Source organism: Rissa tridactyla, chromosome 2 (assembly GCF_028500815.1).
Source record: "Rissa tridactyla isolate bRisTri1 chromosome 2, bRisTri1.patW.cur.20221130, whole genome shotgun sequence".
In the NCBI taxonomy this organism is placed as follows: Eukaryota; Metazoa; Chordata; class Aves; order Charadriiformes; family Laridae; genus Rissa; species Rissa tridactyla.
In genome coordinates, this window is record NC_071467.1 from 15442694 (window position 1) to 16019409 (window position 576716).

At 44.1% G+C, this 576716-nt stretch overlaps 3 protein-coding genes across 12 annotated transcripts; 2 read left to right on the plus strand and 1 right to left on the minus strand.

The window, feature by feature from the left end:
* Positions 1-57034: 57034 nt before the first annotated feature.
* Positions 57035-247478, plus strand: SAMD12 (sterile alpha motif domain containing 12). 8 transcript variants are annotated; one of them, XM_054190515.1, is made up of 7 exons: positions 57383-57928; positions 58292-60894; positions 76428-76606; positions 112081-112210; positions 153498-153638; positions 164155-164226; positions 166936-180851. In XM_054190515.1, the coding sequence occupies exons 2-7, from the start codon at positions 60879-60881 to the stop codon at positions 167007-167009; spliced, it is 612 nt and encodes a 203-aa protein (XP_054046490.1). In that variant the 5' UTR covers positions 57383-57928; positions 58292-60878; the 3' UTR covers positions 167010-180851. The 8 variants fall into 8 exon arrangements, 6 of the variants coding, with proteins under 6 accessions (XP_054046491.1, XP_054046490.1, XP_054046492.1 ...); XR_008464747.1 differs by lacking the exon at positions 57383-57928 and adding an exon at positions 181835-188804 and having other exon boundaries at positions 57936-60894; positions 166936-178338; XR_008464748.1 differs by lacking the exon at positions 57383-57928 and adding an exon at positions 181835-188804 and having other exon boundaries at positions 57936-60894; positions 166936-178231.
* A 26183-nt stretch (positions 247479-273661) lies between these two features.
* On the plus strand, positions 273662-458629 carry EXT1 (exostosin glycosyltransferase 1). The gene is given in 12 exon segments (XM_054189354.1): positions 273662-274074; positions 274076-274936; positions 432368-432461; positions 435190-435297; positions 439463-439582; positions 444850-444982; positions 446313-446431; positions 447139-447234; positions 449865-449954; positions 453693-453853; positions 454828-454999; positions 458149-458629. Coding segments are annotated over 12 exon segments (2235 nt in total). The 5' UTR covers positions 273662-273979; the 3' UTR covers positions 458335-458629.
* Positions 458630-546857: 88228 nt separating this feature from the next.
* Positions 546858-563351, minus strand: MED30 (mediator complex subunit 30). Of its 3 annotated transcripts, XR_008464965.1 has the most exons (6): positions 563075-563209; positions 562443-562648; positions 561395-561553; positions 558193-558303; positions 548229-548623; positions 546858-547108 (listed from the first exon to the last, which is right to left on the minus strand). XR_008464965.1 is itself a non-coding variant. In XM_054192229.1 (5 exons), the coding sequence occupies exons 2-5, from the start codon at positions 562614-562616 to the stop codon at positions 547013-547015; spliced, it is 540 nt and encodes a 179-aa protein (XP_054048204.1). In that variant the 5' UTR covers positions 562617-562648; positions 563270-563351; the 3' UTR covers positions 546858-547012. The 3 variants fall into 3 exon arrangements, 2 of the variants coding, with proteins under 2 accessions (XP_054048204.1, XP_054048203.1); XM_054192229.1 differs by lacking the exons at positions 548229-548623; positions 563075-563209 and adding an exon at positions 563270-563351; XM_054192228.1 differs by lacking the exon at positions 548229-548623 and having other exon boundaries at positions 563075-563203.
* Between the last annotated feature and the right edge of the window lie 13365 nt (positions 563352-576716).

Sequence of the window (576716 nt, forward strand, 5' to 3'; positions counted from 1 at the left end):
TCAGTATTCTCTTGCACCATGTAAATATGAGCTTTGTGTCATTTGTATATGCTTTTAACTTGTGAATTTTAAGTCCTCTGATTTCCTGTGTTCTGATGACATTGTTTGTCACTCAAATACAGAGAAAAAGAGTTTGGGATTACTGACAGGTTATTTTTCATCAGCTAAACCATCTTTTTAATCTTTGAATGTCTAAAACTGCCCAAATATTGCTGGTGCTTGTTGTCTCATACCCATTTGTCCCTTTAAGGACCCTTCTTTGCCCTGTGTTGTAACCACTAGGACATCCCACACTCTTTCAGATAAGTACAGGGGTCTTTCAATGTGACCCTAAAGAATTTACAGAAAAATCTCAGGCCAGTAATCCAGCTTTCTGAGGAAAAAGACAGCCATTATTATGAAGTCCACATGTGAAGAAAACAATCAATCACCATCTTCTGGTGGAATGACAAAAAAAATGCTGGTGAGGATGGGGTTGCTGCCATATAACTAATGATGGTTGGGATCCAAGCAATCATCACATGTCAAGCACGTCAAAAAGGACAGGCACCTTCAGCTACATCTCCTGTCACCATTCCTGTCATAACTTCTTGTTACACCACCAAAATGATCAAATTTTAATTTTGCATGTATTATACGTTGCAAAGGACTTTGAGTGAAATTACTTCTTTTACCTAAATTCTCCCGAAAGGTTTTTGCTCTGGGACTGCAGTAATGAGTTTGCTGCTGGGGTGCATCCAAAAAGACTCAAACATAAGATGCACAGCCAGTCTCACTTGCTGCTGGAGATGCAGCAGCCAGAGACACAAGATAAGGGGCTGCAGCCTCTTCCAGGTGTCACCAACTACTGCTGATCTCTGGTCCTGTAAGCTGCCGAGCAGCCTGGGGGGGCATGTAGGGAGCAGTGAGGTGGTGGCAGTGCTACCCCGCAGCTACCAGCTCTGCCACCTCCAGTGTCTTTGTGCTCACTGAGCAGCACGTCTCTGGCTCCAGGTTGCTGCCGTTATCTTTCCCGTGACAAGGAGTCCGTGTACTGGAGGCATCCCCTGCATCCAGGCTGGGGAGCTCTTGTGAACACTGGAAGAAGAGAAACTGGGGAGGTTTGTTGAAGGTCTGGTAGCCATCTAACCTGGCGCCCGTGTAACATGGCAAAGCAAAAGCTGGCCCAGTCTTTGCTTAGCAAGCCAAGTTTGCAGTTCATGTTTCCATACAGTACTTGAAACCCCTAGTGTCTCCACCGCTGTTCATCATGGTTATAGGCTTCTTAAATTTCCTTTCTGTCACACAGTTGCTCATAAACTTATCTTGTTATTACACAGGTCATTCCTGCTTCTTTTAGGACAAGAATCCTCAGGTCTTTCAGGAAGGCCAAGCAGGGCAAGATGAGGCTGCGTGTTTTGCTTTCACATCCAGTGAGAAACCAGAAATATTTCTTCCTAAACCATAAGGAAGAACATGGTACCATTGCTAGAAGCAAGGCCTGGGCTAGATCCTCCTTTCTCCCATTCTGAAATGCTTCTTTTGGGAACTCTAGTCCACAAACAGCAGATGAATAAAGATGTCTGTGAGGCATGAAAGAAATGTCTCAGAATATAAAAAAAGTCTATGCCCATGAGTTTAAGAAGCAAGCAGATCCACATGCACGTTCTGATCTCTCACTAAGGAATCTTTAGAGCCCCTCAGCTTGGAAGAGTCATGGGAAAAGTCTGTAAATCGAAGACATAGAAAGAAAAATCAAGAAAAAAGCAGAGTATAGAGAAATAGAGTGTAAGGATGGACCTACACTCTGGTTCAGCACTTAGCTCGTAAGCCTTTAGTATATACCTCCGTTCAATGGGCCTCAGCATTCTTCATAACCTTCAGCTTATTTATGATTCCATATCAGAGGAATGTTACAACAACCTAATTTTGTGTGGCCAACAAGTTGATGATTGTGACAGGTTTACATCTAGCAGAAAAGGTCATATTTGCCTTGACATGAGCAGAAAAATTGCTCTTGGACAGAGTTGCTCCTGGAGAGTCCAGGTACAGAACTGGAATGTGCTGAATGCTGTGTTACTCCATCCTACAAGTATCAGTTATGCTTTCTCAAGGAGGAGTGCTGGTATAAATTCTGCCAGCTCTTCTGGCTGCCTTCCCTACCCATTTCATCCTGTCTGGCATGAATGGTGAGATCTCAGCCAGAGCTTAAGCTCATCAAAGTGGTCCATCACTCATCATTCATATCAGAAATGACAGTGATGTAGAAGCTGAAAGTCACCAGTGAATTGGATGCACCAAAGTCCATGTTCCTCCCTAATCTGTCCAGTGTCTTCAAACAAACGCTAAGCCAGAATCAAGAGGATATAAATTAACAGAGGAATACAAATTGACTCTGGACTATCCTGCTAATCTCCTCTCCCCAAAGAAACACTGGAACTGAAAGTTGTTATCAGAGGTACTTTCCGAAGATTTCTTCACTCTTACAGTACTTCTATGTGAACTTCTAAATACAGGTATAACATCACACACTACTGTGTTCTATAATGGACAGTATAAACTAGTGCTCAGTAAAATTATTCTTCCATGCTTATTCACTTTTTAATTATCTATAGCCCAAAGTTCCTTATGACCTGTATATATACATCTGTATCTGGTTGAGTCTTGGAAATGAAAGTAAGAAAGCAAATTCCAAATAGAGACATTCTGCGTGCAGCTATGCAGGTGGACATTACATTAAGATTACAGTCAGTACGTGTAATTTTAATGCTTCTTAACGTCTGAGAGCCTGTCTTGCAGCTAGTTTTCTTTGTATGGAGGGTTTGGGTTTTTTTCGAAAAGCCAACAAAATCCTCTCAGCAGTTCCTCCATGTGGAATCATATTGACAGCATAGAGAGGTCATTGACAGGGCTGGAATTTCTACCCAGAGAAAGTAACACCGGACCGTCACCTTTTGGGCGCACCAGCTTTCTAAGGGAACATGAGACACAGCCTGAAAGTAAACTTCCCAGATACTTTGTAGATGCAGACAAGTAGCAAGTCTCAGCAACTGGGTATAATTTCAAGTCTTGATGGTCACAGATCCTGTGTGCTGATTCACAAGTCTTTCTTTTCTTATTTTTCTTTTCTCCCTTGACACATTCATGACATTTTTCGCTTTATTCCCTGTAGTCCTTTCTTATCTCAAAGCTTCTCTTTCCTGTCTGTCTGCATAGGAAGTCCCATACTCAAACATTATTCCACATAACACTAAACTTTCTCTTCCCGTCCACAGACCCCCCTGTTTCTGCTTTTTGTCCCCAATTTCCTTGTTCTTCTTTTCTTCCACATACACAATCCTGCCTCCACATCCAGCCTCTCCAAATCAGTTCTCTATCTAGTGAGCCTGCTTATTTCCCACATGGGGGTCTTCATTTCAATCTCTCTGTTCTTCCAATCAGTTCTCACTAATTCCCATAGATAACTCTGGGGCTGCTCAGTCATCTCTCCCTCCTCAGTCTCTCTTCATCCAGACTGGCTTCTCATCCAATCTGGTCTCCTTTGTTACTACCTCCTCATCCCAACAGCGTATAAAGGTGACATATATCCTTGGTCTCATCTTTCCTTGTGGTTTTTCATCTAGTCAGCATGAGTTTTTTCATCCCTGCCTTTGTTCTGCTCTACTTTTGCCAGTCTCACTTTTTCGTATTGCCCGTGTTCTTCCTTACTGATTTTAGATTATGGTCTCTGTGTCCAACTAGCTTCTCCCTTTATTTTCTTTTTTGACAAAACCTAGAAGCTCCTATGCTTTTTCAGCACAGCCTCTTGGTCCTCTCTGTCCACACATCTGAAATCTCAGTCTTTTCTTGCCTGGACACAAGTTAGATGGTTTCTTGCTCTCTGTTGATCTGGTGGTGTGTGGGCACACGAGGCACGAATCATGCTCTGGCTTGCTGCTACTTTAAAAAGCATCTGCAAGGAAATCCTGGGTTGGTAAGGATGCAGAAGGCTCAGTTCACTCTGTGGAGATGATGGGTGCAGTTGGCGTGGAAAAGGTAGCACATGCTCAGGACAGGCAGGAATTTTGAGGAATTTATCTGCCAAACTCTACCATATTACTAATGAATAGGGTTTAAAACCCAGCCAAATATGGGCAAACGCTTATGTGTCTGGCACCAGGATGCCTCCAGTCTGCCAACCTTCAAGTCAAAGCATGGAGAAGCTAGCATTTCCAAAAAAGAATTCTTACAACCAATTCACTAACATTGGCAAAACAATGTCTTTTTTCCTAATCTTTTTTCTGGGAAACAGCATAACCATTTTTGCTGAAACTTTCCAAAAAAAATCTAAGCAGAGGCAGACACCCAGCATAAAATTCACAAAGTTATAAATAACCAGAATAAGGATTTATAATTAGAAGCATCAGGCAAATTTATAGTATTGGGTAGCATAGTATCGATAACAACCATTCTTGTTACTGTAGCCCCAAAAATGCTGCTCAGGGACCACAACCCCACTGTGTTAAAGGTGTACAAACGTGAAACAGGGATATGCCTACGATATTGTTGTCCCAAAGAGCTTATAAATGAAATTTTCGACAATAGAAAACAGATAGATCCAGACACATGGGAAGTGCAAGGAAAGAATATGAAAATAGTAGTTAGTGTGACTGGCAAAACATCTCGAGGTACCATCAGTCTATGTACTGTCAAGCTTTTCGTAAGTGTTTGGAAAAATAAGAGCTTTTAAGGAAAATGAGGCTTGATCAGAGGATGAAGGAGTAGTTTTGCAGATACTTAGAGAGACATGGGGTCAGGATAGGGAAAAGCATGGAGGAATTTAAGAGAAACTAATCAGCCACGCTGTGGACCTCTGTGCAGGTGACATCCAGCAGTGAGAAAGGGCCAATAAGTAGAGTGAGAACGGACTGGAAAGCAAGCCAGAATCAAGGACGGCACACAAGAGGTTACCCTAATTATTGAGATTGCCACGTGTGCCCATCTTTGTGCAGGGAAGAGACTGTACGACACCTTCTTGCTACTTGGTTGGAAATAAAACAAAACTCACCGATAGCTCTAATTAAAGTGGGGTTTTTTTGGGTGTGGGACAGAAGTGACTTTATCAGCTTGATTTCAAAGCCTGAAAGTCTCCGCCATCCTGCGTGCTGCTCTGCAGCCTCCTCCTCTGCAACACAGGAGGCGGCTGCAGCCCCGGGGCTGTTTTGCACAGGCGGGTGGGTGTTCAAGGCTGCGAAGGTTTGTTCCCCTTTCCCAGCAAGAGGATTGCAACACAGCAGGGAGAAATTTCCCCCCAGATGAAGGGGGCCTCCCTTGAGGCAACCAACCTCGAGCCTGCCCGGCCAGGTTGGCCATACCTACACCCCAAGAGTACAGCTGTAGTAGAGCTGTGGAGCTCTGAGAGTGGAGACCGGCATTTTGGCAGCTGGTGGAGGGCCGGGACACTGAAACTGTATGCCTTGCAGGAAAGTCGATCATCTGGGTGAAGCTGCAAACAGCCGTGGCTCTCAGCACCGGGGAAAAACAAGTCTGGGAAGCGAGCTGTCTTGCTTGTCGCCCCGGTGGCGACAGGGATGCTCCGTGGGCAGTTGCCGGGCGGGATGGCCGAGGTTTCTGCAGGCCGTGTCCCGCAGCGTGGGGCGATGCACGGTGGGACCGTGCGATGTGAGTGCCATCTGCTGGGCCGGGGAGCAGCGTGGAGGAGCCAGGCACCACCACGGCCCTGCAACAAGCACCCAGCATTGCCTGACATCACCCACCTTCACCCCACAACCTGTGCCCAACATCACCTGACATCGCCCCATGACAAGTGCCTGACTTCATCCACCATCGTGCCACAACGTGCACCCGCCATCACCTGCCATCACCCACCATCGCCTCACAACATGTGCCTGCTATTCCCACCATCGCCCACCATCGCCTGCCATCGCCCTGTGACGTGCAGCTGACATCACCCACTGTGGCCCCACAATGTGCGTCCAACACCACCTGACAACACCCACCATCGCCCTCCGACACGTGCCCACCATCACCCTCCATCGTGCTGCGACAAGTAGCCACCATCACCTGCCATCGCCCACCATTGCCCCACAACATGCACCTGCCATTGCCTGCAATCGCCCACCACCGCCCCACACCTCCCATGGTGTGGGTGGGCAGCAGATCTCCCCCCCCACCCCCTGGCAAGGCTGGCTGTCCGCAATTGTAATGGGCGATGGAACAGCTTGTGCCCTGCATGTTATCCTGAGGGGCAATGGCGGTGGAGGTCCCACTCCGAGCATGACGCTGGCACAGCCATCTCCAGCATCCCAGCTCCAGTCCCTGCGAGCTGCTGAGACAAAGGGGTGCTGAGCCTTCCTTGCCGTGACTTCTCTGCTGTGTGAGCCACCCTGGTCCCACTGGTCCCCCAGGCCAAGCTCAGTGCTGTATTCACACCCACCGACATACCCACAGTTTATGCTGCCCAGCTCTTGTTTGCTCTTGCAGGTGGCTTCAAGCTGATTTCAGAGCTTTGCCTGCAAACCTGCAGCATCTTAAGTACCAATAATTTAGATTTGAGTGAGACATCCACAGTGGACACTGCAGTTTGCCTCCCCCTGCAGAAAACATCCCTTGCTCTGTGTTGGGTTTATCATCTTTGGCAAGAAGATGAGTTCTTCCAAAAGCTTAAGCCTCCTCTCCAGAAGAAATTGTGGGGCTCATCTTCCCAAAACAGTCATTCATCAGTGCCTGGACCTTGGTTGAGAGCATGCAGTCTCCCACTAGCCCCACAAAGCTGTCTCTGTGGGCCATAAATATTCTCTCCTACAGCAATCAGCATCTGTGACCCGAGTGGCTGGCCAAGGTGAGAGTGGATCATTGGAGGGGATGGAGCAGCATGAGATAATCTCAGCTGTTTGTTCGTGTTGGAAAACTGCTGGAGAAATAATACCACCGTTCCAGTGCCAGTGGCCTGGTGTGACCTGCTTTGCTGCAAATGCTTCTTTTTGGCTCTCACTTTCAGCTTCTCTCCACCACGCACTCATAAAGTTTCAGGGGAAAAAGATTCAGATTATTTCCTGATGGATTTCACCATTATCTTCATACTGAGTTCACTGAGAAAAGGAAGCCCTTCAAGAAGGATCAAGAGGTGAAGGATCCATAACTTCTCCTGGCAATTTGTTCCAAGGACTAATTACCCTCTCAGTTAAATTTTTATTACTGATTCCTAATTTCCATTTGTCTGGCTTTATCATCAGTTCTGTCTTTTTTTTTTTTCTTTTTTTTTAACCAGTTGGTAGAAACTCAATCACATATTTTCTCAGTCTTTTTTTTTTATTAGCTAAACTGACTGAGCCTATTACAGTTGTGACAGTAAGGAATGTCTCTAGAGCTTTGGCAATTTTTATTCTTTCCGATATCTTCTCCAATTTTTCAACATCCCCTCTGAAATGTGAAGACTTGATCTGTACAAATATATTCCAGTTCCAGTCCGATCAGGAAGACTATGAACAGAGGAAAATCTGAAGACCCATGACTCCCATGATGACATATCTAGACACATCTATGACCATATTGGCCCTTTTCTTGAGAATTCACACTGAAAACTTGCACTGCTCTCTTTTCCTGCTTTCCAGCACTCTTGCAACCATTCCCTAATTTCTTCTTCTCGACATACTATTTTCACTTGATTTTAATAAAAGTCAATTGATTTGAAAAGACGCGGCTTAAGAAATTATCTTCTTTGCCCTATAAACATTACTTTTTACCACAAGAAAGACCCCGTTTGATGGTAATTCCCAATGACAGCTACTTTATGAGATTTGCAGTGGCAATATGTGAAGTCAATATGTGTGCATTTCAGGTAGACATGAGCATATTTTCTAACCTCATTGTCAGAGGCTGAGGGCTGAGGCACAGCAGCGGTCTAACAATTTACGGCATAATGAGTTTTGATGGCTAGATGTGTGCATGTCCTTAGTCCATAGCAAACATGAGATAAAGCATTTCAACTTAAACCTCAGTAGAAGACATGCACATCACTTTGCATGTGTACTTTTAAACCATTGGGAATTCATTCATTAATTCCTTAACCCATGAGAAGTCACTTATTTGTCTGAGTCCTGAGTTAGGGATGTGGTCTCAGAAGCTCTTCCCTTAGCACATCTCCAGGACTCTGATTTCTCTGGAACCACCAATGTGAAATAGCACAGAAGTTATTAAAAATAGAGGGAAAATGTATTTGAAAATAGCCAAAAAAGAAGATTTGAATGACATCCACATCCACATTTCAAGAGAAGTGAATTGCTTACATCTGTCTCTTTGGCCATTTTTTTGGGTCAGGTCTGCCAATAACTCCTGTTATCTAGGCACAGACAATCTCTGTGTTGTGGCCAGAGGTCTTCCTTTTCAAATCCATGCTAAGCGCAAAGGCTGATTCTGCTTTGCAAGCCAGTTTTCTCCAGTTACTTACACACTGAGTGTTTGTGACAAAGTTTAACTGTTTCCAAGAAGGGCATATAAAACTGCCTTATGCCAGCGGAGGTGACTCGCTTTATTGGAGTAATGGTGCACGCTCCTGGGAATTGCACTCTTTTAACTAGGTTGATTTCAGATTAAATTAATTAAAGCTGCACACAAAAAAAGTATGTAGATGAGTGCTAAAAAATCCCACTGAGATTTTAAAGACTCTTAACAATGATTAACTGATATCTTAAAACCACTTAACTATTCACTTCTGAGACCTTACCCTACAGATCCTTCTGCATACAGAAGACGAACCCAAACCTCCACTTTCAATCCCCTCTTTTTATTAATGTTCCCTCAAAGCACCTTTTGGAAAATATATGAATGGTGGTTTCAGACCATCTGTAATGATCTTGCGCTTCATCAGAGTCTCTGTAATCCTTCCACCATACTTTGAGATAAAAGCGTGTCACGAATCTCTTGTAAATCAAACAAGGCAGCAGAGGTGAAACCGAGAGCTTGGGACAAAGGCTGAACTCTTGGTAGGACATTCCTTCCCAGTAACAGAAATTAAAGCTGGCATGTAAAAGCTTGCCTTTTTTTTTTTTTTCTTTTCTTTTTCTCTTTTTAGAAATAACTAAGTATTTAGCCATTACTGGTACAGCTAGCACAATAATGGGTTAGGGCTGGCAGAGTACAAACAGTGTTACTACCTAACTGCGTGTTCCCAGTTTGACCCTTTCCAGCTTCAGTAGTGTGGTTAAAATGACCGTTTCTTGTCTGCGCTCCGAGTCCTATCAGTCATATCCCTGCCTTCAGTGGATCTGCACCCCTAGGAATATGAAAGTGGGAAACTATCCAAATAGATGTAAAAAAATTGAAGCCAAAAGGTCATTCTTCTCTTTCAAAATGTGTCATTCTGAAATCTTTTATAAGAAGGCATTATCCAAGTGATAAGCAGGGTGAATTAACCTAGACTTTCTCCTTGGAGAGAACTAGATCAATTATTTCTTGTTATGAAGAGAATTTTGTGTTACATTAGTCCAGCTTTTGTCAACTTTGCCGCAGTCCGCCCAAGGCTGCGGGCATAGGTTGAGGGTAGGGGCAGCAACACACTGCTCGCTTCTGTTGGGTGCACCATGACTTCATTGCTTCATTCAAGAAGACTCTCTACAGCTCCCTGTAGGACCAATTTTGAGGAGAAAACACCACTCTCCTGAGGAAAATAACAAAACTGCCACTGACTTCTGGGAAACTGAGCCTTCTTGTTTCTCAACATCGGGTGCCATCAACTAATTTAAATTTCTTCATTACTGAGGATCTTTTAATATTGTCCTGTGGGGACAACGATATTCCTGCTTTACGTCCTGGTTGCATGCTTCCTCAAGAAAACGTTTCTCTGCCTCTTCCCTTTCTTCCCTTTTGTGTTGGGGTAGTCTACCGAGTTTATTGTGAATGGCTATAGATAGCACTATTTGAACCTTCCTCATTGCCTTAATCCTGATTCCCAGGAGTCCCTATATGCACATAGCACCTACATTGACCCAAAGAGTTTAATCTAAGCTGGATGTATTGCATCTTTCAATACCTTATGATAAAGCTGACCACAAGCTGTTGTGGACCATGCCTGGAGCTGCCAGAGGTGAGGCAGCTTTGGGTGGTGTCTCCTGCCAGGGTGAGGGGGGGATCCAGGAGGAAGGAGAGGAGCCATCCTGATGCCGAACACTGCATTTTTGACCACTTGGAAGCATTAAGCAACCTGACAGCTTGTCCATAATTAAAAGGTTTACTAAGATAGCTCTGTGATAGAGTGACTGCAACGCTGAGACACAACTGTAATTTTTTTTTGCTGCTATCATTTATATTAACTCCCAGAGGAAAATCAGTTGTGATAATTAGTACTTGTAATTCTAAATGTCAATATGTAACTGCAGAGTACAGAGGAAAAAGTTCTTCGGGAATAATGTCTTCGCTGTACAGAGGAACATCCAGCAAAACATTTGTGCAAAAGGTTAGTCTGAAGCCCGTGGAAGGGCAGGAACCAACCATTTTAAAAATGCCTTTGTTAACATTTGGCTGTTGTAGAATGAATTTTGGACATTGTCTTCTCTTGAACAAACACTCATTACTCTTCATTTCAAAATAACCTGCAGTAAATCCGAGTCTGTGTTGTTCATATCAATAGGGAAGAGAAAACAACAGAGAAGTAAAAGACATCTTAACTAATTCAAATCTTAAAGGTTAGACATTCAAGAACGCAGATATTTGACTTTTTTTCTCCCTGAACTCTTTACCTTTCCATGCAATTGAGATATAAAATAAATTACTTAAGAATAGTAAGATAAAAATAACTTCTGGTAAACTGCATTTTCATGAAGTGGTTGGTTAGAAAAATATCGATGTTTAAACAACTGTAGAAAGAAAATCAATAATGAATGCAGCAGTTTGGAGGAAATTCTTTAAAAAATATAATTCCTTTTAATGTCAATAGTGAAGGAGAAAAACCGGTGATATTATTACCTATCCAGAATAGCCAGTTTATAGCTAATTTATTTTGTTTGATTAAATATGAACTTGAACAAGTTATTTGTCCTTTATTTGATATGACATAGCTTTAAGTCAGTATCTATAGAGCGTGACACGTCAGGAAAGCATGGGGGGCACGGATTTAAACCAGCAGCAACTATGGCCCAGGAAACATGGTGGAACTACAATGTGCACGGAGCCCTCTAAAGCTGTGCAGCACTACATTCACCTACAGCCCTGAAAAATAACTGTGACCTGCAGGTTATTTGCAAAATGCTACTGTAAAGACTCATGCAACTAGATCAAATGTTCCTTTAGTGTTATGAAATTTGGAATTTAGATTTCTAGAAACGTGTCTCACATCCATGAGTCTGCTCCTCACGCACATACTTCACTGCTCACGGAATCCGGGCTCTCACCTGTGTTGGCCTCAGCCATTAATTTTCTCCAGTGAAGCATGCAAAACTTGCTGACCCCGGTTTGGGTACGCTTTAATTCAAGATGGATTTACCACAATTAATAACCTGGTAATATAGTAATATAGACCTTCTCAGCTCACTGTGAAAACCCTGCTGTGTCTCAAAAGATAACACACCTGGACACTGAAGGAATGTGAAGCCAGCCAGGTTATGGTAATATATGTTGCCCTTTGTTGTCCATCCTAATGTAGGTTAACCTAGATATTCAAAACTAGGTGTCTGTCATACAAGTGAGAGCTGAGTTATGACTCACTCTTGTCTTCCACCTGAAAATTGTCAAGCGCTGTAGGAAAGGACTGTGTCAGAGGATTTGATTCTCAAGAAAAATACCGAGTTGAAATCTGTATTTATTTGTAGCTGTGACCTAACAGATCTATAACCTGGCAGATAAGAGTTTGTTATTACAACTTGGGCCCTAGCAGGGTGGCAACTTCCAGTTGGAATGATACAAATATTTTCTTGGCAAAATAGAGGCATTTTATGGTGAAAATACCAACTTCCTTAGAAAACAGAATTGTTTTTCTATTGAGCAAAAATGAAAATGAAATATTGGGTTTCGAGTTGGCTTGGGCAAAATTGTTTTGTTAACCAACAGCGTGTTCCAGCATTCATGCCCAGGACCCACGGCTGCCGACGTGCAGGCAGCAGTTCTGACCGCAGATGCCAGTCCTCTGTCCCAGGGCAGAAGGGAGGTGTTTAATTCCACAGAGGAAGCGCGATGTTGGACATGGTGTTCTCAGTGTTGTTCCTGTTGGCTAGCTTGTGGTCTCTCCTCCTCCTTCCTCCTCTGTCCAATGCTGTCAATCCTATTCTGGGCTTCTGGGCTCTTCCCAGCCCAAGCGTCCAGTGCCCAAGCAACTCCCTTGGGTTTCTGGATTCCTTCCTCAAAAATGGGGCTTTCCTTGCCAATCTGCATCCAAATCTCCCGATCTTTCCACCCTGTTTGCTTACCCTAGGTTTTAACCTATCATTTCTGCTCTTGCTCAATTTCCTCTTTGTACTTCTGCTCTTCCCTTGGCTGGTACTCCATTCAGCACCTTCTGGGCATAGTTATTTCCTCATTTGTGTTGACAGTCCGGCAGTCAGCTTTGTACCACCAGAAAGCTATATGCCGTTTATGCACATGCCTTCTTTCAGGTCATCAGTACGCAATGGAGGCGGTCTGGCTAATACTAATCCCTGGGTAACCGAAGCTGGGATTCAGCCTGTCAGAACTTAAAGGACAGGAGACACTTGAGGAGAGAGCTGACAACAGCAGAAAGGGAAAGACCGGAGATCTAAAACATCTCTTGTAAATGCAGGAGAGAAAAAAATGGAAAAAAAAAAGAGTGAGAGAATCAGTGGTTTCAAACTGACTTTGATACCATGTCATGAAAATCTAAAATGAAGAAATAATACAGGCTTACCCTTCCAGCTTCCCTGATGCAGAGGATCAAAATGGTGAGACATTTCTTGCCAGTTTTGGGCACCTCAATACAAGAGAGATATCAAAGTGCTGGAGCGAGTGCAGAGCAGGGCAACGAAGCTGGCGAAGGGCCTGGAGAATAAATCTTATGAGGAGCGATTGAAGGAGCTGGGGCTGTTTAGTTTGAGGAAGAGGGTGCTGAGGGGAGACCTCATCACTCTCTACAACTACTTGAAAGGACATTGTAGAGAGTCGGTGCCGGTCTCTTCTCACAGGTAATTAGCGATAGAACAAGAGAGAATGGCTTCAAGCTGCAGCAGGGTAGGTTTAGACTGGCCATTAGGAAAAAATTCTTCCCAGAAAGAGTGGTCAGACACTGGGATAGGCTGCCCAGGGAGGTGGTGGAGTCACCATCCCTGAATGTGTTTGAGTCGTTTAGATGTGGTATTAGGGGATATGGTGTAGGGGAGAACTTTGTAGGGTGGGGTTGATGTTTGGACTTGATGATCCCATTGGTCTTTTCCAACCTAAATGATTCTTTGATTCTATGATTCTCACTGTTGTGACACTTCGTCTTTTGCATATACACCTCTCTAATCAGCCTGAGACTCCCCACTTTAGGAAGACATTGGAGATTTCTGAAGATCTTCTTGAGCTCAAAGTCACTGTTGTCAAAATAATATCTCATACCCACAAGTACTGTCAGCACATGGACTTTCAGCCTGCAGCAAATGTGTAAAAAATGAAGTAATTAAGCTAGTTTAACCCTCTGCGTTGAGGCTAACCTAATTCCAATATCTTTGCATTTGTGGTGAGTTAAAAACCGCGCGCAGCTGCTGAGATGAGGATGACACGGAGTGCCCCACCCATGGTGTGCCATTTCCATGGGTGCACTTGCTGTCTTTCTGAGGGTCAACAGGCACCTGGTCCAGGCTTTCTAGACCCCATGGGATTTTTTTCCTTGATGTGAATGGTCCTTGGGATCAGTCCTGTAATGACAGAAGAGGCCACCTTCTGGCTAATTATCCCCTTGACAAAATACTTATTATCTTCCTATTCCAAATACAAAATCACTGGGATGGGAGACTGCTTCAGATGCTAACGTGATTAATAATATCACTAAATGACTTCTGCACACTTCTGCTCTGCAAGCGCTGTGCTGCCGATACTGGTCAATAACAAGACTATCCCAAAACAAATACATGATATCTGCACATGGTAAGCTCCAGGTCTGGTCTAAGTAGAGCAAGTAATTACAAAGGAAAACAATTTCTCCTTCAGATATTTTTTAGGAGCACGAGGGATGAGTCAACTCTGGCAGGGTTGATTTAGCAGGAATCTGGTGGACCTCAGTAAAGGAAGAATGTTATCCCTCCTGCCTCCGGGCTGGTGGTAGAATTTTAACAAGGGTTTCCTAAGAGACCCCTCAAAGCACATCACTCCATATAATTCATTAGCTCAGCTGCACCTGAGGTCTTGGATTTTCTGGACAGGGTGTGCTTCTACAAAGTGACTATAAAAAATAGAGACCATGCACAAGCTCAAATCTCCAGAGGAAGTCCAGATGGCTATTCTAAAAATGCAATCAAAAACGGCCTCTGGCCTTGGTGGTTTGTAGACTGATTTTAATAAGAATTACCGGAGCATTTTCTCTCACAAATTGGGAGAAGATTTTTCAGTACCAAAATAACAGTCTGTCACTCAATTAAAATTTGTTTATACCACAAACCACATGGAACTCAAATGGTACAGGATAGAAAGTGCCACTGACAACCCAGTTTGTCAATTTTCTTCTTCAGTTTTGGTTTAACAACCTATCTTTGCACTAACATCTTTTATAAATGTGAATAAATGTTACAATAGTTGTGGGAAGGTTAGAGGACGAATAATTTTAACTAGATTTGAGGAAGCCAGGGTCTGAGCAATTAACACTTCAGTCAAGGCTGGCTGAAGATATAATTTCAAAAGTCTTAGTAGACGCGAAGCGATGCTATGTGGGGAGGTGGTATGTTTTCTCTGCTGTGATACTACAGTGTCTGGACACTTTCTAATGAACACAGAGATGAAATTTGGAGATAACAAGTAATGAGCATTGGCATAAATTTTGAGAAACGGTCGCTTAAGAGATTATTTTCTAATGTTCATGCACACTCAAGGCAGCAAGGAACACTCTTAACCAAAAGAAAAAGAGTAAATATCAATATCTTGTCTTTCACGATGTATAATTAAGCTATGAAACTCATTTTTACAAAATACTGAGATCAAGAGTTTAGTGGCATTAAAAGAAAGATTACATACTATAAGGATAATACTAAATCAAATGGTGTGGAAAAAAAATTGCAGGTAATACAGAACCTCCCTGCTGCAGGCGCAGACAATCCCTGATTAATAATAATAAGACAAACTTTCCCCTTGGCAGGTTATGCTGTAAGTGTTCACCACTGGGTTTACTGATGCTCCTTCCCTCTGACAGGAACAAAATTCCTGAGACAATGAACCCACAATCCACCAGGATGCTCCCAGTCCCAGAATACTTCTTGAAAGGATATCACCCAAAGAAATGCCCATCAAAATTACAGTGACTTTAAGTGAAAAAGACTGTCTCGAGCATGACCGGGAAGTTATGTCCCATTCTTGTATTGCCCATTTTGTCTGAAAGATTGCCATTTTATTCTGAAAAGGGCCAAACTAGGTGGGTAACCCCTGGTAGGGGATGGGACAAACAGTGGGAGGGATCTTGCCAGCACAAGGGGGCTAGCAAAAATAGAGAGACAGAGTATTCAGGTCTCTGAAGTGTTAACTGACCCACATGGAGAGACAAATTGTTCTTTAGCTTCTTCCACTGTTGCCCTAAGAAATTTGAGGTCATCAGAAAAGACAATGTTCTGCACCAGATTGTCATAAAATATGGTTTCTTTCTATAGGAATAAAAATTAAAGCAATTATCTGAGGAATTTTGCATACAGAAAGAGCTGTGCATAGGTGGACTCCAACAAAGAGTGTCACAGGGAGGAGAAGAAAGCAATCTAAATAAATAAAATCATGTTTTTTTTCAAAGCAGCTTCTTTTGAAAACAAAACAAACAAACAAACAAAAAAGGGCCAAAACATGGTCCCATCAGGCATAAAAAAAAAAGAAACTGATTTTAAAACGGAAAAATTCCTGTGAAATATTTCCATTAGCTCTATGTACAGTTATGTTCCCAGGTAGAGAGGCTGGTAATGAAGACTGGAAACAGAAGAGCGTGCTGAATGAGGGGCATTGGGTCAGTCTGTGAGACCCGGTCTCATCTGTAGCTGTTGATCCACTGACTTCACACATGGATACAACTCCTTGCCAATGCCCAGGATCCTAACAGTCGCACTTCTAATTAACTTGGACCCTTGTTTCATATTCCCCTATGACAACAGCATTATAACAAATTCCAGGGATTATGTTTTGAGCACAAGGCTCACTGGGGAGCTGCCTGTGAGATGAAATTGCGACAAGTAGCGCAGGAGGCTTCAGTGGAAGATGAGATACTCTACCTGGGAATAAAAGCAAGGCCAGCAGTTACAGCTCCAAGGAGAAAATTCAATGGGCCACAAAACATTATATTTGAGGGTGTTAAATTGATTGCTAAGTGGGTTAAGAGAGAAGTTCCCCTCTTCCATTCAGCATGGCCGAGGTGGAAGATTGAAGCAGCTGCCTGACAAAGACTGTGCTTTTCTCTGAAGCCCCCGGCACTGCCTGTGAGAAAGGCAGGGGGAGGCCCGCTGCAGTGGTCCAGTGACATTTTAGAAGCCCAGAGAAAACCCAGCTGCCTCTTCAGAGTGTTCAGGCATCAGGTCACATCCGCCAGCCCCATCTGGATGTCTCAGATGCTCCATTAGACACCCCTAGACCCTGATGTTCAGGAACCTGAACTGAGACCCAGAGCTCCATTGACCATGGGAGCTCCATGGGAGCTGAGACATCTAAATTTAGACACAGACGTCACCATCTAGAGCTGAACCTGGGCCCTGTAATGTGTTATCAGTGGCTGAGTATTACCTGCTCTGTAATTAAAGGATATATGCTCCTAACAGAACAGGTTGCTGCAAACCAGAGCACAGGATCTCAAATGCCCTCAAATTTTTATGAAAAGGAACAGTAAATATTTGGTCTGTAAATGAGATTCTGTAAAAAGTAATGATAGGGCGGCTAAACATACCCTTTGAATCTTATATTGTGAATCTCAGAAGACCTGAGTCAGCAGTCTTTTCTCCGTCACAATTCCCACTGCTGCACTTGGGATGATGGACTGTGGCTGTGAGTACTGCTGCAGGCAGGGTGGGAAGGAGGAGAGGTGGGCTCTTCCTATAGGCATGGGGCAAACCCAGCGAGCCCGACACTCCATCCACGCAGTGAGCTGGGCCTCCACGCTCCCTTCGGTCAAGGAGAATCCACTCTGGCCTCCCCCGCGCTGCAGAGCCGGCTCTTTTCTGCCTCCTCTTCGCCATTTACTGGAGCACAAGGAATTGGATTACGTTAACCTCTGTGCTCACGCAAGGCGGGAGGAAAGACTCTCATTTCTCTTCTTCCCTGCTGCTCAGGTCCAATGACATCCTCGCCCCGGGGTGCTGGCCTGGCTTGATTAAATCCCGAATAAGCACAGACAGATTTGGCTCAAAGCTTTTGCTACTTAAAACAATTTTCTAGAAAGGGTTAATCAGCAAGTTAAAAATCCTGTATCAAAGACATATGGCTATATGCCTGGAATAATGCAGAATGTTTTCTTTTCAGATGGGTTTGCTCCATTCTATTTAAATTCTGTGACCTTCAGGGAATCAAGTTAGTTCTAGCTCTTAGTTTATAGATTTTGTGTTTGGTATTCAAGGTTAACTTTCTTGCTTGATTAGACACAGGCAAATGCTAGCAGCTGCAGTACCACAGTGGAAATGAAATCCTGTACTGTATTTGGTCAGAAATGTCAAGAACCTGGTAGTTAACTACAAAGTACTCATTTTGTCTTCCATTAGCAGCATTAAGGTAAGTTAGATGCTCTTTTGTTTTCATGTTGCAAAACATAAAAATGTTATCATTTTGGATATATGCTATGATTTGAAGACGACTGTCCTTATTTCCACAGGGCATGCTACTCTCTTTTTAATTCATTATCACTATCATCACAGAACCAGCAGATGAAAGTTCAAGCAATTTGGAAAAATATTTGCCTGCTGAAGGAGCCGTGCACGGTGTCCCGGTAACACTGTGAATGCACGCCAAAAATTCAACAGGATTGAACAACGTAGAATTCGTATTATGTAGCACACAAGGACAAAAGAAAATAAAGCAAATACGCAGGACAAAGACAGGTTCCGATAAAACCCGAGCGTTGTGTTTGCCCCAGATTAGGTGCGTAGTATGCACTGGTACTGGCCCGAGTTGGTCTCCTGTTTCACCAGCTGCCTGTGCCAGTCTCTGCACCCTCTCATTTCCATACCCCTGAGTCTTTCCAGCCTGTAGGGACATGGTGCATATACTTTGACGAGCTAATAGCCACCATGGGTTGTGAGACACCTTTTGCAAACAGTGTGTCAGAAGCATAGAACAAGACTGCGCCACCTAAGAAACTGAGGTGCTCCAGCTAGGACCTGCTGGCTGCTGTCAGGGGCTGCCAAAGCTGAGGGCATTCTCAGATCCAGCTTATGAAAGACTCCATTCAAGACTGATTTCAGGCTGCTTCAGGTCTCATTTGCCTTGGCACCAGGCTGTGTCAGGGCTCTCTCTTCTAGGGAGGGGCCATGGATGGGTCTGCTCATGGGCAGTGACATGAAGCCAGGCCAGAAGAGATAGGTGTAGGCGTCAGGCCAGGCACTGAGTGCCACCCGTGGGCAGGCAGGGCAGACCTTGAAGAGGCTCTAGTGTTGACCAGGGAGGTATCACTAGCTTGCCCCCAAGACATTTCCCAAGGCCTTGCCTCTGAACTTGGCCTTCGTTTTATAGCCATGGCCAGCATCTCCAGGGAGATATCACTGTTAGGCAGCTGTTTCATGCTCCCAGATCCAACATGAGCATCAGCTTCAAGTCAGACCTTTGCCTTACGATGTTTGGTTTACAAATATTACCGACTTTATCTCTGAGTGAAGAGAGATGAATTTAGTTTGCAGTCAAAGTAAACACCTTTGAAATGACCTTGGGTAGTACACAGCTGTTATGCATCAGTCTGGAATGAGCTTGACAAGAGAATACACATTGGCTGCTGCTTTTGATTCACAGCTCAAGTGCAGACTTGAGAGCTTGTTGACTGGGAACATTCAGATATGGATCAGGGAAAGAATGTTTTCACATACAGCTTCCTCCTCCACCTTTTCTCTGCTTTTCTTCCTTTAATAAAATTTACAGATATTTCCGCAAGGCATCGGCAATAGTAGTTGCTAAGTGGTGAAGAAACTCTGTTTAGAGTCTTTACAAGTCATTCTAGACACGCATTCAAAAGATTTTTTGATGCTAAAGGAACATGACTATTTTTTTCACTTATTAAGTCAGGGTTCAATCACCATTTCTCTTTAGGAATTGCCAGTGCAAACTGTAATGAAGAAATACAAATTAGTGCCCTAAATATATGCCTTTGTATTTGAAGAGATCTGATGGTACTAAGGTACACAGTGCCCTGAACTTTCAGCAAGATACATAAAGCAAGCAGTAATCTTTGTAGAGAAAGGTCCTAAAAGCTGTTATCAGAATTAGAGCATCTCTCAGAGGTCTCCTCAGTGTGGGAATGCAAGGGATCTTCAGATCCACTTTTTTTCTTGAGGAAGGTGGGGGAGATAAAGAGTTAGCTAGGACTCCGCTGTGGCGTAGCTATTCAGAAAAGAGTTGTAACTCAAAATTGTCTGCATGCATCATGGAGCCCGTACCAGAGCTGAGACTGTCCTGTGCCCATTAGAGGTGGTCATCGGTGGGATCAGGTAGGCTGTAGGCTCTGAGATGTGAAGCACATGGCTCTCCTAACACTTGTCCTACCACCATGGACACAGCCTGGTGTAACTGTTTCCTTCTCTTTGTATTACTTTGTTCACCAACACCCTTCCCACCTCTAAAGATTCACGTATCTCTCCGCCGTGGTGACTGAGGGATTTCTCCCTGTTCGGGGGACTGAATGTCTGCCAGCTCAGAGCCACCTTTGCAGGACCCCAAGGAGCAGAGGCTGCTCCAGGGCAGGTTGCTGTACAAATGTACCCTGGTTGCACTGTATGCTTCAAAGGGTTAAGGGACAGACGTGACTTAGTGTTGCTTCTGGTCTACTCTAACCAGCATTAGCCTCCTCACAGCCCCCGAGAAAGATGCAAATTGCCTTATCCTGTGCTGTTCCTGGGCAGGGGGTGTCAGTTGTTTGTGCTCCACCAACACGTCTCACACAATCCTGGTGAAAAGGAGCCAAAGCCTCCTTACTCCCCAGGTGCAGCTGAGCAGTTGTTAATGGCAATGTGGACAACCCTGCTCAGCTGGTGGCACGAACAGGGTCCTGACTGGGAGGGAGAGCTTGGCCAAACTCCTGTAGGGTGAGCTGGACCCCATGGCACTATGTTTGCTGTGCAAAACATATAGTCCCTCTGCAGGACTACAGTGGGAGCTACTCATCTAGAGCACCATGAAGATGCAGAGAAAGAAATCCACCAAAAGACCATGTGGTCTGGAGGCTTCTCTCACTGGACCATATCCATCATTCCCTGTGGGGGCACCATCTCCCCATCATGATGGAGGGTTGGCTTCACCTCTGGGCAGCTGCCAGGCACAAGGAACAACCACCTTCCTTCTGCCTGCCCATGACTCTCCTCTTAAAGCAGAATCATGCACAGCAGTCTGCAAACAAACAATCCAAACAATTCTTGAAACAACTGTGTTGAATGTGGCAGTAACACAGGTAGAGCAAAACAGCAGCTTCCTTTCTTAGAGCTGTCTTAAATGACAGACAGATTTTTGTGATTAGCAGAACCCACACAAGCTCATGCCACCGTTCAAAACTGATGTCCACTCAAAATACGAACAACGTGCGTGTTGTAATTTTGCAGGACAATTGCCTGAAGTAAAGTGAGGAATAGGAGATTAAAGGCACAAAGTGTCACAGCACAGGTGAGGAAGCCCAGGCACGGAGTCAGGGGTAAAATGCTTGCTTTTGTGAAAAGCCTGAAGGACGACCAGGATTTGGGGCTACAAGTTGGTAAAAAGGAGCAGGAGAAAAGCAGCTATGCCATAACATTTAATCCTTCTGGGAAAAGAAGTGGGGATTTAGTAGCAACAGATGAAATTTCGCAACAAAAATGTTTCATGGGACCTAGCGTTGCCTAACCCATGGACCAAAGCTTTTTGGAATATTGGCTTGCGGTTGGTGGCCTACTGTGTGCGTTTCCTGGATGGCCCAATCTACTGGCTTTGTGCCTGGTAGTTTAACTGCATCTTGTTTAAAATGTGGCACGCAGCTCTTAGATTTAAGTGATTACTGGCTGATTTATATAAATGTTAATATGAATACAGAGCTGAGGGCTTTCCTTTTCCCCACAGAAGACTGCAAAATAAATCATAGATGCTAATGTTGATGTTTTGGAAATAAAAGCTAAAGTAAACTGTCAATGAGACTTACGTAAATGACTCTAATAATTTTGTTTTGAAGAGAACTCAAACTCTTAGCATCAGCCAGCTGGCATGTTCAAAGTCTGTCTGTAAATATTAAAAGCTTTTCTTTGGCAAGAATACCAAAATATTACTGGTATCTCTGGCACGTAATTAAAATAAAAATGAAGTCAACTGTAAATGTTATCACAAACCTTAAATAGTCTTGATATCTACTAAGTGGAGAGCTTCATTATGCCAGGCTGACATAACCTCAAGTAGTGCTTGAACAAGGAAGGACGGTGTTGGGTGATTCCCTGTTATGTACATGAAGTGTTTTAATAAGAAGTATGTTTTCCTATACAACTTGGAACCTTTTCTTTGACGTTGCTGACTTTGCAGTGATACCCTCTCTCCCCCCGCCCGCGGCTCTTTCCAGAGCAAGCCCCAGGCTGGACCGCTGCATAACCTGGTTAGGGGTTCCTCAGTCTAGTCCCTGACGTTTGAGACCTCCAGAGCCTTTTGCATGTGACCAAACAGCACATGTGCCAAGTATCCTGTGCCTTTTAGAGAAGGTCGACCTGGCAGCACATGCACTGAAGGCTGGTGCTGTGGATGCACTGGGGATTTCTGGATGCGTGGTGGCTCTTGATGGATGTGCCTGGCCTGTTGTGTGAGCACTTTGTGCGGCTGCCCAATGCACAGATAGAGGCCCCGGCGCTCAGGAGAGGACTACCACACAACTGGAAAACCCGTAGAAGTAAAGCAGTTGTCCAAAGTACAGCCACAGAAGATTTGAGGAAGAAGGTGCTGTGAGAGGCTAGCTATCCACTGGCCTTATCTTTTGCTGATTCCTGGACAATGTGTCTCTTGCAGCCAGAGGTAATGGTGTCCTGCTTGTTACCCTTGCTTCTATTGATTAAGCCTGGTATGTTTGCAAAGATGACAGTTTGCCCACTAACGCACAGGTCATTTCTGTAGTCTGAGGCTAAGAATAAGCTGCAAAACCCTGTTTGGCGGCTGCTTCCCAAAGCTTTCACACAGTGGGGAGGAAAACCAGAGAAGCCACTGGCTGCCCGCAGGCTGTGCTGTGCCGTCTGTGCCCTCATCAGCACCAAACCTGTCTGAACTGCATGAACAAGAGCTTGGGTCCATGCAAAGGTACCTTGGGCACCTGGGTTCCTCCTCCTTCTCCCCTCAGCCCTCCCAGATTAGCCCTATGTCCTTGCCTGAGGCACAAGCATGCTTGTATACAAACAACATGGTGAGTCTGGAACGGAGAACCGTCAAATTAAGAAAAGCACGGAGATGCCCACCCTGTTAGGTCGTCCAGGGACTGTGGCAACGTCGCTAATTGCATGCGCTCAAAGACTGGGAGTCCCACGCGAGCAGCTGCATCTTTGCAGCAACCTGGCAAACCCCAGCAGAGCTCTCGTGGCACAGCACTTCGCCTGGGTGTACCGAGACCCACAGGACTTGGAATTTAATTTTTACAGCTCTGTGATACAGAATGATGGGTCTAGAAAAAAATTACAATTTTGTATTGTTGACATACGAAAGAAAAAAAAAAAGAATACATTGCCAGGCACAATTAGTTTTAGATAAAAAGCAATAGGAGTTGTTGTAAGATATAGACTTTCATTTTTCCTGTCTTTTCGAACATCAACTTGGCAAAGGGTTAGATATACGTAATGCAATATTCCATGGTTATGCAGGAGATGCAATATGCCATCATATTTTTCAAGGCTATCTAATGAAAGAGGGCAAAAGTATGTCTAGATTCTTTTTTTCCCACAAATCAGTAATGTGGAAGATAATAAAATATTTATCTTACATAACAGGAACCCTCTGGTCATGCTTTATTTTTGGAAATGTTAAAAAAAATCTGCAAGGGTTTCTCTGAAATGAGTGTTTACTAATTTAATGGTGACTGTGACGCGGATTTAGCAGAAGCCATGAACAAAAGCAGCAGGCTGAGGTAGCAAGTGGAGTGCTCCGGAGTTTTGTTGCATTGTGCTTGCTACAAGCTGCCGTCACGTGGAGGATTATGTTCTTACTGCATTTGCCAGGAGGGCAGTTTTTCTCTTTTCCCCCACACAAATGTGTGTCTCGTGTATGCTTCTGAGGCTTTTAACTGAGATGGCGTGTGTTTCCACACTGAATTAGTGGTGAGGAGTTTATACTCTGCCAGGGAGCGATACGAGAGAGGGAAACAGAGCCCAGCCTAAGGGCATGGGCGATGCCCACACCGTCTAAGCAAGGCTGGAGCCTGGTTTTGCTGAACTACCACAAACGAGGAGGGTCAGGATCACCTGCTGCTGGTGATGTTGGGGTTAAAGTGCTTGTCTCTCCCAGTGTTAACTCTCTGAGTGCAAAATAGGTGTTGAAACGTTCTCTGATAACATCACATCACAGGCAGACTTGGCCTTTCCCAAAATGATGCAAAAATACCACAGAAAGATAAATACAATGTTCCTGACATGCTGCCTAGATACTTCATCATAGCATTGCTCCATAACGATGTGGTACTACACCATGCCATTGCCTACCTTCTGCCAGGGTGTTATCCTAGGTAAGGGTTCAGGTATCCTGCAGATAAATTTGGTAAGTGAACAGATGCAGAAAAAAAAAAGAAAAGAACACTTAGTGGAGAAAAGGTTGGCAGAGAGCCTGAACCTCAAAATTGCAGCTCTGTTGGTGATCAGGTCGGGGAAAATGGACTCACACACACAGTCCTGCGCCGTGTTACTCGTCTTATTTATTCAATTAATAGTCCTGCAATCAAACCAGCCTAATTATTTGTTATACATATGCTTGTATGAAAAGACTATGCAAGACTAAGTGGTTTTTAGTGCTAGCCGGTGGGGTTTTTTCCCCTCTGCTTTAGCAGCTGTTTGTCTGAGGGCTGTTTGCACCAGACTGTGACTGGCCAAATGGGCAGTGGTCAGTGGGAAACCCTGATTTTGCATCTTCTCTGGCCAAGGCTATCATGCTGGGTACCGATAGTCAGGCTGTGCAGAGCTGCTTTTAGGAATCACATTGGATAATGGTGAAGAGACAGGATTATTAGATACTGCTCAAGATTTTATATTAAGTTTTTTGCTTCGTACATTTGTGGATGTACGTTGCCTGCTGGGGCCAATGTGGTTCCTTCCACAGCTCCTGTTTTGGGATTCAAGCAGCAAAGTATGGGGAAGGTGAGTGACTGGGGACAGGGTACTTTTGCTGGGTCTGGTGTAGTTTGTGCTTCCCAGCAGCTGGAGAAGACGCTGTAGATTTTCTGATTATTCTCTGAGACCCTGGAAAAGTCAAAATGCCTGCAAAAAGCCAAATGTGTATCCCAGTGTTACAGAAGCAACACAATGCAAAGCAAGCATCAGCTCGGATCAGGACCGTGTTAGATTTTCTGAGTCCATGAGGAGCATTTAGCTCTTAGTGGTTAATATCTGCCAAATATTACAAGAGATGAAACTCAGAAAATTTGCCAAAAGCAGAGTTGTCAATCGCTGCCCCTGGCTGTTGGCAGATGGAGGGTGTGTGGCAGTACCTGGGCAGGGACAGGACAAGGACAGGCCATTAACTGCTTTGCTGCTGGAAGCCGTCACACCATGCACCCTCGCTTCTCTGCAGTCACTCAAACCTGCCACTGGCAGCAGCCCATGCAGATGTTTCAAAGGCTGATGAAACACAACACACATCTGTATTCGCTCCGCACAGAGGGACAGTGATGAAGGGGAAACTCTTATTAATATATAAGGATGCCGAAAATCATGCAACTATTGAAATTTGGGGGGCATGCTGGAAAAGTGATTTGTAACATCCAGAGTAGGAAGATAATTAGCTGTCATGTTGGGCTTCTCATACAATATAAAGACCACTAGGCATCCACATGGCTGTGGGCATGATGTTTTCTGACGAGGCTATCAGTGGTTGAAAAAAGATTAAGGGAACGTGTGATTGCAGGATCCTACTTTGTATCTGCTACTGCAGTGCTGGGCAGTAAAGGAGAGAAGAGAGCGCCCCACTCTCCAAATACATAGAGTGTCACGTGAAGCAATATACTTAATTGGTACGCAAGAAACAGCTTGAAAAATTCCCAAGCAGCTGAATTTGCTTCTAAAATTTCCAAACGACGCAAAATCAGTACACCCCAGGCATGCCATGCCCTTTCCTCAGCTTTCTGCCCGTCACCAGTACTTCCCATTTAAGACCATTCACCGCCCTTCTCAGCAAGGGCTACCTGCATTCCTGCTGTCAGCGGTACGCCAGCGTGTGCCTTCAGCCTTACGCAGTTAAAAGTTTAAGAGGCTTGTGATGCAGAAGGCAAGTTCCTAAATCAAATAAAAACGTTCTCCATTTGCTTCAGACTCTACAATAATTTGTTCCAAATTTCGTGCTCTCCATTGGTCCAATTTACACAAACTCACACTAATTAGCTGCAGAGCTTCTTTTAAATTTACAAAAGCAATCTTTCTCTGTGATAGCTCTATGCTATGCCCAACTCCCTCTGAATAGACTTTAATGACACAGTAACCATGGTTACAGTATATAAAATATGCAGCCACAAAATGTGGAAATGTAACAGTGTAATATAATTTTCTCTGGAAAATAAAGGTTTTTTGGCATATTTGCATTAATTAGGACATTGCATTAAGTATTTCATGTCTGCATTCTTTATGAATATAAAAGTCATAACAGGCAAAATGATTCCTGAATTCTATTCAGTAGCAAACAGTACCATTGGGAAAGCATTTTCCCTGATAAAACCGGACATTTTAGCTGGACATCTATAAGTGCCATTCTGGTAAATTGGAGCTATAGTGCACTGGAAACAAGCCCAGAGATCCACTGCCATCGGAGCAGCCATATGTCACAGAGCTCGGGCTTTTAATCCGAGCAGTGGCGACTGGGAGGAAGCAGCAGAACGTCTGCAGAACGGAGCAGATAACGGGGGAAATCCATGGCCCAACACAGCAAACCAAGACTCGCTGCATCACGTTTTCGGGATTTTTGCTCTTCTGTTGCTATTTTTCATTGCATCTGTTTAACTGGTACAAAACAACCTATTATTGCATGTAATTCAAGCCTGCAGCTAAGTGATACTCCGTACATTTTGTGAATGCTGCAGCCCCCTCCAGCAATGTTTCATATACCACGAAACTCTTTTGGATGAGGGTTGAGGATCCTCAGATCTCCCTTCTCTTGATGATCTGCCTCTTTGCAGCAGATCTAATTGGACTGGTGGGTTGGGTTGTGATCTAGAGCATTTTATCCCTCCAACTTACGCATTTAATGTCTCCACTTTGGCACTGTGTTGGAAAAAGGGAGAAGGGCGGCCATCCCAGGGAAATGGAGAGGCAAAACGCAGCCTTGCTCTAACATTTGCTCTAACGGTATTGCGTTCTACCATATACATGTAAAATGCAACAGGGTGGGTGCATGGTCCATCACTAGTTTGGAGTGTAGAGAAAACTTGAACCAACTTGGCTGTGGTGACCAAAACTCAAAGGCTCTCTTCCAAAGTAGATGCTACTCGCTGCTCTGTATCCTCCAGGGGACAACTGCAGAGTGGTCCCAATACGTCCGTCTGCTTATTCCTATTTGCAGCAGCCATCAAGAACGAGTGGCAAATAGCCTTCAAGTGACAGTTTTCAAGCAATACAAAGGCAGTTACTTTATTTTCTCTTGAAGTATTCATCAAATGACATTAGATGAGGAATGTATTTATAAAACCCAGTCTCTTCATGATAAACTGATGTGCAAAAGAAAAGATGAAATTAATTGAAAAACATTTATTATGAATAGGTCATTTAGTTCCAGCCTGAAGCAAACCACCTCCTTATCAGCTGGACATGGAAAGATGCTCCGAGTTCAGCTCTACCTCTTGTTCTCTCAGCTGCAGCCTAGTGAGCGCAGCACAAAGGAAGGAAGATTAACTTTAGAAAACACAAAAGGATGAAAGGTTGATGAAAATCCTTCAGTTCCATTTAGGTCAGGCTGGCATTCAGCAACGACTCAGTCCAATTAGACAACTGGAGCGGATTTGCTCTTTGTCCCCGTGTCTTGTGCACCCTTGTTTCAGAAACAGAAGTGAAGGATCACATTTTTATTCCAGTTCCAAAATACAGATATAACAATATTCGATTTAGGGAAATGATACAGGATTTCTTTTTTGTTAGAGTCTTACCCCTTTTTTGATTTCTTTTGGTTACTTTTTTTTCACCATGCAGACAAGATCAAATTTGGAACCTCAGTTTTGCTTAGCCAGATCTTGTTTTCTTTAATACAATCCTCTGATCAGGACTTTCAAATCCAGTCAGAAACAACACAGAAAATGCAATTAAAATTGACAAATATATGTTCTTTATAACCTTGGACTCAATTTCTGAGGCATTGTGTCTGTGCAGAAGGGACAAAAAGAGCAGGGCTCCTTTCTGAATCTTGTGCATTTTGAAAATATTTCTCCTCACAGCACAGAGCATCTCTCTCAGATATTTACAAAGCAGCTGTCACCATGGGAACAAAATTAAACATCAGAAAAGGAAAGGAAAAAAAAGTATTTTCTACTCTTCTGTATGCTTCTGAAGAAAAAGAAGGACCAGTAGAGCACCAGCTCCCAACTTCAGCCTAGGTTTAAGTTCATTTCCAGCAAAAAGTACCAATGACAACACCATCTCCCTCCTCCCTCTGCTCTGAAGAGCATATCAGCACCAACAAAATCAAAGAACATACTCAAGAAGGTATATGACTATGCCCCAGTCTACATAGTGTCATTCTCTTAAAAAACTTGGCAATATCCATGTCCTCACTGAGGCAATGCGAAAGCTAGCATGGATTTAAATTCAGGGTTTTGTAAAAAATGAAAGACAGGTTCAACATGCTCTCCAACACTTGGGCATGACGTAAGTACTTCATGACTGCTGGCCATCCAGGCAGAACTGTTAGCCAGAGGAGCAGACTTGGGATGATAACAGCCAGGATTTCATGTCCCCTCTGAAGTCTCAATGACAGACTGATGTTGGCTCCTGCTCTGTGATATGTCCTGGCCCAGCTCTGCACCCCATGGAGAGCGGTGACAAAGCACGTCTCACCCTACTCTTACCCAAACGCCCAGCGCTGACATGCCCGCTCACTGAATAATGTGTCCTCAAAATATTCTGACGTTCTGAATAATTCAAACCTACTAAAAATATATGTCATTTTAAGAGTAATTACAGACTACTATTATCCTTTGAAACTGAGTAAGTATATTTAAATTATAATAAAAAAGGACAAAGATATAGAGCTATGAGTCCCTTCTTAGTTTTTACTGCTATGTTTTTGCGCTATACTTTTCCACATGCATTGGGTTCTGCACCCAATAGCGACTTGTGGTATCACATCTTGTGATTTATTCTCCAGTTACACTTCCATGCAGAAACGCCAGCTAGGCACATCTTGGAAGCTGGCTGTCTAAAGGCTAATATACATGATTTGATATTATTAACATATGATACTTGGTTTTTATGGTCAAAACCTGTGCTGACCTCATCAGGAGTGTTTCCTGAGTAAGGGCTGCCACCCAGAATTTGACCCACAGAATTACTGAGTAGACCCTGAGAAGTTCAGTCAAAGCAGTAAACACCACATCCAGACCTGCAGTTCTGTTTAAATTCTCCCTCCTTTCCAGCCCATGTTGAACTGCATTTATCCTTTTTTTAAAAATAACTCTGCAGGCAGATTTTTTCAGTTGCTTGGAAGGGAGAAAGTCCTTGCTTAAAAATGCTGCATTGCAACATCGCTACTCCCAGCTACTCAACATCCCATGGCATTGCACGAAACACCATGTCCACACAGGCTTACCTTAGTGGGTGTTCCAGCCGAGCGCAAAGTGAGTCATCTTCTGACCTTCAGCTGGCTGACTTGCGAGGAATTTGCAGGTGTGTGTTTGTTTGGATTACAAGGAGACTATTTCAAGTGGAGACGGAATGTTTCGTTCCTGCTCCTCACTCCCATATGCGCATTCTATTTGTCACTCCTGTCAACAAACATTTGTAAACTAAAAATAATGTGTTAAATACACATACTATATCACAGTGCTTTGGAAGACATCGAGACATCTCTGCTTCCGACTTGCATGTTGTCTCTTGGCTGTCTCCCTCCTTTGCTAGACACCACTCTCACTGTGCCAGTTGGAAAGAAAGACCCATCCCTCTCCCCTCAGCCCTTCTCACTTTACTCACCATTACTTTCCTACATTCAAGGTCAGGTTGGATGGGGCTCTGAGCAACCTGATCTGGTTGAAGATGTCCCTGCTCATTGCCAGGGGGGTTGGACTAGATGGCCTTTAAAGGTCCCTTCCAACCCAAACTATTCTATGATTCTATGATCTTCTGAACAGCCTTGGGAAACATGGCTTGAATCATCTTTGTGAGACCACAAATGGAAGTTACATGCAAGCAAATGACAGCCTAACCAGGAGCCCCTTGGGTTAAACAAACTCAGTCTTCATTTCCAGCAGGGTCTTTCTGCTTGCTCTGTGTCAATTTTGCTGAATAGTTCAGAGTCTCCTGGAATAATTGTCTCATTAGGTATACAGGATACAAGTTGTAAACTGCATTCTGTCATCTCAAGAATAAATTATACCCAAACAGCTACTGAACAGTGAGTGCGAATAGAGTCTGGCACATGCATTTTGCATGACTCTTAGGACAAGCAATAACTACATGGAATCATTACTATTCAGGTAGCAAGGTCAAAGTCAAATCCTTTGCATTGCTTGATCTCTTCCAAAGGCCATGCAAAAAGGAGCGCAATCATTATTCAGCATCACCTGACATTGCATCCAAATATTTTTATGAAAGTCAGATCTGATTATTCACAAGGTCTCCCCCGTGGTCTTTCACAGATGCACGTGAGACAGGCAAAAAGACAGGTGGAACAGGCAAAGAAGGAAAAAAGTCTATAGAAAGCAAGGGAAAAGGAAGCAGAAAAAAAACCAAAACCAAACTACTACATGAATGCTAGCTGAGAATTAAAAATGGGATAAATATGTAAAAATTCAAGCCAAAAAAGAAAAAGAAGTGTAGAAGTACAGAATGCAAAGACGGTAAATAAAATAGTATCAGATGATCATTATTATAGACGGCTTTCTTCAGCTCAGCACAGGCGCCAAGAATCTTCACTTCTGAAATTGTCTGACCTCAATTTAATTGTACATCAAGCATCCAACTAGGTGTCACAAGTGGAAACACAATACACAATTATTTTCATTTTTCTTAATTAAAGCAAAATGACATTCTATTTATATTCCTTTTTCTTTTCTATTAACACTTAAAGAAGAAGATAGCCAAAGTGATGGGACCTTTTTGTCCTTGATTGCATCTTTCCCTCTCAAAGAAGATAATTTTCCCTTAGGTGGTTTAAGTGTTCGGTTAATTAGGGACCCCAGATGTAGAAACGCACTGGATCCTCATTAGCAGAACAGAATGAGAATTAAGGAATTTAGTGGTGATTTTCCTGCAATGGACAGTGCTAGCAAGTGCTTTACGGGCTGTAACAGGAGTGCTGCATCTTTAATAAATGAGTAGTGTTGGCAATGTCAGGAGTCATACAGTGATATGTCATTTTGCTCTGAGGCACTGGTTCCACCTATCCAATTTTCTTAATGGTTCTGATAAGCCATTAGGACCTTCTTCCTCATTCCTGCTTGTCAAAAACTGTCACTGAGCTCCGATGGAGTTAGACCATGCACTAAGACGTGGCATGGGAACATGCGTGGGCATACTCAGCTCTTCTCTCATGGTGCCTCAGACAACTGTATTCTGATTCTTTGAGTTGTCACCAGCTCAGTTGTCACCAGCTCAGTTGTCACCAGACTACAGGTAGCCACTTGCTTATTTTCTCAAGGGAAGTTAATAATTTTTTGTTTCTTTTTGAATTTTTTACTTTCTTTCTTAGGACTTTTTGGTAGGATGTGTCAATTTGGGATAGCATTAATGTGTTCTTGATTCTAGCTATGCCACTGCTATTGAAGATAGCATATAAAGGCATATAAAGGCATATAAAATTAAGGCTAGTTTTTAAGACCTCCTAAAATCATACTTAGATGCTAGCGTGGTTTCCTGATCCTGTAATTGGCTCTACATTGGCAAACCAAAAGGCTGGGATAAAGCTTGCCCTACTTTGAAGGATGAGTGCGTTGCAGAGCCGTGGTCAGAGTGGTCCGGGTCTTACAAGTGCTGCCAATGAGGGCAATGCTCAGCTGCAGGGATGTTCATGTGATGTGCTTCATGAGGGGGTAATTGAATGAGGGCCTGTGCCCTAAAAGCCAGGCTCCTGTTGTTGAATCTTTTGGCCATGGAGCTATTATGCCTCACGAGAACAGGGATTTTCCCTTTGGCTAATATCCTTCCACCTTCCTGAGATGCTTCTGATTGAGGATGACATGTGGGAGGAGTCGGAGGAGAAAGCTCAGGAAATCTTTTTGAATAAACCAGCCACTAGAAAAACACTTGCAGAAGATCATCTCTTACAGCAAAGATGCATAATTTAGAAATAATGATTTGCAATGCAGATTATTCACACAGTTATGCAGAAAGAAAGAAAATTTTACAAATGAAAGGAATGAAACTCTACTACTGTGGGATTAATGGAAAACACCAAGGAGACATTAACTCTGCCTGCAAAAGGTAGCAGCCAAGTAGCATGCTGAAAAGCATTTCTATATTATTTTAAAGGAGCAGCAAAAAATATTGACAGAATAAGCAAAGGGGATTGAAGATTAGATTTGACATGTAATAGTCATAGCCAGAGAAAATAGCTATTATTATTTATGTAGGAAAGACAGACAACACAGGATTCTTGTGGACATCCAGCAATGTTGTTTAATAATGAGAAGTAATTTCAATCTTGCTGCAATCGCAGACAAATTAATCTCAAGTATTTCTAATACTCAGCTGAAAAATAATGAACAAACAACAGATCTAACCCACACACATACAGAAACACACACAAACACTCACTACTGCATCCTAATCTCCAAGGACTGAGAAGATTTTGGTTTGTGACCCAGCACTCAGGCTGTATTTGGAGTTGTCCCTGCAGACAGGCTGAGCACATTTGGGCCACACTGGGCCACCCTGGCCTGCCAATGGCCCGGCTGTGAGACTCCGAGGGAAGGAGACCAGTGATGGACAGGCAAGGCTCAGCCAAGGAGCCTGGTTCACAGGGAAGCATAAGAAAGAAGACATCTAGAATATAGGTCCTTAGGTCACTGTGTTTTCATGTCCACACCTTTTTTTTTCTTAGGGAATTTGAAGTTGAAAATTGATTCTTGAACTCTCATTCTTCCAGTCCCTGCCTTTGTCTTCTGCGACTTGGGCGGTGTGGTTAGAGCACTTGCCAGTGAAGACTGAGGCAAAAAAGTCATTCAGTACCTCAGCCTTCTCCATATCACGGATGACCAGGTCTGCCATTTCCTTCCAGAGAGGGCCCACTTTTTGCCTAGTCTTCCTTTTATCACTGACATATCTGCAGAAGCTCTTCTTGTTGCCCTTGACATACCTGGCCAGATTAAATTCTACCAGGGCTTTAGCTTCCTAACAGGATCCCTGGCTTCTTGGACAATTTCTCTGTATTCTGCCCAGGCTACCTGTCCTTGCTTCCACCCTCTGTAGCCTTCCTTTTTGTATTTGAGTTTTTCCAGGAGCATCCATGCAGGTCTCCTGGCATTTTTGCCTGACTTCCTCTTTGTTGGGATGGATTGCTCCTGAGCTTGGAGCATCCTTGAATATGAACCAACTTTCTTGGGCCCCTCTTCTCTGCAGGGCTTTATCCCATGGTACTCTACCAAGCAGATCCCTGAAGAGGCCAAAGTTTGCTCTCCTGAAGTCCAGGGTAGTGAGCTTGCTGTACACCCTCCTTGCTGCTCTAAGGATCTTGAACTCCACCACTTCATGGTCACTGCAGTCAAGGCTGCCCTTGACCTTCACATTCCTCACTAGCCCCTCCTCGTTGGTGAGAACAAGGTCCAGCATGGCACCTCTCCTCATTGGCTCCTCTATCATTTGGAGAAGTTATCATCAACACATGCCGGGAACCTCCTGGATTGCTTATGCCCTGCTGTGTTGTCCCTCCAACAAATATCGGAGTGGTTGAAGTCCCCCATGAGGACGAGGGCTTGTGAACATGAGGCTGCTCCTATCTGTCTATAGAGGGCCTCATCCGCTCGCCCTTCCTTGTTGGGTGGCCTATAGCAGACCCCCACTGTAATGTCACCTGTCCCTGCCTTCCCTTTAATCCTGACCCATATGCTCATCCACCCCCAGGCAGAGTTCCATGCACTCCAGCTGGTCATTGACACACAGGGTGACACCCCCTCCTCATCTGCCCTGCCTGTCTTTCCTAAAGAGCCTGTATCCTTCAATTCCAACACTCCAGTCATTGGAAAGGTCAATATTGTCCTTCCCAGTTTCCTTGAGGGAGACACGCCAGGTATGTGGCTGAGAGGCCAGGAGGTGCTGGGCATTTTGCAGCTGGGTGACTGGACATGATGCACAGTTCAGCACTCAGGCAGGCAAAGAGATGGCAAAGGGGAAAAAACTTGGGGCTGGATGAATTGCTGTGGGAAAGCTGAGTAGTACCTGAAATCATGTTTCCCATTCTTACGTGGAAATATTCAATGACAAGCACGTTTAGGACAGCAGAGGGAGTTCAAAATGTGGAGGGATCAGAGAATTATCGATAGATAAAATATATGTCTTCTGTATGTCATGAATTGAAATCCGCTGTCACTGCTCACAGAGAGGGGCTGAATCATCATTTCTGCCTTTGGGGTTTTATTAAATGCATTCTTTAATACAGTTTAAGCCACCAGTGAAAATTATTGAACACCTGAAATGAAGATTTGAGATGGTACAGTTCATGGGTACAGACCCTCCCTTTTGCACGCACGCTGGCCCTCCGGCAAGCTGCTGAGAGTGAAGGCCTTCTGAAAATCAAGTCACTTTGTTGGGTGCTTGGGATAAGGTTTTCCTTGGAAATCTTCATTATGCACCTAAGTTCATACTAGATGAGAACATGGCTGAATTTCCTTCCTGTATAAGGATTTACTGACAACATGCATGAAACATGAGAATGGTTCAGGCCATTTTTTACTAGGTTGGTATCTCTATCACAAAACCCACGATCAAAGTTGATCCTTTGATTTGCTCAGAGCTACATGAGTATCAATTAAAATGACTCCTCCAACTGAAACCATTTGTTACTGGAGAAAGTTACATACCCCAAAATAGGAAAAAAACTGTGAGAATGAATAATGAATAGAGTTTATAAAACCTGTAACAAAATTCTAATAGAAAATACATGGTATTTTATCACAGAAATCCTAGATGATTGCATTTTATGCCAAACAAAAACCAACATTTATGTTAAAGCCTCAGAAAATGAGGACTTAGTAAGAAATTAGTGCCCAATTTCCTTTTGTCGTGTGTGCTACAAAATTAAATTAAAGACTATGTACAACAGTCTAAACCAGGCTTGTAGCAGCTGCAGGGCTAGGAAAGTTCTGTAAAATTAGTGACATTTTGACTGTAAAAAAATAAAGGTGAAATGCTATTGTTAAACCAGAATGTCTTTGGGAAAATCACTATGGTAAAGGAAGCATTCTAAGTATAGTAAAAGAGACTTATGAAAATGCAGCTTTTGACAGCAATGTGGATTATACTCTTTACAAAATAACAGGTGAAATAACTATCAGTGCAAATTGTATAAGATCATATAATTCTTGAATTTCCCAACATCAATTGTTTGGAAACTTCTAGCAGTAAAGGTCTGAACAGGGTGGAATAGCGATTTATTTACTAAATGGTCAATGAATCAATAGGAAGTGGTGGTGATTTGGACTCTGTTTCAGCGGGTGTGAAGCTCTCGCAGAAGCAATGGCTATAAAGATAACTATGGATAGGTTGAGTTCTTCATGTTAAATTCCAATATGAACAAATGCAAATCTGTAATTAAGTTAGAGCATTAGGGCTTCCAATTTCCATGATGGAAACAAAACGTAGACCATTTAATGTAATAAAATCCAGGATGTAGGAAATTCCTATTCCAGACCATCAAAAGAACTGGAATGTGAAATGGCAGTAGGAGGGACTTAGTGAAACTGTAAATGTTGTCTAGAAGGTTGTAAATGCGGTACCTAACTTCAGAGAAGGAGGAAAAAGTTATTCTGAGCAACACTAGGCCTTTTGACGTGACTTTGACTCTGCAAAATTTTAGAACAGATTTTGGAAGAACGCATAAGTAAGAACAGAGAGGCAATAGAAAGCAGACTAAATTGCAGCATGGTTTTATCAAAGAGAGCTCATGACAGACTAATGTAATAACTTTTTTTGGTAATAAAATCAGTGATTTCCTACACAAAGGTCATGCAGCGGATATAATCTAGATAGATTTAAGTTAAGCATTTCTTACAACACTTTATAGGAAATAATTATTTAAGTTGAACATATTAGAGATTAATCGGAAGTGGATAGAGAGCTGTTTAAGGAAAAATTTGTCCTAAATCATGTTTTAAAAAGAGTTGTGAGAATGACAGTGGTTACTGCCTCAATGACCAGCACTGGGACCTATGCTGCTTAATATATTAGTGGCCAAGGAGGCTGAATGAAACTATTTGCTAATGAAATCTGCAGATGACACAAAGTTGAGACATATTACCAACAGCAAGAAAGTAGAGGGTCACCACAAGAAAAACTTTTTGCACAAGACACTGAAATACTTTGGAATGTCGTGTTCTGTTCTGCTCACCTATGTTCAAAGAAAACAAAATCAAATTGGAATAAGAACACGGAAGGCTTTGGAAAATGGAGTATCCATTTTATGTGGAAAAATTGAAAGATCATGGTTTATTTAGCCTAGGCAAATGAAGGTTTGGAGGGGACTGACAGTTCCTCATATTCAGGGGAAATTGTTAAAAAGGGAGCAGAACCGTTTAGGTGAAATAATAATGCTGTCCTAAAATCAAATGGTATAAATCAATAATGAGTATTTATTAGCCTAGAAATTCAGCAGACGAGTTTTAGACATCCCAGAAATTAAATTCAGGCAGAGTTTTTAAAAAAAAAAAAAGTGACAAGATATAGAGTCTGAACCTATTTTCCCAGAGAGGTGGTAGGAGAGGAGGATCATTCTTAGTAGGAGAAAGGAAAATGTTATCCTTGATAAATATAATTCAACTTCTGAGATGGAATGAGTGAGAAAGAAGAATATTTCATATTTTTATGAAACTCTGGATGTTGAACAACCTAAGAGAATGTAAATTGCAAATGGAACATAGTGGTGGCTCTAGAGTCATTAAATTCTTAGGTGATTGATTGGTATACCCTGTTCCCCTCTTCAGTGTTAAAACAGCTACCAGATTTGGGGTCACACTGGTGGTCTGGGGAATTTGAGGTATTGCTCTTTCTTCTGTCCTTTCTGTAACACAATGTAGTAAACCACTTCCTGGCATAATTTAAGAGTTTTATTTAATACTTTCCTTCCAGGGACATTGATGAGGTCCTTGAATTCTTCTATTTTTCCTATCGCCCATTATAGTGGAACTTTTCATTCATCTAATGGAGTTGGAGTTTGTTTTAAGATGCTGGTATACATTCTTATACTTTAGGGTATAGCCTGGTGTAGATTAGAAACAGTTATTCCATGGTTTCCCCAACTGGACGAAACAGAACTGAGTGACCCATGTGCGTCTTCATTGTTATTTGTTTCTTTATCCCACGATTCTGCAATTGTACAGATGTTCGGACAGTAGCAAGGGGAATGGGTGGGTGGGTTGGCTGCCATTCCAGAAATAGCTTGAGTTGTGTTCCTCTAATACTCTTTCTTTTCATGTAACTATGTTCAAGAGCCATTCGACAATTATGGCTTCTAAAGACACTGTATAAAAGACATTTGATACACATCCTAAGTGCAGAACATGACTGATCTCACAATCCAAGGCACACTTTAGAGAGGGTCCAACTTCTTAAAGATTCCCCAGACAAGCACCATAGGCAGATGGAAGAACTGTGTATTGACAGAAAAATCCTCTTGCCTGAAAAAGAGCACAATCTCCATCCACTTCTATAGATACCATACATAAATGTATAGGTATCACTGGCACATGGTTTTGGGGGATGAGAGAGACCAGCAATGACATGACTGTGTTTTTTTAAGGAGAAGCATTCTCTGTGTGGAAGTGCTAGACTGTAGAAAAGCCATTAAGTTTAAGCCTCGTGTTCTCATCCTAAAGCTGTAGGAGCTCCTGGTTCTCTGAAAAATCAGATGTGACAAAATAAGAAGCTCAGATACTGCATTTGAACTCCTCTCTTACTGGAACATGGAGAATGAACAGGGTGTTCAGCCTCATAAAGTTATGCAGGTGTCCTGTGTATCCTGGAAAGCTACCCATATTTTAATGCAGAAGGTTTTTCTTGATGGACGGAAGTCAGCCTTTGCTATGCTGCAAGTATACATAAAGAATAGCCACAGAAGATTATAGTGTATCACCAGGAGATCTAGTAGAAGTGCTTGCCGCAGTAGGCACCTTCCATTCTCTATTTCTGGACACACTCCAGTTGTTCTTTGCCCCCAAACCTGTAACTATCAATGCTCTTAGCATGAACCCCACAGTCACATGCCAGATGGGTGCTGTGAGATGGGTACCAGTGAGACTAGTTGCATGCCAAGCAGCTTCACAGCTTTAATTACTACTGTAGGCTATACCCACGCAGATACTTGCTGGTATGATTAGCGAGAGAAACAATATTAGAAAGGTTAACAAAACTGGTCACAATGCTCATGGCATTGTTATTGAGGTAGACAATTGAGAGGACAGATGTCCGAGTCTTACTTATCTTAGAAATTGCTAATATGCGTTGGCAGTATTTCAGGACCAACCAGATGGACCAAATGCAGTGTCTTTGCCCTCCTGTAATATTTTATACTCATAAATATTTATTCCAGCAAATGAATGCTTGGGTTTTACAAACACCTATTCTATAGAATAGGTCGTCTTCTACCCACAGTAGAAGGAGGTGAACTTCTCTTTCCCTAGGAGTTCATGCAAATTTTTGCTGGAGAATTCAGGAGCACAGAGTTTCTCTGAGTCTTACATTCCTTTTATCAGCAGGATGTCACATGCTCTGCCAATCCCATATTCATGTAAATCCATAAGCCTAAAGGGGGAGATTTACAGAGAAGTCTGTGAAAGCAACTTTGCAATACTTGCCTGGTTCTGTATCTTATTAGCTTCTGCAGGCAATGGGCCAATCCAGCTCACAGTTACTGCAGTATTCAACTAAATAACGGTCTTAATAACATAGCGAAATATATTCAGAGCCCTATGGTGCAAAATATATTAGATTATTTCAAAGACAGGACAATCTGAGTCTCTGGAGAAAAGCAAATGTAATTAAAATTATTTCTACTCCAAAAATTCACTTCTCATTACAAATGTTGCCACAGAGTATTCCCAATGCAATTTTTATTCAGAGTTAGAGAAAGAGATATTAGCCTTCCTGAAAACTGTGTTATCTTGAATAAGACAGTGTATGCATTGCCTTGAGTGAAAGAGGAATGGAAATTAGATGCTAGATTGTGTCAGATGACTTTCAGTCTTCAAATTTATATGGTCTAGGTAGGAAAATGTAGTATTTGCTGAGACAGAGATGGAAGACTTAATCACATGTGACTTCAGAGTCCAATTATATGGTATTAAATGTAGTTATTAAACATTTGTGGAAAACACTGCACAGGCTATATAGAAATATAGACATAAAAAGTGATGAACACTAAATAAAATCCTCAGGTTACTTACCTAATTGAGAATACTTTATTACGTGGAGTCAGGGCCATCAGCAGCAGGTCGTCTTACCTGACTTATCTTTAATTCACTCATATTTCAGTTTCTTAATTTAAATATTCAGAGAAAACTAGAATGAATTAAATAGATTCACAGGGACTATGAATACAAAACATATGATGCTTTTTGCTGATTTATAACAAAAGAGAAAGTTTGCTGAGGAAGAAATGTGCTTATGCCTTTTACTTGGACAGGATACTTAGACACCAGTAGGTAGAAGCACCACTTGAAGATATAGCTTTACAAACACTTAGTTTTGCTCCTTCAGCAAATAACACATGGAGAGTTCTTCCTCTGGGTGACAGGAACAAGATCATGATTTCTCTAAAAAGAGGCTACAAAAGGGGTGTTGATGCAGCAGGGAAAAGCTACAAGGCAATAATTACAGAACAGTTGATACAACTATAATTGAAATAGTTAAAAATACTTCGCCTGTGGGAACTCTGAATAGGCTTGAGATAGACAGATGGCTGTCTTTAAAAAACAAAACAAAAAAGCCAACTCTGTCATTTCTAGATAAGGCCAACAGACTTAGATTTTTGATGCATAGCTGAAAAAGTGAACTATATCCAAACATACTAAAAATACCATATATTGATGCAGAGTGATGTCATACAGGTCCTTGACAGCAATTCACTGAGGGACTGGCAACAATCCAGCAGTAAATGTAAATAGAAACATTAGCAAAAAGAATTGCCAGAGGTCGAACAGGGGACTTATATTTCCCTGTTCCCCAGCCAGTCTTGTCCAGTCAACCACACCTGCTCTCAAATTCTACAGTCCTACCTCTGCGTTTCTTGACCTTTATCATCTCTCTGCTAAGCAATGAGTAAGCAATGTCTGCACCCTGCCATAGAATTTGTCAAGGGGATTCATAGAAATGCTTCCCCCTTTTCCACTTCTCCCTCATTCTCCAAGCAGCAAGATGAAAAGATGCTCCATAACCCCCACTGTCAAATGCCTCCCACAGATATCGCAGCCCAGTAAGTCCTTAGTGGTTCTACATTCCTGGTATTTCTGTCCTTTCCTCCTTTCTGGAGGAAGACTGAGAATGTGAAAGAACAGCAAATGAGAGTCCTTCACAGTGATTGGGGAAAGCTGTCTTCACTAAGAGCAGCACAGCATCCTTCAGATCAAAAGGGTGGAAGTAAATGTTGTCTAGGCTCATGCAGCTTCGTGCAGAGAGCCAAGTCTCCTCTTGCAGGAGGATCAAAGCCTACGTTATTTCATCTTTCACTGTAGCTTTCTAATAGCTGCCATCGGACATATAAATCAGATAATCTACAAGGAGAAGACAGCCCAGCAGTTCCTATTATATGTGGTGGACTATATGCACTTAGCATCCCTTGGAAAGGTGCAGTTGGTGTTGCCCTGCTGTGGAAGGCACTGACCAGGCACCCCTGGGCAGGGAGGGAAGTACAGACCCCCTTCTCCTGGCTGCCCTCCCTCTGCGGGCTTGGTGTCAGACTCCTTCTGTTGTGCAATTACTGTAGCCACGTTACGTCAGTACTTTTGTGCATCTAGAATAAGCACTGTAAAACCTGGATTTACCTTCTGTCAAGGTGCTCAACCATTTAGCAAAAAGAACATCAGTGCAAATCATAGAATCATAGAATCATAGAATCTTCATGGTTGGAAAGGACCTTTGAGATCATCGAGTCTAACCATACACACACCAAAAAAACCAAAAACCCATCTGCACCATTCCTCCAAAAGCTGTGAAAACCTTGAATTCCTGAACATTTGAAAAACAGATACTTACAATAATCTTGCAACAGAGAAAAAGACCCGTTCTGCTTATGCGCTAAGCTGGAATGGGGGGAAGAGGCTCTGAGCCCTTTTGCTTTTAGAGAACCGGCTGCTTTGTGCATTGCTGCTTCATGGCAAGCGCTGGTCTCAGGTGAGTTTGCAAACATGGCAGGTGAAACACTGAGAGACCTGCTTGTAGGAGAACATCTAAACCTTGCTGCAGAGAACTGCAGCTTGAACACACTGCTTGAACAAGACCTGACATTAAAGAAGGGCAGAGACATTACCATTCAGACCGAGCTGGTGACAGCAGGAGTAAGCGAGTAGGTGATGTACAGCTCACGCTGTTTGAGCTGTAGGAGCACTACAAACACGGCTTAAAGTATGGCCAAGAGAAAATTACAGTACTGCAAACACAACCCCCAAACTCCGGGAAAGGCAGAGGTGCAGCAGGAACCAGGATGCTGCTGGTGTCCCACAGAATCCTCTTTATATGGCTTGATGTTTTTGTGAGGAAAGTTGGAGAGGAACACTGCAAAAAAACAGTGGTGGCACATTTGGGTGACACACATCAGTGTGCACCACCCAAGCGATAGTTCCCTGAAGTGCCAGCGTTACTGTTTGGCATTTGGACAGAAGCAACCTCAAATACAGCGAAGACACAACACCGTTGACTGTCAGTGTTTCTGTTGTGCCATTAGGGAGACAAGAAGTCTATTTAAGTACTGTTGGATGCAGATTTTTTTACTTTCCATAACATAAGACCGCTTACTTGCAATGTTTTAAGACTTGTACAGCTTATGTGTAGTTTGTTACCTGAAGATGAAATTCCTGAGATGGTTGTTTGCATATAGATGTGACTATGGGTATGATTTGTGTACCTGCAGAACTCTCTACTAGAAAAGCACACACGTCCAGTACTGCTACAATAAATATGCAAATACATAATGGGAACTGGGCTTCATTACCATCAGATCTTAATGCAGTGCAGAGTCCAGACATTTATTATGGGAGTCACTGATGAAGGAAACTCTGCCGAAGGATTTGTGCACAGAGTTAAAATTCAGCTTAATCTGATCCCACGTAACAGAAGTTACTTCCACTATCATTTACAGCAAGAGATATCAATCACAGAAACTTGTGTGATTTTTTAGGAGAAACTCAATCTTCTGAATGACAACATATGATCTGCAATGACAACAAAGTCGTTGACAAAGTCAGTGAGAACAAAGTCACAGAGCACCAGGTGAGGCCTTTGTGACCAATAGGGTTCAAGTCCGTGGGGCTAGCAGGGCTAGGAGGGGTATTTGTGAAACTCTGTTGTACAGAAATATACTCTGGACTGAATGAGTAACACCAATATCTATTGCCTGGGCATAAGAGACCCCTCCCAGCATTTATTACAGGGAATAAACTTTTACATTTTAAATGTGTCTATATGAGTTTGTGTCAGTAAAGAGTCACAGAACCATGTGGGCTGGAAGAGACTTTGGGGGTTTCTACTCCAGCCGCCTGCTGAAAGCAGGGTCAACACTGAATTCAGATTGGGTTGTTCAGGGCCCTGTTGGGTCTTGAAAACCTCCAAGGATGGAGCTTTGCAACTCCCCAGGGCAGTACTAGAGTATTGTCATTCAGGAGAAAGGCTTGTCACACTGGCTCTGCCAGAGCCTGCCTTGTCCTGCCTGGAGCTTTGCTTTCACCTGGTTTAGCTGTGATGGCAATTGTTCTTCTGAGCAGGTGGCTGTGCCTTATTTGTTTTACTTTCGCTTATCTTTTGCTTAATTGTTATTTAAAATAACAATTTAAAAAGTATTATTATTATTATTATTATTGACACTTCCTTTCTGTATAAAATATTCATTTTTATTATTCTTTTTTTCTTTTTCTGCAATACATAAATTTGAGCCAATAGTGATTGCTGGACAAATCTATTAAGATTTCAATTTTAAAAACACTAAATTCTTGACTTTACATATAAGGCGTGTTTCCTTTTTGTCCATAGACAAGATTTTGAATCTAATTAATTGCAGAGCCTTTTTGGACAATTGTTTGAATGCTTCTCAGAAATGGTATCCATGTTTTTCAATAACTAGTCCAAAATCCACTATTGCTTGGAATTTTTATTTTATTTTATTTTACTTTATTTTATTTTATTTTACTTTATTTTATTTTTAATTTATTTTATTTTTAATTTATTTTATTTCTTCACTTTATTAGAAAAGAATACAGAAGCACAAGTAGTAGAGGCACAGACCATCTTATACTGCATCAACTCAGCAGGACAGAAGCTGAACTTTGCCAGATGACAGTTCAGATGGAAAGAGTCATCTTTTCTTAGGAATATAATTTTTCCAGTAGGACCATAATCTAACCTGGGTCTTAGAAAGAAATAGCTTGCAGGTATCAAAGTTTAGAACTGCCAGAAAAATGACAGGCATACTGTTTATTTCATAGGCTTATTTCTTGTGTATTGTTAAAGAAACTTTGTCCTTCTCTCTACTTGAGGTGTAGATCAGCACCACTGCAGAGAATCTCAAGCCTGCCCTGGGCAGACCTTGCAGAAACCCGCAGAAACCGTGAAATCCTGGATCATAAGTAGCACAACACCTACCTTATTTCATCTTGTGCTACTGCAGCTCTGATTCCTGATGCCTCAGACTATGAAGTCAAAGCTCTGCTTACTTATGCCCTTTGGGATAATAGTAAGGCCACTATATTTGAGGCAAGAACACTTAATAAAACCAAGAGAGAGTATATTGCTGTTGAAAGACTCTTGTACATAAAAACAGAGAAACTACCCTTCAAGCTATAGATGCAAACAGCATACAAATTATTTTGTTCTATGAACAACAGAAGGATTCAAATGAGCAGAGATATAAAACGCCTAATGGTCAGTGAGATAACTTCAATTTACAGGCGTAAATTCAAATCTTTACCGACATAAAAAGCAGATCAGAAACTGAACACAGGACACATGTTTCACCAGTCTTTATCTTCACTAGGTGGCTGCAGAATAACAAGCAATTGTCAGGAGTACTGGAATGGTTAGTGCAATTATTTTAAAGAGATTCCTCATCACATCTGATTCAACAAATCTTAAGTGGCTTTCCGGCAACAAGATGGCCTAACAATCCTAAGCATCTTAATCTGAGTTTTCAAATGAATTTTTTCCAAATGCAGTTGTGCAGTGTAAGTTACTCACTATTTTGTTATTCTATTAAAATGATAGGCAAATTATGTACAATTGGCTTATGCAAAACTTCAACTCATTTTCAGAAGAAAAACCTGACAATGGAGTGTGTATTAGATGCTCTAGTTTGAAATAATATGAAATATTCAATTACTTGCAGAATTCCTAAGAAGGTAACAGTGACCAATACACTGCACTTCCGTGCCTTACCGAAGCATGGCTGGTTGACATGACGGGCCCATCAGCTCACACACCATTTATGTGTTGCTCTGCTTCCCTCCTGGTAGGAAATGCCCAGAAATAGCACTAATGTCACAAGTTGCACCTGCTACTATAGCTCACTTTTCTCTCTATTTTTTTCAGCCAGGAAGAAAATCTCAGAGCATCAATATCTGACCAAGGATTGCAATTCACCGTCCTAGGATTTGAACGTCTTCTTAAGGGAGAAAAGCACGATGCAGGGGCATCACTGGAAGCTTACCTTCAAACAAACCAGGGAACCTGAAAACATCAGTAGAATTTTGAAAGAAACTACTAACTGAAGGAAAACAGGAAAATCTTCACTGGAGACTTTCTATAAACCCTTTTATGGCATCACAGTAAGAACATGTTAAGATGTGGCTTGCCAAACATTTTTGAAAGACCTATTCAGCCCACAGTCAGTGAAAGACTCCTTGCTTCTGACATGGGGTGAACTCAGCACAGGGCAGAAGGCTACCACAAAGCAGTATTGATTGCTCGTTTGGAGGCCTTATTAAAGGCACATCATTGCGCAGGCTCTCAGCAAAAGAGTAGATTTCATTTTGCAGGAGATACTGCGTCTTTCCATGTTTGTGAGATTTATAGTACTTTTCTCACACCATATTGCCATGTACTGCTTTGCCTTTCTGATACGGTGTCATCAGATAAGAAAAGACACTGCTGTAAAAGAGGCACGCTGGCAAGCATCATCCATGTTGTGGTAGGAAACTTGTGTCTACATTCTGCAGCTAATAAGAATTTACCTCTAAAGACTTTTTAGAGTAGTTCTGGAATAGGTAGAGGTGAAATACAGAATTAAGGACTTAAAACTTACGCTAAGATGACTTAAGAATTCACTCGAACTAAAAACAGCAGCAGCAAGAGAGGAGCAGTTCAGAGCACAAAGGAAAAGTGGAGCAGTCTTATGAGAGAAACTGAAGGAGGCAGATGGCAATTAGGTGTCGGTAAGTTCTCATTAAAAGTGGATGGTTTCCAGACTCAATTAAAAGAAAACTCTTCGAAAAGATCTTTTGGAGTAGTAGAGAGAAAAAGTAGACAAATTAAAACCCTTACAAGGCTGGTGTGTATTGCTTTTGTTGTTGTTTGGGAAAAGGGTGAAAAAGTCGTATTTGGAATCTGTAGTTCTGTCACATAACAACTCAGATTTCTGATGCTACAACTTTACAAAACAGATGTGTTCAAACTAGTAGAAAAAGGAATAAAATGTAAAAATAAAAGCCTAACAAAAACATTGTGCTTTGTTTTCTTCCTGTGTGTTGAAAATAATGAACTCATTACAACTTATATTCTTAAATATAACCTACAGTAGGAATCTTAGGAGAAAGCACAGATTTCTTACCTGTAAGACACACAGTAGAAGACTAGTTTTGCCTGCTACCTTGGAGAAATAATGCTGTGAAAGCCATTAGGCTCAGAGCTCGGCTGCTTACTGCCCTCGGCAGTCACACCAGTCACACCAGCTCAGGCTACAGTTCCTTGAGATGTGTGGGTTGAACCAATAGCATTCCCATGGCTGACTGCAGTTCATTCCTGGTCTGCAAACCTGCACTCACAATATATTCCTCGGGGCTGAGCGTGGGTCAGAACTGTGCCCGTGTGCACCGTGACCCCCAGCAGGTTTTGCCAATGCGTGGCCACATTGAATGCACCTTTACTGCCCCGGCGCAGGGGATGAGCGTGGCCTCCAGCTCTTCAGAGACGCACGTGGGGTGGAGTGCAGGCTGACAAGGCTGAAGGCTACCTCCACCTTCCACACAGGGCTGAGGAGGAGAGGGTTGAGCCGTTCCCCGGTCTCTGTTATTCCTGGCAGACATTTCCACGCAGCTGGGACAACAAACAGAAGTACACAACTGCTGGGTGTAGTCTCTGTCCCAGAGCCCAAGAGGACAGTCGCACCAGCTCCCGCTGGTCGGTAGGAAGCCAGACTGTGATGGAAAAGTCCACCGCAAGGCCTGTCCTGTCAGAGATGTCACTGAAAGAATTTCAAAGGGCACCAGACACTTGTGTTTAGACAGCTGAATTGATGCTGGAACATCTACACGCCAGAGTCACAAACATCACTTGCATTTCTGGGCTTACTGCATGTTTCAGAGCTTCTCCATTGCAACGTGTCAGAGAAGGGCACTTGGGGACATCTACACCCAGTTTGGTACAACTGCATAATGTCTGCAAGGGCACTTAAGTAACGTACTCAGCCTGCAATGCTGTCTGGCACTGCTGACTTCCATGGTTTCCTTCTTTTTTCCTCTTCTCTTCTTTTCCCTAAGGCTTCTCAGCAGCTCAGGCAAAGCCACTTGCAAAGATGAGCACCCTGTCCCCAAACAGACCCTGTTCTCCATATAACCATGGGGACAGAGAGAGAGACAGCGGGCTTCTTTGGCCACAGGGAAACATGAAACGGGGCCAGAGCTGAAGTGAAAGCTCAGAAGAGTCCTGGCGAGCTGGGCTTGTTGCTTCTGCTGTTGGGCGACAGTGGGAAAGGTGCACTGCCCCTAGAAACCAATATTTCTCACATCCCTTTTCTCACCCTTGCAGCAGTAATCCTTTAGCTGGGCATGTAGCTATGTGCTGTTCCCAAACTGGTGTTTTCTCCTGCTAGGCCAGGCAAGTAAGTATCACAGGGCATTATTCAGGTTGATTAACTACCCTTAGCAGTCTGTTACCAATCCTTGGCCTTGGCATCAAGACCCATGCACAGCCACTTCAGCCAGTGTGGACAGAGATTTCTGTTTTCCTGAGCTGTGGGTCAACCGAGTCATGCTGGATATTGCAGTCGGATCTTCTCCTTGCTTCTACCCCAACTTAATCCAAAATAATGCCATTCGCTTTCCTGGAACGATGCTTGTGGGTGTGAGAAAGTAGGAATTGAGAACTTGGCACTTCCAAAGCTTGTCTTCGTTTGCAATCATTATTTTCAGTTAATACACCTGAATGACTTCATTTGCGCTTAGCTCAGTTTTAGCGAGTGCCGGCATTCAGGGAAACACCACTCCAGCTACTGGAGTGATTTGATTAGCAGTGCTGAGTGATTAGATTAGCAGAGTGGCTGGACAGAGCCGATAATTACTTGTTGTCACTCCAGCTGATGTATCCCCACTGCACCAGCAGCTCGAGCTATGTATTTGCATAGATAAAACCTGTGCATGCTTATATCCCGTTGTTCATTTGCAATTTACAATCTTGCCTCCTGTCAGTGCTTCTAGTCCCTTAGATTACATGGTAGAGGTCTGTACTAGGCTGTAAGCTCTGTTGTTAGCCCCACTGGAGATCACTGTATGGTACTGAAAATGTCAGCGAGAGAAACTATTGGTTCTCTGTCATAACTCCAGCAGAGATGTATGTCAGATTCTCTGGGTAATGCTCTTTCTGGAGTGGTGTTTCTTGGCATACAACGATGCCCCATTGCAGAAACACTATAGTTTTGCAATGCTGTAGTTTTCACTGTCTCTTAAGCTCTGTTGAGTTCCACATTGTGGCAGGAAAAGCTTCCTGGGAAATAACCTTAGTTTTAAGGCTGAAGCTCCAGAGACATAGGTGCCCACAAGTGTGAGCATTTGTGTTCAAGGACAAATGAAAATATAACAAGTGGGCAGTGAGAGTAGGATTTCTCTTTGCAAACCTAGTTCCCTATGAGTCACCTGTTTAAGCTCGCTGGTCATCTGGGCTAGTGCTGCTGTCAGGAGAGAGGATGACAAGCAGCTTCAACAAATGCTGCTTTTCCTCCCCTTGGTGGCTTCTAGGAAATGTAGTCTTATTGAGTGCTCGATGCTTTGCTAGATAAAGTTCAGTGAGATGAATCCTACCCTTCCTGCTCCTTGCCAAGAGGAAGCAGACCTATGCTGCTGCTCCTCTGCCAAGAAATAGCAGACGTTACGTTTGCCCATATGGAGCAGCGCTCTGAATTCTTGTGCTTGGAATACATGTGGAATTCCCTTTCTATTAAAAAGCAAAACCAAACAACCTGCTCAGAAATAAGTGGAAGGCTTTTAGGAATGTGGAATAGGTGTTCTTTCCTGGATGCCAGGGACAATTTAATGTTCTGTTGGGTCACTAGCAATTCCCTTGTCTCTCTGGGTAGTAAAAACATGCAAAATACAAAGGGAAAACATAAAGCAATGCTGTGTGGAATGATCTTAATATATAACACTGATGGGGAACAGTAACATAAGAAAGGGGATAGAGCTGTGATGCTTTGCATTGCTGATAACAGTTGATGTTTGCATAGTAACAGCGCCAAATCCTTCAATTCTGGACCTACACCTCCTCTGCACTGGGAATTTTCACTATATGAGGTGTGAGGCAATGAAAAATCAGGGTCATGATATCCCACTGAGTTTCTGAGTCATCTTATTGCACCGAAATAAAAGCACTTTAGAAAATACAAGCCATCTGTGATGTTAAAGGCAATTATCCGATTTGCCTTAATAAATGCTCACAAATCACCGCCAACCACTTGAATTTTTCAACGCTGTTCTGAGTCATTCATAAGCAGGTAAAGGTCATCAAGCTAAGACATTATCAACTCTGATCATTCTCAAGTTATTATTATCTGCAATAACACAATTGCTTCCATCCAAATCCAGCACATAAAAGACTTTTAAAGAAAGAGACAAGTAATTTTTTTAGCTCTGACCTTCAGAGGATCACACTAGGTATGTTATTACACTGAAGTCTACACAGTATCGATTATCACTTATAGCTTCATCCTACTGGCACTGAGGTAAATGACAAACAGTACTGTTGTTAAAGGTCAAATCCCAAACTCTGTGTTCCAGATTCCCCATGGCTGGAGCTTCTCTACACCAGGAATTGCCCAGGTATTTCCTTTTTTTCTATTTGCCCAATAATTTTGCCCAAGCATGATAGGGCCACTGTGACTGTTCAAATTAAATATTCTGGTTGTAAGTGCACTATGCTCAGGATGTAGCAGCCCTACTGTGCATACACAGATCACGTTCTAGATGGGCTCTGTACAGATGCCCATGTCCCACACTGCACGGGTTCATGTATTTCTCTCTGGGGAGACCCAGAAGAGCTATGGTAATGCTCTCTGAGACTTTGTTTCTCAGATGTTATTTACACCTGTAACAAAAGCTACCAATATGAATTTAAAATCTATTTTGCATAATTGTAAAGGTTTCTAGCTGCCCATCAGGAAAAGCTGCATGCATGTGTGTTACCCAAATCTGAGCACACTGAGGCTGCACAATGCAAACATCAGAGCACACACTATGTCCAATGTGTGAGTGTAGCAGGAGGGGTCTGAATGCTCGGCCAGTAAAAATCAGCATAGAAGTGCCAAAATAAGGACCCTACAGAAGCAGAGTTGACTTAGCTCCACAGCAGACCAGTATCCAGAGGCCCAGGAGCCTCCAAACAGTGGAGAAGAAATTTGTTATAACTGGGAGGAATACAGAGACATGGTCCAAGCTTGCAGGGAAGGTGTTAGGAAAGCCAAACCCCACCTGGAGATGTGTCTGGTGGAGGACATGAAGGGCAACAAGAAGAGCTTCTACAGTTACATCAGCAGCAATAGGAAGACTAGGGAAAATGCTGCCCCACTGGAGAATTGGATGGGGGCCCTAGTGACAAAGGAAATGGAAAAACCCATCACTTCCTCTATAGAGGTAAGATCAGCCTTGAGGAATCCCAGGCCCCTGAGAACAGTGGGAAAGTCTGGGTCAGGGAAGACGTACCCTTGATGGATGCGGATCAGGTTAGGGAACATCTAAACAAACTGGACATATATAAACCTACAGGAACTGATCGGATGCACCCAGCAAGTGATGAGGGAGCTGGCTGACACCATTGCAAGGTGACTCTCAACAACTACCTTTGAAAGGTCATGGTAATCTTGGAAGATTCCTGATGACTGGAACAGAGCAAATGTCACTTCAAGAAGTGCAAGGAGGACCTGGAGAACTACAGGCCAATCAGCCTTGCCTTGATCTCTGTGAAGGTGATGGAGCAACTAATCCTGGAAACCATTTTCCATATTTAGCATGGGAATGCCATTGGGATGGAATCCATAGTCAAAATGGATTTACACAAGGGAAACCATGCCTGTCTAACCTGAGAGCCTTCTACAATGAAATTACTAGCTTGATGGACAAGCAAGGCTTTCAACACTGTGTCCCATAACACTTTCTTAGAAAAACTGATGAAATACAGACTCAGTAAGTGGTTGGTGAGGGGGACTGAAAACTGGTTGATACGCTGGGCTCAAAGGGTTGCGATCAGCAGCACAAAGTCCATTTGGAAGTCAGTGGTCTACCCCAGGGGTTGATACTGAGTTCGATACTGTTCTGTCATCTTCATTAATTACCTACTGGGATGACGGGACAGTGTGCACCCTCAGCAAGACTGTTGATAACACAAAACTGGGAGGAGTGGATGATATACTGGATGGTTGTACTGCTATTCAGAGGAAACTAGACAAACTGGAGAACATGGACATACTGGAGTGTGTCCATTGAAGGGCCACGAAGATGATTAAGGGATCAGAGTATCTTTCATACAAGGAAAGGAAAGAAGTTGTTTGAGGAAAAGGAGGCTGAGGGGAGACCTCATCGCTCTCTACAACTACTTGAAAGGACATTGTAGAGAGGTTGGTGCTGGTCCCTTCTCACAGGTAATTAGCGATAGAACAAGAGGGAATGGCTTCAAGCTGCAGCAGGGTAGGTTTAGGCTGGACATTAGGAAAAAATTCTTCACAGAAAGAGTGGTTAGACACTGGAATAGGCTGCCCAGGGAGGTGGTGGAGTCACCATCCCTGGATGTGTTTAAGACTCGTTTAGATGTGGTGTTAAGGGATATGGTGTAAAGGAGAACTTTGTAGAGTGGAGATGATGGTTGGACTTGATGATCCCAAGGGTCTTTTCCAACCTAAATGATTCTATGATTCTATGAGAGTCAGAGAGAGCTGGGCCTGTTCAGCTTACAGAAGAAAAGGCTCGGGGGATCTCATCAATGTGTATAAATACCCAATGCAGGGGAGTAAAGAAGATGGAGCCAGACTCTTCTCAGCAGTGCCCAGTGAAAAGAAACAAGGCAATGGCCACAAACTGAAATAACAGGAAATTCCATTTAGATGGAAAAAGAAACTATGAGAAGTCACCAATCACTGGAGCAGGTTGCCCAGAGAGATTGTGAAGTCTCCACCCTTTGTATTCAAACATGACTGAACACGACGCCGAGCAACTTGCTCTCATTGCCCCTGCTCTGAGCAGGGGGTTGGACTAGATGATCCCTAGGGCTGCCTTCCAGCCCCAATGACTCTGTGATTCCAGGATTGCGGGTTACTGAGAGCATTAAATTGTTCCAGCCCACAGCAAGTTGCAGTTCAGTAAATAATAGCAGAAGTCAGGATTGTTTAAACAAGTTACCCAACTGTTTGCCAACTGGTCACATGGACCTACTATGGTAGACTGTTTCTCCAGGTCTGTTTACATATACATCCTCTATTAGGTATGGTTCTTTCATTTCCTATGAGGAATGCTTATGCCGTAAGGCTCAGTGATTCACTCCCTCCAATCAAGAGTAAGGCGGGCACTCAATGTTTTACTTTTCTCTGAAGAAAAGGGACCCAACCATTTTTCAGGAAACCCTAAATCTTATTCACTGCTCTCAGATCTCCATTAAAAACTCATCTGAGGCTATCACTGAAACAGCCAAGTTCTGCACCAGTGACACTACCCTCACTTGCTTATTCCCACCTCATACTGCCCAGTTCCTTGTGCTACCCCTTGTGTTTGGGCAGTCACCGGTGAATGAGAGCAGGTAACTGATGGGGGTAACACTCAACAGGCTTTGTGCCAGATTTTTTTTTTAAGTAAAAAGGAAGGCTGCTTGAGGCTAATGATAGCAGTAAAGAGCAGGAAGGTAAACCACTGCTTTAGATAGCAGTGCTAGCCCAGGGTAGCTGGTATTTAAAAAGACGTGTAGATGTGGTGCTTAGGGACATGGTTTAGTGGTGGACTTGGCAGTGCTAGGCTGATGGTTGAACTCCATGATATTAAAGGTCCCTTCCAACCTAAACGATCCTATGATTCTATGATTATGGATTATCATGCAAGATATTTTTGACAACAAGGGAATATAGGTGTGTTAGATAAACAATACTCAAAGTATACTTCAGCAATAGTATAGACAAGGAAAATTAATTACACAATTACACTACTACACTATTAAAACCTGCTTTTCAGTGCCTTAATGGCATACTGTCGAAATCATATTACATATATTCTAAATACATTTATAATATTTTGGGGCAGACTACAGCCTCCCTGACTAATAGCTCTTCTGAAGTCATTCTCAGCCCCCAAAAAACTGCTTCTGAATATTAGTATTTACTTTTCAACACATAGCGTACCTTGTTTCATTTTGTGATGGTAGGATTGGATCCACACAAGCATAAGAATCTGTTTCAATGGATCAGAGCATGGGACTTAAACTCGGTTTCTCCCCTTTTTTCAGTATATGCTTAGTTGAATTACAGAGCACCTTTTCCTTTTAAAATCAGACCCCTGCAGAACATTAATAACATACGTTTGGATATTGGAAAAAATTCCCAATGCATTTCTCCCCACACCTTTCAGGTATTTGCGTGAGACTCAGTAGGTCTTCTTCTCAGGAAATGCCACTTTCTACAGCAAAAACGAGAATGCATAGAAACTCCCCACCCTCCTCCTCTTACTCCAGATCTAGCACCCAGTATCCCTGAGGCTGTTTTTCCAGTCATGTGGCTGCCTCTGACTAAGGGAGGGGAATCGGACAGGAATTCTCTACTTACAGCTTTCACACCTGAACTTCCAGCTACCTCCTACGCTGTAGTGTCCATAAAATTTCTGCTGAAACTTCCTTGTTTTTCATTACAGTGCACCTCATGGCCTTGGGCGTGTGCTGAAAGTGTTCCTGAACCACCGTACAACCCTTCTTTCTTCCTCCTCCAGATCTCAGTAATGGCAGAGGTACCGAAGTGGAAAACCCCACTTCTTCTTCCCCATCAATATCAAGTCTGTATAGTCCTATGCACACTCCTCCCACACCTTCCCCCAATCTAAATGCACAAATCATCAGTTACCTTTGAAAAATACACTCATTTCAACGTACTGATTCCCAGCAATACACAAGGGAATGTAAAAGTCTGGATACCGAGTTGTTAGGCAGGTGGGATGGTCCTGTGATAGGGCTATTTGTGTCACACTTGCATTTGCTGACAAACTTTGAATGGTTTTCATTTCACCATCACAGCAGAGGCCCATTCAGCTAAGCGAATCACAGCCAAAAACGTGCAGTCGTGGCTGTGATGCTGCTCGCCACTGGAGACACTTGGTGCCTGACTTGAGGTCAATTATTCTAAGATGTTTCTTCCACTGTCCCGGAAAGATGGCTCCATGTATGTGTTTGGGCACCCAAAATAATTAACCATGTTTGAAAATCCTGGGTCACAAGAATACGGTAGAAGTACCTTGGTAACAATGTCATCAGGTGAAGATGAGTGAGAATTTCACTGTTTTATAGAAAGACTTAAGAGCACAAAGGGCTGCATAGAGCTTAATGACTGTTGAATTTCTCTAAGGTAAAAAGGAGAATAAAAAGGGGAAAATGATGATGGATGATAGTGAAGTATACAAGCACAACATCTTGTTTAGACTTCAGAACTCTTCTAGTAGAGCTACGCTGTAGAAGGATGTACTTTCATCTAACGTTAGCTGGCAGAAGTCCTACCTAGAAATAATTCGAATGGCTAAGGAGCTTCTGGTCAGTATTGCCTATTTCATCTGCTGACCTAGGGCAAAGCACACAGCAAATTGACTTTGGCTGTGACAAACCCAGTCTGTTTAAAGGGAGTTTGCTACACTTTTAAGAGCAAGTTTAGAAGAAACCTATCTGGAGAGAGACAAGGTAAAAAGAGAAGCAAGAAGGCAAGGAAGCGTGACGAGATAGCTCTTTCTGAGCAGAGGAAGATGGTCTTTTTCTACTCTATAATTTAGCAGGGTGTTTTTAGAAAGTTAGCTCGCTCTCACTGATGTTTTTGAAAGCTCTGCTCAAAACAGATTGTACTTTACCATAGATTAATTGAATCAATTTACAACCTCTTTTCTCTAATGAGTGACATACATTACATTCCAATTTGCCTAGTCTTGACCAGAATTTGAGAAGTTTCTGATGTTTTCAGATACTGTTAAATACTAGGTTTCACTACCTATCATGTAACATTAGGTATCAAACACTACACCTTTTTAACATCTGTCATGGCCTATTTGCTATCTAGTCACAGCCATAATTTTGCTGTTCTTCAGCAGGCACAAAGTCGTAATTAAAAACTACAGGGCTGTTCAAAGGGCTTTGTAAAATTGTACTCACTGGGGATGTCCTCAGGGCCCACAGCTGGAATATAGTTACCAGTCAGAAATTCAGCATACTAATGGGGATAGGACTCCAGCTCTCCACATCCATGCCACTTGAACTCTGAGTTTGATTTCTTCTCTCTGTGGCTTCTAAATCATTCTAACTGAGAAAGCACTGCTTCACAAATGTGTTCGCCAGGTAATTACTCTAACATACCTCCAAATATTGTCATGACCAAATAAATGATTAATGATTAATTGAACACATCAGCTTAATCAAAATGTCATCAAAATCACAAAAGTTTATGTAGTGATGTTGAGAACACACTGCTGAAGGTTGTATGTGTGTATTACATATATTTGAAATCTGTGAAATCTAGGAACACCCTATTTTCATGACAGAAAGTATGTGAGGATCAGCCCATTTCACCCAGCGTATGGAATCAGCTGTGTGATTGCATTGTGCTTGGGAATACCAGCATACCCTCTCAATCGTTATAATAGACTGTGAGTTTGCCTACCACTTTGTAAACATGTGAAAGACAAGGCTGCTGCTCCAGGGAGCTTGTATCTTGACTCATATGCAACACAAAGGCTAATAGTTCAAATGCATATGAGAGCAAAGAACAAGTGAGGTCTTCAGGGCAAAGTCGGTAATAGAAGGCTTCAGGAAAGAGTTGGGCTTTAAGGCCGTTCTGTACAGGGTCTGGTTTTCCTTCATGAAATAAATAATGAAGACCCCAATTTATTTTAATTCCTTCAGATATGTCAAAATTCCTGGGGTTTATGAAGACCTTATTCATTTGCTTATTGTATGTGCTTGCACTCTAATTTGAACTCATGGAGATTTGTTTTGCAAAAATAACCTGTCATGAATAACACTTCTTAGCCGCAATAACCACCGCTGACAAACAAAAAGAACATGTGAAAATGTTTTCATGCCCTATCTGTATTTCTATACCCGGTTCCTCTGCTGTTCCTCTCAATTTTAGTAATGATATAACTGTGGTGAGTGAAGGAACTCATGGACTCTTTCTGAGTAGGTTAATATTGGTTGATGCATGTAAAACGTGTTATGATAGGACAAGGGGTAACGGCCTCAAAATGAAAGAGGGTAGATTTAGATTGGATATCAGGAAGAAATTCTTTACTCTGAGGGTGGTGAGACACTGGAACAGGTTGCCCAGGGAAGTTGTGGATGCCCCATCCCTGGAGGTGTTCAAGGCCAGGCTGGATGGGGCTTTGAGCAGCCTGGTCTAGTGGGAGGTGTCCCTGCCCATGGCAGGGCGGTTGGAACTAGGTGATCTTTAAGGTCCCTTCTAACCCGAACCATTCTGTGATTTTGTGATTCTGTATAAAACAAAAAAAAATCAGTATTTTTTACAGAGAAAAATCTTCAAAATCTTTTTTGATATCTCATAATGAAACTGAAAAGGATACAAACATGTAACTGTTTTTTGAACATCAATCATTTTAGGACAGATCTTGAGGGTGCCAGGTTGTTTGGTGTAAGATTTGCGAGGACTTAAAGTAAAGGCTCCGTCACTGTGTCCCTACTTGCCTCCATTTTCGGGATTTTTTGGACAATCTGTCAGATTGGACAGGACAAAGATAAAGAACAGAGAAAGGCATTGGGCCGCACTCCGGGGTGAGGCGCTGACGGGGTTCCTGATGCTCCTTGTGCGTCTTCCTCCTTCCCTGCGGAAAACCTCCGGCCGCCCTGGGGAGAGCGGCGGGACAGGCTGACACCCGAGTCCCCTGGAGCCATCAGGCTGGTAGTCGCAGGGACTGAGCAACACCCTGTGCACCTGAGAAACGGCGTTTTCTGTGGGCAGGGTACCCGCTCAGCCCCGTCCCTCCCACACCTTGAGGTGGTTACCATCCCTCCAGCCTCCCACAGCCCAGCCCACGCCGCCTGCCCCGCAGCTAAACGCGAAGCCTTCCGACGCCGCCAAGTCCCCGCAGTGTCCCGCCGGGCCTCTCCGGCGGTGGGGGCGGCCGGTGCCCCTGCGGGCGCCGCGCTTCCCCCGCTGAGAGCGGGCCGGAGCCTGGCCGGCGGCGCCGGGCCGGGACTACATTTCCCAGGGTGCGGTGGGGCGGGCGCGCGGCCCCGCCCGTCTGTCAGCGGCCGCGCGGCAGGTTGATCGCGGCGGCTGCAGATGAGCCCAGCCCGCGCGCGCGGGCGGGGGGGGGGCGGCCGGGGCAGCGCCGGCGGCGGGGCCGGGGCCGGGTCGGCGGCCGGCGCACTATGCGAGGCCGGGAGGATGGCGGTGGAAGGTAAGGGCTCCGCGTCCCCTGCCCGCCGCCCCCGCCGTCCTTGTCTCCTCCCCCCCGGGCACTCACCTGCGCCGCGGCGGGGCCGGCCCGGCTTGGCCCCGGGGCGGGGAGGGGGGGGAGCTGTGCCCGCCGGTGAGGCGGAGCGGGGCCGCTCTGCCGCCCGCCGCGCCGGCCTCGCCAGCGGAGCGCCCGGCCGCCCCCCTCGGCCCGGCCGCCCCCGGGCCAGGTGGTGCGGGGCCGGGGCCGCTCGCCCGTGGGGGGCTGCGGGGGCTCTGCCCGAGCCGCTTGCGGCAGCCGGAGGCTTCAGTCCGGCAACTTCCCGGCGGGCCCGGAGGTGCCGCCTCTCCCGGCCGGGGCGGCCGGACCTGCGCCGCCTCCCGCCGAAGTGTCCCCGGCGGTCCCGCTCAGCCGGCCGGGCGCCATCTCCGCCCCGCCGCCGCTGGAGCTGGGGCGCCGCCATCGCTCGGTGCCGCCCCGATCCCCGAAGCGCCCCGAGGCCGCGATACCCACGAAGCTCAAACAGCTGCCGGGGTGTCCTCGGCCCCTCCGCCCCGTAGGAGATGCAGAAGCCCAAGCGCCGAGGTGCCCCGGAGCTACGAGGTGTTCGTGAGGTGCCCACCGAGAACCTCTGAGAGGTTCGCCAGGTGCCCGCTCCTGGGGAAGCGCCTGGTGACTCAGGTGGTGCCTACCAAGAACTGGAAAGGTGGATGTTTTGCTGAGGTCTTCCAATAGATGCTGGGCTCCTGCGGCAGTGTGGCACTGGCTGTGTGTTCCCTTTCCGTGGGGCTTTCAGGAAGTTGGAGGAGAGATGTGAGTAGGTGTATAGGAAATGGCAAATCCCTTTTCTTGCTGTCGGCTTCCAAAATTCATTCTGTTTTCACAGAATCATAGAATGGTTTAGGTTGGAAGGGACCTTAAAGATCATCTAGTTCTGCCTCCCTGCCATGGACAGGAACACCTCCCACTAGACCAGGTTTTCTATCACTGTAGAGCAAGGCACTGGGAATCCTGGTGTTTGGGTCCCATCTTGCTTTCTTCTGTGCCCTTGGGAAAATTTCAGAAGTCCGTGGTGTGAAAATTAGCCATCTGACCCCTGACCTGTGCTTAATGTGGGGTATGTTGGGGTTTTTTGGGGGTGCTCGTCTTGAGACAGCCTTGAGCTTTGTTTCTCAGGTATGCTGAGATCTACAGTTCCATCAAAGACCACTTACTTTATTGCTGAAAATCATGCTGAAGCTGTCTTTTGCTGAGTACCCAAGTGAGCGGCGCAAGCAATAGTCCAGCAAAACCTTGGGCTTACTGAAGGCAGTGGGCAGCTTAACATCCTTGAAAAACCGCTTCCTAAGCAAACTCAATTTAAGGTAAACAAACCCACTATGTCTCAAAAGGTGTTTGTGTGTGTCCAAAGCTGTCCATCCTAAGCCGTAAGCCTCACGATGAGTCAAACAGATTTCTTATGCATAGGCTGCTTTACTGAATGGCAGTTTTGAAAACTATTGATGTAAAGAAGGAAGGTAGTGGTTGTTAATAAAAGCATTGCTTCTTTGGTGGTGAAAACTGAACAACGTGAAGCGGGCATGCATGCCCAGTAGTGGGTAAGTAAGTAAATGAAATGGACTGCCATGCACCAGATGGTTCATATGCCAGCAGCAACCCCTATTTCAGTGTGCTCTCTCATGTCATCCTCCTTTATTCACGTGAAGTCCTTCTCAGTCTGTTTGCTAGATCTTTTCAGGTCTGTAATAATATCTGTCATATCTGCAGTGCCTTCCATCTGAGAATCTCTAAAAGCTTTGTAAATATTAATGAAGGAAAGCTCTGCTAAAGCTTTGGGAAGCAGTGCCTTTCCCTTCTCCTGAGAAGGGATTTTTTTTCTTTAACTCCTTCTTCCCACTTCCTTCCCCCAGGTTGCATCCCTGCTGCGGTCTCTCAGAACAGGCATTCTTGTCTGTATGTTCTGCTTTCCTCCCATTTTGGGTTTTTCTCCCTCAACTTCCTTGCCTTTGCATAATTCTGTCACCCTCACACTAGCACAGCAAGATGACTACTTACATCTTCAGTGCGAGTAGCCATGTGGCTGTGACTGCTTTGTATGAGTGTAGTGCATGCACATTTAAGGCCTTTTCTTATCCATCATTTTCTGTTGGAACTATGTTTCTTTGTGTGACTGTGCTTAAAAGCATGCTTTTATCTTAATGCATCTTCTGCCGTATTCGAGGCCTGGGCGTGAGTCGTCTTCTTTTCGTGAACTGTGACTTTTGGCAGGTAACGTGTGGCATTACAGCTTCTGTTTGGGAAGCTGAGAGGTTACATGTCCCTCATGGCTTTGATCCCCATGGTGTGCAGATTATACTCTAGTCAAAAGTAAAGTTGCTGTGGAACCTTCTAAATTGATAGTTTTGTAGAAAAATACCAATTTGCTGAACTCAAAATGTCTTGGACTCAGGAAACACAGACTGTTTTGATTTTTTTTTTTCCTAGTTGTTTGATTTTTTTTGTTGTTGTTGTTTTCATTGGAAAAAAAACACTTTCCTGGTTTGCTGCTTGGGATCTTGAGAGCATAATCTACTGTACATCATCACTGGAAGCTAGGAAATAAGGAAAGCCCTGAAAACCAGGTTTAAGCTGAGGTTGTCTGGCCTTCTAGTCTCTGTGGTGGTGGCTGGGACCTTGGCTAGGATGGTCTTCCTGGGTCTTCGGATCTTTTTATAGAGTGTAGCAATGCTCGTGGATGGCTGGGACAACTGGCTTCTTTTGTGAACTCTCAAGTGGCTGGCTCTGGGATGCAACTGGCAGGGAGTGGAGAGGTCCCTGGGGCACAAGGGAACCACAGATCCTGGAGCATGGAAGTTCCTGGCCAGAGCCAACATCCGGTGCCCCACCAGCTCTGCCACGGCTATTGTTCTGTGGAAGCTATCCGTTTGTCAGCCTCGGCCACGAACCCGGGGACTCTTTGTTTCTCTTTTCTGAAATGCTCTGTGTGACCAAAGTGAAAATATTTTGTTAATTCTAGTTTATGGAGAATCTTTGAAAAATTCTGATCTCACTTTATTCCTCAAACTTGATTCTTTTTAATGGTGTTATAGCATGGAGTGCTGGAGTTTAGTTATGGCAACAATTGTCCAGCAGTTTACTTAAGGAAAATATACCAAATTTTTTACTGGGATAGCTGATAGCAATGGATTTGCAAATGCAGAATAGGAATTTGGAGGATACTACAGTTCCTTGCCAGCTATATATAATCAATACCTGAGTGTCCCAAAAGAGATTATGTGGACCTTGGAGGTCCTTTGGGCTGCATAGTACCAGTGCTTCCAGTTGATGAAAGGATTGGTGTGTGTATGGGGAAAATGAGTTTGCACTCCTTAATATGAGCCCATCTAGATGGGAGCACTGCCAAGGTAAGTCTATTTTTAGACCTAACAGTTTTGACAATGTTCCTTTAAGTGTTGTTTTTTTTTTTTCCCTCTAGTAAGAATGAAAGAACTAGGTCAGAGCCAGTAGAAAAAGGCTTTTGATCTCTGCAACAGTGTTGTGAAATTTATTTTTTTTCTTTTTGCTCTTGTGCAGCAGAGGTAAAGGGGAAGAGAAATGATGATTTCTTCCCCCTCAGTGTTTATTGCACAAGAAAGTGAGAGACTGACAGCACCCACCAGATAATGTATGCCTGCGGATAATCCCACACAGTTCTGTCGGATCCCCTGCCGCTTTGACCTGTGGTGTCTTTGAGATTCATGAGCAAAAAAGCGCTAATTATATCATGGAGTTCTTTCATAGTAAGTGTTTAGTGAAGTTTAGTCTAAGGCCTTTCCTTCTGTGTATAGGCTTTGGAAAGTGCATACGTACAGTTGTTGCTAGTCTCTTCCTGAAAGTTAATGTAAAATTCTACTGTCCTGTGGCTCTTCTGTAGGGGGCTCATGCTACTGACGCTCTGGATCTGCCTCCTGAGAATAGTTTTTACTAAGAAGTGGAGTCTTGCTGGCATAAAATGACAATGACTCTGGCTTTACCCCTTGGTAATCCTCAAGGGGACCAGAGACTCAAAGGACATTAGGGCATTCTGGGGTGTGGTGTCAAGGTTAACTGCTGGAAGACTGAAGTTATTTGTAGTGTGTAACCAACTTCTGTCAAAGCGATCTGAATTTCAGCAATGAGATACACCTGGGTGGAAAGCCTTCAGTGCCTAATGAACTCCAGCAGATATTGAATGTGTTTCCTCAAAGACTTGAGATGCGGTGACCTCGTAGAATGTTAAACTGAGTGACGAATGTTAAAGCGAATTCAAGACCATCCGAAGGAGAGCTTTGAAGCAGGTCCAGTGTAGGTACCTATCATGCTGTTCCAGGGTGTGCCCAAAAGTGCAACTCTTTTGACAGATACTCAGTTACTCAACTTTGTCTTATTCCTACACCCACTCCAGGCTCAGACTAGATGTCTCCACATCTACGTTTCCAGGGGATGTGATCTAATAGATGGGTTTTCAGCACACTTAATTGCCTGCGGAGCAAAGAAGTAACAAACTCTGTCATTCAAAACTAGCATGTGCTTCCATCAATGCCCTTGTTTTCTTCAGTAGTTTCCAACCCTTAGCTTGAGGGACTCCGACATGTAGCTAAGAAAAAGATGTCAGTTGTAAGCAGGGCTGAGATACGCATCTACCGCTCTAGTTGAAACTGTCACATTGGGTCATAGCAGAGGAGATGGATAAGACCAGTGGTGGAGGTGCACATAGGATAGAGAGAAGTAAGACCTGAACTCTAGCCTTTGGTCTTGGTACCAGTTCTGTATGTTATTTAGTGACCATTTATTGCAAAAATGCATCAGCAATCATGATTTTCCAGACTGGAATGTAGATCTTCTCCCATCTACATTCATGCGTGAGTCTTCCTGTTGAGCTGTAGCATCTATACCCTTCTTTATTGCTCAGCAACAGCACAACTTCAGAAGATGGGGCTTTCTTGACACACCACCACCACCCTCCACCTCCCTGCTAGTGTGCGTACAGCTTGGTGGCAGCGTGTCCTCCCCTGCTTTGAACCACTACATAGAGCTTTCCTAGCTAGGTTGCTACATCTGAAAAAGTCTGCTCCATCACAGTTTATTGCATCTGTCTTTAACAAGATAGATAGCCAATCATCCCTCTCCCAAGGAATAATGCAGCTATCTAAGGCCAGGAGTCTGTTTTGCACTGCAAGTTCTCATTTTGAACAGCCACACTGTGCTCCTCAGGCATCTTACAGGGAGACTGGGAGCTGAAGTTCAGAAGGTGCATTCCACTGTGGGAACTGGAGACCCCAAAATGAAGCTGTGGCAACAAAGAATGTTTTGTACTGAAGTCTCATTGGGTGTATTTAGACTGAGTGGGGAGTCGATACGCTTGCAGGTTGTATGGTCATTTTCCCCTCCCTGCTTTCAGAAATGAACACATATTAGGCAGGAATCAACATACAGTATAGACTTGGTGTGTCGCTGCGTTTCCCTTGGGTGAAATTTGATTGTAGGATACGAGCGTACCTGGAAACTTAGAAGTGCTTTCAGGTCAGCCAATTTAGATACAATTCCATAAGTATTTGGCCTTACCTTTTAAAATACCTGGAAGACTCAGAAGCTCCAGGAGGATATTGATTAGCACAAATTGGCTGTTTCAATGCAATCAAATCCCATCATAAGGATAAAACTTGTCAGGTGGTGGTGATGCGTGTGCAAGGGTGCTTTGAAAGTTCATGTGCTTTGTCCACGAAGAAGAGAAGGCAAGTGAGCAAATGATGAGAGTTAGACATTAAGTACATTTTCTAACATACTACTGGAAGTTACTGACAACGTCTGTAGTGAAGCAAGATCCCATGTTTACTGCTTAAATGGAAAATATAAAATAGAATTCTTGAGAGTTTTGTTGTTTTTTTTTTTTTTTCTTGAGATGTCCAAGTATGGCAGGTAACATCCAAGGAGGTCATGTAGCTTTGTTCTTCTCATTTACAACTCAGTGTACCAGGCCAAGGCAAGCTGTTTGTAGCCAGTCTTGTGCTTTCCATTCCCAGTATTGGTGTGTCACAAGGGTTATGGCAGGAGAGCAGCAATGAGAAGCTCAGAGTAAGGCAGCGTAGTCAGGTGGTGTCAGAGTTGCAGATTGGTGCAGGTTGTTCAGCTGATAACCACAGAGAGGTTTCTGTCCCAAACATCATCTGTGCTGGCTTGCCAATAAGTCCGGACCTAGGTGTTTGGATAGAATCATAGAATTGTTGAGGTTGGAAGGGACCTTTAAGATCATCGAGTCCAACCTTTAGCCTACCCTGACAAGAGCCACTTCTAAACCATGTCCCTAAGTGCCCCATCTACCCTTTTTTTAAACACCTCCAGGGATGGTGAATCCACCACCTCCCTGGGCAGCCTATTCCAATGTTTAATAACCCTTTCAGTGAAAAAATGTTTCCTAATATCTAATCTAAACCTCCCCTGATGTAACTTGAACCCGTTTCCCCTCGTCCTATTACTTGTCACCAGGGAGAAGAGGTCAGCCCCCATCTCTCTACAACCTCCTTTCAGGTAGTTGTAGAGGGTGATAAGGTCTCCCCTCAGCCTCCTCTTCTCCAGGCTAAACAACCCCAGCTCCCTCAGTCGTTCTTCATAAGGTTTGTCCTCCAGACCCCTCACCAGCTTTGTAGCCCTTCTCGGGACACGCTCCGACACCTCAATGTCCCTCTTGTAGCGAGGGGCCCAAAACTGAACGCAGTACTCGAGGTGGGGCCTCACCAGTGCCGAGTACGGGGGGATGATCACTTCCCTAGTCCGGCTCACCACACTATTCCTGATACAGGCTAGGATGCTCTTGGCCTTCTTGGCCACCTCGGCACACTGCTGGCTCATATTCAGCCGGCTGTCAACCAACACTCCCAAGTCCTTTTCTGTCGGGCTGCTTTCGAGCCACTCTGCCCCAATCCTGTAGCGCTGCATGGGGTTGTTGTGACCCAAGTGCAGGACCCGGCACTTGGCCTTGTTGAACCTCATACCATTGGTCTCAGCCCATCGGTCCAGCCTGTCCAGATCCCTCTGCAGAGCCAACCTACCCTCAAGCAGATCAACACGCCCGCCATCCAATAACTTATGGATAGCACCATAAGTTTTTGTTTTGCCCATTGGACTCTGAAAGTACTACAGCTAATTTACAGAGGTAGTAAAGCTGTTGGGCTACTGCTCAGCACACTCAGTATTGAGTTTCTGGGTTTGCTGGGGATACTCTGTGTGGTTCTGGTGCCAATTTTCTCTGCTGTCCTGGCTGAGACAGCTTTATCCTCTCATGCTCTGTCCCATCTCTCTGGTGTCTTTCTTTTTTGTCCAAACTATATGATTTCTGAGGCAAGGACTCCCCTGTCTGTCCACAGAAGATACTTGGAGGTTGTGACTAAGCAATGCTATTGTGGGTTATTTCTCATGCAAGCTGTTGCCTTTGAATGGATACAGGTATTTACCCTTGCAGATTAACAGTTGAACAACTCAGCCCTCAATTATTTGCTCAAAGCATGCAGAGAATGTTGAGGGAGTAGTTCTGGAAGATGCCAAAGGTGGAGGAAAATGGCCAGAAAATGGAGTAATTTTTGAAGTCTTTTGAAACAGTCTGGTTGGTGGTGGTCAAAAGAGCAAATAGGATTTCAGGAACCATCAGGAAGAGCTCAAAAGAAGGCAAGAAACATCTTTGTTTCTGTATCACTGCATATTGCTCTTGTATTTTAAATGCTCCCTGCGGTTTTGCTCACCATGCCCCAAAAAAGGCACAGGACTGGAAGGAATACAGGAGAGGGCAGTCAGAGATGTGGTATGTTCTGTGAGGGCAGGTTACAAAGATTTGGATTCTTTAGCTTGGAAAAGAGATGACCATGAAGAGAACTCTTTGACATTGAGGAGTGGTTTGGAGAAGGTGAAAAAGGAACTAGTTCACAAGGCAGAACAATGAAGCTGTAGGGTTTTGTGCTTAAAATAAGAAAAACTATTTCCTTTTTTTTAAATAACACACAGTTCCCCACGTGCAGCTTTTAACCTTGGGTCATTCCTGGCCTGCCAAGGGAGGATCAATTCGTGTATGCCCTGCTCTCACACTGTTTCCTTAAGCAGCGGCATAAAGGGCTAGACTTTTAGTCTGATCCAGCCTGATCACTTTTGTAACAAAGTCTAGCCCATCTTGTGTGCATCCAGAACAATTTCACTCACCACAACAGGTTGATTTGCATCAAGTAACTGAGAGGAGAAATTGGCCAGGGCAACCTAGAAACACAGAGAGGAGAGGGAATTGGGCACTGAGCTATAAAAATGTTAACAGACAGGGTCATGATGTACGATAGCAGCTCTCTTTTCCCCAACATATAAGAACTGATACTGTTCTGTAGGAGGAACTGTCTGCTATGTCAGGTCAATGGGACTGGGGGAGAAGAAGGGGCCCAGCATTAGGCTGCAGCTGTAGAAATGCCACTCTAGAAAATGCCAGCTCCCCACAGCAGGTAGGGCTGGAAACTACAGTATTGCCCTGCATAAATGAGGTGAAATGTGGTCTGAGAGAGACCTTCAGGAGAGCCCGAAGCAGATCAGATTTACAGATCTCACCCTTAGTGGCTTCTGCCTCGGCTAGGTTGTATGTTTCCTCACCTTTGCGTAGGGTGGTCTTTCTCTCTGGAGATGTGTCCTGTGGCAGAAGGACTACAAAGAGAATGATGAGGGAGTTGCTGTCATTAGCTGCATGTTCTGTGTGCAGCATGAGCTAAACTTGGCATCAAAGAGCAGGTTCATCACTTGGAACAGCAAGAATTGACCCTAATATGTGCTGCGCCTGGATGAAGCAAGCAGGTGGGCAGGGGGACTGAAGTGAACTCTGCATTCCATTACAGGATCTGATATGCTTGCAGGGAGTATGTGACTGAACAGGAAAAGGGCATTAGGAAGACATTTGGGGTGAATTGTAGCCTGTATTTAGTGCAGTCCTGTTTGTCTCCATATAACATGGAACCTTGCTAGCTCATATTGTTCAGCTGAACATTCAAATCATTACTTCTCTCCATTCCCCCGCTCATTTGCTCTCCTCTGCCCTGTTTTTGTGCTTCCCCCCCACCCTGAGGGGGTTTTAGTTGAGTTGATTTTCTTCGCTGCAAATAACCTAGTAAAAGCAAGAAAGAGACTTTTAATAATGCTGTTTCAGAAACATAAAGAAAGAAGAATTGTAATGTGTGTAAATAGAAGCTTTCTCCTGGATTTTCTTCTAGCAAAATAATTGCATGCTCTCAGCTAATAGTTTGTCGCTACACAAATCAGCTGGGGTACTAGAGTGAGTAGGATACAGTGGTATGAGTAAGCAGTAGGAGGTGAAGAATTTTACTGGGGGAAGGACAGAAGGCATTTCCAGGCTCTTCAGTCAAACGTGCAAGGGAAGGCGTAGCCTTGAACAATGATAAAGCAGGTAGCTTTTAGGCAGTTGAGAGAAAGCCAGGGCTGAAAACAAGTCAGCTGCCAGGTTGCAAACTAGTTATGCTAGTGAGAATGAATAAATGTATTTTCCTTTGCATTTTGATGACTTTGTGCATCATTCATGGGACAAGAAAGAGAGCCTGGATCCACAGCTGAATTGCAGCCATCTCTGTGCCACGTGTTCAGCGGACGCCAGCTTTCATGAGTAGGGCGAAGGCAGAGGTCTGGGACAGTGCACCTTTGATGCCATAGTAAAGAATTAACTTGTGTGTGTCTGAGCCATTCTTTGTATGCTGGGTAGGCTTACTAGTATTTAGAAAAGATTTCTGATGTAATGTTCGTTGATGATAGAATTGAATAGTAGTGCTATTAGGACCTGAAATGAGGCATTCTTCAAGTATAATTTGTGGTGAACCGTGACTAGCTAATCTCCTAAGCAGTGATTGCAAGACAAGTTTCTTCCAGGAATAGTGGAATAATGAAGACTTGTTTCTTACCCTGATGTGTTCTTTATCTTTTCTGTCTACTTCCTCTCCATATTCACTGTGAAATCCTCAGAGGGCAACAGTGGTACCTAGTCTGGAGTTTGCCTAAGTCAGTTGGTGACTGACAATTGCAGTGTATGCTGGATACTTTTCCTTCAGAGAGCGCGTTATTTTAGGTCTCTTCCTCTCTGTCTACTCATTGATTATTTTTTTTTTTTCTTACTTATCTCCTGTAGCACCCTCTTTGGTTGCAAGTCTGTGCATCTCACAAACTTGATTTCATTTTTCAGGAGAAGCTTTGTAGATGCTTGCACAAGCCTTCTTATTAACAGAGGATGAAATTAGTTTGCAAAACAAATGACTATTTTGTACTGTAATCCATTGCTCAAATTATGTTCCTGTATACATATGATGATGTAACTTAACTGACCTTTATTACTTTGTTCACTAAGATCCATTTTGCTCTGAGATAATTGCATAGCTCACTAGTCCCCTTCTTTGCCAGTATTCTCCTCTTCCTTTGTACCTGTGCAGGATTTGTGGTAGACTTGCCTTACTTACTGACTGAATTGGTCCTCTTTTCAATGAGCCTCTCTGTTGCCACTGTGAGTTCAAGAGCTGCTTGTACCAACTGTACATTTATTAAAACAGAATGAGAAAATGCTTCAGAAATAATTTGGCTGTCCAGTCACTGTGCCTGCTTTTTAGCAAGAAATCCTGTTGCTGTAACAAAGGCAGAACCTGCATTGCTGAGGCTCCAAAGTCTATGTAGCATAGTGATAATGTGCATCTGTCTCCTAAAGAGCAGGTGTAACAGAAACTGTCTTTTATGTTTACTGCGTTTGTTAAAGTCTGTGAGATAAGGGATGGCAAGTGGATATTGCCATACATAAACTAAGTAGTTTCCAGTAGGAAAATTGTCAAAAATGCACAAGTAAATTCCTTAGCTGAGTAAACTTAAGTGAGTAAGTATCCTGGTGGGGTGAGGATCTTAAAAAGCAAACTTAACCCATACAAGAAGAGGACTTCTTATTCTGGGCTTAGTGTTTCTGTCCTGTAGACAACTAAGGAGTCTTTGTTCTCTCTGTTCACTCAAGATTTGCATAGCGTTCAACCAAATTATGAGTTTAGTTTGATTCTGAATGAAATTCCTAAGTTACTCATTCTGGTTTCTGGATATACTTCTGATGCTAAACAAGGCTTGCTATCATCAGCTGCCTCCAACAGCTGAGGTGTGTGTAAGAGATGTATGTGGAGTGTAGTAGATTGTCTCACATTTTTTCTCTTTCTGTGTTTGGCTTTAGTTTTGGGTGCTTTTTCATTGTTTCTGGAGACAGCGAATGGCTTGTAGTAGTAATTGGCTTGGTACTGTGGGATGGCTACCCAGTTGCCCATCTAGGGAGATCCAGAGATAGCCGCAGCAGGAGCGCAGTTACTTTGAATTTTGTCTTGCTGATGATAATTCTGAAGGGGTAAAAAAGGTAAAAGCCCCATAATTTACAGTTAGAAGCTAAAATGAACATCCCTCCTATAAATGCTTTATCCCCTTCTGCCTGTATCCTCTTCCTACACCCGTCTCCCCTCTGCTCTGCCCTCCCTGCCCATCCTGACCTGGTTCAATGCTCACTTCCTTGCTGCAGAGCTGTCTCTTATCTTGCCCTTCAAGATACCTCCCAGCTGGAGGGCATGTCCCACTGCTTGAACACTCTTGATTGTAAAATTCATATGTTATAAGAAGTTTATTGTTTGTTAAATTGATTAATCCAGTAGATGATGAATAGTTGTGATAAAGAGAGGCTAGAAAGACAAGCAGCTCTCTGGAGGAACCTGATGGTACAGCAGTGTGCTGCTGTGTCTGCCAGGCCTTGCTGTCTATTTCTATCTGAGCTTTGAACTCAAACCTATGGGTTCAGCTCATCAGTAGCAGTTTACAGAGAACCTCACAGCTCAGCACTGGCTTGGCTTTTGGCACAGCCTATTTGTAATCACTTAATGCTGATTTTTGTTACTGACCAACAGAAGCAGATAGCTAGACACCAGTGTAACTTCAGCTAAGTGCTTTGAGACTTCAGCCTTAGGGGAGGTTTCTGGTAAATTCATGTTATCTTTACTGAAGTAGAACAGGTCCTGACTGATTTGGTGGGCTGCTTTGCTCTGTGCGAATGCTGCTAATGTGGTGGCCATTAGATAGGCAGATTCAAGAAACAGACTGGGCAAAATCTTGAAGGTACTTCCTCAGCAGGTTGCCAGCAGTATTTATGAGGTAGCAACATAATCAGCAGGTTGGGCTCACGTGAAACTTTGCAGTTTTGGCTGGTCCAAAGTGATGGGTTGGGGGAACTGTGCTGATTTACATTAGCTGAAGATAGGCCTATATGGAGAAGTAATTCCTATAGGCAAAAGCCAGACAGTTTCTCAAAGCTAGAAACTGGTTGATGAGGCAGATAGACCATCCACAGGAGTTACAGAAACAGATTACTGTGGAAAAACTTTCTGCCAGATAAGTAGTCAAAATAATCCCGCATTTTATGGTACAGATTAAGGTCATCTTTATTAGCTGTTTTTAATCTGTTTTTTTTAGTATTGTAGAGGTGGTACTAACTGCTCAGGTCAGACATAATCTTTGAAATAATCCCACATTTTCTAGGAATATTCAGAGTAACTAATGAAGAACGAGCTTCTGGAAGTACAGGAAGGGCTTTGCAGTACGGATCCTTCTTGGTCGTTTGGTCAGTGTCAGCAGCCATCTCAGTCTGGAACGAGATCTCAGTGCTCTCAATGTGAATGTCTCCCTGAATCTGATCAGCCCAGTTAAAGTGGATTGTGAACGATGGCAAGGAAAAAGCCCCAGGGATGTTGTTCGACTACTTGGTCTTGAAATACAGCACCTGGAAGCCCGACTGAAAGAGCTGACTGCAGAATTTTGTGTGGTTGGAGATTTGGTTGGCTTTTGACAAGAACTTGGCAGAAATGGAAGGAATAGTTCCAGTGAGAGCTGCTGTCCAAAGGTTTTGCAGGATCTCCTTTCCGGGAAAGACCTGTTAAATCTTCATAACCTTTATGAGGACTTGAGGAGATTGAAAAGATATCTGGATCCTTTTTATAAGGTCCCTGCTATGTCCAGCCTGAGTTTGTTAATGTTCCATCTCTATGGACTAACTTCTGTCTGTATTTTTAAACAATATGGCATTTTATGCTTGGAGTAGCAGGTGAATTGCATGGATTTACCTCCTAGTATTGTGCAGCTAAGTCTGTGGCCTGAATACATAAAATGGAGCTTGCATGTTTACCAGTATTTGACACATGAAAGTTTTCTATGCATTGTTAGAGGTTGGATGGGTATCTCCCATGCCTGCGTTTTGTCTCTGAATAGCAAAAGCTAGCATATGACTGTGATGCACACAGAACAGGGCAGATGAGTAAGAAGATGCTATTTTTACTCGATCGCTTTTCAGAATAGAGCAATTGTTATTGCATGTAACTCAAGTACTTGCCAAATATGCTTTAATGTAGCCTTAATTGATCTGCTTAAAATTTCAAGCAGCCAGCAGTATTCCCACTGAAACAAGTAGTTATGAAACGTTTGACACGGCAGGCAGTAGAGAGCACAGAGGTAGCGTTTGATCATAGGTTTGATCTGCTAAGCCTTGAGCCTACAGATGGAGAGACAAAGACCTTCCATCTGCCCATCCGAAACTTTGGATATATCAAGGCTGTGTTTTGAAGAGTGCCTTCAGGCTTTTCTCAAGAAGGATTCGCAAAGTACCCTCTAGTAAAAGGCAAGGCTTGCTCCCAGATGCCAGTAACTTACTATGGCTCTTGGTGACTCTTGTGTACCATCAAGCGTGCTCAGACAAGCTGTCTCTTGGCTGCTTGCCATCTGGGAGGCAGGCGTCTATGGGAGGGAGGTAGTGAGGGGAGCAGAGCATTCACGTTGCCCTGCGAGCTTTCTTTTTGAGCTGCATATGCATGCTGTAAGGGATCTGCGTGGGCACAGATCTCAGCTCACACGTGTCAGCTTCTGCAGGACAACAAATTCTCTTGCTCTGTCTACATGGACAGGACTTGGGTTTGTGTTCTAGCATGTGGAAAAAATACGCTCTGTATTGCATTAATTTTGTTCCTTCCCAAGTTTTTTAGGACAGACATGGTCATTTTTCCATTTTGGGTGCTCCACTTACTATTTTCTCACAGAGCTTTTGACTCTCATAACTTGGCAGATCTCAGCAGTCTTTTCTTTAATGTTCATGGAAAAGTGGATATTTTCCCGCAGATTCAGCTCTGCTATTGAGCTAGGAGTACAAGAGCACTTAGGAACCTTTGTTTTAAATAATAGTTTGTTTCATAAATGTAATCTGTGGATCTGTGTTATTATGTTTGCCAGCACCATTTTTCATGTGCTTGTTGCTGTGCAGTCAGAGCTGTACAGAACATCCACCCTCCCTCCCCAAAAGAAAACAAATTCCCACCACAGAAAGCTTTCAGTCCAATTTAAGTGACAATTGTTGGGAAGCATGAAGAGAGACATGGCATTAATCAACTCTTAGGTGGGGTTTTCAGCAGCGAAAGAAAAATGTAAGTGCTGCAACTGGATGAAGAGTTGTATTACTGAGACATATGGATGATATATGAATAATGAGATGGTACGGAAGAGGTGCTGTTTCAAAATCTAATGATGCCATTGATATCTAGTGGTATTAGGCTGATACTGTCAGCTGATTTGGAGGTAAGGTTTGGTGTCTTGATGGACTGCTAAAGTCTGGGAATGATGAGATGGATTTAATTTGGTAGAGTGAAGAGGTGCTGAGACAGTAGGGGTATTGTCAAAGCAGTGGTGTGGGAAAATGGTTTGAATGCAGAGGGTGGGGTGAGCTAGCATTAGCTAATACTAGGGTAATGAGAAGTAAGAGCCTGAACAAGTATTTTAGCAAGAAACTGCTTTGTAGGTAGAATCTTTTCCAGATGAATGCCGTTAAGTCCTGAAGAGATTTAAGGAAAGTGAGCTAAGAGGGTCAGAGCAGTTAGGGTGTGATAATGTTGGTGATTTGTGATTCTTTTGTAAGAGCTGCTTAGACTCAGTTCTACAGGACCTTAACCCTGGGTGCTGTCAGCCCCCTGGCCTCCTTAGTTTTGCATAGTTGATCCCGAGTTTAGAGCTGGTCTTATCTAGCTAAAATTATATAAGGTGCTGATTTAAGAAGAGAATATGTTGTTGACAAAATCTGGACCTCTTTCCCTGCTTTTAAAAAAATCTTGAAAGGGAGTAATTATGGTTTATATTGACATTTAAAAGGAAGAAAGAGCTCCACCTCTGTCTGCCACAGAGATGGAAATATGTATTCCTGTGTGGTAACAGGAAATAACAGACCTATGCAAGCAAATATTCTTTCCTTATTACCCTCTGTGTAGCTGAGAGTTGGAGGCAGCATTAGGGGAAAACAATAGAGCTGGTTACCTGAAGATGGCTCATGACAAAGATTAGCTTTGCCAAGTGACTGAGATACTTACCCTCACCTCTGCTTTTTATCCTCCTGCCCCTCCCCGTGCTGAGGCTCTCGTTCTAGGTTTGTCTTTCTTAAGGAACAGGTTCAGTCCAGGTAAGCCAAGACTGTGATGAGGGTGAAGAAGAGAGATGAACTCTTTCCTTCTCCCTCTACCCCTAGGAAATAAAAAAAGTTGTTCCCCCCACCCCCAATGTCAGCAACTTTGGAAAAGTCTTTCCTGAAGCAGCCTGTGTTTCTTTCCACCTGTTGCCTCTCTTCAATAAAAAGCTAATGGGTGTTTATGTAATTGCTAGCAGCCTCTCCAATTTTTTCTCTTTTGTGTCCTGAAGGAGCCCAGTATAAAGCATTGCTGAAACAGCACTAACATTCATTACTTCTGAAAGAATGATGGGCTAAGAGTCAAGCAGCATCTTAACGTGTGGTTTATTTCTTTTTTGAGCCATCCAGCTGATGCTTATGCTACCACGTTACCAGAAATCTGGATCATTTGCTCCCTGTAATGCATAGTAAATCAATGCTGACCCAGAAGGCTTTCCTACCATCCCCTACCACCCTCCTGTATTGTCTGGGGGCACTGGGAAGGGAGGAGGCGCACTCCACAGGAAGCTCGCTGCTGGCATTGTTCTTCCAGGCGGTGTTAAGTCCCACTGTGCTTTGTGATTTCTCTCTATTGAGCACTGGAAGGGGTCTGACAGCCAAAACCTGCCTGTTTCTGGATGCTGCTCAGGTGTGTTAATGTTGTAAAGGTGTATGCAGAAGTCTTTCTGTTCAGCTAGGCAAGATCCTCGCAGAAGACAGTTGAAGGGATTTTTATGGACTGCCTTCCATCACAAGTGTCTTTCACTTGCTGGAGCAGGGGTGTGCTGGGGGTACTTTTACAGGTGTTTTAGAACATCTCTCATTTTTTTGTGAAGGAGGGAGTTAGTCTGGCTACCAACAGAACAGTTTCCATCCTCATTAGGCTGCAAAAAAGTCTCTCTTGGTGGATCACATCCATCTTTTTTTGTGGTCTGACAAATAAGTAAAGTAGTCATTAGTAATTACTTGTTTTTTTCAGGTAGGTAAATATGATCAAGAGGAGATAGATAATGATAGCTGGATATGATCCAGGGGGGAGAGAGAATTTCTTTGAGAGAATTTCTTTGTGTCTTAAGACACACTGATGTATGTATAAACCACAAAATAATATCTCTTTGAAACCTCTCATGGGAGCTTAAAAGCCCTAAAGACTCCCTTCATCATAACAGCTTGTTAGGCTCTGGATACTTCCCCATAACGGCCATACAGCCAGAACAGGTGAAGCCTGTGAGCTTCACTGCAGAAGTAAAAAAAATTTTGCATTTTCTCTGACACAGAAGGAGGTCCTGCAAGGGAAAAATCAAGCAGCAGCTGTGTTCAAGTTCAATTCCATTGCAGTCTTGTACATGAAAAAAGCAGAATCCAGGAAGTGGTAGATATGGAATATACCTAGAAATAAAGGACTCAAAAGTTAGGAAGGGCTTCTACTAACGTTATTAAGATTTAAGTATTTATGTTTTGGATTGACTCAGTTGTGTGGCTGGGAAAACCAGTAGGAGAAAAGGACTGACTTGAAGACAGTCATCTATTTTTTTCCCTCTGCACCAGTGAGATGCAATGCCAGAACGTTGGGATTTGGTTTTGCATTGCCTTCAGCCAACTTACAGAATTGGTTTGAACCAGGGAAGAAAGAGACTTGCAAGAAGTGCTGCAGCAAGACTTAGGAAAAAGCTCCTTAGAGTTGGTTTGGGAAAGAAGGCTCTGTAGCAGCTCTCTAGGTATCAGGAAGAAATTGCAGAGCTTGCCCTACTAAAATGAGACAGAAAGATGACAGATAAGAACAACAGCCACACAGACCGCTACAGACCCCTTTTCCTCATGTACTTTTTCCCCTATTAAAATAAAAAATGCTTTTGTGTTTGAGAAACAAAAGGGGAAACCCAGGAGTTCTCAAAAAATCTGTCAGAGGGTTTTCAGTGCTTTTAAAGCAAAACCACAACTCCCTATGCAAGGCCTAAGCAGATGGAGGATCCCTTTTGAGAAAGAAAGGATTTTTAGGTGGAAATCCTCCTCCTGTGGTAGTCCCTGGGGTAGCTGGTAGAAACCCTGCCTCACCTCCAGAAGCTCTGCATCATTCGCCTCTTCTGTTCCCTTCCCCAGAAGCAGGTCCCTGCAGGGCTCAGCTCTGGACATGATGTAGTCTAGTGATGCCTCCTCCTCTCATGCTGTCTGCTAAAGAATTGACTATTTGGAGAGGGGTCTCTGTCTCTTTTACATACTTGTAAAAGCATTCCAGGACTAATCCCCTACAGCTATTCATAGGGAGACTGAAATTTAGTTCCCTTCCCATTTTTAGTTTCATTTACTAGTTTTCTGTGGGCTGGTGACATATTTTTCTGTTCTTCTATACAAAATGGCTGCAATTTGTAATAAAACATGTTGCAATTCATTACTGCTTTCTGTCACTCAGTGTTGTTAATGAATTATCCTTCATAACGTTCCTATGACTTGAAGATAGCAGGTATTTCCATCCCTAGCTTGCAGATGTAGGTATTGTAGTGCTTGGACAGTTCACTTACCTTTTATAAATATTTCAATGTTTTTAAAAACCCCAAGGAGAAAAGGCCAACTTTTTGGCCTCTGCTTTTATTCTGCACCAAGGAATTGCTGCAATTTAGGCTCCAAGTTTCCAATTAAGACCCTCAGATTTAAGGTGAATGGATTTTCAAAAGGTGCTGTAGTTGAAGGACCCTTTGCCTTCTCTGACAGCTTGAGCCTGTTTCCGATGAGAGTCTTTCAAGGGCTGATCCGTAGCTGGTAGAAACTGGCAGTTCTGATTCCTTCCCCTGCTCCCCACCCTTTGCTTCAAAGCCAAGCAAGAGTAAAAGGGCAGCTTTTATTTTGGCTTTATATTGTGTTTTGGGTTTCTATTCAGGTCTGTCAAACACTGCACCACAGTATCTGAGCAAAGTTCTTTTGCGTACAGGGGAAGTTGGGACCATTAATCATGAGTAATGCTAAAAGTAGCAGTTACCCAGGAGCATGAATGCAAAAATCGGATAGTTGCATGAAGGGGAAGTTGCCTCAGGATCCACAACTTTTAAAATTGCTACACGTGCCACGAAGGTTGTTAGGGCTACTCTCTTTGTAAATGTGAAACTTTGGACAGAAAACAATTAAACTACTGCAATAGTTCTAAATGTGCATTTCTGTGGTATGGTTTGCATTTGTTTTATTTTTTTTTCCCTCCATCTGCTTTCCTTGTTCTGCTGTCATTAGTCCACACCTCATTATATGCTCCTAGAGAGTACATCCCTCTTGCTTATTAGGATGGTGTAGGTGGTAATTTGCAGTGGTACAAAGTGCTGAAGGAGAGATAATCAGCTGGGTAAGTCATTACTCTCTGCAGAGACCGACTTGCTGACTCGCTGCGCACAGCTTACTTGTCCTACATAGTTTAGGGCCTAGAATGTTGTAGTAATAGAAAATGTAATAGAAAAACTTTAACTCGCTTGCCTAGAAAAGAAAAAAGGTATGGTTGAATGATAAATACATGGGATATATTGTTCTACCCTAGTAAAAGCTGTAGGTTGAGGGTCTTGGATGCTGTAATGAATACAGTAGAGCACAGTTCAACATAGTAGCCTGCACTAAATAGCCTTATACAGTGCTGCATTGCCTCTCATTTTCTTTCTCGAATATCTCGCCCTGAATCCACGTCAAGGTACAGACAGTTCATTTGCTGTGATCTGACATAGGTCTGGTTACCTTGTGGCACTTCTTAGTACTTTGTGATAAATGTTTGTAACGTTGGGTTCTTCTTTCCTAAGCTCTTTCTCATATTTTTTTCCCCAGCTATCCATTGCAATCTGAATCCAAATGGTATTGATCACCCTGTCCCCACAGAAGGTATTAATCTGCAACTTGAAGGTGAAGGAGTTGAATCGCCCTCTGTTAAGAACACTAGTGCTCCAAAACCGCCTGAGTCAAAAGAGACACCCAAGAGGCAACAAGTGGAGCCAGAAATATCTAAGGTAGGTAGGACTGGGTTCTTCTTTATTTTGGTGAGTCTTAAAGAACCCACACTCCTTGAAGTCCTGGCTACTGCTTAAAAAGCATTTATCATCCTGTTAAAGACATACAAAGGTGCAAAAGTAACAGCCTGAGGAAGTGGGTATTACAGCAGCAAGGCATTGCCGTGGAGTTTTACCCACCACACATCTTGGACGTTGCACTGTTTTATTTTTCTCTAGATGAAGGTAATTAAAATAATGGGATCTGCCTTTTTCAGGCACTGTGGAGACTTTTTTTCCAAATGACTTGGGTAACAACCAGAATGGGAATAAATATGTTGTTCTTGAGTGTTTTTTGTTTGCTTGTTTATTTTTTCCTGTGGTAGGTAAAGGAAGTGAAAGGTTCTATGGATATATGAATATATGGATTTTTATATGGGTGACTGAGTTTGGTAAACTCCTAAATAATTTTAGGTAAAATACCAGGTTAGTTCTTCCGTGTCTGGTATATCAGTGAATAAACATACTTCAGAGGTGAATTTCTAAAGACAAATGAAGTGTCTGTTCCCATTCATAAGCTGCTATTTCTTGTTTGTGTGCAGCAGACATGACTACCAAGTGTATGTGGATGTGTGTGCTCCAGACACTTCGGGTATAGGATAATAATTTATCATATTAGGTAAGTTTTTAACTAGAATGAAAAATAAGAGAATGTTGAAAAAAAAAAAAAATGGGAGAGATTCTTTAAAAGCCTTATCAGTCTTTTTGATCTTTAAAGGCCTAAATCCAGCATTTTGAGGGTGATTTCTGCAGAGTGGAAAATTGAGTTTTTACTGAATCAGACACTTTAGGAATTAATAGAGCAAATAAAATGAGTATCCTTTTTTCTTTAAAGATCTAAAAAAGGCAGTAACAATTAATTCAGTGACTGAACAAATAAGAACATTTCTTACTGTCCTCAGTACAATAAATCTAACAGATAATATGCATACAGTTGTGATGTGTTTCACTTTTAGAATAAAAGAGCATTAAACATTTTGAGCAGTAGCCTTGACAATGAATGTTTGGTATGAATTCTCCATTCTGATTTTTATCTAAAATATCTAGTTTTAAATGAGTACAATTTAAACTGATTTCATTCTGTCTTAAGTCACTGAACTAGATCCAGTACACGTTGGCATTGATCAAAATCACTGCTACTTGCAGTCTGTTTTGTGGCCAATTATCAAGCAAGTTGTTGATTTCCTCTTGAAGCCTTGGAGAACAGGTTTGTGCTTATTGCTTTGAATCATCCATATGGTAACAAGACTACCAAATTTTGGATGGGCTTTGAGTCGAAGCGCAGCTAATAATGCATTTACCCAGCTTTTTGCAGACAAAAGCAAGGTAACCCTGCCTCTGTTTCAACATCACCAGATGAAAATCTGCCCCGTACTGAAAGCTAAGGAGGTGTGTTAAGCTCAGAGGAGATCTTACAAGCTTGGACGTGAAGAAGCTAAATGACGCAATGGGGCTTCCAATTGAGAATGGGCTCATGTGTAGCTGACGTGGAACGCAAGCAGATCAAGCTTGTCTTTGCTTGCAAAAGACTTATCCTAGTGGAAAATCAGGGTGAAATACCTTAGTGATTTAATGTAATGGAGCCTGTTTCCACTGTCTGAGCTGTACTTGTTGGACTGATGAATAGCAAACCATTTCCAAGGCTGTCCCTGCTGGAGAAGAGGGGAAGCATGGTGCTCTCAAAGAATTCAAATCAGCTGTTGGTTTCCTACATCTGATTGCAGTAGCTTAATTTAGAAAGTTGGGCATGCTTCAGATTTAAAACCAAACAAACCACCACTAAATGTTTTCCTTGATGGAGTAAGCTTTGTATGGTAGCATCAAGCTAATGAAGTGGGTTGTTTTTCTGAATGTATTGCTGCCTTGTTAGTAACTTTGTTTTTTACATGTTGTATTAACTTAGTGATAGTTTTCATCTGGCTTCATACGTTATAGCCTGAGGTGGCCTGTCTTTTCTGGCTTGCAATGCCTTAAATTTAAAAATCGTGTTGCGTTGTCCTCTAAAATGTGAATACAGAGTTGGGTTTGTAGCTTGTGTGGCTTTAAAAGTTGAATTAAGCTGTCATTATGAAACTTTCTCCATGCAAACATATCTGTACAGTGGGAAGATAAGCAGGAATAGAGGAAAGTACAGTAAATAAAACATCATGGACAGATCTATTTGTTTTATATTTCCTCATTGCTCAGTTGTTTTTAAAAAGGTTTCTTTGCAATCCTATGTATTCAAATATTACCAACGTGTACCTTATATCCACAGTAGTGAGATTTACATTGCACAAAGCAATGCAATGTATTGAATGCAATTTAATATGCCTTACAGACCATCTTCTCTGCTTTCAGCATTTGTCATCATTGGGACGAATTCCAGCACTTTAAAATCCTGGCTGCTTTAAGGTTTTGCTGTCCAAAGAAACACACAAAATCTCCTTTCTAATGAAGTATGTTCTTTTCTGTCCTCAGCTATGGACTTGCAGAACAGTAGTAACTCGTGGGCTACAAATAGATTTAAAAGTTCCTTTTTATGCAGCTACTCTAAGGTGAATAGGGGAATACAAGTGTTTGTTTCTATATTTGGGATGCAGACAACAGAAAGTGTAGCGTGAGTGAAGGATCATTCATTTAGAAGTTCTTGATGAGTATGCAATCTAAATTTATAGGCTGACTGAGGTAGAATTTTAAGGGAAAATGGAACAATGATCTTAGCCTCCCTCGGCTGGTTCCCTAAGGAACCACCTTGTTACAAATGTGAGCAAGTCCAGAAAAGGTGAAGATTTTCCATATCTAAACTGATGTGCATAATGCAGTGAGACTCTGATAATGTACAGGATATAATGCAAATTAAGAAAATTACATGAAGTATAAAAATACTTTGATTTTTGTTTTATATATTAAAGTGTCTATTTATGTATATCAATATACATGCTTTTTGGTCAGTAATTGATTTTTCAGTATTGGAATCACAGAATCATAGAATCGTCTAGGTTGGTAGGGACCTTTCAGATCATCTAGTCCAACCATCAACCTAACTCTGACAAAAACCATCACTAAACCATATCGCTAAGCACTATGAATACCTGTCTTTTAAATACCTCCGGGGATGGTGCCTCAACCACTTCCCTGGGCAGCCTGTTCCAATGCTTGATAATCTTTTCAGTGTAAAAATTTTTTCCTAATATCTAATCTAAACCTCTCCTGGTTTACTTGAGGCTATTTCCTCTTGTCTTATTACTTGGGACAAGAGACCGATCCCCACCTGGCTACAACCTCCTTTCAGGTAGTTGTAGAGAGCGATAAGGTCTCCCCTCAGCCTTCTTTTCTCCAGGCTAAACAACCCCAGCTCCCTCGGCCACTCCTCGTAAGACTTGTTGTGTAGACCCCTCACCAGCTTCGTTGCCCTTCTCTGGATCTGCTCCAGCACCTCCAATGTCTTTCTTGTAGTGAGGGACCCAAAACTGGACACAATATTCGAGGTGGGGCCTCACCAGTGCCGAGTACAGGATGATCACTTCCCTAGTCCTGCTGGCCACACTATTCCTGATACAGGCCAGGATGCTGTTGGCCGCCTTGGCCACCTGGGCACACTGCTGGCTCATATTCGCTGGCAGTTGACCAACACCCCCAGGTCCTTTTCTGTGGGGCAGCTTTCCAGCCACTCTTCCCCAAGCCTGTAGCGTAGCTTGGGGTTGTTGTGACCCAAGTGCAGGGCCTGGCTCTTGGCCTTGTTGTACCTCATACTATTGGCCATATATTCATGGTATATACAAAAAATAAATAGAAAATCCAGGCAGTTGGATGGACACTTGTACAGAGCAGAAAACTTCATTGGAGAAAGCAAGGATGGTTTTAATATATATTTTTAATATATATTATTTCTTTAACATTTCTGTTGTGTCAGTTTTCTGAAATTCTTATTTTTTTTTTCTGAAATTCTTATTTTTTTTCTGAAATTCTTATTTTTTTTTCTGAAATTCTTATTTTTTTTTCTGAAATTCTTATTTTTTTTCTGAAATTCTTATTTTTTTTTCTGAAATTCTTATTTTTTTTTTCTGAAATTCTTATTTTTTTTTCTGAAATTCTTATTCTTTTTTCTGAAATTCTTATTCTTTTTTCTGAAATTCTTATTCTTTTTTCTGAAATTCTTATTCTTTTTTCTGAAATTCTTATTCTTTTTTCTGAAATTCTTATTCTTTTTTCTGAAATTCTTATTTTTTTTCATTAAAATGCTACTTCTGGCTCTTATGTCTGGTCTGTTTGGTTTTCGTATCATAGTTATCTCTAGATAAACACAATGAGTTAGGACATTTGGAGTTGGAGCAGAGTTCTATTAAAAAAAAAAAAAATAGAAGTTTTACTCTACATAAGGAATGAGCAGACACAGAAGGCAAATAATTGGCCTGCTGTTAAACAGGAGAGATTAATTAGTCACCAACAGCACAGAAAAGACAGAGATTGTCAACCCTTTCTTCACCTCTGTCTTTACCAGTGCTGTTGCGCCCCTGGTCTTGGGAACAAAAATCCAGGTTGATGCAACCACAACCCACTGTCAGTGAAGGAAGAGTTGGTATGCCAACTATTACCGGAGCTTGACTGCTACGAATCAGTGTGCCCTGATGCATCTCCATAATCTTTGAAAAGTTGTGGAGAATGGGTGATGTCCCAGAAGAGTGGAAGAAGACTAATGTCATCCTCATCTATAAGAAGGGCTTAAAGGAGGATCCAAGAAATTACAGGCCCATCAGTCTTCAGTCCCTGGGAAAGTTATGGAATGAATCCACCTGGGGGGCTATCACAAGTCAAATGAAGCACATAATTGTGAAAAGCCAGCACGGATTCACCAAGGGCAAATCACACTTGACAAACCTGGCCCCCTTCTATGGCAATGTAACCTGCTCGGTTGATGAGGGGTGAGCAGTGAACATGGTCTACCTGGATTTGTCCGAGGCTTTTGACACAGTTCCCCACAGCCTCCTCCTAGAGAAACTCAGCCGTTATGGTCCAGACAAGCGATCTGTGTGGTGGGTAGCGAACTGGCTCACAGGCTGCACACAGAGCATGGTGGTAAATAGCTCCTCTTCAAACTGGCAACCTGTCACAAGTGGGATCCCCCAGGGATTGATACTGGGCCCAACGCTGTTTAATATCTTCATAAGTGATCTGGATAATAGGATCAAGCGTACCCTGATGAAGTTTGTTGATGACACCAGACTGAGTGGGGAAGTGGACACTTTGGAAGGGAAGGCCACCCTGCAGGAAGACCGCGATAGGCTGTAAGAGTGGGCTAATAAGGACATTATGAAGTTCAACAAGGACAAGTGTGATTTGATTTCCGAAGGGCAGACTTTAGCCTGTTTAGGAGCATGGTTGAGAGTGTCCCTTGGGAGGCAGTTTTGAAGAGCAAAGGTGCCCAGGAAAGCTGGTCATACTTCAAGCAGGTGCTCTTAGAAGCACAGGTGAAGGCCATCCCCATGTCCCGAAAGACGAGCCGACGGGGAAGAAGGCCAGCCTGGCTAAATAGAGAGCTTTGGCTGGACCTCAGGAAAAAAAGGAAGGCTTACATTCTCTGGAAAAGGGGCTTAGCAACTTATGAGGATTATCAAGATATAACAAAGCTATGCAGGGGGAAAATTAGAAGGGCCAAAGCTCAATCAGAACTCAGCTTGGCCACTGCAGTTAAAGATAACAAGAAGAGATTTTTCCAGTATATCAACAGAAAAAGGAAAACTAGGGAAAATATAGGTCCACTGATGAATGAGACGGGTGCCCTAGTGGTGGAAGACACAGAGAAGGCAGAGTTACTGAATGCCTTCTTTTCTTCGGTCTTCACTGATAAAGCCGTCCCTCACACATCCCATACCCTGGAGGCAAGGGGGAAGGTCTGGAGAGAGGAAGATTTTCCCTTAGTTGAGGAGGACCGGGTCAGAGACCACTTGGCCAAGCTGGACATTCATAAATCCATGGGCCCTGACGGGATGCACCCGCGAGTGCTGAGAGAGCTGGCAGATGTTATCGCTAGACCACTCTCCATCGTCTTTGAGAAGTCATGGGGAACAGGAGAGGTGCCTGAGGACTGGAGGAAGGCTGACATCACTCCAATCTTCAAAAAGGGCAAGAAGGAGGACCCAGGGAACTACAGGCCGGTTAGTCTCACCTCTGTCCCTGGGAAGGTAATGGAGCGACTCATTCTGGATGTCGTCTCCAAACATGTAGAGGAACAGGAAGTTATTGGAAGTGGTCAGCATGGATTTACCAAGGGTAAATCATGCCTAACCAATCTGATAGCTTTCTGTGATGTTATAATGGGTTGGCTGGATGAGGGGAGAGCCATAGATGTCATCTACCTTGACCTTAGCAAGGCTTTTGACACTGTCTCCCATAACATCCTCATTAGGAAGCTGAGGAAGTATGGGCTAGACGAGGTGACAGTGAGGTGGATCGAGAGCTGGCTGAGTGACAGAACTCAAGAGGGTTGTGATCAGCGGCACAGGGTCCAGTTGGAGGCCTGTAACCAGTGGTGTACCTCAGGGGTCAATACTTGGACCAATTTTGCTCAATATATTCATTAATGACCTAGATGAGGGGACAGAGTGTATCCTCAGCAAGTTTGCTGATGATACCAAGCTGGGAGGGGTGGCCGACACTCCAGAGGGCCGTGCTGCCATCCAGCGTGACCTGGACAGGCTGGAGAGCGGGGCAGAGAAGAACCTAATGAGGTTCAACAAAAGCAAGTGTAGGGTCCTGCACCTGGGAAGGAAGAATGCCAAACACCAGTATATGTTAGGGGCGGACATGCTGGGAAGCAGCTCTGAGGAGAAGGACCTGGGGGTCCTGGTAGACAGCAAATTATCCATGAGCCAGCAGTGTGCCCTTGTCGCCAAGAAGGCCAATGGCATCCTGGGCTGCATAGGAAAGACTGTGGCCAGTAGGTCGAGGGAGGTCATTCTCCCCCTCTACTCTGCACTGGTGAGGCCACAACTGGAATACTGTGTCCAGTTTTGGGCTCCCCAGTTCAAGAGGGACAGGAAACTACTGGAGCGAGTCCAGCGTAGGGCAACCAAGATGATTATGGGACTGGAGCACCTCCCTTATGAGGAAAGGCTGAAAGAGCTGGGACTCTTTAGCCTGGAGAAGAGAAGGTTGAGGGGGGACCTGATTAATGTTTACAAGTATCTAAAGGGTGGGTTTAAGGAGGACGGAGCCAGGCTCTTTTCAATGGTTCCCAGCGACAGGACAAGGGGCAACGGGCACAAGCGAGAACATAGGAAGTTCCGTTCAAATACACAGAAAAACTTCTTTACAGTGAGGGTGACAGAGCACTGGAACAGGCTGCCCAGGGAGGTTGTGGAGTCCCCTTCTCTGGAGATTTTCAAGACCCGCCTGGATGCAGCCCTGAGGGATGTGCTTTAGGCAATCCTGCTCTAGCAGGGGAGTTGGACTAGATGATCTCTAGAGGTCCCTTCCAACTCTGAAGATTCCGTGATTCCGTGACAAGTGTAAGGTCTTGCACCTGGGAAAATATAACCCAGGAGTGCAGCACAGGCTGGGATCTACCCATTTGGGGAGCAGCTCTGTGGAAAGGGACCTGGGATTCATGGTGGACAAGCAGCTCAATATGAGAGAATAGTGTGCTGCTGCGTCAAAGAAAGGCAACAGGATGCTGGGTTGCATCAAGAAGGCCATCACCAGCAGAGACAAAGAAGTCATCATCCCACTCTACTCAGCGCTTGTCAGGTCACACCTGGAATACTGTGTTCAGTTTTGGTCCCCGCTACACAAAAAAGATGAGGACAGGCTGGAGAGGGTCCAGAGATGACCAAAGAACTGGGAAGCCTGCCATATGAGGGAAGGCTGAGAGAACTGGATTTGTTCAGCCTTGAGAAAGGAAGGCTTGGGGGGAGACCTTATCACTACGTTCGCATATTTAAAGGGTGGCTACAAAGATGGGGACTCCCTTTTTACAAGGAGTCACATGGAAAAGATGAGGGGTAATGGGTACAAATTACTTCTGGGGAGATTCCGACTGGACACAAGAGGAAAATTTTTCACATTGAGAACAATCAGCCATTGGAATGTTCTCCCCAGGGAAGTGGTGGATTCCCCAACATTGGACATTTTTAAGATTCAGCTGGACAGGTAGCTGGGCCATCTTGTCCAGATCGTGCTTTTGCCAAGAAAGGTTGGACCAGATGATCCTTGAGGTCCCTTCCAACCTGCTATTCTATGATTCTGTACTTTTGAAGTCCTGTACTTCTCTGAGTATAGGCTTTAACAGAAGGTGACTTTCCTAACAGAATTCAGAAAATCATCTCTTACAGAAATATTAACTTTTATCAAGGCTTCCCACATGTTGCATTCGTAAAGTCCTGTTCATTGTGAGCGTGGGACCCAAATCTGGTCTTTCACTTATTAGAAGATTATTCATTCAGGTAGTTTTGATTCTTAAATAAGGCGTGCATATCTGGTGACATGCTTTGTCTCATTATGTGGTAGCAAATAATAAAGGCTTTTTAATGGCAACCACTACAGTTAGACTTTTTATCTTGTGTTAGCAATGGCAGTTTTTTTATCGGACTCAGACACAAATTAACAGTCCTTTTAAATGTTCATGAAAACTATGAAAAGAAACTGGTAAAAGAAGTGAGAAGTTTTTTATCTTGCCTTCTGTTGAGAAGTGCTATATAAACACCAGTAGACTATATTTCTTTGTTGCACTGTAGCTCATTAATTCTTTTGCTTAATTGTGCTTTCTTAAAAAAAATACTTTTTTTTTAAATTTCATCGAACAACACTGAAGGGCTGACTGAACTTGATAACAAGAGGATGAGAATTTATCTCGGCTTACTGAGCCCCGTTCAGGACCGATTGGGGTGGAAGCATCTCCTCTGGCTTCCTGGGGAGTTCTGCTCTGCTCGGGAAGTATTTGGTGTGTGTGTCAAGTGTGTGATGAAATGTCCAAGCACAGAAGAGTGAGGCTTCTGAGTAATAAGGGCGTTATAGAATTCCTCTTAGAAATATAAAAGTGTCTTGTCAGTTATTTTAAAAAATAAAAATATTCTGGTACTGTTCTCTGTTCCTTCTGACAAGAGAATAGTAAAAGTAATTTTCTAGAAGAATTTTTTTGCAATTGATTGCAAATCTGCTCTACTCTGCTCTTGTGAGACCCCACCTGGAGTACTGCGTCCAGCTCTGGAGCCCTCAGCACAAGAAGGACATGGACCTGTTGGAGCGGGTCCAGAGGAGTGTCACGAAGATGATCAAAGAGTTGGAGCACCTCTCCTATGAGGACAGGCTGAGAGAGTTGGGGTTGTTCAGCCTGGAGAAGGGAAGGCTCCGGGGAGACTTTATAGCAGCCTTCCAGTACCCGAAGGGGGCCTGTAAGAAAGCTGGGGAGGGGCTGTTTGCAAGGGCATGTAGTGATAGGACGAGGGGCAATGGTTTTAAACTAGAGCAGGGTAGGTTTAGATTAGACATTAGGATGAAGTTCTTTACAATGAGGGTGGTGAAACACTGGCACAGGTTGCCCAGAGAGGTGGTGGAGGCCCCATCCCTGGAGACGTTCAAGGCCAGGCTGGATGAGGCTCTGAGCAGCTTGATCTAGTTGAAGATGTCCCTGCTTACTGCAGGGGGGTTGGACTAGATGACCTTTAAAGGTCCCTTCCAACCCAACACATTCTATGATTCTATGATTGAGAAACGCCAACAGCCACTGAACTGGGGCAATGAGATTTTACCATTTTGCTTTGTTTTCCAACTATCCCACTCTTCTGAAACTTCAACAACTTCCTGTTGAAGCGAAGGCTCAGCATAACCCCAGCTGGGCTGTTCCGCTCCCCCAGGTATTGGTTTAAAATTTTGTGGAGGGTGGGAGGATGTTTTTTTACAGACCTCTGCATGTTATCCCAGTGGAGGTGCAGATCCTGGATGGTGAAATGTTACTTTACTGACAGAAAGTTTGCTTTTCTTAGTTGATTTTTGTGGAGAAGTAGTTAACAGATTACCAACGTTCACATACATCAGGAGTGGTCGAGTCACCATCCCTGGAGGTGTTTAAAAGATGTAGAGCTGGTGCTGAGGGACATGGTTTAGTGGTGGACTTGGCAGTGTTAACAGTTGGACTTAATGATCTTAAAGGTCTTTTCCAACCTGAACAGTTCTATGATTCTGTTCTATGATCAGATCACCACAATGAAAGCCAATATGAGTGTGATTTATTATTTTGTTTAATTCTTTTTTTTTCTCTCCCCACTCTTTGACTACAATAGTGACAAACACCACTTACTGCACTGGGTCTTTTTTATGAGTAGCAAAAATAGGTACAGAATCTGGGTGTACAATATGTCTGAAGTGGATTTAAAAATATTTGGTAATTGTTGATATCAAATAGCTAAAATAATTACACTTCAGGGTAACATGCCTTTCTAATGTCTCATTCTGTGACTATTAGTAATATGCAATATCATCTTCATCTACTGTCTTCATTTTCAATAGACGTTTTCTTTCGTGTGTTGCACAGTTAGAAGTATGCATGTTGTCTTGCTTTCAGGTGTCTAAATTGGTGGCTGAAATGTTTGATGCGTTTCTGTCTTTGCCTCTCTCAGCCTGTCATTCATGCTTGTGACCTCTGGCTGAAGTCTGAAGTTTCAGAACAGTGCAGTGACCAAACCTTCTATCCTGAGCAGTGAAACAGGAGTTCTGTGTGACCCTGTACATCCCAAGCATTTGAAGCTGATGTTTTGTTTATCGCTCTGGGGTTCTACTGTTGTTAATGAAGTGCTGGAATAACCCTACCTGTAGTGCAGAATATAGCTGCTCAGTTCGGAATTTGTCATGAGCCAGAAAAACAAGAAACCTCTCTCTCCGTTGGGGTCCCGTAAGCCAGTTTATCACCGGAGGACAAATGCCTGATTCAGAATCCAAGTGTATTCTTGCTGTAGCGTGTTTTTCCCCATTGCTGTATCATCCATTGCTGTTATAAATAGTGTAATATGAAGGCCCACATTTTTGCAGCGTGGTTTCTACATTCAGCGTAAAAGATCTGGCTTCTCCTGTTCATCCTGTTTGCCCCGACTGCATGCCTGGGGATTCTGAAATATCATCTGCCCTGACAGCAGCCACGTGTAAGTGGGAGATCGTGCCTGAGTTAGTTTGTTGTGCTCTGCCCAGGACAGTGAGGGGAAAAGAAGGGCATCTGGCAAAGGGCCAGTATTCATTTCCTTCTCTTTCACCCCCCGTCACAAGGTGGGATTATTTTCCTGTTGCTTCTCTTCTTTCTCCCCATAGGAAGTCAAAGTAATTAGCTCAGACTGATACTCTTTAGATGGGTTTAAGTAGAACAGATGAAGTTTGCTCACTAAGACCACAGTTCATTGACCTTCCAAACTATTTAAAGGGATTCTTTATGAAATTCACCTGTACAAGCATGCCCTTTCTGTGACTCCAGTCCATCAGGTGATAACAGGAAGAGAAATTTCTGTTTGTCGGGCTTTTTGCAGTTGGACTTTTCACCAAAAAATCAAGGATGAAAACATTTTCAGTGGTGGCATGCACACGGTGGGGGATGGGAAGGTGCTGGCCCGCGGGAAACGGTGCAGCGTGACCCTGCGTGTGCCTGGGGCTGCACAAATGCACAGCAGAGCGGTGGCTTGTGCTGCAGGGAGCGAGAGCGGTCCTCGTCTAGGACAGGTGAGAGCAGATGGTGGCAGAGAGGCAGCTGAGGGAGCATAAGGAGAGAAACGTAGTCTGATCTGGCTCCTGTTGCCCCGTGAAAGCTATCAATGTGAAATTCGTGTTCTTTCCCATTACACTAGTGTGAAGAGGAGCAGCAATTGCAGCACGTATTAGCAAACATAAGCAGTAAAAGCCGTGGTAGTACTCTAGAAATAAGTGGGATGTCTAATACTACAGACACATGTAGACACAGACACATTATTGAAAAGAACTACTTCTCTTTGGGGAAAAAGAAATATAGATAAAAAGATGGAGCGGCTTTTAGAGGAAAAAGCAATTCCATACAGCGTGTGGATGCATAATGTACTTATAGTGCCAGTTCTGCTGCTTGCCTCATTCCAAAGCTCCTCCACAAAGCCATCCAAACCCTCTGCTTTCACTTTGAAGCTACTTTAAAGGCTTCATCGAGATTGCTGCAAAAATAAAGCAGTATTTTAATGACATAGCTGCCTTGATAGGGAAGGAAAAGTATAGAATCAGCCGGTAAAGAAAATAGTAGCATTGTGATTAGAGGGATTACAAAATGTATTATACAACCAATTTAGCATTTAAAATGGGAAAGCAGTTTGATGCTCCACTGCTGGCACTGCAGGTTCTGCAAATAGTGCATCTCATCTGAGTTACAACAATAATTTCATTAATCTGCCACATGTGTTTGCTGGGCACTTCTGACAAAACTGATTAGCAGTTGCTGTAGTCTACCTTTCTCTCGACAAGTGGGAACTTTTTTCTTTTCCATTTTGAAAAAATATAATTGCTGAGCACTGGGAGTGAAATGTGTCACAATCACAAAAGGGGTGTGGGACTGTAATAGCCTTGATAATGTCTGAAGGGTGTTTCTTGTGTTATCGACCTGTCAAGCTTTCCCTCAGTGCAGAGGTGTGCTAAGGAGGAAAAAGGATTTCATTAGGAGAGTCTGGAAAAGGGTGGCCTGGGGCAGAGTGGAGTCTGTCTTTCTCTCAGTTACCATGGCTGGAATTGAGTTTGCTGATGAGGGCAACTTAATTTAAGTGTCTATGTGTAAGCTAGGTGTCTAAACTCCTATTACATTTGGTGGAGATCTAGTCAGCACATTCAGAAGAGCGTAGAATGGGATCAGACTCCATCTGAAGAGAGCAACGCTCAGATGAATCTGTCAAGGCTTTGGGGACCGCATTGACACTTGAGTTTAGGTATTTGGATCTCAAACTCAGTTCTGTCCTCTGCCTTACTAGCTAGCCGGCCTCTGCGTTTGATGTTGAAATGATTATTAATGACTGATGGAGGTGAAACCTTGCATTAGGAGACTATTTCAGAAACTGCATTTACCTCAAATCATACTTTGAACACTTAGGATAGACTAGTCCCATGTATATGGCTATGTCCAAGATGATCTTTTAGCAAACAAAGACTGCTTAATCTGAAAAAAAAGTCTGTTTTACGGATTAAAAGGAAATGATTGGTGTGTGTGTGTGTTTCATTTTCCCCCTTTCTTTTAATTGGTCTTGGACTTCAGAAGCCAGGCACGCTTTACTAGAAGTGAAGTTCTTGCTCTGTGGCTCAGTTTTTCCAGCTGTAGAAGAGTTATGATAATTAGGACCTGTTAAAATGGTGGTTTGAGTAGCAAACTGAGATTTGGAATAAATTTGCTACCAAAATATTGTCTTTTGCATGTGTATGTATGTAAAATTGACTGTCCAAAATCTCTGCAATGTGTCCCTGAAAACTGGGAAACGTTGGCTTGGTCAGGCTGCCCGAGAATAACAAATGCAGCAGCTCGTTTGCTGCCTGTTCCTGTTCCTCTCCATGGGACAGATTCTCCAGCTCTTTTCCGTGGTGGGTAGTGATGAAGGCCTCCACTGCTGCTTTGTCTGTGTCATGCTTCTGATTTTGATTGGAAGCGTTTGGTGGACGGGGACTAGATAGAGTGTGCATGGTGCTTGTCTCTCAGGAATATCTTGTCTCATTTAGGGCCTCTAGGCACTGCAAAAATGCCAACAATAATGATTTCTGAAATCAAGGAGGCTTTTCAGTATGCTTTCATTTCACACTTTGCAAATACTAGTTCTTTTTAGCTATTTCTGAATGTGGACTTCAGTCAGAAGTGTTTCTGTTTTATCTCTATTCCACAGTCAGCTGCAGATTACTGTGCAGCTGATGTGCCACTGCAGGGAGCAGGGAAACAACTCCCAAGTGTTAAAGCAGACATTTTCTATGATGCTGTGTGTTATCAGTGGGGCAAGCAGAAGGTAAGGAAAATGTAGTGTTTAATGAGAGACAATTCTTCCCTTTCCCTCTTTAATTTTTTTGACCAACTGATCTGTAAGTAGCGTGGGGTTTCCTTGGCTGTGATGCCATTAAGTGAACCTTTGATATAATGATTCAGCCTGGGGATGGCTTTAAGTGCCCGTGTCCTACTTCTGGTACTTCTGTACTTCTAGTTATGTTGACAAGGGTGCTTTTATTTTGTCATTAACCACTCTGGGCATTTTCAGAGTTAGTTCAAAACTAAGAATGATACCCAAGTATGACAGACTCTTAAACTAAAAGAAGTGTTGTAAGTTTGCAATGGGAGAGCAGAGGGAGGGAGGAAGCAGTACAACAGTATGTTTCTTTGAATTTGAGAGGTGTCAGTGTTAATGTGCAGGTGAGGCCTTTGGCACTTGGAAAACACAAATGCTGTTGGCGATAGTGGCATCAAACATCACAAGTAATTTCCCTTGAAGAGATTAAGCAACATGAATCCAATTTCTTCAACAAATCCGCAGTTTAAGACGAGAAAAGAGATTACCTTCTGTTTTTAGGCTAATTTACTTATTGTAGCTTTTGAACTGTCTCTTGTTCTGTTCATGCAAACTTGTGATGTTTTCCCATTCTCTAAGTATGCCAGCTGTCATCTTTGGTCTACCAGCCCTGTGAGACCCTACAGACCGACACATATCCGCCGACCAGTTCAGTCTTCACCTCACCTCCCAAATTGATCTTGTTACCCCTGTGTCATGGTAAACCTGTATCTTTTCACCTCTCCCTCTACAGAGACCAAAGAGTTCACTAGAGTCAAAGAATTAGCTACAACCAGTTAAGACTGATGTTGTATTCAATCTTGCTTGGCGAACTTTTGCCTGAAATGGGAGATGCTGATCCTGGTCCCTGTGGTGCAGTGCTACTAAAGCCCACCTATGCCTGATTCAGATTGAATAACCAGCAGAATCTGTTTAGGGCTTCCCTCTAGTCTGACTGAGAGCGTGCAGCAGGAGAAGCTCAACGTGAGTCCCACAGCAGCTCACAGATGTGACCCTTCTTACAACTTCAAGAGGTGCAACGGTAGAAGCAGCTAGAGCATGCAGCCAGGCTGTTGGGGAGAGGGGGTGAGGCTTTTGGTTATAGGAAGATGTTAAATTGACCATTTCTTACAACATAAACATTGCATTTCCTGCCTACCTGGAGGTTGACACACAACTGCTAGCAGTCATTAACATGGTCTGGAGCATCAGTTCTTCCATTTTCCTTACCTCCTACCTCCTCACCCAGAGATCGTAGTTATTACTGGTAGGGGCTGTTCTCAGAAGATGTCCTTGGTAGAATGAACATCTCTAATTCTACCAATGTCTAGGAATGAATATTGTAATGACGCATCAAGCTGCACTTCTAGAGTTAAATGTGTCCTTGACATGCATATCTAAAAATAGAAAACCTTCAGCTCTGAAGAAGGTAGAGTTACTGCATATCTTGAGGCCTTTTTTCTATCCTTAACATAGAGAATCTCATAAGTGGGTATTATGTTCTGCCTATTTTCCTTTTTTCTCTAATGTCTGTAAGTGCATCCATCAACTACTGATGACTTTGCTGACCTAGACACCCTCTACATTTTTTGCCTTTTTTTCCTTGCTTTAAACAAAAGCATGACAATAGAGTCTGTATCTAATGGTTTTAGAACTGCTATTAATTCGTCTTTCATTCAAGGCTGATTGCTTTCAATCTTAGCAGTACACTTTAGATTGTGAAGGATTTTGTGAATGTGTTTTCATTATGAAAACATGAATGTGACTGAACTGCAGCATACCTATGCTGGTAGTAGTCTTTTATCTAAATAAAGCTTGTGTATAGGATTGAAGATGTATTTTTAAATAATCAGTGTCCTTGCAGATGAAATATAAAACTTTTTCTGGAGATAAAGACTATGACAATTGTACATTCTCCTTCAGATATAAGACTGTCTCAAACATACTTCTATTTTGGTGACTCAGAATTTTTGCTTTTTTTTAGGTTTGTCCTAAAGAACAAATAGCTTAATTGTCAACACTTCAGCATTAGACAGTGATTTGTGAAGTTGATGAGGAAAACTGAGAGTGTTATTCCATGTACTGAGCTTTCCTGAAACCTTGATTGTTGACTGTAGAAGAAGAATCTGAAGTGCTTGTTAAGGTTCATGCTTATTAAACTGTCACTGCTGTTTTCTTTTTCTCGAGGGAAGGCTACTTTATGGTTTGCAAACTATAGTTAATTGTCCATACTAACTGGTAGCAGATTATTTTGGAAAAGTTTTTTTGCCTGAATAATTATCAGCTTTGTTTGCCATAGCTGTTGTTTCATGTTCCCTTACTCTCTGTTGAAATAATTTAGTATTGGAAGGGTTTTATTTTTAAACAGTATTTTTGAAGGGGAGAAAACAATAAAGAACTGTGCCAAATGAAACGCTCAGATCAGGTAAGTGTTCAGCATGTTGATTCAGCTCTCAAATTCAGATGAAATTCAATTAGTTGTATGTGTCCATTAGTCCAAATTGCCCCTTCTGTCTTTTGCCATGAAGAAAAAATAAAAGATATTACCTTTCTTTTTTATTTTTTTTTCCTGCTGACTTTTTGTCCCCCGCCCTGGTTTCCAGGTTCCAAAGGAGACAAAAATGCTGATGAAAGCCAAAAAGAAGAATAATTGGAAAGGAAGTTGTCTTAGTTTTTGATTCCAAAAAGAATACTGTAGAATGTAGTCGGGTTACATGAACTGGCCAGACATCTGGGGGGGGAAAAAACACATCAGAGCACATCCTATTGTTGTGCTCTAAAGTATTTAAAGCAAATTGCAAATGATTCTAAAAACACAAAATAAACTAAACAGATGAAACTGAACTTGGAAACTAAATGAGCTCATGTACACATGGCACAATGATGGCAAATAAAACCGGGTCATTGTTGATTAAATTTTTAAATTCTTACTGAACTCTTACCTGCATGTTCATCATCGTCTTCTTCTGATATCCCTCTCCCATGGTTAGGTTTTTGTTTTGGGTTTGTGGGTTGCTTTGCCGCCCCTCCCCTTTTTTATTTTTCCACAAACCTGGTTCCCTTGAGGATTTTACAAAGACTTCTACCAGGTTGGAGAGGGGGCAGGATGGAGTGGAAGTACAAGCGTGTCCTAGCTGAACTGAGCTGATGATGGAGCATCCCACTTAGTGGTTTATTTCCTGCAGCACGTTTCAGTCCCCAACCCCTACTTTCTCTCATTTTATTGAGTTGACTGCTCAGTTCGTTGACTTCAGTGAGTTGATGATCAATTTATCATTCACCTGAATTATCTCACTCTGGCTTTTATTAGTGATAGAGTACTCTGTACTAGTTGGTCAAGAGCAACCAATGAGAACTGTCCCCTTTGGCAGCATTTCCTTGTTAATTTGTCTTATTTTAATCACTTTGCCATGCTGGCAGCAGTTAGGGAAAGGATTGCTTTGCTGCTTTTGCTGCTGAGAGAACAGTCTGTGGAAGTGCAGTCTAAATCGAGCTGGGGGAAACTGAATCAGATTAGGAGGAACGGGAGTTCCAATCTAAAAGAGTAGTAACCTTAATAAGCAAATGTGTTTTAATTTTACACTACTTCAGCAGCTTTACCAAATGCTTCACTTTGTCCTAACGTATAAGAGATGAGAATTGGGAGATCTTACAGTGAAACAGGAGATTGCAAACATTTTTTTTTGTTCAGAGAAATGTAGCAGCCCTCTGTGTCCAGTGCTATAATTACATGAACAATAGAATGGGGAGCAGTGAAATTATCCATCTTGTAGCCTGGGGTATATGATTGAGCTCAAAGGATTAAAAGAAAAAGCCGAGGAAGGCATAGGCTGCAAGGATAGTAGGTGGATGGTGGAGATCAGGTAAAGTAGTAGAATATGTGCAGCAAAAGGGAATTTGACTGCAGAAGATGAAATATAGTGCAAAGGAAGAATAATTTCTAGGATGAGTCTGAACATCCCACTGTATTTATAAATTTGAGAATTAAGGAAGAGGTAAAACCAGAAAATTGTTGCTGCCGTATGCAAATACACTAGAAGAATAAAACTTCGGTGCTGACGCAAGCAAGTACGGCTGTAAAACAAGGTAGAGGTTGAAACTTTCTTACCTATTAGAAAGTTCCTCTCATAATTTTATTAATGGGTATAATCTGCCACATGTATAAACAGATTGACTACAACCTCTCCCTTAGCAAAGTCTGTATCGGTTGTTTCTCTTCTAATCCTGTTAGGATTATTTAATCAAATAGATTGACAAGGGCATAATTTACTGTATAAAAAATTTACTGTATAAAAAGAGTAAATTGAGTTTCATTGACCTTTGGAATATATGTGAAATATAAAAACATAAGTGATGAGCTTTAGTTGTATTATTGATGTTTTAATCAGTGAAGCAACACAAAGCAAAAACCGTATGTGAATATTTCTTCTCTGCTTTCACTTTTGAGATTAATTATCGCAAGTGGTTCTTATGGCCTTTAGCCCTTAAGGCCTGTAGGACCAGTGAATTTTGACCAATTTGTTAGAAAAGTTATTCTAATTTCCTATTTTTATTCTCCCCAAACATATATAAAAAATAATCTAGCTCCTATTGTGTTGCAACACAAATCTTACACAGTAAGTAATTGCGATAGTGCTAGCAAGTACTTTCAAACAACATGCCATAATAGTTCAGTGCCTTTCTACTGTGTATTATGCCTGGGTTTAGAAGTGATCAAGATGTTAAATAGCATCCCTAAAGGTTATTTCTGCTTATACTAGCCAAGAGAATAGCATCAGAACCATTTGTGGATATTGACAGTATTTTCTCCTCTGTCAGGAAACAGCCTTTTTCTTATCTGCATCTGCTAATATTTTTGTGGAGTAAAATAATAAAAGGTACTGTGTTCAAAGAAATAACACAGCAGTAGGATAAAAGTGAGGAAGAAACCTCCACGTCCATGTAATCTCTTCCGTGAGAACATAGAAAGGTATTTAATCTCATGAAGTAAACCGTGAAGCTTTCAGTAATCACGAGGTGATTGCATCTCGTCTAGGGACAGCACAAAGTCTTCCACTTCAGTAGAAAAGCCTTGTTGACTAAGGAGGCTTTGGAAACCTCCTCATAAACAGGTGGTAATGAAATGTTAATTTATTATTGTAAAATGGTAGCGTAGCAGTTATGTACAAGTGGTGAGCAGCTCCATGTGGAAAGCGTCCCTGACAAAGTGAAATGGAAATGGGAAGACGGGGGGCTGACCGCTGGAGCTGCGCTGCTGCGGCTCGGAGCGAGTGGGCTGTCTCGTGAGCCGTGAGCACAAGAACAGCTCAAAGGGTGAAGAAGAGACAGGGCAGCTGAGAAAGAAAATGTGAAAAGTACTACACGTTTCCAAGAGAAAGCTGAATTCCTTAAAAGCTAGATTATCTGGAAGCCCCACGCAGTGTCTTGCAAAACTGTCTAGGTCTGTCAAAATGCTGCCTGTCAGTAGATGGTGCTCTTTATATCAGCTATTTACTCATGCTGCCTGTGTTTGACTGTGTTTTCATGTAAAAGGTCTGGTAACATTCCTTAACAGTTCATTTCTCTGAATTCTGATGTCTGGGAGATTAGAAAACGGAGGCTTTTGAGGGACTGCCAGAAAAAAAGAAAAAAAAAAAGAAGCGTTGATTAGGTTCCTTTGAAACATCCTTCATCCTTGAATTTTTTCAACAACTTCTTTTGCTTGTGAACCTGTATTGTTTTGAACTTGGACAAATTCAGAAGCTTCCAGTATAAAAACCTTGAACAAACAGTGTGGACTGGAGAAAATATAGCAGACTAACTCAGTTTGGCAACTGACCTGTAAAACGCTGCAATAACGTGGTGTAAAATAAAACTGCAAAGCAGATTTGGCAAGTCATTTGCAGTTCTAAAGTTTTCTTTTGCGTATTAACTTTGCAGTTTTACCTGCTGTTTCTGGATAGATAGGAATTAGTTTATTTTTAAATGTAATGCTTCTTAAAAAGGAGTTAAATGAATCAATGCAATTGTGAGTTTTACCTGGAGTCCTCGGTAGTTGGATGGATATAAAAAGCTTCATAAAAATGAAGATTTCCTTAGTAATGTGATTGAAGTATTATTGGACCTGCCTGCATTTTTTATTATTCAGAAAATTTGCCAGCTCTGGAGGAAAAAAGTTAAAGGTGTTAACTGTGTAAAAATATCACTTGCCAAAGGCTGCTGTTGAGACGAAAGCTCTGATCTGGGCAGCAGAACAGCATGGCAGACCTAATGGGGAACTGGAGATGCTTAAAGTTATGTGTGTCTTTATGCAGTGCTCTGTGTATAGAACATCAGCTACTTAACCAAGAGTTAAATTTTGGCTTCTGAGATGAATTTACCCCTGGAGTGAATCTTGAGAACTGCTGGCTGTTTGCTGCCTGACACTACTGGTCTTTCTGCAAACAGAAACTGAAGGATTAGCGTGAATTTTTCATGTAATCTTAAACTGCGAGCAAATGATCCAAGAAAGAGAAGAGAACTGGGTTCCTTTTAAAAATGTAATTAAAATATTTCTACTTCTTATTTAGGGACAGTTTGTCTTCCCAGCACATGGATTTAGAGAGCCCTTCACAGATCTCTCTCCAGAAAGGATATATATTGTGTGTACTCAACACGTTACAGCAGATGAATATCGTTCCTCACAATGCTTAATTTACCTTCTCTCAGCCCTTCTTTCACATTCATCTTCTTAGGACCCAAGTTCCTTATATTGAAGTCAGGCTGGCATAATATTTTTGTTGAAAATCTCAACTCCAAATTTCTAGGGACATCTCGCAGCCGCCCTCCCCAGGAGGATGTTGCTGGGACATTTTGGGCTGGATTTGCAAATGGTACCTGGAACTGAAGATGCAAAACTTCACTTGACTGGCATTCCTCTCTGCTTAGCCTCCCCGTGGTGCCTGCCGGGGTGTTCCAGGGAAAGTCCCATTTTCCCATGAATGGCCTTATCTAGGAGATACCTTCAGACCATGGCAACAATATTAACCTCTGCCTTCCTCCCCCTACCCCCTTGCCACCCCTTGAACCTGGTCTGCCGAGTTCCATCTATGTGGCCTTTATAGCTCCAAATCGTCAGGTTTTTGATCAGAGATGGTGCTGCTGCTACATCCTTCTGTTTCCTTATAAAATATGGGCAAGCTTCTGACCTTTCTTTTGCTTTCAAGTTTATTTGCTGAACTACAAGAAGAGATGTTTCCTGTGAGTGAGAAGAGATGTCTCCCTTTGTCCTGGGCTGGCCGTGATGTGAATGTGGGACTTGTGCTCTGTGGCTTTTTCTGTATCATCTTCTTGGCTAGCTTAGAGTGCTTCCTAGCCAGGAGGGGCTGGCCTTCATGAATCTCGGTTTGAGGCTTTTTGCTTTGAGGGGATAAAAGGGTATTGTAGTGCTTAAGCTCTTCTTATGAATATAGGACTTCATAGGGATGATGAGAGAATACAGGAATTCCCTTATTAGGAAGAGAAGACTAGTTTCTCAAAAGTAATTAGCAAGAAATTACATTGATGTCAGAAGTGCCCTGCTTTTTTTGAAAAATAAGTAGTGTACCTGCTTTCTAGGTATTTATTTAAATCGATAAATCCATTATGACCTTCTACAGAGGCACAGCAACACTATTGCATGAATCAGATGTCTGTGCTAATCTGCCTCTTCTATCAACATTTGCCTTTTTTCTCTCGCCTTTGCTGGAAGTGGATGCAATGTCTTACTGGGAAGCAAGAGGTTGACCTGTCAGCCGAGGCTCAGAGACCTTTTCTTATTCATACCCTGCACACATCTGGCTATAAAGTTGTTCTCCTCAAAATGTATTTGGCTCAAGAGAACATAGTTAAGAGTCAACTGGCAAAGATATCTAGAAAACTTTGATTGCTGTTGGGGTATGAAATGCCTTGGCTGCTGCACTTGCCTTCTGCATATGAATGAGCCTATCCATAAAGACTGAAAGTTGGCATGGAAAGGTTATACTACTTCTTACAGTACAAGCTTCTTAATTGGCACATCTGCTGGAAACAAAGTGCCAAAAATGTGATTCACTCAGAAGGAGTAAACCTTGTAAGAAAGCAACCTGTCATTATTTAATAGGGATTAAGATCCTCTCAGGATGTTAGATGTTCTCCTTGTACAAATGTACTGTTGTTGAGCTAATGACAGAATTAACCTCACTACCTGCTAACGCTGAAGTAACAGTTTCTTTTATAGTTCTTCTTACATAGAAATGCTTCACTGTCCATGTCTTTAAGATCAAAAGCCAGACTGTACCCTTCACCTCTGACATATAGCAGCTATTAAAAAAAATACACAGCTACTTCTCAAACCCTAGGTTGTGACACGTCAAGTATCTTCTTGGCAGAATACTGTAATTAGAAATGGAAGGATCGAGGTGTGGTCTCTGCTGGACAGATTTATTATGTCAGGGTAACTCCACCAGTAAATTCCAAGTATAAAAAAAATCCGACGGTATCATTGATGACAACTCCCCCAGAGAAAGCTACACTGCCTTGGCAAAAGCAATATTATGCCATAGATATGTTTTTCTTTAAAACGCGTGTCACCAAAAAGCATGTAACTCCCACTGACACTGTTAGGTACATGTTTCTAAGATTACGCTTATTTGTATTTGAATAACCTTTTTATTAGAATATCCTGAACATTTAGAAACACAGGGAAGATTTTTATTTTTTTTTTAAATTCAATTTGTAAGGAGATGGACTTGGGATTTTAGATATACATTTATGTTTTGCTACTAGTATTACCTGAAATCTCTGGGAAGACCAGAGGAAAGACCTCTGTACAACCTCTTTTTTCCCCCCCTTCCATTAAATAAAGACCTATTAGTATTATAGTAGTGTTCCTAGTAAAGAAAATTAATTTTTATAAGCCTTAGAAAATTCTATCATTAAGCTACACGTCATAATTTTTAATTGAGACATTTCAGTTCATATCCATGTTACTATAGATAATTGAATATGAACCAGCTACATTTAAAACAGTCATGGTCCTGTCTAGTTCTTCTTATTTCAAGGCAGCCTGTTTTGTGATTCTTATTGCTAACTATTGATGATTGAGCTGTTTTTGAAAGAATACAATTAAGTGACTGAAGAATTACAGATAAAGCATCACCAAATAGATGTGCTTATGAGTCAGAAAGATTTTCATGACCTACAAAACAAATACAGGCTGACCGACTTCTTTTTAACTTTTATTAAAGAATTTGCAAGTATAAAATCAGAACTTTGTGCTGTCCTTCAGATCTTTACGTTTTTAGCTCTCGTCTTTTGCTGTTTACTGTTCTGTAATTAAAGAGCAACAAAATTTCAGTGTATTATTTATATTTTCATGCAAATTAAACATTTTTCCAGTCTCGTCTGGCCAGTTGATTTTGTTACTGCTACAGATTGTATTTTAGCTAAATTCTTCTATATGACCATCTTTAAATAAGTATGTGAGAAATTCCAAGAAAATCAGTGAACCTTATACGCCTGATTTGTATTTATTTTAATGGAATTCCTAATAAGCAGGCTTGGTTTAGTTCAACTGTAGATGTAACTGCCTAAGATGCAACTTCCAGAGGTGCCAGGATTGGTTTAACAAGAAAAAAAAGTGGGAATGGAGACTCCTTCGTAATTGTCAGTTTTGTAGTATATGTAGGTTTTGGGTGGCGTTATTTTTTTAATTTTTATTTTAATCTAGACCTGGAGAAAATATTTTTGGCAAATACTGAACTTCCTCAAAAGTGCAATTTCAATTGCTCTACTTCAGGCCAAACTGTTGGAAAAGGAGGAGCTACATTTCATCACTGTCTTACTGCTCGCTAAGAATGGGAAAACCCTATCCCAAAAGGGGAAAAGGGTATTAGGCCAAGAGTTAGCAAGGCTCATGGACAGGGCTTTAAACTAGAATCAAAGGGCGAAGGGGATAAAACCAGGCCCACTAGTAATGAGCCTAGGGATAAAGGGCCAAGGATGGGAGTGAAATCGGTAGGCCAGCTCAAGTGCATCTACACGAATGCACGTAGCGTGGGCAACAAACGGGATGAGCTGGAAGCCATTGTGCAGCAGGACAGCTATGATGTAGTTGCCATCATGGAAACGTGGTGGGATGACTGTCACAACTGGAATGCTGCGATGAATGGCTATAAGCTCTTCAGAAGGGATAGGCAAGGAAGGAGAGGTGGGAGTGTGGCTCTGTACATTAGGGAGTGTTTTGATTGTATAGAGCTAGATTCCAGTGATGATAAAGTCGAGTGTTTATGGGTAAGGTTGAAGGAGAAGGCAAATAAGGGAGATGTTGTGCTGGGAGTATGCTACAGACCACCTGGCCAGGATGAGGAGACGGATGAAGTATTCTATAAGTGGCTGGCTGACATCTTGCAATCGCCAGCCCTTGTTCTGGTTGGGGACTTCAACCTGCCGGGTATCTGCTGGAAATATAACACAGCAGAGAGCAGGCAGGCTAGGAGATTCCTCGAGTGCATGGAAGATAACTTCCTGACACAACTGGTAGGTGAGCCTACCAGGGGAGGTGCCTCGCTAGACCTACTGTTCACAAACAGAGAAGGACTAGTGGGAGATGTGGTGATCAGAGGTCATCTTGGGTTTAGTGATCATGAAGTGGTCAAGTTTTCAATTCGTAGTGATGTAAGGAGGGGGGTTAGCAAAACCTCCACCTTGGACTTCCGGAGGGCAGACTTTGGCTTGTTCAGGACACTGGTTGAGAGAGTCCCTTGGGAGATAGTCCTGAAGGGCAAAGGGGTCCAGGAAGGCTGGACACTCTTCAAGAAGGAAATCTTAAAGACCCAGGAGCAGGCTGGCCCCAAGTGTCACAAGTTTAAAGGGCGGAGAAAATGGCCAGTCTGGATGAATAAGGAACTTCTGATGGGACGTAGGAATAAAAGGAGGGTTTATCACCTTTGGGAGAAGGGACGGGCAACTCAGGAGGAGTACAGAGATCTCATTAGATTATACAGAGAAAAGATTAGGAAGGCAAAAGCCGAGATGGAGCTCAACTTGGCCACTAACATTAAGAACAACAAAAAAAAGCTTTTATAAATACATCAACAAAAAGAAAGCCAGGGAGAATCTCCATCCCTTACTGGATGCTGGGGGGAAAGTTGCAACCAAGGACGAGGAGAAGGCTGAGATACCGAATGCCTTCTTTGCCTCCGTCTTCAATAGTCAGACCAGCTATCCGCAGGGTGCTTAGCCTCCTGAGCTGGAAGATAAGGATGGAGAGCAGAACAACCCACCCATAATCCAGGAGGAAGTAGTCAGTGATCTGCTTCTGCACCTGGACGTACATAAGTCTATGGGGCCGGATGGGATTCACCCAAGAGTACTCAGGGAGCTGGTGGGAGAGCTCACCAAGACTCTCTCCATCGTTTATCAACAATCCTGGTCAACAGGGCAGGTGCCAGATGACTGGAGGGTGGCTAATGTGACGCCCATCTACAAGAAGGGTCGGAAGGAGGATCCGGGGAACTACAGGCCTGTCAGCCTGACCTCGGTACCAGGAAAGATCATGGAGAGGATCATCTTGAGTGAGCTCTCACGGCAAGCGCAGGGCAGCCAAGGGATCAGGGCCAGCCAGCATGAGTTTAGGCAAGGGAGGTCCTGCTTAACCAACCTGATCTCTTTCTATGACCATGTGACTCGCCTTCTGGATGCGGGGAAGGCTGTGGACGTTGTCTGTCTGGACTTTGGTAAGGCCTTTGACACCGTCCCCCACAGCATTCTCCTGGAGAAGCTGGCGAATCATGGCCTAGACAAGTGTACTCTTCGCTGGGTTAAAAACTGGCTGGATGGCCGTGCGCAGAGAGTTGTGATTAATGGGGTGAAATCCTCTTGGCGGCCGGTCACCAGTGGTGTCCCTCAGGGCTCAGTTTTGGGGCCAGTTTTGTTTAATATCTTTATCGATGATCTGGATGAGGGGATTGAGTGCACCCTCAGTGAGTTTGCAGACGACACCAAACTAGGTGGGAGTGTAGATCTGCTTGAGGGTAGGAAGGCTCTACAGAGGGACCTGGACAGGCTGGATCGCTGGGCCAAGGCCAACTGTATGAGGCTTAATAAGGCCAAGTGCCGGGTCCTGCATTTCAGTCACAACAACCCCAAGCAACGCTACAGGCTTGGGGAAGAGTGGCTGGAAAGCTGCCCAGCAGAAAAGGACCTGGGAGTGCTGGTGGACGGCCAGCTTAACATGAGCCAGCAGTGTGCCCAGGTGGCCAAGAAGGCCAACAGCATCCTGGCTTGTATCAGGAATAGCGTGGCCAGCAGGAGCAGGGAGGTGATCGTGCCTCTGTACTCGGCACTGGTGAGGCCTCACCTCGAGTACTGTGTTCAGTTCTGGGCTCCTCTGTACAAGAGGGACATGGAAGTGCTGGAGCGTGTCCAGAGGAGAGCTGCCAGGCTGGTGAGGGGTCTGGAGACCAGGTCATATGACGAGAGGCTGAGGGAGCTGGGCTTCTCTTAGCTTGGAGAAGAGGAGGCTGAGGGGAGACCTCATTGCCCTCTACAACTCCCTGAAAGGAGGCTGTAGAGAGGTGGGTGTTGGCCTCTTCTCCCAGGTGAATAATGACAGGACCAGAGGAAATGGTCTGAAGTTGCGGCAGGGGAGGTTTAGGTTAGATATTAGGAAGAATGACTTTACTGAAAGAGTGGTCAGGCACTGGAACAGCCTGCCCAGGGAGGTGGTTGAGTCACCATCCCTCGAGGTATTTAAGAAACGTGTAGTTTTGGCACTTCAGGGCATGCTCTAGTGACAGAGACTGTAGTTTGTTTGAGGTTTTTTGGGTTTGTTTTTTTTGTGTGTCTGGTTGGACTCGATGATCTCAAAGGTCCTTTCCAACCATGAAGATTCTATGATTCTGTGATTCCCTGATTATTAGATATTCCTGTTTGCTTTCGTATGTGTACCTGAATGGATCTGAACTTCCAGCTTTCACCAAGATGGGACACTCTCCTGTGCCTATTACCTGTCTGAATGGAGTATTCTGTGATGAAGACTCATGCCATCAGTCTTCTTTGTAGTGAGTGTAGTACTTAGTCCTTAAGACAGGATAAAAGATGAACTAAACTGCAAGTTATGAGCGCCATGCCAAGGATGAATGTCTCAAATTTCTATTCTTGTTGTAGTGGATGGTTAAGTGCAATAAAGAACATGTGCTTTTAATAAAGTTTAGTTATTTACTTGGAAGTTGCTGTTAACACAGGACTGTTAATTGAAATGAATTCTGTTTCTTCTTTGACTCAATAGTGGTAACAAGCAGGCTAGAGAAGTTCAAGGAGGAACCTTTTATCTTCATAGCTGCACAAGGCATGCTAGCAGGGCACCTGCTGTGTGAACAGAAATCGTCTGTTCTCCAGATCTAGGCAGGATACAGAGTCGCCTTCTCTTTGTAAAAGCAGGAGGATTTGTATTTACTTGTGAAGACTCTATCTGTGATATAAGATAGTGATGGGTAGAGCCCAGACTTGGACAGGTTTGAATTGTCTCAGGTAGAGAAGGGGAATCAAAACCACATCAGTGGAGAGGTATCAAACAATTGATGTATCTTGTGAAGTAGGAAACCTCAGCTGGATAGAGCAGCTCTCCCTCTCTGCATTTTCTCTGCAAATATCCAAAAGCAAATATTTAATTTTTGGACTGGAAGGAATCTTCTGTACTGTGTGAAATGGATCTTTAGTTTGGCAAGATTAAAAATGCAATGTTTTTAGATGAAGTGAATTTTAAAACATTACACTCTTTCTTTGATTTGGATTTGGCTGTCAAAACCTAAAATTGGTTGCGTTCCTGGTCCTTCTTGTGGTTTTTATTCTAAGCATTGTTTGCCTGTCTGTCCCAGTTGTGGCTTTCAAGATTTTTGATTGCAATTAGAATGATGTCAGGCAAGCTTCTCAACAGTGCTGAGGAGTGCTCTGTCTTCTCCGTTCTCGCCCTGACATTTCAGTTCTTCATAGTTTGCTGATAGTGCCACTGCCATTTATCTCAACACCGGCATCTGCCAGTCATGATTCTTGCTTTCAGAGTGCAATATCTCATTGAAAGTGAGTACTCTCACAGGAAATGAGTCACCCTGTTTATCCTTGCTTGTTTGGATACTGTCTTTATCCTGATAAGGATAATGCTCAGTGATATTTGTTTGGACAACTTTATCGTTTCCTGTTGATGGTTATACCCGTGACAGCCTTAAGAGGGAGTTAACTCCCTCTAACAACTTCTTACTTTCCAGATCAATCTCGTTATTTTTAATAATTGTTTCCTTTTTCCCCCTTTGCAGTTTGTTTGTAGTACATCTAAGCTTGTGGCACCGGTACAGAAGGTACTAGATTGGTTCATTCCCAGTATTGCTTGAAAGCCAGGTAAAACCTCCCTCTTTGTTTGTCGGTCTTTGAACAAGTGGTGGTGCTACAGTGATTTGGGACCCTGGGGCAGAAGTTTCTGCTTGTGCAGAGCTGGCTTTAAGCACTGCCAGAGCAATCTCTTGGTAGGGACAGCAATGTGCAGCAGCCTGCTGGAGGAAACAAAAAGGAGCCGGTGGCTGACTTGGCCCTTGGGGTTGTGAAAGGGTGAAGAGACTCTGTGAGAGAGACAGGAGGCTGCGGACCGCTGCTGCTAATTGAGGACGGAGGCCCTCGTAGAAGTGACATTTGTTCCTCTCCTTTTCCTCCAGAAAGTGGGAAGATTGGAATAGCAAATCTACTTTACAGGACCTTTTCCACTTCTCCTGCACCTTCCATGACTTCCCTACCAGTCTCCAGTGTTTACCCTGCTTGGATAAGGCTTCCCCTTCCTGGAGAGGACTGACTCAGCCCTGTTCACCTTGTGCTCAGAGCCCTAAGCTGGTGCTGCTCAGGTGTCCTCATCTCCCTCATTAACTCTGTTCCCTTCTCTCTCCCTGCTGATGCCAGAGGACCGTCCCCATCTGTTCAGTGGCTGGATTGAGGGGGCAGTGATCTCTCTGTGGGTCTGGTTTGCGTCTCTCCTTGGGCTTCAGGTGTGTTTGAACTAGCTCAGAGTCAGTGAGGACGTGGTTCACCTGGGGCCTTGGGTACCTTATCTTGACTTCATTTGTGCTCCTGCAAGACACAGTGAGCTAGCTGCACTGAGTTGCTTCTCTTAAAAAGCCAATATATTCTGAGAATGTGGATTTAGGTGAACCAGAAGGTATTATAGCTCTACTCTGATCCTTCTGCCAACGGGTGGTGGGAAATAAGTCCCTCTTGCATGTATTTGTAACTGGTCTTGTCTTTTGTGGGAAACCGTATGTGGATCCTGATGTCAGGCAGCATGGTGTGGCCATGTGCCAGCAGACTGGACCAGGGAAGGAGGGACTACATGTAGGACAACATACATGGGAATGATGGGCAAGGGCTCAGATGCAGGTTGGGTGACGATTCCAGCAGCTTGCTGTGAGTGCCCTGGGAGCTGCACAGCCTCCAAGTCTTGCCCATAGCATCATTATATGAGACCCTGCCATGCTCAGTGGGGTCATAGATAAGGCAAACCAGTTGCATTTTGCACCTTGTGGAGCAAGTAAGTTTGGGGCTGCAAGCGTGAGATACAAGCTTGCAACTCAGGGAAGGCAAGGCGCTAGCTGACCATGTGTCAAGCACAATTTGGAGTCTCCTGTGTCCCTGTAGTTTTCATTCAAAGTGGACATTGTGTGTTGATCAGTCAGAGGTGTATGACTTGCACGATAGCTGCTGTAGTGTCTCTGTTTGAATCCTTCCTGCATGGCATTAGGGTTTATGTCTTGGCTAAAGCAAAGTTGGTGCAAATTTGGCCTTGAAAGTGTGCTTTAAACTAAATTGCAATGACTTTTTTTTAAAAAATATATTATTTGCCATACTGATTTTTTGTTTTTCACAATGATTTAAGTAAAAAATTTTACTTAAGTAAAAAAAAGTGATTGTTTGAATTTCTGATCCAATTGAAGTTTGAAACATTCAGTCTTTTATCAACACAAAAGAGAATGTGTCTTACAGTATTTTCCTTTTTTTTTTTTGGTTTTGTAAATAAACACATTTCCTTTGGTTTGTCATTTTCATCTTTTCTTAGTGTTAAAATTCTCAATAACACAGATAGGAATCCAACACAGCGGAGGTTTCAGTGGTTTTATGGGGTGTCTGCTTATTACTGTAATTTTCTTTAGTCTTTGCTGGAAAGATCTGTAAGTATGACTATCTGAGAAAGTGTATTTCTAAACCAAAATGTGTCCTTTCCAGAGTCTTGAATATTTTAAGATATTATATAAAAACACATTCACAAACCTGGCTCATTTCTTCTGTTCTTTACAGAATTGAAACCATCTTTTATGTTAGTCATTGATTCTGAATTCTATATAGGCAGTTTATTATTGGAGAAGTAATTTGGAATATATGAAAAAGATTCTTATTTTCTCAGTTTTAGAAATATAAGCCAAGCATGTTTGAAAAAATTCATGCTTTTGAAATTCGTACTGGGCATTGCTGCTCCTGCTGCTTCTTGTCATAATCGATGAAGATGATGCTGTTAGTCTTGCTTCTGGAGCAGCCTGAAAGATTTGATAATAACTTAGATAGCTTTTGGAGCTGTGTAGCGTAAGTTCTCTGATATATGTATCTATATCAGATACACATAACATTTTATTTTTCTAATTTTTAAATATATCATTGGCCCTTTACAGATTGCTTGCAGAAGCCATTATGTTTTATTTCACAAATATTTCCTTCTCAGCTTCACACATGAAGTGGTACCATTTCTTTCATCCCAGTCTCTCTCTGATCACAGGCCCATCAATGGCTTCCTGACAGGTTTTAATGTTTCCTGCTCCAGCTGACTCTGCATTATTTTAGGGGTGACAGTCACCCATCTCACTCTCTCTGTCCCTGCTAGGTGACAGTGACCTTATTACTTCTTTCCTTTGCTCTTCCCGTACCTCCCCTCACAGCTATCAGCCCCCTTTTCTCTCGAAGTGCCGAACTGGGTTAGCATCGTGGTTCAACACTGAGCAGTTGTACTCCACGTCTGCTCTGTGTGAAGATTTCTTTGTGTCTGAAACACAGCTGGCAGAGCTGCATGCTGCTGGTCTAATAAATGACGGTGCTTCTGCTTGCAGCCTTGCCTTGCTTACGTCCTTTGACCAACACGGCCGTAATAAAATTGGTCCTGCTTTGTCTTTTTCTAGTTAAACTGTAAACTCCGGAACAGAATCTCTCGTGATGTGTGTTGGAGCACGATCTGCCCTAATGCTTTGAGCAGTGCCTCTTTTATCCATCTCTGTTTCATACAATTTTTTTTGCAGGCAGAAACTGCAGGGTCTGACGTGGGATAAATTTGAATGTAAATATGCATTGACTTTGCCTATATGTCAGGATCAGTATGTTGGCAAATTGGATGTTACAAATGGTATCAGACAGCCTTCTTCCAGCAGACCCGCAGCCCTGTTTGACTGAGGACCTTGATTGCCACAGTCCCCGGATTTTGTAATCTGAGCAGATTTCTAAATGCACAAAATGTTTGGGTTGGAGAAGCTCTTTTAAATAGCTTGGCTCATAGTATGTAGTTTTAATAATAAGATTGGATCCTCCATCACTCAAAATACAGAAGCCTTTCTTTCTTTTCTGGAATAAAATACAATAAATAAAGACAAAGAAATTCTGGTGAGTAAACTGACCTTCAAAATTGGCAGGCTTGGTCACCTGCACCTGGAAGGCTGAAGAGATAACTTGTACTTCATTGCTTAGGAAGAGCAGGGCTTGGTTGCTCATGCTATTCTGAACACTGAAATACACTCTCTAGTAGTGCGCAGGCTGTAAGTTTGATTTGTTTATTTATTCTTGAGTTGGAGATTCTAAGTATTGTCTTCTCTGCACCATGGGACAAAGCATGAAATTGTGTCACATCTTAAATATGCTGATTTTTTCTTGTTCTTAGAAGTCATTTTTGTAGTTTGAGATACGCATACCAAAAAGTGGTGTTAGGCAATTTAGAAGAAAGTGTTTGACACAAAATACTGAAGAAACAGGTATTCCTTCAAATATACAAGAAAAGATCAGAATACTGAAGACTTTTATTCTCCTTAGATCTATAGCTGGCACATGAGTTGGCGTAGACTTTGGCAGGATTAAACCTATCAAAGTGTTGCCAGCAAAGGGTGATCTTAGGATGAGTTTATGTCAGGGAAATGAAAGGGAAGGCTGGACTTTTATGTATATATTATTTTATTTTAATTGGTTTAGGCCTATAGTTTGACTGAGCTGATTGACAGAAAGAAAGTAAAACATAATATATTTTCCACTTGTCTAGGTAGTTTATATATAGTTAGTGGCAGGGGACTCATTTGGTAGGTTTGTTTATGGTAAGGGTAATTTTCCTTGGTTTACTGGGAATTTTTTTAGTCTAAGATCTAGCTTTTGAGCAGGGAAGAAACTAACAAATGAATTTTGTGGGAGGGAAGCATATTTTTCTAATAGCCTTTCGTTTAGAGCATCTGGTTGGAAAATATTTTGGGTATGATGTTCCAAAAGTGAGAGTGACAACATTATACTTTTTATAGCCATTGCTTTAAAAACCCTGTATTCCTGTAACTCATCGAGTCCTTATGAATTGGAAAATTAAACACAATGCTTGATGGTGTCAATATAAAAATGTCCCCTTTGGACTGCAGTTGTAAGTTTAAGTCAAACATGTTTCAATCATAATTCTGAACATTGGACAGTAAAAAATCAGCTCATATGTTTGGTGCGTAGCGATCTGTATGTTGCCCAGCATAATAGCTACATTTGAAACTGTCTTTCCGTTGGACAGGCACAGAGGGAAATGTTAAATTTGTACTGTATGTGCTGATAAACTTGTTCTTCAGATATTTAGCATGATGGTGCTTAAAGCTTTTATAAGGAGAATAGTTGCTGAACTGAAAAGAGCAACCGTTTAGTTATAACAAACATTGGCACTACATGTGTGCTTTCAGCTAGGAATAAATAGTTTGTAAATCTATAGCTATCTCTCTATATATCTGTATACAAATATTTTTAAGTATTTTTATGATGTACATGAAAAACCATTAACAATTTATGTTTCAAGGGCTGACAGACTTTCTTCTATTCTTCAAAAATTACATTGCCTAAGAAATATCTTTATATGAGTTACTGCTTAAATTTAAAGATACGCATTGAAGTCTTGACCCTGTTGTTCAGGGATTTCTGTGGAATCAGAGAGACTGCTTGTGTTATATGGCTATTTTTACTTGTTTTTTTTTTTCTTTGATGTGTTTGTGAAGGACACGCATTTATATAGGCGTGTAATAAAAATCAGCTAACTGATACCATGGTATTGGGCTCTTCACTGAAATTCAGTTTCTTCTTTGACTCAAATTGCAGTAACAAGTAGGCTAGAGAAGTTCAAAGAGGGGCCTTTGATCTTCCTGGTTGCATGAGGAACAGTTACAGGGCTCTTGCTGTCCCTGAAGAGGTTGTCCTTTCTCCAGACCTATGCACTGTCCAGAGCAGGTCTCTGTATCTGCAGAAGACTGACCAGCTGCTCGGAAAGGACAGTGGTAGAGCAAGCGCTGTCCTGGTTATAGGGAACCATCGCCACCTTTTTTTGTGGATGTCAGGTCGGTCTGTGAGGCTTCTGCCTGCTGCAGGTTGGTGGGTGGCAGCAAAAGATGTGAATCAATTCTTTGGGAGTTTTGTGCATTATTGTGATACCTCTAAATGTGGATGGTGCTTATTCGTGTGTTTGAAATAGGATTCATGTGTCTCCTGAGTGTATTTTTGTTCAAAAAAAAAAAGGCTGAGCTAAGGGATGCGCACTGTATTATATATTCAACTATAACTGTCCTGCTGTTTCTTTAACTTCTACCCATGCAATGAAAAAGAGATGGGGAAATCGGACATGAGAAATTCAAAACATGTTTGCCTGTTAGAATTTTAGCTCTGCCGTATTCCCTATCCCTAACTTAATACCTTTGCATGATGTAGTTTATGAACTTAATAGGACGTGCAAAGCCCTAGTGTAAAACTGCTTTGGTCTTTTGGGCTTCCAGTATTGAAAAATTTCAAAGCAACTTTGAAAAGGTCTGTCTGACAATGCGCAACTGCACAAATGCTGGGATAAACCCTGGCTGGCAATGTCGAGGGAATCCACCATGAGGTCTAATGGGGAAGAATGGTTGAGATGACATTCTCCTTCACCTCAAATTTGTGCAGAAAAACTTCTCTTGAACCTTCTACACTGGCAAAGAGCTGGGGGACAGGTATTCTGGATCCACAGCGTGGGAACAAAGATACTATGATTTTATTTCATGGACTCAGTTTTTTGACAAAATCATGAAGTAAATCAATGCCTTTGTGTTCACACCCACTTATATCAGCAACGTCCAATGTTTAACATTTATTGTTGGTAATAACTGCCCATCTATTTAAGATTTTCTTAGTCTCCTGGGCAGACTGTGTTGCAAAATAAAGATAAAATCGCTTTGAATATATTTTTTGTTGTTGTTGTTTTGTGTACTTTGACAAGATGCTTTAAATCCCTGCAGTTCAGGTCGTCTAGAACTCAGCATTTTTATATGGTTAAAAAAAGTGTATATGCAAAGGTGAACTTTTTGATGAAATGAAATGTGACTTTATACATATGATAATGCAGTTGACTTAATTTATGAATGTTTTATGTATAAACCGATAATCTGTTCAGATAATCTATTACAAAACTGATTTTTCAGGAAAGCATTGAACAGTATTGAAGTATTTTTTATTTATTTATAAAGAAGCGACTGTTGTAAGCAGGAGTCGTAATTATTTCACATAATGGTGATTGTAGGAGGGTTAAAGGTAAAAAGGAAGCAGAAAAACTAAAAACATCACTCAAACTAGGAATGATGTCAGCTGAAATGCTCTCTGTGAACTGATACCACCAGCTCCACGTCTATTGGTGTGTAGTCTCCTTTTCCCAGGCAGAACCAGTCTTTAAGCTTGTTTGCACTAAAGGGCTTTACTGCAAGATCTTTTCTAATTGTAGTTGAGGAACGTGCCTGTCCTGAGGATACTCCTGGTCTTCCATGGTCATATCCAAACTGGGACACAAACGTACATCCCTCTTGTGAATTTGGCTTCAAAGGCTGCAACTATTGCCCTTGGGGGGCAGTCAGAGCTGGTCACTCTTTAAACTGTTATTCAAGTAAGCCATGGTGCAATATATTTCTGTGATGCAAGGAACATGTATGTAATGCAAAATAATGTTAAAGAACCTCTCACTGTGTGGGATTCCTCCATGATATATTTGAAGAGCTGCGTCTTGTGTAATCTGCTGGTGATTATTTGATATCTGCCAGTCAGAGCAGCTCTTATCTTGCATCTATTATTTTAATATCCTATATGGATATCAGAGATTAATATTTCTGAAACTTGTGTGCTGACTTAACATCATTTCTGTTCTTCATTCTGTATTTCTAGTCCGGGACTGTGAAGCTGACCAAGCCTGTGGCGTTATGGACCCAGCAGGATGTCTGCAAATGGCTGAAGAAACATTGCCCTAATCAGTATCAAATCTACAGTGAGTCATTCAAACAGCATGACATAACTGGTAAAGTATGCACTATCAGAAATATTTTACTTACTTAAAATGTGGCAAATGGTTTTACTTTGTTGTGTCTGTGCACTGAGGGCTTTTTGTTGATTGTATGACTAGAGAGTTGCAAGGTTTACAGCCGGGGAAATACACCAGCTTTCATAGGATGTGGTAAGTGATTTCCCCATCTGTCTAAAAGCTAAATTTCAGATTATTCATCGTTAATACAATGAGGAAAGAAGCCAGTCTGCATGTGGGTAAGGGCCACATCTTGTTCGTTCCAAATAAATAAAAAAAATACCCCAAACTTAAAGAAATGTCCTGTGAGGAAAAGTGTAAATGAGTTTGTTTCATTGAGATGTTTCACCTTGTGTTCATATTCTTTTTTGCCTTTTTTTTTTAATTGAACTTAGAGTCCTTAACATGTAGGATGGGAAGCAAACCCAATTGAGCTCTTCCCTAGGGCTGAAGCAGCATCAATACAGCAAGTTCATTTCTGACAGATGTTTGTCTAACTTTGTTCTGGAAAACTTGCAATGGAGGAGATTTTTACATCTCTCCATTCCAGTATTTTATGATCCTTAAAGTTGGTAATTTCCTAGTATCAATCTAAACTATTATTTCAGCCAATGAAACTGACTTCTGCCCCAAGTGTAGCTCAAGTACAGTCGTTCTTTCTTGCAGTCTTTTCTCTGTTGGATAGGGGGCTTCCCACTTGCACATACTTTCCTTGTCTAGTCTGAAAAATATTTATTTGTTCTATCATGGTTTGTCCCCCAAAATAGCCGCAGAACCTCCAGACCTTCAACACGCGCTGTCTTGTCTTAGAAGAAGAATATATTAAAACACATCATTGTAGAAGTATTTTATTTTAGAAGTTGTTTTGTTGATCTGCTTGACTTGTTAACTCCTATTCAGTTTGCTGTAGTGGTAAGACAGGCTGAGAGAGCTGGGGCGGTTCAGCCTGGAGAAGTGAAGGGTCTGGGGAGGCCTTCCAGTACCTAAAGGGGGCCTACAGGAAAGCTGGGGAGGGACTCTTTATCAGGGAGTGTAGCGATGGGACGAGGGGTAACGGTTTTAAACTGAAAGAAGGGAGATTTAGATTAGATATTAGGAAGAAATTCTTTCCTGTGAGGGTGGTGAGGCACTGGAACAGGTTGCCCAGAGAAGCTGTGGATGCCCCATCTGTGGAAGTGTTCAAGGCCAGGCTGGATGGGGCTTTGAGCAGCCTGGTCTGGAGGGAGGTGTCCCTGCCCATGGCAGGGGGGTTGGAACTAGATGATCTTTAAGGTCCCTTCCGACTCCCAATGATTCTATGATTCATTCTATTTTAGCTGGACACTTTGAAGGGACATCAGTTTGGTAGAGTAACTGGATCAATATAAAGACAGATGTGACTTTGGAGTTAAATAGCATTTTTACTCATATGCCAGACAGTAATTAATCTGTAAAAAGTTTAATGTGGAACACTAATTTGTTCTCTGAAGTGGTGGTATACAAAACTAGGAATTGGCATTCAGCCATTCAGTATCAAGCAAAGATTTGAGTTTCACATACAAATCTCAGTCTTAACAATAACTAATGCATGTTTCAATCAGTATCTGTTTGTATATGGGTACTTGTGGTGTTTCAGATTTTCCATTGATTCCTGTTGCCGTTCTTTCCTTTCTGATAATGTACAAATGATTGCAAACACGGCAAGCTAAAATACAGATATTTGTTTACTGTGTAGCCATGAATACGCATACACACTTACATGTGAGAGGTGGTTTGTATGGGTTTGGTAAGCGTTGAGTGTTAGTACATGACCATTGTGCCCATTTCCTCTAAGTCATCATGTGTTGAATGCAGTCCGTAGGAATGCAGTCTGTGTCTCCACCCATGTGTACACAGCTGACTGTATCCAGAGCGCTACCGGAAAAAAATGAAGCTATTTTTTAATTTTTTCTAGTACCATTTTACTATCAAATTGTCTCTTTTTAGAATTAAGGCACTGTGAGATGAAGATGAAAGGAAGAAAAAGTTATTTTCATTTCAACATAAACATAGATGGAAACCTTGTAGTTTCATTGCAGATGTGCAAAACTTCAAACTTTATAGACCTCTGTGAAAAAGAAGAATCTGGATCAATCTTTCTTACTTTACACAAAAGAGGTATAAGGAAAATATTAGTGCAAGTGTTAGAAAGTAAGTCTGCAGGAAAGAAAATAACTTCAATTCAGTAACTACCAAAGAAAAGAAGAAACACAATCAATATTTGTACAGATTTTATGAAAGTATATTGTGATAATATTATGAGTGAAATCAATAACTCAGGAGGATATTTCCAGTGCTGTTGGTCCCTGTGACTCCGATTATTTGAAATCTAATAAGGGGATAGAACAGTGGATTTGTGGCTCAGAGAAAAGTAGAGCATGAAAGAGGCATGGAAACTAATGTGACGATTAAGCCAAGGTGGTGTAAGCCAGATATGGCTATGGAAAAGTGATGTGATTGTTGAAAATTTTTCAGGAATTAAAGTGACTTTACAGGCTGCTTTGATATGGAAAAATACGATGGAAAAGAAGAAACTGACATGAAAAGGATATTTAAACTTTATTTGAAGATAAAATCTAAGGCATGGTCATAAGCCAGGAAAATAGTCTTGGGCAAACATATCTAGCAGTTGTTAACCATAGGTGTTGAAGAGTGTGGCATTTTACTTTGGGCTATTAGTTGCTGATTACAGTTTATTGAGTTGGGGAGAAAACGGCAACCCAAAATGTCCATTCCTTTGTGGAGATTTTATACCTTTTTACTACTCCTGACAAAGAGCAGCTGCAGATACATAAGAAAAAAATGCTTAATCTGGTGATTTGCCTAGTAAGAAAAAAGATCTTCATATTAACAGTGATCTTGAGGATGCCATGGGACAGAGTGTACTCTCAGCACATTTGCAGATGACACCAACTTAGGGGTAACAGTCAATAGACTTAAGGCTGCCATTCGTAGGGACCTGGGCATTGGGACCAGACATAGGCTGGAGGAATACGTTAACAGGAACCTTATGAAATTCAGCAAGGACAAATGAGCAGTTCTGCAGCTGGGGAGGCCGAGCACCTTGTACCCTATTCAGCCTGGGGCTGGCTGGCTGGGGAGCGCCTTTGGTGAAGAGGACCTGTGGTCTTGATAGTCAGGAAGATTAAATGAACCAGTATTGTGCCTTAGCAGGAAAGAATGCTAACAGAATCATGGGCAGTATTAACAGAAGCTTAGTGAGCTGATCAAGGATGGTCATTATTCCCCTTTACTCTGCACTTTTTAGACTCCAGTTCTTGGCTATCCAGTGCTGGAACCTGCACTCCAGTGCAAGTTCAGGTGAGGGCCACCAAGATTCCCAGGGCTGGAGCACTTGCCCTGTGAGCAGGGGATGGAGGGAGCTGGGGTTGTTCAGCCTGGGGAAGAGGCAGCTTGCTGGGGTGGGATGGGGGGAACTAGCAGCAGCCCCCAGTGTGCAGAAGGAAGGCATCAAAAAGATGGAGCCAAGATCCTTCATGTATGAGAGGCATCAGACTTGAAACAAGAGGCTGAGGCTGAACATAAGGAGAAACTTTTTTCCCATGAGGACAGTTGGGCATTGGAACAGGTTGCTTAGAGAGGTTGCGCAGCCTCTGTCTTGGGAAGGTTTCAAGCCCCAGCTAGATAAAACCTTGAGAAACCTGATCCGATCTCATAGCTGACCCTGCTTTGAGCAGGTGGTTGCGCTAGAAATCTGCTGAGGTCCCTTCCAACCTGAATGCTTCTGTGGTCCTATGATTTGCTGAGTACTTACTGAATACCTCAGAACCAGTGAAATGCATTTTGCAGCCAGTTAGCGAGAATTAAATATGGAAAGATCTAGTAAGAAACTGGGAGACTTTTCTTATACACAAAATCCTTAACTTCAGGGAGTGGAATATTTGGTTAAGTTGAGTTATTCAGCAACAGCTCAAAGGTCATTTTCACGGTGTTGGACCCAGAGCCAGAACCAAAAGAAATTGAAGGACTAATACTGAGCGAGATCTAAAGGCAACTGATAGGATTTAGCAGTGGTAGGAAAAATAAGACCATAAAAAGGGGGAACAAAGATGACAGTGGCCTGAACAACCAAGAAAGCAATGTAATGGTAGAGCCTTGTCACTGGAGGCTCCACAACTGGTGTTGGCTTTTACACCATTGTGAGGGGACATAGAAAGTTGCTCTGACTGGCCATTTTTTTTATACTCCTTTTTTACCAGTATAATCTAGTGGGCAAACCTGAGAAATGGACCTTGCTTTCAGTGTGCATTTGTAGCTCTGAATTTGCCAGGCAGCAATACTTCTAAAAGACTAGGGAGTTCTTGAGAGATGAGCTGTTCTTTGACAGTCTTATCCTCTACCATTTAAACATTCATTTAAACAAATGAAGATTCTTGCAATGTCTCAGTGTTAACAGGAGCAAGACCGCGTGTAGAATGACTAAGGATTAACCATTTGGGGGAAAATGGTCCATTGACAAACTAATAAAGAACATGTCTAAGTAACTGCTTATTGATGTGTGATTTGTTGAAAGAAAGGAAGGAAGGAAGGAAAGAAACTCTGCTTCACCTCTTGTTTTTACGCCGTGTTCCCCAGTGTGCTAATGCACGTCTTCAGAGCATGAGGTTTTAATGCTGTGATCATTAAACAAACCTCATTCTGTCAAAGTAATACCCAAGAGGTACCTTGGTCCAAGTGAAGGAATCTGATAGGAGGTACTTGAAAGGACTCAAGCCTTTTTAAATTAAACTTTTAAGGAGGAAAGGAACAGGACTCAAGAAAACCTCTTTTTAGTTTTAGAAGGGCCCAGAACTTATGAATATTCATTAAATACCAAATGGGATCTCGGAAAATGAAATATGAACTGCTACTGAAAACCTGCTGCAAATAGCCTTAAAATCTGGCTAATTCTATAACCTCTAAAGATGCTTGCATTAAATCAGCTAAATTGTCACATATTTGTATGAAATTCATATAAAATCTTGCTTCTAAAATCTGAATTGATTTTTTTTTCACTTCAGTAATATATTTGCAAATGTTAGGGGTTTGTCATATCAGATGAAATGCTCAAGTTATTTAGCATGTTGGTGAAGGGATGGTCTCGTGGTCTGGGATACTACCCTGGAATTTGGAGAAATCTTGGCTCTGTTTCAGGTTATTCTGATATTTGTAGGAAGCACACTGAATTCTCAGGGTCTAAGTTACTCTCTCCATATGGAGAAAGGGCTTGGGCTTCTTTTTTCTTACCAAAGCATTTCCAGATAGCTTTCCAATTTCCGGAACATATATAGTTTAATTATGCTCTTTGTTTCACGGAACTCAGCTGAGTTTTGTGCTGCAACCACAGCAGCACGAGGGGGATGAAAGTTGTGCAGTGGAGTGCAGGAGGCCTGGGTTTCATTCCTACCTCTGGGGCAGGAAGGGTGACCAAAACCAGGTGGCTTTATTCACCATGTTGCGACGTCCTGATTGTGTTCATCCTCCCTGTATATGTTTTGGTGTTTGTACAACAGAGACAAAGATACCAGTGTTGTTAAATGTGTTGTGCTTTGTGTATAAAAGACGTTGTTTGAGCCAGATGAATCTTCCTGTTAACAGGTCCGTTTCATTTGGAACAACTTCTGCTCACTTCCTGATCCCTCCAACTTTGTTACCCTTCATCCTTCCATTATGGATGAGTATCACATTGACCCAAAATATCTCTCATGACAGTGACACAGCACACCTGATGTGAGGCCTGATGCAAGAAGCAAAATGAGGTGTTCTGTAAGGTGACCTCAGTAGGTGTTCTCCCCGGTGCTTCCCTGGCTCTATTGCCTGACTCCTGGCCCTCCAGAGTCTTCTCACAAATCCTACTGTCGTTACAGTGCAGAAGACTACACAAACCAGCACCTTTTCTTAGCTTATTTTATTGGCCATTGTTTTATTGTCCCTTATAAACTGGTCACAGCCTACCCTCTAGGTTGTTATTGGTAGAGGACTATTTTCATGATCAGGTGTAGGACTGGTACCAAGTGAAGAAGGTCCTGGGTAAGGGCAAGGTGTTGTAGGAAGTACTTTAGCCTCCTTGAAAGCATTATTAAAGTTTTGCTTGCCACTTTTTTCTCTCTTTGGTCCCAAACCAGTAGCAAGTTTTTAGCGTTCCACAGCACTGTCGTATATCTCAGAAAGCATCTAGTTTATTCACAGAAGAGTTTTTTTGTAGAGGCAAAAAGAACCTTCATTGTGTCCAAATGGAGGGTATTTCTGATAAAACGTTAGTTATCTTCCTTGTTTTGCATGTGACAGTGCTCTTGAGCACAATAGATCTCTCCTCCCAAGCAGTGTTCATCTGGTAGTGGTGTTGTAAAAGCAATTTCCATCTCCAGCCATCTCTGTGGAGCCCTTCCCTTCTCCGTGCTGCAAAGCTTAAGCCAGCCATGCCCACGGTCCTTATTTGCGCCACTTTTCCCTGCTCTTTCTTTGAGGTCTTAACAGCAATATTGGTTCATGGGCTGTCAGATCAATCCTGACTACATCTGTCTGCGGTTTAAAAAAATAAAATCACTGCTTTGCCTTGGAGAGAGCCTTTAGTCTTCTGCCTGGATAAGGTCAGACTTATTTGCAGCATTCTTTGTTGAGCTGTGATGCTCGTGTTGGAAAATGTGAGGGACTAAAGAGTTTTCCCTGTTTCATACTTGCCTGCTCTCAAATTTTTAACATGTGGAACACATCAAAGAGTGATGGGCGTTGGGATAAGGCTCCTGTTTGCATAATATGTGGCAACTGTTCTTTTTGCATGGAAAATAATATCAGGAATATATTAATGTAACCCTGTGTTTATATAGCATAGAATTGAAAGTTGGATGAGCCAAAGAGTTAGAAAATGGAAATCTTTTTTTCATTATTCAACCTCTTACCGATAAAGAAAATTTTACATGAAAGTAATCTTCTCTCATATCTCAGCAATGGTTCCTGGGTTTTTTCCTTTTCAGTCAGGTTATAGCTCATGCGATATATAGCGAACTCACACAACAGGAGGCCAAACCGTAATAGCTCAGGAAAGAATCTGGTGTGACCAGGAAGGCTCACCTGCAGTTGAAAAGGGGACAATGAGGCACTTGAACAATTCAAGGAAGTTGTAACTTAAGTATTAACAAGTTGATTATTTTCTGATAAATTGGCTTTTCTGTGAAAAAGAATCTGTGGAGCATTATGGCAGAAAGACATCTTTTTTTATGAGAGTTTTTTTTTAATCTGGAACAGCAGAACGTTTTCTAACCAGCTGCCGTGACCAAGTCTTGCTAAACCAACTTGCTGCTTGTCCGTAGGAGAACTGGGCCCTATATGAGTAAGAAGAAATCGAGTTGATTAGTCCTAAAGTGGTGCTATCTTCTCTTCTGTGTGCAAACCTGTGAGGAGTGTCTAATGCCATTATTTGTTACATAAAATCCAGCGTGGAGGAAGTGATATTATCATCTGTTCTGTTTACTAGGAAAGGGAACTTGCTGAAGGGCGATTGAGGCATTTTTGGCCTTGCTTGCCAATGACATATTAATGTTATTGCTTCTATATCTACTAAATTCAGAATGAACAGTTTCCACGTGCCTGCGCCATTATCAGCTGTGAGATCTGCTGCGCAAGTAGCTGATGAATGTTTTACACTGTTTCCTGTCTTATTGGATATTTCGTGGGTCTTGTTGCTTTTCCTTGGTGTGCTCTCTCCACTTGTAACTACCTGGAAGATCTCTCGTGGTTTCAATAAACGATTGCTCTACAGCATACTCGGAAGTGAATTGCACTCCAGCTGCCTTTTTCTTTACTCTGTTACTGTATAAGAATTCAGTAAAAGCCATGGTAGCCAGATTTGCTGTAGCTTTTACTCCTACCTGATGTATAACACAGAATCCAAATCATCTTTGAACTGAAAAGTGTAATTCCTGTCCTTCAGCTTCAGATTTGAAATTCCCTGTCAGCTCAGCTTAGATAAGTTCTTCTGTCCTGTGTGAGTATTTCGGTGACAGGAGAAAAAGGTATATTGCTCTTCGTTTGAAGCAGTGTTTACTTGCTCTCAGTACTTACCCCTCAAGTGCTGTCAGATGTTGGGGAATTAATGTTTCATAATTACATGCAATGATAATTGGATTATTCCTTCCCTCTAACACAAGGGGGTTTTGCATTTTTAATTTAATCTTGTTCTATTTATTTTAGTCAACTTTTACTAACTAGAGATCATCTCATCTTTTACCTTTCTCCTTGAAAAGATCCTTGTTGTACAGTCTTTGTAAACCTGATCCGCGGTATTCTCTACAAAACACTGATTCGCATCAGTATCATGTAAAACTCACCCCCAGAACCTCTCACCCTGGCAGCCAGTTTCAAAGTCAATTTCTGTTTTCTACTCAGAGGGGAGCTAAAAATGTGAATTAGGGTAAGATATGGAAAACTATCAAATGTCTGAGCAAAGCCTGTTTCAGGAATTCTCAAGCCATATTGTAAAGCTTTGTAATATTTCCTAGTTTGCTGATAAGGCTGCGTAGTATGCCTGCAAGAACTCCTGAACAGTGATTGTGATCCACTGACAGAGCCAAAAAGCTTAGGAGCTACTGATTTAGCCTTTGGGTGCTTACCCTATCTATCTTAGGTGACTCAGGCATCCAGCTTAAGTGGGATTTGTAAGACCAAGGGTAAGAGAGTGAATTGCTGAAGTAATCAAGGGAGGAGCGAGGGATGCCTCCAAGCAGATTAATTTAGTGGACTTAATATAGCTAACAAAAGATGTTATGAATATACTGCTTTTATGTTTACCCTGTTGCCTTTGTCCACCTTCTTTTCTTTTGCAACTTTTCACATGTTCTTGACAAAGCGTGCTTTTTATCAAATATTTTTTCTTCAGCCACTTTACAAGGGTATTGATTACTTTATTAACAGTTCTAACACTTTGCCAAATATTGAAGCTCTGTGCTCTCATTTTACTTCTCAGGAATTTTCTACAGGTTTTTGGAACCATCACCTATTGCTAGTGATTACATTATTGCTTTACCGTGTTCCTTGATCGATCACTGGCCCGTGTGATCCCATTATAGAATCATAGAATCTTCATGGTTGGAAAGGACCTTTGAAATCATCAAGTCCAACCAAACCCCTACAATCTCTGCCACTAGAGCATGCCCTGAAGTGCCACATCTAGACATTTCTTGAATACCTCTAGGGATGGTGACTCAACCACCTCCCTGGGCAGGCTGTTCCAGTGCCTGACCACTCTTTCAGTAAAGTCATTCTTCCTAATATCTAACCTAAACCTCCCCTGCCGCAGCTTCAGACCATTTCCTCTGGTCCTGTCATTATTCACCTGGGAGAAGAGGCCAACACCCACCTCTCTACAGCCTCCTTTCAGGGAGTTGTAGAGGGCAATGAGGTCTCCCCTCAGCCTCCTCTTCTCCAAGCTAACCATGCCCAGCTCCCTCAGCCTCTCCTCATATGACCTGGTCTCCAGACCCCTCACCAGCCTGGTAGCTCTCCTCTGGACCCGCTCCAGCACTTCAATGTCCCTCTTGTACAGAGGGGCCCAGAACTGAACGCAGTACTCGAGGTGAGGCCTCACCAGTGCCGAGTACAGAGGCACCATCACCTCCCTGCTCCTGCTGGCCATGCTATTCCTGATACAAACCAGGATGCTGTTGGCCTTCTTGGCCACCTGGGCACACTGCTGGCTCATGTTAAGCTGGCCGTCCACCAGCACCCCCAGGTCCTTTTCTGCTGGGCAGCTTTCCAGCCACTCTTCCCCAAGCCTGTAGCGTTGCTTGGGGTTGTTGTGACTGAAATGCAGGACCCAGCACTTGGCCTTATTAAACCTCATACAGTTGGCCTTGGCCCAGCGATCCAGCCTGTCCAGGTCCCTCTGTAGAGCCTTCCTACCCTCAAGCAGATCAACACTCCCACCTAGTTTGGTGTCATCTGCAAACTCACTGAGGGTGCACTCAATCCCCTCATCCAGATCATCGATAAAGATATTAAACAAAACTGGCCCCAAAACTGAGCCCTGAGGGACACCACTGGTGACCGGCCGCCAAGAGGATTTCAGCCCATTAATCACAACTCTCTGGGCACGGCCATCCAGCCAGTTTTTAACCCAGCGAAGAGTACACTTGTCTAGGCCATGATTCGCCAGCTTCTCCAGGAGAATGCTGTGGGGGACGGTGTCAAAGGCCTTACCAAAGTCCAGACAGACAACGTCCACAGCCTTCCCCGCATCCAGAAGGTGGGTCACATGGTCATAGAAGGAGATCAGGTTGGTTAAGCAGGACCTCCCTTGCCTAAACCCATGCTGGCTGGCCCTGATCCCTTGGCTGCCCTGCACTTGCCGTGAGAGCTCACTCAAGATGATCCTCTCCATGATCTTTCCTGGTACCGAGGTCAGGCTGACAGGCCTGTAGTTCCCCGGATCCTCCTTCTGACCCTTCTTGTAGATGGGCGTCACATTAGCCACCCTCCAGTCATCTGGCACCTGCCCTGTTGACCAGGATTGCTGATAAATGATGGAGAGAGTCTTGGTGAGCTCTCCCGCCAGCTCCCTGAGTACTCTTGGGTGAATCCCATCCGGCCCCATAGACTTATGTGCGTCCAGGTGCAGAAGCAGATCACTGACTACTTCCTCCTGGATTATGGGTGGGTTGTTCTGCTCTCCATCCTTATCTTCCAGCTCAGGAGGCTGAGCACCCTGGGGATAGCTGGTCTGACTATTGAAGACGGAGGCAAAGAAGGCATTCGGTATCTCAGCCTTCTCCTCGTCCTTGGTTGCAACTTTCCCCCCCACATCCAGTAAGGGATGGAGATTCTCCCTGGCTTTCTTTTTGTTGATGTATTTATAAAAGCGAGGCAGGGTGAAGCACTGCTTTTACTTGGAGACCTCCAAGGAATAGCTTGAAGCCATAGGATGTTGCATTGTTAACCCTGATGGCACTTCTTTGTTTCCTTTTTTCCCCCCCCACTTGATTAATACTGATAAACTACTTCAGTATGGTGCATAAGAGTCTGGAGTCTTCCTGTTCAAAGGACGAGGTCCTTAGTTTAGAACTGGCCATTGAATATTTAGGCCTTCTATGAATTGTGCTGATTCCAAGTAGTATGCCCTGACCAAAGTCTCATTAAGCTGTAATTCTATGTTGCTTTTTTAAAACTTCTGCTGTGTCTATTGAGTCTGGAACTTATTTTTTCAGCTCGGTTAAACTGCTGGTTAGCAGTTTAAAGCAGGTTAAACTGCTGGCTTCTCATTTCCCACCAAGTCAGGCTTCACTGCAGCGCTTCAGAAGTTCTGGTTCCCATTCTGGTGGGAACCGGGACAAAAATGGGAGGTATTGGAGGGTCTCCTTTCAGATTACTCGTGCAGATTACTGTCTGTCTGGGAAGGAGTACTTGTCGTCTTTGCTGTGCGGACACGAAGTCAATTTTATGGCTTAGTTGTAGGTAAGGAAAACTGAGAAGGGGAAAACTTCAGTGATTAAGCGGAGGAGTTGTTAGAGGACCTTACAGTTCTTCACTTTGAAGAAGTGAATTAATTTGCTGCTTAGTGGGTGTGTGTTTGTGATATCAGTGAGGAGCTAGAGCTGATTCTTTTTATTTCAGCTTGTTGCTTGCCAGCGTGTGCTATTCATGATATGGGGATTTAGTCTTAGTGTAATCTTATAATTATTTGGCAGTTTTCCCCGGTCTAATAACACAACTAACCTAATGATGAAATGCAGAAGGAAGCTCGCCTGAAATCTGAACCTGGAGGAAGCCACAGCCAAGAGTCTGACTTCTGTTTTGTGACACGAACAAGCGAGAGCGTATCTAATACCTCTCATCTGATCGGTCTGCAATTCCTTGCGCTCCTTCTCTCACCTCCGACTCTCGCCATTGTCTAATCCCCTGCGATTCTTCCCAAGCCAGACACCCTCTGTCGATTTTGCTGTGATTCCAGCTTCTTCACAGTCTCTCATTTTTTAGGATATATGTAGACAGCAAATCCACTCTTGCACCCGTCTGACAAATGGGTTAACTCATATCCTGAATGTTGCCCTCTGTGGCGGCCCCGTGTTCTCCGCTGCTTTCTGCCGAGACCCGGGACCCCGTGGCCGGCCCCACGGCGTTGCCAGCCGGAGCCGGGCTCTCCCTGTGCCGGTGCCCGCACCCCCAGCTCCCCGCTGCTGCTCAGCCAAGGCCAACAGCCGCCTGCGCTCACCAGCACTTCCCGGGTGTCGCCGGGTCGGTGCTTAGAAAAAATTGGGAACGCACTTGGGAAAAGCGTGGGTTTTTTTACCCGTGTGTGGCGGCCGAGGCGCGTTTTGGGGGTGCAGTACCGCGCGTCCCCTCGGGGGGGAGCCGGCACACAGGCTAACGCGGCCGGCAGCCCGCTCGCCAGCCCGGCGGTGACGGTGGCAGCCCCTCCGCCGTGCTGCGGGAGGCTTCATCCCGGCACGGCACCGGCGCCTGGGTAATCAGGGGCCGCTGCGCTCAGTCGCTCAGCGGGACAAGCCAGCCCTTACCCCTAGCTTTCAGTCTCTTCGAATCACCTTGTCAGTTCGTAATTTTTTCGTGTCCCTCTCTGAAAACGATTCCGGTTTTGGAAATACCACCTTTTACAGAGAGCAAAAAGACTGAAGGGGAAAGCCCTCCTCTCTTCCCTACCTCCCCTGTATTATAATAAAAATAAAATCCGAAGCTGCTCTTTTTTTTTTTTTTAACTACTCAAGTGCTGAAACAGCTGGCCTTTGAAAGTCAAGATTTGCCAAGGGAATAGCCTTCAGTAAAAAAAGAAGTGCCCCCCAGTGCTCCAGTGAAAATTATTATTTGATTTGATATAGTTAATTGAACAGGTTGAAAGTCTGACAGGGTCCAGTACAGTGCACTTGACACTGAGCTTTATCCTTGTTATTGTAGAATGCGCAGTGGAGGGAGGTCGCAAATACCTGGCTCTTTTAGCAGAGATTGAAGGATCTAGCTCCAGCATTTTCTTCTGAATTCAGTGGAAGGAGCTCCCGGAACAGAGAAAAAAAAAAAAAAGGAAGAAAAAAAAAAGCTGCTGGCTTCTGTTCAAGCCCTTACTGCATTCAGGAATTGATTTTCAGCCCTTCACCCAACAAGGATCTCCACGCCCTGTGAAGGGTTTATCTGATTCCTCAGATCCTGGTGGTGATCAACACTTAACTGATGCAGGAGAAGGCTTTCTGTCCTTCTGTGTGCAGCCAGAGAATTGCTTGCTACTCAAAAAGAGGAATCCACTGTGAGATACTTGCATCTTTTAATTGATTTTGTTATCTGTGAACAGAAACTCTATACTTACAAATGTGAGCCTAGAGACAAAAAATAGCAGGATCTTAATAAGCCACTTTGGTCTGAAACGTGAACATGCAGATTAATCCATGAACCTTCTTAACAAGGTGTGCTAAAGGCATGACTCCTTAAAAAAACCCAACAAAATAGTCTTCCATCCCCTGAGGTTTCATTAACCTTTCTGAGCCCCAAAGTACTTATCAGAGGCAAACTCTGTTATACAGCAATCAGCATTAAGTGGTTAACCTCAGATAAAACTTGGGGGACTCCTGTTCTAACGGCTTATTATTAACTACAGCTACTATCTAACATAATCCAGTACGTGAATGCATACATTTGAGAGCTGTGTTGGTGCTGAAAATCAGGTGCTCTGCACTTCCGGAACTTCAGTGGCTGCTATTACAGTCCGCTGTGGATTTTAGTCTTTCAGTACTACATTGCTGCACATTTACAGCAGAAGCAGGGTTGAAGGATTAAAAAAACCCACACAAACCCAAATAAAAAACCCCAAAAGAAACCCCAAAATCATGTCAGAACATGAGCTATCCCACAGAAGTCTTCAGAACCTCAAGAGCCTGCAACCCATCAGGCTGTGCAGACCTCACCCTGTTCCCCAGTAGCTCTGCTTGGAACGCAGAGGAATTCCTGCCCACCACGTTGGTAAGAGAAGCCTCCAAGTCCCACAGACAAAAATGTTGCTTCTTAATCACTGACTAAAAAAATGCTGAATGCTCCCCCAAGGGGAATTTGAGGTTTTGTTCTGTTTTGTGAAATGCCCAACAATGATACCCTGGAGGAAATGTGTCTCTTTTGTCAGCGTACCATGTATTTGAGACAAGCCATCAATGTAATCCCAGCCCTGTCAACTGTACTGACAGGGCACCTGCGTTGCACAGGGCCTGGTGACATTGTGCTGCGATTAGAGGGAGGTCTTTTACACAACCATTTGATCCCCCAAACGAGTTTATGTGTATAAACCCCAGTCACTTTCTCTGCAGGTTCTGTTAGGTGCAGTGAATTGCAGAATTGAAATTACTTACCTGTTCGCATATCAAAATCACCAAATCCTGGAGTTATTTAGGTTGGAAGGGCCCTTTTGAGATCATCTAGTCCAACCCCCCTGCTCAGGCAGGGTCGGCTAGAACAGATTGTCCAGGACCGTGTCCAGTTGGGTTTTGAATATTGGCGCAGATGTTCTCTTTAGTCAAGGTTTTCTTGACTAGCATTTTGAATGTACACTTTTTAATGTTTGTTATGTATAGGTTGTGTAGATTTTATCGTGCAGTACATGTTCTTGATCTAAATATAACAAATCTAACAATCCATCTTCAAAACCTGAGGATGGATTAATAATGTTATTCAAAAAACAGTGCCAAATGTGGAATAATCCCAAATGGCCTATAAGGAAATGTTTGTTACGTGTTCTAATTTTTTGTTGCTGTTGTTAGGTATAAACACTGTCTGGAGAAATGCCAGGAATGTGACAATCTCTTATGAGCATATCAAATCTATGAAGTAGTGCAATCCAATCCGCTGTCAAGTGCTAGTTAAATTGCAGTGCTAAAATGCTTGTGTCCATTGGTTTATGGATGTTATACACATGTAGATAAAGCTTGTCATATATTGGCTTATCAAAAACAAAAAAAAGACAGCTTGATTGTGATGGATGTCACCTGTAACCTTTATCCTAAACTAATCTACTTCTGAATTTGCCGTTCACAGATGTGTACAGTCCTTTTTTATGTCACGTTTAGCCATATTCAGACCTGTATCAGTCTGACTCATTCCAAGTCAGTCTCCTGGAGAAAGCTTCTTTCTGTTAAAAAATGATGTTCTGAGGTTTTTTTTCTTTTCGTTACACTCAATACAAGGAGCTACAGACCTGTTAGCCTCTTGCCCATTCTGCCAAAATAATGGAACGGTTAATTTGTGTTTCTGTTGACAAAGAACTGCATTGTATAGTTAATACCAGTCATCTTGATGCCCAGCCTGTCAAACTAACCTGGTACTTTTTTTCTTTCTGTATTTTTTTTTTTTCTTTTCCATTGGCAAGGGTACAAGTTTAGTAGTTAATAGCTACCATGTGGAATACAGTATCATTTTTTGCCCCCAAAGTATACAGCTTAGGATCACATGACATCTTAATTAAAGATGTGCCTTTTAATTCCGTATGCTGCATGCTGGAGTCAGGTTGGTTCATTGACAGATGCCCGTACGCAGTAGGGAGACATTAATGAAAGGGGCCTTTAGTGGTGTCCCCTGGTTCAGCTGGTTGTGCAGCATCGTTCAGACGTCCTGTGTTGGTTGCCTACGTGTTGCGGTTGATGTGGTAGCAAACAATTAGCAGGACAGGTTAATGGTACAAGTGTGGTATAAATAATCTAGTTAAATGGTTCTGACGAAATTTGCTTCCTTGTAGCCAAATGTAGTGCAATATATGAGAAATCCCTTCATCCCGCAGGTATGGCCTCTTCTCCCTTGGAAAGCAGGCTGGCAAAGAAGAGAATGAGTTGGGAGTTGCTGTAGGTGGCCACGTTACGTGTACTCTAAACGCAAAGCTAATGGGACTAACGTAATCTCTGGTTATGAAAGTTGTATTGAATAGCAGGGACTGTTGTAACATACACAGGTCAGGTCGCTTAAGTCTCCTACTAGGATACTGTGTCCAATTGTGATGTTTTAATTCTAAGAATAGCGTAGAAGTAGATGAAAGGCGGAGCCCAGCCTTTTCCCAAGCCTGGAAGATGAGCCTTGTGTTGTCATGTTACAGGAGATGAAGCTGCTGAAAGGAAGGTTGATAGGTGACTTGATAACTGGGTATGGGGATTTAGCAGGACAACAGCTTGTGTTCAAAAGCTGAAATTGGAAACTTGAGTGATTCAGTAATCGGAAAATGAATCCTGGCTTTGCAGGTCATTCAGCAGTGCAAGCGCTTACTAGGAAAAGGGTAGATGCTGACAGAGTTGAGTTTTTAAAAGGTGAGAAAGGTGGGTGGAAAAATATGTGGTACATGCAGCACTCAGGCTGCCTGGTCACAGTGGTCCTTTAGCAGAAACATCTGCAATCTCTAGATGCTGCTATACTCTACGACCTCCTTGTGTGAATTTGGGTAGGAGGTGACTTGTATCTGCATTTTTCTTTTTCTACTTCTTGTAACGTAGGCCTTCAGAAGCCAAGGCGCCTGGGAGGCTCAAATGAGCCTTGAACTAGGCACCCCACATAGCAGGAGAAACTAATTAGCAAAACTACAGAGAAAATAATCTGCCAGTTACCCAGCTGTTCTTGTGCTCTACAAGTGGCTTTTCCTACTTGCTCAATCAGTATGTCTGACTAGGTCTGGGGTAAAACATTTCATATAAGGGTAACTTACCTTTGTATTCCCACTTCGAGCTGGATGTGAGCTCGAATGAGTTTACAACAGGTACCCCTGTTGTAAACATCACATTTGGGTAGATGCTTGTACTTAGGAAACTACATGGTAAAACCACTTAGTAATTTATATGTGTAATGTGTATTTTTCTGACAGCTCTCCTAGGGTTTGAATCTATTATATTTTCCTGTGTTTGAGCAGGCAGCACGTTAGGCTAGATTCGCGTAATACAGAAAGGCGAACTCTGAGATTTAAAGTCCTCCTCTGTCTTCTTTTAGAATTCCCCCGTGACTTGAATTTTACAAATGTACCAAATGTGACATATGCAAAGATGACGTCTGTAAACAATCTATTACACATTTCTCATGAGTCCAGTGGGATGCTGATGCATGCTTACATACCTGCCATTCCTTTAATTCTCTTCTTAGGTATAATTCCTCTACAAGATTCCCCACATAGCCTATTAATACCATCTGGTTTCCACGTCTATTTACACATTCTTTCTAGATCAGATAAACTTTTCTTGGTGAAGCTGCATATGATGCTCTCTTGCTGGACAGGTACCAAAACCTACAGCCTGGTAGGAGACTCTGATTTCTAGAGCTGTTGCCTGGGAATTGCTGTAAAAAGCACTATAGGGTGTTATCTAATTCTTATGTCATACTGTGCATTTCCTTACATTTGCAACATCAGAAGTGGCTCTTGCACTGTCACAAAAATGGTAATGAAAATAACTATTTGAAGACCATTTACTCCAAAGGCATAACACCTCAAGTATTTTTTCCGATTCAGAAACGTGTGGCCATCAGTTGATGTAGCCTGGATCAGATCAATTGAAGGATTCTAACTGTGGAGCTATCTGTGACCTCCATATGCTGCATAAAGTAGTGCCATAAGGTTTCCTGATCCAATGCTGTGTTGCTGGGATGGGACTCAAAGCTGTGGACATCAAATCAATCTAAAGGAAAGGAGGGTTCACGCTGGCTGTCCTTGTCCCATTTTTAGGCAAGAGTATATTCTACTTCTGCAAATGCCATTGTTTTGTTTTTTCTGTGCTTACAGCTTATTTAGGTTTAAACAGACTACCTAATCTCAGGGTCTGAGATTTTGCGAAAGCTCTTGAAGGATTCAGACTGTGTAGTTCAGGTGTTCTCTGGTGTCCATTCAGAAAAGTAATTCAAGGACTGTAGGCTTCCAGGAGATTTTTATCTTGGTGCATGAATTTTCTTTAACAAACGCAGAAACAGCTACCTACTCAGGTGGAAAGAATACACTGGCTGTAGAACTGTACAAGACTTTTTTTTGACAAGGCTAAATCTTAAACTACTGTGTGAATGGTACAAAGAGAAATACTGACACTGGATCGTCTGAGCCTAATTTCCTGCACCTTTACTATCTATCTCTTTCATAATTTGTAGATCTGCACTGCTGCAGGCAGACACAGCTTTGCCTGAGCACAGCTCTCAGGCTAGATGAAAGATTGCGTGGAGTATCCATGAGCAGTCTTTTCTCTGGGACACGAGCGAGGTAGAGCCTTATGAGGGAACGGTCTGTGATACTGCAATGGAGGAGTGCATATTTCAATGCGTATGCACCCACAGACTGCAGCTTTGGCTCACGGTGTTGAACTGCATTGACTCCCACATTGCTCGTCACCAAAGCTGAATTCAGTGGAGCTATCCCTGACTGCTTATGGCGATCACAGATGTATGCCATAGTTTCTAATCTTCTACAGGGACCAGTCACTGGAGGACAATGAGGGCTTCATTTTGCCAGCAACTGGCTGACAGCAGAGGAAGTCTTCAGAGTCTTCTTTTTCAGGTACTGGTGAATGTCCATTCGAAAGACTGCAAATTCAGGCTCTGTTTTGGTCACATGTAACTGGGACCATCATTTTCTTGCCTTCGTCTTAGTCTTTTCAAAATTTTTGTTTCTTCTGTTTTCAGATTTTTGGTCCTCCATTTGAACAGTCTTCTTTTCCAGTAGTGGAAACCTTTAGAAGTACAGGAGGAACAGTTTTCTTCTCTTCTTGTATCTGGCTCCACAAAGGCACTACCTGGCTTGGATGACTCTGTCCCTTAGCCTGGGGTTGGAGCATGCACAGTCTCTTGAAATGACTTTTCGAGTGGGTCTGTTAAGTGGTTGCAGACTGAAATGCTTTAAAGGTTCTAACATTAACAAATTTAGGTTGATCTTCATGAAGACAGCTGTTGGCACAAAGGCTTAAACTTAAGTTGTACTTTCCAACTAGAAACCGTGGGGTTTTTTTCTTCCTCCCAATAGTTATTTAATTCTTTTAACTGAACTGCAAGTATTTTCCTTGACCTCGTATTGAAAACCATTGAAATTTTGGCAACAACAATTAGCCTACCAAAAATCAGTCTGATGAAAAATAACTGACATGGAAATTTTCAGCCTCAGTGATTGTGGTTCAGCAACACTTGATGGTTATGAAAGGTGTCAAGCGGCTCTAATCATAGTTATCAACACCTGTGCTGTATGTGTGTACCGAAACATGTATTTTTTCTCCTTTGTTAGGAATATGTGCAGTGCCTAATTGTTGTGAGTCTCTCTATTGGCTGCATTGCACATTTCTCTGTGTAAAGGGAATGTCTGTTTAGAGGGTCTGCTGCTATTCTGTGAATCAAGAGTGTACCTTTATGGAAGCTTTCATTTTCTTCTCTTACTGCTTTGTTTAAAAATGAATTTGTTGAACTAGAAGAATACACTATAATTCCTTATATAGAAAATAATTATCAGGAAGTTTCATTTCTTACAAATAATATGTTGCCTATGCAGTTTCAATGTGTTGTAATAATTTTCAGGGATTCTCAGATTTCTCATGGAACCACAGTACACATGGTTTTCAAATATATTCTATATACATCTTTAAAGCAGTGAAGTAGCTGTGGTTAGGAGTGAGCTACGTTCAGGCCAAAGATGTATCTAGCCTAGAATCCTCCCTTTGTCCAAAAGTAGTGCTTAGGGAGGAGCGTGAGTACAGGACAAGCAATATTTCCTCCTAATACCCTTCTGCCTACCAACAGTTTGTTGTTCGTGGTCTTCCACAAGACAGGATAACTCGTGTTTGAGCAGCCACTATATGAACACGTAGGTGAAGTCTCTGTGGTAATATGTATGAGTAAAGGACAGAGATAAGAGTGCTCATGCAACCTGAAAGCTGACATTTCCAGATTTCAGAGATCTGAGCAGTGCAGCTTTAATATTGACTTTTTGTGTGCTCTGTGATGGTGTTGGGTTTTGTACTAGAAAAGATGAACATTTTAAGGTGTGAGAGGGAGTAATAAGGGTATTTAAAAAAACCCACAAAACACACACAAAAACCACCAGGCTGATAAAGTAGAAAACTGTGTGCCTCTTGAGCTTGTAGTTTTTACTGGTACTTATTTAATATTTTAGTTTAAAAATGAATTCTCTGGCTTACTTGATGGCACAAATACTTTCACGTCAGGAAAATGCAACCTAAATGACCACAATATATGCCCATGGGAGTCTGTTTTAGTTTTCGTACATGATCCAGACTTGTGGTGTTTGAATCATGGCATAGTTTGGGTTGGAAGGGACCTTTCACGGTCGTTTAGTCCAACACCCCCTGCAATGAGCAGGGACGTCTTCCACTAGACCAGGTTGCTCAGAGCCCCGTCCAGCCTGACGTTGAACGCTTCCAGGGATGGGGTATCTACCTCCTCTCTGGGCAACCTGTTCCAGTGCCTCACCACCCTCATCACAAAAAATTTCTTCGTTATATCTAGTCTAAATCTACCCTCTTTTAGTTTAAAGCCATTGCACTTTGTCCTATTGCAACAAGACAAAAGGGTTGTCCCCATCTTTCCTGTACACCCCCTTTATGTACCGGAAGGCTGCAATTAGGTCTCTCCAGAGCCTTCTCTTCTCCAGGTTGAACAACCCCAGTTTCAGATATTTCTATCAACATTGATGGAAGTCTGCTTTGAAAAACTTGTAGTATTTACTTACAGATACCCAGTGCTGCAATACAGTTCTGACCTTCGGAGACACCACTTCTGAAGAACTCACAGAGCCTTTTTATTTTGTTGCATTTGATGAATGACGCCTGGCTTTCGTTTCCCTGACAGACTGTTTATTTTCACCAGGTGTGCTTCAGGACTGACTCTTTGTTTGTTTGTTTTTCCCCTTTATTAGAGAGCTAGTTAGTTGTCAGTAAAATAACAATTACAGTATCTGAGCATTTATTACTTGTTCTGGAATGCCATATGTCAGAATACAACTTACAGGAAAAGATAGAAACTTCATCTCATCTTGGTTGTTGTAGTCTTGAAAATTTAAGGCAAAGTAGAATATGATTTTTTATATCCCATCTGAGTGAATCCATCAGTAGTAAGCAAGTATTTGCATACTCTCTATGTAAGCAAGCTCTAGCTAAACAGCATCCACTAAATCTTGTACAGTCTATTGCTGACTTGCAAAAATTGCTGGGAACTGTTATACCAATATGATCATCCATCTGGCAGAAAAAAAATGCTGTAAACTGCAGTGCCATTAACACTTTTGTGTGGCAAGAGCTCTGATGTGCTGGATCTGTTCTGTACCTCGATGAATTACCCACAGTAAAAGAATAGTATAAACAATCGTAGTCTGAAACACTCACTTGTACAAACCTGCAATTATAATTGGTAGTGAGAGACTGTGGGAAGCAGTATCTTTTGATAGTATCTCTCAAAAACATATCAAAATGATGAAACAGCTTTCCCAAGAATTTGAGGACTTGCTAATTCTAGACTGATACGTGAGTTTAAAAAGAAATGAATCTTGCTTTTTTTCAATAATTTATGGCTTTCTCTGAATGCAGAAAAGTGAAGTTGCCAAATTTGACCTTGGACGAGAATCATAGGTGGAATATTGAAATTTTTTTGTTGTATGTAAACCACAGTGACCAGTCATGTAATTGTCCTCTGTGGGAGGTTGTTGAAAGGCCCTGGAACTGATTGCAACTGCAGTGGCCCAACATGGACAACAGATTAGTTTGACTTGACTTCAAGTTGTTTTGCACTAACATGCCTTCTGTCCATAAACTTTGTATGTCATCTGGTTGTCAAACCACATTGGAAGTGGGTTAACTTAGAAGTGGGTTGGATTTGCCCTCAACAAAGTAGGCATGGATGCCCTTGTGTCCTCTTGCAGTTCTTGCAAGCATACTAAGTTTTCTAAGTAGTTCCTTATGACTCATACAGCCAGGAACACAGTATTTCTTTGCTGACTGAGTGTTCTCTCCGGCTCCAGGGGCATCCAGGCAGGATTTCATCTCTGGTTTTAAATATTGGTGTGTGCCTGTTACCATCCTGTGCAATTTTAGTTTGTGGGGAGATCACATATCTTTGTCCCGATTACTCCCCAGTCATGCCTCAGGCGACTGTATTGTGGTCATGTACTGGAAATGCTCAGTGTAATTGACCCCTGGAGAGGGGAGCTTTATCTTTGCCAGCTGTCAGGCAGTAGCTTAACAGAGCTATTAAAGCAGAAGTCAGGGCAGGTTCCAAGTAAGGGGACAACCAGGACTCTCTCCAGTGCCTTTGTAAAACAAAATAGCTGTGGTCAAACTATGTTGTATCGACTATTGCCTCTCCACAATACGATGAGGGGTGTGATGCTGGAACTTAGAAATCTTCTGCGAATCTTGTTAGGTGTGCCGCATTGCTTTCAAAACTTGCGGTGGTGTGAGTAATACAACTCATACCCAAACCCGTGTGCTGCTAACCCACTGAACCAGGCGGGCTCATAGAAATCTCCAATGAGTCCAAGTTAAAACAAGAGAAATCTGGACCATAGATCTCCACCTCTACCGATCATGTTTCCAATTCCTGTAGGTGTTTAAGACTATATAGAAATAGAACTTAATAGATGGCGAAATAATGTACTTGCTGCCTTCCTGCCACACCGCTGCTGGACTGAATGTAGCAGTTAGAGATGACGCAAATTCTTTATTCCTCTTTTAGGGTGATAAGAAAGCTCAGGAAAAATTATACTTATTTGTCTTTCCACTTGTGTGGGTTTGTACCACAATCCAAAAATAAGAATAAAGAATAAAAAATAACGGTATCACCTGACTAAAGGAGTTTGAAGAAAGGCACCAGAGATAACCTGTGTTTTATTTTCATTGTAGTATCAGTGTGAGAAGACAGAGAGAAACTTAGCTGGTAGAGAAGCAATTTATCCTCCTTAAGCAAATGCTGTTCTAGCTTTGCACAGCCTTATGACTCTACAATAAAAATGCTTTAATGTGATCAACTTTCATCTTCGTATACTATTGAGGTTTTATTATTAAAAATAATAAATAATATCCCAAAATTTCATTGCATTTGTCATTTGATGGCTTTGTACTCCTCTCTTTCTGCACTGAAGCACTACTGCGTAAGGCCAGGCCGGCCTTATAACAAATTCAGAACAAGGGCTATGTGAAAATAACTTTGTAATAAACAGCTTATTAAAATTGAAGATATAAAATACAGATGAAAGCATGAATACCTCAGTTTAGAGTAACACTTTGCATGAGTTCACACTCAAGTAGGTAAGTGTATATGGGGCAATATTTTACTTTATCACACAAATAAAATTTCTTATCTAAGAGCATGGATTTCACACAAACTGCCCCTGGATTTGTTATGAGTCTCTCTATTTCTCTTTCTTAAATCACTTTGTTTCACAGAGGCTGTTTCATGTAACTGAGATTATCTGATACTCCATATTGAAGTGCAGGTCTCTCTTGCTTTCAGAAAACGCTTGATTGTGTTGCAGAAGTCAGTTGTAGCAAGAAACATTTCCATGTTAAGAGGCTGGTTAGCTGGGTGCTGGTCTATCCTTCAGCTCTCTAAAAGCTGTTTCTCCCAATTGTTCTGGGACTTCTTGAGGCAGACTTGAATTGATTCTCTTTTCTAGGCAAGTGTTTAGTGAAAGGTTTTGCAAGCTTGAGGAGGGCATTGAATGGCTGGCAATTCCACAGTGCTGCAAATCAGGACTCGTCTCAGGAGATGGTCCTCTATCTGTGGATGCAAATGTGTGTGAATGTAAGTATAGGACCTTTCTAAAATCCTGGCTTTGTGGCTCTTTCTAACCTCTTCCATCACCTCTCCAGGTAAACCATTCACAATGTTCAGTACAGTGGGTTGAAGCCCGATGAAAGTATCTATGGAGAATCTCAAAACTTAAAGTGGGAAGTGGCAATAAGAATGGTTCTTATTAACAGCTTTGTACCATCCGGGAACCCCAACAGTACAAACCATTAGTAACTGTCTTCATATCAACCACCTTTGTGACAGCAGAGTAGTCTTCTTGATATCTGTGCGTGCTTCTGTTACAGCAGTCCTGTAACAGCTCTGCTACTACCCAGCCACTCTGCAACAGCAGGAGACTCTTGGCTAGCAATAAGAAGGTGCTTTCCGATACTGGGCAAGTTACTTTGCAGAAGGTGTTCAGTCTGCAGAGTTGTAGGAAGGTGGTTTATTTTTTTCACGTGGTGTTTATCCCAAGTCTGAAATGATACCTTATCCCATTGATTATTGTCGGTAGGTAAAGACCAAAACCTGGTAACTATCATGAGAAGTATCAGATTTTTGTCAGTCTTCCTTTCTTTCTTGCCTGCTCTTATTCCCTTGCTTTAAAGCTGTTCCTGTGGAGTCTGGGCCATCAGTCTCATTGTACTTGCAGGTGGGAGGAGACCAATCTTCGTTAGCATTTTTTCTGTGTGACCTGACAGTATGACCTTCAGAAGCAGTACTGGCTCAGAGGTCAGGATTGCAGAATGCATTAAGGGTGTGCCCAAGAAATGCAAGTGAACAGACACAGACATACCCTACAACTATAACGAATGGTCCCTGTGAAGCAGGCAGAACATGTGTGTAAAAATCCTTGACAGCTCTTCTGACTTGTGCAATGTGATATGTAGCATGTTGCCCTTCAGAAGTAATCCAAAACTGGATTTGAGATTACTGCTTTTGGGGATTTTTCACACATTGTCTCTTACAGGACTTCACAGAAACAGCATTCCTTGGAGAGATGTGATGTTGCTTTCCTCAAACACAGTGTCCAGTCATTTGCACCTCTTCTCTTTCTCCTCCTCATTACCAGTGTTTGGAAACGTTGGAACATCTTTCTCATGTGGCATAAGTAAGAGCTGAGACAGGTTTGAAAACAGCAGAATCCTTCATATGCCTAGAAGTGAAAATAATCTAAATAAAATTGTCATAGTCATTAAAAACTTAACCAAACATATCCTTCCCATTGCTTTTCCTTATTTCCACTGTTGAGAGAGAACTAAGTTATTTAGTAGTTTAGAACAGGTAAGAAACAGCGGAGGAAATCTTTTCCAACTGCTCTGACTTGTGCCAATAGACACATAGAATTCACAAGGGAGGAAATAATTTTGTCTCACCTCTGAATCTCTGATTTCTGAGAAACCAGCTTATGCTTTTACTTTTCAGGAAGAGATAATGAAACCTGGAAGTCCTCTTGGTTTTTACGATTGAACAGACTCTTATGTAGCAGATGTACTATGTTAGTAGAGCTGGCTGGGTTTTGCCAACAGAACTTGTGGCTCGGTAATGTTGCCATGTTGGTGTCAGTGATGTTTCCTCAAACATCTTTTGGTACTGAGGCTAATTAGTAAGGAATAGCTTGTGCCCGTGCTGCTTACGGCTTCTCCTCTTCAGGACAGGATGGCTGTATTCACACTATCTATGGGGAACAGCCCCCAGTCTCTGCTCATTCCTGAACCATACCTGGGAGTTTCTGGGGAAGTGTTAAGTGGCCCAGGCCAGAATCATCCCAGGAACTGCTGGGGTGATTTGGTAGTAGAAACAACGAGTTCCAGGGCCTGGACAATGGTGGCACTGGTTAATTTACTGGAATGCACAGCAGTGGAGACTGCACATACTTGGAACCAGCTGCAGCCCTGTTTTCAGAGCGTGGGACATCAGGTGAGTTTCAAAGGGCTGAAAGAAACCACGTTTTACATGCTTAATAGCCCCCATCCTTCTGCCTTTCTACCCTTCCTGGTCATAGCATTTCCTTTAGAGAAATACAGTGTCCTACTGAAGGATACTGCAAGCCGTGTACACTAGTATATGAACAATTTTGTGGCAGATTCCAAGTAGCTAGGTACTTTTTCACCTGTCTCCTTGGTTTGCACATTTCAATTGAATATATTGATATACAAATTATGTAAGACTCTCGTGTTCAGTATCTGCTAATTGTGACCTTGCTAACTCTTGAAGTTCAGGCAGACAGATTTGCTGCTCCATATCTTCATGGAATAGAATCAGAGAGTCACTGAAGTGGGAAGGCAGCTCTGGAGGTTATCTTGTCCAGCCCCCTGCTCAAAGCACCGTCAGCTAGAGCATATTGTCCAGGGCTGTGTCCCGTCAGTTTTAGGTATCTCCAAGAGTGGAAACTCTGCAACTTTTCTGAACTATGTTCTAGTATTCTAGCACACTCATAATAAAAACGATTCTTTAAGTTTAAATGTAACTTCCTGTGCTTCGGTTTGTGCCCATTGCCTCTTTACTCCTTCTATCAGGTATTCACACACATTGAAAAGCTCCCCGCTGAGCCTTCTCTTCTGCTGGCTGAGCAGTCTCAGCTCTCTCAGCCTTTCCTATCTGACAGATGCTCCAATCCATTAATTGTCTTCATGGCCCTTTGCTGGACTTGCTCCAGTATGTCCATGTCTCTCATGTACTGAGGATCCCAGAACTGGCCACAGTACTCCAGATGTGGCTTCATCAGGGTCAAGTAGAGGGCAAGGATGACCTCCTTCAACCTGCTGGAATCGTTCTGCCCTACTGCAGCCCAGGAGGCTGTTGGCTTTCTTTGCTGCAAGGACACATTGCTGGTTTATGTTCAACTTGGTATCCGCCAGGACCCCAGGTCGTTTTCTTGCTAGCTGAATAACAAAAATGTTTCCTACACCACTACGAATGGACCTTATGCGATCTCCTCCTTATCATTTAAGTAGCTCCTGGCTGCTGAGAGCAGATACAAGGTCCTGAGGACATGGCTGGGAGTGTCCATGGCTCGCTGTATGTTGCAGAAAGAATCTTGGCCTGCCTGTCTTCAAAGGTCATCAGAAAATTGCATGGGAGCAGGCTAGAAATAACTTGATTTAGATCAACTTCTTATGCAACTGGGCTGAAGGATTTGTAGTTGATACTTCAATCTATAGACAGCTGTGATCCTACTTACCATCCAGCTGATTTACTTCTGGGGTATTGACAGGAGTTCATACTGTCAGTGCTCACGTGGTGCACAACATTTTCCTTAATCAGGGAAGCTTTGCAGTCTGAGAAAACTGCAGAAAATAGCTTGTTCCAGTAGGAAGAAAACAGTAAAACACTGGTGAGGAAAACCAAGCAAAATGTGTATTGTGAAGAGGACTCATAGGAGAACATTACAGAAGAAATATAAGTGAATTGAGCAAAAAGTATTTACAGATCAGGATATTTGTTTTAGAATTTTAATTATACACTGGCAGGTGAAGTAAATAATTTCTTAGTATCTGTTGTCACTTTTTGCGTTTGTATTGCTGCTATTCAGATCTTGCTACATGAATATTATTGTTTGCTGGAGTTTCACAAGACATGAGCCTACAAGCCAGGGAAGAGTGTTAAACCTAAATGTTTATTTATTATGTAGACACAAGAAGTTGTGTTTTGTGCATAACCAAAACTATGTTTGAAACTAACCCTGAAATGATTTGGCTTTTGTGTGGAAGACTGAGTCCAAGCTAATGAATGGACATGAAGATAAACAATTTAGTGCTTGACTGGAAACACCAGTGAAATACCTCACAGGAATTAAGGGGTCTTCCTCTAGAAAGGTGATAGAGGGATTGAGAGTAGCCCTGCTGAGAAGGACTTGGGGGTACTGGTAGATCAAAAGCCGACATTAGCCGACAATGTGTGCGCGCAGCCCAGAAGGCCAACCGTACCCTGAGCTGCATCAAAAGAAGCATGGCCAGCAGGTCGAGGGAGGTGATTCTGCCCCTCTGCTCTGCTCTGGTGAGACCCCACCTGGAGTACTGCGTGCAGCTCTGGAGCCCTCAGCACAGGAAAGACATGGACCTGTTGGAGCGGATCCAGAGGAGGGTCACAAAAATGATCAGAGGGATGGAACGCTTCTGTGATGAACGTTGGGGTTCTTCAACCTGGAGAAGGCTCTGGGGAGACCTTAATTGCAGCCTTTCAATAATGAAAGGGGCTTACAAGAAAGATGGAAAGAGACTTTTTACCAGGGCCCATAGTGACAAGACGAGGGTAATGCTTTTAAACTACAGGAGGGTAGATTTAGACTAGATATAAGGAAGAATTTTTTTATGATGAGGGTGGTGAAACAGTGGCACAAGTTGCCCAGAGAGGTGGTAGATGCCCCATCCCTGGAAACATTCAAGGTCAGGTTGGACAGGGCTCTGAGCAACCTGATCTAGTGGAAGATGTCCCTGCTCATTGCAGGGGGGTTGGACTAGATGTTCTTTGAAGGTCCCTTCCAACCCAAACTACTCTATGATTCTCCAGTTCTAATAATTAAATTTGTGGCTCAGTGTTAACGCCCAGAAAACATTCTCTTTCTCTAGACTCTTGTGGTTTAGGAAAGTTTTGCCAGGCTGAAAATGATGTATTTCTTTTCTTTGTTTGCTGTGTGTGTCTAAATCAGTGGAAAAATGATTTTGTGTATTTGTGTCTGAGCTCTGATGTGAATGGATGCATCTTCATTGAATGAGAATAGTCACTCTTTGCACCAGGAAAGGATCTGGCCCTAGACTTAACCAGTGTGTCACTGATACCTAATGCATATTCTGTAAGTAAAAGCACTGTGCTTAAACAGTGTGTCATCTGCTCTTTCGGTCCGCTTAGAGAGCTAGTCTTCAGTATTACCATAGGTAATCTCTGTGATGATACTTTCCAGTCTTCTTCTTTTGTATAAATTATTATATACAAATTGTTGATAAGGGTTATAATACATTCACTATCCACAGTTGTTGCTTTTTCTCTAATCTGATTTTATTGGTTGATTAGTGTTTGTTCAACTCAGCGCCTCTTTAACAAAAAGACTTAAAGGTGGATCATGTCATGTTTTCAAATGTGTCCTCTCTAAATACTCTTTCTTAAAAACAAGATGTAGCTGAAGATTCATAAATAATATGGTGCTTTTCTGCTATTCTGAAGTGATGCAGGCTCTCTGAGAGGGAAAAAGTTTAATTTACAGTGGAAGGAAAACCCACTGAAGCTATCAGAAAGACAATGTAATATAAAGCAAAAAACCCCACCCTATTTTCTAAGGCTTGGGAGTTTACTAGTACTTTTTTGGTTTATCTACATTTCTTTTTCTTCCTCTTCCTCTTTCCCACACCTTTTTCCAAGACTTTTTGGAATGCTGGATGTCATGCAGAGGTAAAGAACTCCCCCAGTACTGCTGCCTCCCTCACCCCTATAACCTGAGCTCCTCTGAACTGTCTTTTACAAAAACTTCATTTGAAGACAGCGAAGACCTGGGACTTGCCCGTTTCACTGTTAGATGGCTCTGGTTGTGGATTAGCCTCATTACTGAACTCATTTCTCATTTTAGTTAGTTTAGGTTTACCTTGCAGCACTTGTTTCTTGTTTTGCCCCTTCCCGCTAGATCAAATCACATTGGGAATGGGAGAATTGTTCTGCCGTTTTAAGTTGTTGGTGAGGTTCCTCTCGCAAGCGGCTCTAAAGTATTGCTATAGTCACTGGAAGCCATCCGCTGACCTTAGGCTCAGCTGTAGCTCAAACTAGCCAGCTCTATTTTTGTTAGTTAGTCCCTAACTACAAGCTTTTGGAGGCTGAGAGAGTATTTTGGGAAAGTGCTGTTACATTCTTGCTTTGCTCCCAAGCTCCTTTCTAGGCATCTGCTGCTGAGCAGCCAGAGAGCGAGCAACGCACAGATCCCGTTACGCCTAACGCAGGACCTGGGTGCAATGCTCTGGATTGCAAGCTGAACTCCTGAATTATCATCCAGAACAGTCCCTTCTGTGGTTGCTGAAAAAGCCTGGAGGTGCCTGAACATCCTATTTCCCGTTTTATTTTAGCTGTGAAATTTACCTCGGTTCATGGTGTTGCTTCTTTATGCGTGCCCCAAATTGTCCCATCTGAGCAGAAGAGCAGAAGGGAAAAATAAGTCTGTCTTCCCCCTCATCTTGAGGACTTTCAAATCCTGCCTCCAAGATAACCACCTGCCTGGGCTTTCCCTGGCGTGCAGGGAAGGGAGGGCTGTGTAACGCCACCGCCGCCGCTGGGATGCTCCCCCCGATGGCTGGAGTGGGTTCCCTGTGTCTGCTGTTGGAAACAGGCTGGAAGTTGGCAGAGGTTTGTGCCCTTGCATCTCACGTACGGTGCTGCAAGGTCAGTGCAGCCTTTTCTCGGGAGTCTTGGGGCCCCTGGCTCGGAGGAGGAGCTGGGCTTCGGCACGTTCCCCTGCAAGTTTGGAGATGAGGTTCTCCCTCTTTTTGGGAGAGCTCCCTTGCTCCTACCTATTATAGTTATTTTTATGAAAAAAGGCCACACAACGTCTTCCTCCTGTTCTGTTCCTTGTTGGGAAAATGAACTTTTATGTTTCTTTGGGAGAGTGAGACCCAAAGCCCAAGCGGGGATCTGGGCTCCATGTTCCGTTTGGACTGCAGTGCAGGCTGCAGCCTCTGGTAAGGCTCCTGGACATTAGGCTTATATATTATTATTATTATTATTGGTCCTGCTTCTGTATGCATGGTGGAATGTCTTGTTGAGTCAAATGCATGGAGTATCAGTAGCAGAATTCCAAAAAATATGGTCTGGATTCTGTTACAGAGACCATTTACTTACAAGTTAGGTAAAATATGTCATTGCTTCGGTATCTGTTTTATTTCTGATCCAAAATGGCTGTGTTCCCACAACTGGTTGAACGTAAGGAGAAAAAGCCAGCAGAATAAAATCCTTATGTCCTGATTCTCCTTACAGCTACGGGAACAAAAGTTGGAAGAAACGCAGAGGAGCTCTGCAAAGTTTATTGCATTACTGCACCAGCAATGTCGCAACAGATTAGTGCCTGCATCTGCGGAACTGTGCATATAATTGAGTAGAGGTGACTCTTACAGTAGGAAAATTTTGTTACATTATTATTTTATTACAATAGGTTATAAAATGGGCAGCATAAACTGTAAGTTTAGGGCCCATCAGAGGTGGTGTGTGCAGCCTGACAGGTGCCAAGCTTCTAGTTAAAGCCCTCAAAGAGAAATGGTAGAGCAAAAAGTGCATCAGGAGAGATGTGGCTGATTCTTCCTTGAGGTTAGGAGAGTTGAAGCAGTCTACGGTGCTTAACCTATAAGCATGCTGCTTTTAATTTTCCATTTTTATTAACATGAATTATTAACATCATGAATATTAACACAAAACCTTTCTCAATTTCATTTTTTATTAAAAAACGAAGGGTAAAGCTGGCACAGGCATGGAAGAAGTCACCACTGAAAGCTGCTTGGAGATAAGGATGTGGAGCAGGAGGGAGGTAGGGGTAGAGATTGGGAAATGTTGTAGTACTGTATGTACCTCAGCATTGGGATGTGAAAGCTAATTTTAATATTTAATAAAATTTTAATTTTGCTCTTTTTAAAAAAAAGAAAGCCGTTATTGCAAGATCTTAGTAGAAAATGTAAGTTCTCAAATTCTGCTCCAGTGAAACCTATGATGGCTCACAGAGCTTTCGTAATGCAGTACAGTAAGCTGTCTGGTCATGTTATGTTGGTCCCCCTTGCTTCCCCCAAGTTTGGCATTAAAAGAAACTCAGAAAATTAATTAAGCATGTTCCAAATACTTCTTTATGTAGTTTTTTGCCTGAATGCCGTGTGGTGGTTAGAGCAATCAAGAGGAAGAAGGGACAGCCTTCCTCAGCATCGCAGAACGAGTGAGGTGGCCCCCAGGATCGCCTTCTGAGTCATTGCAAAAACATGAAATATATTGCATATAACTGATTCGTCTTTCCTCATCCTTCCATATACTGCATACTGAAGTACTGTGACCTTGGTGTGTATTTTGTGGCATAGCACCTTTGGGTTATTGATTGGATTGATTAGTAGCAAATAAGAGCGAGCAGCAATATTTACTGACAATTTCTGTCCCTTGGATGGGGGAGGCAGGCTCCCAGAGCCTGGTATTCAGCCACGGGAGTGTTTCATACTGGTGCAGTTCAAATTGCTCAGTGAGTACATTTGTGTGTGATAGGAGCAGGTGTTGTTACTCAATTGAATGGCAGCTTTTTTTGAATTCACATGGGTACTTCCTGGGGCTCGCCCCCTTCGCTGGATGCACAAACCAGTTCTATTTTGAGGCAGAACTGCAGAACCCCTTTTGCTTTAGAAATGTCAGAAGGTAAGACAGTCTTCTGTGTGATTTCAAGGATTTCCCAGTTCCAATTGAGTTGGGCACATCAAGAATGAGCGCTGGTTTTTTTTGTGTGCATGCGTGTGTGGTTATTTTTCTTGTGTTAATAAATGAGCCTTTTGTTGTGGAAGAAAACTGATTTTTGTAAGGTCCACCATTAGGAGTTACAGGAAAGGCTCTTGTTTGAGTTTGCTGTAAAGAGTTCAGTCGATTCTAATGCTTTCCAAATTGGCTTTCTCTTTCCTAATCTGTTCTGTGTAGAAGCTGTGCGTTGTAATATATGAATGTGTGTTTACTCCTGAATAAATTAACAGGGGTTTTGCCAGCAGGCATGATGTAATGTGATTTTTTTTTTAATTAATAAAGAAATGGGATATGTAATGCATAATGGGTTGCACACTGAGCGACATTAGATTAACTAGGAATTGAAGAACTGTGTGTCCTGCTGATGGTGGACAAAATCAAAGGTGTTGACGGATTCTCTCACTCCATCACAAATAAAAAAGACCTTGAGGTTGTTTATTTGAACAGAGGGAACATAAATCTAGCACACAGATACCAGTAAGCAATAGTCCTGGATTTTGTTTCTTAAAAAATACGATGTGCAATATAATAGAAGTCCATTATTATATGTCTTTATATCGTTATATATAGCTGTAGATAATATATAATTTTGTATGGCCAGGAAGGAGGTTGGCAAATGTATATACAACAAGCAATGTGGATTTATAGACTGCCTGCTAAAGGTTTACATTTATCCTTAATTTACTTTGTGGGTCCTATCGGGTCCTTCCTGAGAGCACTAAAAATGGTTGTCTCACATTTTACAGTACATTTGAAAAGTGGCGTAATATGATTTGTGCCTGAATTTATATTTCAGAGGGGAATTCAAGTTATTACTATTTCCTCCTATTAAAATCATCAGGTCCTGAATATGTTCAGCTGAAAAACAGGACTGTCTAACAGTCTTTTACTCAAGACCTGTAAGGAATCAATATAGTTCCCATCAGTACAGTAAATTACTTACTGAGCCACTTACAGTAATCACGATGCACAATTTCTCATTAACCCCTTCCCTTCACTGTATAGAACCAATACTGTCTTAGAATGAAGTTATTTTGGAACATATTTGTAAATCATTAGACACTGGAGTAATTAGTTCAAAATTTGGTTACTAAGGCTGCTACTTATCTGTAACAGTTCTGTCTAATATCTGTATCAATGACCTGGATGAGGGGATCGACTGCACCCTCAGTAAGTTTGCAGATTACACCCAGTTGGGTGGGAGTGTTGATCTGCTTGAGGGTAGGAAGGCTCTACAGAGGGATCAGGACAGGCTGGATCGATGGGCTGAGGCTCATCGTTCAACAAGGCCAAGTCACAACAACCCCATGCAGTGCTACAGGCTTGGGGAAGAGTGGCTGGAGAGCTGCCCTGCACCTGGGGGTGGTGGTCGACTGCTGGCTGAATATGAGCCAGCAGTGTGCCCAGGTGGCCAAGAAGGCCAACAGCATCCTGGCCTGTATCAGAACTACTGTGGCCAGCAGCACTAATGAAGACATTGTACGTCTGTACTCAAGACTGGTGAAGCCCAACCTCAAGACAAGAGAGACACTGAGATTCTGGAGCGAGTCCAGAGAACGGCGACGAAGCGTATGAGGGTTCTGGAGAACAAGTCTTATTAGGAGCAGCTGAGGGAGCTGGTGTTGTTTAGCCTGGAGAAAAGGAGGCTGAGGGGAGACCTTATCGCTCTCTACAACTACCTGAAAGGAGGTTGTAGCCAGGTGGGGGTCCGTCTCTTCTCCCAAGTAACAGATGACAGGACAAGAGGAAACGGCCTCAAGTTGTAACAGGGGACGTTTATATTGGATATAAGGAAAAATTTCTTCTCTGAAAGGGTTATCAAGCCTTGGAACAGTCCGCCCAGGGAAGTGGTTGAGTCACCATCCCTGGAGGTATTTAAAAGATGGGTAGACGTGGTGCTGAGGGACATGGTTTAGTAGTGGATTTAGAATCATAGAGTCATAGAATTGTTTACGTTGGAAAAGACCTTTAAGATCATCAAGTCCAACTGTTAACCTAGCACTGCCAAGTCCACCACAGTCCCTAAAATGAATATTCAGGATCAATGCTCTGTTAACTCACTGTCTTTTAGTATTTTTACATGACTTCACCATTAGTGCAGGTTTATTGTTTTCTTTCAATAGGATAAATCCAACATCGTTGTGACTGAGCAGATGGACACGCTTGAGCCTGTGTAGCAGGGCGTAGGAGCTCCAAAGGTAGTGGTGGCTGGGGAGAAGCAGCTGGGGGTTGCTACCTGGAAGAGGTGCTTGGGAAGAGCCAGGGTAAAACTGAGTGCCAGAAAGACATCCCCTAACTTGGTGCATTTTCGGAGACCATTGTTGCGTAGGACATACATAGCTCAAAGGCCTGTGTCAGAATTGAGAGAACAGAAAATGACAGCATTATTTGATGGAACATGGAGAGAATTGGGAAAGGCAGTGCTAAGGTGAGAGGAAATTCTGCCAAATTAAATACCTATGCCAAGTTAAATAGCTTCACAGATATATTACTGACAACTTAATAAATTTGTCAAAAACACACAATAAGTTTGTCAAAACCAGACAAATTTAGAAACAAAGTAATGTCTTGGTTGTTGCTAATTTTGTATTTGAAAATGCAGCTAAGTTAAAGGTTGCCTTTTCTTTCATATCCTGTTCATGCTTGTGGTTCAGAAGTGTGGAGGAAGGGCAGAAAGGTGCAAGAGAACTGTGACCTGAGAGGGGGTTTATGGAAATAAACTGATTTTATTGTAGATTTATTGACAGCAGTAAGAACAGTCATCACTTCTTGTCAGAACTATAAACAGACACAATGTGAAGACAAAGGATGCAGATAATGTTCAAAAAGTGCCTTTGTTTACATAGCTGGTTTTTTGAGTTTGATCAGACATTAATTGACCAGTATGACCGTGTTTTCTTTTAGGAACTTTACTGTAGAGCTGGTCTCATCCAGATCCAGGAAATAATGAATGAGAAAGAGCCAGAAAATCATCTTATTCTTCTGTGATGATGTTAACAAATAAAGGCGTGTCCACAGCTAATTTGATAGATAAGCAAATGCCTTGCTGTGCTTTCCTGTGCTTCCACTGGAGACATACTGGAGTCATGGGCCTCTCCCATTCCTGTGACTTAACCAGAAAGTAATTCCTACAGCTCCATGGAGGTTTGCTGCATTTGTTAACAGGATGAGAAAGCACAAGAATGCTGGCTCTGATGTTCAAGAACTTCCTCAGTTGGAGATCTCTGATATTCATCAAAGTTAAATAGTCTTCTTTGCTCCTTCTGGTCCCTATCATTAGAAACTGTTGTTCCCTCTGCTTTATTTCCGTACCAGTGTCCCTCGTGTCTCCTGTCTGTCTAAGTTGGTCCCCAGTTGAGAGTTGTTCATCGTGTTGGAAGTACCAGCCAGCTACCAATAGCAATTCTGGGAGCTAATTCTCCTCCTAGGCTGGCAGCTGCCATAATGCTAGAAGGTAGATCAATAAAGCATTTACTGCTATGGTGGGTCTCATGAAAAACGAATGCATTTTTATTTTTGAAGCAAGTGAGTCTTCTCTGATTAGTGAGATATTAGATAGCTGAAGTGGGGCAAAGAGGGTGGTAATGCAAGCTGCAGTTTACCAAGAGTCTGCACCAGTCTTATGGCTAAAATGATTTGTAAGATGAGCCAGATCCAACTCTTTTGCAAGAAAAGCTGTAGATTTGCTACAAGGCATTGATGACAAAGTGGCTGATGTGTCTGGTTGACTGGTGATGAGATTGGCATGAGAAGGACAGACGTGCTCATGAATTCTCATGTGGAAAGCAGAAAATCTAGGATTGTAGATCTGATGGGCTAGCAAGAACAGCGTCATGAAGTTTGCTCTGAAAATTTGATCGATTTCTGGTTTGTGCTTCTTTTACAAGATGTTTCTGAACCCAGCGTCCTCAATTGTATTCATATCCATTTGTTCTCTTTTCAACATAGTTCCTTAGTTTAGTAGTTCTTCTCTTTGCCCGACGTTCATCTCCTTTCACTACCCTTGTGAGGCCGTTTTCATTCTGTAAGTGACTATTCCTTTCTCACCTCCTCTCATAATTTCACCATTCCTCACTATGTAGTCATAGCTTCTCTCTTTGCCTATTCTTGTTTGAATTCTTCTTGCCTGAGTACATGATGAGAATGTTATACTTGTGTCTCACCAGCACCTGAACAATGATATTAATGTCTGTGTCTCTGTCATGGAAATTTCTTACTTGATAAGTCCTAGGAGGCTTGTTTTTAAGCACTGAAGTGAAGAGAAGCCAACAATCAGCCTATATAAGCAAGAGGAAAGCTGTGATCAGACTATTTGAAGTAGAAAAATCCAGTGAACTAGAATTATGAAACTGTTCTACCCCGAAACTAGAGAAGCACATTACTGTCAATTAAGTAAGAATATCCTTTCGTGTCAAGAACAATCTAAAATGGTGTTTGCACCATTTAAGTATAAACTTGAAAAAGTTTTCATCTTGCATAATTTAGGGGCTTAGTGAATCCCATGGTCCTGTTTTTCTAGGTTTGTCAGCTGGATCCATCCAGAAATATGATTAAAAGGCTGAAGTTTACAAATCATGGAAGCAACAGATAACAGAACTGTTAACCAAATAATGCAATGCAAGAACTAGAGAACACTTGAAGCAATTAGTAAGAAATAAATATAAAACAGACAAAAATGGGCAGGGAGCTTCTGGAATTTGCTACCCCAGGAGGCTGCAGAGGCAGACGGTACCAGGAAGATCAAAAAGACAAATTTATGGACATCAGGAAAATAAGTAGGTGCTAAAAATGCTGTACTCTCTAATAACCCTAGTATAACGGCTCTGGATGCTGGCACGATGCAAAGGAATGACTTCAGAAAGTTGGCCTCCCAGTAGCTCTCCCAAAATGTCTCTCCTACTGCCACTCTGAATACCGGGCTGGGTGAGCTGTTGATCTGGCATTAGGGCAATTTTTAATGTCCTTGTGTTCTCCACCCTGTTCTTTCTTTTCTAGATTCGGTGCCCCATGGTAGGTGAACTGAATTTCTTGTCTTGATATTCAGGTATACCTATCATATTGTACCCAGGAGACAGGATCACCTTTCTTGGCCATATTTTGCACACATCATTTGTTCCCACTAGTGGTTTATCATTTTCATCAACTTTAAATTAGTCTTAGTTTTCTTCAGGGTTTTGCGTGAGACCAGCCTTTTACTAACTATCTGCTCTCACTTACCTTTATTTCTTCAGTTTTTTCTACGCATTTAATAAGTCCTTTCTTACCTATTCATTCACCTTCATTATAAGAGTACTTTCAAGGCTTCTCCCATGGTGTCCCTCTGGGTGTCTGTCTGTGAACTGGCAGTTGGCACGGCTTCACAGGCTCGGGGAGAAGAGCAGTAGGCTATAGCAGTGCAGAGAGCTACGAGCATTTCTGATTAGGTGCATCAGGCTGTGCCACATTCCTTGCTCTAGGGCCAATGCCAACCTCATCGGACCAATGCTTACACTCATATTAATGTTCTGTGGCATGCAATGTTTCTCCCTCCATTCAAATTTTCATCTAATCCCAGCTTGATCAAATGCGATCTGCAGCAGCTAAGTCATATTAGAAAAAATTAGGCCATCAATCCATTATTAAGCTGGAAAGTATTTTATAGCCTGTGTCTGGCCTCGGGGTGTCTCAGAACGTTCCACGGCTGATCTGTCCTGAGTATAAGAGGGCTGGGGTTTAGGTGCTAAAAGATGCATACAGATATTTAGGGAGTTGGGGGGATTTTTTTAAAGCATTTGGTTTCCAGCCTTGCAATTAGCTAAAGCCAAGGCCTGGGTGTTTGTGACTGCGGTCTTTATGGTTCTGATGGTCAAGGTGCTTTTGAAAAAATTCTCCTGGTCTCTTTTATGCATGTAGCTGCTACATCTAAGAGGGAGTGTCAGTTCTGTAGGGTTGGGAAATTTTCCTGAGATGTAGGTACAGTTCTTTTACTTGTGTCCTGGCAAAGATCAGCGTACACTCTTAGAAAATTTTACCTGTGTTACATGTTCTGCTCTAGATAATATAGTCTATCCAGGACTCTCTGAAAAAGAAAAATCTGTCCCCAGTTTTTACTGTATAGCTGTCTCTCTGTTTTAACCATGATGCTTGCCAAAATGACCATCTTCTGTGTATGCTTATTCATTTCCTTCGTTAATCTTCTCTTTTTCAAAGAAAATAGATCTTTGTCTTGAGCTCCTTAATGCAGGTTGTTTCACAGAATCACAGAACAGCTGATGCTGGAAGGCACCTCTGGAGATCACCTAGTCCAACCCCCTACTCAAAGCAGGGGCAACTACAGCAGGTTGCTCAGGACATTGTTAGTCAGGTTTTGAATGTTTCCAAAGACAGAGACTCCACAACCTCTCTGGACAACTGGTTTCAATGTTCAAATAACCCTTAGAGAGTTCTTAGCACCAACTGATAACTCTTTCAGATATGTACAGTACAGGAAGCAAGACTGTGAAGCATCTGAAGTCATTAGCTGATTGTCAGGACCTTGGCCTTAGTAACTAATTGGCTTTGGTGAGGATCCAGGCATTAGCGATATCTTTTCAAAGGCGTGACTTAGTACCAGAGTAGATAATTATTCCAGTTCTGACTGGGATGTTGTTGTTCTGAGTGTTGAGGGGGAAGAAAGTATGGGGAGGATTGAATTTGCTTTAGTTCAGGTCACTTACTGCATTTTTGGAATGCCACATTTGGATGTTTGCCTTCTCGCCTCATCACTGCCTCAACGTGTCACATTGGATTTGGTGCAAGAAAGAGTTAATTTAAGGCAACTCGTGCAAGCTGCTGCAGATAGTATGAGTCAAAGACAATTTTTTCCAATGGCATTGTGCTTTGAGCCTAAGCTGCAGAGGACCTGGCATGCCAGGAGTTGAAAAGAGACATCTCTTGTGCACACTCGACTTCCACAGGCGGTGACTGGGGTAGAAAACCGATTTGAATATGAAATAAGGAGCTGCCCAGAGGAAGTAAAGAGTAATGACTATATCCATGGCCAAAAAGAGGTGGAGGGCACTGGATGAAATGCATGGCCTCTGTCTGTCCTTTCTTATTACTGTTGCTGACTCCCTGCCCTAAGATGACATGTGTGTTGGCGCTCTTTAAAAGGATGACTTGTTTAGTTTTTGTTTGCTTTCAGTTGCTAGATTGACATTACAGACCAGATTGCTGCATATCCTTTATAAATTGCTTTAAGATGTTTTAGTGTGATAAGATGATATAAAAATTGAAGTCATTACTACTATCTGTATCACCAGGGGAATTGGACAGCTGGCATTGATCTGTAAGAGACTAATTTCCATATTTTGTTATTACATTAACCCATAGAATTATTCTTGTTTATGATTTCAAAGAAAGTTTTCCTAATCAAAAGGTCATCCTGTGTAGCATGTAATGCTTGAGAGACATGGAAGGGCAGAAAACTCATGAACCCTGTCATTTTTTATCTGATCAATAACATCTTGCTTTGTTAATAGTAATATCCCAGTATTTTACATTACATCATATCAAGATCCCACCAACTGCTTCACAGAACTGCTTGTGAGGGAAATCAAGCAGTTAGTGAAGAGTCCACCGCTAACTGCTTGGTTTGGGGCAAATATTATGCACCCCTTTAAATTCTTGGCATTTATCTTAAAATTTTTAATTAAAATAATCATAAAAATTCTGTACTCGTTGCTGTTTTGGAAGGAAAGAGATTGAATAAGACCCTTATCTTGCTGTGTTGAGTAACGCTTTATGATGAGCTCAATTGTACCATTCATCCAAAAGCCACAGTAATGGTAGCACAGAGGCTGCGGTGTTGCAGAGGGAGTAACTTGCTCTTCACTGTTATCTTCTGGTTTCCTAATAAAGCCTGAGAAATCAAAGAAGAGATTTTTAATTATTAAAAAGCACTTACAGTCAGGACTAGAGGAGGTAAAAAGTTGAGTCTGTTTAAAAAAGTGTTACAAACAACATCCCATTTTCCAAGGTAGTATCAATGTAGCTCCAGTGTGATTTGCCAGTATTGGTCAGGGCACCTTTGGACAGCAAATGTATATGTTGGGAATCAAGGGTCAGTAGAGGGCTGCAGGGCACTTCTCCCTGTTCTAGCTCACAGCAGTGGTGACGACCAGAGAAACTTAAGTTTTGGGTTTCTTCATAAGGTAAAGCTCTGCTTGATGCTTTGGTTGTCTCCTCGGTCCAAATACTTCCTTAATGTTGGCTCAGCCAGTGTGCTGCCTTCCTCCTACTTACTTATAGCATAGAGATGCCCAAAAGATGGAGTCAGAGTTCCACTAGCACAGTCTGGGGATTGTGGATTGTTTGATTTTTTTTAGTATCTACGATCTGTGCGGGACTGTGGTTCAACATTACCCTAATGGTAAAGATAAGTCACGAACTGGGAGTAATTGCCTGCAAAGACCATAGACTCCTTATAGTTGGGCAAATGCTCTTTTATAATTGGGCAAACATCTTTTCCAGGGATGGTTTGGATATAACTGCTCATGCGAAGGGAAATCTCTGGCTCTTCTGTTTTGCTGTGATAGGTTGCTGTTGAGAGGGATTTGAAAGGCTGGACCACAAAGTACAGGTCCTCCTGAGAAAAGGTGCTCTTACACTATAGACACGTCTGAATTGCAACAATATTCATCCTCAGTATATCTTAAATTGATTAAATTGGTCAAATTCACTTTCACTTGTGGTTTCTAGAAGTAATTTAGATGCTTGAGAATAGACGAGGGTCTATTTAGACACCTGGACCAATTGTAGACTTGTGGGGGTTGTCCCACTTCTGGGAGACCAGCTGGCATTCAAGAACAGCAATTTGTTGCCTAAATGGCACAAGATACCTATTTTACATGCTTAAATGTCTCACAAAGCATCAGAACAATATATAAAATCAAAAGAAAAGGGGGGAGTGGAACACAGATGTCTGACAGTAAGGAAATACCTAACCAATGAAACAGTATCTTCTCAGACTGAGGTATTTCAGGTCTGAGACTTTTTAGTGTAGCAAATTAGCCTGTTAGAGTGAGAATATCACTTTAGTGGATATCCCTGGGTGATTTTTCTTTTTGACTTTTGCATCCAGGCCGTGCTTTGCTGAGACTTACTGACAAAAAGCTTGAACGAATGGGCATTGCCCAGGAAAGCCTGAGACAGCACATTCTGCAGCAAGTCCTTCAGCTGAAGGTGAGAGAAGAAGTCCGAAACCTCCAGCTGCTTACACAAGGTATGAAAAATAATTTTGATATGGGCAGTTATTGAGATCAGGTAGAAGAAGTTTGCCTGAGGGCATAAAAGGTGACTTGACGTTCTCCTGCAAGAAATGATGCGTGAAAATGCCTCATAGATTCCACATGCTTTCCAAGCTGGGAACAAAAGGTAAAATACTGCATAAATAAATAGAGATGTTCAGCTGCCTGTTTTGCATGATGAATAGGCTCCATCTACAGCTTGATGGTAGTCTTACTTAACTGTCTGCTTACTAGGATGAAAATAATTACATATAAAGGGCACAAGTAGTGAACATGCTGTCTTTACAGACATTGTACATTTTGCGTTAATTGTTTACTTTCAGTGTTGGATAAAAGAGTAATCTCTGTAACCTGTTTTATGGTAGGAGCTGTCAGTGGAAAATTACCTGTTAGACTCTGTTTTTTGCAGATGGCTGATTCCTTTTTTTATGTTGGAGTAATTTTATTGACTTGAATAGAGTTGCTTCTAATTTATGCTGCTAAGAAAACGCAAAACTGGGCTCAATATGGAGATCTTGATTAGAAGACAGGGAAGAAAGAGTAACAACAGAGCTCGTACATATTTTCCAAATGAGGTTAAGATGTTTTATAATGACTTGTGATATTAGCTCTATATTAAGGTTTTTTAACAGCTGTGGTAACACGGAAGAAAAGCACTCATTATGGTGACATCCTCTGCTATGTATTTGCAATACTTTCTCAGCGTCAAATGTTGCTTGGTAGTCCGGTGAGATAGTATAAACCACATACTTCTGTGGTGTTTTGGTTCAGTGCCTGTTATATGTCACATCGTATGAAAAAAATAGACTTCTTCAGTACATGCAGTGTATTTTTAACAAAATGTCCTTCACACATGACATTGTGTTCCTGATTAAGACTTGCTCACTGTGTTTGGGGAAAAGCTCTCTGATTAGAAGAGTAAGCTGCATTTTATCTGAAAGAGCCAATGTCTCAACTGAATTGTTTTTTCAGGCTTAGTGTCACGCGGATTGTGATGAGGAGCTTTAGGCCTCCTTCATTTTGCCATGACCTGTGAATATGACCTCACCTCATCTTGTGATATGTCAAAAGCGGTGCACATGCTGAAGCATCGGTGTCTTCCCCAGATGTTTAGAGCTCTTCCTTTTCCCTTCATCCATTCATCCTTTCCCCTTCATCCATTCATCCTTTCATCCATTATTCCTACGTCCTTTTCTTCAGTGTTGTCTGGGTTGTCTCTTCCCCTACATCTGGAGTGGTACTTGAGAGACTGCCAGACTGCGAAGTTCTGGTCACCAACCATCACTGTTTTAGGTCTGCTTACAGAAGTTGGGAATTTATTGATATGGGACAATGAAGACCCACTAGCTATAAATTTGTGTCAGTTGATCGCTGATTTCTCCATAAACCTGTATTTGGCATTGAGGACTATGTGTTTCCAGGCTTGTCCTTCGTTATTTCTCTCTGTTTCCCCTCTGGACACATCAACTGGTGGATGAGTCATGATCAGTCAGACAGTGGCGACTGACATTTCAAGGAATTCAGGGCAGCATCCTTTGAGATTTATTCCTTGCCCATGCAGCTGAGGATACAATTTTGGACTTTGGGAAGAGGATAAATAAACACATGCTGGACTATGAAGGACAGGCTAGTGATAGACATATGGATGACTGTTTAATGCAGCCTCTCTCTGCCATGTAGAGAGAACTTTGTTATTTACTCTGATCATATAAAGGCATGCCATCATATGCTTTATGAAAGCCAGCACAAGCTTACCAAAAATGGTGCTCTGCAGCTCCTGCTGCCTTCCACGACAGTGGTGCTGGCCATGGCGCTGCACTTCAGCTCCACTCCGTCCTTCTTAAATAGAGCTGAAGTTACGGGGCAGCACAACAGTCCATAAAACATCGCCCCGTGCAGCAGAGCTGTGGTGATCGCGTGATCCCAGAGCAGGGGGACAGCGAGTGGTAGGGTGACAGCAGTATTCCTATCCCTTATCACCTCATTTACACCAAGTCGCAGTGTGTCTGTTGCAAGTGCCTGTTTGCAAGCACTCTGGTTAAGATACAATTTCTCAACTACAGTGCTGCGTGTAAAGCTGTGTGCGTGTCAGTTGTTCTCTGAAACTGGTTCTGTCTCCTTGCCCAGCTTCTTCAAACTGTCCGCACGTATTCTTGTTATGGTTGATACGTTCCTAATCTAGGTTGGTACCGGAATAGCTTTCTGTAAGTGCTTTTCTGTTTTGGAGAACATTTGGAGAACGTTTTTTCTCTGAAAAGTAACACATTTGCATGCCAGCAGTTTCTGCCTTTTGGAAATTCCGCTTGCGAAATGCAGGTCACAGCGTAGCCGTTGCTACATTGTGCTTTGCTGTCCTCCAAAATGTCCTCCAAAAAGGGGAAAAAAAAGCCCTCTGTCTCTCAGTGCACAACTCAGGAGATCGTTAGGTGAAAGAGCCATTAAAACTCCTTTCTGAATTAATTTAGCACACAAGCTGGGTTGGAAGCAATGAGGTCCTAATTCAGAGCCCATTGATGTCAGTAAAAAGACTTCCACTTGACTTTATTTCATACCCCAATTGAAGCTGGAGCAAACGGGGAAAGTTTTAAAAAAGCATTATGTAATACTTATCAGATATTTTAAGTGTTTTTGTGTTCTGTTGTCCACAGAGAAAGTTAACCTCATTTTAAAAACTCAACAGAGAGCTAGCATTCTTTTCTACTCCTGTTTCAGAAAATGGCTTAAAACTGTTTCATTCTTCTCCATTCAGGACACACCATCCAGTCTGTTCAGGGGATCTTAAAGTCAGAATAGTATGTGATTGTGTAATTGAAGGCTTGTCTTGAGTTTTAGGAAGACTCTTCTTTGGAGTAAGAACTGCCTGATTGAGGCTATTATCAGCAGAAACGCTATTCCAACCTCCACTAGGATAGAAGGGCACAGGCCCAACTACTGATGTGTGCTTTTTTCCCCAGACTTAGTGATGTTGAGGAACTAATTTGACAAAATATCTTCCAGTGTCTCTTGGGGAGAGCTGCACACTGTTGGAAACACCATTATTGTACTGTTACCACGGCAAGCCTGAGTTGAAAGATCATTTCTTTAAAAAAGCCTTACATAACTACACAGAGGAGAAGTTATTTTGAGATTTTTCAATGCGAGTCCTGCTTTTGGCTAGCATAGAGGAGACTGTCCTCAAAGTGGTAGAACTGTGCCATGTGTGATTCTGAGCAAAGCATCCATAGACAGCAACCTGCTGATAGGGCTGAGTTTAAGAAGCATTTTTGGGTTGGGATTAAATGATACCTGCGTTTAAGATGACGTTGGGCCCCCTCCTAAGCTCCTCTGTGAGTTTCATACAGGGCAAAATGCTACTTAAATATACTGCCAGGCCACAGAATGTGCCAAATTTTCTTCAAAAAAAACCCTTCTGCTAGCAAAATGTGTTAGAATAAGGCTTTATGCTTCATTGAAGATCATCACAGCTGTTGATACCTGTTGAAAGTATTTCTTCAATAAGTTTTCTGCTCATGCTGGTGCTCAGCTACTGATAAATGTACGTGCCCAGTGATAACCACAAGAACAATTTTTTTCCTGCCTTCAATTTCCAAAATAGTCCCATTGAAAACCTGTTACAGTATCCTAGCACTGTATTCTTCCAGGAAGGGAACCAGAGGGCCTTCAAAGATGTATCTCATCTTCTGAGGGAAGAAGAAAAGCCATGTATTCTAGTGATGGATCGTTCACTGGGTTTTAGAGGAACCTTATAACAGAAACATTGCCTTCAGGGTCCACGTCGTGAGTAAACCAGGACCGTGAAACCCCCCACAGCTGAAATGTGTTATAAGGATTTTTACAGCTTTATCAGCCTCTTAATACTAGAGTAAAGTCAGGCTTGATCAAAATTTGAGCTGTTTGGCACTGAGCCCTCCCAGGTTGTCAGAAACATGATGTTAGTTCCTGTTCACCTTGTCTGCTTCTTAGAATCATAGAATCGTTTAGGTTGGAAAAGTCCCTTAAGAGCATCAAGTCCAACCGCAAACCTAACACTGCCAAGTTCACCAGGCCAGGGCGAAGGGAGATTTGTGTGTGCTGCGTGTTGAGGGGCTGGGGGCGGCTTGCTTTGTTGTATTTTTATAAGAAAGCCATGGACCAATTGTGGGAGGAACCTGGGCGCTGCCATTCCAGCTTACATCACTGCGTGTGAGGAGATTTGTGGTCATTTTCCATAATCAAAGCCTTGAAGTACTAGACTGATTCCCATCTTCTGAATTCCCACATATGAAGACCTTCCCTGCTGGGGTGGCTCTAGTACACAGCATGAATGATTGGGAGTTACACACCTGCCTAAAAAGGGACTTGAGTGGTCAGGAAATTTGACAACATGGGACCTTGCAAAGCGCAGAACTAGAAGATCATTTGGAGTTAAGAGAATACGACTGCAGCTTGCTGTCTCCCTGCTGTGTAGGCTTTACGGATACAGTAGTATCCGAACCGCCATTGCCTGCTGTCTTTCATGTCCCTTGAAGAAGCATTGCTTCAGATCAACACATTTCTTTGTCCACCCTGTAAAGAAGTCAGAACAACTGAAGCTTGTGATAGAAGGTCATCCTGTTATACTTCCAGGATGTACTGTTTTCTTTCCTGGGTACATTCTGGACTTGAGGTTTTGGCACCCAAGGAATCATGAGTTCCTTCCGCCAGAAATACTCTTTTTCTTGTCTCTAAAAAACAGCAGATGTTGCCTCCGCGAGCGCTCCAGGTAGGCAGTGTGTTCGCCTTCCCAGGCAGCTGGCGGGGGAAGTGTGTAACACTTGAGGAATCTCGGTTTCACGTCCCTGTGGTGGTGTTCAGAGGCGTGCGTGGCATTTGAAATGTTGACTGTCCTCTTACCAGGCACCCGTTCTTTTGTTTTCATTGTCTTGATCTCACCTTTTTGTTTTCCCTAACCCTGAAGCTTCCAGCTAGTCAGGAAGGGCCTTTGTTCTTATAGCACAAATTGCTATGCAAATGTTTCTTGCATATGCTGCATATATGGCATCTATCCAAGGCACAGAAAAAAACACTGGATATTTCAGAAGAGCTCCGGCAAACTTAATTCTCAGCTGATTTCCTTTGCTCTGTGCTCCTGGTATGCTCCAAAATCTCTGAGAGACCTTGGGAGTTGAACAGAAAGTGTAGCATGGAAACACTGACAGAAATGACCCAAAAGCAGTCCTTTATCCCTTATCATAGGGATAAGTGATACTGTGCTCCAGGACTCAACATGCTAAATTGCCTGATTATAAGTACAGAAATCTTAAGCTTCTTCTTGGTATGGGTTTATTTTCACTATACGTCCATGTCCCTTTTAGTCCTTTCCATCGTATGTCCTTTTTTCCTGTACCACTGTAGGAATCGTAGAACTTGTAGTTAACACTGCTCTTCCAAGACTGCAAAATGACTTTGCTACCATCCGTTAGACTACAAAAGAGCAGTCTTTGTTGTATTTTTCCCACTCCCAGTCAAGGACATTTTCAGCGCTTACAGAGGACGTAGGCTCTGGAGTCAGAAGCTGTGGTTGTTCCTGAGAGGTTTTTCAGACTTTAGGCACTATTAAGACTTCTGAAAATCAATTTTTTCAGGTTACAAGTATGCACTGAGGGGTTCTCTGTAGTTTCATTTGTTTTAGCTGAAGCAGAATATTGTATGTGGAGTGTGTATCTGAGCGCAGATAAAATGTTTAAAATACATGCATCAGTGACGATAAATATCAAATTCCATCTATGGCATCAGTTATTTTAATTTCACGTGGCTGGTTTCTAACCTGAAGAATGTGCTTTGCAGTGCAATCAATGGTCCCTGGTAGACCATTGAATTACTATAGTTCTGTTAGTTACCTTTTAGCTATTGCTGTGATGCTAATACATATTCATATCAAATAACTGGGTGATTCGACTGACAGGTAAAATAAGTTCCAATACACTGGACAATTCATTGCAACACACTCTGGATAGGTTTAGCCCAGAATTGTCCTTTAATATGCATAGTATATTAGTTTGGAGTATGAATAAGGAAACACGTATGCAACTATGAAATTTGTATTGATGAACTTCTACGGCAAGATTTTAGCTGTATAATATTACAATGTGCTTGCATTTTTATGTGTTTCTATAAATAATATTGCAACTCAGTCTACTGGGAATGTAATATTGGCTGTTTTGTATGATTGCAAGGACATGATTGCAGTTGTCTGGTTTTATTATTATTATATTAATGTTGATTTTTTTTCATTCCTGTTTTTCAAAATTCTCAGAAGTCAGTCTACTGGAAAATTTGGTCTGGAAAGTTTAGTCCTTCTGAGTTAATGCATACCCCAAACTGTCTTACATGTGTGATGAATAGATATTACATATACACACACACACATATATATATGTACCCATGTGTAAGTTGGAAAGAGAAGAAACAATTTTGCTTAAGGTTTAAGAAAAAAATTAAAATATTGCTGTTTGTGCTGCAGCCAGTCATGAAAGACTTTCAACTAAATAGGAAAGTTTGGAGCAGTCAGAGGCTGTGATTTAACAACAGCTGTTTGTGATCAGTGCCAGTAGAAATCACTTGTTTTCACCCAGCCGAAAAGAACAGGCTGGTAAAAGGGATTCCAGGAATAGGTACAGTCTTTCACACAGAGTTTAAATAAATCAAGCCTACATATTGTAAGATGGTGCCATTTACAACGTAACATATTTGTCATTTCTAATGAGATTTTTCCAGAAATCAGATTTGGAATAAAGTTAGGGTTGATAGTTGTTTTATAAAAGAATTGAGGAAGTCGGAGCCCTAACTGTACTTCTGACCTCTTAGAAGGTACATAGAAATTTTCACTGCTGGGCTTCTGGTTCAAAACCTGACTGTCTTCATCAGCTAACACACTTATGGTCAGACTGGGTGGATGGCGTTGGAAAGAAGAAGATAAGGAATGCTATTCTCAGTCAGATCCAGTATCCCTCTGTCCCAGTACTCTGACAGTAGCAGATGCTGTTTAGGCAGAGCCCAGAACCCTGTCCCCTCTCTGTGGTCCCATCCCTTTGGGCTCCCCAGCTTCCAGAATTGCTGCATTAGGAAGAGTACTTCCCTGCCTAATTCTTTTAGTATCCATTGAGTATCTGTCTCACTCTGTCATGAAACAAGTTGTTCACAAGTTTTTTTTTACAAACGAGAATATAGTCACCGGCAGCCTGAGCGGTGCCAAAAGCGCCAAAGCCTGACTTGGCATGCCTTCAGTTGGGTATCTTCTGCCTTCCACAGAGGCTCTAAGCAATCCTGCTGTCATGCGCGTGCCGTAGTAGCTGCACGTCCTCTGTATTTCAGATATACCAGTCACACCTCAGACATGTCAGATGAATTGTGCCTGTTGCTTTCCATTGATTATCACAGAAGCTCAGGATAGATGCCAGATGTATTTGTCTACATGGTAGACAACTAAACTTAGGTGAGATCAGTTTGCACTTGCTATGCCTAGATGTAAACTCCTCCTGAAATAAGTTGGTCTGAAAGCTGGATGAATTGCCCTCTTCACTTAGATGGGTTTTGGTAGCACCATCTTTCTGATTTTATGAACCTGGTGTTGCTGATGGCCTGTATAAATGCGTTCTGTTTACAGTGTTTCTCCATATTGGCACTTTTAAGAAATGTGAAAGTCACTTAAACCCTTTTTGAAAATATAAAATTGTTGTTAAAAAAAAAGTTGTGCTGTTTTGAATCCCTGAAGGTGAATCTTGCCAAATGGTTCAAAAGCATTTTTCTTCCTGTTGTTACTAGTGTTTATGGCCTGTGCAATAAAGATTTATAATTACTGGAAAGATTTAAGGGAGGAGGGAGAAAAACCCTGTCCGTTTTATGCCTTTGTAAAGTTGCGTTTCTAAGTTGTGTAAAAAGAACCTGTTTTATTTAAAAGCTTCTCTTTTTTTCTTTCACATACTTTAAAAGCCTTTCTGTAATGTAATTTTAAAAATGAATGTGGTTCTATTCAAATAAAAGTTTACTCTTAATGGCTTTTATGCTTCATATGATAGAGCACCTTCATTTACTTTGTTATACATAGGCAGTCAGCAGTGTTATGAACTGTTTCTTTATTACTAAGCAGTATGCAGATCTCTGGCATCTTCCACAAAGGAAAGGGTGGGTTTTTTAAACGCTTTATTTGACAGGATCATAAAGCATGGGTACTAGCCCAGTGTTTTATGACATGCTCAAGTATGATTAATAATTTTAACTATGCTGGTTCCCACTTAAGATCAATATTATAGAATTTTTCCAGTCACTATTTGAATGGATTTTAATTGAAATTGATTCTCTATAAAATAATGAATTGAAGTGTATTAACAATGATCTTGTGGTCCTTGATGTAAGGAGTTCTGAACTCTAACAAAATTCTGAACAGTTCTCAAAAAATACCTGGTTTTCCTCTGTGAAGCCTAAGTACTCATAAAGCACCTGTAGGGTTTTTTATTTAAGTGCTAATTCCAACAGATGACAGCATGAGTGCAGCAGCCTTGATTTTAACATGAATTTGAACAGAAATGCGGTGAGGAATTATTGCTTTTAAAATAAATCAATTTTTCTGTTTGCAGTTCAGCTACAGCTGTATTGTGTGATCCTAACATTTAAGTATATACGGCTATGCATAGTATTACCTTTAAGGTTTTTATCAGTAAAAACACCTCCCAGTCACCTGACATTAGAAGTTACCCATACAGAGAAAAGATACATTGAGAAAATCTGCGGTGAGCAGCTCAGTAAGAACTTCAGTGTTTTTCCACAGCTAGTACCTGTAAGGGCATGGAGTCAGTGTCACTTTTTTCTCAGTGTAACGGTGACGGGTTGAGTTTTAGGAAAGTGTGTACATGGCAACACCACGCAGTTCTGAAGCTCCTCAACCGCACTAAAGTTTCATCCACATCCTAGAGCTTATTCTCAGTTAGGCTTATCCACATCGTTGGAAAAGTAGTTGGTTTACATACATTTGGCTTGTACAATGACTTTGACGTGAAGACAACCTGATTAGAAAATAGCCAGACTCAGGAACGTGCACATCATTTTGTATCCAGACAGCCTGGTATAAAACGTCAGGATTCTTGCTTGGCATACTCATTCAACTCTACAAGAGGGACAGAGCTCTCGTCCTCAGGAGCTGTTTGGATAAGCAAGTTAGAGACTTTTGCATGTGAACAAAAAGTCATGTCGAGGTTCCCCTTCAAGATTGAGTGCAGTCTGAAGGCATATGCATTGACATGGTCTTAGAGTTTTGAGTCCTCTCCGCTAGAAATAGGATTCAGACCATCCCAGTCAGTTCATCTGGGACACCCAGCTGCCATCAGCTGGCATTTGATGATGTGAGATGGAGTTGAAACAACTGCCACACCTGGGCCTTAAAACGAGTAATTTTGCCACATTCCTTCATTCTTTACTGAGACCAGTTGGGAGGCTTTCTGTCAATAACCTCAGTCGGCAAACTCTGGAGTTCAGTTCTTGTTTTTTTGTGTTGAGCGCGCTCTGTTGTGTAGGACTTTCAGGAGCTGGGTTTTGAGAGAAAGACCTGAAAGAAGAAAAGGTCTGGCACAGCAAAAAGAGAAGGTTCTTACTAACTGGTTATGCCTTTGTTCAGGGAACAGAATGCAAAGCTTCTGTTGTTAAAATTTACTCTCCAAAGTCCTCCAAGCTGGATGGTTTTTGGTTTCTTTCCTCTTCAGCATATGTCAGAGGTAGAGGTGGAGAGGGAATGGTAATCACATTTCCTTCTTTCTTTAAAGTGTTAGGTCGTTCCAGTCTTCTTGAGAAATGAAGAGGAAAGCCTTCTTTCTTACTCTGGGTTTTTTTTTGTGTCTTTCATTCCTTTAAGAACTCCTGAGTAACTGAGGATCATTGTTAAAGTTGGGCCAAGAGATTAAATCTCCTGCTTTAGTTTTCTTTTTTGATTTTCCTTTAGCCTGAGTATTTAAGGGATGATTAGGCTACAGTTGTCTGGTGAAGAATTTCTTTACCTTGTTCCAAAGCGTGTGGCTATGTGAAACACTTTTCAGCCTTTCCTTGTGATTTTCTGTCCTTAGGTGCCAAGGTGGTCCAGCCGTATTCAAAGAGTCTTGGATGTCAGAAGGAGCAATCAGCATCGTCTTAGACAATGGACCAGCTTTTAAAAATGTCAGGCAATTAAGGATGCCGATAGACTTTTGAAAATTCCCTATGCTGATCACTCCCACAGTGTCACAGCAGTTACAATTCTTGGTCCAAACTTTAAAGACTTTGAAGCAAACGAACTATATTTCAGCTGAAAGGGACAGGAAAGAGGAAGGGAGGGATAGTCCTACCTCTAAAGCTCCACTGACAAATCAGTTGTCACCTGTGTAGTTTCTGAATGCGTCTTTCTTTAAGCTGAAGAATTATTTTCATGTGTCCAGCAGTGCAGCTGCCATCCATTCTGTTACAGCTGTTGACTGTGACACTAACCACTGATATTGTTGACTTTTGTAGATCTCTACTTAAACCTGGAGCATGGTTTTTTGAGGGTCATAGAAAAGCAGCCAGCCCTTGCAGCCCATCAAGGTAATGAATGTCTTTTTGCTGGGATGTACCTTCATAAAATGAGACATCTATGAGCTTTTTTTGTCCTTTTCTGTAAATGTTTCCTTTAGGTGTAGAGTTTTTTTCAGCTATTGTCGTGAAAATAGTGTTTTGTTTTCGTCTAATCCTAATGAGCTATTATTATTGTTTACTGATATTTACTTGCTAGAATTGTTTGTTAAGTTTTCTTTCTCCCTTCTTAAATATCAGCTGCTGTGGTAAGCACTAAATTGCTTTGACCATTGCTTTGTCAGCAACTCATGTTTTCCTTTATTATACCATTACTGCTGTTCTTGAGATCTCTTTGGTTCCCTCTGGTAATGGGAATGTCGTTGTTGGAATTTTACTGTACCTCTACATGGCTTAACTGATCACATGATAATTCTGGTCTAAGAATATATGTTTTACTGATTTCTTCAGTGATTTCTCTTGATCCAGATGATCAGAACCCGGGGTATTTGGGTGAGGAATGTAAACAGGTGCTGGGACCAGAAGAGAGGAATGCTTTTATCAAGGATGTCTCCAGGAATTAGGAGCACCTAAAGCTAGTCTCCAGGAATTAGGAGCACCTAAAGCTAGTCTCTTCTTTAAGTTTCTGCTAGAGTCTTTGGGAAAGCCTTTAGCTGACTTAAAACTGGAGCCGTAGTCATCATGGACACATACTATATCAATTCTAGCATGGTGAGCAAATACAGAAGTAGCTAGTGTACTAAGAAGAATGTAAATTTATGTCTTACCACCAGCTATGGGTTGGTTTTATCCCAGTTATCTTCCTTTGAAAATCTGAGACCTCAACTTTGCTCTTCGTTCTGGGAGGGCAAATGAAGGAGTAATGCTCCATTGATTTCAGCGAAATGTGAAACTAGTTAAAATGAGAACAGGACCAACCCCATTTTTCCTCTACAGCATGAGACTATAAAGCCCATTCTAATCAATGAAGGGTACCAATGACTTTGCTGACCTTTGGATCAAATCCATAAACCTTTTTAGTAACTTAATTAAAACAACAAATACATAAACATAAGTGTTTTGTTCTCTAGCCCGATATAGGCCGCTCTAAAATTGAAGAATATGATGTCTTGCCAATTTTATTGTATCAAAAATACAATTTGGATATTTTATTCTCTTTAGAATTTTTTCTATATAAATTTTTTCTGTATAAAGCCTATTTTTCACTTGGTCTCAAAATCTCTTTTAATGGTGTGCACTGCCCATGCTATTCACAATCCTAATTTTATAATCACTGTTGAAAATGAAACCCACAAAACTTGCCTTTATCTTGCTCTTTTTATTCATGTTTTTTACTAAAATGGCATAATCAGAGATAAAAACCAGTATACTTCTTTTAGCGTTAAGCAGTTTGAGGTGTCTTTGTTGTATCTTACATTAGCCAGCTAAAAGTTAGGTGTCTGGTTGAACTCATTGCTCTCATTCCTCAAATACCGAATGAGGAACGACAGCCACCTCCAAAGGTAATCCGTGCCCTTCTAAAACAGATGCCCATGATAGGTGCAACACATTGTCCTCCAGAGGTTCCTGCCTCTGTCAGCTGGAGGACTTGCCATCTAATTTGGGATCGCTAAAATTAAATAGAGGAAAAATAGGCAGTAGCTTTTCCCATTTTTTGCTTCTCAGCATGAAGCATATAACAAGTGACATTACCCACTTTTAATTTGCCACCAATCTTCCACTGCCTTAGTATATTAATTTTATTGCCTTTATATGTACCGGTTAGCAAAATTTTGTTATACTATGCCCTTAAATTGTTTTGGGGTTTTTTTTGACTACAATTGATAAGATTGTCTTTCATATTCTATTACTTTCTATGAACATTTTTTTAACTGAGCTAACTACTGCTCAGTGGTAGTAGAATTAAAGCACCAACCAAAAAGGCTAAAATTAATGAATTACAAGTTCTGGGTTAAGAGGTTTTGAGGCTTTTTCTTACTTGTAATTTAAATAGTCCTTTAGTCAGAAGCAGACAAGGACTCATTTTATATATTGTCTTGGGATAAGGTTATAACTTACCTGTGCTTTGGCAATTTTTGTCAGACATGAGTGCTTTAATAACTGCTGTTAGACAGGTCCTAGTCCTCTGAGTTCTTCCTTTCATCTGGATGTGGTTGAGTCCGATACAAATATTAAACCATTATTATTATTATTTTGTGATCGTGGGTTTTGTTGCCTCTGTGGAGCTGGGTCCAGTCTTACACAGGAAGGCCAGGACCAGCCTGAGAGCCCCAGACAAAATGCTCATTGAGAACTCAACTTTTGCTTTGTAATTGAGAAAAGTTACTGAAAACTTCTTGCCTTTCATGTAATTGATTAGTACAGTTAATGAAGGTCTAAGTCTCTTGAAAACCATGAACTGCATAGTTTCAATTAAATAGAAAGTGGTAAAACCTATCAAAAAATTACTTGAAATAATAACAGAGAAGAGTGAAAAAACAAGCTGCTTCATATGTCTTCTGTTGGGGCTTTCTAGATCTCCCTTAAAGTTCTCTTACATTCTCATGCGGCTCGTTCGTTTTGTTAAATGCTAAAGCCTTTTACCATCTGCCAAAAGGTTTTATTTTGGGGTTTCCTCTTATGTGGGAGGGTGGTTTCCTCTTTCCCTTCGTGCTAGTTTCATTGCTATCTTTAGGACTCGGAGCTTACTGGAGACCTTCCTGTCTCCCTTTTATTACACAGTCTCCTCCTTCCTCACCGCGAGTTCCTGCTCCCAGGGGCAAAGAAGAAAACAAGAACTGAAGCCGCCTCTTTGAGCTGCCTGGCTGATGCTGACGGCTTTTGTTTTAAACACAGGAGTCCGGTTCCTGGAGTGCAGGGCTGCGTGTGCTCAGCAGACACGTTCCCCGGAGTTGTGTTTTTAGGAATGGTTCCTGCGGGAAGGTGTGCCCGACTGCCCAGCGCTTTGGCTACAGAGTGCAATGGGCTTCTGAAAAAGGGCGCTGTAACCTGGAGCGTTTAATCTAAAAGCAGTTTACTCCTCTCTGTTTGTTAGTCTTTTACCTCAGCACATTAATCCAACCTGTTCTGTCGCTGTTAAGACATCTGTAGCCATAGCCCTTTAGTTTCTTCCTTTCATGAGAACTTGTAAATGTTTATTTTTTCTATGAACATATCCATTTCCTATCTTTACCTTTCTTCTGCTGTAGAAAAAAAGAAGTGAAATTGGAGGTGTTATATTTGCAGAGGGACAGAATTGTGTCTTTTGCTTTTTTTCTTTTTTTTTCCTGGGAGCAAAATAAAGTGGACGCCAGTCTGGGTTTTTCAGAATAGCTCTCAAGGATGCAGGGAATACAGCCGCAGTGGGATGGGAGTGTCCATGTGCCAAGCCACGAACACGGCAGGAGGAGGCAGCAAGCCCCCCGAGGTCAGGCACCTCCTTTTAAATCTCTGCTGTGGAGCTCTTCAGGTACCTGCCACCATCGCTCCTTGAAGGAGATGCTACACCAGGGAAACAAAGGGCTGTGCCTTTTCCCTGCAGCCTCTGCCTGTTGGTGGGAGAGCAGCCGGTGTCTGTGGGGGGTGCAGTCCTGTTACTGCCCGTCCTGATCGGAGGTACAGCTGAGCCTGTGGCCGGCGGCAGGCACAGGGATTTGCACTGGGTGTCAGATCACCTCCGAGAGCTCTGCCAGGACGCAGGTCAACCACATTATGCCTCTGCTGAGTGCGTTTCTGGCTTTGCTTTTTTGATATTTTTTTTTTTTATCACTGGCATTACACCAACCAGTATGTCAGGTAATAGCAGGAATGGAAGATTATTTTATTTGTGATTAGCTCATCTCTAGGACTCTGAGATGTTCTAATCTCTATCCTTCCATCATCTCCCAGCTCTCTTTGAAGCTCCATCCTTCTTTGGTTTATTTACTCTCCCTCTGTAATTGAGAACTTTCGTGTTGATTGCCATGCAAAATTGTCAGTGCTTAAAAATAAATGATCCATCTTCCATCCCTTTAGTGCATCCCATTTTTATGACTATAGGAATCTAATGAAAGGTTGAAATGGGGATGAGGAGGATGAGGGTGTCCCAGGGTGTTACCTGAATGTCTGATATACAGATGAAAAAAGGGTGCTGGGATTTGTGTTTGGGAAAGTACCAGTAAAACTGCCTGTTTCTTAGCACTGGATATTTTAATGACATTCAATTCCAAACTCCGAGTACAGCATTGCAGAGAGAGGTCAGTGATGCCCATGTCTAACAGCAGAATGGTGCAACATAACACAACAGCCTGAGATGGCATTCTCCTGAAAAATGAGAGTCCTGTGTGAAAAAAATTCAAGCAGGAGACAAATGTACCTCCTCATTTAGAAAGCAGGGCATTGTATTCCTGAATAAACAGTTTTCCAAGTTCTCTCCATCACATAGATACATACACATGTACACACTCTAATTGGATAAAAATGTAAACAGTAAATTAAGGATATGATTAAAAATTAAACAGCCACTGCAGAAATCATCAATAGTAAGTGCTTATTAACTTGCATATAACATCCTGCTGGTGTGATAGCTTCGGATTGGCTGCTGAAACTGATTTGCAGCAAATAAGGCCAGCTTTCCAAAAGGATATTTCTGGGTTTCGGTAATCAGACCCTCAGCTCTGATTGCTTGTTTTGTTCCTTCACAACTTTTGCCAGCCTTTTCAAGTAACTGATAATATGCATGACTTTCTTGAACTATAGTGAGTGACATGCTTAATCCTTCGCCCCTGGTACTTAGCAAGGATGAGACAGTATGGGTCTGCCCCAGCTTTGTCTGAAGCTGAAGGGCAAAGTTGATTTATACATATTTAATACATATTTACCTGCCCATCCTAGTGCCACCTCCCCACCTGTGATCGGAAGACCAACCCCATCTGGCACTGCATGGCAGAGGCTACCGTTTCTGCAGAGATGGTCCCTTTCCATCCCCTCTCGTAGCATTAGTGCCCTACTGTCTTGTGTGACTGGCACATGGAGTCCTCAGAGAATGAGAAGTTTGGCCGTCTTGCTTCGAAGTTAGAGTCAGCGTGGTTTTGAGCTGGAGGAAGTCATTTTCAGTAGAAGTGTTACAGCCTGGATTCAACACTGGCAGCTCAGTGTTAGCTTTAAACATTTAGGAGGAAATTGAAAGAAGGTTAAAGACTTCTCAAAATTGGGGCTAATCTGGCAGGGCTGAGCAAAGCAGGACCTTTTCCAGTGAGCTCTGTCTTCTTGGATGTTTGCTTTTCAGATAGGTTGGATAACACGGATATTTGACCAGTATGTGGTACAAAGGACCTTTTGCATACTTGTTTCCCGCCGTCATATGGCCAAATCTGAGTGCTGCTCACTCCAGAAAGCAGCTGAGCTTTCGGTTTGTTATCTGTGTCTCCTGTGTTCATTTAGGCTGGGGACCTCCTTCCCTCTTTACTCCTGTCAGTCAAAAGCGAGAAATGAGTGGGTGTTAACTTGAGTTAAAGATCTGTAGCCAGCCCAATGTCAGAGTTGTATGGATCCTGTAAAAAACCCCAACTTTACTCGAATTCTACCTTCCTGTGAGAAAGTAGCACGTCCCCTGAATGGCTGCCAAACTCTTTGAATGTGGCTGCAGGTGGCTCAAACGTGGTTTTTGTTAAAACACAGCTGGAAGATGATTCTTGTCATGAACACCTCAGCCCTGTCAGCTCTTTCTGTGCTTGTTCTGCTCCAGTTGGTGTGGTCCGTATCTGGAGCCATACAACGGGTGGCTCTTTGGTAGCTGCTAGCGTTGTAGTTCAACGTTGGCTTCAGCTGGTTTTTGGTGACCTGGACAAATGAGTGGCAAATACTGGAGCGGCTGTTGTCTGTTCAGGGTTGCCTTCAGTCACCTAAACCACCGGCTTGTGAGAGATATGAAGGCTGCCCTGATTGGAGTATTCACAGTGGGAGTTTTTGGATGCAGCAGGGGAATAGTATGAGAAGGGATGCTGTATCTCTAAGAAACTGGAGGACATAGTGGGTGTTCACCAGGTCTTGGATGCAGAGCAGCATGCCTGCAGCTGCTGGGAGCCACTGCTGGAGCCAGGAGTCTGGGTTAGGTGGACTCAGTACAGGCTTCACTCTTGCTGTCTGTGTTTTGTTTCATGACTTTGACAAAGCCTTTCCAGTATAGTTGCACCCCCATCCCAGCCACCGATTCTCAGACTGCAGAGAGAAGGGAGAGGAAGCCAAGGGTGCATGGCGTGCCCAGGCGGAACACGGGGAACAAGGTTGGAAGCCCACTGGCTTGGGCTGGTAGAGCTGAACTGCTGTCAGCAGCAGAGGGAAATCTCTCCAGAGCGGTCTCAAGTGTACAGAATACCTCAGGGAGCAATGCCTTTTCTTCTCCATATCCTGAAGAACAGATGGATCTGACATGTTTATTGCCTTAAGCTGTCTTGTTTTATCAGCACATCAGATCTAGGTGCTTGACAGACGTGCCAAACACAAAATAAAATTAATCCATGCCCAGTTGTAAAGGTTTTAGCATCTCTAGTTCTTATTTAGAACTATTCTCTTTATTGTCAAACTTAGGCTGTGTATAAATGAGGAGGCATTTTCATTTAAAATTAAGGGAAGACAGAGACAAATAAACTGTTACAAGTGCTAACTGATCTTGTGGACTTTCAAAGCACTGTATCGCATCTCCAGCATTTTGGTTCGGAGCTGTGTCTGAGATAGGTAGCAAAAACGTCAAACTCAATGCAAAGAGGCCAGGTTGAACCACACTGGCAGTAGTGAAGCAAGATTGTGCACATGTTATAGCTTGAATAGCTTGAAATTTTAAAACCTGTGTTACAATTGCAGAAGCATGAAATAAAAGCTTTTTGAAGCCAGCAACATGTTTGCTCAAACGTTATTGCAACACGGTTTTGAATATCAAAAGCTGATTTTATTCACATCTACCCCGTTCCTGTTTCTTCCCCCCAGCACACACTTGGATTCTCTGGGGGATGAGGCAGCAAGTGCTTCTGCATCTTTTTTTACAGCACAGTCTCTGTCGTGTTTTTTGGTTTTTTTACTTCCTCTTCAAAAAAATCAAAGAACTAGAAATTGTGTTAACATACTGTGGTATTTCCAACAGTTGCAAACCGGGTATGAAATATTAATGGTGATTTTAAGTTAAAACTGTGCTACATATTTACTTTGTTAAAGAAAAGCACATTGGATTTATTTGAACTTCAGACAGCACAGTAAAGTTAGATCTTACAGGTTCCTTGCAATTATTTAAATTCATATTTTTCAATGTATAGCAGTGAGTATTTGCTACTGAAATGCAAAGGAAGTCAGACAACAGAATTGGTGAAAGTCACTGGTTAAACACCTGTTGTTGAAGAGCTAAACTCTTTTTTTACTTCTGCAGGTGCAGAGATAATATCTTTTTCATGTTTGTTCAGCTATTTCAATTCAGTGACTAGTTCATTCAAAAGTAAGAACCCACTTGGGAGAGAAAAAAGCTGAAAAGCTTGTTTTCCTCTTTTAATCTATGAACAAAATCTGTGTAGTAGAGGATAAGATCTACCAGTTCTGCGATCTTGAGAAATATGGCAACCAGAACTGGCGTTCAGTTCACCAAGGTAATGCTTCCTGGCTTAATGAGACTGATTACTTAAAAAGTATAACGATAAGCTTATTTTTGCCTTGATTATGTAGCTTATTTGGAAAATACTGTTCTTAAACAATTTTATTACATTTCACTTTTTACACTAAGTCTGTTTTATAATTAAAACTTAACATGAATCATGAATAAAAAAACCCACTACCTAGCATAGTCTATCATTACTCATGCCCAAATATAATGAGAACATAAGGAATGAAAATCAGTCAAGAGTTGTGCATAAAAGTGCCGATCATGTAAACGAACATGTGTGGGTTGTATTTACTGAAAAAGAAATGCCATATTTATTGATACATGCTATATTTAAATTTATGTCAACAAGCTGACAAGTTCAGTATTACATCTGGAGTCTACTGCCCGCAAGCTTAGGACAAGTAGCTTCTGTATTTTTTGAATAGCTAAGAGAAGCATTGGTAGGAAGGGTCCAAGGGGTAAGGAGCATTTTAACTATCAAGGACTATTAGCAGAAAGCAGTTGTATGGAGGCCACAGAGGAGCAAGGAGTCTTTTCTGGTGTAGAGGTCCAGGCACACAAAGGACGAGGAGGTAGCTGGGAGAAGCCAACGCGGATTTACTAAGGGCAAAACACCCCGATTGCTTTCTGTGATGAAAGAACTGGCTGTGTAGACAAGGAGGGAACAGTGCATGTTGTATACCTTGATTTTCCAAACACCTTTGACGTGATCTCCCATGGCGTCCTTGTAACCAGATTGCTGGTTTATGGAATGGATAAGGAGACAACAAGTGGATGGAGAACATCGTAGCATCCCTAAGGGATTGATACAGGGCACAACACTGTCCAAATACCTTTTTTTAGTGACCATGATGATGAGACAGGGTGCACCCTCAGCAGGTTTGTGGGATGATGACAAATTGGGGACAGCACTTGATGTGCTGGAGGGCAGCACTGTCACTCAAAGCGATCTGGACAGACTAGAGAAGTGGGCTGACAGAGACCCTAGGAAGTTCAACAAACACACATGCAGCATCCTGCATCTGTGATGGAATAAACCCCTGGACCAGTACAGGCTGGGGACTGACTGACTGGGGAGCACTTGGCTGAAAAATACCTCGGGGTCTTGATAAACAGCAACTTGAAGGCAAACAAACAGTGTGCCTTTGCTGCAAAGGAGGACAACATCCTGGGCCGTACAAGGAGCAGAGTAGCCAGCAGGTCAAGGGAACTGATCGTTCCCTTCCGTTTGGCACTAGTGAGGTGACATCTTGAGCAGTCTGTGCAGTTTTGCGCTCAGTACAAGGAAGACATTGACAGACTGGAGCAAGTCAATGGATAGGTCACCAAGATGGTCAGGGGCTGGAGTACCTGATGTAGGAAAAGAGGCGGAGGGCTGGGTTTGTTCAGCCTGGAGAATGTGAGGCTTGGTGGCTCTTAACTGCTGTCTGTGACTGCTGTTTGGGAGGGTGCCGAAAAGACAGAACCAGGTTCTTCTCAGACATCCACGGGGCCAGATCAAGAGGTGCCAGGCACAGCCTGCAATACTGAAAATGCTAACTAAATCCAAGGGGGGAAAAAAGTGTGGTCAAGCAGTGGAATGGGCCCAGAGGTGTGGATCTCCATCCTTGCAGATATTCCAAATTTGACTGGACACGGCCCAGGGCAGCCTGCTCTAACACTAACCCTGCTCCGAGCAGGAGGTTGAACTAGAGACCTCCAAAGGTGCCTTCCATCCTGCACGGTTCTGTGATCTGATAGATGCCAGTGTGGGGGCGAATTGCCAGAGCTTCCCTTTGTGGGTCGCTGTAGGGAAACAGGAACCATTAGAGGTGTTGTATGTGATTTGCATTAGGCATCTACTGGGGTGTAGGTTGAATCTCACTGGGAGATCCTGATCTCCTCTCTGGAGTGACAAGCTTAACAGGTGCCTACCTCTGGATCTTGTCTAGGCTGTCTAATAAAAGTTAAAATCTAAAAAGGGTTACTTGTGTTTCTGAGGGCAAAGGAAATTAGTGAAGGAATTTACTTTATGCTTTATTCTGAGTCATCAGAAGGAAGAGGTTGAGAATTTGAAGGCAGAAGGCAATGAGAGTGAAAATGATCACAAAAGAATTTCTGCTCTGAAGGAGAGAAAGGAATGAGTAAAAGCAGTTGAATAATGTCAAAAGACTTTAAAAGAGATAGTTTCTTTGAACTTTGGAAGGGATAGGTAATGGATAGGTATTTTCCCTCCTTTCCCTGGCAAAGGAGGGAAAAAAAAGTTCAAGGGAACTGACAGTTTTTTGAAAGACAAGATACTGCAGACACGGCAGCACATTGTCCCATTGAAGGAGAAAACAAAAAAATATCACAACTACTTCAGGACTGCTGCAATTACTTGAAAATCAGGAATACTATAACTAATGGGAACAGGAGAATGCATTGCTAAGGGAAAAAATTTAAAAGTAGCACAAACACCTAGTTTAATGAGTTGCAACTACAAGCGGTGTTAAAATCTGTGTTTCTCAAGACTTTAGAATTAAGGGAAAGATAAAGGAAATTAGAATTCTGTTAATTTGTGGACAAGGAGGGGAAAGCTGGTCACAAAGAGGAGGATGAACACCAGCCTTTCTTGGATTCAGTTTTCCCAAACAGATTAATCATGACGATGTGCTTGTAACATTAATTTAAATAGAGGGAAAAACACAAGCTGGATTGGGGGCAGCGGTGAAATATATGGAGGGAAGATGGATGCAGTCAAGCCATCGGGGTCTCTTTAAATTGACCCCTGGGTACCTGGGAGTCAGATGAGACCATCCCTGAACTGTGGCTTTTATCTTTAAAACCTTTTGAAGGACGAGGAAGGGCAAACTTAAACACTAAAATGAGGAAGCCTGTCAGCTTAACTTTGATTCAAGGTAAAATGATTAATCAATTTGTAAACACCTAGAAGATAATAAGCTGATAGAAAAACAGCCGGTGTGGATTTGTTAAGAGAAAAATGTGTCAAACCTCTCTAATTTCCTTTCTGAATGGAATAGAAGTAGTGGGTATGTCTTTAGTAAGGCTTTTGGCAGTTGTTGTTTTACAAGTAAAAAAGGAAATATCATCTAGGTGAAATCACTGCAAGGTAGGTGCCGGGCTGGTTGAATACTGTGTTCAAGGAATAGCGGTTGTTTGCTCGGCAGGTGGGGAGGGAGCCTGCAGCGCAGCGCAGCGCTGTTAGATTCTGCCGCGGGTCGGGTGCTGCTCCTGGTTTTCATTAGTGTCTTGGACGATGGACAGGAGAGCGCAGCACGCGGGGGGCTGTCGGCTCCCATAGGCTTTGGGTGTCATGGAGGGTGGGCTTGGAGTCCAAAGTGATCTTGATAAAATGCAGAAATGGTTGAAATGAGTAAGAAAGATGGGAATTCAGCAAATGTAAGTAAGAAGGCCTGCAGCGAGGAAGGGAAAAGGAGCGTATGAATGCAGACGAGGGATATCTGAGTAAGTAACGGTACTGTGAGAGAGCACGTGGTGTTGGGATATCACAAGCTGACTATGAGTCAGCACTGTGATACAGCTGGGGGAGAAAATGGGGAAGAGACCAGACTTCAGCGTAAGTGGGAGCCTTGCGTGTAAGCCATAGGATATCCTTAATTCTTTTCTTTTGGCTCTCTGTCGCTCTGCTGGGATAGTGTCCAGAGCAGGCTTCACACCATGAAAACACTATAGACAAACTGGAGGAGAGCTGTAGGAGTGAGCAGAGATTTAGAAAAGACCAGTGTGGAAATACGGAAGGAGTTGGGTCCAGAATGCAAGGATCAAGTTGGAAGAGAGACACAATCTTTCAGATATATTAAAGGATTTGTAATATAGATTTGTAGTGGTGTTTACCCATGCCCTCTCTACCTACCCAAAGGTAAGATGGAAGGTAATTAGTTCAGTTTGCACCTAAGGAAGTTTCATTGGGATATTAGAAACTTAGCCAAAGCATATCAGAGTGTAATATTTGGGGGAATGAAGTAGAGGAGGGTTGTAGGTGTAACAAAAGGTAAGAATCACCTGTGAGGATATTTGTCTGTGCCTCAAGTGGAGGGGTAGACTAGATGATCTTTTTGATGTCCACTTCAGTTCAATCTATGGTTCTGGCCACCAAAGGAAAAGACAAATTAAAAATGCAAAACAAGAATAAATTTTGTTAATTTGAACTGTGATTGTATTCAGCAGTTTAAATAACCCTGGTTTAAATTAATCCCTTATGTTGCAGTGTTAGCATCTTTTATTTATGGAGGTCTTTTACAATGCCTTTTTGTTTATTAAAAAAAAAAAACCTCCTTGGTGTGATAATCTCTTTGCGAGTATGAGTTATACAAGTAATGATGAAGAGACTAAGATGTTCTTAAAACTGTTCTGAGGTATTTGCTTTAATGCTTTCATTTTTCAGTAAATTGGCTGAATCTGTACTGTAAAAACTAGACATCTTGTGAGACAATATTGTCCTAATAAATACCAATTTCTTAAATAGGTAACACTTGCATAAAGAAATTACTCCCCTCTAAAAATGAACTACTCTCCAAACACACAGCTCATCCAGGCAGTAGCCTTGGATATCTTTCTTTCTCCAGTGCCGTACTGGGGACACTCCTCAATGAGGAGACCAGAATGGGAGCCTGCTAGTTATTTTTCATGTTTGATTTTCTTCTCTATGAATTTAATATTAAGATGGTTATGGTAAGATAATTATACCTTGGCTTTTTATTTTCCGCTGCTGAGTGAAATCATGTAGAAGGATTATTTTTTTCGTTTTCTCTGAAGAATGGAACATTTGACCACAATTACCATATTTTACATTAGATAGAGCACCTTGCTGTCTATTACCACAAGTGATTTATTAGTACGTAGGGCACACTGTTTGACAAACAGTGTCTGGCTAGCCAATGGGACGTAGAAATCACACAACGCAGTGCCTGCAGAATCAAATTATGTTTGACATTTAATATAAACCCAAACTGCGAAATAAGACTTAAAACAAACAACAAAAAAAGTCTTCAAAAAAGGAAAGCCCAAAAGAAAACAGAAGCCAGGTAATTGCTGGGATAAATTTTCTTCTTACAGGAAATCTGTGCTGAGCAGAGCGTCCAAGGCAAGAGAAGAGCTGCTTTCTGCCCTTTCGCATTCTGCTGTCCCCGGCTCTCCTGCTTCCTCTCTCTGTCTCTCTGCACATATGTGCCACCCACCTAAGGAAACAAATAGAAATGACTGGTCCCAGTGTGGCCCTGCAATCCTTCAAGTTGATTCTGACCAGGAAGATTTCTTGTGTATAATAATAGGTTATACACGCTCAAGACTCGGGCTTTTGTCAGTGTGGAGGGCACACGCTCACTCGCTGGCACAGAAGCACTATCATCCACTGAGCTCCGTTTAGCCAGGTGCTGAGCACCTTTCATCTGAGAAAAAAAAATTCTTAACAGCCATGGCTAAAGATGTTTCTGACTGGTGTAACGTATTAACAGCAGGGATGAAAGAGTTAATTCATTTTCCATCCATAATTTTTTTCTTTGTAGAACCGATTTGACACAGTCTAGCAGGGTGCTGTTATTGAAAAATTGAAGCACCAGGTGTGATTAAATAAGATCACACGTTTCATTCCCTCTTTAATTTCACATCACCCTTCAGCAGCTGTATCCCTTTCCTCTCCTATAGCTGGGGAACGCGTTGCATTTACAGCAGGCACCTTGCCGCATTGGTAGCATGCACCGTTGGGCTGTTGTGAATCGAATCTGTTTGTGCACACAAATTATTTATTGTTTGATGGACCAAACTTATTAATCTGTTTATTTCTCAAGAGCAGAAATTGCAGACTGCATTTGGGTAATGGAGGCAAACCTAGCCTGGTTCCACACTATTTCCAGAGGTTCGTGCGTGCAGCAGAACAGGTTACATTCCACTGCAAAGCGAGTAAAAAGGTAGATTATAAAGACAGCGGTGGACTTGGGATCCTTTTTCTGTTCTTACCAAGCATAGCTCTATAGGATCTGACAAAGTCACCTGCTTTCCTGAGATTTCATGGCTTGCCACCAACACAAGGAGACTGAACCGCTGCCCTCCTGGCCACTGCAGAGCGGCAGCGCTGGCACTGTGCACAGACTGGACCCTCGTCCCCTTGCTGCTGGATCAGAAAAGTGACACTGGGGCCACAATTGCTATTTGCAGTTAGAACATAATGCCAGAAAAATAAAACAATCAGGTTTTTAACTTTCCATTGGTTTAGAATAGTGTTCCTATGAAAAACTGAATTGGATTCTCTAGAATATTGCTGGTAGTTATTCCAGGCAATTCCACTTCCAAACTCTGGCTGGCCTCACTGCTCAGTCAAAAGCAACTCAAAACAAAGAGATTTCTCTTTTTATTTTTTTCCAGTCTTTGGTGGAAGACGGGTTTGTTTGCCATACTCTGACAGAGTTACCTGTGGTAAAAAGTTTGTGCGGATGGGACAGTGCCCTGGCCTGAGATGTTCCTGTGCAGCTCTGCCAGAATTAACCCAAAGAACAGACGTCTGTGCTCTGCTGTGCATCAGTGTATGATCTGATGGATTAGCATCCTGTGGTGTCAGCACCAACGGGTTTGGCTGTTTCTGAAGAGCTCTACTGCTGTTGCTTTGGCTTTGATTTCTCCTCCTGCACCTCTGCTGCTGCACTCCACTGACTTCCTGCTCGCTCAGCGGCGATATCACACCTTTATACAGCTAGGATGTTTCATGATACAATGTGGTAACGCTTCTCAGCAATTTTGAGCAGCGTTTGCCTGTTGCCTGTTTATAAATGCGGGTATGCAGCAGTCTTGCCTGTCCTCCAGCACCCCCAGCCCGCTGTGTAAACAGCCAGTTTGGCTCACCAAGGACTTGTCAAAAATGCATCCATCAAAATTAAACTAAACAAGTAAATTTGTACCTGAATATCGTAGCTCTTTCATTCCCAAGCAAACAGGGTTTTGTTTGCTGTAGCATTATTCCCACATAAAAGAAAAAAGACGCCAGGGGTGGGTGACAGAAGAAGTTTGGAGGATCTAGGGATGCATCAGGGTCTGCGTTTGAGTATAAATAATTTCTATGAACACCTGGAGCTTCGTAAGTTTGATCTTGGAAGCATCAATGGGACCAGCTCATTTGATGTCTCCTTTTTTAAATCGAGCTCTGCAGATAAAGCTGGCTGCCTGTAGTGCAAGGCTGTCCTTAAAAGTGAGCTGACATTTATGCAAACAGGACTTAGTTCATGCAGGAAAAGATACTCCTTGATCTGTGAGAGGACAAAAAAATAAAACTCCATAAAACTCCAAAGGAAACAATTTTTCTTTTCTTTAAGTTAGCAGACCAGTCTTCGTGGAGATGGAGGAAGCTGCTCTGACCTTTCTTTCCCAGTATGATACAGACTGAGCGTGACTGTTTCATCATAGCTGAGACCAGTATCGAGTCAATGGTTGGAACTCACTGTGCCAGTTTTGGCGTAATTATTGCCATATGCAATGGGCTGTGTTTTCTTGCAAATGCTTCTGTAGTGCCTCTGAGTTGTCTAAGATTTAGTGCTGTTAACACAAACAGGATTATTCCTTAACTGTGTGTTCACATATACACAAAGGAAGTGTTTCAAAAGGTGAAATGATATTTAAGTAATTGTTTCTTATTATGCTGGAGATTTTTTAAAATTATCTTTTGAGGTTGCAGTGAAGAGCTTAGGAAATCTTGCAGGTTGTGAAAGTTACCCAGTAATCTCAACCTAAAGTATTAAAAAATCCATGGTTGACCCCCTTCAGAAATAATGAGGTTTAAAAGAAACCCACATTTTGTTCTGGACGTTTGGGGAATTTGAGTCTTTAGGCTATTCCTGGTTTCAGGCTGAAGCATTAAACCTTTTTAAAAAAACAAAGTAGACATTTTCATGCCATTCCCTGGTTTGCGGAGCTGTTGCTTTAAGGGAAACGCTGGTTTAATATTGGGAAAGTTGGCAGTAGCCCTTACTCCTCGTGCCAATGCAAAGCAGGGTGTTGTTTTCCCTACTACTTTCCCCGTACCCCTTCTTTTCTTTAGGTGGATGAACTTCTCTTTCTTGCTCAAAACCCAGATGCCTTTGCCATTGGGGCTACTTCTCCAGCAAGGTCCTTTAATGGTGCTCTTTTCCTTTCCACATGCAAAAGCAGCCTTTGCTCACACCTGCTGTGTGATAGGATCCTTCTCCCTGAGGAGAGCACAACATCTGTTTTGTTTCCTCAGTGGAGAAAGAGAGAGACATTCTCAAGAAATTCTCCTCCTTTCCTGCTTGCTAACAACAAAAGAGATTTTTAAAGCATTTGGCGTTTCTGGAGAGAGGAAAAAACAGTGGAGCCCTGGACAGGAAAAAACCAACCATGGAAAAATAAATTGAACATAATTTGAGCTATAATTAAAGGTCTTAAAAAGAAGCCAAACTGCCGAGTTGGAAAGAAAAATGTTCATCTTGAAATAAAGTACCTTTATGGAAGGATGTGCTTGGGGTTACAGCGTAGAACTGCCATTCAGGACATCTTGGCCCTGTTTCTGCTCTGGGCTTCCCGGGTGATACCAAGACCAGAAACTTAACCCTTATTTGCCTTGATGGTCCATATATAAAATTTGGCGGTATTGTGGGTCTTGGTATTTCATAGTGCTTGTAAGCACAAGGAGATGATAGCTGTTGTTTCAACAGAAGCTGCCGTGGCATTGCAGTGATGGCAGCTTTTTGTTTATTGTATTGAAAAGAGTTCAGATCCTTCAAAATATCAGAAGCATTGTGAAACTGTGTATAGCTGTATCCCTGGGGAATCTGTTTGTTGTTAGCGTAGTGTAACCACAGCTTCAGTAAGGGGCTCTCCTTCAGAATGAGTTTAAAGGTAAAGTGAAAAAAGAGTGGAGTGCTCCACAGAGAGCTTCACAGAGAAGGACCTTGTGGTCTGCCGGCTGGTGCCGTCCGTGCGCGTTGCACGTGACTCTGAAAGCAGCAGATTTCGCTACGTACAATCTGCTTGCTAGTTAGAAGCCCAACTGAAACCAAAGGCTCTGAGTAGAGCTGTCTGTGATCTGGACGGGGGGAAGATTCACATCTGTGAGGTTGCTTCTGCTCTGGCGTATGATAGGAAGCTCACGGGCCGCGCGAGGTGATCAGCGGGAGAGCAGGGCACACGTGCAGCTTTAAGCTACTACATTAACGTTGCGATCTCCCAACACTCCCATTCGTGATATGGTTAGAGCTGGTGTCTTACAGATGGCTGGTTCCATCATTCGTAAATTCTTAAACCTGTATGAAGAAATTCAAAGATTTTTATCTTTTAAAGGTGACCCACAACTCTTTAAACTCTCTTTTATGTTTACAGTCGAATACCTCAGCCACTCTGACAACGTTACTGATTTGCACTCAGCAAATCTGGATTTTGAGAGACAAATGAGGAGTCTATGCTGTGCTATGACTTCCTTCTGCAGCACAAATCAACATAAATCAGTTATTCTCTCCTGTTCTCACTACTGGTATCAAAACTGTCTCCAAATCAGCATGGAAATGTGCTAAGATGTACAGTAAGACACGGATTTTGGTGCATCTTGGTTTAATCTTTTTATAGCTATATTAGCAAAAATGCGTACTCCTTGGTGGTTATTGTGTGTTTGAAGGGCCGGTACAAATTACATTTTCAGAAGCATCAAAGCAGGAGATAGTTGTTAATAGTATTTCAGGACTCTCTAATTCACCACGCATATTCTTTGTGCATGTTTCTGCAGATCAGTTTGAATGATCATCCGTATTTAAAAATTCACCTAACAATTTCACAACCTGATAGCAATCTCGCAACATGGTGTTTATCCTAATCTGATGAATTTGGAACGCGTGCTGTGGCTTAAAATAGAATAGTCAGGCTTTTGGGTCCATTGGCTGTAACGTTGCCGTGTTACATGTAGTCTTAACTTTGGTGTGCTGGTGACAGTTCTGTCCCCTCTCCAGTGCTCGCTTTGATACCCATATACGTTTCCCAAACCTACTATTCACTCCCTTTGTTATCTCTGTTCGTTACTAGAGGAAACCACCAGATTTCCACCATCGCCACCCACATGTCCGTCGCTGAGGACAGTATAGCTTGTGGATAAGCAGCAAAGAACACTGGAACAGAAATGCTTTTAAAAAGAGTAGCAACTGAAGAAACCTTGACTACTGGAAACAGAAAATACAGAGCTTAATATTGGTTGAGTTGCAGCAGAAGTAATGAAGTGTGAAATGTGCTATTCCCAACCAGTGCGCCATGCTGCTTTAACTTACAGAATATATAATTATATAACATTAACATTCTGGTACATCAGTCTTTGACAAAAATTGAAATGAAAACAGACAAATGCATGAATCTATTTATAAGACAATTATTGTAATAGCGGTGGATAAGAATACAAACTTAAATAATTTTCATTATTTTAAGATTACGCCTTTAAGATCCTTTGATTTTGTGCCCTGGTAAATACTCGCATGCTGTTGTAAACAAACTTAGTTTAGTAAACCTTTACTAAACACTTGCGGAAGTCCTTCCAGCATACTTCTAACTTTATCTGAATCCTATGAGCATAAGATATGCTTAGAGACCTGCTTTTGAACTTCAGGGATAAGCTACATGTGAGATTGGTTTTCCCAGTCAGACCATGGTCCATTTAGACCAAGATTCAGCCTTCGGCAGTGGCCCGAAGGAGCTGGTTAACCAGCTGTACAACGCTATAGCAATTACAATGAAAAGCACCGCATCCCATCACTCCAGGCATCTGTGTTAACCACAGAGTCGTTAGAATAGGAGATGCCCTTTTATTTCATTTGCAAAGAGATGACAAATGTTTACTATTAATGGTTCCCACTATATGATTAGAGAGGAAGAGGAGAGAATCCTTTCCTAATCTTCTGTGGGCAAATTTCTCCTCTGAGACACAGTTAGGTCCCAAATTGACCTACTGTGCTTGTGGTGCGGTCCAAGTATCTTTTATTTAAAGTATTTTTGAGAAAATCCTCTAAGTCTGGATTGCTCAGGAGACTCTTCGTGGTCTCTGTTGTCACTTGCTTCTATGTAGCTGAGGCCAGAAGTAAACAGATTGTTAAAATCAGATTGGATGGCTTAGGAAATGAGTATGCTTTGCTAACATGCCCAGTAATAGACAAGACTCCCCACTGCAAAGGTGCCACCAGGGCATCCACTCTCCTCAAAAGGCCAAGTAACTCACTTTCCAAGGTCAGTCAACCTCTCCTCCTCCTTGGATATGATGCTTCCTCTTAGGGTCAATTTAGGAGGCTGGGAATTGCATTGTTTGGGGTTTCTTTTCTGCTCATACCTTACAGGTTTTTTCAGCTGAAGAATAAATAATTCCCCAGGCTTTCTTTTGTTGTGGCGTTTTGTTTTGGGGTGTTTTGGGTTATTTTTTTCTGCAGGTTGTATATTAAAATTCAGATTAGCTTTCATCTTTCTGCTACTTGGTAATGATTTATGCTGAGCCCATAGACAACCTAGGGGATACAGAGAGCACGTGCACAGTCTGGTTGGGTCAGGAGATGACCTTTCTGAGTTCCTGTCTCTGGAGGAAGCAGAATTGTTTAGTCTCTGGGATGCTAACAGGGCGGTGCTGAGAGACAAACTCATTCCGGTAGCTTCATGCAGAAAAAAAACCAACAACCCCTCTGAAACTTAATGACCTTCTGTAGGAGAAAAAGGCTTTAGGCATGAAGATACAAGCAGAAATCAACAAGATTGTCATCTGGGGAGCGAGGAGAATACAGAAAAAGAAACAACTGGAATACACTGTACGTTTGAGTTAACTAAAAGGTATTATTTTGACAGAGAAGCACAGTTGACAGAGCAGGTAAGGTATGATTTTCCACATCCTGCATCACTGTATTTAAAACACAGCTCTTGATCCTTCACAAGGAACGGAGCAGGATTTTTATTAAGGCATAACTAATAGTTAGATATGTTGCACATCATCAAAGGCATTGAATCAATGCAGCATTAAATTTTAAGAATCATCAAATGGTATATTAAAAGCAGGAGGAAACTGGAGAGCACAGTAGAACGTTACACTGAATTGGGGAAGAGGGGTACGTTTCTGAGAGGAACAAGAAACATTATTGAGATTATGCTGAGGAAGATCAGCAAACTTGCATGGTTTTGCAGGTATAGTATTTGAAGAGGTGGATCTGGTTTAAAAAACAAAATAAAGCAACCGTTACAATATTTTTATGAGCAAGTAGTTTTCTTACCTGTGTAGATTATGCCAGCATTCATAGAAGAGTGAATGATGGCGTGGCATGGGGCTGTGTGGGAACAGAATTGTTCTCTCGCACCTTGGACCACAAAGCTTCCTAGGAAAAAAAAGTCTAGGCTGAGCACTAATGAAAAACAGTTATACAAGGCTTCACAGATGATGTAGTCAATCCCTTTGCACTGAAGGAAAATCAGTGCATAGAATTTATAGTCATATCTGGAAAATGGATAGAACTATTTTTAGTTGACAATACTAATGGTTTGATAGCATATCAGAAATGTCAATTATACAATGACCTATTATAATACTAATTGGACATATCATGTAGCAACCATACTGTTAACTGAAGGACATGATAATGGGATGGTCACTTACTCAAATTAATTTGTATGTCACTAGCCCCTGGCCCATGCACTTTGGTGGCAACCAGGAGAAATCAGCTTATTCTTACAGAGATGGTAAGGCTGCAGATCTGCAAGAATGCAAGCCTGTGTACCGATCCCGAGCGTTTGATTCATCTCAGAGGAGATGACACTGTTCCTGTACCGCTTCAGGGGCTGTGATATTGGAGGCTGTCTTGATGTGGCGATTGGGACGCTGTGGCAAAGCAGCTACTCGGGGAGTGCGTTGCTGTGGGACTTCTCTAGGTGGTATTCCATGTTAGACAGGCGGGGCTAGGTCTCGCTGAAACTTGCCCTGTGCAAAAGGCTGGCAGAGACTTTGGACTGACACAACAATAATGCCAACGTTTTATTATATATGTGCCAGTGGAATTCAAGATACCCCTGAGCCAGCTCAAGTCTTTCTGCGTTCCATTTAAGTCATATTGACAAAATGGACCACATTATCACTCCAGTCATTAATATATAGCCTATAAAAGGACCCGGGCAAAAAAAAAATAAATAAAGGAAAAACACTAAACCAAACCTATTTTCTGCTCCTATGCTCCTTCTGCTGGTTATGCAGAAGCAGTAAACAAGCCCTATTCCCAGAGCTGTGCTGACAGCACTGATGATGGTGGTGCACAAATTAGGAGGTAAACAAAAAGCCGTGTTAATTTCAAGCTCCATTAGAAACACAGGCGGTAAAAAAAAAAAAAAATCAATGTCTCCCAAACAGAAAAGGTCAAAACTGGTAAGAAAAGAAAGTTGGTTTTCCAGTAGGTATAAGACTTTTTAATTATTATTATCATTATTGTTATTATTTCTTTTAAATTGGGTGTAAGCAAGAAGAAGCTACTGGACAGTGTCATGTTAATGACTAATACACTGAAAATAAACAACTACCAAAATTGTTTTTAAAGAACAATAACCTAAGCTTTGGCTTAGATTGAAAATCTTGTATTTAAGGCTGGTTTCTATTTTAAATTTTGCCTGTAGCTTCTGTGGATATTCGGTTACATTTATAATCTTGGCATGACACATTTGAGGGATCATTCTTCTGAAAAGTGTAATCATCAGATTTCACTGTTTTCTCTTGGCATAGTCTATTCTTGGATCCAAATCCTTGGGGCCTGTTAGTTTAAATTTTAGGCTTTGTTGTGCATCCAGATTAAGTCTGGAAATAACATGTATGTCATTTTGTTATCAAGTTGTCTAGCAGAGGATGGCAGGGAGAACAAATACTGCTTTATATGTTTTCGTTTTATGGTCGTGTGTCACCTTCAACTCCACTAACATTAAATGTTTATCACTTCATGTGATCCTTGCTTTGCATATTAAATTAAATTTCAAATGGCCATGTTAAATTATGGATGGTGACTGAGTTCTGTGGTACGGTGTTAGGAACCAGTTCTTCAAACGTGAATGCATATGCAAAAACCTGGGCACGTAAAGACCGCAGAGTAAGTGTGACCTTACCAGAGCAAAGTTGCTCACTGTCTAAGTGTTTGAGGAACTGGTGATCTTAGAGTGAATCATAGAATAGTCAGGGTTGGAAGGGACCTTAAAGATCATCTAGGTCCAACCCTCTGCCATGGGCAGGGACACCTCCCACTAGAGCAGGCTGCTCAAAGCCTCATCCAGCCCGGTCTTCATCATCTGTGTGGCCACAGATGTTCTGAAAATTATTTTCCTTACACTTACTCATTAAAACTCTGCTATAGTTATAGGTATTTGGTGTAACCTCCTTTGATTAAGAGCAGTGTTTGGAACAAGGCTGTTAACGCTGCTTTGTTTTCCAGCAGCAGCTAGTCACAGCATTTTACTAATACTCATTAGTGTTCATCCCTGTGTATTGGGCAGAATTCCCCTCCACAAAATAGGACCAAGACACAGTCAGGTCAAAGACTGTGTTTTATATACAAAAATGTATTAATGTGATATTTAGGTTGGTTTGAAACCATCTTCCACAAAAGTATGGTCAATATTTTTGTAGCGGAGTCAGGATCTCTGTGGTAGAGAGCACAGATACAAGATACAAAGCGGTCCCAGCTCAACACATTTCCTTCCAAACAGCTGCATCTCCTCATTGTCTCTTCATCTCATCCCTAAGACACAGCTTGCGCTTCTAATTGTCATTCCCTTCAGTGGACATTAGCATGCTTGTTAAATTGGCCATTTGTGTCCCAGAACTCCTCTGCCTGTCCAGTGACTCACTCAGACCTGCATTTTGCATGCCCTCGGGGAGCACGGAACAAGTTATCTCTGTGCTTTCAGCTTCTGGTCCTAAAACTATTGCGCATCAAATTCAGTACTCCCGTATTGCTTCATTAACCACTTAAAAATGCAGTTGTAAGAAAAAAGTGACTTTTAAAGAGGAAAAAGTGTAGAAGGATGTGTTCTCTCCTATGGATTTCAACACCATCTTTGTTTTCTCTTGTTTTTGCAAGTTACCAGTTGCCTTTTTCTTCCCTGTCTGCGCTGTCCTGCCAACCTTAACTGCCTACCTCCTGTTTCTTAATGCAGTCATCACCAAAAGAGACTTACTCCACTTGACAGTGTTGCAATTAAGGCATGAAGGTAGCATACAGAAGTCAAGTTGCCCGCCCATAGTTGCACTGGGAGTATATTGCTAACAGCAGTCAAATCTTGTTTGGCCAGGAAAGTAAGCAGTAGTGATTTGAGGATGTGTAGAAGGCTGATACGTTGAGTGCCAGTTTTCAAAAATTCCCCTCATCTGCTTACTTTCATGTTCAAGTTTCAGCTCTCTGGGTTAATGATCACCTGTTTTGAGAACATGACAATTGTATTTATTTCAGAAAATGATACCGTTTGTCTCTCTGGAGTAGACAATGTTGGGTTCTGTCAGAACTTGAGTTACAAACAGCCTCCCTTCTGCAAGTGCAAGGCCAAATACTGCCCCTTGAAATCATGAGAAGCTAACTTCAGCGCATCTTGGGGTTTGGCTAGCTAGCTGGCTTTGGTGTCTATCTGATAATAAATTATGAACTTCATGTTGAAGAAGACTTTGTGAAACTGGCCTTCATGGCATCTAAGTGTTAATGACTTCAGTGAAGCTTGAGGGCATACAAAGTGCTCACCGTTTACTACTACAGTGAATTCTTTCACAAGGCTTTCCTCTTTTGCAGCACAATTAATTTTACGTTTCATTTACTGATGCTGGCATGCACTTAACTTTATAATATTAGTTAAAATTGGTTTATGATGTCAGTCTTATTTTTAGCACACTGAAAGCAGGCAAATAATTGAAGTGTGCTGTTGTATGATTTAGGGTTTGTGGTGGACTTGGAGAGGTGAGGATGTGCCATTCCTGCTTCAGTTGGCCTAGAGGGAATAGCTCTTCTCTTTAACATCTCATTGTAATCTTTCTGATGATACCCCAGAATGTCAGCTTCTGCCTCATAGCTCAAGTTAAGTTCTTCCCAAAATAACTTCTGATGTACCTCAGTTTAAAAAATAAATCTCAGCAATGTACATGAATAACATTTGAATCTGAAAGGCTGTTGAAGTTCAGTATATCATTTATATTGTTTTAGTTCTTTGTTCAGTTCTAAGTTGTCTCCCATATGTTAATACCAACGAGATGACTTTTTTAGGCTGCCACAGGTTATTCTGCTGGTCATGCTGAAAACCTTTGCCAGGCTGTGGTGTTCTGTTGTAGTGAAGTCTTAGTAACTTTCCAGGATGAAAAAGAATTAAGAAATATTTTGTCTGGAGTTTTCCTGCCTGCTTTATATGGTAGTGCTTTTGTTTTAAAAATGCCTCTTTTTCTAATGAAAGTAATTTTTAGCTTTTCTACAAAGAGATGAATGCATTAGGAGGTCAATCAAGCATTGATTAAAATCTGGTTTGTGACTCTCACTAATTTGCACAACCTTACTTAAATCTTATGATGACTTGGAGAAGGGGACAATCATACATGTTTCCTATCAGGAGAGATGTCTCATCAGAAGTTTGAAGGAGGAAGAACACTCTGAGACATCTACACGTGAATGGCATCCGGCTTGACTTGCCTTCAGGGAAAATAATGAGTGTACATCATAAGGTTGGCTCTGTCTTTAGAGTTTAGGGAACATTTGCCTCTGTGTTTGCTTTTCCCTATGAGATAAAGCAGCCACTGGGAAGCACTGAAACTGCGTGTATTAGGATGCAAAACACACAGACCTCAAAGAGCAGTAAGGCCTTCATCAGCTGAACGAGTCAGTCGATGTGCTGACCTGACCTTACTTGCACTTCTTCTGTTAGGAGAGTAGGTTATTTGCCAGAGTCATTCTGAACTCTCACTATGAAACATAGTTTTTCTGCTGTGCTCATATCTAAAAGCTATCTATTTTTATTGCTGTCCCCATCTGAGATATTTCAGGCTAATGAAACAATATGATTGTTTTTATCTCCAAAGTATTTCATTTCTACTGCAGAATGTGATACAGAAGAATGCAAATCTAAATCTGAGTGGTTATCTCTGCTAAGCTGCTTTTAAAAAATGAATTAGCTTAGTAAGGAACTGGCAAATACATGCCGAACACTTTTGTGAGGATCGCTGATTGTGAAGTTTTGTTAAACTGTGCTTTCTCCAAGCATGTACAAAAATAGCAACTTTGGAAATCATGAAGCTGTGTCTTTTTCACAACTGAAGCTATTATGAGACTACAGGCAGCATTCTCATTCCCTCTCTTCCTCTTCGAAAGATGAACATCGTCTCGGAAATGCGAGGAAGGAGTAAGCGTGGTGATTAATGTGACCGACTGCTCAAGAAATAGGTACTATTTGCCGTTTTAAGCATTAACCAGCAATTAGGCTTTGCAGCACTGAGTCTCATTCCCTTTTCATTAATGAGGCCATTAACAAAGATATGATACGGTCGTCTTCTTCTGTTACACGTGCAACTCAAGTAAGTGAAGACTTCAGATACTTCAGGCCAGTGTTATCATCTTTATGAACCTGCCTCTGTGATGCCTGTAAGCACAAGCGAAGTGAACTTCTGCAGTCTTCGGGAAACTCCCCCCGCACAAAGTTGTTGGGAATCCTTTTCAGGCCTGACTCTTCTGCACATATGAAACCTAAGCTGCTTCTCTTTCGTTCCAGCCCTTCTTAGGCTCCCTCCCGCCCTGGCAGCTTTTATGGACTAGCAAGGTCATGCCCCATTGTTGCAGTTCCACCTCCCATCGCCCATGCCTAAGTGATGGTATCACCTATCTTAGTCCTTGGGAAGAGCTTCCTGAGAGCTACCGGAGAGTCACCCCACAGCCTTCTTCAGATCTCACCTGATGACTGTATCTCACTGGCTGAAAGTTTGCCAGCATTTGAGCTACTGAAGTGTGCAGACTGCTTGCTGTCTTGCCGACCGATGTCTCAATGTTTCCCTGTGTCTCTACATCTGCTGTGTTTGTCTTGTTTTCGGGTACGTCTGCCTTCTGCAGCATGATGTGGAAGAACATAATCCAGCCAGGGAGCTCGGAGTCATCTACCTGTAGGAGGACAAGCTTTGTGTGCTCTGCTACCGTAGCTCCTTTTCTTGAGCCAGCTCATTTAAACTTGGATCGCTGTACCCTACATTATGCTCCAGCACACAGACCTTCTTTTTGTTTTGTGTTGGGAATGTGCTTGGCATAAGGAGTAGAGGAATGTTTTCATTACTAATAGGCAAATATGTTTTCACATGACTTAGACAAGCAATATATTTGTATACATTACAGAGCTGCCCTATAATGACAGGAAAAATCATCAGAACTCACCGTTTCTTCACCAGTGTGCTGATCGTGCCCCATCTGGTTTGTCGTGCCAGGCTTCAGGACACAGGCAGCGTAGCTGTAAGTGCAGGCTCCCTCCCTCTCTTGCAGGTCTTAAAATAATACAGTTATTAAGAGTATAATGTAAGAATTTTAATTTCTCTGCCATTAGAGGATGATCTCTTAATGAAACTGCCAGTTTGGTGTTTCCCTGTCTCCTGAATGTTTTGATAAATCACAGAATCATGGAATCACAGAATGGTTCCGGTTGGAAGGAACCTTAAAGATCATCTAGTTCCAACCGCCCTGCCATGGGCAGGGACACCTCCCACTAGACCAGGCTGCGCAAAGCCCCATCCAGCCTGGCCTTGAACACTTCCAGGGATGGAGCATCCACACTTCCCTGGGCAACCTGTTCCACTGTCTCACCACCCTCACAGTAAGAATTTCTTCCTAATATCCAATCTAAATCTACCCTCTTTCATTTTGAGGCCGTTAACCCTTGTCCTATCACTACACTCCCTGATAAAGAGTCCCTCCATATCCTTCCTGTAGGCCCCCTTTAGGTACTGGAAGGGGCTATAAGGTCTCCCTGAAACCATCTCTTCTCCAGGCTGAACAACCCCAACTCTCTCAGCCTGTCCTCATAGCAGAGGTGCTCCAGCCCTCTGATCATCTTCATGGCCCTCCTCTGGACCAGCTCCAACAGATCCATGTCCTTCTTATGTTGGGGACTCCAGAGCTGGACACAGTAATGCTGGTGGGGTCTCACGAGAGCAGAGCAGAGGGGCAGAATCACCTCCCTTGACCTGCTGTCCACGCTTCTTTTGATGCAGCCCAGGATGCGGTTTGCTCTCTGGGCTGCAAGTGCACATTGCCATCTCATGTTGAGCTTCTCATCCACCAACACCCCCAAGTCCTTCTCCTCAGGGCTGCTCTCAAGCCATTCTCGGCGCAACCTGTATTTGTGCCTGGGATTGCCGTGACCCAGGTGCAGGACCTTGCACTTGGCCTGGTTGAACTTCATGAGGTTCGCACAGCCCCACCTCTCAAGCCTGTCAAGGTCCCTCTGGATGGCATCCCTTCCCTCCAGCGTGTCAACCGTGCTACACAGCTTGGTGTTGTCAGCAAACTTGCTGAGGGTGCACTCAATCCCACTGTCCATGTCACCGACAAAGATGTTAAACAGCACTGGTCCCAGTACTGACCCCTGAGGAATGCCACTCGTCACCAGTTTCCATGTGGACATTGAGCCATTGACTGCAACCCTTTGAGTGTGGCCATCTAGCCAGTTCCTTATCCACCAAGTGGTCCATCCATCAAATCCATGCTTTTCCAATTTAGAGACCAGGATGTCGTGCGGGCCAGTGTCAAACGCTTTGCATAAGTCCAGGTAGATGACATCAGTTGCTCTCCCCTTATCTACCAATGCTGTGGCAACATCATAGAAGGCCACCAAATTTGTCAGGCACAATTTGCCTTTGGTTGTTGTTGTTGGTTGCCATGTTGTCTGTCACCAATCACCTCTTTATTTTCCATGTGCCTTAGCAGAGTTTCCAGGAGGATCTGCTCCATGATCTTGCCAGGCACAGAGGTGATGCTGACCAGAAAACTTCTACTTTCCTCTCCTTGATGCTGTTCAGATTGGACCTGAGAAACGCCAAACTGCTCTACGACATTGATTTTTGTTATTAGCTTTCTAGAAAAGTGAAAGGGAGGGACAGAATACAAAACCTTGACAACCGAATATGGTTTCCAGCTCTTTTAGCTTTTGTTCTGTATTGCTGGTGTACCTGCCAGCCCCTGGTGAGAATGGCTGCCTATGCAGGCAAGAAGTAATGGTAGGACAAAAGGGTAATGGTTTTAAACTAAAAGAGGGTAGATCTAGGTTAGATACAAGGAAGAAATTTTTTACAAAAAAATGGATGGTGAAACACTGGCACAGGTTGCCCAGAGAGGTGGTAGATGCCCCATCCCTGGAAACATTCAAGGTCAGGTTGGACAGGGCTCTGAGCAACCTGATCTAGTTGAAGATGTCCCTGCTCATTGCAGGGGGGTTGGACTAGATGGCCTTCAAAGGTCCCTTCCAATACAAACCATTCTGTTATTCTATGGTTCTGTGATTCTCTGCATAGTAGAAGGCAGTGGCTGCCCTAAAGAACTCATCTGCTAACCAAGACAAATGGTACGAAGCATCATCTGAGGGTTGCCCCTTGAAGAATGAGGCGCAGAGGCACTGAACAACACGCTTTAGGTTGTGTGGGAAACCTGTGCTGGGACTAGAACTGAACGCTGGCTCCAAGTCCCTCGGCCTCTAGTCCTGAAAAATCCTCCTCTTAATGGTTTTCAAACCCCATCAGGTAAAGCAATTCTCTGAGAATTCCAGGTGGGCAAAAGCAAAAGCGAAAGCAATGCCGAGCCTTGTGGCTCCCCTCCTACCTCTGCGCCACTTTTGGGAGCACTAATGAGACCTACCAGCCTTTTTTGTCCAACCTATCCGCTGAAGACTGGAGGAAGATGTGATTTATTAGCTAGGACCGGGATGGATAGCATCATAAATCTCCTCTAGACGGCAACAATTAAAGTTGCCAGGGCTCTCTGCCTTGCCACATGGAGTCCACGCGACTCTGACCAGATTTGACGGGCTTATTCTGCTAAATGAGGGTGTTGAAATGACCGTCTGCAGTTTATTAATAAGTGTATAAATCTGAACTATAAGGGGGAAAAAGATGAACTGGTGCTAGTATATCTGTGACATATACTTAATAATAAAACTTAAACTCTTATACAGCCTGGTACAAATTACTTGCTCTACTGCGCCAGTTCTGCCACAGCTACACATTTCATTTTTGTGATATGCTCTGCGACTGCTCGGTTAATAAGCGCTGAGAAGGGAGAGTAATAGATAGATAGATGCATCTGGTATTTATAGAGGACTGTTTTAATGGTGCTAAAAAACTGATGTGCTCAGCGTTCCTTGCAGCTGCAGTTGCGTCCGTGTCAGTAATCCTGTCAGGAGGGTTGCTGGTTTCCAGTGTAATTAGAACCCTGAAGCAAATAAACACCAAATGAATTCTCTTCTTTTGAAGTTATCTTTTTTCCCCCCTCTTTTAAATAGCCCTTCTCTGGTATAATTATGTACCAGTCATTAGAACATTAAAAATCATTTTCAGTGAATGAATGCTATTTTTGTTGTTGTTGTTCCTTGCTAATTATTGTGAACTAATTGTAATTTAGGCTAGTCTTCTAAAAATCTCATTTCATTACAGAATGGCTACTGACTTAAACTGGTTCCAGCCTTGATCCCCGGGAGAGGCGGCCACTCCAAGTCGGGTTCATCTAAGCCGGTCTGGTGGCTTCTAACGCGTGTGGGTGGAGTGCAAGTTGTTGCTCAAAGCCATTTTGATAAACTCCTGCCCTTCTAGCATTTAAGCCATAGGTTAAATATAAATTCACAGTACTGTATGCTTGCCACCCGGGGAGTGATGACAGAGATACTATATGATAATATAGGGAGGTAATAGCCTTCCTATCTGGCTTTTTGCGACTGTGTCTAGGATAATGCATTGAGCCCCGAGCAGCTCGTTCCTGAAAAGATCCTGGCAGGAGTTCAGAGGACAGTAACAACCCATGCGGTCATCTGGGGAGGGTTTGGCTCTAAACTGTGGTGTCTTCACCGTTTATCTTGGTTATTAGTTTTGCAACATTTACGGCTGTAGTCAGATGTTTTGGATTTGTGCTCACATATGCTGAGTTACGGTGTACAGGCGCTGGGACATCCTTGTGTAAACTCCGTAGCCTGGTTTGCATTTTTTGGTTCTCGTATTCAAACCGTTTCAAGGTTAAAAAATAGAATAATAAGGATCAGTTGCAGCTACATAAGCAAGTATATATTAATTGACATTTACTGGTAATGAGGTATGAGAATGAAAAACCTACTCCACCTCTCAGATCCCAGCTTGAGTTTTTAAGATTGGCTGTTAGAAGAAAAATGTCTTTGTACTCACAAATTGAGCACATTCAGCCCAGAGTTACTAGCACATAATAAACATGGAAACATCTAGCGACACTTTCTTTAATGGACTCATTCTTTACACTAGAACCACAGCTTTTATAACTCAGATTCTTAAAATGCCTTTTATAATGTCGTTTCTTAAACAGCCTTAGCTTCTGTTGTCCTGCAATGGCAATTCTGTCCTACCAGGATGACCAAGACGGCACAGCCCTCCGGCTGTAACCCAGCACGTTCACAGAAATGCCTGAGAGAGTTGTTACAGAGACACTAAAGCTTCAGGTGGTTCAAGTATTTCTAAAATGCAGTTCAAAGTGGAGCTCAGGAGATGCTTTTACAGCATGGGCTGTGCTCAGGACTTCCCTCCTTCCCTCACCCCTCCTGCAGTTATTTTTGGGTGAGAGAGATTTATAGCAACGGCGCAAATCGCCATGTTAAATTGGAGCTCAACTTTGGAATCGGTCGTCGCCAAGCAGGGCCATATATACACAAATACATAGGGGAAGGATAAGCCAAATCTGTTAATGCTTTAAGTCAATGCATCTGTGATAAAGCACAGAAAATCCTCTAAGGAAAATTGCAATGTTGTGAGTTATGACTACTTTCTGCTTGAATGAAAACATCCACTTGTAGGTTTAAGGGACACAACCTCCCACACAGTGCCTCCGTTCTTTAGGGTGATTTAACTTAATTTTCCTCAGTGTTTCCATGTTTTGGATGGGGGCTCCTGTATGCTGAATTATAGTGTATAGACCTTGGGTCATCTTTTTCTGAACTCTGTATTTTATCCTGCCTTTTTTACCTCTTGGCTTTGAAAGGCATCTCCTTAGGAAAAAATGTGGTTTTGTGCTTGTGATACATCTCAGAGGCTATTTAGATAATGGTTTCTTGACAAGGAGGTGCTTATGTTTTTTTTTGCTAAGTCTTTTATTCCAATTGTGATAAATTTGTGCTGTATAACAGTGAAAATAAAACCCCCGTAGTTTCTTTTGAAATGAGCTTACGAGTGTGCCATCCAAATGCCTCACGCTGTCAGAGAAACCCTTAACACCTACCGTTGCGCACGCTTCTGCTGATCCAGGAGTTTTTAAGCAAGGAAAGCAAGATGTGCTTCATAGATGTGTATCAGCCCCAAAAGGAAGAAGGGCTCCATTTAGAGGAGAAAATTCTGTTTCCAGGAAAAAAAATTAAATTACTGCAGAAGGTCCTAAAATCTTGCAATGGTCTGCCAAGGCGGCAGATCCCGGTAAGATATCTGATCACAAATAGCACTGGTATGTCTGGTACAGGCTTCTGACTGATATTTCAGTCAGTTAGATAGAAGTGAAGATAGATGTGAAGCAGAGGTAAAGAGTCTAATCATCCAAAAAACACACACTCACACATACGCTATCTCTCCTCAGAGAAAAAAAATGAGCGTAGCCATTCATGTAGAGTCACGGCAGGCATGAAAACCTAGTTTCCTAGTCCAGAGAAAAGTTAACAATATAGAAAAAGATGCTCTTAATTAATTTCTGTTCTCAACAGCACATTAAAATTTGAACAATTCAGATGCAATTAATGGGACAAGAAAATAATAATAAAAAAAGCCAGACTGTGATACTGTGCTCCTTGCAATTATTTCTTAATGCTAAGTAAACACACTGGTGAGAAAATTGTAATTTGTAATTATTGCACAGTGCTAGAAAGAGCCGTGTGGTAGCCAGTGCCAGGTAGGCCCTCGATGAATAAAACAGTTATTTATAGCATTATGCAATGCTGCATCCTGCCAGCGTATAAAAGGAGCGAATTTCAGCGATACTGTAGATTTGGTAAAAGACCATCATGCCAACCTGTTCCGGATTGTTTTTTGGGAGATGGAGAAAGAGGAGGGGAGGGACAGCAATGTCTATCACAGAGAAAAAAAGGCAATGAAATGCGACCCTCTTTTAATTAAAGGCTCCCGCAAAGTAATTTCCCCCTTTAGCTTGTGGTAATATGCTTTTGGCAGGAAGAGTAATGCAAACAAAACACTCTTCCTTATAAGCAAAATCAAGGAGGGCAGGCAAATTGTATTCAGCAGCAATTTGTTGGAGAATTTGTCATTTGTTTTTGAAGAGCGCTTGGAGTTGGACAGCAGGAGCGGGGTGTTTTGCTTGTGCCTTGTGAATGGCAGCAGCAGTGGGGTTTGAAAACCTTTTAGAGGAGTCTGGGGATAGTCTCCCATGGGAAATTATGGAAAATACCTGTCAGTCTTAATGGAAACTCATCACTCCAAAAGGAGACTAATGTGCTCTTTGGAAGTGTATTTTATCAGCTTTAAGTCCTCTTTGTGGTAACATAAAATAGGGTAAATACAATTGAGGCAGTGAAATCTTATAAACGTCTCCCCAGCTTGGGGAATTTAAAAATAGAGCTACACAGGGTTCCCTCTGGATATTTGAACAGGCTATAAATAAGTACAGAAATTGGCTTTTTTCTGCTATTTTAATAATTTCTCATACATTTTTTAATTATTATTATTATCGGCCCATTTGTGACCTGATTGAGCCAATGTGCTTTATTTCCATTTCCCAGCCTAACAGCCCTTTCCTTGTGAAAGGACCTTTTAAGGATGTATGGCCAGAAGAGGTGGGGCCCTTTTTTTTCCCCACTGGTAGATATCATTTTGTATCCTTAGAGGTTTTAGAGAAGTGCACCACTCTTTTCCATGGGATGGGAGAAAATACACAGCTGTTGTAGCGTAATTAGTATATCATGCCTCTCGTTGTAGGGTCCTTTACGTAATAGGCCCCAGGAAGGATTTTTTTGTAAATGTGAAATGCCGCATCCTGTTGAGCTGAGAGGCTGAATGACCCTGAAGTGGGTCTGCAATCAGTGAGCAATGGCCAGGAGAAGCCGTGCCGCGTCTGACACACAATGCGGCGCTTGCCAGCCAGAAGAGACACATGCACAGCGCTCGGGGAACAGCTGATGGCAAAGCCTTTCTGGAAGAACAAGCTGTAACACGGCAAAACTTAATCAGTGCTGTCCTCCCTCTTTCCTGCTCTGTATGTCTTTATTTCTGCCTCATGCATCTGCTGCTTCTATTGAAGACATTGTTTTAGATGTTAATGTCTAAAACGGGGATCCTACGGAGGAGCCTTGCAGTGTGACGGGTTTAGGTGGAGGCACTAAGCTTTCAGAAATGGCCAGAGGTTAGAGATGCAATGGTTGTTGCTACTGGCAAATCTGTTAAAACTAGATGGAAATGGAAATGTAATGACATGAAGAAAGTCTAAGTGCCATGCTGGTACCAGATTTTACTATCATACTGATAAGGGTAAGGTTAGGTTCAGTGTGATAGACTACTTTGGAATAATTGTCAACAGAGTCGTTGTTGATCGCTTTGATCTGCTGATCCGGTTTTGTCCCTTTTCTTGAATAATCTCACCATTTAAAAAAAAAATAAATTAAAAAACACTGCTCCTGATCCAGAAGCAGCTGAGTTGCTGTCGTTGGGCTTGTCCTCCAGCCAGGTCAGAGAAGCAGCATGCCCTTGCACATGAAAAGCTGGTTCTGACAGCAACTGTAATAAACCACCTAATCTTTCTGAGCCACAGCTCTAACAATAATTAGGCAGTGGATGTGTCCCACAGTAATACCAGCTGGGGTTTTCTCTAAACCTCTAGACAGGTTTTCACTGCGGAATTAGCTCAAGATGCTCTTCTCTAACTAGCATAGCTCAAATGAGAGTGGCCCCAGTGCAAATGAAACCTGAGGTACTTGCATCCGTGTTATAACTCCTGGGGTCACACGGAAGCATCCTTAGTGCCACTGTAGGTACTTGGACATCTCTGGTGGAAGGGGTGCAGCGCTGTCTGGTTGTTTGCAGGTGTCACACAGGGATGGCAGGGATCACGTTACATTTGTAGGGACTGCTGCAGTTCTGGTAGGTTCCAGTGGCTGCCCTTCTGTTTCCAGAGGATACCCAGTCACGCTGCTGGACTGAACTGGGAAACGGCTGTTATGGCAGAGGTTGACCTCCTCTTCAGAGGTTCCCCCTCTCCCCTGCCCCCCAAGATGCACGCGGTCTGGCGGTGAGGTGGTTGTGTGTTTGGTGGACTGTGAACCAACCCTGAAGAACCTCTTCAAGCAACCGTGGCTGCTGCTTTCACCGCTGCCTGGTGATCCCTTTGTGAATCTTTAATACTGATCCACAATACTTTGGTTTTTTTTTTCTGTTGGATCAAGACATATTCTGACCCCGCTTCCCTCTCAAGGGAATAGAGGTGTATTGGGTTTGTGTCGCAAGGTTTTGGTAGCAGGGGGAGCCACAGGGGTGGCTTCTGTGAGAAGCTGCTAGAAGCTTCCCCTATGTCCAATAGAGCCAATGCCAGCCCACTCCAAGACGGACCCACCGCTGGCCAAGGCCAAGCCCATCAGCAGCAGTGGTAGTGCCTCTGGGATAACATATTTAAGAAGGGGGGGGGGGAAACCTGTGCAATGGCAACTGCAGCCAGAGAGGAGTGAGAATATGAGAGAGCAATAACTCTGCAGACACCAAGGTCAGTGGAGAAGGATGGGGAGAAGGTGCTCCAGGCGCCAGGGCAGAGGCTCCCCTGTAGCCCATAGTGAAGACCATGGTGAGGCAGGCTGTCCCCCTGCAGCCCATGGAGGTCCACGGAGGAGCAGATATCCACCTGCAGCCCATGGAGGACCCCACAACAGAGCAGGTGGATGTGCCCAAAGGAGAGTGTGACCCCGTGGGAAGCCCAGGCTGGAGCAGGCTCCTGGCAGGACCTGCGGCCCTGTGGAGAGAGAAGCCCACGCTGGAGCAGGTTTGCTGCCAGGGCTTGTCACCCCATGGGGGACCCACGCTGGAGCAGTCTGTTCCTGAAGGACTGCACCCCGTGGAAGGGTGCTGGAGCAGTTCGTGAGGAACCACGGCCCATGGGAAGGACTCACATTGGGGAAGTTTGTGGAGAACTGTCTCCCATGGGAGGGACCCCACACTGGAGCAGGGCGGAGTGTGAGGAGTCCTCCCCCTGAGGAGGAAGGAGCAACAGAGACAATGTGTGATGAACTGACCACAACCCCCATTCCCTGTCCCCCTGTGCTGCTGTGGGGGGACGAGGTTGAAAAATTGGGAGTAAAGTTAAGCCCAGGAGGAAGGACAGGTGGGGTGTTTTAAGATTTACTTTTTATTTTTCATTATCCTACTCTGATTTGATTGTTAATAAGTTAAACTATTTTCCCCAAGTCTGGTCTGGTTTTGCCCATGACGATAATTGGTGAATGATCTCTCCCTTATCTCGACCCCTTTCATTATATTTTCTCTCCTCTGTCCAGCTGCGGAGGGGAGTGATAGAGCAGCTTTGCTGGGCACCTGGTGTCCAGCCAGGGTCAACCCACCACAAGAGGACAGGCAGAGACTATCCCATCTCAACCCTTAGCAGAACCTTCTTCCCATTTCTTGCCCGTGGCTCTTTCACCCTACTACTGCAGCTGGACCTCTGGCCTGGTACCTTTGACTTACTAGTCATCCGTCGATCTGAAGCTGTTACCTGATTCTATGTCGGTATTACCACGTCCATCAGCTGGCATCTCTCTCCGTTTACCCACTTTTAAGGACATTTGGCTTGCATCTGATTTTGTGAAAGGTGTTTCTGTTCTGCCTTCTATTCGCCTTTCAAGTGTTCCCAGGACTGCTGCTCTTCCCAAGTCCGCTGGTACCTCTGACAGGGCCAGAGGCATTTCTGCACATCTACCAGAAATACCAGAGGAGGGAGGTACAGGGTATCTCCTCCACCTGAAAGTCATCTTGCAAATTCTAGAAGTCCTTTTAATAGCAGATCTTCCTTTTTTTTTAATGAGCCTCATTACACCTAATTTGTTCAGCTTTTTGTGAGCTGCCATATGGCATCAGTGGAAACCTGGTGAAAATGTATTTATCATCTTACAAAATGTATATAAAGACGTCAAACACACATAATTAAAAGAATTCTCTTTAAGATATATTCTTACCAATTAGGCACTTGGAGCTTCTAGACCAAGTCTTATCAGCTGGCTGGCAGGGGTATCTTGAAGATATGTGTCACGAGTCAGGATGAGATATAAAGCAAGTGTATCAGTATTGCTATTTCAGGTATCACAAACTACGTCTGGGTTCTTGAAGATCTTGAGTGAAATGTTTCATTCTTATCTCTTAGGAAATCTCTCTTGCCACAAAGGAGAAAATTAGGTATGATGGAGCGATGTTTCTTTCCTCAATGCTGGAAATCTGCAACCATGACATAGTACAGCCTGGGTTTTTCCCACCAAAAACCCCTTTCAAGCCACCAGTTCAGATGATAGGCTTCCAGAGGGCAGTTCAAATTCAAGACAATATTCTTCCTCCTCTGAATATAAAGTAATTAGGTTCTAAGCTTAGGAAAGCATTAATTTAAATGCTTTCAACTAGGTGGGATGGAGCTAACCTATAAGGTCTGGATCTGCAGCCTAGCAGAATTTGCTTGGACAAGAATTTGGCTTCCAGGGAGTAAGGAGTTATTTGGAGAAGCCAGGCAGAGCTTTCTTTAGAAGTCCTTACTCCACAGATCTCTCTTTATGAAAAAGCTTGATACTGCTTCTCCCTTGCCCAAGACTTAGGTCAATTGTTTCTCTGGTTAAACGCTCTTCCTAAAAACCAAGTACATCTTTCATTCTCCATTCTTTAAATAAGAAAACTCACAGATTTATGTTTTGTTCCCTTTGTTGTGAATGTTACATAAATTCATCTGCGAGGCCAGGCTGGTGCTGGAGCAGGTCTAGGCAGCAGCTGCTTTCAAGTGCTCTGCACCTAGCACTGTAGATGTGTCTATGGGGGCAGGCAGGTGCCCATCACAACTTTCCACCTAACCTAGTACCAGGAACGTTTAGTAGATAGGCTTCAGTTCTGAGATGTTTCTCTAGCAGTTTTAAGGCCATCTGGGTGGAGGCTGCTGCAGCTTCTCCTCCCCAACTTCTTGTGAGTTGCTAACTTCTGTCTTGGGACTGATACAGCAGTGTAGAGAACTGATTTAGTGAGTCGGTCCAGCCAGAAACCAGTCACTTTAATCATTAACGACTGCCAAAGCACTAGGAGTTTTTTTGCACGGAGACACTCATCGTTCACATTAGCACATTTTGCATCATGCAAATATGTTCTCACCTTCTCCATGCACACAAGCACGTGCGCTCGTTCATGTTCCATTTTAGAGTATGGAACTGTAGCATCTTACTAAGGTCTGACTTTCTGGTCCATGTTTCCACCTTCCTTTGAGCAACATCACTGCAGAAAGCAGAAGGGCCTGTACTTTTTGAAAGGTAGCACCTTTCGTATCTGGGCTTTCAGGAATTGGTGCAAAAATTCCAGCTCTGTTTCCAGACCTACCTGCTGCACGTGCAAGGTATTGGTGTGGGAACAGTGTGTGCTGGATTGAGTCTCCTTGAAAATCTGTCCCAAAATATTTGCCATGGGACTGACCTCATTTTGGGTCTGGTGGGCCCAAACTCTAGTGTTGGAGTTGCTTACCCATATACACAGGGAGCACTGTCAATTCAGTTTACTCCCCGAGGGTGCTCTGTATCCCCAGTTGTTCCTGAGGCAGTCAGGGTAGATGAGCTGCACGTCCTGGCCATGGAGAAACAGGTCCAGGTCTCTTCCTGGAGGAAGCCCAGGGCAGTTTGGTGGTTTCCTCCATCCCCGGAGGGCTCCATCAGGTGTTGTGGACGGGAGACGAGCAGATGGACGAGTGAGTGCTCCCTGGGGCAGGTCACCAGACAGCATGGACCTAGTCTCCACGCAGGGCTCCTGTTGCGGGCTCAGAAGACATATAGGCAAAAGGTCTTTCTGTGTATGTTTAGCAGATTTTGCTGGTGATAAGAGAACATTTTAGGGAGGGGGCTGCTTTCCTCTACCCATCCTCCTCGTACCAAACCTCTAGCCACCCTCCTCATACCAAAGTTCTGCCCATCTTAGAGAGCTACCTCTCTAACTATTCACCGTTGGCAAGTGCCTTTCCTCTTTGGTGGTGTTATTTAGCGCAGGCTTCAATTAAACAAGTAAGACAGGGAAAATAGGGGATGGTTGCCTAGTAACTGATTGCCTTGAGATCTGGAAACATACGGCAGAGTTAAGGGTTAATTTTTGCAGGTGAAAGTAGAAATGTCCGTGGATGTGGGTGGTGGTGGGTTTAAGCTAGAAAGATCTAGGACATGGTTCAGAGAAGAAGAACAGTGCCCGCTGGGTTCTCTCTCCAAATAACAACACAAGACAAACAATGTTGGTTTCGTTAAAATCCACGCTGATGGAAGCTTAGAGAGAACACAAACAAGAGCACTGTTTGAGGGTTCTTCCTTGTGTGTGATGTTTACATAATTTGCCGCGACATTGCAACATTTTCTATCAGCACATCTCATTCACAGTTCAAAGCTTGCCTTAAATAAGCAGCTGCACATGGCCGTGTAGCCTACAAAAAACAGCGACTCCTTTTGTACACGTGTTCCCTGGGATAACCTGATTTTTACAAGGTGCCCACAGGTGTCAAAAAATCTGAATTAAATACTTTAAGGTTTATTTTGAGAGAGCCAAGGCCTGCACAGAGCTTCTGGGGGGCTTCACACCTCTGAAAATCAAGCAGCAATCATGTTTCTTCAAAACTTCCTGTTCTACCTTATTGAGCGCGTATTTTCCCTTCTTTCATGCATTTTAAGGAGTTTTAGAATTGGATAAACAGAGAAGAGAGCTGGTTTGTGTGATAGTGCATGCCACTTCATGAAAATATCCTCGGCATATGTTGCTAAACAATCTTGCACCAAAGAGCACGAATCCAGATGTGGAGCTGAGTGGCCTTTTGGGACACCTGTGTCCCCACTCCCAGGAGAGGGAGCAGTGGTGAAGGAGCCAAGATTGAGGCAAGTCAGACATCAAGGGACCTAAGTGTGCTTCAGCCTGGACTCTCTTTTGTGGTGTCATCGTGAGGATTGAAGCTCATCTGCAGATATGCGGATTGATTCCCTGTGAAGGTCATCACGAGGCATCCTGTGAAATCTCTTCCTTGCATATTAACTGGTCCGTGTGTTCCGACTGCAATAAGCGCTAGTTACTTTCTGTCTGGCTATTAGAGTCCTCTTTTTCTTACTGATGAAAAGCAGAGGGTAAAATTAATCCTTTCCACATGCTGTTGTTATTTCTTTGTGCTTATTTGTGTTACGACAGCATTTCAGAAGCCCTCCTTGTGGGCCAACACCTCGCTGCACTTGTTGCTTTATGAATATGGACTGCAAAGACGGCAAAAGATTGCACGCTAAATATGTCAGAAAGCACCAGGTAAATGCAACAAATAAATATGGGAGAAAAGTAAGACAGTAGCTCTCTTAAAATAAGTCATGATCTCAACAAATCTTGTCAAATTTTTGGAGATGTCATGCTAAAGGAATATCTTTCTAGATTTCTTCTAGAATTCTTCAAGAAGACAGTAAGGTGTGGCCTCCCACGTGTTTTGAACAAACTCTGCCCAGAAGTGGGAGCCTCTCGGGAGAAAATCTAATTGTCTTCGGAGACTTTTTTGTCTGGGTAGCAGAGGCTGGTGTCCCTGGCAGAGTTAGGATCAATAGCTCAGTAACAAATAAGAAATGATGGCTAAAGATATGCTCTGCTTGGAGGGACCTTGAAAGTCTTCAGGCATTTCTGAGTCTGCTGTTGCAATATGACTCCGTTATCATCAAAGCAAGGAAACAGAAAATAGTCTTTGGGGCAGCATTTTGAGTGGAGGGGAGGCAGGGCCGGGAGAGCCCCTGAAGCGTTACAGCCCACAGCGGATGGACCCTGGCTCTCAAGATAGTCATGAGCTTGGACAAATTTTCATTTGGAAATGAAAAATCTTGTAAGGGTAAGAGGGAAATACTGCCAAGATTTAAATATGTTTTTAATCTGTGCAAGATTGCCCAGGTCCTCGGCTGAGCACTGTTTGTACTGTCACATTTTAAGCTACGACTGGATTGTTGGGCATCAAATTTTACGTGCTTTGGGCCAGGTACAGGTACCTAAAGATATCCTAAAGCTACCGGGTTTGTGTTAGCTGCATCCTGGCAGAAGAGGCATGTGTGTGTTTGGGAATTTTTCAGTGTTTTATAGTAAAATCCTTTGGAGTGTAACTTAAAATACTGCATCCCCTCCCTCCCCCTGTTGCCCCTCAGAGAGGGATGTGTGCTGGGCTTGCTGTGCAGGATCCCGCTTACACCATGATGGCCCTTCTGCACAGAAACGCTTTCCTGTGGGACGACTGGATTTTGTGTTGGGATTTACCAATCGCAAAGCATTTCCCTGTTTCCCCATTTCCAGTAATAGAGGTTTTTAAATAATCACCTTGTCCCTGAGCAAGGAAGAAACTTTGTCGGTGATCATACGATCTCCAAGCACAAGGTGTGCTCAACGCAGTTTATGTAGGACCTACAGGCAATAAGTTTTTTTAATTAAATTACTTTGACCTAGAATGAGGTTTAATTAAATATTGCATTAAACAGACTTAAACAAAAAGGCATTTAGTAAACCACTATGCAAATTTCAAGGTAATTAAAATTTGAGATCTGTCTACTTCACGCTATCTCTGTAATTGATGCTAAATGTGAACAGATCAAATAAGTACACTTTTTATTGTGTTTCATTTTTTTTCTTGTGCAAGCTAAGATTGCTAATGATTCCTTTGAATTATTTCTCTATCTGATCTGTTGGATTCATCATTAGAGTGGGTGTCTTTGGGCTTGGTAGTTACTGGTTAGTTTGGATGCACCAAAGAAGTCTTGCATAATACAGGGGTGACAGGGCACTCATTAAAGAACATAAGATAAAGTATTAACTGAAGACAATAAAGAAGAAAGGACTCCTAACCAGAAACATGGACTACTGGCTTTCCTAGTCTGGCTGAAAAAGGGAGGCTCAAAGGGAAAAGTATGTGGAACCAATAAAACACTAAAACGTCCTCCAAGAGTTTCTAGAATTGGAACTGGACCAACTCCAGCAGGGCAGAACTGTATTCAGTCCACCAAGACAGCTCACTAACTTAATCTTTGAGGCTAAGGTCAAGAAAGCACTGAGCAGTATTCATCATTTGCTAGCCAAGAACGACCGACCCTTGCTCCGAGTGATAAATAATCAGTACGCATACATTGAGAGCCTTTAATAAATGCCCGCGGTTAGGCAATATGGCCCCAAATGTTGATAAAACTGGTTCTGCTGTTTGAACCGGTGGATAAAATGGGTGGCCAGGGCAGTCCCTCTCCGCCCCAGGCTCACAGAGTCAAAAATGAGCATGGGGTGTGGGACCAGCCCGAGTCTGCCTCTGCAAAACCTCAGGCTTAACAAAGCCGACATATTTCTGTATTGGCAGCATCTGTCACTCCTGCTCCTGCTCTGCAGCAGCTGATGTGACCCAGCTGTGGATCAGCGTTTATGAAGGAGCTGAGGATTATGTGCTCAATATCTTTTCAATACATCCTGCTGCGAACTCTGCCGATTTCCAGGGAAGCCTCTGGAGAGCAATCCGAATGCTCCGAAAGCTGCCAGCAATTCCTCTTGTCCTCCGCATTGTCCTGCCGCTCCCGCTCCCCAGCCTGTGCCCCCTTACCTTGGGAATTCATCCATCCCCAACCACCCCAGGAAATGATAGCGCTTTCAGAGCTTCAGTCTGTGTCACAGAAAATTATAAAATACCCCCAGCCAGTTGAACAGGCGGGATTTAAGATGACCTGCAGAAATCTGGAGATGACAGAGTATAACCGTAGAAAAAAATTACAGTTAAACTTCTGTATTCCGAAAAAAAAAACCCATGCAAAAACAATGGGCTCTCCCATTTACCCTCCAGATTTCAAAGGAACAGAAATCAGTTCTTATTGTATTGAGTCCTTAAAAAAAGATCTGCCTTTCTCAGCATTTTTATAAATCAGTCTGACTTTGAAATTGTAGTATGTGGATGGTCTCAGAGGTGAAAAGATGAGCATTATTTGCATAATAAAATCACAAAGGGAGTGAGTATGCAAAACTTAATTTATTTAAAATTCACCCATCCGACATGCTGGGCACAAGTGCGGAAGATTAATAATAAAAATAGTCACCTACAGCATATAAATTAATGGCAGTCCCCAGAACTAAGAGCTTCCTTCCCCGCACTCGGAAAAACCTTTGGAGAAGGGATACGCGGCGTGACCGGAACGTGATGGATTCTGCTGTGGGAGGGAGGGTGAGGATGGGCAGCGCTGTGCTCCCCTGGGCGGGCAGCAGACGCCCCGTGGGGCTACCGGTGCCAGCTGCCGTGGGGCAGGGCGGCTGAACAAGCAGGTCTGGGTGGCAGCGCTACCTCTGTCGTTACAAGTGTCCTAAAGGATCCGCTCTTGTATTCCAGAGGCACAAGTTCATCACTTTTTTCCCCTTCGTCACGTCTCTGCAGTCAGTTGACACAAAAGGGATGACAGGAGGGTATTTGGTAGTTCCAGGATCTTGTTAAAAATAACTTTTTTTTTCTATTACAAGCCTCAGTGACTGTAATGTTTCCAACAATGCCACTACATTTCTGACAAAAACTTGCTGAAGAGACTGTGTTTTATTGTAGTTTTTGTGTTACATGGTTAGTGGTGTGTTACACTTAAAAAGCCCAGACTGAGACACCCTAAATTCTTCCTGCCTGCACTATATTTCCTAGTAGATGGTTTCTGAGGCTCCTACTCAATAGGGAATATTTGGCCAAGGGACAGGGAAAGATGTTTGAGCTTGGATCTGCTGAAGAGTGAGTTTGGGCTCTTCTCTCCTAACTGTAGACCTAATGATGTGACCTACATCTTGCCTAATTTAAGTGTCTACCTCCAGATGAGATGTGCTGCACACCAGAATTGTCTGTTGCTCTCCATTGTGGAAGAAAAGAGGGTAGCCGTCAACATTTTGGCCATTCTGCTCTGTAGACATCTGCTCTTGGCTAGATGAAACCTGTCCTAAGGGGATTGAATGATGGCCTGAAAACATTTAGTAAATAACTATGCTCATGGTATTGAAATTAAATCTGTAAGGGGATGTCCTAGGAGGCTTCATAACAGAGATTAAAGCATCTGAATATCAAAGAGTATGGGAAGAACAAAGACTACTGTTAGATTTTAAATGGTTTTATGGTTTGAATAGATGATTTGCAAATATTAGTGGGTTTATTTTTGCTGAATTTTTTTAATCAAGTCCATCCCAAAGAGCACATCTAAAAACTGCACAAGCAGCTTGGAGTAAACAGGGGTTGTCTGTTAATTACCATTTTGCTTATGTTACTGCTATGCGATCCATTGATACGAACCTCCCTGCCCACTAATAATGTTTGTTGTGTCCGTGCTGTGTCCATACTGTGGGATCCAGTTCTGCTTCTCAGCACCTCAGCACCTGGCTACTTAGCTCCACAGTGGTGCAAGACCCACATGTTCCCTCCTCTCAGTAGTCCCTAACACCTCAGTTGTTGAAACACAGAGAAAGTAGCAGAACATCACGGGATGCTCCAGTGGGCTCCTCAGGTGGGCCATCAGAGGGGAATAGTCATAGAACCATTTAGGTTGGAAAAGACCCTTAAGACCATCAAGTCCAACCATTAACGTTGCACTGCCAAGTCCACCACTAAATCATGTCCCTAAGTGCCACATCTACACGTCTTTTAAATAACTCCAGGGATAACTTAACCACTTCCCTGGGCAGCCTGTTCCAGTGCTTGACAGCCCTTTCGGTGAAGAAGTTTTTCCCAATATCCAATTGAAACCTCCCCTGGCACAACTTGAGGCCATTTTCTCTCATTCTATCACTTGTTACTTGGGAAAAGAGACCGACCCCCACCTCTCTACACCCTCCTTTCAGGTAGTTGTAGAGAGCGATAAGGTCTCCCCTCAGACTCCTTTTTTCCAGGCTGAACAACCCCGTCTCCCTCAGCTGCTCCTTGTAAGACTTGTGCTCTAGAACCTTCACCATCTTCGTTGCCTGTCTTTGGATGCGCTCCAGCACCTAAATATTTTTCTTGTAGTGAGGAGCCCCAAACTGAACACAGGGTAATTGTGGGTCAGGTGCATTTTATAGCATGTTCCTGCCCTACATTATAAACTGAGCCATGGTGATATAGTTCACCTCAGGCATAGATCAACACAGAGGGTATTACGCGTTTAATGCTTGGCTTTGCTCCCAAAGTCCATTGTTCAAATGTTTATAGAACAAATCAGCAAAAATTTTGTTATCACAAAGGACAACGATAGATTTTCTTCCTGCTTTGCTTTCTTCACCTTACGATTTCTTGGCCCTCTTCTGAACTGGCCCATATTGTGTCTTTCCCTTCAGTCTTGTCCCTTTCCTGTCTTCTCCCTCCAGTTCTCCCCACAGTGCACAAGTGTCACGTAGCTGTCAGCCGTCCTTTCCCTTCTTCAGCAGGGTTAGCTGCCACACAGGTGCTGCCAGTACCAGACCAAGGGCTCCCAGCTTCAACGACTGGCAAATCAGTAGTAAATGGCAGCTGTAGAGAGCCTGCAGCCTGAAAGGAATCAGGGGAATGAGGGCTGGGGAAGGGAGAGCGGAGCCCTGGGCATGGAGTTGCTACGTGCAGGGACCTACTCAGGAGCAGCATCCAGAGAAACGGCGGTTACTGTCTGCCTAGCTGTTATCAAACGGTAACGATCAATAGGTGTTATGGCTGATGCTAAAAAGAGACCTAAAGCTGGGTAATTGTAGGAGCTCTCTCTGTTCAGACCACGAGCCTCTTGCCAGGGAACAAAGAAGCCGGGATGAAGGGAGTGTGTCTAAGCTGAAAGATCTCTTTGAGGGAATTTTCACAGGTCAGAAGGATAAAGTCAGAGATGGGATGAGATGCCTGGCGTAGGAGGGCAGAGCTGTCGGAGGCATATGAAGATGATGGCCCCCACAGCAAGGTTTTGAGTGCAGTAGGGAATGGCTGGGCAGCAAGAGTGGAAGAGGAGCAGGTGGCAGGCAGAAAATGCGGGATGTGGTTGGAGGCTGGAGGATAAATTTCAGTGTGTTGACAGCATATGGATTAATAGATCAGCAGGATCTAGTAATCTAGATGCAAATCTATAGAGCTGCATTGATAGAGCTGAGACTAAATACTGTCACTGAGAGAGCTGAACAGGAATTTAAGAAGTCAGGCGGCAGTGGAAAGGACTGACACACAGTACACACAGGTAACATGAGGCTGGGAGAGGTCGTTCAGATTAGTTCCTCTGCCGGTGCTACGTTCCCTCTACACCCAGGAAGAAATCCTGAGGGATGAAGCCAGAACATGAACAATGACTCTAATTTGCCATAAATGCTCTCCTCTCAGCCAGCTTTCTTTTGTCTATGCCAGTGGCATAATGGGAGGTCATCTCCTGAGAGCATTCCCTCTACCAGCTTTTCAGAAGGTGAGGAACAACTATGTTCACTGGGGAGGAGTATGAAACATGGCTGATACCGTTTGTGGAGGAAAGTCGTTGAGGGTAGATTTGTGTTTTAGTAGTGCTGGAAGTACATAGCATGCGATGCTGGCCAGATGTGGAGAATGCCTTCTTATTTATTCTTGATCTGGAAAAAGCACGAATGATAGTAAATATTGTCTGCTTCCAAAGAGATTCATGGCATGAGCTTAATGTGGGCTTCTCAAGAAGGTATGAGAGGAGAATATAAAATGAAACATGGGTGTTTATAATTGAAGAACATTCTCCCCAGGGGATCATATCACAATATTTTTTTTAATGAAAATTCATTCAACTAGATATTTAGTTAGCCTAAGGAAATGTTTTCAGTTATCAATTAAAGGGAGTATGTGTGTTCTGTTGCTTGAAGATGCCATATCTTAAAATGAATCAGGATGCTGGATAATTATCACTTTACTCTTTATTAAATTGCTGCATTTCCTCCAGCAGTGGCTGTAGCAGCTGTTCAGCCACATTCATTAACTTGTAGAGTAACAGGTTTTATTTTAACCACAAATACTAGGACTAAGGTTACTTTTTTAAAGTTAGTTTTTCAGATGATATTCAAATACTGGAATTTAATCCATTTGCTGTTTAAGGATGATTTCACATAAAGTCAAATTTCTAAATATGAGTTAAGTTTGGGATGGACTTAATTATAAAGTCACTTTCAGTGCTGTTACAGAATCCCAGAATGGTTGGGGTTGGAAGGGACCTTCGGAGATCATCTAGTCTAATCCCCTGCCAAAGCAAGGTCACCTGGAGCAGGCTGGACAGGAACATGCCCAGGTGGGTTTGGAGAAGGAGACTCTACCACCTCTCTGGGCAGCCTGTTCCAGTGGTCTGTCACCCTCAAAGTAAAGAAGTTTTTCCTCGTGTTGAGATGGAATTTCCTATGTTCCAGCTTGTGCCCATTGCCCCTTGTCCTGTCTCTGGGCACCACTGAAAAGAGCCTGGTCCCATCTTCCTGACACCCGCCCTTTAGATATTTATAAGCATCGATGAGATCCCCTCTGTGTCTTCTCTTCTCTAGGCTAAACAGACCCAGGTCTCCCAGCCTTTCCTCATAAGAGAGATGTTCCAGTCCATTGATCATCTTTGTAGCCCCTGTTGTAAAGATCTGCGGGTTTGAGTTTACATTAAAAATACAAAATGGGTTGCTCGCTGTTTAAAGCAAGTGAATTAGCAAAAAAGCATTTATAAATGGAAAATGCTTTTTCCTGAATATTAATAGGGCAGGGCTCAAAAAAAAAAAATTTCATTTATTGAGCATTCACTCAGAATTTAAGCCAAAACACAGTTCTACTGTGCATGAAAAGATGTTTAAATGCACTGGTCAAGGTGGGATTTCATTGATTTTTCACAACTGCAGTCTGTTTTAAAACTTGGTGGTCCTGGAGCACGCAGGAATAAGGCTGCAGAAGAGTGAGGAGCTACATACACACATGGGGGGAAAAAAAGCATTTAACTGTAATATTTGCCAGTATGTCTGTGTGATAATTGTTCAGACAAATTTGTAAGCATAGGGCTGGGTCTGGGCTGTTGTTCTGGTGACTGTATTCCACATTTGCATGCTGAATTTTCATCATCTTTTCTCTCAGACCATCAGATCTCATCCTAAGCCTCTTATGGGTCTCACAGGGTCCGTAAGCTCTGTTTCTGAAGTTTTTCTGAGGACACTGCTAAACGGTTTCAAATCTGTAGGTTGAGGACAAGACGCTGAGTTGGATGGTTGGATGCCTACACACCCTAGACGATGAAGTTGAAGGATGATGTGTAAAGAATAAGGATTTGAAACTCTCCAAGCATAAGCACACAGTAGGGTACGTTATGAGTTGAATTGGCATTAAATGCATTTCTGCTTTATTCCTAAAACATTACCCTGTTTTACACAGAAAATTAGAGGCTTTCTAGTAAAGTACAGCTACAAATCTTAAATTAATTGCCATTGCTGGAAGAAGCAATCACAGAAGAGAATAGCTGAGGTGGGAAGGGACCTCTTGAGATTATCTAGTCCAAGCTCCCTACTTGAAGCAGAGTCCTCTAGAGCAGGGTGCTCAGGCCCACGCGTGGTCAGGTTTTGAATATCTCCAAGCATACAGGCTCCAGAACCACTTCAGGCAACCTCTTCCAGTATTTGACCACCATCACAGTAAAAAAGTCTCTTCTTATCTTTAAATGGAATTTCCTATATGCCAAATGCATGCCCATTGCCTCTTGACCTGTCAACTGGGCACTGCACAAAAGAGCCCTGGCTCCATCTTCTCTGCTTCCCCCCATCACGAGTTTAGACCCATGCACAAGATTCCCCCCGAGACTTCCCTTCTCCAGGCTGAACAGCCACAGGGCCTTTTCTGCAAAGCTGCCTTGCAGACATTTGTCCGAGGCGTGTACAGGTGCCAGGGGTTATTCCTCCCCAGAGGCAGGACTTTGTGCTCCCCTTTGCTGAAGTTCATGAGAACGAGATTGAGACAACAGGTTGTGAGACTCACTGGAGCTCAAGTTTGTTTCCTAAGGAGGAGTGGACAGAGTACATTGAATGTGAAGTAAAATTAAACGATCCACTTGTTTCCCATGCTATGGTTAAACCTTGTCGTTCTCTGGACTGGCAGACCAGGAACCAGTTTGCTGAACTGCTAACGTTTGGCTCCCACAACCAGATGCCAGTTTCTGATTAAGAAGCTTAAGCCTGGAAGTGCTGGAAGTCTGTGGGTGTCATTCCATGAGGTGGAATGTGGGAGTGATCCATCCTTGTTAATGTTGGGTCATTTCTAGATGCAAAAATAATGTGACTGGGTACCTAATTTTTGCCACAGTTTTCTGCAAGCTTTTTCTTTCAAAAAGCTTAAAGAACATTTTTTGGCTGATACATGTTCATACCCAGATAAGCCCAAATGTTGCGCAGCTTTTCCAAAAACTGCAATCTCAATGCTCCAGCTTTCCTGGCATTTGCAGCCAGTGCTCGAAGGCAGTCTGACAAGTTCAGTGTGAGCGAAGGTGTTGTATGTACAATGAAAGACCTCTCATTGTTCTTAACCTTCGCTGCAAAACAGCACCGAGCAAGTGCAGGCAAGTTTTCCGTCGTGTGCTTTCAGCTTAACTGAATTTTGAAAACTGATGAACCAAATTGCGACGCAGAGGAGAAGCCTACAAAAAAAAAAGGAGAAAAGGAGTCAAAAGGGTTATGAATAAGCATCTGCTCAACATTTAAGATCATTATTGTTAAAGAGTTTAAGATACATAGACATTGTATGCTATTAAAGATTTTAATATTGATGTTAGATAGTAGTAGGGCCAAATGTTTTTCTAAGAATATCTGCTCTCCAAGAAAACTGTTTGGCAGGGATAAAAGAGGTCCCTTTTGCAGACTGTTCAGACGCACTCGGTCGTTTGACATCTGAAAGTGGAATGAAGGAATGCCTGTTACTTAAGGAAGCTCTCATGATAAAATGGCTCAAAATCACTCGCAGTCCCAGTATGCCTTCATCTTAGCTCCAAGGTAGCCCAGGATGATGGCGGAACATGATGCATCAAAGCATTTACTTTTGCCTGTTCCACGTAATTTCTGTTAAAATCAGATTTCTTTCTTATGTCACCTTCTGTTTACAAACACCAAAAATTACACACCAAGTCCATCGCAGTGTTGACAAGCTGGTTGTCTTTTCTGTTGAGTCTCCTTTAAACAAAATCCATCATAAATCCTTATGTATCGAGACTAGTGTAAATGGAAAAAAATAGATGCGCTGTTGACTGTCCTAGGACCTCTGTTTCTGTATATTGTTTTAAAGTGTTACACAAAACCCAAAGAATCAAGATTTCTTGGCATGATAATGTACATTGAAAAAAAAATGTTGGCTGGCGTTGGGACTTGTTTTTAACTGTTTGGAAGGGGCTCGGGGAAGAAGACGGGGAGCATACGGGGGATGGCTATCTTTCCCAGACAGTTGACTGACGCTGTGAAATACCAAGTTCACGCACAGGAGGCACGACTTCACAGCTCCGCTTTTCGCGGGTTGCTGTCAGCAAAGCTTTCAGAAGAGAGTCAGCACAGAAATAGGCAGGTTTGGTGCTCACCAGCGATCCCACCCTAACACCATCTGGTGAAAACAAGAAACCTTGGGAGCGGTTTGTGCGAGTGGGTTCGGCAAATGGGCTGTAACCTCGCCTGCAGCGCCTGTAACATGCAGGGGAATGAGGAAAGGGAAAATACCTTGATGCTACAAAAAGGTTATTCTTGTGCAAATGTGCAATCTCGTATTTGGATCAAGCTCTTCTTATTCTGCAAGTTTTTGATTAAATGAGTCAAGCAATCCCTGTATTTTCTTTAAGCAAAGAATTCCTTTATTTTCTGTAAGCAACTGGGTATTTTCTTTAAGTTTTGAAATTGTATGGTTTTTAACATACATTTTGATTAACTTAATTTCCATTTGCTGAAAAGCAGGGGATAATTTAGATTTATCTTAGGCTGAGATCTGTATGAGTCAGACATCACTGGACCTTTTTGGCCAGAGCTGGCACAGGCTGCAGAGTCCTGAATGGGTCTGAATTTCTGCATTGAATGCTTTTCGGTCTTTTACTTCCCCAAAATTGCAGTTTGTAGAACAGGTGATTGAATGCATTTTTTTGCACGTAAAATAATGAATAGCAGCTGGCACATTGCAGGGAACAGAGGGCCTTTGTGTCATCATAAAACAGGTTTTAGCAAAGAATTTTTAATAATTAGATTTTTCACATTTTCTAAAATTCCGTCATTTTCTTTTCTTATTTCAGTCTGCTCACCAGAACAAACGCTAGGAAACGTATTTTGAAATCCTTCTGGTTTTTCTCTGACACGGCAAGTTCATCTTTGGACTGTAGTTCTTTTTTTATTTTTCTGCTTTCAGACTCGCTGCTAGCGACTTAATCCAAGCTTAGCTGTAAATGAGCGTATGACTCATTCTCTAGATGAGAGTTTGAAAGGGGAGTCTTTACATGTCTCACTTGTTATTGTTTTACTTCCTCTTTAATATTTCAGGATTTGCTTCCTATATTAAAATAGTCTGTGAGAGAAACACGGTACTTTTCCACAACTGGCCAGTCGTCGGTATTGGCTATAAAAGTCACTTCTGTTAAAAGAGAAGTGTCTGCTGGTCTTTGAAAAGTATTGAAATTTTTAGTAAATTCTGGGTTGCATAACTGTGGGTTTGGCTTTTCCTGTTCTCATATTGCCAATCTTTTGTACAAGCTGTCAATTTATGAGAGGAAATTTGAAAAAGTTCAAGAAAAGCAGTAGGCTGGAAAACAGTAGAAAAAGCTGTGGAGGGCAAATAGAATTATAGGAGGGTTTGGATTTTTTTAGATCTAAATATCCAGTATTTCTGTGATACTGCTCTGAATCAGTCATTTTCCTTTAATACAGTGGAAGAAAAATTAAGCCAAGTGCTTTTGAAAGTAACCCGACTACTCTCCACATATGTTAAGCTCCCTAATCAGAACAGCAGCTTAAATATTGGTAAGTTTACTGACTCAATCATAAAATGTTGCAATACAGTGGTAAATGCAATCAAGAACCAGGAACTACATCTGATTCCGTGGAAGAGCCTGGGATATCAGATGCATTGCTTCCTCCAGGAGAAGTCTTCTACCTGAAAATATTTCTACATGTACAGCGTTAAAGCAGGTGAATTTAAAAATAAATTGTGATTGCTGCAGTCCCTGCAGAAAAGTTTACAAAATGTCCACGCTGTATTGGAGTTCTTTATAGAATAGCAATATTCTGTCTTTTCTCTTATAAAAAAAATGATTTTCCAGATTTTTTTACAACTCCTGCCTTGCTTAAAAGTCTGTCTGCATGACTTGCTGCCAAGGGTAGCATTTCAACCCTCAAAATCTTAAAACTGTGGCCAATTGTAAGGTTCATCATGACTGTGACAATATTTGGTATTTCTCTACAAGCTACTGCTCTTGAAGTCATGTGACATTATGAGTTTTCAGCTTTCATTAAGCAATAAAAAAGAAGTTTCTGGCCCTTCATGGTCTGGAGAGAACAGCTTGGAAATGTGACTCTAACAACTGAAAAATCAGAAAGCAGATCAATCTCTCATATTGATTTTTTTACCCAGCCTCATGGTGTCGTGGAGGGGGGTCTGACTCTCCTCTTCTGCCAAGACTGACAATATTGTCAATATTCTGTGATCTCTGGCAGTATATTTGATCGTCAAGATCAGCGTCTCGAGTTTTATACAAAAATAAAACTATTGATAGGCAAAATGAGGGTAGAAATATGGAAAAAGGAGAATACTTAGGAAAGTAATTGTGTGTGTGTGCGCGGGCATCTATTTTTAAATGTGCCCTGAAAGTTTCCTTTTCTGCAGGATTGTTTATCTGTACATATGTAATTGTGTGTGTACGTATAAGCGCATATACATATGCATATGTGTGCCTGTTTGTACACACCTATAAGTGATCTTGCAGAAGAGACAGACCTGCACGATCCTGCAGAAGGCTGTATCAGGCTTATCTCAAGAGCTCTGATAGCTCAGACCCGGTTAGCTTTCCCGTCCTTTTGATATTCAGCGCTCGCTTGCACATGATACATCCAAACTCGTTTCCTCCAGCCAGGAGAGAAAAGTACAGGGCAAAGTTTTGCTGTAATTATAGATGTAATAAACCGCTTTTGTATTTCTTCAGAAGCAGTTAACTGAGAACACCCATAAGCTTAGATCCAGCAATCTACTATTTTAAGATTGCCCAGAGCAAGTTAATTTTAGGTTTAGTGCTTTGTAATTTAACTAGAGAACTGCACCTAAAATTTTAAGATTGAGTTTCGCAGACCTTAAGAAGATTTGCTTCTTTGAGTTTATTATTATTTATAGTTGAAATGTGTCTAATAATTTGCTGTGTTATGTGCACAGAACTACCACTACAGTCCCGGTTTAGCTAATGGTAGTTGACGGCATTTTTTGTTTTATTCTCCTGGGGTGTTGCAGAGACGCTGTACTATGATCTTACCCTGATCTCAATGAGATCCAGCCGGGAATGAAAAGAGCAAAACCCCCTCCATGCACACACACGTGATCCGGCAACGTTGATGTGGCCCTTTTATTGTTCAAAGTGGGGATTTGGAAAGTGGCTGCAGCCTCCAGGAGCTGGGGCTTGTTGCGAGGGGCTGGTGAGAGGTGACTTAGACAAGACCGACTGTGGTCAGCAGGCTTCCAGACATCATACGGGACCTTCACCTCCAGAGGATGGATGATCTTAGAGGGCTACAAACCCACGCAGGCTGAAAAACTGCTTGGTTTTTGGAGTTTCCAGCTAAATCTGGAGGGAAACATCAGTCCGTGGCCCAAGACTAATCTGATAGTGTGGTCCAAACGCTCCCACTAGGAACAGCCCTGTTTTGGGAAGACTCAGTCTCTGTGCAGGTCCTCCTGGGGAGGACAGAGGAGGAGGGACCCACAGAGGAGTCCCACCTGGGGAAGCAAACAGCTCCGAGACACCCACAGCTGTCTCACCCGGTCCAGAAGAGGTGTAAGTTATCTGAAAAGTATTCACCGCGTTGCATTCATTTGCGCATCTGAAGAGAGCAGAGGAAGAGGCAGGGGAAGGATTAGCTGATGGGTTTTTTTGCTGTAAATGGCACAGAAATGTGAGTCACGTCTGAGCAGCACATTCATGAGGCTGCTCTCAGTTGGACGTGGAAATACGACTGGTTCGTACCACAGGCTTTCCCGCAGCCATCCTCCGGCTGTGGGGACGCCGTGCCGCTAATTTTAACTCTCCTGCTTGGAAACCTGTTTATCTGAAAGTGTCTTTCCAGACGAAAAGATGGTGCTGGACAAGCTGTAACACTCGCAGGGCATGGTACAGACTTGCTTCGTCTGCCTGCGGGTGCCCTTCAGACAGGCTACATCTGAGGGGAAACTCTCTAGTTAAGTTTCCATAGATAGGAGGCAGAAGAAAATGGGAGGAAAAAATGAGGAGGCCGAAGGCCTGAGTGTCTTTGCCTGCATCTCACCATATTAAGTAGAGAAAAGTTTATGCCAATAAAAAAAAAACCAACAAAACCACCACCCAAGGAAAATGTTGAAGGAAACACGTTTAAACAGCTAAAGGTGAGTCAGCATACAGGAAGCTAACGCACATGACTGGTGAGATTATCAGTAAATCTTTTTTCCCACTTTTCCTCTCCCCCTCTTCCCCTAAATTACAGTTTAATGACTCTGCTTTAAAAAAAAAAAAAAAAAAAAAAAAACCAAACAAAAAAAAAGCACCCTGTGAAATAGGTATAAAGCTTATTACTTTCCTGGAGCCCGAAATTTCCCTCTGGCCCGCAGAGAGCTTGTCTCTCTCCCCCTGCAGACGCCAAGGCACAGAGCCACGTGCCCCGTGGGCTTGGGGGGGATTTTAAAGCCCTAAACATGTTTTAAAGCTCACTTGCTAATTATTAGATTCAGGAGAGAATAGCTTTGATTTCACAATAAGCATTTTCAAGGCCATTTTTTCAGCCATCCACAGAAAGGATATTCAGTACCTTCGGTCATGCGTGTTTAAGTGAGAAGGTAATACTGTAGGGCCTGGATTCATAGCATCTGCTGAGGCACCGAATACCACAGATAACCGCCCTTCTAATTGAGAAGCACCGCCATTAATTTAGGGATCTAAAGTAATTAAGGGTAATTAATAATCATCATTAATTAAGGTGTAAATTAGGTGGGGTGAATGCAGTTGTAAAGTCAGGCTCTGGTTGATCCAATTTCTGTATGTAATGGAGGAAAGAGGTCTCAAGAAGTCCTCCAGCTCCCTTCCAAAGATCTCCTGTAATGTTCCTTGCTTAGCTAATGATGCCAAAACCCCTCTCGTCCTTAATTGAGGCTGTCAGTCCAGCATCTTTCACAAGAGCTAATCTCTTACTGGGGAGGTGGGGAGCTGAGTTTTGGGGTGTTTTTTCCCTCTTCAGAGTTGCAATACACTTGATAGAAGGGATGGAAGCACATGCACTGGCAAGCCTGCTGCGCTAATCCTCATGGGATGCCCAACTGCCTCGTTTCCTGAGTACATGGTGTTCATCAGCGTAGGTTGACTGTGATGCAACTCCAGCCAACACCCTGAGCGTTTCATAGTCTTGACATAACTTGATTCCAGGAATGACTAGAGCCAAATCTGCTGTAACTTTTCTCCTTCCTCGTTTGCACTTACTCGCCTCAATTTCATGCCCGCGATCCAAGTTTGTAAAGTCAAACCACAGCTCAGGAGAGGAAGGTGTGGCTTCCTCCTTTGTTCCTCCAGGTAGACCTGAAGTAGGAATAGGGAGAAGGCAAAATTTCTCTTCCTTTAAAGAAGATGTGTCAATTCAAAGCAGTAGGTACTCCTTAGTGTTCATCAGCCTGTTCAAGCAAAGCTCCTACTGACTTTGAGTTCAGGTTCAGAACCTTGTTCATGGGTGCTGATGAAGATTTCGGGGCGGGGGGGGGGAAATCTTAATAACACATTTTTAAGCCTTTAAATAAGGCACTTAAATAAGTGGCCCCAATTTCAAGGTAAAAACACCCAACTCGTCTCACTCAGGTTTCAATCCAGATGTTTGAAACGGTTGGGAGCTGCTGTAGGTTCAGCATTGTTTAAACAAAAAAAACCAAAACCCAAGAACCACCAAAACCGCCCTTTTCTGAAACCCTGTTTTGCATTGGCAAGGCACAAAATGCTGATTTCTACTCACCTCCAAGCAACGGGTAATAGTGGATGTTACGTTACTCTAATCTCACCGATGACTATTTTTACAAAACAGACTACAGTACATTTACTAGTACATGATGAAGAGGCATAAATAATTTAAACAACAGTTGTCAAAATAAATGAGCGAAGTGCATTTTATGATAAATTACACTTGCTTTTTTAACGCATTTCTCACTTAGTTGCAAAATTCAGTAATTTGCAGTGGATCTCCCAATCATTAAAGTGAATTAGCAAGCCTCTGCTCTCTTAGCCATAATTTTAATCTTAACTAGAAAGGAATTATTTAGTATTATTTTGGCAAGGGTTCCTCCTTAATATTCTTTTACAACCGCAGTCTTACAGTGTAATGTAAGTTGTGTATGTATCCTGGTGACTTGGGTTTTAGAGCTGAAAGCTGATTACGAACAGTGAAGAATTTCAGCTAGCATAAAGATATAATTGTTTTAAATAGAGTTTAACAACAATTCATACTACTGGCTGCTACAGTCCTTCCATTGCCATGCAGATGCCAACCAAATTTATAGTTGCGTAAGGAGTGTGTAATGGGAAGTTATTTTTTAGAGGTCTAACACCAACATTAATGTATACACAGAGCATACATCTGCTTAATTTGTCTGCTTGCGTGTGTTTAGGTTATAACTTACATGATGGAACTGCGTTGTTGTTGGTCTTTTTTTTCGTATATATATATATACATACATCTGTGCTTGGTCTCCTTTATAGCTACCCAAGATTGTTTTTTTTCAGTTCCTTTCTCCTGAATCTAAAGGAGGCTGCCACAGTTGAGCATCTCTGCAAATCGGAAGATAAGTCATTTTTCTTTACCACTCCGTGGGTACCTACCATGTTTTTTTTGTTTTATTTTGAGCTGGGATTATTTAAAGAGAAAAAACATGGCAAAAAAAAACCCCACAAAAATTGGCAGCAGGCTTCAAGTGCACTAGTAATAACCAAAAGTATTTTTTTAAAGGGTTTGGCTTGCGTGGACTAGTTATGGAGACAACAGTATGATTTTAGAGAAATCATCCCTGGTTAAGTATCACTGTGAGTCCATTTTGGTCTTACCTTGAAATCAAAGAGCACATTTCCCGTAAGTGTTACTCAGAATAAGGAGAGACAAAACAGAAATGCTTAAATGCAGACTTTAAGGGCTAAGTCTGGCACACATCGTGGCACACAGAGGGTGAACTGGAATCGCAAAAATTATTTTTGTTTGGAGCTGCTGACAAGGTGGGTATGCAGTAATCAGTGCCAACACAGAGAGGCAAGACAAAAACCTGATATCCAGAGAGACAGATAGATGTCAAGAAGGGGTGTTTTCCTGATTCATCCCCACAGGGCAGATTTGCCTGTCTGTATGAGTGACAATGTTCATTCCATAGGCCCAGGTGTCATCTTCAGAAGGGCTGAGGTATTTTTGTCCTGGTTCTGGCCCTTTCATCTTGGCCATCAGTGACTCAAACTGGGGCAAATCATCAGCACTAAAAAGGCCTTTGTTTTGGAGAATAAACCTCAAAAACAATGAAGGTACAAATGGGATCTGCCCCAATCTAAATATCCTATCTTGCAATTTAATGTAATATTTCTACTGGATTGAGAGACTGCTTGTTTATATAATTTGATTTCACGTTTGATATTAAAAGGCTGAAAGTTTGCAGACGATTCCAAAACTGTAACAAGGGGAGACGGTGTCTGATGACACTAGAAGCCAGCCACTGGCTAACCCCTGATGCAGCAGGGTTACAGGTGATGCTTTTAGGTCCCCAAGAGGTTCTGGAGAAGAAGTCGCTAATTCCTCATTCATAGTGTATGTATATGCACACGCTCATCTCTGTGCATCAGTTTTGGTCTTTTCTTACATTCAGCAACTGCTACGGGGTGGAGGGGAAACACCATGAAGTCCCAAAGACTAGAAGGATTGGGAGCTACTCTCCGTTTAAGAAGAATGTTGCTTCCGGGTGATGAGAGCTCCGTTAGTGCCAGTCAGAATAGACCGAGGTGATTTGCTGTGCAGTCACAGACAGATTTAACAGCTGGCAGCTGGCTGGTGTCAGACCTTCACAGATTTTTATTTAGAGAAAGCAGAAGCCCAAGAGTCAAGGCACCTGTGTGGAACTAACAGGAAAACTGGTCAAGAGGGGACAACTTCCATTCCAGTCCTCCAAATCCTTTTTCTGGTCCTTAAAATCTCAAATAAAGATTTTAACGCAGTTTGTAGCCAGCACTAGAATTACAGTGATTTGTCATAACTTGTTATTAAACAAGGAGTCTTGGCTGTTCCCCGCAAAGTCAGTAATTCTGCTGCCATGCAGAGAAGTGAGCACCAGCCAAGCTACTATCAGAAGCCTCCATAGAAATGACCCAGGGAGACTGTTTTTTACCTTGCTAGTGGTTGCCATGGTCTTCAAAAGGCAAAGTATCCAAACTAATTCCGTCTCTCACAATCAGATCCTATAAAACATTTTTAGAGTGTGTTATTACTCATCAGTATGTAAAAATGGCACCGCCTTACTCAAAAAATCTGTTCCCTGTGTGTATTCAGGTCCGTGCAGGCAGCCTTGGTTAACTAAAATAGTTCTGTTGCTTTTTTCCCCCCTTAGCTCTGTAGGTGCAGCACAGCTTAGAGTTTGTTTACTCACTTGTTGGCTGAGGTTAACAAGTTGGACAGGTCAGGCAGTTGGACAGGTCAGGCAGTTGGACCAGGTGATCGTTGTAGGTCCCCTCCAACTGACTATTCTATCAATGAAAACCTTGGTCTTCTGCATTACTAAATCAAATTTTGAGGTCCCGTCTACCCGCGGGTAACTCCTAGATTTCTCTGTGTTCCCACTGTGGCCAGCAGTCAGGATGTCCCAGGAGAGCTGAGGTTTGGGGCTGGGGACAGGAGGCAGGTGACTGTCTCTGCACTGACTGTGTCGAGACTCTGCAGGCGTAATGTAGGTAACAGCAGAAGGTGTCTAAAAATAGTTGGATGAATCTGGGCCACACTTTCATTTGCAAGACCTTTGCTGGTACAGCAGCCCAAAAATACCAAGCGTGGTAGGTAGACTTTGGGTTGAATGTGCTGTATAACATGAGTAACACAATGTGTGTGATGGGAAATGGATATTTTAAACAATTAGCTGCTGTCACCTTCAATGATACTTTTGTCCTGATCTTTGGTGGGCGACTTGATGTGTTTTCAGAATGGATCCAGATCCTTACCACAGATTTTAAAGACTATTTGGAGAAACCCAATTAAGTTGTGCCTGTCAGGAGCACAGTGTTTTAGCCTTGGCTTTAATGGGGAAGGTTATCAAGCTCTCCAAAAACCTCTTAGAGGCTGCTACAGAGGTTTTGGAAGCAGAATCTCAGACACAGGGTAAAACCATGGTCTCAGTACTGTTTTTCATGTTACATCAGGTGGAGTTGTGTAAAGATATTAGCCACTCAATCATGGGCTCGTCTCCTAGACACTTGTCCTGCAGGCAGTCTGCTCTCTGGGAATAGGGGTCATTTTCTTTAAAGGTCGTTGCAAATGATATCTCAGCATGGTGGCGTGGATGAGTTGCTGGATCTGCAGAATGCAGGGATTTAGTCGTAATCTCCTGTGATTATTTTATATATATTGTCACGATAGATTTTTGTGATATATATATGTTTCTCATGACATTTTAGCTAGAGTTATTGTAGACACATAGCCTGTCTATATTCTAGACATAGATCCTGTCTATATTTTGCATTTATTGTGCAAAACGCATTTTTAAAGTGGTGTTGTGCATGCTTATGAGCACTTCATGTTGTCACACCAGAGATGATGGCTGTCTAGTGATAGACACGGTGAACTCCTTTGTTCATGGGCAAATGAGTATGCGATTGTGCCGTTGGTTTGTGAGCACGCCTGGGTGAACGGCACTGGATAAAAGCAAGACAATCACCATTCATTAACATTTGTTTTAAAAGATCGGGTACGTATATAGACTTTAATTTCTGTATCTTCTACTTTAACTCCAAATCAGTATCATTAATGAAGCCAAGTAATTTGCTGTTAGCTGACAATGTGTTTATCGAGTATCTAAATTTAAATATCAGGACTGTAGCTACGGTGCCTGTTTTTCCCATGTAGTTTCTTTACAAATGGCATATGCCCATTTGTCTAATCCCTACTTCTGTGATTACAAAATAGCCAGGTTACATAAAAACAACTAAATTATATATTTGCATACAATACTGCTGTGGCTCTGCAGAAGCCATTTTGGGCTGTTCAATGCTTACGGTTTCTTTCATTGAAATGGTTTGTTATTTCACCAGCAGTACTGCAGAGTTGTTCCAGTCTTCCACTTGGAAACGTTTTTTTCATTATTCTCCTCTGATTGCCACAAATGAAGTAAATAATATTTAGTAAAATAAGTAATAAAAGACAATAAAAGAAAGTACTGCTAATGTAGTTCTTTCTGCCATTTAGACCTATGGGATTTTTGTAAGTTGGATTTCAAAGTCTTTGGGCAGAAACCAGCCTTTAGTTAAGTGTTTGAATAGCACAGTGGGACCCTGATTCATGGCTGGGCACTGACAAAGTAACGCTACTAAAAATAGCTTGCAGAGTTGGGCCCTCCAGTAGCAAAAGGAAAGTCGGAGAATGCATAATTTGAAGAAAAGCTCTGGCTGTTGCCAGTGGGTCTGCTGTCCCTATTGTTATTTAAAACCAGAATTAGCCGTGCCTGTTGTCTACACTCTGGTCTGTCCATTCTGTCCATTCGCAGGCTGCTGGCTTCATTCTTTATTACCTTTCTAAATCAAGTTAAACATCAGTGTTCTTTGGGAAGCCATAGTCAGCATTCGGGGAGACACAAGATATGAATCCTTCCATTGTGGAGCTGGCGGAAGCGGCTCCTGCGGCTGCCCGTGGCCGTTCCTCCCCGCTCCCTGCCGGCACCGCTCTCGCTCTGCTGGAGCTCTGAAGCAGATCTGGGAAATGAACTGGTTTAAAGCTTTGGTCTAGCGTTTCTCAGGGGCTTATTTCACAGGCCTGCTGTACTGTGCAGCAGCATTAGCCCAGCAGCAGGGCAGTGGAGGAAGGGTAGGAAAGATTGGAGGACCGTGGTTGTGGGATTCATCACATGGAATCATAGAATCATAGAATGGTTTGGGTTGGAAGGGACATCAAAGATCATCTAGTTCCAACCCCCCTGCCATGGGCAGGGACACCTCCCACTAGACCAGGCTGCTCAAAGCCCCATCCAGCCTGGCCTTGAGCACCTCCAGGGATGGGGCATCCACAACTTCCCTGGGCAACCTGTTCCAGTGTCTCACCACCCTCAGAGTAAAGAATTTCTTCCTAAATTTGTGGAACCTTCCAGTTTGTGGAACCCCACATTACCCCTTGTCCAATCACTACATGCCCTGGTAAAAGGTCCCTCTCCACCTTTCCTGTAGGCCCCGTTTAGGTACTGGAAGGGGCTGTAAGGTCTCCCTGGAGCCTTCTCTTCTCCAGGCTGAACACCCCCAACTCTCTCAGCCTGTCTTCGCAGAATCATGCTCCCAGAATTGCATGCATGCTGGAAGCAGAGCCATGGTCTTCAGCCCACGGGCAGAAGGGGAATCTCTTTCCATTGCATGAAGGTGCAAAGAGAAAGCTAGCTTGGTGGTGAACAGAATGACTCCCATTAGGCATCCTGAAGGGACACAGAATGTCCATACTCCAAAATATTCCCAAAATGCCGTGTGGAGTTTGCATAGAGAAGGATATTCAGAATCCCAGCGTTGCATAAACCATATACTTTAGCGTAAGAAGCTAGAACAGAAAGAAAAAAACTTGCTTTCCAGGAGAGAAGGGCTGAACTATTGAATCAGCTTTATTATATACCAAATTTGATATATCTACCTGACTTACCTTTTTACCGGAGATATCACAGGTTATTTATCGGTTAAATTCTTGCAACTTTGAATCAGAAACAAAAAAGGGATCGGGGGTTTGTTTGTTTGTTTGTTTGTTTGTTTGTTTTGGTGGTTTGTTTTGCTTTCTACATAAAGCCAGTAGTATCTGCAAGGTGAAAATCCAGAATGGATGGATTTCCTTAATTTCTGACTGGTGGTTGGGGTGGATTTACAGCAGTGGATTTAGGAGTGCTCACTGGCCTGTGTAATAGCTATGAACAATATCCATGTGCAATGAAGAAACACCTTTCAGCTATGTCAGAAGACGTAATTTCCTGAGACATTAGAATGAATTTCTGATCTGGAATCTGGGCCAAGAGGTTGAAGACAAAAGTTCTTGTTGGCAGGCTGTGATCCAGTGATCACGGAGATGTCTCCAGGATGCTCCGCTAGGGCCACAGATACAGTAATCTCATGGGAGCCTCTAACCAGAGAAAGCTGGAAAAAGCGGGGAGGCCTGAGCTGTAGCAGCATGTTGCAGTTACGCCCTAGTGAGGTGAGATCATTTCTCTTTGTAATCTCAAAATTGAAAGTAGAAGCTGAATGACAATGTCGTGAAGAAATTGATATTCAACGTGTTTACAGTTCTCTCAGTTCCCACACCCTTTGTGACCAACCTCGAGTCCTGAAATCTGGGACTCTTCCAGGGAAAACCCCTTCATTACTGGGGTGAACTAAGTGGCAGGTCCTGAACGTCTCACACTGCTTTTCTGACCAGGCTGGTGTTTAGTTTTGCATTCTCTGCAATGTCATAGCTTTGCCTTTTTCCATTTAGGGATTCTATCAGTACAATGTTTAAAAACAGCCTCTCCGGGTCCCTAGGGCACGGATCCTCCTAGCTAACCAGAGCCAGCATCCATATATTCATGATGCACCCAGCCTGGTGCAGCCAAAGTGGGGATGAATACCAAATACAAAAGCCTTTAAGGTGGGTTGGAGGTGACAGTGAACAGACTAAAAAACGGCTTAGCGAAAGATGTTCTGCCCGTATTTATTCTTGGGCAGTCTGTGATAGTGGCTGGGCTTGAAAAACAAATCTGGCGGCGTGGCTACCTGAGCGAGTTACAGGGAGGCAAGTGGAAGATGGAGTGTGAATGCTGAACACGTGTTGCATGCTCTTCTTCAGTGACCGTGCCCTGAGCTGCCTGGCGTCTACCGCGGGGTAAGGGCACACACATGGACAGATAAAGCAGAGCATCTGTTCTGCTGTAAATCCAGACGCCGGTTACCTCGCAGTAATGTGTTCAGGGAGGCATACCCTTAATTATCCTAAATAGACAAATGCGTGATGCAGACTGAAGATTTCAGACATATGGACATGCCAGAAGTTTTGAATCTCTTACGGGTGAGGCTTTAGAAATGTCTTGAGGGGTTACCAGAACTTGTTGCAGCCCCGGATCTGCTTTTGAATGATGTGTCAGCACTTGTTTAGGATAAATATTAAAAGACTTGTAGGAATCATCAGAGAAAATTTTCACAAGTAACTTGGAAATCAAAGTCTTGCTGAGTTCTGATGAGACTTTGGTGTGCAAATCACTTGGGTTTTTTTGAAAATCTTGTCCATCTTCTTTCTAGCCAAAATCTGTTTCATGCTCCAGTGGCAGAAGTTCTTCCTTCCTTCCTTCCTTGAAGCAAAAACTTAATTGGGATTCATACTTTTCTGGCACTGGAAGAGAAATACCATATCCATTAGATATTTTCCCCTGATTTTTGAAGCACAGAAGTTTGTCTGCGCATGAATTGTGATAAACTGTTTGGCCTGAGATAAAATGGTAGAATTTCTCCGGTTGCAAATTCCTACCGGCCTAATTGCCTACCATAGCTAAAATATGAAAGGTGTTTAATAATAAACAAAGCATTATTTTTGTTTACAGTAATTTTACTTACCCATGTGAAATCCTTGACTGTGATGTCGATTTGTTCATATATTGCAAGTGGAAATGAAAAGCAAATCAGTGGCAAATCGAAACAATTTGGCAGCATGGACACAATAAATTATCCAGCTGCAAAATTATACCAATAGTGCTGAGTAAATAATTCCTCTAAAAAACTTTAGTACTTTGTGGATTGTTTGCAGGAAGCATCTCATTATCTCAGTTGTGTGTGTGAATTTCTAAGAAGATTACTTAGTTTGTAATTTCCTTGTCAAATTCCAATATCCAAGGCCTCAAAGGAATTTAGGGCTCTTATCCCTCACTGGAATCTATTTCATTCTTGATTTCAGTAGAAATGTAAGCATTAAACATGCTAATCCTGAACATTGTGGTACCTACATTTCACATGCTAATTGGAATTCGTAACAACCAAATTAAGCATAAAGTTGCAATTCCTGTCACCTCTTGTTTGCCATTTAATTGCTGGATACCTACTCTGAGCTCATTATTCAGCGTGCTTGATAATCAGCGAGGAGAGGAGCTGCCAAAGAATCATTTATCCAATACGACAAGTAAGTAGGTGGGTCACTCTTCCAAGGGCCTTGTCTTTCTCCGCTGCTTGTTGAAGGAGCCTGGATAACTAGCTTGCCTGTCTGGGATGGGTGAAATGAGTTTGTCCGTCCAACCACCACACAACCCTCAGAGCCACGTGAGCTGGCGCTCTGCAGAGGGAGTTACTTCTCACAGCTCAGCGCCGGCAGGGATGCCTTCTCCTGTCCCACCTCTGGCTGTGAGCTGCATCAGGTCTGGGTTGCGCTCTGCAGTTACGTGTGGAAATATTCAGCTAGCTTTAATCAAGCTACCTGGAGAAGTTCAACGGAATCATCTCAGAAGTCCATGCAAGCTTATTTATTTACATCTCTAACCTTAAAGACAAGCTTCCTGCTGGGAAGGAGATAGGCTATAAATCTTTTTTTGTTGCTGTTCCACTTTGTGTAGAACAATTATGTATTTATTTAACTAGACAGCAAAGGGAAGTCTAGTGGTCTATGATATGGCAGATAAGGCCTTCACCTTAACCACCGAGTTGCTGTTCTGCTGCATAATTCACTACCTTCCATCCACCAGTCCATACTGGTATGTTCTGCAAGCAAAGAATCCAAATGGTGAATGAAAGTCTTTTTCCTGATGTGACATTTAGCCCCAAACCCCTCTGTTTAAAGTGTGGCGATGCCCTTCTGTCTGACTTTTAAAGGTCAGTTTCTACCTGGTACTGAATTATTTTCTGCCACTAAGTACGTCGGTCCTGTCCTTGATTTACACTGGGTATCCCTCCACTGCGGTGCCTGAGAGCACGTCCCAGCCCCGCGCGCTGGGTGCCCAGCCTGGCTGGGGACGACTGCCTGTGAGGGTGAGGATGAGGAGTGTGTCAACGTCCCGGGCACGGCCTTCCCTTGTAGGAAAGCTGGGTTTGCAGGCATCCAGGCAGACGTGGAGTACTCCAGCAGATCCTGTAAGCTGCCCCACGGCACCCACCTGCAACACATTGCAGGCATGGTTCATCCTGCTTAGTTTGGGCCGAGGGGAACATTACCCAACATTTTGCTTGGGATGGCAGCAACAAACTCTAGCATCACCTCCATGGCATACTGAACAGCCACTGGGGTCTGAAACCATTTACGTACGTTTCTGTGGAACTGTATTTTCAGGAACATGTGCGTGATGGAAAAAGAGACAGAAAAATATGCAGGTGCTTTGGATAGCCTCCAAACTAATATAATAGGAAAGGAGCAAATGAGACTAAAGCAGAATTTGCAACTGATCAGACAGTTCCTGTGCTGAGCTAATTATTACTCCCCAAAAACTTGAATGACTGAACATCTCATGCCTCCTGAATGCTGGTTAGATATTCTTTGTTTCATACCTGTCATGTTTTCATGAATGACTTCTTTGCTTGGCTCTGTGGTCAATACAGCCCACATAATTTCAGGCCTTGGACTTCATGCCTGACTTAAGAACCTCTTCGATACAATCAGCCCACCCTTCATTTATCAAGCCCTTCTGCAGAGGCAGTATTATTGGTATCCAGGGTCTCTGGTGGGTATACATCAAGATACAGTCTTAATAATCACCTAGGGAACTCTTCAAAGGTGGTAACTCATTTTGATCTCTGTAGTTCATTTTCCAGCTGCCCAGACAGAGACATGAAGCTTGATTTGCAGAGCAGTGAGCACTCTCTGCTGCCTGCCTTGTCACAGCATCAGTCACGGGGTGGAAGAGGACCTCTGCCTTGGACAGGACCTTCCCTCGCTGCAGCACTCTCCCGGAGCTTGGTCCTGCAGCTGGGAGAATTAGACCAGGGGCCTTCTATTTGATTTGATTTGATTTTTAAAACAGTAGTGGTGTATGCACCATGCTAATTTTTCTGTAGATCTTTTTGAGGATGCCTAGGAAGAGTTCCTCGGTCTGGTCACAACCAGATTGACGAGGATAAAATGGTGACTGCTTTTTCCATAGACAACCCCGTGGCTGTGGAGGGCCATGCTGGATTGTAACTTTGACAGTCCAGCAGATTTCCCCTTCAGATGAGTGATCAGTAAGGGTCAGTGTCCTGATAAAATTGGACTTTGGGGCAGATTAGAAGAAGGCATAATCTAAAAGCATATTGAGAAGTCGGCGTAGATGGTCAAACCCAGACTTTGGCATCTTTAGGGTCCTGTTTGTACACCTCCTTGCAGATGCAGCTTCCAGGAGCCTCCTCACACTCCGTAGGGTTTTCCACCTTACTCAGGAGCTCCGCAGAGCTCTGGCAGCCTGAAGCTGTTGGTGCCAGAGCCAGGAGCTGGACAGACACAGCACCAGTACAGCCTTGTACCTCTCTTTGTGCCTAACAAGGAACTGTAAAATAAGGTGATGTCTTCTCACAGGCGTATTTTGAAATTGAAGCATTTTGTTTGTGAAATGGTTGGACGCTGTCCATGAGGATAGCAATAATGATTTTCCAGATGGGGGCTGACCGTTGTGCATTAAATAAGGTGATGGGCCACACGCTGAACTGCCAGGATAAAGCAAGTACCGAATGGTACCGAAATGCTCGTTCTCTGGGTTCTGTCTGTCTGGTGCTCCTGGGGAAAACACAGTGATAACATGATGTGATAATACAGGTAAAGAGTATATATTAATTAATTCCTCCAAAGGGCTATATAAAGTTGCTTGTGCAACTAATGAAGGGGGGGGGGAGGGGGCTGATTTTGTAGTCTTCGTGATCTGTTTTTGTTTTGTTTTGTGGTAAATGTGTGGGCACATATGTGCGGTCTTTTAGGTGGTTTTAGTAGGTATAATTTCCCTTTTTGCTTGGTTAATCACTTCACAGAATGGAAACTTTCATTTCAGGGAGCCTCACAGTGAATATCTCCCTAAAGGTGGATAGTTTGTTCCACCTCTTAATCCTGCATAAGCTCTGCATAAGCAGCGAGGGAGTTGTAGCTCCAGAGAGTTTCCAAACCCTTTTGCTATAATACTTTGATTTTTCTAGTGGAGTCTTTGGTTTCGTCTGATTGTGCTTCTTAACTTAATGCATATTTCACTGAAGATCCTCAAGCAAGGGATAGGGTGATATAATGGTCAGCACTGATTCCCAAATGCTGCTGCACGCTTCTGAACGGGACAGGCTTCAAAGTGTCCTGCAGATGCTGCAGAAGAAATGCAAGGACAAGTTCCAGCTGATGACCAGAGCAGCCACCAAACCACTGCGGGCCACCGGGCACTGTGTGGTTAAGCACCTTATGTGCACGCTGACAATACCCCTTGAGGCCATGTCTTTTTTAAGTTCGCTCGGTTTGCACAGTTCCTGGTGCTTCATATTAAAACCCAGTCTCTGGAGAGGAAAGCAATAGGTATGCAAAGGCTCGTGTTGTAGTGCAAGTGGCTATTCAGGGCCAGAGAGTGTGAAAGACTATTCATCTGTGACAACCTTTTTCACTTCCTGCAGAGCACGCCACAAGGACTTGTGAGATCAAGAACTGATTACAGGCAGGCAGTGAGAAATATGCATGATAAGGCATAAAGTCACCACTCTCGTCCGCATTTTCAGTTTCAGACAGCACCAGCTCAGGCTCTCAGGCTCCTTAGCACCACATTCCGTTAAATCTTTCATTTTTCTATGATTTCAGTCTGCAGAGAAGGATGCTGGCGGACAGCCGGTTCACTGTTCACAGTGATGGGCAAGTGTGCAGCAGATCGAGAGAATTCTTTGAAAGAAGCTATAGACACTAAGGAAGTGGTTGCCTGCACGTTTTCAAAGTACTGCTTGTTAGTTCAAGGAAATCATCATGATCTGTTGAATGCAAAAGCGTTTCTCTTTTTTCTTTGTATGTTTCCAGCAGCAGGTAGGTGGTGGGATGTATGAAGCGACTTGAGTAGGGATGAATGAATGAATCACTTTGAAAGAAGAAGGAGTCTCTCCTAGGATTTTGCCTGATTTTTGAACCAAACTTTTAAGCTCGGGAAATTTTCACATGCTGGTTAGGCTTAGGCATAAAAAAGACATAATTTCTTGGGACAGATTTTTATTCTGAGGTTTCCACATTAACACTGTGAAATCAAGCTCAGAAGATGCTAAAAGGCTTTTAAGATATTTTTCAGAACAAGGCTGGAGTGTGAGCTCAAGCCCTTTAGAGAGTTGTCCATCATGAATTCTGAATTTTGAAGGAAGGGGCAAGGAACCAAAATTCCTGCATAAATCATCTGTACACAGAATCGACATGTGTCCTCATTTTGTTTAACCTAGTAAAGTCGCTGAGAGATTTGCTTTGGTAGGGAAGCTGGAGTTGTGCATGACTCATGAAGAGACTCTTGGCTAATCTGACTATTTGAGGGCATTGAATAGCTTAGTGAAACACATTTTGGACAACTACATTTTCAACCCATTCTGTGTGAACCAACTGTGTTCCACAGAGCAGCTGTGATAACCTCTGACTAATTGGCTTTTCAGAAGGTCACCTGCTGAGAGCATCTGCCATGACATCCATTCTCCCAGAAATGTTTCATCGCAGAATTGCCTGATGCAAGGTATGGAGCCCAGCATCACAGGCAAGAAGTGAGTTTTCTCTTGAGTCAGAATACAGGGGAGAGGATTTGCCCGACCTTGTTGAATGTTCATCATCTGTCCGGAAGCACTGAGCATCCTGTCTAAACTGCCTGGTGAAGGCCACCCTGAAGCCTTCCTTGAGACGAGATTTGCCGTTGATCCAGACAGCGAGTCTGCGAGCGAGCCAGGATCCCGCATACCCACGTACTCGTGACGGCTTATTAGGGCTTTCACACTGCGTAAGGCAGCGCCACGCACAGTGCCGTGCTCGAGCAGGCTGTGCACAAGCTGTACGCCAGCTGCTGCCTCAAAGCCCTCGTGTGGACCTGGGACCACTCGGAGCGAGCACTGTCGCAATACGTAAATAGCACCAAGGAGTTCATGGCATGTTAAAGTCATTCTCTCCCCTAGATCTCATATGGGAATATTTATTCAGTAGCGTATTTATGGTGATGGTATCAACAGATATTAAAATTATACCCAGGGGGATTAAGAGTACTTGGTTGTGGGAGCAAGTTGTCCAGAAGAAGAAAAAGTGTCTTCAAAAAAAGAAACCCTGAATTCCTCCTTGCAGTAATAGCAAATCACATGTTGTCTGCTGTTTGTTTTAAAGACTCTTCTCCTGGAGTCTTGTGATGATACATCCATGTCCCTGATCATTTGAACAAAAAATGTCTTGTTTCATGATTGTGTTTCATAGGTCATGACAAATATGTTTGAACTGTGTCCTAAAAAAAGTAGGGGTGAAGGGAAAGTAACATTTATTTTTTAATTCTGTATATTTTCAGTTTTTATAATTATTTTGCATGGCCTCATTAATGAATATTGTATGCTTGGGATTAGGATTATTGTGTCTGACGCTCTACATCTTGTGCTCATAGATCCACCTTTTCTGTCAGGCTACTCCAAAACTAAAATCTTGGTTTCCTACTTGGCAAGCAAATTCAAAAATCAAAAGCAAGAAGAGACTTCCTTCCTTTCCCCCACAGTATTTTTCTACTGTATTGACCCTGCATTTGACAAACAACATTAAATAACCTTCAAGACTCTATCAGATACCAGGTCTTAGTAATGAGGGGAAGATCAGGCAAGCCAGACCAAGGCATGACCAAATGGGAACCAAACCAAAATCGTCAGTCTTCTCAAAAACCATCCCCAATCTCTGTTTTCTCTCTCCGCTGCTGGGTGTTGCATTCAGCCCATTGATTAATGTGTCAGTGCTTAGCTCAGGCCGCTCGGCTGTGACACGTGCCGGGAGGCAGCTCGCTGGCTTTGTGCAGCCCCGAGGCTTGGCTGGCTCCTGTCCGAGCCGGGGCAGCTCCGAGAGGAGGCGGCTGGGAGGCGGACGGAGCAGCCTGGCCAGCGTTGCTTCCCCACCTACTCCGTGCTGGCTCCAGCCAGCTACAAGCGTGCAATCGTTTGAGGTAACCTTGGATCTCTGGCACTGTTGACTCTGCTAATCAGCGACCTGTTAGGTAATAAGGTTATGCATCAATAGCTGTATTCACCTAGAGGTTGAAATAACTGCTGCTGTTCTCCACCCAGAACTGTAATGGGATGGTTTTGTGATAAAATGAAACCAAATTCTGGTACAACTTAAGTCTCATCTGACCTGGGGCAAATGGTTCCTGTCCCTGCCGAGGCTGACCCACGGCAGCATCTCCCGGCCCCTCTTAATCATAGAATCATAGAACGGTTTGGGCTGGAAGGGACATCAAAGATCATCTAGTTCCAACCCCCTGCCATGGGCAGGGACATCTCCCACTAGACCAGGCTGCTCAAAGCCCCATCCAACCTGCCCTGGAACACCTCCAGGGATGGGGCATCCACAGCTTCTCTGGGCAACCTGTTCCACTGCCTCACCACCCTCACAGTGAAGAATTTCTTCCTAATATCTAATCTAAATCTCCCCTCTTTCAGTTTAAAACCATTACCCCTCGTCCTATCGCTACACTCCTTGATAAAAAGTCCCTCCCCATCTCTCCTGTAGACCCCCTTTAGGTACTGGAAGGCCGCTATATGGTCTTCTCGGAGCCTTCTCTTCTCCAGACTGAACAACCCCAGCTCTCTCAGCCTGTCCTCATAGGAGAGTGCTCCAGCCCTCGGATCATCTTCGTGGCCCTCCTCTGGACCCATTCCTCCTTCCTCCTTCCACCACAGTGACTGACCAGGATCAGAAGATCCCCAAGTGGATATTCTGTTTTTACATTAGATTCTATGAGCCCCACAGAGACACCTCATGCTCTCACACCTCAGTGATAATAATTCAATGCACAATAAAGAAAAGGGTAAATCTACAAATGGGCTGCCAGCCATTTTTTTTGTCAGTGTACAAAATTCTTCAAAGGTAGCGATATCTCTAATTAGTAAGTAGCAAGATGCAACAAGTCTGCAATGATGTACAGCATATTATAATGTCTCAAGTGATATGAGAAGCATCAAGTGAGGTACCCGTGGCCTTTCTGACGCAGGAAAAATACTAGTAAATGTAGCTGAATGCAGTTTTTCACCAGACTCCAAGGAATAGTCGGTAGATGAATGTTGGAAATAGGCATTTTTCATAATAATCCCATGTTTAAAATGTCCTGACCTTAGAAATACAGTATAAAATTAGTCCCAGGAGAAGAAACCTAGCAAAGGTAACAGATGCTTGTTTCCTTTATCAGAATACCTCCATTATGAAAAAGTGACAAATACCGCTAGGTTGAGCTGAATTAACATGTGTTAAAAATGATTGAAAAAAATGTCTCTTTCCCAGTTCGAAAAAAAAAATCACACAGTACAGGTACTCAAAGAAATGCAATACACCTCTGGCTTTGAAGCGATTGTTGCCTTTCTACAGCAGCTTCTTGAAAATGTCATGTGAGATTAGATCTGTGCGCCGCTGTGTTGGTAAGCGCACGAACCCCCTGCAAAGGGCGGTCTTCATTCCAAGAGCTTACAGTCTCAGGCAAGGTTTTCAAAGACGACTGCTCATTTCTGATACCTTTTAAAAAAAAAATCTTACTTTCAGAAAGCGCTGGGTACATACTGTTAGAAACCAGGGTCCTTAGAGGAGTATCCAGCTGGGCACCAAAAATTATATAGGTAACGAGGAAGAATAAGCTCTTCTAAAACCCTGGCCTCAAAAGACATAGTGAGAAGAGAACAAATGGGCTAAATCACCACTAAATCCTCAGTTTGCTTGCTCTAAATGCAGAGCTTAAGAGAATTCCCTTGGCAGGTGTCAGCGGCTGTGTCCATCCTGGCTCTGCTAGGTGTCCTGCATGGCTCAAAAGGGTTCTGCTCCCTCTGTAGAGTGGATGGAACTCAGGTTGGGACCAGTTCCCATTTCTCCTCATTCATGGGTTTCTGCCTGAAGGGCCAGCTGGCTCATTTCAAACTTAAGAACGGGTACAAGCCAATGGCTTTAGACAACGTGGATGATTGGGGAATTTCAGCATGAGTGCAATGCTGAGGCCTGACCTGATATAATTAGCGAGTTTACCCGTTTTATTTTAGTCCTGGAACTCTGTGGCTAGGCAAAGTATTTTCCATTGCTTGGGAGAGCTTTTCAAATTTTCCCTTCTTTGCGGCAGATGAGCTGTTTAACCTCAAAAAAAAGTCCTGTTTCTCCTTTGTGAGACAGGCTCATCTCTGTTGATGCTACACAGATGGGAGAGATCCTCCAATTCACCTGGGATCAAACTCTTTTGAGGTGAGGTTTGCTTCTCTCCAAGTTTAAAACCTCCCCCAGATTTCCCCTTTATCCTCATACCTGCTTAATATCACCACTGCTTTCTTTGCTGTCCTGGGGGATGCGGTCAGTTATCCGTCTAGACCAGCTGAAGGCTCAAAACCTTTCCATCCATTCTTCCATGGAATAAAACAGTTGCTGCGTCCCAAACACGCCTCTTTCTCAGGCCACTACTGACATGGGTCTCTCATATAGTAGATGACGGTAGGTGGTGGTGGGATCATAGCACTAGAGAACCTTGAGAGCAAAAGCAAGCAAGCTGTAAAAACAGAAATCAAAAGTAGTACCGTAATCAGGCAAACATGCCCACGTAAGGAAGGAAATAGCTAAGGAGACTGTTTTTTTCTATTGTTCCTCTGTTTCATTGGCCATATTTAGACTGAGAGATAAAATGCTCATGGCAGGGTGTTGGGTTTTTAAAAAAATCTTATTCAGCATTCTTCCGGCACCTGCTGGTTTGACATCCCATCCTTTCCCTGCTCGATCAGACCTTCATGTCCATTTCTGCAAGGGTTTGGGGTTGGGAGAGGCAAATATGGGCAAACTGATAGCTTGGCAGAGACAGTCAGCACGCACTCCACAGAGAAGAGCCCGCAGGGCATGATTTTGAAGGGGTGAGAAGCAGAAATCCAGTGCCAGCCTGAGTTTCAGCTGACGTGAACGCTGCCTTGGCAGCGTCAGTATCCCATTAGCTTCACAATTTGGAATCTGGCCCCAAAAACCCAACGATCCAGCTCTTCCCACACATACAGACACGTACATTCATGCAAGAAGCAGGACATCAGCTGGAAGGGGTGCAAAGCCCACCCTGATAAGTCCCGTCCCAGCGCTGCCCTGGTCAGGGATCTGGTCGGTAAAACTAGTGATGGGTGAGGGCTCTGTGAGAAACAAAGGTGTGTCCAAACACGATGAAATAACAGGGTGAACTTGCCTCTGCACGGCTGCTTGGCTCCAGAGGCCAGTGTAAGCCTGTGATGGGTTTACATGCCTTTTCGTGGCTACAGACTGAATAAAATGACTGAATGCGCTTCAGTGTGAGCAGTCCTGCGCGGGCATTCGTCTCCTGTTCAGAAGGGCAGAACAGGGAACACAAATCACCATCAGAAAATGTAAAATTTAGGTCGGGAGGGACCTCTGGAGATCATCCCACTCAACTGTGCTCGAAGCAGGGCCCAGTTAGGTTGTTCAGGCCTTGTCTGGTTGAGTTGCAAATGTCTTTGTAGGTGGAGATCGCACAACCTGGTCAGGTAACTTGTTCCAAAATTTGACCATCCTCACTAGGAAGAATTTTCTTTTCCTTGTATTTAACTGGAATCTCTTTTGTTGCATCTTGTGTCCATTACCTCTTGTCCTTTTGCTGTGCATCTCAAAGAAGAGTTAGAGTGGAGGGGAGTAGAAATTACAAGAAGCTTTCACATATTCGTCCTTTGTGGTGTGATCACCTTACAGCTTTGCAAGGGCTTTCAGGCAAGGAACAGCGGCCCAAATTGAGTGTGCTTTACTGTTTTTAGCAGGGAAGGAGACATTCCTTGCAACCCACTAATTGTCTTACAGAGTCTGAAGGGGGTGAGCTGTTTTCACATCTGCTATGCAGCGATGGCCAACTCTTGCCATCTTGGCCGGCAGAAATGGTAAGGGAACATCAGCCCCTACTTCGGCATTTGGCAGAGCCTTTCCTGCATTTGGCTACCGTGTCTTCAGTAGTTAATGTAGGCCTAACCAAACCAAGGAGCCTGCTCTCTGGGACTCAGACTAGAGGGAGGGTAAGCAGTGCTTCCACATGAGGCAATAAAATGAATGTAGGATTTGTTAAATCATACAAATGATTGCCCGTCTGCACTTTGGATTATCTAAGGAATTGATTAAGTGCTGAGTTTTTTGGTTGATGAGTAAAGCTGATTAAAGAAAGTACCAGGGTCGTGATATATATTCTAGGAGTAGTTTGTCTGTACAGCAGTACGTTCACTCAGCCCAAACCTGACTTTTTTATTTTAGTTGAAAATAAAACGGTGAAAATTCCTTTTCTCTGTTCTGTACTCACTGTCTGGTTTTGGTTTTCCGTTTTGTTTCTTACAGCCCCGGCAGAGAGCTCTCCATAAACGTTTCCAGCCTCTAAAGCTGCTGTCCTGCCACTTGATATGAAAGTGAACTTTCCTTCATGAAAAAAACAACGTAATAAATGGCACTGCCAGAAGGTGACCATGGAGGACTGAAGACAAACTTGAAGTAAAATCAGCCCACTCAAGTTGATGCATTCTGGGGAGACCTGGTTTGCTCTGGAGTAAAAATGTGGTGCATAATATCCAGTGCTAATTTGTTGAAAATGGTCATTGACAGACCTTTAGCTGGAAAATTTCTTCCAGTTTTCATCACTGTGCATAACTTTTGAGTTCCCTTTAGGGGACTGTCTATGCCCTTCACTAGAAGTCCTGTTTTAGCATGGCAACTACTGGATTCTTTTATTATGTATGCAGATGGCATGATGTTTTAGGAAAACCTTACAGCAATTCTCCAATCTCAGTGGATATGTTCACAATATTACACCCCAATAGGAATGTAAACGTCTTGTATATGTTAGTTTTGCCGTCTAATGGTATTCTGTTAAACAATATCAGCACTTCATATGTGCTTTCTGCACAGAACTAGCACAGTCCATATATATACGATGGTCTTTTTTTAAAAATATTGAGGATACGTTTCAGTATTTGTGCTGAGACTGCATCCAAACTGAAGTCCACTACTAGCGTACCTTCACCGATTCACAGTAGATTGTGTAGATAGATTTGCACGTGGCAGAGGTGTGACTTCTTTTATCGAGACTTAGAGACCAGCTGTCACAGAGGTAGCCAAGAACAGGGTAGGTTGAATGAGGTGTAGGACACTGCGTCTGTTCTCCCTCTCGTCCGCCAAATATCAAAGGTTCTCGTTTCTAGTGTGCCAATGTGTTTTCTTACTCGTCGAGGGAGAGGCAAGGGAGAGAGCCTTTCTCAGAGATGTCTGTGACGCTGGGTTTGGTCTATGGTAAAACCAGAATAAACTGGAAGAATTCGGGTTCTTTATGCTGGCCACCATCTATGTTTTGGGCTGGACTGGGGAATCATAGTCCAAACCAAACTCTCTGAATAAGGTAAAGTGTAAGACTACACTTCTAAGGAGCAAGACACTCCCTTTGGAGAGGGCAGACTTCTTCATTAACTTTTTCCACTTTCTATCCAAAACAGTATTTTGGTAGGAACTGGGAATAAGCAAATGGTTCCAATAAGCCTTTCAATATACTGTAGCAGGCTCAAGACTGTTGCATTCAATCTGAGCATCGTTTTTTGTTCAGTCTCTGAATGGCTGGCCTCATCACTGGCTGTATCACAGCTGGCTGTGGTACTGTTTCTTCCATGGGGACTCAGTGGAATTAGCGTCTGTCCCTCACATCAGGACCTTCTTTACACACTCTTTATGATGAACTGATGCCATCAACACACTGAGGGGACTACCTATTTGTTCCTTCTTTCTTTAATATCAAAGGTAGCTTGTTGTCTATTTAAAGACCATCACTCTCTCCAGTCTGATAGACAGGTACTAAAGAGTCAATGTTAACATGTATGCCAAACTGTGCGTGAGACGCCAAACTGGTGTGAAGATGCAGCGATGGAGAGAAGGTGCAGCTACATCAAGTCAAAGGGACCTTTTTAGAGGAAGCTCCTGGGTTATAGTTCTTAAAAACTATTGTACAGTTCATTGCTAGAGAATGGAAGGTCAGCCACTGAGAGTGCCTCTACAACAAACAGATAACTGTCTGTAGGGCATAATTTTTTTCAGATGGGTATGGGCTTAGGTTTCAGCTCTCCACCCATCTCAGATTCAGCATGTTGGATACTTCTATAGTATTCAGTCCAGAAGCAAATTATTTTTGTCGATGACCAAGATTTTCAGAAGTCGCTAGTGATTTCTAATGGTTTGTGTCTTTCCATGGGTTCTCAAATGGAGCTCCCAGGAATTAAAAAGCAGTAAGCTTCTACATTCTCTTTCTGAAAATCCTGGTCCCTAATTTTAAATTAATTGGTGTAAAAATTCTTCAGACATAAGAATCATTGCCAATGGCAACATTTGCACTTTTTAGAGCTTTTCATAGGGTTGCAGGTTGGAATCTGATACCAAGAGACCCAGCCGTGCGCATGGCACAGGTCCACTGTAAGCTTCAGCAAATTTTACAGCTCTTTTTCTGCTACAGGTTTTAAAAATGCACTCTGGCAACTGACATCAATTTCATGTTGGTCCAGCAATTAAAAAACACCAACTTTGATATAAGTTATTTCAAAATGAAGGAGAATGCTATACTTCTGCAGAAGGGATTCTCTTATTTTACTACCCAGTAAAAAAATCCAGAATAATTTGAATGATAAAGAGTTCATCAGAGATCTTAAAACAGCGTATGAGAAGAAGTTGAGTTAGGCAGAGAGCCACGAGAAGCATTTTTTGTATCAATGTTAGTTTTGAACATCTTCCAGTATATGGGCATGAATTTAGATGTGTGCACTTCTCCCGTTAAAACAGTTTGTTTTAAAAGCTTCCCAGGATTTTAGCTACGGTGACCTAGAAAAGCAGTGTTATAGGCCCTGAGAAATGTGAAAATCAAGTCCAGACCCTTCTGTAGCCAGACTCGGTGAGAAGTCTGCTGTAGGTGCCTATCGGACAAATCTCCCTTGAAGCTGGTGTAGGTCTCCATCCTACAGCCAGCCTGTGCATGTGGATAACTGCAAGCAGAGTTCCCCCGAGCCCCGTGACACTCCTCACGTGTGTAATTGTCTGCCGGAGCCGTAAGGAAATAACTGTACTTTTTGGCTTGTATTTAACTATTCATCGTGTTTGGATTTTTTAATCACTGTTATTCTCCCAAAGTAGGCCATGCTTCCTCAGGGATATTTATGAAATTGTTCTACATCTCCTGAACAACTATCTGGATCCCAGCGTATTCTTCTGAAAACTTTTTAATATAAATAAACATGTGGGAGAGATTTTTGTTATTATGAATGGGGGCAGGTACTGTGTTCTCGGAAAGGCTATTGAGTGCAGACAATCAAGTCTATTGCATTTTTTATGCCGAACACCTTATTAATAACAGACACATCCGCTTTTGCCTGGGTCGCAGGAACAGTTCAGGGGAAAGAATGCTTTATCTCTAGTCAATAAATCATTTATGTCGAGAGTGCCAAAGACCAAGTCAACATGAAAGGGAGCGAATAAGTTATTCCGGCAAAGGAAGTGAATTTAAATACTCTCAGAGCCATTAGTTCAGTGCAAAAGAGTAGGAGACTAACGCTATTTTCATAAAACAGCAATTACCAGCCCTGTGGAGACAGATAAATTCACAAAGGCCAGTGCTACTGTTCCATTGATCACTAGTTATTATTTCTGAAACAAAACAGCATTGCCATCAGGACACCGTTCCCCGCCTGCAGACCCGCAGCCTTCCTCCCGTGCCCGCTCCCCCTCCCTGCCGCCCGCTCGCCCGGCTGCTTCGTGTCGAGAAAGGCTGCAGCATCAGCCCCCGCTAAGAAACGCTGACAGAGGCTCGGCCATCCCAAGCACTTTGAACCCTGAGAAGTCCTGCACTAGAAACCTGAAGGAATTGCTCTCCCCGGAAAACACGCCGCAGCTGAAAGCATCCTTTGCGCTGTTCTGTTCCTTGGGTTGTTTCCTCTGCGTGGCTTTCTGTGCCTGAACGCTCGCCATTTATTCTGTTGAGGGAAATGTAGCCTTCCAGGAGGGGAGTCTGAAAAAGCTCCGCGAGCTCTTTGGTTTTGCCCGCCCAGCTGCATGGCGATGCTCTGCCGGTGCGTTCATCCCTCCCTGTCTGTTCCTCAGGGTAAGTGTTGTCACTCGTCAGCAGCTGCAGCGTCGTTGAGGAAAGCAAACCATTAAAAATGACAAAATTCTGGTTTTGTTTTGCCCTGAATTTTTGGAAGACCCCAGGCCAGACCCCTGGCAGACCCGCGTTGGCATTACTCCATCAAAGTCTCCAGAGATGTGTTGATTAATGCCAGTGACGGAGCCAGGCCTGGGGTGGGTTTTTGTCATCACTAAAACTAACCTCCCTCCACCCGCCACAAAGTCACAAGATCTCAATTATTCAAAATTGTCTCAGGCAAGCAAAGTAAAATCCTGCATCTTTCCCATCAGTCCCCTTTTAACAGTTAACATCTCCGCCGTCAGAGTCTCCTTGAAAGGCCCCACTGCAGGACTGTGCTGCAATTGACCCTGGTATATATAGACTGTGGTCAATAAGATTTTAATTTAAAAAGAAAAGCTCCTCTGGTGTAATTGAAATTGATGAGTGAGGGGGAAAGTATTTCCAGTCTTACCTGCAACCTCCTATAGTGAAATTCAGGAGTGCAAAAAACCCCACCAGCATAACGTATGGGTGATTAGGCAGGCTCATGAGGATAAATCAGCAAGTAGGAAAAGTAGATATTTGATGAGGGAAGCCAAAAAACTGTATGGGAAGTCAGTGGCCAATAGATTAGGGCTAGTTAGACCAAAGGCTTTACATATATCCTAATAAATACAGTCGTAGCCCAGCTAAGTCTGATGTTAGACAGGCACAGCACAGTGATCGCTCACAGCACATGCGAAACCCAACAAATGTTCTTGTTCGGTGTTTGAAAGAAGTAGAAGGAGAGAGTCAGATTGCACAATAAAATGTAATTCCTCCTACTCCATCAGTAATTACGGGTAATACTAAGCAGCAACTCTCCAAACATATTTTTTAAATTTGCAGAAGCAGATAACTGAATCCAAAAGTGTAGGAAAACTTACCTAGGACTCCTCTGAACCAGAAAGCATAAAAGAAGCTTCAAGCTGCACCCAAAACCTCCAAGAATTGAAAAGAAGTAGTGATTTGATCCAAAAAAATACAGGTTTATTAGCTTCCTATCAGTCTTAGGCAAAATCATGGAAAGGCTGATATGACACAATCTTTAAAGCAATTAAAAATTGATAAAACTCCAAGGTATTTTTATAGAAATGTATTATGCCAAATAAACTCACTATCATTTTTTGTGATATCAAAGGGTCGCTGATAAAAGAGACTCTGCTGACATACTATACTTAGCCTCCTATAAATCATTTGATTCTGATAAAGAACAAAATAGCACAATGCAAAATCAATATAGTCCATATTAAGTGGATTAAAACCGATCACAAGGAATAACTGTAAATATGAAATTATCATCGGCAAGACTATTTCTAATCAGCTCCTCCCAAGGTATGCTCTAGTTTCAGTATTCTTCCCAGGGAAAGAGAAAGTTGGCAACAGCCAGAGATGACAAAAACAGGGGTGGGGTAGATAACGATATGGAGCAGGTCAGTGGTAGAGGGTAACTGGGAGCACGGCAAAGTCAGACATCCAGGAGAGATGGAAGCAAGTCCTGCTTGGAGGCATGGGGAGTACATCTGGAATAATATAGTGGCTGTGAAGGTCTGATAAATAGCGCATTCTACATCTACCCCCGAGACACTCTCGCCAGCTGGGATGTAGGACCTGGCCATAGCCACGCTCTGCCAGTTTGTTCGGTCACTGCCCATCTTTCAGAAAGGCTATCGGCAACTTGGAAAGATTATTTTCAATAGCTCCCAGTGTCAGTCAAGGGCAGGAAAACGGGTCTTTATTATAGTGTCAGACTAATGAAGCTCAAGCTATTAATTTATCAGAGGCAATTTGAAGAGGTGACTTGATCTCCGTCTGCAACCGCAATCTTCTACCTGGGCAGGGAAGTGCTGTCTGAAGGCAGGTAGCTCTTTTATTTAGAAGAAAAGGGAATGATGTGCTCTACTGGTTGGAAACTGATTTCAGGCTAGAAATTAAGTGCAAATGCTCGACAGGGAGGATAATTACCCATGGAGACAACTTACTTAGTTACCTGGCATGCTCTCCATCACATAAAGTCCTTAAATGTATGCAGAGTATTTTCCTAAGTCTATAAACTCTACCTCAAACTGAAATCCAGGCTCGGTGCGGCAATTACTGGATGAGGTTATTAGGCGTGTATTATGCAAGGATTAGACTACATCATCAGATGTAAACTTCTGAATTAAAAATATCTTAAAGTTTCCAATAGTACAGGAAGGCAGGGCAACCTATATCCATTTTTTCACACAAAATGGTCTTAATTTAAACAGCGTGTATGAACAGAGCTGTGCTTGCCAGCATTTGGTCTGAGCATCGGTAGGTCTGCTTGCAGTTGCAAAGTCCTTCTGCGCGTAATTAAAGGAAGAAAATGAGACTAGAAAGGACAACGCAAACCCTTGAACATATAGAGACAGTCCATTGTCTTTCATTAATAACAGCCTGAGACAAAATGATGGACTCAAATGATGGGACCAAGTGGAAGGGTAGTCTGAGCAAGGAATAACAACTGTGGGTTTGCGTCTTAATTAAGGAGGTAGCATCTTGCTGGCAAGAAACAGATTTTCCTGCCTTCAACAACTGGCAGAGAAGCTGTGGCGCTGATTGAGAATTATATTGTATCGCTGTGCAGCTGGACACGGTGCACGAGCTCCTTGCTTCAAAGACGGCAAACTGTTCCTGCTATCATGACGAGCCCCATCGGAGCCGGTTAATAAAGCCCTAGAACTGAAATGACTTCAGCGGGACTACCCAGAGTAATGAGCGCTGCTCCCGGTGGTGGGGTTTTGTGAGATTGGGCCCTATTACCATTGACAGGTTTGAACATTGTACCTTAGACATAAGCAAAGGAGCGCTCGGCATCTGATTTGGGTTTCACAAAACCGCTGTCGATGGGTGCCAGGCAAGTGCCAACCATCAGAGCCACCTTCTGCCAGGCTTCATCGGGCGGTGGGGAACAGCAGGAGCTGGGATGTGCGTTTTGAAGAGTAAACAGTTCACACAGACAGGAGAAACCATAAAAGCAATACTTACTGCAAATTGGTATTGAATCGACATCGAGAAGCCGAAACAAGAAGGGAGCTGGCTACGGCCGTAGCTAAGAAGATAAAGATCTTTGGGGATTCTTGCTCTAATCCAGTGTGAAATCCTAAGAAAATGAGTTTGGTCTAGATTTATTGTTTAAAGAACGTTGGTACAAGCCAGCCGCCCGTCAAATAAATTCTGCGGAGTCGCTGGCTTCGGTGCGTGATGGCTTTCAAGTGTCCTCCTGCTGCTGAGACACCTTGCTGCTCTGGAGGAGAGCGGTCCTTAACAGGCGCGTCGGGGGTCAGGCTGGACGGGAGAAGAAGCTGAACCTGCAGATGGCTGTACAACATCTGCTTCTGCCATAAAAGCAGGATTGCCAGCATTATTATAACACTTCCAGGCTTAGTCTGAGAATGAGCCGAAAAGCTCCTTTCTGATTTTCATTCCAAATGTATCTAAATACTTTTTCAGAAAAACAAAATCCCCTGTAGCTGTTGTTACATCTCTAATCACGTTACTTCTATTAAGCACTTGCCTTGAATTCATCTATTTAATATCATGAGTCACCAAATTAAATAGCGATACACAGGGTTTTTTTAAAGCAGGGAGATCGATATTGCAGTGCAACTGCATGTAAGCAATAAGAAGCTGTGCAGAGGGAAAAAAAAACAAACCACAGTCTGCCCCATCAGATGATTTGGGGACTTGGTTGGTTGTTTGGTTGGTTGGTTTGTTTATTGAGAGCATGGTTTTACATCTAGACAGAGGTTTTCCCTACTGAGCCAAGCTCTGGTCTCAAGGCCAGTCCAGATAAAGAAATGTTTGGAGTCCTCTTACCACTTCATCCGCATCCCTTGTATGCAAGAGGCTTCTTCTCTGCTTTTCTCCTGAGAAAGGTAGAAAGGAGCTTAAATGGCAATAGAGAAAGCACAGAGGGAGCTGAGCTTTCAGCCTGTGCAGAGCGTCTCAGCGTGAGACCCAGAGCCCAGCCTTCTCCTCCTGAGCCCAACACCAGTGACCGGGGGGAGGAATGGGCCGTGCTGGGTGAACACGCAAACAAAGCCAGGCGTCCTCTGCCCTGCTGAGGATTCTCTCGAAGCCATTGCAAGAGACACATTACCTTGCAGAATCAGACCCCGTGTTTCAGAGCATCAGCTGGGGTCACTGCTGTCTCCCGGGCTTCCCCTAAAATACAGGTGAACCGCACGGGGCAATGCTCTGGCAGTGGGAATTGCCAACATTTCCCCAAAGAGGCTGCGTGCTCTGAGGAGAAGACCCTTTTGCTTTGCACTAAGCTGCTGGGATACTTGGCGAGCGATAACTTTCTCACAGTTACTGCACAAAGTGAAAGTGGCAGGGCCATGCTTTGGGATGTGCTGGGCTTTGTTTTCAGTTTCCTTTTGGGACTGTGGTTACCTGGACCTGCCTTGCAATTATTCTTTCTTCTTCACAAGTGGGGGTAATCACAGAATCATAGAATGGGTTGGGTTGGAAGGGACCTTAAAGATCACCTAGTTCCAACACCCTGCCATGGGCAGGGACACCTCCCACCAGACCAGGTTGCTCAAAACCCCATCCAGATGCCTGCCTGACTCCACGCAGCATTAACCAGCAAAAGGGGGCTCTAAATTTGGGCTTCTCTACTTTGGGGAGCTGAATTTAAGGTTGGTTGAACCCAACCTTGAGAAGAGCAGATAACGGACAGCTGGAATTATAGCCACACCTGAGTTGTCTCCAAAGGTTGCCCCCAAATCATTAGCCCATGCACAGAATCAGGTGCCACACTGTGCTTGTGGGTCAGCACTGGCAGCTGATGATGGACACGAGCTACGGGGAGCGAGCGGGAAGCTGGGATCAAGGTCTTGGGATTTGGTGGCCTGGTGCAGGAGGGCTGGATGCAGAAAGGCTGAGTGCAAGCCCACGGCCGTGCTGTGTGGTCAAAACGGTCTCCCAAAGCCGGCAAGTTGTGGCTGGTCCAGCTGCCTTTGGAGTCAGCTCTGGTTTACATTCACTAAGGAAATAACTCTCTAAGTCAGTGATCTCCTTTTAAGGTTAACTTGGTTGAAAATCTAGGAAAATGCCAGCACTCTTAACGGTTAAAAAGCAACACACTGTTATCCCAGTCCGTCTGTGGCTGAACTTTTTAAAGACGGAGCCAAATGAGGTGGCATAAGACAAAAGTGTGCCTTTTTGTTTGATGTACACTGCATTTCCCCAGGCGTCCAAGGTGTTCATCTGTACAGCAGTGCTTTTTTCCCAAAACAGAAATTATCATGCAATCTAATTTTTAGTATATGAAGCGGCCATCACTGTTAATAACACCCTACGGTTTTTATATTTACTCTTTAATTCCTTCTGTTTTCAAAAGTCAACAAAAATTAAAACCTGGGTGGGAGGGAGGAATTCTTTTAAACGATGAAATTAAAATCAATGTCAAATTTTTGGTATCTTTGGGCATGATCTCTGGAAGCTTTGGATATCTGCTTTATCATTTTGTATATTTGACAATTTTGTACTCTGCATTGTTTGACTTCATTTGTGCATGGCGATGTATTAAAACATGGAATTTTTATTATACAGTAAAAGCATTTTGTTTGGTTTAAACAAGGTCAGGTCTTGATCCATTGCAGGAACAGGAGAAAAAAAAAATAAAACCAAGAGGTTTTTGCCAGCAACCCCTCTCCTTTGACGCTCTGACCGGTCTCATCTGGGGGGTTTCCAGCACCTGAAGGTGGGCAAATCTTCTCACCTGCCCACACGTCTCCTCCCCAGCTGTGGTAGGATCATAGAATGGTTTGGGTTGGAAGGGACCTTAAAGATCATCTAGTTCCAACCCCCCTGCCATGGGCAGGGACACCTCCCACTAGACCGGGTTCCTCAAAGCCCCATCCAGCCTCACCTTGAACGCTTCCAGGGATGGGGCAGCCACAACTTCCCTGGGCAACCTGTTCCAGTGCCTCACCACCCTCACAGTAAAGAATTTCTTCCTAATATCCAATCTAAATCTCCCCTCCGTCAGTTTGAAACCGTTACCCCTTGTCCTATCGCTACACTCTCTGACAAAGAGTCCCTCCCCATCCTTCCTGTAGCCCCCTTTAGCTACTGGAAGGCTGCTATAAGGTCTCCATGGAGCCTTCTCTTCTCCAGGATGAAGACACTTCGGGTCTGTGCAGCGGTTTGCTGTACGGCGGTACAGGTGCTGCGTAAATGCAGCATATCCGTAAGTGTAGCAGAAGGTGTTAACCGAGAAAGGGGCTGTGTTCCTCTCGGCAGGGTCTGGGTGTAAATCCAGACCGACTGCGCTGACTTGGCTCCATTTACCAGGATTTAGTGTGGTGCCACTGCGAGCAGACACTGCACGCTGCGAGGAAGTATTCTACTTTCGTTGCCTTTATTTCTCTAAACTTGAGGGATGCCCTTGTAAGCAGTGAAGCATCTTCTAAGGGGACCAAACCACGAAAGGAGCAGGTACTAGACTGTTTATGGTGCATGGCATCTCGTTCCCACCCCACTCCCCATTTATTCTCAGCATTTATGGCATGAGAGTAATTTAAGTCAGTAGATAAGGTACTTTTCAGAAAAACTAATGTGAAATTCCAGCATGGTATTATGCTCTCCCCTATATGTGTGGTTTTTTTCTTTTCAGCCATTATTCTGAATGTTCTCGCATTTGTAAGGTAGAGACTGATGACATGTTTTGGTCAAACACAAAATATTGGGCTTAATACAAAATAATAGAATGAAATTATATAGTGTGCAGTATAACTGACAAAGTCGAGATAAATTGTCATCTAAAAAAATCATAAATCATGTTATTGATTGTAACATCTTGTGATTGGGCTGCAATTTGCTAAATTCTGTTTATATCTTTAAAAAGCTTTCTACTCCATAAACTTTGTCAGTGAGAAGAACATGTTAGGAGGGAAAGCTCCGGTGTAGTACAAATCTGTGCACGTTACATCTCGGGCTGAAGGAAATGAGACCGATCATACAAGTAAAGAAAACAGTTTCTATGTCACGTGTCCTTTTCACCATCGGGGTCCCCATAGGGGTTACAGTGGCACCATATTATTACTACTCTGGATGCTGCACACTAAGATTATTTCCATTATAAACAATACGCCACCTAAATCAGATCTGCTTTATAATGAAACAGCAGCTACTGTGATAATGAAAAACTCCTCCCTGGAGACAGAGAAAATAGCTACGAGGCTGCGAAGAAGGAGCTTCCCCGTGCGTGCGTATGGGTTTTGCATTATAAATCTCACCAATGGGGTTGCAGTGTGTTACTCACAAGTCATCGGTGGAGCAACCGGTTGTGCAATTTGGGGTTTTTGGTTGTTTTCCTTCCAGTGACAGTTAGTCCTTCATGCAACTTGCATAATCTTATGTTATATCCATGTATGTCCTGCGGGACTGTCAGAGCTTGCCTTACCCTGGCCAGCTATCGTGGGTTACAGGCCCAGGTCATGCTGCTTGAATCCTTGGGCTCCAGTGCCATGTTAAAAAATTGGATTCCTGAACTGGGAATTTGCAATCCGAGCAGATCTGTGCTCATTTGAGCAAAGCCTTGTGATGAGAGCAAATGTCCTTAGTCCATAATGAAGTCCAGTGAATGAAGTACAACCCTAGAAAACCCAAGTGAAGGTCCCAATCCCACCATTGACCTGCTATATCTGAAAAAGCAAGTTCCCTCACGTCATCTCTTCATGTCCCACCTCCTTGTCTGTAAAACAGGAACTACATTTACCTGTCATGGTTAAACCTTGAAACTCAACAGAGAAACTGTAAGTCTTCCAAGAAGATGGTGTTGCAAGTGGGATTGATTTGAACAGAACAGGCATCTTGGTACAAAAAACCCCACGCTTTATTTGGGAGACAAGAAGATGCCATCTACAGCTCGTGCTTCTCTGATGTTCAGCTCTTGCGGCACCCAGGCGTAGATCTGTCAGAATCTCAGCGCATGGTGTGACACATTCATGGGTGAGGTGTCGTAACGGCCCGGACTCAGTTTGTCTGAGGTGTATTCCGCTTTTGTGCACTCCTTTGTCTCATTCATGTCACTGCCTTGTCATTGCCTTCTCCTTGCTTTTCTGCACCTGACGGGATTTCTTGCCTTCTACTGTTGTTAACATCACGTGGGAAATACACTGAATTACTGCACGTGAAAAACACACTTTCAAGTGAAGCAGTTTTGCTTTAACTAAATAGCACCAAGGCACCAGCTTTAGGAGGAGGTAAAGCAGAGGACAAACTGCTACAGGTTTGTTCGAGGGCAACGTGGGGATTAATCTGTTCCTCATGGCTGTGCTGGCGTGATGGGCTGACACGGCAGCAAGAAGGATGAACACTGGACACTAGGAAGAGCTTTCTAGGAACAGGGATGCTGAAACAGTAGGGACTGCTTAAAACAATGGAGAACAGCTTCAACAAGCATCCATCAGCAAGCCTGACCCTGTGTCAGGAGGATGGGCCAGGTTGTCTACCAAAATCTCTTTCAGAACAATTTTTCTGCAGGTAAGACTTGAACAGAAAGCAAAGAGTTAACTTTGTTAATTATCATTACTTTACATTTCAACTGGAACCAAATTTAGCTCTTCTTTTTCTACCTTTTCAAGGTAGAAACCTACTGCCATGTAGCTGTGGGTAATTCCAGGCTCATTTAAGTCAATACATCAGGCTGTCAGCTGAGAAACTGGGACACATCCACTGACGCGGCCGGTCCAGGTGCAGAGGCAGAGCCCAGGGTGACAGCAGGGACCAGGCCCATCTTCTCACCCAAAATCACCACCACGCTTATCCAGAGTCCAATTCCTGTGCTATACAGTGACAAATACCAGCAATTAGTGAGACTGAGAGCATAAAAGGGGTGACACCCTTTAGGGTCAGGGTGAGGATCACACTTCAGCCCATCTCCAATATCCAGGCTTTCATCTGGTCTTTGCTGGGCACCATCTGGGTATTAGGGCTAGGTGGAGAAGAGCCTTGAAATGAGGGGGTTAAAACAGGAACAAAAAAATATTTTTAGCCCACTTATAAGCTGAAAAGAGGCAACATTTTATAGCTAACTGGCCAAAGCCTTGAGAGCTTCAGCCCTCCGCTGCAGAGGCCAGGCCGAGAGGGTGTGCGTGGTCATCTCTGGCCTCCACCAAAAGCTGTCGACTGATTAGGAAAAATGTTTTCCCTTCACTGGGGATTTTTACTGCGGAGAAATGAAGCACTCCAGGGCACATCATAAGTCTCCGCTCGAACACTCCGCTCCGGCACTTTCCAGGGCGAGACGGGAGAGCGTGGTCGGTGCTGAGCACCGGATGCTCAGCCTGAGGGGCCCTGCGGCTCTCCTCCATGCTGCGCGGCGGGACGGAGACGCAGGCTATGTGGGAGGCAAATTGCTTTATGGAAAATATTGGGAACCATTGTACTAAGCTGATTAATTCATTTTAACAATTTTATTTAGCCACAAAAGTTGCCCCATGTGAAAAGGGCAGCTGCAAGTGTTTGCACAATGAAAATGCTCCCACGTGCAGGACGGCCAGATAAGCCCCTGCCTGTTTTTGCTACAGCAAGAAATTTTAGTACTTTTGGGAAAATGCAGGGTTATTTGTGCCTTTGTTTAAGCTTTAACTCGGAGCATGAAGGATACTGTTACGCTAGCTGCTTTTGTACACGTCCCTGGTGTCCCCGACTCAGCCTGGTTTTGGCAGTTCTTGGGAGGTAAAACTTGGTCAGAAACATGAGGAATTGCAGGAGCCTGGGTTCCCAGTGCCTAATTCCACCTGGAGACAACAGCTGCTCGTTTCACCCTGGGGAAGTAGCTCTTCTCCCCCTCCGCCACTTCCCCGAGTTGTCCAATACTAGGTAGGGAAAAATAAGCTTTCTTTGTGCTTCCCCTCTTTCTCTGCATTATTAGTCCCATAACAGGTCCCAAAATATGGACCTTTTGGTCAGTGTTTTGCTAATCCCATGAGAGATGTGGCAACCAACAGGAAAACCAAGATTGTCTGGAATATTACTCAAACGCATTGGACCAAGGACCACCCCCAGGCTTGAGTGTGTCTCTTGGGTCAGCAGTCACACACCCCTCCCCATTAAACTTAAATTAAAACCACTCTAAAAGCAGTGTGGTTTCAAGCACTAGCAGCGGGGCATTTATATGGGAATTTCAGACTGATACTTCTCCATGTGCCAGTTTGGGACCCCCTGAGTGTAGGATATTGTCTCAAAATATTCCCTGAAAGCCATCAAGAGGCATTGGCATCCAGGCACAAAACCAACAGCTCTACCATCTCAGAAAGCATTAGCTGTAAACCAGTTTTAGCTTCTCTGATTGTTTTGGAGCTCATAGCTGACATTTTTGCTCCAATTTCCTTTGCTTCCCATTATAGACTTGGAGAAGCAGAAAACCTTCATCAGAAATGGGAGGTGGGGTGGCTGCACGTTCACTTGCTCCCAGCCAAGGCACAGAGCTGCCTGGGTTACAACTTAGAATCATAGAATCGTTAGGGTTGGAAAGGACGTTAAAGATCATGTAGTTCCAACCCCCCTGCCATGGGCAGGGACACCTCCCACTAGATCAGGTTGCTCAGAGCCCCATCCAGCCTGGCCTTAAAAATTTCCAGGCATGGGGCTTCCACCACCTCTCTGGGCAACCTGTTCCAGTGTCTCACCACCCTCATGGTGAAGAACTTCTTCCTAACATCCAGTCTGAATCGATCCATCTCTAGTTTTAATCCATTCCCTCTAGTCCTACCATTACCCGACATCCTAAGAAGTCCCTCACCAGCTTTCTTGTAGGCCCCCTTAAGATACTGGTAGGCCACTACAAGGTCTCCTCGGAGCCTTCTTTTCTCCAGACTGAACAACCTCAACTCCCTCAGTCTGTCCTCATAGCAGAGGTGCTCCAGCCCTCTGATCATCCTCGTGGCCCTTCTCTGGACACGTTCCAGCATGTCCATATCACTTTTGTAGTAGGGGCTCCAGAACTGGACGCAGTACTCCAGGTGGGGTCTCACGAAAGTGGAGTAGAGGTGGAGAGTCACCTTCCTCGACCTGCTGGCCATGCTTCTCTTGATGCAGCCCAGGATACGACTGGCTTTCTGGGCTGCATGTGCGCACTGACGGCTCATGTTGAGCCTCTCGTCTACCAGCACCCCCAAGTTCTTTTCTTCAGGGATGCTCTCAAGCCAGTGACTGCCCAGCCTATAACTTGGTGAAACAAAAAATGTGGGCATGTATCTCCACAGAAATAGGTGCTTGGGAAGCATCTGAGCTATTCTGGGAGTTGCGTTCTGCCATTCATTTTGTTTTGAATGGTAGCACTGTAAAAAATCAATATGGCACATTTTAAATGGATTATGAGGCAGTTAAATGTCAGGTCTCCGAAGAGGAGTTGCAAATGCAGAGTGATCCCATGGGAGTTTTTATAGAGGGAATACTCAGGAAGCTGTTCTTGGCTGTTTACTTTAGAGGTCACAATGGATAAACAATTGAGTACGAGTTTCCCATGTGATCATCTTGCTAAAGGGGCTAATATGACCCTAGGATGTATAAATGGGAATATTGAGTGGTAGGGGAAATGTATTAGCTCTATATCTGACATTAATGAGACAAAAAATAGTCCAGTTCAGCTGTCAACGCTTAAAAATCGTGTTGAAAAACTGAGAAAGCTTGGGAGAAGGGCTATAAGACTGATTGAAAGCATATCTTACAGTGACCCAAAGGAGCACAATCCATTTATATTATCAAAGAGGAGTAAAAGAGATTAATTGATCAAGATCTATAAGTATCTATACATTGAGGAGGAATGCAGTATCAGAGGATTACTTAATCTAGCAAAGGCGTATAAGCCAGGAAGAGACTGGAGTCTCAAAAAAAAAAAATCAAGTTGAAAACGAGGCACATTTTTCTCCTTAATGACCTTGTAATCAACCACGGGAGGAGATGACATGGGATATGGTAGATTCTCCATCACCCAAAAAGATCTTTAAATTAAGCGTGGATGCCTTTCTACATAATGTAGCTCATGTATTGGTGTGGGAATTGCTGGGCGAAGCTCCACGGTCTGCATTATGTAGGAGGGCAGAGGAAACCACCATGGTGGTGCCTTCTGGCTGTGAAATCTATGAAACTATCAAAGCGATGAGGTCTGTATATCACATCCCTGCAGCACGCAGGCTGTTTATGCAACATATGTTATGAAAAGACTCTTTTAGCGATATTTAGAGAGCTTTAAATATTTTATTAGTGTTTTTTTATAGACTCTTCCTGTAAAAACAGGTAGATGAAATAAACCTTAAAAAAAAAAAACCAAAAAACTCCTGAAATAGATTTCCTATACCGCCAAATCGCAGTATTAAAGGCCAATATCTCAGGATACTCTGGGCTTTCAGTGTGATGCTCCAAGGACTCAGCCCATCATCGTGGTTTAAAGCTCCTATTTCACAGATTTATAGAAGCTAAACTCAGGAGGGACCACCGTGATTATCTAATCTGACCTTGTGCATGACGGAGGCCACAGGGCATCCCTCAATTACTTCCAGGCTATGCTGAAGCCTTCCAGACTCTTCCTTCATACCATGGCCGAGATATGGCCTTTCCCCTCCATCCACTCAGCTAAACATCACATCGTCTCCAGTCTCACCGCAACATCCTTCCTTCCACCCCTGACAAATGAAATCTTTCCTGGCACATGTCCATTCAAATTGCTGCTGCAAAGATCACTTTGCCATTCCTACGTCTCCTTGCCTGCCTCGCTGGCTCTTCCTTCTGCCTGTCCATCAACACATGTCCTGCCCCTCACAGCCTGGTCCCTACCTCTGCCACTTCATCGCATTCGGTACCAGCTCACTCCTGCCTCTCGTGGCCCACTTTGCTAATTTTTTTTTTTAATCTCCTTTTTTTTCTGAACAAGGCTCATGTGGTGTAGCACCAGTCCATGGGGAGACCCCGAAGATACATCCGTGCTGGTAAATTAAAAGATGCTGGGAGCATCCGCACCCATCAGACTAGGTTCAGCCACACATACTTCTAAGCTGTGACCATTTCATGCCACTGGCTCTATGGCTTAGGGTTTACAGCAGGAAAAATGTACCCAGAAACCCCCCCTTTTGGGAGGAGAGAGAGGAACTGGGAGGGAAGATCGTGGCACATCTTATCTTCCTGGCAGCTTGGTTTGGTCTTCAAGACTGTCACAGGATTTATGAGTACAAAGGTAAATCCTAGGCAGATGGAACATTAAAAAGTGATAAAGCCACAGACATGTGAGACATTTATTCGTGCTTCTCCAGTTTACTGCAGGGACATCACCTGCAGTCTTCAGCTGTTTGAAACCAAATCCCGGACTGGTGCATCAAGATCAAGGGAACGCTGCCAAGGCGTATGTTGTGGGTTGACCCTGGCTGGACACCAGGTGCCCAGCAAAGCTGCTCTGTCACTTCCCTCCGCAGCTGGACAGAGGAAGGAAAATATAATGAAGGCTCCTGGGTTGAGGTAAGGACAGGGAGATCACTCACCAATTACTATCATAGGCAAAACAGACTAGATGTGGGGGAAAAAAAAAGTATAACCAATCAAAATCAGAGTAGAGTAATGAAAAATAAAACCAAATCTTAAAACACCTTCCCCCCACCCCCCCTTCTTCCCGGGCTCAACTTCACTCACAGCTTCTCTACCTCCTCCCTCCAGTGGTGCAAGGGGATGGGGAATGGGGGTTGTGGTCAGTTCGTCACACGTTGACTCTGCCGCTCCTTCCTCCTCAGGGGGAGGACTCCTCACACTCTGCCCCTGCTCCGGAGTGGGGTCCTTCCCATGGGAGACAGTTCTCCACAAACTTCTCCAATGTGAGTCCTTCCCATGGGCCGTGGTTCCTCACGAACTGCTCCAGCACCCTTCCACGGGGTGCAGTCCTTCAGGAACAGACTGCTCCAGCGTGGGTCCCCCATGGCATCACAAGCCCTGGCAGCAAACCTGCTCCAGCGTGGGCTTCTCTCTCCACAGGGCCGCAGGTCCTGCCAGGAGCCTGCTCCAGCCTGGGCTTCCCACGGGGTCACACTCTCCTTTGGGCACATCCACCTGCTCTGTTGTGGGGTCCTCCATGGGCTGCAGGTGGATATCTGCTCCTCCATGGACCTCCATGGGCTGCAGGAGGACAGCCTGCCTCACCATGGTCTTCCCCACAGGCTGCAGGGGAGCCTCTGCTCTGGCACCTGGAGCACTTTCTCCCCCTCCTTCTCCACTGACCTTGGTGTCTGCAGAGTTGTTGCACTCTCATATTCTCACTGCTGTCTCCGGCTGCTGTTGTGCAGGGGGTTTTTCCCCCTCTTCTGAAATTTGTTATCCCAGAGGTGCTACCACTGTCACTGCTATGCTCAGCCTTGGCCAGCAGCAGGTCCGTCTTGGAGCCATCTGGCATTGGCTCTATTGGACACAGGGGAAGCTTCTAGCACCTTCCCACAGAAGCCACCCTTGTAGCTCTGATGCTAACGAAACCTTGCCACGCAAACCCAATTCAGTTTATTAGTGACAGACCTGAATTCTGTTGCAGGTAGAAATCAGTCATGTGAATTATTAAATGCCTGTGTATCATTCCAAGACATCCAACAGCATGGTACAGTTTCCATCTAGACAAAGCCTGTATTTTAAAGCTCCTCCTCCTTTCTAAAAGAACCCAGCTTGATACAATTGAGTGCAGGAGACCAATACTGCAGGACTCTTTGTAAATAAAGGTAAACTGAGGCAAGGAACAGGAGTTCCCACAGTGGGGGATTGGGCTGCATAGGAGGAAAAGTCAGACCATGGAGAAGTCCATCCCAGACTTTGCTTTCTAGAGAAGAGCTCCTTCCCCTATGTGTGCGAGAAGTGCTTCGTCTGGGGTAACAGGGAAGTGAGGAGAAAGGATGCACATCGAATCACAGAATAGAATCATAGAATCCTGTAGGTTGGAAAAGACCCTTGGGATCATCGAGTCCAACCATCAACTCCACTCTACAAAGTTCTCCCTTACACCATATCCCCTAATACCACGTCTAAACGAGTCTTAAACACATCCAGGGATGGTGACTCCACCACCTCCCTGGGCAGCCTATCCCAGTGTCTGACCACTCTTTCTGGGAAGAATTTTTTCCTAATGTCCAGCCTAAACCTACCCTGCTGCAGCTTGAAGGCATTCCCTCTTGTTCTATCGCTAATTACCTGTGAGAAGAGACCAGCACCAATCTCTCTACGATGTCCTTTCAAGTAGTTGTAGAGAGTGATGAGGTCTCCCCTCAGCCTCCTCTTCCTCAAACTAAACAGCCCCAGCTCCTTCAATCGCTCCTCATAAGATTTATTCTCCAGGCCCTTCACCAGCTTTGTTGCCCTCCTCTGCACTCGCTCCAGCACCTCGATATCTCTCTCTTATTGGGGTGCCCAAAACTGGACACAAGACTCAAGGTGTGGCCTCACCAGTGCTGAGTACAGGGGGACAATCACCTCCCTCCTTCTGCTGGTCACACTATTTCTAATACAAGCCAGGATGCCATTGGCTTTCTTGGCCACCTGGGCACACTGCTGGCTCATGTTCAGCCGCTTGTCCATTAGAACCCCCAGGTCCTTTTCTGCCAGGCAGCTCTCCAGCCACACTTCCCCAAGCCTGGAGCGCTGCATGGGGTTGTTGTGGACCAAGTGCAGGACCCAGCACTTGGCCTTGTTGAAGCTCATACCGTTAGCGTTGGCCCATCAGTCCAATCTATCCAAGTCTCTCTGTAGAGCCTCCCTATCCTCATGTAGATCAACACTCCTGCTTAAGTTGGTGTCATCTGCAAACTTACTGATACATACTATGTCCTTATCAAGATCATCAATAAAGATGTTAAACAGAAATGGTCCCAACACTGAGCCCTGGGGAACACCACTTGTGACCAGCCGCCAGCTGGATTTAACTCCATTGACCACCACTCTTTGGGACTGTCCATCCAGCCAGTGCTCGATCCAGCAGATCGTATGCTCATCCAGGCCATGAGCAGCCAGTTTTTCCATGAGAAAAACAGAAGCAATCTACTGCCTTCACTGCTTCTGCTGTACGAAAAATGACAAATACCCGCTTTTACAAAGCTTCGGTGCTCAGAATTTTCTAACCGAATACACAACTGCACAACGGGTCTCCATCTGAATTCACAACAGTTACCTTACTTTGTGTTCCGAGCAGGGTTTAATCCTTCTAGAGCCAAACTGCATAAAATTGCCAAAAGCTGACAGACGTCTGCGTTCAGCGTTGCCTATTGACATGCCGGCACCCCTGGCCAAACCGAGAGGAAAACATCTGTCAGTAGGTGTTAATGAGACCATAGCAAGTAGCAGGCAAGACCCAACCAGCTCAGCAAGATCAGACAAAATTCATGTTCTCGTGGGGTGATCACGGCTATCTACAGCTGCACTCAGCCGTCAGGGGATGACTCGCACACATCCTTCCTTACACAGATATTTCATGAATTTTAGAGTTAGCAGGATGCAAATCTGCCCTTTCAAGCTCGTCTGTCAAAGCAGAGCTTTGGCCGGTACCTGGCGGGGGTTTGTGCAAGAAAACAAAGTGCTATTAAAGAATGTCGCAAGTGTCCTCTCCGAGCCAGCACAGTTGCAGCATGGGGCAGGAAGTACTTTTTTTAGCAGAGATGTAAAATTAAATGCCACATTGCTCATAACTAGTCCTGGTACCATGTTTCTGCAGCAAGTCATGGGCAGCTCCAGTCTTCATACCTAACGATGGTCCTGAACGAAATGCTGCTGCTGGAGTAAGTGTGTGGCATGATTTTGGGTTGTCAGGCGACAGGATCACGCCTTTGAGCAGTGGTGAGTTAAAGCAGAAGGAAGGGAGGGGAAAGGGGAGAGAGGGGAGGCAGCAATTCACGGAGAAAATTTTCATTTAACTAACCGATTATTTACATCTCACTGTACAAATCAGAGCTAAGTATATCCATCCAGGCCAAAGTATATGATTCACAGTTTGTCAAATAGACATTCTGGAAGTGAGAAGTTACAGAAATAAAAGTCATGAATCATCAGTTGTTCTTTTATGCTTGTGGACAGCATCTTTTATTACACGTAAATTCAATTTATAACCATCACAAACAGAAGAAATAGCTAAAGTCAAGTTTGCACAGACAGAAAAGTGACACGGCTTTGAGAACAAGAAATTGCGAGTCTAAGGATGGATTCTACCCCGTTATTTTAGTGGGATATACCTGATGAGCAGTAAATATCTGCAGTGTCTGTTCATGGGCTCTACCCGGGGATTCTCCGTCCCAGTCTAAAACAGGCAGCTACAATGATGCAGCACACCCTAAAAGCTGCCGTTTCCCTCTGTCGACCATCAGAGGAAGCTCAGATAAAGACTGACTAACTAAAGTTAGGTGAGATGAACCCTACTTGCTAATGCTCCTTGAAGACAAATTCATAGACAAGTCCCTAGCGATTTTGAGAATTTCAGATGAGATACCTGGTTCGGCGCATGAGCCCTTCTTTGCGGTGCTACCTACGAAGATAAAAAGCTGCAAATACCTCTCCACACGCACAATTAAAAGTCACGTTGCAGAATCTGAGCTGAAAAGCCAAAAAGAAACAGGTCTTTTTTAATGCGAGGTCTTTCTTGCACCCATTCCATAGGACAGGCACCTGCTACCGTGGAAGGTTCCCTGTGGGAATAACTCAGCCCTGTCCTCCTCTCGAGATTCACCACGTGCTTTTGCCGTGGCTTGCTGGGAGGACAGACGTGGTTTAGTCTGCAGAGGTAGTAAGCACATTTCTTGATGTTTCTTTGGACACATCAGGAAATGTCAAGGGTTTGCACAGTAGGAAGAAGAGCCCCATCCCAAAACGTCTCAGGTGGGGTGCCCTCGCTGAGGCAGCTCCTGTCCCGTGTCTCTTCCAAAGACGCACCAAGCAGGAGGACTACACTGTATATTTTTGTTTCTCTGGAGCACATCTATAGAGGCAACAAACAGGTGGATATAAAGTTAGCTGTTTAACTGACTCGACTGTTTAGAAATATAACAAACAAATGTAAATACAACTAGGGATCTGGAAAGTAGTGTTTTATTTTCTGTCTGAGACAGCAAAATGAACGGAGAGCAATATCCAAGCACTGAAAGTTAGCAGACTGGGGACAAAAATATACCAGTTGCTAGGAGATGGCATTTAATCTAGAATTTTAGGCAATAAATAAAAATGAAGTTATAAGAAAAAATATTGTTTAGAGCAGAAATCAACCCAAAGCAAGTGGTTGTTTATGAGAGGGAGCAGAGCTGTTGTGGCCGCAGAAGGGCAAGGATGCTGCAACACATTACGCCGCAGGGACGGAGGTGAAGGGGAAGGTTATCACTTGACCATGGGAACAAAACCCCCACCAGTGAAAGACATCGCGGGCAAAACTCTTTCCTGGTTGAAGTTGCTGGGAAATGCGCCACTAAGGTAAACAAAAGCTGTACTTCAACCTGCAAATACCACCTTTGTCTGTGATGGAAGCCCAACCAGAACCTAAAATGTTGTGAAACTCAGCTTGCTCCATCCGGTCCTGAAAATTACAGGAAAACACAGCAAAAAAGCCACGTTTTTTTCTGAAAAAAAAAAAAAAAAAAAAAAGGATTTGCCCAAGTGGGATTTTAATCCTGCTGAAACCAAGGATAAAATTGTGATATATCTCAAAAGGTCATTTCCTCCCACACATCCATGGGTAAAGAGTTGCGTGTAATCTAGTCCAGCTCATGGTAATCACCTACACCTTGTGAGGAGGCAACCCTCTTCTGGTGCATATATAAAGTAACTATATGCAGGTCTCAGAAGCAGCGTTAGTTTCAACACCGCCCCTGGGTAATTTCCATCTCAGACATCCCCATGATCCAGGCTGGTAAGCACTTCTACAATATTTGGTCCCAGTGATTACATTAATTAGTAGCACTGAACCGTAGGGGTCCCGCGGGCAAGATGGAAATTCAGACCTTTCATAACTTTGATATTACCTGAAATTACAAGCAGTAGCTGGAGCACTACTTGTTTAGACTTGCTTAGGATAGTGCTTGTCGGAGTGATTAATAATTTTCTCTGGGCAGCAGCCAAAGATCAGAGTCCATGCTGATGCCTGCAACCTAACAGAAGGCTTCGATATCGTCAACAGGGGTATAGTCAAGCCTAAATAACCGCTGGTTGAGGTGTACTCCTCGCTCAGAAGATCCAGGGGACCATCCTCTCTGCTGGCTCAGCTTGTCTTCTGAAGGACAACTGCTGATTTCTATGGCCTCTTCAGACCTATCAGTGCTGCCAGGAAGGCAGTAACATGAGTACTGTTACATTAATGCTGCTGGTGGTTCTGACATCTCCTCTTCATGCAATCCAGACAGCACAGATGGTACCATCACATCTGGATCTATACACTTGCCAGGGTCCTCTGCAGTGAGGAAGGGTTGGACAAGGACTGGATGGTTGTTGTTCAATCCCTCTGATTGATCCCACCGACTGGCTGGGAGAGTATCAGGCAGGGAGGGCTGGCTGGATTTTTGTCATTATGCGTGGTTAAGAGTCCAACCACCATGAGCCAGCAGTGTGCCCAGGTGGCCAAGAAGGCCAACAGCAACTGGGGTTGTTTAGCGTGGAGAAAAGGAGGCTGAGGGGAGACCTTATCGCTCTCTACAACTGCCTGAAAGGAGGGTGCAGCCAGGTGAGGGTTGGTCTCTTCTCCCAAGTAACAAGTGATAGGACAAGAGGAAATGGCCTCAACTTGCGCCAGGGGAGCTTTAGATTGGATATTAGGAAAAATTTCTTCTCTGAAAGTGTTGTCAAGCATTGGAACAGTCTGCCCAGGGAAGTTGTTGAGGCACCATCCCTAGAGGTATTTGAAAGACATGCAGACGTGTCACTTAGGGACGTCGTTTAGTGGTGGACTTGGCAGTGCCAGGTTCACAGTTGGAGTCGATGATCTTAAAGGTCTTTTCCAACCTTAAATGAGTTTGTGATTCTATGATTCTATGATGGCGTGGCCACTCTGGTATCCAGTGGGCTTTTCTCCCAGAATGACCGGAACTGCCTTTGCTTCTGCCGGCAGCGAGCACAGATTTATCAGCGGGTGATAGAGGCAGTAACCTCCATCCCTGCCATGTCAGGTGGGAAGGGCTGGCTGCCCACACTGTCCATCTGTCTACACTGTGGCTGAGCCTGGGGCTCCTTTCAGCCCAATGTGGCGTTTGAATGAAGATCAGAAAGAAAATGTGAAAGAGGCTTGTGGGAACCGTATGATTTTTTCAGTTTATTTTTAAAAGAGTGTGTTCCTGGCCTTCCTAGGGCCAGCAAGAGGGTTTTGTCCATATGCAGATGATCATAAATCAGGAGAGAGGAGCCCAGAGTATCCTTACTGTTCAGTTTGTAATAATTTGCAATGACTACAAGCTGGCAAAGTGCACCAAAACGAATTGTGACCTGGGCTGCATAAGAAGAAGCGTGGCCAGCAGGTGATTCAGGAGGTGATTCTGTCCCTCTACTCTGCCCTCATGAGACCCCACCTGGAGTACAGCACCCAGCTCTGGGGCCTCCAGCACAAGAAAGACATGGACCTGTTGGAGCGGGTCCAGAGGAGGGCCACAAAAATGATCCGAGGGCTGGAGCACCTCTCCTATGAGGACAGGCTGAGAGAGCTGGGGTTGTTCAGCCTGGAGAAGACTCCAGGGAGACCTTATAGCGGTCTTCCAGTACTTAAAGGGGGCTCATAAGAAAGACAGAGAGGGACTTTTTACCAGAGCCTGTAGAGACAGAACAAGGGGCAACAGTTTTAAACTAAAAGAGAGTAGATTTAGGTTAGATATAAGGAAGAATATTTTTACGCTGACGGTGGTGAGACACTGGCACAGGTTGCCCAGGAAAGTTGTGGATGTCCCATCCCTAGAAGTGTTCAAGGTCAGGTTGGATGGGGCTTTGAGCTTTTGAGCAGCCTGGTCTAGTGGGAGGTGTCCCTGCCCATGGCAGGGGGTTGGACTAGGTGATCTTTGGAGGTCCCTCCCAACCCAAACCATTCTGTGGTTCTATGATTTGACTTTTAAGTCCTATGTTCTGATTTGGGGCACTTTGCAAACCTTTAAGTCAGCAACACAATGCCTAAGAGGTCTGCGAAGAAACTTCCGCTTCTTTCCTGGTATCTAGGGCTGAAAATAAAGAACCACTTGGTGAGATAAGTACCCTCCAAATCGGGAGGGACCAGTACATAGACCAGTCAGCGAAACCAGCAGCCGCATGGCTTCTCTGATGGAGCTCACCACTGAGCAGCAGCTTTCAAACATTAACAGCGATGTTTATCTGCCTTCAGAGGAGCTCGCTTCCCGCACGCATGGACTGTGTGCGAGTCAGGCCTGCTTATCTCCTGATACAATCGATATTCAAGGCCTGCTACAGTTGGGTGCCTTATGCAAGCTTAATAAAGCTGGAGAAAGTGCTGCTATTTCAGCATCAGCTGAAGAAGGAAATAAAACCACAGGGCACTGCCGGGGTTCGCTGCCAGCACTGTGTGAATTGTAAGAAATATGAAAGGGGGATAGAGCCTCTTAACATCTTCCCTCAAGTTTCCAATTTCTCTTCTTTTAAGATTCAAGGTAGATGAGACACATCCTGCTGTAACCTCTACTGTAACTCAACATGCAGGTCTGGGGAAGCGAGGGGAGAAGCTGGGCTGCTTTTCATGTGCAGGAAAGGAAGCAGGGAGGTCAGGGCAAAATATTTCTGAGGTTCACTCACGGCTCAGTGGGGATCCCGAAGACCACCTTTCTCACTGACTTAAAGCCACAGAAGCTAGATGTGCCCACCGTGAAGGGACCGAGGTCATGCCAATGAATAGCAGTGACTGTTAAAGGCTCCCTCTCTGCAGCAGCAATGGCTCACAAAATGTGGGGAGCCTGGAGAGCCGAGCTGAGCCCAGCCCAGCCCAGGGATTCTCCACCTCCAGCTTAAGGATTCTTCTTATTTCCTCAGCAGCTGCTTTGGGTTTACACTCACCACCTACCTATGGAAATGGGAATGGGGACTCACACCCACTTACTCCATGCGTCAGAGCAGGCTGCGTGGAGAAGATGGATTACTTTCATCTTTGTGATTGCATTTTACCTTTTGATGCCCTGGATGTTTATTCCTGTATCATGTATTAATTATTGGCATTCTCTAAGCTTCCTTCTGTCTTAATCTGATTTAAAACAGACATTTGCATTTGAAAAGTAGCTAGCATGTATAGCAAATCCTTTCCCTTGGTTTGCTATTAATGCAGCCAGCTTGATGTATTATATTAACGCTGTTTGCCAGGGGTGAAATTAGCACACCACCGATGGAGAGGCACTTCCTTGGTGAACCTACTGCTTTTACCCACAGGCAAAGCATCTACCTCCCCTGGTGCAAAACCTGGATCCTGACTGCAGCAGCATGGTCACACAACCGCTCCTCCCCCTGCTGCCTTTGGGCTGGTTTTGGGAGGTCCAGAGGCTCTGCATCCTGCCCATGGCGCAGTCGCTGTGTGCAAAGCCCGACCAGCCACTGGCGAAGGGTGAATTTACACCACAGGAGAAGGATTAGACATCTGTTGCAATGGAGGATGCGAGAGCTAAACACGCTACAATGCACCAAAGCAGCAGCTGAGGGTTGTGCAGGGACTGAGGCAGGTCAGAAGAGGACTGGGCAAGGTCAGGATTTGTCCAATGGTCTTCATGAAGAGGCAAGCACAGAGGCTGAAATGCACGTGTGCTTCAAAATTATCTGAACTTTTCGTTGCAATATCTTGGCCAGTCGGGGAATGGAATAAACCAATCCTCTGGAGAGTTCAGTACCAGTATTTCCTTTTTTTCCTTTTTTTTTTTTTTTTTGATTGCACTGTATTGCTTACGTAACTCAGGTCTTTTGGGAAGCGACCCCGAGCCTGATTGATCTGTTTAAATTGGCGCAAAGGGAGCCCCTGGTGCGACTCGCTCAGGTTGGTTTAACTGCAGCGATGAGTGGTGGGCACGGGACCGGGTGACCAAAGGTGCGGTGTCAGGCTCGTGGATGGCACAGTAGCTGAGCCTGCTCAAGTCACCAGCCCCAACCCACCGCGGCTGCCCATGCAGGCTTTCCTTCTGCTCTGCTGAGGTCTGGCACTCAAACTGCATGGAGCAGCCTCTCCCCACTCCGCTCCAGCACAATATTCCCCATCGGATGAGACTCCTTGGACAGGAGGGTTCTCTCACCTGGCTCCTGCTGTCGGGACTGGCGAGGAGCAGTACTTCTGCGCGGCAGAGCTGGGGAGGGGGTGGCCTTTGGCAAGAAGGAGTGTCGAACAGCACGGGCTGGAAACCAGGCTCTCCCAGAACAGCATGTCTGATCACAGCGTTAGTTGATCAGGAACAGCTTGAACTGAACGTGTGTCTCCCTAAATGCCCGCATAGAGTTTTGCACCAGGTTGAGTTGGTTTTAAAAGCATTGATATTAAATTATTACAACTTCTGCCCGTGGACAAGAATCAAAGCAGCTTCCAGAGCTCATTTACAAAAGGGGTTGGAAAAGTTATTTCAAGTTAACAGCCTATATTTCAGTAGTAGTTATCTGAACAGGTGGGGACTGGGGGAAGTAAGGCCATTAGCCAAATCATGAATCATAAGCTAATCAGATTGCCACCCATGTTTGCACCAAAAGAAAAAAAAAAGCAGTGCACGAAAATACCACACATTGCTATCTACAGAACTGACTCAGCAACAACCCAAACTTTTGTTGGGATTTGCCAGAGTGAGTCGCCACACTTCCCTTTGGTATGGGCATGGGCTCTCTCTGTAAGCCACCAGAGAGGCTGGCTCTCCTCTGACTCCACCACCTCTGAAGGCCTGGGGCTTGTTTGTCCTCTTTGCTGCCCACCACATTTCTGCTCCATCCAAGCAGGGATGAGTTTGGGGCCTTCTGCTCTTTTGCATTTACTCTTCATCAGGGTCTGTTCTGCTACAGCAATCAGCCCCTGGGCTTGAGGCTCTTCCCGCAGGGGAGCTGGCAAAGCAGAGAGACCAATTTCAGATGTCCCAGGCGGGCACTCCAGGACATCCGCAGCCTCCACCTCCTCCAGGAACGCTGCAAGCTCCTCTCGCTGGTGCAGGAGGATGCCTTTGGTGCCCAGGAAGAAGCAGCTCACAGAGCTGTTCTTTGACCCTTCCAAAACCCAGGTGAAGGGCTGTGAAGAACCATTCCATGGCCCAACTCTGCCAGGCAGCACGGGCTGCAGCAGGTCTGCACTGCCCACGTGCCGCAGCGGGGTTTTCCGCCACTGAGGAGTCCCTGGGGTAAAAGAAAAGAAATATGGAGATGTAACCAGACTGAAAATAAAATAAAACAAAAACTACACTGTTGAAACTCTGTTGATGTCAGTGGAATTCCTTGTGTCTTACACCAGCGAGCAGAAAATCAGATCTAAAGTGCCGAGGCTGCTGGCAGATGCTCGCCTGTTTGTGTGTGCAGCGGAGAAAAGTGCTTGTTTGGTGCTGATTGCAGACTATGGAATAAGAGCAATTTCTCATCCCACCTCCACAGGAGCTATTTAAATAGTTCTACACCCACTTTGAAAGATGCTCAGTTAGAAAGGGAGTAAATCTGGAAGTTATTACTCCTCGAAGGAAGAAGCACCAATAAACAGGCTCTGCTCAGACTGCCGGCACTCTCGGGGATCACACCTGCCTAAGAGCTACAGCTCCCTCCACCAGCCTGCCTTCGCCATGGAACACTTTTCATTAGGCAGCCCGCAGAGAAAGCACACGCTGCGGGAACGAGTCCTGCGGCTGGTGTCCGAGGAGCCCTTCGAGCCGACTCTTTGTCCCAGTGACGCCATGGGCCAGAGCCCAGCTGGCCACATGCAGACCAAGCCACCACGCGCTCCCCATCCAGCGCAGGAGGGGAGGGAACGGCCAGCAAAAGCCAAGGACACGCAAGGCGAGGTGATAGGCAGAGCGCTAATTAAAAAAGCCCTTATGAAATACTGGGGACAGGGTTGTGCCACGCGCAGTCATTAAATGCCTCCCTTTCCCCTCCTTGGGGATTCCCGGCCACGGACTCACTCGCAAAGTGAGCGGCTTTTGCCAGCTCTTTCCCAAAACCGGGGGTGGAGATTTAACCCACGGCGCAGCACCTCTGCGGGGCTGCCGGGGGGATGCTGCCCTCTGCCCGGCCGCTCTGCCAGCTGCCCGTGTCCCATGTCACCTCCCACTTTGCTGACCCTCCTGCCCAGCGGGATGGTGCAAATCAGCGGAGGCCCTTCCCCAGAGTGGCCAAGTCTCTTCCCGGGGGAGATCGAGGGAAAAGTTAAAGGCAGGTGGGGAACTGGGCCACCAGCTCTGTGCAGGACAAGCCAGGAGAGAGCCAGGCACCTTGCCGCTGGTGGCTCCCAAGCCGTCTGCAACGTTGGTCACACCTGAGAGCAGAGGTTCAGGCAGCCAGGGAGCTCTCCCAATCCCACCACATTAGATGTTTGTGGATTTAAGGTGTTTCTGAATTAGGCTGCACCCAAAGAGAGACTTCTATGAATTTACCCACTAAAAATAGCCGCAGAGTGCCTAAGTCCCCTAATGAATCTCCTACGATGCTACTGTCAGAGCCAGCTGCTTGTATTTATACCCTCTCAGCGCAGCCATCCTGCTCTGTAACGCTGCACGCCGGGGCCCCGACCCTACAGCGAGTTTCAGGCAAAGCCCTATTTGTCTCTGGCTTTCCCCCAGCAGACCTCTACTGTGAGATTAAGATCTTAATATTTATAAGCCTCTGGTTTTACTATCTGTTTAATGTCACGGTAAATCAGGTGCCTACACTGCTATCCCTCCAATCCCACCTGAAACCCTTACCTTATTAGCAAAGGTCAGTTATGTTTTTCCTTAAAAATAAACTAATCATAAAACCGCAGTGATTTTCTCACATTTAAATAGCCTCTGTAACAACCAATTATTTCCGAGGACATGAGAAACAGCTGTTGCAATGCCGAAGCTCAAACAGTTACATCTCAGCTATCTGAACGGGTAAGAGTTGATATTTTTATTCCCATGTGATATTACCAAGACGTGATAAACAACCACGGTGTTAGTATTAATTTGTGGAGCAAAGATCACTTTAATTTGCTCCAGCCTGAAGAATAATTTTAACAGAGTGTTACCGTTCCACAAACAACTATTTGAATGTCTGTTCTGCCTTTCCCTCCTTTTTTCCCCTCTTCCTTTTGTTTTTGATAAAGCAACACAAGCCTGGGCAAGGGCTATTTGAAGGCAGAGACAGTTTGTAAGCCAGCCTGAAATCCTTCCAGATTGGGGAGTGGACTTCAAAAAACACTTTCCAAAGTTTAATCCGGCACTTTCAACTACTGAATAAAAGGAGAGCACCGACTGCCTCCCGGGGACCTTCTCGGCTCCCACCAGAAGGCGGGCAAACATCACACAGGAGTGGGTTCCTCTCCCGCGGCCTTCAGGTGAGGACTTCTGCTAAACGCTTCTCTCTTCAATCTGCGTATAATCACCCCAAATCAAAGTGGGATCTGCGGGTACTTGGCATCTGCGGAAACCGGGCTGCCTTCGTTCACGTTTGTAAATAAAGAGCCAAGCCTGGAGCTCCAGGCCGTCAGCTCTGCAAGGTTTTGCTTGATTCTTTGGACATCCTTGTTGCACTTAGCCACAGAAAAGCATGTCCCCAGCACAAAGAATGGTGGTTTGAGCTAATTCAGCAACAGGGTAACATTTTTGAACTACACATGTGCCTGTCGCCAAGCCCTTCCAAACATCTTAGCTGCACTGTGTTTTTATGCTGCTTTTCTCCCTAGGATCATGGCACACTTGACAACGGTGATAAACCAGCTCTCGGGCTGTCCTATTAGCCAGAAAAGCATTATCAACCCCACTTAGGTGGAAACCTGAGGCCCACAGGTAATCTAATAGAGTGATTATCCTGGGTAGTTACTAAAACCAAGCTGGTCTCAGGAGGGGAGTCCCACTCCACGCACTCTGGGAGGATGCTCTCCTGGAAGGCACGGGGGTGATTCTAAGTCTCTTACTTGGGCAAACGCTTCAAGCACAGAGTTACCAGATTAAAAAAAAAAAAGGGGGGGGGGTAGGCACAGGTGAGCGTGTGACAGCATTTTATTTTATGTTTTGTGTGGATTTCAATCCAAGAAGCACATTTTGAGGTTCAGGCTTGACCCCTGTAGGCAAAGTAGATGGAGGAATGCCCAGTCAAGGACATTATTCAACATCATCAAAACTAAGGTGCATCCAAGAGTGCAAAGCAGTAGGAATTTTTTCACATAAAAAAAGTGGAAGGTACCATGGACTTCATGCTCCTCCAGAGTTAGGTGGCAGCTGAGCAGGGAACTCTGAGGAATTAAACTTTGGAGGCATCTAAAGTGCACCCTCAGCAAGTTTGCAGACGACACCGAGCTCAGTGGTGCGGTTGACACATCTGAGGGATGGGACGCCATTCAGAGGGACCTGGGCAAGCTCAAGAAGTGGGCCTGTGTGAACCTCATGAGGTTCAACAAGGCCAAATGAAGGGTCCTGCACGTGGGCCGGCGCAATCCCTGGCATCAATGCAGGCTGGGGGATGAAGGGATTGAAAGCAGCCCTGCTGAGAAGGACTTGGGGGCACTGGTGGATGAAAAGCTGGACATGAGCCAACAATACGCACTCGCAGCCCAGAAAGCCAACTGTATCCTGGGCTGCATCAAAAGAATCATGGCCAGCAGGCTGAGGGAGGTGATTCTGCCCCTCTACCCATCTCTGGTGAGACCCCACCTGCAGTACTGCATCCACCTCTGGAGCCCTCAGCACAGGAAAGACATGGACCTGTTGAAGCAGGTCCAGCGGAGGGCCATGAAGATGATCAGAGAGCTGGAGCACCTATGCTATGAGGACAGGCCAAGAGATTTGGGTTGTTCAGCCTGGAGAAGAGAAGGCTCCAGGGAGACCTTATTGCAGCCTTTCAATACTTAAAGGGGGCCTACAGGAAAGATGGGGACAAACTTTTTAGCAGGGCCTGTTGCAATAGGACAAGGGGCGATGGCTTTAAAGAGGGAAGATTTAGACTGGATATAAGGAAGAAATTTTTTACAATGAGGGTGGTGGGGCACTGGCACGGGTTGCCCAGAGAGGTGGTAGATGCCCCATCCCTGGAAACATTCAACGTCAGGTTGGACGGGGCTCTGAGCAACCTGATCTAGTGGAAGATGTCCCTGCTCATTGCACGGGAGTTGGACTAGATGACCTTGAAAGGTCCATTCCAACACAAACTACTCTATGATGCTAAAGCTACAGCTGGACACCAAGAGAAAAACCCAAAATGAGGAGTCCACACTAATCCACCTCTTTAAAAATCTGGCCCCCAGTGACTCACCACAGATTGGGCAGGTGTTAAGTTGCAAAGCCAGAAATAGAAAACCGATTCTCTCTCCTGGCCTTTCATTTGAGGCCTTGGACAGATTCCCAGACAACTGCCAGCCATATGAAGATATAAATTATTTGGAAGAGTGCAAAGGGTAATGGACCAGGGTCAAAAGCCACCTGCAAGCCTGCAGACCCTTAGCAGGCACCAAACCTGGGGATTGAGACTCGTGTATGTGCCACGTGGATATGTTGAAATACCCTTTCACTGCCGATTCTTCCTTTTCTCCAGGCAGAATTTCTATTATATGCTGGTTTGTGCTCCACCATCCACCTGCCTCCTAGCAGATGCAGGCAGATTTATCACTGCAGAGAAAGGTAGGCTGCCATTTCTGGAATGCTTTGCCTCCAGCGCCTGCCCAGGCTGCGGATCACTCTCCGGCCGGAGAGCCGATGGCAGGCTGTGTGATTCCTGCCGGCTGCCGTGTTGCCCACAGGGCCCAAGCAGCAGCAACGAAATGGGCTGGAGACATGTCATGCAGGCTGATTTCATTCTGTTACGGAGGAAAGTTACGAACAGCAGGCGAGATAGCTGGTTTAGAAAGGCGGTCTCCAAAAAGGCAACCCATCACCCATAGCCCCTCTTCCCCCAGTTAGGGGCACACACACGTCTCCCTGAGTAAGTCTTGCCTGGCACAACAGGATCAAGATCCGTCTGGAGCAATCATTCCACAACTCAGGAATACTGGTAGCGGCCATCCGCAGAGGTTTATTTCTCTGTGCTCTAAAATGACCCCCTAACTGCCTGTGACCAGATCCAAATACTGTAAAGCTTAAGTAGTTGCTGCTGCTGCGCTGTGGGCTGCAACGTGGGTACCTCAAGCGCAGGGCCATTCAGCTGGAACCCCAACAGCTTTCGCTTCCCTCCCACACTTCTCCATTGCGGTGAGCAGCACTTTCGTGCCACGGGCTCATCAGCACCCCATCCTCAAAACCTGCTCACAACAGCTACCATCCTTGGCACAGGCAGCAAAGCTCACAGGCTTCCTTTGCTGTTTGAAACCGGTCCCCAGAGGCTTAATTTGCAGACGGTAATGGGATTCCACCTTCCTGCGTCTGACAGAAGGTGCCTCTGCGAGCAGCCTTGGTTCACCTTTCAAGAAGCTGACCTCTTTTTTCTTGAACAGCATCCCGGTTTTGGTATGTGGGCTGTGACAAATGTTTCAGGGAAGGATTACAGGGTTAATTAACACATTAATATTTAATCCTGCTTCCCCACTATTGGGGTCATCGGCCAAAATTTCTGCCCCCTGGACCCAAATCTATGCCGGCCATAAATATGACTTTCTTCTCAGAATCTGACTTTTTCGTATTCTTATTTCCAACTCCTTTCTTCTGCCTCAAGCTTTGGCCCCCTTTCTTCAACAGCCCTCCCTACGATCAAATTATTTTGGAAGGGAATTGTCTTCTCTTGGCTCCAGCTACAAGATCGAACCTCATTTACTGTCAGTAATGTGCTCTTCCATGGTAGGCTCTCCCCTCTGTCGCTGAGAAGGCACACTGTCTTCATGCACGTTATCCTTACATTTCTTCTCCTCAACTCTGCAGAAGCGGAGGTAGAAGAGGAAAGGACACGACAGGAGCCACAGCTCACTTTTGTCATGGGCATGGAAAAGCATGGGGATGGGGATGCTTTTGGCCAAGACGGGGTTTCTGTCTCTCAGCTGGTGCGAGGCACCTCTGGATCTGGCAGCAGGAGGGTGGGAGGTGGGATCGCAGCCCAGAGAAGGCGAATCCGTTACAGTTTTAACACTGGATGCGAGCGGCAGGGAAAGCACGTTGGCACAGGCGTTAGCACAAGACAGTTTCTTGACATCCAGGATTTGTGCAATCAGCCTGAAGCCCGTTCCATTCAATTTCCCTGCAATTTTTTGCTGAGCTAGCAGGTTTGGAACACGTACACCCATCCACGGTGCCATCTCCCCTTCCAGCATCGGGGCTCCGGCTGCGCTCCCGCCACCCCTCCAGCCAGGCCCTGCCCCGGGTTTGCCGCACAGACCAGCCTGCACGACAGACCAGGGATCCCCCCAGCAACCCAGGCTCTCCCCAGTAGCCCGGGCTCCCGGGCATGGAGCTGACCGCCCAGGAGCTGCTGAGATGAAGCACAAAGGGGTAGCTGCAGGGATGGTGAGGTGCCTTGGCAGCTCCCTACAGCCCACTCATTTCATCCACATTTTCCATGCCATCCAGCCCCGAGTACCCAGGGCCTGCGCCCGGGGGATGCCAACCACACGGCGCCCCGGCCGGAGCTGGCGACGGTGGGGAGCGCTGGGTGCCCCTGGATTTAACGGCAGCCCCAGCGCAGGCACCAGAGCCATGTCCTCTCCTCTCTTCTGCCTTCCCCACCGGCGAGACGGGAGGGCAGCCGCGGCTCCCGGCCTGGCCCACGCCATCCCCAGGCGCCTCTTAATTGCTTTTTTTGTGTTTTCCCCCATTTTTGGGTAGTTGTGTCTGTTCCCCCCGGTACGCTCCCAGCCCAGCCGTGCCCCGGGGGTGGCTCCATCGCGGCGGCGCCGCGCTCGGCAGGGGGCAGCGGCGGCGGCACAGAGCCGAGCCGGGCCGGGCTGCCCCCGGCCGCGGGGTGCGGGCTGCACCGGGCGGGCGGGGGAAGGAGGAGCCCCCCAGGTGCTGTGCTAGGCCAGACCTCGCCGGATATCAGCCGGGGGAGCGGTGGTACCGGTGCCGCTGGGCAAGACACCGCCGCCCCCCCCCACTCCCCAGCACCGCCGCCGGGTCCGGCGGGGAGCGGAGGAGGGGTGGGAGGGGGCAGCAGCAGCGCCCCCCGCCCGCCGGGTTATGAATGGGTGCAGCGGAAGCCCCGCCCCCCCCGGACGTGACGCCCCGCCAATGGGGGCTCGGGGCTGCGTGGCTGGATGATGAGGTCAGCGCGGCGGGGCCGGGGCGGGGGCGGCGGCGCGCGGGGGGCCGGGTGAGGCGCGGGGGGTCGCGGCCCGCGGGCGGGCAGGGCAGGGCAGGGCAGCGCGCGGGGCGGGCAGCGCGCGGGGCAGGGCGGGCAGCGCGCTGGGGCTCGGCTGCCGCCGCGGCCCGGGGGAGGCGGGGAAGGGAGGAGGGGCGAGGAGGAGGAGGAGGAGAGGGAGGAGGAGGGTCCTCGCCGCCGCCGCCGCTCCGTGCTGGGGGCCATTCAGTGGGAGCGCGGCGAAGAGCGAGCGGCGCCGGGCGCGGGCGGGGGGTCGCCGGGCGATGCGGGGCTTCGTCAGGCTGCGGCGCGGCGGCGGGCTGTGAGCCGGGCTGGGCTTGGGCCGTGCCGGGCCGTGCCGGGCTGGCGGGGAGGGGAGGGGCGGGAAGGCGGGAGCGTGGCGGAGGAGAGGGCAGGCAGCCGCGGGAAGGCGGGAGCGGGGCTGCCCCGGTGCCCGCCCCGCGGCGGGGGGCCGGCCCCTGAGTGCATGCGGGGCGCCCCGCCGGGCCGCCGCCGGCCCGCCGCCGCCGCCTCCCGCCGCCCCTGAGAGACCGGCGGGGAGAAAAGTTGCGGCGGTCGCCCACATGCGCGGCCCCGGCCGGCGGCTTGGGGAACGGCGCCGAGCGGAGGTGGGCGAAGAGAGTTTGAAGCGCTCGCCGGCGGGAAGATGGCGGAGCGGAGCTGAGAGCGGCGCCCGGCGAGCTCGGGCCGCCCCCGCCTTCCTCCGCAGCCCCCCGGACCCCCCGCCGGACACATGCAGGCCAAAAAACGCTACCTGACGCTGCTCTCCGCCGGCACCTGTCTCGCCCTGCTGCTCTACCTGGGGGGCGTGCGGCTGCGGGCGGCCCGGCACCCGCCGCCCGGCAGCCGGCATGGCCCCCCCCCCGCGCCCCGGCGCCGAGCGGCCCTGGCCCCGCTTCCCCGACGCCCTGCGGCCCTTCGCCCCCGCCGAGCGGCCGGGCCCCGAGGGCGGCGGCGGGGGGCGCGTCTCCCCCCGGCAGCGGCGGGACGCCAGCGCCGGCCTCTACCGCGGGCGCCGGTGCCGCATGGAGTCCTGCTTCGACTTCGGCCAGTGCCGGAAAAACGGCTTCAAGGTGTACGTGTACCCGCAGCAGAAGGGGGAGAAGATCGCCGAGAGCTACCAGAACGTCCTGGCCGCCATCGAGGGCTCCCGCTTCTACACCTCCGACCCCGGGCAGGCCTGCCTCTTCGTCCTCAGCCTGGACACGCTGGATCGGGACCAGCTCTCCCCCCAGTATGTGCACAACCTCCGCTCCAAGGTGCAGAGCCTCCACCTGTGGAACAACGGCAGAAACCACCTGATTTTTAATTTATACTCCGGCACCTGGCCCGACTACACCGAGGATGTGGGGTTCGACATCGGCCAGGCAATGCTGGCCAAAGCCAGCATCAGTACTGAAAACTTCAGACCCAACTTTGACGTTTCTATCCCGCTCTTTTCTAAGGATCATCCTAGGACAGGAGGGGAGAAGGGATTTTTGAGGTTTAACACCATCCCTCCTCTCAGGAAGTACATGTTGGTATTCAAGGGGAAAAGGTACCTGACGGGGATAGGGTCAGACACCAGGAATGCCTTATATCACGTCCATAACGGAGAGGATGTTGTCCTCCTGACCACCTGCAAGCATGGCAAAGACTGGCAAAAGCACAAGGATTCGCGTTGCGATCGAGACAACGCCGAATATGAAAAGTAAGTGAGCGGTGTCCTTTCCCTGTCCACGCGTCCCCAGGGGCACACTGGCATGCCCTGGCTGCTGGGCAGATGTGTGCTGAGGTGCTGACGGCTGCTCGATGGCCGGAGAGAAATTGCGATCTCTCCTTTGGGTGGGTCGGTCGCTCCTCCTGTCCCCGTCGAGGCTGCCGGCTGGCTCTGTGCTGCTTTGGCCGGGGGAGATGGCAGGGAGGTGTCCCCGCAGCCTTGGGGACTGATGACCTGTATCTGCAGCCCTTTGGCTCTGCAAACCAGCCAGCGGCAAAGATGCTGCCAGAGGATGCTCTGACATCTGGCACTGCCCTTCGTCCCCCCCGGTGCCTCGTAGGGTCGATGCCCCATGCCTTCACTGCCCCGAGACAAAAGTTTGTGCCAGTCCTCAGCCCCCTTCGGTGCGCGCATGAGCCCAGCTCCTGCGGTGGGTTGGTTGCTGAGGGTGATTGCTAGGATGCTCTCTCCAAAAAGCACTGCCCGGCGTCTGGCCGGTGTCTGTGTATCTCCACAGGCGAGGCAGTAACTTGCCCCGCTGTCTTTTTCCTCTCTCTTCAAACCAGCACAGCATCAGTAAAGAAAGGAGGAAAAAGAAAGGCTGGCTGCGTTCATGTCCTGTCTCTGAGTTTCTGATTTTTACATGTGAGAGGGATACACCGGTGGTGTGGGCAGAGCATGTGTTTTCTGTGAATGCTTGGTTTCCTGGCTTTCCCCGATTTTTATCTGTTGGTAATGTCACTGTGTAGCCCGGTTTTGTGTCGCTGTGGTGCTACCCTTGTCTTACAGTCTGCTTTTCAGGTTTGTATATATAGCTGCCGGGAAAATCGCTTCCTGGGAATTGCCTCCAGGACGGCGATGCTGACTAAGCCGTTTGCAACTGATTAGTTCATTTAAATGCCGACCACCGCTATGTTGGCTGCAGAGTAGGTGTATACGTATGAAGTTTTTCGCATGAGAATGTTTTGCATGTAGCAGGAGTTAGACGCTGAATTAAAACAGACCAGCCGTGTAGCGCTGAGCAGCGCACGGTGGAGCTGCACCAAGAGCTGCCAACGGCTGGAGGGATTTGCGAAGCACGGAGGAATATGGGTGGAAGAATACTCCTGGAGAGCAGTCGGGAGGAAACTACGGTGGCATTAAGGCTGATTGAAATTTCCAGCTGGCTGCCTGTTTCTCCACCGAAACTCTCCACAGGGGGTTGGGAGAGACGGGGAAGGTTGGCACCGCAGCGCCGGGAAGCCTGTGTGTGCCTGGGTGAACTCTGCTCACCCTCCAGTTACTGTAAATCCGCCGTAGAGGGGGAGGAAACAGCAGTGCAAATACTGGTGGACTTCTAAATCCCATTCACTTTCAGAAAACTGATGAACGAGTGGTGAAGTGATGTGCATGTGGAAACGATACGGCGGCGGTACTGAGTCATCAGTAGAGATACTACACTCATGTTATTTGTGACCTGGGGGTCCCTTTGGCTTGTGACCTCCTTTTTAGGGAATATTTTTGGGGGAAGGGAAGAAGGGAGACCTGACAATTGTAGCCTTGCGGGCTGTGCTGGTTTTTGGCATAGATCTCGGCAATTGGAGCAAATTTATAGATAGGTAAAGTCCTGGTTATTTACTGCCTTCTACAGCATGCGTGCTGCTGAATTGTCATGAAAACAAACTCTCCCGTGGTTTGATGTGAGTAGGGCCATATTCACTTTTTTTCCAGCTATCCCATTTGTTCTAATAAAAGATAGACTTCTCCCCATAAGTTCTGCCCCTCCTAATGTGTCTTTGCCACTTATTTTGTAGCGACGGGTGTACATAACAACCCTCAGGGGATATGGAAGCGTGAACCCAACTGGTATACAAAAAACATACTTGCTGCTAAGATGCAGCCGTGTTTGGGGTGGGGTATGAGGACTTAAATATTCGTTGCCACACTACTGTTAAAGACAGGAAGTAAAAAAAGAAAAAGAAAAGATCATTACAAGAAAATAAGATTACTCCAAGAACCGAGGCTGAGTCTGTGGTTGGGCCACTGAGATGAACAGGTTCGCTCTGGCGAGCAATGGCAAATGCTGAAGCTCTTTAGCCTGGCGTCTTACCAGAGCGAGTGCACCTGCCCGAGCCTGCTGCTGCCCCTCCGCACGCCCGCTTCGGTGCTGATTCGCAGCAAAGTATGCCATCTGCTGATCTCCCAGCACGGCATCCTGCAGTGGCCTGCCTTCTCTGCCTCTCCCTGGCAAATAAGGACCACGCCTGGTGCTCCGCTTCCCTTATAAAATCCGACAAGGTCACATCCCCAGGGAACCGTAACTGCAGTCCAATGGTTGAAATGCTTCTCTGCCGGTGCGTAACCCAGGTGTGAAAGCTGTAGGAGGGTCTCCGCTATTCACCCCACCCAAAGCAGCATCCGATGATGAATGAGTCTGTAGTGCTTGGGAAAGAAATGTCTCTAAATACAACTGCGCCTTGAAAACTGCACGCAGAGCTGCTCTTGTGGGGCTTTTGGGGCTTGGATTTAACAACGTGTCCTCAAGGTTTTAATCAAAAAGGAGAAAAATGCATTCTCCAAGATATGTGTATTTGTGTATCCATATAGAGTTGGGAAAGTCGCATGTTGTGCTCTTCTGTGCCGGTTTTCCCATCCTCTGCTGTGCCGCTTATGCTGTTTCACCTGGTGTGAAAGGCAGGGGTGTGGGTGCCCTGGCTGTGGAGAGCTGGCCCCGCGGCACCGGTCCTTGCCAGGGCGAAATATGAGCGATTTGCTCTAGATGAGGCCTTGCCAAGCCGGGTACATTAGGTGACCAGATTTTAAAACATGGTAATCTCTTGTCAACAGGAGAGTGGTGTTATGTTGTGTTACGCTTGGTGCCAGTGCACACTGCAAGTTAGTTGTGATGGGGTTTCATCCACAGTGCGACATTCGGTGTTGGGTTTGAACCAGGTCCGCCTGTCCGCAGGATGCGTTGTTTCCTCTCTCGGAGACTGAAAGAGCCAAGAAAGGTGACTTCGTGACCTGTGGAAAAGGCATAGAGTGTCTTATTTAACTTGGAGGAAGGAGGGAAGGGCATGTGCGTATTTGACTGTCTCCCTGAATTGTATTGAAAGATCCATCTCTATGTTACAGCTAATTAATTTGCATCCCAGTTATGCATCTCAGCAGATAAAGCTGATGCAGACTAAAATGAATTGCATTATCATGATTGGACTACTAGCAAACAGCATATAAAGGAAAACAAAGAAAAACTCTTTCTTTATGGTGCACTTGGCTGTCAAAGTTGGCCTTTGTCACCCAGTGCTGGGTCAGCTGGGCTTTCTGAATTTCTTCACGGTAAGATTTCGGCATCAAGCTTTCTGTTTCACAAAGGGTTAAGTGAATAAACAGTGCTGCTGCTGAAGTTTGAAGACAGCCTCTTAAATATTTAATGACGGTCTAAATATATACATATGTACAATGTGTTTTAAACAAAGGCAGAATTCATGTACAGGCTTAACTGGTTCCAAATAATTACTTTTTGGAAGGTAATATAAATGACTACGGATACCGAAAGAAATGGAGGAATGCAATGTTCTAGTAGAGCCAGATGAAAAAAAGAGATTTGCACCAAAATGGGGATCTTTCTAGGAAAGTAAATAATGTTGTGTGTGGTGTATCCCCTGATCTGCAACAGCCCTGCCCTTGGAAGATGGGGAGAGTGATGGTATCCAAAAATGTAAGGTCTTGTCAAAAACTCATTCAAGGAGGCTTTTTGCTCGTATCTGTGCCGGGTAGCTGAAGTTAATGATAGTAATGAAACAGAGGAGTAAAACAAATGAACAGGGTTGAAGGGAGTAGGATGGAGGAGGAGAATTGAGCAAAAAATGTGCTTTTTGGAGAAATGTGAGCTTTCGGTGGAGGACAACTAGTGTAGGGAGGTGTTCTTTATAGACTTAAGTTTTTTGGCTAGTCAGTGCTGAGAAAGCCTGCGTGATCGAGACTGAACTGAGAAAGGCAGGCAGAACACAGAGGACCTCACGAGGTGGGACTAGTTCTGGGAGAGGAGGTTGGAGCGTGGGGCTGAGGAGGAGCCTGCGGAAGGAGGCTGTGCCTGGGTCTACCTGGGGCTGCTGGGCGCTGGCAGGACAGGGAGAGCGCAGCAGCACACCGGGTGCTTACGCCTGTGAGACGTCTCTGCAGGGCACACGACAGCATTGAGCAGGTGAAAATATCCAGCTGAACATTTTCATTGATCTTTGGTAGGCTTACCTGGTGTGCACTGTACCGGTGGAACATGTGCCAATCACGGCTGAACCTGCTACCCGTGAAAATGCTGTCCTAAGCAAAGGTTACAGTCGTGCAATAAGCACAGAATGGGAACAAAAGCAACTTTTAGTTTCGCCTCCTTCCCGTCATAAAATACACATATATAAAAAAAGAAGCGGTGGAATTAGACACTAGCAATGACTTTGCCGCTCGCAAGACCAGCATGAAAATGTGAAGTAAGGCTTAGGCGTGCCCGTCCAACATGTGGTGATAATCTAGACGCTGCATACACATATGTGTGTATGTTTCAAACAAAGCTGAGATTCCAGTATTTTCAACGTACTGAGCTTCAGTGTATTCTGTTAAAATACAGATATAAATGCCACACTTAATCACTACTGGAATATTTTCTGAAAAATATTTTAAAGCCTTCACAAGTCAGCTCCTTTGCGGCTGTTTGGGCCAGGGCTGAGAAATGCCCCAAGTTCAGGGTGGCTGTTGTCCGGGACATCTGAAGTGAGATGGGAACCAGCCCGTGCATCTTGTATATCACCAGGCTGCTTCGGGAGCTTGGATGAAACTCAAGAACTACTGAGAGAGCTTGGGCATTTTCCCAGAGTATCTTGGCTCTTGCAGAGACCTATCCCCACCAGACTGCTTTTTTATTTTAATATCAATTTTCAAGAAACTGGAAATTTGCCTGGTTTACAATGCGCTTATTCCAAAATGCAGCAAGCAGGTAAATAACAAAGCTTTCACGTACATCTGAGAAATAAGGGATTTGCTCTAGCGTGTTCCTCCTGCTCTCTCTGTGTATTGCAAAGTGTCCTTATGTGCCTTTTAAATGATGATTTATTGCAAGTAGTGCCCTAGAGGGGGGTAGGGGCTCCCACCTGGGACGCTCTGGGCTGATGCCCTGGCAGGAGCTGGGAGCAAAAGGAGCATCCCTGCATTAGCGGCTGGTGGTTGCGATCCTCAGCCTGGCCATTTGCACCAAGCTCTTCCCTTTCGGAAAAGGGGTGGAAGAGGGTGGACACCTGGGCACGAGCGCGTTTCCCTGTGCCAGCGGTGCCGAGCGCCGCGGCGTGTGTGGCCGGGTGTGCGGGGTCAGGCACCGGCAGAGGAGCCCGCCCTGCCCGCTGGCATTAAACCAGGCGCCCTCCTAACCTCAAGTAATTAAGTTTTCTTGTGGGGCGAGTTATTATTATAATTGCTTGCCCCAGGCTTTTCTGCATCTTTCTGTGAAGCATCTCATATGAGGCTCTGTGGTGACAAAGCATTGCAGTAGATGGCTGATCTGGTTCGGAGCAGGCGTTTTCTGTATGCAGAAAAGTAGGTGAACACTGCTTTCACAGCCAGAGGGGCTCCGCTTTTATTTTTCCTGCCTAGGAAAATTGTTCTAGGATAATTTATTGACAAATAAAGAGGTGCTTGGCAATAGAACAGAACTCAAACCAAAAAACGATCCGAGTCATCATTTTAATTTTAAGCACAATTAATCATGAAATGGGTGGTGTGAAGGGTTTCTTGAAGCCAGATCAGAACTGAGCTAAAAGTAATGTTTCCAGCTGCCCGTTTGGGCAAGATGAAGCCCTGCCGTGTCCTCAGCGAGGTGCCCTCAGCGAGAAGGTGCTGCAGAGTGTCCTGCAGTGCCCCCACCTTCTCACCCTCCCTGGCGGGGAGTTTCACAGGGCAAACCCCGACTTGTGCAGGACTTTTTGTACCAGGCTAAGGTGAGCTTCATTGAAACTGCTCCTAAAGGAGAGGAATGGCCAAATTTGTGGTTTTCCTTGCGTGCTGCTGCCTGCTGCTCCCTGCTGCATTGGGAGTGTTCCCAGCCATGGACCCCTTTGCATCTGGGCAGTGGTGTATCTCCCTGAGAGGATGGGATTGCACGAGAGGAGTTTCAGCTCAAGGCAGACCCGAGCGAAAAAGGCTACTGGTTTGACTCTGCTGGAAATAATCCTTTTGCCCCACATACAGCCCTGGAACAGCGCACTGGAGAGTAAACCGGCATCTGCTTGCGGGAGAGGGAGGTAAATGAAACTGGTCGGCACAAAGCACTTATTTACTCAACAGATGTGAGTCAAGAGAACGTGCTGTAATCTGATGATTTCTGGAGTATTTTCTGTGATTGTTTTCCCTTTCTCTCTGCAGGGTTTCTTTCAGAAAATCCACAGAGTTTTGTGGTCTTAGGTAAACAAACCGTTTTGCTAACCAGGGAAAAATAATCAGTAGGTACGTAGATAACTGTTTGGCCTGTGAAGGGAGTTAAATGCCGTGCTCCGTACTGCTAGGGTGACTGACTTCTCAAGGACTTGGCTATATTGAGAGGATGATGCAAGATATATACTCCTCTCCCATGTTGTATGGAGATCAGTTCAGCACGTGGGAATGTGTGAGTATAACTTCAGGTTATATTTAAGGTTCTGCAGCTTTGCCAAGTATTTTGGGACATACAGGTTTCAAAACTTTCTTGTGGTTTACACTGAGCAGTAGATTTCTTCCTCCTCCTTGTGTTCATCCAGCTATGCTGTGCTTTTACGTAAAGCTTTGTGTTGCTCTTTCTTAATCCAAATTTCAGGAGGAAACAGGACATACATCATCACTGTCTCGCCCTGAATTGAAGAGCCTCCTCAGTCAACTGGAGGGAGCATCGATGTTATGCGGTGCTGATGATAACTCATCCCCATCCATGTCTCTGAAGCAGGCAGGGAGGGAGCTGGGGCAGGAGGGGGCCGTGGCACTGGGTGTGTGGGGGGGAGTAAGGATCCAGGCCAGAGCGCGGCGGGAGTCATTATTTCTTTCACTTGCGGAGCAAATTATCCTTTGTAACAGTTGACACCCATGCACTGGAAGAAACGGAGGGGCATGCTTAGAGCAGTCTCTGTCCTGGTGTACCCGCATGGGCGCCATGGGGCCAGTTCAGCAGCAGAGAGACCAGCACGCTGCTGGAGAAACTGGTTTAAGGAGTGAATTCCAAATGAGAACAAAAGAGAGGAGATTTGTTTCACATGAGAAAAGGGAAGTAATGCTTTGAGAAATAAAGGCCCTGTCTCAGCAAAATGTTGTACCCAATTGCTTTGCAGAGAAGGAACCGGTGTGGGTGCCACCGGTCTGATGGCTTTCCAAATGTGATCTGACTTCCTAAAATGTTACCTTTTCTTGGAGTAAGAAAACATAACTTTAAGCCAGTCAAGGGTGTTAGGCCTCCTCGTAACAAGAAAGAGAAGATGCTTTTTTCTTTAAATGTATTAAGTTTTCCCTGGATTTAACCTCAGTTTTTTGGGTGGTGTAGTGCTGTCTCCTCGGCAAGGATGCAGGTGGGGCACTAAGCCAGTGTTCCCTGAAAGGTTCTAGAGTTGGGTGGTTTATGCTGGCTAAGTCAGGCTCCCATTTCATATTCCAGTAAGACAGACTTCTCCGCACTCCTGCAGTCCCTGGGTGAAGTGTGGTGCTGGCAGGGCTGTGGCAGGACCTCCTGCCTTCTCCTTCCTGTGGCACTCGTGGTCTTGGGGCTGCAGTAGGATGGCCAGGATTGCCACTGGCCACTGTGGTTACATTTCCGTATGCCTTTAAAATGGGGAAGAATGCTTTGCTTTCCCTAAGTGTTTTTGCGGTCTACCTTATTGCTTTATAACGTTTTTTAGAGAAAGTGCTGTGTGAAACTGATACGTTATTCGTCAGTGTTTTCTGTATCCCCTTCTCAGGAAGCATCAGTAAGTGAAGGTCTAAATTGTGACTTTCCGATAAAAGGTGGTAGTTGTCAGAAGCAGTATAAAGCAGCTGTTTGTGTGTATGGGGGGAAATCCCTACAAAAACTTTTTGGGTGTTTGACATTCTTCCTAGGTCAGGATACATGGTCATGCTTTTTATCATGAGCGTTTTAACTTCCCTTGCTTCACGCAGGTGCTCCCAAAGGCCACTGCTTTTCCAGGCTCTGAAGCACTGCCATTTCTGATCGCTGCTCTGAGGCCTCCCATGGTACCGTTAGCAAATTCAGTAAAGCTCTTCTGCCTTAAGTTGACTTTTTTTCCCTGTGATGGTTTCTCGTCCAGAAATACATGAAAACGAAATAATTCCCGGGTTCCTAAGTGAATTTCCCGTTGGTTCACTTTTTTCTCTCTAATATACTCTTTGTGTTTGTGAATGAAACAGAATTAGGGCTAATTTAGTTGATTGGCTGCAAAACAAAAGTATTCAGTGCTAAGAATGGGAAATGAGAAGGCCTTTCTGAAATGTTAGTTCTTTGCATAATTGTAATAGATTATAATTATACAGTCGAGTGTTTAGCAGTGGATTTGCTGTAAACACGGTCATGGGAAATGTCTCGTTGCTCACTTGTGTCAGTTTGAGCCCCAGTGCGGTCCCGTCGATGGCAGTACAGGCATCTCTAATGACATTTTCTCTTTGAACAGGATGTCGTGTTATAGAAAATGCTATCTCCAGTTCCCCTCCGAGCTCCTCCCACAAAATTACCGCCAGTCGATGTGGCCATGTCAGACCGTTGACACAAATCAATAAGATCAATCATTCTTCAGCTCCTAAACAAAATTGAGAGCGTGATGCTGACGGGCTGCACAAAGCAATACTGGCAGTGATTCCTAAATGGCAAATGCATACATAACATTTGCAAAGTGTATGTGGGGGGCCCTGTCCAATTAATAATTAGTTCTCCAAGGATGTAAAAACGAGGCTAGTATAAATCATTTCCTACAACTGCAGTGTGCGCTATGACCCCTACAGCCCTCAGGCTGATGGAGAACGTCGCCTGCCCAACAGCGGTGCCGGAGAGGGGGAAGCGTGGCAGAGTTTGGTTAGGAATCCTGATTTTCTTCATTCTCTAGGAGATCTCAACTTCTTCTGATGTTGTTTTTTCTGCCCCGTGAATAACTGCAGACGTTTTATCTCAATGCTGGAATTCCTGGTGGAATTCAGGTAGTTCAGGGTGTAACTTCTAGAAAGCCCATCAAAATTGTAGTTGTTGTAGTCTGCAAGAATGAAATCAGAGGCTGCTTCTAAAAATCAGAACCTTTGTCTAAAGGGAAGACAAGTCTTTGTTTATAATGTCTGAATTTATATCTCTGAAGGCGTGTTTGGGTGTGTCTGCTTATAGACTCAGCTGCTTCAGGAAGATAAACACATAAATGTTTCATCTCCTTGATTTGCCACCAACCATTGTGCTGGGTGCTAGCAGATTTTTCTTTTAATTAATTATAATTTATCTAATCCTAATGGGAAACATAATTATAGGATTTATTTTTTAATACTGTGATTTCAGAATTACTTTATAAAAGAAGAGTAACGTTTCCCCCTTAAGGGCTGTTTAAAAATGAACAAACAAAATAAAAGAACAAAGTACACTTTGCTAAAAGTAATAAATCTCAGACAAGAAGCAAAAAAAAAAAGCATCTGATATGTTGGAGCCGCAATAAAGCTGAAAATTAATGATCAGTAAGTTGGTGCTGCAAGAGAGTGAATGCATTATGGATTTGCGGAGATGCCCATAGCTTATTAAATGTCAGCAAATTTTAGCAGAAGCAGTAGAAAACCCTGATCAGAAAATATAAAAGGGTGCACCCTGCAGTTGGAAGATCCAGTGCCACAAAGGATGTGGGAACCATGTGTACGGTTGAAACGTAAGAAAGTGCTTTGCAAGATCAAGCTCTGAAATGGCATGCTAAACTCCTTTAGTTTCTGATCGGAGGGATTTAAACGTTTCAGTGAGGCATGACTGTAGTCTCGGTGAGGGATTTATTGTACTGTAAAACCTTTGCACGAGAAGGTATGTGTATGACTGTTTAAAATAATTTAAAACAAATAGCATCCCTTCACCCTCCCACTCCCTCTCACGCTTTTTTCCCCTAAACCCGAAAGGTAAGGCTACTACTTGAATTGTAATGGAATAATATATCAAGTGAGTGATCACATCAGGCATGGACACTTACCAAATCACAGCGAGATAACTGTGAATAACTCTCTAGTTTCAACAATTTGCATGGCCATTAACAATTGATGGGTTTCCCTTAGAACCGCATTATCTATGGCAGCGGGATCTATTCCTGCGCACTGCTCCTGCATACTAAGTGCCAGAGAAATTGTCAAAAGTGAGGGTAATAAAAAAATCTGATAGCAGCAAGGTGAATGAAGCAGGTAGGAATTTCAAGGCGACGTTTTTTGAAGGTGGGGAAATATTTCAGGCGATCGTGCATTTCCATATCTGTTCTTCCCCCTCTTCCCTGCCTATTTTCTTCATTACGGTTCTGCAAGTTTTAATTCAAGCCGGTGTTAGGTTTCCCTTCACTGCTTGGTGTCGTCTCTGGTTTGATGGTTGGTCTGGCATGTGGATAAGATGAAGCAAGATTTTAAAATAAGTTTTGTTTTAGTTTTGCATTGGACACATGTCTCGAGGAGTTTTTATGCATATTCGACAAAAGATAAAACCGGTGCTAAATTTAGCAGTCCTAGATTGCTGGGTGGCTCTTTTACATAAGTGATTTCGAGGAGGTGTCAAAGATGTGCTTTCCTTATGAGAATCATGCCACCATTTTAATACACACGCGACACATCCCTTGTTTCTAGCGCTTTCATCTTGCTGACGACACGTCAGATCTTTCCAGATTCCTCCATCAAGTTGACTTTTCAGCCACAAATCTCTTTTCTCTCTCTCTTCTTATTTCTCTTTCTCGCCCTCTTCCCTCTCCCCCTTTCTTTTCATGGTGCTGTTGTGGCGAGATTAAAGCGACGGAGGGAAGCAGTGGCGGAGAAAGCTCGGATAATCAAAGCATGCGAGCGGCTGGAGCTCTGTGAAGGCGGTGGGTGACATATCAAAGCCAGTGGGTACGGGCGCTTGCTGCTCTTGCCTCGCCTCATAAATGACCCCTCTGCTGTAAACAGAGTTCCGGGGGTTAATTTGTGAGCTCACACATACACAAATGTGATTGCTTTTCTACGCCCTTCCCAAAATTTAATTGCAGAGAATAGTACTAAAGTCTTAGCTTTGTTCCTTGGAAGATGGCTTCTGTAGACGTGGCGTGTTAGGAAATAAGTACCTGAGTTATTGATGGCAGGAGGCGGTCATTCACCTTCAGGTAAGAACAACCCATCACCTTATTATCCCGTCTGCCTGTAAATGCTGTTTCTGGGTTGGTGTAGGTTGGGCGAGGAGATGTGGAAGATCTGAGCAGTGCCTGGTTGCCCCCAGCTGGGCCTTGCATGGACAGAGACCCAGTGTGTCCTGCCCTGGCCAGAGCACCCATGGCTTGGGCGAGCAGCCACCCGTCGCCTGGCCACATGCAGGTGCTGCTTCTCATCCAGCGCAAGGGCTTCAGGTGCCCTCAGCTCATCAAATCGTTCTGGTTGGAAGAGACCTTTAAAATCATCGAGTCCAACTGTTAACCTAGCACTACCAAGTCCACCACTAAACCGTGTCCCTTAGCACTACATCACATGTCTTTTAAATACCTTCAGGGATGGTGACTCAAACACTTCTCTGTGCAGCCTATTACAGTGTTTGATAACCCTTTCGGTGAAGAAATTTTTCCTAACTTCCTTATTTTTCCTAATTTTCCTTCTTCTTCAGCACATTGCTGGCTCATATTCAGCCGGCAGTCAACCAACACCCCCAGGTCCTTTTCTGCCAGGCAGCTCTCCAGCCACTCTTCCCCAAGCTTGTAATGCCGCATGGGGTGGTTGTGACCCAAGTGCAGGACCCGGCACTTGGCCTTGTTGAAACTCGTATGATCGGCCTCAGACCATCAATCCCGCCTCAGGGAAGCCCCAAATCCTCACTCATCTCTAAACTCTTTGTTCATGTCTCTTGACGTGGAGCTAACCGTGGAGCTGGCTATTTTCTCACCTGCTGCTTCCCCAAGCCCTGCTTTGTCTTTGCTGTGGAGCTTGAAGGTCAAGCACCCCACGGTCTGGGTGCACCCTTGCTCTATGTTTGTGCCGAGTGAGCCTGATCCTTGTCATAACCGTTTGAAGGTATCAAAAAATCACTGCACTTTGCACCTGCTGTCTCGTAGGGCTCTTCTTCACTGCCCCCAGCCCACTGGTGTCCGTTTTGGTTACTGCTGCCAAGAACCAAAATAACCGGTAGAGCCATTAGGACATGTGTCTCTTGGCTTTGTGCATCAAAACATCAGTGAACTGCAGTGAAAACAGGTTTTCAGCTTTTGTTCTGTTAGCTATTTCTGGCGACCTGTAATAACAGTCCTTTCTAGCAAAAAGGTTTTTTACTTTTCTTTCATTTTTAATGAAAAATCTTTCCAACGCAGGTCGTAGTAAAATAATTAATGGTGAGATTGTCTGTGGTGGTTGAGCATAAAAGTGGAGATCTGAAGATTTAGAGGTATTGGTATGATCCCAGGTTGCCCTGTTGGTTTGGTTGCTGGTTATAGTTCTCATTTACTTTAACTTCAGTCTCAGGGTAACTGTGTTTCACAATAATCAATGCACTGATTACTATAATTGCATTTTGTGGTACCGTGGTCTTATAATTAACTGACTGGGCTAATAAAGCATGGAATCTAATGAATATTTGTAAACAGACTTCATTAGGAAGTAGATTGAGAATATGCACTGGTGGAGGATAATAGAGGAGACCCGTCCTCAATTTCGATAATTACAACAGATGGAAACCTGGAAATGAGCAGCAATGCGCAGAAACCATCCCACTGCTACTTACCTTGCCTTACTGCTGCACCATGTCTTTAGAATCGCTCTTTTTCAAAAATCTTTCTAGAAAAAGGCTCCCCACTGCAATGAAATCCTGCGTACACAATTTCAGTCTCTTTTGCAGAACATTAAAGCATTATCAGGCATGATGTTGAAAACCGGATTTACAATGTAGGGCTGGTATCGGCCTTAAGTAAGAAGTGTCTATTGTCACCCCGTGATTGGATCTTAATGCAATTAAAAATGAAAAAGGAAACCACCATTGAAAATGGGAAATAGATTTCCTAGTGGTGCCTCCTGGGGGGTGGCTGGCTGACATCTGGCTGTTGCTGGGAAGTTGGCTGTGTTTTCCTGTCCTTGAGGAACTGTGTCCCATTTTCGCGGTTGTGCCAGGCGTGCTGTGCGTGCCTCCCTCCGGTTGTGTCCCCGCGTTTCAGATGCGTGTTCCTCAGCTCAGGCGTGGGGTCCGGTCCTCCACGCTCTGTCAGGCCATTCTGGAGCGTGTTGTATGAGTCTGGCAAGTCAACAGTTGAAGGATCCCGCCCATTTTGGATGCTCGCTTTATTTTAGGGTTGCCAGAAATCCCTTCACACCTCCTTGCCTTCTCTCCCTTCCTCCCCCAATCTTTAAGCTACTTGACTCTTAGCTACAGGTTTTCCTGAGTAGTCCTTGTGTCTCTCTCACAGAAGTAGCATTAAATCCTGCCGTCTACCCCTGTTTTTTTTAAGCTTTTGGTTATCTGCAAAGTTTGGTATTAATTTTTCAGGGAGCCTTGCTCAGAGAGCACCAGCCCCAAGCAATAGGGGAGAAGGTCTTTCAGCAGCTATACTTCATGCGTTTGCTTCCTACCTGCTGGTTTCAAACAGTATTAATTTTTATGCATTTATTGCGTTTAATTAAAAGCAGGGCTGCTTACAGCAGTGCTCACAGAGATTCCTCCTCCTCCCCCCCACCCCACAAGCGCAACAAATAGGCATCTGGTATTTGTTTTGTATAACACAATCCTCATAAAATGAAGAGTAATAAAACATAATTATCTGTAAAGGCTTGTTTTATAAGCCTAAGAATGAGCTCCTTTCTGCCTTGTTTTGGTCTATTTGTAAGATAAAGGATGCCTTTGTATGGTTTTAGCCCGTCTCCAAATTAGTAGAGAATCTGTTATTACAGTGTTTCCAACCCCGGTGTGTAAGGTAGTGTGAGTGCATGCACGGGACAGCACCGGTGGATCTCTATCGCTGGGGAAGAACCTGTTTGTGTTCTTTTTGGAAAATTTCCCCTTCCAAACAATGGGTTTTATTTGAAAGCTTTGGTAAAATAAGAGGGAGAAAAATCTGCGGGCCACGTGAATGAGGTCAGCGTTTCTGGGCTGTGGGCGTTAAACTGCATTTTATCCTGGTCAGCATAAGGATGATGACACGCATCCACCTTTGTGCTTGGATGTATGCGAGGACTATTTGGTTTGGCCCTTGTTGCTGTTCTGACTGACCTTGACTGCTGCCTTATCTTCATCTCTGAGGCATTGCTGGCTTGGTCCACCTCCGGTCCGGTCATCGTGGCTCCTCGTGATGGATTCAGTAGTTTTGAACAGCTAGTTACACTCATTTCACCTTAGGATTGCTATTTGTTGGGTGGTACGCTTTTTTTCTTCCCTTCATCCTGCTCTAACCCTGCAAAAGCCCTTCCCAGCACCATGTGCTAGTAGTTTTTTTCTGGGAAAAAGTGGAACTAGATCATTTAAACCAATTAGATATTAAAGAGAGACATGCGAGTGGCTTATGGCTGTTCTAAAGGTAAAGTGTGAAAACCAAATACTCTTAGAAAACTCACAGTCTAAGCATATTGTTTGTTTATTTTTCTTTAAAATAGTAATAAGCAAAAATCCACTTTTTTGTGATGAAAACACAAAGCTGTGGGGCTGCAAGGCACCTTCAACTCCAGCGTGCTTCGGAATATGTTTGCTTTGACCCTGTTCTTCTTTCCACAATTAATTAAAGTGACAGAAGAGGAAATACAGCTTCACTCAGCTTTTATGTGAATTGTAGTCTTCTCAAAAGCAGATATGACTTAGGTATTGCTTTCTCTCTGCAAGGCGAGCCTTGTAATTTTGAATCTTGATTAGCAGCTGCTTTTGTTCTTCCGCGAGTCTCGGAAACAATGGGCTTGGGAGCATGTAACAAATTGCTAAACGATACCCTGGCAGAGAGAAAAATCTCCCCGTCTTGAAGTGCCTCACTCCCTGCATCTTTCGTTCTGCAAAGCGGCTGCGATGGTGCGACACTGAGCTGCTGAGGCTAGGAGATGCTCCCTCAGCGAGCCCTGGCCAGCAGCAGCGCCCAGGCATGGCCCCGTGCCGAGCTGCTGCTGCCCTGTGTTGGAGTCATTTCCTCAAAATACGTTTTCCTTGAAATATGCTTTGCTTGTCATCTTACCTGGGGATACTAGTGTAATACGCAGGTTGCTGGCTTTAGTTGTTTCAGAGCACTGTTGTGGCTGCTCTGGGTCTTCAGGCAGGAGATGGCCGGTGGCAGCAGGTAGGGTGTTAGGAGCCACCCGCTGCCTTATGTGAGCTTTCATTATTTTCCATGGCCAGAAGCCTTTGATCTATTCACATAGAAGCCTGCGGAGAAGCAGAGGATGTGTGTCAGATTGCAGGCTGGTGTGTAAATGTGTCCTTTTTCAGCAAAGTCTTGTGTCACACGTGAGCTAAATGTGCCATGTGTGTCAGAGGCTGCAAAGTCCAGCTACAGGTCACATGGTCCGAGATGTTTGACACCCCCCACACTATATAATGTTCCTTAGGTTTTTTTATGCAAGGTCTGGAATGCATCTTTATTTGTTGGTTGGTTGTGTGGTTTTTGTTGTGGGGTATCACTTCGCTGATGTGTTGAATTGGGAGATATCTCCCTGGAAGGTCTCCTGGTCCTTAATTAAGTAACGTCTACAAAACGTTCTGAGACCAGAGCTGCTTTGCATTCATGACGACAGAATTGTATTTAAAAGTTTGAGTAGCTTCTGATTCAGACTCCTCATTTCTCCAGAATAAATGGATTTCACTTTGCCACTGTAAATGTGGGGGGGAAAACAACCCCCCTCACGCCATTAGCTTCAGTCGTGCTATTGGTGTGATGTGGACTTGCTATTTGTTCTTTTCCATTGTCTGCAGATTGGTAGCACTGGGTGCATTTTCTTTTAAATGTGACATAAAGTGAAATCCTGTTATTTGCACACATTCTGTGGCACTTGTCTTCAAAGTTTCTTGGCAACCTTTATGTAGATGACACTTTAACACAAACTCTTCCATCATTGAGTGTGGTCCTGTGAAGAGAAGTAGGGTGAAAAAGGGAGGGAAGAAAGAACTGGCTTGAACTCCCGTTGGGCAGCTTGAGTCACTTGTGAGACTCTTTGTAGGTAGTACAATCCACTGAAGATCTCTGCTCCCATACGCTTAAACCCTCTACTTCAAGCTATTCCATGTTTTTCCTTTGAGCTTGGGCAGGTAAGGGATCTCCTGGCTCTGCTCAAGCTGACGGTACAGCTGCCAGGAAAGTGAGGTTTCAGGGCTTCTACAATCCGGTGCCAAGCGGTGGACTTCTTGTGTGGTTCTTCACTCCAGGCTCAGGAGGATGAGTGCTCCAAAATATCTGCAGCTGCACCCCTGGGAGGTATGTGTGTTCAGAAAGCTTTTGAATTCAGCTGTGATTCCAGAAAAGAAGAGCTGAATGGGAATCTCAAAAGACTTGAAGAGGAAGCCACCACTGCTCTGTCAGTTTGCTTTCAACCCCCCCACAGAGGAAGTAAAGATTAGTCAGAGGAGATTCTTTGAATAAAAGCGTGTCTGTGGGGTTAGGTGTGACATGACACATCGACAGATCAGATGGAGCAGGCATCACTACCACAGTGGTGTGATCTCTGTTTGGGAAGTGGTCTCTGAAGCCAAAGCCACTCAGATATGCTGTGCAGGGAGCGATGTGGACCCAGATTTGTGGCAAGCTGGGTGTCATCTACTAGACCAGTTCTGGCTTCATTAGATCAAGCCAGCATCCTCCGCGCAGGAGGCAATGCCATGTACATGCTGCACCACATGCTGTGGCTGGTTTGGCAGAAATATGGTTTGTGTCCTTCTGCTTAATACTAATCAAATTTGGGCTGCCAGATGATTGGCAGCGTGCACATTGGTGTTAAGGAGCACGTCGGTGGTGTAGGTCAGTGTAGTGGGCCTGTGGTTTGATGAGAAAACTCATACTTTTGTGCATAACCCTGTTGAGCTGTGATTTGACAGCAGTGGGGCTTGGTTACCATCCCTCGAGGGATGGGGTAAGCCTCATGTCCCTGGCCCGTGGTGTGGAGTGGGCGGTTACTGCTCCCCTTGCATTGACGCTTGACGCTGCTCTGATCCCCCTGCTGGGATCTTGTGCCAGCTCCATGAGCTCAGTGGGCTCCCTGGCCTGGGGTGGTGTGTCTGGATGAACACCAGTGAGGGCAAGGAAGAAGGGGCAGTTGTGGAGGACAGGTGGCATTACTTGGGTATCCCCAACAGAGACCAGTTAAGGCTATTGTGGGTCTATCATCCAGGTGTAGTGGAGCTGGACCCTGGTCTCCAGCAGTAAAGTTTTAGGGTAAATCCTTGGTGTAGATGAGCAGGTGCAGCTAGGACCAGTTGCCCACGTACCTTATGATCAATTAATTGCAGTCCTTGAGCTTCACTTTACAGCTTTTTACTTTAAATGTTTGGGCCAAACCCATTGCAAAGGAAAGAGAAACTTTTTGGTTTGTTTTGTTACAGCTTTTCAATGGAGACGCTTCTGCTTTTTACTGAAGTCCTCCTTTAATGTCAGAGCTCAACATATGACCAGACATTCCTTGCTGTCTCGAAACACCCCATCTTGGTTGTGTGATCTACATGGACTGTGACTGATATTTGTGTAACATATAACATCAAGTCCTTCATTATAGAATCATCGAATGCTTAGAGTTGGAAGGGAACTTAAAGATCATCTAGTTCCAATCCCCTGCCATGGGCAGGGACACCTCCCACTAGACCGGGCTGCTCAAAGCCCCATCCGGCCTGGCCTTGAACACTTCCAGGGATGGGGCATCCACAGCTTCTGTGGGCAACCTGTTCCAGTGCCTTACCACCCAATTAATTATCTTTAATTAGCCTATGGCTTTTGTATGAAAATACAACAAAACAAACCCCCACCCCCCCAACACGCAGCACGCACAAATCTCGCTTTGGCCCCCTTGCCCTGGCCTGGTGCTTTTCACTGCGTGATGTGTTTCCCATCCAACTGTAAAAGGATGGGGTGTTCAGAGGGCTGCTGGCAGAAGACTGGGACTGTGGTTTGGGGGGATATAACGTTGGGTCTTGGTGGTTTACATTTGCTGGGAGGTGATGCCCTTGGGCCCTCATTGCTTTTGCAATGTCAGCCCAAATACCCGTGGCCACGACAGCATCTTCCTGCACATAGTTGGGCTGGCCCAAATGAAGAGGCCAAGCTGGTGATGGGAGGGCTGGGGGCACCGTACGCCACTGTCACCCCAAGCGCTGGGTGTTGGGAGACCATGGCTCTAGGCAGCTCACCCAGGCTGCCCAGGAAGCTGGTGCAGAACAGAAAGCGAAGCCCAGGTTTCTCAGGGTCCCATTGCCAGATCTCCTTCCCCATCCTCGTGTCTCCCCTCTGGTCTTTATCGACAGTTGAGCCTGAGTGTCTAGCAATAACAGGACAGTGAGTGTAGCAGTTTCTTAGGGAATGCTGAAAGGGAAAAGTTGGGAATGCCCTAGACAAATATTTAAAGTGCGGAGAGGAAGAAAACAGATTTCTGTGTTTGAACGCTTTGGGCAGTAAACGAAAGCTTCCTGTCGCAAGCCAAGACAACTGTGTTTCTAGCCAGGGGTTGGTTTGGGGTTTTTCTTCTGCTGTGCAGAACAGTGTGATTCCTTGTGGGGCTTGTGGGGGCAGCGGGCAGGAATCGCATGCACTAAACCGAAAATCATACTGTAATTGGATACGGTGCCTGGTGTTGCTAGTAATGTATATGTAAATAGAGACTCCAGCACTCATCTCTTAGGTGGAAGACAGGTCTCCTATATTTATCAGGTTTTGCTATTTTCGTAAGATGCCATGTTACACTGTTGTTAAAAAAAAATATCCATATTGGTTCCTAAGTATTATTGTTGCCTCATTCCAGGATCAATTGTACCAGACCTTTCTCATTGACTCTGACCTCACCACATTTAAATAGCTGGAAATTACAAGTATTTCTTGTCTACAGGAGCATAGAAGCAGTGACATCTGAGTTTCTGTTGATGGTCTCCTTTTCTATAGGATTTCTTTCCTCTGCTTGGAGGAGGTTCTCCATTTCCTACTGAAGCCACCAGGAGCAGCTGCCACTTTGGGTTCCCCATAGGACCAGGACGAGAGTCTGCAAGGAGGACTTACTGGCAGAGGCAGTGGGTGGCTCCTCAGCTCGCCGTGCAGCTTGACTGATTGTGGTGAAGCTGGCAGGGTCAATTAGCAGGATAATAAGTCTTTGGAGCCTGAAGAAATAGAATATATGCTTTCAAAGATGCACTCTTTTAAAATAGTACCTACCTCGTAAAAAGGTGAAAATAGTTTTTACTGTCTTAGACATAGCACCAAAGTAAAAAAAGAAAAACCAGTCTGCTACGCCATGCAGGGTAGTAAGCAGAGGCGAGGGTTTTGTTTTCTCCAGCTCTGTTTCAGTTGAGCAATTTTGCTGTACATTAGCTTCTTTGTCTGCAAGATGGGATTACTGAATTTTTAGAAGTGCTTCATGATCCTCAGATTAAAGGTATCACATAAAGCTACTTCTGTTCCTAAAGGGGGGGGGGGGGGGGGGTTCGGCTTAGCTTTTGGTAATATTTAGTGTATATAAAGCTCTGCTCGTGCATGCGGCAAAAATAGCATGGGATATTTCCCACTTCTTTTTTCAGATGAAGTTTTTTCTTTCTAAGGCAGTGTCCAGAGCCATTCGCAAGTAGCCTTCGTGGTTACTTAAGAAATGGTGAAAGTCTAGATTTTTTTTATGCTTCCAGGCAGACTGCTTATTTCAAGTTAAGGGACTTAGGTAACAGTAAGACAGGGTTGGTGAGGCAGGAAGGGAGTGCTTGGTAAGTCCTATTATTGATAGGCCAGCAGTATATATAATCTTGATTTATTTCTCTACTACAAAAAGCGAAAGCCACCATCTTGGACCTCATGATTAATGAGAGATTTGCCTCTAATGAGGATGCTGCTGGTAAGTATCCCTGTGCAGTGATATTTCTTCATTTGACCTCATGTCCATGGGTTGGTCATGAAAGCCGAGATGGATATTGACTACTCTAATCTTGACTATGTGCTTAATTACAGGGCAGTAAGAGTCAAGCGGATAGCATTTCGGGTAGTTGGTGTGGAGAATAAAGCGACAGGGTAAACTGAGCCCTGGTAGTTCACTTGGGACAGTGCAGTGGGTTGTTATTACATTATGGTGGGAGAAGCTGCCAAGTGAATACTACTGTACAATTAAGTGGGGCTGTTAACGGCATGACTGAGCCAATTCATTAATGACAATGATGTATTCTTGTATCTGCTTTCCCTTACAACTGCTGGGTGAAGATACTCAGGGGAAACAAGACCAGTGGGAAGAAGGGAGGAGGAAAGGAGACTCTGAAGATCTGGTGCAGATGCAGTGATTTTCTTTAAGCCTTTGTTCCCTGAGTCATCTGAAACGCAACTGTTTCCCAGACGGGTTTTATGGAAACCTGGCAGTTCGCTGTCAGAGCAGTGTACTCCTGACAAAACATCTGCATGTAGATGCTGTTTCTGTGCATCTGCTTGTTTGGTGGGTTGGAAAGAAGTGGAGGAAAGGATGGAGCTACTTATGTCAAGTGGAGGCTTCTGTGCAAAGGGACTGTATAAAGGCAGCGGGTGTCATTTGGCAGAGGATATTCTCGGTTATTGGTGTTTTCACAGGCAAATAGCAGTAAACTGCACTCGTATTTGAGATAGAAAAATGCATAGACAAAGGTGCCATCTTTAGGGTTTCAAAGGAAAACCAAAGTGAAGAGCTGAAGGCTGCAGGCACTGCAATATTTCCTGAAGTACAGACAAAACTATTGTCTGACCCATTTCTGTTTATGATTATCAGCGTCTTTGTTAAGAATCTGTCTGTTGCTGGACCTTGTAGTTTTTGGAGTTTAGGGAAAGATAATAAAGACGACCCTAAAGCAACCTGCCACTAGAAAGTAGTAGAAGGAGTGGCTTAGAAAAAAAACAATGCACATTTTGTTTTATACAGTAAAATGCACCCCTGGAGTAGGGGGTATATTTCATGACCAAGGCGTGAAGGTCTACACTTTCTACTGTACCAAAAAAAATGGTGTCTGGTTGAGCCATGCCGGGGTGTGTGGGGTGGCCTCTGCCCTGCTCGGGTGGCTCGGCTCTAGGGTAGGACGTCTGCTGGCCATCGAGAGAAGCAGGGTAAGCTTCAAGAAGATATCAGGGAGATAAAGGTTGTGTGTGAAAGCCCGAGGATGGGGAGAACTAAGAATTTGCAAGACATCACTAGTATCTTTCAGGGCAACAGCTCTTTCTTCTCTCCCAGCTCTGTTTCTTCCCGTGTGTATTCGCTTGAAGTAGGGTTACACTGTTTTGGTTTGGGTAGCGAGGAGGTGAGAAGGTTACTCTCAGTTTTTAATATGAGATATAAACCGTAAACCACATGGGCAACCGCGTAGTTGAAACAAACACACCTGCAGCAGAGATGCTCACTGTGGCTTGAAACACATCCACGCTGACCTGGAGAGCTTCTGGTGTTGAGGGCATTTTGTGTCTGGCACCTCGATTCAAAACCAAACCAAATGTGAGAGCTGCCAGTGCCGGCTGGTGCACCACAAGCACGTGATTTCAAAGCAGAAAGCTGGTGTGAACTCACTCCGCTGGTCCAAATTTCCTTCGAAACCAAAACAAAACACGAAAGTGTGATGATTTTGAGGTAGGTTTTAGATTTTTGAGGTAGGGTTTGTGCTGAGCCAGCTATCCACTGAGTATCCTAACTCACATCGGGTGCCGTTTCACTTTCTAAACCTGGTGTGAAACCAGGATGGGGGCGGAGGGGACACAGCTGTTGGGGAGGTGCCATCCCCACCGCAGGCTCCCTGGGTGTTGCAGCTGGGCCGTGGGGAAAGCCCAGGGCTGACAGGGCCCTGAACTTTAGCAAATGAGCCTGGTTAAAAGAGGGTGGTTTTCTTTTAAAGATGGTAAAAGTGGTGTGCGAGATGTGTTTTTAAATAGAATGTTTGTCTCATGTCCCTTTGGTAGACAGTTTATGTAACCACTTAAGTTAAACTGTCTTATTTTCTGTCTCCCTCACATTATGCAAATTTTATATTACATGCTTACGTGTTTTAGGAATCTTTTGTACAAAGAATCAGATGCGGTTGCATTGGTGTCATGGTTTAAGCCCAGCCGACAGCTAGAATCACGCAGCTGCTCACTCACTGCCCCCCCCCGGTTCGGCTTGGGGAAAGAACCAGAAGAGTAAAAGTGAGAAAAAACTTGTGGGTTGACATAAGGACAGTTTAATAGGTAGAGCAAAAGCCAAGCACGAAGCAAAGCCAAAAAAAAAAAAAAAAAGAGAGAAATTCATTCACCACTTCCCGTCGTCAGGCAGGTGTTCAGCCGTCTCCAGGAAAGCAGGGCTCCATCACACCTAACAGTTACTTGGAAAGACAAATGCCATAACTCTGAACGTCTCCCCTCTTCCTTCTTCTTCCCCCAACTTTATATACTGAGCGTGATTCCACGTAGTATGGAATATCCCTTTGGTTGGGATCGCTGTCCCAGCTGTGTCCCCTCCCACCTTCTTGTGTCCTCCCAGCCTCCACTGTCAGGGCAATGTGAGGAGCAGAAGAGGCCTTGAGAGATTAGGATCATAGAATTTTCTAGATTGGAAGGGACCTTTAAGATCATTGAGTCCAGTCATTAACCTAACACTGCCAAGTCCACCACTAAACGATGTCCCTCAGCACCATGTCTACCTGTCTTTTAAATACCTCCAGGGATGGCAATTCCACCACTTCCCTGGGCAGCCTCTTCTGGGCCTAGCAACAACTAAAACCCCCAGTGTGCGATCAAAAGCGTTTCTCATCCCAGATCCGAAACATACCAGCTGCTAATAAAAGAGTTAACTCCATCCCAACTGAAACAGGGACAGCTGGGAAGCAGTCGCGTCGGTATTACTTGGGACACTTTGCTGCTACGTGGGATGGGCGAAGCAGGCGGCGGGCAGGGCAGAGGTGCCCAGGATGGGCAGCGCTGCCTCGGGGGGCTTCTGTAGCCTGTCTGGAGGAGGTCCTCAGTGCACCGCTCAACATGGCTTCACCAAGCGTTTAATGGTGACTGAAGATGTCTTGGAGGGAAGGTGTAAAAGATGAGGCATTGCCTGCTTCTGGTCCCTGTGCAAGGCATCGAGTCAGGCAGCAGCCCCAGCTTCCGGAGGCTGAAGCATCCAAAGGCTGTCATCTCCTATGGTATTAAAATGCAGTGCTTGAAAGCGTCTCACAACACCAAGGTTTGTTAAACGCCACAGCTGGAGGACACTGGGGAGTGCTGAGGTGACTCTGCGTGTGTGTTTGGGTGACAGAGCACAAATAGGATGCTTTTTAAATGATTTTTTTTTTCCTCCTTTCCTTTATGGGGCCAGTATGTGTGTGTGTTTCTAAGTACTTGTCACTGAAATAAACTCTGAAGCACGTTTGGACGCTGTGTCTGACAAACAGTGACTTTTTTGTTCTTAATCACAAATACTGTCTGCGTTTTTACTCCATACCTTTTTTTTTTTTTTTTTTTTTGGTGTAATATCACAAAGGCTGATCCGACATGCAGTGCACGTTTCCACCGTTAAATTATGCCCTGGAAGTTTTGACCTCCAGCATTTCATAGTAGCGTGTAAATTATGTATGGAAATGTTCTGTATTGTTACTGTATGAACTCCACAGAAATGGGGTGTCTTGAGTTGCTCGATTTGGTACCGAGCTTGGGAATGTCTCCCTGTTCCTCCTAAAACTCGCAGCATCACGCTATTTTACACTCACTTATTGTATTGAAGATAACTTTTGTCTGTGCATGCAGAAAACCTGGAATTGCTCTTAGCCATATTAAAATAATGGATCACTTGAAAGAATATTGCCTAGTATTTATTGCTGCTCACCAGAGGATAATTTCAATAAGAATTTATCATATTTATTCAGCAGTAGACTAATAAATTCAGATTTGTTTAAACAAAGACTCGAGGAAGAACCTGCTAAATGCTTACGGTTATATTCATTGCAGGCATAAGCTACTCCATTTCACTCAATGTACTTGTACCTGCTTATGTCACCAATTAATTTGGCTCTTAATATCTTATTTTTGGCACTTTACTTTCTTTTCTCTGGGTAGTGTAAGTCGCGTTCATCCCTGATGTCAGTCTGTTGAGGATAATGGTATCTGTGGTGCTTTCTGGCTTCAGATGGGTTTGATTTGTTGTTGTGGCGAAGTCTAGAGAAAGAAAAACACTATTGCAGGAAAGAGTGATCTAATACGCTGGACTCAAATCCGGGAAGGTCTTGAATGTGAATTCTCCTGTGCTGTGTTTGTGGCTTTGAATAGTTGACCCAGGCTGTCTTTTTTCCCTGGCTTAGCACCAGGCTCAATGCTTACCATGTGAAAGGTTCTGCTGTTTGCTATCCGTACAATGTTTGTGTAAGGGAAGCGTGTACAAGTCCATTAGTAGTTTGAGATTTTTGTTGTTCCAAAAATGAAGAAACCAGAAGGGAAACCAGTGGCCGAACAATGACCGGAGCACACATGGGATGGGTGAGGGATACGTATTGGCGTAACATGGGCATCAAGCAACGTGGTCTTCTGGTATGCCTTGCTCTGCTTGTGTTTGGCATTGCTTGCATGATCTTAAAAATAAACGCTCTCAAAAATAAAAACTTTCCCCCAGTCTGAAATTTCTTGCACCAAAGTTGAATTTGCAAAGCTGTGTCCTCTGTGGGAATGGGGATAGTCTGAGTCGGTGGAGTATGGTACGTGGCATCTGAATTTTTCTCTTTTATGGGGATGATTTGTGTGTCTCTGTGCAGACCGTGTTTTTCATTTACGTGAACACGCACACATTTTTAGTGAAATTCAACACACTGTGACTTTCTCTGTTTTGCTGGTTGCCATCCCATCAACTCACTCTCCGTCCTTTGCGTTTGATCACCTTTACAATTAGGCCACTGCGAACTCTCTGAAATAACACATGCCCCATATGTTAGCTGTGAAAACCAACCAGCCACACACGGATGGAAGAGGTGCCACAAACAGCAAGTTCAGCACGTGAAACGTGGTGGGTTTTGTGGGTCTTATTTACAACCATTTCATAATCCCATTTGTCAGACCTAGCCATAGCAGTGAGAGGAGCGGCACAACCCAACCCAACCAAGAGTCCCTCTTCCCTTTCTGTGCTGCGCAGGGTTTAACTAGTGCTCGTGCTCATGGGAGAGTTCAGGGTGGACAAAAGACCGTGACAACTTGGAAGGCTCTGCCACGATGAGTGCCTGGTGTTTGGACCTGCAGAATATGGAGGGTTAATAATGTTCAGGGGGAAAATGTGATGGCGACATTTTCTATGTAAAATAAAGCTGAGGAATGCCATGGGTGTTAGCCTAAAAAGGCCCACAAACAGTTGTTGGCTTTCTAGGAAATGTTTGCATGTGTTGGTGGTTTCTTTTCCATCACAAATGGATTTTTCTGTGTCCTGGGAGTGAATCGTAATTAATTTTTTTTTCCACTCTGTTTTTAATTAAAAAGTAAAAGAGAGGAAACCTTTTTATACAAGTGGTTGGAAAGCTGAGCAAGCCATAGGAGATAAATAAACTGGTGCAGATTAATTGAACCAAGCAATGGAAGTGACAGATTCCTGTGCCTTCAAATCCTTGACAAATATTTATTAATATGGCTAATAACGTTGGTTTCTTAATGTGATCACCTCTTGCATTGCAAATGATTTTACGTGGGCACTATTGCTTTCCGAAATCCAGAGTAAAACAAAGCAACTGGTGTCTTGATCTGTGCCATTAGAAGTAGTATTAGAGATGCAGTGCTCACACAGCAGGAGCTGCATACAGATTAAAAATATTGTCCAACAGGGAGAAAGAGTGATCTGGGCTTTTTTTTATACCTTAAAGTCTTCCTATATACATTTAAAGCAGCTGGGCATGCTTGTCTGTGCGATCTTTGGGCTGCGAGCGGTTATGGGCCTGGTGACCTTCTGCTGGCAGCACTTACCTGGCAGCCTCTAAGTTGCCAGCCTGGTTAGTATTCGTCACGTAGATGTTACAGGTTTTTAATTGCATTTGTGTCTGGATTGGTGGCAGGGCTCTGTGATTTATCATCCTTATTATTTTCATGGCATTAGTGCTGGAAGACTGGCGTCAGACCGGAACGCTGTTGTGCTAGGGCTCGTGGATGTATAGATGGTATGAGATGGTGCTCCTAACAGAAAGCTGCTGTCGGCTGCATCCTCGGGTCTGCTTGGGAAAGAGAGAGGCAAGAGTCAACATGCGGTGTTCAAAACTGGTGCTTTTTATTCTGGCTGATGTGATCCTGCAGGACTGCAGGCAGTGTTCTCTGTTAAAATAGCCGGAGGTGGTTTTAAATGGTGTTCTCCTGCGTTGCCAACAGGGAGCGAAGCACGAGACCAAGATCAGTCATCTGGAAATACCCGCTCCCTCCGTCTGCGCTGCTGGTGGAGAGACTGGAGTGTGACGGGAGAAGCTGGAGCTTGGCTGGGCACTGCTGCAGCTCCTACTCCGCTACAGAAACCCAGATGTTCCTCTGCATGGCCTGGGGTGGGGTGGGATGGGAGTTTGAACTTCTTTGCTGTTCAGAATAAAATAGTGATGGAAACTGCAAAAATCGGAGTTTGAGACTATCGACTTGGCGTAACTGATTTATTTTGAGGATGAGGGCAAGCAACAGAACCGGGCCCTTCGGCAAATTGCAATTGTGCTGATCTGGCCTTGGAGCATGAGATGTTTTGCTGTCTTTCCTAAAAGCACAGGGGTATCAAGGTCTGTATGTGACTTCGTTACAAAATTGAGATAGCGAAGACAAGTGGCCTGCGAGGCATTTCTGTAGACGTGTTTTGTTCCCTAGCCACATCTGAGCCTCACTGCAAGGGTGGAGATTACTGGAGTGTCTGGATTTTGTCCCTTACCTCTTAGCGTGGGACAGGGCAAGGTGTCACTGAGTGTGCCACCACTGCCCTTGGGTCTGGCTGCCTCCTTTCTGCCGACAACCAAAGTCTGGTGTCAGAATTATAGGGGGAGGTTTTAATGGCTGCGCAGCTGAGCAGCCAGCTACCAGGAGTGGTGTTAATGAGTGTTCATGACCCTTCCTGGTGCCTTCAGTGGTTTTGGTGCAGTAAATGGGCACCTTTTTAGTGCTGGTTTGAAAATGGACAAACTATTTTTGTTCAGTTGCTCCTGATTTGCTCCAAGCGTGCCATGACCTCTGCCGGTCTCCGTGCATTAACAAACTTCTTAAAGGTTTTACAGACACTTTCCATTAGCCACGCCGTAGCTGTTGCCATGAATATTTAATGCCAAGAGCCGTACTTTTTTTTATTATTATTATTCTTTTTTTGGTCACTCTGCTTCGACAAAAGTGGATATTCACCCTCAGACCAGGCAGTGTCCGGTGCGCCTCGTACACCCCGCTTTCACCTTTCCCTTTCAGCTGTAGCTCTGAGAAAGTTTATCCTAATGCCGTAGTGGCCTTGATTTTTTTAAAATTTTTTTAATAATTTTGCATTTCCTGCCCCCCCCCCCGCCTTTTTACCTGCAGTTCAGCAAGAGCCTAAACGTCTCCTCCTCCTCCTGCTTCTCCCCCTGGCGCTCCTCCGCAGCCTCCGGGGAGTGGTGCTGCTTCTGACGGGATTTGTGGTTGAACTTCACTGGAGCACAACAGCTGTCCCACGCCTTGCCTGGGTGCCGGGGGATGAATTCCCCGCGCTTCGTGGGTCGCTGGCCCCTCTTTATCTGCGGCAGAAATGGAGGAATGCCTGCAAGGCAGATCCGCTTCTGAAGGGCACACGTGGATCTGCCGTGTCTGGGGCATCCCCTGAGTGTTTTAATTCTCTGCTGAAGAAAATGCGTTGTTCTCATTTGTAGCCCAAGTCCTCTTTGTTGGTAATTTATTTGATGAATATTTTTTCCCTTGTCATCTTTTGATGTCTGTGTTGTCTCCTGTCCCCCACTTCTTATGCTCATCCACCGTCTGTGCTCCGCCTTTTGCTTTCAAGGAAGGCTCTTCTTCCAGGAGGAAGAGGAAGGCATGCCCAGGGTACCCAGCTGCACATGGCAAGGGTGTTTTGACGTTACAATAAGTTTTGCTGAATGGCATGCGATGTCTTCTTGGGTACCTTTGAACATTTCCTAATCACTGATGCAGAACAGCCCAGCCATTGCTGTAGGGCAGGGATTTACGTTCCCTGCTGGCCAGATGGAGTTGCGGGATGGATGACGGGATTTGTTGGAGCCACGCAGCATCTCCGTGTTGGAGCTGAGGGCAGGATGCGGGGCTCCTTGTCGGCCATCCGAGGTGGGTGCATCCCAGGCGTTGATGATGCTCTGAGTAAGACTCACGGCCACCGGCAGGATGAGCTACGGATCAGGGATTTCTGCTGGTGGGGCCACCAGTCATGCCAAAAAGTCATCAGCGGGTTTTGGGTGAGAGTTTTCCGTGCATCTGTGCAGAGTGCTTCAGAAAGCTGCTGCCGTGTCCTCTTCCAGAAGGCAGGTGCAGTAGCAATCTGTATGCCTCCGTGAAGATCTACTTGGTTTTATTTGATGATGCTCCTACCTGAAAAATCATATCTACCACACCATAATCTACCTAAGTCCAGTTAAAGTCAATGCCCTTTGTAGCCAAGTTACAAATGTTTCCTTTTCAACTGCAGAGGTCATTGACAGTTTGTCCCCTTTTTAGTTTTCTCCAAATCCACTTTCAGGTTTTTAGGTGCTCCCAGCACCACCCACGGAGTTTTTCCTGGTTTTAAGTTGCCATCAGCCAACAGGAAGAGTGTGCTCCCGAGTTAAAATTGTTTTATGAGGGTTTTTTTGGTGGAACCTCTAAAAAAAACTAAAGTGGAAGCTTATCAATACATCATCTGTGCTGAACACACCTCTCAGTTGTATCCCATCACGAGCTTGTTTTAATTGGTTTGTAGACCCAGGTACATTCCCCTAAACCAAACGGCCTCATCGTTCAGCAACTGTGCTGTCTCGAGTGCTTCGAGAAGCCTGTAACAGAGAGCCCTGGAAACACATCAAAGCTGTGAATTGCTACATACGAAGGGCAAAACTGCCACCACTGGTTTTGGCTCTTGGTGCGTTTATCTCCTTTAATACAGGTGTGGAGGTGAAGCCTGTGAGTTCATTTTACAGGAATCGCGGTCGCTGATTAATTGATTTCTGTGTGCCCGCTGGTGCTAGTTAATGCATTGGCCAAATCTGTCTGAAACCCCCAGCAAGCCCTTCCTGCAGAAGCAGGTTTCCACGGCTGCCGTGCTGTGTTGGTGTGCTTTAGGAGCCTGTGTCACGTGTTTGGGTTTCTGAGGTTTGGGAGAAACTGAACAGGACGCTGTAGATGATGAGTACATAGTTATCTCAGCTGTGGTCCACGCGGGCAAGAGTGCAGGTAGGATGCTGCAAGCGTTGTCTATTTAGAGAAGTGTCATGCTGGTTGAAGGCATCTTCCTGATGGGGATTGTATTGGTAGTTCTTGTTTTTTAATTGTTAGTCTACCTATAATTTAGTCTCTGGTCAGCCTAACCACGCACCCCGGATTGGTGTGTATAGGGATAGGATGGGATTGGGTGATCGAAGGAGATTCTTCTGATGGTGGGAGGAAGGCTTGGAGGCAAGAGGCTTTTCCCTTTACCGTCATCCCTGGAGCAGCCGCAGTGCTTTGTTCTCCAAAGCCTCCTGCAAATCCTCTTCCTTTGGTCACTGTACTTTTTAAGTTGAACTCCACCTGATCCATGGAGAGTTTGAAAACTCTTGCTTTGCAAATTGGTTCCTGAAGCCTGCGATGGCAGTCATGACACTATGGATGTCGTAACAGCGGGGGCCCCATCTGCCCAATGTCTCTCCCGGGCTGCTTTTCTGGGATGTGAAAATTGAAATGTTCAGTTCTGGACGCAGGTGCCAAGCGGTGGTTGGGGTTAGGGATGGAGGGCTGGGGCTTGAGAGGCCAAAGCTCGTCTCATCGCAGGCTTCTCGTTGTGACGCTGGATCGTGGCAGGGGTGAGACTGGGCTTTGCAAAACCTACTTAAAATTTCACATTTGCTCCACGGGTAAGTAGTAGCTACAAGGCAGCAAATGCAGTTGTTTTAACTCCCTGGGATCCAAATTAGCTCCTGTCCATGCAGACCTGCCGTGCCACCAGCTGCCGGCGTGTTCGGGGCTGCTGCTGTGCCGCTCTGCCCGGCCCCTCTGTGCCTTTTGCTGGGGAGGGAGGGAGGAAGGGAGAGACGGTGTCTGCCTTTTCTGGAGGGAAGGGAAAGGCTGCTGGTGTCCTGCAGGCGTGGAGAAGTGCACAGAAGGCTGCAGGAGTGAAAGCTGTATTGTCGGCGAATATTTAACCATGGTGTGGAATTTGGATAATGAGGTGAAGTCTCTGTGCTCAAAGAGCAATTAAGACTGGCTTTGCTATCTCTTGTGCAACCTAGGGGAGTGAAGGCTTGTCTGGCTATCACAGGATACATAAATAACGGGGTAGTCTTGGGGAGCCAGGACAGCCCTGCGTTTCGTCAGCAGAGACAGTAAAATCAAGATAACAGAGACTTTGTGTAGCTCTCTGTTTCCTTGAGAGTCTCCCATGCCTGGTAATTGACCTTTGCCTCATTACCTGTGAAATGCATATTAAAGTTGACGCCCCTGTATATGCTAATGAAGATTTTAGAGATCATGCTAAACATATATGACTATAGCACTCGTCTCTCCACCCAAATCATACTACACGTCACGTAGGGGAGGGAAACCTTGTAATTTTGGGAATAAAAGGATGGAGAAAATCACTGTTAAATTGGGAGTGAAGAAACTTGATACCTGACGGAACAGTCCATGGGCTGTTCTCTTCCTCCACCCCAGGCAGGGACGCCTTTCTGGGTAAGCGCTGCGCCTTTCACCCTCTGGTGAATGTTACCCCGGGTTGTTGTACTATCGTTATTTTTGCTAGCATTATTAACTTTAAGTAATTAGCGCTATTGTAGTCAGTGAATTTATCAACAGCAATCCCGAATCTGCGACTGTCGCTCTCAATAAAGTAACTAATTTTGATTATTTGTGAATCTGATTCAGTGAAAGTCCTTTGGTGGGACTTTGATAGTAAATCAGTGAAAGTCCTGGGACTCTGACAGACAAATATGGAAACTACAGTCCTTTTAACGCGACACATGGCTTCAGGTTTTTCTTTGTAAGAATAAAGAAGAAAATGTTTCTTGGGTGGAGAATTGTAAAGAAGTGTAAAGCAGTAGTGGAAAGCAAGTGGTGGTTGTATCGTAGAGCTAAAGCTTGCTTGCTTTCCCATGCAAAAAGCCTTTGTTTCCTTGCAGGTACCCCCCACCACCCATGGTATGCTTCTGTGGCAGATTAAATTGATGTAAGTCATCTTATTTCCTTGTATGTAGGGAGTGAGAGCCTGTGATTGATCTCTGCCTCCCTCTCTGTGCCGAGGAAGGGACTGGAGCTGGGGTGCAGTTTTCCTGGAGGTGAGCCGGGCGCCCTCGCTGCTGGCATAGGGCTTTTAACCTGCGGGCTCTGAATTGGACATGCATAACAAAAACGCACTAACAAGCTTCTCTGTTTTTAATTACCTTGATATGACGTGCATTGGAAACAGCAAGGCTTCCCCACTCTTCCCTGTCCCTAGGGGAAAAACATCTCTGATTGCTTAAACTTGGTTTTCCCTAAATGAGAGTTTACAAGCAATTGGGACACTTCGTCATTGCTGTAGCCTTTTATTCAAGATAATACTAAGAGACATCATAACATCACAGTGTCAGAGCAAACAAAGCGCTATGTAATTTTATCCCATATTAATGCAAAGTGTCGCAGATGGTGCTATCATTAGACAGCAATCTATAAAAATGGCCCATGAGACAAAGCCCTGGCACAATTATTTATTCTTCAATTATTTATTCAGCCCTTTAGGATGTGTAATACTGACAGACAGCACAGAATGTACTGCCTACCAATTTGCGGATCTTGACTGACTGAGTCCTCCATCATCGATGGAATAAAACATGTACAGGGGGAGGGTGATGTAGCGTGGCCTCGGTTTATTTTTTGCCTGTTTTCCTGTTTACCGCATGGCTTTAAGGCTACCTCTTTTAAGCAACCTTCTCCACCCTGATGTTTATCTTTTTATTTCAGTTAATTGCACGGAAGACTAGTGATCTCGGCCCGAGGTTTTTAATCCCTTGCGTGGTTATAGCCGGGGATTGGTGTCCCCGCCGGGCTAACATCATCTGGCCAGCCTTGCGGGGCAGACTAATTGGGCAGGAGCCTGCTCTCCCGCCGGCCCCGTCAATCTGGGGAGCTGTGCTCTCCTCGCCAATTGACAGTGCTGTGGATTCTGCACAGACCCTGTGGGAAGCAGGGTGGGACCCGCTGGTTTCCAGTCGGATTAATGGGCGAAGATGCAGGCTCGTTCGGTTAAGACTCTCCAGCCCAAGACAGTGCCTGCTCCTGACAGCTATTACTGTTGCAGCGGCATTTGCGGAGAGGAATTTATCACCTGCCAAATTTTTCCTGTTGCTTTGCCGTCAAAGTGATGCCACTGCCGTCAAAAGGAGCACATCTGCCCCTGACTGTACCTTTGCCTCCCCTGTGATAAGACAGATGTTTCTGTGGTTGCCCAGTGAACCAGAATTGGGAACTGATCTGGTTTAAGGCTGATGACTGGCTTAGGTTTAGGCTTCGAGTGACTATGAAACTGCTTAAGTTTCATTGTACAAAATGGCTCACATTCATCTGGAAAAATCCTCGTAAGTAACTGTATTACATTAATGGTAACTTGAATTCTGTAGGGTTTTAGAATCCCAGTAAAATGCAAATTTATCTGTCACTAGTGTCACCTTTCTCTTCCCGCTGTATGTTGGTTAGGTTCATCCCTTTGGCATTTGTATTTTCAAAGCTCCTGCCTCTGTACCAAAGCACACCTGAAACTACTGCCCCAAACATCTCCTTCTGTATTGTTGGGTTGGGGTTTTTTAATAAAATAAAAATAAAATCTCTGACATTCCTTTGGAAAGTCTCCCTTGCCTTCCCCATAGCACTTCTTTTCATACCCATGATAAAAACGAACAATGGCCCTTTCACTCAGAAACACAATTTCAGTTATTTATAGATTATATTAACTACATGTCTTTAGAACTGTAAAATCCAACCCTGCCCTTTCATTTGATGTTGAGGCTTTCTGGCAGGTCCTTTGTATAAAGCTGGTAAATTGTGGTCCAGCATAAGTGACCTCCCATTTTTTTAATTTACTGGTAAATCTGTAACAAGTGGCTTGTAACTGATAAGATAAAGTCTCTAATTAGATTAGTTTGTAATTTCTAAAGTGCCTGTTTAGAGAGTTGGGTTACCTAGTTTTCTTCCTGATGAGATAGGATCTCTTGGCTCTTTGCTGTCCTTTAAATCATTTCTTAAATTTGCAAACAGCCTTGGTCTGGATGTTAAAAGTGGATGGAGAAAATGTGGTGTGGGCTGTACCGAACCCCTGCCGCCATCTCAGCCATTGGGGCAGCTGCAGCTGCCGTTGCTTGACGGGACATTTAAATTGTGTGGAAAGGAGCAGATTCTGGTTCCACAAGCTCGGTGTTTAATCCAGGCAGCCTCCTCCAGTGTCCTGTGCGTGGGATGTTCTGTGTGTGCTGGACCCCCGGGACCCACTGGGGCTGTTAATCCCCAGCGCCGGGCACGTGGGGTCTGCGGTGGGAGCCGCAGGGAAGCCAGGGATGGGGCTGGGGTGGGGGAGACATCCCAACTCCCTCCCTCCTGTCGCCCCAGCAGCCCGGTCCTGGGTGAGCCATCCCACAGGAGTGGGCTCACCCACTGGGGTGGTTCCACAATTCAACCTGATTTAAGCCGCCCCTCCGTTGTGTGTCCGCTAGTCACACAAGCCGAAATTAAACAGTTTTAAACCGAAAGAGGGTAGATTTAGATTAGATTTTAGGAAGGAATTCTTTACTGTGAGGGTGGTGAGGCACTGGAACAGGTTGCCCAGGGAAGTTGTGGATGCCCCATCCCATGAGGTGTCCAAGGCCAGGCTGGATGGGGCTTTGAGCAGCCTGGTCTAGCTGGAGGTGTCCCTGCCCATGGCAGGGGGTTGGAACTACATGATCTTTAAGGTCCCTTCCGACTCTAAGCATTCGATGATGGTATGAAATGGGTGAACACCTCACCTCCTTATTGCTCTGGGTACTTTTTCGCCTGCCTGGCAGTATGTTTAGGTTAGAGAAGCCCCTGGAGGGGCTGGGACAGCAGGGGAGAGGGGAGGGCCTACAGCTAGCCCAGGCCCACTGCTGCCATCAGGATGGAGATTTTCCCCTTTCTGGGAAGTCACTTCCCAATAAACTCCCCCAAAGCTTCCTGTTCTCACCCCCCTATTTAAGGAGCGACTAAATGAGTTCAGTGGGGGTGGGTGAAAGAGCCAAGACTCAGTTACCCCGGCTCCATTTTTGGCATCTCCCCCAGGAGAACTCTGCCACAGCTAATCCCCAGGGTCCTCCTCCCACACACCTTCCCGGGCTCCAGGGGAGCCAAAGCCGGATCCTTGGGATGTGACACTGCTCTGAAATACCCATTGCTACGGTTACCCAGGTCTGTTTGTCAGCTCTATTCAGCACCGCTTAATCCCCCTTTGTGTCCACTTTGGAAGGACTGACTGGGATTTTGCATGTTGGTTCATGCCGTACTCACGGCCCTTGGGGAGAAGGAAGGTGAAACCGCACATGGAAATGCATGGGGTGTACGGGAATGTGCACATGTGTGCCTCATCTTCATGAGGTGTTAGTATAATATTAAGAGGAATATATCCAAGCGATGCTAGCAGCTTGACTTAAGCAAAGAAATTTGTGGCGAAGCCTGAAAAATCTCTGCTGACACTCAGGCTTTAACCCAGGCAGTTGTGCCAAAAGATCCAGAAAAGGCTTAATGGCAGGAGATAATGCTGCTGTGTCAGCACACATTTTCAGCCCTAGCTGTGAATTTCCTGGCTTTTGTGTACTTGAGTTAAACCCTGATGTTAGTAGCCCATCACCCCCTCCAAATAAGTACCCTCAAACAAAGAGAGAATCAAATCCCAGCAGTTTGCTGCTTAGTGGGGGAGACTGGTTGGTGATAACGTGTTCAGAGGCAGAACCTGATGAACAGGGAGGGCGATGTTACAGTCCTCGAGCGACCTATTAAACCTGCAGTAGTTTGGGTCGGTATGGACGTTCCTGGCCAGACATTCCCAGAAAAATATATTTAGTTCGTGGATCAATAGCTAGAGCTAACAAGTCCTTGGGACCCAGAGGTGCAGTCACTGGTAATATCTGTGCTGTTGCCGATAGCAAAACATACGTGCGTACTAAAAATAATAAATATCTTTGTTAAACAATTGTTTCGTTGTACTGCTTTTAATGAATGCAGGCTGCAACCAAACACTTTCATATTCATGATGGCTGTATATATAATCGAATTACTACAGCAAGTTACCTATTGCTTTTTTGTATTTTGCGGTTTCGTCCTTGCACCCTGGAGTTCCCAGGCAGGAGCATGTGCTGCAGTAATCCCTGTGATGCCACATGAGCTCCTGGAGTACAGTAACGGTGGCACCCAGGGCATTCACGTGCTAAGGAAACGCGATCATTCTGACAGCACCAAAACAAGGAGACAGATATTGGAAAGAATAACAACATTTCAGCGACAGCGCGATTTGGTTTTGAGACTCTGATTCTGTGCTGGAATCCATTAGGTCTGATCCCCAGGTGTCCTACTCCCTCAGTCTGCTCTAACATGAAACATTCAAGAGAAAGGAAAGGGAAATCTCTCTCTTGAACTTGAAGCTGTAACTGGTGTGTGAGTGAATCCACCCAAGCCCTTCTCAGTGTCTTACAGTGAGAAAACACGCAAAAGCGTAATGTTCTTGGTAATCCATCCTGTGTGTGTGCCTTCACATAGCCCTGGGACAGCTGTGCGTTGAGTGTGGTGTATTCACACTGTTTGCAGCCCATCTGAGCTCAGCCATCCTGCCGGCCCCTTCCCTGGATGCTGGGAGGGAGGCACAGGACTGGTGAGTCTGAGGGACTGGTGCCAACCAGGGGATGATGCCAGCTGCATCCCGACCCGGGCAGATACTTACCGTGACCAGCGTTAAGGCTTATTGTGGTCAGAGCTACAGGCTTGAATATCAGTTCTGCATTCTGAATCAGCTGGACATGTGAAATTAAATGCAGATGTGTTTTGTGCAAGGTGGGTTGTCTGGATTTGTGTGATAGTTGCCGGAGAGAAATTTGCACTCCTGGGTGCAATTCTTCTAATGTGGCATTAAAAAATAGATCAAATGGCTCGGGCCCTAAAGCTTGACCATGAACACTGCAGAGGGACTAGATGACTGGCTCATATTGTAGTTACTTGACGAGGATACGACTTGTACCTGGATTATATGAATATGGGTTTGGGCTTGTCTAAGCAGCGGTGGTGCTTTCATGGAAGAACAAATATTTCTGTTTCCACTACCTGTGGAAAAGCTACGTACTGAGTGTGTGTGGAAAATGAATGGCTTTCCCTGTTGCTTGTTTTGGATCTTGTACTGGGGCAAAGTTCAGAGGTACCATTCTATGTTCTTTTGGCATTAGAAATTTCTCCCAGTGTTTTTGCCTTTGACCTGCCCTCGCAGGCAGGCAAACACACCCATGGGCATGCAGGACCCCCCATTCGCCCTCTCCCTCGGAATTGTCATGGTGCCCTTGCCGCTCAATGGTTTTCTGCCAAATGGTCTGTAGGAATAAGAGTGGGGCCATCAATCTGTTACAAGTCACAGGTTCTGTGCGCACGGCGATTTGTAGAGCTGATCTCTAAAAATTGCTGATCACTGTGGTTGCGTACTGCTTACCGTCATGAGTGATGCTTGCAGTCCGCAGTGAGGAAAACAGTACAGGACCCATGAAATTACAGCTTATGAAATAAATCTGCCTTTTTTTAGTAAGGTTGGAATGGCGTGTGGAAGATTTATGCTGTGGATAGCCAGTTCTTCTTTTAAATCACCTTTGCCCCCTGTATCCAGATTGCTGAGTGGAGCCTTTGGTCCCTCTTCTCTCCTCCATCTTCCCAAGGAGAGGGAAGAATTTCACCTTCTGCAATCACACATGGATTCAGGTAACCCCAGAGCATGCACCAGAGCTAGTTAGGATAACTATAAAGTGACTGCCCTGCTTTAATACTGAAAGTGCTTATTAAAAACTCCTTTTCTGTGCAAAGCAGTGGCTGTGTGCTTTTGCATACATGGCTGATTTGGTATTCTGCGGGTGTCCGTGTCCTTCAGACACACGGTTTGGAGAGGGACTCGTGGGGCTGACCCAGCTGTTGAGAGGCTGTTGCAGCTGCCTGCAGGGTTTTGGTCTGGAAAACTTCAGCTGCGTTTTATCTGAGGAGATCACCATTCCATAAACTACCAGCATCGTCAGGAGTGAAGAAGGAAATAGAGCATCTTCCTCCCCCCTTTTTTTTTGGTGAAACTGATACAAAATCAGACCTCTTCTTTCACCTTTCAGGCAGAAATGAGTAAAATACAGATGTTGAGTGCTGTCACTGAGTCGAACAATCACCATCTACTTCTCTTGTCCATTGGGCCTCCAACTTCTGAGTCATGTGGAGAGTATAGATACTGCACATAGCTGCCATGTAAACATACAGATTGTGTTTTCAGTAAAACCAGAATGCACTAAATTCGAAAGTGAATTTTATTCCACATTACTCTGTGTATGCCAGTTTACTCTGAAAGCACAATTTGTCCCATTCTTTCTTTGATATTTTTTTAAAGTGGAATATCTATTACCCTTTTACTTCACCTCTTTAGTAGTTCAAATATTACAAATAGATATAACAGCTAAAATAAGGGGGAAGTTTTGTCATTGATTGGTTGGCGTACAAGTTTTATTTTTTTGCAGAAAAAGACAAGCAGACAAACTGGGTGAAACTCTTGTCTTTGAAGATTTTACTACAGAGTAGGGGTTTCACTGTTGGCTTCTATCCTATATGGCTCATTCTTCTTCTCGAGGTGGTGGTGGACATAGGCTTTGCTGATTGCTCCGGGCCATGGCTGGTAGCCTTCCTGGGAGCCCAGCTCCAAGCTACCCAGAGCGGGGAATGTGTCATCTAAATACATAAGTAAATAAAAATAATTAAAAAAAAATGGGACGGCAAAAAAAAATGAAATCTTAAAAAGGGCAGGGGAGGAGGCAGCAATGAGGATGCTCTTTTCTCAGTTTCTCCTTCTCTGCAAGGTTCCTTTGGATTGTGAAACCTGATGAAAAGGATGAATATGGGAACCTTATAGTGGTCCCCAGTGCAGCTTTTCTGCACTGGGCTACAGATTTTAGAAAGGATCTTGCTGACAGACCTGGAGAAAATTGTAGCTTCTCGTGACTGCATAGGCTGCTTGGAAAAAAGTGCTATTTAATGGGGATAATATTACAGAGCCTTAAGGATAAACCGTGGAGTGTTGTTCAATAGCTGAATTTTGTCAGGCAGATGCAAGTCTTCATTTTGGAGAGCAATGCTTCTGGGCCGTGCAGAGAAACATCCAATAATGGTTTTAATCTGTGGAAAGCTGTATTTCCCCCATGTTGTATGAGACCTAGATGTCACTTAAATCCCGCGTATCTGCCAAAATACTTCATAGGTGGATCAAAGTAGCATGTCGGCTTCGTGGTGACCTCCTGCACTGGGGAGGATTTCCTCCCTGGGAACATTGCAAGGAAAACCTGAGGGAGCAGAAATGTTAAGTGTCTTCATTTCACTTAGTCAGTCACTTGCCTCTTCATAGCATCTTTTTTTCCAATGGTAAATCAGGAAAAAAAATATCCATCTTCAGTTAGTGTCCCGGGGGCTGGTCCCACGCAGAGCCTGCGCGCCGTAGGAGTTGAACCTCCCAGGGCAGGATGGTCTCAAGTAGCTGGGGGGCAGCGAGGTGACGCAGGCTTTGAGCAGTTAGGTATTGAACCAGGGTTTGCTCAGCAAATGTGTCTTGGAGCCTGCAGCTTGCTGTAGTCACAGACCTCTGCAGGGGACAGGACGGCTCTCCTGGGTCGTGGCAGCGTAGCTGACGTGCAGGCATGTCACAGCAACCCCAGGTATTTGTCTCCTCTTGCCTCCGTTTTGGGAAAAGGTCTCAAGTTGCCCATCCACTTGAAAAGGTGTCTACAGAATTGATTTGAAACCAGCTGTGAGAGTTTAATTTGGGGGAAAGTTGGGGGGTGGGAGAAGAGGTGTCCCTGTGCAGGGGGTGTGGGGTGCAAGAGGGACGCAGGCCAGCCTGTGCATAGCCCCAGTTTGGGTTTGAGTGGGCTATAAGTGGTGTGATGCTTGTAGGAGGATTAGAGCAATAAGGGCTTCAGTATCTCTGAAACAAGAAAAGAAAGAGTCTGGTGTATTGTGCTCACGTTCCTGAATGAAACTATTTTACAGTGGTTCTGCTAAAAGGTTTTAGCACCAGAGAGAAAATGGGAATGTTTCAATTCTCTTTGCAAGGATAGTCTATTTGCATTAATTCTTTTGTGTTACATTGAAGGGAATTTCCTGGCAAAATGTCATTTGAAAGGATTATTTCAGTTTAAATGTGTCTTGCCAATCCCTTCTTTCTTTTCTTCACCTCCAAGAAGAGGAGGGGAATGTGTGCTAAAATAAATGTTGGTTTCCTAGCTATTTAGGGGCATATGAGTAGAAATTAATTCGAAAGAACATAAGACTTACAGAATAGAAAACATTTGCTCCCGCAGTTCATTGCAGCTGAAGAAATTAGTTATGTTTACATCTCCACTTTTCAGTTTGGGTTTGAGATGCCAGGACACAGGTTTACAGCCTGAAAAAAGGTAGAATCCCGGCTTGGATGATCATGTTTATTATATAGTCTTGTCCAGGTCTCCTCCTCTCCCTGTCTACAACCCTTGTGAAGTTGTTTTTATTGAGATTTCGATGTATGTGAATTCTGCAAAGCAGTGATGAATTGAAAGTGAGTAATAATTTAGCACTTGATTTTGAGTAGTACTCTTGACACAGTGAAATTAGAGTTTTATTGCATTCTATTTTTAATATATTTAAAAAAGAAAGGAAGATAATTGACTGTTTCTCACTGAATTTTATAAATGGCTTTATAACTGTTAGTGGTTCCAAAAAGAAATAAGCTTGAGTGAGGCGTAACAGGATCTGCTCTGACTTTTGGCAGAAGACAAGCAGTACTGCAAGATGTACTTAGCACAGATGCTGCAGTCTGAACAAAACTTCATCATAGGCCATTCCTAATTTCTCATCTGCTTGTGACCATATTACGTTCTTATTGTAATTGTTTATGAAGAGATGGAACAGTCACGAATACTAGTATTTTCTACTGTGACTTAGCAAGTGAGCTTGGTGGGAATTGAATAACACCTAATCTGTTGGCTCTGTCAGCCTAAAGCCATAGTTTGGGAGCTGTATGTTCACAGTCAACTGGGTTTCCATTTTCTCCTTGTACCCCTGCTGATCTTGCAAAGTTGATTGTTGGTTTTTGCCACTACCCCTTTAGCTATATTTAGTAATCAAGGTTTGAGTGCATGCTTCAGTAGCACATTTGGTTCTTTAAAAATGTCTTAAGCTTGTTTCTTTATTGATGTTCACCTCTGATTACTTTTGACCTTACGGTGGAGATGCAGCAGGGGCCAATTCTGATAAGAGAAGCGACAGCAGAGAACCCTTGCACTAATAAGGTCACAGTGTCCTTTACACAGAGGTGAAGCTCCTGTCCTACCGAAAACATTCCCTGGTGGGTAAGTGTGCTGTTCTCACCTAAACAAAATGTATACTCTACTCTGTGTGTCCGTGTTAATAAAATGTTTTCCTTGTGGGTAACTGCCCGAGAATTTACATCTGGTACTGTCATTCAGGTAAGGTGTCTCTTGTAGCATGGCCAGGTCTCTACATTGCCAAAACAGGTGACTTTGGGACTTTAAGCCAGTTGGCAGAACAGTTATTTTGGATATTTTCTTTTACAAAAAGTGTTGATGCAATATATCATCATTTCTTCCCCAAAATAAGAACACCAGCACAAATACAAAGATGCACTTTTTACTGACAGACATAGGACTATTGACTAATGTCCAGGAGATAGCACGCGGTCCGTTTTGCTTGCAATGTTTAGGAAATATTTCCTCAGCACGAGGAAAGAGGGTAAAAATGTAGCATGGAAAGCCTGACAACCGCCCTGACACACTGCTGCTCCAGCAACCACCTTGCTTAAGCACAAGGCCAAGATTTCTCACCTCCTGGGTCAGGTCTGTGCAGAGTGGTGCTGGGAACCATAAATCAAGGTTATTCAGTAACATGGTGGCTGTTAAACTGCATTTGCCTTTCATTCTGCGTTTATCAGAAGGAGCCATATAGAACTGAATAAACAAAAAAATCCTTAATTTTAGGAGCAATTATTCTCAAAAAACAAAAAAAAAAGGCAAACCCAAGGAAACTGTGCAAAATACATTTTTGTTTCTAAGGGAAACAGTAATGAGAAAGAGTTAGGTCATTGTGGAAAAAAAACCACATAGAAAACCTTTTTTAGCAAGGACATGGAAACAGAGCTTATCTTTTTGGGCAGCTTTGCCTAATAGATAAGGCCCTGGACTGGAAGTGGGTTCAAATCCCAGCTCTGCTGGAGAATTTCTGTCAACTTGGACCTGTCAGTTTGTGTCCGTGTAATTTCTGTTTGCAAAGTGAAGATAATACACTTTGGCTTCTGAGAAGTGTTCAGACCAAAGATGAGGTGCTTTTTTGGCCCCCCAGTATGGTACAGTGCTAGTACCCCCCTATGCAGGTACTTAGGATTGAGGGTTGCAGTTGTGCCTGACAGGTTGTCCTGCTCACTCTTACGTCCGGACTGAGGTACCACATTGTTTTTCACCCTCCCTCAAGGACACTGTTGTTACCAATCAGTGGCTGCGCTCTCAGACACCCTGTATGGTGTAAAATGTCTCCCCTCCTCACCCCCAACTTCAGAGAAACCAACTGACTGTGTTGGTCACTTCAGTACCTTTGAGACAAGGCCCAGATGCTAAGTAATTAAGCCTTGTAGCGGACTTTTAGAGTGTCTAAGCATTATCATAGCTTCTCAGGTGGTGAATGAAGCGTGGGGAGGTTGACTGGCATGCTCAGGATTATACAGCCGTGGGCACAGCCGAATACAACCCCAAACCCTCTTTGGTATTCCTTCCTCTGTCTGAGGACGAGGTTGAATGTATTTCACACTACCAAACCCAACCTTTAAGGGCTGGGCCAGCATTAGAATAAGGGTTATCAAAGAGCTGGAGAACTGGAAGAGATACTGAGGCTTTGCTTTCTGAATCAGGGGTCTTCAAGACCACAGAAAATGAAATCCTGTGTGCTTCGTGTCACAAAACCTGGACTTGCTAACACAGTGCTGAGCCAAACCCAGAGTGATGACTAGCAATGCTTTCTTGTTTTTCAGTTTTTAGTATAATGCTGCAGTCTTTGTTTCCTCTTTTTCTGGTATGCAGTGTTTTCTATAACCTGCAGAACATCTGTGGTGTTATGGCACAGCGATGGCAGAAATCCACATGCTGACAGTGTCACAGGTACAAGTCCATGGCAATGTTGGGAGATACAGTGGAGAACATCTGTTAGAAAAAGGCCAGACAGACTGGTGGACCAGACTTGTTACCACGATTGTAAACCATGGGAGGGTAAAAACAATTGAATGACAGCATCTAAGCTTTTGTAAAGCCCCCATTTAAATTCAGCATCCAATGCATTTTCACAGGGAGCGAGACCAAAGAAATGCAATGCCTCAAAGCCTTCAGTTAAAACATAGGTGTCTTTAAGGCTCATGTTTCAGTATCCCACTGGGGAAAACCAGATCTCTTGTATCTTAGACTGCGAAGGTAAAAATTAACTGAGAAACTCAGTGCTGCTCCCCTAACCCCCAAAGTCTTCCAGGCCTACTTTAAATGACTACTTTAAATCTCCTAAAGGAGTAGAGAACTATAGGCAATGTATTGGGAAAAAAAAAACCAAACCCAAACAGTTGCTAGAAAAATAAGCTTCCTTTCTGGATGTCTTTAAGGTGGTCATTGGGTCCACCAGTATTTGTAGCAGCAGAAGCACATGCTCCAGGGTTATCCCCGACACTACAGCCTTTCACTTCATGCGTATCTGCTTAACAAGCTGGAAACCTTTAAAGGGTACCCAGGTTCCTCCTGGAGTTCTAACTGTGGTAAATCAAAGCCAAGCAGAGGCGTTGTGAGCTTCTTTTTCAGCATCTTTTAATTTTCGAATGGTGGTGCTAGATTGCTGATAGTTATTTTTTGCTGACGGATTTTTTTAAAAGTATGATTATTGTTTAATTAGTTTCTAAGTGAGAGAAGTAGTTGAAATCTGAGGGAAACTATTGTGGGTTCATCTGTCGGTGAAGACCGACGGAAATGGATGTAGTTCCATTTAAAAGCCTGTTAACTCCTTGGTTAACCAGCACAGTCCCAAACAAAACGTGACCACAACCTGTGGCCACAGCTTTTGGTATTTTCAGAGTATGGGAAAAAAATGCTTCATATTGACCTTGTGCAAAAGCCAATGGTTAAGTTGCAGGCGACTTTAAAATGCAGTCACTCCCTACATAAAAAATGTACAGTGGAAAATAGCAGCTCAACCATGTGGAGAAAAAAGCCAGAAGAGAGAGTATATTTTCAGTGGCAATTTAGTGCATGATTGATCTTACTGATAGCAGTAGTGTAGTGCTCATAGCCGAGTAAGCCCACCAGCAACAACTTGCTTGTAATGTGTGTATTGGAAAAATGCAAAGAACATAAATTAAGTTTTAAGTAAAATTTACATTTGTATTAGAAAATCAACGCGTTAGAGTTTAGCATGCTTAAGATTTTATGAGAGCTAATTCCCTTTCCAAAATTGCTGTGTTTATGTGTTTGTTTTGCTCTTCCTCTGACTCTTTCCTGTGTCTGTCTGTCTTGATATCTCTAGTATATTGGGATTTTTTAACACCTGAAAGGCAAAAGCAGTGATTTCAGATGCAGTTAACTTTGCCCCTGTGTGTTTGTTTTCTTATTAAATTTCCTGTAATGCTTCCTCCCTTCCCACCAACCTCTCTGATAAGACAGCTGATAAAGTCACGCAGCATTTTTACCTGGGGGTGTCCCAAAGCAGTTGGTGGCTGCCTGGCTTATGTGGACGAGAAGCCATTTAGAGGAGCAAAGGCAAAGCATGGTGTGAAAGGCTGGTCACACCTACGAAGACATGGTGCCTCTGCGGCGGGGACGGCACTGAAGGGAGGTGTTGGTTTAATGGACTGCAGCCACAGGACGTCATCTGGGTACCCGGGGCATGGTTTTGCTCTAGTCATGCTTTGTAGTTGAGTTCTGACTTCAGTGTTAGCAAGCACATGCTCGTTCTCCCTGATGATGCGAAGGGAAGCTTTTAAGCTGAAGTCTTTTACCCTGCGGAAATTTGAATATGAAAGCTGTCAAAGCCACCTGGCAGTGGGTGAGAGAGATTTCCCTTCTCACCCTGACCTCTCTTTTACAATAACTGCACTTTCACATATGCTTCTGAACAGCCACAGTAATCGTAAGGGCGGCATTCAGAAAGGGTCTGGCAGAGGTGGGCAGCCTCGATGGACATCGTCTCTTTTCCAGCCCTCCCTTGAGTGCTTCCCTTTGTCGTGAGGGTGCTCAGAGTAACAGGCATCCTTGAACGTTGTACAATCAGCATCTTTATTGTTGCTTAGCCTTTTTCCAGTGCACAGCTTTTTTTGACAACCAAAACAAAGCAGCGGCTCTCACCTTCCTTCCCATCCCCTGCAAAGAGGAAATTTGAAAACAGTTCTGGTAATAGCACTGAGTCCTGCATTCAGGCAGCAATGATCCACTGGCATGGCCAGCAGTGACCCTTTCCCTCAAACTCCTCATGCTGCTCTGGCAGTTCTGTGTTCCTTATCTACAGACCTTCAGAAATCGGGCCACTGAGCTAAATTTCAGGTCCTAGCTGTTGGCACCTGTGTTCACAAACCTTAATGTGGTCTGGCAGGTTGATGTCTGCAAAATCTGCCTTCTCTTTTGGTTTACCAGGGGTTCTGTTTGGCTGAAGGTGTGCTGGTGGTTATCTCCTCCGCCCTCTTTGGGCTTTTGTGCACCACTGAGACTTGGTACATCTTGCTGCAGGCTTTTAAAATGCTACTGCTGTCAGCTCTTTATAGCTCTACTGGAAGACTGGCTTGTAGTACAGTTGTTGAACCCCTTGTGTGCACCTGTATGTCAGCTGGGCTTCTGTGTTATTGTCCTAAATATTAGTGTAACTTGCAGCTAAAAATAGGTTTACCCCAAATCCAGGCAGTAGGATGGAGAGGCTAAGCTGCAGCGTGCTTCCCTTCTGCTGAGAGTGTGCACATGTTCAGGTGTGGAGTTTGGCTCAGCTCTGAAGCTCTTAAAAAAAGACGTCCTGCTGCCTTGTAGGTCTTCACGGGATCTGGCAGAGGTGTGGCTGAGCAAGCTGCAGCCTTCTTGAGCAGCTCAGATGGACTGAGCTCTCTCCCTGAGCCATGGAACTGGTACGAACCTGATCTACGGCTGGGGTACGGCAGGCAATGAGGACAGAAAGTGCTCAGGTTACTGGATGGATGATGTGCTTGAGCCTGATCCTTATTTGTAGGTACAACAAAAATTCAAAGACTGAAATAATAATGCCAATATCTTGGAGAACAGAATGGACCCAGTGTTATCTAGATCCAGACAGCCTTAACTTTGAAACAACCTTCTGTATTTTCCCCATTTGGTTATATCCAGATATTTTTTATCTTACTAAACTTTAGTTTTGATCTGTTTTATGCCAGGGTTGGGGTTGGTTTTTTTTTTTGAGTGCCTACAGTAGTTGTGCTGGGATCTCTAGATTAATAACACTGCGTCGGTGTTTGCATAAGGGCCTTATATATTTCAGTTCCACTTGGGAGGACGTAGATATCTAGCTTTTGAGCGTGTATTAAAATATCATTGTGGGTTATAAATTGTTGTTATAGGCTGTTCACATAGTGCCTTAAGATTTGCATGCCCTAGACTGATAAATGAAATGAGTGATCATGTTCTGAGTAAATTCAGGCTCTCTATCTTATTGCTGTTCCTTTGTGGAAGGGCAGACCTCATGTTGCATGTTGGATTTTGCATGCATAGTGTGTGCAGCTAATCTTGTTTCATAATAACTTACTTTAGAGTCATTTTATTGTGAGGTGTTATCTTGTGGCCTGGAAACAGCAGGTTATTTCAGCCTAGTTAGCCCAGTGGCAGTAGTTCTTCAAGACTGCGCTCTCAGGTTGAAAGTCCATGGTTTGCACACTGGGCTTTGGTCTGTGTTCAGTTCTTTTTGTGTTATTTCCGCTCCCTTTTACTCATTCATGACTGACACATCATTTTTGCTCTGTGAAGAAGAAAGTGAATTATTTCCGTTGGGAGGTAGCTTCTTGTGCATAAAGAAGTGGCTTCGAGTATTTCTGTTTCCTGCTGCTACACTTCCATCACTAGATCAGCTCCTGTTTTGCTTATACAGTCTCTGTTTTCAGACGTGCCAAACAGGGCAGTTGTGAGCTGCACAGAATATTACAGGACGTGCTCAAATATGCCTGTTCCAGTGTACAAAGTAGCCTTAAAGCTGCTGCATCTGGCTGAGCGACCTGGGTGAGTGGTGGTTGTGTGCCATTGGTACGTCACAAAAGTAGGGTGCCCTGGTGGGTGCTACTTCCATCAGTAATTTCTTCCAGTATCTGTATACAAGATGTGCCCAGGTCTATACATGGAAGTGTATAACATCTCCGTCTGAGCTGTATGAAGCACCTGCTATTAAAGAGTAGTTTGTAATGCTCTGAATTAGTCTTCTGAAACATGAACACCTCGTCCAGGATGGGCAACCAAGCTCCTGTTCTAGGCAGTGAAAAGAGAGAGCATCTCCAGAGGGTGGTCATGCCCTCCTCAGGCTGGTATCCACATGTTGCTGTGGCCATGGACAGATGGAATAAACCGGGTTTTGGGGTAACACGTACCTTTCTCTTGACTCAGAGAGCCTGTATAGGTGACTTATAGCACCTGTCTTTCAGATGGGTGAAGTTAGGTGCCAGGAGACCCATCCTGAATGTCTCACTCCAGCAGTGGATCCCTAATGAAGTTCCTGAACTTTAACTAAGAACTTTGTCTCTCATCATATTATTTTCAAATATAAGCTGTGGATTTTGTGGTTGTAGTTGTGTTTTATTTTGAGGCAATCTTAAGTACCGTTCCTCTTGCGCAGCCTAATTGAGTGTTCATGCGTTTGCCCTGTTCAGCGGAGCTTTTCTTAGAGAAGCACATGTAGAATGTGTGGAGCTTCTCAGAAAACGAACAGAAGGAGACTCCTGAAACGTCTGTTGTGAAGGGAAAGAGGAGCATTTTCTGTGAAGAATGTAGCAAAAATTAACAGACCTAAAGCAAATTACCATCTGAAATGTGCTGCTTTTGGGAGGTTTCAAAAGACCAAAGGAGATCATGGAAAACAAATCATTCTGCTAATGTAGGACACAGTTTAGTCCATGAAAGTTATTAGATTTTGGAAAGTTTTTGTAATCATGTCAAACTCTTTACTAAACCATCTGGACCTTTTTTCCTTTCTTGGCTTGGTTACTATGTGTAGCCTCTTTTATTTGGCGTGAATAGCATGGGGGCCGAAAGAAAAGACTTCCTCCAGAGGAGGCAAAGGAGTCCTTTTACAAAGATCAGTTTCATCAGTCATAGAATCAGAATGGTTTGGGTTGGAAGGGACCTTAAAGATCACCTAGTTCCAACCCCCCTGCCATGGCCAGGGACACCTCCCACTAGACCAGGCTGCTCAAAGCCCCATCCAGCCTGGCCTTGAACACTTCCACGGATGGGGCATCCACAGCTTCTCTGGGCAACCTGTTCCAGTGCCTCACCACCCTCACAGTAAAGAATTTCTTCCTAATATCTAATCTAAATCTACCCTTTTTCAGTTTAAAACCGTTAGCCCTCGTCCTGTCACTACACTCCCTGGTAAAAAGTCTCTCCCCAGAGTTTTGCCCCACTTTGGGAAATTGCATAATCTCAAGGAGCTGATGTGGCAAGTAGCGAAGGAACAAGAAACAATCATGCTAAAACAGATGCAGGTGCAAGGACATAGCTGAACTTTGCCCAGAGAGCCATTTTGATGAGTCATATGTATGTGTCTGCCTCCTAGCAGCCCAAAAAAGAACTTCTAAAACTCTATTACCTGATTAAGATAACAAGGCATTTGAGGAAGGATCTTTCCTACCTGGATGATTTTATTGGGTCAGCTAAATTGCATGACTTCGTTAGCTGTATTCTGCCTTGATTGAAAGCTTGAGCTGGTGGAAGAAGATGGAAGAGGTGGCCTGGAGTGAGCTCGAAATTGCAAAATTCGAATCCAGATCTCTTGCACCTCTGAAATTACAGGAGTCTGGGCACAAGTCTGATCAAGGTGTTTTGCTTATTTGAAAGTGTGTCTTTCTTTTTCCTCCAGTGTTGTTGACTTGTTCGAGATTCATCTTGCTTTGAAGTGGCTGGGCTCTCTTCTGCAGTTGTCAGATTTCAGGGTAAGAATAATGGAGGGAAAGTTATTGCATCCTGAGCTTATATGGATCAAAGACGTGTGTATGTATGAGAGTGTGCGTGTTCTTCATTGTCTCCTGAGGAGAAGCCAGATTTCATGTCACATGGCATAGGAGTGGGGAAGAGGTACCGCTCGGGGATGGGAGGCAGCCTGTATCAATATGCCCAAATATATACTGACAAATGCATTCGACGTGCCTGTCAGAATAGAGTCTTCTCCCTGAGATAGAGGGCAGCTGTCTGCTGCTGACTTGAGAGGTGTTTATGAGCAAATAAATCTTTCTCGTCTTTCCATCTGCTAATGTGGATGTGCTAAATCGGTGGCAAGAAGTAGGAGGAAGGCGCAGGAGCCTACCTGCCAATGACAGTGTTTCGTCCAGATCCTCTTCTCTTCAAAAAGCTACCACTAGAACTGTTTTTCTTACCAATTCTAAAATGTTGTTAAAGTACTCAGAAAGGGAAGAGTTGTATTTCTAGATACTGAGTCAAAGTATGATCTATGTAGAATATTTTTAAAGCAATAAACCTACTGTGATCCTAGACACCAATGAAAAGGCAAACGCAGTTGCCAAGGAAGCTTTTTGCTTGTTTGTCCTGTGGTTTGTGGTCTGCTAATTAGGTCAGTTAGTTTATTTGAACTATACAGAGATTTCTTGAAGTGCATACTTAGAAAAGAAGGCATGGCCATCTCCCTGCAACAAGATGGCAATTCTGAGTCGTGTTGTTCTTCGCTGATTCCTGATTGTATTTTTCCAAGTGACCGTGATGCATGCTGGTTCCCTTTGTGGAAACCTGTGTTACTTTTGATAAATGCCAGAAGTCAGGTGTAGAAGACTTGAAACTAAAATATTCACAAGTTTGCAACTGTTTGCGGATGGAATGTGGTTTGTTGCTTTCAGTCAGAGAGAGACTAGATATGTAATTTATAAGAGACGATTCCAATTAAAATGCTTATTGTTTTGCTTTTCCTTTTATATTGGAAAATGCAGAACCTGTTCTGTAAAAGTTCCCCACGGCTACTTCAGCACAAATATATCTGTAGTATTGCCTTCTTCATAGCTCCTCACCACTAATTATAAATCCCTGCATCACCAGTGTTTGACTCTACCTGCAGTTAAGAATCTCTCTAAACTGAAGCCAGTTTAGACAATGGCTTCATCAGATTACATGGGAAAAGATAACTTATAGGCATTAGCTAGGTCTCTTTTAAAGTTGAGGACTAGGGGCCATGGTCTGGCTACATTCTCTCAGTCCTTTTTTCCCCTACATATAAACCAAAAACTGGTGCATTCTTGCCGACAGGCATTCCACGAGGTTCCTTTCTCCCACTGCCGGCTGTTAAGAAAGTAGCCTGCTATTAGGGATGTTCACACTGTTAAGGATGTTCATGTTACATGGTCCTTAGCTGTGTTACTAATTCCCCATGATCCCTTAAGGGCCAGTATTGTCTGATTTGGGATGCATTGCTTAAAACATTAAGTAGCCATTGCCTCCAGGGCTGCACAAGAGAGAAAGTGCTGTGCCCAGTGGTTAGGGTTTATAGAATTGATACTTTGCTGTCAGTGCAAAGGTTTGAAAGTTCCTTTTGTGTGTTTATTGCGCTTCGTATTTTACTAATTGAATCCCTCTATTATTCTTAAAAACACATGAAGAATTTCTCTTATGCTAATTAAAAACATATGACATGTTTTTATTCCAAGCCAACTGATGCAGGCTTTTTTAAATTGAATATTTTAAAAATTATTTTCAGCTGTTTGTAGGAAAGAAAATGGGTAAAAAGGAACTATTCTTTTTTATTGCTTTTTTCCCCCTCTCATAACTTTGACTACAGATTTTTAAGTTGTTTTTTTAAGAAAAAAAATCCAGTTCCATCTTGTTACAAAAGATCAGTCTATTGTAATTACTAGCCAGAAGTTTGTACAGTGAAGATGTTAACCCATGAGATAATCTGTCTGGAGATGCTGGGAAGGAATTTGTCTTGTTCTACATCTTCTAGAAAGTTAGAAAGTAAAGACAGTAGTGAGGGTTGTTTGGTGCCTTTTAACTTTTCATGGTTATTAATTTAACCATAATTCTTTATCTTCTGTTAGTACCTTTAAGATGGATTTTAATGTACCATTTTGATGCATTTTTTAAAAACCCACCAAATTCTATAGTAATGGTGGTAGATTGCAGATAGGCTGTTAAATAGAAATGCATAATGATTTTTTTGCCTTGCAGCTGGTTTGGTTTTCTGATTACAGTAGTGCCAAATGCCAAGGTTGATGGAAGTCTGAGGTTCTTGTCACCCCTTAGCCCCTGATGAATTTGAATTTATACTCAAACTATGCCGTATATCCTCGTTCCAAATGAATTCCTAGAGCACAAATTTTTCTAGGGTGTCCATTTGAGCCTCTTCTGGCTTTCTGTGGGTTCAGCCCTGAGTGAAGTGACCGTGACAAAATCCATCCTCTGGGGCTGGGGGTGGAAAGGAGCCTGGACTCCTTGTGCAATGAAAGGGAATTCAGTGAGAGGTTCTGATTTCTCTCTGGAGAGTTCATTACGTTTCCTACCAGAGGCCAGATACTTGTTCCTAAAAACTGTTAATTGGATTGAATATGCTTGCAAACAATCACAGGGATAGTAACAAAGAACTGGTGGAGTGGATGCACAATGCCTTATTCTGAGCTTCAGGATAAATGACAGTCCCGTGCTCATTATGAACTGATGGGGTGTTTCTCCATAGTTAAGGTTGCAAGCAGTTTCCCATTGTATTTTGTTTCATCAGGTTATTTGTTTTGTTGTATGAGAAAACTCGGATTCTAGGATGTCTTTTGTAAGCTAACTTTATTTTTAACAAAGCTTTGCTTGTGTGTTTTCAGTGCTAATTGAGGTCCATCAGTGGCTATATGATTTAATGGTATTAATAGGAATCTATGAGCACAAACAAAACAGAACGCTATAAATCACAGCATGTGCAGAGAAATGTAATTCTCTTTCTGTGGAGAGGTAAAGAACAAAATTACTGAGCTGTATTATATTGCGTACCCTGCAGGTCATCCAAAGAACTGGGATTTCAGATTTATCCACTTTTGTAGAATAATGTCACATAAACAGAGTAAAGTATAAATATCAGTGACTTTTTTGTTTCCTTTGTGTGGCCATAACCAGTGCTGCTGTTGTCAGGGAGTTATAACTGCTTACCAGGCTTCCGCGTGTTCACACAGAGGTATACTGACAGTAATATAGTTGAGCACATTTGGTGGCAAATATTGTTGTAAAATAATTGAAGATAAGTTGTTTTTCAACTGTCCACTTGCCTGTGATTCTGGTAACCAAGGTAATTTGCCCATGATATTATATGGAGATGCCATACTTTTATTGGGACAACCTACTTTCTGTTTCATTGTCAAGTAGGTGGCAACTGTGGAGAAATTTTTACATGAAGGTGAGAACTGCTATGCAATTACTGGTCTTGCTGGGCCATGTGGAATGTTGTTCTATAATCTGTTCTTCAATATGCTGTATTTTAGTGTATGGACTATTATATCCATCTTTTTCTCCTTTTGCTACCAAGACAAGTTTTAAATTTAAAAAAGAAATACAGCAAACATATTCACAGACATATGCCAGTAATGATTGCAGTTGAATAGGTGTTACTTCCCATCTTTTCTCTTTTGACCTTGTTAGATAGAAAATCTAGGATGTCATCTCAGACTAATTGTACTGCTGGAGTGTATGCATTTTACCTGGCTGTGGGATGTCTTTTGATGTACACAGAGATTTAATTATCGATATATCTCTTGACAGCGGTTCAAGAATGGCAGAGAACAGAACAAGTGTGCTACTTTTAAGCTACCACTGACATCTTCAAAGTCCACGGGATGTTGGTAATCCATAATATTATATAAAATTCCATGTGGCATATTGAGAGCTACTATCAAGACTCAGAATAGGAAAAATAAATTGCAGAAGGAAGGAAAGAAGCTGTGAATGGCAGATTATTTCTTCTTGGGATAATGTGTCAAAAAATGTGTATTGTATTGCTGCTCTTTGCATCCTTCTGTTACCCTGTATGCAGAACTACCTACTGTATCTTGTGTGTTAAGCCTTCCCGAAGGGAAATCCATGCCTTGTGTGTGAATATCAGTTGCTGAAGCTGGTAAGCTGCTAACCCATGTTAGTCCATGTGCTGTTTCCTGCTCTACACTCGGGATTTATGGAAGAGGAAGGCAGTTAGTTGCTCTAATGGGAAGCATGCAGAGAGTACCCAGTGTGGGGTGGATGCAACCAAATGTCTAAAGAGCAAAGCAATTCTGGCTGCTGGCTGGGATCAGCTCCGAAGAGCATACAGGAGGTGAGCAGGGCTTCCTTTAAAAAAAAAAAAAACAAACAACAAAGAACATTGTATCTTCAGGTAGATTGCAAGTCGTTTCCTTGAGTTTGTGTTTGTAGTAGGAAGAAATGAAATTTCTTACTAATGACATTATAAATTCATATTTGGAATACTTGGGATGGGGGCTGGGGAAGAAACAAGTTAAAAAACCACCAACAAAATAAACTGGGACATTTCTAATTACAGATGCAAAACCAGAACCTAACATTTGAAAACAAAGGAATCACAACTGCACTCACTTAAGTGCTCTTAACTTTTGATATGTTATAATGCCACATGTACAGTCCTTGAAACAAAATGCAATAAACCTTCTGCCTTGTTTCTTTTGTTCCAGTAATGTCGTAAACCATTTAGGATTAACATTTGTAATCTGGTGCTACTTCCTGGATTGAAGTGTCACCATGTAAAATGTACATGTGTGTTTATTGTCATTCCTCATTACTTACATGCAAGTGGCAGTCCTGAGATGTTGGCAAGCGGCTCTGCCTTGCTCGTACTGCCTTGGTGTGGACAGGAAGGTCCTCTACTTCAGTTGCAAATATTTCAGTTTTAAACCACAAAAGCATAACCCATTTTTTTCACTGAAATGCTTTGATATGGTAATGATCAAAATATGGTGTGATTCCAAATGAGGTATACAAACTTTCTTGTTCTTGGCATGAAAATATTACTCTCTGGAAACACCTTCTGTGTCGAATGATGGATATGTTCCTGTGATTTATGTAAGTGATTGTCAGGAGGTTTTGTGGCTCATCCAATTTTAGCAGTCAAGTACTCTTTCCTTGTCACTTATGACATACTTGATGAATTTTCATGATTAGCTAACGTGCTTCGTAATTGTCAAAACTTTGCAATGGTATTCCTTAGAAATATTGAGAAGAGGGAAGTCAGCTCTACCTCCCAGTTTTTCTGTACAGCCATCCATTTTTTTCAGTTCTCTTTTATTTACCCGGTCTAGTAGCCTTTGGAAACCTCGCAGTATGCTTTGGTTAGCTCTCTCTCAGATTCATGCTTGCTTTGTCTGTTCTCTAGCGAACAACTCTGCGATTCTTGACTCTGGCACAGTAATACCTTAGTGCAGGAATACTCCAGTTGTATTTAACGGCACAGTTTTGGTAGTAAGACACTGTGCTGCTGAGAATGCGACACTGGTATTTTCTATTCCGTGTTTTCTCACTTGGGTTTTCTAGCGAAATGCTGATAAAAGTGATTTTTTCCCCTGTACACAACCTTTTCAGATGTCCTTGGCCTCCATTTTGAGTCGTACACCTCGTTGCCTTGCTGTCCCCACATTAGTGTGGACACTCCAGAGGCCTGTCGAGTATGCCCTTCCTGTCGCCAGAGAGATGTCGTTGTTTATAGTGCCTTTTATAAACCTTTATGTCTGTGAATCAGTAATTTCTGGCTTCGTGACTGGAGAGGCCCGTAATGGCCAACCTCCGCCCTGCGCGGTGCGGCACCGGGGAAGGACCCCACCATTACCGGCAGTGAGGCCAGCACCTCCCTGCTGCTCTCTGTCTCCCCTGCCACTTATCTGTCTGCCATGGCTGACAATAATTACAGTGCAGGAAACCGGGAAGGAAGGGAAAATGCAGAGGAGCCTTGCAGCCCCACTTTGGGTCTCCAGCGCTCTGGGGAAAGAGGGCACATGGCGGGGTTCTACTGACCAAGGGGGTGGGCGGCCATGCCGGTGTGTAGTGGGCATCTGTTGTTGTCTATGGCGAGGGGAGGGCCCCAGCTCATGCTGGTGGCGCGAGGGGTGCTCCTGCCTCTGAGGTGGAGAAACCTCCATGCCTATTCCTCAAGCAAAGCTCCCTCCGAGAGCACAGGATGGCTCCCTAAAGGCAGTGGGATCTGCTGTGTCACTGCTGGGCGAGTGGCGGCCATCCTGCCTGGCTGTGAGGGCTGCCATCGCTCAGAGCTCCTGCCAGCAGATAGTGAGAGATCCCTCTTTGATACATGACTCGTGTTTGAGGTAAGAATACATAAACTGCACCCTGTAAGGCTCTGAGGGTGTATTTTATCAGTTGTTTTCCCTCCTACCTTCCATTTGGACCTGCTGGAGAGTAGCTCAGCTGAAAGAGACCTGGGAGTCCTGGTGGACAACAGGATGACCATGAGTCAGCAATGTGTCCTTGTAGCCAAAAAGGCCAATGGCATCCTGGGGTGCATCAGGAAGAGTGTGGCCAGCAGGTGGAGGGAGGTCATCCTCCCCCTCTACTCTGCGTTGGTGAGGCCGCACCTGGAGTACTGTGTCCAGGTCTGGGCTCCCCAGTTCAAGAAGGACAGGGAACTGCTGGAGAGGGTGCAGCAAAGGGCTACCAAGATGATTAGGGGACTGGAACACCTCTCTTATGAGAAAGGCTGAGGGATTTGGGTCTTTTCAGTCTGGAAAAAAGACGGCTGAGGGGGGACCTTATCAACACTTATAAATACTTAAAGGGTGGGTGTCAGGAGGATGGGGCCAGGCTCTTTTCAGTGGTGCCCGGGGACAGGACAAGAGGTAATGGGCACAAACTTGAGCATAGGAAGTTCCACCTAAGCATGAGGAGGAACTTCTTTCCTTTGAGGGTGGCAGAGCACTGGAACAGGCTGCCCAGAGAGGTGGTGGAGTCTCCAACTCTGGAGACGTTCCAAACCCGCCTGGACGCGTTCCTGTGCAACCTGCTCTGGGTGACCCTGCTCTGGCAGGGGGTTGGACTAGATGATCTCCAGAGGTCCCTTCCAACCCGGTGATTCTATGATTCTATGATTTCAAACCTTTCTGTGAACTCGAATCCTCCCATTAATTTGCCTGAAGGAAATGTGGGTCCACTGTTCTTGTGTCTCATTATTGACTCCTTGTTGCAGCATTTTGCCTTCTGGAGGCCCCGGTGCCCGCAGGAGGATGCCCTGTGGCACAGGCATGGCAGTGTCCTTCAGGAGCTGTGGCAGAGACCGAGCAGCAAATGCCACCATCTTTACATGCTGGACCCGGGCCCTTGTCTCTGCCAGGGACACCAAGAAGTTACGGTAGCAATTGGTGCAGCATTGCTTGTCGCTAAAATAGTGTTACAGGGTTTTCATCTCTTTTGTTTCTTTTCCTGGGTAAAGTTTTGGAATTGAAACCTTTGTCCTTGAAAAATCCCCACAAAAATAAAATCTCTCTAAGATGAGAAACCGGTGGATGTGCTTTCTGAATTGCTTACATAAATAACTAGAAAACTCATTTTCTTGTCTCTTCAAAGTATCGCAGCTCAGTATATCAGATGCGGTGCGGTGTTCCAGGCTTTCCCCTGTGGCTGTGCAAAGGCCAGTGTGTAATTACACCGGTCCGTTTGCAGGAAAGTTGTGATGGTGAGACCTATTAAAACCTTTTGTGAATGAGAGAAAATATTTCTTCTACTGGGTTCTCCACTACTTCTCCCTCTCTGCAAAGTTTAGCCTGCTTCTCTGCATCTTCTTCCCCTGAAAACACTGGATGTTGACACCTTTGAAAACTAGACCCACCAAAGCCCATCAGTCTTGTGGTGAAGTTGCTCACTTTGGGGAGAAGGGGCACCAAAACATTTCAACTTTGAAAATGAATACTCAGAATGAACTTTGAAAATTAATATTCATAGGGAAAGTTCCTCAGCACTGCTACTGTCTACATGACTGCTGATCAAGGGCTTTGACATTTTTACTGCGGGTTTAAGCAGGGTTGAATTCATGCCAGAGATGGCTCCTTCTGAAAATCCGACCCAGTTGTAAGCACAACATTACAGGAGACAAAACGTAGAAGTGAAGAGGGATGGGGAATATTTTAGAGAATGCAAAGCAAGTAGTAAAGGTTTTCTATAAACACGTGAACTGAACCCTGCTTTTCATATACCTTACTGCAGATGCCATTTTAAAATCTATCTTTTTAGCAAAGGAAGGAGGAAAGCGCCCTCCCTGTAGATGAGTTCAGCGTCAAGACTGGTTTGTGAAGAACTTGAAATTAAAAAAAAAAAAGAAAAAGTAGTGTTAAAGAGAATTTCTCATTTTTCTATTTAAAGGCTTGGCTGCATTAACAAAGTGGCCTGACAGCTCTGTAGCACTGACATATATACCCATGCGCTTCATCAAAGCCTTCCTGTTTTTCCCGGCCCACGAGCCCCTCCAAGGCCAGGAGGAGAGGATGGGCTCCCCGATGCAGGCATCCGTCACCTTGGCATGTAGGCAGGTCACTCACTGCGGCCAGACTTCAGAGTGAGCTTTCTGGTTGCCTCTGCATTCCTGGATAATTCCTAAAAAGCTCACTACTCCAAGCAATTGATCACAGAGCTGCTATCAAGCAAATTCCTGGATGACACCTGGTGTTGGGTTCCCCTTTGCGTTTCCTCTTTCTGCCCAGGCAGGAAGGTGTCTGGGGCTGCTCCTGTGTGGGCACGCTGAGCTCCATCTGCGGCCAGTCCCTCCGGCCCGGGGCAACGGGTGACCCGTGGCTGTCATGTGGCTCGTCGCTAATGCAGAGCTGACAGTCATATTGACGAGCGGCGGTTGCGTCGAGCTGGAAGAGCTGAGCCGGGTAATATTTACGGCAGCGTTAAAGCCCCCAGCCTGGAGCAGCCTGCCCACTCTGCTCTCCCTGCTGCATTTCCACCGCCTTCAGATGCGTTTCCAGCAGTGCATTGCCGATGCGTTACTGCCAGTGTGTACACGTGTGCCTCTGCACATATTAATCTCCAAAGGGGTAATTTCCAGTGGAGTCTTAATCTTCAGTTTCCTTTGTAAGGAGCTGTCTGTCTGGAGAGTAAATTTGAGCCTTTTTTTCCGGCGGGTCACATGCAGGGCAGCCAGCCAGCATGGATTTTCCTAGTCCTGCTATGCAGGTGACCTAAATCTTTTTACCTGACTGGGTTTTCCTTCTCAGCAGTGACACATCTGTGGTCCTTCCCTGCTCAAGCCTAGATTTCTCTCTTGAACAGACATTACCCAATTTGTCTGTATAGTAGCTTTTGCATTTTTATGCCAGACCTGTTCTGTGGCCTGGACCTTACAGCTCCTCAAGGACTGAGCTGAGATCAGCAGTTCCGTGTTTATTTATTGTCCTCCCTCCAGCAAAGCACTGTGGATGGTGTTTAATCTACAGCTGTTATTCCACTCGGCCATCCCTGTTCTCCTCCCGTTCCTTACTGAGTTTGGTCTTGTATTACACAAATTGCAATGTATATTAAAATACCTAAATGTTTTATGCTGGCAAGCATTACATTATTGGCTGTGACCACAGGGGAAGTTGGAAGTTTCCCTGAATGTTCTCTTAATGTAATGTTGAAACTGGCCCTGGAGTGTGGCTTTGCCTGTCATGGCCACCACAGCCACTGATAAAACTCCTGCGTAAAATTTCCTGAAGATGATAGCATTGTGAAGGGTCGGCCTGTTACAGACTATTCTTTTTCTCAATTACATGATACAAAGTGAGATTAAAACTAAGTGAAATTTCTGGCCAATAAAAGAAAAATGTTGATCAGTTACCAGCTTTTCAGAGCAAGGTTCATTGCTGGAAAATCTGGATAAGCAAAGCCAGTTAGTGCTTATGAAAGAAATAAATTAGATTTTTGTAATGTAGATGAAATTAATTTGATTTTTCTAATGCTTACAACGTCAGCTTCCTAAATGATATTAATCAACATTGCACAGGAGAATCGCTGTTTTCCCAATAGCTAGAGCAGCTCTGACCCGGGCCACGGCACCAATATCACCAGCTAAAGGATGTGATAGCAGATAGGATGTGAAGAAAGGTAAGAGCAGTGCTGTGCTCTTCCAGGTGAGATTGTTATGTTCTTTGTTGGGAGCCAAACTTGAAGGGGTGAGGTGCTGCCTTCTGGGTATACTTGTAAATAATATCAGAGTTTTATTGTTAATTATAGTTCCCCTCCTTCCCTCACTTTCTGGTATCTCTGAGTTATTTACCTGTGTGCAGGTGTAGAGGGCTGATGTAAAAGCTGTGATGCCCACAACTCAGTGTCCATATTTTGAACAACTATTGCGTTCAAAAAGTAATATTTTTCTCTCCTGTTTATTGTTCAACTGTCTTGAAAGAATCTTAAGTTTGTTTTTTTTTCCTGGATGTGTTGATAAGGTCAGTTAAAGTGACATTGTCTTATCTTCAGAAGAACTTTTGAATTCTGCCTTCCATGTAGCTTTCAACATCTCTGTCTTTTCAGTTGTCACTTGCAAACTCCTCCTGGCTGACAGGATGGTGTCCCCTGGATTTGGCCTGGGGATCCTTGCATGTGAAAGGATCCTTGCTGGGTCCCTTGCTGGGCAGTGTCAATGTGTTTTAGGACTTCTCCAGGTGGAGCAGCCAGGAAAGTGGAGGCAAATCAGCATCCCTCAGTGAAGTCAAAGCACATACATTAAAATGTGAATGGTTTCATCCAGGTGTGAAATGGCCTTCAGAAGTGCTGGCAGGGAAGGAAGTGTTGGTAATTTGATTTCACATTTAGGAGTGTTGTCAGCTTGTGACTTTTAGAAATCTCTCTTAGACAGCTGAAATCTTAACAGGCAATCCTTAACATCCATAAGCTTAATAAATACCTTTTTTACATCACCAAGCTAAATGTATGGATGAGGCTTTCAGCATCCTGGTCTAGTGGGAGGTGTCCCTGCCCATGGCAGGGGGGTTGGAACTAGGTGATCTTTAAGGTCCCTTCCAACCCAAACCATTCTATGATTCTGAGATTCTGTATGAGCTAAAGAACATGCACTGAAGAAAAACGTGAATAATAGCAAAAGAGATCTTGGGTCTCTGTGCTAATGGTTATTCAGTGGTTCAGCTTGGAGCCGCTTGGTCAGGGGCTGAAACGCTGAATTTCAGGCTGGGAGCTGGGTGGTGATGGGCTGGGTCCCCTGGGTGGTGAAGGTGGTCTGTGCTGCTGAACCGGCTGCAGGGGGCTCCAGCCGGCTGGGGGGTCTCTGCCCATCAGGGGGATGGCCGGGGCGGTACAGCGGAGCCGGATGATTCGGGCAGTCGGAGTGCCCATCCTGCCGCAAGTTAATGACCATCTGCTACAAGAAAGGCTCAAGAGGTGGTATCCAGAGTGACAGTTTACACTCAGGAAGTTCTCACCAATTAAGGGCTTTCTTTTTAATGAAAGTTTGCTTTTGCACAGTGAATGATTTATGGCAGGGTTTAAAATGTATTGCTTTGACTATGCCTACACACTTTGAACACTCTAAATAAAATCAGAAACCTTTGAAACAAACTCATAAATATTGTCTGAGCGTTCAGAATATATTGCCTTCTGGAGGATGTGTAATGTAGTTTATCACCAAGCAGTTACAGGAAGATATTTAAACTATGTAGACGTTGTTGCTTAAACCCCTAGTAATATAATTATTGCGTTAGTTACCGAATCCTGAAATAACCTCAAGCCCCTGAGATCTGAAGTAGTTAATGCCAGGGGGCATATGTTGTATTTTAAACAAAGCAAGCTATTTTAAACAAGGATTAGTTACTTGTCTTTTGTCTAATGCTTTGCAGTTTTGTATTTGAAAAAAAGATTCACACTTTCTGTCTGCTCAGATAATGCAGTGAAATTTTCTTATTGGATTTTGGAACCATATTTCCCAATGAAACACAGAAAAGGAGAAACTTCCCACCCAAGTCATTTGAAGTCCTCAGCCCTTTTGTCACAGACAGATACGTCACCCTAAACCAAATCTGGCACGCAGTAGAGCAATCAGCCAGCACTCTCTGGAGTAGCAAACCAGCACTGGTCACCTAACTGGTGGACCAGTAGATAGCAAATGATCAGGAGTGTCCACACAAACCAGATTTACGTATGTAAAACGGATTACTGAGTTGGAGGATATGTGCCCTACAAAGCCAGGTTCTCAGGATGTAAAGGTAATTTTATTTTTTTAAACAGCTGGAGAAAGTCAGGTAAGGTTATGGGTAAAGGAGGAGCGGGTGACTACTCTGTAGCTGCTAGTGGGTGTCTGTTCTGAGCTGTCACAAATGTTCCCTGTGTGTTTGGTACGGTGTGGAGCAGGGAGCTGCAGCTGGGGAGCCTGTGCAGGTGTTCCTGTTTCTAGCATCACTATCGCAGCACTACCAGTGCGCAACATCCACGGACATCTCCGTGGGTCCCCTGTGGCGTTTTGATAATTAAGCATGTAGGTGGTTAAATCCTTGTCTGTGTCCCTGGCAGAGTTTGGGCGCTTGGCAGCCGTCTGGCCGGAACGGCTCGCACCAGCTGGCGGTCACTGGCCCGCTCTGGCCCCAGGGTGGTTGTGTGACCCCCAAATGGTTTTTAATCCTGTTGGGCTGTGTCTGTACATGCTGCAGAATTGGACCCTCTGGACTTGGCTCCTTCTCTATTGACTATGCAGGGGCAGGCGGTTGGGACAGAAAACAGCCTGGAAATAGTAACTGGGTAATTTCCTTAGTTCCCCTTTGACTTGATCCCTCCGTTTCCATGCTGGTCCTTTCTGGACTATTTTAAGCCACGTAACAACAGTGAGGGTATAAATATGCTAAAAGACTTGATCTAAAGCTTGGGGCTGAACTATTTTCAGGCTTGTATTTAGTAGATGCTCTTTATACTGGGTAATGACAAAATGGTATCCCACATGGGAGTCTTTACATTGTTTTGTCCTCTAACCCAAATTAATTATCGATGTGAAAGAAGGGGCAAGAGTAAAAGAGAGCTTATTTCATACAAGTTATCATCTTCTTAAATATTCTCATTGTAGACTGTAATTTTCTTTTACTTTGAGCACTAAGTAACTTCATATCAAGCATTGATCCTATTTTGTTGAAACATTTGCATGGTCCGCTGCTTTTGATTTGTTAAATAGCACATTTGAAGTCCTGTGAAGCACACCCATTCAGGAAAGCCGTGCCAGCCAGCCATAATTTAACTTGATATTAAATTGTGCATGTTGGCTTTGAAAAAAACAGCTTGTAGGACTGTGTTCTCTGTTTTTCTTTTGAGGCTCTTCCAGAACTACGGTTTAAAGGTATTTCTGGTTCTACCTGAAATGTTAGCTCCGTGACATTTGTGTTCAAAAGTCTTTTGGTGAGAGGGTCCATGTGCTACCGAACATCTTGAAACTAAAAAGTTAATAGTAGAACTTTGTTTCCCTCTAAATTTACCTGTCTTTGGGTATTTTGATGTGTGGTTCTTAATCAATTCTGTACAGAGATTGAAAACTTTCCAGTAGCCTAGGAGTTACCTTCAGTAATTAAAATTTCTGTGTGACTAACAGAACTGATTATTTTTATTTTTATTTTTTTTTTAACTTTTAAAGGGAAACAATCTGATAAGCAGAGTATAAACAAGTGCCCAGGTGGAAGACAGCTATTTTCCTGTGTTCTTGCATTCTTCTTGGGTATTGAGAGCAAAATTCACAGGCCTCCAATGTCAGGTATTAGAACATGTATGTGCAAGATACTGTTGGAGTAGACAAACCAAATCAGGACTGGGAACTGTTGCATTGCCAATTAATTCGTCCTTTGATTCTTTCTGTCTCTCACTATGTAGACTGAGACATCACTGAATTACGATCTTGGAGATAAGTATTTCTTTGGCAAGTTTAGAGAAATTAATTTTAAGCTTAGAACTGAAATATTCTTATTACACAAATTTCTCTTTATTCTTCTTCCACGCTGTGGTCTGCGCCTGTCTTTTGAACGGTATGATTTTTGTTTTGGGGGTATTTTTATTTCTGCAGTTAGTGCAGCTACTGCAGCTGTGTAATACAGTTTTGCATACAACCAGAGCCTGGCCTTAGTTAGCAGCTGCTTCACAATTGGTGGTGATGATTTCCTTTCTACCGGCCCAAACTCTTTAAATGCACAATTGCCACATTTTCTAGACTAAAGTGCTTGTGGGTGGAGGTTATGTTTTATCCTGGACTTATCTGGAGTTGTTGTTAAACACTTGCATTTCCTTTAGGTGTAGAGGGCTAAACCACGACAGAACCACAGTCCTACAGGAATTAACAGATCTTTTCCCAAAGTGCTTTTTGTTTTAGTCTCAAAATTTAAAGCCTTTTTTTTCGTGAGAGGAATCTTTCCCTCCTCCTCCACCCCACTCTGGGCACTGTCATTTTTTTTTTTTAACCTTAATAAACTGTAATTACAATATACTCTCCTTAATAATGCAATTTTTCTTTCTTTATGTGAAATATTTCTGTGTATTGTAACAAAGCACAGTGTGGCTTGATTTCTTCTTTTTTTTTAGATGAGATGGCAATTCTCATTTCAAGGCTCAGAGCATCTGCCGGTAGGAGGGAGTGGGCATGGCTCCCCCCACCCCCTGATTTTCCAGGGCTTAACGTTCTGTGTGTGAGTAATTAACTGTTTCACCAACTTCTGCTTTTGGGATTGCTGACTACCTGTACAGCTTTGCCTGTTGTGTTACAATACGCAGCATATAGTTATAATCCTTGGTTTGGGAGGTAGTAATTATTGAGCAGATGTAGCACACGATGATAGTGAGGCTTTTAAGCGGCTTACTGATATAGCAGTTTAAAGAATGTTTACCGGCTGTAGTAACATTACTTCTGGTTGCCTGTCTTAATTCATTTCAGATTAATCTGTCTTATAGTCGGAAGGAAAATGAATCAAGTCAGTAACTTCAGGAGTTATGTAAAATCTGTACAGTGCTAAATAATTGTGTGGTTTTATGTATGCTGCCGAAATTGCAATGTCAATTTGACATAAATTCGCCAAAACAGAATACTAGATGATCTGGTCTCTTCCTCAAATAAAAGCCTTGAAACTTCTCTTGATGTACTGCTCAAGAGTTTACCAATCTCCTTGCCTTCTTTCACAGGATGTCTTTGGTATATTTGCTTTTTCCATATGGCAATTAACTAAATCTGCCCTCATTTGTGTGTGGGAGCGTGGGGGAGTCGGTGCATGCGTGTGTTTCACAGAATGATGGTCGGAAATGCATGTGAATGTGCACACAAACAGCAAACCCCACTCCCAGACACTCATGTTGAACAAATATCAAACTGAATCAGATAAGGATATGACAAACCAGAAATGTATAATTGTATCAAAAGCAAACAGACTAAAAGTGACTAAATATTTTGGCAGTGAGCCCTACTGAGGAAACAAGATTAAGTCGTTCTGTTACATTATGTGGGAAGGTCTGGATTCTCCCCTGCTCCAAAACTTTTAAGCCCAAAATATGATTCTCTTTGACTGTCTAGAGCTGTTGAAAAATGGGTAAAAGGCAAGTCAGAACAGGATGTCAGTGCCAGCACCAGCTATTAGAATTTGTCGTCTAGAACCCCTGGCTGAATTCTTTTGCGTGTTGAACTTTCTGTAGTTTGTGACTGTTAGTTAATTTTTCCTATTTATTTTAGAAAAGGGCCAGTGGGAAAAGCCTGGGCTCCCCGCCCTAAACAAAAAAAATTGGGTTTTCATCATGTTTTGGCCTTATCTCTGTTGTTCTGTATTCATCGCAGGCATTCAAATCTGTCCTGACTGTTGGTTCTGCTCTTTCACTGCATCCGACTGGAGCTTTGCAAACGTGGCTTAGGGCTGATTTCAATGTATATTATCAGCTGCTCTGTATCAAAGTTCATTCAGTTTCCTTAGTTGCTTAGTTCCCCTTAAACTTCTGGCTTTGTAGGTTACTTAGGCAAGAATCTCCTTTTTTTTTAATTTGATTTTTTCCCCCTTTGTGGTTAGTGTAAGATGCCGGGAACAATAAATGCAGACAATCTGAAATCAGAGGTAATCTTTTGGGTCTACTACAGCCGTAGGGTTTTGTGTCCATCACCTCACTGCTGAGCACGGCTTCAGCATGGACAAAGGTTTGTGCCTGACTGCTGAATGCAAGACAAGTTACTTGATAAATTCATTTAAGTTTTGATATGCACAGTATGGTGTGGCACATAATTATGACCTCTTTTTTAACATCAGTTTCTCTGATTCTTTTTTGGGAGAGCATGCAGTTGAAGTCTATATATCTATTAGTCTTCACCGCCATTTAGATTAAACTAAAAGGCAAGCCTCGGTGCAGTACATACAACCCAGTGTGTGATGTAGTATCATCAACAAAGAGTAAATGACCACTTTGTCATCCATCTATTACCAGTGACAGTTCACAAGAAAAAATTCCTTTACCTCAAAGGCCAAGTGTGTGACTTCATTCTGTGTGCCTTGGGACAACATTTTTCTCTGGTAACTGGATACACAGACACTATTTCACTCTAAAAAGCTGAATAATTTTGGTAAATGATGCTTATCATTGTTTTACTCCATTGTCTGGTGTGTAGCTTGCTGCCTTGACCCAAGTTTCTAAAATGAGATGAATGGCATGAAACGTGGTGTTATCTCAGTCTTTAGCTGCGAGCGCTGCACCCTGCCAGCTGGAGCCCCGAGCTGCTCCGTGTGCGGCAGCGCAGAGCAACAGGTGGGGAAGACCCAGGTTTAGGGGTACTCAGAGAGCAAGGAGGGGTGACGCAGGGAAAAGAAGGAGCTGTCTGGTTTTAGTATTGATCTTGGGATAGAGGCGGTCAGAGAGCATGAAGAGGAAACCTGCTCCTTTGGGAATCTTGTTTCAGTGCAAATGGCTGTTTCAGCGTGGACCTGCCTCAAGACCCGTCTCTGCCCCCTCCTTGGTTTCTGATGAAACTTGCCGCTTGCACAGCTCCTTCTCCCGTGCCCTTGACCTCTGCAAAGAACTTTGCAGAATGAAAAGAAATAGCCATCATGCTGATTCTTGCCAAAGCTGGATGTTTGCTTGCTTGCAGAAGAAAAAAGTGTTGAATAACATGTGCCACCTGGGAAAGAACAGATAGTTTTTTCTCTGTATTTAGGTATGTGCTTGTGAACACAAATAACATATATTATGATAATAATACATCACCCAGCAAACAACATTTCAGTGCTTCGCTGTATCTGCTAGGACGTGAATTAAAGTGAAGCAACAAAGATGGGGCGAGCATCCTGTGGGAGGAAAATACAGTGCTTTCTGCCTTTTCACAGGAGAATTGAGATTTACATTTGAAAACATTCGGTTCATCAGCTTTTGTGTCTTCATTTTGCCATTGAAAAAGTAGGTGAAATGGGATAGGTTGGCTGTGAAAAAGCAGAACTGCAGAAACGGAGCACAGCCAGCGTTTGTTTCTGGTTTGTTAGAACAGGCCGTGCAGATGTCTGCGCAAGAATGCCAAAAGACTAACTCTCGGCAAAGTTTAAAATTTCCAAACTTTCTGACAAACCCTAGCACTGATTTGATACTTCCTTAAGAGGGAAAATTCACTTTAATGAAGCACCGGTGCCATTTCCTGTAGCATTTTCTAACTTTTGTAAAAGCCTTTTCAATCTGAAGGCTTGACCCATCCTGAACCCGCGGAGCTTGCGAGACCTAATGAGAATGGATGCAATGGGATGTTTGAACGTGGGAGTGACCAGACAGGCATGGGTAGGGAGTACGGGGGTGAGATCTAAGCTTCTGAAGGATGCAATTTTTTTTTGTGTTTCTCGGGGATTAGGTCATGAAACCGCCATTAGCGCTAATGGGAATTTGTGTGGCTTAATCTTCATAAACAGCATTAACATGTACTCCGCAATACTTAATGTGTTAACGTATATGAAAACTGGCTTTCAGCTAGCACATTTGAACGAGGCAAGATGGGGTTTTGGAGGTCATTATTACCACACATTAAAGTAAAATTTATGTTGCACAACTCAAAACTCTCAAACAGATGGAGCTGGAATTGCTCCCAGCATCTGGTCAGAAAGCCAGAGCTTCCTCGGGAAGGGGGAGAAGCGGGGTAAGAATTCAAACCAGCCCTCCACTCCTTTTAAGTAAGCCCTAGTCATGCGAAGTGAGGAAGCTGTGGTACAAAAAAGCTTTCTTTGCTACCTGGCACATCCGATTTTGCCTTTCCTGGGGGATTTAAAAAGAACGGGGCTGTCTGCAGGCCTCTTGCTGCTGGGGTGAGGGTTTGCAGCAAAGCCGGCGTGCGGTCCGCTCTTGCGGAGAGGGGGAGAGGAACCCTCCAACCTTGCACTTGCTGCCTGCTGGCATCTCCCGCCTGCCAGGGCAGCAGTGCCGAAACGTAGGGAAATGCAAGGCCTGAGGTCTTTATTGAATAACAGAAAAGCAGCATCTTGGGCCAAGTTAGAGGTGGAGAGGCGTGGAGGAGTGTAGTTTCAGCTGTAAATCTGAAACGGTGTCATTCCTTGCCTGACCCCAAAGGAAGAGGGCTTTGAGGCAAGGTGCTGGCACAGGCCTTCCCCAGGCTTTTCTCCCTGACGTGAAAGACGCGCTGAGTACTGTATGGGATGCGTAAACTGCTGCTAACCCGGGAAGCTGTGAGTTTCTGCCATGAGTTGATACCGAAGGAGTCAGGCTGACTTTTCTGCCCACAAAGAACAGCAAGTCACCTTTCTATGCAAACTCTGCCTTCTGTACCATCTCCCTCTTCATACCTTTGTATAGTTTTCATGTGGTGAACCCGCCATGTGAAAATGAAACCACTGGGAGAATTATGCCCATGGCATTTTTAAACTCAGAGGTGAGATTACTTTAGCCTTTGCTACACGTGATTTAAAACCTTGCTCTTTATGTCTTAATGTACATTTTAACGCCATTGCATTCCCGTGCTTGTAGACAGGATCCTCATGAGGAAGGGCCACAAACATTACCTACTACACCAGGAATTTTCATAGTCTGTAAACCACACCGTAAATTTTAACCTGACCATTTAAATAGGAAAAGGCCCGCTACCCATAATTAGCACTGTATTCGATGCCTTCGCTGCTTGCATATTGTTTAAAGAATTTAAGAGAAATGAATTTCATCTGTGAGGCTTTCTTTGTAAGTAAAGGGTAAACCAAAAGGAATTTCCTGGGATTGTTGCATGTATTAGATCTGAAGAGCATTTGGGGTGGTGGTATGTTTAAAATACTGTGAAAAGTGAACCTTAGGCACAAAAATTGAGGTCATTTGGATTTCTTTGTACTGAGAAATGATTTCACATGGACCGAAGCAAGGAATTTATCTGGATATCTGCCACTGCCTCCTACCTCACTCTTCATAGAAAGCATTTTCTTCCAAACATAGCAGAATGGGAACTTATAGCTTAAAGAAGCTTGTGATTTATATGCCTTTACAATCACGATGCAGACAGGGGAAAAAATGTTTAAAATTCTTAGGTTTTAACCAAGATCCTGTTATGTAATTCAGGGGCTCCTATGTACAGAAAATGTGAAACAGAGTTTTAAAAATAAAAAAAACATCAGTTGCCAAAGACTGTGTTGTAGTTTAGTCAGGAATGGTACTCTATTCACGAGGGTGAAGGCTAGGGAGGAAACTTTGGGATTAACACAGATTTAATTTGTGGGGAAAAAAAAAATAATTTTGGTAAAGGAAGTCTCACAGGCAAGTAGAAGGGGAGCCTGAACTAAGGCTGTACTGCTCTTTATATCAAGATGCAGGATTTACTGTAATGACAGCAATGATGGCTCCTTTTGTTGAAGTGGCCCGATTCTCTTCCCACTCCTACAATTTTAATGGCATGGGAGGAACTGTGTGTACTAGTAGCCTTGGGCTCTTGTTAATTCTGATCTTTGGTGTACTATAAAATATACTTCCATGGGTTATAATTAGTGGAAGCCCCTCCTAGTAATTAAATGGCATCTGCTTTTCATCAGAATCGTGGCTTAGTTAACCCCAGAACCATCGTTTTCCATAGGCACTCCATAGACTCCTAGGATGCTTGGACGTGACTGCTTAAATTGGTTGCTGTGGCCCATCATTGCCCAAGAAGATTAACGGAAATAAGAGAGTCCTGAGTTGTCCGGTTTGGCAATCAAGATGTGGAAAGTGCCATCTGCATAGCAGCTGCTGTTTCTCTGGCCTTGATTAATTTATCTCATATTGCGTAATAGCCAACATTTTTTTCCTTTGTGCAGTATTTGACCTTCTGGGGCCATCATTTTCCGCTGGCATGTGTGGGTGGTTTTTTTTCCCTTATCTCTTCTCTAAGAAGCTCCATTTCAGGCCATGCTTCTATGTCCCTTTGCAACATTCTGCCACCTCGATGTGGTTTTGCACAGTCTGGGTGAGCGTGGGCTCACGGGGAGAGGGGCTCGTGCAGCACCTGCGTGTGCGGGTCCCCGCTGTCCTGCCCCTCTTTTCTCACCTCCCTCCCCAGGAGCTCGTTAGACCTCAACCCTCTGGCGGATGAAGAGAGGGAGGTCTGCCTGAGGCTTCTTTTGAGACGCATACTAGGGAGGGAAGTAGAAAGCAGCTGTTGATGAATTTATCTTGGAAGTGCAAGTGGTCAGTCTTGTTGCTTTCAGGCAATTTTGCAAGTTAGTTCATCGAAACTTCTACAAATTTTGTGTGGCCTCTTATCGGCTTTGTTCCCTAATCAAACAAAAAAAAACCCCAAACTCATTTGGACAGAATTACAATGCAACATCTGTCTGAAAAGCAAACAGCGTCTGTGAATATTATGGTTATGAAATGGTTGCTCCGAAACAAAAACCAAACACAGAATGAAACAAAAACCCCAGCTTCTAGTTTTGCTCCATAAGTGTCGTGTATTTTGGGGAAGAGAAGGGGCTAAATCCAGAGGGAAAGCAATGCAGCTTGAAAGTAACCCACTTCTTCAGTTGAAGAGTTTTTCTCATTACTGTTGCCTAGCTGGAAATAGCTTCGAGGATTACGTTCACATGATCTACACCAGGTTCATTTAAACTACTTTTTCTAACCAGGTATTTCTTTTCCCTGGAAATGAAGTTTAGCTTGCTGCTTTCATGCAGCATGTAGCCATTTTACACAGGGAATATTTGACTGGAATTTAATGAGGAATGCTTTTGGCTTTCTTCCCTTCAGATATGAATGTGGATCTGTCCCCTCCCCCCTCCATCTTTGGTTTTTTCTCTTGGTGGGGGAGAATTACTTAAGTAACTTAAAGTTTTATTGTACCGTGGAACAGATTCTCCTTCACAGCTCACTCCCAAGACTGCTTGGAAGGCAGAGCGCCATGCGCGAAGCGCTAGAAGCAGAAGACAAATAAAAGCTTAATTTTTTGGATTCTCCTGTATTTGTTGAAGAATTGTCACAATTTTTTCCACAACCAAAAACCTCTTCCAGCTCCAGAGTCCTGATCTGTTGCATGATAAAAATGAGTATATAGATAGGGGGATTTTACTTCTGTTTCCTAGGGGTTTTTTTGCATTCATAGGTCATAGGTACTTGTAACTGGCTTTGAGATGTAAAAAAAAATATTTTTTACTTTGGATAAGCAGATATACATCCTGTCATTTTAAATACAGTAGGGAAATTACATTAAAGTAACGTTTCCACGCAGAAAAGAAATAATCCATCAGCTTATTGATGGATTCGTCAAATGTGCTGAATACTTGTAGATGCTGCTGCTGACTTGAGTAGCACTCGAATGCTTTGCAGGTTTGACAATTAATCCCATTTGTACTTTACCTTTAGCGCTGGTTTTAGAGTTTTTTGGCTTATTTGCATAGTTTTAGCAAATAGCCCTGTTCTCCTGTGAGGCACATGTGGAGCCCAAAGAAAGGTAGCCCTGTGTTTCGGAGAGCTCGGATGCAGCTGAAGCTGGTTTGCACAGCTGCTTTGGGGTGCTCCTGCCCTGTGTGCGGCTCCATCCGGGGAGCCTGGGAGAGGTGCGGGAGCTTCCCAGGGCTAGAGAGTCCTGCTGAGGAGGGGGTGGGAAGTACGCAGTGGAGACTTGCTCTGATTTAATGTGAAATGCCCATGCAATGCATCTCATTAGAGCAGGCTGACAGGGAACCTCCTTCTGTTAAGTCCCGGGATAAAGCACAGCACCGGTTTGATTGCTTTGTCTCTCCCCGGAGGTTTTTGGAGGCGGCCATGCCGTTCCAACCACCCAGTGCAAAAGCCTTATGGCTCCCTCCCCTAAGGGAGGGGGAAGAGGAGGTCGGGGTGCTTTCAGCATTAGACAAGCTGTTCCTTTTGCGATGAAAAAACGTGATTTGGAAAGATTATTTTGTGCTGTGTGCTGCTGGACAAATGCAGGACAAGATTTGGGGCAGAGCCCTGCTTACCAACTCCCTCGGTCCCAGCTGATGGCAATCCCTGTTCAGCTGCCTGGCTCCCAGAGGGACGAGCGGCTGGGACGTGGGGAGCCGCTCTGCCCTCTGGCAGCCCCAGGAAGGGAGACCCCACACTCACTGCTTGCCTCTATTGCCAGCTGCTGCCTCACACCAGGTAAAAATGACCGAAAAAATCAGACAAAGCTCCTAGGGTGCCAGCAGCAGAGTAGCAGGAGAAAGAACGCTACGTCCAGGGCGTTCTGTCTCATCCCCCAGCCTGCAGCAAAGCAACGGGGGTGGTGGGATTAAACCCCCAGTGAAAACCGAAGGTCCTTCCACTCGCAGCCTTCACTTTAATCTCGGTATTTTAAATCCACCTTTTGCTCAGTGGGTTTAAGCCTAGACCTTTTGATAGCAAGGCAAGGGAACAAAAATATCTTTGTGTGCAGGTTGTGTTTGCAAAATCAAACACTTCTCTCCCACTCTCTCTCAAACCAAACAGATCCCTCCCACGAGAAAACTGGCAAATCTCAGAGCTGATTCCAACCCTGTTAAAAGTGTCAGACCAAAATAAAGACTCCCAAAGCTAGTGATAGCGCGAAGAAGGGCGGAAGCAAGAAAACTCCCGGCTTCCATATGAAGCTCTGCTTGGAGGGAAATAGATGTCAGCTTTCACTGGAGACCCAGTTTCTTGCCCCTGCTCTGACCATGAATTTTCTACGCCTTTGATCAAGTAACTTAATTTTTTGCCTGTATTTTTTCTAATTTGCAAAAATATATTTCTTAATATAAACTCCGATGCTTTGGTATTAAACACTGGTTTTAGCACCATGGAAAACTACAAATAAGAAAGAATTAAGTGGGTGATGTTTATGTTGTTGTTCTGTCTGCTATTCTAGGAGAGACAGGTCGAAGAGAAGGGAGATACTACTTCGTATAAACTAAGTCCAGCCAGCCAACTGGTATCCAAGTCTGAGTATTTCTGAATTGGTGTAATCAGTAAATTATCCTGAAACTGCTACTTTCAGGCGTGTAGATCGTCACCTCCTCTTCCCCTTTGATCAACAAGGAAAATGGAGATGATTTCTCAAAGTGAATATAAAATATAATGTAATTGCTACTGTGTTACTTTTTCCCAAGGTTTTGTATTTGGGGGTCAGGGGGAGATGAAATCAAAGGGGAGAGCGAGAAATGAATGATGCCAACAGGAATGAGTCAGAAATTCAGCATGATTGCAGCGAGTTTGGGCTTTCCACATTAGCAACCAATTCCTCTGTTCTGCTGGGAGACCCAAGTCAGTTTTGGAGCCATCTCACATGCTGGTTAGTCATGTTTTCCAGCAGCGGAGGAAAATTTTCCCTGTATGCTCCTTGTGACTCTTATGTGCAACTGTGTGGAGCAGTTTTCCATCCTGGAAAACTTGAAATTGGCGTGGAGAATGTGTGTGTGTGTGGAGGGAGGAGGGGGGTAAGGTGGCCAGGAGAATTGGCCGCTCTATCATTTTGTAGGCAGCTTTGGCACCTAGGAGGACGATTGCTTCCTTCTGACCAAAGGGCTAGAGGGAAACCGCATGTTTACAAAATATCCAAGTGCAAAATAAAATTGGGGATTTGATCTAATGTGGGTGAGAAGGCTTGAATATGTTTCTGATGGGAACAAATTGTTAAACTTAATTATTTGTATTGGGCAGCTGTCAAAAAAGTACCCTAACCCTCAATGAACTTTCAACAAATAAACCAGCTTTCTGAGTATTTCAGTGGATGGGGGAGGGGAAATCTGATTTGCAAGACGAAGAGATCTTCACTGCAGTGCTACTGGAACAGCCTTGAGCTTCGTGTAGGTGCTTCTATTTATTTTTTCCTTTATGTATCTTCTGTCGTGTAGCATACTTCTAGACAGCCTCGTTCTCTCTCTGAGCCCTGCACAAAAACATTTAATTGAAAATGAATGTAGAAACATCTGATGTTCAGTGGTGTTCAAATTTTGGATTCAGCTCGTCTGCTGAGCTCTGCGTTACGCCAGTGGAAAAATGCTGGCTGTGTTTCATCACATCTGACTGTTGACTAAGTTAGATGCATTTTAGCCGTTGCCAGATGTACAAGATACAGTAAAATGAGCATTTCCTGTAGCAAATTAAGACTTGTTGGCTCTGTGACGATATTGGCTAAAACTGCTTGTTTGCACTGGGGATTTGGCCAGATTGTGCCGGTCAATACAGACAATAAACTGAGTTAGCAGAGGAGATCTCCTGATCCAGCCTGAATTCATCTTATTCTTCTAATTAGTTAAGTTTGGGAATTGCAGGCTTCTATTGTCACTGCTGTCTGCGATATCGGTTCTAGATACTCCTACTGATAAGCAAAGCCAAATGCCTTGCAGCGTTTCTTAGCCAGACTGAACTGGTGAAGATAAGCCTGTCTGGAAGTGGGGGAATGACTGAACGAGCCTGTTTCCTGGGCCAAATCCTGAGCTGTCATGAACTGAGACACTGTGGAGTCAGGAAAACATCCTGTGACTTTGGCAAAAGGTCTGGCTCATCACCTGAAGGTTGCTGGTTTGCAGATAAACTACCCACGGGTACTGGCAGGCAGAAGATCCGTGACTGACTGCCTCCTGCCTCTAAGCTGCTGAAGGCTGGGGTGCCTACTGGGCTGGATTTTAGGGTCATATATAATTCTTTACAGTGCTCTTTGATTCCCAGGAATGGGAACTATCTGGACCATGGCATGTTGTCCTGCAGCCGTTGGGCATTAGCAAATCTGGGGTTGTGCAGGGAGTTGGCATTCGCCCTTCTGCGTCCCTGCGAGTGCTTACCAAGGAGTTGCTGCCTGTCCTAAGCCACAGATGAGTGGCTGTGGTAGATAAAAGAAGTAAAATGGGAAAATTGCCGTATTAACATGAGGTCACTGACGGGAAGAGTAAGCAAGGATCACAGGGAGAGCAGAGGAGATGGGTTAGGGCAATTCTGTCTCTTGTCCTGCAGCTCACTTGGAATTTACTGCTTAAAAAGCTTTCAAGTGCTGTTAGGGCAGGCAAACTTAAAAAAAAAAAACACATAAAAAAAACCCCTGCTTCTTGTGTACGAGCCCTGGTTATGGTTGAGTATCTGTATCAGAGAGGCCTTAGAAACCTGAGAAGAGCATGACACTGTAAATACCTGACATTTGCTGAGCTTTAAAGGGAAGGTTATCTGCCTCTGGAAAAAAAAAAAAACAAACTACTCACAGAGCTACCCAGCTATGAGAGCTGGAGCAAAGGGAATTTTTTTTGAGCTGGTGCAACATTTAGGATATTTAAAAATGTTGCCAACATGGAAATGGTTTTAAAAAATCTCACCCATTCTGTTGGACGCAATAAGTCGGTCTGAGAATGTCGGTCAATGGTGTCTGAGAATGAATAAGGCCACAAATACTGTACTCCTGGACTGGCCTGATGGAGAGGATGGGTCACAGCAAGACTGGGCTAATCTCTCCTGAGTTTGAATATGCAAGAGAGAAATATCGATGTTAATATTCAAGAATCTACTACAGTTAGTGCAGAAACACAGTGGTCTTTGAGGGAACAATTTAAGGCATGACATCTGTTTTGTGGTAGAAGAGCCCAAGAGCTGGGCTGGACCAGTGAGAACCTGGGCACTGGGAGACCTGTTCAGGGATAAAAGACTTTGCCACTAAGACGGCAAGTGCACATATGTTTATGTAAGAGAAAAGCAAGGGTCCGACAAGCTGTGGTTCCCCCCGAGCCAACGTGCAGCAGTTGCTGAAAGATGAAGCTGCTGTAGATGTGAAGTTTTGAGCTTCACAGCATGACAGGAGAGACGCTGAATCCCCCTTTCCCTCTCTGCCGGCACCGATGCTGTCATGTAACGAGGGATTTCCAGAAAGTTGAAATTCAGAGATTGGAGTTCTACAGCTGTCTCTCCTCATGTCATCTTTGGTCTTACTGCTGTTGAAGGTAGACTACCCCGCGCTAGAGCCACCTTAGCTGCTTCGTGGAAGGAAGTTATCTGCCTTGCACTGATTATCTTGTCATAAGACAAAGGGGCTACAAAGTAGGTGCATGTGAAGTGTCAACAGCGGCTCTGCAGGGAGCTGAGAGCTTGGAAAGCCTGGGGAGAAAATGCTGCACTAATAATGTATGAGGCATATAAGCTATGCTTTGTTTAAAGACGCTGCATGGATCCCTGAGGAGTGGAGTAAACGGGGCAAAAGGAAGGTTTGGGCCAAGTTGTAGTATTGCTTTATCTGTCTCCTTCAAAAATGCTAACTGGTCTAAAGAAGGTAGTCCCTTTGTGAATACCTTAAAAAAATAAATAAAAGATTCTACAGTTATCTACTATTACCAGATCTCTTGGCTATTCAAAGCAAAGCTTAAGATTCACAATAGTAAATCAACTCTGTTATTTGAAAAAAAAGTTAAAAACCAGTTGTATTGTGTAGGGCTGGTGGAGGGAGGATATCTCTCTATCACATTCGGTGACCTGTATTAACACAATGTAAAAGACACTCAGAATTCATCCAACTGGGGACTTCATCGATACCTCACCCAAAAGCCCCAAATCCTTAGGGCCAGTCTAGATCCCGTTTACCCTTGTAAATAATCCCATGCAAATCAATTTACTTTCATGAGTAGACTAAACAGGATTTGTCTGTAATTAGCATGAAGTGGAACAGATTGCAGGCATGCTTATCTTCTAATATGGAGGTGCAGCCAGCAGAGGTTGGACAGTGTGCCACGTCATCTGCAGAGCAGGGCGGCAGGACTGGTGGCTACCAGAAAGCTTTGGCTGAACGGAGGACCTTGGCCCCTTCATTCTCTAGTAAATGCTGTGAAAACAAGCAAACCTCAAAGTAAGTTTGCCAGATCAAAACAGTGCAAGATAAAACCTTATGTGGGATTAAAGTCCTTCCGTTTTATTTTTTCTCGGCACGGCGCTGAATTCAGAGATTAATGTCGTCTTGGTTGTTCTTAGTTGTGTTTCATTTTTTCAGATTAAAGCCAGTGGTACTTCTGACTAAAATTGTAAAGCACATTTCATCTTTAATTTATTAGTTCTAATACATTATTATTTAATATTTGATCTCCCAATTGGCTTTAAGTAGCTTCTTTCTAATACTTGAATCCCCCAAGTGGTAACAGTTTACTTACTGGATTATTCTTCATTTGTGTTTCTTATGCTGTCAAGATGAGGAAAACTTTATTTCATCATTTGTGACAACAGGCCCTCTTTCAAAGTTTTCTTTAGATGGGGCTATTCTCCCACCTGTTGGGTAAGTGTTAAGCAATGATGGTCCCACATACGTATCATTACACCGAGTGGGTCATTTTTAACATGCCGGTGTACGTCAGCTCCGGATGATGCCCCCAGATGCATTTGGATGGGCCTCTGTGCCTGTGGTGAAACTCATTTTATGTCCAGAGGATCTGAGAAGACGTGGGCACCTTGCAGCTGCAGCTCATGTGGAATGCAGTCTTCATCCTTAGGTTGGCTTCCTGATGTTGCGTGTTGCATATGAAGTATATTTGCTTACACTCCCTCAAAACGAATGTCTCATTTTCCTTTGTAGGTTAGAATGGTTCTCCTGGTTCACTAAGCATCTCTCAGTTTCATGCTTGCTTTGGCAGAGGTGATAGCTCCCATGTACAGGGAGGAATTTCCCTTGCATCTGATACAGGTTGGAGGTGTGTTGTGGCCCTCTGCACTGAAGGTGTATAAATGCTTTCTTAATCTTTATTTTTTTATATTTATAATGCTTTAATCAAGCCTCTTACGTGATGGATTCCAGCACCTACTCTGATAAGGCCAATGTTTGCAAAAAGTAAATCCTTTGTCTCTGAAGATACCGGCTTCTTGTCCACACCACTCGAACCTGCCTAAGCCAAGTTAGGATAAAAAATAGGAGTGAGGTCAGTAGAACACCATTAAATTTACTCATGCAAAACTAATAGGCAAAGTTGGCCTTTACAAAGGTTAGTTTTTGCTAGCAAATGCACAGGGAGTAGATGGATAATGATAGCATTTTTATGGCGCTTTTCACTACCAATGTTTGGTGAAAACTATAGTTCTCGTATTTAACTTGGGACGTAGAAAGCCTTGGACTTACTCTAAATGAAATTAGAAGCAAAATAAAATTGAATTTAGCAGGAGTTAAATTTGTTCAGGGATGACTAAACCCATTTTTTCCATTTCTGATTTGAGAGCTGCTAGCTCTAAAGCTGGGGGTTTAAACAAACAAACAAAAATGAAATGGCAATATTATGAGATTTATTTGCACAGTATATGCAGTGAGCTGTTAACTGAGTTGGTTGAAGAAAATAAAATTGGATATGTTTGATATATTGATATAAATAAATAAAACCGAATCGGTTTGATAAGCTGAGCACTGGTATTTACATTTGCTGCGTTGCGTGTAAATAGGGGTCTGACAGTCTATAACCTGCGCAGGGTTCCCTGTAGGGCAGGAGTCCACCTTGTGCTAACCAATGAAATAAGCTCTTGATAACCTCTGATACAGAGAGAAAAAAAGTCTAATTGATTTGATGTGATAGCAAGCATTTTGGGGAAGATCTGTCACTGAGGCAGGAAATGACCCAGCACTTAATATCTGTGTTTGACCTTGGGATTGGTTGTTGGTTTTTCAGTTCTAGTAATCATGAGCACTTAATATTCACAGCTAAACCTGCAAACAAGAGAAAGGAAATTGCAGGCAGGTTTCAAATTCGCGTGCAGAAATGAGCAAAACAGAAATTTTTCGTGCTTTGTACTGGATAACATAAATATTTTATTTAGCTTTAAGGAATAACCTTTGAAGTGAAAAGTGACAGCTAGATGAAAAATTGCCTGGAGGGTGGAACTGAAAAGCTTCTACCTACAGTAGATTTTTAGGGATTTTTAAATTTTTTTTTTAAAGGTGGGTCACTTCATATTTTCCACGCGCAAACCCTCCCAGTTGTATCTGTAGGCTCCCAAATACCCGTGTTTCGGTATGGACACCACGTTGTGAGTATGGCCTGCCAACAGCGTGGCCGTCCAGCAGTTGGGAGCTGCCCCGACCCGGCTCTGCCCTTCCCTCCCAAAACCCCAAAGTGCCCAGCTGAAGCCTTTCGGGCAACTGCCTCTCCTGCTTGGATTATTCCCTGGGCCTAACAAAGGCCATTTGAAGTGTCTGGTGTGATAATGGAGCCATCTGAAATGAATGCAGGAGCACGGCCTCCAGGCGAGGGAAGGCCGGATGCCCCCCTCCCGTCCCTGGAAATGGGGGAGCCTGACCTGAGGGGTGTCTTTTGCTTGGCTCTTGTTTTTTTACAGCTTCTTGTTGATAGTTGACGGCACCGATCTGTCACAGAGAGCTGTTGGCGGGGCAGATGCCGGCCCCGCCAAGGGTGAGCTGGCTGCTGCCTGCGGACCCCGGCCAGAGCTGGCAAGGAGCCAGCATGGTGGAGCAGCAGCTGCGAGGCCAGTCAGTGTGTGACTGTGCATCGAACGAATCATAGAATCATAGAATTGTCTAGGGTGGAAGGGACCTTTAAGATCATTGAGTCCAACCATCAACCTAACACTGATGAAACCGTCACTAAACCATGTCCCTCAGCACCACAACACTACATCATGTCCTTCAGCACTACATCTGCCTCCAGGGATGGCGACTCCAACGCTCCCCTGGGCAGCCTGTTCCAATGTTTGATAACTCCTTCAGTGTAGAAATTTTTCCTAATACCCAATCTAAACCTCCCCTGGTGCAACTTGAGGCCATTTCCTCTTGTCCTATCAGTTATTACTTGGGAGAAGCGACCGACACCCACCTCGCTACACCCTCCTTTCAGGTAGTTGTAGAGAGCCATAAGGTCTCCCCTCAGACTCCTTTTCTCCAGGCTGAACAACCCCGTCTCCCTCAGCCGCTCCTCATAAGACCTGTTCTCCAGACTCCTCAACAGGTCCGTTGCCCTTCTCTGGACTCACTCCAGAAAGAAAGGGGAAGGGAAGGAAGCCAGTGCTTCTCTCCCAGCCATCAGGTGGGTAAGACTGGACAATCCAGAGGATTGCTTTTAAAACATGTGTGGCTTTTGCTGGAGGTCCCCGGCTGGTGTTTGGAGCATTTTTCAGGCAGATGGACCCTTGTGATGAGCGTTGCCATCTGGGAGGCACTGGGGTGCTGCCTGCACCCACGGGGACAGTCTGCCCACGTCCCTGCTCGCATCCCTGCCCGCATCAGCAAAATGTCAACATCAGCAAAATGAGCAGCCGTGCTGGGCACCTCCCTTCTCTTAGGTATTAGCAGTCCATGCTTCATTCCAATTATTAATCTGTCTTCACTGCCATACAGACCTCAGGGCTGTTGCGCTCATGAGCGGCTGACTGACAGGCCTGCTGTAACATTTGATCCACGGATCAAGGAATCTTGCTTGTTTTGGCATATCTGTCAGGTCTAGATTAATTTTATAATTGTTACTGCAGGGTTCAAAATTTCTTCTTCTTTTAATTGTATTGAGACAGTTGTAAACTTCATCAAGACAGCTGTAAAAGTGTAGCTAAGGCTAGCGTTGCTCTGGCTCAGCAAAGGAATGGATTTGTTTACCGATGTATGTTTCTGTTCACAGTGCTTGCAAATTTGTTGTGTTTTGCCCAAATCCAAAACTGAAGAGCAAATGAGAAAATTTACACTTCCACTGTTTCCTCTTGCTGTGTCTATTGTGGCCTACAGATATGACCGCCACAGTTTGCTCTTGCGGCTGGTGACCAAAAGTCAGTCTGCGTGAGAGCGGAGGCGAGAGGTCGGAGGGGAATGAGGCTCGGGGAGCCATTGCCCTGGGTCCGTAAGCGTCCGTCGGCAGGGGACCACGTATTGCTGCACAAGCAGGGCTCAGCTCAGCGTGTGGTGATTCCATCCGTAACGAATTTTCCCATCCAGGTTTACAAACCCTTGGAACGGGACTTAAAAATGGAATTTCTAAACAGCCCCAGCGCTGTATGAACGGCGGCTCTGTTATAATAAGAAACTAGCAGACAACTGCTCCTTCTGCTGTTGTGTGCCTCTCTGCATGGGGCTGCCCTCGCAGCAGGACCATGTGTCTGTGCAGGCTATAATGAGACGGAGCTCTGGCTGGTTTTGTTTATGAGTGAAGGGCAGGGCTTGGAAAAAAAAAAAAAAGTGTACTTGCTAGCAGTGAGTAAAGCTACGTTGTTTGACCAGAGAGGGAGATTAAGGCATAAATTCACCCTGCTTTTTTTTGTTTTAAGTTTTAATTAAAAAGAGGAAGGTCTGGCCTTTCTGTGCCAAGACAGCCTTTCAAATTAATTTAAAAGGCATTAGTGAGTTCTGCTGAGGTCTACAAGTAGGTGACTCTTCTGTCACCACTGCTACTCATTCCTTTCCCAAGAAGCAAGAAAGCTAAACTGATCAAACTCTGCCGTCTGATATAGCTTTGAAACCTAGAATTGAACGGGAATTAAATTTCTTGGGCAAGCCCAAAAAAAAAAAAAAAAAAGGAGTCTTGTTAAAACACCAAGATAAACAGCAATTTGGAATGTTGATAGGAGCTGTGTGAAGGGTCAGAGGGATAGGAGAGTTGCAGCTCAAGCTGGGTTTCCACAGTGGTCACCCAGAAGTTACTCTAACGAAGTGGAAGACCAGCGATGAAATTCTGACCTTGATCTCCGTCTCATGTTTAAGTGAATCTAGCTGAAGTGAATAAAGCGATTTCCATGCCATGGGAGTAGCTCCCAGATCTCTCTTTCTTCCCAGCATCTGGATAAAGAGTCGTTTTACAAAGACCTTTTCCCTAATAAATAGCAAAGCAATCTCATAAAGAAAGTAATGTGCTTTTTAGGCTCAGTAACCATATTGAATTAAATGTTATGCACACTGTAATTACATTTGCCTGTCAGTTGTATTAATGTGAATTTCCTTGATTAATTTTTCAAGTTAGTTGGTATTAAGTAGGTAGGAAGTTTAAGATCCCCCTAGACCTCCTGTGTCAGCCCGGCTCAGGAGAGGGAGGGTGAAACTCGGCACAATCAGTGTTATTTCATTAACTAGACCACTTTAATAAGCACCTTGGATCTTGGTCTTCCCACTCATTTGCAGTCGCCCCATACTATGCGCTGTGGTCTGAATCCCTGAGCTGCGAGGAGCGGTCCCATCGGGCGTGGGGCGCAGCGCTCAGAAGCGGCGTGAATGCCCAAATCCACGGGTGTTGTAGAGTTGTTACGCCCTGATACTGGAGGGAGGGTGAGTCTGCGGGGTGTAGCCTTGGCCACGCTGTCTGTGCCATGTTCACAGCAGCACAGTGAGCGCCCGAGTTCAGTCATCTCCCTGAAATTGTGTGGAGTATGCGGTTCCCAAGGATTCGGAGCAGCAGTTTGAGAGCAGGGGTAACAGAAGAGTTACCGAGGCGAGGTAACACCCTGTTCACTTCCCAGTTTAAAGCTGATCTCTACCAGTTATCATCCTAAACATCAGCTCACTGCCTTTACCATAAGCTTTCAATTCATTGTGCTGTGCAGGCTCAGTTTACCTTTTGAGGAATTGAATTCTGGTCTCTGCCACATGGAGAGTATTCGTTCCTCACACAGCTACCTGGATAGCTGGTTACTGCACCCAGAGATCTCAAAACGTGCAGCACAGACTGTCTTCAAACCAGTGGATGCTGATATGTAAGTCTGACCTTCTCTGAATTAATAAAATACTTGAAGCTATTTTAGAGAGGAAGCTGGAGTCATTTGCACAGTGGGGGTCTGTGCATTACAGCTGTGCTTCTTTTTGCTTGGTGTCTGCAAACTTTATATTAAGTCTGTGTTCCCGATTCATCTCTCAAACATCTGTGTTAACTCATGGGGCTCGGGGAGTCCTGGTGTAAGTGTGAAGTAGGAATGAACTGGAACAAGCTCACTTAAATAGGGACCCTTCTTCTTGTGTAAATCAGTCTGGATTATGGTGATCCAAATAAACAATCATTTGGATGCATACATCCTGCAGCACTCCATTTTTATTACACAGCTCTTGGGAGATGAAAAAAGTCTGTTTAGTATCTACTCGGAGGGAAGAAATGGGAGCAGGGCTGTGGAAAAAATTTTTGAGACTGGGAGTCTGTTTCATGTTACAGTGGCTTGCCAAATTTGATACAAAATTTCTTAAATGTTGGTGCCCCTACACAACTGATTAGCAGTTAACAACTGTAAAGCCATGGGATGCACTGTGTTTTTATTTCCAATGCACTTTTCCTCTTTAATCCTGTTCTTAAAGAACAGTATTTTAAAGCAGTTTGGAAAAACACATAAAGCCAAATACATAGGATCAAATAAAAACAGATTTGGGAACAATTTGAAGCACTGTATAGGAAGGTCCAACATATACAAGCTTATTGCCTTAGGAAGGCTTTTTTAACTCTCACCTTCTTGTTCCCCTTCTGGTTTTAGTAGGCTATGGAGCGTATACTATAGCAAACCATATGCTACAAGCAAAGTTCAAAGTAGCCTGTCGGGCTGCAAGGCAGTATGGAGAGGAACGGATTCTTTGTGCTTTGCTTTCTTCTTGTACTTCCGCGTAGTTGGCACATTTGCCAATTTTTAGTTTATTCTTAGTCAAACCCCCAAAAAAGAACCCCCCAACGGTAACAGTACTTGGAAGATAAAAAATCACTACCAGTCAGGCTCTTGTCTTCCCTCAGCTTTTAGAGCAAGTGAGAAGAATACGCTGCTTCAGCTGCATTTCAGTTTCAGCCCCCTCCTAGCCGGACCGAGTCCTTGCCGTGCCGTACACTGGCTGTTCGTTTTGTCGTGAGCAAGTGCTTCTTTTTCCCTCTGACCAGTGGCTCATCAAGTAAGAGAAAGTGAGATTCTGGCCTGATTAAATAATACTGTGAAAGTTGCTGATGAGTTCAGTGGAGCCATGTTTGTACCTGGAGTTAAAGGTTACAGAGAATGAACACGGGTAGGGAAACCTGAATCATTGCACTTGGTTGTTGTAAGCTCCAGAGTATGAGAAATAAGTATTAACTGACCCCAAATTTCTTCCCTGGTCTGTTGGTGACCTGTAGCAAATGAGGCAGTACGCTTTGTCTTTCTACAGAAGTCTTTTCTTCTGTAAAACGGTAGTGTTCGTGGATGTTGCATGAGTCCTGTGAGGACAAATTAATTTGTTATTGCCTGAACGTTGACCAAACTTGTATTTTCTTGGTTCAGTCATGTTGGTGCCTAACAACGTGAGCAAAAGTTTGAGCAACCACAGTGTTGAATGTGATGCTAAGGAAGAGCATGAGCTAAGCCAGCAGATACATAGAAGGCCTGGATAGTCAGGGGAGCAGTTACAGATTTAAAATTAGAGCATTCACATTTCTAAATAGCCTGCATTTCTTCTGTTCTGTGGATCGGCTTCTGTCTTCATAGGGCAGGAAAGAAATTGGCACTGCTCCACTTTGAAGGGGAAGAAACCGTTTTGTGGGGAAATCCACTTGCCCTAAGGCTCTAATGCGTTGAACATATTTTGAAATACTTGTGATTTAGATCACAATGAATAATGCTGATGTTTCAAGTTAAAACTTCTTTTAATGCTTTAAGGCGGTAGGGATATTGGTATGTGTTGCAGGTAGTGGTAAGTCATGTTTGGCAGCCTTCACAGATATTTTTGGTGTGCCCAGAGTGCCTAAATGCTCCTTGTGAAGAGTAGAGAACAGGCTGGGATTGCTGCAAGCAGCTGAAACCTCTGGCACTGTCTCAGCAGTCACCCGGGAGCGGGGCAGGGGCTGAAGCAGCGTGCTCTGAAAGACCCCTGCGTTTTCTGTCTGGATGGCACTTGATAACCTTCTCCAGATCCGACCCAGACCATACCTCATCTGTTCTCTTCATGTAAATAAAGGCTGTTAAAACAGGCCCACTGTAGGAAAACCTGAGTTATTCAGGCAGCAATGTGCCTTAGGAAAAGAGCTGCAGCATTTTCTTGGGGAAAGTCTGATTCATCACTTGTCTGCATGCCTGGACAAGAAAAGGGTCATATTTCTCCTAGACACCAAAGCGGGGGGGGAGGGCGTTTCTGACTTGATTTATCAACTAGTAGAGATGAATTAGAACCCTCGGGGGAGGGAAAACTTCACAGAAACCGAAATATTTTTACATTGCAGATGATTGTGGCCTCCAGACTTTTTCTTGTATGGCATTTATGCAAGCACACATTCCAAAACAAAATTAAACAAACAGTCCCTTGAAGACTCCTAATTAGCCGCTTTGCTCAATACTCAATTAGAATAACCATGTAGGTAAAATATGACTGCAGTGCAGAGAATTTCATTTGAAGTTGCAGTCCGTAAGTAATGTTTAGGAACAAGTAATAGAGTTCATCAATGAATGCATTTTGCTCGGAGCAAATTCAGCACTGCAAATGATTGGTAGGAGGGGAGGGCAAGATGCTATAAACCTGATGAAGTCTTGTAATTTAAAGCAGAGGCCTAGAGTTCAGAAGATTTGGAAATATCGTGCCTCTGCCAGAAACCTTGATGTGACCTCAGGCAAGTCACTTCACCTTTCTGTGCCTTATCTGAATAAATATCTCTGTTTCCTATCTGTAAAATGAAGATAATGCCTCATACGTGTTCTGAAACTCGAGCGTTAATAAAGTACACAGAAATCATCAGATAGGAAGACCTCCAGAAGAACAAATGCTGAGTTGTATATGTTTGTACAGCACTCAATATCTAAGTTTTTTTTTTTCTTTGGCCACTTGCAAATACGTACTCTGTTGAGACTTACCTGGCTTATCCTTCTTGTGAGGAGGATAGACCTGAACAAGACATTTGGATTCAAACCCTCTGAATACCTGAGGGACAAAGGGCAGCTGGTTTCTCTGTCCAAACTTAGATCTACAGTGGAATTTTGGATGTAGCTGTCAGCTGCACAGTGAGTAAAACCTCGCTTTGGAGCGTGACACCAGAACCCCGGTAGGATGTGAGATTTTGTGGCTAGACCGTGTTTCTATCAAAGCATGATAACTATCAAAGCATGATAACAAGCATTAAACAAATTCCACTACTTAGAAATTACCATCGCTGCATGTCTCTCTTAGTTTCATTTCCTCAAAAGGGTACAACTCTCACGACTAGTAAACTATATACTTTCTATCGATACCATCTGTACTGTGCTAATAGCTAGTGGTTTTAGCTGACTATTCTGGTTTTCGTAGTAAAGAGATAATTACCTAGAAGTGCTAACACCGTACTTTCGTCTTCTCCCCACCCCACAGCTCCAGACCCTCTTATGGTCACATTAAAGTGTCTGCTATATACTTGGTCACACTTTGCTAATTGTTAGTCCCCTTCCTAGAGGGATGCCTCCTCAGAAAGACATTTCGTCAAGAGATAATCATGCTTCTGAAATGTTATGTCCCAGAAGAGGTACAATGCAGAACATTCAATAAAAGATTAGAGAGGAAAGCTCGAACTCTTATGGCAAAAAGGTAGGGAAACTTTGATGCGCTTTTAATCATAGGTGTTAAAGTCATGGCTTAGCTTTGGTATTAAAGTATTAATACCGTAGTATTAAAAGAGCTATCATTTAAAGAAGTGCTTTGCCTAAACCAAAAATGTGATGTACTGATTTATTAAAAAAACACAGAGGTTTGAAAAAACTTTTTTTAAAAAGCCTGGGGAAATTTTAAATCTAGCTCAGGTGCCCACTTCAGTTAGTTAGGGGCAACATCTTTTAGCTATATTCCTAGGCAGTTGTAATTCAAAGGACGCTTTGAAGACTAAGACCTTCTTGAAAATAACTTGCAGCCCAGCTCGTGACTTGGACCGCGCATTTCTGCGTGTGAACTGACCAGCTGAGACCAAAGGCTGCAGAAGTAGCTGCGGGACTGAAGCTGCAGCGACTGGCAAAGCGGCTTTGCACAGGAGGATGTCCACAGCAGCGCAGGCTGGGTGAAGGAACGCTTTCAGATTTTTGTGTTGTTCACAGCGTAAAAACATTTGATGGTTCCTAAAACCCTTTTGCTTAAATTCAAAAGCAGTGTTAGGATTCTTGAAGACTACTTGGTGAAGTTTTAACAGATTTCACTTTTTCAAAGTTATATGCGCAGGATTTGGGAAACTGAGTCCCTTTATAGTTTCCTGGGATTGAGACAACCAAAAATTAAAAAAAAAGCAGTCATGAAGTATGTGAAAATGTAGCCCTTTAGCCATTCTTTATGGTAGACAGGAAAGTAGAGGTCACAATTGGTAACAGTTTGAAGTAAAACTATTTAAATATTTTGTACTTTTCTTACCTCTATTCGTAAAATTCAAATCAGGTATTCTACCTGCAGGGACCTTCAAACAGGTCATTAAAAACAACCCAGCAGTTATGAATCAATTTATTCTAAATTTTAATTTAAAATTGCACTTGCATAATTTTCCAAAAGGGTTGGAGCCTTTGTAAAACTTGCTTCAATCATTTTTATTTTTATTTCTCAAAAGAAGTCAGGTGATATATCTTTACTTACCTTCCTGATTAAATCTCTCCATACTGGAGAGAATTATCATTTCCTGCCCAACCTTCCCTTGTCTTTTGAAAATACCAACAGGTAATTTTACCAACTTAGATAAGGAATTCCATTATAACTGGGAAGCCAATTATTTGTCAAGACGTTGTTGCAATATTATTAGAAAACTGGATACTTAAGCAGCAGGTAATTTTTTTTTTTTTATTTCCTGCGTAACTATCATGCACTCTGTTTTGATTAGATCCTAATGATACCAAGAACGTTTTCAACAAATACTCAGCCCGTGCAAATGAAAAACATTTTGCTTCTTCAGTTGCACTTGTGCGGCAGTGGTAATTAATACATCTTGGGATATTCAGACTATATCTGATTAAATCACAGTGCACCAAGGAGGGCTTTATAAATAATCTTTCCATGAACCCCGCTGAGAGATCTGGGAGAAAAAAGGAGACGTGTTAAACAGCATCATTGTGCCTAAAGGTGTCTACCAACAGTGGAGTTGCACCTATAGATTCCCTTCCCCATAACCCAGCTCCTGCCCTGGACCACCCACGGTGAATGAGACCAACTTGATTTTTCATCATTTTTATGATGATAGCAGGCTTTGCAGGCGGGAGGCCCAGCAGAACGGCTGATTCCTATCAAACAGTAACTGCGTTAGTTGCTTCATCCTGCAGAGATGTACCTTGTCCTAGTAGAGGACCACCTCCCCAAAAGAGCAGTCCCAATGCCAAAGCACGTGAAATCTAAGCCATCTCTCTCCAGTATGACACATCCTCACCAGCTGGTACTAGTCCTGGATTCTGGTACAAGTTTGTTTTGTAACAGTCGACGTAAAGGATATGCCAAGGAGTAGGATCTGCTTGGAATAAGCTACCACGATGAGTTGTCCCGTGCGGACCATCGCCAAGCTTACACGCTAGTAGCCTCCAGGATTCAAGAACCTTAAATGCACTAGTTAATTAATAGTATTGCCAATCCCTTACCTCAGTGATGTAATATTTGCAAGCCAGAAAGAGAAGTTTGTTTTGGGTTTTGAATTAAACATGTTTTAACTTCACCAGCGCCCTTTCTGAAGGCTGAGATTAAGGCCCCCATTAAGGAGGGGATACATTTCTCAAGGAGCACTGCCAACCTAAGAACAGCAAAAAAAAAAAAAAAAAAGTCCTTGTGTTATTTTGCGTGAGATCTGTTTTTCTCTGTTCCTTTTACAGGAATTTGTTGTAACTTCATTAATTTAGAGGAAAGAGATCATTGTTTTTCAAATGATTTATTTCACGGTTGTTCACCAACTTCACTCTTTCCCCTGTGTCGTCAGCTTCCCCTTGTTGTTTGCATGGCTCTTTCCTATAGCTACAGGAAGCAGGTTCGTAAAAATAGGAAAATGTGATGTTGAAACAGCAAAAAAATAGGCAGGATAGCCAGTGGGCAGGGGACACTAGTCAGATTTTAAGGTTTCGCCTGTCTCTGTGTAAAAGCCGTCCTCTGTTGCTCTCCGTACTGGTTCTTGACTGGATGGTAAGCAGGCACTAGCCATGAATGCTGTGTCATTTGCAAAACCTCATTTTCTCTGTGTGTGTGTTTGGGCATGTCAGCCGGCCTTTGAAGATTTATTAATAACAGATTATACTCTTTTTAAGAGGTGTTTTCAATTCCTGGCTTAGATGAGGGAGTGGCCCATTTACCTCCGCAGCCACCCATATCTAACTGTCTAAACCAAATCACTCCAAACTCCTTTTATAACATAAACACCAAAAACTGGCACAGAATCCCTCCTCAGTGAAAGGTTGTGCAGAAGAGCATCCATCATGCTCCTTGGGACGGTTCGGTGGTCTCCGTGTCAGGTTGCACGCCAGCCGATGCTCGCAGCCGGGGAGGACCCGCAAACCTGCCTGTTGGGTGCTTGCTGCAGAGCTGAACCTCAGCCACGAGAAAAAGCTTTCGGGTTGGAGATCATGGGAGGCCATGCCCTCATGTTTTGGTGTTGCTAGACTTTTCTACCTGCCCGTCTGGAGCACCAGAATGAACGCCTTGTGTTTGTGCATTTTTTTCCCCCTTTGAAAACTGGAAGGCATTTTATTTTGTAAGGGCAAAGCGTTGCAGTAAGTCAACATGAGTTGCACCAGAAGGTCTCCCAGTTGACAGGGAACTGAAGAGACTTGATTCAATTTCGTAGATTTAGTTTAGATGTAGTTTCCTAATTTACTATTCAAGTTGACCATGGAGGATCTGTGTTCCTGAACGCTCATCCTTCATGAAAAGCAGAGGGAAAAGGAGAAACCGAATAAGAACGAGAGGTGCTGAAACACTACAGAAGTGCTGGGGAACCAGCCTCCATTTTGCCCTTCTCAGGCTGTACCTTCTCAGTGCTGGTGCCTGTGTTAATGTTTGCCACAGAGCATACAAATCTTGGATCTCGCTGAGATTTTCTGTGGGAAAATACTTGGGACCTCAGACATTGACAATTTTTTTAATTATAGCCTGTGGCAATCCCAGCTTTACGGAAGGAATTTCACGGGGAGGTTTGGCTGGAACTGGCGTTTCTGTCCGTCAGTGTACTTCATTTACATTTTTTAAAATATTTTGATTGTGGTTAAATAACTGGTAATCATGTGCAGGTGGTAGATTTTGAGTATGATCTTCATTACTTCTGGCAGGGAACGAGAAAGCTATCTTTATGAATAAATACTTCTTTCCTGAACTTAAATACTGAGATTCCATCTTTGTGGGAAAAAAGCGTTTCTTTTTTCAGCCCGTGGTTCAGATCTATGACTTGCCCTTTTTGGGACACACATACTAAATACACCTTTAATCTCACAATATGCCCAGGTGTTCATTTTCTTCTTTTTCTTTCAGCTCTGGAGCTGTAAGTAATTCTGGACTCATTCCATCCACCTGGTTGAGTGCTTTTTTCTATTCTTGATTTCTATTTTTCTCCTTCTCTTTCCCCGTCTCTCTCGTGTTTCATTTCCTAAGCTTTTCTGCCAGAACAGCTTTTTATTTCAATCACCTCTGGGAACGAAGTGGACATAATGAATTGGGTATTTTATATGGGCTCCATGGGGGAATCAGGTGTGGCAAAAGTGATATTAGGCACGGCTGAAGCAGGGCTCGGAGCCTGTGCCGGTGGGCGCAGGGCAGCGCGGTGCAGCCAAGGGATGCAAACCTGTGACTTCTTTGCAATTGCTTCTGGTCCACAGAGCAAGCAGGGGCCCATCGCACCGCTTCCCTGCAGCCTGGTTGGGGAATATTTTTGGGAACAGAAACGTAACTGCAGCGGAGATCTGTACTCTTCCATCCTTGCTAATCAAGATTGCTGATGAAACGTTTATTTGTCAGGGTTGGATGTTTAGCTAAATATAGGAATACAGTTCTGCAGTGTGAAGATGAACATCAAGGATCTTGGCACGGGATAACATCAGTGAAATGCAGATGCGATGAATGTCTCTTGTCAAACTATTATCCTCCCCATGATCTAAGAGGTGCTGGATGGGTGTGATGCATTTCTCTTTGTTTGTTTGTTTGTTTGTTTGTTCTGCCCTAAGTTGTTGCTCCTTGTATTATAGTTCCATCCTCGGGCTTGGGCATGGAGCAGGACTCCATAAGAATCCTGAAGCAACGACACACATTTGCAAGAAATGATCTCGTTTCTGGCACTCAGACAAGAAAAAGTCTTGCCCTGCTCTCATTTGTCTAAGCCGCTGTTGAAAAGTTCCATGAAGTTAATACCACAGCAGGTTTAGGAAGCTCCTGTTCCAGAGTTTCGCTACCCTTAATATTGAATTATTTTTCCCTTGGTACCCAACTAAAATGCATTTTGTTGCAATTTGACACTTTTTTGTCCATCCGCCATTGGACATAGTCATCTTCCACTGTATTTTTTCTATTTTAAATTAAATTTTTAATTTTTATTCAGCTTTACTATTTATGCCTTTACTTTGTAATCCTCTTCTATTTTAGACTTCGTACATCTAATTCTATTATCCTTTGGTCATTGGTTAAATTTCTTAAATCTCTTCTGCCTTTTGTTCCTCTGTTCAGGGTCTGGGCTGTTCTAAATTTGTTTGCTGCTGTATATCTGTCTTCAAATGCATTGTCTGAGCCTGGACACAGGAATGTGGCTGAGGTCTCACGAGGGCTGAATAAACAGAGCAATTATCTCCCATTTCTTATGTATGCCACTCCTCTTCCTAGAAATCAAAATTTTGGGGTTTTTGTAACAGCATTACTTTGTTGACTCATGTTTATGTTGTGATTCGCCGTGACCCTCAGATTCTTATTCCTCGTTTTGCATTTGTGCGTCAGCGTTTGCTTGCAAAGTGTATTATTTAGTTTGTTAATTAGCTCTTCTGAGTGTACTGAGTTCTTTGGATTCAAGAGTAGCTCATATTTTCCCGTGTGAAGGGTTTTTTTTCCCCTTTATCCTTGCTCTTTCTTCTGTTGCTATGTGAAAGACAACACACAGAAAACAAAGAAACTGCCAGATATTCAGAAGAAACCGAGAAGCTGAGAATATACAAAATAAACAGGGTGAAAAAAGAGGAAGTTATTTTTCATTTTAGCAATGGTAATTTTAACTGCATTCTTAAAAATAACAGGGGAAACAGATATGAAACGTACAATTTTAAAGAAAATTGAGAGAGTACATTCTAAATAACACGTAAAAACCGATCCAACAAGATGGAAGGAACTATTAGATATATTGCTTAGTATTTCTAGGGATGATGTTATGATTTAGCCAGCTAGAAATGGCCATAGCAGCTTTTGTAAATATGATGGATAGTGGAGTAATTCATGGTTGACTTTGATTTTTCAATTCAAATATGTTTGCACATGAATTAACATTTGTCCTGGGTATATTAAAACATCATCTTACTGGATAAATAGATAGATCAATGCATTCAGTGTTAATCACGTCTTCAAATTTATTTTCACTGGGAATCATGAAGCTGAAGCCTTCTAAACATATGCATTTCTCAGTAATTTTGGTCTTTAATTCAGCCAGGAAATGGGGAGTTTAAGTGGGTTGCTAATACCATTTTATTGGGAAGGGAAAAATTGGGGTGGGATGAGCTGAGCTGATTCCGGTCCAAATATTTTGAAATTCAGCAAATGGACGGTGAGCCCTCCGTTTGAACCGTCTGATACCAGAGTGTCAGTGTTACTGGCCAGTATAAACTCTTCAAATGTCTTGTAATGCAAATAAATTCCTTTTACTGGGAAAATTTTAGGAAAGAATAGCTCAGGCTTTCGTGCCAAGGTAAACGTTTCACTTCTATCCTAAATTTGTAATGGAAGTGTTGGTGCTGCTCGTAGATGCTGCTCGCAAAGCTCTGAACTCTCCTCTCAAAATACGAACCTCTTAAGGCCATCAGGTGAGGTGGAGAGTTTGCGTTTTGGGAGTGTTCGTCTTTCTGAGGTCCCACCAGAAAGCATCCTGCTTTACAGAGCAGAATGGCACCCGACGCCTCCCGGGCCCCAGCAGGAGGAGAGCAGTAGATCTTCTTGAGTTTGGGCTTCTGCGTATCTAGTCTTTACTCTGTATTCTGTACCCACCTGAGGCAGTGGGCTAAGCCCAAGGATCAGGAAGATGCAAGGGGATACACAGCCACACACAACCACTGGCGGGTGGTGGAATCCTCCCCGGGCTTGGCGGAGCCTTTGACGGAGGTAGTGTATGGCGCGAAAGGTTTGCTGACCTGGTGGAGGGGATGGGGCAGGAGCCAGCTGTTGGGTATCTAGTACCTTAGTTCTATATCTTCAGCTCATCTTTCCTTTTTTATACCGGTGGTGAAGGGCTACCAAACAAAGCTTGCGTTTTGACCCTTAGCGGCCACTGCTATTCACCCTTTTGTTACTCTTCATCCATTCTCTTTGCACCAGGGAAAGAATTTATGGGTGCTCATGGGCTGCAACAGCAAGCATCTGGGAAGAGAGGTCATCCAGAGTTTGGAGGGTTGCTAATTAGCTTTTTTCTTCATGAATTAGTCAAAGCTAATTAGTGTCTGTCTTTGCAGAGGTTCTGATGCAAACACAAGAAGAGAGTAGTTAAGTCAGGAATTTTAAAGCACCCTTGTCTTATTAACAGCCCCAGCAGACGTTCCCTTCCCCCCCCAGCCCCTTTTCAGTTTTTCGGACTTTCCCATGGTGGGTAAGATTTACCTGTTGCCAGACAATGCAGTTGCAATGCTCTGAAGTCAAATAAGGCATCTAAATCACCAGCCAGGCCAGACACGATAGCAATTCCTTCTGTTTACATCTCGGAGGCAACTTTGCATCTGGAGGAAGGAGTCTGAGGCTCACTGGGGGCTCGCTTTGAATGCTGCCCCATCTTCCCCTGCCCTTTTGCCTCCTGGGCTGACCTGGCTGTAAAAGTGTCAGCCTGGCCGGAGAGCCACAACCAGCCAGCCATGATGCATGGCTCCTCGGGTTCTCCGTGGTGTGCCGGTGGCTGTCGGGCTCAGGGAAGCTTTTTGCTGGGTTGCTGATGCAGAAGAGAGGCATTGCACCCCTGCTGCCAGCCCCAATGCTTGTTTTGGGGGGATGTGGACAGAAAACGAATTGATTTCCAGACACTCCTTTTCCACAGAGAGAGGCTCTGTTGTTGTTCATCAGTGTAAAAGGAAGTGAGGATTTATAGCATTACCTGATAAATTTACGGGGGGGGGCGGAAAAGATTGCCGGAATTTAAAATTACCCTGTCGGGAATATTTTTCCGTTTTTAATTATAAATTAGTATGCAAATAGTCCAAAGTCACTTTGGCTGCTGTTGTAAACTGCAACGCGTGGAAAAAGCTCCCCTACAGTAGCTTGAGTGATGAAAGCAGCATGTAGAAAATGCTTGGTAACTGCTAAATGAGGAGGAGGAGAAGGGGAAGAGGGCAGAGGATCGAACTTGTTCACAACTCGGAGGTCTTACGACACAGCAGATGTCCTCTGTATTTGATTGTCTGGGCCCTTGGGGGAGTCTGCTGCTCCGCATGGTCGGTAGCAGTTTGCTGTGCCGCCGCACCGCCGCTGGTCCCCCCCCGGGGAGGCATCGTGTGCAGCCGGAGTCCAGGCATGGTTCACTGGTGAGGACACCGGTGTCCTTCGTGGGGGGCGGTCAGAAATATTTCCATCCCCATGGTGGTTAACCTCCCGGTCCCCAACAGGTGATGTGCCATCTGAGGCGGAAAACAACTCTGTGCTGCTCCGTGAAGCAGGGGCACAGTGTGATCTCATGTGCTAGGTATTGGTCCCAGAAACTCCCGGTTCAGGATCCCTGTGCATCCTGGCGCAGACCTCCAGCTATGTTATCACATCTCTGCTGTGGACTGGGCCTGGCTTGTCCGAAATCTCCAAAAGCGATCTTGGTTTACCTCAGTGGAGCTGAGATCAGAGTCGGATCTCTATCTGACCTCTTTGTTTAGCACACGGATAAAACAACCCTCCCCTCTGTTCCAGGATTAATTATTGATCACAAAAAGCTTCTTTTTTACACCCAGAGCATTATATAATTACTATTACTTTTATATACTGCTCTCCTCTGTCTTGCTCGTGGCTTCTGGACGGTTGCTGTTACAGAGGTTGTCACATCAGGAAGGTGGCTGTCTACAGCTGTCAGCTGAGAGAGATCATTTTAATTAATTTTTTTCCCTTTCAGACTCAAGTCACAGGTTTAGCCATGCTGAGATTGGCTTCTCAGCATGTGAACTTGGAGATGGCTTCTGCTGAGCCCAGTGGGGAGCCCCGTCCCCTCTGTGGAGGTCCCTCTTTGTTTCCCTCCCCACTAGCGCTGTATACGGAGCGGGTTTTATCCTTTTGATATGCTCAATATTAAAAATTAGCTTTGAGTCCTCTAATGTACTCTTTACTGCCTGGTATTTGTGGTGTTTGAATTGTACCTATCTATAAAAGGTCTTTTTGTTGGGAACGGCCAATTTTTAATGAGCAAAAAGTTCGGAAACGTTAACCTAAGCACCAGACAATCAGGAATATCAGCCTTTCAAGCTCCTCTGCTGCTCTGACTGAGTATGCATGACAGTCTCTTAGAAACTTCCTTCAGGTTATTTAATTAATTGAATGGTGTAGTTTCATGTTGGACATTTACCGACGGGGAGGAGGATTGGACTGGATCCGAAATGTTCGGTGTGCCATGCTTAGAATCTATCACATACAGGAGCTGATAATTCGGGTACAGCGCAGGGCAGGCGTCAGGAGAAAAGGCAGTGGTGGGGACCCCAAGCTCGGCCATTTCAACATTGTGCTTGGCCCTGTGCGGGCCGTGCTGCTCGGTGTCCTGTCCGCCTGTAGTCACCTTGCTGGGGCTGGAGCTTCCCAGCTTCTTTTTGCGTGTTTCTCTCACATACTGGGCTGGAGATAAAAGGGCAGGTGCTGATCTCTGAGCCCAATGTAAATCTGGCGTGGTGTTCCCTTTGCAGGCAGCGGTGTTTCCCCTACATTTGCATCTGTGCAACTGAGATCCGGATCCGATACAAGGTGACGGGAGCTTTTTTTGCCCTTTTTTGTGGTTTTTGTTACTGGAGTGCCTCTGCTTACGGAACATGTTCAGTTTCACTGATACCTAAATCAACACAGATGTTTTTCTGAACAGAAATTTCCATTATGGGCTGAAGTTAACACAATTTCATAAGTCAGAGATCTCTGAATCATTCTGAGTTTTTTCTGTTTACGAGGAATTCTTGTAAAATCATAAAAAATCCTCAGCCACCCCTCTAAGAGACTTTAATACAGCCGCTTTCTAATATTCTGCCGAGCTTCCCCAACCCTCCTCCTCACCCACAGCTTCCCAGATCTTAAAACAAGCTGGAGAGCTCTTGATACCTATTGAGAAAGTTACTGGTAAGAATTTTTAGTAAGGGCTTTTCTTTACGTGTGTGCCTCTTTCTGCCCCGATGAACTCTCACCACTCAGTCTGCTGTGCTGGAAAGGGAGAAGCATCTGCGGGATACAGACATTTTGGGGCTGGTGCTGTGGATGGTGAGGTTGGATGAAGAGGCTGCTCTGCCCTGGGCTGGCCTGGATGCTTTGCTGGCCGCCTGGTTAGAAAAGCTATTGCTAATAGCTGGTTAAATGGATAAGATCACTTTGGTATCTAATCCCAATAGCCCTATCTTACTGAGACCGGTTTGCAATTATAACGAAACACGTTTCAATGGAAACGCGGTTAAGCGTGTTAAACCGCTCGGATGCTTTAGTCCCTGGGTTGGAATCCTCTTGGGGTCAGCGTGGAAATGGCCAGCGCGTCCCTGCCCCTCGCCCCGCTCCCGGAGCATCCTGCCGCTTAACCTGGAGAGAAAGCCGACAGCTCGGAAGATTACATTTGTATTTGCCCTAATCAAGTGAGATAGACAGACCCTGCCACGAGGGATGGCCGGCTTGCCTCTCTTAAGGCTGGTTTTGACTTTTTCTGTACTGAAGCAGCACTCCTGTAGTTTCATCCCGAGGAAGCAGGGAAGCGGTGGGGAAGGCAGGCCTGCTGGGTGTCTTCAGAGCAGACATGGAGCCGCACAGAACCTCTCGCTGTTTTAAACAAGGCTCTTGCCCCTGCGGGGAGCGTACAGCTGTGGGCTCTGCATCCCCCTCTACCTCCAGCATCGCTTGGCTGGCCGGGATGGTTCACAGCTTGGGCAAAAGGAGCTGATTAATCCCTTCGGCTGCCCAAGTCTAGACAGGAGCAGAAGCATTTTAGGCATGTTCTGTTTTGTTTTGGTTTGGTTTTTTGTTGTTTTTTTTTATTTTTTTTTCCTGAGGAGTGTAAGATGAGGCTGCATTCTTTGGTATAAAATTATTGCTGGCTCGCTCTGTCCAAGCAGAGCAGGACGTGAATTCCTTCCTGTAGTTAGCTGTGAGAGCCTGGGAGTCGCTTTATAAGGCTTGCGGTTTCATGCCCCTTCAGCCCCACGTGGCTTTCAGAAGCATGCACCTTACACCATTTTTCAGATTGCTTTGGGGGTTTTTATTAACAGAGCTTTTTGGGTGTTCCAGAGTTTGGTTCTGTTTGTGTTTTTTGGTTTTTTTTTTTACCTTTTTTGTCTTTGTTTAATGCTTGCATGTCAGACTATAATAGAGAAGACTTAAGAGCACTTCACATCCAACCTTCCTGAGAAGTAGATGCTTCTGGGCTGGAACACTATAAACTGATAGGACAGAAGAAGGGAATTTTAGGCTAAAACCAAGGACCGAGAAATAAATGGCAGCGTTCACCATCCCAGTATGGAAGCACTTCATGCCCTTAAACATTTGTTTAACTGAGACTTCTGGAGGACATTGTCAAGCTTCAAAATAGACTAGGGCATAAGCTCTTGGGAACATCATTACCAAAATATCTAGAGAATCCAGTGTTTTTAGCTATAAACTACTGGTTTCTATTTCTCGAGCTAAAGAGGAATCTCTGGGAGGTCCCCAGCAGCAGATCGGGCTCTGCCGCTGGAGGACAATGGCGCACGTAGGCATTAGCCATCGGTTTGAATGCAGGCTGCAATACTCACATCAGACAGCTCTCGAGTGCTGTTTCAGCAGATGCAATGGAGGGGAACAGCAGCCGAGCTGGAGGGAGGCAGCACCAGCAGCAGCAGCTCTAAGGCTCCTGAATTTTCCTGGTTTCTTCCTCTCCCCACTGTTGTCCCCTTACCGCGGGTCTCGGGTGCATAAGTGGCCTTTGTGCTTCTGAAATTATCCCTCTTAATCTTTTCCAGTGCAGATCGCCTTATTTAAAGGGCCTTGCCTTCTTATTTGAAAGGCAAATAAGGACCAAATAATGGAAGGCCTTTTTTTTTTAAATTAAAAAAAGAAAGAAGCCGCGGCTTGTGTGCATGAAAGAAATCACAATGCAGCCTGCCTTGTGCTGTTTATACAACCTGGGTTTAGATCTAAACACTACCCTAGAAGTGTCAGTGACCATAAATGGGGAGGGCTAAGGCACAGCTGGTTTATACGGGTAGGTTAAAGCAGAGATCACTGAAGCGAGTCTCATAATCCTTGAAGAACTGAATGACTAGCAGCTGCTTAAGGCGTTATTCCTATTCATAGTGCCCGTGCAAGTGCACTTGAAGTTGGTTACTGTTTTTGGAGACACGAGGCAGAAAATGCATAAACAACTGAGACGGGGAGAAAATCAGGGAGCTTGTTCCCGGTCTCTTGGTCTAAGTTCAAGTCTGACTGCAGCAAAACCGAGCAAGTTTAAATCGTAATTCGTGGAGGGCGCCTGCCCCTCGCGTGAAGCTGGCGTTGGGGGCCACGTGGCAGCACCGCTCAGTAGCTGTCTTCTCAGAGATCAGGTCAAATTCGTAGGAGAAATGAGCACCTGGTTTTCCAGGGACTGAATGCACGTTTTCCTAAATACTTAGCAGTCTTTAGTATTTTAATCTTCCCCGGGTAGGAAGAGCTGTGCTGCGGAGGGACAGGAGGCACCGAGTCCCTGCTGTGCAGCTCCGGGCGCAGGTCACGCTGCTGGGTCTTGCAGAGCCTGCCGCTGGCGAGCCCCCGGATCGGTGTGCGCTCGGCAGCCCCTTCCTGGGCAAGTCTGGGATGGGGAATGGCACTCAGGGAAGGGTCTTGCCTGGCTGGGGGGGACGTTGCCGTGGGGGCTGTGCAGAGATGTCGGTGGAGCGAGCAGAGCATTGCTGCCTGCTAGTGCTGTTGTGGCATTCCTGCTGTTCCCCCTTACGCTGCAGAAAGGTCAATACTTTCTTTTAAATTCTCTTTTTTTTTAGTGGGTTTGCTTGGTTTTTTTAAGAGCATTAAATGCAAGAAGGAGAAAAGCAAATGTATGTGAACCCTGGGTTAAAAATAAAGGGGAATGGGATATTTAAGGTCACATTGTACCATAAAAAGCACAGAAGAGTTTCAAATTGCCCTGGTTCTGTAGGTGCGGAAATGCAGGGTTTTGTGCATGTATGTAGATAATTTCTCACATGGATTTGTGCATGTCTTTCTTGTGCAGGGTTGGTATTGTTCATATTGCAGAGAACGTCCTATAAATGTCTTTAATCAACCTTTTTCTTTCCCTATAATAAAAAAAAGAATCTTTGCATTAGCTTTCCTTATGTCTAGGTTTCTATCAGTGAAACTGTGCCGAACACAATTTAGCCAAATTAAAAATTCAGCTTTGCTTAAGAATGAGGAACTGATGGAGGGCTCAACTCTTTTTTTGCTGGGGGTGATGTAAATCATGAGTAAGTTTATTGCAGTTGATTACATTATAGTGGCGTAAGGAAACAGTGTATAATGAGATGTGAGTCAGGCCCAGAAAAGTCCCATGCAGAGATGCCAAATGGCAGCAAGGGATCATCAGAAAATCCCACAGAGCAACTTGAAAGTTAATTATTAGGGACATTTTCTCTTCTGGAGTGAAGTCTGTTGTTTACTGAAGCAGGTTATGAACCTGCACAAATCCTGCTATGCTTATTTGGCCAAGATCACACCACACCATGGCAAAAAAGTGTGTTTTCTTTCTCCCATTTGTTAGTCTTATGTGCTATCCTATTTTATGCCTTGTGTTTCCCTTGTAGTTTTCCCGTCTGGCAGCTTCCACTCTGTGTACCTTTTCAAATAAGGAAGAGGGTGGAAAGGGAAGGTTTTCCCTGGGGTTACGGAGGGGGGGAATGGGAACATCCCCCGAGTCCTTTCTGCTTGCAAGTAGATAAATAGCTTAGTCCATAAGCACCTTCATTGAGTGTCTTCAGAGTTATGTAGCGTATTTGTGCTGCTGCGCATGGGAAAAGGCTCCCTTGGCTCACATCTCTACATCAGTTCCTACCGAGAGGAGCAGAAGAGAGTGATACCATCCTATCTGACTTCAGCAATAGCTTCGGCCATCAGCCAGGGGAGGATTGCCCGTTACGGGATGGGGGGATGTTTCAGTTGAACCTCGTTGGTGCTATTTCTAATCCTAAGCTAATTATTAAGCAAAATTATACCCCAGAGAGACATTCTGGTATGTTCTTTATAAATTCACACTTCCTCATGAGTAAGAAATCATTGTGGTTAAAATTGATCGGAGGAAACTCTTACAAGGACTGCAGGATGCTCGCGTGGTAGAGGTTGTAGATGTCCTTCAGCTTGCGTGTGAGTAATGCTAGAAGAGTGGGAAGACAAAGAAAAGATCATTAAGGGCCAGCGCTATCCCAAGAAGGAAACAGTAGAATCTAGAGGAGAGTCAGACGTGAATTCTGTGTGGGAGAGCCTATTTGAGGGTTTCCTGCAGAGGGCTGAAGCATTCAGGGGTACCCAGGAGGTGCAGGAAAGGTCACTGTCAGGAGAAGAAATGTGTGTTGCCCTGAGGCTGGAAGCTGTGGTTGCAAGAGCATTGCCATGGACATGTTTTGGAACAGGAGAAATACAAAGTTTCTGCAGGGGGACGATGAACCAGTCCAGGATACCGCACCAGCTAGCGTGTCTGCAGGGCTAAGAGGGCTTGTGTGGGGATGTGCATCCTGGAGAGAAGGGAGTACTGTGATGCTGAGACTCTGACTCGAAGTACAGAGAAGAACTTTTGGGGAAGGTGACGCCTGATGGACCAGACCCCCTAAAAGGGGTGAAACAGAGGTGCACAGACCATGGGAGACTGCTGGTGTGAGCTGCCCTCTCTGGTATGCAGTGAGAAGATGGCACTCTGCCCTGTTTGCTCTCTTCCTCCGTGTTTGATGGTGAAAGAAGCACATGCTGTTTCCTCCCCAGCACTTCTCCAGGGAAAGGGAAGTTTGGGAGTTTTCTTCTTGGCATGATGGCTGACATCCTTTGCGGTCCAGAAGGGACGTCCCTGGACCGTGTGAGCGGCTCTGCGCTCCCAGCCAGATGCAATATTGCACATGGGGCTGCAGCCCGAGGGAGAGCACAGCTCATTCCTTCGGCATGAGGGGCGGGAAGCCGAGCCACGGGGCAAGCCTACCCTTCAGCTTTGCTCCTTTTTGATGCTAAAAAGTGGGGAGAAGGCTCTGGCAGGCACAATGGCTGTACTCCCTGCATCTCTACTGTTGAAATCAGGCTGGAGGAGAGCTGTGAATTAATTGTGTGTTAGGGGAGGATAGATAAAATGGGCTGTCGTAGGCAGTGGGTGAGACCAGCCCATTGAGACCTACACATGTCGCCTCCCGAGGGGTGAGAGGGAGCTGGACGGACGTAGGGGATGGGGCTGGGGCGGGAGCTGGGCTATGGAGTACCTTGTCTTGTGCCAGGTTCACTGCTTGTGCTAGAAGCTAATAATACAGCTTTGAAGAAGTTATGTAATGGAGGGAAGAAGAACAGGTATTAAAAATATCATAATACCTAAAAAAAGAAAAAGGTATAAGTTTTATCAAATCTTTGGTTCAAAGAAAATGCAAAATCTTTGTATTCTGTGAACGCAGTTACCAAGAAAAGCGCTCACAGGGCCTGCAGCAACCAGCCTCTGCCTTGCGTTGGGTGCAGTGTCCTTGGAGCTGGCTCTGGGAGAGACGAGCGTTCTTCAGAGGGGGTAGGAAGGTTGCTGTCGGAGTTAAGACTGAATGTTTTTCAAGTAAAAAAAAGTCACACAATTCCCATGAACTTGTAAACTAGCTGCTCATAGTTTTGGCATTACCTCTTTAGGAGCAATCTGAGCCATCTCTGGCTGTGGATACTGTAGTCATCACAGAGTGACTTCAGAAATGTGAGTCAGATCATGACACCGGCTTCCTGCTTGCTGAGTAATCAGTCTGTATCCGACTTGTGGTATGCGCTGCTTTGCCAGCACATCCCCTCGTTCTGCTTTGCCGCCCGTTATACAGGGCTTTTTTTCTTTGTTTCGTCTTTAAGTTTTTTTGTTGTATTTATTTATGGGTGCGTTTTGTTGAGCGGTTGGCTCTGAGCAAACGCTGCAAAGCACACTGAAGCGTGTTGCATCCCAAGGTGGATTGTTTTATTAATTTATCTTTTTTTTTTTTTTTTTTTTTGGCAACTGTTGTTATTAGCGTTCGCGAGTGCCTCACAGGGGAAGGGTCTGAGAAGCCTCTGCTCCGTGCTCCGGTGCCTAGCGGTGGGCCAGGGTGTCCGCTCGCTCGGGCTTCACACGGGCGGGCAGCGCTGAAAAGCCAGGAGGGGTCCGGGGCCAGGGGGGGGGAAGGCACGGCAGTCAGACTCAATAAATCAAGGGAGGTTCAGGGAGATGCCATTCGAAGTGACTCCCTGCCAGTTGAACACAATACATCACGCATCTAGGCTGAGACTGACGTTTTAATGGTTTGATTAGTTTAGGAGGAATACTTTTATTGTGTGCCTTTGGTTATATTAAGTGCTGTGTGAAGTTTTTACGTTGGGATGAGCTTATATTGCCTTCCTGTATACGGTACAGTCTGTGCTGTCTATCCAGAATCCTACCAGTAAGCTGGTGGAATCCTCTTAAGTAAGGAGCTGTTAAATTAATAAAGCTGTTAATCACATGGAAAAAAAAAAAAAAAAGAGAGAGAGAGAGATAGAGAGGAGGAGAAAATCTTATGTAGAAATGCCAAATCGTAGCTTGAAGGTTTCCAGTTGGGATGGTCCCGCAGGGCCGGGCGGAACGGCTCCTCCGTTACAGAGCTGCTTTTCATATGGTGATTTTTATACATCCTCATTTTCTTAGATATTCTCTGTGTCAGAGTTTGAGCCTTGCTCCTAATCAAACATAACACTTAGATCGCGTTGTGCTTCTTAAATGTTAATCCCAACAGAACCCCTTTATAATTGATAAAACCCCGCTATTATTATCCTCTGCGCAGAGGCAAAAATCACAGGCAGAGAAGTGAAGTGAATTGCTAAAGCCCTTCCGCAGAGTTGCCATCAGGGCCAGTTCGGGACTGACAGTCATGTTCAGACCGTGGGACTGTGCTTCCACTCTCCGTACAGTTTTAGGACTATATAAAAGGTATGCTAGGTGTATTTAGATGTGAGGGAATTGACTTAGGTCTTACTGAAGTCAGTGGGGTTGAGGTGGCTTGCCAGATATTTCTGTGCTTTTGAAATTTTGCTTTGCACCCATTATTCAGCAAAGTTGCATGGAAGAAAAGGCACTGGAATGGAGTGTGATAAATAATTTGCATGCGAAATAATTGAAAATTGACTTTTTCTGTATGATTAGCTATATGCGGCCATTATCCATGCTGATAATGACCTGGTTTTGATTGCTCTCTATTCTCCATGCGTGGCTGTAACATGGTTTGCAGCTGCGGTAGGCACGAATGCACGTGTGTCTGATTGTTGGTGTGTTGGAACAAACAGGGTCCTTGTCAGACAGTTCGGTGTCAGAGTGGTTTTAATCTTCACTTCTTTTTTTCAGGGAGGAAGTGATTGCTATGCCTCAGCCTTTCAGCACAGGATGCCCTGCCTCAAGTGCATATTTAGTTTTAAATGAGCTTGTTCATGTCAGGAAGCAGGCGTGATGGTTCCTTCTTGGTTTAGAAAGGTTCTTGTATGTCAGATGTCCAGCATATGCTGGTAAATGAAAGCAATTAAATTAAAAAAAAAAAAGAAGGAAAAAAAATACAGCTTCACGGAGCATTGGAAGAGTGACACGAGGGAGCAGCAGAGCAGAGCTGCGATGTGACTCCTGTGCAGGGGCCAGGTCCATGCAGGGACGTGAGTGGTATGTGTCACCAGGAAACCTACAGGCAGTCTTAAGCCATAATCTGCCAGTGTTTTTGCATTTCTCTTTGAAGTCAGAGGAGTTGTGTTCTCGTAACGTGACCTTTGTATCCTCCTTTGGATCTTATTGTATTGACTGGAGGCCAGCATGTCATTAACAAAGCGGCAGAAAAGCAGAGCTGTCTGGGGTTTTTTTTGTTGTTTTAAAACCCTTTCTGTTAGAAACAGGCATGGCCCCGCTTTGCCTGAACAAGCAGGGAGGGAAAGGGAAGGGGCAGCACTGGTCTACTGCTGCTGTCCCCCGGCAGGACCCGCACGTGATGCCCCAGCTTCAGCCATGCTGCCCACCTCGGGGTTTGCTGTGGCTGCTACTGCCTGGTTTTGTGCCACCAAACTGCTCCTAAACCGCTGTGATTGCATGTCCAGATCCGCTCATCCAGGCTGATGAGCCTCAGCTCTTGTCCTGTGAACGGCTGGCAACGGTGGCTAATACCAGTAGCTGATGGCTTTTGGCAGGAAGGGCAGGGTATTTGGCTTCGTCTCCCCTGAATCCCCGCTCTTGGCACTCAAAGCAGATCCAGTTGACTGAGAAAATCTCTTTTTTAGATGATGAGCTGTGTCAGAGGGATAAGGCTTTTGAGGAACGGGGACTCCCATGCCTAACTTTAGCACTTTGGCTCAATCCGCTGTGCTGTGTGTGAGATGCAACAGGATTAGACAGGTCAATCAATAGAAGCACTTTCCTGGCAGACGTGGGAGGGGTGAACTGGTGCCAGCTGTTGGCTACTGGATGGCTCCAGGCCATTTTGGGGTGTCTCTCTCTGTCGCCACCTACAGCGGGGATGGCACATGCGTTGGCAGCCTCTCAGCGTTCTGCACGCAGCCATAAGCCAGCACCATGTGTGCTCTTAAGAGATGAGACCTCCGTCTACGTTGAGACCATGAAGCCACATTGTGGAGGTACCGGGTCTGAAGAGCGTGTCCCACAGCCCCTCAAGCACCGCTGACTGGTGCAGTCTTCCCACACGGGCACTGGGACACGCAGCCCTGCCCCAGGTTCCCCGGCATCTTCCTCCAGACCTTGCATTTCCCAGCAGGAGGACGCTTGAGCTTCTACTCTCCATCTGATATTTGGCTTGCATTGAATCCAAGCCAAAAAATATCCAAATGCACCCACCACCAGATCAAGGGACCTGTGTTATCTCCCACAACTGAAGTCAACCAGAAAGCCTTGGAAGATCCTTAGTGTACAGTTGAGAGAGACGCTTTTGTGTCTCAGGAAGAGCGAGCGATGTTGACCTCAGACCCCAGGCAGAAGCAATATCTTTAATCTCATGTTGTACTGGATTCTTAATCTCCCTTACATTGCTGTATCTCATTTGCACATATTTTCCTGTGTACGTAGAGATAGAGGCTTTATTCAAATATTAATCAGCCTGACTGATGGTGGAGATTTGTGCATCTGACAACTTGACATCAGCACTGTGCAAGCCCGGTTGTTTGCAGGGTGTTACAGAGCACCTCCTAGAAACGGGTATTTCAAGGGACAAGTTTGGGGTTTTTAGATGTTAGATTTCCAACTTTTATTTAAGTAAAGAAAAGGGGAAGGGACATGATTCTTTGGCACATTAATACCCTTGTATGTTGGCATCTCAAATTTTCTTAGGTGCTCATTGTGGTTTTAAAATCCAATTTGTATCAGATTGCCACAAGCTGTTAAGATTGCCTTGGGGATAAGTGGCGCTGCTGTTGTCTTGCTTTCTCTCCCTCTCCTTCCCTCCCTTCCTCTCTCGCTCTTACACGGTACGTTATCTACAGAGGTAAATTTATGAGCAGCCAAAACAAGGCTTGATTGATCGTCGTGCAGGACCAGCGATAAATGACACCCGTGCCGTTGTTTGGGAGATGTGGGCCGTGCAGCTGCCTTTCTGTTTCCGCCAGCCTATAGATAATCCGCCTTCGGTTACGGAGTGAGGAAAGTGAAATTGGGTTTTGTTTCTTGTTTGTTGAGAGATACCACTTTTCTTTCTTTCTTTCCTTTTTTTTCTTTTCCATCCGAAGCAGCAGACGGAAGCCGCTCTCTCCGGCTGGCGGGGCTGGGCTGGGCTCCGGCAGGGCCGTCACAGGGCGGTGGGTCCCTGCCCGCGCCGGGGGCTGGGTGCCACGGAGGGGACTCGGGAGCTCCCGGCGAGGGGCTGGTGGGACGAGAGGGCCTGCGTCTCCCGCAGTCCTGCGCCTGTGAAGCAACCCCGCTTTAGCCAACAGCTCGCCATCTGGGAGGCGCAAAAACGTTCTTAAAATGACCTTTTTTGTTTCCTTTTTTTTTTCCCCCCCTTCCAGCCCTTTCTCAGTGAAAGCTATCGCGTCCTGGCTGTCAATTTAAGCGTTTGTTAAACCATTCCAGACGTGTTGGTAGGATATCTGCTCCAAGTGTAATCTACACCGTGCTCCCTGGACCCCTCCGCACCGTCACAGAAAAATAAGCTTAATAGAGTTAAAAGCTAAAATACAATATCCACTGAACTATGAGAATTGACTGCATAAGCCTCCTATGTAAACAGAAAGCACCAATTTGTACAGCTCTGCGGTTAAATACTGCAGATTAATTTTTTCCAAATGTCAAATGTCTGTACTTAAATTTAATATACATGTTAAGCCTTTTCCCTCCTTCCTCAGCCTTTCATTTGTAACAGGAATTACTCCCATGGAGCCAGCTAGAATTACTCCTTCCAAAAAAAAAAAAAAGAAAAAAAGAAAGGGCCTAATTTGTGAGCCCCATGCTAGGCATGGAAAAGGATGCTTCCCTAAACAGGATTTACCCACTCGCCCACCCCGGGTGGGTATATCCCAGGCTGCTCGGAGCCTTGTGCCCCGCAGGGCTGTGCTCAGCTGAGGCAGACGGCTGCCTGTACGCTGCCTGCACGCTGCCTGTACGCTGCCTGCCCGCTGCCTGCCCGCTGCCTGCCTGCACGCTGCCTGCCTGCACGCTGCCTGCCTGTGCCGTGCCAGCTGGGCTTGCCGGCAGCACCGCTTCCTCCCTCCTCGTTCTTGCGGTTCTTCAGCTCTTCACGGTATTTTGGGAGAGATGGGTGGAAGAAGGAAAACCTCTCCCCTGTCTCTCTTCGCAGTGTCTCCTCGCATCCGTGCATGTTTTGAAAACACAATAAGTCTGTTTTCTGGCCCAGATTCTGTTGCTGGACTCTAGGCACTGGGGAGTAATTGTTTGAAATGCTGTCAGTGGGAAGCGGGCTGTGTGCCGACACGGCTCTGCAGTTGTTTCGTGCTGGGGATCAGGCGTTCGGAGGGGAGCAGCGGTGGCCGCCCCATCTCCTCGACCTCTGCAGCATCCGTGCTCTCACCGCGCATACGCGCACGCAGCCTCTCCATCACCGGGTCCTGGGTTTGCTTGTGTAGCACATTGCTTCCAGAATGAAATTACTCTTTCTCATGGGGAAAATAAGACTCCTTGGTTTTATAGGCAAATTAGTCTCAAGGTGTTCGAGGAGGACTCGCATGGCCGTAGCTTTGCGGATGACATTGAGGCAAAATATGAACACCAGTACATAGGGTTTTTTAGATTTTTTTGTATGTGCCACTCATTTACTTAATTAACTTATTCCCTTTATTAAGTCAGGTAAGTAACAGTAAGAAATAAAGCATCATGCAGCGTCATACTTCATTAATAATCTCAAGCATGTTTCTGACACTGTATCTTTTAACATGTATTTATTTTTTAAAGAATATAAAACAGGATACATCTTTTGTTATTTGCTGTTTTCCTGTTTGCTGTTACCTTTCTGCTCATCTTTATATATTTGAATAATTCCCTTGAATCAACATGATTGGTACACACAAATATTTATGTGCATAACCATCTGCAGATCAGGTAATGGGTGGGAATTAATGCTGTAATTTGTGTTGATGTAGTTCAGGGAAAAGGTGGCAAAATAGGAATAACCCTTTCACAAAAGCCATGAAATGTAAAAATGGTCCACGTTGCAGCATCTGAATAACGGGACTGTACAAAAGAGAAATGACAGTGACATTGAACCCGGCGGTAAACACTTCAGAGCTTTCCTTTGGCATCGCAAACCGTTTGAGCTCCGTTCTTCTGGTTTATGTGATGCCAGCCGGACCCCACGATGCATTTTACAGCCTTGTAATTCTCCTCCCCAGCATATATTCTCTGCGTACATCAGTGCAGTGTGACCCTGCTCCCTGGCCTGCTGAAGACAAATGCCCACCCAAACTCAAACCTGTCGTCCGTGCCCTGTCTGCGTAGCACTTAGTCTTGGGAAGGGTCCCCTCATAATTTTTCTTGTTGGTTGTATTGCTATAATTCAGGAGAGCTGAGCCTGTCCGTAGAGGCAACGATGCTTTATCCTCGTGAATAAACAGTCTGAATAAAAGGTAGCATCTCACCAGCTTTCATTATTTATTTATCTTTATGTTTGTCCCTGGCTCTTCTAGAACAAATAAAAGTGCACTGGGCAGTGTGTGTTGTGGACCAGCTGAGGGGACTGGCTTGGCTTTCTCCTGACGGTATGCTTAGTGTCTTCAAAGTTTTGTTTGCTCTTCATCGAGTGCCAGGCGTAAGCGTCGGGCAGCATGCGGGAGCGATGGAGGCAGCAGCCGCATCGGTGGGTAACGAGGGCAGCCCCCAGCTCAGCTCCCTGGCTGAGGTGGCTGGAGGCGTCCAGGGGTTTTGTTCCTCGCGTAATGGAAGATGACCCGGGGAGATGCTGGTGCTGGTTGTGTCTGAGCACGTGCTAGGTTTGGTTAGCGACCGGTTACACCTTGGCTGCTCATCTCCAAACACAAGCGTACAACTGAGCACAGCAACTTTGTGCGCCATCAGCTTTTAAGGCAGTGGGGTCACAAATGGGAGCATGCAATTTTTAGTAGGTCATGAGAGGTGGTTATTGTACTGTTGCTGAGTTATAACATCTTCACGCGAGATATGCGTGTGGCAGCGGAGATTCAATTTAGGGGTGACTGATTTACGAGATCGCACCAGTGATGTATGCAGCAATCTATGCACAGGCTGCTCAAAATGCATGCATGGGGAGTACTTCTCCGGGTATAAATGTGCCATATATTATAAATACGTAATGCTTATATAGACCAGTTTATGCCTTCCAGTAGTATGTGGAAAGAGTAGGGAACAGAGAGATACCTGCCTCCACCCAAACATGAAGCATATTACTGGAGGTGGCAATATCTCAAGGATCAGAAGGGGCTTCTTAAGTGCATCCATTATACATAAATCTCGCATGTGTGTGCAAAGATATATATGTAAATGAGCACTGGGAGATTGAGTTTTGTATTCTGTCTGTGTATGTAAATGCCTACTCATGCACTTAAAAGTATAGTGTTAGCTGTAGGTTGCAAGTATAGCAAAACCATATGGCTTAAAAAAATAACTTCAGCTCTGTGCTGTGAAATGGATGAGAAATGCAGTGTAATGTGCAGAGCCGCAGTCACTACTTTTACCTCTGGGATTTTGACACATCCATTAACAAGGAGACCTTGGTAGTGCAGTTGTTTTCAATCACTGCGAGACTCGTGGAAAATTCAGGGGAAAAAAATGCACAAATACCTGGTAATATTGTTTAAGTGATAGTTCTGAAACTCATTGATTTCATTTGAGATATATACGCTCACATAAATAATACGTTTTTATATAAGTGTATATGTATACATATTATTCTCATGTGTATGAGTAAATATTTGTATGGTACCTTCCGTTCTGAAGTGTTAGGTTATGTAGCCTAACGCACGAGATGGCTGCGAGATTATCTGGGAACGCAAGTATACATAATGGTGTATGCATAAGGAAAACTCAATAATAGATTTGCAAAAATAATAGAGAGAGTGAAATAAGTAAGGTAGAGATAAGTCTCAGCAGCAAAATCCAGATGTGGATTTCATAGCAGATACTTTTTTAATGAAAAATTTTGGGAAATGTTTTCCCTTTTTCCTTCCATCTGGCTCTTGCATGGGCCCCTCTCTAATATAAGCCACATAAGAGAAATGCCAGTCATAATCTAATATTGCACTTGGTGAATATGAAGTATTAAGAAACAATGGGGAAATGAGAAAAAGAGGCTGTAGGAGAACTAGGCTCCAGACCTGGCCTCTTTTTCACGGGTTTATCCGTTCTAGGAAAGAGGATATATAATATTTTTCAGTAATGTTTTCCACAGTTATTCATTTCCAGCTTTGTTTTTTAGCCTGTTTCTTGAGTCTCTGATATTTTTTTTTCTTTCTTCATATTTGCAATGTGAGTCTGATATCCACCATCATCACCAATAACCTGAAAACAAATTACTTTCATAAACTGAGTGAGTTAAACCTCTGACTGTCCCTAGCCTCCACTGCCATTAATGGCCTTTTTGTTCATGCCCCCAGACGCCGGTCTTAAAAAACCCTTGTGCCTAGACATGACTCAGAGGATAGATGTTCAAGCATGAATGACAAATTGGTTTATCGCAAATAGACGAAAAAGAAATGAGGTGCGACGATCTCAAAGCTGGATAGGCTTCTGAAAAGCCAGCGTGACCTTGTGCAACGTGTGTGCCGAGTCGCTAAATTTAACTGGGTGCAGTCTTGTTAAGAAAGTGCTAATGCTTCTTGTCCGGGAGGAAAATGGGCTTTTTGGTTCCCTGGGCACCTGACCTCTTTCGGTGCAAATATTGAATAGCTTGCGTGTCCTGACCCGCTTCTATTTACAACCCTTCCAGCTGAGCCCAAGGAAATACTGCTGGGAGCAGGGGAGGGAGGAGACTGAAGCACGGACCGAGCTGGAGAAGGGAGGAGAAGAGGGAATCGCATCTTCATGCTTTGTACAGCAGGTCTCCTAGAAGTGGAAGAAGGTCTTTTGACCCGGAGTGTTTGACCTGCAGAGCTTTAAAGAGCGCTCTGTTAACTTGCTGGAAATGGGATCTATACTAATGCCAAGTGGGAGATGTGGAGGGGCAGGAGAGAGCTCATGGCCTTGCCTTTCACCGTTCCTTCTTGGCGTTGCAGCTGCTGCGGTGCCTGGCCGGAGTGTGCCATCCCCAGCACACAGCTTAATTTCCAGAGCCATGGGGGCTGTCTTGGGTGGGCTGACACCTGTAGCTTCGGGTGTCTCCCTGGCTGTTCACCGCCAGGGCAGCCAAAAGTCCTCCGTATCAGTTGCGCAGCAGTACTGGGCTGGCTAATCCCAACCACATCCCCTTGGTCACCTCAGTGGCATGACCCACAGCCATCCTGGCAGCGTGGAACAGCAGGGCGCTCTGGTTCAAGGAGTTCTCCCATTCCCCTTGTGTACAACGTGGCCTCACTTGGGCTTTCTCTAGAAGCTCAACTGCCCTACATACTTCTGGAGGCGCGTCACCTCTGCTCTGTCAGCTGAGGCCACGCGAGCAGTTGACAGCAGTGGAAAGATGACTTCATGCGTCTTGCAGCCTGTGCTCCTGTCTCTGCTTTCCAGGCTGGGCAGCGTTTGGGGTTTTTCTTTTTTCTTTTTTTCAACAGGAGGATATATCCTGGCTTACGCTCCGTTTATGATTCACTGTAATCACCAGGTCCTTTTCTGAAAGGCTGTAATCTAATTAGTCACTCCCCACCCTGCATGGAGTGTATTAATAATAACAGGAACAGTTCATTTCAGAAAGTCTTTTGTAAACTACGCTTGTGTTACATATGCATGGCATAGTAAAAACCTTACAGAATGCTTTTTAGTCATAAAGCTCAAAGAGTTTTACAAAGGAGATGGGTACCCCTGTTTCCATTTTATGGATGTGGAAGCTAGCCCATGGAGAAGACAACCGATGGGCTTTTCACCACCCCTAAGGTGAAGGGCAGAGCTGGAAAGGAGCCGAGCACTCTGGAGCAGGGTCTGGCAGGACCCTGTCCTGTGTCTTCCCCGCCTACGTGAAATATGTGCTGTGCTCTGCTTATCTCATCTCTAACCCACTTCTTCACATTATTTCCCCATTAATTCTTGTCTTTCAAGCACTTCAGTGCTGTGGGATGGGAGTTCTCGTCTCTGTGGCCATACGTGCATCAGAAAGATAAGTGTTAAGTCCCAGTATTCACGTTGGCTTCCCATCAGTCAATTACAATTTTTGCTTTGGAGAGCCAGCTCTTTCGAGAAGTCAGCAAATCAGCAAAATAAGAAGATGTGTGGTTTGCAGTTAGTCTACTGGCTGGAGGTGTTTGCTTCATGAATCGCTCATCATCACTCTGCTTTGCATACGAAATGTCGTGTATCAAATTACCTCTGTGCATTTTTGTCCTCTTTTTCTATGCCTTCAAGCTACGGCGGTAACAATTACTCTGTTTTCATAAACCTGCCGGACAGCACTGCAGCCGCTTGGTCAGGTCTCCTATTTATTCAACTTGTTTAGGCTTGCGGTGATAATTATTTTTTCTCTGAAGCGTATGATATAACCCATGAGGCCAACGTGAGGTTGCCATGAGCCACGCAACGCAGCAATCGCTGGCAAATGCTGATTACCTTTGTGCTCAGATGATTTGAGAGGATGTTGCATGAAGGTGTAAATAGATAATTCTCTTTTAGCTTCTGTTAGCAATGCAACCAAAGGGATTCCCACTCATTTAGCGTTATTCCAGTTCACTTTGCAGCAGCCTTGTTAGCCAAGAAATACCCTGGTGAGCTTCTGGTCAAGAGAGGCTTTCTTAAGTACCACCAGAAAAACAGTCAGCCCCCCCGGGGAAAATGTCTTCTTTTTTCTTGCCCATGTTTGTTGCTAGTAGCTGGCTTTAGCATTTCCACCGCTTGGTCGCAGTTTGAGGAAATAAAAAAGTATAAAGTAATTTGCTGGATTTCTTTTACACACATTCGCAGAAAATCAAAGTTAATTTTTCTCTTCAAATTGAGGTTTTCTTTTTATTTTGCCATTTCCTTCTCCTTTTTCTTTGTGTTAAAGCAAGACTCCTGGGTCCTGCGACGAAGAAGAGGGGTTGCAGCCTTGTAGCTAAAACTTGGGAGTTTTGAGAATGAGGTGGAAGTCTCTCAAGGAGATTTCTGTTTTCTCTCCAAGAATGGTTAGTGTTGTTCCTAAACGGATTATCTTCTTCAGCATGACAGCCCCGCTGAGCGTGAGAGAGCGTTTTCCTTTCTTGCAGGGATTTAAGGGACCTTTTTAATTGGCAATGTAGCAGCAAACTATTTTTTGTATTAAATATGGGTAAAGGTTGGGAACTGAAGAGTTTACATGGATGGTTAGGGAGGCACTGTGGGCTTAATTTCCACATGTTGGAGAAAATTCTTCTCTTGGTTTAAACCTCCTTGCTTTGCTGCTGGATGGGTGGCCTTTGCCCGGGCAGGGGCTGCTGGCCGAGCAGCATGGTGGCCACGGATGCCACAGCCTCCTCTCCCAAAAGGGCTGCCACCATCAGAGCCATCCCATGCTGTGGGATGGATCCGGGCTCCCCGCGATCCGTGTGTCTCTGTGCCGGGAGGGGTCTGTAGGGGCAGAGCGTTGGCAAAAGGGTGGCCCTGGCTGGTCTGTAACCGCACACGCACAGTTGGGCCACTGCGATCCTTCGGCCAAGTTCTGCTCTGTGTCGGAGTCCAGCTGGAGAAGACTCACTACTTCCACTAATTGTTGTTACTTGGTCCCAGTACTTCCCCGTCAGGTATTTTAATTAAGGAAGTTTCAGTTCCAGCGTAGCAGAAACGCAGACTTTACACCGACTCCTGTCATTTTGGCTGAGTTTGTACCCTCCACCGAGGGCCAGCACACTGCCACGTTGGAAATTCTAGGCTCGCACAGGATGACGGCTGCTTTGAAATTGAGATAAATATCTTTTCACTGCCTCATAAACAGGGAAAAAAAAGCAGAAGGACCACGGCAGCATTCGTACAGACTCACATCCAAGCGGGAGCTGAGTATGGAGAGGAAAAATGGAGTGGTTTTGCAGGGATGAAAGGAAGGGTGCCTGCTGGAAAGGCCCCCTTGGGCCTGGAGCTGTGGTTGCACCTCCCAATCATAGCTGGGCTGCACCCTGCGCTGAGGACTTCTCCTCGCCGTCCCTGCCTCGCTCAGCTGGGGGCTGCCACCATGGAGCCCGGGGGTGGCCAGGGCAAACCTGGTGGGAGAGAGCCTGTGAGTCACAACCGATCTAGCAGGCAGATAAAAAAGTGCCTTGTTTATTAAAGCAAATGCCCTAATGAGTCTAATTTTTCATGTCCCTATTATGAAAGAATTCACTCCAGCCGAGTCTTAATTTTCCTGTTCAGCTTTCAGCTTTAAACGCGGTCTCCCTTGTTTTAATTACTGGTGTATTGATGCCGTTTCCTCCCAGCCGGTTGCTAGGCGAGGGCAGGCATCCTCGGGCTGGGACCGCTGCGGTGGCCAGCAGGTCGGGGGCCGATGCAGGTGCCTGGGGGGGTCTCCCCGTGCTGGGGCGACCGGCGGGACCCCCCTGACCTGCAGACACACCCGGGGTTTGCCTCCGGCGGGGGAAGCGCTTGCGGCGTGGGAATTACCAGTCCCATTACCACTCCGGTGTCAGGGAAATGAAGCTTTTCCATTACAAGATCACAGTAAATCACAGGGGGGGACGACAGCCTCGTTAGCATGGGCGAACTTACTGTAATTTATGTATAAATAACTCCTTTGTGTCAAGATAATTCAGCTACCTTGAAATGCCTTCTTGCAGTCTGTAGAGATACCTGTGATTTACGCACCATACTTCACGGCATTTTCCTAATTACATATAGACATTTTACAGGATTTTTTGGGTGTCCGGGATCGCAGGTCAGCCCTTAGTGCTAACCCCCTTCTGCAGGAGGTCCTGGAGGACAAGGAGCAGGTTGGCTCCTTCTGCCCCTGCATCCCAGGCTGGGCTGGGACGGCGGAGCCGGTGTGTCCTCTGCCGCCGGGTCTTTGCTAGGCAAGTTCACGCAGGATCCAAGGGCCACCAGCCACAAACTGCCTGAGGAGGAGCGCACCAGGCAAAGCACGCGATGCCCCCCGCGGTGACAGGCCGTGTCATCGGTTTCCATCGGTTCTCAATACCTTCCTTTAGGAAGGATTTTTGCTTACAATTAAGCTTGGTCTTACAAATGGGGGATGGTTTTACCGCTTCCCTTTGGTCATATTGTTTGCTTGCCGAGGAGTGGTATGGCTGTCAGATTTAATTTTGTGTCTACGTGAACTTGTTTAGATTTGCCTGCCTCCTGGTGGCTAATGCCAAATATCTGAAGGTACTTTTTCTTTTTTTTACTGTGTGAGAGGAGGTATTTTTTAAGTAAAGGCTTAAAAGTGCTTGGCGTTACTGGACCTACAAACTCTGTCCTCCTTCTCCGTCGGAGCATTTCTCCAGCGTAGTTGTTTCCCAGCACATCAACGCACTATTGGCATGCTCAGTGGCATCACAATTTTTTGTGTTAGCAATGTAGTGCTGTGCAGTCTTTAACCGACCATAGTCTTTATCCAGGTGAAACACCCCATCCAGTCTTTGGGGTAAAACATGAGCTGCTCACATGGACTCCTCTGGCCGGGAAACCCGCGTCCCTGCTGCGCCAGGGAAACCCGCGTCCCTGCTGCCCCAGGTGGGTCTGCACGCTGCTCTCATGTTTCCTCCAGGTACTCCGCAGGAAAATAGGAGTCTCAGCCTTTTTAGGTAGACCAGGCATGAAGCAGGCTGGAAGGCAGTGGCTGCAGGCTGCTCTCTCTCTGCATTTCTAGGTCTCTCTCCCTGCCATGCCGATTTTGTCCTGGCACCCTGCGCAAAGCCCACTGGAATTACAGACTCGAAAAGCCAGAGCACGAGTCTGTCCGTTACAGTAGCTCCTGGTGTGGTTGATGATTTTACCTTGGTTATAGAAATTTCCACTTCACGGAAGAGCCAAGTAGAAACACAGCTTTCGAGTCGTTTGGCTTTCGGTTACCGAGCAGTTAATGAAAGCGCTGCGTTCCTCCAGAAATTCGTCGCGTGTTGCAGACAGCAGCGGAATTGCATCATGGCCCAATAAGGTGCGGGCAGGCTCCTCCGCCCATTTTACGGACAGGAAAAAAAGAGGTGGTTCAGGTACCATGTGTGGATACTGCGGGGGTAAAGAACGGAGTCCAGACTTATTGTACACACGCACGCTAACAAGAATAATACTAAAAGAGCTGAGACAGCAGCCTCGGCTGGTCCGATGCCTTTGTCGTGACAGACAAAAGGTGTGGTTTTCATTTTCGTTAAGCCTAATATGATTGGACTAACGAGATCGAAAACTCTCCCTTCATCTCTCCTGAGGCATGCTCCCGTCTGTGGCTGCCACTGTAGCACTGGAGCCTGTTGAGGACCATTGGCAGTGTGTCCTTCATGGTGCCATTGGAGACTGAGCTTGAGGGTGTGCTCTGCAGTACCTGACGGAGGAGGTGTGACATTTTGATGATAGAGTTGTACCGTGCAAGCAATATTTGGGCTGTTTTTTCAATTAGCCTCGGTCCTGCTTGGAGCACAGTGGGAGGAAGAAAAAAAGAAAAAGCTAATGATGAGCTGCCAGCAGGCCAGGCTGGAGGTGAAGCACCCTACCAGTCTCCTTGGGGAAAAAAACAAGACTTTAGATATTGAACAATTTTGGAAACTTCACCCTTGGCTTATTTTATAGGGGGAAAACCCAGGCCTTGAAGCTCCAGTGGTAGAGCAGGACCTTTTGGTGGTTGCTCTGTGGTGGTGGCTGCGAGGAGAAAGAAGGGTTGGTGGGGCTGGCAGATGCTCCAGCAGGTTTTTAGTTTATATCTGGGCAGCACGGTGTTCGATCCTAGATTCAGAGTGGTCCGGCACACCTTGAGCACCGTCTTCAGGTGAGAAGCTGTTACAGAGAGGAACTTGAGGGTATATGTCTAAGTATTTTGTGGTGTCTTGGCATGGCAGAGTAGTAGTATTACCCTCCGCGGCTGTATCTGCAAAGCCAGGCTCTACGCGGTCTTCTTTTCTGATAGGGGATTTTTGCCCTAAATACAGAACTTGATAAAAATAATGATTCATCTGCTGTTCTCATGCCTAAAAACAGTTGTTCACCAAACAGTTTAATGTCTGAGCCTTTACAAAAAAACTCAACAGCTTAGGCACTTTATAGGCTTTTTTACCTTTAGCCTCAGAGACGGTGGGCCGTCTTGAAGAGAACTTGATTTGACTTGAAGAGAAAAACACATGTGCGCTAGGGGAGTTGTGGAGTTTGGGGCTTTTCCAAGCCGTCCTTGGCTTTGGTGGGCTCCAGCCCCGTGCTCGCCCAGCCCGCTCTTCCCAGGTGCATGTGTATTGCAGGGCTCCAGGACGGCGAAGGTTGTCGTGTCCTTCAGAAAATCCAGCTTTCCGAAGGCTTGAAATAAGGATTTTGCAACTGAGCTGCAGAGTTTTTAAGGGGAATTCTTTGGGGATGGAAACAAATAGCTCGTTGTAGCATTTCACAGAATTTAGCGAAAGGCAGTGCTGCAGCAAGGGATGGTTTGGATATTTTTTTTTTTAAATAATGGCATGGGGGATTTCTTTTCCCTTTTGTCTCAAAGTGAGTAGAGCGTGTACGACTGACTTCTGAACCAAACACATTCCTTGTAGAAATTGGAACTGGTGTTAAGCTGTGATTTGACCCACTGATGAATTAATGAAACGCTGAAGCACTACAAGTTTTAAATAACTTGCCCACTCCCACAGGAAATTCAGAGCAGACCCAGGACCAGAGCCCACGTCTCTCACTGTTGGAGGAGCCTTCCCCAGAGACTGATTAGGGCATGAAGTCCCTGGCAATTCCTCATCACCGTCTATCTGGGAGAAGCTGCGGCTGAAGTGAGCTTTCCTGCAGGAAGGGAGTCTGAATATTTTGGTTAATTGCTTTTTTTTTCCCATGGTCCATTTTTCCCCCCTCATTTCCATTTTTGTAAATTGTTTGGGTTTCCAATGAGCTAAAAAGGCACAGGATGCACATGCCTAGATCCTTCTGTAGGTCTCGCTGTGCCTTCTCTGGAAATGACAGAGCAAATTCCAAAACGTGGTGCCAAGAGGATCATTTGCAAGGGAATGAATGTTCCATAGGCTGTAGCATTGCCACAGGTAAACAGGCGTGCTTGTGGGGGTTTAAAATACTCAAAGGGTCTTGCACAGCTCCAGAGATACAGAGGAAAAATGAGTTTAAAATTGCAAGCTCACTGCTACATTGGGGGAAGGCTGCTGCAGCAGCAAGACGTTGTTTAAGGGCTCTGTTTTCAGCGTGCTCCTGAAAATGTGCGCTCGGAAACAGGGATTTGTGTCTAAATGGGAATCCAGACATACAAAACACTCCATTTATTCATGTAAATGTCTGTATAAAAATGCAAATGTGGTACCTATGGCTATTGCCTCGTATTGGGCTACAGTATAGCATATAAAAGGCATACTAATGAGTTTTCAGCAAATTTTGTGAAAATACTTGAACAGTCATGGGCTCTGATGTATAAAGTTACCTTTTAAAGTCATTTAAAGAAATAGATACTTGGTTTTGCATCCCAATGGCTCAGCTTCTTCACAACTTTGGAAATACTTCCAATTTAAAAGAAATCTGAATCTAGCGATCAGCTTTATTTCTAATTCTGCTGCTTGTTAACTTCACTCTGGGGTATATTTCCGAGACACTTCCAACCTCAGCTTGTGCATTTATTTACTTAATTCAGGGTTTTGTAATTTTTTGAATAGCATGTTTTCATCTTCAGGCAGATGCAGTACAGCTGAATCAAAAACATGGTATTTAAAAAGGACGGCTGAGGAACGAAGCCACCTGTGCCTGGCGGAGATGGCAGTAGACAGCAAGGTTGAGCTTACCAAGGAGTCAATTTAAAATTGGTGATTAATTTTAATTTTTAAACTTTCCTTAATTTGATGGGATGTGTAACCCTGTTGCAAGTATCCTTTGATATTCTGCTGTTAGGAATTGCAAATAAGAATGTTTCAGCTGACACTTCAGTGAAACGCCAGGTGATGTGGAAAGATGTGGGTATTGTCGGTGAGTTGTGCATAACCTGTGCCAGTGCTAATGCTCTGCTGCCATTCTTTAATCCGTTTTTAAGAGGAAGAGTTAAAATACCGCGCTGCCTGCACTGCCATTCGTCCGGCACCGCTTTTGACAAGAACAAGGAGGTTTATCTCCGGGTAAGGCCAGACACTGTCTGAGCTGTCTTCCCAGGAGAACAAGAAATGAAAAATGAGAAGAAGAAATGAAAAAAGAGGAACCTCCGGCACATGAGCACGCGCGTGAGGACGGACACACACTTCCCCGCAGCTTTTCCGGGGCGAAGCAGCCTTCCTTATCTGCAGGGTATCACAGGGAAAGAACATGGAGCTTGTAAGCGATGTTTTTGCAGGCACTGTATGTACTTTCTTTTCTCAGTCGCATCTGGAGGTGTTCAGCTGCCTTCCCAGGATTTGGGGATGATCTAGAGGGGTTAAGTTTTCAATGCTGGGAGTCTGTTTTGCAATAAGGGGGGGAAAAAAAATAAAGGTATGGTGACTCCTGGTGCTATATGTTTCAAGACGTGTCTGCCCCACGGGGTTCATTTCCAAAGTCTAAGCTATTTTTAATCTCCAAATTGAGACCCTGTGCTCTGGTATATGAGACATCGTAGGGTTATATTTAAATACATGAATCTGTAATATCCACTCTCACTCTCTTTTCTTCTCCCTTTGCTTGCTTTCCTGATGATTTTCCCTGCCTGCCTTCCCTGGCACTCTCTCCCTCCCCGACTGTTTAAGAAAAACAGCCTGGCTAAAACGGACGGGTTTTGTTGCTGCAGGCTCAGATTTCAGGAGCCTTGTCAGACAACCAAAGCCAGCAATGCACTGGGATCGCCTTTATCCGGCCTGCGAATTGGCTGGTGATCCAACTTGCCGTGTCCCGGTTGAAGAAGGTGTCCCGGAGCGGGAGCGATCAGCGTCCTCCACAACAGCCTTGTGGCAGGGTGTCTGCCACCTCCCTCGGCTCTCCTCCGCTCAGCCAAGCCAAACTGCCTGGAAATGCCCTAATGAGGGACAAGCCAGGATGCTTTGTGCTCTAATTAATAAAAAATTAACCTCTGGTCACTGGCTGTTTCCAGCACTCCCAGCAGCACTTGTTTGTAGGGAGGCAGCTATTATTGTCTGTCTCGTTCCTTTGGACTGGCACAAAAAGGAGACAAGGGAAGCACCTTTTGCCAAGAGTTTTTCCAAAGTTTTTTTGGAAAGCATCATACGTCCACGCATATATGCTTTAAATCATCCCAGGATTTAGTGTACCCACCTTAGTATTTAATACTGGGGTTTAGGAGCGGTTTTTTTTCCTCCACTTTTGGTCTTTTGCTGTCATCACAGTGAGCTTGCAGGGAAGAGTTTGTCCTCATCAGAAATTGTCCAAAATATGTATTTTTTTGCTGTTCTCGGGGAGAAAATGGTATGACTAGCTGGCTTTGGAAAACCAACCTTTCCAGCCCTGTGTGTGCTCACCAGAGTAGGTGAACCCATTGTTGACTCGGAGCAGGCGGAGGTTTGGGTTCCACCAGCCAGTTCCTGACCAGCCGCTGACTCTCTGCGACCTTGGAGGGGATACTAAACCTGCCAACTTTATTTTCTCCAGCTATAAATCCAACATTATTTCCATAACAGGGAAGGAATTTTTGTTCTGAATTGATGGCAGAGGTTTAAGGTCTGACTTCTCAGCTCCATGCAGTGTCGCAGACTGTAGAGCAGTTAAATTGGTTGGGCTCAATCTTTACATTTCTCCTGTTTCATAGTTATGAATGTTAATGGAAATAATTCTTCCCGGAATGACTATGTTTTCAGGCTCATACAGGGTGGTGGGAACCTTAATTTTGTGTATTTATGCAGAAGCATAATTGATACAGGACAGACTATACTCCAAGAGGGTCATGTGTGCAAGCAGTTTTGGAGTGATGAGCGGGTCTGTGGTAGTCAGTGTTTGGCACCAAACATCATCTTGGTATAATTTTGAATTGCTTCCACAGTGCATATTCGTAAGCCTGGAAGAAGTATACAGCACTGTCCCACAAGTGCTATTTTTTTGCTCATTTGTTGTAGTATGTGCTCACCAGATGGGCAACTTTTATGAAAATACCACTGCTGGCCTTCCTGAGTTTCCTTTTGCTTTGGCCGCTGATAAAGGTTTTATTTGATGAACAGCAGAATAATCCTGAGCTGGTCAGCCTTGATTTCTATGGCATGCTGTCTCTTTAAGGAAGGAGAAGGAAGGGGAGAGGGGAGGTCAAATTTATCATCTTTAGATACCATCTTGAGCCGTCAGACCCCCATAGAAAGAAGCAGATGTTACCATCCAGATCACAGAATCACAGAATCATAAAATGGCTTGGGTTGGAGGGGAACTTAAAGATCATCTAGTTCTAAACCCCCTGCCATGGGCAGGGACACCTCCCACTAGACCGGGCTGCTCAAAGCCCCATCCAGCCTGGCCTTGAACACTTCCAGGGATGGGGCATCCACAGCTTCTCTGGGCAACCTGTGCCAGTGCCTCACCACCCTCACAGTAAAGAATTCCTTCCTAATATCTAATCTAAATCTTGTTACCATCCAGATGTCACCCCTGCCAGATTTCAGCAAGGCCATGTATGAAATAGCTGATAGCAGCACAACAACGTGCGTGATCTTAAACACCTTCTACCCCCGTTAGTGGCTGAGCAGTAGAAGTGCTCAGGAGATAGTTGCTGCAAGTCGGTAGGCGGCTTATCTAAAAGGGGATGCTCAGTGAGACGGTCTCGGGGCTGGGGCAGCAGCCACAGCAGTTGTTCTCCAGCGCATCACGCGTCCAGCCCTGGGCCACCGTCACCAGGCGCAGTAGGTTCCATCTTCTCCCTTAGTAATGCTCTCCTTTCTTTTTCCGTTGCCTTCAAGGGTTACAATCCACCAGCTATTACTGGAGGGCAGTGTTGGTTTCTTGCTGAAGATGAAGGCAGAGTTTCACGCGGGCTGGGAAGAGCAGCGTGCTCTTGGCAAGTAGTTTGTGGGAGCGATCAGCTTTTACTGCAAGTCAGGAGGAGGCTACTCCTGTTCCTTAATTACTTTGATTCTTTTCTGCCTTGAGAGGAAAGGAAAAAAACAAAACAAAACAAAAACCTTTATGGAATATTCATCAAGGTAAATCAAATTTGGCCAAGAAAGAGTGTTTGGGGAATAATTTTTTTTAGAGCTAAAGGGAGCTTTCTGGTGAGAATGCTGTGCTGTATTCTGGCTTGATATGTATATATATATGCATGCATATGCATAGAAACAACTATGCTAGCTTGGTCTTTTTGTTTATTACTGTTGGTTTTGGCACTGAAGTGATGTAGTTCTTAAAGTGACACAGGAGAATATCTCCAACGCATTCAGAAATCAAAGGAAAAGACTAAAACCGTCTCAGTGAACTGAGGCGCTGGTGATCTAGCACACGGATTTTTACACTTTTTGAAATAACTTCTAGCCAAAAAATGTAACAATTTAAAGCAAAGCAGCTCTTTGCTTGCTGGGCCTCTGCAAATGTGATAGTAATCTCCCCAAATTACCTATTTCAAGTCTAAATGTTTAATGAGTAACTGCCTACAAGTGGCAAAAATTAATCAAAATGAGCATGCTTTTAAGTCACATCTTTTAGCTTCTTCTTTTCAATAATAGATAATTATTGACGTTTCTAGGAAGCAGAGGTACTCTGAGAACAGGGAGCAGTAATACAGCAAACTCCTTCAGTCTTTCTTGTAACTTGTGTGGGGTTCCTCCGCTTGGATGAAGCGAAGTCTCGGGTCTGTCGATGGCAACGACAATGCTCCCTGTGATTGAAAATAGGCCGCTTCCAGCGTTTAGTCAGTTCTGGTTTGAGGCATATTAAGTCTTTGAGGTCTGTGCTGAGAACTGCCAGCAAGGGGAACAATAACCGAAGTTATAATTTTTGCGGCGCAGAAATACTAGCTCTCTGGCAACTGGACTAAACATACCAGACTCATTTCTCATAAGACACCGGAAAAGGTTCAGCGCAGACTGTAACTCAGACAAATTGTTGATGTTTCAGAGCACAGACCAGGAAGGATTAATTTGTCCAATAACTCTCTTTATGTGGTCAGGAATTTTCAGTTGCAACAACCCATTTGGCAAATGACTTTGCTAATGTCGTCTGCAAAGTCCAGCTTCACTCGCTAAACTTGAGAGAGTATTTTTTTTGCCGATGAGCGCTGCTATAGGTATAAATTTCCCCTCTATCCGAAGTGAGAACGTAACCCTCACCTCCGATGCCTGTGCTGAAGGAGAGCGGGGCAGAGCTGTTAAGGCAGTGGATGGTTTAGGGCTGTTGGTTTATCAGGCTTTGTGGGGTTTGCTTCTAGTTCAAAGTGCGGATTCTTGAAACAGCGGAGATGGCTGCTTGAGCCTTACTGGGACTGGTTTATTTTTTGGTCTTTAGTGTTAAAATTGGCGTTCGTATAACTTGGGAACCCTTTTTCTTGCAATCTCAGGAATTTCTTGCATGCGTGTCCCCAGTGTGTAACGTGCACGCGTTTCTAGTGTGAAAGTGCAAGCTCACACATATGAAATGTATCTTTACTGGGTTGAGACCTACATATATACAGTAAAGATGTTTTGTGCATGCTGATGTATATATATGTGTATATAAAAGTCCTCAATCAGAGATGTAGCTAAGTGTGTGGTTCAGTCTATGAGCCTCTCTCTCATTTAAGTTATATTCTGAATTAATTTTGATATTGTTTTTAATCTTGAAGCCATCAACACATTTCTTTAAAAACAGTAAATCAGCCCCTGTGTGGATTTTCTAGCTCTGTCAGGTTCAGGAGTAGTAAAGCCTATTTTGGAAAGTGCTTTTTGCAGGGTTTCTAAATGTGAGCGGCAGCTTCTGCAGTTGTTCTTCATGAAAAGCACTTTTTGACAATCTCAGAAAATGTAAATTTAATCTTGATAAGTGCTTTCCCTGAATGCAACCTTCCCTCTGTAGTGGGAGAGTGCATATTACATCAGCATAAATGCATTCAGTTAGCTCTGTATACAGGCAAGTGACCTTGCATTCAAAAGATGGTTTAGGATCACTTTGAAGACCCTATTATCCATCATAAAGTTTTGTGTAGATTAGGGAAAACGTAATAGAGTTTTCGGGTTTTGGTGTTTTTTTTTCCCTGTGTAACAAAGCGAATCTGGACTCTTTTCGCTAGAAGTCATTTCCCACACTGTCTTCTGAGCTGATCACTGCCATTATCTTAGGTCTGGAAAGTGCTGTTCATTCATTTTTTCTGCCCTGCGATACAGCCAGCGTTAGCAGGTAATGCAGAGCTTTCTATTGTAAATAAATAGCGCAGGTGACGTGGAAAAACCGGTCTTTATTTTTTACTCGCTGTTGCTGCTTTTCAGTTTACAAGTGAAATTTAAGGTTTTTCAAAAGCGCTTTCAAGAAGCTTCACTTGCTACCTTATCAGAAGAGTCACAGGGAAAAATACAGCCAGATTGTTTAAAAACAAACAGTAATTTTTTAGAGATCTTGTTGTGTGTAGGTAGTGTAAGCGTGAATGAACTACCTGGCTTGTAAACCCTGAGACAGTGGTGGAGTGTTGTGGCTTGAAAACGATCCCGAATTTGTATTTTCTCCAGGCATTCAGCATCCCAACATCATTCTGGTTTCCACAAATATAATTGAAAGGGAAGCTGTCTCAGAGCCCTGTGGTGTTTTAACGAGGGTATCATGTGTCAATCACGGCTGAGCCGTTACCCTCCGGACAGCTATGGCACAGCACCAGCTGGGTTTGAAGGCTCCCGCGCAGTCCTGCTTCTTCATCAGCACCGTGAGGACCCCAGGAGAGGGATCCACGCAGCTGAGATGCATCCAAGGCATCTGCCCAGGCCTGGCAGATGTGGTTTGGGACACGATGGACATCTGCACCCCTTTGGAGAGGCAGCTGGAGGCTGGGCAGAAGACCCTGGGACACCTGAAATCTAGCAGACATCTGCATTTGGGCATCTGAGTTGCTCTCCCGGGGTCAGCGTCAGTCAAAGTTAGCCTATTAGATGTTTTTTGAGAAAACTTGAAAGTGCGCTGGGTGAGACCTTTGTGGTGCGTGGATGTGGTATGTGTTTTATGGTACTAGGAAACCTTATTCCAGGTTTCATTGTATAGTACAACTTTGCATCTTCCACCTTGATTTTCCCATATATGCCAGTTGAAAGGGCTTTCTCTCAAATGGCTTGTGCTAGCCCGGAGCAGTATTCTTGGACTGGCTTAAAGCCCCTGAATCTCTTTCTTACATATTATTATTCCAGTTGTTTTACATTCCTGTTGAGGCCTTGGAAAATACTTTGCTTCTTTGTTTTCAAGTTTTCTTAATGACTGTTTAGCTTGTTCAGGCAGTGCCTGGGCCTCAGCAGAAGGCACCCTTGGCTTCTGATCTTCTGACTCTCAAATAAGCTCAATTTCGAAGTTTGTGGAAACCAAGCTTTTTAATCTGATGATTGGATGGGAGCATAAAGCTAAGAACTTGGCAGCAGAGAGAAAAACGGGAGGATTCATCTTCTTTGGCTTAACACTTAGGAGGTTTCAGCCTTTGCCGTCGCCCTGAATTCTGCGATGATTCATGCATGTGGATGTGCGGAGGAGTTCCTGGGTAAAGCATGTGTGGGCATATAGATGTGCTGTAGTGAATACCGTGGCTGACGGTGATTTGGTTGAATTGCAGGTCTCTATAGACAATAAGAACAAGAGGGTGAGCTATGGCAGACGCAAGCGTGATTAGCATTTCCAGCGTGAAACCCTTCGGTCAGCAGGAAAGAGGAAAAAGCAAAGCAGTTTGACACATGAGAACAAGAACATTTCTTATTGCCTAGGCTGCTCCCCGAGACTTTGAAATGCCCCTCTTTGTCGAGGAAGCATGCAAATGTTCTCATTATTTTCTGTAATTTGCATTATTAAAGAAAAGTTATTACCCAGGCTCAAACTTTCTTAGAGCACTGAGTCAAAGATACTGTTTTGCTTGCTGACACCGCATGCTCAAATGGACCTAATGGCTTGCTGTTCAGGAGTATTTTACTTTTAAGGACCCTTAATTGCTTTAACATGCCGTGCTGTAAACAGGCTGAATCACGGGTAAACAGCAGTCCTTTCCAGCTCTGTTGTTAGGTAGGGTTAAAGGCGCTGGCTCAAATTAAGAGTTAATCCTTATTCTTAAATCAAGGGAACTAAATCCTTAAAAGAAAAAGGAAAAAAGCCCCTTTAGTAATTCCTAATCCCGATTTTTAGCCCTGGGTGCTCCCAGAGTAATCCTGTCTCTGATTCTGGAATCCTGTTTTTTTCTGTCATCCAAGTTTGTCTCTCTCTCCCTGTTGACCGCGGACCCACATTGCTGCTTTGAGGCTTGCCATGCCTTTGTCCTTTTGCTGAATGTCCATCCCCGCGCAGACCCTGCGTCATTCTTACTTTGATGGGATGGGGATGCCCTGATGGAGCACGGCTCTCCTCTCCTCCGACAGTGCTGGAAAACATGCTCTGCCGGAAGGAGCTGGAGCAAGTTGGATGCTCTCCATGCAGAGGTGATGCTCTCGGTCACAGCAGGAGCCCTGTGGCTGCTGAGGGCAAGGGGTGGGGGTCTGTGAGGCTGATTCCCAAAACTGGCAGCAGTGCCCCTGATTTTAAAAATAAATCACTGTGAGAGTTTTCCATTGTGGTTTTCTTACCCGGGCTAAGGATGGTCAAAGCAACGTGGGTTGGGGTGAAATGAAGTGGTGGCAGCGGCCACCCCGCAGCGCTGCGTTGGCTGGCGGCCGGGGACCCTGCTGCGGGAAGCGCGGCAGAGCGGCCCTGCTGCTCCTTTTTATTCCCGATAAGGAAGAGGAGGAAGGAGTTGCTGATGTCTGAGAAGGGCAAAGGGCAGGGGAAAAGGCAATAAAGCGCTTGTCTGGGATGTGGGCTGGAGCAGCGGGGAGGGAAGCCGTGGGAGATGGAGGGCTGGCACCGATTCCAGCCTTCCCTCCGGCACCGAGCTGTGTTGAGGAGCACATCTGACTGCAGAACTGCAGATGCTGATCCACCCTGGAGGTCAGTTTGCTTATTCATTTCTCACTGCTGGCTTTCCATTTACACCAGGGAGCAGTTCAGCTCTCTGAAAGACTTTGCTGGTGTGAGGGGTTGCTGTGGTACCCTTGTGGCCATATCACATCGGCTTATCTTACCCCAGGGTTTTGTCTCTTAAGGATTTGAGTGCTGATCAGGATGTTTCCCGTGGTCCAGCTCTCCTGCATGTGTACACACACATAGTCAGAGGTCTGCATGTGAGCTTTAACTCCAGCTGTAGGATGGCTACAGGATGGGTTGGAGTGCTGTGATAACAAAAAGGCAATTTCTCTAACCCAGATTGGCCTCTGCTCTGCTTGGAAAATGCCTTGTTCGCTCTTAGCCCCTCAAATATTGTTGTGTAAACAGCAATGAAGAGCGGATCCTCCTAATCAGCCCCAGTCATTGGTACACCATGTCCTAGCTCATCAGGACCATTTTCACACAGTGATGATGCACTCGCTGAAGTCGGTATGAGGCTGCTCCCGCGTAGCCCTTGCATGGGATGGGATAGCTGCTGGTGCTCTGGTCCCCAAGTCAGGTGAAGGTGGCCTCTGGGCATTTCCCCAGGTTGTGGCAGAGCTGGGCTGCACGAGCACGGGGTTTCTCGCTGGACTCTACAGCCCAAGAGGGTGCTTCTTGCTGCGGCTTCGCAGGCTTGTGCAGCAAAGGGCGGGTGGGATGCTGGGGGCTCTCTGGAACAAGGACACTGCTTGGAGATTCGTCACCCTGCAGGACAAAGAATTGGCATCACGTTTTACATGGAGTAATCCAGGAGTCCAGATGAGCATTTAAATATGTTGAATCAAAAGAGATGATTGTGATCAGGCCACTTTGTCTTCTTGACTTGGAGTATTTTCTCCTCAAGGGCGTTTAAAACAACGGAGTCGAGCCTTCAGATTCGTAGCTGCCACCTTATTATCCTATTAGTCAATTATGGCTGCTGAGGAGCAGGAGTAAGTGACAGTATGGCAGATTACAGCAATTTATTTGCAGTTCTCATAGTCTGGTACCGCATATCATCAGGCTGTTTAAATTTAATGATAGGGTTTTTGCATGTGTTTTAGTGCAGTTAAAGTTGTAATCAAAATGTTTAGGAAAACCCCCACTGACCTGCATAAATACTCCCATCTTCAGCACTGCTTTCGTGCCCTGTTGTAATCTTTATTAGCAGAGCTGACTCACTAATTAGGGGAAGCAACCTGCCTTGGAAATAATAGATTATTTTTCTCTTCTTTTTTTACCACTTTACAAAGCTTTGAGGACTAGAAGTTGCTGGTGACTCTGTGCCTTGGCTCTGCTTCTGAGCTGTTCTCTCACCGCCCACCCGATTGAAATGAAAACCTAGAAACAGGTACACGGTAGCTTATTTTCCGTGAGCCTGGCACGGTATATTCCACGTGGGGGAAAACAGTCACCCACTGGGCTTTAAGCACCAGGCAGTGGTGGTGTTCTTGAGGAGGTGTCTGTGGTCAAACAGCGCAGTCTCCACTGCTGTCCCAGCTCCCATTGCATTTGGTTGGAGAAGAATGGAGAAACTACCAAGATTTTGTCTCGTCGTGTTTCATGGGTTTGTAGCTGACGAGATGATAACCGTGAGGTCTGAAAGCAGGCTGGGGGATCCTCAGCAGCATCCACAGCCTTTCAGTGGAGGTTTTGTAGGGCTTAAGACCTGGCTGCCGGTGATCACCTGCTCCTTCGGGACACTCGGCCTGTGGTGGGATGTAAACCGAGATGCCTTGCTGTTGTTGGCTCGACGTGCAGCCATTCGGTGGAGCATCCGAAAGATCAGCAGATCTCCTGGCCAGGGTACATAAACACCCTGAAAAACACTTTTGAAAAATTTGAGAGATTTTTCTCAAGGGTTTGGGGTCTAACTTGGATACTCAGTCACTTCATCTTGCACTAAAATAAAGGTATAATCATCAAACCCACAAGCGTGTTCAGCCAGCCAGCGTGCACAGAGCCCAGGTGAGGGAGATGGATGAGGTTGCAGCTGCCTGCCACTGCATGCTTTGATGCAAAGCAGCAACCTAAATGAAATAGGGATGTATATTCAGGATGAAATTTAGGGATAAAGTGTTTCATGACATACGGGGAGTTCTACAAATAGCTGCTAAGCGCTGAGTCCATAAACCATGTTGCTTACACAGAGCAGAATGGGTGGCCGGGAGACACACGGCTCTGGGAAAATTACGTGAAGAACGTGTTTCTGCTATAATGCCCTGAAACGGAGTGGAGGATGATGAGAAGGCCTGGGCTGAGATTGTAGCCACAAGTGGACAGACCCTTCTCCTCTTCCACCCTGGAGAGGGGCTGGCAGGGTAGGATCTTCTTCACTTTTGTTTTTCTCCTCTGCAGCTCAGGTTTTTGGTTGAGTTGGGGCAGGATTTTTACTTGCCTTTCCATTCATCACCTGCATTTATTCAGTAACTAGGCATGAGATGCCCGGATCCCACTGCAGCCCTTCAGCAGCAGCACTTCAGGTTTTCTGCCCTGTTTTACCAAGTGGCCATCAACTGTCCCCAGAGGGTGACCCTCACTAGCCCCCTCCCGCCTGCGTCCGTGTCCCACGCTGGAGCTTTCTCAGCAGGACGCTGGCCAAGACGCCACCACTCCTGTTCGCGGGAGCCTGGTGCAGGTTGGTCGGCAATCCCAGGGCTGTCGGCACAGGGACCGCAAAGGGACCACCTTCCCCAGGGATTTCTGTGGGGCTGGGATAATCCTGCCTTTGTTTTGGAGGGAAGGATATTCTCTGAGCCAAGGAGTGGCGTCAGATTGGGATTCAGAAGTTACTAATTAGTGAGTAATGGTATGTAAAGCTGAGCTGGGCTTGAAGAAATACACCAGTTGTGTGTATGAGTTAGGGAACGGTTTACAGATGATGGGTGTTACTTTCTGCAAGGGCAGGGACAATTAAATGGATTTTCTTTGAGCTGTTAACCAAGAGGCATAATACCATTTGTTATATCCATATTGGGAATATGTCACATAAAAATATAATTGATGAAAGTATTATCTTGTTTAATTGGGAAATCGAAAAAGCCACTTTCCCTTTATTTACAGATTATTAGCAGCAGTATCTTCTGTTTGGTCCATGATGGTTTGCACATAAGTCACAGGCTTTGTGCGTTAGATTCAGCATATAGTTCTCTTAAAGAACTCTGGCTCCTCAGTTTCAGAAATTACAACTTCTAGGGACCTGCAGTTGAAGCCTTGTGGCATTTTACAAAGGTGTGGTATAACCAGCACGGAGGGCAGCTGAAGGATTAGGAGGAAAAGTAGCAAAAATGTTTTTTCTATTTTATTAATTAGGTGAATTCCCTAAATCTTGTGTTGGACCTCTTCATGGGAAGGAGTTTCACCTTGACTCCATGTGACAGTGCTGTGCATAGTCAGGATAATTATTTTTCCAGTACTGATTGGCAGTAAGTTGCTCTCTTGTGATTTTGAGGATGTTCTTCCAGTAACAAGAAACTTGTTTTTAATAGGAAAATATGAATATGAAATCATGAAAAATATGGGAAGACTCTGAGGCAGAGATAAAATTCAAATGGAAGAAAACAGGAAATGAAAGAAGGAGAATTGGCCCCATTTGGATTTTAAGCTCTTGCTTTTCTTTTAAACTTCAATTCGTTTTTAAATCAAAAGCCTTCTTAAACAGAAATCCAGACGTTTTCCACCACTTAATATATTAAAACCAAATATAATGGCAATTTGATTTTGCATCAGAAAATGTTAAATCAAATGTTTTCAGTGAGTGGGCAGTGCCTGCTGAAAAGAAATTAATCAGCGAACAGTTTGGGGTTTTTTCATAGTCATCTTTAATGAAGATATTCTTCTCAATTTAAAGCACTTTTTCTTTTGACAGCAGAACACGTTTTTAGTGAATGTGAGACAGATTTTCTTCTCATCAGCCCAGGGATGTTCATCTCCGTGACCACGTCCAGAGCACGGTGGGAGATGGCGGGTGGCCGTGCCAGGAGCAGGCGGCCGGGGTGGGACACGGCGCTCGGGGGGCTCTGGTGTCCCTCTGCCGGGCACCACGCTGCCGCCGCGGTGGAAATGCGCCCGCAGCCCCCAGGGGCTCACCCAAAGTGAACCCGTGCCCCTGGTCAGGTTTGGGTGCTTATTTGGTGTCGGAGAGGTGTTGCCATGGGGGAAGAAAAAAGTTGAAAAACAGTTGGTTTTATTCTGTCAGTGTGAAAACAGATTTTAAAGAAACTTCCGAGCAGAAGCTCACTGTCTGAAACATATGGACATTTTTCAAGCAGAGTAATTTATTAACCTCTATTCGAGTAAGCAGAAGCCGACTGAGATGCTGTTTTCAAGCTTGATACAAAACGAGAGGGAAGCGTATTTCTGAAAGAAAAATGACTCCTTTGGAGTCTCTGCTCCCCGTCGCACATTTTTGCCCTCCCAAGCTGGGTGGTGGAGGTGCTGCCATCGCAGAAGTGAGGGGCAGGAGAGCGGGTCAGGCAGTGAGCCAAAGCCTGCCCCCGTGAAACCCAGGGAAAGTTTTTGGGCTGCAGCCCACCACCTAAAGCTGGTCAGAAGCTCTTGGTGGACTTGGGGTTATGGTTGACTTGTGTCTCCGGTTGATGCGTAGTCTATAAAGGGACGTGTCATTACACCTCCCTTGTGTTCGGTCTCCACTCCCCGCGCTGCAGGGACCAGATGCTTTGGATGAGCACTGCTGGTTCAGCTGTTTCACAGGGGCACGTTGCCGTGCAGAGCGGGTCGTTGGCTAACGGGGTGCCAACCCAGGTAGGTATTCATCCAGCCCCTAACAGGGGAGTTTAGCCGAGGAGTGTGGCTTCCATTCACAAAACCTTCCTTCCGCCTTGCTTTCTGTTTTCCAGCAACCTGCTTGAAATACAGGTTTATTTTCTGGCAGTGTTTGAAAATCTGTAGCATTATACATGGTAATAGGCAATGGCTTAAAGCACAGAAAGTTCGAAAGTGGAGTTCATCAGCACGGTAGAGTAAAGCCCAGGTCTCTGAACACCCAGCAAACCCCTGCCAAATAAACTTTCAAAAATTGGTCTGTTTAAAAACTAGCTTGGTCCAGGATTTCCTTTGGTCCATCATTCGTTACTTCTGCTCTGGAGTTGCACGATGTCCTCATCTTTATAGGAAAAAACGCTGGAATGATCGGGAGCGGCTTCAAATGTTTGGTGGCATGATGGAGACGCTTATTTACTCCTAGAATAACCATCAGCATTGCATGAATGCAGCGACATGCCTCGTGTCTGCTGCTGGTTATTGCCGGGAGCCAGACAGTTGGCTGTGTGCTGGCGAGGCGGCTGCTGGCATCGCGGTGGGACGGGTCTCGCAGAGGGAGCTGCTGGCGTGCGGCAGGGACTGCATCCTCCTATGTTCATCTGGAAGCTCTGGAGCCTGAAATTATTAGCAGCACTCAATCTGAAATTGGACAAGATGCAATGTCCTAACCAGATGAGGTCAGAAATGTATTATTTCTATCTATTATAAGGGATGATATTAAATTCTTATTTAAAGGGTTTCAGGCTTTGTGTTTCCTTCTGAGAAGGGAGGGCAGTGTGGAAGCTCTGGCCAGGATGGTGCTGTGTCCTTCTCTGGCACTGCCCCGGGCCAAAGGGCTGCAGGAGATGCATGGGCCACCTCTCACCCAGGCAGACATGTCTCCAAAAGGTCTCCCTGGACCAGCTCAAGGTGACCATTTCGGCTGCTGCCTATCCCATCTACCCCTGCAGTGATGTGAAATGGCCATGGCTGGGGGCACAGAAGTCTCCTGCTCGTGCGGGACTGCCCCATAGCACTGCTCACGGCCGTCAGACGCCATCAGATGAGCTAATTTGGGGGCGCCTTCCTGAAACGGGACACGTGATCCATTTTCCATGGCATCCTTGGTGTCCAATTTACTTACCGCCCAAAGTCCAAATAAATATAAAGTTTCCCCGTTACTTGCAGTGGACCATGTCAGCGTGAAATAAATTGCCGCTTCGGTTCATTTCTCAGCACCGTGTTCGCTTACACCCTCTCTCCCGCACCTCTTTGTGTGGTAAAATACCTGAATTCTGGGTTTGAGGCAGTCGTGGCACTGAGGTGAGCAATGGCAGCGGGGCGAGAGGCAGCTCGGCGCTGTGCTGCGAAGGCTCACGATGGCCTCGTTCTTCCTGGGGGTCTAGAGGGATCCAACGCCTTTCTAATTCTCTTGGCGGCCATGTCCCAGAGCTGAGCAAACGCTTCAGGACAGCTTAGACAGGAGCACATAGGCACCGTTTGCATCTTTATTTTAATGGGAATTAAGCGAATGTATAGCTTTCGACCTTGCTCACGCTCTCCGTAATCTTTAATGTAATTGGCAATGCCAGCTTTGGTAAGTATTGCAAGTGGTTCTCAAGGTTAGGCCTTTAAATCCCATTGTGTTAAGCAAATAGGCGAACATCAGATGATAATTCTGGCGTTGCCTGGCCGGGTGCGTGGAAGCGAGTCCCCCACGCCTGGATTTGCAGGCGTTGGGAGGCATCACGTCTCAGTAATTATCACGGGAGCTCGTCACCCCCCGACCTGGACAAAGGGATGCTGCGTGGTTCAGCGCTGCCGCCTGCTGCGCAGCGTCTTGCCAGGAGGGAGAGGCCCCAGAGCGCCTCTCCATCACTAAAATTTTCCTTCCTGGTATTCTTAATTCTTTTTAATTGGTGCCAAAAAGGCGAGAAGTTGTTGTTCGAGCAGCCTTTTTTGGGCATTTTTTTTTCTCTCCGACAGCATGGAATGTCACGTGTGTCTCCAAAGAGCCATCCAGTCACAAGGGAAGCGCAGTCGGCTGGGCGCCGACAAACACGGCTTCCAGGGGGGGATTTTCTGCCTGTTGGTGTGTGGGAACGTGCAGGATGTGAATCTGAAGGGTTAAAGACATGGTTTTAGGCGGGTTGGAAGGAATTAAGATGAGATTTTCCCTCTGTGTGAAAGGGGAAACATGCGGCGGATGATGCAGAAGCTGCTTCTGGTGCGGACAGTTAGTTTCCTCCCAGAGATGCGTGCGGTGGATGGGCAAGGCTGGACGCAGGGGGATTCACAAAACACGCCTGTAAGAAACCAAAACCTCAGAGTTTTGGGCATTGGCCTGAGAACTGAATCCAGGCTCTGCTGGAACGTGACCCTGCAGTCTGTTCAAAAGCGATTTAAAAATAAAAAAATAAAAATCCAGCATCTGCTACGAAGGGACTGATGCAGAAAATCCTTCCGCTAGCTTCACAAAGCGGTGGAGCGGCTCCTGCCTTGGTTTTAATCTCAAAAGCAAAAAAGCCCTCCTCATCCCTTTCTCCGCTCAAGCCTCCTCGCTCTCTGCAGCCTTGTCCTTCTCTCCTGCTCACCCTCTGCTCTCCCTTCCTTGCAGTGCCAGGGGGACACGAGCATCTTCTCCTGTGAGCGGGGACGTCCCCGACCCTGCTCTGGACTTTGGCTTGAAAGGATGATGCTTGTCTCAGTGAAGCCGGGTCAAAAGCGTTGGCGCTGGGACTTACTTTGAGTGAATGAAACTGATAAGCAGTACTTTGGGTAGTTTATTATCCCAAAATACGTCAAATTATTCTGCAAGTAATCATAAGGCGCAAATGAGCTGTGGCTAATGAGGGTGCACCCTGGCTGCCGGAGCGACCGAGCCAAGCGTGCCCCTCGCCGCCCCTGCGCTGGCTCCAGCTCTACGTTTGTGTTTCCAGGGACGACGGTCTTCACTCATTCCCCTCTTCTGTCACTGTTTTCCTGGTTCCAAGTATCTTTACTGTAAAAACTTCCCAGTGAGAAATTGAAACATGAAGACTTTTTCTGATCTCTTTAATGTAAAATGCCTAAAAATAGACCGCGTGGGAACAGTTTTCCACTTGAAGAGCAAAAACCCTGCAAAAATGTTTCAATGCAGATTTGGGACCTAATTATTTTTTCTCACTCACAGCCATAGTTTTTCCACAGTGAGGACAGCAAGTCCTTAATATTTGGACTTCATCTACTTACAACCTGGCATTTTCCTTCCCCTTTACGGAGAGAGCAGAGAATCAAAGTAGCGAATGCCGTCCCAAAAGTCCCAGAGCTGATCGCCCCAATTAATTCTACACCCTTCATTTCACCTTCATTTCCAATGTCAGCTGGTTCAGCTGGATGGCCCCAGGTTAGTACAGTTGAGTCAAAATATCTATACTGGGCAAAGGTAAAGTGTCCTTAACTGAAAAATATGGCAAGAGAAATGCTGTAGTTAAAATACAGTATTTCAAAGCACTCGTTAGATCAGCACAGGGGAGTGCCCAGTATGTGATCAGACCATTTTAGAGTTGGCTAAAGCACACAGAAATGTGTGGATAATGTTGTCAGAGGCCCTTAAAAACTTTTTGTTAGTGGCAGGGTCTTATCCAGGCTATTCTGCCTAAACCACGGCGTCACTCCCAACTTCATTCCTAGCAAACGGTGCAGTGCATCCGCCGTGCCGGGAGGGGATGGGGCTTCGCAGCCACGAACGGACCCAAGACCAGTTTGAGTCGAAGGGAGTAGGTTGGTCCTGAGTGTGTTTGTTTGTGTGTGGGTGCGTGTATATGTGTGTTGGTTCTCCCTACCTGCTGCTCCACTTGGTATGCGTGAGAGGAGATCTTCTTGGCCCTCCTGACTCCTGCATGCTGTTATCTCACTGGTAGGGCAAACACAGCAGACAATGGGCTGTCCTTAAAAGCCCACGTGGCAAAGCCATTCCAGTAGATTTGCAGAAGCGTGTGTGCAGTTGTATGCAGTATTGTAGAAATATCTAAAGTATCAGGCTGCATGCTCGCTGGGAAGAATGTGCGGTAACCGCCGTGTTTCTTTTATTCTGTGACTCCTGAGAAGCAGAGGCTGTAGCTGGCCAGGGCTGATGATTAACCCATTGTGGTGGTGTAGATTAACAGACTGTGCGAGCTCTCCGGTGTTAAATGCGTTAGTGGCCTCAGACCTTTATTTCCTATTTTTCCATGGACAGATGTCCAAATTGTTCTTGATGGCCCTGACAGAGAGGCCGGGGTCAGGGCTGGAGCATCAGCTCCCTGCAGCGAAGGCGTTAGCAGTCCTGCGCCTCCACCGCACGCCTTCGTTCATCCCCTTGGGTTTGGAGGCTGCTGCAAACAGGACGGTATTGCTGGGAGCCTGGGCTGGCATGAATTGTGCAGCCATGTGCTGGGATAGCTGGATGGGTTCATCTGGATGCATTATCAAGGCTATTTGGTTTTAATCTGGCAATACCTCTAAGTATGCTAAAGAAGAGCGGTGCCTGCTTCCAAAAGGCCATCTCGAGTCCCACACGAGACAGGCCCAGGAAAAAAGGAGGGTATGGAGGCGAGGGTGTAAGCAATGTCTCTGCCCTCTCGTCCTGGTGAAGCCCTCACCTAGAGGGTCTTAAGCGGTTTTCTGCGAGGAATTGCATCCACTCCTCAAGTGGGAAGTTCCATGCCAATGGGCACATCTTCCACCTCCGCTTGACATGGCGATGTTTTGCTGCTGCTCCGCTGAAGCTGATGTAAGAGCCATGACACACATAGGGCGTTCCTCAAAACCAGAGGTACCTGGAGTGCCCGGGCCCCCCTCCTGCTTTCCCTATGAATAAGTAAAGACCCGCGCTCTTTTGACCCCCCCACAGTATGTCTGAATTCAGTAAATAAATCGTAGGCAGCCCCAGACAATTCAATTATAGACTGTCACTTGGCTTTAAATCACAGCTGCGTGATTATAGGCAATGCCCTTTGGTGGTGTGACAATTTCAGACTTTTCCCCACCTTATTTTCCTCTCCCAACAGCTAAAATGAAAATATTGAGCAAGTTTTAAATAAGCTAAAGCTTGTCGGGAAGATCTGAGAGCATATACTGCCATTTCACAGGCAAGCCAAAAGCAGTATGCATATGAAATGTAATGTCAGTGGTAGACCCTGCTCAAGCAACGTAAAAAGTGTCATCTGCTTTGTATGAAAAATGTAGAAGGAATTGTGCTCTGCTCCTGCAATCCTCTGTATCGAGACAGTAATTTACTGTGGCTGACGTTAAGGCAGATGATGCTGAGTATATTTTAATAGCTTAAGCTGTTGCTAAAACAGGAGCTGGTTTTGATCAGCCTTTTTCATGTTTCACAACCTTTGCATCTTTGGTCAGTGGTGGATGCATCTGTAGTTTATTAATAACTAAACCAGAGAAGTGTTGTCTGATTGCACAGTGTTGAAGTGGTACATTATAGCCAAGTATGCAAATATGTACAGCTTATAAGACAAGAAAGCTTCCAAGTGGGGGAAAGGAGGCAATCCTCTCTTGTTATTCAAGGGTTTGAAGGTCTTCAACCACAGGCTGAGGATGGAAGAAGGGTCAGGAGCAGCACCAGTGGTAAAGATTATCAGATATTTAATCAAATCAGTAAAGTCATTTAATTAATTTGATCAGTTTTCTATAAGGGAACAAGATTGCACCCATGTACCTTGACAACCACATTGACCCACAAGGCAACCAACGTGAACCCAGTGCTCCCCCCGGCTCCTCAAGCCGCTGGCGCGCGACAGTCTGCATTGCATCGTGCGGTCAGCAGGAGCTCGGACGGGCAGGGTTTCAAGGCAAAGGCTAGAAATAATTGAGAGCATTTATGAGGAGATTTTTGTGGTTTATTTGTGAAGTCGCAAGAGCTTTCATTTTCAGTCCTCGGTGGTTGTTGGTAGTTCTGTCGGTGACCACTGCAGCAAGCAAATAAGCAGTTGCACTGCTTGATTCTTTGGTTTGGATATGAGCAAAAATAAATGAATTTGAAAGCTTTTTGGAGGAGTAATCAGCCACGTTGAGCCATGCGGACAGATATTCCTGACGTAATGGGCCGTGATAGGAAACTCAAACAGCTCAGCTCACTGCCAAAGCTGCCCCGCGTGCTCCTGGCCTTGTACCTGGGCATTGTGTCTGCACACTTCACCTACAGCTGCAAAGGAAACAAATAAGAAAAGGAATTAAAACTAGTTTCAGACCCTGTCTCTGCTCCTCAGTCCTCCACGACTTGTCTTCTGTCTGTTCTCCTCCGTATCCCTCCTTCTCCTGCGGGCTTGGGAGAGTCCCTCTGCTTCTCCCGAGGCTGTTGTCCTGAAGGGGCTGTTCCCTTGCCAGTGGATCTGTGGGCTGTCTCCTCCGGCTGCTGGCCGTGCTTGGTACTGATGGGCGAGGAAGATGTCACAGTCCCTAAAGGGTGATTATCAAACAGCTCTCCCAACGTTTAGCTTCTCCCTCACATCCAGTCCAAGGTAAACCATGGAAATGCAGAGTTTAAGCATCTCTTGCTGGTTTTATACTGAATATAACATAGCCATGATAGTCACATTATCAATTGCTCGTCCTTTCTCTGATCTCCCAGAAGTTCCTGGCCTCAATTATATTTAGAGACAATTAGTTTCACGGCTTAATTATAAACTGTGGCTTAAAAAAATTAAAATCTTGTAGCGCTTTAAATCCATCTTCTTTTTATTGGCTATTCTTACTGTAGGACTGAAAACAAACGGGAGCGCCAAGTCTTGCCTGCTCTGTTTTGCTCGTTGTTTTGCATTCCCCATCCGACTGTCTCCGGTCTCCTCCCTGAACTTAAACACTCGCTTTCTTTTTGGGAAGCTGTTTCTGCTCCCTCTCCTTAGCCGTCTTTGGACCCAGACCAGATTCTCTCGTGGGAGCATTCGGGGCTGCCTGAGCAGTGCCGTTCACATCCCACCACTGAGCTCTGACGCTCCATTCCTCCTCCTTCAGCCCACTCCTTTCATATTTTTCTCGCCCTTCTGACAGTTGCCATACCCCGAGCTGCACAGGTAGTCGCAGGCCAACCCCTCTTCCAGGTCAGCGCATGCTCAAAGTAAACACTTTAAAAATTAAATATAAGGAGGTGGGGGCAGGTAGGGCACTTCTGCCTCCTTAGGTACTTGCCTTAAATATTGCTGCTAAAAATAAGTGGAGGAAAACATAAAAAGTGTAATTTTAACATTGATAGTGTGCCCCCCAGTTCTATTGGTCTTCCAGCCGAATTCACCCAGCCCCAGAATAGCTGTCTGGTCCTACTCCTTGTCTTTAATTAAGAAGAGTGCTGCCAGCACTCTGGATTCCCGCTGGGACCATCCCCCTCGGCTGTCAAACCCCACGGGAGGTGCTGTGCCCCCCGCAGTCCCCAGCCCCTGTCCCGGGGGCTCGGCGCTGCCACTGATGGATTCCCGCCGCTCCGGCGCCCGCCGCCTCCAGCAACGCTGGATTTATGGAGCCTGCTGTGGGCACGTAGCCCTGGTGGCACGAAAACAGGCTTGGGGACACCTCGACAGCCCGGGGTTTGCAGCGCTGAGATCCGGCTGCCGTTCCTAGCTCAGCCGCTGATCCGGTGTGTGACGTGGGGGAAGTCCCTGATCTTTTAATATGTATAGTTAGATAGAATTAAAGTGCCTTTCAGTATAGCAGCAGTCCCTTACGCATACATACAGCTAGAAGGACTGTAACTTGGTCTTAATTGACCGTGGTGCAACTGGAGTGTAATGAGCTATAATAAAAATACTGAGTTACTTGACAAGCGAGGAAAACAGCTGTTTGGTATTAATGTCTTCAAGAAGCGATTCTATGCCTAGAGTATACAGACAAAGTCTTTTTGTGTGTGCTAGTGCTGTACAATAAAAAAAAAATACTTGGAGAGTTAGTAACTAGGGAAGAGGATTCTTTGTGTTAGTTGTTGTTGTTGGGTGGTTTTGACTGAGCCCGGCAGCGCGTCTCCTGTGCTTTCGAGAAGGTCGAGTGGAGCCGTGACTGATGCCACGCGATGGCGAATGATACGACCTCTCCAGTAGCTGGCAGAATGGAAACCAGCTGCCGTATTTTGTACCCACACAGCTATTGAGTTGGGGGGGGGAGGAAAACAAAAAAAAACAACGAAAAAACAGCAAGCAGTTCAATGCAGCAATCAAGAACACGGCATCGGCTTTTTCCTTCAGACTCGCTTCGCTCAAGCGCTGTCGATTAGAACTTGAGATTTCCCAGCCAAAGTGCTACCTGCGGAGGGAGGCGGGAGGAGCGGGGCTGGCCGAGGACGAAGATGTAATTCTTAATAACAAACGAACTGTGGCATCGCTTGGGCCGAGAGAAGAGTTTTACCAGCGCAGACGGTGGATTATTTGTACATTTAGTTTCTGTTGCAAGTTGAACGGACGTGGAAACCTCTCAGAATGTTCCTGTTTCCACACTAGGTGTAGTAGTTTGGTGTTGCAAATGTATTAGCCGCAGGTTTACACCAAACATGGAAAAACAAATTAGAAATAGGGAAATACAAACACATTTTCTCATTAGGGGATATAAGTATGTGCTGACTGTAGTACAAATATAATTTTTATTCCATTTGTGTAACCTTTGGTATTTTAATGAAGTCCTGTTCCTGTGTACAGCGTATGGTTCACTGTCAGATAATTTAACACTAAGAAAATCTGCCTTGAATAAATTAGAATATATTTGCAAATTAATTGGTTAATTAGATTTTAGACATCTCTTGAGGACAGGAGAGAAACAGATGTGTGCAAAAGCCACACAGATAGTTTGGGGATGAGTGTTTCTTGTAGGGTTTTATCACTCGGTTTTGTGAAAAACAGCCTTTCATGGGTGCCAAAGATTAAAAAACCCTCCGCTTTAAATGCAGAACGTTAAACTCCAATTTCCGTGGTGCTGCTGGGTTTTTTTCTGGGGCACAGGCAGAGCCATTTGGACCCGTTAGCCGAATGACTGCACTCAGAATAGGCAAGGTACCTCTTGAGCTGCTTTTTTTTCTGACGACTAGGAAGTATCCGTGAAGCCGTCTGGAAATCCTCTGAGCTAAACAGTGGCAGGTCAGCAGAGAGATGCCAGCTGGCGTCATGGCGAAGGCAGGCGACTTGTAAGAAGAAGCAGATCTAAGATGGAGCCCAAGATTTAGAAGAATGGCCACCGAAGAAGGAAAACTGACAGGGCAGGTTTTTTTCTCAGCTACGTCGGTGTAAATCCAGAGCAACTCCACTGAGATTCACACCAGAGTAACTGAGAGCAGAATCTGGCCAACATCATCCACCTGACCTCAGGAGAGGGCTCGGATGGGGAAGTGCTCGCTCACCCTCCTCTTACGAGCCTTTCACACCTCATTTTCAGAGGGGCGTGAATTCAGTTTTGCTTGGCTTGGGGACATGGTGCACTGGTACCGTAACGACCAATTTACTTTTACTGATTGGTAAAAGCAATTAGAGATTCTGCTATCAAAACCTGCACTTTTGTATTCGTTCTTAACTTAGATCCCCTCAGAAACAAGCTCTGATTAAATCTTGTTTGGAAATGGAGGGAATTAAAATTTCAAGGGCCGGAGTGGCTTCAGAAGCTGAGTGGGAAAGGATTTTCAGCTTAAAAGCCGTGCAGCAGCTCCCTGCAATCCGGGCTGATCCTCAGAGGTGCGGAGGTGGGCAGGTGACATTACGTGTGTCTGGTTCTCACCTCGGCTGAGACAGTCCTGCAGGCTGAGCCCAAATCAGAAGACATTGATCAGTCCCCCTTGGAAGGCAGATGCTGATCACATTACGTTGCTTTTGCAGTTTTCTCTCCGGGATCCCACTTTGGGTGTGTTCAGAACCATTTGGCAAAAAACCTCATGGTTAAAAGCAATGTTTGCAGTGTACAGTAAGACAAACAAGAGCCCATTCGCATGCGTCATCGATCGTTTTACAAACAGTCCTCGGGCTAAGCACAAAACTCAGCCGGTACTGGCTGTTCGGGGTCACGATACAGACGTCAGAGGCAGAAGCGTTTTTCCTGCTGGCGTAACCTCTGTTGGGCACCAAGACCCTGATGCTGCTGGGAAGAGCCTTCAAGTCATGTTCTGACTTTGACCTTGGTGTGTTTTTCTCAGCCGCGGACAGAGCAAAGTAAAAGCCTTGTTGCTGCCGATGTGTGAAAACTATGGCCAGATTTTTCAAACTCTGTCAGCTGAAGCCGTGGGGCTGAGGTGACAGAGGGCGCCCGCTATTGCGGCACCGTGTCCCCGGGCAGGAGCCATGGAAGCATCCCGCGGGGCTGCCTGGGCACAGGCGCCCTGTCCTTGGCCCAGGACTGCTGTCGGCAACCGCACGCCTTCGGGAAGAGAGCACAGCTTTTAGTGGGGCCGTTGCAGACCGGGATGTGCAAAAACCTGGCCGTGGTGACCTCGATGCGCTAATTTCTGAGTGCGTCTGGGCTGGCCCCCGAGGGCGGCACGGCTGGGCAGCGCGTGGGTGAGAGCCTTGCGCGGCAGGACCATGACTGCGGGCTGCCGTCCTGTCCTTTGGGGACACAGCCACTGCCGGGTGCCAGCCAGCCCGCGGGGACGTCTGCTGGGCGCTTGGCCTTTCAATCCCAGTTAACCCCGGAGCCCGGCTCTCCCGCGGCAGGCAGGGAGCTCCTGTTCCCACGCAGCATCTGGCTCTCTCCCGAGCCCGCTCCCTTCTCACCTCCGTGCTTCTGTCCTCTCCTGTGCAGCAGGGGCGACCGAGTTCCCTGCTGGTTGGAAATTAAATTGGATGAGACAGGTACCGGCTTTTAGTGGGATCTGGTTTGCATTACTGGGGAAGCAGCTCTGCACCACCGCGCCTGGGACATTGCGGAGCAGCATATGCTCCGGTCCAGCCGAAGCTGCCCTTCTCTCCATGTTTAGCACGTCTGGATTAGTTGTGTGCCTGCAAATGAGTAAGAGTGTAGGTGCGTTAAGAGACTAAGAGACTGCTGGTTTGCAGCCGTGATGAATATAAACAGCTACAGAGGATGTACAGGGACATTTCCCTGCGGCATTCGTCTAAACGCACCGTGATTCAGTAACTGCATGCTGGTGTCCTTGGGCAAAATGGAATTTGCACATTTGTCAGGAGTCTGGGGGTTGAGGAGAGACCCAAAAATTACCAGCTATGGTAAAATTCACAGCGTAACGGGTTAACATCATCTGCCGTAACTCCTCTATGGGGCTTTTGTCCAATCTCTCATTCAAGCAGTGTTTGCTGAGGCTTTTGACATTTGTGGCAGCGCTGGGACAGACAGTAAGGTTGTGTGTCACTTTAAAGGCTTAATTTTTTTCCAAATTCCTCACAAAACCGGAGCTGAAAGCTCTCTCATGAATTTCTGGGGGAATCTGCTGAGGTAGCAATTGCGTTATCCTTCAAAATTCCACGGGAAAGGTCGCCGCAGCACCACGCCTAACCTTTCGGGCCGAAAAGGGGGCAGGGGGTGAGGGAGGCGAGGTCCGAGGCTGCTCTCGGCGCCGGCGGAGCAGAGCTGGGGGACACCTGTGGAAACCACAGCCTCCTCGAGATGGCACAAACCACACGTCTCCTCGCCTGGGTGGGTTTCTGTCGAAGATGTATTTACTCAGCAGAGCGAGAAAAACCGAAGCAGAGGAAGGTATAAACCGAGAAAACGGTATTTGTGAGGTGTGACTGCAGCGCCCAGACCTCCCTCCCCTCTGAACGCAGACTAACCTCGGGGACGATAAAACAGGCAAAGACCTGCCTTCAAATTTATTTCTCATTCTTTCTCCGTTTCTGCAAACCTCCCATGCCAGAATATTAATGTGTGATGAGAAACTAGTTTTAAACAGGACTGCTCACTGCAAAAGATAGTGAACACCGATGTTGGCAACGAAATTATAGAGGACTTGGTACGTTTTGTGGAAGAACTAGCCACATTACTAGACAGAGATCATAAACCTTTGAAAGGTGGAGGCAGGAGAAAGCAAAGTATTCTGCATAAGGCAAATGCGATTCTGGTAATGACTTTGCTAATCCCTAGGCTTCCAGTTTTATCCATTCATGTTTCCAGCATCTGCAGATGAACTCGGGAGGGTTTCAGTAATCCTTTAAAAAAGATCTTTTTAAAATTTCCACCTAGGCACAATAATTTGTTGGTTTGGGTTTTTTTCCTCCTTTCTTCCTAATTTATGGATGCCTCTATTAAGTTTACCAAAATGATAACCAAAGAGCGAACCTTTTGACTTGGTACTTTGATCAGGATGATCGATCCTTTTTTGGAAAAGTCTTATGAAGAGAAGAGTTTTATAGGAATGAAACCAGTTGAGATCTATAGAAATATAATACTGATCTCTGTGCAACAATAGTTACTTTTCAAACTGTCCTGTTCATCAGATAAATAATTATTTAGTAAGTTGAATGTGTTGGTCTGAAGTAGCAAAAATCCTGAAGGTTATTTGTTATCCAGTGTAATCTGTCATCGTTTAGTCTTACAGAATTTATTGTAACTCTAGTGAAGTGGTCTAAGTAGTGCTGTGGGTTGGGTATCAGAAGATACTGTCCCTTTTCGTGTCCCCATGCTTTTCAGTACTAATCTAATTGGTTGAAGTTTGCGTGATGGAACATTGGAGGTAGAGTTTTTGTGCTCACAACGATCAGAAAGCACCAGATAGTAGCAGCTTTTACAGAAAATGGAAGGCCAGATGGAGCAGGAGATTACTGCGTCTGATCTCCCGCGCGCTGCAGCCCGTTCCGTGTCACCTGCTTTACCCCTGGGCTGCATCCAGCGACCCGCGTGAGTTACAGCACATCCTCCGGCAAAGCACTCGCTTCCCATTTCAAGACGTCACTTAATAGAGGAGCCACCATCTCTCGTGGCAGTTTGGTTCAGTGGTTAAAATACTTTCGGTGCCGGGGCGTTAGCACAGATTTGTATTGATGTTTGTTTCACTTCTAACTTCCACCTCTTGATTCTTGTTGTGCCCTTTTTCAGCAGGTTGAAGAACTCTCGGTTCCTTTTCTTTTTCTCCCTGTAGAGCCACTTACGTGCTGTAATCAAGCCTCTTCTTCCTCTTCTCTCTGATAAGCTGAACAAGCCGAGGTCTGTAAGTCTCTCTCAGAAGGGTATTTACTGCTGTCCCTTAAGTAACTTTTCTGTCCTTGTTCTCTGTCTTCACTTATTCAGCATCTTTCCAACATGTGGGGCTATTAGCAGTGGGTGTTTTCGAGTCTCTGCCTCACCGACTCTGGGTACACAGGGACAATTTCTTCTCTGTGTGTACAGCATGGTTGATGTGTTTAAGGATTCATTTGCTCTTCTGTAACAGCCTTGAGCTGCTTATCCACGGTGACCCTCTAATCCTTTACAGAATTGCTCCTTTCTAAGGTAAAATGTCCTGTTTCAGACACCAAGCATTACAGAGGATTTTGGTTTACCGTGTCTTATAGTCTCTTAAACAGTATGTACAAGATGTCTGCGCTGCGTGAGGATGCTCCAAAAAACCTGCTCCAGGTCTGCACCTTTTTAGCCTCCGATGTTGGCAGAAATTGCTGACACGTCTAACACGTGATTTCAGGCGCTGCTGTAGGAAAATGCCTGTATCGCAGCCCATCTGGAGTCTGAGAGAGGGAGCTGGGGGAGAACAGCTGCTCGGAATTTTGCAGAGAGAGCTCGCGGTCTCATTTATACCCCGCGGGGACACGGCACACAAAACCCAGTCTCAGCTGGGAGCTGTGCAGCCTGTTCTGTCGCCAGCGCAGGGTGCTGCGGTTACTCTTTCTTAGAGGTAGGAAGCTGAAGTTACCCTGACACAGAAGCCTCCTTTATGGATGACATTTTACCTGCTCTGTGCTTACCACTGGAAGGTTCAAAAAAAAAATTTAATATTTTAAAACTAATATCAAAATTAACACACCTGTATAAAAAAGCAGTCCAGTTGCATGTTGCACTGCGTCATCACATGGCCTGTCTTACGGTCAACATCATTCCCCTCCATCTGTTGTCTGTTAGCACTTGGCCGAAGAGCTGTTGTTCTTCCAACTAATCTGATCACTCCTGGCATCCCCTTGGAAGCCCTTTTGTCCGGGCGGTCATGTTTTCCTTGGCAATCAGCAGAGCGCACCAGATCATGGGTCTCTCTCTGATCAGAGCACTCACATGCCGATGCCTTTCCCTTTCCATTTGTCCTCATGCCTGAATTCCTGGAGGAGGTATAAAAGGGCAGTGCGGGGCAGGGAGCAGGTAGAGAGCAATGGGCTTTTTTGCCAGGCCGTGCCAGACTGGCCCTGCATGCTTGCTTCCCAGCGGGGCCGGAGGAGAAGCCTGGCTGTATCCCACCAGGGCTGGGGCTGGTAGAGCTGCTCCCAGGGGTAAGTGTGGGGTAGGCGTGCTCCAGCTACTGACAGCGGAGCAGAATTGCAAATACACTTGAGAGTTCCCTGCCCTGCAACCCCGTGGTTCATTCGAGGTGTTTCAGTGTCTGGCAGATCACAGGAGAATGCGCCGTCATACACCTAACCTGACCTGTGCTTCTCATTAGGGTTCTGGCTACGAAACCTGCGAGCTTGAGATCTCCTTGCTGAGGTATAAAATTTCTCATGGTTAAAGCTTTATTGGAGTGGAGACTTCTCCCTGCAAAAGAGAGAGCCCTTGCAAGCCTGCGCAACCTAATAAATAATTCTGAAACAACTGAATTTGTTGCTTTCTTTAAAGAAACATAATTATTTTAAAATGACAAACTGGTCCCTTTGTTGATAAATGTTTTATATCCTTGCTGCTATGCCTGAATAGTTTGTGTAAATAATGTATTAGCTCGCAAACAGACGTAGCACGTTGAGGCAGACACTGCCCAGCAGGGCAGGAATGCTAAAAAAGCGAAACAGATGATTCTGTGTGGTGCTGAGCGCCAGGGGTGGGAGTGGGCATCAGTAGGGACTGAGAAAACACCGTCTGCATCTCTTAGGACTGGACCCGACATAGCGCAGATGCCTGACACTGTGGTGATGCATTAGGGCTACAGATGCGAGCAGTCAGGCATTCACCATCAGCAGGTATGTGGTTTCCCTCGGACTCTTAGGAGCGAAATGAAAAGTGGCGCTGAGAATTGCGATATGGTCTGGTTTAGATAGTGTTTGGCACTTACGTGTGCAGGCTTGTTTTCAAAAGACTCGCTTTGCATGCTTGAGGAGAGCTTTCCTTCAAAACAAGGTTTTCAATTTGCTTTGATTGGTTGTTCCTCTAACTGCATTCTCAAAACGGGCCTTGATTTTTGAATAAGTAATTTTGCAAAAATCGTATGTGAGGTTCTTTGTATGTCAGGGCAGGGTCAGGCAAGAGAAGAAGGATATGCGTGTGCATCAGTGGTTTCCAGATGAAAGTCCTTTGTAAACAGTGCGTAAGCGTGTGCATGTAATCATAGAATCATAAAATACTGGGTTGGTATTCTATGACCTCAAGGATCATCTGATCCAGCCTTTCTTGGCAACTGTATGTAAAGTATGCATGGATGCAAAAGTATGTAAGTATGCATGGATGGAAACGTGCAGTGGTTTGGGGGGTTTTTAGACAGCAATTTTGTATGCTCAGGCGGGGACCTAAAAGTCCCATATGCTTCCATGGGCAATCATAGAACCGTAGAAAGGTTTGGGTTGGAAGGGACTTTCAAAGATCATCTGGTCCGACCCCCCTGCTGTGGGCAGGAACATCTTTCAATAGACCAGGTTGCTCAAAGCCCCATCCAGCCTGGCCTTGAACACCGCCAATGATGGGGCATCCTCAACTTCTCTGGGCAACCTGTTCCAGTGTCTCACCACCCTTAATGTAAAAAATTCTTCCTTATATCTAGTCTAAACGTACCCTCTTTCAGGTTGAAGCCATTACCCCTCGTTCTGTTGAAAGTGGGTAAGACTCTCTCCAGCCGTACTGAATAGATATAGTCACCCTGATCTGGTGTAATGTCAACTGAAGACCACTGGAGTTGCCTAAACACCCCTATAAAAGGCACAAACTGCCTTACAAAAGCCAGCTGCAATTCTAAACTTACACTTAATGGTGTACAGCTCACATTTTCCTCCGGCTCAGGAGGAGAGCAGAGCCCAGCTCCAACGGGGACTTGGTGATGCAGGGGTGCAGAGGAGCCATGCTCTCGTTCTAGCTGCCTTTTTTGCTGAGAAGAGCAAATAATAGAAAACTTTGATTTTACTGTAGTCAGCAGAAGTGAGCGAGCACAGAGACGGAGCAGATCTGCGCGGTGACAGATCCCGTTTTACCTGGCCACCCTGTGAAGCACAGTCCTACTTCTCAAACTGCATATGGGGTGGCCTGATTTAGCTTTCTGTTAACAAAACTGAGGATGGGAACAGGAGACATCACTGAAAAGCAATTATCAGTGCATTTTTATATTTGTTCCTGCTATCTACTATTTTGTCTTTCTTAGAAAATGAAAATTATTTTAGTACTCACTGTTGACTACAATAGGGAAAAAAATCCTGCCCTTCCACACTCCTGCAGTGCTTTATTGCAGAAGTTAGTCTTCATTAAGTCCAGAAGATCAGCACCCACTGGTGGTCAGTGAAAACCCACCCTGGACTATAACGGTGCTGGGATTTCACCCTAAATTGCAGTGCTACAAAATCAAAATACACGCAATTAGGGTTCTTTCCTTCCCCCCACTTTGTGTCCTGCTCTTATTTTTGAGGTAGCTTTGTCTCATTTATAGAAAGGAGGAAGAAAATACTTTGAGATCCTGAGCTGAAGGCAAATATGAGCACTAATAAGCAACTAAAACATTGAAGTATCTAGATATGTTGTGGGGTTACCACTCCTGGGGACTAAGCTGCAGCTGACTTCTTATGAGTAAAAATAAATCACTTCTCTATTTCATTCAAAGTTGTTCCGTGGATTTGCTGAACTAATTTTTCCTCCAAGCATGGTCACATTTTGGGTCAGAATGCCTAGACAACATGGGGCTCTGCCAGCAGTTCCTCTGTAAAGTCCCTCTTGTTTTTTTGGAAACACATCCAGTCATTCATAGAAATGAACTCCTGCATAATTAGAGCCAGTATTGCACATCATCTTTGCTTTCCATTTTTAGACGTTGCGTCTGGAGGACTATAACTTTTAAAGATGCCAACAAGCCACTTAGGAGCTCGATAGCCATAATGGGAAAATCTGTGGAGCTGAATAGAAAATGATAAGCTTCATAAGGACTATTCTAAATCGTTTGGTAAAGAGCTCAGCCAGACATTCAAAGCAAGAGCAGAAACGATAACCCCTTCTAATTCAATCTTCAGGGGGTTGGACTTTCTCTGCTATCCCCCGAAGTCCCAGGCCGATGGGCAGCTTAACGGAGAGGACAGTGTTCTTTACGCCAGAGTTCTCTGGTCTCTGCTGGATCCAGTTATTGGACTGTGGCATAAATGGGTGCAGAGGACTGATTTTATTCATATTTTACCATCCAGGGCTTGTAATCAACCATTTCTCTTTCTGGGTTAGTTAAAACGTTCAGTAGCCCCAGATACTGAAGCATGAAACTCCAGAAAACTGATCCTCTAAAGCATTTTTTAAACTCAAGTTTTCAATAAAGAGCAATTTAAAAATAATTAAGAAAGAAAGATTTGGAGGCCTTTTTTTTTTTTTTTTTTTTTTTTGACAGGCAGGAGGGCATCATCGGCTTCAGAGCCAGCAGGTGTTGACAGGTGAGAAATCTCACAATAAGTCTTTTATTTCTCTGCCCTCCGAGGCTTTCAGGTACGTCCTGTACTGTAATCTCAAAATTAGAGTGGGTGGCAGATGAGCTAAAATTTGTTTCTTTGTTCAGAAAATGCAGTATGGATTTTTCTTTGTTTGGGTCTTTAATCCAAACTGATGCTTTAGTAACTGAAATTCCAGTAGTGGGCTTTTTTGCCATTTTTTTTTTTTTTAAGTTAGAGAATAAATCAGTAAGAAAACTGGCTTTGCAGTGGGAAATTACCCCAAAATATGTTCACAGCTGGACTGTCGCAGCATGTGAGGTCGGTTAATATGACCAGATGGGGCTATTAAGGACAAGTGTTTGACACTGCTTCACTGCTAGGAGAAGGCTAAAGTCCATATAAAGTCACTCTGTGAAGGACAGAATATAATATCCCCAATTTTAAAAATTAAAATCATAGAATCACAGGATGGTTTGTATTGGGAGGGACCTTCAAAGATCATCTTGTTCCAATCCCGCTGCCATGGGCAGGGACACCTCTCACTAGACCAGGCTGCTCAAAGCCCCGACCAGCCTGGCCTTGAACACTTCCAGGGATGGGGCATCCACAGCTTCTCTGGGCAACCTGTTCCAGTGTCTCACCACCCTCACAGTAAAAACATTCTTCCTCGTGTCCTACCTAAATCTACTCTCTTTTATTCTAAAAGCATTACCCTTCTCCTGTCACTGCAGGTCACCTTCCATCTTTCTTAGAAAGCCCCCTTATATATCGAAAGGCCACAATAAAGTCTCCCCAGAGCCTTCTCTTCTCCAGGCTGAACAACGCCAACTATCTCAGCCTGTCTTCACAGGAGAGATGCTCCAGCCCTCTGATCATCTTTGTGGCCCTCCTCTGGACCTGCTCCAACGGGTCCATATCTTTCCTGTGCTGAGGGCCCCAGAGCTGGACGCAGTACTCCAGGTGGGGTCTCACCAGAGCGGAGTAGAGGGGGAGCATCAAGCATCACCTCCTGGTGGTCACACTTCTTTTGATGCAGACCAGGATATTAGTTCTCTGTTGAAATGCCGAAGCACACTGTCAAGAGTTAGATACTACTTTCAACTTACTCCTGCATTTTTCTATGCAGAGTGCTGGGGAACAAGGCTGAGTAGATGAAGCCCAAGTTCAGGCTGTGCGGCACTTTCCCCATCAGTGAAATGGAGATGCTGCTTTGTTCTCCTGCTGGCAGGCTGAGGTTCTTTATATTAAAATATTCAAAAAGGAGTTTGTGATCTCCAGAAAACAGCAAGGTAGAGATACCATAATGGTGCAAAGTGTTGGTATAATTTATTGTTAGAAGAATCCTGTTAGCAAAAGCCTGCCTGAACCACTAGATTATCTTAACGGGTTGGTGTTATCTTTACCTTTTAAGGGTCCAGCAGCTTGATGGGCACTTTTCGGGCAAAGAGGGTTCACGTACGTTTATGTCATTTCAGAGGGGGTGGCAGGGGAGGTGGCTCCACGTAAAACCTTGCCCTGTGGCTGCATGTGTTCCTGTGCCTGCATCCACACACGCCAACATCAGCGTCTTCAATGCTTTCCCACCGACCTGGAGGGTGTTGAATTCACAATATGTGGTGCTGCATTTACATTCCTCGGAAGATGGAAGCGAGCAGTGCATTTGCTTCCTCGTGGACTTCTCTCATTCAGGCACGTCGTGAGTTTTCTTGCTGCCAGCACAGCGAGGTGCTGCTGTGAAACAGGCGCTGTTAGAGGACTTCAAAGCCGAGGAGCCGGCGTTTGGTTTTCGAAGCAGCGCGACACGATGCTATTAGCAGGTTGCTGGTAACTGGGGCGTAATGCTGCCTGGAGAGACGCCTCGCCAAGGTTTGCCTCTGACACGCTACCCACCACCCCTCTCTGGCACACTTGTTAAATAAGCAGTTATCTTTAAACATCAAACGGTGTTGGTGAGCCCGCATTTGCTCCTGTGTAAGTCTGCTCGTTCTAGGTGGCGTGACCGCCACACTGGGAGCCAGTTGGGTAGTATTTGGCAGTCCAAACGTGGCGCGTGCTTTGCATGCACCGTATAGATTTACGGGGCTTTCTGTGTAAATATTTAGACAAAAATCGTTAGAGCATTTTTATGTGTTAGAATATACATTGACTTTAATGGCTTGTGTATCCAAATGTCCCTGTTCATAATACGGGAGTGAACTGAATCCAACTGTGATGTCAATGAAGACTTTAAAGATGATTTAAATTTCAACAGTTACTGTCCATCTTAAACGTAACGAAGTTCCTTTAGCAGTACACTAAAGTGAAAACTCTGCTTCCCTGTTTTTTCTTTATTAATCCAACCTTCTGAACTAAAAGAAGACGCTGGCACGGAGAGGAGAAAACGTACCTTGACGCTAGTTGCTGAATGTTTGCAGAGGTTCATTTCCGTTGCCAGGCCTAGAAGAATCATGCGGGATTTTCATTGATTTGTCTGCATTTTCAAACGGGGCTTATGCTCAGATACTCGGCCATTACCTGGGTGCCGAGATCGCTGTTTGTGCACGCCGCTGCCGGGCTTGCACCGTAGCATCCCTCGGAGTCCTGCAGCCTGGGCAGCATGGTGGCGGCGGCGGCGGTAATGAACCCGGCTGAAAGAAATACTCCAATGGCTGCCTTTCAGCACTTGGCAAGAAAATCCTTTTTATGTTAGTTTCAAGGTCGTCAGATATCATTATAGCCAAGTATTAAAAATTTCAAAGAAAGGAGGCAGTGTGTTTGATTTATAGAATAATTATCTAGCTTTAGCTCTAACTTGGCTTTGGCAATGGTTTTGCAAGCACTTGAAAATTAAATCCATTTTTTATGGCACTACAAGGTATTATCTCACAGCAAATGATAATTAAACACCTGTGAAATCAATTAGCCCTTTAAGCAGGGGAAAAAAAAAGTTTTCCAATTATGTTTTTGCACCTCCAAACTTTCTAATTCCAGACCCGGTGCTGGCGGAGCGGGAGATGAACTGCCAGCCAGTAGCCTGTTCACCGACATTAAGATCACCCCAAAGCATTGCGCAGCCGTAAATCCCAAAGCAAGCAGTTTGCGGCGACGGCACCCTTCCAAGTAGGATGCGTTAGCCTTTCGAGCTCCGTCTTGGGCAGCTATCTATCTGACGCACAGCTGAGCTGTCAGCTTTTCTACAAAGACAGTTACTCACTCGGTGTTTTCAATGCCAGGCTTTACTTGACAGCTTATTTGAAAGCCAACCTACCTTAATGGAAACCAAGCAACAAGACGCTTCGTGTGACAGAGAGGGTTTCTTTTCAGGCTCTCCAGCCAGTAGTTCAGAGCCATCTGTATTAAGCATTCACACACGGAAAACTGGCCAATTGATTAATGGCTGAAATTTTATATACTGGAAGACTGGGAAACACTCCGCCATGTAGCCTTGCGTTGTAGGAGTTTAATATCTGTCTTTGTTGAACTTGAACTGATCCAGGGACTTTTGGAAGATGCAGCAAGCGTTTTTGGGCTTGCAGATTGAGGGAGGGAGCCCTGGACATAGTTGGTTAAGTGCCATAGCAGTTTTTGGCTCGGGAAAGAAGAAAACAGCTCTAGTCCCATCTGACATCTACGGCGGTATGTGCCGATGCTCCCTGCCAAAGACGAGCTCCAGCACCTTCCAGAAGATGGATTATGTGTTGCACTGTTAAAATACGTACTGCTGGGTTAAACCCATCGTATTTGGTTTGGGTTCTGCTCCTGTATGTCCATCTGAATTTTGATATCCGTAACATATGGCTGGTTTTCAGTGAGCACTGTATCATCGGAGAGGAGGGAGGCAGGTGAGGACGCTGGTGTTAGCATTCCCAAGGTCTTTCTAGCTGCTGGAGAAGCCACTGGTCAGCTGTATCTCAGGTTTTCCATCTGTGAAATGGGAACGGTGATGGTATCCCCTATCAGTGTTCAGAGGATTAGGTAGGAAAATATGTACGCTGCTTTGTGATTCCTTTGTGGCAGGTGACATACAGCTGGATAAAGTACAATAGTCATTAAATCTGGGTAGCTGGACGTATCTGCTGGTCTGAACTGCTGGTGTCCTTTTAGACCTCTCCTCAATCAATGGTGATGACGATGTGGCTTTGGAAAAAAGTAGTTTATGTTAAAATGGGCAGCGAAAATGTTTCCCAGGCTAGTTTATAATCTCTTAAGTGTAGTGACATGGGGAAATGCTTAAGCTGTAAGAAGGAATGTATGGCATGGCTGATTAGTCACTGCAGAGCCTCTGCAGCCTGCCCGGCCTCCTTGGGATAATGGTGAACCAGGAATCCCAAGCAGCCCTCTAATCCACGTGCTGATGGACAAGGTCGGCACATCAGAAAGGAAAAAAAACAGGGGGGATGGGGAAAGACAGAAGCAATGTGTTGGATCGAGAAGTTAAAATGGTGAGAGCATTTGGCTGAGCAGCATTTCTCCTTCGGATAATTGCCCACACGGCGTTGCAGTGTTTACACCTGCGTGATAGATGGGGCCGAACATGTTTTCTCAGCTATGGGTGGTAGCAGGGAGGGGATATTTCAATTAAAGTGTGAATAAATTAGAATTGATTACAAATAGAGCTATTTGTTTATGCTGCCTAAAAAGGTATTAGCTGTGAACAAGGTGCACTTCATCATTAGGGAAGGAAGCCTGAAAGTTAATAAAACACACTGCTGATCCTTACAGAGGGATGCCAGCTTTGGGTTAAATCTGTAGCTATTTTAGTTTCAAAGCCCCAACTGTCATTTTAAAGGCATATGGATTTTGGATTTTAACATGTTTGAATGATGCAGCTGAGGCCCAGGCCAAGCCGACCCTAAAATTGGCAGTAAAACGTTACCTCCGTGCGAGCGTGCAGAATGATGGAACACAGGAATATGAGCAAGAAACGTGTGCCCCCCCTCCATGGCAGTCTTCAAACACCAAAATTGGGAGCTTTCTGGAAATAAACACCCTCCATGCAAAGCAGAGGACTCCTCTCAAAGCTTTCCTACAATAAGTGCTCAGGAAGATTAACTACGAGTAGGAAAGGAAAGGAGAGCGCCAGAAAGAGTGTGCCACCGCAGCAGCAGAAGTAAGGAAGAAGTGGCCGGCCGTGCCGTGCCCCACGGTGCCGGGGACACAGCAGCATGTTCTGACCACGGCTCGGTTGTGGCTGCCTGAAGTGGAGCCTGGAGAACCTCTGTAGCCGGCTAAAACCAGAGCGTCTGGACAGGCAGGCAATGCAGAGCCGTCCCCGCAAGCTGGCAGCTCCGGGTTTGCAGAAACCGCAGCGATGCAAGCTGGAGAACCGTAACAAATCTCCCTGCTGTACTCAGACGTTGCCGGCTAATGGAAATAAGTGTTTCTGAAAACAGATATAACCCCCATTGCCAGGGGAGAAGAAGAAGAGGCTCTGGGAGAACCTCTTCTAAACACTTGACTATTTTCTCTGTAACTTAAGGCCCCTCCGCCAGTTGCAAGCAGGGTTATAATACTTCATTGCCTCCCCGAGGTCTTGTGGGGATTAGTCAGTGAAGATGGTGGGGAAACCAAGCCTGCCATTGATGCAATACTGGTATTTGCAATAGATGCCAGGTCAATACTTAATGTACAAGTGTCCTCCTGTAGCCGAGATTGTGTTTCTGGACGTCTGGGCCAGTTCCCATTTCTCTCCTGGACAGGAGAAGGAGAAATTTAAAGTCCAGCAAAGATTTAACTCATAACGTAAATTTAACTCATTACCTTTAATCATAGAGATTATCTCACTGACTTCACTGAAAGCATTTTAAGTCAGAGTTAGGGGAAGTGCAGAGATGCTTTCAGGTGAGATGTATGTGCTTCCTATGTGGAAAAAAATGCCAATTGTACATAAGCTGTTTTCCCTCCCTGGCAAAACACTGGCAAAGCTCAAACCTGGTTCCCACAGGGCTGACTGGGAAGGGGGCTGGAACTGATGGTTGCCCTGATGCCGTCTGTCCCCACCATGGCCTGTGGGATGGAGCTTCATTCACCAGGTGATGGTTTTGTGGCCAAGGCCTCCGAAGGCTGCCTGGCAGTCTGAGAAAAACATACAACAGGCTCTGCTGCAAACTCGACTCTAAAGTACTATTTGTTACGTATAAACGATTTCCTCCATGAGCAATGCTTCGAATTACAAAGCCATGCTTGCAGCTTGACGGAGATGTTTATGTCTTTGTGGCTGCCTACATGTGTTGTGTGAAAGGCGTTTCCGAATTCGTATTTGAACATACTGGGCTGTCGTCCCTCTTTCAGCAAAGGCAGGGTACCCCTGTTGCTTTGCGTCCTACCCACGAACTAGAAGAAGCAAAATTAGCACCTCGTGTTTAAGGATTTCAAATAGATGCTTGATCCCGGAGTGGTCGCTGAGGGGGATTAAACTGGAAACCAGTCTGCTAGCACTGGGCTCAAAGAGCGTGTTGAGTCATCTTAAGAGATTCCGGTGGAAATTGCAGCGAGATTTGTTTGTGGGAAGGATCTCTGGTGCAGTTCATTCTCTGCAGCAGCTCTCGATGGATATTGCTTTACTCCAGGTCTGCTCCCGTTGTGTTTGTGGGTTCTGCCTGAAGTGAATGGAAATTTTGTGCCCATAGATCAAGGTTAGGATGAGGCTCTCTGTGTGCCTATGATGTAGATAAATTGCTTGATGGCCATGAACCGTGCTATTCCAGAGCTCGGCAATAAATCACACGTTAGGCTTTAAAACGCACAAATGGGAGCAAGACACTAACTGGTTTTCAGGTGGGAAATTGTCAACAAAATCCTTTTTTTTTTTCCCCCATCAAAAATCTGTCCTAACATCAGCAAATTAGTTATACAAGAAAGAGTGCCCAATATAAGACACCACTGGCGTAGGGAGGACTCGCTTGCGCTGGCCTCGTTCCCTGCTTTTCTTTGTGTTCTGGTTCTGCCATCAACGTTTGTGGGTATTGTTGCATTCGGGGACATTAACAGGATTTTCCATTTTTAGCTAGCTAATGATGGGGGACTTCTGACTGGCATGTTCTAGCCCTACGGGGTATTCTATTTTTGGTATTTATTAACATTTTCTGTCATACAATATGCAGTGAAAGTGTTGCGCCTCAGACCTCGGAATGTGAAAAAAGAATGCTTAAAAATGGCAACTTTTTTTTACTTTTTTTGATATTCTGGTTTCCTAATATTTTCCCCCGTGTGCTGTGTCACTGCTGGCTAGTGAGCTGGGACGTGGCTGCCAGTCAAGTCTCCCACATGGAGAAAAAGAAATTGCTGTCGCTTGGATGGAATATGTATATATGTATTTTAACCAAAGCTGAGATACGATTTAAAGAAAGAAAAAAAGTACTTTGAAGTCTGTTTTGTAGTTTTAATTAATGCAACGAGAGTTTTTATTTTACTCTCAGTGGAGATAATCTTAATCCATTCACAGTGACCTTTTCTTGTGCAAATTAGCTATACACGCTTGTTTAAGCAAATGGGCCTTTGCAAGATGTCTTTTCCTAAAGACGGAGTTTATAATTGAAAATTGGCTTACTCCCATCTGTCTGGCCTGTGTGAGAATACAAACGTAGATCCGGACTTTTTTATATATAAAACATAATCATATACATATGTATATACATACACATATACATGCATACAAAAAAAATTATCTAGCCTGCAGGCTATGGTTAAATTAGTTTATTAGTGTTAAAAAATTTCAGTGCCACAAGTTACTGTCCAAATAACATCTGCCTGCGGAGGCCGGGACACTCTGGAGGGCGGAGGGTGTTTAATCTGGATGCTTTTGTCTCGGATGACGTTGGTGCAGTTCGCAGTTCCGTGGGTTTGCCAGAAGTACAATTAGCTAATAACAGGCTGGAAACTGTTTGGATTTGATGTGTGGTTTTGGTAAATGGTTTTGAGGTGATTGATTGAATCAGAAAAAAAACAACAAACAGGAGTGTCTATAAGCACTTAAAATTTAAATTGGAGGAGCAGGAGTTGTTGCAGCTGTATGGTTAATTGCCAAAATTTGGCAGTTTATCTCTCTCACCACACCTGACAATAACCACCAAGTGAGTCATTGTAACTCCCCCCTCCCGGTCCCCGTCCCTTTTTTAGTGCCTGCTTGGTAAGGGAAGAGTTCTTTGGCGTAGTTTGAGTATTTTTTGCTTTGTCCAGACCTCTTGCGCAGAAAGGACCGCAGTTGTGCATGGCTTTGACTAAATCCGAAAAGAAATGCGGGTCAGAAGTACCGCAACAATGCTTCGGGTATCAAAATAGTTAGTGTAAGTTTGTTGTTAGAAGTCACGCACGCCTGTTTATATAGAAAAGGATGATTATTTCAATAGGCAAAATGATTTCCTTGGTTCTCGGTTTCATTACTGCTCTCCCCAGCTCTCTCCCGTGGTGGCTGCTCCTTAGGATGAACAAAAAGGAGCGGGGAGATGGCCGGCACACGCGTGCACGGAGGGAGCTGGTTAACCTGGTGGTGAGCGGTCTTGGTCGGAGATGATTTTATCCAGATGTGTCTCAACAGCTGTTTGCATTTTCACGCCCAGTTACTCTAGGACTCGCCGCTAATTGAATTTTCTCTTTTCTCCCCTGTTCTTGTTAGGTATGATTACCGTGAAATGCTGCACAATGCCACTTTCTGTCTGGTTCCCCGGGGGCGCAGGCTTGGCTCTTTCAGGTTTCTGGAAGCCTTGCAGGTAAGAGCTGCAGTTTAAAGCATCGGCTACACTGGCTGCAATTCAGCGTGCAACAGCAAGGAGGTGGGGGGGAGGGAAATGTGTTTCATTTCCCTAGTGGACAGTAATCCACTTTGCGAAAGCCTCTATTCATACTTCTGGAGCAATTGGCAGCTTCTTCCCAGGAGGGGCTGAGCGCTGAGCTCATCTGAAGGTTGAATGGCGTTACCTCCAGGAAAAGGGTTTCCCTGGATGCGGTGGGGCTGAGAGGTTGGGCCGGTTTAGAGCTGTATTTTGTCAAGCTGTGAGACTTCCCGTTGGGGACACCAGCCTCTACAAGGAAGCCCCGGGGCAGTAAAAATAGCTTTTTGTTTTCACTTAGTCCAAACAGACCTGCTTGTTCATCGCCTCTCTTGAGTTGGTGTTTGCTGAACATGCAGAAGGTGTCCTGGAGGTTGTAAGGCCCCAGACGGAAGCTTCACATGAAGGTGGATACAGGCTGATCTCAGGGAGCTCACAGTGTGTCTGGGACAGCACCCAAATCCCCTTCACCTTTTAAAAACCTTTTGGTTAATGGTCTCCCTCTTTTGGCTGAAGGCAATGCAAAGGGCTCCTGAGTCACTGTGGCAGCGAGCCGTGGCAGCCCAGTGACCAAGCCCGACACTGACCTACTCCGGCTGTAGCTGCCGTGACTTTTTTTTTTGGCAAGCGTCAACTCAGCCCTGGGGTCCTGGATCTCCAGTCAGCCATACAGAGAATCTTGGGAGATGCCACAGGGACTGGCATCTGGATTTCCATGGGAGCTGGAGTGGAGAAAGGGGAGGCTGAGGCGCTTCTTGGTGTCATTGAGGTGGCAAATAAGAACATCTACGGGTTCCTGCCTCTGGGTGTCCTTTTGCTATTTGGGAAGTGTCCCAGCATTGGCAGTAAAGCTGCTAATGAATAGCATCACGTCACTTTTCTTCATCAACCACAAAATGTCCCAGCTGCTATTAAAGAGTATTGTTTTCCGCAATGCAGAGCAGAATTCAGCAGTCCTAAATGTAGGTGTATAATGTGATTTAGAAGCCCAGGGGTACCCTTCTGGCATTCTGCTGCTTCTCCAGAAGATCTCCAGTAGATCCTGTGTCGTGTCTGCCAGCCTTTGATGGGTTTCTTGGGTACCCTAGAGCATCCCAAATGCACCGAACACTTAGGTTTAACCACCTAACCCTACACCTACTGCCACTTTTGAGATCCAAGTTCTGGACTGTCCCTTACCTCTTTGGTCCTACTCAGGTGAAGATTAGTAGCCTGCAAAGTGCTGTTCCCTCTCCAGCCTCTTCGGAGGAAGAAGTGGGACTGGCTTATGTGGGATGACAAGTCACTTCAGATCCTCCTGAAGAGCACTGCTCAGCTCTTCTCTCATCTGAGCCACAAGTCACGCAGTTTCTGTTAGATGCATTGTCTCGGGAGAAGAAAGCAGGGAGCATACCTCACTGCACAGAACTTAAAGGGTCCAGGTTGATGGTGATAAAATGCAGGGACTGAGGATTTTCCTAGCAGACTAGCAGCGGTATTCACTGATTATGATGAATTCCCAATTTCTGTCTGGCTCCAGGCCACGTTGAAAGACATAATCCACATTAGTGGCATGTTTTAAACATGAAAATACATTGCTAAGTGTTTTCTGCTTGGCTTTTTTCATGGACTAATGTCATTTCCTTACAGAAGATCACAGTTCTTTATACGTTATAAGTACTGCTGCAATGCAGAGACTTGACCAGTCTAAGATCCTGTGCGTAATACACGTTACCAAGGAAGGTACAGCAGTCTGAAAGATTGCCCTTTATACCATCTTTCGGCAGGTACGAGAGGAACTGACCCCAGTTGGGACCAAATTCAGAGCACTTAAGTTTGTCTTGATCCAAATGAAACTGAACCGGAGCACAGGCTCAATGCAGATCCTCTGGTAACAGGTTCTTGCATCACATCAGGAGGCTTTTGGTTTGGATCTTATGCTGTGATCCAGCTGACCAGAACTTAGTGGCGATCATTTATTTACAGAAATACTGCCCTATTTACTGAATATTCACAAACCTGCTGTCTGTGTAGAGGAACTTGCGCAACTCATGAAAGATTAAATAATTTAGACAGATCGTACTGGTACAAAATAGATACTAAATGTGTATGCTTTCTGTTTGTTTTAAGAGAGGAAGCAATTCTTATTTTTGTAGATGGGTGATGACAGATGAGTTCTGTTTGTGCAGTTGCCTCTGTTTGGAGAGTTGATAGCAAACAGGGCAGGGAATTCATTCCTCCTTTGTGGAAAAAGTGCTCTGGAATTAAATGTGATACACATTTTCGGTAGGGTTGTCGTGCAACATGTTATAAAAATTGAGGGAGTTAGCGCCGTGCTGAATGGTTCGCAAAGCAGCGAGGGAGGCCATCATTTTGTATTAAATTCTCTAGTGTTACATCTACTGCATTTTAACCATTCTGCCCTCGCCTGGCTGCGTAAGCACCAGATTTCGAATGCCACTCTCCGTGCAAACCCCACCTTTCAGGGAATAAGAATAAGCGCTACATGGAGAACCATAAACATTTGGGCCGCCCTCCTGCGGCCCCTGGCTTCTGGCGGTCTGTGCCACGTTGCCTCTCCTTCTGAGCTTGTGCAGAAAACAACGGTCACGGCGTTGGTGCAAACCTCAAAGCTTGCCCTAATCATGGGGTCCCCGCTAACGACGGCGATGCCTCTGTGTGCATGCAGGCTGCCTGCGTCCCGGTTATGCTCAGCAACGGATGGGAGTTGCCGTTCTCGGAAGTGATTGATTGGAACCAAGCTGCCGTCATAGGCGATGAGAGATTGTTATTACAGGTAAGGAAAAGACCGCGGCCTTCAGCAGATCAGTTGATTATTGCAGCCGCCATCTAAATGGACGGGGAAGATGAATCCAAAAGGTCAGGGCTGTAAAAGAATTTTTATCATGAAGGGATTGTCTGTGTCACGCCGGCTATGAACTCATTTAATATGACATCATTCATTTTTTGACCTGAAGGTCATTGCAGCCACCAGGCCACACTCTTAAATGCAAGAGACTCTCTTATTTTTCCGAAAAGCGTGAAATCTGTTCTGGTGTGGAGCACCTGCATGCCTCTCGGAGGCAGGGCTGTCCTGGACCGGGTGCTGTGATGAGAGAAAACATTTGAAGGCAAGTTTTGCCCTCGTCCTACAAAAATAGTTTGTCCTCAGGGGTAGCACCAGTGCGTGTGTCTGGCTGGCGGGTACTGAAGGGACGCATCAGGAAAGCAGGTATTTTCTCAGACAGGAGTTACCACCTGACAGTTTTGTGGGAAGCAGAATCTGTCCCTTTTCTGATGTCTGGACCACGTAACATTGCGTTCTGAAGCAGCGTTCATGTCACTTTTTGTTAATCACCTTGAGATCATGGAACAAAGCGGGCTGAGAAGTTAGAAATTCACTGCTGCCTTCAGCATCTACTTTGGTTTTAAATTCACTACATTATTTTTATAGTCTAAATACATTCTGTAAAGTATGTGGAGAAGTTGATGTTAGAAAAAGTTCTTGAAAAAATGGTTTCCCCAAAGTAGCATTTGATAAAATGCCATCACCCAGCTGAGATCCGTGAGATCTGGAGTAGCCACTGAGTAGCCACTAAGAGGGTTTTTTTTTTCAAGGCTGAATTTAACTCATCTCCAAAGTGGCAAGCTATTGTCATCTGTGAAGAGAAGCCTTCAAAGGTACAGGTGTCTTGGCACCCCAAAAATGAAGTACCTTTGGAAATCTTGTTAGATGCCTATTTACTTGTCTGAAGAAGTAAATAGTGGAGAAGAGCGGGCCTAGCAAGCCTTGCGAACTGCTGCCTGTTCTCCTTAATGTGATACAAGCTGCAAATATGAACGGGCCATTGGATTTTTGCTTCTGTGGACAGCACGTTTTTCTGAGCAGAATTATTTCTCTCTTTAAATAATAATAATTTGCTGATCTTCATGCTTTCCGGTAACATGCCATTCGTTCTCCTCACAGCTGCTTCCATATTGAACAGCCACTGCACCGTTATTAACAGTGTTTTTAAAGAGCTGGCAGGGGGCCTGAATGTCTGCTCTGGGAAATGTTTTTGTTATGTTACAGTTTTTCATTTCCTGTTTGAGAGCAGCTCGGATGTTTTTATTTGCATATTCTCCTCATCGTAGCGCGGGGAGAGCTTAATCCAGCCTTTCTGCGTTTATTTGTGCAGGATGGTTTTTCCCTTCCTCCTACTTATTACTGAAATGACCTTTCATTAAGACGTCATGCCGTTCTAATAATTCCAGTGTAATCCTGCCAGATTAGTATTAATACATCGTTTTCCCCACCTGTCTTTCTGGACGAGTAGATTAATAACCGATAGGCAAATGCAGTTAAAATGGGAGCTCTGATTTTTCTTTCCAGATGTTGTAACGGAGCAGACACCGAGGCTTTTTTTTAACCTTGGCACTGTTTGCAGGCGCCCGCGAGTATGGTGTGGTCTGTAAAATCGTAACTTCTTGCAGTAATCTTCACAGCCAGAGTGGCCTTCCCTTTCAAAAGGTGTAGTTGGGAATGGGCATTGATTTTATTTCTTGCTCACACAGGTACACACACACGCGCAAAGATGCACATAATGCAATGAAACATTTACATTTATAGCAAAAATGTCGTATCACCACAGTGAATTGATCTTTATCATGTGTTTGCTGTTGATAACAATCCCAGGTGTGATTAAGACACATCTGCGTACAAACAGTACAGGTAATGTTCATTCTCCCTCTATTTACTGGAACTTATTGGAAAAGTAATAAAAAGAAAGAATATCCACCACAAAAGATGAAATTTGATGCAGTACTTTACTGCATCATATCACCATTCATGACGTGGTCAATTAGAAGACCATGTACTAATACACGTTTTTAGCTTCTTTCATACTAGTTTTGCAGGGAATATTTTATCTAAAGGGCCTATAGGAAAAAAACATAAGGTAGCATCTTCAACAGTCTGGCCTTTTTCTTCAGTTCCACCGTGCTGTAGTGCCAACTCTCTCATAAGCTCAGATCCTGTATTATAGTTAGCAATGTCTCTAAGAGGAAGGTCTAAGAGACAAAGGTCTTAGAGAGCAGAGACTGTCCCATCTGACTCTGCACCCTGTGGAGCCATGGTCCTTTTGGAAGCAGTCTCCAGACCGGGATGCAACCTATGCTGTAAAGAATTTACCAATTCCTGTGGAAATTTTTTACATATAAATCCTTAAAATCTCAAATTTTCTTCAGGAAAATGTTTCCTGGGAAATCATTTGATTCGGGAGCAAGTGAAAGCAAATAATGATCCCTGACACCTCTCAGAATATTTTAGGAATAGAATCATAGAATCATAGAACCATAGGGTTGGAAGGGACCTCTGGAGATCATCTAGTCCAACCCCCCTGCCAGAGCAGGGTCACCCAGAGCAGGTTGCACAGGAACGCGTCCAGACGGGTTTGGAATGTCTCCAGAGATGGAGACTCCACCACCTCTCTGGGCAGCCTGTTCCAGTGCTCTGAAACCCTCAAAGGAAAGAAGTTCTTCCTCATGTTTAGGTGGAGCTTCCTATGCTCAAGTTTGTGCCCGTTACCTCTTGTCCTGTCCCTGGGCACCACTGAAAAGAGCCTGGCCCCATCCTCCTGACACCCACCCTTTATGTATTTATAAATGTTGATGAGGTCCCCCGTCAGCCGTTGTTTTTCCAGACTGAAGAGACCCAAATCCCTCAGCCTTTCTTCATAAGAGAGATGTTCCAGTCCCCTAATCATCTTGGTAGCTCTCTGCTGCACCCTCTCCAGCAGTTCCCTGTCCCTCTTGAATAAGCAAAGGGTTTTGTGGTCAGGAAAAAGCGAGATGTGCAGGGGCACAGGTAAGCTTCAGAATAAGCTGGGATGTGCAAAAAGCACCACACAGCCCAGGTATGCGCTTTTACAGCTAGCGACTTAGGTAAAAGATTAATGAGAAATGAGCGTCTGAGAACGAGGTGGCCTAATCTGAAATCACAAATAAGTAGGCGCAAAAGCAGAACTCTTCGTTTCTAGAAAAAATGAACACAAGTCAGCAAAATATCCTAGATACCTTTCTGGTGCTTGTAATTGAAGCAACTTGCAGTTAAATTCGCTTGATAATGTCAGTTTGCGTTGCTGGAGTGGTGTCCTGGAGGCCTTGGTCGAGGTCCTAAGAAGTTAAGCAATGACACGTATGTACATTAGTTTCTCTCCAGTGTGGAAGAGGGACATGGGGATGGGGAAAGACGTTAAAGTGAAGCCCTCCCCTTCCGATCCAGTGGGCAGCTACGTTTTTTAATGGCAAAGCGTTGCAGCAGGATAATTTGGGATTTATTCGTAAGGCAACTTATACCAGAGTTTATGGGTTGATTTAATGGAAAGGGGAAAAAAGAAGCAGTGAATAACGGGTGTTGTGGGAGTCATTATTCTTTCTACCCACAGTAATTAGTAAAATGCAATTTGATCCACGGGCTCCCAAAAAGTGGAGTCTTACTTAAGATGTTGCTGTGTTTTCCTTAGGGCATTTAGTGTTGCTGTGCTGCAGTAAATGCAATTCCCGATCCCTTTAATATACTTTGAGAGCAGGGGTTATTGTTGGACTCTCAAGACCTGCAGGTACTAGTTTGTTAAAATACTAGTCCCTGAAAAGCTTTGTGCGTGAGGGGTGTATGGAGAAGCTCCTTGCTGTGCCGCGCCACAGTGCTGGGGAGGGGGAGCTCTTGTTACCATAAGCCAACCAAAAACTAAAAGAAAGCAGATAAAATAAAATTCATATATTCAGTAGCAAAGGTTATAAAGGGTTGTGTCTCATTCGTTTTACATCAAGGCTTTAACTGTTGGCACACGCGTCTCTGTCGGACAGGAGCGCCGGAGCTCTGCAGCTTGCTAATAGAGGAGAGGGCTTGTCAGCAGCATATTAATTCGACAAGATTGTGTTGTTTTCTGAAGCTTCTGACTATATTACATCTTGTATTACAGATTCCTTCTACAATCAGGTCTATCCATCAGGATAAAATCCTAGCACTTAGACAGCAGACACAGTTCTTGTGGGAGGCTTATTTTTCTTCAGTTGAGAAGATTGTATTGACTACACTAGAGGTGAGTAAAAATTGCCTGGGACCTTGCCGAGCAGCAAGGTTCCCGTGCCTGTCCAGCCGCTCCTGTCCTGAGCCCGTGTCGGACCTTGGTTTTCATGACACACAATTGGTCACTGGGAAAAAAACTCGGCATCTTGATAAGTTTTCTTCCCGAAGGAAATACTTTCTTCATTATCGGAATCCGCATTAGAAAACTGACACGGTGAAAAATGGGAGCTACCTGACACACGGAAAAGTTGTCATGTGAGATCTTGCCTTTGCAAGGCTTTATGGCTTATGAATCACTATCCTTGTCATTGGGAGTGAATGCGTTTCTTTAAGAAACCTTTCCGGAATTCATTTTGGAAAAAATACTACTGTAAAGCTCTTCTTCGACCATTCCTTAACATTTTGATGCCTTGTGGTGGGGCTGTTGGTCTGGCTGAAGGAAAATGGGGCCTTGTAAATCACTGTGTCTTATCTTCACACACAGGATAAGGGAAAGGCCTGATCGTCCTTATAAGATATTAATAAATAATCATAATTAGACTACTATTAAACAGGGAGACAGATGATGTCAAATGTGGAGAGAATGCTTTCTGAATTCAGAGACGGAGGAGAGATGAAAGGCTCTTTAGAAGTAGGGCCCAGGCTACAATTTCAAAAGCAGGTTTCTCTTCTAATTGTTTTGCAATTTTGCACATAAATTTTTGACACACTTTTACCACTGAAAGTGGCTCGCTTTGTAGGTGCAAATGCATTCGTCTTATGCTAATGCTTCTGCAATTGCATCCGTCTTTTGTGAACAGTTGTAAAGCTCCACATTTCCCGCTGTGCCTGCTTTCCCCTGAAAACTGCAAATGAGTGCTGCTGCCCGCACTACAGGTTGTCCGTGGCTGATCTACTTCCAGCTGCTGCAATACAGTCCCTTAGGTTTTTCTGTGCCAGTGAGGAATACCAGCCAGGGAACATTTTCGGAGCCCCTGGCATAGCTGTCCTCGCAATTCTCTCCTCCCCCCTGAAGAGCATGTCTTCGTCTGTGCTGCCCATTGGGAACTGCTCTGCATCCTCAAACTCCCCATAGGCGCTGATGAGGTAGTGATAATTATCACAGCCCACGCCAGGATCGGACTAACAAAGCTGGAAGACCATGCGCCAGCGCTCGCAGTCTAATTTCCCCTTACAGCAGTACCCTTAGGGACAAGCAGGGTGCCTCCTGTGTCGTCTGCCCCTTCCCTGCATGCGCCCTGTCATCGTTAGGGATTGCGAAAAGGCGAGGGGTGCACGCCTCTCCTCGCTGCCCTCTCCTGCCTCTGCTGGGGCTGGTCTCGGGGGGACGTAACCTGCAGCCCCCATGGCCTTGGTGTCCATCACGTCAAGCTCCAGCACTCACAGATGTGTCTTTAGCGCTGCCCTGGGACACGTTGGCCCGTGTGGCCTCGGGTGCCCAGGGGACAGCAAAACCCATAATAAAGCCGAAGTAGCCGGGCAACCAGCAAGCTGGCGTTTCCGCTCAGAGGGGAAAAAACTAAAGCAAAACCAAAAAATCTTCCCGGAAGGTTTAATTTAATGAAACCAAGTAATGTATGCCTGGTGTTGAAGTTAACGTTCTGGGTTTTTTCATTTGTTTGCGAGGGTGGTTTTAGTTTGAGGGGTTTTTTGTTTATTTTTTAATTCAGGACTCTCAGAAATTTTTGAGACAGCTAAGAGGGATTTTGTTCTTATGAACAGATACTCATTTCACATTTCAACTTGCCTAAGTAAAGTCCTGAGTTAACTTTCCTTAGGAAAGGAATAAAACAGTTGAGAGTGATTTTTGGTATCTGAAACCTCCAAGCGGTTTATCTTCTTAAAATCTGATACCTGGAAGTAAATTCCTGGCAGGATTATTTTTTTCTGGTGGATGTTATCCATCTTCTGTTGTAACACTGTTGTGTCAGAGTGCTCTGATGATGCTAGATATCATCAGAATAATCACTTGCCTGCTGACTGCAGTGCTGGTACATGTCCACGTGTGAGGGTATCAGTACAGAAAAAGTCTTCACCAACTCAGATGTCTGCAAGGACATCACAGCTCTCCTCTACCCTTTATCCTGGACACCTCTGAAAACATTAAGCCACATTTTAAGGTCCTTGATCTTCTTGCGGCCTATTATCTGCAAGGACATCACAGCTCTCCTCTACCCTTTATCCTGGACACCTCTGAAAACATTAAGCCACGTTTTAAGGTCCTTGATGTTCTTGCGGCATTCGGTGGCCTGAATCAAACAGCTCATAGCCCAAAATAAGAGGTTTGAATCATGTGGCCAGCAACCCCACGCTGCAGGCACAGAGGAACTGCCCCGTGCCATGGACATGGTGTGGGTTAGGAAAGGATTTTCATGAGCGTCTGCTGCAGGCTGGTGAGCGGGAGCGCTGGCAGCGCAGCATTGGACTGCTGCGAACACCATCTGGACACACTGGAGTTCCAGTGTGTCTGCACTTTTTCAGCTTGGTCTTCTCTGAAAACAAACCCAGAACATCCCTAGATCACTGTGTGGCGTGCTCAGTCCTCCGCTTGGGAAGAGGGGGGGAGAGGGACAGCACAAAGGACAGGCAAGAAGTGATTGATACTTGGCCGGGGCATGTTGAGGAGCAGCAATGATTCAGGCAATGTGTGAACTTTTTGAAGCGTGAGGATGAGAGAGACAAAAATATTGGATTATTAATGAATTCCAAAAAGAAAAGGGAGATCTCACCAGAGCTCCTAACCCCTTCCTTCTCTTATTAAACTTGCTGTCATGCCTCATCATTGGAGAGCCCATGTAGCTGCTGTCTCTGCAACATGTGCAACGCTATACATTCTGCATTTTAATTGATTGGTCCTCCATGTCATTTTTTTTTTTATATACTTTTCTCTTCTCTTTCTGCCAAGTTGTCTTTTCTCCCCTCTACCATGACAGGCAGCTAGCTAGGTTTTTTATGAAGAGTGTGATAAATTAATCTTCCATTTTTTTCACTGTGCTAAATCAGCGAGGCCAGCTCCCCAGCCTGGTGTGGGACCACGCTGGGGAGATGTGTGTGCCTGCCGTGCACCGAAGGCTGCGTGGCACCGGGGACCTGCTCCGTGTTAGAGCTGCGCTCACTCCGGGTGCGCTGAGGCAGCCTTGAATGCGAGCCATGTGTTTCCCCTGCAGCCTTGTTGGCTACCAGCGCGATGGAAAACTCCACCGTCTGTGAAAACCTCCTGACCATGTAAATTCGCAGACTTCTCCTTATCTGATTATGCCCCAGTTCTGAGAAAGCGGGAGGAAGGAGCTGTAATGTTTAGGCTTTGTGGTAAACACTCGAAAATATGTACTTTCTAGGTTCTGTCTTTGTTTAGTGGCATAAGTTGCAGATGGAGAAACAGCAGTCATCATCTTTTTTTTCCTCTCCCCACTACCATGCAGGAGATCTGACGACTGATACACCTAACTTTCCAAACAGAAATATTCAGATACGCTTTTCTTAGAATCATAGAATGTGTTGGGTTGGAAGGGACCTTTAAAGGTCATCTAGTCCAACCCCCCTGCAGTAAGCAGGGACATCTTCAACTAGATCAGGTTGCTCAGAGCCTCGTCCAACCTGACCTTGTCAGTGACGGAAATACAGTCCTAAGTCTGTTATTCTGAGACCGAATAAAAAGTTAAATTAACTTAGGCATATGAGTGAATTACTGCATATTAGCTACGGTAATTGGCTGTAGACAAAAGTAAGACAAGCATGCAAACCCCTAACATTTGCCCCAATTTAGCAGTATGTATATTGCCACCAGCAGTGGATTGTGTAGCAGAACGTAACTGGTGTTTTAGCATTTTTTTGTCATGGCAATCAAAAATTCAAGGAAAATCACTGCTTGTGGCAACACTTATTCATTTTCTTTATTGACCAAACGTCCCTGAACTCAGCTGCTTACGGAGATTTTAGCTTGTTTAGATTCCAGCAGCTGCTTTTGTTCAGCTTGTGTTGGGTCTTTTTGCTTGTTTTTGGTTTTCCTGTGCCGTGGGTATACACTTTCTTTAGTTCCATAGATTTTAAGGCCAGGATGAATGATGAGGGATCAGATTTAGTCCAACTTCAAAGCCATAGAGTTTCACCGGGATGTGCCTGTGTTAAGGCCAGAGATGTTAGATTAGAAGAACCAACGTGTTCTTGGCACTTGAGCCCTGCACAATGCATAAACTGCCAATTACGTGAAATCTCCACAGGAGATCCCAGAAGATGAACTGCAGAAGACACAGCAATCCTGCTTAGCCGACTTAGGGGAAAATTCTTTCTTTGCCGTTCCCCAGCCCTTTGCAGTGTCCCCTCTCCAGACCTGTCAACCTCCGATGCTCTGATGCAAACCTGTAAGAACGAGTGGCCCAACAGCAGGTGGCCCTTAGAAAGCTGCATCTTATCTGGAGGCTAAATTTGTCCAGCTGTACCTTCCCGCCCCAGAATCTTGTTAAGCCTTTGCAGCAAGTTTGAAAAAGCTCCCATCGGCGTAAGAACCGCTGTGGTTCTTGCATACTGGCAATTGAGCTGAAGTAACTGTAATTAGTTTTATAAATATACATTAATTGTACAGCCCTGTATCATTTTTTTGTGGCTTGTGGTATTCCAGATGATAAAGCAGATGAGCTAGCAGTCTGTTCTGACCTTAAAAATCTAGGAATCTGTGCCTGTGGCCCTGTGCAGAGACAGACGGTAATTGCCAAAAGATCTTTTTCTGTTTCGTCCAACAAGGAACTGTTGTAGAACTGAGACGTGGAATCAGTGATGTATCCGAATGCTAATATCCCTTTATAATTAAGCAAAAATGAATAATTAGTGCGGCCTGATTTGCTGAAAGTCTTTGTGATTTTGAATGCTCTCATTATCTCAAAATAATACCTAGCTTTGTAATGTCATCCTCAAATAATTATCTTCTGTGAGTTCTGGGTAGCGAAACTGACAATGAACTAATCGGGCTTACAACTGCTAAGATACACTAATAGACAAAATATTTGACTTGAAATACAAAGCACGATGAATTGCAAGGTCCCCATGTCCAGAGAGACTAATGAGGTGCTCTGAAACCTATTGCACAAGCCTGAGCTGCTGAAGCGGTGTCAAAGTATGCAGGTTCTCTGTCATTTTCAGAGAGATTAAGCAGGAATGTCTAGAAATTTGTGTGCTTCAGCTTTTTGCAAAATGGGTGATGATTCCAGTCAGCTGGAGTCTCTGGAGCTTCTACCAGTGGCTATTACAGTCTATTTAAAAATCATCGCCTCTCTTGTTTTCCAGATTATTCAGGACAGAATATTTAAGCACATATCACGTAACAGCTTAATATGGAACAAACATCCTGGAGGGTTATTTGTACTGCCACAATATTCCTCATATCTGGGAGATTTTCCTTACTACTATGCTAATCTCGGTGAGTGAATCCTTGCTATAATCTAGCGGTATTTGGAATCTCTAGTGGAAATTTGGAATTCGATCTTTGAGTAGCACGTGCCAAGTGAGTTACCATTCGTTTCTAGTTAGTGATGCCTTTCGTTTATCCTGTCTCAGTCTCCCCTGCCCGCTGGAGACTGGAATGTCTCTGACTCATCAACATGCATCACGTGCCTCTTACTTGCCAAGATTGTTTTAAAAAAATCTATGTCCCTTCATACTTTTCAGTTGCCAGTAATTAATGCCTGAGTTGCTGACCCATTCATGGCCCAGGGGGACATAAGAGGAATAGTTTTTTGCTTTCTTTGTTTACTTGCGCTCAGCAAATTGGAAAAGTGGTAATTTACCCATGACACTTGTTATTGGAGTGCGCAGTTGGTATGGATTTATTCTCCATACTCTGCGTTTTCATATGGATCCCACCAGAAGGAATGAACAGGGCTCAGCTTCGTGGCTTTTTTTCTGAAGCGGAGCTTAAACACTGAGTTCTGCAGGGGGATGTGCCTGCAGGCTGAGGTGACCCTGCTTACCAGGCTCCTGCTGCTTTTGGCTCAGCCTGCGCCATCCCACTGGTGTGGCTCTGTACTGCTCACCTGCTAAAAATTCACAGTTAAAGAGGGAGAAGAAGGTTTCTGTGGGAACTTTGATGAAAAACGACTATGACCCCACACAGATGAATTTAGATAAGACTGCGAGCAGCAATGAAGGGTAGATGCCAGTAGGATCTGTTATTTTAGGCAGAAAAGGAAATCACAGCGAGACAAAAATAACGGAATGGAAGGCAAGGATGCAAGCAGAATTATCAGCTCAGGAGGTAATTGAAGAGGCATGTGGATGGGGATCGACCCAGAAAGAGCAAAAATCTGACAGAGGCTGTAATGGAACTCAGGAAACTGAACAAGCTTCTGGAAGTTGTGGAGATAATCTGTAGAAAACATCAAGCATCCAGAGCCAGGCAGCAAAACAGAACCTGTGTCAAGAAAGACATTTGGTTGAACAAACTAGATGTCAATATTATCTGTGGGACAAACTGGATGAAAGAAAGAGATTGCGGGACATCTGTGGAAATAGTGAGGAAAGGCAGTAATTGTGTTGGAGTCGGGGATTTCAGAGGGTGTGGGAGTTAAAGGGAAGTGTGATCTCCTCTGAAGCATCTGGTATCCTAATATCCGAGACGAAAGGAGATGGCCTAAAAAAACACAGCAAGGTTCGCATTAAGTGCAGATATTTTTTTTGTATCTCCAGAGTCCTTTAACCTGTACTAACCAGGGCAGTTTGGTCTTCACTGAACACATATCTCTTCCCTTCAGGTCTGAAGCCTCTTTCCACATTCACTGCCGTTATCCACGCAGTAACTCCCCTGGTTTCCCAATCTCAGCCTGTGCTGAAACTCCTGGTTGCTGTAGCCAAGTCCCAGTACTGTGCACAGGTAAGCAGCGCCGTTCGACTGTCAGTCACATTGAAGACAAAATAACAATCCAGAATAAAATAAAAGCCTACTGACTTCAGATCTCAGTCCTGTTTCAAACCCCTGTTTCAATACTGTCTGTGACCTGCATGCGTGGGAAACAGAAGTTCTGAGTGTGGCGTGAGTGGCATAGAGACAGGAATTAAAGCCTTTGTTTCACGAGGCTGGTCAAATAATGACTGCTCTTTAAAGATCAGGATTGCACGTGCTGCAAACTGCAAAAGGATGTCCTTGCCTCAAGGACCCCCGTGTAATCTTCCTTCCTCCTGTTGTGGCTCTTCGTCTCCCAGCAGTGCTAGGATTTTGGCGTCTCTAAAAGAAGCCCAGGGGAGTTCAGAAGGAGTGCCCTCTTGCAGTGGAGTGTCACAAGTGGCTTAGCCTTTAATGAGAGCCAAAGTAAGTCAGTGACATCCGTATGACCTCGCCTGGGTAGAGACTTCTGAGTTCCTGTCCAGCCTATGTTTGCCTGAGAGGACCTATATTGTAAACAGTCTAGGAAGGGGGAAATTACTGTAGGAAGTGTTATTTTTACACAGATTTGCATCATCGTTGTTGATTTTGAAATTCCTAACCTGAATTTAACATTTCTGTCTGGTGATCTGAGTCTCTCTGGGTTTGGACTGCGTTACCAGTGAGGTCTCTGATCATGGTCCAATATTCTCTTTCAGATTATTGTTTTATGGAATTGTGATAAACCCCTCCCAGCCAAACACCGCTGGCCTGCCACTTCTGTGCCTGTCATAGTCATTGAAGGAGAGAGCAAGGTAGGTGGAACGAAACATTGTAAAAGATCGCGTGTATTCTCCAGTGGGACCAGAATTCATTTTCCCAGCTGCTTTGGTGAAAGCTTTGTAGTTCCCAGTGGTGTGACAGCTCTTTTCTGTTCCATGGCCCTTTGTACCAGCTTGGTCACAGCTTCGTGTTTCATGCATGAGGCCCCATGCTCTCAGAAATCATCAGCATGGCAATTAATGCTGTGAATCTGAGATTCACAGGTGGGACCCGGTTTTGAAATGTGGTCCCAAGAGTAGGTAGTGCTGCCCCTATCTTTGGAGATTTCTGTCTCCGCAGTTGCGTGAAAGTAGTGATGCAGCTGGATTAATTGAGTCTGAGCAGTCAGATGCAAGGCTTGGGGGTCAGCTGTGGACTCAAAAGCAGAGGAAAAGATGAAAAAGAATGGTGTTAACGTGCCTTTGAAAAGTACCTTCTCTCATGGCCTCGTAGGGTACTGCTGCGAGTGATGCAGATCCAAACGCAGGCCTGAGAGAAGCAAGACTTCTTGCTGCTAGCGTGTGACTGAGACAGATTTGGGCTGGTCCTCTCTGCAGTCCCTATCAGCTGGCTCTTGAGCTCTGTGTTTGCAAAGGGAACTTTTCGTTTCTTTGGCTGTACAGTCCTATTTTGAATTTATAGTCCTGTCTTTGGTCTTTTTCCCCCGTCACCTTAACAAGGGAAAAGCGAGAGCCCTGCGAGGTTGGCAGCTGACGGCTCCTGCCTTAGCTAGCCCTGTAAACAGTATCCGGAGAGTTGCTGCAGGGCCAAGAAAGGCTGTACTGATTCCTGAGTCTTTTGAACGTTGTGGGGTTTTTTTTCTTTTTGGAAAACTCGCAGGGGTGAGACAGAGGAGAAAACCTCCGACCAGCTCTACAGTATTTGTAGAAATTGGCCCAGACACTGTTTAGATTACAAATGAGTCTCCTGAGTACACAAAGGTGTGTTTATAGTGGACGGTCTCTTCCCTCTAATATCCCAAGGTATGCCAAATGGCTTCTTGCGTGGAAAAGCTGTTTGTTTGGACAAAGCTCGCAGAGCCAGAGCAGTGCAATTTGAAGGCTGCACAAAGGAACTGCTTTTCCTCTTCAGTCTTAGCTGAAGCATACTGGCAGGCACAGTTACTCTGTGCAGGTGATCACAGAGGTCTGCCTTTACCTACCCTTCACTCTTCCTCATGAAATCCAGATACATTATCACACCTGTTTTACAAAAGGGAACTTTAACTACCAAAAAAAAAAAAAAACCACCAAAAAACCAACAGCCAAACATGGGTAGTCCCAACTGTTTTACTATTTGACAATTTTACACAGTCTGTAAAAGAGCTGGGCTGAGAACGCTGGTCTCCTGCCAGCTGCTTGCTCTGCTTTGCCTTTGTGTAAGCAAAGCAAAACCATCAGCCCCAGCCAGATCAACTCGCCCTCGCAGCCACCGCCTCCCCAGACCGGGGCCATCGTAGCGATGAAGGGATGCTCTCCAGACAGACACCGTGAACCTCCTGATTATATAGAGACAGAGCTTTCTCTGAATCGAGGCATAGATTCAGGGACTTGCTTCCAAACAGGTTGCAGGGGATGCAGAAATGACCATTACAAGGGATGTGTAAAACTTCTCCGTGTCCCTGTTTCCATACAGTGATTTCCTTGTACTGGGCCTGATTTTTGTAGTGTTTTCTTGGCATAATTAATTGGAAACAAAGTCTATTAACTAGCCAGGCTATTTTTCCTAGCAAATGAAGGAAACAAATAGTGTTGTGTCCTTGTTACTATTCATCAGTTCTCGAAAGGTGCTAATTAGTCTGCTAAAGAAACCATATGGATTCTCATTTCTTGCTGTTACCTCTTTTGATCCCACTTTCCCGTCTATTTCCTATTGCTTTGAGAACAGTCCTGCCATAATTTTTAAAAGTTTATTCAGCATATAGATTTTATATATATATAGTTATGTCTCTTAAGAACGTGACTTTTTAAAATGCTACGATACCAATGTAATTCTTGATGCAGGGGACACTCAACTGGTACATGTGTTCTTTAGCATATTCTCCTTTACTAATGGAGAATGTCGCACCACTTGTCAGCAGCTCCCTGTGGACAGAACAGCAATGCACAGAGATGGAGCTGTACCACTTTACAGGGGAACCATCCTGGTAGCACAACGTCCTTCACACACAGCCTGGACTGCTTGGCTTCCCAGCAGCGTAACCTTATGAATGCTGCAAGTCCTTCTCGGCGTTCATTATCTTTGATCCTCGCACCCCGTAGGAGGGCGGAGGGACAGTCCTAGCTACCAGGGAAAATGTCCTCCCTAAAGAAGCTGTAGGTACATCTAATTCCCAGTATGGACCATTGTAGTTTGTGGCAAAAGGAAAGCTGCATGCTCCAAAGAGAGAGGTCTGTTCAGAAATTACTGCTCAGGCAGAAGGTGTAGGCTGACTGCTGGGGTGACGAAAATGAAAGTCTTTCACTCTTGAGCTGAAGGGTGCTTTCCATCAGACAGAGATATAAGCGATGTATCTCAGACAAGAGGAACTATGAATGAGGAATAAAATTGAGTGTTTCCCTTGGAAATGAGTCCTTCAAGTGATTTTTTTTTCCCCTCCCTTTCCTGCCTTGGATACCCACAGGTTATGAGCAGTCGCTTCCTACCCTACGACAACATAGTGACAGATGCAGTGCTAAGCCTGGATGAGGACACCGTGCTTTCAACCACTGAGGTAAGGGTCTCCATCATCCTGGGAGTCTGCTTGGCTCCTCGGCTCATCCTGAGCACGGCAGATAGGCTCTCTTCTTGGCTTTGCCAGTGAGCAAATGTTATCCGATTTCCTGCTACACTCTTCAGATTGAGCGTGTTGCACTTGTTTCAGCAACCCTGCCACTGCCTGCCATCAGAGGAGCTTTTCGCCCTGGTTAATTGGCTCATCATTAGCATATGGTTCTTAGGTTCTTTATTATTTTAGTAACATAGCTGCAGGCGGGTGTAGGCAGCCAAGAGCAGTCGGCTTTAATACTATGTTCTCACTATTCTGATGGGGGTAGCATTTTCTCCCCCCACGTTATCAGTAGGGTGTAGGTGGGGAAGGAAGGGGTGTCAGCAGCAGGGGACTGCTGTCACTCCAAAAGACAGCGTTGCCACCCTAATGCAGGATTTCACTGAGGAGTGCTCTCACCATTGTGTCGCCCCATAAAATTGGAGATCTTGGCTAGCTTAGGTGTTAGAGTGTTTGCGCTAAGAGCAAGATAGCGCTAAGAAAAGAAAAATACTGTAGAAAACCAATTTTTACAACTGGGATGAGTATTGATTTCTGGAACGTCTTCCTGAGAACCACAGGGGAAACTGATGACAGTTTATATAGAGTGCAATATTTGGGAAATACATTATTAATGATGGCCAGGGAATAGCTTGAAAAACTCGATTTTCTTTTGTTTTTCCTTTTTTTCCCCATGTTAATGGCCCTTCTCCCTTCTCCCCACTTCACATTTATAAAAACGCTTTTATGTCAGTGATGGAGATCTTGCGCTGATGCTACTACTAGTTATATGTCAGTGGAGAAACCCCTAACATTAGTCACCCATCACTGCTATATACCCTAACATGACATTGAAGTTCTTCTAAATGGATGAGTTTACAATTGCTCTTCTCCCCATTACGGTTTTGTTGTGCTGTGCTTAGACTTCAGAAGTCTTAAGGTTCCTCCTTAGAAGGAGCCACGGTAGCCCTCTTCTACTGCACAGATGGAAGAAGTAGTTGTCATTGAACCTATTTGATACCAAGGTTACACCTTGGTAGTTTCTGCTAGATGAGGAAGAATACGGCTGCTGCCAAAGCACTTGTGTTCAAAACCTCGCATAGCCAAAAAAAACCCCCAAACCAAACCCAGTAAAATGCATTTATCCTAGGCGGGGGGAGTTCCTAAGCAGGTTGTTGCTCAGGATGAAGGTCCTGTCTTAGCTGTCCTAGGAGCCGTGGTAAGACCTGTCAGGGACTTCATTGCACTGTGGTGGTATTTACAGCAATCCAGCCTGTGGATTCCATGCGGATTTGGGGCTTTGTCTTGTTTTGACTGGTATTTAGTCATCATCCAGACTTTGGAGTCATTCAGGCTTCTGGAACACATATGAAATAAATAGTGTTTCTCATTCCGCTTGGCCATGTTTTACCCTAAACATTCTGAAACGCAAATATTTTTTGTTGTGTGAGACAACATACACATTTCTTCGTGGCTTCTTGCCTCCTGTGAGCAGCTTGCAGCTGATATTGCCTGTTTGCATGGTGGTTATTGGCTCTACGCGCCCCATGGCCCCTATGCCATGAGAGAACCAGCGGCCCAGCTCTCAATAACACCCACCTTGCAGCTTCAGCCTGTGCCAGGGTCAGCAGCTCTCTTTGGTGGCTTTCTATGAAGAACTGGGGCCTTTCTATCACTTCAGTTGCCCCGTTGTATGGCTTAGGCAAAGAAACAGCCTGTTGAAACACTGACGTGAAACGCATGGTGTGAAACTGCCCTTGAAACCAGCTGCTCATGGGTGGTCGTTGTGGCAAAGCTTCAAGGCCCAGTGAAGGCAATTTAGAAACGTGGTCAAACATGATCACCTTCCCCTTGGGAGGAGCAGTCACCAGGCACATCCTCTGCTCTCTCAGGCTCTAGCGTAGTAAAGGTTTTCCGTTCACAACAGAACAGACCATAATTGCTCTTGTGAGAGGAGCTGTGTCACATACGCAGAGGGATGTTTGCGTGGGAAGTAATTAGAAACCAGCACAGGTCAGAAGCGATACGGCGGTTCAAGAGACTGGCGGCCTGGTTGGCTTTTCCTGCTGATCAGCTGAGTGATAATGCTGCTAAAAATTGTATAGGATGAGGACTGGGTTTTTTTAATAAAGGGAGTTTTTTCTCTTAGAGTGGTTGCTTTAGTGTGTCTCAGTGGTACAAGGACAGATACTTGAAAGCACAAGTGAGGGCGCTGAGTGCAGCTGCTTTATTATTTATTTAGGTTTGAGATTCTCAGACTTCTCTAAAGAAAACAGATGTCACGTTTTATGGGAAAGGCCTTTACAGGGGAAAAAAAACCCTTTAGTTCTTTCATGTGGTATTGATTTGGATGAGATCAGAACTATCACAACGGTAACTGGTTTGTGCACATTGTCTTTCTAGTTGGCCTCAGATTCCTTGAAACAACTTGAAAGAAAATAACCAGTCCCTAACTTTGTGTTCCAGTACATGTGTGACTCTTCTGTTTCATAAAAACATTTGTAAAGGAGAGAAGTCTGACAGTAATCACACAAAATGTGACTGTTCTCAGAGCATCTATTCTTTATCTAACCTCTGCACCCTTGACTTTGGCTGGGTTCTTGGAAGGTTTTTCAAGCATTTTTGATCAAAGTTTCAGGTCCCTCTGGTACTGGAGAAAACTTGGTGTGCAGTGCAGAAACAAATCCCTCATTTTCTTGGCTTTGACGGGGACAATTAGAATTGTCTTTAACTCTTTCTAAAATTTCGGTCTAGTTTGAGCACCACAACCTAAGTTGAAGTGAAGGGACTGCCAACCAACTTTATAGTGATAAAAAACTTTCCATATGTATTTTTACAAACTCCTTTCAAATCTAGTGCTGATGAGCCTCCTGCAAACTACCCCAATCATCCTTTTCCTAGTGCCACCACTATTTGTTTGGTGACATCCTGGGGGAGCACTGTCCTGTCACCTTTTCAGTTCTCAGAGATTTCAGTTATTAAAATAGTTACAACAGGACAATAAAATAAAATATTGGCAGCTTTTGACATCTTCTTGTGGCTCATACAGTATCAAGCATTTTTCTTAAAGTATAGCCTCCTAAAGCCATTTAACTACATGGGAATCTTATCTTCCTCTTTATTAAGCTATATGTTCAACCCTCTTGGTCATGTAGACAGTCTTAAAAGTATGACCTGCGTGCACCTCAAAGGCTCAAAATGGATGGGCAATATAAAAGGACTCCGCGTTGATTGCCTGTTTTAATCTCACAGAGCCACCCCTGTAATTTAAGGTGTTTGACTCCTGATTTTCCAAGCTTTGTGTCGGCAGTACTGAAATGGTAGGGGAGATGCACAAAGATGTGCAAAAGGTTCAGTTAACCACATAGCTGTTACCACTCTGTATTGCATCTAAGTACAAATACACGCACCTACACCCATTCTTTCTGTAACTTGAAAAGGTTTGATACGTAAAGGGCAAGCTTGAAAATGTTAATGTAATGCTGTGATGCTCTAGACTCCCTTTAACAGGAACCATTAAAATGTGCATAATTATAGGGCAAAATGTCAAGCAGTCAGTTTAATTTACCGATGAATACATAGAATTAATGTTTTGCAACAGTTCCAAGATTCTGAATTAGGAATTAGTGGCAAGGTAATATTTTGTTTTGTTGACATTTGTTGAAACAGTTTCGGTGTTCATTTGGCCTATGCCTTTGTCCACAGGTGGATTTTGCCTTTACAGTTTGGCAAAGTTTTCCAGAGAGGATTGTAGGGTACCCTGCTCGCAGTCACTTCTGGGACAACACTAAGGAGAGGTGGGGGTACACCTCCAAATGGACTAATGACTATTCCATGGTATTGACAGGAGCTGCTATTTACCACAAGTAAGAACCCAAAGCATCTGCTGTTCTCCTTCTGTATGAAACCAAATAGTAAGGGGAGGTGGCGGGGGGCGGGGGGTGAAGAACATTCTTCCGGGGAGGGGAAAAACTGGAAAGATAATAAATGGGTCTACTTTTTATGGGGTAATAATTTAAGTTCTTGGTTTAGCTCTGGGGATCTGGTAATCATTATTGCGCTTGTTGGGTCTCTTTGAAGTCCCTTGTATTTTGAGGCAGTCGGACTGCTCTTTTTAACGTCAGGAATTACACACTTCAAAGAGTTCCCGAATTCATTAAGCTGCTCGGCTGAATGGCCTGTAGCACAGCAGAAAGGAGGTTACTTCCAGACCAGTTCTGGGGATGTGTTGGCTGACAGCTGCAGACTGCAAAGTCTGCTGGCTGCTCTAGAGACATAGTACAGTGGACACATCGCAGATCGGCGTATTGCGGCATGTTGGAGAAAGCCCTGTCGTTAGGACTTCAGTAGACCAATGGCCTCTCTAGATTTTAGGAGAAAGTCAGCAAATTCTGGTGTGCCTAATCCGTGTCCCCACAAAGGAGAAGACAGGCCACAGGGGATGACATGGGCCCAAAGGAGAATAATTCCAACAATAAGGACAGTACTAGGCCAGTTGTAATAGAGTTCTCTCCAACTGAATAGTTTTGAAGGAAGAGGTGGAGGATGAATTCATCGATGTTGTCTATCACATTATAGCAGTGTGGTGCTCTTTCCTACTTCTCCATTATCTTGATACTTAGGTCCGCATTATTTCTTTCAACCCAATAACAAAAAAGGCGTAAGTTTTGTTTCTCCATTAGCACTTTTTACTGTCCTGATGAGACAGAGATTTGTTCTCCCTTCTTGTTGGAGGATGGGACTGAAAAAAGGAATTAGTGTATCCAGAGTTGAGTAGAAAACTTGTGTCTCAACTGAAAGCCCAGTGTCTTGTATTAATATTGCTGCTGTTGGTTTCCAGATATTATCACTACCTGTACACTCATTACCTGCCTGCCAGCCTAAAGAATATGGTGGACCAACTGGCCAATTGTGAGGACATTCTAATGAATTTTTTGGTGTCAGCCGTGACAAAATTGCCTCCAATCAAAGTAACACAGAAAAAACAGTATAAGGAGACCATGATGGGACAGGTATGTATCCACAGCATGTTGTAGCAGTTGGGATGCATTGATAATATAACGGTTTGACTTCTAGGTTAGGCTTACAGAGTGATACAATTCTGTCAGGTTTTTTTGCAGTTTTTAGTTTAGCAGAACTGTAAATAGACTTTAGATGTGCTTATTATGGCGAAGGAAAGGAGAAATGGCAAGCATCTACTGTGGATGACAGCTTCTCTTCATAGTTTCCTCACAGTGTTATTCACGGAGATTCCAAACTCATGGAACTGATGATTTTGGTAACCTAATTTCTGTGAAACTCCAGTTTTCTAATTAAATATTCCAGACCTAAGACCTAGTCATGGAATGCTAGGAGCAGAAGTAAATTCTATAAAGATTTTCTATTTTTAATTATTATTAATGAATGTAATGTACCAGGCCATCCCTGTGCTATTTTAAAATATAGTGTGATTCAAGCACCGACATCGGACTGTCACTACAGAGGTATTTTGCGATATTCAAGCATTTTTTCCCACAAGGACCATTTTGTCCCACGATGATACCTTCCCTCACTCACTATCAGCCATGAAATGCTTGCTTTAGATCTTCTTCCAGTTCCTGGATAAGCACTCTGTCATTGCAGAAATGGGTGTACCTTCTAGTAGCTGGGAGACATGGTAACCTGGCGGCACTTTTCCTCCTGGCCTGTGTGAGAGAGCGATGGGGTGCAGCAAGACCTGCAAGTCCTAAACAACCTCCCATCTGTGCTGACATGGTGTCTGTGATCTGCACTACAAACCAGTACCGTGATTACTAGGGGACAGGAGAAAGAAGGGGCCCTCTCTTGTCCCCTCACATTTTCTCCTATTGGCTTTACTTGGATCTTTGACTATGGAGTGGCCATGCCAGTTTGTAGACTCCCTTATCTCTATGCCACTGCACTGTCATCCGAAGTGTAGGTAATTCTGACTCATCTGGGTACCCAGGAGACCTTCTGTGAACAAGAAGGTGCCATCCAGAATGTACCTATTGCTTCCAGTTTGAGCTTCACCTCTCCACAGGGCCGTGCTTTGGCTGTTTGGCAAATTCTGAACATCCATTTTTCTTTTTATAGCACGGGTGACTTGAGTCAGCCATGAACTATAACTCTCTGCTAAAGACAAGTTGTTCCTGCAGCTTTGGGAAATGTAATGGACCGTGTTCATAATTCCTTGAAAGACAAATAAAAAATTAACATAACCTCAATGTTGTGACAGAGATTAATAGCTGTGTGGAAATTCACTGTTAATGGCCAGAATGTCTGCTATAATCCTCTAGCAACAAGCTTTTGCGTGCTCTTTAGTGGCTCAGTATAATCAAGAGTCTGTAATCAATGCACATTATAACCTACCACTTGAGCTAAGCTGGACAGGCCTTGGACAAAGATCAAGTCTGATACCACATTCATTTGGCAAGTCCCTGACTTTATCAGTTTCTTTGCATTTTAATTAACACACTTGGATTTTATGAATTTATATTTGTTTTTAAAGTGTAGTGGAAACGTAAGCGCTAGAGAGAGATGCATGAGCAGTGGCACAAAACAAAACTTAGTTCTCGGCATTCATAGTTTGTCTTAAATAATAGTTTTATTACGTTTATACATGTAGTTTAGGTACAGATAGAGAATAATAACTGCTTCTGAGCCGTTAGGGATGCTGAATTTCATAGGAATTGCAGCTGCCCTTAGCTTTGGAAAATCAGGCCACAGCGTTTTGCATGTATGCGACCTGTGGTGTTATTTTCGGGTCAGATTAACGTGATGTAGCTTGGAACGCCAGTTAATTTTCTCTTTCCATAAGATGGTACTGTCTTATGCACCAGCCTTGGCCGGTGGGATTCCTGGGAGCACCCTGCTTTTCTCTGCAGGACATCTACACGCATGAGTAACGCCAGCACGTAAAGACTTCTGCTGAGCTCAGTTACAAGCTAGCTGAAATTACGTGTGTCTAAATTTCTGCAGATCTGGACTGCAAAAGTGCGTTTTTGACCTGAGAAACTGCAATAATTTCAGGGTGTTTTCCTCCTACGGCTGAATGGGCAGCAGCTGTCCAGAGGATGTGCACCTCCAGTGGAAAGCCTTCTTGTGGCCTTCTTGTCTTTCCTGGTGGTTTTTAAGGACTTGTTTTATCTCTGAAATAGCTTGAGGGTTTGAAAAGGAACAGAGTGAGGGGTGGGGTGAAGTAGCGTGCTGGCAGGCGCTGGGAGGCCTGCTGCAGGTGTCATGGTCCGGGTGAGGCTGGCTCATGGTGGAACTCGGGTCACCATGCCGCACTGCCCTCAGCGCTGCTTTGGAAGTCGGGGTCCCTGGGAGTCCTGGTGGACAAGTTGACCATGAGCCAGCAATGTGCCCTTATGACCAAGAAGGCCAGTGGCATCCTGGGGTGCATTAAAAAGAGCGTAGCCAGCAGGTCTAGGGAGGTCATCCTCCCCCTCTACTCTGCCCTGGTGAGGCCACCTCTGGAGTACTGTGTCCAGTTCTGGGCTGCCCAATTCAAGAAAGACAGGGAACTGCTGGAGAGCCCAGCGGAGGGCTAGAAAGTTGATCAAGGGAATGAAGCAGTTCTATTATGAGGAAAGGCTGAAAGACCTGTGTCTGTTTAGCCTGGAGAAGAGAGGACTGAGAGGGGATCTTATCAACTCTTATAAATATCTAAAGGGTGGGTGTCAGGAGGATGGGGCCAGGCTCTTTTCAGTGGTGCCCGGTGACATGACAAGGGGCAATGGGCACAAGCTGGAACACAGGAAATTCCATCTCAACATGAGGAAAAACTTCTACTTTGAGGGTGGCAGAGCACTGGAACAGGCTGCCCAGAGAGGTGGTGGAGTCTCCTTCTCTGGAGATATTCGAGACCCGCCTGGACACGTTCCTGTGCAGCCTGCTCTGGGTGACCTTGCTCTGGCAGGGGGTTGGAATAGATGATCCCTTCCAATCCCTACCATTCTGTGATTCTGTGATTCTGTGGGTGGCTGGCTCGCCATCGCCAGCTTCTGCTGCGGGTAGGGTGTCCTTCCCCTGGTCTGAACCCCCCCGACGAGCAGATTACAGCTACGGCAGAGCCAGGCGCTCCACAGCCGTTCTTCCCCGCCATTTTGTTGTGTCGCAGACAACGTCTGATTTCTGGTCTCCTCTCCTCTCCACACAGACCTCCCGGGCCTCGCGCTGGGCCGACCCCGACCACTTCGCCCAGCGGCAGAGCTGCATGAACACTTTCGCCAGCTGGTTTGGCTATATGCCGCTGATCCACTCTCAGATGAGGCTCGACCCTGTCCTCTTTAAAGACCAGGTCTCCATCCTGAGGAAGAAGTACCGAGACATTGAACGGCTCTGAGGAGCGCTGCTGAGGGGACCGAGCCGTCCCCGGCCACCGGTGCGTGGAGCCAGACTGTGCCACCGATGGCAAGTGCCCGATCCCGGCCGGTGGCTGCCCCGGGGCTGGGGCTCGCTGCTCCGGACTGCGCTGAGCCGCCTGGCAGGCTTCTGTTGCTCCAGACTAGGTCGTGTACAGTTTCATTATGGAACATTAAATAATTATTTTTGAAATGATTGCTATGCAGGTTTAAACTTTTTTAATGATCAAAAAAAAAAAAAACCTATTAAAAACAGAGTTCTTTCTTTAATCAAAATTGTGTTGGTTGTGAATATTTCAAAGCTGCCGTTTCTTTTCTTTCATGCATTTGATTGTCATTGCAGTTTTCATTCATTTTCCCCTGCAAAGTTAAACGCTTGAATCTCACAGGGAGAAAAATGCAGCACGTTCAGAACCAAACTGAGCACGAGCAGGACAGAACCGAAGTATGAGCGTTTCTCATGTACTGCTGACTTCTTAATTTTTTTTCCTTGGTTTTCCCCAAGCCGGTAGCAGCCACTGTGGCAAAACCCCTTTGGATGGATGGAAAACTGGAGAATCCCCACGAAGCCAGGCAAGAGCGTAGATCCTCCTGGTTGGGGACCCTATTTTTAGAGGCGATCAGCCTTGCCTTGAAGTGGGAGAGGAGCAGTGCTGCCGAGGAGCAAAGGGCTGCCCTGGAGCATGGGGATGCGGTGCCGGTTGCGTATCCCATCAGGAGAGGCGCATCCCCGTGGGTGAGCTCCCAAGGGACAGCCAGCATGGCCAGCGTGGGACACATGTCCTGCCTGAGACCCTGCTGCCCGGGGGCACTGGTGCCACTTGGCCGCGGCTGCTAAATTTCTAGAAATAGCTTTGTTCTGAGGGCAATAGGGGTGTTGGCAAAAAAAAAAAAAAAAAAAAAAAAAAAGAAAGCATGTCAGTGCTCGCAACGCAGGAATTTGGCCTGTAACAAATTGGTTTGTATGAAATCAAAGCATGATGTTTTCTTTTTTTTTTTCTTTCTTTCTTTTTTTAAAGTGCAAATAGGTGGAGAAATTCCCTCCTGGAGGTCTGACCCCTGAAGTAAAGTGCATGGTCAGACACTGGGCACTGGCGGCAGTGGGTGCTCCCAGGTGTACTTGGGGCAGGGTAACTCGGATGAAAAACCCGCCCCTGAAATACTGGCATTGCTCATGCTCCAAAATGGTTTTATCATTTCAAATGGAAGTATTTTTAAATGGAAATATTCCAGTTGTTTATTTCTCTGTAGTGCTTTGCTTATTTATGTGTTTCTTTCAATTGAAGAATGAAAACAAAAGCAGTGATTTGGGTCAGGGAGATGCCATTCCGATTTGCTAAGAAAATAAGCACTTTAAAAAAACGTTTTGAACTCTCACATTTCGATGAGGTGCGTTTGGGGTGCTCTGTAACCATCGCCGCCCCCAAGAGCTCTGTTAACGTCGCAGCGGGAGTGTTTAGTTCCAACGCCCAAAAGACCAGCAAGCCTTTCTATACCTCATTCCTGTGTAAACAGACGGTCGGGCAGCAGCGGTGAGGAGTAGCTGGAGTGGTCGGGAGGGTGGACCAGGATCATCACCAGTTTCATTCAGGCTCAGGCACTGCTTTATTATTGCAGCTTTAAGCAACTCCCATAACCGGGGCATGCCTCAGTTTCCTCATTTCTAGAAGTAATAGTTACTGGTTGTAGAGGGGATGCTGTGAAGCCTGAATAATTTCTCTTGCTTGTAAGATCAGAATCCCTAAACAGAAAGTTGCTGTAAAAGTGCAAAGTACGCATTGCTAAATGTTTGAATGCAACCCGACACGTAAAGAGTTGCAAAGAATGCTTTGCTTTGCCTATGTATTGCAATATTTGAACAGAGCACAGCGAGGTTGGGCAGGAACATCAGGTTCCTCACATTTTGTGTTAAATCTGAACCAGATCTTTAACGGAATCTGCCAAAACATGTGTGAAACTGCAGCTAGTGACTTGAGGAAGAGGTGCCACTTTTCCCCCCGCTCCCGTTGCTCTCCCAGCCCCCGGCCACGCAGTCTCGCCTCACGCCTTCTGCCACTCTGGTGCCCAACAGATGCTTCTCTGAGCCCGTTCAACTCTAAAATCGCAGAAAATTGTCTGGTGATTTATTGGTTCTTTTCAACGCCATTTTAGAGAGTTAAGTCAGGATGTGGAGACAGGTGTAAAGAGGCAAGAGGAGGTAGGCAGGGCCAGGGAGGGAAGGGGAGCAGGCTGTGCTCCTGTCTTTGTAGGGTGAGCTGCTAACTCAGATCCCCACATCCCATAAAAACCCAAACCCCACTTCCCTGTGCTCTCCGGTCTGCGCTTGCTGATCTGTGGGGGAAGGTGAAGTGCCGGGGTTTAGATTTTCCAGGATGAATGGCTCAGCGGCTCCCATGCCACTTTTTCCTCTTGGAGATCGGGCAGCTCTTTCAGGGGCCGGGATAAGCCTTCTCCTTAAACTTCAGATTTTGGAGAATGTGTCAAACTCTGGATGAGGTTGGCAGGGCTCCCGCTTTGCCAGTGTCCCCGTTTGCAGGCGGCGCTGTGGGTGTGTCCACAGGAGCATCCGCAGCTCTGGGAAGCGGTCAGTGGTCCGTAGCCAGCAAGAGGGGCCTGGGGGAGGGAAAGAGGGGACTCTACAAAACCAAGAATTACAATTCTGCTTGGGTTTTAGTTAATGCCATTTTGGGGCACGTGGGTTGGGTTTTTAGTAAAAAAGGGAGTAGCTAACAATTTTTGGAGTGCAGCAAGTCAGGCCAAGCTTTTAAGCTGTTTGACATTCTGTCATCGTCACTTTTTGGGGTGGCTGAAAGAGGCTGTGCTATAAAGCTCACTCTCAATGAGATTCAAGGCCCTTTCTGTTTACAGATCGCTAATTAAACAAGCGACAATGAAAGGCTTAGCTGCAGACGGGATGCGGATAGGTAGGAGAGTCTCTCTTTGCAGCACGTTGCCCCGGCATAGCCGTCCCTCTAGGAAAGAATGTGCCTCGTGGCCAGTCTCGAGAACGGCCCTCGGTCTCCGTGTCCATGGCCTGGGGACCCAGGGGAAGAGCTGGACACCGATCCAGCTTAGAGACTTGGTGTGCTACGCTCAATGCGGACCTCATCGGCCCGCGCTCCCGAGGACAGTAGTCACGCTTCCCAGCCTCCCATGTGCCGGGTAGAGCTGTGGTGTTTCCTTAGGGAATGCAATCACCCTTTAATCACGTCCTACCTGCGAGTTAATGGTTCTTTATTCTCCCCCACCCCCCACCCCTCAATTCAGATGGTGCTGAAACAAGGTTCACTCCTTGTTGCTCCTTTTGTAGGTGTTTTTTTTTTAATTATTTTTCTTTAACAGCAGGCTATGTTAGCCTTTACTTCACAGGTACTTGAATGCCTGATGACTTGACTGAGTGTTACGCATGTGGCCTTTCGTAAAGGTTACTGACCTTAATTTAATCAGGGGTGAGATGGATGGATGAACGTGAATAGATCCATGCCATTAAAACAGAATAAAAGTAGGGATTAGAGTTTGGGAGAACTGATGAATTTTTAATTGAATTTATTAAAGGAAAAAAAAAAAAGAAGAGAGAGAAAGAAACCCTTCCCAGTTATAATTTGAATGAGATCTATTGCTGGAGGAGGGTTTCGTAATGAGAAAAACGCGACACAAAAATAGGGGCAAACTTCCAAGATAGAAAGTGCCTGGCTCTCCTTGTCATCCCTTGGGCCTGTACACGCTTTTATTTGCCCTCTTTCTATTTTGTGAAAAACTCTAATTATTACCATAACTTTTTCTACATGCGAATGTTTAAGCTTTGTAACAATTTCATAGTGAACACACTGGTGTGCTAATGCACGGCTATCGAGCGCTTTGATCTTTTCCATGGGCAAACATCGTGGATTTGATCAATGTCAGATTGCAATTTCTTTTTCAGAGCTGACTTTGACAAAGAAATTAATCTTTCACCAATGAGCGCCTTTTAAAATAGCTCATTTACCAAAAGATGTCATTTGGAGAATGGAAGTAATCACTTGACACTGCAGCAATGAAAGAAACAGCTAGAAGTAGACTTGGATTTTTTTAAAATTTTTACGTTCTCCCTGTAAAATGCAGCGTCCTCCTCTTTCTCTCTCACCCCATATCGTAACTAAGAGTCCGATGCGACCAAAAAACCCTCAGTGTTTGTCGTAACATGTGTATTGATTGACAGTGATTTTATTAATTCCCGCAGTCAAACGTCCTCTTACAGCATGGTGTGGGTTGGTGCTCTGCTCGCTTTTTTCCAAGGCTGGCTCCGCTCTCTGTCGCAGAAATGTGGCCTCCAAGGGACCCGCCTGACAGAGCCGGTGCCCTGGGCTCAGCGGGGTTTCAGGGGACGGGCCTGGGAGCTTCCGAGAAGGGACCTGCCCCCGGCAGGCTCTGACCTGCTCTTGCTGGAAATGAAACCGCAGCTCCCCAAATTTGGTACATCTCACCCTTGTTTAAAACTGAGTCAAGCTGGCCTTTATACCACTATCTTAACGGTCTTCACTCAACGTTTTTTAAGTTGGAGTTAAATTAGGGGGGAGTTATGGGACTCATCGGATGCTTTTGGATGCTCCCCCCCACCCTCTCATGATGTTTTTAGTGACTATTTCACAGTGGATTAGTGATGATCCAGTGGGCCTTGCGACCTTGTACATAAGCCTGTATATTTATTTTGAGAGAAAATATGTATAGCGTTTGGATGATGAGAATGGAAACCTGAAATGGGAATTCTTGGGTGGGAAATGTAAAGCAAAAAAGCAAACAAAAACCCCAATCTTATTTTGTATAAAATGTACATTTTTGAGAAAAATTTTCTAATGCATTACCAATGTTTTCATAGTGCTGCCACATCTTTTTTAAAGTGTTTTCCCTCTTTGTTTGACTATTGACAACATGGTGCAATTAAACCTAAAGCGAGTGTATGAGTGAGAGAAAAAGAGAGAATGAGCAATTAAAAAGCCATATAATTTGGTTTACTTCATTAACCTGTATAACATCATAGGTTTACCATCTAAGATAGGTTGTTTTTCTAGATAGTGTCACCAAAGACTTTTTTTCTTCAGATTTATTTTGAAAAGTTGTTAATAAAGGACGTACATTTCTGTTGCAGCGTGTTTTTATTTTGAAGCTAGAATAACAAACTTTGCCTGTGCTCTTGAGAATGCAAATTTGGGAGCATGGCTGCCACGTGCCTCAAGTTGGGGGTAGTTAAACGAATGGCTCGTTACCTGCTTTCTCCTCAGCTTGAACTGAGCAATGGCTGTGTGTATATCCTGGGGCCGTTACACAGATGATATATGTGGTACGGCATCTGTACACGGTGCTAACTAGTCCAGCAGCATTGACAGGTGTTTACTGTCTTACCTGAGGGCAGAAAAGAAAGATGGAGAGGGATTTTTTACAAAGGCATGTAGTGATAGGACGAGGGGGTAATGGCTTCAAACTGGACAAGGGTAGATTTAGATTAAATATTAGGAAGAAATTGTTCACTATGAGGGTGGTGAGGCACCGGCACAGGTTGCCCAGGGAAGTTGTGGATGCCCCATCCCTGGAGGCGTCCAGGGCCAGGCTGGATGGGGCTTTGAGCAGCCTGGTCTAGTGGGAGGTGTCCCTGCCCATGGCAGGGGGGTTGGAACTAGATGATCTTTAAGGTCCCTTCCAATCTGAACCATTCTATGATTCTGTGATTCTAAAAGCTTTCAGTCTGTGTCACTTGCGCAGTATCCCTGCTTTGTGACACAGCCATTGGTAGGTAATTTGGTATTTATATATATTTATGTATACAGTCATTGGTAGGTAACTTGTAGAAGGAGTCACCTTTAGAAGGATTTCTCCACCAGCCTGGAGGCCTTTGAAGGCTGATTGCTGCAGGCTGAGAATATATTAATTTATTGACCCATATTTATTGTTAAGGGATTATCAGAAGCCTGTCAGAGTCACGAGGGATCGCATTCATCCCACCTAACTCCAATGCCTGCAAAGCACTCTTCTCTGTCAGAGCTGGACCTCGCTGTCTCCCTGTGTAGTCAATGGACAGAACAAAGCATTGCTCAGGACTATCCTCCTCACCTGTTCCACACATGGGCTTTAGCATGAGATAAGTTGCACCTCAGGTGTGTTGGTTTCTCTCCTCTGACAGCACAAGCACACCGATTGCAGGTCCTGTGGCACAGCCACCATTGTCCGGTCAGGTGAATCTCCCCCTGGGAAAGTTTCTGGTAGCACCAATGGGCTGGGGATCATGGCCTGTAAGTGTGAGGGATTAGTCACCGCTTTGTTCCCATCAGAGATGCCCAGGCTGGCCTCATCCCTTATGGGCTTCAGACTACCAGAGCATGGAGAGGTCCTTATACTGTCATCCCATCTGATCTGCCAGCCATACAAGACTGATTTGTCTTGGGAAGACGCTTAAAGATGCAGGTGAGTCTGCTCCTGGTCTTCTGAGTCACTACGGGTTCCTTCAAAACAGAGCATCCCAATGGCTATTGGTGTTTGATATTGGCTATAGGCTTCTCCCTCCCAGCAAATGAGCACAAAATGTTACCCTGAAAACGGTCCGAGAACAGCATTCCTACTTCTTCAACACTTCAATTCTTGGGTTGTGGCCCCGTTATTTGTACAAAACAACTTGGGGTGGAATTCATTTGATTAAATGCAGATAGCTACATCTGCAGGAGCTACCAGAAGGCTGTTGTCTACATTAGCAATTAGCACAGGCTACCTGGTGCAGAGCTGTAGTCCAAAACCCAACCTCCACACTATACACATCTTGGAGGGGATGATTTAGATGTGGAGATGGAGTGCGTCAGATCCACGTCTGCACCTTCCAGCTTAGTTTCATCTGAAAAGGATCCAGTTTGTGTGCTCCAACACTGCCCCGTGATGTGAACCAACATGAGGTAAGTGGGGAAAATCAGGATAGTCACCTCAGAAGAGCAATGCTGAGCTGAACCGAACCACTGCCGTTGCTGTGCACCCCTCACTGCCTGGCAGTCAGTGGAGATCAGATCCAAGATCAATCAGAGGAACTCCGAGGGAACAATCAGGGCCCTCAGGGACTTACGCCTGCTTCGTCTCTGTGGCGTAGGAAAGCGTAGTGGTAAAGGAAGAACGAGCTTCATTGGAGATCTCTGTGTTGCACTTGTTGGGTGAGGGGAATCCCACGTCGAGTGTCAGTTTTGCTTACTAACCTACCACACTGGGAATAAAAAATGATTCTTGGCTGGAATAAAGCAAAACCAGGTCTGTGAAGTCCCTAGGACCTTGCTTGCTTACGTGAACTGAAGATCTGGCCCAAAATACTTAACGTATAATCAGTTTTGAGGGTTTTTCTGTACAATCATCTCGCTGAAGCTCGTTGTGCTGTTATTTGAATGGAGATAGATAAGAGAGTTGGCACTGGCGCCTTATTTTATTTTCTCTTTTAAATGATTAGGAGCGAGAAAAGAAGCCTCTGCTTTCCCTTTCTAAAGCTATTAGCTAATTGTATCCCCAGCGTTATCAGAGAAAAACAGATTTTGCCCAAGATTTTGAGCAGCGTGACGGTGACGTTCTAGTGGCTGCACGAGGCGCTTTGTTCCACACTCGCGTTTCTCTACATGGCGTTCAGGGCTGGGTGCGCGTTTTAGGAGCCGCCTGCTCCCGCTGCTGCTGCTGCTGCTGGTGCCGGGGAGCTCTTTTTGGAGTCACCTGCATTTCTATGCGCATTAAGGATGGCTGGGGGCTCCTGCAGTGGCTCCTCTGTGCGCCTTGGGCTCCACCCCGCTTCCTTTGCTGTAATTAACTGTTGTTTTGCTGGTGGCGGTGAAGTGAATTAAGGAACAGATATTTTTCTTTCCAGAGAACATTAAGATAAAGCCATTCCTGAAGAAGGAGAATGTAATGTTAACAACAACCGCTGAGGTAGTGACTGCAAAAAAGCCAACATGACATTCGCTTGAAGTTGCAGCAGAAATGAGAATTTTGAGTCCGTAAAATATTTTCCCTCAAATTTCTCCCTTTCGCTCTACATAGAAGCAGCTCCTCTTCACGATCACAAAACAGCTACCAGGCAGACCAGCTGCTGGCAACCGAGGGATCCATTTGGGGTTTTCCTTGTTTCTAAAAGGGATCTACATTCAGTTCCTGCTCATATTAAGCATCCTGAGGTCTGTGACATCCCCAGTGGGGTTTTCATTTGGTAGCCCTCTAGAAGACTGAAAAGGTCCAAATTTTTTAGGAAGAGTTTAGGACCTTTTATGGCATCTTGACTTGAAAATGGAGAAATGGAGGAATCTTGCAGCAACTCTGCTCTTTCAAAAGCACAAGTCTGAAATGGACTAGTCAGATATTAAAATGTGTTCACTTTTTAGTTCTACCACGATTTGCTGTGTAGGTGCTAAGGTTTTTCTGAAAATCTCCTCCATTTTACTGTCTCATCACCCAAACCTGCTGTGGAGACATACGGTGCAGTAGATAATGTACCGGTGGCCTGATCGCCGTATACACACTATTGCTACCACTCATGGAGCACCAAGGAGCTGGGAAGACAATACGAAAATGGACAAGTTAAGAGCATCTGAAATTGGGTTCGAAACCCAAGAATTTAAACAACAGTAATGAAGGGCGATACAGCAAGAGGAAATGGGTTTTCCTCTTGCTTTGATTGCTGTAAATCCCTCTGTGTTGAAAACCATGGATTGTTTGGAGCCTGAAGAAGGGTGGAATTAGACTTTCAAAGCATGAAGTTACAATACGTTTTTATTCAGTGATGTCTTGATCCTGCTGGATAACCGAGCACATTTACAATGTGAGCAGCACCTTGTGAGAGGCTGCCAAGAAAACACACAATCCTCTGCTTTCCCTGAAACAGGCAGTTAAAGCACTATGTTAATGCCAGCCAGTGACTACATTAAGATTATTTTCAATATCCAGCAAATCCTCAAGAGAAGGTGAAATAAAACATTTGTCACTTTATAATTTTTAAGGAAAATGCATACCAGTTCATTGCAATTCCATTTCCCTCTCAGCAGTAATAGAATCGTCGCTATTAGGACTAACACTGAGTCTAGCTCGGGAAGATCTAAAAATTGGGAATTGCTTGTGATACCAAGCAATAATGTTGTTTTCAAAATCCACAGATGATTTAAATGCAATCCCCTTAAGTATTGAAATCTGTCTAGTTCACTCCTCAGGCAAATAAATCCAGTGTATATATTTCTCTCCCTCTCTTAGAGCAGGGCCAAATTCTGCTCTCAGCAACACTGGAGCAAATCCAAAACTATTGCGTGGGTCTTCCTCATGCTTCCCCTGAGCCCCAAGCCGTGGGCCCACAGATGAGCGAGTTTCCTTATCATCATGGCTTGAGGTCACCTTGGGACTGACTCTTCCCCTCAGAGTCAATTGAGAGGGTGCCGTGGCTTTGCTGTGCAGGTTGTGCTGCTGTGCACTACAAGTCCAAAAGTGGGACATGATGAACAGGGTGGGGATGGGGCCCAGCTCCCCTGATTTGCTTTTTACGGCCCTAGTAAAAGAAGTCAAGTCTGATACATTTGGAGGAATAACGGTATTAAGTCAAACGCCATGGAAGACGATTTTCATGTAATGAGGCCAAGGACTGGTTGATAGGATTCTCGGTCCTATTCCCAACTCTTCTAATGATTTATTCTGAGGTAAAAACCCATTTAACCTTGCTGCACCTCGCTGTTCCTAAACAGCAAGTAGATATTCATAAATATTCTCATTTTCCAAGGAAGAATGTGAGCTTTAGGGGTTCGTGCTGGTGCTTTCTGGTCCTCACATGAAGCACTTGGTTTAAGAGTAATTTTTTATTACATCATGTGGAAGAAGCTCTGGAACTGGTATGAGCAGGTGGGAGCACTGGAGGTGGCTGCTTCTAACCTCTTGGTTTTTTGCATATGTAACAGGTTGCAGTCTCCACTCATTTATTCTATTTAACCTCTGAAAAGAAGGCTTGGAAAAGCACAATGATTTATGGTGACACAGAGCAATAACAACATCACAGTCACAACCACTTACAAAAATGGTTCAAAATCATTATCTCTCAATCAAATCTCTCAAAATCAATATAACAGAGGGGCAGACCTTTGAGGTCCAGTCTTGTAAGGCATGGCCACCCCAGCCTGTTGAGTCCCAGTTCATTACAATTATGGATCTACACTGCAGCTCCAGCTGTTCTGGAGGTTACCCATGTCCTCAGCATCAGTTTAGGAGATGTCTGGGTTCAGTGTGATATTTCTCCACCCGCTTGCAGGCTCTCAGCATGTTGCCTCAAAGGAGAATTGCTATGGGGATAGAAGTGGCAGTGGTCAAGTCCATGGTAAGTGCCCATCATGCACAGAGTTGCGGATCCCTGCAGACCTCCTGACCAAATCACCCATGAGGGTTCTTCCCAGCCTAGCTCGTTCAGAGTAAGCCAGGTTAGAGAAGATCTCAACTTCAGCTCTTGGACTGGGTGGAGAGTGGCAGAAAAACCTCCCTGTTGCCTGGTTCATGGGACAGGAATTAGCAGAGTTGGGCAAGGGGGAGCTGTTGGAGTGCCTGATGTTGTCTCTCAAGGAGTTTTGGAGGGTCTCAAAGGGTCTTCAGCATCTTCCCTGATAGTGGCAAGGGGCGGGGGGCGGAGAAAAGGCAAGTCAATGCCAGGACAAGGAGAAGAACACAGATTTCCCACAAACTAGCATCTTTCTAGGACTGCGTTACCCTTCTTACATCTCCACTGCTCTGGCGTTGGATATTCCCCAGGATGTCATGCAAATGAAGGAATCTGAGCCTTCACGTAGCCCTCAGAGTTGAACTTTCTGAGGACAGCCTGCCTGGTTTGTGTGTGTGGACTGATGCCATGTGAACGAGTGAGGTCCCGCTGTGTTCTGAAGCTAGCAAACTTGACTGCCTATTTAGTTTCCCAAAATTGTATCAAGTTTTCTTGGATTTTTGGTCTGAAAAAAAGCAGCTGTGCTCTTTCAATCAAACCAAACCAAGGAAACCGTCAGAACTTACGCAGGGCTGGAGCCCTGACCGCTGATCCTAACAATACAAACTCAGTGGGAGAGTGAAGCCAGTGCCAAGGTGACCTCTGAAAGGTGCTGTCAAATCCAGTCTACCACGAAGGAAAGAGCGTGTACATGCCTGTGTGTGCAGAAATGCTGGAAACTTGAGGTGCCCAGACAATTTGTTTTGCATCCTGAGATTTTCCAGCAATGGCCTCTAGTGCTTTTCATGTGTTATGCATCAAATGTAATCAGCCGCATGGCACGGTATGATGAAGTAAATGCTTTGGGTCACTAAAGTGCATTAAGTGCCATTTACTGCATTGATTTAATTCTGTCCCTAGTCAAACGTATGGTAACTGTCTCCATCCCTTATTGCTGCTTCCCTTTTACTGCCGAGCAGGCAAGAGCATCCGTTTTCTTACCCGACAGAGTACCTCAGTCTAGCTGATAACCCAAGCCCACTGTCATCAGTCCCGCCTTGCGCAATGCAGTGGATCAGAGGGCTGTAGCTATTCCAGGCTGGCAACCCGCGCGGGCTCAGCGTGGGTTAGGAGAACCTGCGAGGCCAAAGGCTTTTCTCACGGCCAAAGTGTGGCAGCTCCGGTGCTTGAGAAATTCAAACCTGCCCGCATTGGTTTTTTTCGCTCTTGTAAGCTACACTTTGTGCGGGAAGTTTTCCATTAGAAAAGCGGGAGTTGTGCGCTGCGCGAGAGGCAAGTGTATTAGCACAGTGGGTTTGAGTCTGGAGAATGGATGTCTCCATCAGAAGAGTTTCCTCCGCAGGAATTTGTTTGTGTCATTTGCTCTATGTCCGCGCTTCCCCTTGTACCGCTGTGTAAGTGCCAGAGCGGGTTGAAGGTCAGTGTGCAGATTAATTCTCCATGTAGAAAAAAGCTTTTTCTTTCTTCCTTTTTTCCTCTCAAGTGCTTACACAACCTCCTTCTTTACTAAAGAGTGCTGAGTCTTTCTTTTCTTACTTTAAATTTCCGAAACACTGGTTTAAGTCTGCTCTATCTTGCACTTTCTTGCATTTTTATCCATTTTTATGTGGTTACAAATTTATACTACTTTGAATTTAAATCACATCATATTTGGGGGTTTTGCAAACCTTGTGTGAACAATGAACTTTCCGCATGTAACTCCAGGCTAAGAGAATCTTTTTGACACTGTGGCGGAAAGTTAGTAAATGAATACTTAGAAGTAGGTAACATATCAGGTTTTTTCACACCACAGCATAATTACTTTCAATGTTCAAATGTGGGTTGGGCTGGGGGGCAAGGAAGATGTTGCTGGATAAGATCATTGCGGCGCTGCTGCTCCTGGGAGCCTCAGTTCTCTCCTCTGTGCTCCAAAGCAGCCGACTTCGAAGGGTTTCACATAAAATACTTGCTACGGTGTAATTTTACACAGAGAGCGCATCGTTGTCTGGTTTCGTTGTATTTCCATTCATGATCTACAGCTCCCACCCTTGCCATCTCAAGTGTGCTGATGAAGTGAGGTCTGACACGGCCCCGGGAATATTGTAGGGGCCAGTTCGACTGGTAAACTCCAGCTGCTTCGTGCCAGTTTGTTAACACAAAGCAGCTGTAAACCCAGATTATCTGGGTTTATGTTTACTCTGCTGCATCACAGTGGCTCTCAGCAGCTGGAGTACAGCAGAAAATGGGGTCCTCAGTGTTTAGTATATGTCCTCGATCTGGGGTATACATCTTGCCCTTGCAAGGAGACGTATAGCACAAGTCTTTCATCGATAGATGTTGTGATCATATATTAAGGAAGGCACCTGGAGGCATCCCGTTACGGGCATCCCGTTAACTGTTGCCTCGCTGGTGACAGGAGTGCAGGTGTGGGATTTGCCTGCTTCTCACTAGATGTCTAGTGTACTTAAAAATACTTAAGGGAAAGAAAGGGACAACTTGATCACGATGAAAGTAAAAATAAAAACATGAAACTGCCATTGGACCAGCTGAAGAGCAAGGAACACCCCAGAGCTGGCTGGGGAGGGAGTCTGGGACATGAGAAGAGCCCGATCTGGACCACCCCCCGGGCAGTGGAGTATGACAGGGCAGTGGCACTCGGGCTCTTGTGCATTTTGGGAAGCCAGATCTGCTTCAGAGGGGCTTTTTATGCAGCCATTTTCACTGATGAGGAGAAAAGAGGAGGCACAAAGGCTCTTCGCCTTCCAGGAAAGCTGTCAGTAGCTCAGACGCTTCAGGAGGTGAGAGCTAAGAGAAAGAAGGCTTCCAAGCTCCTTCCAAGCTCTGGCCTCCCACGGCCACCCTCCCGCTGTGCTGCAGAGCCTGTTGCTTTGTCTGCTGCTTCCTCTTCAGTCCTTTTTTTTTTTTTTTCTGTTTCTTTTGGAAATGTTCACTTTTTATGACTAATTAACAATTAATTTGACTAGAGAGCAAGTGAGCAGAAAGACGTGGTAGAACATATGGAGGAACGCTCTGTGCTCAGTCCCTGCAGATCTGAACTGAGAAGCAAGGTCCAGGAATGATCAGTTTATGAGCAGAACAGGCTGGAAATAAGCTTTGGAAGAGGAAAAGAAGAGAAATGGGAGCAGAGATACACATCATTTCTCCCTGAAAGTTGTAGAGAAGGTGAAGAAAAGCCCTGAGGAATCATTAAAAAGATATGAGAGCAACCAGGGAAAGTGGCAAAGGTTTCCAGACTGAGAATGAAGGGGAAGACAAATTGGGCCAGATTTTTGTAAAGAACAAAAGCATCAAAATTGTGTTTATATAGCCACGAGACGACAGAAGGTGTTCTGTCCTGTGGGACTTTGGGGACTAGAGGGAGATAAATCCGTGACCTGGTTGGAGAAGAGAGGGAGGTGAGAATGAAGTGAGCAGCGGCAGAAGGTTACATGTGATTTGCCTGGTTTCTTTTGCAAGAAATCCCTGGAGACAAAAATCAGATGGGACAAGGTTAGGATTTGAAGAGTGGGAGAAAAATGTCTGGCTGGGAGCCTGGGTTGGGCTGTATCAGAAACTGGTTGTTTAGCAAAGGCAGCAGAAACAGGAGATGAGACCTGTCTCTGAGGCATAGAAATTTGAATGACTCAAGTGATTTCCACCATGAATATCATGCAATGTGCTGATGAAGGCTTGAAGTCCTGGGATGGAGTGAGGCATGGTAGACCCAGACCTGGGACTTGGGTGTTTGGTGCAAAGAAAGGGAACAGAGGGTATAGAGGAGAGCAGGGGAGAGCTTGCTGACACCCATGGACTGGAAATGGGGAAAGGCTGGAAAATGGCTCCAACTACACAGGTAAAACAGCGCAACGTCTGTTCTTCAGCCCTGAGGCTGTGTCACAGCCTGGCTTGCATCCATTCACCTCAAATTTTTCCCTTCCCTCCCTTTCCACCCTCAAGACCAATATGAATATGCTTAGATGCTGGTAGGGGCAGTCCCCCAGCCTGTGCCATCCCCAAAATGGTGCATGAGTGATGCCTGGGAGACAAGGAGTTGGCACGGGCCAAAACTATGCCAGGAAGCCAGCCGATGGGGACAAGCATGGGCAGCCAGGAGCTCTGGCCCCGCTTTATTTACTCGCGGAAATACCGCCAGGCTGTTCATGGACCAAGAAGGGGGATCTACAACACAAAGCCAATGCTTGGTGATGCCTGGGGTGCTTGAACACCCAGAAGAACCACCAGTGCAGAGTACATGTTGTACAGGCAGCTTAGTGCAGGTTTTTTATTTGGTGGATCCTGCTTTTGCTCTGTGTGTGTGCGTGTGTGTGTGTGTGTGTGTGTGTGTTGGTGTTGGCCAAGATCAAGCAACGTCTCTGTGCCCCCAGAAGGAGGGGTGCTGCCTGGGGTACTGTGGCTGTTGGGTCCTTGCCCTTCCTTCTCCTCACGCTCTTCGTTGGCTGCCTGCATCGTCTTGCCTCTTGGGCCGGGGGGTGCTCCACAAGGTTAGGCTGCTCTCACTGCTTCTGCCTCGGTCCATACTGGATCACATCCATGCTCTCCTGACAAGGGAATAGCTCCCTGCCATCCTCTCCGCCACTTACCGGGCTATTCAGAGGCACGATTTTTCCCCAAGGCTCAGCTCCCATTTGAGCACCTGCAGATAAGGGCCAAATTTCCTGAAGTGCTCATCAGACAGCTGCCTCCCCTGGGACACTTAATCATAGATTTTTCAAAAAAAAAAAAAAAAGCCGTGCTGAACTGTTCGGAAAGATCCAGCCATTTGTAAGCCCTTGGGAGCAATGACTGTTGTTTATTTTATGCCTTTGCCTAGTACCACGGGGCTTGGTGTTGGGCACGTGTCCTGATGATTTATATAAAATTAACTCCTTAGTCCCCACTTTGCAGGAATTGATAGCAATTTGCTTAGTGTTTTCTTCGGAAGCTGGAGATGAAAGATGAAGGCTTCAGATTGCTGCTCTGTCCTGGTGCACGAAGAGGCTGTTTGATCAATTGACACCGTCAGGTAGAAATGAAATTCCTGTTTTGCTCTGTGTTAACAGTTGGATGCTGGAGGAAGAAGTGTTAATTTTTAAACATATCTGAAGAAGTCAGAAGTCCACCTAGGACAGACCCATTTATGTTCTATAGGCAGGTTTAAATTTTTTTGCTGGGCAGTTTCCTATCAGGGTGAGAAAAGCAGCAGTTCTGAGAGCCGGGCTGCTGAGAGCAGATGCTCTGGTTCAGCTGGCCGATGGCCAGCCGGTAAAACCTCTGGAAGTGAAGGGCCAGCCTTCCCACAGCCTCACGGTGTGCTCTGCCCTGAGACCTGCTTTGGCAACCATCCTCGCTACGCAGGGACAAGCTCACAGCTGGGCACCTGGAGGCAAGGGCCCACGGATCCTCAGCAACACGGTGGTTTAAAACCCCTTCCTACTAATAGTTACAACACCAGTTCTGAAAACCCAGCTTGCACACTGAGGGTTTATTTCTTTTCCTTTTTTTTGCTTTTCAACAGAGAAGTACAGCTGCTGGAAGCAGTATTGCCTTGGTCGGAGCAGGGTGGTGGGGAGGATGCTGAGGTCTGGAAGCAGTCAGCCCTGGTGCCTGCCCTGCTCTCAGCCACACCTTACGCTTCGCTGGGTAAACACCTGGCTGGAGGGCCGGGCCCAAAGAGTTGTGGTGAATGAGGTTAAATTCAGTTGGTGGCTGGTCACAAGTGGTGTTCCCCAGGGCTCAGTACTGGGGCTGGTTCTGTTTAATATCTTTATCAACGATTGGGACAAAGGGATCAAGTGCTCCCTCAGTAAATTCGCAGATTACACCCAGTTGGCCAGGAGTGTTGCTCTGCTTGAGGGTAGGAAGGCTCTACAGAGGTATCAGGACAGGCTGGATTGATGGGCTGAGGCCAATGGTGTGAGGTTCAACAAGGCCAAGTCACAACAACCCCATGCAGCGCTACAGGAAGAGTGGTTGGAGAGCTGCCCCACAGAAAAGGACCTGGGGACGTTGGTCGACTGCCGGCTGGATATGAGCCAGCAGTGTGCCCAGGTGGCCAAGATGGCAAACAGCATCCTGGCCTGTATCAGGAATAGTGTGGCCAGCAGGACTAGGGAAGTGGTTTTAAAATGACAAATCCTGGAAAGTAAAATTCAATGAGTGGAGCAATGACCAAATGGCCAAAGTAGTTTTGTCCCATCTTTCAGCTGAGAGGTCACATAGCCTAATATAGAGACAGTTGAGCTCTGCGTACCTTCCTATAGCACAATTAGATGAGTCTACACCACACGAGCAAAATATTGATCCCCTTGATCACATGATGGAGAAGGTTGTTGCAGCCTTCAGAGATGTAGGCAGGCAGTTGGCTGTGGTCAAAATGGACCATTCAGTCTGACTGTACCTGGTTGATAGTGGTAGATTTTACCCTGGACTGTCAGGGCTTTTATCCTGCTGGGTACAGCTTGAGAGCGCACGGGGAAGGCATATGATGCAGCAGGGCCATGTTCCCCTCTTTGATCTATTACTGAGATGTTGCAAGAATTTGGCCAAATCACTTCTCAATTTCTGGGCATCGGTTTCTCTGCCAGTAAAACAGGAACGATGCCATCAGCTTCCTCTGCAAAGCTCTCCAAAATGGAGGTTAGAAAGCACTAATGAAGAGCTGGCTACAATTACATCCAAATTTAGAAAGAAAAAGGGCTCTTGTTCCCTTGGTCCTAATGTAATAAATAAATAAATGGAGCAGTCCCAGCTTTATTGCCAATTCCATCTGATTAGATGGAACTTAATTTCCGACATTATTTCTGCTGGTGGCGGTATTATAAAGGCACCCCACAGAACCAGCTTGACCTCTGGGTGCCTCATAATTTTCCTGGGTATGGAGTTACTCTCTTACAGAATTAGTTTCCTCAGCATGCCTTTGTTGGGCTGGTGCTTTAAATCAGGCAGACCCAAGCAGCTGTATCCTTGACACGGTCATTTTACAGCTGGCTGCTGTTTGTCGCCTCTCCCTCTTTCCCAGCTGGTAAGTACTCTTTTACCTTTCTTATTGCTGTGGAGATGACATTATCTTACACTGGAGAATTTCCCTGCCATACAGTTGCTCTGGATAATGTTTGTGTACAGATGATGTTTATGAAAGCCAGGGGGCAATTTACTTACTGCAGTGGGCACCATTGCAACATGTAAAATCATCGTACACAAATACCGTTGACTAAACGGCTCCCTTCCTTCTCATAAGTCATTCTCGGAACAGGTTACCCGGGGATGGGAGGGATTCTCCATCATTTGGAGCCTGTAAATCAGGGCTGGCTGTCTTTCCAAGGAGCGTGCTTTTGCCGAACTGCACAGCGTTGGGCTGGATGGGGGCGTCGCCAGGGAGAACTGACGGGCTCCCTTACGCAGGTGGGCAGATGAGACAACCATAACGATCCCACTGGCCTTAAACCCTGCAGATCTACTGCAGCAACTCTGGTTGTGCCAACGCAGAAATCAGAAGACTAATGGATAAAATATGTCCCTCCGCCTTCCTGAAATCTTTCCAAAGGCCAGGCCTGTGATACGCATTGAGCACACCAGTCTGCTCCAGAAATGGTAGATCCAGCTTGCATGGAAAACTTAATTGCTTTCCCTGCCTGGGGCCCCTTGACTTCTTGCTGTCTGTGGAAACCTGAGTAAAGACTGCCCAGATCCACGACAGTCAATGGAAAAGGGCTCTCTCCTAGCCAAGAAGGAGAGGGAGTGCTGAGCCAAAGCTCTTGCTCTGGATGCATTGCTCTCCCAAATTCAGCTGCTGATGATGTCCTGAGGAGGAGAAGACGTGCCTTACCACTCACTCCATGAAGCCTCTGCTTTGAAATAGTTTCCCGATTTCCTTTGCCAAGTTCATCATGGGGCTTGTCTATCCCACCAGCCGGCTCTGACCACCTGGGATCACCCCTCACTTGCTCGTTGGATGGGGAGCACCCCTGGGAAGGCAGCGTTCGCACCATGGTGGACATTTTCATGCTGCCTGGCTCTGCACACAGGATGGCAGGAGGCTCCTTAGACTCTGGTGCTTGCGGTGTGGTTCTGAAGACCAAGAGTAGAAATGAGAAGTACCACTCAGCTTTTAAACATACAAACATGCTGAAATTATTATGGGGGGTGACCTCCTTTAGTTCATCTTGCATTTTAACTGGGACCTTGAAAGCGCCTGCTTGTGATAAGAAGTTGCTTTTGTTATCGATCAATTATTGATCTGTGCAAAGAGTAGGTTTACACTATTTTATTAATGTTGTGCAAAGAACAAGAATAAAGTTATTATTTATGGTTGGGAATACTTGTTTTATGCTCTCCATGACGTCAGTAGCCACCTGCTCTCCTGTAGTGCTGCCCAGTCTGTAAATTCATCAGGGCAGGGGAATTCCTGGTTGGCACAACCTGACCTCCTGGCTGCCAGTGCCGGATACCCTCCTTATCTCAGGTATAAAGTTTCTTTAACGCTAGTCTGTGATAAAGAGGGTGTGTGAGGACCGAGATAAACAGATTTCTGCTGACTTTGGGTTTGGATAGTGCTGGCAGCGATTCCAGGCTGTTACTGCATGTGGCGCGGGTGGTCAGCAGCTGTGGGTCCGCTCCAGGCCTGCCTCAGCCCTGATGCCCACAGATGGCAGAAGTTGGTGCCTTGTCCCATCGCTGCTGGCAGCCTTCCCCACCGGTGGGTGTAAAGGATGCTCCTGCTCACGCTGGTTCTCGCACAGTGAGATGGACTGTCTGCAGCCCCAGTCTCCAGAGAGCCAAACAGGGAACGACTCTGTGTGCACCAGCTCACTCCAGGCTTTCTGAATTGCCCCTTGTTCACTAGTTTCAAAAATACAGGCCAGTAGCAGCAAAACAGTGTCAACCACCATAGCAGAAAAGTTCTGCACCCGTGTTTGCTAAAGACTCTGCAAACATCAGTCCCTTGTTGCCCAGGAAGCTCCTGGGATGTGAGAAGCAATCTTCCCTCTAGTTTACACCCAGGAGTGAGGAATTTGCTTGACCCACGTGCAAAGCCTGTGCACGACTGGGAACTGAAGCCACATGTCCATAAAACCAGCTCCATCGTATTCTTGGGTCTGCCAGTTTTTTCCTGTATTGGATCTGTGTAGACCATTAATGGCTGTGCTGTTGCCTTCCTGTGCAGCTAACATAAAGCAGCATATTCCATTTTCACTTCCAACTAAATAATCACCATGTAGTTGGAGTTTGCTGTTTAAGTTAAGGCTTGTTTACGTTCTGCATGAGATGAAGGTCGTAGGGAGAGGTGGTTTTTTATCAGACCAATTATTATATCTGGAAGAAAGCAGACAAGTTCTCAGGCATTTGAGCCCTCTGCCTGGTCTGAAACAGAAGCAATAACCTTCCCACTAAGCTTAGGCTGAGAAAGATTGCTCAGCGGCCATGGTGTGACATCCCTTTTCATCAGCATTACTCTCCCTCAAGCTGCCTTGCTGATCTCTGGCCCCGGTCACATTGCTGCCCATGGCCGGCTCGGCTATTTGTGTGGCCACAAAGGCAGACCAGAATGCTGGTGCAGCCGAAGAACATCCCTTTTCGTGGGTGGCGTTGGCCGTGTTCCCCACCAACCCACCACACGGCCGCTGGCAAGCTGGTACCTGGAAAAGGCAAGCACGTAGGAGGGGCAAGCACGTAGAAGGGGCAAGCACATAGAATAAGGGGCATCAGGGCACTGGGGAGGGCGCTGGAGGGAACCCACCCAGCGCTGTTGCTGCGTGGAAAAGCGTGATGGGACCTCAGTTGTCTCAGCTGGCTGGGAGGTAACAAGAGGAGACCCCTCCTAGGCTGCTGCCAGGCTTACCGTCGGTCTGCAATCAATACTAACTTTGAAGGTTAGCAATTAATTAACTGCAACGTCAGCATCTCAGAGGCTATTTCAAGCAAGCAGCTTCCAAGTTTTTTCACCCTCACTGTAAGTCCTGCTTGTGCTGCAGGTGGGTCTGGCCAGTGGTATGGACACCATGTGCCAAATCACTGGGCAGTGCTGAACGCAGTCCAGTAATGCTCACCTGAAAAATCTGATTTTTGGCTGCAATGACTAGGTGAAAACAGCAGTACTTTCAGCCTTAATGCTGTCAAATCTGATTTCACTGTCTTTTGTCCTCCTCTCCATTCAGTAAGAAGTTTAGTACCCAAGTTCTCCTTTAAGCACTGAGAGCAAGAACTGAGCGTGAGTGCTTGATTTATTCCACACAGGCCATGATAGGAACATGAAAACTTGCATTCCGCTCTGAAAACTGGAGTGGCTGTAAGTGTTTGAAACGAAATTTTCTTTCACCTATATTTTTAGCCCTCGGAAGGCAGAGATTTCAGCAGTCATGTTTGTTATCCTCCCTTAGGCAAAAATGGTAAAATCAAGCTTGGCAAGGTCTGCTAAGATGAAGCTGATTGAAAAATCACCCCTCTGGAGCTTGGCATGGTGGTTACAACACAAAAATTGTCAGGTTGGGTCAGCTCCTTGCCCAGTGTGGGAGGATCATCTGGTTTCTGGTAGCAGTCCCAGTTCATCCGACCCATGTGGTTAGAGCAGGCAACTATTGGTTTTCCTCCAGGAACCCATAACATCATACTTAGCAATTTCCGACCTAGTTTGCACATCCCATATTTCAGCTGTTTCCTTTTGCTGCTCGACATCATCCATTGCAACGTTCTGTTTGTTAAATGGTCTGTGGCATCAGACGGGATGGCATGTGTTGGACAAGCAGGCCCTTCTAGACTATTGATGAAGGCATGTCCCAAGTGACATTGGACCGAGACTGTGTAGCTCTTATGGTGACTACCTCTGTCTTACGAATTTGGCCATCTGTTTGCATGATACCATGTTTTTTAATGTCCTAGACCATCTACATCTGCATTCTCCTAACTTTAGAATGCCTGTGTGTGTAGCAGTAATTTCCCCTCTCTGCTGCTGTAAACCAGCAAGAAATGAAGGAAATACAAAGCTTTCAGCAGTAACCCTGGGGTCAGAGGAAAGATTGTCCTGAAAACAAATAGTTGCATTAGCTCCATACAGGACTTTATCTTGGAATTAATAGTATTAATCTCCCCCATTTGTAGCACAAATTTTGGCTCCAAAACACAGAACAAAGACTTGTGTAATTCTCCTTTCAGCACCTATCCTGCAACATGTGTAGTTATCCCTCTTGTACAACCGGCAGAAAGAACATGCAAGAAAGAGGCCAGAGAGACCACAGGTCCAGCTCAAGAACTCAGAGATCCTGTATCAGATCAGAGTCTCCATCCCCCTTTGCTTTTCTCCTTTTTTCTGTCCTTAGGTGAAACAAGTGATGTTGCTTTCCATAAGACAATATGTGGGTTTGAATGGCTGTGTCTGGTCTCCCCCATGACCTACCTCAAACTTGTTTCTTTTGGAGCTTGGCATTCACAAGGACCTCCCAAACTTGTCCCTCCTCTCTACCATCAAGGACTCACTGCCTTTTGTTCTCTAAGGATTTCCAAGAAGTTCCCAGCAAACGTGACCTGCAAACACCATTGCGATCAACTAGGGGAATCCAACCGACTCGAGCATTTTGTCAGGCCCAACAGATGGTGAGGATCACATGCATCAGGATTAGGAAGGTCAGATCAAGGGACTCCCCAACAAATGTCTCCTGTTATGAGATGTGTTGCAGGATTTCTTCTGTCTAGGGACAGCTCTAGGGCCCTCATTTTCCAGGGATATTTTGAAGAACACAGCTGCAGGGTACTATGGAAAGGGGCTTTTGTTTGTTTGCTTGGTTTTATACTCTGATAGGAAGCTGAACTATTCTGACCCTGCCAGGAGCTGAACACATGTTGCTGAGATAATTTTGCGATATTGATTGGGCGCTTGGAAGTACTAAATCACCTCCCGCTTCCACATAAACCTTCTTACCCTTGGTTTTGTGTCTTCATTCAAAACCCTCACTCTGCTCTAAGATCACTAACTGTTTCCAACTAACTTGATTTGGTCCAAACAGTCAGGGAGTCTAACAACACTTTACAAAGCAAAGCTTTATTGAGGCAGTAGGAAAGATGAGCAACAACATGCCCATATAGTGACTCAACCAATCACTGACAGCAAACACAGGATCATAAGCGATGCCATGGCTCCTGTGCACTGCCAGGGACACTTGGTGTCCCACCATCTGGCTGCAACAGCCAAGGATGCAAATGCCTTTTGAAAGCGGTAGGAGTTGTGCCATCCCTTGGCTCCACCAATGGTAGTGAGACAGGAGAAGCATCCCTTACATGAATAATGTGTCATCCCTTACTGATGTCAAGCAGAGGGCAGGGTGGTGGCAGTGCATCTATACTGTCGATACTGGTCAAAGGCAGAGTGTCGGGAGTCTGTCAACAGTGCCAATATTGGTCACAGGGCAGGGTCTCAGGAGGCAGGGTGTCACTTGGCAACTGTCCTGTGGCTACAAAGACATTGCTAAGTGGCCTATTACTATATTTTGGAGAGATGTGTATGTTTGAGTCCTTTGTTAGCTCACCTGGAAGAATCACCAGCACCAATAGTGTCAACAGAAATAGCTCGTCTCTACTTCGAAGCCACCCCCTCCCCTTCCATCCCCTGTGCAAACAGAGGAAGAAAGGTCAAATGCTCTTTACTCTTAGTGACCCATCTGTCATTTACATTTACCCAGTGCTTTACACTGCGTTGTCTCAGAGCCCTTCATGTCACCATAGTAAGCAAATTTTTTTCCTCCACTGTGCAGAACAGAATGGGGATGACAGGGACAGCCCTGGGCAGCAGAGGGACTAGATAACTGAATGTGGCTCCTTTCTGAGCATGTGGGAAGACAAAAGCACCATCAAGTGCGAGTGGTCTGCTTGGCCTCTGTGACATCTGCAGTGCAACATGCCATGGACAGAGGTGGGACTCCATTGTCATGTCTCCTCTGAAACCTCATCCAGCCCTTTCCCCTGTGGTGCTCCACAGTGCCATGTGCTCCCACACTTTCACCACTCAGGATTTGGAGAAGGTGGTGGAATACGCCTTCAGGCAGCAAGTTAAGCATGGTTTGTAAACCACGCTGTCTTCGTTGACATCTCTTGTGTCATGCCATGTGTCAGGAAACCCTTCCTTGCTGTTGGAAGTGCCCGCCCAATAAATAACATATGTGCCTAGTCAGGGCCTCATTTTAATTCGTCTACACCTCTGTCATGAGCAATATTCTCTTAATATTTACAGTGTTTACCTGGTGCTAGCATTCATATCCCCTCAGAAGAAGAGCTGTCTTTACCAATGTACTGTACTAACATTCCTATACTGAATCCTTCAAAAATATTGACTTTTCAGAATAAAGTGGAAGAGGTCCAGAATTGCATGAATCAATGATCTAGGCATATTTACTGAAATTCTCTTGGGCAAGGGCTGACACATCTAAAGATTCACTTAAAAAATCTCTGACTGTACAAGGTGCATTATGATCTTATTGAATAAAAATGAGTCTATCCAGGAAAACAGTACAGTTCTGTTAAGTACTTTCAGATCCTGTGGGACAAAGGTGTTCTACAAACACGAGATGATGTTTATTACGACTGAACTAGATAAGATCATGTCGTGTGAATAGCTCACTAAATAGTTGTATATGTTAGAAAGAGACAGAGAAATAGCAACCACAATGTATGCTCTACAATATCAACCAGTACGAGGAAATACCTGTGCTGGCTTGATATTACACTGAGAATAAACAGTCTTTCAGTAGAGAGTAACTCACTAAAGATGTGAGTGGTGCATGTGACAAATAGTGATGAAGAGTGATACTTTGAAGGTGTAGGACTGCAACTTTCAGATGCATTCAGTCCTTCCAGCATTTCAGAGAATCCTTTGCTCATAGGTCATATGCTCATATGTGAGGTGCCTTGCACTAACTTTCAGTATTCTGAAAGTACCCAAGACGTGTCCTATAGGTAGGACTATGGACCCATTTGATATGGGGGTTTGAAGGGGTAGGGGAGATGTTGGAGATGCCCTGAGGAGCTGATGCATCATGAGGGTGAGGAAGAAAAAGGAAACCACTGACAAGAGCAGGGAGGATCAGAACTATTTAGTACCTTGCTCATGGCTCGAGGAAGATCATAGAATCATAGAATCATAGAATGTGTTGGGTTGGAAGGGACCTTTAAAGGTCATCTAGTCCAACCCCCCTGCAGTCAGCAGGGACATCTTCAATTAGATCAGGTTGCTCAGAGCCTCATCCACCCTGGCCTTGAATGTCTCCAGGGACGGGGCCTCCACCACCTCTCTGGGCAACCTGTGCCAGTGTTTCACCACCCTCATTATAAAGAGCTTCATACTAATGTCTGATCTAAACCCACCCTGCTCTAGTTTAAAACCATTGCCCCTCGTCCTATCACTAAGTGCCCTGATAAGGAGTCCCTCCCCAGCTTTCTTGTAGGCCACCTTCGGGTACTGGAAGGCTGCTATAAGGTCTCCCCGGAGCCTTCTCTTCTCCAGGATAAAGATCCTCCAAGGCTGCGGCTGGCAGAGGGAAACAGCTCTGCTCTGTCTGCGGTGAGGCACTGTCCTTGCAGCTGGGTGGATTGCAGAAGTCCGAATGGCATGTTAAGGGTCTGTGGAGTATTTAGAGAGTAATCTGAGCAAAACCTTTTGGTGCAGAGGCTGGAAAACATTTTTCTTCTCCTTTCCATTCTGCTCTCATGCAGGCTCGTTCTGGATCCAGCCGCTGGTTCCCACGCGTGTGGTGTGAGATGGTTGGCTCCACACCACCCCTGCCCTAAGCACAAAGGGGTGCCCAGGTTGATGAGAAGGCATTTGGCTGTCAGGGCAGCAGATGTAGTTTGAACATCCATTTTCTGTCTTCTCTGGCCTATGTACAATTTACTTTATGAGCTTCCAGACAGACCATGCGGATGGATTAACACACATGAATAAACACAGAGGCATTTACTCCTGAAAAACAGTGCAATTCTCTCCTCACTCGAGGAAGGAAATTCTGCTGACTCTGTTGGTGTCCCGCCTGGCTTGTGCAGGTCTCTCCGAGCTGAGACTCAGTCTCCACTTTCTTTTCATCCTTTAAAACCTTCAGACTGCAATTTACTGTATTCCTGACTCAAAAGCAATATCCACTACACAAATTGTTGGCAGAAAGAGATCATTTTGTATCCAAGGTCAGCACAAATTTACACTGAATTCCTTATATTGCAATTGGCTTGGAAAGACTTTTGAACACTAAGATTGTTTATATAGTTTTTATTTCTTTATCTTATGCAGAGTTGGTCTTACACCTAGAAAGATATTTTGATGTTTTAATGGAAATATATAGACATTTTGCACAGAGAATTGGAAAGAAATAGGAGTGCTGAAAAGGACTCTCTGTGCCTTGCTATTACTCTCTCTGAATCTGGCTGCACATGCAACCACAGCTTTTGCATATGGACAGTAGGTAGGTGTAAATGAAAACCAGTGATTTACCAGCCCCACTACATGAATGGCTCCCAGTCACGTGCCCTGGGCGACTGTGATTCACCGTGTCAAGCAGGATCTGTCATGGTAAATAATGTGAGTGATGGTGGTTGACATGTTGTGTCATCCAAGGAATCTGGAAAATGAACAATGTGATAAAATTCCTTCTTTTTTTATTAGCCTCTCTTTTAAGGAGATCTTCCTGATAGTCTCCTTCTCATCCTTCCTGACGCCTCCTGAGCAGTTTCTTTCTTTCTTTCTTTCTTTCTTTCTTTCTTTCTTTCTTTCTTTCTTTCTTTCTTTCTTTCTTTCTTTCTTTCTTTCTTTCTTTCTTTCTTTCTTTCTTTCTTTCTTTCTTTCTTTCTTTCTTTCTTTCTTTCTTTCTTTCTTTCTCTCTTTCTCTCTTTCTTTCTTTCTTTCTTTCTCTCTTTCTTTCTTTCTTTCTTTCTCTCTTTCTTTCTTTCTTTCTTTCTTTCTCTCTTTCTTTCTTTCTTTCTTTCTTTCTCTGTCTCTCTCTTTCTTTCTTTCTCTCTCTCTTTCTTTCTTTCTTTCTTTCTTTCTTTCTTTCTTTCTTTCTTTCTTTCTTTCTTTCTTTCTTTCTTTCTTTCTTTCTTTTTCTTCCTTCCTTCCTTCCTTCCTTCCTTCCTTCCTTCCTTCCTTCCTTCCTTCCTTCCTTCCTTTCTGTCTTTCTGTCTTTCTTTCTCTTTCCTTCTTTCTTTCCTTCTTTCCTTCTTTCTTTCCTTCTTTCCTTCTTTCCTTCCTTCTTTCCTTCTTTCTTTCCTTCTTTCCTTCTTTCCTTCTTTCTTTCCTTCCTTCTTTCTTTCCTTCCTTCCTTCCTTCCTTTCTCAATAGCATCCCACTGAAACTTAAAAAAAAAATCTAAAAAATCATTCCTAAAAACCATTCTGATTTAATGTATTGGGCAATTTCTGCCAGAAAACTCTTCCACTGGAAATTTTTTTACCAGCTCTACATAAAAGTTAGCTGAGCAAAAACTTTCTTCAGACTGCGGAATTATATATCAGACTATGTAAGAAAAATGACTTCCTGATCACAGTTTAAAGCAATCGCTTCATGGAGTTTCACTGCCCCGTAGCAGTCTATCTTTAGCAGGATCATTATGAGCTATTGGATATTGAATTAACAAAATGCCAGCTGGATTCCGAGGGTAGAAGGGTGTAAATCAATAGTAGCTGGAAATAAAGAGTGTTGTCCAATAGCTAGATGACGAAAATCAGAGCTCACATGTTTGTACGCTTCACTCAACCTGAGGTACTGATTCCCGTTGTGACCTTGGGCAATCTTTTGGCCTCCTTGTGTTTCGTACTCTTTTACTGCATAATTAGAGAAGCAGCAAAACTTTACGAAACCCAGAATTCTGCAAGAAAATCTTGCATATTTGGGAAAATTGATTTCCAGAAATATTTATTCTTTCTACAGTGGTCCTAAGCAATCGATTCTTTGGAGAGCTTTGTTTCTGAAATGGGAGTGTAAAAGAAGGAAGCTATCATGGACTAATACGAGAGAAGCATATAAATACCAGGATCGGTAACAATAAACTGCCATACTCAGAGTGCGTTCCTCCCCTGGGAGGATGTCTTCTTGACCAGGTGCAGCCATGTAGAGCCATGCAGCCATTAACTCCATCTGGTCTGGAATCTGCTTAATAAGTCAGCCATTTACTGCTCTTATTCTTTACATGAATCCCCAAGGGATAAAGTATATTAATATAGGCCCAGACATGAGCAAAAGGGACGGACTTGCTTGTCCTGCTCACACAAGCATACTCAGAGCAGCAGATTAATTTCTAGATGCTTTAGAGAAGTAACATCCCCTTCTGATGTCCTCTTGCCAGGATGTTTCCTGCAGCAAGTTATAACCGAGCAACTGCTGGAGGAGCACAAATATGGAACAGGACATTTTCCACTGAAAAACAACAGGACAGAGAGGGGGAAAAACTGAAATAGCACATTGTTTGTCCTGGTTACAATACACAGATATTATGAGAAAACAGCACCAAGAAACCTTCGGATACCTGATTCTAAGAGTTGGGTTTATGCTTATATTTTGTATTTCTAGTTTCTGAAAAAAATCTTAGACAATACCGCATTACAGACTCCAGATCCCTTTCTCGATTGACTAACAAGGTTAATAATTTATTCATTTATTTCTTAGCTTATTTTTAAACAAGAAGTGTGTTACAGCTGATATGAGGCAGCTGTTTAGGGAAGGCTTGGGACCAGATGTGACATTTTCAATACGAAGATAAGATAGAAGTTGTCAGTCCATAGCATCTAAAGGAGTTCAGTTACCCGAAACTTCTTTTGAAAAATAAGTGGGGGACCTGGGTGCTCTTCCTTGGGCTGACTCAGTTCTCTGAATGTGGAAGATGGCAAGTCAGCCATGATAATAGTTAGCGGCATATGTTAAGTTGGATCATGGAGTTTTCACCCCAAGCTATACCAGGTGCTCTTGTGCTGTGGTGCAAGGCAGACAATGGATGCCTTCTTTTTCACACTGTAAAGTGGAGCTTTGGTGGCTGCGGTGCAGGCCCCACTGTGTGTCTGAGAAAAAAACAAATATATTAATTATGTCTTTGGGTCTCAGGAGCATTTTGTGGGGCCCGAAGGAGATGTGGGTCCTGTTGGTGTGCAACCGGTATGGAAGGTGGACCTGGCTGGTGTGCTCCAGAGGGTGAATATAGTGAACTGTGGGCCTGCAATGGCTTTGCACCGCTGGATCGGGGAGTCAGCGCCCATGTTGGAGGCTACTAAAGCAGCACAATATGTCCCAAATGTCCTACCTACCTTTGATGCTGTTGGCTGTCCCATTTCCCACCTGTGGACTGCCTGCATGGAAGGCTCAGAGCACACTGCCCTGCCCAGGTGGATGGAGCCTCTTGGAGGATCACTTTGTTATGGGAGGTGAATATGAATTTGAGGAGAGCTGCTGGGCCTTCCTTTCATTGGCATGGCCATGGGTTTTCCACTTACTTGACTGAGGCGGAAAGGTATTTCCTCAATCTCCCAATATTTTAGAGAAAGACATCTAAGAAAGGTCTTTCAGATGAAAAATTGAGACCTTCAAGGAGGAGTCAATGAGCATGTTTGCCATAAGAATTTCACATAATGGGAGATCACGGACGGTGATGTGGAAGAAAAGTGGAAAAAATCCCAAAACCAGTAGCAGTGCCTTCAGTCAGCAGAGGAGGATAGTGGAGTTCCGCAGAGGAAGCTTCTTGTCTTTAATATCTTCTAGAAAACAAAAAAGAGCCATTCGACATCAACAACACAAGCAAAGCAACATCAGCAACACGAGCAAAGGACCTTTAGTTGCTCAACAAGTCAAAATGACTTGTAAGAGACCACGACCTTTCAAACACTTCTCTATCCTGTAACACCTGGCTGTGGTGTCTACCCAGGATAGCTGTATGTGGAAAAAAAGGTTTAGAAATATTTTATGTTTATTACAGTCCAGATTCACTGTGGTCCCCAAAGTACCATCAGGACAGTGAACAAAAAGAACTTACCACCTTGGGAATAATATGGAATTTACAGTTGGATGACAGTTTCAGGTTAAATTAATCTAGTCAACTGTATTACTTTGAGAAGTGCTAAGAGGATGGAGCAGTGAGATGGAAGCTGTGACAGCACGGAAAGCAGGGAATAGACTTCAAATGTGAAGGTGGAGGGCCATGTAGGGAGGACATGGTTTCCAGTTCAGTTTTCTGAAATTTCTGGATTTCTACCCTATAATGCTTTACTGCTTTTTTGTGTAAATGGGAATTTGACTGTAGGAAAAGGGTCATGTGTGTTTTTCCTCAATTCTTGTCCCAGACAGTGACCTGCATGGCTGTGACCAACTTGACACTTTATGATGAAATAGGATCTCCTCAAATTATTTTATGCCATTTTTAATTTTAAAAAATACATTTTAAAGTTGCTTTTTTTTTTTTTAAGTGAGAGGAAAAAAACTCATGATATTTCAGTTTCTGCCCTCTCCCTTTTCTCCCTTTTTACAGGAAGGCAAATGTAAGTAAACAACATTGAGTGTTTACTAGAGGACCACTTTTGATTTTTTTTTTTCTTATTCACCTCTTTAAAAGAGAGAAGGTCATCTCTGTGTTACACAAAGTCAAATTTAGACTGGAACTTCTTTTAAGAAATAATTCTCACTCCCCTTCCCCACTTCTTCACCCCCTGCCTCCGCCTTTATTTAACTCTTTCAAAAGAGAGAATTTGCTGAATAAAGAAATAAAAACTGGGGTCTTTTTGAATCCAGGTCTCAATCAAAAATAGTTTTTCACTCAGTAAAGAGATTTCCCCCCCCAGTTTTTTTCAGTTATCAAAAGGTACAGAATAGATCCACCTTCAATATCTAATTTATTTTTCCTTTCAAAAGTCTGCCCATGCTGATCTTTAATTTAATTCCATGCAACCTTCTCGAATTGAAATTCCTAACTTAAAACAAAAAAGTGTTCCTGGCACATATAAATTTACACTGCATGTAAGAATAAAATATATGTCTGTGATACTAACGCCAACCTTATATAGTGGACCCAGGTGTGTGCTTTGAGAGATTGGCAGTGACTATTTGACCTCGAAGGTAGGATCTGCAGGCATAGGGTGAGTGAGATTGCCCTAGACTGAAGTTAAGCTCTCGGCATATTACAGTGCCAGTTCTCCTTCAGCTTCCCCTCTTGCATTGACTTCTGTACCCTTTCTTGGGGTTACAACCCAAAAGCTGAGCGGTGCCAATTCAACCTACGTATTCTTTCTTGATCAGTTCTGTTTCTGCTACACCTGTTTTTGAAATGAGGTGACCCAAGTTAATGCCATTTTCAGGACATTTTTTTTCTTTCCTTATTCACCTTATTCTTCGTAGCTCACCTGTAACTGGAAACTTTCAGAGCACATTAATGGTGTTTCTAATAGTAGAGTATTTCAGTGGCTTTTCAGCAGGATAGTCTGTTGGTAGCTCACTGCAAAGTTGACTTTGATTCCCCCATGTACTAATGCCTGACTCTATGACTTTCTGGATGATCTTTAACTCCTCTCTTCTTATTTTCTTCATTTGTATGATGGGGATAGCAATTCCTTTCCACCTTTAAAAATGTGAATGTGAACCACTCCAGTAGGATTCAGCATCATCACTTTGCCTGTGACTTCATTCATCTGTTGTTTAGCTACTTTTACCTAAATTTCTTCAAGCCTCCTTAACTCAGGCTTTCCGTTAGTTCTACTGTTTGTTACCTCGGTAGTACCCTTGCATTCTTTTCCTCCTTTTGGTTCTGCAAATCTACCCTATTACTATCACTGTGAAACTGCACACATATGACACGGCCTTTACAGATGAGATGTTCATCTATCTCGCTCTGAGCCTGTCAGCATTGTTCTGCGCATTTGTTTCATGGTTAATACCCTATGTTTTTCCCATTCCGCACAAACGTACAGAAAACATGAAGAAATAGTTTGTAACCTACAAAATATAGAGCCGAAAGGGCAAAAAAAACCAGAGAAAAGTGGGGATGTGAAAAATGGGCACAGAAAGTTGAAACAGCTGACTCTGAACCCTGGCTGCCCCACTTGAGGTCCACCCCTGCAACCACGGAACCAGTCACTATGATCCCCCTATGCCTAACCTCTGATAATCCATTATATATAGATTTTTTTGCTACGTATGGGAATGTCTACCCACAAACAAACCTAGCCATCTACTCACACTGCTTCTCATTCAGCAGTCAGAGCAGGCCTTTATTTCTCTTTGCTTTCTTCCTCCACTTCTCCTCTGTCTCTTGTCTTCTCTAGACAGAAATTCTCTATCAGTCATGAAGGACTGCAGCCCTCATCCGGACTTCATTTCAACCCTTTGCTCTTTACTCCATTTGTGAACAGAGAGTCAAATTTATCTCCCCTTGTTATTATTTAATTCCACAATTAAGTTGCTTTGGTTTGCGAGGCACTTCGGGCTGTGGATTTCAGGAGAGGTGGCATACAAAATAAATGTCTATCGACTTGGCAAGGCTGAGGATGTCTCATTGATTCCAATGTTCTCTGTATTTTTCTCTGTCTGTTCCCTGCTCAATATCCTCCAGCTTTTTATTCTTTTTTTTTTCTGATTGCTGCTGCATGTTGAATACAAGTCTTCATTGAGCTGCCCACCATAATGCCTTTATCTTTTTCCTTGGAGGTTGCAACTAATTCAGAGCCCATAAATGTTTACAAGTAATTTTAAACTGTTTCCTGCAAACCACATGCCTAGGCTGAGTTTCATGTAGTATACTACTGTCCAATTACCTAGTTTGGTTTAGACCATTTGGAGCTCCTTACAATCTCCTGTCTTGGCTAGGCTGACTTATTTTTGTTTCATCAGCATGTTTTATCCCTTCCCGTTTCCTTTCTGCAGGTTAATGAATGTGTATTTTTTATTACACTTTTGTGATGAGTTGCAGTGTGATATATGGCTGTTTCTTTGAAAGGGAAATGAGACAGCTATCTATTGAGAATGACCCCAATCTTGAGTTATAATCTTTGGACAATGCTATTTGCTGATCTCCTGGGAATGGGTTTATTGACTTCTTTTTATGGCATTTTAAATTGTAATTATTTACAAGCATAAGAACAGACGGGTTCTCGTGATCTGCATTTATCTGACGATCTAACAGCCCCTTATTATAGTGAATATAGTCTGACAAAGTCCTTGCACTGTGGAATAAAGGTTTTCTCCCCCATTTTATGGATAGAAATCAAAATCACTTGGGGAAAAAGATTGCAAAAGATAACAGGAAAAAGTCTACCTAGTTCAGTCCCTCATAGGAATGGAACAGAAAAGCAGCAATACTTTTAGGATACTTTTCTGGCCTTCAGCAACTTGGGTTTCTCAGGGATTTCCACAGGCAGAGTCGGTATGTTTGCATTTACTAGCCCTCCATGGCAAACAGGCATTTAAGCCAGGATAAAGAAAATTCTGGTAGAAATGGTGGAAGTTTTCTGAGTGGTTCCTGTTCTGGTGGCTGCTCCTGATGATGACGTTCTCTGCGTGGTTTCTCCAGAGGTAGGAAAATTGTTCTCAGATGGGTCCAGGCCTGGACCACAGGTCTCTGCTGGAAAGAACGTGCCTATGAACATGTCTGTGTATCTTCAGCACAGTCATCATCATCAGGCCCCAGGAACACTGTCTCTGCTTTGGTAGACACTCCCGTGGCTGGGTTGTTTGTTGTCCACATTTTTACATCATCCAGGTGGGAAATCGCATGGCTTTAATCACTGGGGAGAACTTTCCCTGAGACTTCTCCAAATCTGCACAGCAAACCAAGGACGGTGCTGGTGGAAGCAACTTTTCTGCCTTGAACCGTAGGCTCTGCCCTTGCTCCTATATGCTCTTTTTTTTCTCTCTTGCTGGTTTATCTCTGTTACAAATCTTGGCTTTAGTTGGCATTGCTGCTATGTCTCTTACCAGAGACTCTCAAGGGTTTTATTCTTTAGCATGTCTAAGTTTCCAAGGTCTAACAGGGCCTTCCATTGCTCTCTTCTCAGCTGGCTCCTCTTTGAACCCCACAGATCATAGGATTGCAGGATAATTCAGGCTGAAAGGGACCTCAGGAGGTCTCTGGTCCAAACTCACCTCAAAGAAAGACCAAATGTGAGATCAGATCAGGTTGCTCAGGGCTTTATCCAGTTTAGTCTTGAAAACTTCCCAGGAGGGAGACTACTAAAGTTCTCTGGGTAACATGCTCCAATACCTGACTGTCCTCATGGGGGAAAAATTTTTCCTGGCACCCAGTTTGAACCTTTCTTTTTCCAATTTATACACGGTGTCTGTCATCCTCCCACTGTGCATCACTGTGAAAAGCTTGGTCACCTTCTTGATGACTTCCTCATGGGTCCTGGCAAGCTGCTATCAGGTCCACCTGAAGCCACCTCTTCTCCAGACTGGACAAATATAGTATGCCAGCTCCTAACATTTTTTTCTCCATTTTTTCAATGTCTTGTATTGCGGGGCTCAAAAGGACACGGTGTCTAGATGTGGTCCAACAGGTGCTGAGTGGGAGGATAATCCCTTCCCTCAAGCTCCTGGCTGTGCTCCCTCTAGCACAGTCAGGAGGCTGTTAGCCTTCTTCGCTGCCAGGGCACACTCCTGATGCAGGGGCAGCGTGCTGTCTGCCAGGACTCTCCAGAGCCTTCGCAGTAAAGCCAGTCAGACCCAGCCTGACTCTGAGTACAACCCATTAACCACTCTGCTCTGAGCCCTCCAACCAATTTTTACCCACCTGGTTGTTCGCCCATCCAGACCACAGTGTCTGAACTCAGATACAAGAATGTTCTTGGAGACACTGTCAAAAGCCTTGTTAAAGTTGACATGTGATGTCCACTGATCCCCCCTTGTCCAAGAATCCAGTTATTTTATCACAGAAAGCAATCCGGTTGATCAGAAATGGTTTACCTTCAGTAAATCCAAGCTGATTCAGTTCAAGGGGCTCCTTGCTGTGCTCTTCGCAATGAGTGGGATGGGATCTGTTCAGCCCCAGAGTCTCAGAAATGTTCTCAGAATATAATTGCTTTATCACTTTATATTCTTTGATCTTGAGTTCTTTTTTGTGTTTCATTTTTCTCACTCAGGAAAGTGCATTTCTCTCTTTGGCAATGGTTCATTCTTCTCCCTCATGAACAGTGAAGCAAGAAGTTCGTTTAATTTTTCTGTAATGCCTGCCTTTTCTGGCATCTTGTCTCTGCTCTTCTTTCTCTGGGACACCCTAATGATTCCTTTGTTGACCTCTTCTTCTTTATATATCTGAAAAAATGTTCTATTATTTACCTCAAGTCCTTGTGCAGTCTTCATTTCACCCTTTCCTTAGCTTTTCCTGTTTGTTTGGTGTGGGATTTTTTTTGCTACAGCCATCACCCTATGCTGGTTTTTATGACTTATATTCTTATCTTTGATTACTTTTTGTTAAATCTGAATTTTATGCACTTCATCTAGCAGCAGCACAAGAACATTTGCCTTTTTTATGATTTTTGGTATCACTTTTTTTTCCCCCTTTTTTAAGTTATTTTCTAATATTGCTGTTCTCTAAAATGCTGACTACTGCAAGTCTGATACTTGTCTTAGGAAACGTGCAAATACATAAGACTCCATTTTCTTCTTAATCCTATTAGGGGAGTATAGGAGCAATGGAGCAACCCAGGAATCCTTCTGCCATGTGGGCTGCATTGACGACTTCCCCGCTGGGCAGCACCGCTATCTGTTTTACGTGCATATGATGTGCCAGTTACCATGGGTATGGTACTATCTGTCTAATGTCTCTCTCGCACAAAAGCCCTTTGAAAAGGATAGCATCGTTTCAGCTAGCTTAAACAGAAGCCCACCCTGATCTTGAATATCTAGTTTCCTTCTTGTTCTCTTTCAAGGACCTTTTTTTTTTTCCAGTTTGCTTTTCTCTAGGGAAGAAGAGCGATTAAAAAATAAGGCACAACAGCTTCAAGTATTCCCAACTGTTACTCTATTGTGCTTCTTTATACTTTTTGCAAATAGATACATGCATGTAATATGTATAATATGTACATATAACATTTACAGACATCCAGTTTTCTAAAAGCAGGCTGATGACATTACCCTCAGCTCCACAGGCCTGTAGACAATTACTTGACATGATTTCTGGACATGCCAAGTGTCAGTAGCTCCTTCTTCACTGCTTGGAAGGAGCTCATTGCTTGAAAGAAGGGCAGTTGCTGCCCTTACCCACACGGCCCATCTGAACTAGGGAAGGAAATTTGAGGATTCAAGGAACTGCTGGAGGTCCCCCTTGAAACCTCATAGCAAAATAGGAGATGGCACCTCGCCAGATGGACGGCCCCCTGATCTAGCCATCTCTCTTGTGTTTAGGGATTGCTCATACATGCCTTTCTCATTTCATAAAGGAAGGCATTAATAATTCCTGGCGGGGGATAAGCTTTTTACCACCCATGAAGATCACAGAATAAAGCCTCCAGTGAAGGACATTGTCTGACACTCGAACAGTGGAGATTTTTGTCTGTGGCTCTACAGCAGTCAGTGGGCAGCTGTGAGAAGATGCCCAAGCCTGGCACTTCTCATGCCTGCCCATGCTGTGACTCTGGCTGCCTCACTGTGCATTGCTTGCAGTGGAATTTGGGTGGCCGTATGAGGTGACAGGACAACCTTGTAGGTATCGATGTCCACCCAGGGGGTGAAGGGGAGCACATGCTGGTGATCCCTGCTGGCAGAGCAGCTGGTGCGTGGGCCACACAGCTGATGAGCTCAGTCTCCCAGGTGGGTGGCCTCTCCAGCAGCATGCAGTCGGCAGGACAGACTTCCTCTTCCTCATCCCAGCTGCGGGCATTTTTACTTCCAAACTCATACTTGTGTGGGATTTTTGAGAGTACCCATCTCCCGCCTCTAACCAGGTGTACTGGTTTAGGCCGGGATGGAGTCTCCACTTTTGCACCGAGAAATGCAAATGGCTGTTGGTGGGTTTCTGGGAGGGAGTTATCCTGTCCCCCCAGCCTACCCTGGGCAGAGACATCCCTTGCACATACCTAGCATGTGTTTTACAAGACTCAGAACTTACCCTTGTCCTACCACTATAAATGCTGCCTCAGCAGCCCTTTGGCCAAAAGCTTTGGACGACCAGCTGTACTCCACTGCTGCATTATATCTAACATAACTTCTATTCCATTCTGTACTTCTTTACCTTATAACCCTTAACCCTTTTTATATGACGGATCATTGTGACTACCATCTCAGTAAATATTGTTTTAATTTCTGAAGCAGAAAAAAAAAGGGGGGAATAGTGAGCTTGAAATGATTCACTTACTTAAGTTTCCAACGTGAAGCAGAAATCCCAAGTGCTCGTGGTGTTTAGGCTGCCTGTGGGGAAAGAAAAATAAAACGTGTTTTGCTGTTCATGGATTCAAAATAAAGATGTTGCTCACCAACACAATAGGAAAATCATCAGACAACTCTTTTGAAATTGTTTAGTGACCTTTCTAGCCTGTCAGAAGTTAGTGAAGACATTTAAAAAAAAAAAAACAAAAAAATTATCAAATGTTATCAGATGAGAATTGGTATGAAAACTAAAAGTACATTTTTTCATCATCAGGATGAATTTCTTGGCATGAGAAAAGAAGTAAAATGAATTTAGCCCACCCAATGTGATGCATGCCATTAAACTGACATGACAAGGAAAGATAGACTCCCACCAGTCATCTTTTATACAGAGATAAATATATATACACATACGGGCTACACCACTTCTTTTCCCTTGGTCTATGCTCTATTCATGAAATTATATGTGTCATTTTGGTTTACATAAAAATATTTTATTGTAACAGAAACACAGACCCACTATGTAGCCTGTGGTTCTCTCTGTGAAATTTTAGATCATTAGTTTCAACGTTTTAGAGCTTCAGGCACTGCTTTGCAGTGATGGTCTAACGAGCTATGTTACCCATCGCAGTTAAACCATGTAAGACTGCTTTAAAAATGTAGTATTTTGAGAAATAAAGCAGTCATTCAAATTTGTTGGGAAAATTTGCCAACATAGCTACAATATCTTCTCATCTGCTCTCTGCTTCCATTATTGATTGTAATGGAGAAAACGTATTCAATGGAAATTACGCACACTGGATGACTGTGATTTTATAAGGGAAGGTCACAGAACAAATGAAAATTAGTTTTATATGGTTTTGCTTTGTAATTTGAGACAGATCCTTAACGGGTGTAAAATGGCAAGTTTTGCTGAGATCAAGAGTGGTAAACACATCTATTCTGGCTGAGCAGCTCTGGAGTACAAGACTCAATGAGAAATGTGACACTTTTAAGTCAATTGATCTGAAATTTGCTGTTGATCAGATCTGTTCAGCTATCTTTAATATTTTTTCAAAATTAGTTATATTTCATGGAAGAAATCCCATCTTTGCTGAAGTCAATGGAGAAAAAGACATCCTCATGTCTTTACTGGAGCATATGCAGAATTAGTGCCTTCATGTGCTGCTTACAAAAAAAAAAAAAAAGGGAATGGAGGGAGAAAAACAGTCAGTGGCTACACTACAGTGTACTGCACTTAGTATTTGTGCTTGCATAACATGTAGGTGTCCTGATCTCATTCACACTGAACACTTGACGGCCACAGAATATAAAGGGGAGTTTTAATAGTCTCAAAAGCCAAGGGCTTACACTTTGGTAGTACATCATGAAACTACAGGGCAGAGCAAAGAACTACATCTACGGAGGACGTGGTGTTTTTAAAAGAAGACTGGACAAGTGGCCGGAAACATATAAAGAAAGGCTGTATCCAAGTATGAGTGCTGCATGTGTAGAGACTTGAGTGAAAGGCATAAAGCAGGGGAGAGATAATCAGTAGTCGAGTCTGTCCGTGTTCAGCACCAGTGCACGAAGCCATTGCAAGGCCTTGTGCACTTCGCAAGCTACGTGAGTACTATTGCAAACCCTGTTACTCAAGCTCCTTGTGATGGAATGAATTTTCATCTTTCGAAAGAGTTATGCTCTTTGAAAAAACACATATTTTTTTGCTAATATATGCTAGATTGCTTTTTGCAGCCCCGGTTTCTAGAATTACACCATTTTCTAAGATGGCCTTGCAGATGGACTCGGCCATAAATCTGTGCATGGGATGTGCAAGGATGTCATGTAAACCTCGCAGCCTAGGAAGCTGTGGTTATTCTACTGAGAGGAACTGCAGTTGCTGATATCTGTGAGTCAAATAAACCTCTGCCTTAGTATTGCGTTGCTATTTAAAAATATGGAACAACCATCTCTCTTCGAATAATAACAGAAAAGTTGATTGTTCCGTGCCTTGGGGGCACGAGTTTCTGAGGTCAGTAGGGACAGCAATAAAAATATTGAAATAAAATGAAAATGTTGGAGGTTTGTGGATCTCTCTGAAAAATAATTCAGCTTCAGTTTCATTCCACTGGGGCCTAGGTATCTGGAAAATATTCTTGATCTACCAGACACTTGCAGAGTTAGTGCTCTTTAAAAAAAGAAATGTTTTCATATGATTCCTAATTATATTCTTTTCTAATGAATGGAGACAATTTCAGATGATTTGTGGCAGGAGATAGACAGAAATGATGAAAAATCAAATGGGAACAATGTATGCTGATGACTTTCCTTGAGTCTCTGTAGGGCGATTATTATTGCTTTTTACCAGACATAGTGAGGAAAGCGTATCAGTGAATTGGTAAAAGGTCGTTCTACATTTCTTTCTCATTTCCCTAAGAATACAAAGATTAATCTCTATTTAACTCCCTTCTCTCTAAAGTAGATCCATTAGCAAGTCAAGAATCAAGCTATCGAGATAGACATCCTCAGTGCTGTCACACGCTGATGCTTTCCTTCCTCCAGGGTCTATAGAGACCTGTGGCATCCAGCACTGGCTCTTCCCCTGCACGTAAAGCCTTGTAGAGCCCAGGACTAGTCCACACTGTCATTCCTAGGTGGAGTCAATTTTCCATCTTTCCTTCCAGCATCTCACAGGACAAGGGTCACTAATACGGAGGTATTAACGTTTCACCTGGCTCTGGTGAAGTGCATGAGGCCGTCAGATACATGTGACATGAGACACCAGCTACGCGAGCCTCCTGCTCAAAGCAGGGCTAACTTACTGCAGGTTGCTCAGAGCCTCGTCTAGGCTGGTTTTTGAATACCTCCAAAGACAGAGGTGGCACTGCCTCCCTGGACACCTGCTCCCTCTGGGAAATCATCTTGCCTTGTGCCGGGTTGGAGTTTCCCTTGCTGCAGCCTGTGACCATTGCCTTGTGCTTTTGCTGTGACCCTGAGCAGAGGGACGCTGGGGACCATGCTGGGGCTGCAGCCCGACGGGGCTGGCAATGAGCACGGGAAGCTGGACAGTGGGCCAGCTCTGACGGTACGTCTGGAAGTGTCCCATCCTTCTCCTTTTAAAGCAAGGTGCCAGAAGCCCCCCATTGATGCGAGCTACGCTTTAGGCATCCTCTTTGCACTACTCATTACAGACTGGCTACAGCAATGAAGTAAGACTTCAAAGTCAGCGTAAGAATGATTATTACTCTTTTTAGTAAGAGCCAAAACTGTAGTAATATTCACTTAACACCAACTTTAGCAAAGCAGTATTCACACCCAGTTTTTTCACCTTCTCACCTTCAAATGGTGCCCTGCAGCATCAAGGTCCACAGCATAGATCCACTTGTCAGGAAGGAATTCGCTCTTGTATTTGAGTTGGTTCAGTGTTTAACTTCATTGCTATTCCCTTCCTACCACCTCCATTCCTGCCTCCAGCTTGTGCCTTGAGACAGGAAGAGCACAAACATCCCTTCTGCCTTCTCTAAGGTCTTCATTTCACCCTAGTGGTCCCCCCCTCCAGCCAACCTGCACCGTGGGGCTCAGCGGTAGCTCTACAAGGATCTCTGATAGCACTCCTGCACAAATGGGATCCTCCAAGAGGGCACAGTCAACATCTGGAGGTCAGAAACTACGGCAGCCATCCCAAAGTAACTGGTTCCTATTCATGACCTGGGACTTTCAGGTAAATAACTCCAATCATTGCAATTTCTTTTCCTAGGAGAATGTTTCCAACTTTTATTGTGTCTATTGACCTGCCTTGCTTGCTTGTAGCCCTGCGGCTCTGCAATATTCTCTCTGAAATAAGGGGCCCCGTAATTCACACAGTGTTTATTTGACAGCCTTTGTGTAGGCAGGGTAAGGGAAGACAATGCTGGGGAGGCACGTTTTCCCCATTCCACTTGCTGTGATCCCAGTATGTTTTGTCTCTTCTGCCTGAGTTGATGTGGTCATGTAGCCGGCACAGACTGAAAATGTCCTGTGGTTGTAATGTTCAGCATTTTAGCTTCTGGCTGGTTGCTGAGCCTGACTCCCGAACAAGTGTAACAATCAGGTCGGGGTGAATATTTTGTCAATGCGACATTTTTAGAATAATAAATAGACCAGTAATTTATTTAAAAGAAGTTCTCATTTCATAAATATTTCCATAAAAGCTGGAGGAAGCTTAATTATATGGCAATTCTTCACCTCATTGTGGAAAAGCAGAATTATAACTAGCTGCACTTTCCCTGTTCAGCAGCTCTGTGATTTCTGATCATACCTCTAATTGCTCAGAAGCAGAACCTGCTCTCCTTTAAATGATTGTTAAATGACTCAGGAATCATATTTATCTGGAGCAATTGTTCCACCGATCTTCACAAAAACCCTTGATGGGAAAAGCATCACTCATTTTGTAAATGGCAGTTCTTAAATCTCCTGTATTCTTCTTACTTTCACCAAATGTGCATCTTCTATAATATAGCATTGGGTCATTTTTTATTTTTCTCTAAAGAAAGCCATGCTAATTAGAGCTTGATTAGATGAGTAGTTAGTGAGAGATACTGTTGCCTGCACAGCCTGGAAGAGCTGTTAGAAAAGGTTTTAGCAATTGAAGCTCATGGGAATATACAGCTTAAACTTTTCAGAATGAGACTGAGCATCCAATCAATATTTAAGCCTATTTCACGACCTTTTTCCCCGTGAATTTTACTTGCTGCTCAGCTAACCAAGAGCCTGTGATATGACCCTTTCTATTTTGGTATGTCTTTTTTTGCAACGATTGATACGGGAATTCTTCTTAATGCTGAAAATCATTAGAACTATTTCACCTCACAATTTCTTTGTTAGACTACAAACAGAATTACAGATGGATACAGGAATCTGGAGTCTGAATACTTCGTATTGACAACAGGCCAGACTCACTCTCAACTACACTAGTGCAAATAAGGAGATTATTTTTTTAAAAAAAATAGTATAGTTACGTTAGTTTTTAGCTGGTAAAACTCTTAAAAAGATTATTTTCAGGAAGAAAGTTCTCGCAAAGTCAAAAATGGTACACATTGCTATTCTTTGTATTTATCAATTTATACTTTTGTTTTCCACTGAATAATCCTTTGCTGCTGGAATTTAGGGATTCAGATAGACATTTAGTAGCTCAACAAAGGGAAAACGTAAAATGCAATGAAGACTCCCTCTAATTTCCTTTAATCTCATGCTGAGCTACTACCAGCATGACCCTGAGAGAAGTATTACTTCCTGAATACATAGCCTTGATGAACAATAAATTTTTCTTTCGTGACAGGTTTATTCCTTTGTTGAGGAATCGCTTGAGAGCTATTTCATTGTATATAGTGAAGGTGTAATTGGGCTACAGCAGGCTTATTCCTTTAATAGGTTAGGCAATAATTTCACGTCACCATTTTGTACACAGGGCTTTCATTCTGTTAAACTGATTGATTACTTTATCAGAATTCATTTGCTGGCATTTGTATAAAGCAGTGTCTTGCAGAGGGAAGAAGTACACAACTTTACTCCTTTGCCAAGGGGGCAGGATCCGTACGAAAGGACGACAGCAAAGCAGCCCGTGCTGCACAGAGAGCTCTGCAGTGGAGCTCACACCAAGAAGTTGTCCAGCCGCTCTCTCCGACCAAGGCGGACCCGACTAAACCCACTGCTTGTCTTCCCTGCCAGAAATTTGTGCAAACTGTTCTTTAAGTCCTGCACATCCTTTGTGGCCTGAATCTGCAGCCACGCAAACCTCTCTCTTACGCCTCTTTCCACTGACACTGGGGAAACCGATGTTGACACCCACAGAGGCAAAGACGTACTTTTGGAAATTACACCCCCGTCATGACCGAGTGGTGCCTCACCATCCGTGAAAAAGAAATTGTCCCTAAGTTCTGAAAAATATTTGTCATTGGTTTTCTCAAAAGCACCTGCTGTTGTTCTGACAGTCATCTAAATTGGATTGTGCTGAGGAAAAGCTGACCACCTCCTTTCTCCAGTAAGGTCTTCTATTGGAATTCGATAAATAAAATCAGTCAAAACCCCACTTAAAATTCCTCTTAGAATATTTTCCTAGATAGAAGCCAGAGTGAGGAATATTAGGCTAAATTCTCTCTTGACATGAATCCATTGAATCTAAATTAATCTACCACTTGGAGCAACCTGATTGTGGCATCAGGTGAGGTATCCTTTTGGCATGGCACCCAGGACCTAAACTAAGTTACGTCGGCGGAGAATTTGTTTTGCTATCACTTCAGTCAGAGCATCGGTTCTGATTTTAGTACCACACTAATAAATCTTCCTCACAATGTTGCACGGTGAAGATTCAGCAATAAAAACTTGCTTGAGTTTCCTTACAATTTTAATTTACAAAATTGATCCAGACAGAAAACGGGAAGATTTTCTTTCAGAACCAAGAAGGATGTCTCTGTGAAGTTTTGAAGAAAATCTATTAAGCTATGTTTGAATCTCACTTCATTAAACATTTAGGCTGACTTGCTGCCTTGATATTTATTATAATGGCTTTTGTGTCTCACTGAAAAACTTGCTGCACTGTTGCCCTCAGTACAGAAGTTCCAGAGATCTACAACTTTTTGGAAAGCAGGGTGCTAGTTAGGCGTGAAGAAGCAGTCATCAAATGAAAAAAAAATGAAGTAATAATACCTGCTTGGATATTTTTGCCTAACATCATTGTTATGAGGAGCCCAAAGCACAGCCTGCAGTAGGGAGGGTTCCCAGCAAGTATCAAACCTAAATTCCCCTGGATGAAGTAAGACAGACTCTTGCCCTGTATTGTCTCTCTCATCTCTGTATTTGATTGTGGAAGGTCTTTGAGGTATTGAGGTACAGTTTTCACGCACGTTAGTCAAAGTTGATCCTGATCTGCACTGTGCCATTGCTTGCCAGCAGGCTTCGCTGCTAATCTACCATGAAGGATGCTTTATTTGCTGCCAGGTGGGTTACACAGAGGGGTTGTGTTGTCCCACTTTTCTTGCCCCTGTCCAGAAAATTGCAATCATGCTTTAAAATGGGCAAGTGCAAAAAGGCAGCCTCACATACCATGCACACATTCTGCCTCATTTAGCACCTACATGCAAAAAAAAAAAAAAAAGTTAATAGAGCTGCCAAACCAATTACATTAGATTAAATTAGATTAGTGAGCCAAAAAATTAAGACATCATGGCAGACAGGTCTAGGAATGCTGTGGCAAAAGGGAGTATGGGATACTCGGCTCTAGAAGAAATGAATTTACTCAGTGAGCTACCACTGAAATAAAAATATTTTAAAAATGTCAGATGGAACTAAAACATTTTAGACATATGGTGCATTAACCAAATGTTTAAACATTTGCCTTTAGCTGCATAAATGTAAAACTGATGGAATGTGTTTAGCAAGTGATACAGATTATCTTTAACTGCATTAAACTGCACATGTTCATTGTAATGCAGGCCAGTTGTAAATGCAATACAGAACACATCTCTCTAATCTCGTCTATTGATGATATCTACACTTTTCTATTGCTTTGAAAATGGATGGTCATCTCTATCTCAGTGTATTATTTCTGATGACTGAAAAGATGAACATCGAGCATCAGTAATCAACACTCCCCAAACACCCAAACCAAGGAATGCTTGCTTTGATTTCTCTAATTAGGGCACTCGGCTGCGTGTCAGAGGGAGCACATCCTATAAATAATCTTGGGAAATCACTGCAGTTCTCTGGGTTTAGGTAGTTTGCCAGATTTGCAAAGATAGCCATCTAATAATTCAGAAGAAGCCTCCTCTGTCAGCCCCTGTCTGGTTCATATAGATGCGCTGGGAGTTGTAGGGAGCTTTGACTATTCAAACAATAACTGTAGAAAATATACACTTAGCGGGGGTCCTCAGATGGATAGCCATCCCTCCCACATCTTCTGGGGTTTTCATAAATATCGGCAATTGTCTGAACAGGAAACAACGTGACAGAAAACCAAACTCCCTATCATGAGTCAATATCTGAAGAAAAGAGTCAACTTTTTCTGTTGAACAACGGTTACAGTCTTTCTAAAAACTATATTCCTTAAAAAGTGCCAAATGAAACAATTTTCTGGACTTTGAAAGTAGACGTGTTGACAATCCTCACTTTAATTGACCATGAAAGCTTCCCAGTGAAGCAACTGAGAGCTCTACAAATTATATGTCTTGAGATGATGTTTAGGGCCGGTTGGGATTCCTACATCCTATTATTGAAAGCTTCAGACAGGCACAAAGATCTATTAGGTGGGAAAGGACAGGGGGTGATAAGTCAAAGGGGAAAAGATGTAATTGGTGTGATAGCAGTTAGAGAGCAAGTGAACTGACTGCGAAGAGGGAAGGAGAGCGTCTGAGTTAACCTGTGGCTTAACAGTGGCTGCAGTATATCGAAACCATCTGCAGGTGCTGCAGAAACATTTGAGGAAGGCTGCTAAGCTGAGCGTGGTAATAATTGATGGTCCAGGTCAGAAATGCTTTAAGACTTGTTTTAAAACCAGGCAACATCAGAAAGCCGGTGATACTGTGTGGCAGTGATGGATTAACCCTTTTGCTTGCCCTGTGAGGAGACCGAGCCTCTTCAGCCTCTTCACCCAGGGACGAGAAGCAGAAAGCCCGACCCATTGGCGTAGCTGTGCTGGGGGTGCAAGCTCTGAGCAGGGCTGGTGAGCGCAGCACAGCCCCGCAGCGGGGGAAGGAGCTGCTGTGGGGCTACAGGGATCTTTGTGCCTGTTCCAGCACAGCTTTCCTCCTCTTCCTCCTCCTCCTCCTCCTCTCTGCCCTCCTATAGTGTTTAAGTAGTAGTGTTTTCCTCTGTCGTCAAGACCACCAGAGGGACATTTTGGATTGTATTGCTAGTTATCCCTTTATCATCTGGGCTTGCTAGGAAAGTGCAGAGCAGAAGCTTTTCCTTCCCATTTATCTCACACCATAATTTCTAACGCCATACGGGGGATCTACTTACTCCAAAGAGCATATGCAGGTACACTGTTTTGGCATGCGTATGAGCCTCATGAAGGATAGTGTGATTCAATATGATTTCCAAACCAGAGGAGAACACAGCGTGCTCAAGACAAGCTAAAAACCGTTGGCAGTTGTTCTGCTTGTCGTTGCTGCCCAACTGCACTCCCCGAAGCATGTCGAAGCTGGGGAGCCAGGGGGCTTGCTGGCTAGCGGAGACGTCTGCTCGGCATGCTAATGGCAGCCCGATACGGCCCCATGGCCAGCCCGGCTTCTCGTGCAGAGCGTGCGTCTGCAAGCGCGGGCTGCGGCAGAGCTGGGGCACTTGGAGAGACACCTTCCTCCAGGTGCCCGTGGTGGGGATGGGAGCGCTGGTGCAGGAGGCGGAGGCCAAGCCCAGCCAGCTCCCGGCTGCTCTTTCCAAGTGACAGAAAGATGCCCAAAGCGATTACTCACCTGCCTGAAGCAGAAGAGGCCCATATGTAACGGGACAATTTGGCCTCTAGTTGGTTCAGCAGGTTTCCATATCACACTAAGAAGTGCTCAACAATATCAAAACTGACATTTTTCTACATTTGTATCTAGTTCAGTCAAGGACAACCCAAAAAGCAAGTGCAAAAGCAAGCTGGCAGTACCAGGCTGGATTACCTTGGAGAGAGCTGGAGGGAAACAGATAAGCATACAGGCAGAGGAGGGAAATAGGGATCTCTGGAGTCAATTTGCCATATTAAACTGTCTGCTTCTCTAAGACAAGCATCTCTGGGACCTGAGTCTGGGCTGCGCCTCTTCAGATGGGCTGTGAGTCACGACGACTCTGGGCCCACAGGCCATGTCTGGTGGCACCTTGGGAGCGGGTGGCCAGCTGATGAGGGTCACTAGCTAAACAGCCGCAATACTAAAAGGCAGCTCATACTCTCAAGAGCTTTTCTTTAGTCTTTTATCCCTTATTTCTCCTTCTGACGTAATTTTTCAGCGACTCAGACCAAAGTGGACATGGACAATACCCAGACAATGTGCAAGAGGCCGCTGCCCAGAGCAATTTGGCAGCCCTGTTTACCATGATAGTGAATTGCCATTTGGTTTTCTTCCATCTCTGATTTGTATCCTGAGATCTCAAAGCAGGTGCAAAGGTGGATAAATGCTGTTTGCTGATAAGGGCATTGCACAAGAGCAGGGGCAAAAGGGCAATAACCTGCCAAGTTTATGTGGCTATTGAATCTCCCATACAGACAGGCATTTATTTAGCTCTTGAGAGTGAATCTCTCCAGTGAAATTCAGAATCTCCCACACATAAGAATACTGAGCCTAAGGCATATTACCATCTTAATACTGAGCTTCTGCGAGAAGTATTTCTGTGCGAATTGGCCTTGTTACTCCAGATGATTACAGTGCCTTTCCCCAGCAGCAAAACTGCCCTAGAGAATCCCGTATAATTTAGAAAGAGACAACTAGAAACCAGTTCTGTGAAAGGAATGTGTTTTATGTGAAGATAATAAACTTGGGTGTGACAGACATACTGAAGGAAAACCGCTTTAAAATAATGCATGTGTGCCTCAGAAGCTGTGGCTATCTGCCCATCCTTTCCTGCTCACACTAACTTACCCAGATGTATGTGCACCTCCTCGCTTGGAAAATACTTTCTAACTCCCCTGCCTTTACGACTGACTGGCCTAAGTCCAAAGTCTCGGTAGTATCATATTTCTGTCTGCATGCCTTAGTGTTCATAGCTAAACTAATCACAGCAACTAGAGTCTGTTAAGTACCTTAGTGTCTGGATGGATGGAAGAACACTGCTGGAGATTAATTTCTCTGCTTTAACACTAAAATCCATGTAAGAAGGCTGGGTCAAATCATCCTCACCTCTTAGTATGAGGCTATGTCGATGGACATTATTATGTGTCTCATACTGAGCATTGAGGGGGGTACATTGGCACCCAGAAACCAATGAGTGACCCTTTTTTGGTGAGATTGTGTGAACAGCAGCTGACATTGGGCAGTGGGGCAGATGGCACCTACTGGACACAAGTGGCTACAGTCCAACAAATACGATTTTCCGTGAAATATGGTAAGAGAAGCATCTTCTTTTTTATGAATGTGGACCTTGCTTTAGTGATCTTCTAGCTGCCTCACAACTGTACCTCTCAGGTGGTTCCTTGGCATTACAGAGAAGCTTCAGAAGTCGAAGCAAGTCCATGGTACAGATCACCACTTGCTAAGGCAATTGTTACGCTTGCACTGTGGACACAAGTTGCACTGCTTGCCCATGAGCTTGTAGATTGAATTCAAAAGCTTGGATGACAGTACTAGAGAGATGCCTGCTCTTCTTGAAACACAGTTGTCACTTTTGATAATACTCAACAAAAAATATGGGGTCTTCTGTTTCACACATTGGCAGCCACAAGGAGCTCCCAACACAACAGTAAGTCTATAAATATCATTTGATGTTTCATCACAAACCTGAGGAAATCTGTGACCCTCACTAGTCTCTGTGGCTATTGCAGACAGATGTTGTTTGTACTAATCCCTGTTCAGGTTTTAAAGTGTACAGTGATGAACACATTCACCCTTACTTTAACTCCTTGTCTTTTCTTGATCCCACTCCTTCTTTAAAAATAGAAAACATTTTTGGAGGGTAACAAATCAGGAAGCATATGTTTTGCTGCCTTCTTTCTTTGGTGTGAAGCTAGTGTGTGATGATAAAACATCGAAATTAGACCAAAATTTGGAAAGAGAAATAAAATAAATGAACACATCTCAGAGAGGGATGTGGACTGGTAGTGATCACTTTGAAAATATTGGTCTTACCTCTATGGAGGTGAAGGCGTCTCTGTTTCCACAACTGAAAAGCCAAGATAAAAAGGGCTGTCTATCTTTACAGGGTGCTACATTTGTGTGCAACATTTGTGTGCAAAAAAAAAAAAAAAAAAATTATCTGCTTACTTATTGTGATAGAAATGACACTAGGGCAAGCAAAACTATGATAGAAATGGTATTGCTAAAGCAAAAATATCCAATTGACAAATAACACTTGGAATACCTGTAAAACAGATACCTCTCTTCATAAGGGAAGTCTTCCTCTATTAGAGAAGCCATCTCTTCAGAAGGTGTGTTTTTTGGAGACACTTCGACTATGTAATAAAAAGAATTTATTGAGGTGGATCACAGCACCTTATTTGTACCATAGCACATCACTGTATTGCTTGCCTGGGTCTTTAGAGCTTTTGACACATCAGCCTTGATATGCATAAGTTTATTGCTTCTTTTGTTATGTTGATGGTCATGAATTCCTAACTCCTTTGAACAAGATTTTTGAAAAGGCTAAGTGGAAAAAGTGCTCTCAGTAAACATCTGTTGAGAGCATGAGACACAAGAAAGGAAACTTTGCTGTCACCGCAGCCTTCTTTGTTCAGAGTAATCTAACTAGTCATCTCCTGTACTTGGAGCTATCTTGTCAGCTAGGTATTGTTTCTCTTCTTGCAGAGCAAAATCAGACTGACTTTTGTGTTACTAATTCCCAGAAGAAACCAGAACCTTTACATTTCTGAATCATTTCTCAAAGCATTACCATTTGGGGGTTTTATTTCGCATTCCATGCCAGATTTGGGATTTCCATTTCTTATCCATCTCCTCAGTGTACGGCCCCTCTTTCCCACCTCCCTCCACATGATGCAAACACTACTAGGATTTCCTCTCCATGCACAGCACATACAACAAGGGCTTTTCCTCCTCAGCGGCCTCTCCCCCAGCTCCCCAGCCAGCATTTGCCCGGAGGAAAGCCAGCTGTGTCTGAAATCACTGGGAGAGGAACAGTGGTATCAAAAGACACTGCCAAATAACGCAGAAGGGAGTCGAAAGAGATGCTCTGAGATATTTCAAGTCAGCCCAAACTTACTGCAACATTTTCTTTTGGATCAGGCTGTAAACCAGGTGAGGTTCAATCAGATTTCAGGTTACAGACCCGTGTTTCTAAGGCCTTTTCCCTCCTCACCTTAATATACCATAGTCTTCAGGTGGCCATTCTTAACCTGGTCGAGAGATGTCTTTGAGGTCGGTAGCCAGCGCTCTGCAGATTGCTTCAGAAGTGAGGCAGATTGGTGCACTGTCTCCTTTTCCACTCCTTCTGATAAAACCATTAATGCTCTTCATGAGCAAGCTGTGGCAGTCCGTGAACCATTAACCTTAATCCATTTGACATTCTCCTTTCCATGTTTTAATTATATTTACAGCTTTCCTGGAGGTTCTTAGCCTTTCTCTTTTTATCACGGGCTTTTCTCAACGGACCCCAGCTTCACTTCAATTTCCCCTGCACGCACTTAGTAACCTATGCAATGTACCTTTCTTGTGGCCACAAGATTTGGCTTGTAAGAAGTGATTTGAAAAATAGGAACGTATTTTTATATTTGTATTTTGAGGGCACTTATCTACTAGTGATTTTCTGAGCCCTTTACATAAAACCGCAATAAGTCAGGTAAAAATAGGAAAAAAACCCAAACCCTAATCGATGCTGAAGGCTGTCCAACAGAAGTGGCTCCTGCACTGTTTGCGCCTTGACCTTGATTCTCCCCCGGTTTCTGGAACCCGCTCCTTGCAATGCGGCTGCGTCTCATGGCTGCTGTCGCCCAAAGTACAGCCATGTATATTGTTATTTTTTCACAGAGACACTGGGCTTGAGATAAAAGGCATCTGCTTTACAGTGTAGAAAAGTAGCTCACAGCGCAGTTTTGAAAAGAAAAGATCATCAGCTCCGTGAAGCTGAAGGGCCTTGTCAGCGGATAGTGATTCACAGCTACCAGAAGAGCTCTCTTCTGGCACTGCAAAGGCCAAAGGTCCCATCCGTGCTGACCGGTGGGGCAGGCCTCTGCCGCCATTCTGGTCCTCAGGGGTCAAAAACCAAAGCTGCTCAATCTAACTTGAATTACTCTGTGGGTGTAAAAAACTAAGTGCAGTCCATCGTGCCACTGCAGATGCCCTCGGTACCTCCTTCTCTGTAGCCGACCCTCCAAAATTTATGGGTCCCCTGGAAACTCAAGCCTCATCTGGCAGCCTTACATGGCTGTCCTGTGTACCCAAAAGCATCTCAAAAGATGGTAGATGCCTATTTGCAGCTAAATGAATCAGGGCAGGTTTTGTCTACCGTATAGTGCTGAAGAAAATTGTTTAACCCTTGCTAACAGAGATTGTCCTTAAACTAGATCAGAGCTCACATGGGTTCAGTTTCCCTGCAGATCTCTCTTAAATAACTTTTTGAAGGGCTCTATTTTTTTCTTTCTGGACTGATAATGTTAGCAGTGCCACGATAGAAGCCGTATCAAGTCATGACTGGGTTTCTCTGAAAGCCTGGAAATTGTAACCCAGGGTTTTCTTCCATTACTTCCCAGGAACATGGCTTACAGGGCTATGTCAGCAGAACCACAGACGACTGTATTAAAAGAGATTCATTGTCACGTCGCTACGCTTCCAGGTAGCATTTTTTTACCCTGCTCTCAACTTGTGAGTCGTTAAAGCATTCTGCTGAAGTGAATTCTGTTATCTTTCATAAAACCAGGGACAGACCATGTCTGTATTCCTACAACACATTTTTTCCTGCCCTCTCTGTAAATAGGGTGTCTGCTGTCCCTCGTTACTGCAAAGTCAAGGCACCTCTCAGTCTTTCACATCACGTCAGTGAGGTAGGGAAGTGGAGCAACTGTCATTTAATGAGTAGGGACTAAAGTCCATTGGGAAGAAAATTGACAAAAGAGAGATTCAAACTCATTCCCAACTTTGTTTCCTGCTCTGATGATGATCCTTTACTGCCGATTAATGAAAGGTGCTGAAATGATCAATAGCTGGATAAAATGGCAAACGGTCAGATCAAAGGCTTATGTAGTTTGGCATCCTTGTGTGTGTAGGGAAGCGTGAAGATGTTTTTACTAATGAAGACTATAAGAACAAGACAAATATACATGATACTGGGAGCAGCTTTCAACTGTTTTCAGCTCAGGGGTTTTCAGTACAAGAAATTATTGTTACTTCCTCACCCATTAACTTGTTGGGTGTTCAGTGAAACCATGCAAAAAAATTTCATGCACAAAACCCTCTGGCAAAGGAGAAGCCCTTGCTGATCGGATCCCCTTTACTCACGTTTGTCAGCTCCTTCAAAGGCCTGTCATAGAATTCTAAGGCAGGACTTACCTTTATAAAAGTTGTGCTGACTTCCAAAAATACATTATATGCAATCAGGCATCACCTATTTCTATTTTTACTACAATTCCTACTAATTTGTCTGGTAGCCATGTCTGTCTTAGATGTCAGTAGGTCCCTCGATCTCCCCTACAGAAAGGGAGGACATTGCAGCTTTCCAGTTCCAAAGTGGTTTTAAGGAAGAAGTTAAAGTATTACAGCTGACCATTCAACAAATTGGCCAAATAGCTCAGTATTCATATTTTTAACCTGCATAGTTCATCTTGACAGTATCTGAATGCCTTGCACTGATGCCTTAAGTGATGTGATTAATATCTATTGTGTGATGTTTACTCTTCTCCCTCCTCTGGAGAGAAGTGTGCGCCCTGGAATGTCTTATTTTGGTACAGCTTTATGAGTTTTGGTTTTGTTTGGCTTTGCTTTCTTTGAAAAATGCACATGTTGCTCTGTATTTATTTTAGAGAAGGCAAGGTCAGAGAAACAGGGACCTTTAGTCTGGAAGGAGCTCATTCCACAGTCGCAGGCTGTGGACCAGTTCTCTCTCCTCCACAGATAAAATTTGCTCTAGTTTTAGAGAGTCCAGTTCCAGCAGGAGAGCAAAGTTACTGAGTACAGTTTTTATTGAGGGCTTTGAGCAATCTTTAAGATATTTTGGGCCAAAGATATGAACCATTTGAATGATCCAGCCTATTGTGAACTCCACTTGGTAGTCTTCGGGAAGGCAACACCAGACCTGGAGGAAAAGTCTGATTTCTTGTGGACCGCTCTATTATTTGAGGGGCTGCGTGAACCTCTGGGGTATAAGTTGGACCCCTTAAGCCAGGAGTACCTAATTGAAGTGGATCACTGCGAGGCAGACAACACGTCCCAGCCAACTGCAGAAGCCGTGTACAAGCCCTCATGCAACAAGTTAGCATTGACAGGGAATGGTGCTCCACAAGCAAAGACCAAGAGGACTCCCCCAGAAGTACTGGGTTTGGGCTCAAAGCTTCTGAGCCCTGTGACACGCCAGAATCCCTCTTCACGTGGACTCTGTGTGTGGTTTCAGGCTCACAGAATGTGGATTGGCTGAGAAATTAATGCTGAAGAGAAGTTCAGCAGAGGGAGCTTTCTCATTAATATTAATCTGTATTCTGGTGTGTCATGGGATGCCTAAACGATTGCATTCCTGGTGTTCAAGAGCCAACCTCACGTTCCTGCTAGTGCTCTCTGTGCTGCTCTGAGCAGCTACCAAAGGGTTGTTACAGAATGGCTTGAAGTCTTTTCATATTTAAGAGGTTGAGACTGATGCTTTCTAGCCCTGCTGAGGTGCCTCTGCTGTGGCTGTTTTAAATCCTCTCAGACTGAAGCTGAGCAACAGAAAACGATAAAAAGCAACAAAGGACTCACTAGGAATTTGGTATGAAGGGAGGGCATCTAAGCTTGCTGGTGCACTCATAGATTTTTTCAGGCATGCATCCAGTATTAGACTCAGACTCTTAATTTCCTTTAGGCTATGATTTCATGTGGCTCAGTTTATTCATAGGTACCCCAAGAGTTTAAAAGTCTCATACAATCCAGAAACTTCCTAATGACCCCAGACAGCTCCATAAAGCAAGCAAGCAAGCACTGGAAAAGTAATAGCACCCGTAATAGCTGTAGATTACTTCCTGGAGCTTTAAGTTCTCCCTTCAGAGCACGCAGCCAGGCAGGGGTAGCTAGGTCATCCGCTGCGTAGGATGCACCCAGGTCGCAGCCTACATGGGGTCCTTGGCAAACTACAGAGCTGACCCCAAGGTATTGCTCTTTACTCCCACCCAAGCCAGTTGTAAGGGGGTTGTGCAGTTTAATAAGAGATAAACCAGGTTTTCGTTCCTTCAGATCGCTGGAACAGTCCAGCCATTATTGTGCCACTGCCAGCAGTTTCCCCCGGCTCCTTGGCCTGGTGACAGCTCGGGTAGCCGCAATCTGCCTACTTACCGTCTCCCTGGAGTTCCTGTTGGCAGCACTATTCCTTTTCCATTTCTTGTCCTAATTTAGTTGGGTTATCTTGCTGTGCACTGTTAAATGCTACCACAATCCGGATCAGAGGTGGCTACGTGTCAGGTTTGGGTGGAGCGATCTCTCATTAGGAGAGCCTGATCTTCCAGGCTTCACTCCTCTGAATAATCCAGAGGCGTGTAATTAGAGTTCCAGAGGTCCAGCGCTACTACCAGGCAATGCTCTCGGAAGAATAACATCACTTGAGTGGCTTGGAGTTTGTATGCACATCTACACAACATCCTTGCTGCAAATTGGTCAGTCACTGGGATAGGCTGCCCAGGGAGGTGGTGGAGTCACCATCCCTGAATGTGTTTAAGACTCGTTTAGATGTGGTGTTAGGGGATATGGTGTAGGGGAGAACTTTGTAGAGTGGGGCTGATGGTTGGACTCGATGATCCCAAGGGTCTTTTCCAACCTAAATGATTCTATGAAATGTGAGGTTTTTGCTTAAATTTGCTGTTTCAAACCATTTTGAAAATAAACATAACATTTGCGGAAAGAAGTGAGAAACTGAAGGGATTTATCTTCCTTTCTCTGAAACCATTAAAAGCTTGGGGCTTTGAATACTCTTGTATACTGAGCAATGATATCCACAGTTCTTCAGCTCAGTTTGAGTTCAGTGGAAGCCAGACGTAAAAACAGAGCTCACTGGGCTCAAGTGTAAACGGATTAAGACCAGTGGAGCAAAGACTCCACTATTCTTGGAAGTTTTGCACAGATCAACAAGCTCTAAGGAGGCTGGTCAAGAACTCCGAGAAAATATTTTTTAAGTAATTGAAAGCCACTGATATGTCTGTTTTACCAGTAGACATTCATTTTTCTTCCTTTCTGTGGTTTCTGGGCTAAGCAACTCATCAGTGACATGTGGCGAGAAGTGGGCACCTCCAGAGAGCAACTCCTCCCACCTGAAGACAAGAACTAAGATAGAGAAGGTGAATTATCGCTAGGGCTACCTTTTCCTCTGCTCTGACTATGAAGGAAGCTCTTATTTGTTAGTTGGCAGGATGGAGTACAACCACCCTGCCTAAGTGAATAACGGGAAAGTCATATAAATTTCCTGCATGTGATGTAAAATAGAACCTTGATTGAGCAACACTGAGTTTCTTGAGCAACAAAAGATTGAGTTTCTTGAGCAACAAAACATATCAGCTGTGAGTTTTGCCCAACAGGAAATACATACGACATGTATGCACATTTTTAAAAATCACACAGCTTTCAGGTAAGTTATAGATGGTGAGTTATACATGCATTTGTTTTCAGATGCAGTCAATATCTATACTGGCAGGAGATTTTTAGGTTTTGATATACTGCTCTGATGATTGCCTATGTAGGGTGAAATGCATCCTTAAACACTGCGCTGTCAAAGTAATACCCACAAATCATTCAGTGCCCATCACTGGCAGATAGTAAATATTTTATACCTTATTGAAAAATCATATTTCTTCTCAAGTATTGCTCGTGTGTTCCCTTTGGGCAAGTCTCAAAATAGCCTTTGGGGATTCATAAAAACTAATAGTTCCCTTTATGCTTTTAAAGCTTTCGTCACATGGGCTCCCCAAAGCACTTCCATGGCAGCAATCCTAGTCACTTAGTTTGAAAGATTAAGGGGAACATAGGGAGAGTAAAAGTCCTTTTCTCTGTTCCAGCATGAAGATGTCACCTATGCTGTGTGCAGGACTGCCACTGACATGGATGGCCTCTCTGCAGGGATGCCATGGAGGAATGGCCCTGCTCTGAGAAGATGCTTTGAAGTAACATCCAAAGAAAATTAACTGTGTGCCTGGGGAAGTCTACTGGGCTCAGTAGAAGGAATGTGAAAGGAAGGTGTTATATTTCCTTTTTTTTTTTTCCTTTTTTTTCCCTTTTTTAATTCATGTTATTGTTATTTCCCACAACCTGATCCATCTTTTCATTGCTGTATTTGCAGCTGTACATTGGATTTGCTGATAATTTTTGCTTTAGAAGACAGACATCCCTTACATCTTACCTGATAAGACTGACGCTGAGCAGTGACATTCAGGGTGCCCCATGGGCACCTCTGCCTTGCTTATTTTTGGGCTGCAGGTCAGCGTGGCATTGCTCAGTTTGGCTGTAGCAAGCAATGTCTGTCTTGTCAACCCAAAATTAGACAGTAAACTGAATTCTGCCACTCCTCATGACATGTGTGCTTAGCAAGGCTGTTAAAACCTGCAGGTACCTTGCCCTCACATTATCCGCGTCACCACTAGGTCCCAAAAACTGAGCTGGGGATACCTTCTGCAGAGAAAACTTTTGGACTTGTCCATGGACAGCCTGGCCGGACGCTGTGTGATGGTAGCGTTGTGCAAAGGTATGTCACTCTGTGGGGATCTCCTTAACAAGTACCAGAGCTCTGCTCAAGTCCACGTTTGAGAGGGCACCAGCTGGGAGGTGGGTCTCAGCCAGGCACTAGGTATGGACTCGTGTGTCCCTGGCTCTGTGGGCAGCGCTACCAAGGTGGGTACCAAATATCACTGCAGAAATTGATTAGGGTTCTGCAGGTGGAGAAGAGAAGATCACGCTGCCCTCAAGTAATTCCTTTCCCCTCATCTGTTGCTGAAATGCTTTCCCTCCAGCGGTGGAGCAGGCTGACATTGCCAGGGCAGTCCCTGCTCTTCGTGGTCTGGGAAGGAGGGACCGAGACAAGCCATCCATATGCCGTAGCCCTCATAAAGCTAAAAAGTGGCACCAGTGCTGTGTGCTTTTAGGTGCTACTGTTGAGGATGCTGGCCCAAGTTTCATTGGCCATGCTTATGGTTTTGAGAAACAGCAGTGTGTTGTTATGTCCCTGGAAGCTGGAGATTATACAGGGGAGACAGAAATAATAATAATAATAATAATAATAATAATAATAATAATGATGATGATGATGATGATGTGGCTTCCAGAATGCTGAAAGCAGTCTAACATTCTGCCCTTGAGCCATTCCTCCAAAGAAAATTTCCAGCATGTATTCTTCCCCTTCAAACATCTAATGGAGTGTTGAGCCAGCAAGACAGCTGGAAAGTTCGAGTTTCTGCCTGCACAATGGCAGCAGTGTCTGTGCTGTCAAAATTAACTCTGCATTTTTTCTTGCTCGTGCTGGAAAAAAAGATCTTTCTAACCTTTGAAAAATATACTGTGCGCTCAGACATCTTATGTTCCTCCTCTGGTTTAGTTCAAAGCAAGCTGATCAAAAAATTCAATTCTAGCGTCGTTCAGAGAGCCAGCGATATTCAAATATTGATCTCATGAAGGTCTATTTTAAAAACCCGGTCTCAGGGTGTGTGGAAGGGTAAGCACAGTGGATCACTGCTTGGCTAATGAGGGGATGGGCACTGCATAAAAACCTGGAAAGAAGCATCGGCCCAGCTCTGTGGATATTTCCAGACTAGGCTGACACAATACCTGCTGTTACTGGCACTTGCCAGGTAAATCCGCTCTGGGTTGCACTTACCCAAGGAATTTCATCCTGCTCTGTGGGGTTTTGCAGCTGAAAGGGAGGACAGGATCCGGCCGATTTTATTACACACCTAATTGCTGTTGAATGGTGGATTTTGTGATACATTTATCAGCCAATGCACAAACTGCATCCAAACATCAGACGCATGAATTGGCACTTTTTGACCTGAGCTGCTAGACAAAGAAGGTTTGCACAGATTTGCGATATACATTTTGACCTCTCTGCCTTTGATGGTAATAGCACATGTTCAGTGTGAGCCCGGTTTTTAAAATATAAGTGACCCCCTTGAGATTCTGTTCTAAAAACCTCAGGCTTCTCGATGATGGAAAGGCAATGGTTTGCTCTTTAAGGAAAGGAGGGAGGCAGGTAAGGAGCGAGTACTGTGCTCCTTGGATATGGAAGGCACATGTAAATGCAAGATGCCATTTATCATTATTTGATATATAGCAAAATACAGTAATTTCATTTAGCAGCAGGTTTTAAGAAGATTAAACATGCTAGGAAAATTGTTTTAAAATAACAATGTAACAGGATATTGTAAATTATTTTGCAGTAGGCTGTCATACCATGTCACCATAATTCTTCAATATTTAATTAAAACCCACAACAACTTAATATTCAAGTGCTGTCAAGAAAACTAATTGGATACAGGGACCAGCTGCTGGAGAAGTTTGGATGTCAGCTTCAAATGGTAATGTGAGTGGTTCACACCGGCTTGTGGGTACACATTTAAAACCCTCGATCACCACGGACTTACGGAAAAGGCTGGTTTTGTTTAAAGTCTTGGCATCTTAGCCAGAAAGATTCAACTTTAATGGCAAGATATACTAATCCTATTTAATTACCCACCATGGTCTTAGGCACCTCCACTTCTGCATACATACCCAACAGACCTTCTATTTCCCCCCCTATCTCTGAGATAAAGCTCTTTTAAGGTAAGGACGGACATTTCAAATCATCAGTCCCCTTTCTAGCATTGCAATCCTCTCTCTGGGCCGAGTGGCCACTAGATCAGGCTACATGATTATGGGGCAGGGGGTGAGTTTGGGAACTGTCGTATCCATTGGAGTGGGGCCAGCCACACTGGCCGGGTTTCATGTTAAAATAATGAAAGTCCTGACGTTCAGTGCATTGCAATGAATCATACGCCTATTTAGGGTGATACTTTATAGCTCTGCAGTCTCAGAGCTGTGTGTGTGTTTTTAAAATACAAGTTTTAAACTACAAGTGTTTTGTACAGCTCATTTGTAAACTCACAAGTACTGGGTATTGCAAGGCATCTGTATTTCAGTGTTTAACAGGAAGCAGAACGCTGTTTGCAAATTGCTCAGGAATACAAAAAAAAAGTTTAAAATGATGGAAACTGGCATAATGGGGATTTATAAATATTGTGTTAGCAGAGCGAGTAGGCTATGTAATTCTCCTACCTTTGCAGCATTATAAAATACCCACAATAAAAGATACTCTCTTTTCTAGTAAATTGTTACAATTTTTTTCCATTATTGATTTATATTGAAGTGCTGAACTCCAACACTTTTGTTGCTAGCTAGCAATTAAGATGAAAGCACTGTCCTTTCTGAGAACGGCATTCATTCAGGTGACATGGAGATCTGACACAGTTTTGCTCTTTTACTCAGCCGTTGTTTGCAAAACAATAGAGAGGAACTGTACTCGATTTCATTGCCTTAAAAATAAAGAGAGGGAAAAAAAAGGGAAAGAAAAAAGGCTGGAAATATTTAGCCTACAAAGAGATGAGAAATGGGTTTTGCACAATGTCATGCTGTATGGAAGCTAATATAGTAAATTCAGAGCAAATGCAAATTCTGTACGTTAGGCAAATTAGAGATGGTTGAATTAATCATGAATAAGTGACCAACGTTGCGCTGCTTCTGTCTGGGTTCTCGGCTGATGCTGATTCCTGGTTATGCTCTCGTTGCTGTTTAAGCAGACTCTTCTATGGCTGAATGCTGTGAGTAGCTGAACTGCTGGTGCAGACACCAAGGACACCAGGCCATCCATCCCATGGCACGGCGTGAGGAAATGCCTCTCCCAAATGGGGAGTTGCGCTGAATTCCAGCAGGGATCCCGGCCATGGGACTTGCTCCCAGCTCCTCTGAGATTGTCAAGGACCTCAGCCTGGGCCCTTGGTGGTCTGGATCTGGCCCTGGGGAATTCTGTGTGCCCTACTGAGCATTATCCTCAAGTTTCATGCTGGCCTCGTTGCTCTCATCCAGTGTCTGGGAGACACACAGATCCACACAACGGAAGAGTTTGAGGGGGGCAGAAGCCACACATCTTGCCTGGCTGGGGGCTCTTCATCTAGAGAGTGATGCTGGGTGAGCTGCTACGCCGAGTGAGTGACACACTTGGTATTAGTCCTGCTTATATCACATTTTCTGTCCTGACAGTGCTTGGGCAGGGTGACTTTGCAGCCCAGTGACATGATGGCCACGGGAGAGCAGCTGTCCTTGTCCCCCATGATGCAGAACGAGCATCCACAGGACTGGGCAATGAGTCTCCTCTGAGTTTTTATCGCAAACTGAATTCACTGGCGGAAGAACAACATCCTTCTAGGCTTTGGTTCGACATACCTTGTTCTTGTAAAGCTTGTTCTGCCATAGAGAACAGTGTTCCTCTGCGTTAGATTAGTGTACATCTTCCACGTGCAACTTCTGCTAATTTAATGAATTATTTAGCAGTGCTGTGCTCACGGGCTCGTGCCAACACGGTAATGGAATTCTGTACCGGCTATGGGTATGGCCAGATGTTCACAATTTTTCTCCCTCTTTCTGCACAGATTTTATGCAAATTTCAGGAAGAACAGCACTGCCATCACCACCTTCTCCGTTAATAAATCCCACAATGGACTCCACGCCTGTACAACCCAACCCACAAGGGACAAGCTGTCAGGTGTGATCCTTAGTGTGTGAGAGTTAAAGACGCTCGGTGGTGGGAAGGTAAGAGCCACCGGGGCCATTTCTTCACTCTCCTGCTGGTGTAAATCGTGTGTAACCGCAGTTGGTGGATTTACACTAAAGTGCTGTCAGGGGAGAACCGGGCTCAGCAAACTCAGGAAGAATTAGATAAGCTACAAAGTTAAAGGGTGATCAGAAGGTGATGACAGAAGCACAGCAGGAAATCCTGAGCTGTTGTGCATGACAGTTTTACAGAAACCTTTTTCCTTCTTATTTTTTTTTCCTAGGGATTGTTTTTCCGTTGCTGGTGCGATTTTACACAGTACCTATGGAGAGCAGAGCTGGCCTTGCTCTCTCCCTGTTTCCACTGTTCAGTCCCCTCCTCAGAGGATTTACTTGTGATTTACACTTGCAGAAGTGAGAAGAGATTCAAGCTGTGCTCATGCAATTATGCCGAACGGGGAGGAGAGGGCTGAAGTCGGTGGATTTTGGGGCTGGGGCTGTTTCGGCACAGCTGCGCTCCTGGCTCGGCTGTTCCAGGGTGAGACGAAGCGGATGCAGCCGCTCTGGAGTCACAGCAGCGTAAGTCCAGGGCTGCTTTTCAAACTCGTAATGACACCCCTGCTTTGCAAAGTATTTAAATACGAGCTTTACTCCCAACAACTTCATTGCAGCACTTAAACCTAAGCACGTGCTTAAATGTTTTTCTGAAGCGGGTCCTTGGCTTGATAGCATTTTATACATGAGGTCAAAGTTAATAAGCATCAGGCTCACTACACGACAGTGTGAGAATTACCCATTTATAGAGATCTAGAAATGTCATTTATAATTCAAGTCTTTCCAGGGAAGGATAATTGTCCAATTTTGCACTGCTGCACGGGAGAAAACAAAAGCGGGTTATGTGTTTGTGTGCTCTGCACCTTTTGGGTTTATGTCATTTTGCTTTATAAATTGCTCCAGGTTTTCAGAGGACTGAAGCCCACCCGATGCCGTAAAATGCTTCCTATAAAGGAAAGTCTTGCACCCTGCCGCATGCGGGAAGGGTGCTGTGGCTTGGGCTGGGGGCTTTTGTGGAAGCGTTGCTTGCTCCAGACTCCATCTGTGGCCCTGCTCACCCCGAGCGCCTGCTAATTACACGCTAACTTCATACCCTGGCAATAGGGACTGATGATGGATGATCTTCGGCCAGAGTGATCTCTCCTTTCTGGTCACTTGAGTCGCCTTGCCAATGAGGCTGTACTTCTGTTTACTCAGTTAATGAGGATCAGCGTTACGAAACGCGTGGCAGGGATTCAGTGTACATTACCAGTTAATAGAGATAATTGAGTGGAAGGAAAACTAGTTTCTGATGTCACAAAATGTCTCTTGTGATAAACCATTTGGAATACAGTGGTTAACATTTCGTTTACGGAGATTTGTGTACCGGTTAATATGCATTGTTTGTGAAATTATAATGACATAATAATTGCTTGCAGATACATTCCTATTATATTGGGTGAAGCCTTCCTCTCCATTTTCTTGCCTATCCAGTCTTACTAATTCTCCAAACACGCCATCAGACATCTGGTGTCAGGATTTGAGTATCTATTTTTCTGTCTCTACATCTAGACTCCTGAAAAGATAGCCAAATCTTCTTCTTGTTTTGTTTTGTGAGGCTTTTTTTCCCCCAGAAATGTAAACACTGAGATCAGTAGGAGTTGAAGACTGAGTAATACTTCAAATTAGGCAACTTAGCTATGCTATAGTACATATCTATGTAGCAGATCAATAGATAAGTGCTAGGAAAGGACACTCAGAGCACTTAGCATGATTTCTAGACTTGGTAGGACCACTAAACGTTCCTGTTGTGCATCGTACAGACTTTCTTCTGCACCTATTGGCACTCATCTTTGGCACTGGTTTGGGAAAACATCTAGCAAACTAACACTGTTTACCTGGTTATTTGACCATCCAGCTTCTGATTTAACAAATATTCATCAATATGGATTTTTGTTTTGAAGGAATCGAACTCAACTGATACAGCATTTTACTATTTTTTTTCAGTAAGTCCTCATATCAGTTTCAACTAAAAAGATGTGTTTAACTCACAGGTGTATTTACTTTTCCAGCATGAAGAACTTTGAGAATAAGAAGAAAATAGGAATACATTGGGGGAAATAAACAGTGCTTTCCTCTTTTTATATAGAAATAAACAATGTCTAAAAATCCTTTTGCTTGCTACTTGAGTAGGCTAAAATCCTAGAAGCTTCTTATATGTGCTGGCTGACTAAAAATAGAGAGCATATATCACATTATCATTCATACAAAAACTGCCTGCACAGCCTATGCAGTCCCCACGCTGCTGGAGGCAGGGAGGACATTTCGTGGCAGTCCCAGTACGTGTGGCTGTGCTTTTCCCCTGCTTTTTCTCAAAAATAGGACATTGGACAACACACTGCTTTGGGCTGACGTGTTATGACCAATGTTAGGTTCTTAAGCTCGAAAACGCAATTTCCTAGTCAAGATGCTGGCAATTAGTTCAGTATTGGTAGTGGTTTTTGAAGTGTTAATCAACATAAGAAAAAAAGAAACCAGAAAATAAGGCCGTTAAACTTCAGGCCTCACATGTTGCATGTGTGTACTTTGCTTCATTTTGTGCACTGTCATGTTGAGTGTTCTCCATGCAGCTGTTGTAGGAGACAAGCGTGTGCCGCTGAAAATGTCTCTGTGACTCTCCAAACTGCTGGTGTACTTTAATTTGTCTAAGGAGGGACTACGGGGGCTTGCGGATGGAAAGAAGAAGGTGATTTGCTCTACCGGGTAGAAAAGCAATAAGGAAAGTAGCTTTCTGGTGAGGGAGAATCTGGGGTATGGGCTTAGGCATCCTTTGGGAGTCACCCCGGTATAGCCCAACCCGAGAAGATGACGTGAGCCGGACTTTCTAATGTCACTTCTGATTTCCTGGTGTACTGCAGGAAGAGGTGGGGAGTTCTTGAGCTGACGCTGGCTGGGCTTTGCCTCAGATGGATTGGTAATTTCTCCCACTGGCATACAGAGAAAGCTGACTTCTCTGAGGTCCCTTGGATGGAAAGGTGACCAGGGATGGGAACAATTCACAGAAAGGGAGGAAGGCACCCACCATGCTCTGCTCTTCATGCTGGTGCAGTCCCCTGCTTCAGGCAGGGTGGCACCATCACAAACCAGAGAGCAACACACGAGTGAGTCCAGCACATCAGCAATAGCTCTGAGGCCTCAGATGTCAGTCAGTGTGAAGTAACCTATGAAACATCTGGAGGGAAATGTCTGTTGCAAGGGTGGTGAGGGCTGGGGCGGCGTCCTGAAGCATCCAGTTTAGCCATCTGTAAGCCGTCAAACCTTTGCTGATACTACCTGCTTATGAGGAACTTGCAGAGATGTAAGAGATGAACAGGAGGCCACCACAAAGAGCTAAACATATAAAACCTCTGTCTCCTAACATTCACATATGTTTTAAAGCACTGGATATCCATTCATTTAAGCGGACCTCAGTGATTCTCTGTAGTAACTCAGTGCACCATCAGTTCCCATGATATATTTTTAGTCTGAAGATGGCTTACACCTCAGAGCTGGATGGACAAAAAACCAGTTTTCTTTGCCTATGATCTACAAAGGCTTCCTGCTCACTGTATATAGGAAAATTGTTCTGTAACACCAGCCCCTGCTGTCACAACCAGGCCTGCCATACCTTGGGGAACATTAACCCAAATGTACTTTTTGAAATATGTGAGGGTGGCTCAGGGGAAATCTCTGTCTCAGGCAAATTTCCAGACAGGGTTAGTGCCTTAATTTTCCTTCATTCAAACTTGGAAGTTTTGTGAGACCTGGAGCCTGTTCATGGTCCAGGGATGAAGGGGGTTGGACCAGGGAGCAAAGTTGGAAAGTGGAGAAAAATATCTAAGGTAAAAAACAATAAGTAGGAAGAAAGCTATTGGTTGTGTGATCCGCCCCATGCTGTGGCTCATTATTATTACTTGCAACAGCAAATGTTGCTGTAAGTGCTGCAGAGTGCCAGTAATTAGTAGGCATGCCTCTCCAACTGCTGCAGCATGTGGTCAATGAGTTCCTGCCTCCAAGAGATGTTCTGCACTGTAAGAAAAGAGATTTATGCTACTGATAAACATAAAGAGAGATTGAAATACAGCCTATATGCCACATTTGGAATGAGATTTCTCCTACACCTACGCATTGGGAGAAACAATCTCACGCCGGGGAGCTGGTGGAAGGTGAGGCTCAGCATCCAGGGTGCAAGTCAGAATATAATTCTCTCTGCTTTCTTCCCCTCAGACTCCCACCAATCTGTTCAGCAGTGTCCAGGGAAAAAGAAATCAAACGCACATAACATACAATGCTGTTGGGTGGCTTAGTGACATTCAATTACATGCGTCCAACAGCCTTGTCATTATGGCTGATGCCTTCCACAGTTTCCATATCTGTGTTGCACAGAATTCTCTTAATTATATTTTTAGTCAAACTCTTTCTGCCACTTGTAGGCTATACACATTTTACAAGCCCAGTAAATAGGGCGTGAGCAAAGACAACGATGAAGTAATGAAACAGGATAGAGCACCGAGCTTCTTGCTAATGGGACAGCCTTTAAGCAGGAATTGACATGGTGCCAGGCTAAATGGGGGCACTGATGGGGCTGCAATCATGTCACATCACTTGGAGCCTTGCGTGGTATGCCCCTTGGTGTGGTGTGTAGGGGAAGGAGCTTAAATTCCCCTGTATTCCTGGGTAGATTCCCATCGTCCTCCGATGCTGAATGTGGCTTTGCACTGCACACCTACCCTATGGCACATTGCTTTTCCAACATAGTAAAAGGCTCAATAGCGAATTTCCAGCCTCTGAACTGCTGGATGAAGTCCTTCTGAACCTCAGGAGGATGAAGAACATCTTGGGTTGTAGGGTCCAAGTTCTTTTAGTCACATATTGCTGCATCGAGCATACTCCTGGCAATCTTTTATCAAGCTACATCTTAAAATGAGTTTGCTATTTACTCCAGCTTCTCTTAAAATGCAGATCCAGGAACTGACTCGTCTGCTCACTAGGTAGCTTCTTTCAACTTTTGGTCTTATTTTAGAAGACTATTTTACAGTCATGAGCATTTATGCTAGCAATAGTCTCTATGTTTAACTGCCACTTCTACCTTCCTCACACTTGCCTTTCTGATATTTTTATAGAGAATGACCATATTCTCTCCCTGCCTCCATTTGCTAAGCTAAGCATGTTCAGTCTTTCCTAGTGACCCCTCAGCAACTAAATGCTAAAATCCCTGAACATCCTACTAGCCCTGCTCTGCCCCATTCCAGGTTCAATTCTTCTTTGTTCCTGCATGGCAGTAGAATTGGGTATGGGACTCCAGCTATAGTCTTACCAAGGTATTACTCAAGTTATGGCACTGATTGTGCCTCATGCACGTGGGAACTACCTTGCCTGTACACCCTTTGGCATGAGTGATGTAGAACATGGGACTACACGAGCATAATTGTTCTCCAGTTTTGAAATCTATGAACAGTTATACGTTTGCCTCTTATTCAGCTCTTGAGAGGGGCACCTCTTTTTCTCTCCTATAGAAAGAACCAGATTTTAAATTAAGAACACACTGACAAATATTTGAATAAACTACATTCTGCTGTTTTGCTTCACACTGGGAATGAGCAGCTTAGAGATCAGAGAGCTTTTTACATATTCTTCTTAGCTTGGCTTCCTACGAGCCCATGCTTCTGAAAGCACGCACTGCACGTGTGTGTATGTGTATGTCTATGTGTCACTAATAAATTTTCAACCTCTTGACTAATTTCAACCATATTTGACAATCTCAGAAGTACTGTATCCCTACAGATTTAATGAAAATCGGCAGCCAAGTGGAGGAAAGAGCTGTGCTGTCATCTCCACTGAAGGAAAGGTTGCAGCACAGGCTTTGTCTAACCCTTTCTTAGATGGTAGAAAACCCTGTCAGGTTGCCAGACGTGGCAAATAGTCATTTGGAGCTCATATGTTATTATATGCTGTATAGTCAAACCAGGACACAAATCCATAGGAAACCAGCCTCCACCAGTACTGCTGCTCTAAGCCATTTGCTGTATTTCGTATTTTCTCTTGCATAGAGAGCTGGATATCTCTGCAAATGCATATCCAGCCTTCTCTTTCTGCTGCCTTGTAATATGTCTGGAAGTTGTATATCTGTCAGACATATATTTGAATACATCACATGAATGAAGTTCTGCCTTTCAGTCTCTCTCTCCCACACACCTCCCTCTCTCCGTATCCCTGTATATTCCAGCTGTTTGAATGCTCCATGTTTGCACCCTTTTCTCAATCCATAGATTTCATTGACAACCTTATAGACAACTACATTACCATCATCCACGTCTTCTCCTCACCACCAGGTGTTGGACGTATAGATGGATATGCTGTGGCCATATACAGGACGCAGAAACAATGGCATAAATGGGAGGTAATACACTCTCTGGGGAAGAGGGCGTCGTCGCGTGGGCAGTGCACAGCCATGGCATTGCATAGGTTATAGCTTCCCCAGAGGCTCTGACTAGAGTCAAGATTTGGCCACACTTCAAGTGAGAGCTCAATAAATGTGCTATTAGTAATACATATCCGTTAACGAAACATCGGTCCATGTTACTTAGTCCGATAGGTCCCTAACTGCAATACTGCACGTGGTGCTGGGAAGCTGTTCCAAGAGCTTTTAAAGAGAAAATAAAGAGTCCTTCTCGGGTGCTCTGTGTTTTCACAATAAACGACCATAAATAAGATGCTGCTAGTAGACTCCATTTTCTCTGATTACACAGCTACCTGCCTTTCTGTCTATCAGTCACACAGTAAATCTCTCTCTTTCCATGAAGTATCTTACATTGTGCAAAATCAATACGCTGTCAGAGCACTTTGCTACCTTACTGGCGACACCAGCATGGCATCTCCCCTGTGCGTGTGACTTCGCACAGGAGAAAAAAAATATTCACCCTGTCCTGGGGCTGGATTTAGTAGAGGTCTGAGAGGTCAGATCCCCGTGGGGACTTTGTCACTTTTTTGGCTTCAGTTCAATTCATTTAGGGTTCAGGATCTCTCCACCTGGCCCCTTTGGTTTACAGCCCCGGGGGGTCTCTGACATCCCACATCTCAGCAAACTTGCCCAGCGGCAGCAGCGAGCTTCTGCCAGTTCCCAGCTCAGCATTATCAGTGTTAAAACATTTACTGCATGTGCAATTCTCAACAGCTCTTAACTCTGGCACATCAAAACCAATTTTAACCGGAACACTCCAAGACACTTCTCTACAATGAGGGCTATCTATCTGTCTGACAAATTCAGACTTGTTTCCCCCAGCTGCTTTGGCATTAAAGCTGTTTGTTTGGTTTTTTTTAAAAAAAAAAAAAAGAGTTGCAACAATTTTCACCTTTATAGATGTTGAAAAAAACCATCATTCTCTTTGTTCTCTTTGTATTAAAAAATGGGGATGGCTTCATGCCAACAAATCAAATGAGATTTCAATTGCAGAAGCAAATAGAAAAATTTCTGCCTGATCAATAGACATTCAATGCCTTATCAGGAGTTAACCAGAGGGAGCTGGAATGGAAATAACTTGGCTGATCTCAACCGCTGTACCTAATGCCCCTGTCCCAGGGCAGTCTGAACCTCTAAGGGCTGTGGATTGCCCTATGTTTTGTGGCAAATAAACATAAATCCTCGTGGTCTGTCATGTCACTCGCACATGTGATGCCAGGCATGTGGCTGAACGCTCCTCCCTCCTCCCAGACACCCAGACACTCACCATGGGCTCTTTGAGGGCTCCAGTCAGCCTAAAATCTGTAAAGTTCAATTATTTTTTTTTGCTCCCCACTTCATTTAGCTTCATTGCTGCATTTGTAAGTTAAACGTGCATGTGACCAAGCTGTGAAAACAGCAACCAAACAAAATGATACCCTAAGGTCCGATCAGCAGTGGACTGGGATTTACTTCTTTCAGGCTATCATCCTCGATTTTAAATTGGAGCAGAGAGCACAGCATGGTCCTTTAATTGATTGGATTAGAGAAAAGTTGAGCTGGCTGATCTGTATGATGACATTACTGAGTTGTGTTTGCAGCTATGACAGAAACAAAAGAGTTTTTATTGGATTGTTGGGGGCACAAGGAGAAAAGGGGAAAGAAAAGGTAATATAGAGGTGAGCAGGAGCTTACACCCTCCAGCAAGAGCTCTCTTCTCGTCCGCTACCCTGTCTACACAGCTCGCTGCTGTGCAGCCCTTCCAAACACAGCCAGCCGCGTAACCAAAGAGACACGGGAATTAGTTCCTCGTTAGTGGATGCTCACATTACACTGTTCATCACCCAAATGAGAATATTTGTGGCCTTAAAAAAACCCAACAAAACCCATTTGGAGGCGAATATCCTGTTTAAGGGACATTTTTATGCAAGCCAGGTGTTTAAAAACTGTGGTGTTGCATGACACCTACTGACAACCAGGGCATATCACAGTTCACTGTACATGGGCAACTGAGTCATTTGATTTATTTCTTCTGGGGATTTATTTTTATGTCTGTTAAAAGTAGGTGATTGAGAAGGAAGAAACTGATATTTTGTACCATGTGAATATGTGACAGTGAGTAAGTAACTGGCATATATATGTATGTGTATATATATGTACTCTACCTTATGTTTTATATATCTCTTTTACATGTTTAGTTTATAGACTGGTTTTAAACCCACCATGTCCAGCAGCTTCATTGATTCATTGTATTTATGGCTGAGGAAGAACGTTAGTAGCAAATGTTGTAGTCATCACAAGAGAGAGCAACCTACAGGTTATACTTTTGAAATGATCGTATATTTTATTTATACGGTGCCTATCAGTCACAGAAGCCTCCTGTGAAATATTACTGAAACGGAACACAGCTAAAACTCCATATTAAAATGACACAGTCTGATTCTCCACTGCCGTGCATGCTGTGCCCTTAGACTGCTGAAATCAAACCATGTAGAGAAGATTCAGGTATGGGTGGTTCTATAAAATAAGAAGGGTAACATTGTACATTCATTTTGTTCTGATGTATTTTGTCAGAAAAAATTCAGAGCCGTGGCTGTCCCCAGGGCTGGGTTCCAATATTGGGGTTTTATTCCCAGATGAAAATGTTCATTATCGTGTTGGCTCTCCTGTGGCACAGGTAAGAGGACTGAGGGCCAGATGACCAGGGTTCAGAATCGGAGCCCCACCAAAGGCCATCACCTTCCTGCCATCGCCGCAGCCTGCGTCATGATTTCACCGAACAGTTAATTTAAGATGAAGAGTTCCCGCTTCACAGCCCAACGCAATTCAGCACCCATGTCTCGACAAAAGACGCAGAAGGAAATGGATCTTGTGAGTATCATCAGCACCATTCAAACCTTAAATGAAACCAACAAGCAAACAAACGAGCTGTAATTTTATCAGGTGGAAACAGAAATCAGTGGAGCTATTAAGTCTGCAGCAGCTGAGACTCTGCTCCTTAAATAAGTTGCATAAAGCCACTGTTACAACTGGAACGTTTTTCAGCTCAGAAGGCAGCAAGTGGGCCCCATGCCCAAGGAAAAGATATCGACACTGTACATTTTTGGAAACCTGATTTCCATGCTGTGAAATTGCCCATGTGCTAGACTTGTACGGATTTCAATGGGAAAGCTCACCATCAAACCACATGGCACCCAGCCCATAGAGAGCTTTGAAGAAGATACTAGAGATAGTGTCAAAATCACCATGAAAATGGGACCAATGGCTAACGGTACAGCCAAAATTGGTCCTGCAATTCACAGAATCATAGAATCATCATGGTTGGAAAGGACCTTTGAGATCATCGAGTCCAACCATACACACACAAAAAAAACCCCTGCAATTCATCTACAATGCTGTCAAAATAAGGCTAGAGCTGAGGGAATCTCAACAAGTGTCATTGTCAGCTGCATGGTTTTCTTCTAAGAATGAAATATAAGGGGAAAAAAATGTGTCTTGTGGACAATCCAGTGCTGAAGGGAAAAAAGACCCCAAAAAATTGCTTCATTAAGGTTTTGAAGCTGACACCTCAGGCTATAGAAGTCCACCCAAAATCCAAAACTCTCTCTTTTGAAAGGCGCAGTATCCATATGCAGTGATGGCATAGTCAGCAAAACTCCCCCCACAGCTCTGTTGTCCCCAGTGCTGAACACATCTGCCTATGTCCTACACGTCCCTGACTCCCACAGACAATGAGCACATTATACACACCGGCTTCCTCAGCCCCACTGAAAAGCAGGCCCCAGCTATTGCCCAGAATGACTCTAAATCAGAAGTCCACAGAAATAAGTACACCAGCTGCCTGCTGGAGGACAAGAGCTCCTATGTCCCTATGACAAGAGGTCTTTCTGCTTTGACTAGAGGACAGGCCCAGGATGCCCAGACCAGTACCCATATTGTAGTAACTGGGAGGGCTCCCTCTGCTCCAGTGGGCACCGATTCTGGCCTTTAAAGACACTGTTGATGTGATCAGTTCCTTACCATAAAGGAAGCCAGAGATGGAACCAGTGAGGAGCAGTAGGATAAAATTTAACAAGAAAAATGTGGACTGAACATTGGTAAAACTTTCCCTTCGGTGAGGCCTAATTGACTATGGCATGATCCTATCAGATGTTTATTGTTTAGTCCTTTGAAGGATGCCTCAAAAAAACACCAGAAGACTATTAGAAAGAGGAGTTCTGCATTGGTGAGGCATCCTGCCTCGCTTTGCTTCATCCTTGCACCGTTAGGATCAGTTTACACAGGCGATGCTCACCTACTTAATTTAAGTTTTTTTTAAAAAAAGTTTTAAAACCCCCAGGGAAGAGTTACCAGCTTAAATATTAGTTTATTAATTTAAGGGTTATTTTTTAATACTGATTCTTGAAAGTTATTTGAAATGCCCATGGGGGAATATGGTAGTCTTATGTGTACACCAGAGACGATGTGAACACAATTCCCCTCTAATTTACTTAGTGTGACCCCACAGACTTCAAACAGGTTGTAGAGGAAGCAAAGGAGAGCAGAAGTTAACCCCGCAGACGTTTGTCTTGCTGGACTCAATTAGTTTATCCGCTGGTGCTCGGCTGGCACATGGTTCGGATTAGGAGGAGCATTCTCCTGGCGGGGCTTTGCTAGAGACACTTGTGTTTGTTAGGGCAGAGATCTAGACGGTATGTTAGTATGCAGCAGTGGCTATCCCAAGGTTGTGTTAAGCATATACGGAGTTTGTGCGTGATAGTTAATTTAACTAACATGTTTATTTACTGGCTCGCTGGCTTTTTGTGTTTGGAAAAGATGACTCATCTGCTACGTGATCCTGCCAATGTTTATTCTGCTGGTGGGCTCACTCTTTACTGGAGTAATGAGAGTAATCCCACTCGTATCAGGCCCATTAACGAGCATACTTTCACAGGATCAGGTCACAGGCTGGCTGTAAATAAAAATATCCACCTCCTCGCCCTCAGCATTGGTGGAATTTCAGGGCTGCTCGAGTCATCATGGCCTGTTGTAAGGTTTCAAAGACACCACATTAGCTCCGTCCAGTTTTTCTAGGGATAACATTTTAAAGGGTACAAAATGCATGCGAGGGATTTTGCTGTTGCTTAGCTGAGCACACAACAGCAAAGCTTTCGCAGGATTTTCTGCCTCATGCTCTGTGCTGTTCAAGTTCCCCATGAACTGCCCGGAGGCAGATAAACGTCTCAGACAGACAGTGGCTGGCCAGCAAAGCAGGCAGTTGCCCAAGGTTGAGAGAAATAGCGAGAAAGCAGCTGCATGCACAATAAAAATCAAGGTTCCTGGGGCCAGCAGGAGGGGCCACAAGTAGGCATGGTGAGCTGCAGCCTGGAAGTCAGCACACCTAGGGAAGGTGGATGAAAGTTCTCCTCTCCCACCTCTGTTGGTCCCTTCCAAGGGCTGTATAGGTAGCTCATGACTGTGCCGGTAACCTACGGAGTGCCAGGGAGCCTCTAGGGAAACTGTAATTCAGTCAAGGGCACCTTTAAATCATCCGAATGGGTCCTGGCAACTTCTTTGGCTTGTGCCACCTCTTGGTCTGCGAAAGACCATCTAGCCACAAACTGGGAGCAGGAATGGTCCAGGGTGTCTCTGAGGAAGGCAATCTGCATGTGGCTCCCTGCCACTGTAACCTTTGAAGGCAGTCGGCCTTTGCAACAGCATGCTTCTGGGTATGTTTAATTTACCAGGGTGGCTGTAAGCTCTATTTGCCCACTCTTATTTTGGGTTCTGCACCAGGGAGGTGCAAAAGCTAGGTGTTGTGGTGCCTCACTTGTAGTTGCATGAGTCTTGCCCTTAATTGCCAACTACCTGAGTATAGTTTGGCGCCCTTGAGGATCCATCTGGGCCTTGGATTTTAGATTACACAGATATTAAGTACCTAAGGACCGAAATAGATATTTTGCAGATATAAATGCAATGTCATAGGGTTTGCTGAAAAAGAGCTGATGAAGATTGAGGAAACATCAATGTTATGAGCTTTGGTACTTTCTAAACTCACAGTTGGCATCATGCATCTACTTGGATGTCCTTGAAAACCTGTCTTTGGTTTCCAGTGGGGTCAGATTTTTAATGAGTTTCGATGTCTAAAAAGATATCTAGGGACATTCCCTAGGGACATTCTTAAGACCCCCAGCTCAGGCACTGGGCAACCTCTGGTCTCCACCAGTCAGACCATTTGTGAGCTATGGTATGGCCCAGCCAATGTCCCTGCTTAGGGACAGCAAAGCCCAAGGAAGCAGCCGTGCTCCCTGTAGCTGGAGCACCAATGGCCTGAGCACCACTGAGGAGAGAAGAAGACACAAGGCACCAAAACAAGCAAGAACTGAAAACAACTTTCCAAGTTGTGCTGAGTGCGGCAGAGCAATGCTGCTCCTATTGCTGTCTCCGATAGAGCCAGTGGAGTCTTTTTTTCTTCCGTCCAGGTGCAGGTTTGGAAACAGGCTCCTCAGATGGAGGAGGTGCTGGACTCTGCCCCCCCACCTCTGGTAGTCCCAGCTCTCCCCTCGCCTCACCTACTGTATCTCCCACCCTCCAGCTTTTTAATCACAGGCTCTCTGCTTGCCTCAGACAAGCCAGCTTTGACTGTGCCCCTTGTGCACACACAGTTGCATGTTTTCCTTGCTTTCCTTACACCAGGATACTACGGCGCACAATATAATGGGATAATGTGCTAAAATGAGACGCCAGAGCTGTCTCTTCAGAGGGCTAGGCTGCCAAACATTACACCCACTGGATGTTAAATGAAGGCAATGACTAAGTGTTCACACAGCGGCTTGCTTTCGCTGAAGAGTTTGGCAGACTGACGTAAATTGAAAGTCTGCTGCGGGCAGATTTCCTCCTACTATTTTTGATTTCATGCAAATAAGAATTGCAGGACGCCTGGCAATTTCTACCTGTGACTGACATATTTAGTGTTGACAGTCCCACACTGTTTTTATATCTAAAAGTGCAGATTTAACAATACATGTGGGGCAGTTGCAGATTGCAATATCTCATCCCAGACCCATTTCCAGTTCCATTTCCTTCCCTACTCCCAGCAGGCTGCATCCAGCCCTGCGGCACGGCTTGCTTTGACACACGCATGTCTATAAAGTGTTGCAGTCTGCTGCCGAGATGCCAAGGAAAGCACGACGGTGCAATATTTTCTGCTAACAAGCCTTTGTCCTGTGTATTTCACTCCCCGGTTCTGCTAGATAAAAGCTTCCCGTTAAAGGATTAAGGGGTAGCTTAGTCAAACAAGCCTTCCCCATCTTCCGACTCATCCAGGCAAGGAAGCATCTACTGCTCAAAAGCACTGGAGAACAGAAGGCTCCAGGGGGACCTTACAACAGCCTTCCAGTACCTGAAGGGGGCCTACAGGAAGGATGGGGAGGGACTCTGTCAGGGAGTGCAGCGATAGGACAAGGGGCAACCATTTTAAACTGAAAGAGGGGAGATTCAGATTAGATATTAGGAAGAAATTCTTTACTCTGAGGGTGGTGAGACACCGGAACAGGTTGCCCAGAGAATTTCTGGATGCCTTATCCCTGGAAGTGTTCAAGGCCAGGCTGGATGGGGCTTTGAACAGCCTGGTCTAGTGGGAGGTGTCCCTGCCCATGGCAGGGGGGTTGGAACTAGATGATCTTTAAGGTTCCTTCTAACCCAAATCATGCTATGATTTTATGTTTCTGTGATTTAAGTCAATCTAAAGGACTCTGGGAGGGAGGCTCAGCAGGTGCAGAGGGGCTGGGAGAGGAGCGGGGGCACCAGCATTCAGGGTGATGGGGGCAGTACGAAGCAGCTGCAGGTGAGAAGCAGCAAGCCTCACAACAGTGGAAATGGGGACATGTGTCTGAAGAGCCTGGAGCACCAGGTGCACATGCGGTTTCATCCCCTCAGCTCTGGGTTCTGCACGGGTTCCGCAGTAACGTGCTGGATGTGAAGAGCCCCACCACCTGTGAGCAGCATTTCTGCCTCCCAAGGACAAGGGGCCGTCCCTGGGGACGGGGCCTGGCCGCAAATGCCTTTGGTAAAGCTCACTCTCCGGTAAGTAGCCTGCAAGGCTCTTTCTGCTTGTCCATGCCAGCACAGAAACCTTCCTCTGTGTACTTTAGCACATTGTCCAGCCACTGTGAAATGCAGTGGTTCCATACCCTGTTTTGCCCCACAGCAACCGGCCATGAAACCAAAAATCTCAAGGAGGAAAGAGAGCAGGTAGTCAGGCTGCCGATCAGAGTAGACACCAGAGGATAATGTAAATGTTTCAGCTCCCATCACTACCTCATTCAGACCAGGACCGTGCACTCCAGCAACTGCCTGTTTGGAGGCACGCGCCCTCGCCTTGCAGGTTTTCTGCAGTAGTTGTCTGTCTTTTCCCATCGTGTTTTAAACAAGGCTTAGGCTGTGCCTACCTGCCTACGGGCATTTGCAACAGGGAAGACGCAACCTGGCCAGTGGCACAGTGGGGATTACAGCCCGACAGCTCTGCGTTTGTCCTCTGGAGGCAACTGGCAATCCACACTTCTAGCATACAGCCTCAGTCTCCACCAGGCTGCCCATGGAGGACCTGATACGTAATCATTTCCCGTGTTTTTCCTCCTGAAGTGTTTGAACTGTTGTGAGGCTTTTCCACAGTGGTGTTTTGGTATGGTGTGGTCTGTTTCTTGAGGAGGAGAAAGGAAGCTTTAAGGCTTTCTGGGATAGTGGTAGCTAATGGATGGGGGACAGATCCCAGTTTGGGGGAATCTTGTCTATTTTGCTTGTGGAAAACAACCTCTGAATGAACTATCCTTAAAATGGTTATTTAGTAGTGCACATACATCTCTGGGAAGCTAATTGCAAAGGGACCTGTGGGCCAGGATATCTAGCAGAATGTAGCATCCTGGGCAACTAATCCCTTAATCCATAATTCACAGGCTCCTGGGGTATCTCATCCCTTTAGGACCGAGGAAGCAGGTGCCAAACCAGGCTGAAGGTGTCACTCTTCATTGATGTGCTTCAGAAATAGCCCTGGCGTTAACCTCATGGCTAACATAATGTCCCGTGATGCTGTATTCACATTGATAAGCTCACAAGATAACCCTTTCCCATGATCTTTCCAGCTCCACTGGGAGAGAACAAGTAGAACAAAAGTGAGAAAACTCATGAGTCGAGTTAAACACAGTTTAACATGTGAGGGAAAGAGGAAAAACCAAGTGGGACAAAGGAGATCACTCACCCTCTCCCAGAAGCAGAGCAATGGCCACCTTGGAAGATAAAACTTCACTGTTTTCTTCCTCTACCCCAGTTTTTATTCATGAGCGTTGCATTTTTTATATGGTATGGAGTACCCCTTTGGCCAGTTCAGGTCAGCTGTGGCACCAAGCTCCGCTGGAAAGCTGATTCTGCTTCACCTAAAAGCCAGTCGGCTCAGAGCACTGGAGTTCAGGTGATGGATGCAGGATTTTGGTGATCAACACGCGGTGTGCAAAAGACAAATGCAAACCAATTAATGGCCAAACTACCTATGCCTGGGGCCTGGCTAAAATGTCTTTTTTTATGGTTTCGTATTTCATAGGGTAGTTCCTTCTTATATGTTCGAGCTGTTCAACCTAAAACAGTGACTCAGGGACACGATACTGGGGCCAAAGACCTCAGTGTTTGTGTTTACAGTCCGGCTTCTATTTACATTCTTCCCTTCCGCAGCTGACATCAAAGTGGGAAAGAGAAGTGGGTGGCCCACCCCAAGGCTGGTCCTAATTATTGCAATTAGAAAGCTTCATAAGAATACACCCAACATTCAAACAGAGCATCCAGTGTTTTATAGCTTTACTAAGGAATTGTGAGCGTTAATTTAACTTAAAATGCTTGAACTGTCTTTTATCACAACCAACCAGTTTGTTTAGAAGTTTACGGATTTCCAAGAGCTCATAAACAAAAAAAGAAAAAGCTGCACTGGATCCATCATATTCATTATCTCTTCTGAGACACCAATTTTACGTTTCTTCAAGAAAACAGAACATCATTTGAGCCCATTGCAGGCACCACACCAGAGAGAAAACACAGCTGCATCCTGCCACCGCACCTCTGCCTGTTGGTGCAGACTCCCTCCTCCTTTATTGACATTCAAAGCATCGACAGGAATCAGCCCACCTTGCCTCAGCTGTGCCCACTTGTTCATAAACTTCATTGTTTTGTATCTCTTCTAGTGCCTGCTGTTTATTTCCCATGCTCCTTGCATCCCCGTATAGACATTTCAGTACATTAATATTCTTCATCTTCTCTTGCTGAGCTACTCCAGCTTCAGTCTTATTTGTAGGCTGGCGGTACATATCAGATTATTTGAGTTAGGTGAATATTTCTCCTCTTTCCTTCACACTGAGTTTTATAGCTATCCAATAAACTTGCCTGGTTTTGAAACTGGGAGTTTGGTACCCTGTTTTGGCAGAGTAGCATTAGCCACAAATTGCTTACCTCCAAAAATAATACAGGATAATTTTGTTCTCTCTCAGGAACTGGCACACTGCATTCTCTAAAGGGAGATGAATGAATATGTGAAAACATTTTTGGAACAGTTGCTTGTCTATAACGAGTCAATATGAAATCAAGATAGAATTTATACTTTATCTCTCCATAAAGGTTTATTGAGCTATGTTTCAAATATCATTCAGAGCGAACCCTCTGGAGGCCCAAGAAACAAGGATCTGATCTTTCTAGAGCTTTCTATCCATAGGGAGACAGCAGCTCCAAATATTCATCGCCTGGAGAGCAAGCACAGATTGCCACTCTTGCTGAATTTCTTTTTGAAACCAGAGAATCGTGACCATCTTTCATTTTGCTTTCTAATTCCTGAGAAACTTCTGGGCATAGCAACACTTAGCGATTCCCTACAAGGAGTCCTCCGTGTTAATTAAATCTCCTGAGACTCATCTCTTCCAGTCTGAGACAAGAGCCAGACATTTGCCAAATTACATCATTTCACCATGCGCAGCTTCTCTAAGGTTCACCCTTGTCAGCCACGCGACAAAAATTGTGGTCATGCCCTGATCATTTCTCCTCAAGACTACTAGAGCCTCCTCTTCATTTTCATCTTTTTCCTTTGCAACCTATTTCAAATGCCTCAGTAAATCATCTGCCTCAACAACGGCACCTCTGAATTCTTCCGTCATTTTCCTTTGGCCTCCTGCATTAAATTTCAGCTACTTGTGCATCCCTTCAAGGCTCCCCAGAACACTGCTCTGACCTATAGCATCAACTGCAATATTTCCTGCTCCTGTTTCCACTCAGGCAGTACATCACATCTCGGTGATGTCTTTATCATCTGCTCCATGCTCCATAACATCCTCAACAACTGAATGTTTCTCTTATGCAATTTAGAAAGGAACGCACCTCTGTTTTCATCTCTCCTTTCTCAAAGCACACCTTCCTGTGTTGATCAGCGCTCCTACAGCCCTCCCTGCTCCGATGGGACACTGCCAAGACAGTGCCTTTCAGATAAGGCCAAGCATCACCACAGCTACGCAGGATAGCACGTTCTGGCCACTGATGAGCTCCAGCTTTGTATTTGTAATTCATCAGTTAAAAGGCCCCAGATAGCAGCATTCTTCATATAGCTTGCACAGTGCCAACCTACATCTAGACATCAATAACCAACAACACTAAGAGGCCTATAACTAAGTCTTATTATCCTTCTTATTTTACAGATGGAGTGGTGTTACATTTTTCAAATCAGAGACCCTTTCCAGGTAAAAAAAAAGTCAGAGTGAAGATCAGGGCTTTATGAGAACTCCTCCATCCTTAAGTGGCTGGCTGAGGCTAAGTCCAGGACACTTTTGTTCTCCTGCCATAAAGCATCTTCTCATTTTTGGTCATAGCTGTCTTTTTCTTTATTTAGAGAAGTCCTAGAAGACAAGTGGCTCTGCAGACTCATGCTTCCAAGGAGTGGTGCAGGATCTCACCTGGCTATTGGAGTCCTGTCAGGAAAGAAGCTTCACAGACAGTGGCTTAGCCGAGAATGCTTATTACCACCAGAAAGGGATGCTTTTTCCAGCCATACAAAACGAGAATAATGGGAGCTTAGGTTTGCAATTTTATGTGTGCAGCTGGTGGTTTACAGGTGCGTTTGTAGTGAGAAGAATAGGTATAGGACTCTGTCTCTTATGCACCATTTACCAGTGTGTGGAGAGAGCATAAGGAAGAGGGTGTGTTGTATATTTTCTCTAATGGAGTATTATCTGGCAATTTTGCAAAGATCTGGTGAGAAGGTATCATAACCCTGTCTCACGCTGAAGCTCGTAACTGCGAACTCACCGTCTTCACAGAAGCAGCATTAGAGGGTCAAATGCAATGCTAATGGATGTTCCAAAGACTGCAGGAAAAGCCCCTGCTGCTGTTGGAGGTTTAAGGTCCAACACATCTGAACCATTTCTTGCCCGGGGAAGTAGTTCATTGTAGCTGGAGACATAGTCTGATGGCAAAAACACCCAACGCACCTTGCTTCAGTGGGCTCCTTACAGGATGCCACCTTTCTCTTTATCCTTTGGCCTTGGTTGCCGTGGCTAAGGGCACTGCTTGCTTCGTTCTCATTGTGCAATATTTTTCACTCTTCCCTTTTCTGGATGCAGCTATTTGATTTGTACTCGGGAGCTGTATCTTCCAACAAATATAAACTCTGCATGCACTCTGTGTCATCTCTCCATTTTCATGAAGCACATGTTTGCTTTCTCTCTCCGCAGCGAGGCTTCTACATATGCAAAAAAAGACTTGCATATGAGAGAGCACCTTCCAGACATAAAGTCGGCTCCTTCTGCTGCATCCTCCTGCCTCAAGCTGAGCCTGATGCGCCACCAAAGGTTGAAGACCTGAATTTGGGTCTTTCAAGGAAGTGCTTTAATCACCAGTGGGAGGGGCGTTGCATCTCCTTGTGCAGTCCCTCCTGCGTTACTTAGCAAATGCCCGCTAGCCCCAGCTCCCAAGAGTGAGAGGTGATGAAAGGTCAGCATGGGAGTTCTGCCAACACTGAGATGCTATCTAGGGATCACAGCAGCTCAGTTACATCGAGGCTTAGCAAGCGTGTGATGTCCTGTAAGCAAAACCTAGGCTTCATCACAATAACATAGACATCTACAGGGTGAGATGGGATTTGAACACAAGATTTGTAACAAGTATTAGTGTCACCTTAGCTGTCGGACATGGCACCCAAAGTGGCAATACAGCTCTTGGAGGACTCAGGTTCCAAGTGCCCAACACTTTAACAACTTTAACAGCAACGTAATTGCAGGCAGAAATGGTCAGAATTACCCAGGTTTCATTACTCGCCGTATTATGTACTGACGCAACACAACATCAGTTACTGTATTTAACAAATTGGTCCCTTTACAGTTTTTCCAGTGAGATGTAGGTTAATGAAGCAACTTTATGTCATGGACCCAAGAGGAAGAAACTTCACTGTAGCTATTAAAAGAGACTCTTGCTTGAAGGATTCATGTTTTTAGAATAAAATGAAGATTCGAACATGCTGTCTGTTCAAGGAACTCTTCCTATCACAGCTAGCCTTTATAAATCATATATATGCTCCCTACGTTCTGCCCTTCGGGAAATGTTGAGGAAATTTATGGGCCTTAAAAGTCGATGTTTTTAGGCATTGTTAGACCCAGAAGAGAGGCAAAATCCAGAACAGAAGACTCTTTCAATTAAATGCTTAAAATGATCCGGTAACAAACTCCCCCACATTAAACTAGAAGGCAACTAACTGGGGCATTTCTGATGCTCTCAGATGCGTTGATGCTACACAAGCAGAGATCATCTCTAACATGTACAAGATCCAGCCTACAAAGGCCACTTTGTGCGCTCACTGCCTCTCTGAAAGAATTTTTATAGCAATTACTTGGAAATTAAGTTCTACTGCATTTGCCATCAGCTTCAGTGGAAGCAGGCTTTCATCCGCTTTATATCAGCCTTAGGGTTTCTTTTCTGTTTTCCCGTTTCTGGCATGATCCAGTCCAGAGAGTAGCTGCAATCTGTCATCTGGTAGTAGGTACTGAATGTATGTTAGGGGGGAGAAAAAAATAAAAAAAACAAAAACCAAAAAACAAACCAACCCCAAACCTGCCTGCCAAGTCCTGCAGCCTTAAACCTTTGGTGCAGTACAAGGTTTACAAGATGATTTAAAATCTGCATGTGCAGGAATAAGGAAGATGGGCTGACTCTACACAGAAAATGGGTTTGGGACAGACAGAGATTGATGGCTTTGTGACAATGACAGTAAAGTTAATAGCTGATACAGGCAGACAACAGACCTCATTTTAAATTTAAAATTGAAGTGCGTGTTGCTGACAGCATCATACTGACCATTCATTGCTAGACCTAATTTCTCTCTGGTAATGACTACGAGAAGCTGAATAGATAATGATGTGCACTGCAGAACATTTGGGAGATGGGATTAACCGCTTTGCTTTTTTTTCTTTCTTGTTTTAAAAACAACTATTTAATGATTAGTAGAGGTGGCTATCCTTGAACACTCCTGAAGGGTAAAGATTAGTCACTCCTCTGGGAACATCTCTGTCGCCTCTATTTCCTTCCCTCTTAGGAGACAGAAGGGGTGTAAATTGTGCTTGCAACAGACTGGGAAGGCTGACACTGTTAAAATATAAGACTTCGACAAAAACCCTGGAGATGATGTATCACCAGTCTCCTGGGCAGTTGCACTCTGCGTTCACATTTGCACACTGCAGATAACTCCTGCCTTTCAGCAGCCTGAACCCAAACTTCAAATGCAAATGGTCTTGGAGCTGGGAAGGGAAACCTGCATGCACTGAAAGGAGACAGTTTTTCACGTATTCAAATAAAAAGCTGACAAACAAAAATATGTGAAACAAAGGGAAAGCAAACCTTTCAGTCCTGGGGGAGGCAACTCTTTGCTCTCTTTTCCTGCCATTCATCCCTCCTGTTTATCTACCCTGCTCTTCGGGGACACAGATACCCATCGGTTTTGTACATCTCCACACGTACAAATAGAGATCTTAATTGGCATGCCAGCACAGGGCTGATCAACAGAGACTTTCTTTTATGTGTCAGTGAAAGGCCTTTTACAAAGTTCACAGCGCGTAATACAGGGGGCTTCTGAAATTTTACACATGTGGTATTTGGAAGCAATTGACTTCAGGAATAAACAGGTTTTTTTCAACCCTGATCACAGCCAGCGCACACGCGTGAGGGTGAATGTTGCTGGCCTTTTGCTGCTAGTTTGGGCTCTGTCCTCGTAACTGTTTTGTTAGGTGCCATGCTAGCATGGTAGCAGTACATTCCATAATCTGCTCCGTAACTGTATTTCAGGCTGAAGTTTCCACCTGTTGACCTTACTCCTGTCTGTGACATGAGTTTGCACAACTGAAGGCTTTACTCTTTCTCTGCTTGCTTTTTTGTTCATCAGGAAAACTAGCTGAATTGTTGGAGTCAAGTTCAAAAGCTCAAATCTGAAAGCCGTATATACTTTGCATGAATTAATTCCAACTCCGCTCTGGCTTTGTAAAGCTAATTTAAATTATAGTGGTCTCTGTAACTTCACGGAGCTGTAAAATAAAGAAATCTAATTGTATTTGGCTTAACTACCGTGAATCTGCTTATTACTTTCAAAATGGTACAGTGGGGCTCATAGTTTTTATAAAACCTAAGCTACCAAATGATTATGATGAGAAATTGAGACTGTGGCAGTAGTAATTAAATACACGTAAAAAATAATTTCCTTCTCTGTGAGAAAAGTGCAATGCCTACCTTCTATTTCCATCCCTTACTTGTGTCTCCTGTGATTGCTGGAGGGCATTGTAGATGCGTTTGCTCAGACTGCTCAAGACCTTTAAAAAAGTCCTCATTTCCTAGAAGGCAATTAAAACCTCCCACACTGAACAAAAATATACGTAACACATGCAAATGCTATAAAGGAAGCATGTGGTTTACCTAACAATTTATAATGCTGCTTGATACATCTGAGGCAAAATACGGTGACACGTTTTACACACGTGGCTCACCCCTCTGTCTGTGCTGGACCAACCGCGCTCCCTCGGCGCAGACTGCGACACCAGCTCGCGCTGCGAGGCCTGCAAGCACTGCAGTTGGTTTTAGCATCAGCTGAGGAGGGTGGATAAATAGCATCACGTTTCCCATTAGTAAACGGCTTCCAAAGTCCTACTGAAGCAACAGACTGTAATCAGGTAGCAGCTACTACTGCAGCTTCGCAGCAACATCACAGGGCAGCTCTTCACTAGGAAATGAACCAAAACCAAGAGGGGGGAGGCTGGGGAAGCGGGGTGGGGAGGGAGAAACGAGGTACTGCTTCATTTCCTTTTCTGCTCCGATTCCTCTAATAGAAATTCCCTGAAAGCATGTTAACCTGAAGGGGAATTTCAGCACCAAAAGATCATCACAAAGAAGCCGTGAAAGCCTGTTTAATACTTGCAGGTGGCATCTAGTCCAGGTGCTCTCAGGAGCTCATCATCTGACACACGATATACGTCGTGCGATAAACAGATACTTTACAACTGTAAAATCTAAAGGTGGAAAAACCAGTAATGTCAGTTTAGTCCACCTCTTGCTTTACCAATGCAAGACAGGATTTTTTTGCCTTTTCCCGATGCATTTGTCTAGTCTTTTTTCTGCTGTTGTGCTGTGTTTGAAAATTTTGAAGTAACCCAAGAGACATCTTCTAAAATCCTAGGGAAATTAATGTTTCACATCTTAGCATTAAGAGGTTTCGACTACGCACCCCTCCTCATTGGCGTTTGGTGAAATGAGTTCTTGCTTACTTTATTTCACTGTTCTGTACTACAACCACTCCAAATCACTCTAATTACCTCCCCTTTGCACCTACCCAAGAATTTCTACATTTGAGCCTCGTCTTTGCTTTCACGAGTTATTCTAATGATTATTCATACGGTAGCACATCAGTATTCTTCTCTTTCACTGTGTTAGTAACACGCTGACCCCAAAATTCATGCAGAATTACTGTATCAGAATTACTGGTCTCAGAGCAAGAGCTCTTACGCTCCCTACTATGCAATATTTGGTCGTGCACCCCAAAAGTGCAGTGGCTTTTTTTCTCTCACTGCAGCCCAATTACCTTGTTAACTCAGGTTTAAAATGTGTTTTCCCAAATCCTCTTTCCTTGCCTCTATTTTATGGCCAGTTGGCGCTGACCTAAGTTTTGATTGTTGCTGCTATATTTTTTCACATTTTCCACTTATTGTTTGAAAGTCTTCCTACTTCAACAATGTATTTCAGTAATGGACTGTATTCATGACCCTTTTAGCCCCTCTCCAGAACTGTAAATACCACTAAAACCTCTACGTGGCTATAAAAACAACTGTACTGCTATCCATTGCTACTCAGACAACTTTAAAATCACATGTCTTTCTTCCTATTTAGGCAAATCTGAATTTATTTTTCAAGCAAGATTTCATGAGAAAGCACACGGGAATCCTAGGAAAGGATTTTATCACAGATGTATGTAATTCATTCCTTTCAGCCACTCATTTTCAATTCTATTCCAGACCATTACTCTATAGCTTTGCAGTAGAGGCAGTCAGCTGAGAAGGGAAAGCGAGAGAGCATGAGGGGCTATGTCCGGCTTCCTACAGGATTTGGGCAGAAAAATCATGGACTTCATACAACCTCATCAGTGATTATCAGATACCATCAGCTGCTGGGAACATGCACAGAAGCAGAACTCTAAGCAATTAGGTGGCTTGCAAGTTGAACATGAAGGCATACGAGCTGAGGTGCCCCCCAAGTTAAGTGCACACAAGGAAACGTGTCCCTGCTTATTTGCCTCAAATATGCCCACGGTCTTTACTGGACCTAGTCCAGTGAGAAGTGCTGTGAAACATGTATTCTGCTTCCGACTACATTCACAAACACTATTCCCGGCTTTTAGTAGTGTTATTTGTTGTGTAGTGTTGTAACAGATGCCAGAATGTGTCCCTTATGCAATGTGAGTATGAAAAATCCTTAAAATTTACACAGGACTGTTAAATCTAACAAGACAAAAGTTTAGATTTAGCAAGATTTAACAAGTTTCACTACATTGCATTTATTTACCTCTTACAATCCAGTTATCCATTACATTTTCTTAAATAAAAACTGGCATTGGTACATATTTTTCATCACTTTCATTAATATCCTGCAATACATATCAGCTTGTTATTTTTATATATAAAAATAGAGTAACCTTCCAACTCAGTGAAAGCCCTTCTATTTTAAAGCCCTGACGCTCTACCGTATCAGTCTTCATTACTATTAAACAAGGAGAGTGAGCAAACTACTTGCTTTCTCCTCCAAATATTTTTTTTCTGCACTGATGTATTTGTAAATTCCTTTATAATTCCCCATTTCCTTTGTTAGCATGAAGTAATTAAACTAATCCATCCACTGTAAACCTCAGTTGACTCACAGTGTCCTTGGGTGTCATTGCATCGGTTTTTTGATGTTTTTTCTTAACTTTAGATCTTCAAGCCTACATCCAGGGATTACTGTTTTCCACAGCAGTTGTCAGTCATCCTTCAGCTGTAGTCTTTCGCCTTGCACAGCCACCTTGCACACCAATGAAATCTTGGATCTTATGAGAGCAGAATCCTTGCCCTACTCCACTTAAATCCATTCTTTACAGTGATTAATTTAAGTAGCACTTGTGCACAAGTTCCAATTTCTCCATCAGTAAGAAATACTATAATCAGTGCAGGTATTTTTTCTACAGGACAACAAAAACGGTCATGGTTTATTACAGCACTCTGGATTTGGCCTTGTTGCCTCTATGGAAGACAAGAGGAAAGGTAAACTACTTGCATCATTCCTGAACATGACATAAATATACTCCACATGGTTGTCTTTTTATGTAAGAAAAACCTTGGACCTTTGCATACTGCCCAGCAGTCATCTTCTGTGTTGTAACACTGAACCGAACATTCAATATCTGTTATATTGTCTACAAAGGTTCGGGATTAATGGTTTCATTTTGACAGTATGTGTTAACTTGAGGTGCTCCCACAACCATGCTACAACATATTCAGCATCCTAGCTCCACTGCCTCAAGTCCTCTCTGGGCAAAATAGAGCCCAAAGAACCCCAACCCCCTCAAATACTTTTACATTCCAAAAATGGAACCATCCTGGGTTCTAGTATCTGCTCCTGAAACTCTGTCTGTATGTTTATCCAGCTTCTGCCTAATCAGAAATACAGAAATAGTCAATGATATATAAAAAAAAAGCCCATTGAAATATCTGCATTGGTATTGCTTTGCTGGTATTTGTAAATACTGCATTGGCTGCCATTTCATTAACCAGCAGTTAAAGTTCAGTTAGCATTAACTAAAATACTAAATTTCAGCACACTGATGCCCAGTAATTCCTTTAAAAGTGTTTCACAGCTGAGGAATCACCACTTTTCTTAAAACTGTCATCTTCTTGGCCAAATCCTGTACTTATTCATGGATGTGGTAGTGTATGAATTACGTTCACTACCTTTACTTTCATCTGTGTAAGTCAAAGTGGATGGTTTTGGTCCAACGCCTTGCAAAGTTCCTGTTTTGACAGTATTTACTGTGATAATTTACAATTCTGTCCATTCCTGCACTTTGCAATTTAGCTACTGCGCTATCTATTCTGGTAGTGGTTTGAAGTGTTTTCTCCTCTCTCCCAGATGAAAAATTGTAGTATAAACCTTGGCTACGGCTAGCAGCTGCACAGACTACGCTGAATATTGTATTGGCCAGACATCTACTTGCGATATTTGCACTCTTATTCACTTTTTATGTTACTTCTGCACAGTTTATACGCAATAAAAAAGTCAACAAACTTTAAAGACATTTAGTAAGAATATATAGATAGTATGAAGACAGTAATGTCTAGATTAATCTCAATTTTCCATAATTGTTCCAAAAAAAGAACAAAATACTAAACAGAAAGCTGCCACTACACCGTGCAAATACAAAAATGTGCCTGCATCTTAAACAAACAACAAAATAAAATCTCTACTTGCCGTCTTCATCTCCTTTTCAAAAGCTTTCTTCAAGATTTTGATTTGTTTTGTCTTTACTTATAATACAAAATAGTCATGTCTCTCACAGCTGCAGAGATCAAGCATTAGTCCTGACCAACAAGTCTGCCATAGTGGTCAATTTAAAAGAGAAACTAACAGTTCTTCCGCCAGCTTCGCCACTGAGTGAGTTATCCACTCTCCCGTTTGTAATATGGGAGAAAAAAAAGTGACCTTATTTCTAAGGTGTTTCGACATTGACTCACATCTAGGTATTGTGATAGTTACATATCACTTCAACGCTGGGTAAACTAATCAAAATGAACATTTTCTAACTCTGCTTATTTGCAGTTATAAGACTGGGCATCCATTCATCTGTTCGATATGAAGCCTTCAAAAGGAGAAATAAAAGGTAACCATATTGTACATAATTTCAGGGGAAAGTCATGTATCGTCGACCAGGTGTGACCAGATCTATTACAAGCCAGTGATTTTTACCTCAAGGAGTAGACAAACTGGTAGAAATTATTAAAAAATGAAATAAAAAGAGACTGATAGAACAACAAATGAGTATAGCATTTTTAAAACCATCCATCTCAAGACAATGATAATTCGGTATCAAACGCCCATATTGTAAAGGGGATATCTTTTAAAAGGATACCATTTAACTGGACTCTTCAGAAGGTTCTGAGCAAATCCTTCACACAAAACTATTATGGAATTTGACTGGGCATGGAACAAGAGTTAAAAGTAATACACAAGAAGCAAATCACGAGGATGGTCAGTTTTCAACTTGATAAATATTTACAGTAGTGCCCTATGGATTTGTACTGAAATAGCATTATTTTACATATTCTTTCATCTAGAAAGAGAGACACATAGTCCACTGGCGGCATCTGTGGATAACAAAAATTATTAAGAATATTTTCAGGGCTAATGAAAATTGTGAGGAATACCAGAGGCAGAACAAAGAAAGATGACGGTTGACCATTAATTCAAAACAATGAACTGCTCATATACTCCGAAGTTTTCTAGGACTGGCAGTCATAGGAAAAGATTAATGAGGCGTTATTCAGTGCAGTCTGGTAAATAAATCCAGTGTATTCCAAGCATACATAATGCTACAGGAATGCTACACCATACAACAGCGAGAGCAGTACTCAAGAAATTATAACATGTAGCTTCAGAAGAAGTTAATGTTGAAGATACATGTATGTAGTCTTTGCTTAAAAAGACTTAATTATATCCATAAGGATATAGGGGTAATTTTATGTAGCTTTTGAATTTTGCTCTGATTATCTCATATAACACAGATCCAGTGATAGGATATGGAATAAGATGAACATATATGGCATAGTAGCCCATGGTGTATGTTCCCACAATGGGGAAACATATTGCACTGTAATATCTGATCACTTATTTTTGTCCTATAGCTCACTAGAGTGACTTTTCTGTAATGCAACTCTTCCTGTCTGTAGAGGTGATTTGCACTGCAGAATGGCATGCAAACACATGTTTTTAAAACAGTGTTAATTGCATTATAAAAAAACCCCAGAAACACTTCATTTATAAAAACCCCAATTTGCATAGCAATCCAAATTGTTACTCTAAGGTACTTAGGCTATATTATATCCAGCCTAAGTGAATCACTCAGGTAAAACATGTAGGATGAATCTTTTATAAAAACAAAGCCAACACTATTTAAGTTATTACGAAAACCCAATGTTTTAATCTTGAAGACTTTTCAAACATTACTGTAATAAGGTTGTCGGACGACGTGTTACTTTTAGAAAGAAATTAAGTATATCAAAACAAATGCGTATCTTTTCCAATTACAAAGTTTGATTTTCCTTGTTCAGTTCCGCATTGCCAACATGGCATTTATGTCCCAAATGAGATTCCGTAACTGATCCATGATCTGCTTCAGCTGCTGATTCTTCTGTTTCAGTTTCTGTGGGAAGAGTTTATTAGAAGTTTTTTTGTGATCAATTCAAATAGCACAGTCAGAAATTCAACAAAAGTTACAGTGTTATGAAATGCTACACGGATTTTTTTCTTAGTTGTCTGTGAGCAGTAGAACTGGGATAATACTCTAAAAATACAAAAAAGCCTCAGAAGTTAAGAACCATCGCTAGAGGGGGAACACTGTTTCTTTTCACAGCAATCTTTTTATCGAAACACTTGATCCCATCAAAAATTGGAGGTTTATGGGGAGTGGACCAGTCTTTCCAAAGTCTAAAAGATGGCAGTTTATGTAGGAAGAAAAAATTGGCAATTTGGACTAAAAGAGTTCAAGGAACAGGTAAATTGATGTGAACATATGTTGTATAACTTGGGTGCACAGAAAAATGAGGGATTAACAGTAAAAGTTTGAACAAAGCACAAGGTACAGGTAAAGCCAAACAAGCTTTTTCAACTCTTCTGTCTATGTAGGTGAACCCTGATGTGCTAAGGGGTCCTGGTTTTTCTTCCCAAGCATACTGAATACTTTAAAATTGTGTATTTGTTTTTGTGAACTGCAGAAACATTTGAAGGAACAGAACAGCAGCAAACTTGCTTTTATTTGGGTGCGTAACCAGAACTTGAAAATTATGTCTTTACAGAAGAAAGATCAGTGCATTACGACACTGCACAATCTCCCTAACATTTCATGTTTCACAATAAGACACATATTCATTGTCTGATTTATTAACTTTCCTGCTCAAATCAAAGCTGCCAAGAACTAAGTTACTGTGCATTATTAACAGCCCATGTACTTCATTTCATTCCAATTGGATAAGATTAAAGATCAAACTACTTATTCATTAGGGAAATCTAGAGTGCCAAGTAAAGTGAAAGCACAGGAAAGACTTGCTACCATCAAAAGAGGACAAACTATCCAAATGTTTCAGGATTGACATAACTTTGTTATTTGCACTACATAAATGTCCATATATTAAAAGGATAACTCAGTAATATGACAAAAGTAACTGGAATAGTGGTAAAAAGAAGCGACAAAAGAAGCAATATCCTGAAAATCAGTCTCCTGGATTTTGATGCAGACAACATACCAACATTTTTAAGTTGCCCACCTGGTCAGCTGGGAAAGAAGTCCAGAAAAAAAAAAAAAAAAAAAAAGGAAGTCTATTTACTTCAGCACTTCAGACCTGTAAAAATGGTCTGAAGTAATATGGTAATTAGGCTTAGACTACATGGGGAACATAGTTCTTTGAGTAAGGGAAATATTCCTGAACACAGACTTTGGTGGAGACGTTCCCTGGAAGCAGATACAACGCTCAGTTTCAGACTCCTGAGAAGCATGTAAAAACAGATGTAGTACAATTCATGTGCATTAATTTGGATTTTCTAATCAAGCAGTTTACAGATTAGAAAGTATTTTAAAGGTAACTATGTGCATTTATCTAATGCTTCTTTCTTTTCCATTTTCTAATCTAAGACTTCACGATATACAGCAGAGATCCATCTCCTAAAGACAAGAAAAAAAAACAAAACTGAGAAGCATGTAGTTATCAGAGCATCCAAATGACAGAACTGCCAAGCGTCTCCCTACAAAAGCTCACAATGTCAGATCTTGATGCTTAAAAAAAGCACAAGGGGGATGAGATACATAAGCATGTTCATACCTGTGGCATTTCTAAACATATTTTTGTTTGCCATCCTCAACACTCAATCTCAGAGAAATCAATGAATCTTACATCAGAACTACTAGCTTAATGTAAGCTGTCACTCACTGATACTGAGAGCATGCCACTTCACAATTTTTCAAAGCCTTCAACAGAAACAAAGGCCAAATAGTCAGGGATGGTATTCAAGTCACAGACAGGAAGAACCATTAACCTCTGATATGCAGGTTGTGTTCTCTCTCCATCCACATCTAACTGTATTGTTAAATTCTGTTAAGTAGATACGCTTACATGAACTTTACATAAGTTATACCCAAAAGACTCATTCTGTAAGACTGTTTTCATTTCTTGTGCAAGTGTTATGAAACTGTAAATTGCTTGATCTTTGCTTGATGCTAGACAAGAGAACCTTCAAATTGGATTTCATTTCTTTTCAAAGCGTCTGTAAAGACAAGTAGTATAGAATTGTTACTTTATTTATCTGAAGATAATTTTAGATCCTTGTCTTCAGTGAAGAGCTATTTTCTTAGCTCTTCTATTCTACTTCTGCCAGAGACAGAAAAAACATCTAAGATGAAACACCATCTCTGGACTGCTGGGTTGAAAAAAAGAACAAAGAGAAGGGAAAAAACCCACTTCAGAGAGCATGGTCTCCTAATTGAAATGCATATAGTGATCTTTGTTACCGATCTTTGACAGGCAGTGGTCCACACCACAAAGTACTACATAATTAGTATGTTCTGCACCACTGGCAGTGCTGACCTCTGCTTAAGACTTTGCTGAGCCAGTAAGAACATCTCAACTCCGGTATAACCTTGGAAAGATAGGTGAAATGGCCTTCTTGGGAAAAGGGCAAGTTCTGTAAGGAGCTTCTGCAGCAATGACAAATTTTCATGTGAACAGATTGCTTGCAAGTTGTCTCCCACTCTTTCCTCCTTCTACTGAAATGACTTAGTTGAACTCTGGACTGCTTCTCAGGATGAACAGTTGTATGAAACAAGAAAAGGTACTTCATCCTACATACATGCTACAGCTTCTGACTTTATCTGCTTTAAGATAGCACAGGAAAATTATCTTATATGAAATAGCTTATAATGACTTTAAGACATCTAAATTCACCTTATATCTGACAGGCACGTTTCTGCTAGTCCTCCTCTGTCAGAAAAGCGATCTGACCAAAAACTAATCCTAAGGGGTCTTCTTTGGTGATACTAATTTTCAATGTGATTAACTATCCATTTTGACTGACACTGCAAGTCCTATGGCCAGCGTGATTGAGTTGGCAAGGACTGCACCTTCCAGTAACCAACGAGACCTTAGTAGGCTTAGGTCAGGTAGGACATTTATGAAAACACATACAGAAGCACAAAACACACATCAGTGAAATAACTTGGGAGAATCATAACATACATCTAGAAAATAGCTGTCTTTCAAGGAACATGCCATAAAGAACTTGATGTGTTTCATACAGATTTGGGTTCAGTAGGACACAGTAATTTCAACTTTGACAGAAAGAAATTTTTGGCTTAAATTCATTTGTGGTTCACTTTGATTTCATTTGAAATCAGTGTTGTCTAGACTAATGCACAACCTTCTATCAGAGATGTACCAGAACTTTCCTTTGCACACTGTTCCTGTCTCTCTCCTCATCTTAAGCTCATCTATCTTTCACATTTGAAAACCTAAACATCACTATGAGTCATTGTTCTGCACTCAATCCATTTGTTAAAAGTCCCTTCTTCAGGCAAAGATGATAGTGTAAACATTGTGGAAGAGTAGGATTATATTTCAACTGATGCCTGTAAAAACATCAAAAGTACTTGCCTATGTTGTACAGCACTTCTGCTTAAGAAAAAAGAAAAAAGAGGTGTTTCCATCTTGAAAATCTTATATAAAAGACCATTCTCCTGAATGCTGCGCCAGCTATAGTTTTTACCTGCTCTGTTCAAGACCTGCAACAGCACAGGCCAGAAGTACATGTAAGCTTAATAAAACATTAAATATTAATTAAAGTTGTACCTTTACTTGCATAAATCTCAGCAGAATTAAAACAATTATGTTTACTTTGTTGATTACGACTTTACTACAGAGAGAACTTGCCTCATCTTCTTTTTCATGAGCATGTTACTCCTTCTGACCATTACATTGCCATAGAAGGTGATTGCTCAAAGTCTTACAAAAGTGACAATGGCCTCTGCATTTCCATGTAAATCAAATCCAAGAAACTTCTACAGAATCACAATGTTTGTGACAGGCAAGAAAAAGTACAGCCTGCCCTGACAATTTATACTGTTCTTTTTTTAAATTAGTCCTTCATAATGAAATCTCTGAAGTAAGAAGGTGCAAAAACCTTCTCTTTCCACACCCCCCTTCACTTTTACAGTCAAAGGATTTACAATGTTATATGCACACAGCATGAGAAAAAAAAAAAAGACAGAAAAAAATGCCTCAACATTTGCTCAAACTCTCTTAAAGCTGCCAGGTGATGTCCTAACTTATGGCTATTCGATTGATACCAAGGCCCACTTCCCATCACAATAAATTCACATATCCATCTATTTATAATATTTTTTTCAAATGGATAAAAAGTATTGACCACTAATACACTAACTGCTGTGCAATTAAACATTAACACACTCATTGTTCAATAATTAAAGGTTTTCCTGATGCCATTCACAGGCATAATACTTGTATTCTTACTGGAAATGAGAGACTGGGTTTTCTGCCTCCCTCCTCACCTGACAGGTGAAAGGAAAACTGCTCCTTCTGCATGCACGACTCTTGCTCCTGAAACAACCAGAGGCACCAGTGACAGCCTGTGTTCCACTGCATGGGCAAGACTTTTCACATACTGAACCAGACAGCAATTGCATGTATCCACTGCTCTGTTGTTCAAAGAGGGGTAAGTGTGTTCATGAAGATCACAGAATCATAGAATTGTTAGGGTTAAAAGGGACCTTAAAGATCATCTAGTTCCAAACCCCCTGCCGTGGACAAGGACATCTCCCACTAAATCAGGTTGCTCAGAGCCCCATCCAGCCGGGCCTTAAAAACTTCCAGAGATGGGGCTTCCACAACTTCCCTGGGCAACCTGCTCCAGTGTCTCACCACCCTCATGGTGAAGAACTTCTTCCTAACGTCCAGTCTGAATCGTCCCATCTCTAGTTTTAATCCATTCCCTCTAGTCCTACCATTACCCGACATCCTAAAAAGTCCCTCACCAGCTTTCTTGTAGGCCCCCTTAAGATACTGGCAGGCCACTATAAGGTCTCCTCGGAGCCTTCTTTTCTCCAGACTGAACAACCCAACTCTCTCAGTCTGTCCTCATAGGAGAGGTGCTCCAGCCCTCTGATCATCCTCGTGGGATGTTTGCTTCATACCAATTATTTATCATTCAGTGATGAAGTCTGAGGTCTTATTTAGCTTGTAATGGAATTATCCATTCCCCAAGGTGCTTCTCCACCACATTCTTCAGTGTTACATCCCTGTTCTTAATGTGAAAATCACAGATGTATGATTCTCAGATATAGATGGTAAACTAAATCACAGAAACACTGTAGATAAAACTGGAGTGCCTACTAACTTTGTCCAGAGACATCTAAGATTCAAGTCCATCACTAAACTTTGTATTTTAACAGCTTCCCACACACTCAAAGGGCAGCTATCACCAACTGGAAGGGGAAGAATTAACATTTTGTGACAGAGAGAAGGATAAAAATCCAGTTCTCAAGAGCAGCCTTCAGTTACTTACTCACTACTCGCATTAAATCCTTTCTTCTCATTCCCAAATTCCCTGCTTATTCAATACCCTCATGCAAGTTACAAAATACATAAACCAGGATTTTTATAATCTTATTTATCACAATACTTATTCGATCTAAATAGTGCCTAGTCTGCAGCAAAAGCAGAATAGCTCAAGGACTCTTCCAGAAAAGAAAGAGGGGAGGGCAGCACTGGGTGGAAGAAGAGGAACCAAACGTGATAATATAATAAAGGTTGTATAATATGCATTTATACGAGGACAAAAGGGGCAATTGGGACAGCTTTAAGCTTGGCATTTCCTAACTCTTCTTAACTTTGTAACCATTATATTGCTTTGATATAGGAAGCTACATCAAAAATTTTGCATGAAACATTTTGTATGAAACTGAAAAGGAAATAATTCATTATATGGAATAAAATGCATGCGAGTGCTGAGAGAGCTAGCTGATGACAAGACCACTCTACATAATTTTCTCTTGGAGATGGGGAGAAGCTCCTGATGAAAAAGGAAAACATCTCAACTCATCTTCAAGAAAGGCAAGGAGGGGGATCCAGAAAACAACAGAAACTGCAGGCTGGTCAGCATAAGCCTGGACCCCAGAAAGACTATGCAGCAAAGCCTTCTGGAAATCATGTCCAGACACATGAATGATAAGGTGATTGGGAACAGTCACCTTGGATTTACCAAAGATGCATTGGGCCTGACCAACATGATAGCCTTCTATTCAGAAATGACTGGCTGTGTGGCCAAGGGGAGAACAAGGGATTTTCTTTACTTTCATATTAGTCAGGTTTTTGACAGTCTCTCATAGGATCCTGTAGCCAATTTGGAGAGCTGCGATTTGGACAGGTGAATTATAGGGTTGATGAAAAACTGGCTAGACTATTGGATTCTAAATGTTATGATCAGCAGTATTCCGACCAAGTGGCAGCCGGTCACTCTTGGTGTTTCTCAGGATTGATACTAAGGTCAATATTCTTAATATTCTTAATATCCTCATTAATGACTTATCCACACTTAATGACCTAATCACCATATCGAAGTATCAAATTTGTGGACAATACCAAACTGGGGGAAATGGTCAATATACTCAGTGGTAGGATATCCAATGCAGAGGGACCTCAACAGGTGGGAAAGGCAGGCCAACACCTATCTCAGGAACTTCAACTAAAGCAACATCCTACATCTGAAAACAGAATAAACTCATACAACAGCACAGGCAGAGGGCTAACTGAATAGAAAGCAGATTTGCAGAAAAGGACTTGAGGTCCTTTTTGAAACTTTCTGACAAGTTGAACATGAGTCAGCAGTCGATCTTTTTGCAACAATGAAGACTAACAACATGCTGCACTATATTAGCAAGAGTTTACCTATCAGGTCAAGTGAAATTGTTATTCTCCTCTATTTGTCTCTGGAGAACAATTGTCCAATTTTGGGCTCAATACAAAACACTAAAATACTAGAGAACATGATTAGAGCTAGATTTGTTCAGTCTCAAGCAGAGAAGGCTGAAGCAGGATCACGATGCTGTCTTTAGCTACCTGATGAGGATCCCAGAAAAGACAAAGCTGGACTCTTCTTGAATGTACACAGCTAAAGGATGAGGGGCAGTGGACACGAGTTACAACAAAGACAATTCCAATGTAGCATTAGGAAAACTTTCACCGTGTGAAAGTTGACAAACACTTAAGAAGGACCCAGAAAAGGCAGAATTTCCATCCTTACAGATATTGAAAACACTACTGTATATGAGCCTGGGCAGCTGAATCTAACTTTGATAGTTGGCCCTGCTTTGAGCTGGGGACCGAATCAGATAATCACCAGACCTCCCTCCGAGCCTAAATTCCTCAATGATTCTACCATTGCAGAGAGACAGTTTGGGTACCCAAAACAGGATGGAACTGCACCCAGTGCAAATTCATCTGCTGAGAAAGTGTCCCAATAAACAATTCTTCCTCACTTGTTAAAGTGCTCCTTGGTGCACATTCATATTTGGGGTGAAAAAGGACTAGAAATACAAAACAAATTAAAAATACATGCAAATAGTGTGAAAGGCAGCTTAAAAGTTATGCAAGTTTTCAGCACAGTCAAAAGAATTTTTCAGGCAAAGTCCTCCAAAGAGAAAGACTAATTGCAAATTGTTGTCATTTTAAGGACTACCTCCTAAACAACATCAGCTGCTGTGTACAAGGGTTTTGTTATCAAAAAAGCCCAGAGCTAAACTCGTAACAGCTTACTTAAAAGCCTGTCACGTAGATTGTCTTTTCCTCTCTTAGCAAGATCACGGTTAACCAGTTAGCAAAGATTAATTAAGAGTATCAAACATGAATATTTTCTAAAGGTCACCCAAATCCTAGTGCTATTTCACATCATTTCATTTTCATCCAAATATATTGAGATTACTAATTATGCAATGGTTTTCCTAAGCGCGGCATTTGAAGCCAGACCTGCAGCATCCAAAAACCCAAAGCTGCATTTGCTCCATTTCTGAAAACAAAAAGAAAAGAAAACTGCTGATAAGGCAGCAACAGAGATTAAAGTGTTCTCAGTCTGTGATTTGATTTTTCTGTTGTAAGCCTGTCAAATGTACTACAAGATCATGCACCCAAGGTGAGCCTGACATCTTGAAAGCATTACAGATGACGCTATACTTAGAAGGTAAGAAACCTGTAGCTGGAACATTACAGACTCAATAAATATGAAGACAAGTGAGACAATTTTGGTAACAGCTTCCAATTGTTGCAAATAGCAATTATTTTAATGAAAGACGTATCAAGACTCGTATTAGTAGACCAATGCAAATGCTAAACTGATTCTGGAACAGTAAATTATTTATTCCAGAAAAGAGTCAACCACCTCAACAATTTACAAACCCAGAAAGCAAATACAGATAAAAGGAATAAGTGACTTCTTTGGGAATTGCAGGAGAGAATTGTTTAGTACAAAAGGTAGAGGTAGTCAGTGCTCAATAAATTAGTTTTTTTCTTTGTTTTTTTCATAATAATGGTGCGCTCTTCTTAGTAACTGCTGGCAAAAATCCCTTTTGTTTTTAAGCTTAATAGATTTTATTTAAATCTACAGTTGCTAAGTATTACTGGATTGCTAGGACAGAAATTCATTACCTTGTAGAGTGACCTATATTTTAAATTAATGGACAAGTACTTCTTAGCCAAGGTGGGGGCATTAACCTTTCTGACCTAAAAGATGAGTCTAATACAGCAAAATAAATAAATAAATAACACCAAAAGATGTCACTATACAGTAAACCAACATGAAAAGCTACTGCAGTATTTTGGAACTCTGCTACAAGGTTCTTCTGCCCCAAGAGTGAGAAGGTGCGTATAGGAAGTACATGATGCTCCCCACCTCCTCCACTGAGGATGTCCCCTTCCCAGACAACTGCTGTAGCAAAGCAGAGCTGTTATGTTTCAAGTCAGTGGTTCCTGGAAAGAGGGATGTTTTTGTGTGAGAATATATGATCCACAAGGTTTGTATGATCTACTAGTTTGGGTTGTGCTCTGCAATGCAGGGCAGTTAGCATCTTTCACATTCATCCAGAGCCACTAAAGAGATCAGACTGGCTGGGATAACACAGCAAGAAGGCCAAAATTAAAAGACCCATGAAAGGTCTACAGATTCAAACATCTCAATAATGTCAAAGTATTGGATTATTGCAATAATGCTTTTTTCGGTACCAGTAATATGCAAGACTGAAAAGATACTGCCTATCCCATCAAAAAGGAGCAGGTGAGAGGAGGACAACCAGCTGAAGGGAGAAAGGATAGTGGGTCAAGAATATAAAGAGCTGCTTCATCTGTCACATTGGTTTCCCTGTTCATCAACATTTTGTATTACTGAAATTTTGCTAAAATAAATTAAGCAAAATTGAGCTGGGAGGTGAATGTTACATACTACAGTGGACTGAAAAGCTGTCAGGAGTGCCAACTAAGAATCAGACAGGGCTATCTGAGCCCAGCAGCCAGTGTCAGAAATTAGACCAATTAACCTGATTCTAGTCATTTTTCTTCACAAAAATGAGAATTTCTTTAGTTCTAGTCATAAAAACACAAAGCATTTCCTATGCTGTAATGTATTAAAATTTGAACTTTGAAAGCAGTAGTGGATGTGCTTATACAGCTGAAGAGAGACAACAGAAAAAATTCAGTTATTTCAAAACCAACAAGATTAAACTTCTTTTGCAGCAGTTAGTAAATATTTGTCCACAAAAATACTAGAGAAAGTTCAATTATCTTCTGAAGACTTACTGTGGGAAATCTGGAAACTAGGTCTGGGCATTTAAAGGATTTCAGACCAGATTTAAGTGAATGTCTGTGTACATTCCTAATTACCAATTTGCTATCGACGGTCCTGAAACACCATCAACCTTTTTAAGGTTTAGAACTCATCATAAACATTTATGAAATTCTTTTCACAAGATCACACCAAGGAGGTTTAAAAACATATTAGCATAGAAGTACAATAACAAGGGCAAAAACATGTCATAAAACTATCAAAACCACAGCAAATATGGACAGTTAAGCTTATTAACACTTAAAGATTGCAAATAAATGTGCATAAATTCACAGCACAACATTACATACAATATAATATATAAAACCCTGCTACATCAGCACTGAACAGAAAGAATACAACAGGAAAGCTCACAACTGCTTTTCTCTAAATTCACATAGTCCTCATTTTCTCCTATACAATATGCATGCATTTTTCTAAATAAATGGGTTATGAAAAATTCGGTACATCTCTGATTGTTGAAGACAAATAAAAAAAAAATTAAGAGCTGAAAATCCAGAAATTATTCTCTCCATAAAAAAATATTTTACTCATTTATTTCCTTTGTTCACTTATTTTTGTAGATTATGCCTCCTTTTTACCAAGCGTTTACAGATATTACAGCTATAGGAATATTTAATTAATTCTACCTTTGTATTCTACAGATTGAAGAAACAATGTTCAAAATTGTTGTTTGGTAAAGCTACGTATTTTTAGTCTCAAGATTATATTAGTACTTACTACAGCATATTTATTTTTAGGTTTGAATCCATCTTTAGTAATTGTACTCAATTGCATACTGCCACTCAAACTGAAAATTTAACAGCATCTTTATCATACACAGTACATTTTTTTCTGAATGTGTCAAGATTCAATAAATGCTACATTTAACAAAAGGAATGTTCTTCTTCAAACTGTCAAAATACAGAAAGTAGCCCTGAAAATCCTTTACCAGCTCACATCATTGTGATAATATTTACACATCTGATGTTCAATACCCATTTTTTTAATGCCTAAGGTAAGTTCTGAAAGTTCAACAGTGACTTTAATTCAATCTGTACTGCCGATATCTAGAGGGTTAAGCATAAAAATAATACACTGTATTCAGAAGAATATGTATCAGTTTAAAAAGAGGCACAAGTTAAAATTGTCAGGAAACCTAAACTCTGCAGCCAGCAGTACAGCTAAAAAAAAATGCTTCCTAAAAGGTAATTCTGAAATAGTTACATGCAAGAAGTATTTATTACCAAGTTTGATGGTAGTCATCACACATGCTCCATTTAGTATAGCAACCTAGAAATTCAAATTTTTTTAATGACAAAGTGACAGTTTTACAGAAGTTAATTTCAACTTTATTACCTTATTCACTTCCATGATTTCCCTTCTCTCTTCACTAGCAAAACGAAGCTGACTTGCAGCACCACGATCATCGTGCTTGGAGCCATCTTCTTCAACATATGGAATAAGTTGCTGTGAAGACAAGAAACATTAGCTAAAAGAAGGAAAAAAAGAAGAAAAAAAGAAACTGAAAACAGGAGATACATACCATTCTATTCAAAGGTTCAAACCTCCTAAGAGGAAGTGGAGACAGGCCTTCTTCATCACCTTAAACTCAAAGGCCTTGCAATGATCTCAGTCAGTTCTTCAGGAAAATTATGTGCTTCAAAAAGACCCAATCCCACATATTACCGTGCCTACCCCTAAGCAACTTCACAACTATAGGCAGAACCCAGTCTTTGCCTTTTAGGATGTTTATCACAGGTAATCCTTGTACTCTTGAACTCTGTAGGCTGTGATTTTAAAATTTACTATTCCACACTATGAAATACTACAAATATGAAGTTATCATTATTATAAAGTATTTCAGTGATATACTAAACATAATTATGACTGGTTTTACATAGCTACTTGGTTAATTATGACTTGCTATTTTACCGGGCCTCTATTTGGCAATTCTTAAAACCAAGGCCACAGATACCTAATAGGAGTTTTTCCGTAAGAATTTCCCACTGTGATCTCTTCAGGCATATAGTGTACTATCTTTTTTGTAAGTTTCTACAAAGCCAAAAATCTTTGATAAAGAATTTCTAAGTTAATATTAATGCGTGTTCCCTTTCTAAAAAAAACGTATTAAAAAGAATCAGTAAATATGCTAGATAGATACAAAACACATGCTTCTGTGTCAGAACACTCCCAAGATACTAACATCTTATTCAGAAATAATTATAAGCTGTAACATTTTATATCCATATATCCATATAACATATATCCACAAAGTCTACAGTCTATTGTTGATTTTTCTGTCCTGAACTGAGAAAAGCTAAAGTTGATAGCAAAATTACATCCTTGTTCACATACATATTACAGACAAATGAAAGACCACTAATTGATGCAAATGAGCAAGAAGACATTAGTTTAAAAGTCTGGGAGCAAGCTGCTCATCGCGTGCATGCTAACTTGTTACTTAGGTTGGGTTGTAATGTTATCATAGAATCATTTATGCTGGAAAAGACCTTTAAGATCATTGAGTCCAACTGTTAACCTAGCACTGTCAAGTCCACCACTAAACCACGTCCCTAAGTGCCACGTCTACCTGTCTTTTAAATACCTCCAGAGATGGTGCCTCAACCACTTCCCTGGGCAGCCTGTTCCAATGCTTGACAACCGTTTGGGTGAAGAAACTTTTCCCAATATCCATCCTAAACCTCCTCTGGCGCAAGTTGAGGCCTTTTTCTCTTGTCCTGTCACTTGTTACTTGGGAGAAGAGACATACCCCCACCTGGCTAAAACCTCCTTTCAGGCAGTTGTAGAGAGCAATAAGGTGTCCTCTCAGACTCCTTTCCTTCAGGCTAAACGACCCCAGCTCCCTCAGCCACTCCTCATAAGACTTGTTCTCCAGACCCCTCACCAGCTTCGCTGCTCTTCTCTGGACCCGCTCCAGCACCTCAATGTCTTTCTTGTAGTGAGGGGCCCAAAACTGGACACTGTATTTGACATGCGGCCTCACCAGTGCCGAGTACGGGGATGATCACTTCCCTAGTTCTGCTGGCCACACTATTCCTGACACAAAGCATTCAGCAGCATCCTCCAACGTTCTGATGGAAAGCTTACTTGGACTTAACCTGCTGAAAAATTAATTTCCTTCTATACAAAAATTTTTATAGGCCATTCTTATTAAACTTATCAAAATGGAAAAAAACTACCACACTAACTCTGCCATGAAAATGTAGTAAAGGTTAACAACTTATTACATTTGCATACCATGAAGAAGTAGTAGTGTGGCTGCTAAATACTCTTGGAAAAAAACTCCTGTCTGATGGAAAAATACTGTACCACTCAAAGCAGAACATTTCCTTTGAAAACCTCCCACCTTTCAGAAATGCTAGTAGAAAAAAAAAAAAAAAAACAAATAAAAGCAGAGTACTACACCTAACACACAAATGAAGCAGAAAATTTAATCAGTTAGACAACTTTGTAGCCAGGTCTGCTTCACAATAATCTCATGCCTTGCTATGTTAGTTAACAGAAAGTTGTTAAGAATACCTACTACACTGGTAGTACACATTAACAAAAACCCCTCACATTTATATCAATAGACTAAGGAATATTAGTAGCTCCTGACTTCTCTTAACTGTTTAAAATAAAATAGATTTGTTGATATTCTTTAAAGGTATGGTTAGAATGTCAGTCATTAAATAATATGATTGAGACTATTACTGAAAAGCTGAAATAAGAATTTAAGAAAACTGATCCAAGAGGAACGGTGTGGCACTCATTCACCCTAACTAATAAAACACGAGGAGGCAGGCATTCTATTAACTTCAGAACAGAAAAGACTAAGCAGATAAAGGAAGAAAGAATTCCAAACATTGATAGAAAACTCTGCTGTGCATAAGCTATCAGTGAGACCTTGCATTAAAAAGCTTAAAGGGACTACTGATTTTCTCTGTGGAGATCCTTTCTCACCCTGGTAACAGGAAAAAAATGTGAAAAGAAAAAGAAAAAGACGACCAACCCAACCTCATCCCGACCATATGTGAAAACAAGACACATCAAAAACTTTTAAAGGGGACACAAGTATTGAGCTATTGCACACAAGTCAACAAACCATGAAAAAAGTTTCTTTTTTTTTAATTGGGAAGTTATTTCTTCACAGAAAGAAGTTACGTTACCAAACGTAACTTCTGTACCAAACGTTGGAACAGGCTGCCCAGGGAAGTGGTGGAATCGCCATCCCTGGAGGTATTTAAAAGACAGGTAGATGTGGTGCTTAGGGACACGGTTTAGTGGTGGTTTTGGCAGTGTGAGGCTAATGGTCAGACTTGATGATTTTAAAGGTCCCTTCCAACCTAGACGATTCTATGATTCAATGATTCTATGTTAATGTGAAAGTTTCACGTCCCAACCAGCTCCAAATAATAAACAGAATTCAGCCCACTGAACAATTCCAGTCTCATTTAAGACTTGATATGAGTCTCCTGCAACTCAGGACAACGGATGATATGCTAAGCAGGGAGTGGTTATTCTGATTTGTAATTTATATATGAATAAATGTACTTACTTCTATGGGAACAGGATCGAGTCCAGCACAGTTTTCATTGCATTTGTCATAGACTAGTCTCAGTTTTCTGAAGAGTATTGATAGCTGACGGAGATGTTCCTGCAGCTTTCCCAATCTGTCTTGATATGTTCCAGTATGATAAGTAACACCATTCGGTAACTTAGAGAACCAAAAATGTTGAAAATATTATGTTAAAGTTTCTGCCACACAAAATAAATAAACTAAAATAAATCAGAAGGGTTTTTTGTACTTTTAAAATAAGACGATCACACTATCCCCACAGAAATCACCAAAATTTCTATTTGCTTTATCAGCTCATGTGATGTGCCAAATCACTGCTGTCAAACAGCTTCATGTATTCTTGACGCTTTGATCATTGTCAATTCCTCTATAACTCTTTCCAGGGAATTTCTTCAAAATGCTTAAGCACGACACTGTTATCTAACACTTTGAGACCTTGTGTTGCAACCCCAGGTCGCTATTCAGAGACACAACCAAAGTGAATTCAAAGTTAGCAAACTCTAAGTACATATTTCAATACCTAAGATAATTACAGAAGAAAACTGCCAGTCATGAAAATACAGAGGGAATGGGAGAGCCACAAATAAGGATTACGTCCACTTTAATAACAAAAAGAAATGTCAAGAAGTTCTAGGTGGAAAATATTACAGCAAATGATCAATGAAAATTCCCCTAAAATTACTCCGCAGATGTTAACAAAACCAGAGAAACATAACCGACATATAAACAGACTTCACTATTCATAAAGGAAAACACAGATATTAAGTGTATTTAGAGTATATTTATTGTGGGGGCAATAACAATTCAGCATTTCTGAATTTTCTCCATCTTCACTTAATGTACAGACATAAGCAAATATATATCAATATTAGTATTCACTTCTCCAATCAATCCTTCCTTTTTCAAGCAGTTTGATCAAGATATGTATTTAAATGTGCTAAGCTATTGCCGGTGCCTACATATACTGTCAGTTGGTCGTAAAAACATGGGAAGTTGAGGACTATAAAAATAAAAAGTTACGTCTCACCTGCATGTTCCTCAGTAACTGGAAGATTTCCATGGTTCGAAATACAATGTCCTGCACAGTCTCTTGGCCAATTCGACAGAGAGAAGCTGTATTTACCTCCCTAGCTGCCTGAGCTTGTGTCCCTGAGAAGGCACCAGGCGGCATGGCTGCCCCAGCGAGAGGGGGGGTCGACATCTCTTGACGTTAAGCAGTCCCACTGAGTCAAGCTGCACAAAGAAGTTAAGACGGCATGATAAAGTACTTGTTTGAGTCTATCATAATAAACAAACTTCTGTATGGTGGCTATACCGTTGCATTTCCCCGTATGTGGTCCTATCCCAGATAAAACTCTGCAACTGCTAAAAGGCGTCTCAGTGATGAGCCCTTCGGTTTGGGTACCGCTGCCTTAACCTCGACAGCCTTGCTGGGCAGTGGAACCAGATATGCTCCTCGCACACCCCCCTCAGAGCGGTCACCAGGAGGCCCCTGACACGACCTGTCACAAGGCAGCCCTCCCGCCGGCCTCCAGGGCCGGCACCTGCCCGACTCCCCTCTCTCTCCCCGGGGCCCCCGCTGCAGGCCCCTCCCGGACGAGCAGGCCAACCGGTGCCTCCCCGGCTAGTACGGCCGCCCGAGGAGCCAGGCGGAGTTACCAGGACGGGCTCCGACATGTTCTCGGCTCCCCCAGGCCGCAGCGGGGCAGCCCCCGAGGGGGCGAGAAGGGGCCGCCCCCGGGCCCCGCAGCCCCTCCCTGGGGAGGCCCCGTTGGTAACGGGAGGCAGCGAGCCCCCACAGACACCCGCACCCCCGCGGGCGGCGGCCGGTGGCCGGAACCCGCCAGGACTCACCGACAGCGGGGCGCCGCGTTACCCTGGAAACGCGCAGGCGGAAGCACTCGGCGGCGCGAGCCGAGGCGGAAGTGACGTCACGGCCGCCGCCAGTGCGGGACGGGGCGTGAGGGGGGACGGGCCCGGCCGGGGCGAGGAGGCGCCGTCTTCTGCTTCTGTTGCCCCGGGGAAACCCGCCTCGGCCTGCAGCCCTCTGCCCGCCGCGCACGGGCTGTCCGCCGCAGGCCGTACTCGGGAGCTGGCCCGTGTTTATTGCTTGCTGAATCGAGTGAGGGTGGACGAGCGAGTCAGCATCGAGGGGTGTCGGCCCCGAGCCCTGCGTGGGGCTTCCTGAGGCAGATAAGTTAGGTCAAAACCTTAGCACGGCTGCACACGTCACGCCACCCCCATAATGAGGGTGAGGGTTTGGAGATGGCATTTTTGGCAGGCCATGGTGATAAATCGGTGAATATCTGTTCTGCAAAGTAGGTGTGTGTGTGTGGGTATACACATGCACAACTGTATTAATTTTGTAGCCTTAGAGGTGTATTACTACCACTTTTTGCATAGATATATTTTTGCTAGTATAAAATGCCTTCCTGTATCGCAGTAGGTGTTTTTATAAAACTATATGTGTTTATATTATACCCACTTTTCACGGGTATAAAGCACTTTGCTGTGTGGCTCGTGTGCTTGTACTACACTAACACAATTGAATTAGTGCAGTTTCAAAGACACAAGGCCTCCTGCGTGAGGACGAAGAAACACCCTCAAAAAGAAACCAGGCAGCATCTGTGAGGGCTGATAGATAGGAATCGTCTATATAGTAGTTTGTGCTTACTGTCTGTATAATGAAAAAATTCTTTATATGCAAAAATCAGTAAGTACCAAAGTTTCTCTTTTTGCAGTTGATGTCATGCTTAGGACTCTCTTTGAGAGTTTTTGACTCTTTTTGAGTTTTTCAGTACCTGAAAATGCAGAAGAGGGCATTTATGTACCGGCAGCTTTTTGTGAGTTGTTAGGAAGTACAGTCTTACAGCAGTTGTGCTATATTAAAACAGATGTTATGAATGATCTTCAGTATGAAATGCATTGCATTTGTAATGCTGCAAAAATAAACCAGAAGTTTGACGCATGATACGCAGCCTTTGTTAAAGAAAGAAGGCGGCAGTCAAGCAACATTAAGGGATAGAACCGTTCAAACTTGCTGAGAGGCATTTTGCTGCAGAAAACATTTTTTACCTCAGAAACAGATTAATGAGGGGAAACACCACCCCCTTCCCTAAATTGAAGCTTTTTGCTGCCTGGGTAAATTCTCTCCAGCATGCTGCTTTAGCCAAGGTGCAATATAAATAATTACAAAGTATTTTAAGAAAGATCTTGGCATAAAAGATACAGAAGTGGTTTCTCAAAAGGGTAGAAGACCATTGTTCATAAAATTGAGAGGGATGTTTTCAGACAGCGAAAGAACATCCCATGGTGTCTGGCTAGACAACGCTTGGGAAGAGCAGCCCCCAGAGAATTTCTGAGGGCTTGTGTGAGGGTATGCATCTCATTCACTGTACTTTAAGGAAATGATGCAAGAACAGTTCAAGAGTCGAGCACAAAGGATAATGTTTTCCTCTTCTGATTGCATGCCCAAGAGCTCTGTTCACACTGCTTAACTTGCTGCCCCAAATCCGATGGCATGAGAGTAATGAGCAATTCAGACCACCTACTATTCAGGGCTGCCAGACGCAGACTCCGTTTACAGTCATATCCTGAAGTATATGACTGCCACGTACAGTAAGGAATTGAAATACAGAGCCAAGTCTGCATGCAAAGGGTGCTGAAGAACGTTGCTAGGAGGCCTAATGTTCTTCATTGCCAATCTGTGGAACCATCTAAATCTGATTTTTCGCTCCTAGACAAAGGAATCTCCTTTTAGATAAGCAATGGGGGTTTTTTTTGGTTGAATGAGAAAAATATTAATATATATTTTGCTTTTTAAAAGCAATATATTAAGCAGCCGTTGTCTGACTTCAGTTTGAGCCAACTGCTTTCGTCTGGAAGGTGTCAAAATCAGAGTTCATCTTTCACATCCATTTCAATTTCTGTGGCATCACTTCAGCCAGTCTTAGGATGCTGCAGCCTTTGTTCTTGGGTTGCAGAGAAGCTACCAAAAAACTAACAAAGAGGACAAGTCTACAGGTAATATCCTACTCCAATCAACTTTAACCCAAATTTGAAATTAGGACTCTTTAAAGAGTAACTACTTCAGCGATTATCATTTTCACAGTAATAATGGCTTATGATTTTCTTATATTTTAAAAGGTTCTCACACATATACCCTGAGCAACTCCAAAGATGGTATGGCTATGCTCTATCAGGAAAGCAAAAATCCTCAGGATTGAGGCAAGGGAATAATTGTTGCTTTTGTTTAAACAATTTTCGGTAAATCGGTCAATATGTTTGCAAGGAAATGTGAATCATTCTATTGAAAAATAAACAGAACTGGTGGAATTCCTGGGTTATCCTCTATGTTCCCTGAATGAAGAAGAGTGTGCTTCCTCCAAAATCTCCTCACGCTGTTCCTTAGCAGCAGTGCTTTGATGCTGCTCCGAGGGTGACAGATGGGCTTAGGGGAAATGTGTTAACCAGGAAAGGACTTTTTATTCTCAGTCCTGTCCTATTCAGTGTTTATGTGTGGATTCAAGGAGAAATAATGGGACTTTGTGGAACCTTTGCCAACAGTAAACAGACAAGGCACAATTTTACTGTTGTCAAGCTGTGATAGATAACAGCACAGCACATAACTTTTTTAGTATGTGTCCAATGCAGACAGTTAAGCTGGGTGGAGTTTAATTCAGCAGAGATTACATTTATAGGCCAGAGGAAACAGTTAAGGACTATGATTAGGTGAGGCGGATTGTGGGTTTGGGGTTTTTTGTGTGGTGTGGGGTTTTTCGTGACAGTGTTTTCCCCATTCAGACAGGCGTTTTCATGAACTGTGACAGCAGCCGTTTGGAGGGAAGCAGGATCATCCATGGTAGTGCTAGATAAGATGGGATAAATTAGATAGGATCAGAGCCCAAAGCATCAGAGCAAAGGACAGTACTCCATGCCTTTGCCCAGAAGAGGATGGACACAGCTGTTTTCTGGACCAAGGGGGAGCTGGGGTTGAGCAATTATAACTTCTCTGCTATTACGTCGTTCTGTTGTACAGCCTTTTGGTGCTGCAGGTGGTAGAAAGACAGCAAGAGAGCAAGTTGGCAGGGGTTCAGCCTCCCTGCTTCCTTCTTTTCTCCTTCATCCTTTATACATCCATAAGCAAACTTCTCTATACTTGCTATGTGTTACTGGCACCTTCTGCTGGGGCACAGAGAAACAGGGTAAGCGTCATGCGTACTGGGTTTCATGCAGGTAGTAACCAACTTAAGTGGTTTACCATAGCCCAGCCTCTGAATGGTTCACAGAGTGGTCAGAAAAAATGATCTGTAAAACTCTGATTTCAGAATAGGCTTACGTGGTAGGGTGGCTGCTAGGTGCCCACCAAGCCGGTCCCTCACTCCCCATCCTCAGCAGGACAGGGGGAGAAAATAAGAAGAAAAACTCAGGGGTTGAGATAAAAGCAGTTTAATGAAAGAAAGCAAAGGCTGTGTGTGGAAGCATGGTCCTGCTATAGACTGATCCAAACCGCACTGGAACAGGTGTCCTCTTAGAGTATAAATACTGTTGGGACCTGCGTTGCCTCCATAACTCAGAGTTGCATCCATTTCCCATAATATGAAAACAAGCATTTAGAGGTGATAGGGAAGTCAGGCGAAGTGTGGTAGTTCAGTGTACGTTTGGGGGGCTTAAAGCCTGATGAAACTTTTTGGTTCTCATTGTGCAGTGGATCCTATGCACCCATTTCTTGATCTTGACAGGTATGTTGTATCACCAATTCTCTACTTCCGTAAAGTTTGCTTCTTGACCTTCAGCTCAGAAATGTTGACCTTGGCCCATTTCATGTCCCTTTAAACACCAAAGAACTAGTTTCGCATTCACTGCTTTCTGGCATAGAGGTTGGTTGAAACATCCTTCCCCATGTTTTACGTGATGGGCCGTTATGCCCAGCACTTGGTACTCTCACTGTAACTGTTACAGGAAGGAGAAAAAGAAAGAAATAGCAGGAAGTCCTCAGACATTGGTATCCCAATGCAGAAATCTCATCCTTATAATCTTTCTGCTTTTGCAGTTGTTCAGTTGCTTGTCTCCAAAGAGACATCTGGGAATCCCAACATAAACTCAACATTGTGACTTTAGACCCAAGCCTACAAGCAGACCTATCATGTCTCCTTTTGGTCTCTTGCTGCCCAGCACCTCTTCTGCAGCCTCCTGCAGTATTGGTGCTCCAAATGCTGACGCTGAAAATTATTCAAACACAACAGTACCAAGTTTTTCTTCTTGCCCCAAAATAGCTGTGAGCAGGCTGTGACTTCTTGTACTGGAGATTCAGATATTTCCCCGTCCTATTTTTCCTGAGCAAATGGTATCTTGTGGGGCTAGCTGTTTGGGGAAGGAGGCATTCCAAATTGCAGTTTATATAAACTGTATGTCTTCATCAGCCAGATGTGCATTAATGATGCCTGTGGATAAATTTTCAGCATGCTTGTCTGATGGCTTCTCCTGGGGCTTGCACAAAAATGGCTTGGAAATGGAACATTTGCAAAGAAGCGGATGCTGGCAAAAGAAAGCATTACAATGAGATGTAAAATATGTGCACTGTAATTTATACAGGCAACTAGCTTCTGGAAAACTTGACCTCTGGCCAGTAGAGGACAGAAACATATCCAAAGAGACCACCGAAGCAGTGACTGGTACCCAGTGGGACAGAGATGGAGGGACTAATTATATTTTTGCAGCTGTTACACCAATACTGGAAGTATATTGGTGACAAATGACTTTGTGGTGGACAGCACAGTAGTTAATAGCAGAGAAAAGCTAGTCTTCCCCGTGGTTTGACTGCTTATGTGCTATTAGCATTATAAGCAGGAGTGCAAGGGTGGGTTTTCCCTTCAGGGGTCATTGCTGGTATGCAGTTTCCCACTGTTGCTCCACAGTTGGAGGCACAGTTCTCATTAAGGTGTTGACAGATGATATTCCTGTGACTCACTCCATAGTAGGAGAGAGAGAGAGATCCTGTGCTCTTTTCTTTCCCAAAACATGCCCTAGTTGTGTGAGAGGATCCATGCTGTGCTCTGTAGCATGTTGCTTTTTGTCCTAGACCTTGAAAGGCACAGCAGCCTGGGGTTTCTCTCTTCATCTGCCTCTATTAAAGTTTTATTTCTCCCTCTGACTATAAACCCCTCATAGCAGGTGAAAACTTTCTCTTTGACTTTACAGGAACAAGCCCACTCTGTTGTCATTTGAGGGGCACTGGCTACCCGTCAGCTGACTGCAAAGAGCATCCGTATTCTTGAAGTATTGTAAGCCTCATCGTTGTATCTTATATCCATGGCAAGAGGTGTTTTCTTTCACCTTAACTTCATTCTTATGAGCAAAATTAATTGTGATTTATTCAGTGTCAATCAGTTTAGATTCTCCAGTCTCCTTTCTTATTTACAGTTTCCACAACCCTTCCTGCATGTGAATCCGATATTGCATGCAAACACGGAGGGCATGTAAAACAGGTATTAATAAGGTGGTAAGATCAGCCCTTCTGGTCCTGGGAGTTTTTTGCATTCTGGTCAGTAGCTCCCCTACGTGTGTAACCATTCATTGACTCATTCTGTCTCCTTCACTCCCTCATTTGGACATTCGTTCACATAATCTATTCATCCCAAAGTGTGTTTTGCTCATCTTGTTTTCTTATTGGTAGCTTTAGAATGATTTAAACGAAACCGGACATACATTATTTAGTAGTGTCAGATACATTATGGTAGCAGCAGCAGCCTCCGGGCAAGAGTATAACCTCGTTCTGCTGTGCAAATACAGAGGAAAATGGTCCTTGTCCTGGATGGTTTACAATTCAGAGATTGTGTATTTCACAGCAAAGAAGAAGATAGATTGAAAAGGGACCTAATAGTTTCTGGATAAGGAGGTTGGAGTGTCCTAATTTACCATGAAAGTCATCAGCAGTATAGATGGTAATGCAGGAAAAGTTATAAGGGCATGAAAGATATATAGTGTAGATCCTGTCCACAAAAACCATCATCTCTCAACGCAAGTCAAATGCCACTTGTGTCTTCCCAATGATATAAGACTGTGAACTAGGGAATGGAATAATAGATAGGAAAAAAAGCATAGCTGGAGGCAGATGTTTGAACACAAATCATCTCTCTAGGCTGATGCATTATTACGGGGTTCCTGGATTGACTCATTGACATTATTTATGCAAAACTTCTGGACACATTCCCTCTGTGCAATATTACAAGCAATACATTACAGGATGGAGGATGTCTTCTATTTCCCCAGAGTTTTCTATCCTGTTCCTATATAACCTTCTAGATGTATATCACAATTACTAGAAGCAATATATTTCTCATTATAACCTGGAATCTACATACAACATCTGGCCATTTTTACTGACCGCATTCTCAGCTGGTGCAGGCTTGGATGATGGCAAAACTCATCCTCTTCCCTGATCTGTACTAATTGCACATTAGATTTTAGGCTTTTTTTCTTGAACACCATGTATCCTAATTTTGTTCTGGAGTGTTGGAAAGTGTTTTGTAACTTGTAGGGTATGTGGTGTGTGTAAGAGATGTTCGGTAGACTCTCTATGACTGCAACTGTGCTAATAAATTAAATGTTCATCAGGCTGTTCTCTGGGTGCAAGGCCAGTTGGCGTGAAACAGCCCAACTCTTTTAAACTTTGATAAAGGGTAGCAACACGTGTGCTGCCTACTGGAAGTGATTGGTGTCTCATGTTAACTCCCAGACTGTTGGTGGTAGACCACTAGCTGACCAGGGTAGTCTACACTTCTTTTTGCAATGCAGTCTTACCAGCAAGTACATCCATAATAATTGCTTTTTTTTCTTTTTTCTTATGACCAGCATCTTCAAAATGCAAAATGGGATGGAAGAAAATAGAGCTACTAAAGAAGAAACTTCATAATCTTATAAACCATGTCATTTTTACGAAGATAATGGAATTTGGTGGAGTTGTTTGGGTTTTTTTAATTGTTATAGAGGCTTTTTTAACGTGAAATGTGGCATGAGCAAGTGCTGTCTCCATGAGCTGTGCGAAGTGAGTGAGAAGTCTGGTGTTATTTCAGTTTCACAAGTTTGTCAGTGTCTGGAACAAGGCTTTTCCTGAAATGAAGATGATAATTAGTGATCTGAGATCTAAGCGTGTTCTGAGGTTACAACTCAAAAAGGCTTATTAGCGGAGTGAGCATACTGTCAAATGCGGTGTGACAGCATGAGGGTCTCTGAACGTGGTAATGCTTGGAGAATTTGGAGAATTCCTGCTTTGGATGGCAACAACATTACTTTTAGTCATTTGTGAGTAGAGACTCGACCACAGCTAGTAGCAATGCTTTTGCTGAAAATAATGACAACAAAAGGAAGAAAGGAGTGTCAGCCACACAGAGCTCAAATATCAATCCTGTGCTGCTGTGTCAGGCTGTTACAGCTGAGAAGTACAGTGATGTTCCTCTGAAAGGGGCTGCCATAGACTTGCTGTTGCTCGTGCTTTAACAGGGACAGCAGAGGAGCTGTCTCAATCCTAAGAAAACTCTCATGGTTGCTTCTGTCTTTACAGATACATGAAGAGCAAGGATGCAGGCAGAGAAATTGTAAGGGTAGAGAGGCAGAATATGTTAAAATTACTTGGTACCATAGAAAAGGGTTCTTAGAAACTCCAACTGTTTTAAAACAATGCAATGAATTCTGAAAGAAAAGGAAGGAAAAACAGAAAAGCACACGTCCTCGTTCACCCAAAGCCCTGCTACCAAGTCCTCCAAGTGTCAGCTTCTTCAGCTCTGCAGAAGTAGCCAAAATCTTCCTGCATTAACGGGTGATGTGATGCTGGTTTTATTTACTTTGGTGGAGCTGACTGATCACCTTGGCTCCATCACTGAATGCTGTGACTGTTGCAGTAGGGTGTTACCATGGTGTACCTCCATCCTGGAGCTCAAAGCAACCATCGTGGAGCCCTTCTGCTGCAATTGCCTGCTTCCTGTAATGCAGGAAGATTTTTAAAGAGCCTGTTAAAAAAATAAAATAAAAGGCCATAAATTTAGGTCTTACAAAACCAAACTTTATGCTAAAAGTCAATGAAAATGTCTCCACCACGTATTTTCAATATTCAGAGCAAACTGCATGTGTGGTGATACCAAACAGAATTGGTTAAAAAAAAAAATTTCTTCTCATTCCCATCTCCTTCCACCTCATTTCCAGTGACTCCAGAGAAGTGATGAAATTTTTTTTGTTTGTTTTTCATTGATTTTTTACATCTGAAATGTTCGAGAGGGGGAAAGTGTCTTTTCAGGTGCTCATCTTCTGATATATGATGTGAGGAGTAGCTTCAGATGTTTTCTGTAAACTGCGTAGAAGCTTTTCATTAAGTGAAAGTATTTGATGGAAAATTTCTGGCCACCACAACCCGAATGACATATCACATAGCTTTGTGATAATAATAAGAGAAAAAACCTGAAGTGAAACAGAGCAGAAAGTGGCAATGTGAAAAGAAGCTGACTAATTAGTTAGATTGCTCAAGCAAAAAAAACTGCAACAAAGCAAGATGACAGTAACCCCTTCAAGCTTTCCATTTATTGTTCAGCTAGACATTTGAAAACTCTTCCATTTTAATGCTATACGGGCATTGTTGGCACACATGACAAGTATTGTAGCTTTGGGGGTAAGAAGTGGGACCTTTAAAAAGCATTGTTTTAATCAATACTAACCCCTTAAAAGAGGCCTTTCTAAAAAGCCTTGGCAAATACCACCCGTGTGGTTATCTACAAAAGAAAGACTCAGATATGAAAACGGGTGTACACTCTCGGTATGATGCTGATAACAATAGTAATCCATGCATCACTGTAAGAGAGAAAAGTTGAAAGAACTGTATACCTAGAAGAGCGGAAGATATGCCACAAGGAGCAGCACTTTATCGTAGACCTCTTTTTCTATTTTTAATTTCTAGAGGTATTATCCTCGGCTCTCGTTGCTTGAGATGAGGATCTTCAGGTCCATATGTGTTTATTTCTCACGTGCAGGTGCCAAATTACTGTACAGAAAAAAGGTATATATAAATAATACAGAAAAAGATTATATTTTTTCAATTCAGAAAAATCTGTGAAATCCTTTTTGCAGCCTTCACAGAATGGAAGTCTGGGTCTAGTTAGAGTGCTTACAGGTAAATTCTGTGCCCTGTTGCTACTTCTGCAGCTGAGATTAAATGAATTTTTAGTTTAATTTAGAAAGATTATAATTTACCAGTACGTGTTCCACACACTATAGGAATGCACTTCCCTTGGACCAGTAAATACCTATCTTTCAAATACTCTTTTTCGTTCTGTCAGCCTGTGCACATCTTCCCACCAGAGACACAAGTTTGCCATCCCATCTTTCTTCTTAATCTTAATATTTAATGATAGAAATGTATTTAGGGATGCTGCTTCCATTCATGCCAGAAGTGACACAGCAAACATACAGTATTAAGAGGGCATGGGAAAAGGTCCTGCAGTAGCTGATGTCTGCTGAGTAATAGCTGCAGGCATGAGGAGAATTAAAAGCTTATCCTCAAGCACGAAAAGAAGAAAACTACAGTCCAAAGGTCAAGTCAGTGTTTCATCATTTGTCATTTAAGCTGAACTGATTTTTCAAATCCATATCCTCCGATAGCATGAAATGTGAAGTTTTCTAAGTGACTTATCTTTTGTCTATATAGCACTGTATGACAGCAGTGGCAGTATCTAGTGATTCATGTCTTTGGGGAAGTGGGTAACAGGAGGAAAAAAATACATGCTGGGGTTGATGAAAATTGTCATGGTTGCATTGATGTCAAAGAGCCAGCTATCAAGTGGCAGGGCAAATTTAAGTGAGTTGAGGATCTGTGCCCTCCTGTATTTTATTAACCGACAATCCTGACTGAAAACTAATGAGGATGACACTTAAAAAGAATTGATTCATACAAATTCAAAATGTAAACTGCGGAATTTAAGTCTTGGTTTGGGAGACTTGAGAATGTGGGATTGGTGAGCCTTGGTCCAGCTTACAGTAAATATAAAGGGCCATTTCTAAGATGCATATGTTCCCTGGGATAATTATTTGAAACCCGGACTGAGGGCACGTTCTTCCTGTATTATCTAGCTAACACAAGCTTAGTGGGAGAGTTGTGGCTTCTTTACTGAACACCTAACCACTAGTGGGATCCTAATAAAGTATGACAGAAGAAAGTCTTTAGCTAATTTTAATTTCTTTTATTTTAAAAATATTTTTGTTTATGTCTAAAATTCTTCAGAATTAATTAACCCCATAGTTCAGCTTTCCATGACCAATAGACTTTACAAGTTGTAATATATCAGCTAAATTAATTAACACCAGCCCAAGTAATATGTTTCAGATGTTAATCTCATCAAATCCGCAGGCTAAATGGGAAAAACTGACATTAGGGACAGGACTATAGCTACTGAAGTAAAAGAAAAGGCTGCATTTAATCATTAATAGCCTAAACATCAGGTCTGAAATAACAATGCTTCTCAGACTCATAATCCCAGAGGGACAGACAATCTTTCATCCTTCTCGAGTAAATATGCCAGGAGTCGGTAGTTTGCTAGGCCTTGGTCTTTAGCATTAGAATTTAACTATCAAGATCTTGTTTCCTATGAACAGTACAGATCTTATGGGAAGAGTGGGGTTTAGTTCATCCAATTTGCCGTCGTTTTCACCAGTTTTTTATCTTCACATCCTTCACCCCACTTCTGATTTTTCAGCAGTGCAGTAAGCGTACAACAGGAAGGGCACGGGAACTCGAAGCCTAAAGCAGGAATCCAGGATGAGGGCAGTGCTGGCGGCATAATGCTGCATACAAACAGAGCTTAATTAATCTGGTAAACTGCTTTAGAGAACATGTTGATATTTTTGTACCGTGCATATACAAAATTGTTTATATTGACTGATAGGTGATGCTGTTGCATCATTCCAGCTGTGCATCCGCACCGTGTTTTGTTTTTTGAAGGAACTCCAAACTCAATTTCTGTCAACATGCAAATGTTTTTGCAGTCCCTTAATATGGACATAAATGATGGATGCCAACAAATATGCAATCCTCACTACCCAGGACTGCACCTGAATCTCCTGTCTGGGCATCTTTCCCCATTGTTTAGGGCCATGTTAAGGTCAGTGGAAAGCAGCAACAGTCTTGTTTTTACACATGGTCTGAGGGAACAGAGTCAGGTTCTTACGGAGATGCTTTTAGCAGGTCCTTCTCCTGACCTCAGCTTCCCATCAAGTCTAACAGGGGCAGTTGTTAGTGTCTCTCTTCTCTCTGTCTGTATCCAGTCTCTCTATGTGATCTACTTAAAAAGCTTCAGTGACCATTTCCATGCTAACAATTCATAAGTCTACCTTTAATGAATCCCTCATCTCAGCTGGTTTGATTGGCTCTGATCCAGGGAAGTACTTAAGCATGTGCTTAGCTTTCAGTTTATTGACATTCCAAACTCAGGCCAACATCACACTTTGGAGAGCTGTCAAAATAATAACTAATTTTATTATTGAAATTGCTGTGCTTCGTACTGTAAGGTTGACATAAAAATTGGATTAGTATTGACCCTTCTAAATAAGGGATACTAGAAAGTCATTCAGCACGTAAGTGATTTCAGAAAAACTGAAGAAACAGACAACATTAATAAATTTAAAATGAGTTATATGTGGCTGAATGTCACATCTTAACAACGTATCCAATACACAAGTCTACATTTAGGAGAGTGCGTTTATAAAAGCATATGAACCATATAAGTTGATACTACAAATTCTGTATTGCATGTTAAATGTCTCTGTGTGTGTGTTTCTGTGACTGTTTGTATGTAGCTGTATACATCTACCCAGTCATCTTTGTATTGTAAACCATTGTATTCCAAATGTAGATGAGGAAAATAATTCTTTCTGACCTCTCATGTATTTTAACTGCTTGACTAAAATTCGGAGAATTATCTGAACAAGACTGTTTGCCCATCTGTCTTCACACTAGGAGAACGGTAGCAGCTCGTGTCTTGTCTTGTCTGTTGGTTATTTAGTAAATGTCAGCAGTATAATTGGTCTATAGGAATTGTGCTACTGCTGGTAATGTTCCGTGCATTGAGATACATATATATATATATATACACACAAATATATATATATATCACAAGAAGATGCAAATGTATACTGGTGTGTTTATACTAGGGAGAACATTTTCAGAATGAACTTAACTAACTGAAGTGTTCCTTAGCTGAAGGAGAAAGGAAAAGTAGAAAATAACTTCAGATGAAATGTTCCTTAGGCACAGATAGGATCCTTATTTGACCATATAAGGCAAGACTTAAATTTGAACACAGCCTTCATATGAGCGTGAGAGCCAGGAACAGATTGACTTCCTGGCGAGAAGTGAGTGAATTGCTTCAGCAGCCTCTCCTCATTATGTTGTTCCTGATGCTGTAAACTTTCTTATAGTGGTAATTCCTGCTTCTGGATTCATAGATCTTCTTAACTTTGGATCAAGAGTAGAGATCAGCTCAGGCCAAAGTGGCTGGGGCTCCTGATCCTTGCAACTACCAGGTTGCAAGATCAAAACCGGAGGAACCTTCTTCCTTACCATCTGATTTAAAGGGTGAACCAAAAGCTAGTGGGGAGTTCTAAGCTATAGTAGATAAATCCAAACAATTTTGGATCTGTTTTTAGGAAACAACACTCAACTAACTTAATAACATGTTATATGGGTATTTCTGAATTCTGGATATTCAAAACCAGATACAGGATGTGGATGTGAATTTCATATTTAACCTCAATTTTCATAATCATTGGAATCAAAAAAGCTCAATTCCAGATGCCTCTGATCATTCAGAGCTCTGTGGCTTTCTCCTGATGAGAATCTTAATATGTCAAGATGAGGAAGTATGAGATTGGAAGGCAAAAGTGATCAGAGTGACAGCTGAAGGTGGTTAGCAGGCCAGACAATTGCATATATTTGAATGCTGAATCTATACTGTGATACTAACAAATCCAGCAAATATGAAATTTTTGCAGAATATAAGCTGAATATAGGCAAAATTGAAAGGCTATTGAAAATCATTCTCAAGTAGTCTTCCTACTGGCTAACAGAAGAAAGCTGGATGGATATGGGTGACTGCTGGGAGGGGTCTCCACCTGCCGTTGGAGGATGGCTCTGTCCTCCTCTGTTTGGCTTGAAGAGTGATGCTGCAACCTTTCCTGCGGTTGAGGCACACAGTCCCTCTTTTATCTAACTGGTCGCTCTTCAAATACAGAGTAAGAGCATTATAACATTTTATATCCTGGA

Coding starts and splice junctions, on each gene's coding strand:
- MED30 (XM_054192229.1), bottom strand. CDS start 562,616: ATGTCGACCCCCCCTCTCGCTGGGGCAGCCATGCCGCCTGGTGCCTTC. Junction 561,554..562,442: donor AGTTACTGAGGAACATGCAG/GTGAGACGTAAC, acceptor TGGTTCTCTAAG/TTACCGAATGGTGTTACTTA. Junction 558,304..561,394: donor TCGATCCTGTTCCCATAGAA/GTAAGTACATTT, acceptor TTGTCTTCACAG/CAACTTATTCCATATGTTGA.
- SAMD12 (XM_054190515.1), top strand. Junction 112,211..153,497: donor CAAACAGCATGACATAACTG/GTAAAGTATGCA, acceptor TTTTGCATCCAG/GCCGTGCTTTGCTGAGACTT. Junction 153,639..164,154: donor CCTCCAGCTGCTTACACAAG/GTATGAAAAATA, acceptor TGACTTTTGTAG/ATCTCTACTTAAACCTGGAG.